This window comes from Lithohypha guttulata (genome assembly GCF_036872675.1).
Source record: "Lithohypha guttulata strain CCFEE 5908 chromosome Unknown scaffold_6, whole genome shotgun sequence".
Taxonomy (NCBI): Eukaryota; Fungi; Ascomycota; class Eurotiomycetes; order Chaetothyriales; family Trichomeriaceae; genus Lithohypha; species Lithohypha guttulata.
In genome coordinates, this window is record NW_027042755.1 from 754,905 (window position 1) to 1,162,641 (window position 407,737).

The following is a 407,737-nucleotide window of genomic DNA, read 5'->3' on the forward strand; positions in this document are numbered from 1 at the left end:
CATTATGCAAGTCCTGGGTGGGAAGAGCACTCGGATCATCCTCAAAGCTACACTCAGACACCTATGGTAACACCAGATTACTCAACATACAACGGCACTGGCCACATTACGCACACATCTCATCCACATCCCGCTACAAGATCTGTTACGACTTACCCTCTTCGCAGGAAGCCGCACTTACGTCCTAGCCTGTCAGAGAGCTGCGTTACACGCGTCTCATCTCCCGCAAGAATGCGTACAATATCGATGGCCTATCCACAACATGCACCATTTTTCGAGCAGCATATGCCCAATGGTATGGAACAGCAACTACCTCTACCTCCTCTACCTCCGAGCGTTTTGATCAACACACCTCAAATGCCCATGCACAGTGTGATATTACCGGGTACACCTCTATCAGCATATCGATCAAGTCGTAGCGTTTCGAGTACTCCGCAGAACTGCAAACTACCGAGTTCGCCACCTCCCTCAGATTTCGAGAATGCAAATGCACCGTATCTCATTCCTATTCGACAGGAGCCTGCATTCCCAGGTGACCTCTATACTCCAAGATACAAAAGACGTACAGCAAATGGCAGATGGGAAGGTTGGTGTGGGCATTGCCAGCCGGGACGCTGGTTGGATCTCAAGAACAGTAGATACTGGGAGGACAAACTACGAAACCATGGTATCTGTGCAAAGACGAAGGCTAAATTCAACGAGCCAGAAAAAATTAGGTGGGTTGCGCCTGACGGTTCAGCTTTGCCTGAGCATGGGCTGGACTTAGACAACGGCGACCCTTACCTCGACCAAAAGAAAAGAGAAGGCTTGTGTGGTGTTTGCAAGACATGGATTTCCATGGACGGCATGCGAACGAAGGCCAGATCTCGAGCAGTCGGGTGGTGGATGCACGCATACAAGGTGAGACCCCTAGAAAACAAAGCTGGCCCAATCTAACCTGACTGTTTAGTGCCACAATCACGACAAACCAACAGAAGCATCAGCGTCGGCAGGCTGAGAGAATAGTTTGTGGAAATTCGAGTTTGACGTGCTCGTTCGCGTTGAGCCCCTAGGCAAATCAACATAATGGAAGTTCTCAATACCTTGTCGCCAGATTCGCGAATCTTGCACGCATGACTTGACCAAATCTGCGAGCTATTCGATCCACAACAAGCAAGCGTGCTGTGGGCCAATTTCTGATAGGCTCGGTGAATAGCGACTTGTAACACGACACATAAGCGTCCGGGGAGAACCATGTACGCTTTTTCGCAACAGCGCATCCTGGCCCGACTCGAAGATACTTTTCTTGTACTTCGAAACTCATCGTTGCAATCTCCAAATCCTACAAAAGTTTCTGCTGAGCAAGAGGTACGTACCAGTCACACCACTGTTACGGCCCCCAACTTCAAGTCTATGCTGGAATGTGATAGCTTGATGTATCGGCAACCGATGCCGACTTATCGCCGAGTGACACCTTGTCGTGTCAAGCCAGGAGTACACCATCGGGTCAATAAGGGCCTAGCCCAGCCACAATTGTCGTATACTGTGATCCGGGATCTAGCTTCTACCATATTCGGAATGCTTCCGGATATTATGTTTTGTTCTACAAGAGACTCCTACACAATCCGCGAAGAGCTAGCTATATAGAGATATGATCACAGCATTGACAGAACTGTACTTGTGTCATGACGAAAAGCCACTTCTTAATCTGGAGTTCGCTTCGTCTCGCGCCGTATCCACATGAAATTTACCGAAAGAAAGTGGAGTCAGCTTCTTGCGTAATTCTCGTAGTACTCGTTTCGCTCTCTCGACCTCATAGTTACAGCAGAACCACCAAGCGAAGTCCTGACAAGCCTTGTTCACTTGCTTGGCGAACTCTCATCTTGTGCAAGAGAATGTCGTTGCAGCACGTAACAACCACGATCCTGCTAAAAGGGCTCACGAATGCGCATCTTTCACCTTGCATGAATTGGTTCGCCGAAGCTCGGCTAATACTTATGCACTAAAGTTTCGTCCATAGCGGAATCATTCTACATCGCATACCATGATGATTGGGCAGAAACCCCTAAGAAAGTGTCATGTCAATCGAGGATTATGTCTTGAGATGATCCAAAAAAGCTCGATCGCGGGAGGACAGATATCGAGAACGTGGATGGCATGGTACGTATCTTTGAGACGGACATTCCCGAAAGGATCTACTTGGTGTTTCATGGTAAGACAGACGATCAAGAACAATGACTGAGCATTGTGGCCACGTTCATATGGATACGATTTCGGTACTTGCCTTGTGCAAGTGTCGTATAGCTCATGGACCAGCGTATCGGGGGACATGACTCGGCACACCGACAGCGAGCTTCTAGCGTCGTACTGAGACGAGCGCTAGAAGTTTGTGGGTCTGCCCATGCCCCCTTCGGATGCCTTTCCTTCAGCCCGGTGCCACGATGTTACGAAGGTACTCGGCAGTGAGGATCTCTGAGGTAATGCAAGGCAGATTCGTGTTGGAGAGGACGACGGAAGCGCTCTTGATTACAAGGCTCATGACGGGCAGGTCCAGGGTCCTGTGGGTATGATAGATTCTGCACATGGAAGAATAACGAGGAAGAGGGCAAATACGGCACAATGGAACGAGACCTACCACTCAAGAAAAGCATTCTAGTCTTGCCGTTCTTCACCACAGCTGCGATTGTGGAGAGTGGCGGATCTTTGCCTCATACAGTCTCAGCACTTTCTCCCCCTCGTGTTTCGAATTTCCGTTGTCATTCGAGATAAGCTCAATCCTGAAAGCAGCTGCTGGTGCTGGGCTACCATGCGGATCATCGATAGCAGCCACGATTGCTATTGACTTTGGCATAGCTGCTGGATCAGCTGTATACGAGTCTAGACTGAGATTGTCAACCTGGTATGAAGGTGAAGTTCATAGGCCTCCTCGACTGAGCATCTGTCACAGAACCAAGAGCTTGTTATTGACCAAGAAGATCTCAATCCGATTGGGACGGTCAATGCCCGTGATGCTGACTCACCGCGTCGTCTCGTCCTTTCATGTGTTGATTGGGTATCTTGTGGTCTTGAGTACACGATGTTCGAAACCTGGATTACCACCTCTGATAGTCGGTCTTTCAAGGTCAAGTGGTAGCACTGCGTCAGTCGTTGGTCGCCACTGTGACTAAACTTCGCGACATTAGGCGTCCATTGTGCCCTGTTTGCTGGTCGTGAGCACGCTAGGGATAGCTACATTGTAGCGTCGGACAGCCACGTATCCCCGTATGCGTGTAGACTGTCATCTTATGCGCGATTTAAGGAAGTCATTGATAGGCCGCGTGGCTCTTCTGATAGCCAGTACCACGAAGATGAGGCTTCTCTGAGAACTGCTAGAGGAAGGCAGCCATAGTAGCTAGTGGTAGACCGAGCTTCAGATTTGTATTCGCCATAGCTTCCTCGATTGTTCGAGAGAGCTTCGACTTTATCAGCACAGTAGTAATCAAATATTGCCTATCCGAGTCTTCAATGTTGAGTGTAGCCGCAATCTTGCCTTCGTGAATGGCTGTTCTCAAAGTCAGAACATTGACTCTTCTCCTGGACTTGATGCCTTGAATGCCTGACAATGCCCGTGCTTGCAGCCTGAGGCAATATTAGCACGACGATCTCGAATTTCATGATCCAAGATTGAATGAGATACTGGTCTACAGAATCATGCAACACGGTGAGACATAAGCTCTTGTGAGCATTCTGGAGTCACGTAGTACCGTGCCCACCGTTCAAGGCGTCTTGACGCAATACCGAGTACCGCACAATACGAGAGAAGGGTGGAATAAAAATGTTGGAGACATAAATACATGATTAATACTCTTACACAGCCAATCGTCAAGCATCACGATGACAACCAACGGTAACCACGATGCCATCGACACATCGCGACCATCAGCAACATACACACCAAGCGGGCCACGACCCTACACCCTCAGCGTCGCCCTCCCAGGCTCCCTCATCCACAACGCCAAAAGCAAAGTCCTGCTCCGTACAGCTCTAGCAGGAGACATCGCACGAGCCCTAGCCGTCTTCTGCGTTGACGAAGTCGTCATCTTCGACGATGCCGATTCCAACCCCGAGGAATCGCGCAATTCACCACGGCCAGACAACACAAAGTTGACAGCAATCTCACACCCTGGACACTTCCTACAGTATATACTGAGTTACATGGAGACACCTCCATTCATGAGAAAACGGCTGTTCCCGATGCATGAGAATCTGCAGCATGCTGGTGTGCTGCCGAGTCTTGACATTCCAAGTCACCTGAGAGCTACAGAGTGGTGCGAATATCGTGAGGGTACTACGACGAGGAGCTCGAAGGAGGGGACATATGTTGATTGTGGGTTGAACGGTCGAAGACTGGTTCGTGGAGTTGAGATACCGCCTAACACCAGGGTTACGCTACGCTTAGAAAGCGAGAATGGAAACGAGGCTGAGGCTGTAGATCCCACGACGCCGAGGGTAGAAGGGGGGTATTATTGGGGTTACGACGTACGTGAGGCTGCAAGTCTGAGTGCTGTCTTTACGGAGTGTGGCTTTGAAGGTGGCTATGATTTGAGTATTGGTACTAGTGAGCGTGGAGACGAGGTTGGTGGTGTGGTTGCAGGTATTGTAGCAGATGATCAAAGAAAACACTGGACACACATGGTAGTTGTCATTGGCGGAGTTAAGGGACTTGAAGAAGCGGCAAAAAACGACGATGAGTTAGTAAGGATGGGTATCAGTAAGGGTAACGTGAAGGAGTTGTTCGATCACTGGGTCAACCTATTGCCTGGACAAGGCAGTCGGACAATCAGGACCGAGGAGGCGTTGTGGATGAGCTTGATGGCTACAAGAAGGTTGGTCGACGAGAGATGAGCCACCATCACCACGAATCGAGAACAGATTACCAATTCGCGATGATCTACAGACCCGACCAATTCAGGCTATACCCGTTGCAGCATTTTAGTCGAAACAACTGGAGCCACGATACGTTGAACACGTCGACTCTTTGATAAACGGAATCTTCAATCCCGAGCTCTTATCGTCAAGATGTGAGAGCATCTCATTCAGCCTTTGCGACCGTGCCAGTCTCAGTCACCTCCATATTACCATGAAACCGGACATTCCCTTGCTCCTCCTCAGTCAAAGGACGACCATTACGTCTAGGGCTCCTGATTTTCGGCTCAGCCTCTTCGTCATCCGACAAGTTGATGTCGAACGCTGGCTCTGCAAACGTATCGCTGACTCGACACAATTCGATCCAGTCAAGTACACTAGGCCAGCATCTGATGAGGCAGCTCTCCTCGTAATAGATTTCACCCGCAGCATATATGTTGCAGCCGAGCTTTCTTCGCCCCGTTAGAAGTGTCTCGAGTGGTCGTTGAGATAGTCGGTATGCCCGAGTACGTTTTGCGATGAAGTTGACAATCTCTTCTTTCTCGGCTATATCACCTGGCGCAGTAAGGTCGAAAGTAGAGAAGAGTTCTGAGAGCTCATGCTGAGGGTTGATGAGTGCGACGCAGTTGATCCGATTACGCCATCCCAGCCAGTTGTTCGTGAGATATTGCATCACTTCTGAGCCGACATACTCTTGACCGATGATGGAGAACTTGGCTTCCGGACAGCAGATCACAGGTTCGCCGTCATTAGTGCACAGAACGTGCTCAAAGATGTATTGGATGTGTTCCCGGAAGTTCTTGTTGCCTTCGACTCGGTTCTCGACTTCGTCGATGCGCATGGCTTCGTGGACAGCAGACGGTCTAGGTAGACATAGCCATTCTCGATCGGTCACTGGTCGTGCTCCTCTTCTGTACCAGATAAGTTGTGAGGGATTGGCGATGACTAGACCAGGTGTCTCGATGTGTTGGGATAGTGTTGCATCAGGTGTCGTGCTAGATTGACCTAGAATTGCTTTTACTAGGTTGATTACTGAACCGATATTGATGCCTTCTTGACCTAGAACTCGGTAGGCCAGTATACCCGGATCATTCTGCCGGTCAGGGAAAAGGACGATGATGTGTTTCTTGGTCGCAAGATCTTTGGAGACAAGGATAGGAACATGCTTGGTATCTCGAGTGACGTTGAGTGGTAGGGGGAGCTCTTGAAGACCAAGTTCCAGCAGTCGCTCCAGGACGATCTTTCGAGAGCAAGCTGGGATCTGTCAGAGAACAGACACGTCTCTGTACGCCTGACTTACCGTTCATAGCCTCCTTGTAGGCATCATTGACCCGTTCGCTGCGATTGATCTTGTATTGGTATCCTTGTTTCGGATTGGCTTTTTGTCGAATCAAGTCATTCTCGTTGACGAAGTAGCCAAGCTTGTCGAGGTCTGTTGGGAAGGTCGGGTCTGGAGGTAAAGTGTTTGATAGCCGTCTGAACATAATGAGGTATGGTTTCTGGGTAAGTAGGGCGTTATTCAATGGATAAGATACTAAATATTAAGGGACAAGGTCGAAGCAGAACAAGCGGACTATCTGGATTTTTAGCATATGTTATAGTTTGTTCTTTGGGCCACTTTGCATATTGTTTTTCATGTATGGTTGTGCTGAGTAGACAAGTTCATTATGATAGTGTCAACGACAAGCGTTGTGATCGTGAAAATTGTTTGCTATATAGCAACATTTGCTCACCTCCACCTCAGAAGCAAACTGACATCAATTCAGCGATATCGCGCTTAACCTATTTTGGTATGGTACCAGCCACTGAATGTGTTTTGAACATCGACCTGAACATGATCTTGAGATGCTGGTCGTCATTCTTCCTCCTAAGGTTTGAAGCTTCTGTGACCTCCAATCATGAGTTAACTTGTTCTCCTGCTCTTTCGCCAGAATTCATGTCGTCGTAGATCCAACGCACTATATCGTGTAGGAGTTGTGGAAGTGTAGATTATGGCAATCTTTAGGAAGTTCCTGTGCAGGTGTAGTTTTCCTCTATCCCTCTTTCACAGCTCGAGATCTTCGACAACTCTCAGCATTATTTTATACAATATCCGTACATTGCCACCACTACCAGCTGGCTTTCTTCACTCCAGGCAAATCTCCCGCCAGCGCATTCATTCGAAATTGAAATCTCCCCATCCTGAAAGCTCTGAACACACTTCTTGCAGTACCTCCCATCACGCATCTGTTCTGGATCTGGGTAGGTCGTGTATAAGCATGCATATTCGCCAGTTCGAGTTGAGCCTTCGTTCGCATAGCCTGAGGTAACGTCGTGTTTCGGATTACATATCTGAGGGCCTGTCTGTACGACAATCAGAGATGATCACCACGAATTGAACCGAACTTCTTACCTCTCTTCCTCAAATCGCTCGTAGACCTTCCTTCGCGTATGATCTCTGATGATACGAGCATTGACGAAACCACCTAGATCGAGCTTCTTGGCTCGGAACTGAGGCATGTTCCACTCGGTCGCTTCCTGTGTCAATGCAAGATGATGACTGAGTGAAGGTTTGACTTCTCGCAATCAACCGATCGCTCGAGGCAGGTGCGACTCATAGGTCCTCCAAAAGCAGTAAGTTTACCGACCGCTCCCCAAATTGACGAATCCCGTTGCTCTTGGCTCTTCTGTCGACTCACTTCCTTGACTCATACTACAATTACACCTCGTATACGAAACTCAACATTTCTCAAGCTCGTCCTGGGTTGGCGAGACGCTGCGATCATGTGGGAAGCCAAGAGTCAGGCACTTGTGTCAAAACATGAAAGCTTCACAGATAGGTATTGAACAGGTTGGATGTTCTTGACACTTATAAACTTCGCTTTCCCTTTCTCATTTGTCTACTGGACCATGTCCAACATCAACCCACAGTGTCCTCCACACACTCGCATTTTCGACCTACTGGTGTCCCCAGAATGCCTATTGCAAAAGCCGAAAAGTCGGAGGCCGAGCCTGAGCAGGCAAGCAAAATTATTGTGACCGCCCAGCAGAGTCGTTTTCACGAGACCGATGATTCTGCCCTCAAGGACATTGATATCAAGGATCTGACCATTAACGTTGGAAAGAAGGCCATCCTCCAGCATACGCGCCTTGTCCTCAAAGCGGGTCTTCGCTACGTGTTTGTCGGCAGGAATGGCCTAGGCAAATCAACCGTACTGAAAGCTCTGGCCGAACGACGTATTCCAGGAATTTCACCAGATATCCGTATCCTGCTTCTGGACCAGACCATGCTTGAGCAGAACCAAAAGTATATGCTCTTATCTCATGAAGCCGAAAAGAAATCCGTGTTGAGCAACGTCGTAGCGAATGACCGTGTCCGTCAGCGTCTTCTAGACGACTCTAAGAAGCTTTCAGAGGAGCTACAGCAGGATAGCACGGATTCCACCAAGCTCTCCCGAATTTATCGACAACTGGAGGTGGAGAAAGCACACAGAGACCTGGAAGCTGCTCGTCTGGTTGCCGATCACAGATCAGGAGCAAGAGGTTCAAAAGCACGTCAAGAGTTACTACAAAAAGAAGCTGCAGTTGAGCAGATGCAGAAGTTGTAAGTTCTGCTTACACTCTGGAAGCCATACTGACAATACATAGGCTATCTGAAGTATCCGAAACCTCGGACGTCAACGACGATGTCAATGCCGCAATCTCTATGCTCGAGTCCATGCAGATTGAGCTCGGGTCTATGGGTTCAGCTACAGTCGAAGCTCGAGCTCGGACTGTACTCGTTGGTCTGGGCTTTTCGGCTGAGCAGATAGATGGTCCAATGAATAAGCTCTCAGGAGGCTGGCAAACTCGAGCGGCTCTGGCTGCTGCTTTGATACAGAAGACCGATATCCTGCTATTGGACGAGCCTACCAATTTCCTCGATCTTCCAAGTGTGATCTGGCTCCAGCATTACCTCACAACCGATCTTGCTGAAGGCACTACACTCGTAGTCACAACCCACGATCGAGACTTCGCTGATGCGATTGCTGAACGCCTACTTATCCTTCGAGTCACACCACCAAGTACCCTGGAGACGTTTACAGGTACACTATCCGACTATCATATCGAGTCAAGGAAGCAATATCGTCGGATGTTGAAAATGTCAGATGCATTGAATCGACAGAAGGACCATATGAAAGCCACAATTGACAAGTCCATTGGTGCAGCGAAGAAGTCAGGAGATGACAAGAAACTTAAACAAGCCGCCTCCCGAAAGAAAAAGCTAGAGGAACGTACGGGTTTAGAGGTCAGTGCCAAGGGAGGCCGCTTCAAGCTTAATCGTGATCTCCTAGGGTATCATACCACAGCCCGGGCTGACATTGACGTACCAGAATTTGACCCGCCAGTTGTGGTTGCACCAATACCCGATCCGCCCGTTCTGCGAAACCCAGGTTCTCTGGTGAGCTTCGAAAGTGTCGATTTCACGTATAGCGGCGCCAAGAAAGCAACCTTGAACAAAATTGACCTGGTCATTCATCCTGGCTCACGTACCGCCCTAGTGGGCCTCAACGGTAGTGGCAAGAGTACACTCGTCAACATCATGACTACTGACTTTAGCTCTGCTAGTTCGTGTCCAGGCAAGCTGTCAGGTACATTGGCTCTTCACCCACAAGCACGTATTGCGCACTACACACAGCACGAGACATCACGTCTTCTTGCTCATGGCCAGGCTCATCCAGATTTGACCGCACTGGCTTATCTACAGACGTTGTATCCTTCCGTCGCAGAGCAACCACTTCGAGCATTACTCTCTGGGTTGTCGCTATCATCTCAAGCTCAAGCGAATGCCCCATTGCGAGCACTGTCTGGGGGACAGCTAGTGCGTGTTGGTCTGGCACAAGCTCTTTTGCCGACGCCACCTCATTTGCTCATCCTCGACGAACCGACTACTCACCTCGATGCTGACAGTATTGTGGCTCTGATCAGGGCCTTGAAGACATTCACAGGCGCTCTCTTGGTGGTGTCCCATGACCGTTTCTTCATTCGCTGTGTAGTCGAAGGTCAAATTGTCAATCAAGCTTCGACGGCCAATGGCGATGAGACTCAGGAAGATGATAGCGACTCTGATGACGAGAGTAATCATGTTGGCAAGGTCTATCGACTTACAAGAACAAGTGGCAGGATGATACAACTGGAAAGAGGTATGGATGAATATGAGGAAATTGTGATTAGACAGCTCGCTAAGAATGGGATCGAGGTATGAATCAGCACACCACTACTGATGAAACACATGTATCATACTCCCTAGTATTACTGATGGCGCCATCTACTCAATGTCCCATGGCTCATCCTCATTGTTCCTTATGTACGGCACAGGCGCATCTGGACCATACTTTACCTGACTGATCGTCCTCCCGTTACCCAAAAACGCCCAGATATTGTTTGGATCTTTGTATGTAATGTCATAATGCTCATATCTCGGTTGTCGCATGAACTTCAGATGGTGGAGCAGACTGCCAGGCCAAATGTACACTCGTCCATCAGGCTTGTTGTCCTTGTACCATGATTTACAATCCTCAAACCAGATAGAATGTTGTCGGTGCCATTCGTCCATATACAAGTTCAATTGTGTGGTAACATCCTCCTTCGGCACTATACACTTGATTTGATCTTCCTGCATCTTCCGACAGCACTTCAGTATATACTCAATCTGAGATTCGTGGGACGGCAGGGCACAACCCTGTCCCCAATTGCCTCTAGGCCCGTTGACCACGAAATAGCTCGGGAAGCCTGGTGCTGCTATCGAGGCGTACACATTTGGCTCTTTTTGGTCCTGCATGACTTGACCCTCGATACCAGTGATCTTGAAGTGTGGTTGGTATTGTACATAGAAACCAGTCGCACAAGCTAGAATATCTATCTCGTGGAGTGTCCCGTCCGTACTGCGTATACCTGTGGATGTGACCTCTGATATCTCCTCAAACACACAATTGACATTTGGTCGAATCAATGCCTCCAAGTATCCTTCACCAGGAGTCAAGCGCCTACATCCGGGGCTCCAATTCGGTATGAAATGCCTCTTCAGGTCCTCCCTGTTTCCCAACCTCTCGTTCATGGACTTCTGCATGAAGTCCTTAGCAGCACGATTCAGTTCACTGCCTCGGTAGAACATGTCCCAGCCACCCACGATAGCCTTTTCGACCTTGGTGACATACTCGAGATGATATTCGGGATCGTCTCGGAATTTCTGCTTCTCCTTCTCCGTGTATTGGTGCTTACCTGCTGCGGCAGGATCTTTGGCATCTGCATCAGCTTCCTTGTTGCTGATGTTGGAGCCGAATTGAGGCGCGATATATGTGCAATTTCGCATGAATACAGTGACGGAGGTAGCAGTTTCTGCAAGGCGCGGAACCATCTGTATCGAACTCGATCCAGTGCCGATGACGGCGACTCGTTTGTCTTTCCAGTCGAGATCTTGTGGCCAGTTGGCTGAATGTGCTAGTACACCTTTGAATTCGTGTAGTCCTTGGATAGCGGGCCATTTCCATTTTGTTAGTACACCTGATCCGTTGATAAGCACGTTGCATGTGTCCGTGAAGGTAGTACCGTCCTTTCTCTGAAGCTCTACCTCCCACTTGCCTGAGAGTTGATCCCAAGTTGCGCCGACGACCGCAGTGTTGAGAACCACGAAGGGCTCTAGATCATGCTTTTTGTAGAAGTTCATCATGTAGTCCTGAATCTCGGGTGCGTATGAGTAGTACCCACTCCATTCTGGATTCCGCTCAAAAGGGAAAGTGTATGTATGCGCTGGAATGTCACAAGCACCTGTCCAATTTTAGCTCGATGACTAACCGCAGTCCAACCCCATGGCTGCCTCTTGGGTGAAGGCCAACCTTGTACTCGGGAACTTACAGCCTGGGTATCGATTCTCGTACCAGGTACCTCCAATGGTGCCATTCTTCTCATAACATACAAGCTCGTAGTTCTGGAGCATCTTCTTTGCCTTGTGGGCAGCGAGAAGGCCACTGGCGCCCATACCGACGTGGATGATTCTTATGCTGTCAGGATCACACATCGGCCGTTCTGGCACGGAGAAGTTGGGTGCTTCTGCATGAGGCATGGCGGCGTTTGAGGGTTGAGTATTTCAGGTATGTTCAGTCCTGTGTGTACAATTTGACCGAACACTCGAAATGGCGGGAGGAGGTTAGGACTTATAGCCTCCTCGCGTGGTCGAGCAATGGATGATGGCTCTCGTTGCTCATGGCACAGGCTTTGCATCAATTCAATACGTTCGTTCAAGACACTTACCGAGGTCTGCATTCTCTGTAAGCTGGTAAGGTGATTCGTCTTGCTCGGCTTAGGAGGCCAAGCGTTGGAGAATGTCAGTATTCTTGACTCGTTTTTGGTTCCTCCAATTTCTCCATAGCCATGGTGGCCATTAGGCTTGAGTGCTCCAAGGTCTGCTGCACGGCTGAAGTCCTTCCGTTTGCGATGCATTCTAAGTTCGCAACACCGTAACGACGCACTAGGGTAACGACGCACTCCACCACTTTTCATCCTCTCTCTTTATCACTTTACCACACCACCATTTAGCCAATATGACGCGTAAATCCAAGCCTGCTGTCGATACTGCTGTCGCAGCTTACCGTCGAGGTAAATTTACGTCGATTCGAGCAGCTGCGCGCGCGTACAACATCGCGGAAGCCTTAGTACGCTAAAGGCTTAATGGCAGGCTAACTCGCCAGTAAGGTCATACCTACGAGCAAATCTTATCCCCTGTACAAGAGATAATGCTTATTAGATAGTCTATTAACCTTAAAGCCTACGCTTAGGCACCTACGTACGCTCAACTGCGTTCTATAGCCTCGTTAATCTCACAGACTAACGGTAGCCCAGCAGTCGTTAGCGAGAGTTAGATCGTAAACTTTAAGCGTCGCAACCCTCAGGTTCGTACTAAGCGTAGAGTCGCCTTCGATATACAACGATCGTAAGACCTTACAGAGAGCGCTATCTAGACCTAGTACGATTACCTCTCCCTTATTATATAACGTAAACATATTAAGAGACAGTATACCTAGAATATCGATAAGATTAGTAACGTATTTAGTATTATATCTAATTAACGAGTTATAGGTAGCGTAGATACAGACTTAACATTTATCCAGACAGTAAGAGAGAGGGAGTAGGTCACTATAATCGAGTGTATTAATCCTTAAGGTCGTACGCTCACCCCGTTAGTTATATTTAAGGCTAAGCACGTATAAAGTTAGTGGTTTATACCTATTTAGACCCTAGATTAGGCCTACACTTCGAGTAGTAGTGCCTTTACGATAAACGAGATTAGTATACGTTAGTTATATAAGATTTTTATACCTTAAACTACTAAAGAGTTAGCTAAGGGCGAGTAGCGCCTACTTATATTAGATAGTTATAAATCTTATATTTTAATCGACTTTATATAAGCTGCGTACCTTAATAAGGTCTAGTGCTACTATTTAATCCCCTATACCAGTTATATCTTCTAACCTCTCGATCTAGCGGTATTCTCGTCGCTTAAGCGTAAGTTTCGTACTATAATAAGTGCTAACCCGCTTATAGATAATATAGCTGTATTAAAGAAGGCGTAGTTCTTATTATACTACTAGGAGGCCCGTATAAGGGCTATAATACTTATTAACTACGCTACTAGCTTTTCTGCAGCTGGTATATAACTATTCAATCCGTTAAAGGGCCTAGGGTTAAGATTTATACCTAGTACAGTTAAGAAGTTATATAATAAGCGAGCCGTTACTCCTCCGCCTGCGATCATCGACTTAGACGTTGTTGTTACACCCTATAACCGCGCTCTTTTATCATAGGCAGTTAACATTGTCTCTCGTCGCGTTACTATCGATCGAACAGTACGCACTCTCTTTACTAAGACCCGTAAGGCTATTAACAGTCACTCTGCTAATATAGCAGCTGCTCAGCGTAAGATCTTAGCCCTTATAAAGCAGCTAGATACCTTTAAGAAGAAGCAGAAGAAGAAGCACGCTATTAACTCAAATCTATTATTTATTGGCCTACAAGATATCGAACGAGCTGCTGGAGCCCCTATTACACTAGCGATAACATTCCAGCCTTACCTATAGGGCGCAGGCAATCGTCAGCTACCTATAGAGATAGATAACATCCCCTTAGATCCATTTATAGCCCTAGCAGATAGATTTCGCAGCATTAACAACGCATAATAGCTATATCAATTTAACAGCAAAATTGAGTGGAGTGCGTCGTTACCCTAGTGCGTCGTTACGGTGTTGCGAACTTAGCCCGCGTAGCTACGTACTTGTATCATTGTCTTATCGAACAGTGTGTCTGACAATAGCCCAGAGGGACGTCGAGAAAGCGAGATTAGGGTACTGCGCAGCGTGCTAGCTTACCACGCGTGAAAAACAATAGCGTAACACAACATCAACTTGATCGCAGTCCGTGCAACCCCTGGGAGGGCTACAGCTGTAAAGCTTCACCTTTTGCTATGCATGCAGCGGCATACTCGTGACATAGGAACAACCTGAAGGCGAGACGACGCGAGTACACGGCGAAGGCGTTATGCAAATCTCCATTGCGTTCCGCTCAATCCCGAGAGCGATAGAATGTGGAGGGCGAGGCCTCACTACCATCAAAGGTGAAGGGTGTACCCTTTTCAGACGCGTTTCGTAGAATAGTCCATAGGCAGCTAGGACTTTGAGGCTGTTAACCCATGAGATTCAGATCAATTCGGAGTTGACCTCCTCGGGACAGATTTCGGATTCGGTGTCCACTTCTACTCGTTCCTACTCTTCGCAGGATCATCTCTTTTGATCATGATCTACGCCGATCCATCCGTGACGCATCCATTACCACTGGTCACGGTCTGAGGAGTTTGTTGTTTAATGACCAAATCGGTCGATAGGTTGGCGAATGATGTGTGCATCAGCTAAGCACGCCAAGTCCCTTCGCGACCAGCCGCTGAAGTTGTCGTTACATAGCTCGACACTTTCTGCGAGAACGACAAGCACCTCACGATGCACGACCCGAAGCTTGTTTGGAAAGCCTGAACTTCGGATGAGCATGAATGATGCCAATTCGGAACAGAATCTACGGAGCTGCCTTATTCAGCTTCCTTAACGCCATGGATGAATGATGACATCGAGTGGACTATATAATTGTAGTCAGAATGGCCATGGCTCCAGAGACCGTGACGCTACGCGTCTGAGTTGCAAGAAGTACCAAAGCACAGTGATCGACCACGTAACTCAGAGGTGCTGCTATCATCATGAATCCCTTAACAGTGCCAGTAGCACTTCTCTATTTTGTGCTAGCATGTCTGGCCGCTTCTCAAGCACATGGTAACACGACAGTATCGAGGCCGAACATACTGTTCATATTCACGGACGACCAAGACTTAGAACTTGGATCCTTGAACTATTTGCCCAAAATTCGAGAACGTGTACAAGATCAAGGTAAGGTACCTCGCCCACGAATTCCTCGGGACACTAACATAAGCAGGGTTCACGTTCAACAATCATTACGCTACAGTGGCGTTATGCTGCCCATCGCGAGTGGCTTTATTGCGCGGTCAGCATGCTCACAATACCAACAACACTTTCGTCCAAGCCCAAGGAGGAGGCTACGACAAGTTTAGATTGAGCGGAGAGGACCAAGACTACCTACCACAATGGCTTCGAAAAGCTGGATACCGTTCCGAGTATATTGGTAAGCTGATGAACCAGTATGGGATATACAACTACAATATCACACCGAAGGGTTGGGACCACTTCGATGGCTTGTTGGACCCATACACCTATACTTTCAACACGCCGGTCTTCTCTCAAAACGGACAGCGTCCAATATACTATGCCAATCAACACCAGACCGACGTCATCAGAGCAAAAGCCGCTGACCGACTTACCAGGTTATTAGCAAACCCAGACCAGCCATGGTACTTGCAAGTGGCACCTGTTGCACCTCATCAGCAGTTCAACGACTCCGGACGTTATCCTCCGGTACCTCTCCTTCGACACGAGAATTTGTATCCTGGTTTGACAGCTCCGAGAACACCAAATTTCAATCCTGTAGTGCAGGACAAGCCGTCATGGCTAGGAGAAATTCCGCAGATGAACGCAAGCCAGATTGCTTTCAGCGACGAGACATACAGGCGACGAGCTCAAGCTCTGGCAGGTATAGACGAGATGGTTAGCCATCTACTAGATATTCTGGCTCAAGCCGGAAAACTAGACGACACGCTCATCCTCTTCTCAAGTGACCATGGCTATCATGTCGGTCAACATCGAGTACCCGCTGGGAAAACTTTGCCGTATCGTGAGGATACCCATGTTCCATTTTTCGTGAAAGGGCCTGGAATTCCAAAAGGTAGGTCTACACGCTGGCTATTTCGTGCATACATTCTGACCTTATTTAGGACATTCTACTTTAGCACCATCCACGCACGTTGACCTTGCACCTACCATCCTTTCCTTCACTGGTTTGTCGAAGAACGAATGGCCGCCGTTCCTTGATGGACGTGACCTCACGTCTGACTGGAATGGTTCTGCTCACACGAACGCCAGCACGGAAGTCATCAACATCGAATTTTGGGGTCTTTCTGGCTCAGAAGGTGCACTGATAATTTCAAACGCTACTCGAAATACATACAAGACTATTCGGATCATTGGTCCTGATTACGGGTATCTCTACACTCGGTGGTGTACGAACGAGACAGAAATCTATGATACAGTGGTGAGTCTATCCTCTATCCCGTGATAGTGAAGCTAATCTCTATGCAGATTGACCCTTATGAGCAGAATCGAATTCAGCCCTCCGCTCAACCCAGCCTCGCGAATCGTCTCAACGGGATCCTTCTTGCTACCAAGACTTGTGTTCAGGATTCGTGTCGCGATCCTTGGAGCTATCTACACCCTGATGGAAGTGTTCATAACCTGAAAGACGCTCTGGATCCAATTCACGACCAGTATTACGCCTCACTCCCGCAAGTATCTTTCAAGGAGTGCCTCCTGTTTCAGTCACCAAGAAATGAAGAGCCTTTTTTTCCTGGCTTCGATCCGAATGCTCCATATGCATTTGCTCAACAATACAGGAACTCGACTGCCCTACTTGGGAGTCCGGCATACCCCGGGACTAATGATGCACCTGAGGCCATTCCCGAACTTGGACACTTTGGAGCAGTATATCAAGGCTTGGCAGAGATTGAGAAAGACGCGAGGGTCTTGACGGATGAGGAGCTGGCCAGTACTGGACAAGGGACGAGGAAGCGGGCTTGGCCTCTATATGGCTGAGGTTGCCAATGTGCGGGAGGATGCTCAGATGATCACTTATCCTTGATCGTGACCAGGCTTAGCGGCATCTCTGCCTCGCTCCAGATACGAATGATGCACTTAGCTGCCCTAGGTCAAACAGCGACCAGTTCTTCAATTAGCGACCTATATTTTTGGCTCATCAGAGAATACACTCGCTCAAGTTTGTTCGTTTAGCTTGGCAGCAGAGTCGGACGCCGAAAGCACATTTGTTCTATGTGGTGCCTGACAGGTCCTTGCGAGTGCTTTATGACTGCTTAGACGAACGGCAGTAGATTACTTTTCAAGTGCTGCTCATTTGCTAGGTCCTTGTCGTCGGAGACACAAGCTGCACAAGGAGCTGCACAAGGAGCTGCACAAGGAGGAGATCACTTGTGCACAGATGTCCCATAGGCACAGCCGTAATTAGCGTCCCGGCATTTGTTTCGATCTCTCCCACCTGTTTCGTGGTTCGCATACTTCATCTCACGGAAACTCTGAGCACAACCAGAAGAGTTGGAAAGCGTTTTCGCGCGTTGTTCTCATCATGACCGTTACACAAGAAACAGTCTGGCTATTGCTGAAGACGGTACGCGAGTCTGACGCCAAGTCGGCCTTGCTTCGAGCTGAGAACGAGAACCGCATTCTCAGTCAGCCACAAGCGAGGGGATTCATTGCCATTGGCCAGCGCTGCCAGTACTTCAGAGGTACTTCTCAGCTGTGACACCACTTTGAGTTCAGCACCAAAGGTTGTTCGTCTAATCCTGTGGTCGACGATACAGATGGCGGTGTTTAGTAACGCGGTCTAGATTTCAAACGTGACTATGGAAGCATGATAGCGCAACTAATCACAACTAGGTAAATAGGTACTGTGCCATCGACACTTGTGCACGAATTACAGTCCTGCGGAAACTGATGACTATCCCGACCGGGGTGGTGATATGTCGGTAGCGATCCTCATTGGATTGAAGAGCCCAGGTGTCAAGGTACATTCACCGCTGTCTGCACAGGGACTACTATTGCAGTAGGTCTTGATCGTTCTATTCATTGAAAGACGACGCGTTCCATGTGAAGGATTACTCTAGCCTCGCTACGGTATCACACAAAAATTAGCCCCAAGCATACTGAAGCATAAAAGGTGTTCAAGCACGCTGAACTTTGAAGTCCTCCTCGTTACACGTATTGATTCACACCCACTGATCAAGTCATTACACATCGTGCTCGTTGCCCAACATGCTACAGACACCATTGACCTTGAATGACGCAGACAGACTACGGAACAACGTGCAAGGCGATATCCTTGGGTTCGTTGTGCAAATCTCAGTGTTGCAGCCATGACTGACTGTAGGAAAGTGATGGCTTTCCAAAACAGGTCGAGCTCTTCTGGTTCTTCAAGATCGAACAAGCTGGTGAATTCCGAAAGAAGCTCAGTCAGCTTATCCCTCTGATTGCCAGCGTCAAGAACCAAGAAGAAGAACGACAGAGAATTAGGGAAGCGATCAAAGCCAACATTACTGCTGGCAAGGATGCCACTAGCCAGGACGCTCGGGACAAAAGCGTACCTTCAAAACTAGCTAACATAGCTTTCACCTTCACAGGTCTGAGCAAAGTGAGTAACTACATCTCGCTGCCCACGGGACGATTGCTGAAGACTTCAAGATGAATGCAGCAGGCAAGGGATTCGATCTCAACCTGAGCCCTAATGTTGGTGATGGCGCAGACTTTTTCAAAGCAGGCATGCAGAATGATGCAGTCAATGGGCTCCAAGATCCACCTACCGGTAATGGATCGACCGTGCCCTCCTGGGATAAAGCATTTCTGGACAGAAAGATCGACGGTGTCTTTCTCATTGCAGCTAATCATAAAGATCAAGCTGATCAGAAGCTGGACGAGCTGCGCAAAGTACTAGGATCGAGCGTCAGCAAAGTCATCGACATTCTAGGTAGCGCTCGTGAGGGTCAGCGCCGGAGACACGAGCAGTACGTGAAGGACGTCATGTCGCTACCCGTGCAGGGCTAACACGTTATAGCTTCGGCTTTCTTGATGGCATCTCTGAGCCAGGTATCAAGGGCTTCGACGAACTCAAGCTTGATGCAAATAGAGACGATAGGGAGGACGTGGATGACAAAGAGCTTGTTCCACCTGGCATTGTCTTGTGTAATCGTGATCAAGACCCTGTTCAAAACCGTCCTGCATGGTCGACCGATGGCAGCTTTCTAGTTTTCCGTTGGCTAGAGCAGAAGGTTCCCGAGTTCAATCAAGATTTGAAGAAGTTTGCAAAACAATTGGGAATGAACCCAGACTCACAAACCGATTGCGAGGGCATTGCGGCCAGGATCATTGGAAGGTGGCCAAGTGGTAGGACTTTACAGCCCCGCGAAATTGAGCAGCGAATACTAACGAAAGATCATAGGTGCTCTGATCAATAAGCACCCCAACGAAGATCCTATGCCTCTTTCGAAGCAGGTGAACATGACGAGGGAAGAGATTCAGAAGGCCCTGCAAGTGAATGCTCATGTTGATTTCGGAGGGCTCAGAAACACATCCCGATGTCCTCTGGGATCCCACATTCGCAAAATGAATCCTCGCGACAGGGACATTGGCCACGGTGCTCGAATCATGCGCAGAGGCATTCAGTTGTAAGCCTCATCACACTCGCGAAAGACCCCGTGTATGAAATACTGACAATGCTCCAGTGGCCCAGAAGTTGATGCTGTTAAGGAGAAGACGGTCACTGACGGCAAGGGCAAGCGAGGTCTACTGTTCGTTTGTTACCAAAGCAGTATTGACAAGGGCTTCCATTTCATCCAAAGTTGTAAGTATTCTCCACAATTTTGTCGTATGGGAGATATCTCTTGCCTAGAACCCCGGCTAACGAGCATTTGACAGTTTGGGCCAATAATTCGACATTTCCTGGTTCAGGCGCTGGCATTGATCCAATGGTAGGCCAGATGAACGAAACCGGAACATACAATATGCTGGGCATGAACAAGAACGATCCTTCCAAACCGATCTCGATTCCTAAAGTCAATCCATACGTCGTACCCCTTGGTGGCGAGTATTTCTTCACGCCCTCAATGTCTGCCCTAAGAGATACGCTAGCAGACAATTCGGCCACACCAGCACCTCAGCCAACACCTCAACCTACACCTCAACCAGGGCCTCCACCGAACAGAAAGCCAGGAGCTCCTGGCCAAACAGTCTCGATCTTCGTTGAGAGTCGCATGACAGGGGCACGGCCTTCTAAGAACGTCCCCGTCGACGCGAGAGATCGCAGTTTTGCGGAGCTGTTTGGCGGCAATGTAAGTGTAAATGTCGTTGGTGTTAATGGTTCTGCTGCGGGCAACATTGTCATAGAGGTAAGTGGTTCGGGATCGACCTTCAGGCTTGACAACAATGGCAATCCTCGTTCGCTAGGACAGGGAGGTGCTGTTGATGTGAGTCAGTGGAAGATTGCATGTTGGGTCACAGGGTGAAGTGCTGTATGTGCCTTCACGTTGCAAAGAGATAGTCGGGTTCAGTCAGAAGGATATGCTGGTTGGAAGACGTGACAGTCGTTAGCTATAAGCAAATTTCAAAACAGAGATCTCACAATACTCTTCTACACTGGTGATGGCCAAAAAGGAGTTCCAGCGCCGCTCTGCTGTTTCTGATTGGATAGTATGCGTAGACAAGCCTCGCAGTCAGCCGTATTATGGAATACGAGAAACACGACGATTTCAGACACTCTCGTGGACTTTGCTGATCGTCAAGGTTTAGAACTCTTCTTCCCTGCCACTTTCACACGTAGCCATGGCATATGGCTCTTGCTTGCTGGATTTTCACGCGTCGTTTGTGACAATCTGTCACACTACCGCAAGTCATGGGTCAAACAGCTAGCTTGAGTTTCTACAGGCATTACCTCCAATTGCCATGGAAGCAAACAACCAAAGGCAATAGTCGTGGCTCGAGAAGAACATTCAGAGTGCTCGTTTCGAGCTTGTCATGTTAGGAGATCGAACATTTGAGAACGGTAGGCTACGTATGTTGCAATCAATACGTATTCTTGGTAGGGATGTTTGCGAGGACCTTAAGGGTACTCAAAATCGCCAGGTAAGTGTTATGTCTGTCGACAATCAATATAGCGTGATTGTGCTTCTTGAAGCTCAGTGATCTCGTACACATGAAATGTTCTACGAGATTGCTATCATCGGTGCTGGACCCTGTGGACTCGCAGTCGCAGCTCGTCTTCGCGAGAAGACTCCTTCAGCTCTCTTTACAAACGACGAACATGCTCGCTATTGGAAGAAGTACAAGCAGCGACATAACAGTATCGAAAACGAGCGGAAGAAACGAAAGCCATCAACAGACAGCGGGTATGTCAGTGAGAGCCAGAATGTCCAAGCTCTGGTGCCTGAGCAACTGTCAATGATCGTACTTGATGCAGGTTCCTGCTCTTGGCTTTCCACATGGAAGCAACGTTTCAGATCTCTCGAAATTAGTCACTTGCGCAGTCCTCTATTCTTCCACTTGGACCCTCGGGACAGAGACGGCCTACTCGCATTCGCTCACGAGCACAATCGAACGGAGGAGCTTCTTGAGATTCCCAATGTGGCAGGCAAGGAATTGAGCAAGCACGAAAAGAAGAAGCAACATACTCGCAGAAGGAAGCAGGGTAAGGCACCGCACTTGAAGATCGATGGACGTGACCAGATAGACTATTTTACACCTTCCAGCAAGCTCTTTGAGGATTATTGTGAGCACATCATCGAGAAGTATAGACTTCGTAACGTTGTGCATCAGGCTGAGGTGCTCGAGATATCTTACGATGGTTCGTCAATCCGCACCAATAGTGGTTCCTTCACAATCAAGACTGGAACCAATTCTATAATTCATACTAAAATTGTGATCGTGGCAACTGGTCCTTCGACTACTCCTAGCATCCCAGGTATTCCGCGAGGACTGTGGCACAGTGGCGTGAATCACGTCTTCCACCCAGGCGGTACTGACCTCCCTCCGGCTCTGCACAGCAGAATCACAACCACTTCCGACAAAGTCACAATCATCATTATCGGAGGAGGTCTGACATCTGCACAGCTCGTTCACCTCCTCCTAAACCGCTATCACAAGCACACCAACTTGAAGCTTCACCTCCTCCTTCGTCATCCCAACCTCAAAGTCAAACCATTCGATGTGACCCTCCCCTGGGTCAGCAAGATACGCAACCACCTCATGGCCAGCTTCTACTCCGCAGATAGCGACGATGAGCGCCTCGCAATGTTACTAGAAGCACGAAACGGAGGCAGCATAACACCATACTTCGCGAAGATGCTACGGAAGCACGAGACGGAGGGTAGATTGAAGGTTCACGCTAGCACAGAGCTCAAGCTGTGTGAACAGGAGATGTGGAACACCAATACGCAGACGTGGACAAATTTACGATACCAGAACAAAACCAGCGATGGCGAAAACTTTCTAGTGCAGGATCTAACTGCCAGAGAACTACCAGACACCTCAGATCATATCATCTTCTGTACATCTTCTGCACCCTCACTGCCTCAGATACCGTTCCTGCGCAAGCTAGCTGAAAGTCATCCGATCGTAACGCTCTCTGGCCTGCCAGTACCGACCGAGGATTTAGCTTGGAGCAGTAATGTGCCCCTGTTCTTCACTGGAGCCCTTGCGGCGTTGAGGCTGGGTCCAGGCGCTGCGAATCTGATGGGAGCTCGAGTAGGCGCGGAACGGATTGCGTGGGTTGTTGAGGCGATGCTCGGGAAGCGAGGAGGAAGGGGAGGTCTTATTGACCTTTCTGGTGGTGGACGTTGGCAACGCGACGGCTCGACCAGTGAAGATAACCGGAGAGACAGTCTGGAAGATAGGAGTGATTTCACAGGAAGTTTCAGCAACCAGTATGCTGCGTTGAGTCTCAGCGATAGTCAGTAAGAAGCTGTTGTCTCGTCGAGTTCGTTCTTCAATAAGCGAATATCAATGGCATCCTCGCAAGCTGTATACCAATGTGTGAGCGGCCCGCCTCAGCATTGTACATCTGACCCAATTGTGAGAGGACTTCACTCTCCAGTTCCCGAGTCCTTCGCGTCTTGGTCGTTCTCGTCTTTGTCCTCACTCGCATCAGTTGTATCCTCCCCATCGTGCCCTTCGTCACCATCAGCTGCCTCCTCCGCTTGCCCCTCTTGTGCATCACGACATCGCGTGCGTCGACGATCACAAACAACACCATGATCTATCAATATCTGCTGCTCAAGCCGTGCACTATTGATATCGATGCCCCGTTCAATTGCCTCCACTAGAAATGCCTCTTGTTGTTCAAAGTCATGTTCGAGTTGGTGAGATCTTCGCCGGAGTCGCTCCTCTGTTTTCGCCATTTCTCGTTCCACATTTTCGATGCTTTTTTCCCTACCATCTAGGTCACGCTCTCGATTATCTAAAACCTCGCGTTGAGAGTTTAGCTCCTGCACCCGAACATGAAGAATTCGACATCTAGCGTTTAATTCATGTTCGCGACGATCGAGTTCTCTTGATGTGGCTGACCAGTCCGAAACTTGCTGGTTGGCTTGACTTAACAATATTTGTAGGTTCGCGGTTTGTCCTCTTAGGTGGATATTTTCCTCCTGGAAACGTTGGACCTTGGCATTGAAGAACGGATTGTGATCGTTGGTTTCGGCAGGAGGTGCGGGAAGGTGATGTGATGGCATCAGTAACATGGAAGGTTGACTCTGAGTTTTTGGCTGATTGATCGTGATCGGAGGAAACATCGAGGCGGACGCCGCGTGATCGGGTGGTGCTGGAGGATAAACGGCGAACGTGCGTTGATCGAGGGGATTACTAGTAGCAGGCTCAGGATCACCATTTGGAAGAGGGTCTGGGCTGCCTCTAGACATGTGACGGTGCCGCTTGGTAGCTACATTGCGGTCAGGTTCGGCAGTGCTTGCCTTGCGCTTAGCAGAAACGCGTTTGGGCAGTCGCGGAGTGTCGTCGCTCGGTCGTCGAGTGACGTCCTGATGATAAGACTGAGCTACTCCAGATACTCCAATATTGAGCTCAATTGGAGGTATTTCCAAGGCGTTTTGACTAAAAGGAATACCGCGACTCTTCTGAAGACGGGTATAAAACTTTAGTCCGGTATCCTCAGGTTTTGATGATGGGCGTCGCGGATCAGAAGACTGCTCCAAACCTACTGGAGGCTGATTGCTGCCAAAAAAATCAAAAACCGAACCTCTTCCAGTCCCTGGTTCGGACAGCCATTGCTTCCCTGTGTTCCAAGCTAAAAGCGCGGTAGTATCGTCTTGGCCGCCGCTGCGAAACAACAATGCAGGTTTCGTGGATGATATCTGGAAGTGCCGGGCGGGATTCTTCTTCTGAGAATGCCCGAGGTCAGGCTTTGACGCAGCGTATGGTACTCGGACAGATTGTTCCGAGAGTTTTGATCTACCGTTATGACTCGCACCAGAACTATTTTGGTGAGATTGATCACGGCAGACAGAATCAGTGGCTGTACTAAGAGAATTGTGAGCACGTTGTATTTGTGCATCGATGACCTCTGTTTGTGCAATGCTGTTGGTTGGTATTGTCACCGACGATGGTCGAGGCTGTGTTGGAGTAGGACCGAGGTTAATTTGTGGCTGATGTCTTACAGGTATAGCATGTCTGGCTTTGGAAACGGGAGAGCGAGCGCCTTGTGATATGGTAGATGGTAGAGCTTGAGGATTGACAGGCCGATTTGAAAATGTCGTTGCATGAGGTTGTAAAGATAGCCGAGCCCTTGCTAGAGAAGGTTGTCGGTCGGCAGCAGCGGCAGCATCTGCAAGTGCATCGCGTGCATTGAACCCTTGTAGTGCAGCTTCAGGCCGATGTTCAAAGGTGGCAGGATTAGACTGATGTGTTACTGTGGTACTTCTGGCAAGTGGAGGTTGAGCCAATGGAAACTGTCTGGAGCCATCAGCTGAATCTGCCAATCTTTCGAGAGTATTCCTGTCAGACCGATGCTGAGTTTGAGATTGAGCGAGTTGCACAATTGCATTAGTAGTGGCATCGGAGGGCGCAAATCCAGATTGGGGTGTGATGTTAGACCCTGCATTTGCGCCATGCAAACCTAGACCATGTCGATCTGCATTGGCTGAAGGTATAATAGTCCTTCCTATCGGCGTGTTAGCAGGTCTTGTAAAACGCAAAGTCATTAATGACAACTAAGTTAACGTGGCTAACCTTTCTTTTTTCCTTTCTTCTCCATATTTGCTTATCAGCTTGTAAGAAAGAATATGTCCTATCTCTCAAATTCAGCCTCGACGTTCTGATCGACCTCTGACCTGGGATTTGCAGCAGGTGAACAAAAGAAACTGAAGCAGTTTGAATGACATTTTGTAGCTCTTGCAAGGTCACTACAACAACTTGCGTCGTCGTGTTTGGTCTGTAACACTTTTAGCATTTCAATCCAAACAAAATATTGCGTCGTCTGCTTTTGCGGCTTATGGACGCAATAATGTGACTTAGTCAGTCTCGGCATTGGACAGACTGTAGGGAAGTACTGAGTGACATGACCTGTAATCAGGACAATCTAGAATTGAGCAGCATTTTGTGGAATTGAGTCCTGTTTGTGCTGTTCGACACTGTTCTCATGCGTAGCAGTCGAAGTTGACTTCTATACACTTGCACCGATGGTCGAGCATAGCAGACATCTGGGTAGTGTGGAAGTAGTGTTTCTACATCGTGATCAGACTCGTTTTCGACCACTTTCGTCATCCATCACGGTCCAAACAGGCGTCTTCTCTGGCTGTCAAGGGAACATCCTATGCTAGACTTCAGTCACGCATGGCGGCAGGACCTGCAAGCATGAGTGTGAACTTGAGGTTATTGAACTAATCGGCAGATCGAGAGAACGGAAAACGCGTCTGTGATCAAGCAGACACCTTCTGACCTCAAATAGAGGTTGTTTTCGAAGCGTATGAACATGCATAGAAGTGTGATAGTGTCGAGAAACACAAGCTTGAGGATGACAAGAGCTGTGAGGTTTGTCCATGACCCGGGATGTACTTTGGATAGTGTAGTCAAGTACGCGTCAAGTAGACGGATCACTGCAGTCACGTGACGCACATGCAGCCCTCTATGAAATCTAGTTAATAGCGAAGCTCCTTGGAAGAGTATGAAAAGTGCAGTGATCTATGTCATTGACAGGGAAGAGACTGAGACACTATCAAGTAAATCTCTTCGCTTCCAGCACGAGGCTTTCCCCCTTATGGTATGCTTTGCTAGTCAAACCATAAGGATATCTTTCCTCCATAAGTGCCGTCCACTTTTGGCCTCTTGATGCCGTATCGTTCTGCAAATCTTATCTTGTGAATTGTGTATGTAGCTTGTCACATCCTTCTGAGTTGTCACCAGACGTGAGGGTGAACAAAACTGGGTATAATCAAAGATATGACAAGCATGACCTGCCATCTCTTGAGGTAGCGAATGCTTACCAGCCAGCAGCTGGAGCGGCATTTTCACCACCAGTGGTACCTTCTCCTGCCCAGTCAGCACCAGTAGCGTTGTCTTGCCAATTAGGATCAGCAGTAGTAGCACCAGTGATACCTGGAACACCAGTGGCAGCATCAGTACCCCAATCAGCATTATCAGTGAAACCTCGATCGACGGCGCCTGGACCAGCCTCATCAGCACCTGGCTTCTGCTCCTCATCTTTAGTCTCATCAGCCTCAGGATCGCGGTAGAAGTACAGATCAACGACAACATCCCAAGCAACCTCTCGGTCAGCAATTGTACCTCGAAGTCGGAGCACTTCTCTTGCAAGCATCCACCAGATCAAACCAATAGAGTGTCTGCCCTTGTTGTTGGTTGGGATGGCGACGTCAACAAATTCTGTTGGCGAGTCGGTATCGCAGAGACCAATGACTGGGATATTGACATAAGAAGCCTCCTTAATAGCCTGAGCATCGGTTCGTGGGTCGGTGACGATGATCAATCGTGGTTCTCGGAAAGATCGGGTAATGTAGTTGGTGAAGTTACCGGGAGTGAATCGACCAGCAATAGCGACGGCACCAGTGTGAGCGGCGAACTTGAGGACGGCTCGCTGACCATATGGACGAGCAGAAATAACACAGACATCGGCTGGGTTGTCGACGGCTGCAATGATTCGGGCCGCTAGGACAATCTTCTCCCTGCGTATGTGTTAGTACTTGTCCCTCGACATGCGCTGTCTTCCTGTGGGACTTCTATTCGTAACCTACCAGGTCTTTGAAATATTGATAATGTTGATACCATCAGGTCGAGTCTTCCATAGGTATGGTTCCATGTGAACTTGCAGGTTCTTGGATCCCAGGTGGCATTGAGCCGCGAGCAGCTGCTCAATGTCCTGGGAGCTAGGGTTGAAGATAGCCGGGAGGTTCGAAGGTGCTGCCATGTTTGCGACTGTACAATATTCAGTCGTGCGACAAGTAGAAGGCGTAGGTGAAGTTATTCTTGAAGGATGTACAGAAAGTCGGCCAATGATCTTAATTTCGCAACACACATATCGAAATCTTGGCAAAGAGCTAGTCCAAGTTGAGCTTCGGCTTGTTCGGCTGAACTGCCATTCTAGAAAAGTTGCAGGTTGCAATCGCATGGTCAATCTAGCACTGGGCCATCAACTGCAATCATCATATCATAGCAGTAACTATGCCACCTCGTATACCAACAGTCTCAGCAAACGGCTATAGGTCATTCAACCTTACATCACTGCTTCAAGCTCTTCCGAGACAGTCCGACACGCTCACTCCATGTTCAGCATGTCTTTTCTCAACCACTGCATCAATACAGATGAAGAGAGGAGGAAAGAGGAAGCCCAATCAACGCCTCGATCCCTACCGTGTCGAGCAGGCTAGACAGCGCAAGGCAGCCAACATCGAGAAGCGATACAAGCTTCAAGCCGAACGAGCAGCAGCTCTAGGTGATCCAGTTCGCAGCAAGCCAACCCCTTTCCTCACATCTCTGAACCTCGTTCAAGCTACACAGCCTGGACAAGCAGCTGGTTCGCCAACTGGAGACACCTACCCGAATTACCAGCTCAATTCAAGAGAAGCCGAAGAACAGATTGCTCACAGCAAGTGGTTAACAGAGCCGTTGGAGAGTCAAGTCAACGACAAACAAGCATATGAGAAACGAGCCGCTCAGCATGAGGCACACCATCAAAACGCGACAGCGGCTATTGAAAGAATCACAAATCTGGGAAACAGCAGTAGCGGTGACAGAACGAGGTTGAACATTCAAAGATGCATAGACACATTTGGAAGACACACCACTGATACTCTATTGCCGCCAAAGCCTTCAAGTCTAGGCCCTACCAAGTCTTCTTCTACCATGTCCGAGCTTCTGGACGAACCGCTGAGCGTAGAAGAGGCAGAACGACAACGACTTCTATCCGAGCTTGCAAGCATACCAAAACGTAGTGGTCCCGACACAGGTTCCTCAGAGGTGCAAATCGCTATCCTGACCACCAAGATCAATGTGCTTGCACAGAATTTGCAGGGAGCAGACAAGCACAATAAGCGTGAGTTGAGGTTGCTGGTACACAAACGACAGAAGCTGTTGAAGTATCTCAGGAAAAAGGAAAGAGGTGGTCCAAGATGGCAGAATATTGTGGATAATCTGGGCATAAACGATGCCATGTGGAAAGGGGAGATTACTTTGGCATAATGTGCCGGACGTCTGACAGCAAGATGCACCGCTTTCCTCGTGCACGACCACTTTGGTGCAGCACAAGTCTAATCAGGCGCTTGGCAAGAAGTACAGACCATCTGCCCCTGCTGATCTTGATGTATATGTGTATAGTATCAGCATTTCACCACCTACAAGTGATGGTCTTCTTATCGAACCTGAAGTGCGGTCTAAAACTTTCCTAGAGAATGAGGACTCTACTCGATCGTCCTGGCCGGCCACCGATTTGTCAAGTCAAGTCATATCAACCAAGCATTGTCACAAGCTAGCATATTAAACAAACGAGCCTATTTTTGTCCCTAAGAGAAGTGTTTGCTGACAGGGAGGAAGCTCTTCTTGTATACGCCTACCGATGGATGGGGCGATTATTGCTGATAAAAAGGTCACCCAGGTTGCTTGATGCCGAAAGATCATTGTCATTGCGGCTAGTGACACAACACAAGGTACCACTGCGAACGTTCTCTCGAAGGGATTGTCTTGATTACGCTCAAGCAATACCTCAGCCCTGCGCCCTGCTTATCCCTCGTACCAGGATCTAGTCAAGGTTGTCGTTTACCAGCGGCGTTGAGGTCAAGCCTTCACATGGAGCCAATCGATTCATTTTCCGGCGGCTTAGCATCGAACACACTAAGCCATCAGTCGAGCTGACCATAGTACATGATGGCAAGATGTCTGATGTGTCTGCGGGCCGACTCCCCTCCATATCGCTGTCACCGCAGTCGTCCGCATATCACAGTCAGAGTCGAAGTCCCCAGCCTCGTCTCAGAGTGGTGGCAATTGCCTGTTTGTTCTCACTTGCATATCGCAAACGACCAGAATCTGCTCTCAAGACTTAAGATGACTACTAGATCCGATCTACTTTTTGTCAAATCCACCACAACATTCAACTTCAGAGACTCATCTTTACAATCCACATCCCACTATCACACAACCCTGCTTTATCCAAAGTACCAGTCCAACATGCATCCTACAAGAACCATCCTCTCTACACTCGCCCTGGCATCAAGAGCCCTCGGTGCCTCGACCTTACCTACACCTGCCACTGTCACAGCCGAAGTCTGGCCAAGCGATGTCTGGAAAGCAATATCCGACTATCCCACCCTCTGGCCGCTCGTTGCTCCCACCGTTCGCTTCCATACGAAACGACCATTGCCGTCTTCAATTCCTGCGCCACTATCGAGCACGAAGTACCAAATAGACAAAGAAGGCGACACTCCTACAACCACCATAGCAGAAGACAGCACGCCTGTGAATCTCAATGCCCGTGACCTGATTGGGAGTGTCTGTCCGGGCTTCGACACGAACAACGCGTGTGATGATGGTGTCACGAGGAGTGGTGCAGGACGTCTTTTGCCCAAGGTTGCAACCGTCGTGGCTGGGATGACGGCGCTGGAATTGTCGTTTAGTTAGGATGTGAAACAAGTCCGCATGGCTGGTGGCACGATTGAACTGCCGGTATTGAGTGGTCGGATAATCGTAACTGAAGCTGCGCTGGATATTTGGCAAACGGAATCAAGGGGTTCTGATTGAGGTTGCATCTTCGAACACTTCAGCATGAGATTGGTGGTTAGACTCAGATTAGTGTACTTGTGAGCTACCACATATCATGACATTGTACATAATGTGCACTATACTAGCTCAATCGCTTCCGCTGTCGTATAATGTTCGACCATTTCTTAGCTCCGAGTACCACCGCTTCCTTCCGATGCCACTTGCCAGATGGTCTCAAGGTGTGGAATCACAGCTCGAGAAGTCAATTAGACTCGACATTGGCATTTGTGCATTCGGTAGACAGAACGCCACATTTTCTCCTAGTATAGGAGTGGCTCCAGGCTTAGCCATGCCACTTTCATCGTCGAACACATTGTGGTACTCACTCTCAATCCTTTGGTAGAACTCATCGTAGATTTTGTCAGTCTTCATGCCATCGCGCACGATATCCACAATACCACCAAGCAGAGCAAGCAAAGTCGGAGCTTTGGTCTCCCAAGTTACGAATCGTGCAACAGCAGAGCCGTCGAGTCGAGTTGCAGCTGTACTGCCATAGACAGTCTGCATTTGTTTGCCGTCGAGCATGTTTTTGTACCACGCCAGACCATTGCTCTTGTCGAACAGAATGGTTGGCGCGACTGAATAGGGTGTAACCACATCCAGCTCTTGCTCTTTGAAAACTGCGACCGAAGGTATGCCTGCATTCTTGATAGCGTCGTACTCTAATGTTGCGTTCGAAGCGCGAATGCCAGATGTGGAGCTTGTACCGTTGAGTGCCGATGCATACATTCCTGGCACACCCATCAGCATAGAATTGCAGGTACGAACTCGTTCTCCATTCTTGAAAACACGATATATAACCGGGACGTCGAGATAGGGCAAGAAGAGAAGTTTCAGCTGTTCGTTACTGCCAAAGTAGAGACCTCTCTGAACAGTGATCGGCGTGATGTGCCGTCCAAAAATAGGGTTTCCCTCGTAGTTCACGCTGCCATACTGATGGCGTGATGCATCCACTATAGATCCAGTGTAATTGGCTGCCAGCAATTGTGGTCTTTTTGCATCCCAGAGCAGATCAGCCTCTGACTTGTTCAATGTGGAGGAAAAGTATAGGAACCAGCTCATAAGTTCTCCTTCGTAAGGGTCATTGTTGAGACATATAGGATCCTCGCAGGCATAGCGCTGACCTGATGCAAAGGGAGACAGGTCTTCTTGCAAGGTAGATATGGCACAAACTTCTCCAGCATGCTGACCTTGCATGAAGACAGTCTTTGCATTGCGGCGTGCGTAGAGAAACCATTGCATCCAGTTACCTCCGAGCTGCTGGAATTCGGATCGGTCTGAAGCTTGTAGGACATGAATCAGTGCGTAGACAGCCCAGAGCAACCGACTAGAAGAGTATTAGCACTAATGTATTGGGTTCGAGAACGCCATACCCGTTGTCTGCAGCAGAGACTTTATTACGCCAATCATAAGATGGACGTGCTATGGCAGAATTTACCTCCAGACCAGGTAGGAAACCCCCGTAACCCGGAAAGGACTGATTGAAGGCAGTATATGTGTTCAACTTGGTCGTCAAGATCGAAGCAGCAATCTCGCCAGCGTCTGTAGGGTTGGCTGGGTAGATAAAGGTCGAGGCACGGGCACTGCCATTCAGAGCAAGCGTGAGCAGCATTATGTGCCAGGCCTAGTCTTCGTTAGCAGGTCCGGGTAAAGTGATTGCGAAGGTACCTCATGTCTTGGATTGCCTCGTGTATATTCTGGTGAGAGGGTGCTTGGCAAACCAGTCTGGTACCCCAGAGCAGTATGAGAGATGACCAAGCCGGTCGAGGAGTGATAACCGATGCCATCAGTGTGGAATTGGCCATCCCAGTAAAAGATGTTGTCCTCGAAGCGAGTCGAATCTCGCATGATCTCATCTTGAGTGGAGTTTGGCGAGAATCTGCATAGTCCATGCTGAGGAGCTGCCTGCCGGACAGCAAAGCTGTGACTCAATGAGCACAGAGAAAGCAGAACGAAAAGGGCATACATGCTGAAAGGGTCGTGTGGTGCGTCGGGGTTGAAAGTTGAAGTTTTGCATTTAGCTCAATGAAAGTGAACTGCCAGTGGGAGGTCTGAGAAGTGTTATGTTTGGACAATGTGGTCGGAATGTGCATATGGCATGGTCATTGGCAGAGTCGTGCCTTGCACGGCCGTTGGACTATGTGCTTCAGCGTCAGCAGAAAGGTGCGACTTGCAACAACCGTCCACAATTCGAGTAACAGGAAAGTACACAGAAACGTGCTCTCGTTCCGTAGTAGTACATACCAAGCTTGCACGCCTGAATTCTATACATCGTGTAGGCCATGCTGCTGTATCGTTGATGACACTGCCCTCATGAGATATTGCCTGCCTTTTATACAACTTGTGTAGCGACAGTACCCACTGGCCTCTCAACATATTCCATCACACCATCGACAATACTCTTTCTCGCACCTTCGCTGCTTGGATTCTTTCCACTGAGGTATTGGAGCCACACCAAGCGGCTTATCCTTTCATCTTCAATTTGCCCAAATTTTGTCCTCACACCCTTCGGATCCTCGTACCACGCATTGAGCCTGCCCTTTGCATCTCTGGTCAATAGTAGGATCTCTCCCTTTGGTAGTTGCTTTCGTGGTGCGGCATTGAACAATGCTTTGAAATCGTTCATGCTGCTACCGAAAGACTCATCAGAAAATGATTTGTCGTTTCTACGACCGGCGAAATGCTGTGTCTTGGCTGTAACCTGTTTGAGAAAGCCGTCTTTCAAATGGCTGAAATCTGTATTTCGGGTTGGCACGATCCTGAAGACAGATCTGATATTGCCGTCCTTCAGAACTGCGTTCCAGATTTCCTCGCTCTCGTCCCCACTCATCAGCGCGTCTCTTAGCTTGCCCTTCTCTCCTGGTACCAACGTCGTGGCTACCGAGTCCTGCGTCCGGATCAAGCGCTCCTGAAGAGTGTCGATATCTGGCAATGCAACGTACATTCCTACCACGTATACTTGTATGCCCAAGAAAGAAACCGTACGTATTCCCAAGCCAACAAGACAGTACTCTTGATCCCCACGCTCCGCAGCTGCCTTGTTTCCCGAGTCCAGCTCAGACATGAATATCGACTTTGGAAATGTAGGTACACTACTCGTTCCAGTCTCTATCGTCTCGATCTCTCTCTTCTCCATTCCCTGCTCAAGCAGACCTCGTGGGATAGGCGACGAAGGCGGAGCATCATGCCTGATCAGCTTCGTCTCACTTGGCCAGAAGTAGACCGCGCCAAACATAGCCACAGTACATGCAATGATGCCGATGGTGGCCCTTCTGTTGCGCTTTCTAAGCTCTGCAAACGCGATCTTGTCCCTGTCTACTTCGTCCGGCTTAGGAAGATATCGTCGACGCAAGTCCTCCGCAGACCCGATATGTGCGATGTTTGAGGGAACATTACGTGCTCGAACTGTGCTGGACGCGAGACTGCGACTGAGTGGGTGTACGACACTGTGAGCCTGTCTGCATGAGCAGACGTGCCGCGATACGAGCGTTCTGAGCGGTGATTGCTGCATAATGTCTGTGAGATTGACTATCAAGGGTACTAAATTCGACACAACAAAGTCCTGGACAGCACGAACAACTTTGATGTAGCTGAGATCGAGAGGCATGACCGCATTATCAACTAGAGTATGTACTAGCAGTGACTGACAGGCAACTTAGCCGATGTGCTCAGTTTCGTAGTTTCGTTCGTAGACGATCAAGCGAACACAAAATGATTGCAAGAAGCATAACATGAATAGCATATCAAGTTCTAACCTAGAACTTTCTCAAGAAGAACAACCAACCACACCCATGGACACCGTGCTGGCATTGGCGGTTAAAGATTCGCTATTATATATACATTATGTCCCAAACAAGCGAGCCTATGCTCTGGTGATCTTCCAGCCCTCGTAGTCGTTGCTGATCGACTTATCGAGTGAGCTGACATACTCAACCATACCACCAGCCCTGGAAGAGATGTCAGTAACGGTGAGGATGTGATGAAGAATAATAAAAACTTACCAGTTCAGTGGCTCGACCTTGCGTCCTGGAATGTTGCTCTGGATAGAAGTTAGTATGAATTCACAATACTCGCATTGGGGTCAGTGAACATACTCCTTGATACCATGACTTGGCTCGTGGGAAGAGTGAAGCATCCCACTTCTCGTGCATGCGCTTGCACCAGTCGTCCTCGTACTCCTGTGTGGCTTCAGCACGCACGATCTTCTCATCCTGTATCTGTTTGAAGAACTTCTCCAAGAATTCAGCTTGGAATTGTGTGCAAGAAGGACCATTCGAGAAGGCAGTTGGTGCCTGTGGTCCGTACAAGAAGAACATATTAGGGAACTCAGGCATGGCAATACCCATGCTGGTTCTTGTACCGTTCTTCCAGTGGTCAGCGATTGTGCCGCCATTGATACCCTGAATATTGAGCTGGGCAAGGGAGCCAGTGACGGAGTCGAAGCCGGTAGCGAGAATGATGACATCGTACTCGACCTCACCGAGGTCTGTCTTGATCCCCTTCTCGGTGACTTCTTGCACTGGGTGCTCGTTGACATCGATGATCTTGACATGTGGCTTATCTATTGTCTCGTAGAAGTGTTGTTCCAACGATGGTCGCTTGGTACCCCATGGATGTGGTGCCTGCTCTGGTGCAAGCAGTCGCTGCTTCTCTGGGTCAGTAATTCTCTTCAGAACAGTCTTTCGCCAGAAGTTGTATGCCTCCTGGTTGGCCTTCTCGTCAAAGAGCATGTCCTTGTATGTGTTGAGCCAGAACTTGAAGCCACCTTCCTCAACCATCAACTTGTGGTAGAATGCCTCCCGTTCTTCTGGAGAATCATCAAAGGTGTTCTTCTCCAGGAAGTCGTATGTGAAACCAGCGAATGTGTGTCTTGTCTTTTCGATTTCTCGCTCGTATGTGCCGTTCTTCTTCTTCTCCTCTTCTTCCTTAGGGTCTAGTTGTCTTTGGTTCATGGGCAAGCACATGTTGGGTGTTCTTTGGAAGATGGTAAGCTGCTTGGCCTTGTCACCAATCTCTTGGGCGATTTGGATACCAGAGGCACCAGTACCGATCTGAGCGATTCTCTTGCCCTTCAAGTTGACACCATGCTGAGGCCAGACAGCGCTGTGGTAGATGTCACCCCTGAAATTTCCGAGACCCTGAATGGGTGGTGTGTATCTTCTTGAAGCAAATCCAATGCATGGGATGAACCACTTGCAGTAGATCTCGCTGCCATCAGAGCACTCAACGAGCCACATCTTGGAGGTCTCGTCGAAGACAGCGCTGTCGACATGCTTGTTGTAGGTGATGTGCTCGTTCAAGTTCCACTTCTTCTCGAGATGGTCGAAATATCTTCGTAGCTCAGGGCCGCCTGCATATCGCTCTTTGAAGGTGAAGTCCTCCCAGATTTCTGATGATCATCAGTATTAAGAGCTTACAGAATTTAGGAAACAGGCATACCTTTATCGAACATCTGGTAGATAGGGGTGTCACTGTCGACACGTGCACCTGGATAGCAATTCCAGTACCAGATACCACCAGATGCAGCACCTTTCTCGTAGATCTTGACGCTGTACCCTAGTCTCCGGACTCTGCCAACGGTTAGCATCCCCAACAGAGGCGTAAGTACCAGGTCTTACCTGTTCAATAGAGTGAAGGAGCCGAAGCCTGCTCCAACAAGCAGGATATCGACATGCTCGACCTTGCCCATCTCGTCCATGTTTGCTAGTATGCTGTTGTGCCTGGAGAGTAGAAAATCGTACTACGAGTAACAGAAGAGACTTGATAAAATCGCAAGAGCTGAGGCGAAAACAATCCCTTTCATATATTATACAAAGCGAGCTCGACCACTTTTCATGCACGGAATCAACCCCGCGCCGGACATGTCTATCGTGAAGGTCATGCTTGTTGATGTTAACCTTCAGATGTCTCCTGCATGATGAGGGGTCAAATCGGACTAACGGGTGGATCATAAGATTGTGCGAATGGAAACACAATGCAGGAATGATAGCAAGTCGAGTGAAGGGATCTGCTTTGACACCAGAAGAGAGACTTTGCACTCTATGCGTCGACCCCAAAATCAGGTTCGAGATAATGGGGACAATTTGGAATCACGAGCCAATAGGAATCTCTCTGCATACTTTGAACCAAAGTGGCGTGAACGAGCCTGGGGTATCGTGGGGAACACGTCGCCACTGTTTTTCAAGATACGACAGGCCGATTGTGGCGGTTCTTCTGGTCGTGCCCAAATGAGTGCACCTCTACGTTGTATGTTTTAAGGTAAAACACAAAAACTTAAGACAAGGCCAGACTTTGTAGTTTCGAGATGCAGCATGTATTTCGATATCATACCTAGAGTTTCGGTAAACCAGCATTCTAGAACCTCTAAATGCTGCAGGCTGAGAAGGCCTCCTCAGTAACCACTTCAAACGCCAGATTTGTGACTTCAGGGCCCTTCGGGTCAGGATATTGTTTGCTTGCTCACAACTCTCAAAGCGTTGAACGGGCTTACAAGAGTAATCAATGAATACGAACGGTCCTTGATAAAGAATCAAGGCGCTTGTGCGCCTTGAACGTCACAATGGTGGTGCAGACATATCGCGGATCCCGCTGTAGCGAACAGAGACGACATTGTCTGCGCGTGCAAGCTTTTTGTCGTTCGCGTCGACCTCGGGATAGATGACGCCACTATGTATATGAGATCACCCCGCACCCCGCGATATCGGTCCTGTAACCGCCGGCTGGGATTCATTCGCGTGTATCGACTTGACTCGACAACGCTGTGTCAATCACTACTCGAGTATCGGGAGGGCGGGCAATCGTATCGTTGCCGCTTCGATGTTGTGGGGAGCACGTCTCGGACAAAATGAATATCAGGGGTCCTGGCCATGGCTTCTGATTGTGACCCCGACCACTGCGGGACGTGGCGGAGATATCTCGCGAGACTCGGAGTGGACTCGTATCGTGCCTCTTGTTTGCCAAGTCATTCCTCCTGAAGATGTTTTAGCGAGCGCAACAACCTTTATTCGTGTGATAGGTCATCCTGGAGTAACGGGATGAGACAAACCAAAGTGTCGTAACACGTGGCCACAGTGCATGCAGCAGTGTCTCTGTTGCTCGACAATGTTGGACGAATGTGCTGATCTCCCTTACGTTGGAGGTCACGCGGCGACCACTGAAATCTTGCTTGCTCTTCATGAGCTCGTGCTTGATTCATCTCTCTCGTCCTTCTCAAATATTGCCGCTTGCCGACTAGACTCTTCGAGTCGCTCAAAAAGCCTTTCGAGAATCCATTCAGCCTCATCTTTGTCCTGAAGTAGCGGGCTATTCTGTCCAATCCAACTCCATTTGACTGTAGTGCCGGATTGCTTGTTGGTGTCTGTACTGGCTGACGTACCTTTCATGTCAGGATCTCCTTCACCTGCTGTTTGTTTCGACCCTCGGCGGTAATGACCCTTCGCTTTTGACTTTAGTACCGCTTTACGGTGCAAGGTACTGTCAGCCTCATCTTCTCCCAGGAGGCGTAAATAGAAGGTCCATTCAGCATAAGTGTACTTCTTAGGGACCTTTTGTTTCGTGTGAGCATATACTCTCGGGATCTGCGAGATCAGGAGATGACGATAATGGTGTTCAGCTGTCTATGTTAGCTATGTCGCTCTCTGCTGAAGGTCAGCTTCTGACTCACCCTGTGCTCTGCGATCATCCCTATCCATGGCATCATGCTCGCCCTCGATTTCTTCTTCACTCCATGCACCGGCCAGCCGATCCAAAATTTGAATATCGCTAGGGTCAATGTGAGTGTCTTCGGCCGACTTGAACAGTTTTATCAAACCAGGAGGCATGTTCTGCAGCCCGTCTCCTCGCGCCTCCTCATCTTCTTGTACACGATGCGTAGTGTCCTCCTCCTTCTCATGTATATTGCTGACCAGGCTCAGCTTTCCGTTAGTAATTCTATGCATGCTCTGTTTGAGACGATCACGGGTGCTACCCTCTGAACTGGGTAAAACGGAGAGCTCGCCCAGCCAGATAGTGGCATCCTTGACACCCTTGACCACAGTATCACCCATGCTGCTAATTAATATAGTCAATGTAGGCACCGCCATCAAGGACCAGAAAACAAAGAAGGGTTTGGATGCATTAGCCATCAGGAGCAGGTCTCCATATCCTATAGTCAAAATGCTGGTGTATGCAAAATATAAAGAGGCAAAGTATGTCCATTGCTGATTCTTCTCGGCCTGCCAGAATACAGCGGCGCCGACGAACCATAGTACAGCGAAGACGGTGGTGGACACGGTCAGGCCCAGATATCGTTGCTCTTTGGAGGCCATGTCCTGAACGCTTCGCATGGCTTGGAATTCAGCATGCCTTCGTTCTAGTTCCTCGATGTGATCGTCGGCGGGGTCTTTAGCAAGACCTTCGATGGCATCTTTGCCAATTCCATGGAATGTTTTTCTAGAAGGACGTCCTCGTTGCTGGATCTTGGTGACTTGTGCAATAACTCGCCTGCGAGTCTTCTCGGTCATGCGAGCAGACATCTTCTCGGCTCCTCGTTCCAGCACCATGCTTCGAATACTGGAAACAACGAGACCAATAGCGATAATGCCACCAACAGCGAATGGAAACAAGAGGCTCCTGCCAACGTGGGTCTTGGGAGTATATTCGCCTCCGATCCCGACGGTCAGCAGAGTGAAATCCATAAAGTACACCGCATCCAGGAACTTCCAGCCCTCGACCTTGCAATAGACCAGAGCACCTATTTCAAGGTAGACCAGGAAGGATATCGTTTGCAGCATAAGAGTACGCTGAGCAGGGGTCAACTCAAAGTTCTTGCTATATGCTCCTTTGTAGGCGCCCCATACAGTGACACACATAAGGTAGCTGATGATCTGATAGAGGGCCGCGGCAAAGATAGCGTAATAGAAAGCTTGAGTAAGAGCTTGGTCTTCCACACCCGGTGCGTCGAACGCGGAGGAGGACGCAAAGGAAAGGAGGCCGATCAAGAGGATAGAAGCGAACCAGAAGCCGAATATGGTGATTGGTTGTGCAACCTCGAAACGAATACGCTTGGCCATGTTGAGGAGTAACGACATATTCGCTGTCAAGGCAAAGACCAATGAGACGGAATTGACAGCGATGAGCCAGCGCGGGTCTTTCAGATCGATTCCATGTTGTTCAGTACCACCTGGAGGGACTGAGACACGCCAGTTCTCGACCAAAGCATTGACGCTGAAGGCATTTGCCATGGGGCCGAAGGTTCCTGCGATCAAAGGAAAGGCGGTCGAGGCGTACCACCATCTGGTAGGCATAGAGCGAGAGACATCCTCGCTTTCAGGCACATCAAGACCTCCCTGGTCACGTTGCGATTTGATAGTATGCTGTGCTTGAGTTGCAGCATCGGTGATGTTGTCGTCTAGACCCGGGTCGTTCATAGTTTATATCTTGCCTCCTTTTCAGTTCAATTCGAGGTTTCGCTTGGTAATTCGTTCGAAAGGCTGTGGATGTGACGGAGGCATACTGTGCTGGTGTTCTGTCAGTTGATGTCAATAGTGCAGCTCATCGTGGATGCTGGACGACAGATCAGAAGCCTAAATGTGAGGAGTGATGTAGATAGGACGACTGACAACAATCGCGATCACGCGTCTCGCCAACAAGTTCATGTGCATTTTCAAGGACCAGCACAACCAGGTTTGTAATTGGAAGCGAGGACGTCATTGACGCCACCTGTGCCGGGCAACGTAGACAACGATTTCGTTAAGTTTGCAGTTCTTCAGGTATGAATGTACTTGGAGTAACGACGAGTTCGAGAACAACTTTGTGCAGGAACGCAAAAGTTCCGTCGAGCCTGCCGAAAATATCGAGATGCTCGTTCTTGTGTGTTTTGTGCTAGCTTGGTTGAAGCTACCAACACAACACCAAGAAACGAGGTCTGTTCAACTTTAATCAAAGACACATGGAGTGTGCGCCGTCTATTGGTAGAAGATTTCGAGGCACGGACATGCGACTGCAAGTGCCTCAAGAGATTGCTTTTCGTTTCAAAATCTTTATCCGCAACCCGCATTTGAGGTACGTGAGCAGCAAAAGTGGGTAATAGAGCATAGTAATTTGCGACCCTTGCGATCGTCATCGTTTTCCAATCAGTCGAAGCTGCCTACGCACAGCACATCCTTCCTCCAGAATATGATATTGGCGACAACAAAGACTGCCCATCCTTCGATCGCAGATACTCCGATGTTCAACGGTCGGATACTGAAACCTGAACATGCTCAATCGAGATTGTGAAGTCACTCCACGTGCTTAAAACTGTTATTCCGCCAGTCGCAAGTTGTCCCACTCATGCAGGCTAGCTAGCGCAAGAACTCGCTCAAGCTTATTCGTCTAGGGTGCTCTAGGGCAAAACGTTGCCCAGCACAGCCTCTAACTTCCAGCCCTTCAGCCAGTTGCGACACCACAGTCCAGACTTGAACTTGTTTCTGTACAACCTACCTTGGTTGACATCGTCGCCAGTCACCTACTGTCTTGGCTAATCGCAACATTCTCTCTTCTCGAGGCGCGCTCTTTCACCAGCTATCGCAAACAGACATTAATCTTAACCAGAGATACGATCATTCTTTGACAATCTTTAATTTGGCTGTCCATGTCATTCCTTCGGACAGCACGAAACCTAGTCTGCGATACTGGTACTCAATTAGATTTCCCACATCTGCTATACTCAAAAACTCCAAAAGCTTCTGACCACATGGTCTAGCTACGACAGCTTTGTATGCGATGCTAAGACCAGCTACACCATTGACCATTTTGCTTTTCGCATCCTTCGTTCTTCTTCTGGTTTCAACTATTTCCACACCTATTGTAAAAGGAATTCCGATCGCACGCAACGGTGATGCCACTTATGGCGTGTTTGGTTGGTGTTGTGCAGACACAAATCAATGTTCTGGCATAGAAGTGGGATGGAGTACAGGTATTGGCTTCATACGACTGCTTGGTGCTCTGGCTGACAAGATATAGACAACATTCCTTGTCTTCCTACTGCTGGTAACAATGGCTTCTCGTTATCTGGGAACACGAGAAACTCCCTCTCTTCGCTCCTGATCGTTCATCCTGTCGCAGCCTTTTGCAACCTGGTCGCATTAGGTCTGGCTGCTGCTGCTCACCTACATTCACCTTCTCATTCAGCTCGATATCTGCTCGGCTTGCTAATCCTCCTCCTTCCGACTCTACTCGTTACTCTTCTTGCGTTCCTGGTCGATATTCTTCTGTTCGTTCCCCATCTACAATGGGGTGGCTGGATTGTGCTCGCGTCCACCATCCTGGTCGCGGCCTCTGGAATTGTAACATGTGCTATGAGAAGGACATTAGTATCAAGAAAAGCCAGGAAGAAGCGCATTGCTGAAAATGCAGAGATGAGTGGCGCAAACTTCTACGCGCGACAGGCAGAAGAATCGAGGATAGTTCCACAATCCAGTCATGAATCGAAGACACCTATGATGAATGGAGGCGGCATGGTTAACGGAGCTCCTGGGGCTGACCAGCTTCCAAACTTTGCTACATACGACACTCGGCGAAGTGAAGAACGACCTACACTCCCACCCATCACAACCCAGCCAATGCCCTCAACTACTCCGATCGATGATGGTAGGTTCTACGGGGGCCAACGATCACGATCAAACAGTAGACCAAGATCAGCTAGTAGACCTAGACCAGAAGATTTCTCCGCCCCGTTGGGTGCTGACAGACACTTTGAAGAAGTACCACCATTACCTACACCGAATAGAGGTGCATATGGCGCCCCACGAGGTCGAGGTGGCTATCCACCAAGAGGCGGAATGCCACGAGGAAATTCGAGAGGACCTCCACCATCACCATACGGCCCTGGACGAGGTGGATATCCAATTAGAGGGAGAGGTGGCCCACCGTCCGTGCCACTACCACCAGGAGTCATGATTCCAGCTGGTATGAATCGCAGACCACCTCCAGGATATGGACCACAAAGCCCTACTGAAATGGAACGTCCTTACATGCCTCCTCCTTCTCAAGGACCAGTGTATGATAGGCCAGGAGAATCAAATTTTGAACCCTCAAGTCCTTCGAATTACGGATCTGATGCCAATGCGCCTTACGGCGCCGCCTATGGTGCTCGAGCTCAGTCGCCAAGCGTAAGGCGACAGTCACCATATGGATCCCGGGCACAATCACCGGTCGGTGGCCCACCACCTCAGTCAGTACCACCACCAATGCCGCCAATGCCTAATCGATCACAATATGGACCTACAAGCTATCCAACCCCCGGTCCTATTATGGATTCAGGCATGCAAGGAATGGTAGACATGCAAAGGGCGCATCACCAGGTGCGCCAGCAACACAGTCCATCACAAGAGTAAGCTTTCCATCTTCCTCTGTATAGTCGCGTCTAACGAAGCGCAGTTACGTCCCACCACGAGCAGCTTGGTCGCAATCACCACACGCAGGTCCAAGCTCTCCCTCTCGTAGAAGACGAGTAAACTCGGGTGGAAGCGATTATGTCGAAGACGTTGATCCTAGATTCGCCGAACCACCGCCAGTTCCAATAATATCATCCCAGACGTTAGCACAACCTCCCCAGCAGCCATACATTCCAGGCGCTCTAGTCGCAGGCCGGAACCCCAACGATCCCTCTCCCGAATCCAGCTCATCTCAAATCCTCCCTCATACACAATCTTACGAAAATCTCCAGCCAGGCGCACGCAGCCCAGTAGAATCCGAAACCAGCAACTTCACCTCAATATCCCAAAGGCCTATGAATCCCAACTGGCAGCCCGGCCACGGTGGAGAGTTCAACCAATTCGCGCCACAACCCGACCGCCGGCATCAGCAGCGAAAACAAGATATCCTTTTCTCGAACAATCCCGATTTTGAGATTCCAGGTATGGGTCCACCTAGGGGAACGAGACCAGGCTACCGTGGTGGAAGAGGAGGTGGATCGGGTTACGGCCCTGGGCCGGGACCGAGGGGAGGTCCGATGAGACCGCCTCCGCCTAGTGTGCTTGAGACCATGGGTGCCGATGGTAGGTACCCAGGACCTGCTATGGGATCTCCTGTACCAGGACAAGGCAGCGGGAGTGTCAGAGAGATCTAGGAGTCTTTACGTCTGAGATGATCTTGACGAGGAACGGCGCAGAAAACAGTACGCTACTGTTCAGGCTTCGTGTCTGATCTTCATACTGAGATGGATATGACTTTGGGATTGATGTTTTGCAGAACTGAAAGATAGCAGCAATGCTGGTGACCTAGGCTGGCCGTGTACCACAGTACGCGTTGATCTGTACAGAGATTAGATAGCTTACCTCTTGGCTGGACATAGAGAGGATGACGATTAATGAAACTGTACATTGAACGATCTACCAGTATGTAGAATTTGAAAATTGAGCCATCGTTTATCGTGGTCCTCAGAAGGGCGCAACTTACAGGGACCATGCTCATCGAGTATGAAAATGTGAAGAAATCTGGCTAACCCGAATAAATATGTAGTGGAGACACCCTCACTCTTGCATGCTGGACACAAGTTGGCCGCTACACGACAAACTTCGTTGGTAGAACAAGCACTCTAGTGAGCACCATACCCGAAACCGAATGAGCACCGTGGTCGAAGGTACCGCAAAGACCGCAGACCACTGATCGGACGCACATCCATCGAAAGTCATCACAACATCTGAGGACTTCCTTCAAGACATCTTCTTAATCTCCCAGTACAGCTTAATCTTATCCCCATTGAGCTGCCGCAGTAGAGGCAGATATTCAATAGCTGGCTCCCAGTCATCCACAGACAATGGTAAGCGTTCAAAGTGGAGAGCACGACAAGGTCCAAACAAGCCGTTGTGTTGTATGACGCTCATGGATAGTTCGATGGATGTGTCAATGTATAAGTCGTGACCGTGCTTGCTGCAATAGCCTACACACTTTTCTGACGTCGTGGGCGGGGATTCGTCGACACAAGGCTGTATTTGCTGGCTTTCATGAATTTCCTGCTTTGTGTTTTCTGTCATGCGTGCACGCTTATATGGAGGCGAGCTAGGCCGACTATCGGATACGAGATGATCGCTCGTAGTATCGTTCATGCTGTCTGCTGACCGTTTATGACCAGCTATGGATCTGTGATTATGATCACGGCATAGGCATGAGTCCGTCGGTCGTTGGTGCATCTCCTCGGCGCACGGCGATACTTGCTGCGTGCCTCGAACCATAACAGCATTGTCTGCATCTCTAGCCTGCAAGGGCGGGCTGACAATGTCGACAGTATCGTGGCCCTTATCGTTCATCTGTTGTAGTTCGCTAACGGCTGATCTGTGCTCTTCCGGCCTGGTCTTCGAGAGCTGCTGACTGGGCGAGTCGTGTTCCGCACAGGGCAGGTTGCTACTGGTAGGAGCATGCATTACTACTTCTGAAGTGCCTCGAGCAGCGATGTTCGTCTGTGCGACCTCGTTCTTCTCATTCTCATCAGATGCTGCAGGCACAGCAAATAGATCGTCACGAATATTTATCGAAGTCGGAAGTTGTCCCTGTGGTCTGAAGATCGGTTGATGCCATAGAGCCTTCCTTGATGTAGCCAGACCTGAAGCCGTGTGCTTTGGCTGTCTTTGTTTCACACGTGTTGCGCCAGGTTCTTGAGCAGCAGGCAGGTCTGTTGCTTGTATAGGCTGTCTCTGGGCTATAGATATTGCGATTGATGCTGTTCTTCCGTCCCCAGACTCAGCATCCACTTGACTTTCGCCTTCATTGTGATTGCCTTGAGGTGATGCTTGCTTGTTAGGAACGTTCCTCTGTAACCTTGATACTTCCTGAGCTGCGACTGGACGCGACTCAATCAGCTCTCGAAGATTCTCAGCACGTAAAGCAAGTCTGACAAGTTTTCGCCCAAATAGCCTGAAATTTAGAGTACGTTCTCCTGTATAGGCCCTCTCGAAACGCTTGAGTATCATCTCAAAGCCGCGCTCGGTGGTGAAGTAGCCATTGATCTTGCCATCAGTACCAAACCAGGCCAGGTGATGCTGTTCTCGTCAAGGGATGTCTGAAGTTGTTTTTCCAGATATGAGAAGAAGTCCTTGCCACTACACGTAGTGCGTGGCTCAGTATCCGCAGGTCTGAGCTTAGCCATCGGCAACGAGAAAATGCTTCTTCCAACCATTGATGGGTCAACTGTAACGAGTATCTGGTCCCAGTTGACCTTCATGTCAGCTTGCTCCTCAAGACCAATACTCAGCCTGAGACAGGCCATTAGATTGGCACTGCTGCCAACATAGGATCGGGCCCGCTCGACGTAGGTACGTCTGCTCATACCACGCAGCATGTAAAGCCTGACAAGATCGTAGAATTCTGCTATTTTTGTTGGGTCCTTGATATGCCTTCTGATACGCGTAAAGAGATGAGAAATGTCCCGCAACCTTCCAGAACTAGGAGTGTCTAGAGGCCGAATTGAAGGAATTGGGCCCAGCTCGATCATGTCAGAAGGTGTATCGGACACTTCTCTGGGTCTTTGGCTAGTTTCATGGCTCTGCGGCTGCGTCTCTGTATTGTATGGTGAAATTTCAGGTGGTCTCTCTTCGTTGATGACAATTTCTGGTATCGAAACCACATCTTCCATATCAAATAGCCCTTCTATATCCTCTTCTGGCTCTGCAACTATACCTTGTGCCTGTTTGTTCCTGATCTGATTTTCAATCTCTTCCTCGATGTCGCTCATTGGCCGTCTAGCTCTTGGTGGATCGAGAGCAGTAATCTGTATGTCGTACTCATCTGCTGTAGTGTCTAGCATTCTCGCCTTTGCTCTCAGATTTTGTGAACCACACCACTCGTCTCTCAACTTGCTATTGAGCATCAAAGCCCATTGTGCATAGTCTTTCAAACGTTCATCGTCCTCCTCCCCATGTATATCCAATGACTCGAACGTAGGACGAATCCATTCTGTAACCTCGAAGAGACGATGAGGATAATCGTTGATCAAATCGCTTCGATGAGGCCATTTTTCCCGTAGTCGTCTCAGAACAATGTGTTGCTGAGCACGGTACTGCTGAGCGTCAAGCCGTAGTCTTTCCTTCCAGTAACGCTTTGTGATCGAGCTGCAGCCAGGCTTACTCACTTTGAAAGACATCATAAGTATATAAGGGAAAGGAAGTTTGGGAGACCACGGCAAATACGTCTGGTATGTATGCCATGGTAATAGCAGAAGCTGGTAATGAGATCATGAAAACTGCTGATGTGTCGGATAGGCGCCTCTAAATTCGTGCCAGGACAGTGAAGCCTGTCACTATGAATTCGATCACATGTCTGCTGTGCCCCCAGAGTGTCTATCACTGAGCTTTCACGTTGCTCGTCAACGCCTCAACCGCTTGCCAACCTGATTGAGACATTAGTGGTACTGAAAACACAGGCTGCAATGCCATCAAAATATCAAATCGGAAATCAGATGCAGGGGAAAATACCACAAGTTTTCTGACCGACTCACGGGTTTTGAAGCGGAAAGTACAAAACACCCACTATATTAGTGCAGGCAAAAGGCACAGCCGAGACAATAAGTCGAGTTAGTCTTCTCTCAGTATACCTCTTCCAAGAAAGAGTCGACTCCACGAAAGCCACAGACCTGAATGCACGCTCCTAATCTGCTTGTGATCGGTGCTGCAACAACTGATGCTATTCATGGGTATGTCTCATGTTGGATCAATGCCAGACGAAAGGTGTGGTCGTTGAGCCATCGAACGATGTCTTGGTAATGTGCTCTTCTATTGATTATTTACATTCACGATGCATGAGGACGAGCTGGACGTTCCTCTAGTACGTGCACCATTTTAACCCTGGTCACAATAGTCCTGTGCTCTGAAAGATATTGATGCCAACAGAAGTATCCGTCTGGCTGAACTTGGCAAGCGCGCTCGAGGTCTCCTTATGCGCGTTGAGCTAGACTCGATTAAGCAAGGTCCTTCACACTCCAATCAAAGATTCACACAAATACGTTGTGCCTGCACATGGTTGCTCATTCAACCATACGCCTGGTGGATGTCATTCGATTGCGAAGACACATGAGTGATGTTAGGTGATAATATCGGTCTTTCCCATTGAGCTGACGCGGAGAGTACAGGTGGCCCAGGACAAGTATGGATAAGGTAAGCCAATATCGTACAGCTCATCAGATCATCGTCGTATAAGACGGGAGAGTCTGCAGTGATACAGCCCACGACGACGCCTATCAGCAAGCAAAGATGGTCCGAAGCAGAACGCAACATGGTCGACTTGACTGCTAGAGAATGTCTCTGCAATCAACCTAATTTGTTCCCTTGAGGTACGCAAGGGCAGTCGTGAACGATGATGAAAACGTACTCCACCAGTGGTAAGCGTTGGAACAGCTTACGAAGAGGTGGTCGTCGTTGGTGAGCAACGTGGCCATGAGAACCAACGATGATGTTTGCCCTACTTGACAGCGACCAACAACGTACTGATGCACATAAAAGCGCTACATTTCCTCCGCAGAAGAACTTTTCTTCATCTTTTCCTTCCATATCAAAAGTTATACATACCGACATCAGTACTCGAAAACAACCAACACCACCTTCACGATGTCTCCCTACGGGCACATAGTTGATACTATGTGCCAAAAAGTCTGCGAGACTATTGTGGCTGTCGCATTCGCGACACGATTCGGTTACTCCTGGCCATTCGTTGCCAGACCCCAAGCATCACCATCGCGATCTCCTGAACAATTTGTCTGGGTAGATGGGAACAGACCAGCGGGACACGACCCCTGGTGCCAGGACGATTCTCCTACATCCCAAACCATGCAATCGGATAGGATCCTGGATGAGCGCACCTGTGAATGGATGTGTATAAGCGAACCCTTGTCGTCAGACCCGAGTAGCAGCGAGCCAACCACGAACTCCGCACAGCCTGACTTCGATCCCAGGCTGTCCGAGATCCAACTCGAGGATTTACGCGATGCGCTGAGGTGCATCGGTAGTGGTTGAGACAGGGGATACGCAAGAAGTGGGAAATAAAAAGGAGCACGAAGAGTTCCTCAAAAACCACAAAAAGAAAAAAGAAACAAAAAACAAGCGCGGAATCAATAGTATGCTCGCCGATGTTCCTCTCAACAAAAGATACCATGTTCAATGAGTGCGGAGGTCAGGGCCAGCACAGATAGTTCAACTCAAATTACCATGATTCAATGCAATCCTATGTTCAAAAAGCAGAACTCATCGTGATGAAACCGTCGTGTTCCTGGGCTCCACCCCATGTCCCCACCGACCCCTTCCCTATAAATCTTTCCGTAACAATAGAAGACAGATTCGTGCATAGCATGAAGCATCGCAGATCCATATACATGAGTGCGCGCCTATTTCTTAGCCTGACTACGTGTTCGCGTGCTGACTAGATCACCACCTGCTCGTGGAGCTGTCTCCTTCTTATCCTTCTTCGCTGCAGTGGTAGTGCCCTTGGGACGACCTTTAGCCTTCTTCTCAGCGTCCTGCTTGGGCTCATCCTTCTTAGTCTCCTTCTTCTCCTTAGCAGGCTCTGGAGTCTTCTTCTTATCTTTCTCCTTCTCCTCTTCCTTGGCAGGCTCAGGCGTCTTCTTCTGCTTCTTGGTAGCAGCACTGGCCTTGGCGGTCTTTCCACCCTTTCGTACTTCCTTGCCATCATGTTCTTCGTGCTTGTCGTCATCCTTTGTCTCTTCTTCTTCTTTTTCTTCCTCGTCATCAGCCTTGCGCTTCTTGTCGTCCTTGGCCTTGGACTTGGCACCGGAAGCTTTCTTGTCGATGTTTAGCTCAGAGGCCTTCTTGACGACATCGTTGCCGCTACGTTCAATGTGAACGGCTGGGTTATTGGGCTCGGCCTTCTTCTTGATCGTGTTGCCGCGCTTCGACTTGATCGCGACATCGCCCTCGGTCTTTGTCTCGGCGACTGTGCCGCCAGGCGCGCCACCTCCATAGTTCCAGCTTACTATACGCGTGTTGTCAGCAGAGCTCTCAGGAACAGGCAAGGGCGCACAGCAGACGCGTGGCAGAGCATCGAAAGTAGTAATACAGCTCGAATAGATATGATGCTAGATTCCGACACCAGCATGCGCTCTCGAACGCCGGCCAGCCTAGGACTTGCGCATAACTGAGCAAGCTCAATCACGTCCTTTCATGGGTAGGAACAGGCATTGAACTGAAGAGCAGTGCTGATGTCTCCTGGACGCGCCGGCAGCGCGCATTAAACGTACCTTTATCGCCCTTCTCTGGTGTTTCGCCGGCCATGATGAGGCTGTCTTTGGCAGGTATTTAGTAGGTGTAGAGGAAAAGTACTGCTCAGAAAATTGGATCAAGTAAGTCGCGAAGTTCACGCGACTCTGTAGACCTGAGATCTCGTGATAGGAAGCAACAGAAAGTGGTAGCGACAATCTCAGGATGTGGGAGGAGGTCGGGGCGTCGAGGACGCTGCGCAACACGGCCGTGCATAACATCATCATCTCAAACACGCTACCAAATCTCCACTAGCAACCGGGGTTAGGCACGAAGATAAGGTTGTGTGGCACCTGAAGAATCCCCCTGGTTCGCTAAGCAGTTCTAGGCGAGGGTGCCCCGGAAGAGCTTCGCGTAGAAGTTGTGCCACCCATGTCTTGCTTGTCCACTATGTTTGCATCTCCCATGTATTCGACCTTAATACCATTGTCCTTCCAAATTCTGCTTACCAACTGATCCTCAAGCTCTGTCTTTGCAGGGCTGCCGGTCCATATGTAAACATCGAGAAACATGCTGGCTAGCAGGTCTAGCATTGCTGACCATCTTCCAGACGCGAAGAGTCCTGCTTGTAACTTCATCCTCTCCAGCACTAGCACTTTGTATAACGAAAGGAATGGAGAGTGGTCTCGATGTACGTTCGTGGTCGGTTTGTATAAGAGGTACTTCGACGGCAGGCATGCTCTCTTTCTTGTATGTTCGTACCTCTATACAGATTTTCCGTTAGCTTGATAGGAGACTCATTCACCTCGGAAGGTCACCATTCCTCTTCGAGGCCAAGTGCTGAGCAAGAATAATAATGAATTGACGACCCAGTTGTTCGCCATGATGTGGTTCGACGCGTGCAACGATGGAACAATGCTTGTTCAACGATGATGCTTATATCTCAAGCCACGTCCAAGATGTGTTATAGATACTGACAGGAGGAGGCAGGTATCAGATTCGATAATTTCGAAGAAATGAATGAGGGCTGCAAGACTATGGCAAGCAACAAGATGTGGTAGGCGCGACGCGATGCGCCTTCCACGATCATTCCTAGACCTGCATCTTCACACAGCTTTCAATATGGAACCTCCTTCAGCTCGAAATCCTCAAATCGCCGATTGTAACAGTATGCGCTGCTTACGAAACAGGCTGGGACTTATCGGTCGCACGTGGAAAAGACGTGACAAATTCGCGGTTCCAAAAATTGTGTTAGGTAAGCTGTCCTGCACTAACAATTGGCGAGTGAAAGTAACAGGTTTCAGGAGAATTAGTCAATCCTCCAAGCACTTCTGACCGATCTAATACAGTCGAGCCTTGTTTCAGGCACATAGTCAAATACACGTGTTACCAGAGTCATGCAAGAAGCCGTTTGTGTTTGCTCAGAAGTCTCTTCGTACTCAAGAACAGTCGACATAATATCGCAAACACAGAGGAGAAGAGAGCGGGAAAGCTGTTCTGCAGTGTTCTTCTACTTATAACTTACGTTGGTCTTCTGCATCATGGACAGCACCACTATCGGAACCGACGACCCGTTTTCTGACACATTCTTCTCATATGTATATATGACGAACGCTGAACCTGAAGATGCCACCAGCCTGTCCGAGATTCTGGAGTCGACCTTGCAAGAATCATCGAGGACGTCCTTAACATCGGTTGAGACTTCTACAGACGAACCGTCCACCTCCGAGACAGACGCAAAGTCATCTCAATCCACTGAACGAACTTCCCCTTCAAGCGCAGACCATACTGACAGTGAGGAAAAGTCACTGTCCCGCACCAGCAGCATTGATACCACGTTACTAAGTACTACTGTAACTCTGAAGCTTATAACGACTAGCTCAGTGACTAGAACTCGTCAACCAGTCAGTCGGTCGGATCTATCAACCACGAGTACAACGATATCCTCTCCTGCCAGCATTCCAACCATCACCTCTACTGTGTCGGCCACATCCTCTCCTCCAGCAACATCTACAACAACACAACTACCAGATAATTCCACGAGCTGCCACCCCGGAACAAAATGTGCATGGCAAATGGGAGTCGGGCTGAGCTTCGGGTGTGTCGCAGTGATTGCCATAATGCTCGTGGTTTGTTTCAGATACCGCAAGTCTTTGATGATATCTCGTCAATCTTACCATGAAGGACGAATGAAACTACGATTTGGACGAAACACAACGGATGAGGACTCTGCAGGAAGCTTGAACATGACACAATTAGAATCAACAATAGCATCCTCTGCACCACCGACATATGGCCAAAAGGACGAATTGTTCTTGCCAAAGGACGTTCAGCAAGTGGTGGACAAAGTACAAGAAATGCGAAACCAAAGCATGCGTCTACCTACCAATACTTATGGATCCGTGTTGAGGAAGCCATTGACGGACTACAGAGATTTTTAGACGATAAAGAGGGTAGACGATTATTCAGAGCCCATGAGTATCTACATGTCACATACATCCTTTGTCCTTCGCAAGAAACCTAGACAACCATACCATGAACTGATCACTGAAGCAATATCACTCGATTACCACGTAGAAGCACTACTCGTTATTTTTTCGCTGTCAGGTATGCTTCACTGATACATCTGAACCAGTTCGAGTCCCTTTCAAGAGAATTGACGCTGAGCTAGATCACCCAACATGAAATTGTTCACTCACAACGTGTCACCATCAAGTCCATATCTAACCAGCATCTTCGTCCGGTGTTCCAGTCTTGTCCTCAACTATTCCAAACCACGAACACTAGATCGATACCGAAGAAATCTACCTTCGTCACCCCTACAGAAGATCTTCAATCAACACAACCACAGGATTCAATAGACTCCAACTCGACAAACACCAAGCAGGTCGATATGCAGTCGTTCTTCACCACAGCTGTGGTGCTCCTCGGTGTCCTGTTAGGCCTTGCCATCTCCTATCCTCACGCGTCCATTCCTATCATTGAGGAACCAGCTACCACCTATCTATCGGCCCTTTCTACTCGAGCTGACACCATGGTCTTCGCATTCGATACCGCCAAAGATGACCACCTCGTACTTCACGTCCCCGTGGACGGACTCAAATACCAAGTCTCCTCCCTCGACTGCTTCGACCGAGATACAGGTAACCGCGCCGGCGGATGCAGTTCCACAGCCGTGTCGTACCTCGTTCCGCTCTGGGGTTCCTCATCAGCCTGCTGCAGCATCGACTTCAACAAATGCTTGAAACTGGGGGATATTCTTGGAGGAGGCCTCACTATCGATCCGGCTCATCCCATGGATCTGAATCGCTGCCAATATTTGACGGATGGGGTTTGTGGTGCTTGGCCTGCGACCATGTTACATAATTCGTGTGAGGAAGGGACGAGATCGGGAGAGTCGGTGGCAGTAGAAAAGGACGCTTAGGCGTTGACCTAGAAAAGAGTCTTGATTGCCGACAACGATGGTACTGCCTCTCAGTGAAGGACAAATTATAGACACCCATGCAGCAAGATATCGTCAGGTCTGTGGCTATCACTCCGTCTGCGACGACATACTGCATAAGCCATTGTACACAGGAACTCTCAAACTATCTTTGGTTAGACGCGAAGCATTGGACTCAGCATTGATGGTGTTCAGCGTGTGCAACCGCGACAAACAAGCAGAGGCTAGCTCGCTTGTCACTGTTGCGGAGAGAGAAAGACTCGGTACGCTAGACTTCGTTGTACTTGACCCACAAGAATTCTGCATGATTTAGTCAGCTTCAGTCGATTTATCCCATCGTAGAAGGTGCTCCAGTTCACGCATGAAACATCAATATAGTACCTCTCAGATCAGTCACTATTGGACATTAGTATTGCTATCGTGGCAAGATCTGAGTGTCCTTGTCAATCTCGTTCTAAGTCAAAACCTTCTGACGTTCTTGTAAGACGTATCATTGCTTGGTTCGGTACGGCTAAGAAAGAAGACATGGACTGCCTTGAGCCTCTTCGGTGCTGAAACAGCCGCCAGCCACCGGGTCGAGTCGAGAGTACTTCAGAAACCTGTGGCTTGGACGTCGTCGAAAGCATCATATGAAATGTAGTCCCAATATGTAGAGTATATCAACACGTCTGCGACGAGGTATGTAGCACTCGAGCTGTGTTGAAGCAAAGAAGGTACAACAACGTCTCGTAGTTGACGCGTCGTGGCTCTTGCCTCATTTAGGTTTCGCTTGATTTCACTAGACATGCAAAAGCACACATTTGAGTTGCACAACCACGAATCTCTCGTACCGCCGTACTGGCTCACAAGATCTGGTTCATGCATTACCCCATGAGGCTCAGGAGAACTGTAACCTTGAAATTGCTTGAAGCGCGAAGAATAAGCACGGGTAAGTCTTGTTTCCCATATTGCATGGGAAATCGCAAAGATACCACACCAAAATCCCAGCTCTTGTACAAAACCTTCTATGGTCGAACATCCACTTCGAAAAGGGGGATAGAGTTTCTGGGGCAAGCTCTTAGAACTGCTCTAGCCCTTGCTAGCCTCGTCTTGGCATCGTATATGAGGTCCTTGTGCACTTCACCATGCTTGTCCAGGCTAGAGTAGTCCGGGGATACGATGCATGGCCACCTCCACGTTTCTCTCCAGTGGAGGAAAGCTACTTCGTTGCTGGTGCCCAGCCTTCCTGCTGGATCCCCAAGTTCAAGCTCGTTCTTCCGTGCGAAGCGCAATTGGTTGTTTCGACCACATGACATCCAGAAACTATGCAATATCCGCCATGACTGTGGCAATCGAGAACAGACTGTCTCCCCAGCCAAGTGCCTGATCAGGCATGAAGACAATTTTGCTGGGCTAAGTGTTCGTACTAGATATCGTACCTACTCCATCCCGGCAAATGCACCTCGCACTATTGCCATTACCTTAAGTACTCTATCCGAACATCATTGATCGTTCCATGCCTTTATCTCATGATCAGGATCTTCTCACCTGGTTATACCATCCACATTTTCTTCGAAACTGAGCTTCGAGTCGGCGCAGTCTGTTGTGTGCGACACTATGGCCGACATCAACGCTGCTGAGAAGCAGCACAACCATGCCGGTCACTCATCGACTTCCGAGACCTCAACTCACGACAAGACAGGAATTATCCATGAAGAGACAGCACACGAAGCGGCTGCACGCGGTCATCTTGCGGCTGATCAGTAAGGCGACTCAGTATCGATCGTCATACAGATAGTTAATGATGTTTTAGATATGGAAATTCCCTTGTCCACTTCGACCCTGTTGCAGAACGAAAGTTGAGGCTAAAGATTGATCTTTACATTGTCCCAACAGTCGCGTTGCTCTATCTCTTCTGCTTCATCGACAGGGCCAATATCGGTGAGCACAGCTTGTTCCTGTTACAAATCACTGCTCTAACTATTGATGTAGGCAATGCTCGTCTGGCTGGGCTTGAGCGAGATCTCAAGATGGCAGGCTATGACTATAACATGCTGCGTAAGTCCTGAAACGGACATTGCCTTGATTCTCCTTTGAGCTCCAGCAGCACGAGAAGCGAACCTGTACTGACCTTGACAGTGTCGGTCTTCTATGTGTCTTACATCGTCTTCGAAATCCCAGGCAACATGCTCTGCAAATACATCGGACCCGGCTGGTTCATTCCAGCAATCTCGCTCGCCTTCGGAATCGCCTCGTTAGGCACCGCATATGTGAACACACTTGGGCAGGCCTGTGCTGTCCGCTTCATTCTTGGCATCTTCGAGGCACCCATGCTGCCTGGTATCGCATACTATCTTTCACGATGGTACAGACGATCAGAGCTAGCCTTCAGGTTGGCCCTCTACATTGTCATGGCTCCCTTGGCTGGCGCATTCGGTGGTCTTTTGGCAAGTGGAATCTTGACTCTAGATCATGTTGCTGGGGTACGCAGATGGAGAATGATCTTCTTGGTCGAAGGAATCATCACCATTGGCATCAGCTTGATCGCTTTCCTCACACTCACTGACCGTCCTGAGACAGCACGATGGCTTACACAAGAAGAGAAGGATCTCGCTATCGCTCGCGTAAAGTCCGAGCGTATCGGTCAGACTAAGGTGCTGGACGGCATCGACACTAAGAAGACTTTACGAGGTCTCTTCTCACCTGTCACGATCTTGACTGCTTGCATCTTCCTTCTCAACAACGTCACCGTTCAAGGTCTGGCTTTCTTCGCTCCGACTATCGTGAGGACAATATATCCTCGAGATACAGTCGTGTCACAGCAGCTTCACACTGTTCCTCCCTACGTGGTCGGAGCCTTCTTCACTCTCCTCTTCCCATTCCTCGCATGGCGCTTTGATAAGCGAAACATCTTCTTCATCGTCTGTGCTCCACTAATAATGATCGGATATATTGTAAGTCTTGGTTTTCGCCACAATACATATATTTACTAACCTCACTAGATGTTCCTAGCGACAGACCGAACTCAACTCATGGTCCGCTACGGCGCAACCTTCCTCATCGCATCCGGCGCCTTCGCTTTCGGTGCCCTGACCAACAGTCAAGTATCCGCCAACCTAGTCTCAGATACCGCTCGCGCAGCAGGTATCGGCATGAACGTCATGTTCGGCAACGTCGGTGGTCTAATCTCGACATGGAGCTTCCTCCCATTTGACGGACCTAACTATCACATCGGAAACGGTCTAAACTTTGCCACGAGCACTACTTCCATGCTCCTCGCTATCGTAATCCAGTTCTACACAAAATGGGACAACAAGAAACGCGAGAGAGTCGATGTGAATGCGCGACTGGCAGGTCTGGATCCCCAGCAGGTTGAGGATCTTGATTGGAAGCATCCGGGTTTCCGATGGAGGCCATAGTCGTGGAAGAAGGAATGTGTCGATGAGCAAAATCGTACGGAGATATGTAATGAGAGAAGGTACTGAGGAAAGGAGAACTGAAGTAGGGTCATTTAGCTCTTTGAGAGCTGGAAAAAAAGAGCGAATAGTACAACGCTTCTCGCTAGCTGGTGTGCTCCTTGCAACAACAAGTCCTGTGCTTCTATGTTCGCTACTTGGCCAGCTGGACGACAACCACACTGCTCTTTCCGTTTTCGGTGTGCCTTGGCTGATGAAGGCATCGAGAAATAAATAATGTCTATCCATCACCTTCACAGACGACATTGCTGCCCGTCCACCGAAGAACACCCCCTTTCAAACGCGTCTGGCTTCTTACTGAAGAACTTCGGTCCGTCCACTGACGTCGAGCTGTAAGGTTATGTTCTACAGTCCAATCAACTCAAGATTCTAGATTACCAACCGTGAGCCGGATCTGAGCACAATCGTTCCAAAGCAGCTTCTGCAACTGATAATACGCTAAATAGTGGTACAGCAAAGTCTATTATCGCGAAAAAACGCTATCTATACAATACAGCGACGATATACAGCTCGCCTGCCTGTCGTCACTCTCAATCCTGCTTCTCCTCGTCCATCAGCCCTTTCCTAGACTGTTGCATCTTATGCGAATTCAGTGCTTCCGTCTTATACACATCCTCGTCCATGCCCTCCCACAAAATCTGTCTATTCCACAACGCCCAGATATGGTTCGCGGCAACGAAGAACCAAGTCACTACGACGCCAATACTCATGACGCTGCCTACCCACTCTATACCCGGGCTCATCAGCACTTTGCCGATCTGTATCGTCGCGATAGTGAAGCCAACGTTCGGGAAGACAAATGCCCACCAGTTGAGATGGAAGGTCATGCGTCTAAATTTGAGAAAGCAGGCCACGACGGCGATGGCGAAGAACCAGGCTGCAAGGGTGTAGATGAAGATGGACATGACGGTAGCTAGGACGCGCATGATTTGGATCGTGGTGAGTTCTTGTTGGGGGACGCCGATCGAATCGTCGGGGTAGATGTTGCTGCCGAAGTAGTTGATGTACTGTCTTGGCCAGGCGTTTGCCATGCCTAGGATGGCGAGAGAGGTGAAAGATGGTGGGCCGACGGCTATGAACATGGCTGGCCGAGCTTTCGTGGCAGGAAAGCCGAATTCGATCATGCGGTGCATATAGATTGCATACATGAGAATGCTGATGATGAAACCTAGGCCTTGCGCTGTTAGTCCTGCGACGATCATTGGGACTGCTTGGTCGGGTGGCTGATAGGATGCGCCCGTCGATGCGATAGTGCCACTGAGCATGAAAGGAAAGATAGGTAAGTCCCAGGCTGGAGTCATATCTCGAAGTTCGAGTGCCGGAGAAGTGAACAACAGAGTATATGCAAAGACAGCCCATATGAATGTCACAATGAAATAGACCCAGAACAAGGTCCGGTATGTTACGATGAGCCAGCCTGCATTGGCGACACCAATGGTACTAATCCCATATCGGGCTATGCATGCTATAATGCTAGCTGTGCTCAAAAGTGCTGTGGCAGCAAAGAGTGATTCCGTAGGATGTGTAAGGCTGTCCCATAATGTGTTGCGCCATCGGAGGAAACGATAAGATATCGCCAAGGTTACTAAGGTAAAAATGGTGAGGTCGAAGATGTAGACAACTTTGCCAATGGTATTGAGGCCGGGAAAGTTATGAGGCTGGACCGCTGGGGACAAGAGAAGGGCAATGCCGCCGGTCGACATAGGCAGGCAAAACCAAGCCCAAGTGAAATGTTCGAGTCGATCGAGCAGACGGACGTCTTTGTCATTTTGAGTGCTGACGCTGGCGCCATCCTGTTTGGCAGGCGTTCTGGACGAGGATTGGAGAGCTATTGGACTTGCTGGATGATGGTGGCTGTCTGGATCTTCCGGCATGTTGAATCCAGGTGGAGGACGTGGCTCGACTTGGAAAGTCTCAAACCTGGCCACCAAGAATCGTGGTTGGTTTCAGAAAGCTTCTCAAATCGTCTGAAGTGGGTATGATCGATTATCCAAGAGCGCTGTAATTAGAAATGGGCTTTCACAGTAAGCCTCAGCAATGATGCTTGCGGCATGCCGATGGGAAGATAGGCTCCGAGTCAGCAGTAGGTGGTTTGCAAATGTGTAGGAAGCAAAAGTACAACGCTAGCAATTTCAATACCACAGTTAAGGTTCAACGTAGAAGTCATTATCTGAATTGTGACGCCGACTTATCACCGTCGCAATCATACTGTGCAGCGGTATCAAGGTCGCGGCTGCTGAGGCATAAAACTTTTCCTAACGTCATCAAGTCAAGATTGCAGGTGGGCACCTAGTAGATTCTGACGCACGGACAATTCTACCGCAATTGCATGCCTACGTGTGGTTAATGAACCATCCCAGGCTACATGCAATAAGGCAAAATTTTTGACCTTCACCATAAAGGTCGACGTGGTGCAGTGGACAATGTACGGAGTCACGCAGGTTTTGTATCAGATTGGGCTCGAAGAGGCGTCGTTTTCGATACAGATTTTTGACATATGTCAGTCGCAGCGAGCAATATTGCTGTAGTATGGCAACCTATACATATAAAACCAATCTTATAAATACAGGACAGTTTTCTGACACTAACCCGTCGTGTACTTGTGTATCATTGTAGAAATCTCTGCTGTACAACTCTCGCAGCAGGTTCCAAGAGACATCAAGATGATGTCGACTTTGATTTCGATCTGGGCTTTCTTGTCTTCTGTCGTCCTTCCGGAGTAGACGACCCATGGAATGTCGGCCTCCACAAGCTGCTGGTTTTCTTAGTTGCCCCAAGCTCTTTGCCCAGTGATTGAGGTAAAGGTCGAGTCTGTGCAGCAACATCCAGCTCAGACAACGGCATTTCAAGCTCCTGGGCGATGGCAGCAGAACTTCCAGCACCTAAGGACCTGAATTTGTTGACGAGCCAAGGAGTCAAAGGATCTCGCGATTGGCCCTCCTCTGCCTTGCGCTGAGCTATATGTGCTTGGGCGATAACCCTTAGAGTTGACAGGTTGGGCTGCACAATAGGCATTGGCTCCAGGAACTCGTCTGCTTGAATCTCTCTACCTACCGACTGGTCCGTAGAAGTTCCGCTTGTGAGGGGCTCTTCGTCAACACTATCATCAGTCTGGGCTGAGAAGCCTTCTTGTGAAGTGGTAGCGAAGAAATTGTTTGAGAATTCCTCCTCGACGTCTCTCATTTGATTAGATTTGTTATCATTGCGTTGATCATGCTGCGTTTCGAAAGGGACACTGTCCTGGTTCTCGTTGTCCATACGAGGATCGTTATCTTCAAAACTCGGAATCGAGACTTCCAGGGAACCAGGTTCGTAGCAGAAAGACTTCCACACTGCCTGTGCATTAAGAATCCCGTTGATATCAGTATATGCCGATAGAAACACGTTGAAAGCTTTAACGGGCAACGACGCCTGGTTTCCACTCAGATATCGGTGAAAGTGTTTACGGGCCAACTGTTGCAAGACACTATTATTGCAGTAAGCGAACAGACGCAACACGTGCGATACCTGCTGCTTGAACAAGACCCGCTGACTCAGGATATAGTCGTTTCTCACACTGTCGTAGCGCCCTTCGAGTAGACTGTCCAAGATTGCAATGGCTCTTGCAAGCCGAGAACTGGTGTTGTTGACGGTATTTCCAGTGTTACCTAAACCTCCCTCCAGACGCAACACTATTGCTGCAAGGTGCATAAGATTGCTGATCGAGTAACTTCCACCTTGAATACGCTTCAATCGAAGAAGTCGAGCTTTTGCACTGTTCAGATCCATCAAGTCAATATCTGCGTCAAGCAGAGCGCGAAGCACTCGGACAGTCGGCTGCGAAAGTGTCTTTCTAGTTGCAATGACAATCCTTTGCAAGAATTCACGGCTATTGGTGAGAGATGCGAATCTGCACAAAGCAGGCGCAATACTGGTACGTCCATAGGCCGATGCAGGAATGAGTACACCATCCAGATCATCAGAAAAGAGCAACCACTCACCAAGACCAGACAACTTTGCTTCGGTGACAAGGTCGAAGAATCCTGCCAGCTTGTACAAGGGAAGTTGTGCGTGGGAATCAGCATATTCCAACCGATACTTTTTCGCTCGAGGGGAGAAGAAGTCTTTTCCACCCTCCACGTCAGGTCTCAGAAATTCAGTAATCGATCTAATCTTATTGCGATCAACGAGCTCTTGGACGTCGTTGAAAACAGAAAGTGCGTCGTGCACGGCGCTCTTCTGCACGAACCCCTCAAGGGCTTGATGCTGGATACCACTTTGCAGCAACGTATGTTCAAGAATTGATTCGAGCTGCAGGTCCTGATTTGGATCGCTCTTTTGAGAGTTCTTCTCGAAATTGTTGCGACCTGACAGATTGATCCACATCTGCAGGAGGTATGGAGTAGACGCAAAATCCAGGCCGGCAGTTTGAACGAACCTCGAGTCCAAATAGTCAAAATAACTAGATGGCAGATCGTGAGGCTCGAGGAAGGTGATCAGGCGTGATATGTGCTTGATGAGCATTTCGATGTAGGCGGTATGAGGTTCGACCTGGCTGCTAGCATTATCCAGTAATTTGTCGACCAAGGCGAGGATAACTTCAACACTGACAGTCCTTTCTGGGGTCTCAACAAATGGCTTCTCCCGACTGTAACCCTCGATTAAGCCTACAGATCCGCCATGACGAAGCTTCAGCCGTTCCCAATCAATAAGATTGTCATAGCCAGGAGACAATTGTGTAGAGCACCACCTGATGGCGAACCAGGGGTTTTCTGTTTCTTGACGGAGCATAGAAATGATGGAAGAGGCCGCAGCATCGTGACCACCATCCACACAACACCACAGAATAAGCTCGAGCCACAACTCAGGGGCAAGGGGTCTGACCTTGAGGCGGAAACGACCACCTGGCACATTCTCACCAATCTCTTTTAGGCTCAAGCCTAGATCAACAGCCGAGGCTATGGCATCATCCTGCTGATCACGCCAAGTTGCATCTGAGAGGGCGGTAAGGATGCGGGAGCATACAAGATGGAGTACAGGAGGTCGCCTTAGGTGAGAAGGCAGAGTCGAAGACTTGTACGTGTATATTGAATCCGGAATCATTCCCAGGCTGTGGAGTTGACCAAGAACAAGTAGGACGATGGACATGTAGTCCTCGGCACGCTCTTGTGTAGTATTTGCTGCACGCAAGACAAGGCCAGCCAAGCTCATCCAGATCAAGTTCATCATGTTGCGATCGGACGGGAGAATTTGACTCGAGTCGTCAAGGCTAGATTCGATACTTCTGTCCGATGTGTTCGTGTATACTGCTTTAAGCAAGGGGTTGGCAGGTCTGCGCCGTGCATCGATATCCTTGAACAGAGAGTCTGACCATACAATGTTGGATGGCAACTCTTGTGGAATATGTTTGGGATCTCGCGAAGCAATGTCTTTCAAAATGGAATTGATCAGGTGTACGAGAGCCTTCTTGCGACCGTTTTCAACCATCCACAACCACAAATGCACCCCACTGTTTGATCTTGCTTGTCTGGTGATTCGTAGGATATCCTCGAAATCGAGGTCGACCTCGCCAGGTCGTCTATCGGCATCGTGCAGCCTGAGCCGTTGTGGCAAGTATTTGTCGAGCAATGCTACCCACGAAGAAGGATCCTTCGGGCCAGATGCGACTGTCCTCGATGGGGACTTCTGTGTGTGAGTAGCTCCATGTCTACAGCTTGTGCTGAAATTCGAGGCATGCAACACAAGTCTGATTGGTAGAGTTTTCGATGAAGTTCGACCAAGGAGTGTTCTATTGGCAAGGCGCAAGGACGAAGTAGGTTGAAGACAGCGTGCTGGAGGCGATGCTATATTGAGTCCCGCGGCGCATGATAGGGCTTTTCGCATGTCACGAAGGAGACACAATCGGGAACATCTGGCTGAGTTATTGAGAGAAGGACTCCTTCAAGATAGACCAGCGCGTGCAGTTGGGGACGATCGTAGGAAGGAACGACTGCTGTGTTCTGTTGGAGGCAAGCGCGTTACTGTAAAAAAAGTCATGGAAGGCGCATCCATCGACATCATGATCCTCGTCCATGCTCGAGCTTCGGGGGCGTTGTGGGGCCCGGCTAAAACTGCGGCCTGGAAGCCTCAAAATATGCCTCCAGAGTGACGGCGATCTGCATAAACATCAACACTCACAACATGCAATTAATACATTTCTATTCACAATCGTGACAGACTTAAAGACCAAACAGATTACCGACTACAGGTTGGTCTACCGAGACAGATCATGCGACAAAGATGAGCCGACCTATAAGCCCATCAATGCTGCGGAAGACATACAGATCGATCCAGAATAGCGACGCGCCCACGCGACTCGCATAACAACGGCGCAACCATGGTTGAAAGGGACAAGGAGAATATTCCAACGACTTCACCTAGACACAAAAATGGGCGCACATTCATCCCATCACTAACCAAACCACTGGTCGACAAACACTCCGAATTCTTCAGCGACAGCTTTCTACAGAACAACTCCTCGCACTCGTCGCTAATTCCTTCACCACGACTCACAAACGCGTCTCTGTCCAAGCCAAGACGAAATGTTCGTGTACATCAGAGACCCCAGCACCGTCAGACTAAGTCCGAACTGCCACTGGCAAGCGGGGAGGATTTGAAGCGACAATATTCTAAACCTCACGTGCGCGGCCCAAGTTCCATACACAGCACTGGTCTCTCAACCCCTCCCAGATCGCGTGATGGTTCTGTAGTCTCCGTTGCTGAGAGCCCTGCCCCCGTCCTATCAAGCCCACCTCATGGGCTGACCGAGACTTACACAAGAATTGACCAAGAGGAGGATTTGGCTGCTACTGAGGGTGAGGTCTCTGACCCAGAGAGCCAACCTTCTGAGACATTGGACAACACTTCTGTTAACGCGCTGTCGCCAACCAACATGCCGTTCTTAGAAGCAATAAGATACCCTTCACAGGCACGTGCACGAACACCGACCAACGACAGACCTAGAAGCCATTGGGACAGACCTCTAAACCATGATCACACCTTGCAATCTGTTCTGTCAGATCCTACTGGTGCAGAAAGGACACAAAGGACGGGACTGAGTTTTGTGGATGAGTTCTCCGATGTAAACCTGAGAAGTGCTATGACTCCGCATTTTCAGCAGACCGTGCAAGATAGGGAGGCTCTGGAAAGGGTATGGAGGTCTAAGAAGCCAATTGCCTTTCCTAAGGCTGACAATGTACTATTGGATTCGGAAGCCGTTGCTGCATCTGTCTCTACCTTCCCACATCCACTCCCCGAACGACTAAATGCCTTCACAAAAGCTGGACGCATCAAACTCGCAAGCGACGATCAGCTACCTTTCAATCGCCAACGCGCTCTTTCCGACGTCACCGAGACAATTGACCAGCAGGCCCCGATCCAGCTCAGCCCGCAGTCCCATCAAAATTGGCGCGACAACAATTCGAAAGTACATGCCATGCCACACAATCCCAGACTGCAGCGAGCTCCCTTTTTCCCCAGAAATCACGGATTTCCAGAACGCGCCACAACCCAGGGCGACAAGGTCGAGCTGAGTGGCACTGCAAAGGCTCAAAAAGCGCGAAGTGAGTCACCCCAAGTTCCTCCTCAAACACTCCACAAGTCTCGTGCAGGCTCAGTTCTAGGTCGACTCCAGGAAGTGGGAGCCAGTGCTTCTGAACCAGACTTGACCGTGCAATCGTTGGCTACCACTGATACCTCATCTGATATCTGGGCCCAACCAAACCCTGATCGACCCATGCAATCAATTGAGCGAGACACTCGGTTTCCCAACAGACATGAAGAATATGAATCTCCCGAAAAGAGTCGTAAACTCGACTTTGATTTCACTGGTCATTCCTTTCAGGTCTCCGACAGTCCTCCAGTTCGTACTAAGAGTACAATTCCCGACTACCAACGGAATCGAGAAATCCAGGGCCTCGCTAAACGAGCTGTGACTACTAATAGGCTTAGTCAGCTCAGAGTTCGTGAGTCTCAGGAAGCCTTGAGACAGGTATCGAAATCACCCATCTCCGATGCAGGTACCGAAACTGCACCAGACAGAGACTCTACCCAAACTGGTCAGACACCGATATCCAAATCAGCCAACGGAAACATCGATCGAGTATCAAACGAGCCTTCTAGACCATCATCTTTAGAGAGATCAACGTCGCATGACATCCTGCAAAGGTTAGCAAGAGGATCTAGCAGTACTCTAAGGTCAACCACTCCATCAGAAAGTACCATTAATGGTAGCATTGTTGGCGCTGATAACAAGGACCAAAGGTATAACCTACACGATCGAGCTGATGCCTCACTTGAGAAAGCAGACAACAAACCCAATGGTCTCAAAGATGGAAGGCCTGCTACAGTGGCCACAACACCACGAGTCACAGGCGCCTGGACTGACACGATACTTCCTGATACTGTTAAGACCACAAGGCAACCCAAAAACGTGTCGCGCTATGCTCAAACGCCCCATATCAGCGCAGGTGGTTGGGTAGATACCCCAGCCCCAAACGGACAGCAACAGAAGCTAGATCCGGTGGTGGAAGATACTCAAGATGTTCCAGAAGACTTGATGAATGGCATTGTTAAGGAAAGTGCCAGTGATGAGACGATCATGCCTAAGGAAGGTCGTGATGGCGAGCCTAATCACAAGGTTGATGCTGGTGAGAGCATTGCACGGAAAGTCCTCAATGAAGCAAGAGGAAGGCATCCTCGTCCTCAAGCAGATCAAGCACTAAGTCAAGCAGACGATTCGTTAATGCTAGGCAACACCACGATACAGTCACTAGAGTATGTGCTCGATCGAGACGAAACAGACATGACGATCAGATCACAAATACCACAAACGGACACTGAAGTGCTCGGCAGACTCGGGAACAAGCTCGAAAGTCTAGCCAAGCACATTCGTGACGCCACGAAGGGAGTCACAGAGCTGGAACATCAGATCTCACATCCCATGGGAGAAGGCTCGTCCATCACGCAAGATACCGATCTCAGTACGATGTCCTCCGCATTGCACATACAAAGACCAATCTTGTATCACAAGCGAAAAGCAGACCAGCGTCTTGCAAGACCTACCAACTTCAGCTGGATCCTTCTCAGCATATTATCCTGGTACTTCTTCGAAAATCTTTTTGCAGAGCTCTATGCTCATCCGCGATATGCTAGCCAGTATACCTGGCCGGATCGACCTGAACCAGAATTCCCGTTCGTGTTACCTACTATGATATCGCGATGGAGTCGGTTAGAGATCCTTCATCCTTGGATTGTGAAGCCATTGCAGAGCGTCTTTGTGATGCTGGTTAGGATGTGTGGAATTTGGCTGGGTGTGACGGATGGGTATGTGGATGGACCTGCTGGCGCGAATATGTCGATTGGTGTACAGAGTCCTGGCTTTGTAAGTGATATAGGAGGAGGGTTTGATATGATGAATGATGAGATACTATGAAAGTACGAACAGGCACGGCTCATTGAACACAATTGAGGAGGACATACTGGTGTTGATTCAGCTTGTCTAGAATGCAATCATAGGTGATATGCAAATTACCAATGATAAACAGGAGCTCCTATCTCCCAATCTTTCGGCCTACAGCAATGCCATGTATCTGTCTCTCCTTTCTCAGAGTCCAGATCCGCCTTCTGATCGATGCTCGCATAGACTGTAAACCCATGACTTTCCAAGATCGCGAACAACCTCAACAACAAGCCCCTAGCCTTCATCACGTCGTCCCCACTGATCGCAGCCCATGGCCAGCCTCGTAACTTGACCTCCCACACCCCTTTCATCTGGTGACTTACCTTCTCCTGGATCACATCCCTAATCCCTTCATAAATCGCATCAAGCAACTCCTCCGGCGCATCCATGACCCTCAACCTATCCTTCTTCGAAAACGCCACACAGATCCAGTCCCGTGGCTTAGCAGGTGGAATCTGCTGTCGAAAGATCAAGGTATCTTTATCCCTATTCCGCTTACTCACGTCCGTACTCAAGCTCAAGACCCAGCCGGCATCGAACAGGTCCTCGAAGATAGTCCGCATGAGACGACGGGCGTGCATAGCGTCGCTGCCAGGTCCGAGCCAGGGGAGACCTTTGAGTTTTAGTTCTAGGCTGTTGTGGATGTGTCGTTGGTCTTGGATGCCTTGGGGCCATGATTTTTGAATGGCTTGGCGGACGGTGTTGGCGGCGGAGTCGGGGAATTGGAGGAGGCGGATGCGGTCGTGTTGGTGGAGGGAGAGGGAGGCGAATTTGGATTGGAAGGTTGGCGCTGGGGGTGTGGAGGCGTGGTTTTGTGGTTGGCCGTCTGCTGTCTCTGGTGAAGTTTGCTTTTCTGCTTGGTTGCTGCGTAATGACTCATCAGCTCTGTCGGGTCTGTCAACTCGTGGAGTGTATGTTGGTGGTTGTCGTTTCTCCATTGCTGCTTCACTGCTATGTCAGGGTGGAGAGTCTAGACAAGTCATTGCGAGCGGAAGTTAGCCACGGTTGAGCGATGAATGTCCACAGACAACAAGACTTGCTTGTAATGAACTTAACATATACTTAGCCATCGCCTCGAACTTTGAGTTTTGAGGTAGAGTCAGGCTGCCGCGTATTCCTTGTTAAGCGATACATTTGGTGAACACGTGGGGGTAACCAAAAGCGACCCTTCACTTTGGTGTGATTCACAGCAATCTGGGGAGGACGCCTTTAATGACCCTCACGCAGTCAACTAAAAATACTATACATATAGACCGCACCTTGTCAATGAAACTTCTCCCCGAATTTTATTGCTTATGACTCAGAATCCCGCGAATTTATACGCCCGAAGAGGTTGGATGGGAGTCTTTAAGGCGGATCAGACTTACAGATTGAATGCTATTCGAGTACGAGAAAGAAAAGACTTACAGACGTCGCAATCAGAAGAAAGCGACTGAAAAGATAAATTCCCAGAAAGATTTCTCGGCCTGGTCTGGGGCCCTTAAGTGAGAGGGTAACTACACTCATTCAGCTACTCACGAGGGCATAGATTTAGAGTAGGAGAAGTATACTGAGCGAAAAAGAATCCACGACGAGGCGATCGCTGAACATAATCGTGCTATGGAAGAGGTTGATGCTATAGCCGAAACGGCCTGGCGCCAACGACCCATCATGACTGATAATCAAGAACAAAAGCCATATCAAGATCTAAATGACTTCATCCGCGAAGCTCAGCAAAGATTCCCGTCTTTATCCTTCAGTACACACCTCTCAAGCCCGCACAGCAGCCTGCGAATTCACAGTCTGTATCGTATACTGCTTATCCCCAAGCGTCTCAGTCGTGCCATCCACCACCGGCTGTTTGGTCGCGATCTCTGTCTCCTCCTTCACGCTCTGATCCTGTGTCGTGCCAGTTTCTGTACTTGCTTTCACTTCTGCCGCTCTCTGATCAGCACGGTCTTGTCTTCGCTTTTCAGAGGCGACGAAGAGTTTGAATGCTTCGAGGGAGCCGCCCATGTTGTTCGGGTTGGTTTAGTTTGGCTGTAGATGTGTGTGTATGTAAGCGGAGATACAAGTTGCTTCAGCAGTGAGTGCGGTTTGTTCTGTCGTGATGATCTGAATCGTGAACTATGTATGCGGTGCCAAACAAGATGAGTCTTGTGTTGCGCTGCTTGTAGTACTATGAGGCGTTAATATCTGTTTTCAGAGAGAGTCGGACTTCTATCCACGTTTTTATCGTACTGGGTGTGTCTGGATCTAGGCCAATGTGGGGAAAAGCTGGGGTGTCGATCAAGATTTGTCAACCGTTCGAACGAGTAGGTTTATTCATACCATTCATCCTGAGCACTAGCAAGACAATGGTCTAAGAAAGAAGACGAAGATGTACATATGAGTCTATATCTACTTGTCTATGTCTAAAAGTTAACGTATATACCTGGAGGTCATGGTTCGTCCTTTATGGGTTGCGATGTAGCTTGTGCAAACGAACTCTTACTTCGCAGCTTGCCGCCATATCTAATGAACACAGGCGGAGCTATACAAAAGATGGTTGCAACCGCAGCCAATATCGAGACCGCGACGTTCGGTCCAAGTGCAATAAAGAAAGGCTCAGTACCCTGTGCGAATCCACAAGATATCGCTGCACGAGACATTACGACTCCCGAATATGCTGAAGCTGCATAGCTCTTATAGCTATCTGTGAGATACCCGGCGAGCACGAAGTTGATGTCGTTCAGAGCATATCCAAAGAATACCAAGCCGATCATAGAGACTAGCCAATGCGTCGATACTGTCGGCAGGATTGTCCAAGCAAAGAGCCATAGCCCAACGGCGAACACGGGCACAGCAATGGCAAACGACCACAGTTTTGCTTCAGGACAAGACTGGATTTTTTCAAGTTCCTCCTCTGATGCTGTCTTCCATCTCCAGTGGTCGTAGATCCTGGGAGTGACAGAGAGTAATAGGCCCAGAAGGATCGGTATGAAAGCCAGAGACGTGTTCGGGTCCGAAAATCCGAATTGGGCGTACACCACAGTCAAGCCCGCAGTCAACCCATAAGCTAGACCGAACACAGTTGCAGCAATCATTGCAGAAACAGAGATGATTGGTTCGAAGAAGAGCAATCTAAGTGGACGAAGTAGTGCCAGCCTGAAGAACTCTTTCCGACTAGGAAAAGTATCCACGTTTCTTGTGTTGAGTTGAGACGAATGTGTCACATGTTCTACCTCGTGGACTTTCTTGGTTAGCAGACGTGAGGCTCTTGACTCCTTCATGCCCAGAGACAGAATGGTCAATGCGAACGCTGTGATCGTTGCCACGTAAAAAGGCCACTGCCTAGACACGTTAAGTAACAAGCAAAGATCTGAAGCGGAGAACTTACCATCCTATAGTAACTAGGTATCCTGAGAGGATAGGCCCAATGCTGAGACCTGAATTCGAGACAGTTGTCCATATGAAGATTGCCCAGTTGAGTCGGAGGGGCTCCTCAAACATGTCTTCAATAATTCCTGCAGAAATTGATGGTGGAATGGCACACGCAACGCCAGTCAGGAAACGTCCGATCACAATGGCGGCTATATGCGGAGCAGCACTGATACCGCAAGCCACCGTAGCAAGCACGGAGCCGGAGATGTATATTGTTTTTCGACCGAATGATTCGGACAGTGGTGCAAAGAATACACCTCCTATTCCTTCGCCTATCAGGGTACTGGTTGTGAAGATGAGGAACCCAATCTGTTCACCAAATCCGAACTGTTCTTGTGCAACCACGGAAGCAGAGGTACCGATCGTCGTCAGAATTGTTGTAAACATTGACCATACGAGAACAACCGTCAAGGTGTACCCAGTGGGATACCATGACCAGTTCCTGGGATAATCGCGTGCGCTCGTGTTCCAATCGACATAATCACCGTTCCTCGACTCGCGTAATTCGAGACTGTGGTCTTGAAGAGCGTCTCTGAAATTGCTGCTTGCCACAGAACTCTGATAGTCGTGAGTGTCTGACGTTCGTGTGGTCGACATGGGGAAGAAGGTTAGGTTATGCGATCGAACAAGCAATATCCCTGTGGTTGTTCATCTAGGAAACCACTCGACTGGGAGTCGACCGCAAGCTCAGGGGATATCGCAGGCATGACGAGAGGTCCGTGACGTGAGATACTGCTCAACAGAAGGAAATTTCATATAACCATGGCCAATGATTCGCGGAGAACATTTGACTAGTCAAGTAGCAGTGCCTGTCTATCTGTTCTGATGTGGTAAGGGATTTTTTCTGTAGCCCAAAACATCTCGCCAAGGATCGGATCCATCTAAGAGCAGGAGAAGATTGGCTATCGTCGAGTCTCGGCTATCTGATCGAGGCGATCGGCAGCAAGGTAACTTCAACCTGCATCCTAGCAAGGCTTTCCAAGTGCTTTTTAAGCGGATGTGGTTTTGTAGTAAAGCAACGGTGAGACGTCCGTTCTTCTATACATTTGTCGCAGATGCAAACATCGCTGCTCTTTTGGCCAGACGAGGGAACTCGAGACTCGGGAATGTGAAGTGGATATCTCATCACGTAAACTGCCCAGACGGAGTACAGTCGAATCCTGGGGCGTTCATTAAGGCCTTGGCAGGTGGACGCCCGTCCATACATTCGATGCGATCGAGTAATTCCTGTTGGTCATGTACCGATGGAAAGCACGAAACCATGGGGTCTTCTCAACGTGCTATTTGATTCGAGAGGCCAACGGTTTCGTCCTTCATATACCTTCTCAGCTAGCCCAACACACCGAGAGGGTCGAGGAGCAGCGACAGCCACGACTCTGGGCAACATTACTCATCAACGTTAAGAACATAACATCTCAAGCCTCTAGGAAGAAAGCCTTCTCAGACATGTTTCCCATTCGCTGAGTCAGGCATCGCGACCCTGGCACAACCCCCACAAAGAGCCGGATATGAAATCCTGACCATGGTGACATCACGGCAGTCGAACCATGATGCCACAGCGAGCTCTAATAGCTGCTAGCAAAGCTCGAAAGCTTCAAGTTTACAGTTGCTCACTTGCTAACGCTCACAACGGAGACTTCGAGCTCTATAAAGAATACCTAGACTTAGCAGTACACAAACGGCTGGATAAACATCTAACAATATGTCCACGGCTCAGCTCTTCCGACGAATCGTCTTGAGACCAACAGGTCTACCACTACGGACTCCCACAGCTGCAATCCGTCACACCTCATTCAGATTTCCATCAGGCAAGTAGCACTATGATAGTACGTGCCTACGGGATTCTCACTAACGGGTGATCAGCGTCATTTTCGAGAAGCTATGCTTCTGGAGAACCTGGAACCACCACCAAAGGCGATGCACAAAACGCCAGTCAAGGGTTAGGCACACCGTCTCCAAAGGGTTCCGATAGTCCACAGGAAGGCGACGTCAAGTCAGCACGAGCTAACGAAGGTCGATCGCAAGAGCAAGGAGGTAGTGTTGCCCAGCCTATTTCAGGGGCCAACCAGAGCACTCAAGAAGCGGGCCAGGACGAGGAGGGCACCGAGACAATAAAGCAGGACCCCAACAAGCCAGCCGAGCAGAAAAAGGAACAGACTTTGAAGCAGGGAGATACACCTATGGATCCAGGCCAGACCAACCAGCAAAGTTCCGGACAGTTCAGCCAGAAGATGCAACAGTAGGTGAAATCTGTATTAAAAATAAATTGCACACGATAGTATTGCAGTGTACGAGTTCCAGTCGGTTCCTGTTCGCAGATGATTGTCTGCGAGACGATGTCGGCATACTCACCTCGTATGTTAGGGCTTCCACAGCACGACATGCTTCCTACGAGTTGCAAAGGCTCGGATCTGTCTGTACAGAATCTTACATTTTTCATCTACCATGCTGTTTGCTTCCATCGTAAATCACGTGAGCGTCCTCCTCAGGTCCCATGAGAATGATTGTTTATCGTTACACAAATATGCTTACTAACTACGCGTATCTAGCCTTATCGTATCTTAGACGACGAACAAACAACATCCCAATGCAGGTACGATCTTGCACACAACTTGAGCTTCGTTCATACCAGAGAGCTACATCATCGTTTCCGGAACGGAAAGTGCAACCGCAAAACTTCGCGTCACGACTTCTACGCGTATATCGCCTGCATATTAACTACCACGTAAATTCCCAGCCTCCTCTACGGTCGATGATGCGTAGATACTGAAGCTAGAACCACTTACCGACGTAAGCCTAGCGTGCGACCTGTCAGATTCAGGGACAAGCACAATCTAAGATTCATCGGTCAGCCTCACAACCTGGATCCCGGAAAGTTTGCCCTTTTGCGATGGAGTGCTCACTTTAACTTCGGGTGGACCATGCTGCAGATGTACAAGATCGTGGTTGAAGGAGTCTACGAGATCTAGCTTCAGCATGACCTCAGACCCCCTGCGTCAAGTGTTCACATGTTTGCAGGACTGACCTGACGTTGCTTCGGTGACGACAGAGAACCTTCACCATGCATCGTCCCTGACCTACGACTGACGTCAAAGTAGCGCAAATCGAGGGGAATGCATACATAAACTCAACACTTCTGCACTTTGTTCACTCTGAACAAAATCAAGACCGCATACCAAACTTAATCAGACCCAAACTCCAACACACACTTACCAATTCATCATGTCTGCCAACGACGAATTCAAGGATAGCAACGTTGTCGGTACCGAGCGACCAAACCAGCCAGACTCCGTCGACAATGACTACAAGAGCCGAACCGGACAGAGCACTATTCCTGTTGTAGGCGATGGCAGCGCAGATGCTGGTGGATACACAGACTCCAAGACAGCTGATTCAGACGCTCAACTCCAGAAGGACGAGAAGGATGCTATTGACTCGTCGAACATTATCGACAGCCGAACTCGAGGTGCTACTAAGAAGGCTGGCACATATCAGGAGCCTGGCGATACCGAAGGTCTTCCAGAAAATGACGGTACTTCCGCAGTCTCGGGTGGTAAGTCGTCTCCCTCAATATGCCTAATCAGAACTGACAGTAATTTAGGTCCCATCTAAACGAGAACCTACACAACAATGATGACACCAAGCTTGACCCAGCGGTTGAGTGAAGGAATTGAGGATATGAACGGGCGGAATGTTGTTCATAGCCAATAACAAGACGTATACTATATTATACTGCGCAAGTGTTTTCTTCATGTTTAGGTGGTACTCCTTGTGTCAGTGTACAGCACTCTATCAGTCAAACACTGGAGACATGGTGCTTTTCAAGCTGTGATATAGGTAGTATATTGGTCCTTGGTTTTACCATCCGAGATGAAACTATTCCAGGGCACTGTCGCTCTCCTGGTAGTAGTACAGAGGAACCTGTAATGCCCAGTGCTACTTGCTTAATGAACCAGCGATCACTGCGTAGGACGTTGTATGATAAGTAAAATGATTGACTCAAGGTATAGTGCCGGCACAGTCACGTGAATACGCGATCACCGTCGCGAGGAAGTAGTCACCACCCGCCAGAACACGTATCGCAGCCACTATCTGTTCAACGACCACATGGTGCTTCGCACATCTCGCACTAGCTGTCAGACTACGGCTGTAGATGTGGTCGAACGATCACTCTATTCAGATTGCCCTTCATGGCGGAATGCGCCAATACACTGTACGCTCAATGGCTTAGCGAGATGATGGAAGAGCCACGCATTGCCAATGGCAAGGCACTACCAACGTAAATCGTTCTGCGACCGCACTGGGTTCGGCTAACCACCTACATAGTTACCGAAGGGCCTTGAGAGCAATCAAGGAGTGCAAGGTTGTTATGCAGCATGCTTCTGAGGCGGAAGACCTCAATGGTATAGGCAAGAACATCTGTAGAGCGCTCGAGGAAAAACACAACAAATACTGTCTGGAGAATAACCTTCCTTTGCCTCAGAAGCATCGAAAAAGAGCCAGAAATATCATTGGAGCGGAAGATCCCGAAGCAGATATTGCAGACTCGTCTCGAGACCAGCCTCCTGCTAAGAAGCGTATAAAGAAACAATACGTTCCTAACTACCGCAGCGGAGCCTATGCATTGATGATGGCACTCAGCGAACTCGAAAAGTTTGCAGAGAAGGGCTTACCCAAGGAAGAGCTGAAACACCGTGCGCAGCCCTACACTGACGCAAGCTTTTTTGTTGCGACGGACAACACGAAGTACTACACAGCATGGAAAAGCATTGATACTTTGCTGCAGAAGGAGTACGTCTGTGTAAAAGGGCATCCTACAAAACGTTATTGCCTTACTGACGAGGGCTGGGCTGCTGCCGATCAGATGCGAATGGGCGAAGCTACACAAAACAGCACAGAGCAGGCAGGTCCATCCAAAACCAAGAACAAGAACAAACCAGTCTCGACGTCAACCTCGACATCTCAATCCAGCAAGGTGACCGCCACGACTGGAGTTGTCGATCTAAGCTCGGATTCCAAACTTGAGTCAGAAGTCCAGAATACACCGTTACCGAAACTGATACCGATTAAAGATAGCGGCCCTTCTGCAACGAAATCTGCTTCCGCTGCGACTCTCAATTCGAAGCCCATCATCCTTCAACCAGGGACTTTCGAGGTTAAGCTTTTGCTGGACACTCGAGAAATCCAAGCAAAGAAAAATCGAGACTACATAGCTGGTGAGCTTCTCAAACAGGGTATCGACGTCGAGACGCGTGCTTTGCCTCTAGGCGATGCTGTATGGGTAGCCAAAGTCAATACTGCATGCGCGCCAGCATTCCGTTTGCAGAACATCAATGATGACGATGAGGGAAGCGACGAAGTCGTCCTTGAACATGTCGTTGAGCGCAAGCGTCTTGACGATCTGCTTCATAGTCTCAAAGATGGCAGATATCACGAGCAGAAATTTCGTCTCAGGAAATCTGGCATGAGGCATGTTACTTATCTCATTGAGGACTATAGCTTGCCCTCGGAAACCCAAGCTCATTGGGCGCAATCCATAGAAAGTTCTCTGGCACAAATGCAAGTCGTTGATGATATTTTCGTCAAACGTACTGCAAAGACGGACGACAGCATTAAATACTTAGCACGCATGACGAGGTCGCTAAAGAAAATGTATGAGCACAAAGAACTTCATGTTCTGCCCTCGATGTCCTTGGATGTTGCAATGCACCACAAAACACTGCAGATCCTGCGCGAGAAATCCCCCATCAGTACATTCTGCATCACTTTCTCTGCTTTCTGCTCTCTTTGCGACAAATCTGACAGCTTGACATTACGCGATCTATATCTGAAGATGTTAATGTGCATGCGTGGTGTGACTGGCGACAAAGCGATTGAGATTCAGAAAATCTGGCCAACCCCCAATGCGTTCATTGAAGCGTATAGTGATCTCGGTCCGGATGCAGCAGCCAAAAAGAAAATGGTCAGCGATCGTCTTGCGAAGCAGATCTCGCGAAAACAAATTGGTCCAACATTGAGCGCAGGTATTGCTGAAGTTTGGGGCAAGTGAAACTACTAGTTTCGACCGACGAAGCAATTTCTCAAATCGGCAGAGCTGCATTGGTGATGTGTAGCCTCTGCAACCGAAAGCCGGGATTGTGTTTACGAGATGTCACTCCGCAGCATTACGTGGCTGCTTACTCTGCAACCACAAATCACCCATTACATTCAGCTCATACCGAAAATAGGTGAGGTGGGCTCAAGATTTGACGCGATGCACGTGTACGACTACTACAGCCATACCTTACATTATATGTGATCTCATGTCTAGACCTGTGGTTACCGAAATTATGTTGTTATCGATACCACAAGTATGGCGATGCGAATTCGACGGAAGTCGCTCCTCATAGGTATCAATTACTTTCAATCACAGCATCAATTACAGGGATGTATCAACGATGTACAGAACATGGCGGCATGGCTTGTCTCCAGAGGATACAGCTCGTCACCTCGCGACATGGTATTTCTGACTGATGAACGTCGTGGACCATACTATCCGAGCGGACGCAACATTCTCGCTGCGATGGACTGGCTGGTCAGTGATCCTGGATGTGCTCTTTTCCTGCATTATTCCGGTCATGGAGGTCAAGTTCCTGATCGATGCGGCGTTCGTCGATCTGGATTCAACGATACCATTGTTCCAGTCGACTTTGAGCAGCATGGGATGATCGACAGCAGTATACTTCATGAATACCTTGTTTCACGCCTTCCACGAAACAGTTCCCTCTTCATTCTCTTCGACTGCTGTCATTCGGGCTCAGCAATAGAGCTTCCATACGTCTACAGATCCGACGAGGACGGCAACGTCAATCTCATGGATAACCTTGACGCCGGTCTAGAACTCTGGTCCGAAGCTACCCATCTACTGCAGGGTGGCTTTACGATTGACCGTGTGGGTGAAGCGGCACAGCTGATAGGTGGAGCTAAAGACTTCTTTCGAGGTCTCAAACACCAGTTTGATGATCAAGGAGGTGACACCATTAACGGCCTAGCACCAGTCAATGATTTTGCTCAGGACTGGAGCAGAGAGGAAAAGAGTGTGTTCATGTTCAGTGGGTGCAAGGATAGCCAAACTAGCGCTGATGCATTTATCATGGGCAAACATGTCGGCGCGATGAGTTGGGCGTTCCTGGAAACAATGAAGCATGATCGTGGCTGGTCATTCTCCTTTCTACAGGTAGGTCTTTGCGCTTCGGCATTAACGAGAGTAGTGTTGACGATGGTGCAGATCCTAGAAAGCACACGCAATCTGCTTCAACAGAATTACTCTCAAATACCACAATTGTCGTGTGGGTATCCTTTCGACCTGAACAGACCTTTAGTAATATGAGGGCATGCACGGTTGCAAAGAAGGTGGCAGATATCTGTCGAAGCCTTCCCAGTTGGTGATGGTACTTAATCCTCTATACATGCTCTCTGCGACAAGTAGCGATTAAGAACTCGATGAAGGATCCGGCTCATTCAGAAAAATCAAAGACGAACATTGAAGCCTTTCATTTGTCAATCTACATACCTCTGCCACCGGTGACTTCCAACGTCTGGCCAGTGACATAGGAGAAAAGGGGACTGCAGACTGCCAAAATCGACTTCGCTGCCTCTGTAGCAGTACCCGGCCTGCCTAGTGCAATGTCAGGGTAGCTTGGCTTGCTTTCATCACCCTTCCGACTAGAAAGCTGCTTTCCTGGTATACCTAGAGCAATTCTTTCTCCTGAAGCAGTAGTTATGAAAGCGCCCTCCTCTTTGGCTGCAGTAAGTCTGCTTCTTGTTAGTGTCGATTTAACTCAAATTGCGCAGGTCTTCAACTCACCTCGTGTTGATGTGCCCGAAAGCTACAGTGTTGACTCTGACACCGAACTGTGGGCCCCACTCTTTGGCAATAGTTTTGGTTAGACCTACTACACCAGCTTTACCCATGCTGTAGTTCGCCTGGCCTGCATTGCCGTGTGTGCCAGAGGTTGAGGAGATGTTAACGATGCAGCGTGGCTCGCCGTCCTTGACTCTGAAATATGGTGCCGCTGTTCTTACGAGTCTGAATGGCGCTGTGCCGTGTACATTCAGCATCGTCTCCCATTGCTTGTCACTCATTTTGTGAATTACACCGTCCCATGTGTACCCTATTGTGATCGTCAGCTCATGGACAGAAATAGTTCGAGCACTTTTCAAGGCCACGATTTAGAGCTACATGCTGGTGGCCACTCACCTGCATTATTGACTATTATATGTATCTTTCCATTTCCAAACTCAGCCGCCTTCTTCACCAGCACATCGAAATAGCTCTTGTCCGTCACATCTCCCGGCACACTGATCGCTCGCTTGTCACCCAACTGCTTGTTGATCTCGTCGGCCACAGCATCAGACCTCTTGGAGTCGACATCGCAAACGACAACTTTGGCACCTTCATTGGCGAAAAGTCGAGCACATTCCGCACCAATACCTTGGCCGGAACCTGTGATGATCGCTAATTGGCCGGCGAGAAGACCTGTTGGCCAGTTGAGGTGTGAGGAGATCTGAGCAGCACGGTCGGAGGGAGACATGGTTCGATGAGTAAGGTATCGTATTCAGGAATGGAAGGTTCGTGTTCGGGTGACAGAAGTCAAGTAGAGGAACTCGAAACTTGAGCTCACTTGGATGTCCGTCAGCATCATTCGACTGCAGCTCGTCTGTTTGGACTGGGAGGAAAATCGTGCCTCGGTTCATTGCTCTCGTGGACGCTTGTGGTCAGTCAGCTGTCCCGTGGTCCATGGTTAGGGTGGATTCATTTGACCACAAGTGAAGCCAAGTGAGAGATTTCCAAGAGATGTGATTGACTCATGTCCATCAGGATTTCTTGCACTTTTCGCGTACTTCGTGAAGACTCAGCTAAACTTCCGTGAACGCGATTATGCTTTACTTTAAGCCGCGAGTACTCTGCTTATCGTGACGGGTCTTTAGCGGGAGGCCGTGTAATGACGTGCGTTGCTTACGTGTTAGGAACAGAGCGGTTGTTACTTATAGGAGCAATGTATCCTACCTTGCCGGACCCCTATAACTCAGTCATATGCCCTTGCTGCTGTTTCCTGTACAACAGACAATAAATCGTGTCAGCAAATTGACCATGACATCAGGAAGCCAGGACCAGAACGAACGTCCTTATTATGCTGCTTTATACGAGCACGACCTCACAGACATTCCTGAGCCTATCTCGAAGATACTTGAGGCCTATTCTGGAATACCTCATGGCGAACAAAAAGAACATATACTGAAGCTTCGTAACCGCGCTTACGAAGCCCATCCGTATCCATGTCTAGGTCGATTCCGCTTCCTTGAGCTAGATCTTTCAACACATCCGCTTTACAACGAATATGTACTTCCGCGACTAAAGGAAGGCAATGGCCAGTCCGGCCCTATATTCCTCGATTTAGGCACATGCCTTGGGCAGGACCTTCGGAAATTGATCTATGATGGCGTAAATCCGCAGCAGCTCTATGGGGCTGATCTCGTGCCTGCTTTTATCGATGCTGGCTACGAATTGTTCAAAGACAAGGGCAAATTTCCACCGGACCATTTTGTCTGTCCTGCTGATGTATTCGATATGTCGTCTGGGAACAAGCTCAGCACAATGGATGGAAAGGCTGATATCGTGCAAGCAGCAGCCGTGTTCCATCTCTTCGACATGGAGCAGCAACTCGCTGTTGCAAGACGGTGTATGAGGCTGCTGAAGAAGATGCCCGAGACACGATGCCTAGTCCTTGGAGGACAGGCTGGCAATGTCAATGCGAAAGAGAGGGTACGAGCATATGGAGCGAAACAATATTGGCATAACGAGGAAAGCTGGCGCAAGCTATGGGAGGAAATTTGTAGTGAAGAAGAGTTCAGAGACGTGGTTAAGAGAGTAGTGGTACAGGCCGAGCTTCGGGAGAGGACAATGGGTACGAGTTCAGAACGAAATGTCGAGGAGGGTTTCCGGTGGATGAACTGGCAAGTTTGGGTCGACTTCTGAGTACAGATACACATACTCAAGCAGGATTTCTCTCAACAACCACTTTCTCTGTCCATAGCTCAAGTGCTTGAACCATAGTATGTTTTTGATATCTTCTGTTAGACTTGAAGGAGTAAGCAGGGTCGGCAAACTTGCATGCGTAGCTACTGCCCTCGCGAGTCATAGACAGCTTATCTGCGATAAGCATGATTCGAAAAGAAACATTTTCTGATCGTGCTTGGTCCCTGGTCTCGTGTATTCAAATGTTCTGCAGCTCTTCTGAGCGATTGTTCAAAATTTCAAGTTCGATATAGTCCTTCCTCTCTACGGTGTCTCCAAGATGCCTCCCTACAAAAAGCGAAAGCTTAGCCACAATAGCTCGTCATCAGAAGAATCCGACCACGAAGAAGTCGCCGTTCGGGAGGACGGAGACGATGTTGGTGACCAACCATCTACCACCGAGAAAGAGGCTGAATCAAAAACATTTCAAGAGCTTGGTCTGATAGATCAACTTTGCGAAGCATGCGAGCAATTAGGATACAAGAAGCCCACACCCATCCAGGCACAATCAATACCACTTGCGCTACAAGGACGAGACATAATAGGTCTTGCGGAGACTGGTAGTGGCAAGACAGCTGCTTTTGTGCTGCCGATATTGCAAGCGCTCATGGAGAAGCAGCAGGTACTGCATTCTCTGATCCTCGCACCCACAAGAGAATTAGCCTACCAAATTGGCGAGAATATCTCTGCACTAGGAGCATTTATTGGTGTGAAAAAGGCAGTATTGGTAGGAGGTGTCGACATGATGCCACAGGCAATAGCTCTAGGAAAGAAGCCACACATAATAGTCGCGACACCAGGACGATTACTAGACCATCTCGAGAACACAAAAGGCTTCTCCCTGCGACAGCTGAAATTCCTGGTAATGGACGAGGCAGACAGGATGTTGGACTTGGATTTCGGCGCAATACTGGAGAAAATCCTAAAGAATGTACCAAAAGAAGGAAGAAGAACATTCTTGTTCTCCGCGACAATGTCAAGCAAGATCGAGTCCCTACAACGAGCCGGACTCTCGAACCCTGTACGAGTCTCGGTGTCCAGAGATAAACATCAGACGGTCGAAAAACTGAAACAGTCATTCTACCTCATCCCTCACAAACACAAGGATATTTGGCTCGTACACGTCCTGAACAAATTCGCAGGCCAAACAGGAATTATATTCACAAGGACAGTCAACGAGGCACAAAGACTTTTTATCATGCTCAAAGCACTGGGGTTTTCATCCGTGCCAATTCACGGACAGTTATCGCAGAACGCTCGCCTAGAAGCACTTAATAAGTTCCGAGCCAAGTCCAAGAACTTACTCGTTGCAACAGACGTCGCTGCTCGAGGTCTGGATATTCCTTCCATGGATCTCGTTATCAACTACGATCTCCCTGACAGCAGTAAGACATATGTCCATCGTGTCGGACGAACAGCTCGTGCAGGAAAGAGCGGTGTCGCGATTTCCATGGTCACTCAGTATGATGCTGAGCTGTGGTTGAGGATTGAGCATGCTCTTGGAAAGAAGATCGAGAATCATGACTATGATGCTGAAAAGGGAGAAGCTATGGTGTTTGCGAACAGTGTCAGTGAAGCTCAGAAGACCGCAACTTTGGAGATGAAGGATTTGCATGAGAATAGAGGCAAGAAAGGGGCGACTTTGAGGAATACCAGGGGTAAAAAGACTGTGGTTAAGAGGAGACGTGACGAGATGGACGCAGATGTGGGCTGATGTTTGAGCATTCGTGCGCCGTCAGCAATACTTTGTTCTTGTCCATCTTTTCTTCCATGTCTTACCGCCCTGAGCTTTCAATTGTGCACACCATTCTACGTTAACTGGTGTAGGCCAAGTTAGTCACCCTGTTATCGTATTCAGAGGCTTTTCTCTTAAAATCCAGGAGACATTCGAGTCAGCTTGTAGGTCATATCGTTTAGTTGTGACTTCTAACCAGTATACTTTTCGTTGGCGTCGCCTTGTCTTGGCAACGTTCTGCCGTCATCAGGTCGGATGGAGAATGAAGAAACGATTGCAACATGTGCACAGTTGCCGAAACTCTGATCTTTCGCAATCGTGCGAACCTCCGAAATTTCGTCTTGCACATGTACACAGATGGATCCAGTGTCAGGTTGTCTCTGCTGCTCGTTCGTAACAGAAACACGCATGTACAGCATTTCCCAGAGGTGACAACATGATATTCCGTGTTGTAGTACTGCTGTCAATACTGACTGCTCTTTTTCCTCTCGAAGTGCAGGCTGCCAGCCCTTGGCTGGACCAAACCTGGAATGCATTTCAGAAAAGAGGTGGTGGCTCAGCTCCCCGCCTTCCCTATGGCACCATACCCTTGAACTCGTCGCAAATTCCACAGATACTCAGCACCAGAACGGACTGGAATAAAGATACTCGCTCGATCGAGACTATACGCAACAAGCTTGCTGTGTCTGCTTTCGCTATTGATGGCAAGCAGTTTTCCGCGCTGGACCATGTCTTCACCTCAAGTGCTGTTGCAAACTACTCTGAGCCTCTTGGTATCTTGTCTGGACTTGACAACATCACTAGCACTCTAGAACAGTCGCTTAATGGTGTGAGCACTCAGCATCTGATAGGAAACCAGTTCACGTTGTTTGTGGATGAGCGCAATGCCTTCAGTGTGACGTACTTCCAGGTCACTTACTTGGGAGGAAGTGATAAGCGAAATGACACCATGTTTGCTGTCGGACAATATCAGGATAGTTGGTTCAGGAAGGACTCAAAGACTCAGGATTGGCTGATAGTCTATCGTAATGTGGTGTGAACGGTAAGTCGCCATGCGGTGGACCCAACCACTCATTTCGTGGCTAAGCACTGACTTGCGACAAAGCCCTGCAGTTAAGAGCATGTCGGTTGTCCCTCGGTGAAGAAGGACTCAGTCACAGACGAGGTCTCGTCAATCTTGACGCACTTTGGGTGTGCTGGTCGGCGAAATTATGACATTTCGTAGAACAGCGGCTCCTGCTTGATATCATAAACATTCTTGCTTCCGTCTGGTGCAGGATCTTTTACATGCAATATCCACTCGTCTAGATCACATTCCCCGACAAAGTCAATGAAGCGCCATGCCAAAACCCAGTGCAACACAAATCGGAATCCTCTTGTGGGTCCCAGCTTTTGTATCTCGAACACAGCCCTTGCCATGCCACCAGAGAAACGCTGATCAAGTGCATCCTTCATTGCATTCCGCCAGTCTCGGTGTCTTATGAGCCGCCTCATTGCATGATCGAAGTTTGTTTGATCAGCGCCAACATGGTCCCAACCGAGATCAAATTCGAATGACTTGAGAGCCGGGAAGGTGACATTGAGATTCCGAATGAAATGTGGATCGGTGCCAGCATAGTAAATTTGCTGGACCAGCCTTGTACTGCGAAGAGGAGGATGCGTCGTATCCGGTGTGAGAGTCACTTCGTACAAAGGAAAGCAACTCTCTATATCCTTGGCAGGACTCCCATCATCGTATATAGTATGTCGCTGGAAGCAGAACCGGACGAGGCCGTAGAAAATGGGAAGCGCTTCTATGTGTAGCTGCTGACAAGTAAGGAGGATGTTCAGGGGTGAGGTCGGCGGTATCGTAGTTCCTGCTTTTGTGTTTTCATGGTGGAAGGCGTCAGTGCACACGGTTCGGCCGATAAATAGCTGCTGATATATCTGTAGACGGATTTCGATGGGAAGAGCGAGAAGTGTCGATTCTTGTGAACTCATGCTTTGTACACCATGTAAGATATTGGTTTCGCGCAATTTCATGCAGCAACCAGTCTCTCGTCTGATGATCGACGGACGATATAGTGTTCCTCGAGCGATGGAGAGGATCTGGATAATGAGAGGATATCACGTTGAATTTATAGAGCACTTAGACTCGTCAGGAATTGATGGTCGGTCAGCAGAGTGCTCTTATCGAGATTACTAGAACACTTTCTACGCGGTGGACCCTGGCTCTCGAATCTTGATAGCTATACAAGAATATTGTTGGATGTTGAGTTCTGGTCAGGTACACAATCGCGCATCGCTCAGTCCCGGCCGAGAAGTCAGGCAACCACGTCCTCAATTTTAACACGATCGTTCCTTCCTCGTTCTCCTTTATCTACTCGTGCCATCTACATCACTTGGCGCTGTATATTGTTCTTCATACCTGCCGTTCGATATGCAACTTCTTGATCTTCCAACCGAACTGCTTGGCTTGATAGTCCAGCAGTACTACGATCCGTGGACTATCTATCTCAGCGAGCTCACAGTCAATCAAGACTCAAGCTGGCATTTTTGTTTCAAAGGTAATCCAGCCATAACTCTGTTTACGACATGCAAACAATTATCGTACCTGGCAATGGAGGCGGAATCAAGAGCTTTCGGCGGCACCGTTAATATCGAAGAGAATGTATCCGCAATGGGTACAACTCTTGTAGCATTCAAGGAATCTGTTAGCACTGGAAGATACTCTTGGCTTCAGACTAGACTTCGGACACTCAGATACTCGAATCCGACCATGAACCCTGCACGTTGGCGTTTCCATCCTAGGACTCCACCCGCGAGTAACCCTGGAAGCTGGCTGGACGTATACTTTCCAAAGCTGGAGCGCATCATCCTCGATTGTCGTTATCAATCCCTTTTTGCGGTGCATAACGTTCGGAACCTGCAAGCCTTTCTCACAGGTGCTGATGGACGGCTTGAAAAGCAGATCGACTATAGGCAGGCCTTTTTCTTGAGCGATGAAAGGTTTCTCTTGTGGAACATAAGAAGAGGCATTACTGTCACTGTAATCAGAGAGATGGGTGTTCGGGAGATGGATGACCGATGCCAGGCTGTTGTATGTCATCAAATTTGCACCAATGTGATTGTTCATGCTAAATACTGCACACAGGTTGTAGCTATCGACTATGTGCGTGACGAGAACTACCAATTGGTTCTCGATTGGGAGAGTTTGAAGTCAAAGACAGCTGAGATCAGAGGCTGGCCGCACAATATTCGACCGACTCTAGCTAGCCTGGAGATTTGATACCACCGTACCCATCGACTCTACTATCTCTCCTACCTCCGGTGTTGGGACACGCATGTCACTCAACACGTCTCCAGAGCTATTCAGCTTGCCAGGCGATCAACTGTGTCGTCGACAGTGGCACCACGAATCCTCAATGTATTCAGCCATTGCCTTTGCTTGAGCCAAACTTGGACGAAGAGGTGCATGGGCCATAACTAGCGATTTTTCTCCTGTACAAGGTATGCCGTGAGATTTGGTGAGCTCAGGCTTCTTCAAGCCTCAAGTCGAGCGTTAGGGGGTCTGGAAGGCTGGACTCCATCGCCGCCACGAGGTCGACCGAGATACCTCCACCATAGGGGGATACGTCCTGCGAAAATATTCCACTTTCTCAGATGCCGTTGCCTCTCAACCTTTCTCGCCGTTCACCAGGGATCGTAACGGTGAAGAGTCGGGAACAATTGTGACTGGATGAGCACCCATGCGCGAGCACCTACCTGACTCTGGAATACTCGTTCTGCTCGAATTCGAATGTGGTGTTAGAAGTCTGGATTCTGGCTGTAGCAGTGATGATTTATGAGGTTTCACGCGTTTGTCATTCTTCTTCGGGCCGTGTACAGCAGCTTGGAATCTTTGTGGAAAACTCCAGCATCTCTGCAGGCACCTCCGTATCCTACCGCACCAACTCGTCCGATGTGAGCATTCCTGCTCTTCCCTGGCTTGACTCAGAGCATATCGCAGGTTCGCATTCGAAGTTTCGAGAGCCCTCACATATTCCCTGACTTCAACAATCTCCTGAGCAGCTTCGACAAGTTCAGCCTCCACAATACCATAATTTTGCCGCCAAACTTTGACATCTTTCAGCACAGTATCCTGTGCCTTGGCCTGATTTTTGCAGACTGCTTCTAGCTCTTTGATCCTGGTGGTCAACCTCTGACGGTCATGTAACGATTCTTCGAGGCGATGGCTATACCAGATCATCTGTGCTTGTATGTCGACGGACGAGGCAGATTCCGCGCTAAATTTATCTGATTTGGTGTCTAATACCACTGAGCGACGTTCATCTTTTGCCCTTTGATCCCGAGCCGCCTCTTGAGCGGTAAACTTTGAGCTTGAAAGAGTCTGTGGTGATTCTGGTATCGTTTCGAGCTGGTCGACCTTTGTCCGTGGCCACGTATGGCGTTTGTTTGAGCCTGTTCGTCTCAACACTACCGACATGCTAAACGGTCAAAAGTAGGATATTGTGATGTAGAGCCTGCTACGTAGTCTTCAGTCAAAGACTCCTGTTTCCAACCAGGGAGAAAATAATGCAACTGAGAGCTAGGATTGAGTCTTCGACAGTTAGTCTGGGAGCACGCACAAGAAATACACGAGACAGACTACGAGGCCATCAAGGTTGATCACAATGCCTACGGTAAGTTTACACGACATCTGCGTCGGTACTGCTCACGAGTCAGGATCGATTGGGCTTGCTGTGAAGAGACCAAAACACGAGCATAACTCTCTTTGAGGAGTGAACGTCGCCGAGCTCTCGCGTTCTCTCAGGGTATGCCTAGTCATCAACAGCTTATCACATTGCTGGCATTCGACTTGAAACACGTACCCGAAGTTGAAGTGCGTGCTGTGCCATAAGGCAATCTCCACAATTGAGTCGGAGGAGACACTGGTTATCTGAAACGGCAATGCACTAAATCCCATGCCTGGACGCTAGTTTGGTAGACGCGTCGATGTGGATATGGCATCGCGGTCTATGCGACTGGCAGAATGCTCGAGCTGCACTCACCTATCATTCTTCCGACCACCCACGCTTTGTGAAGTTCTGCTCCATTGTCGAGACGTGGTGAAACTACTTCCAATGACCTGCTAGTCCACGATCGAACAAGGTCTTGTCTCTGGCTCCTGTACGACGTGTTCGTTTGAAGCTAGCAGTCAACAAACAAACACGCGTCGCAGGCAGCAAGGCAAGAATATTTGCGGAATGACGACAACTATTCCGCGCACGGAGATGATCGCAAGAAATGCAGACTGGACAAAATCTTTGGACTCAGGCGGAACTTGCTTGTGATCAGTCTTTCACACTCTTTTCCTTGTTACGTGCTTCGCATTCGCTCGGCTGGAGGAACTTGAACAGCTACACCATCGGTGAATCCTCAAGGACGAGCTGACCACAGTGGAGTGCAACCACTGTTATAACTAAATATTCACTATAGTGTGGTGTGCAGTCGTTCATGTGACTGTTATATTGCCCTTCTCTCCAACACTACCTTGTATTGGACCTTGAGTGCGAAGGATTGAGATTATTCAATCATTCCGGACATCTGGTAGTCACTAACTGTTAGTAACCTGACTTCGAAGAAGAGGACAATTCTCGAGCCAGTTTCTCATCTTTCGACTCAGCAAGATGTCTATCCAAAAAGTGACCCTAATCGGTGCCAATGGACGACTCGGACCGTCCATACTCGACGCACTTCTCAACACCTCCGACTTTGAGGCCTCGGTCTTGACACGAGCTTCATCAAAGTCAACATACCCATCTAATGTCAAGGTGCTCAAGACTGAGGACGATCTACCCTTTGACCAATTGGTAGAAGCACTTCGGGGCCAAGACGCGCTGGTGATTGCGTTTGCTGGCACTCAGAAGGACAATTCTATCAAGTTGGCCAATGCGGCGTTTGAGGCAGGTCTGAAACACATCATCCCTGCTGACTTTGGCAGCTGCGACTCTAGCGATCCGCAATCTCTAGATCTTGTTCCACTCTACATCAACAAGAAAGACGTTCGAGATCACCTTATCGAGTTGACCAAGAAGACAAGACAGGATGGTACGACTATAGCATGGACTAGTCTAATCACTGGCCACTTCTTTGACTATGGTCTGAAAAGTGGGCTGCTTAGCATTAATCTTGACAAGAAATCCTCTACAATCTTTGATAACGGCACATATCCTTTTGGAGCTACGAACCTTAGAGACATCGGGTTTTGTACAGCGCGTATCCTTCAAAATGCTAATCATCCGAGACTGAAGAACCAGATTGTCTACGTGCAAAGTTTACAAACGACACAAAACGATCTAGTTGCTGTGGTCGAGGATGTGGTTGGAGCTAAATTCCAGATTGAGAAAGTCAAGGCCGATGACTTTATCTCTGAGCACAAAGCCAAGCTCAAGCAGAATCCCGACGATCATGAGGCAACCGAGGACCTTGTAACTGTTGGAGGTATCATCAATACGAATTGGGATACAAAAGGAGATGCATATGTCAACGATCTGCTCGGTCTACAACTGAAGGAACACAGGAAGTTGGTAGAAGAAGCGTTAAGGTAGATCAAGTGCTGTCTGAGTAGGACCTTTTTTATCTTGTATTGCTTTCTGTTGTAGCTATGTATGGCTTATACAGGTTTGCAGCATTTGTTATTGTTGTCTTCTGCAACACCAACTAATCCTCGTCATGGTAAGCACACGGGCAAATCGATACATGCCGAGTGAGCTGCAAAAAATGTCGGACTGCTCGGCCATGATCGCCGACAGGTAATCATCCTCGGCTCGAATGTGAGGCTTTTCAGAGCTCCCAAACCATTGCGCGACTTCGTTATCAAGTTTCCTGTCAAGATGTTAACTTCAGAATCACAGCAGCCTTCTGTACCTTTACACGAGTTGCTGTAGTCCATGTTCGTTGGTAGAAATGTTGTACAACTACCTCGGACTGCCGTTGTCATTCGCCCAGCCAAATGCAAAATACATAGATCGGTCACGTAGACCACCGCAAGTGCTATGGAGGCCAATAAATCCTGAACTTACACCAATGTCCAGGTACAGGCAGCATATCAACGAGAAGTTTGGTCAGATGCTCAAAACATCGCACGACCTGCATAGATGGACAGTGGAAAATCCGCATGACTTTTGGATCGATCTTTACGACTATACAGAGATTATCCCACCATTACCGGCAGATATAAAATATGCTTACAACCCCAAAGCAAGGTTCAGGGACGTTCCAGTGTGGTTTGAGGGACACGAGATGAACTTCGCAGAGAATCTTTTGCTGCCTAACGTTCGACGAAATCCGCACAGCATTGCGCTGACTGGCTTGAGAGAAGGAGAACTGGACGATCCGGAGCACATTACTTGGGCTCAGCTGGCTGAAATGGTTCGTCTGACCAGAATTGCAATGCTACACCATGGTATTCGAGAGAACGACGTGATCGCGGCGCTGATGAGCAATTCAATATGGATCATTGTCTTGTTTCTGGCATCAGCATCAATTGGAGCCATCTTCACCTCTATAGCACCAGATATGGGACTATCAGGATGCTTGTCGAGACTGGCACAGGTCACTCCCAAGCTTTTCTTTGCAGATACTGACTATAGTACACGTGGCAAAAGGCTCAGCCTTTTAGAGAAGGTTAGAGACATTCTAAATGGCTTGCCGAGCAATCAAGCACAGCCTACCGTGTTCTTCGTGCCTACCACCAAGCGACCACACACGAAGCATACAATCAACCCTCCCATACCAATCACCCTAGGCGCTTCTTTAGACGCTTTTCTTGAGCCGGCTCTTGACGATGGTACTCCCCTTACTTTCACACGGTTACCTACCTCACACCCACTGGTCATCGTATACTCATCAGGCACGACAGGACCACCGAAATGCATAGTGTCTCCGCATATCTCATTGTTAAATTACCGCAAAATTGCTCACCTTCACAACTCGCTATCACCTGAAAGCATCGTGTTTCAATACAGCTCCACCTCTTGGATTCTCTGGAATGTTATGCTCGGACACTTGACAGTCGGTGCCCGCCTGATTACTTGGGATGGTAACCCTTTACATCCTAATGCTGGAACACCACTGGAAATTATCGAAAAATACAAGGCCACTTACTGGGGGACATCTCCACGTTACTTGCTTGAACTAGAACAGCAAGTGACTTCTCAGACACTCCGACGCATGTACGATCTCAGCAGCCTGAAGATGGTGACCACAACCGGTGCTCCGCTGCTACCATCACAGATGCTTTACTTTTACTCTCCGCTCTTTCCTTCTCTCAGACCTCTCACGTCGGTACATTTATCGTCGATAGCAGGTGGTACGGATATCGCATCAAGCTGGTGTGCATCAGATCCGGCTGGTCCTGTACACCTTAATGAAATGCAGATGTGGGCGTTGGGACACGATTGTGCTATCCTCAATTCCGAACCGACCAGGAAGTCAGCAAAACCTTTATGGGACCCGACAACTAAACTACACAAACCAATGCAACAACTCGAGTATTCCGAAGCTCGTGATGCTCCCGGAGAGCTAGTGTGTAGAAAGCCACTACCCAGTGCACCCAGTCAATTCTGGGGCGATGATGAACAGAAGAGTGCATACATGGACGCATACTACAACAGTTTTCCATCTGTGATAGACCCAGCGAGTGGTGAGGTCAAGGAATATCACGACATATGGGCACAGCACGACCTGACTACCTGCAATCCGATTACCCATGGACTACAGATTCTAGGACGAAGCGACACCACACTAAATCCCAGTGGCATCCGCTTTGGCAGCTCGGAAATATACCATATCATCGAGGCCCCTCCGTTCAATTCTATGATAAGTGACAGTCTTTGTGTTGGACGACGTCGCAAGCATGACAACGATGAAGTCGTTTTTCTGTTCATTATTCCTGCAAAGGGCGTCAAATTCAGCAACGATTTAGTTGCAAGAATTAAGGATGCGATACGAACGAATCTGAGTTCGCGACATGTACCCAAGTTTGTCTTCGAGGCCAAGGAGTTCCCATACACTATCAATGGTAAGAAAGTCGAAAATGTGGTGAAGAAGATCATCAGTGGCGTCGACGTAACTCCAAGCAGCACCATTACAAATCCGGCATGTTTGGAAGAGTTTAGGAAATATAGAGATGTAGAAAGAGAGTCGCCTATGCGAACAAGCAAGCTATGACTGTATATAAATATTGCTGCGCAGGCGAGGAAATCATGGATACTATTCATTGAATTCATGGTTGGTTGTATCGATTTAGGCAGCCAGAGTATGCAAAATGAAGACTTGAGAGCCCGAGTTTAAGCTTAGAAGGCTTGTTTTGTGACGCCTGAACCTGTGGACCTGCCCCTGAAAACGCTCCAACTTCTTCTCTCTTCGTCGCGCAATCTTTTCATCGTGAGTATCCCTGGATCACGACAGGCAATCTACTTCAGTCTCGCTTTAACAACTCGCACTCTTGATAAGACTATACGATGGCCAAATTTTGTGACTATCTCCTTCAGCTGCTTGCAAAAGAAAGGTCGCCATCATGCAGATTACACCCTGTATTGGAGTAACCCGAATGCTCGGCTTTCTGTCCACCAGAGTCCAGTAGCCGATTTTTGCCATTCTTGGACGTCCTCTCTGATACTATGTTCAAGTACAAACTACAGCACTATCCCCACGAAAATTCGAAAGGAAGTGCTGTGTTTTCCATATATGGTTCCTAGATATTGCCAAAATTGTGTCGCCCAGCATAAAGAAATAGTCAGATTATATCAGAGCTGGACAGCGACCACCTGAACCGCGACTGCAAGACTGCTAGACCCATTCAATTGCAAGAGAAAACACCTTAGCTACACCAAAAAGAATTGTGCCAAGTTCTGCAACGATGGCGTCTCAACCACCGGCTGTGCTAATGGTTGGCACCGGCGAATATACGACAGGATATGTTGCCAGTACCGGTGCAGCAAGCACTTCTGACAAGAAGATTGGCGTGGTCGGCCTCACCATGTTTGACCTGCGCCGTCGAGGTAAGGTTGGCGATTTGAGCATGGTCGGTGTAAGCGGCAAGAAATATCCTGCTATTCGCGAGCACTTGCAAAAGAACATTCAAAATGTCTACAACAATCTTGACGTAACATTCTCGTCCTTCCCTTCAGACGACAAGACCGATCCAGACGCATACAAGGCTGCCATAGAAGTTCTACCGAAAGGTAGCTGTGTGACAATATTCACACCTGATCCAACTCATTATCCAATCGCGCTATTCGCAATACAGCGAGGACACCATGTGCTAATCACAAAGCCAGCAACAAAACTGCTCAAGGAACATTTACATTTACTCGAAGAAGCGGAGAAACACAATGTGCTTCTTTACGTTGAACACCACAAGCGATATGATCCAGCATACACAGACGCAAAGTTCAGGTCGAAGCATCTGGGCGACTTCAATTACTGGTACAGCTATATGTCACAACCAAAATCTCAACTAAAGACATTCGCTTCTTGGGCTGGAAAGGAGTCTGATATCTCATACTACCTCAATTCTCACCACATAGACATCTGCGAATGGATGGTACGTGAGCATGGATGGGTACCGAGGCTGGTACGAGCAAGTGGCAGTACTGGCATATCGGAGTCGCTCGGTTGCCAGGCCGGTACTGAAGATACCATTACTTTAATGGTAGATTGGGAGAACGAAAAACCAGAGCACAAAGGCAAGCGTGCAACTGGCGTCTATACTGCTTCATGGACAGCCCCACAGAACGCGGGCGTGCACTCACAGCAGCACTTCCACTACATCGCTTCAAATGGTGAAATCAGCGTCAATCAGGCTAAGCGCGGTTACGATGTGGTCGCCGATAACTATCCCGAAGAGACTGCAGAGGCAAACACAGGCGTAAAATGGTACAACCCATTCTACATGAGATACGCACCAGACGAAGAAGGCAATTTCGCTGGTCAGGCAGGATACGGCTATATCAGCTTTGAAAAGTTCGTGGACTATGCCAAGAAAATCAATGATGGTTCCATAACATTGGAAGAGATCGACAGGCGAGGTTTACCGACTGGCAGGAATACTGTGCTCACGACTGCAATCCTAGAAGCTGGTAGGAAGAGTCTAGACGAAGGTGGAAGAAGCATTGAGATTGTTGTGAAGGGAGATACTGTTGAGCTGAAGTGATGAACGACATCCCTCCTGAGCACCCCTCCCCAACGTTCTAAAGGATGCCTGTGAAATGAAATATAGGGAGTCCCAAATGTGACAATGAGCCGAGCATATCTGAGCCAGAGAATCTGACCGGCAAACAAATTGTCCACATCCTACCATAACCCGTCCCTGTTAGCAGAACCACGCAGCTCTGACCCAGCAGAATTCAAGCTCATTATCTTCAATAGCGAGACAAGGAGGAACGAAAGAGGCGCGAGCCACGACAGGCTGGTCAAAGCTGTTGAACGTGAGCCAGGCATTCAGGCAACTACTGTTCGTGTCACTTACTAGTGTGTTTCAGCTTGTTTTAGCGTATTCAGAAAGCTACAAAAGCTTCTCTCTATTTCACAATCGTTAATAGACAATCAACTATTATTTGCTTTCTTCCACTTCTTCAAAAGCATGGAGTTGGTGCTTACGTAGTCCAACGATGAAACCGGCAGTATTGCATGCAAAGTGAGCGTACTCAATAGATCGGATCCACGTCCTGCAAGAAATCATCCAACTCAAGGCTCCTGGTCTTTGAAGCCTGCTGAGTCCTCAAATCCGCTACCATTTGTGTTGCTCTTCGACCCTAGGCTTCGCGGCTGGCACGTGGGAAAAATGGCTATTCAGCGTCTCATCAAATCACACACAATTCTTCCGCCAGACGAACAAGGCACGGTCACAAACATTGCACGATCTCACAGAGGAAACGAAGATTAAAGCCCATGATGTTGTCTTCGTTAGCTCCTATCTGATATACGTAGCAATAACAATAATATGGTGTAGAAAATTCTCCGTCCCAGAAAAGTTCCAATCAAGCGAATTCCCCTGAACACCTTCGCTGAGAAAAAGTCAGATCCAGCCATCCTCTGTTGTAGAAAGGTCCTTGTTGTGTTGTCGATAGGTAGGTATGAGTGCAGACGTACCCGTCATAAGTCTAGCTGCTGCTCGCATGCCGTATGATGAAGATATTGTCGAGAGCTTGTTGACGATACCAAACAGAAGTCTCAAGAGGTTTTGGCAATCCAGGGCTCCCATTCCCAGCGCTCTTCGCCTCGTGGAAGTGCTTGCTCTCCAGTCTTCTCAACATTTTGCACCTCATATTTACCACCACTCATGTACGCTCCATTGGCTTTCCAGATCGTATGTAACTCCTTTTGAAACTTCTTACAGTTCTTCAGAAGCTGTGCGTTGCCTGGCTCTTTTTCACAGGGTTTACAGGATTTACCAGGTCCGGAGGAGTGCAGGCAGAATGGACATTGACGTTCTCTCTCGACGGGAGTTTCGATGTCGCCTCTTAGCGTGTTGTGTGGGTTTGGACACGGCTTTGTGTAATCGGGCTCCGTACAGACTCTCGCCTGCATGACGATGTATTGTTGGCACATGTAGCACGATACCGTCCAGAATTTATTGTAACACATGGTGAGGAGTGAAGGGTGTGAACTTCAAGTGATTCCTGGTCGTCGAATATGTACTCGATAATGTATGATGGCCTTGTATGGGTATGATGTAGGCGTGTAGTCTATTCCTTTAGGTAGGCGGTCTATTGTTCGTGTTCGGGACTTCTTTGGTATGCTACTCCTCCTCCCAGGGAGGGCAGCAGCATTATATACCTCGAGACCTGCTCGTCTGTTCACCGTTACTCACCGACACGAGAGTCAACTCGTTGTTAGTCGCTGTGACCATTAAAGTTGCGACGAGCTCCTTGTCCAAAACATGAGTCAAGTCAAGTCAATTCTGCCACGCTCGGCCTCAAGCACTCAAAGCAAAGAGCAGCTCGTTTGAGTTTGAAACCATGACTTGAGAAACGGCAACGAGCTTTTGAAGGGATTAACGATTCAGAGGTAAACCTCGAGAAGATTTAGTCAGAAAGAAGAAGCGACATTGATGAGTAGAATGCTTCTGTTTGTATACAGGCCTGTCTCATCGTCAACTCGGAACCGAAATTACACGTACATACATTTAGTAATCCAACAACATATTCCATACAAATCACACGCTGAGCCATCATGCAAGTCATTGCAACATGTTAATCTAGTCATAACTTCATCCAACGACACATAATTTCGGTGCAACGAATAGCTCTCGCTGCTAAGCTTCTTGGCCTTCCTAGAAGCTCATAAACTTGTTCGTCTTTGAGTGTTGGTATAGTTCGTGATGTTGTGGTGATGCGATATCGGTACCTGATATTGATGCGAGACTCGATAACTCAATACGTGGCATTCATATTGGATACAACTCCATCTGACCAGTACCAGGATGGTAAACTGAACGCCACTATCCGTTCGTCGCCATCCCGGCACTTCGCTGGCTGGAAAAGCTGCTAATTGGGGCAAACCCTCTAGCCAAATCGATACCGCCATCGTCGTCATCATCTTCTTCGACTTTGTGGCTGTTTCTCTGTAGAGTAGGTGCGGAAAAAGCGGGTATTGTTCTGTTACCATTACTTTCCGAAAGACCCAGCCCGTTGACTCTAGCTGGATCTTGTCCAGTGGGCATTGTTTGGTCTTCATCTTCCTTGCTAGACGATTGACCGAATGTGCCACTTCGACCTCTGCCAGCCTTTGAAGGACTATTTCCACCAAGGACGTCCATGGGTGGTGGACTTGAGCTCATTATTTCCCTGTCCTCAATTCCATTTCTACGTAACGTACCCTTGACAGGGCTCATGTCAGGTGGAAGCGCGGAGCCAGGTGGACCTGGAGTAGCACCACCGAGAAAGCCTTTCCAGAAAAGACCGGGCCCTGCCGGAGACGATTCTGGCATGAACTTGCTAGGTGCGACCAGTGTCGAAGGAGGTGCTAGGCGAGGATTTTGTCGTAGTGGTGCTGGAGTGAGCATAGCGTGCTGTGGCTGAAACGGAGTGTCTAGGTAAGAGGAGGAAAGTGTAGGATTGCCAGGTGAGTGGTGTGGCAGATTTGACGATGTTGGGAGAGTATAGAAGGGTCCATTCTGTCGAGCACTCGGGTGACGCAGGAGGGGTGATTCCTCGAGCCCGTTTTCTGGTAAGGCGTTAGATGTGTTGGCACGACTTCTCACAGGTGTTGAGGTCTGTAGCGGAGGTTGTGATGAGTGCGAGGGCATGCCGGCCATCTGTTGCGGTCCTCCAATAGGAGGAAATGGGGGAAAGGACATGTTAAGCTTTGGTGCTTCACCTCGCGCCGAGAACGAAGATACCATGGAGGTATCATATCCAAGGTTCTGTCCATTGGGACCTCTAAAATTTGGATTGACATCTTTTCCTGACACAGGTGATGACGGATTACTAGACGCGCCACCCTTTCGTTGCATCTTCTTCAGATACTCCTGTCGGTACTCTAATGCAATCTGCCATTTCATGCCTTTTCCAGGCTCGTCTGTTCTTCGCGGTACCTTCTGAAAGGCCTTGTTGAGGGACAGATTGTGCCTGATACTGTTTTGCCAACCACTATTGGAATGTCGGTAGAAGGCGTATCTGTCTGCAATATAGCTATAGATATTGGCCAAGGTCAATTTCTCCTCTTCGTTCGAGAAAATAGCCTGGGCTATCATATGAGCATAGCTGAAGGGAGGTTTGAGATCTTTAGCAGAGTCTCGGCTGTAATCAATTTCCTGGGTGCTCTCCATCATCATGCCTCTACCATAGATTGGAGACATGATAGACCGGCTATCGAAGACAGAGCGTTGATTGCGACCATCTGTGGGTGGAGGTGTAGCAGCACGTCTGAAGTCAGGAGGCGCAGGAGCCAATGAAGGGTACTCTGAGAGGTCAGTCGTGCTCGTCTCAATCTTAGGTCTCTCTGGTTCGGTGTCTCTATCAGACTCTGCAGGTATTTGTTCCCCCGTAGCAAGACTCTTGGCACGGTCGATGAAGTACTGATCGATCTGCACCCTTTCGTTGGGCATGACGAACATCATCTGGGTACTCGCAATTTCGAGAATTGCTCCAGAATGAAGCTGAGTTTTCAGTCCACGCTTTAACAGACGATTATCCACCCTGACGCCGTTTCGTCCGTTGACCCGTACAAACCAACCACCACCCTCAGAACTCTCGCCGTCATAGAATATCGAAGCGTGATGTCTTGATACGATCTTGCTAGGACCGAGGTCAATGTGTACAGGAAACTGCTCTTTCAAATCTTGTACAGGACTCGATATACCCAACTGAGGAGGAGGAATCTGCCGGTCGTCTGGTGGACGACCAATGTTAACAGTCTGTTCATGCACATAATATGTCCAATCTTTTCCTGCAATCTTTGCAAATGCTGAGATTTTCTCAGTCCCTGTCAGTTCGTTGTCGTGCTGCTTAGCCACTGCTACAGGGTCCTTTGAAACAGCCAAATAGGATATCACCGAATCGATGAGGTCGCTGGAGGATAATGTCTCGTCATCGTCAGACTCGTTGTCCGCTTCGTGCGCAGGCCTTTCGGAACTAGGCGAACGATCTTTTCGTGATTGTCGAGGCGTGTTGATTCTGCGTTTCTTGACTGATGGGCGAGTTGAAGGAGACGAGGTCAATAAGTCGGCATTGAAGGTGCCCTCGTTGGCTGCCTCAGCAGTTTTTCGACGTGTGGTCGTCTTGCGCTTGGAAGGTGCCATGCTCGAGCGCCTCAGGCAAGTGTGTGGAGCAAATTCGGTGTTTCGATCTTTTCCTCCACTGCTAGCTACGCGAATTTCTCACCTGTTCACGAGAAAACCATCGATATGCTAATTACTGTTTGTCGCGCCGTGCATATTGGGGCAAACACGACTATTACTTTCGGCGAACGACTCGGGTGCCTTCGTTGTTTGAGATTCGTGATCTACCCGGAGAGAGCGTTTCGCAACAGAGAAGATGCGACTGCGTTTGGAAATGAAGGTCCTGGTTAACAATGAAGAGATTGAAAATGTGCGAATAGAAAACGCAGATATGTCGAGGCAGACAACCGGATCCTCGAAATGCTCGCGTAATTAGTGCGAAACGCGCTTTTAGGTCTACGACTCACCCACCGAAGCTTATCTTCGATGCACTGTAGATTGTTCGGCGTGGCGCACAACTGAGCAAGATTCAATTACTGTAGATTACGAGGGCTCGAGTGTATTTCCTATCTATCATGAAGACTGCACATCGATCCATACAGAGAACGTTCATAGCATGAGGCTTCCTACTCTTGCCGTGTTACAAAGCCATTCCGGATGGCTGTTTACTTTGGCGATCGCACTTGCCGAGTTTGTAAACACTGACGTCGACTGCCTGGCGAGGATCGCGTTTGCTTTCTCCAACTCCGCTTGTGTGATCCACCAATAATTCTCCACAGCTCCTTCCTTTGAAAGACTCTTTGCGGCTGTCCAAACGGCGCGGCTCACGCCTCTTGGGAAATCCTCTTGCACGTGCTGTAGCCCTTACTGATTGTCTTGTTGCATGCCAGCACCTGCTTTCAAGTTCCACTGCGGTGAAGACGTTGTTGTGTTGGAATTCTGTTCGAGACATATTTCTCGATCTTGCAAGACCAGATTCGACGCATCATGTGCAGAGATACGACGTTCCTAGAGTCATCGTATTGACCCAAAACCCGTATTGCTATTTCCCAGCGACTCAAATATGATAGACGCGTAATGCGACTATATGGGAAGTAACGAAAGCTGTGGCTTTTCATGTTGTAATAAGGTCAACGACTCTGGCTTGCTCGCTGATGCACGTGAGGATGCAGCGAGACCGACCCGCCTCGAGGACAGACGAGCCTTGGTAGAGTTGAGAAATTGGCGAATTCGATAGCTTGCTCAGTCAGCCATGTCTTCGTCCTCATATGCCTCACGTCCATCTTCTGAATTGTCGTATACCTCATCGTCAAGCATGTCCTCAACCTCATCTGTGTCGAGACTCTCGTCATCTGATGCCTGAGCGCCCCCATTACCTGCAGTATTCGCTTTAGTTTGCTCCTTGGATTTCTTCTTTCGCTCGACATTCTCTTTCTGCTGCTGGCGCCTCTCTTCTCTCAGCTTGCGCTTCTCGTCCCACCTCTCATCAAGTTCTTGCGCTTCGGTCTTGGATTTGGTAACGAATTCATTCCACATGACCCGCCCATCACAAAGACCTTCTTCGACCTTAACAAGTCGTAGCTTCATCCTTGGTCCTATTTCGACCAGTTTGATAGCTCGTTTCTCAACGTTGGATTGGGATTTCGCGACTTGCTCCTTCTTGTCACCTGTCCGCAGCTTCTCCATCTCTTTCCTGCTCAGGACTTTACGAGTACTGGTCTGAACGACTTCAACCTCATTGTCCGTATCCAGTTCCGTCTCACTGGCAGATGTGTACCCTCCATCTTCCGGGTTGAGCATATAATCTGCAGCGTCTTCTAGCTGACCGAGGTTGGGTAGTGCACCACCCTTCTTCTCCCTTCGTCGCTGCTCCTGCGAGTCGAGTCTTTTTATCCTCTTCGTCGTTCCTGTCCTGCGCTGCGTAATGGCATAATGTCTCAAGTTAATCACAAAGGTTCCATCCTCTTGCTTCTCTCTTTTTAGCAGCAGTATCCTCTTGATCTTCTCGAGCTTTGTAGTACTGGGCGTGATCACGGGGAACATCGAGTTGAACATCGTCTGTGTGAGCGACTCGAGTTGTTTTTCTTTTGGTTTGCCAGCAAGTTGTTCCTCTGTGGATGCCATACCATGTTGAACTAGCAAAGGTGGAGTTGCGAAGGCTTCCACCCATCCTGCTCTTGATCGCTTTTGTACGTGCTGAATGTCTTTCGCCAGTACATAATCGTCGACTCTGAACTGCAACGTCGGTCCTCTGGGATGTAGTGCGAACCTGAGGTGAACGTTTCCATTCTGCGATCGTGAAAAGAGGAAGAAATGTGTAACGCCTAACGGTCCGGCCATAGCTGTGTAGTCTCTCAAACGGTTGGATTTGCGCTCTTTCAGTCTAGCAGCTGTATGTGGTTGGACCACTTCTCGAAAATCTGCTGCTAGCTGACTGACACTACTACCAATGTCGCCTGCGCCCATGCGGATAACCATGCTTTGCGGTATAGCCAATCGGTTCGAAGTTCCCGCCTTCCCAGGCACGACGCCGTCAGCCCCCTTTGGCTGCGATCTCTTCTTTTTACGTGCCTTCGCCATTGTCGAGACTAGTAAACATGAGTCAAGGTCGGCTTCACTCACGACGATATCTCAAGCCTGAACTTTTTTATTTCAGCGCTGCCGAAGTTCAAGCGATAGATTCTGATAAGATAAGATCGAGTAAGAATAGCTGATATCTCGACGCTTTTGACAACTTGTACCGGCAATATCAATCATACAGTGCGCTTCAGCTGGAATAAATGCTTCTTCCCTCAACTCTTGTCCTTTCCTCCATCGATCATGTTGAATGCTGCAACTGTTCGTGATACAACGACGTTCGACAGGAAACTCACGAGCAGAGTCCGAACCATCGACTCCCTCCTAGAGGACTACTTGCCCCGCTCAAATGGCCTTCTCATTCTGCAGCTCTACGTTGCTGGAAGTTCGAGGACCATGAGCCTCGGGTGATAGAATGCCTGAAGTTCAATCTACCGAAATTGTGGGGTTAGGAGTTTAACGACCTACACCGAGTATCTTAGTATCGGTTGTGCCTATACTAGGAAGCAAGTAAGTCAAAACCTTCTTTCTCTTCAGCGGACCGTGTCGTGTAAAGCACTTTGCAATACTCGTAGCCCTCGAAGCCCTTCTATCTGCGGGGACTTCTCACGAAGCAGTGATCCATCCCCCAATAGCAAACGTCCATATCTTGTCAGGATTGCAGCACTGCCGGCCTTCATTTCACCCTGAATACGAATCACTTTTCAACCATCATGTCGTTGACTACCTCAACTACTGAGTTGCTTGGCATTAAGCACCCTGTTATGCTTGCAGGCATGGGTAAGGTCGCCGGCGCCCCTTTGGCTGCGGCAGTATCGAATGCTGGTGGTCTTGGCGTCATAGGTGGAATTGGATACTCTGTCGACCAACTCAGGGAGATGCTCTCAGAGCTCAAATCACTTCTGCGAGATCCATCGCTACCATTTGGAGTTGACCTGCTCTTTCCACAAGTTGGTGGCTCGGCGCGAAAGACCAACTACGATTACACGAAAGGAGAAGCCGAGCAACTAATCGACGTAGTCATCGAGAGTGGGGCAAAGTTGTTCGTCTCAGCTGTAGGCATTCCACCTAAGCACATTGTGGACAAGCTCCACAAGCACGGCATACTATACATGAACATGATTGGACACCCGAAGCACGTCCACAAGGCGTGTCAGAATGGTGCAGATTTGATAGGTGCTCAAGGTGGTGAGGGAGGAGGTCACACTGGAGAGATACCCACCAGTATCTTGATTCCAGCATGTGCAGATGTTTGCAGGCAATACAAATCACCATTGACTGGAAGGCCAGTACAGCTGGTAGCTGCGGGTGGACTTGCGGATGGGCGTGGTCTGGCCGCCTCTCTCATGTTCGGCGCATCAGCAGTCTGGATTGGAACCAGGTTCGTAACCGCTAATGAGTCGGGAGCCTCCAAAGCCGCCAAAGAGGCTATAATCAAAGGTGGATTCGATGCGACCATCAAGTCAACAATTTGGACTGGAAGACCACTGCGTGCCATCAGAACACCCTACATCGAGAATTGGGAGAAGAACAGGCAGGAAGAGCTGCAAGCGCTTCAAGTAAAGGGTATCCTAGCGTACGAACATGAAATGGACAAGCTAGCAAAAGAGGGAAAAGTGACAGACGAGATTGAGGATCAATCAGCATGTCATCCAACTGGTATGGTAGCTGCGCTTATCAACAAGCCCAACCAGTCGGCTGAAGAGATTGTCAAAGAGATTGTTGCTGAGGCGTATCAATTGTTGAGCAATGCTCAGCAATTCGTGAAGCAGACAGCCAAGCTGTAAATACTTGTCGATTTTCTTGCAATATCACAGTTCGAGGCCAAGCTTTTTGCATCAATTCAAAGACTTAGGTCAGACATTGCGCATATAGCCTGTCCTTATTTGCGTTTCTGCAAGCAGTATAGAAAAGTAACCCGTACATATTACAGATATTGCCGCAGACCATAAGTTGTAGCAGAAGCACGAAGCTCACTGAACTTAGCTTTCGGGTGCTCCCGTAGCCTCGACCTCCGCGTTCTCTGAAACACCAGCTTCCCCTGGAGCTCTCGTCTTGCATCGTCCTTCCTATGCACCGACATCTGAGAGCTTGCAATCAGCTTGCATCAACTATTGTGTGCCCATCACAACACACCAGCAAAATAGACTGCACCGATTTTGTTTTGGTCAACCTTGATACCACTTCTTTCAAGATTGAGTCATGTTTGGGAGCAGGAAGATTGAGTCATGCAGCAAACAAGATGTACTGTGCAGATGATGTTATACAGCACTTGCATTAGATCTATCAGACGAGGCTGGACTTTCTTTGTTTGAATTTGCGCTTGTTGAAAGCTCGACAGCGTAATTAGCACTTTTGCCGTCTCTGTGTAACCACAACAGTGCCCACGTCGCAAGCTGATCCACGTTATCGTTACCGTCGCGGCTCTGAACTTCCGCCCCGCCTGATAATCTCGGCCGCAACTTTCTGCATACACGACACGAATCAACGCCGTTGGTATACTCTGCCCTTTTGTCATTACGCAAACGACTTGACTCTGGACAATCACAAGGTGGGTTGGGTTGTCCACAAAGTTGTGGAAGTCATGCTCAGCTTTACGGTGGTCTGTGCATTTCAAGCCGGAACAGGCTGGAGGCAGGCACGACCTCGACGCTCTAGCATTGTGAGCAAAATATGGCAAGGTGTTGATCTGTTCCTTTCCAGTCCTGAAACATCCTGCACTCTTCCTCACCGACACAGAGACTTTCTTTCACTCAGCAATTTGCCAGCTAACTTGCCCATCGCCACGATATTTACACGCTGATTCGTTACTACAAACGAAGTCTGCCTCCACAGGCTGTCGTGTCCATCGGTGTGTAGCTCATATGTGGATCCGACTCGCTGTCAAAGCAGAATGTCGTGCATGATCATACTGGGAACGCGAGATCTTGTATCTGTTGGTAGTGAGGAACAGACGTACGCCAGGACAAAAGGAAACGTGGTCCACGACAACCAAGTTCAAAGACGTCCAATGTCGAGCGTTGTTTGTTGACTGCGTCGATTGCTTGCTCACAACTTACAAAACCAACGAGCAGCTGCCCGACCTCTATTCCTCGTTCCTTCGTTCTCCATCGTCAGTATGGCCGATCTTAGACATCTGCTCAATCCAGTCTCCGAGAACAAGCACATCATTTCGATGCCTGCGACTCCAAACACAACCCCAACCATGACAGAGATGCCATCTCCTCGCAAGAGAACAAAGCTCACCAAGGACGCTCCTATCTTCACGGCTGGACCTATCCGAGGTCAATGTCGATTCCCACCTGACGAGTTTCAAGACGAGGAACTTGCGGCACATCATCAGCAGTTCGAAGTCACACCATTTGGTGAGATCGCAGATTTCCCTCGACACATACCTTACAACAGCGAAAAGAAGTCATTCTTGGAGAAGACTGGTCGTGAACATCTAGAAGGTCAGGCAACAGGCCATCTAGTATACGTGGCTGACAAATCTCAGTGTTTCAATATACCTTTAAGGTGCCGGGACATGACACTACCTATACCATGTTATGGGATTACAACATCGGTCTAGTCAGAACAACCCCCCTGTTCAAGTGTACTGGTCACATGAAGGTTTGTACTTTCACTGCCTTCTGAATTGGCTAACTCTTGGTAGACGGCTCCAGCAAAAATGCTCAATCGCAACCCGGGCTTACGGGACATCTGTCATAGTATCACTGGTGGCGCGCTTGTTGCTCAAGGTAAGTCTGTCGATGCGGAAAGAAATGTCGCTGACCATCACTAGGTTACTGGATTCCACATGCTGCCGCGAAAGCGATCGCTGCCACTTTCTGCTACAGCATACGCTATGCTCTCACGCCTGTCTTCGGCCATGACTTCCCAGATAGCTGCATCGGACCTGGTGCAAACGGGTTTGGTGACATGATCATTGACCCCTCGATTACACGACATTGCACGGAGCAGGCAAAGACCTTTCGCGAACAGGAGAAACACGCCATTTCGCAATGTTCAGATAAGGTGATACATCCACCAACACCCATCACGCCTACACCTCGTCGCGCCAGACACACACAGGCCAGGAAGAACAAAGAGGTGAAACTAGAATTCACAACTATCTACAACAGCCCTTACAATAGCCCATACAATTCAGATACTGGGTCAGACGATACCTACGCATCTGCAGCCTCCACCCCAGAACCTGGTTATCGCATCGCTTTCACCCCAGTCAATACTCCACGACAGCCGCCTCGGTCGGTACCACATCCCGAAAGACGACTCCCATCACCACGTGACATTCTATCTCAGTCTAACGCTCACCATTACGGCATGCATCAAGAGCCAATAACTCCAGCATCAACTCTGGCAAGGTATTCATCACCAGAAGTGTCACCAAAGACTATACCTCGCAAGTTACCTAATGAAGACATTACCGAAAGTCGTGGCCATTGGGAGCATACGAATGGAGTCCAAAGTGCTGCTTACGGCATGAATTGGCTTGATACCCATATACCTGAGGAACAACAGAGGGCAGCATACGCGTTATTGAGTTTGAAATTCGCTTCAAGTGGCAGCAGGATGGCTCAAGGGCTCGGTATTACCTTGCCGTGTCTCGAGGAAGGGCGTGCATGGTCAGCCTAATGTGAGACACAAGTGTCGGGCTGTAGGTAGGAACACATACGCGTATGCGACAATCAAAGTGAAGGTTTGTAGCTTTCGATATCATGATCAGCCTATTTGTGTGTCCCAGGAGCAATACTAACTCGCAACATCAAAACACAAAGTTGATGGGATAGCCACGGGGTGATACCTTCACCACATCTACCATGGTACGTCATCTCGAACTGCTCCTTTGCTTTCAGTAAGAAGAATCTCGTGCGGCAATGTTTCTGAAAATTTGACCTGGATGCGCCAGAGCACCTTCCTACATGTCTGGGTCACGTCAAGACGCGTGCCTTCCCATGATATCACGTTCAACTTTTCCATCCACTCTTACTGAATTGCTGATCACCGTTGCTTCCACATCTTACACTCTCTCTGTGAGCCATCATTTATCACACATCATATTAGTTGTGTTGGTGAAGTCGTTGTCGATATCAAATATAGCTCCATTTCGACTTACTCTCACATTTGTTGTTCTGGAAAATGCCTGCAGCACCATCCTCACTGTTGACTTGCAGGTACTGGGCTTTCGGTCCTAGATGTCCAAACATCGACCAATATGGCAACGATTACTGCAAATTCGCACATCGGGACGCAGGCAGTTTGGCTTCACCTATGGATCAGAGAGGCAAGCTTATTGTTCGTCGTCAGACGAGTAGGCTAATGCTGTGGAACAGGTACATGTGTGCCCTGGCTTCAAGGTCGATGCATGAAGGACCAGAGTTGCTACTTTGAGCATCGGAATACGGGTGTCGACGGAATGTACCAGGGTCGTATGTTGCAATTTTTTTGGCTGGGTGACTTTTACTGACGTTGACTTCAGAAATCAGTCTGACAGGCATGGAGCTAGAGATCGCAGATGCCGCAGCCACAGCTGGCTTTAATACTTGGCAACATATTGCATTGTACGATCTCATCTGGGCTGTCAAAAGAGTCGCCTTTCGGCACTGCCAGACAGATTCCAGACCACCAAAACCTAAAGACCCTCTTTACCCTGATCGATATCGTCCATCTGGGCTCGGCGACACTACAAGCAAGAAGAGGCTACGACCATTTCCTAATCGACTGTTCCCCACAACCATCAAGCTTGAGGATAGGATCGTTGTACCCAAAGTCCCCAAGAATAATCGCAGGAACAAGAAGTCCTTAAAAGATACTGTTGTCCCTCCTGTCCCTCTCACTGTCAAGAGAGGCTTCAGTGAGCACGGCACCAGGGATGATCCTATTGAGCTTGTGTCCAACGACGAGGAGGAGGAAGGTGCCACTTCAAAGAAGCGAAAGCTCAATACTGGTGGTGCAAAGAACAACGGGCATGAGGCAAACCAGTCACGCCTAAGGGCTACTGCTTCCACTTATCATCCACATGCCAGCGCCGGCACTGTCGCACATGAGAACCATCTCCACACTGCTGCCGACAATGCCCAAAGAAATGTGAGTGGAGGGGTCTTCACTCAGCAACACGACTTCGTCCCGCTGGACAACCTCGGGAAAGGCAATCAACCAGACGCTAGGGCATGCAATACAGGGCAGCCACAGGTAGTGAAACGACAGTATCCTGCGCGTCTCCCATCCAAAGGAAATAACGTACCTGTGCAGCTACATGTGGTACGCAACAAGCTCAACGTGGTTGAGCGAGATATTCAGACCTGTCGAAACATCATGAGAGATGCGTTCAATTTGTGCGCTGATAGGCTCAATCGGGATGAGACAATTGATGACATGGCCAGACTGAACGAGCAGTTCACGAAGGTCGAGGACGCTGTCGCCGATGGTGTCGATTGTATCGATCGAGTGAAGAACGTCTTGTCACAAATCTGAGGTTCATAAGCTGGATACAGGCTGAATGGTAAGTTGTGGCCGTTATTCTACTGACACATTGCAGCTATTGCCTATTGAAGTGGAGAAGAATTCGAAGGGCAGTGTCTTAAACGCTTGGGAAGTGTGGACAGTGTTCATGTATGGTTTAGGAGGCAAGCATTGTGGGTCAAGTTCACATGCTGGCGTGTGTATACACCATGATCGTGCAAGGAGAACGTGCTATCAATAGACATCAGAAGATAGCTGTTGATAAGGAGGTGTATGGTTGAAACGTTGTTGAGGTGCCGATTGCCTTTGTGGCCTGGGCCTCCTTTCAACGCCGTTTCTCAAACTTCATCTGTACTTTTACTTGTCTGCATGCTTGACCCTCATCGTCCTTGACCGCTGTTAATCCACCGTCATCTTCAGATCGACGCCTCCGATGTCTCTGTGCTCCTGACACACACGATCTAGCATCTCAGCTCCATAGCAGGCCACATTGCCGCAAACACAAGTAGATGACCAGCCTGCTCGTTCGATCCGCCATGCAATGTTCGAGGTAGGGCTGTGTCAAATAGCCCAGTAATACGTGAAGTGAAGGATTTGCCTCGGAGAAAGAAGCTGAAAAGGATATAGTCTGGAGATATCGACGCAGTCATCAGTGTCGGTCGACTCGTTCATGCTCAATCGTTTCTTCGAGCACTACGTGTTTCATGCATGAATCTACAGAATCAAGGGGGCAAGAAGAAGACCAATGTTCTCCCTTTTGTGGTGCGAAGACGTGGCAATATGTGAAGTGTGGATTTCGTGTTATTAGGACACGGGGAAGGGAAAAATCGAGTCGAGCGCGATTGGGCTTAAGCATCACATTCGTCCGAAGGGTGTTCTAGTGCTGCATCTTTCGACCTAAGATATACTCGAACATGTGGCAGTTGGATTTGAAGCTCGGTGTACTCTGATGGCATACTTCTTCATAATCTATGAAAACCCAACGTTCTTCTTCGATGTGTACAAGTCATCGATGGACTTTACTTCCTCCTCAGACAGTTTGAAGTGTATTGCTTCAATAGCTTCGTCGACACGTTTCTCGCTGCTCAGACCAACGATAGGAGAGTGTATGAATGGCTTGGCTAGGGTCCAGGCGATGGCTACAACTGCCATGGTTGTCCCTCGGTCCTTGGCAATCTCCTCGATTCTCTTATTGATCTTCTTGTCGCCTTCGGTCCATTCTTGGCCGAACATGCCTTTGTCGAGTCCTTCTCCTCTGGTGGTGTCTTTGAAGGCATCGACGGGACGGGTAAGAAAGCCCATTGCGACGGGCGACCAAGGTATACCCCCCACGGAGAACTTCTGGCAGGCAGGGTACATCTCTCGTTCTTCTTCACGGAAGACGCTGCACGATGGTTAGCTCGAGAGCTCCAGCTTCACGACGGAGAGGAGACATGACTTACGCATTGTAGAGGTTCTGCATGGAGATGAACTCTGTCCACCCATTCATTCGAGCAGTATATTGGTACTCGAGAAATTGGTGTGCAAACATTGATGAGGCGCCGATATACCGTACCTTTCCTGTCTGAACTATGTCGTGTAACGCCTTCATTGTCTCTTTGACTGGGGTCTTGTAGTCGAACCGATGAATCTGGAGCAGATCAACATAATCCAAATTCAACCTCTTGAGACTGGCATCAACGCTCTCAAAGATATGCTTGCGACTTAGACCGAACATGTTGCCATAGCCCTGATTTTCTCTTTCTTGCTCCGAAAGAGCCATGGCATCTTCGGCGCCTCGACCTACAGGAGCGTAGACCTTGGTTGCAATGACAACGTTTTCTCTGCGCCAGTTGTACTTCTTGATAGCCTTTCCCAGAATCTCCTCAGAGACACCGTTCGAGTAGACATTCGCTGTGTCGTAGAAGTTCAGGTTTTTCTCGTAGCAATAGTTCAGAAGTGGTAGGGCTTGATCTTCGGCTATGGTCCATTTCCAACGTCCTTCTTGAAAGCCATAGGACATACAGCCGACGCAAACACGAGAGACTCGCAGTCCACTTTCACCCAAGTTCGTGTATTGCATGAGTTTCGACATTTTGAAGTTGTTGCAACAACGTTCTAACCAGCTTAGCAGCAGCTCGATTTCACAGTACTTGTAGGTAGAAGCATGCTTGACTTGAACCTCGTCATAGTAACACTTGCGTCAAGTGTGGGGAGTGCCCGCATATCATTTCGATGAGCTCGGAGGTAGTCTCGTTATGTCCGCCATCGTTCCCAGATCGCTCTTCATAAGATGTAGACAAAGTCACTGCTAGCCACAATGAAGAAATTGGTAGCATGAATGAGAAGTCAAAGCGATAGATATCACACTGGCTTCAGAGTACTATAGGATGGACGAACCCCAGTTGAGGCCGAATCCGAACTTTGAGCTCTGTAACTCCGTTACACATGGAGTAATTTCAACGCAACATTATTGGCCAGCACTTGAACAGTAGCCGACGTGTGAGCTTCTGAAACTTCGTTCGAGCAGCTTTCCTGTGATATGTGGTCGACCTTATGTTACTCAGCTCAATACGAGTCCATAAGCTATACATATGCTTCACAGGACTTCCAGGTTCTCACCCACGATCAGATGGCATGACGCAAAGTCTTGATCCGTCGTCGGTCCTTGACGCGCTCGTTCAGAACATGATCCGTCCCGTGCAGCATCAAACAGGTACAACAAGATCTATCAGAAACGATATGTTTTAAAGTAACATTTCACAACTGGTAAGCTGGACTGATGTTGTTACAGCATTTCTTCGTTCGTAGTGGAGTTCGGTACTTTGTTTGTACCTCGAATCAGGTGAAAGATAGGTTGTTTGTATCGGAAGTCACGTCTTGGACTGGTCACGGAAGGTGCAATCGAGTGCACCCTCAAATCAATGATAGCCAGCCTCGATGTCGCATGTTCCCGTCCATCTTACGTCTTGCCACTCAGCGTCCCCCTCGTACAACCAAGACCAATACTCTTTCAATCTGTTTCATACTCCCGATTGCTTAAGGTACTGTTCTGGCACGAGTGACAGAGCAAGGAGAAGGATTGATACTGAAAAGGCTAGTGACGTGTTTGTTTGCTACTACAGAATTCTCTAGGGTACAAGGACTTCATCCTCAAGTACAAGTGGTTAGCCTCTTCCATTCCGTTGCCGAATAGAGCAACTACTGTTCCATAGTGTTAGCTAAGAGCAGAACACAGACAAGAATAAGAAGCAATGAGACAATCTAGCGTTGCCTCGTCCTCTACAGAACACAATGCAGACCTCGAAGCAAACATGGCAGTGGCCCAGAAGAAATCAGTGCCATGGGAGGACGATCTGATGAACCCATACAATTGGCCGAAACACAGGAAATATTGCAGCACTCTGCTACTATCTGCTATGACATTTAACACCCTCATGTCCTCGACTATCGTCGCACCAGCTCTACCACAAGTAAGGAAGGATCTGACCATCGAGTCCGATGCTCAAACACAGCTTGTCCTATCGATATATGTGCTAGCCTATGCCATTGGATATTTTATCTGGGCACCTATGAGTGAAGTCTACGGACGAACACGTGTCTTACAGATCGCGAACGTATGGTTTTGCACTTGGGCGCTTATATGTGGCTTTGCCCGCAACCAGTCTATGATCGTTGTGGGAAGGCTATTCTCTGGTGCGGGAGCAGCTGCAGCTCTCGCACTCGGTACCGGTGTCACAGCTGAAATCTGGCGTTCCGCTCAGCGAGGACAATCTCTTGCCATTTTGTCCACTATCACACTCCTCGGCCCCTCTATCGGACCTGTTCTGGGAGGAATAATTGCTGCACAGTCTCTCTCGTCGTGGCGGTGGGCTTTCTGGTCAACCACTATCTTCAATGCGATCTTGCAACTGCTTGCCTTGCGCTTCCTGCATGAGAGCCACGCACAAACTATTGTTGGTAGAAGATGCAGGAGAGCAGAGATTATGGAGTCAAAGAAGACGTCGCCACTCCTTCCAACATCGGCCACGAATTTCTTGCTGAACTCTCTGAAGCGACCATTCTATCTACTGATCAGCCAACCTGCTTCACAAGCTCTGATCTTGTACTCGGGACTATCCTTTGGTGTGCTCTATTTCATTCTTTCTGTGCTCACAGATCCTTTCACAAAGATATATGGTCAAAGCCTCATCATCGCCTCCCTCAACTACATCTCTTTTGGTATCGGCCCAACCATTGGAGCGCAGATATGCGGCCCGGTGATAGACACGATCTATAGGTACCAAACTAAGCGACACGACCATTCAAGATCAGCCAATGCTGCAGAAGACAAGGAACAAAGCGCGACCAGAAATGCAGTCAAGTTGCCTGCTGAATACCGACTCTATCCCTTGATGCCTACGCTGATTCTCATGACGAGCGGCCTCCTGATATTTGGATGGAGTTTACATTATCGATTACATTGGGCTGTTCCGAACATTGGCGTCATCATCTTTGGAGCTGGCAATCAAGCTGCTACTCAATGCACGAACGCCTACATGATGGATTCTTTCAGCGAGATCAACTCTACAGATGTGACTTCACCGCACGATGCCACGACCAGCAACGCTGCGAAGCTGAGTGCACCTAAAATGGCCATGAACTGGACAGCATCAGCCATGGCATCGATGTGGTCGGTCAAAGCTCTATGCGGTTTTGCATTTCCCCTTTTCGCTGTTGATACCATCAGCGCGCTAGGGTGGGGATGGAGCAGCACATTACTTGCCATGCTCAATCTTGTGGTCGGCACGTTAGTCACAATATTATTGTTGTTGTATGGTAGACGATTGAGAGAGCTTGGACGTGTAAAAATAGAGAGGAAGATCGCATTGAGCAGACTATGACTTAGTTGTATATAGACCAGAAGACCTGTATCAGTGTAGTTGATTTGACTTGCATATTTTCTGTGACAGGAGGCCATTGAAATTGATAGCGCGCTCTCCTTGCCTAGTGAGCTTCATATACCAATTAAGCGTCAGGATGAGTTTACTTCCTCAATAGGGGCTGTGAGGTGAAGAGTATCTGCCTCAACCTGTTACGTCTGAAACGACAAGTGATGATAGTCTCACGTGTTGGTCAGTACAAGCCGATACGAGGCACATATATTCGAGGACGCGACCATAGCATCTTGGCCTCCACGGAAAGTGGTTTGTCACAAGCTATGAAGCACCACTGAAGTTCCCAGAAAATGCAGAGATGGTGGGCAAGCTATCGTCAACCACAATATACCACGTTTGTTCTCTAATTTGAGGTCTTCCGTCTGCGATTTCGAGGAGAGAGAGTGACATGATCACAATGGCCACTCTTCAAGAAAGCGACACCTCAACTTGAGGTGCACCAGGAAGGAGATCAGTAGCAGCGCAAACGTTAGCATGACGAAGACCTCAGGACCTTCTCGCCGACGTAGGCTAACCGTGAAAAAACAACCTCGCTGTCGTAAACTCAGGAAACGCTGCAACCATTTCAATGATCCCTCAATTTTGGTAGAGAAATTGTGAAGCAGGAGGGAAGCCGAAATGCCCAGCAGATTGAATCATGACGTTTGGGCTTCAAGTTCGAAGCAGTAAGGCTTACCCCTGAACAGGTCGCTAACTCTAAGCTTGGTCGCTCCTTCGGAACACAGTCACCCTTTCCTGCCCTTTGAAGGAAGCCTCAAAAGAAGACTCCGTCTTGGCGGGGCCCTGCCTCCAACATTTCCTGAATGATGCTGGATTCGAAAAATGCTCCACAACGATCGCTCAGAGTTCCTCGACTCGAAGTTCAGCTCCAGTCTTCGCAATTCACCTCTTCCGTCACTTCTGGTTTGCGACTGCTGCTGGTGGTTGATGGGCTTGTTCCTGCCACAAGGAGCCTTGCCCTGCACGTTCTTTCCACTTCATACATAGCTCCTGCCTTGCCTTTGAACCGTTGCCCTTCCTTCCTTTACATTTTCTTCTTCCTTTTGCGCCCGTTACACTCATACTACGGTCATTCCTGCCAGAGTATCACGTATCGCTCTTGCCTTTTACTATTTGCTAGCAGCTTTATATTTATCCTTGCTTTGCGCCTACCTCATCCATGGCTCCACGCAGACGTAAACAGGAGGAAGACGATGATGAGGAAGAGGAGGAGCTTGTAGCTCTTCCTAGCGACGACGACGAAGAGGAAGAAGAGTGAGTCTTGTCTGCGTCAGTTCCTCGTACTAGCCTGTCTGCAACCCTTGTGCAAGAGGTCTCAAGACATTCAACCTCCTTGCTTGAATCTACGCGCTTGCGAAGATCGCTAGCAGCGCCTCACCAGCTTTCAAGTGTCGCAGCATTTGGACCACGACCCAGGGCTGCTATATCTTATGCCACAGGCAAACCTTGAACTTGAGACGTCCTTGAGCATCTACTGATCGTTACATCCAGATACGAGGACTCTGAGGGAGAAGGAGAAGACGACGACGGCCAAGAAGAGGAGGAAGAGGAAGAAGCTGAGGGTGAAGGCGAGGAAGGAGAAGACGAAGAAGAGGAAAAAGGTATGCTTGTCCAGTCGATCACTTTCCCCCTGCGTACTGACATCAACGCAGAAGCTCCTCCAAGCAAGAAACGCAAGCTCGAAGAAGGTGCCGCTTCTTCAGCTAAGAAGACAAAGACCGACGAGGATGATGAAGACGAAGAGAACGGAGACGTTGAAGACGACGCTGACGAGCAAGAACAAGAAGAAGACGAGCCGGCCGTAAAGACAAAGGTCATCAAGGGCTCTGAGACGAAGCAGGAAGCTGCTACTGCCAAAGACGAGGCTTATGAAGAGGAAGAGGCATAAGCACGAGGACTGCGGGATATTGAAGCAGGGAAAGCCTTTAGCTTATTAGCACAGCTTACGGCGGTGCTCAATGGAGACATTCATGGTTAATCTGGTCTAAAGTTCATGTGCCTTCGACGTTCTCAGGTAATGCTAATGAGACAGCTCCCTCATTCGGAATTGTCTCCAGGATCGACCTTGTGATTGCTCGCCTAGAAAACCCTTATCCCATTAATTCCACATTAACTCGCAGCGTCGGTCACTGCAAGCAGATCGTCTCTGGACGGGCACAAAGAAGACCGGGGCAAAGTCAAGAGCCAGACCAAAAGCAAGATAGCAGTCTCTGCAAATATTGTAATCTTCGTTTGGAGAAAAAGCACACATCCATTGTTTCCTTGAGCCACACGCATGTTATTGACACCAATATGTTCTACTTGACCAAGGAAATCATATCACTCTAATCCTTTATCATGAAACCACCAAAAAAGAGTTTGGTCAACCGACATCCAACGTTCTCCCTCAACTCCCAATGTTCTGTTCAGTGAGCCGTGCCCAGCGCGTCTTCTCGAGTCCTGCTCAGCCATCCAAATAGCAGGTCTTGTTCACGGTCCTCCATCCAGTCAATCGATTGGCGATGTCGCTGGCATAGCAATTCGTACTGCTGAAGCCATTATCTAAATTGGTAGTGTCCACGCTTCCGCTGTTGTAGAACCTTGCTGCTTGATAGTAGACCTGCGAGTTGCTCCCGTCCATACCAGTAGCACCAGCAGCCTGGGCTGCAGCCACGACGTCGTTCAAGCAGCCTGCCAAGCCAGCGCCTGCCTGTGTGCCTCCGACACCATCTTGTATCATGCCTTGAATTTGGTCGTAAGGACAAGGAAATGTCATGCTGCCTGATACACCTTTAGGGGCTGGATTGCAGGTATGAGCGCCTGCGTGACCTTGCATGAGACCTGGATTAGCGACTCCGTTGTTGGTGGTGTATACGCGAACGCAACCGAGGGACTCCTGCATTAGAATTGCCAGGACGAAGCGATGGTCGACGCCGGTTACAGCTGCGACTGATTGAATGGCTTGGTAAATGTGGGCGATCTCGTTGTCGGTAGTATCACTACCAGATGCCATACCGAGGTTGGTGCAGGCTGTTTTCATGGTATTTGCATTCGTGTCGAACCTGATCAACGGCTGTTAGCACTCAGGTTCTATGGATGTCTGTAGTGTAACGCTGATATGTTTTTCTTGACGCTGGTAGCAATAGGAATCCCTTATGTACTGGCAGGAACTGGCTACCTACATTTGCTGAAATGAAACCCATTGAGACATCTTTGGCCAACCAGCAGCTGACGAGCCGTCACCAGTATAGATATGATAAGCGTCTGCGCCGTATCCAATTCCATCGAATATGTTATTGGCGTCACCTTTGGAAGCAACGAAGATCTCGTTCGCAGCTCGAGGATTGAGGCTTACTGGAGCACCAGCAGTGAAGGCAACGAGAGTGGTCAGAATTGCAGTCTATTCTGACTCAGTTTCTTGCTCTGCGAAAGTGTTATAATGCTTACAGGTGTGTATTTCATGGTCGACAGCTCGTTCACACGTTGTGTATCAGGGACGTCCTGTTTCACTGTTCGGTTGGATCGAAGTAGATTCTCAGCAGGAATTGCTCGGCTCTGCTGTTGCTCTGAGCAAATGGAGGAAAGAGCTCCCTTGATGTTGTTCGTGCTGATTGTGTTCTTCGTGGACAAATCTCAAGGAAGCTGCCACTGTACTGGACACTTATACTTTCTGTACATTGCTTGACGACCTGAATCACACAAGGCAAGTACGGCCCTGCATTGCATTCATCATTGCACCGACTCGCAAACGCACCACCATCCTCTAGGAGGAGCGGTATGTTTAGCCAGAAGACTTCGACGTAGGAGTCACGTCTTTGCACCGGTACGTTTTGGAACTGTCATCATCGAATCGCTTATACCACTCTGCCCACGAACCTGTGGGGTTTGTGGTCGTGTTCGAAATTCAAGGGGTGAAAGCATTGCACCTTCAGGTTAGGTCACATACTTATGCCGTGTAGAGAGGTTGACAAGTCTGTCTGAGATGAGAGTACAACCATTGATACACCGACTCAGAGCACGGGTATGTGCAGCGGATCGGACCATTGTGTTCTCGGACCTATATTCCAGAATTTCAAGCGCTTGCCGATATCAAACGTTGCAAAGCCTTCGCGCACAGACTGTTGCAGATGTCCGTCTGTGTTTCAGCACTGTTGGGGTGAGGCATAGGTGACTCTGTCGGGTCCAGGTGCTGTGAATGTCACATACTGCTACCGTCGATCTCTACCCTCACCCAGTGAGCTGTGTATTAAAGTGCCATTGTCATTCGAGAGACTTCATGGTAGAGTTTCCAGGCTATGCTGTGCTGAGATTATGATTCGTGCTGTAAGCACTACACGTCGACGCTGTGTCAGCTGGACAATCTCACGAGCGTCTCTCGGTGGGCGACTGGTGTGGCATACATGTTTGACCGACATACCAACCATCAAGGGCGAACGCAACTCAAAATGAGAAGAGCTCAGAGTATACCATGCACAGAAATCAATACACTCCCTCTTCCGCAGTGCCGCAGAGGCAGGTTTGCCGACAATCCGATCTCACAGTCATCTTCGAATCGAGGTATTGTTGCCCTCCCTTCGCTACGCATATGTGTTGTAGGCTGAACGTTTCGTGAGCTCCTGAATACTAGAAAGGCGTGGTTGTGATTATATGACAGGCTTTATAGCCTCCAATAGCACAACACGTTCGCTGCTGAAGTCCTGCTTGGTTGAGCACAATCCAGGTTATGTCAGTGAGACTTTAGCAAACAGGAATCAGGCCCTCGACAAGAGTTAGCACAAGGACTGCAGAAGTCCTACGGTTGTTGTTCCTGATGTTAAGTTGCGATCAACTTAAACAGGCTGCCGCTCGGAGCGAAAAGATAAAGGCTGAGAGTGTCCCTTGTTGATATTCTTCTGTTGCAGCGGCAAAACCCAGCATATTTCGACTGGCTGCAACAGCATGGATTCTGTCAACATTGATAGATCTTGTCTATTCTGTGGTGTTCTGTTGCCTTAGATGTTTTTTTGGAGCAAAGTCGAGAATACCTCAACTTGAAGATCATCTTGTCGAGCTTTGCCAGATGCTCAAGGAAGCTACTCATATTGTTCATGTAATAATGGATGGGAACACAACGTAAGAGATACACATTGATTTGCAACCAGCCATTCAACTTCACGAGCAGCCGCGACAGCTTCTGGTTTCACAACTTTACTCCATAAATGTCTCGGTTCCTCGAGCGAAGATGTCCCTCCGAAAATTCCCATCTATCGTTTCTTGGAAATAGAGACATCTGCGAAGTCGTTAACATTTGTGCCAGTCACTCCGTTCAGTCTCCGAAGCTTTTCATTCTAGGGACTTTTGCTGACCGGAGTAAGATACGAGAGTGGAGTGGTCATCTTCCGATGTCCCACAAACCTTGAGCAGTGGCTATGCTCGCCGCCACTAGTAACCTCTTCAGGCTCTGCGAGCCTAAACTTTCACGCCAAGATTTCGAGTTGGCGGTCTCTAGGCTGGTCCATCTATTCAGCTAAGGCTGTATCCGGCTTATCAAATTCCATCTTCACCTGTCGCGTCTCGCTTCTTTTCGATTGTGGAGTCAAGACCTCCACGAAGATGGAAGATGGCCAGTCGCGACGAGGAGTTGACGACTTCTTCGACCATTGTCATCAACAATCTGTTTTGAGCGCACCGTAACTCTTTGCTGTTGATCGTTTCTAATTATCGACCTTGCCGCTCGTTCTTTCACATATTTTTTGCGCATAACTCGCGCCCCTGTGTTACGCATCGTTCTCATGCTGGAGAGCCACTACCACAGTCACTGATAGCGATCACTCACGTTCGACCCTGGTCAGCCTTACGAAAGTTTCGCGAACAGACTCTCTCGCACACGACATCTTCATGCTCGATATAGGCGACAAACTCTAACTTGGAAGTGTAACGTATTGAATGACCTCAGGCTTGCGACAATAGGGGTTGTGCAACATTGTTCCAAATAGTGAGCGCCTACATCACTGTCTCGGCAACAGAATCGCGAACTATACGCCATCTTTCGTCCTGGCAAAAATTGAGCGAGATGTTCATCTCTGCAAGAACGTCCATACTTATTTGTCTAGCACCAGGCTACTGATCAAGCATCGTAAGAATGGCTGCGAGCTCCAGTCACAGAGTGACTGGCTTTGAGCCTACATTCATGATGGATGGCACTCCAAATTCGTACGCGTTCTACAATGATCACGTTCATCGACGAAGCTCCGTACAAGATGACATGACGACCATTGACGAGGACAGAATCGAGGACAGAATCGAGGACAGAATCGAGGACAGAATCGAGGACAGAATCGAGGACTTTTCTGATCGTCATCCCTTTGGCAGAGATGGTGTTCTCGTTACTGAAGACCCTGTACCAAGTCCTGTACCTACCACTGCTCGCAATCCATCACTACTGCGCAGATTGTCGACGCGATTACGTACAGGTGGCTCAGTTTATCGTTCGCGTCCTAGTCAACGCAGGGAATATGCCAGTATTGGGGAGTCACACTCTGATGTTGTTCCAGTTGACCTTACTTCTTTAGGAGGTCTAGGGATCGAGCTGAGGGAGAGGTCGGCCATTCATGCTGTTCAGGGCAGATCGGAGGTTCACCATGATACCGCGTATCGGGGAGCGACCGATAGCACGAGTGCGCCAAGCTTCAACGAGTTCAGAAGGAGGACTTTGGGGTCTGGTATGATTATTGGAGCCGAATTGAGGCGTGACCTGTCCAGAGCCGACGAGGAAGCCTCAACAGGATCCGGTAGTGCGCGCGAAGATCAGATAAAACGCATGAGGACGGTTCGTCAGGTAGGTCGGAGTCTTGCTGAAGAACGGGGTCAGATCATTGCATACAACGAGGGCGTCGATCTAAGTCTGCTAGATGGTTCTGACATCAGACACACTTCAAGCGAGAGCGTCGACGAAATCAGTGACTTGAGTTTGTTAGAAGGGTCCCGTATCAGACACCAGCAAAGCACGACTTTTGAGGGAATGAACTTGAACAGGGCAAGCACAGTGCCAGACACACAGAGCTATTATTTCCCCAGTGATCCCGATGTTCCGAACTGGAAGCCCATCTTCATGCAACCGCCCTACATCATCTTCCTTGTGGTGATAGCTTTCGGGCTTGCTGGGTTTCAAGAGTTCATCTGTCAGAAGTCTTTGGAAGCGCAAAGAGAGACCCCAATGACAGCTCTACTCGCTTTCGATTCAGTGAATGAGGTCTCCGTATGGTGGTTCTTTGTTTGGAAATACCTGCCGACAGGCATCACCATTCTCTACGCCATGATGTTTTCACTAATGGACTTTGAGATTCGCAGGCTTGAACCTTACTACCAGTTATCCAAGCCTCACGGCGCTCGTGCATCGGCGAGCATAAATCTTGATCATTTGACAACGTTTCAGTATTTTGTGCCTTTCAATGCAGCTCGTCTTGGACAATGGGCCGTGCTTGCATCAACAGTCGCAAACATCATCGTGGCCACGATCGCGCCTGCTGTTCAGAACCCGTCAGTCGATTTTCAGCCCAATCCTGACTGTGCCAGTAAGGAAGGACCACAACTGTGTCCCGACGGGTTGGGCATGAAAAGGTTTTGGGTTCTTATTGACCCAAATTGGTCACGAGCACTTACTGCAGCTTATATCTTGGTGGGCTGCATACTAATCTTTCTTCTGATACAACTGCGCCGTAAATCGGGCTTGCTCAGCGACCCGAAAGGCATAGCCGGTATTGCTTCCATGGCAACCAAATCCCACATCCTACAAGACTTTCGAGGCCTCGATCTGGCAACTCGTGGCGATATCCATAAGAGACTCGCTCGCAGAACGTACGTCCTATACAAGCACTCGATATGGCAGGGCGAGTATGTCTCCGAGCATGATAGGGACGACTTCCAGGACAGCGAACGAAGACTGCATTCGCCACACCCTATTATGTTGAGATTGGAAGCCGGGGCATTTTTCATCATCTTCATGATATTCTGCCTAGGCGCAGTGCCTGCAATATGTGTAACAAAAGCCAGGTGGATACCAAACACACTGCCATGGTTGCCAATCTTGGTGGCGACAATACTGAAAATGATTTGGTCGACCTTCGAGGCAGACGTACGTCTCATTGAGCCATTCTATCAACTCTCAAAAGGGAATTGTACTCCGAAGAACTCACTTACTCTGGATTACCAGTCAAAAGTATATGGACTGATGCCTGTTGCCGCAGCACTCAACGGACACTTCCTGGTTGCCTTGGTTGGCATGAGTTCAGTGCTGTTGGATGTTCTCTCCGTTACCATAGGATCCTTCTCGGTCGATTCGAACGTATTTCTGCGAGGCAAGGACGCAGACTCAAAGACAGGAGAGCGTCCTGCCGACAGCGATGAGACGTATGTCTCGTTCTGGGTATCGTTTGGCTTGTCTATGGCCATTCTTGTGTTCGCTATAGGGGTAGCATGTCTGGTTTACGATCGTCGACGACACCCGTTTCTCCCCAGAAGTCCTAGCACTGTTGCGGCCGTGCTGTCGTTCATCTACAGCTCGAAGATGCTGACGGACTTTATTGATACAGAAAGGCTCGATAACAAAGGTATGGAGGCAAGACTGACGAATTTGAACAAGCGATACGCCCTCGGCTGGTTTCGAGGTCGTGACGGCAAGGTTCATTGTGCTATCGATGAGGAGCCGATATTGTCGAGGTATATACATGGTATGCCGTACAGCAACGCCATATCAGGTCCACTACAGGATCATGAGACATTCTATTATCCATGATATGTAAGCTCTACGAGCTGAGGTATTTGAGCGAAATTAGTGAGTATAGAAGTTGTGTAATATAGTTTTAACGTGTTCGTTGTTTGTACTGGTGACAGCGAAGTAAATCTGTTCTGTGGCTCGAGATACCGATGTTTCTTTCTCGTTCAGTGTGCAAATGCAGTGTGGGTTGTGTTCTGTTATCTATCGTTCCTGCTCTACTATCAGTGTCGCGACTACCAACCATAAACGGATTCTGGTGAACCTTCGTGATTGTCTTCACCTGTACGTTCTTTTCTAGCATACACAGGGCAAGCTTCTATGTCAAGTTCTTTTCCTGAAATGTCTAAGCACTCTTTGTTACGTATTAAGACGTGCACAAGCTCGCTTTGAACAAGTGGGGACGTGACTTGTCATATAAACACCATTTGAGTAAGTCTAGTCTGCACATTTTAATTGTCTTCGACACCGTCCTTCATCCATTACCCGGAAGCACAAAAGCGAAATTCAATCGTGGCATTTGTCTATCTGGAGGTTTTCCTTCTTCGCGACAGGGCACCTCTACCTCTGAGTATGCGGTAACCTTGTCCAAGCAATATCGAAGTTCAGAAGCAGCAGACAGTGCGCACGACGCTGCTATGCTGGCATATTGAGCCAACGTAGTGACATGTGCCACTTCGGGTTTCTTTCTGGAGACGTGCTTTGGGAGCAAACAGCTTGACGCGTCGCAGAGATCCACTGTACTCCGTACCCCTGCTAGGCAAGCCACATAAGGAAGAAACCAGGATTCAACTGGAACGAATCTCAACGGCCTCGTCTATCATTGCCGATCAAGTGTTTTCACAAGATCTGAGTCTGGCCCATGCACTGCGAATCGTGTTGATATGCATACGTCATCGTCGCAAATGTCCTTCTCTTTCTTGTTCTGCTCGAAACCATGGCACGGACCCAGCGCCTGCAGCGTGCCGCTGTTTGAATGAGAAACTGCGGGACACTAACTATGTTTAGATGCTGACCAGATTGCAGATTGCGCATGTCACTATTGAAGTTCTTTCTTTATCGACCCTCCACGGTTGTTGTCTCGTGAGCAGCGCTCCTGTTACTGAGCTTCTACAGAGGCCAACATGGGAGCTCCAGGCTACTACTTCCGAGATGGAGGTACAACACCAACAGACGAAATCAATCCCAATTCAGAGTTTCGAGCACGTCTTACCAGAGCGACGAGGCCCCCAACAGCAAGCAGTCGAGGTCCTCTTGGTCAGGAAACATCAACATCGCATATCTTAGCTACACAAGGCAATGTTAAAGGCGCTGTTCACGAGGCCGGTAAGGAAGATCATATCACCAACTTGGGATGGCAGAAGAATGCTAAAGGAGTAGATCAACTGGTCGCTGGACTAGACAATGACGATTTGTGGATGCTCATTAGGAGATTCAACAAGGTATTCTTGCAGTATATATGCCTCTTTCCCGATTGCAAGGCTAACAAACGAGCAGCAAACCTTTCACGTCAAAGCGATTCCTCAAGCACCACCAGGAGGTCTTGACCTCAATATTGCCGACGAGGATGAATTCTCCCCAATAAAGCTCCGAGCCAATATCGAAAGACTATATATGACTGTGATTGTTGGTTTGGTTGCTGCTTTCAAACACGTCGTTCGTCTGCGCTCATGGCGCGAGCCGAGGAGAACTGCCGGCTTCGCTGGTGTCTACGTTCTTGCGTGGGTACTCAATTTGGTCCTGCCTACCCTTCTCACCACCATCATCGTCCTTATCACAGTACCTGAGGCTCGAGATTTCCTGTTTCCACCTGCGCCTATCGCTCTGGTCAATAGCAAAACCGGTGGAGTACAAACGCCTAAAGCTGGAGTATTGGGCAGTCATGACAGTGTTACTGGTGCACCAGAAAAGTACAAAGGCGAAGCCGTCGAGCAAGAAGCCTCGAACCTCGTCTCTAGTGTCGCTACCGTTGCTATCTCTAGTGCTGCTGGTCGTCATGACCAAGGCGAACCTGACCATGAAAAGTCTGGAAGCAAGAAATTAGACAAGCATGCGCCAGATCCAACCTCAATGGCAACAAGTCTAGCAGATGCCTCATCTGCTGCTTCTGGTGGACAACCTGACGCGCATAACGACAAGACGAAACAGCCCATGGAGGATGCTGTTTGGGCCAAAATGAGGCCTGCGATGCACATCGTGGGAGATATTGCAGACGGCTGGGAACGTTTCGCCAATGCTCTTTCGCCTGTCCCGCCATTTGACGAGAATAAACGCCTGCAACTTGGCGCCATCTTTGCTCCCTTGCTGCTTCTTTCGTTGTTCCTCAAAGCTGCATGGGTTGTGAGAGGTGGCTGGTTTATTGGGGGTGCTATCTTCTTTACAGACCCTCTCCAGCAGCGTGGTATCGCCTTGTTGAACGAGAAGATTCCAGACTGGCCAAAATATCTCGAACTCCGCAATACTTTACTCAAAGGCGTACCTACGAATGCACAGCTTACAATCACTCTTCTACGTATTGGCGAAGCTAATCGTGCACCACTTATCCCTCCACCTAGCTCCGCAGAGCCTCCACCGGAACAGCCAGCCGAACTCGATAAACAGGCACTCACTGAAAATGGACTTGATGCATCTCATTCCGAGATTGAGGATGCCATTACAGTTGACCGACCATCTAGTGCAGAAGGTGGCTCGGCACACGCCAATGACGCGGGTGCTACCCCAAAAAAGAAGTCTGGTATTGGGGCGAAGATTGTGTCTGCATTCAAACACACTACTGGCGCAGGCATAGAAACAAAACTCACCGCAGACAATGCGCGTGCGGCTTTGGGGTCTACGCATGCTAAGCAGAAACTCGGCATCCTGCCTACTAAAGCTGAGATGCAACGCAAGCCGAAGGAAGGACCTGTCGAGTTCAAAGGTCGCCACAATGGTCGAAGAGGTGCAGTCTATGTCGACAGTTCTATTTCACCTGCCACTGCCGATGGTCATCCAGAATCGCCGTGCGTGTATTTTTCTACCGATCTAGATGGTGACGAGATTGTTGAATCTATTTCACCGAAGAATCTAAAGTGGGCTGTGCCTATCAAGGACATCAAAGAGATCAAGAAAATAGGTGGCTTAGGTTGGAAAGCGCGCATCATCGTTGGTTGGGCCACAGATAGAGAGATCAAAGACAGTATCGTTATTACTGACAAGTACGGGAAGGAGTACAAAGCCACGGCACTGGCTGAGCGAGACGAGCTGTTCAATCGGCTTCTGGCTATGGGCCAGCAAGTCTGGGAAGCATACTAAGTTTCTTACTCAGATGGCTAGCTGGCTAATGCCTTTTCAGGGCTTACTCGACGTGCAAGGGTGAATGCTGTTTTGACGGTGACGAGCATGTGTGGAGTTATTTCCTACCTACTGGAGAACACTGGTTCTCGAAGCCTTTGAAAGGTGTTTTGCCATGATGCGATGTGTTATGATGTTACAGATTCCAACCATTTTCTCTTCTAACAAGTATAAGCTCTACACTGTAACGATTCATGCAACGAACGAACTACTGCGCCTCGTCGGTTGCGCTCTCGAACTCCCTACGGTCCTTTGATCCCTCACAGTCAGAGGCGTCTCGGTCACCGCACGGGGGTGTACAGGGATTGTCAGAACCAGCGTAGTGTAGGTAAAGCTCACTGGATCACCCTCAGCGTCTGTCCCTTCTTCTTCACCTTCCTCTTGCCCTTCTTCTACTTCAGCCTCAACCTCCCATTCCTCCTCCACACCAAACTCGACCTGCTCGACTTCCTCCTCTGGCCTCTCTGGAGCAGGTCTCCCTGGAACAGGTTTTCCTTCCGGAAGAGGATGTTCCGGCATATCCCCCAAAACCGACACTATCGTAGGCTTTGGCTGAAAAGCAGGAGGATGCCCCGGGCCAAAAGGAGGTGGTGGTGGCGGTGCCGTCGTCGTCGGACTAAAGCACCCAAAATGTCAGTCCTCACATCCTCGTCGCCACAACCACGCCTTGAAGAATTCAAACTTACCCTTTACTCGACGCCGACATCGTGAAAATCTCCAAAGTAAAGACATTCGTCGACGGCACGGCGTACGACAATATGCTGTGTTGTACCACGACTGAATGCTGGTATACTGGGTCTAGTACTGAGAATACCGGCAGAAACTGGCGGGGCATGAGCGTTGGGGAGGCAGCGGCTGCTGCCGCTTGTGTTATCTGCGACCCAGGGATCGCGGCTACCTCAACGGATGGAGGCGGTGTGAGTTTTGAGGGGGGAGCTGGAATGGGGCGGGTGAAGCCTGGTGTGGCGGTGGTGCCGCTGGAGAGGAGGAGAGCGGTAACGGTGATTAAGATAAGAAGGAGGGATTGCATCTTGGTTGGTTGGATTGTTTATTGGTTGTTGTGTTTTGGTTATGGAAGTGAGAGTGGGATGAGTTGGAATGAAGAGTACAATGAGTTGGATCAAAGGCTTGGATGAGCTGTATCGAATGGCTGGCTGGGGTAAGTTGAAAATTGGACGGAAAAATCTCGAAACTGTGAGAGAAATGATCGAATACTTATACCTTTTCTCGACAGGCACCAGAGTCATATTCACTCACTTCCTCGTGCGTTACCAGAGTCTGAAGCTGTCCCAGTTCTAGTACCTGTTGAAAAATTGTGCGAACAGGTCCTCATGGTCCATTCACTTGTCTTATTCGAGTTTAGAGAACTCATTGAGCATATACTTCAGAGGTCTAGCTCGACATTGCCATAATGGCTCATTCGTACGGATTAGTCATGGTCAGATATTTCGAGTGGCTCTAATATCTGCTCAAGCTCGTGGTTTGGGGCTGCATCAAAAGAAACTGTGAGGTTTCAATCAAGTGAGCAGATATTGTGATCGTAGTAGGGCTACGGTTAACAACCGGCGTCAAAAGCGCAGTTTACAGGAGGTGTCAGTAAGCCAATTAACGAACAATGTTGCCGGCTTCGAGCCTCTAGATTTAGATTTTTCAGGTGTAAATAGGCCCCTGTGGTCGGCAGTTAAGGCATGCATCGTATGCTTTCGTTCCTTAATTGTGTCGATAATTAAGTGCATCGAGGCGGCAACGTTGCTTAAAGTGTTTAATTTCGAAACCGCATGCCTCAAGAGTCCATCGGTGTTTCTTCACCAACATGTCTGCTTGTCAAGAACTCAGAAGGACAACGACGTCGCCCGTGTCGCGGATCACGATTTCGGGGCGAGCACGCGGGACATCTTGGGACGCTTGAGAAAAGTCGAATGAGCCGAAACGGGTATACAAGAAGATAGCTTGGACTGTTCGCCACGACTTCCAGGGACATTTCTTGTCCACTCCAGTTTTCGCCAGCTCAATACACACTCGGCAACACACTTAGTCGTCCTCCATCAGTGATCATAGTCTCCCCATTTAAGTAAGCACCTGCTTGACTGGCAAGAAACAATATGACTCCTGCAAGATCCTGCTCACTACCCGTCCTCTCCGCAGGAGATTGATCAGGCGTCATTCTATGCGCACCTTCAAACGCTCCATTACCATCATCCTTTTGCTCCATGGGATTAAGATTCTTTATGTGTCCCTGGGTCATCTCACTTGGATACAAACCCGGCGCAATCAAATTAACACGAATGTGGAACCCATTCTGCGCAAATACTGTCGCGAGCATTTTCGTTAGATGGTTGACGGCTGCTTTTGAGGTGCTGTACGCGAAACTTGATGCTAGATACCTCGAGAAGCCGGCTACAGAAGACGTGACGATGACTTGACTGTCCTGGGCGAGGTTGCCCTTTTTATTTCCTGCGTCGAGGAGGTCAAGGAAGGCGATGGTGGTGTAATATACACCTGTGCAGTTTGTATGCAGTGCTTTTGTGTAATCTTCCATGTCCGGCTGCCACATCGCTTTCTGGAAATCCTGCACGCTGGGCTTATCGCCACTCATCGTTTCTGTCAAGGTACTGCGATCCTTCGGTCCGCCAACGCCAGCATTGTTGAATAGTAGATTTACATATCCCTGTTCCTGCCTGATTTGCTCGGCAACCTTAGCGAGAGAGTCCTTGTCTGAGACATCGCCAACGATGTACTTGACTGTGCCGTTGACAGCTGTCTTTGCGGCTTCCTGAAGAGTATTCTCACGTCGTCCAATGATGTAGACTGCTTTTGCACCATTGGCATCGAGTGCACGAGCAGCATAGAGGCCGAGTCCGGAGCCGCCGCCGGTGATGACGGCGACCATACCATTGACATTGAAGAGGTCTGCGGCTCTGTTTTTGACGGACATTTTCAAGTTGGCGAAATATACTTCGTTAGAGGTCTATTGCTCACGATGTCAAAAGTACCAACAGGAACTTTCTTTCATTGACGTTCAAGCTTTGAGGAGGCAGGGTATGACGTGGGCATCGTTGTTGATTCGATCGGAATTGGAGACAGGCATTGAAAGGAAGGACATTCGCTCATCGTAAATACAAATCTGGACGCAAGCCTGATTAATACGCTTTGCTAAACGACGACATACGATCTTGAGGAGTTCACCATCTAACGTAGGACCAAGCCAGCGTTCCACTGGATCAGCCGAGATCATCGATTGTGCGCCCCCACAAGTTTGATGTCCTGATCTTGCTCCATCAATTCAATAAGTTACACTATTTCTTCTTCTATTTCTCCTTCTTCTTCATCCTCCTCCTCCTCTTCTTCATCCACCCGCAAACGCCTCAGCATACTACATGGAACAGGGTAAGCCCGTTTCAATTCCTCGATAGCCTCGTAATTGCCTGTAGTTTCGAGAAAGTAAACATGCCAATCCAAACTATCTAGCGTGCCACCAGTCGTCTGACCGTTGCGCAACAAACTCCACAAGAAAGCTTCACGAGAGAAGTAGATAGCGCCATGGATATCACCCTGCCTTCTACATACACGCATCATATCCCAGGCCGGACACCAGTCAATTTCCTGTGCTAGCAACCCGGCTATATCGATCTTTCGATGTTCTTCAGTCCAAAGTGTCCAGAGCTTGGTGATTAATGAGTGGGCCTCCGTGAGACGATCCTGATCCAAAAGTACATGATCCACCAGTAGTTGCGCTGCCAGGCTACGATGGTGTGCTGCTCCAAATCGTTGTGCAGACCAAGCAACCAGGTCACGACACAAGGACTCTGCTTGGCTCAAGTTGCCTTTTTCCCCTATCAGGATGTTTACGAGGTTATGTTGAGCATCGAAAATCGTGGCCATATCCAGTTCAGAGTTCGTGTTGGAAGTGGTCAACTGCGTGTTATAGTATCTCATAAGCTCAACCAGAGGCACATCCGAGGCCCCATCACATACAAGGGCCACCTTCCCCTTTGTTGAACGACGTACATCCACAGCCTCCAAGAGAGTTTCGAGCAGAAGAGTCACAGGCCTGTCCTGACCAAACACCTGCTGTGAAGCATCAACGAAGAACTTGAGTGTCGCTGCAAAATATGTTCGATTCAGTGCCTCTGAACAATCATATATTGCTAGCAGCAAATCCTGCAATGTGGTGGCATTCAATTGTTCTAGAGAAGGCGAGACCTGTTTCGCTGCGCTGGAGAGGATTCTAGCTCTTTCTTTCTGCGAGCATAATCTGACTTGATGGTGCACGTTATAATAAACATCGCGGAGACGGACTTCCGACCCGCTATCAGCGGGACGTGGCCGTTCGTTACGGAGCCAAGTATAACAATCCTTCAGATGATGGAACATAGAATTACTCAGGCGCAAATGATCTGGTAGAGCAAGCGGAGGTGAAATGCTTGGAATAGTAACACAGCGAGTCATTGACAGCCAGTTGTTGAAGCTTGAAGTCGTATTGCCCATCTCCAGCCCATCATTCTTGTCTCTGAAGGCCGACACGCATTCGATGCTTCTGTAGCGAGCTTGAGGAAGAGGGCCAATGCTGCGCTGCCGTTCTGCTTCAATTCTGGAGGACATAAGCCGTGACCTGATCCTAGGAACAGCGTCTTTGCCTTCTTGACGACGAACACGATCCCAGGGTATCTGACGTCCAAGATCGTCGTATTCGGGAAGCTGTTGACCACATGCAATCAGACGCTTGGCCATTACTGCAAAGTTTTTCTTTTCCTGCTTCGTGAAATATTTGCCAATGCCCCAGGCTGTGATTTTCTTCTTGTATGCGTGCTCGCTACTTCATGTGAGCTTGAGTAACCAAGCCGAATCGATGGGCATCGGAGCTTACGGTGCATTGAAATTGTGGTCCCGCTCCATGATCATCATGACATCTTTGAGTTTCATGCCTTTGCCCTCGTAGAGCTGAATAAATGGCGCCTTGATGTAGTCCCACGAGGGCTGGTTGATGTGTGGAACAGGAGGGGCATAGGTGATCTCGGTGTCGTGAGGGTTGATATCGGCAGGTCCTTGTTCGACAGTGAAATGGGTGGCTTCTGAAGAGTATGGAGTGGACATGTTAGATGACGGCCAGATTGCCGGCATGCTTGGGTTGTCCATCATGTCGAGGTCACCTAGATCTGCCTCTATCGAGCCCAACGGAGATGGAAAAGACATGCTTGAGACCATTGCTAGGAGTGATACTCAATGTGCTCTCAGGAAGATTAGTGAAGTAGTGCTGTGAGGTTGAGAGGAAATTACGGCAGCTCGCGCCAGAAGGACTACAATTATATAGTTTTAGGACTTCATGCGACGACTACCAACGTCTTCCTGAGGCGTGACTTCCCCAAAGTTGGCGAAAGTTGACAAAAGTTCTGCTAGCAAGGATTACATTAGCTGCATATGCAAGCCTGCAGCTCAAATCAACGAATCAGCTCCCAGCATCACGTTTGATCAGCCTTGATCAAGTCTGCACCCTTCTCAGCAACAGCATACGTCGTGGCCTGCCGGAGTTAGCAAAGGTTCTCTTTCAAACGAATCACTCACCATGATGTTGCCCGAGACGTGCGTTGGGAAGATACTGGCATCCACAACCCGGATACCTTTTACTCCTTTCAGTCGTAGCGCATTATCCGTTGCCTCACCTAATGCACAAGTACCGGTGATGTGATACTGAGTGCTAATATGGTTCTTCACATACTCAATTCGTTCTTCTTCACTGTCTAGTGATGCATTCTCCGGCGGCAGTTCTCGGCGGGCCAATGATTTGGCCATTTCAGGATGTCTCGCAACCTGATCCATCCACTTCATGCCTGCTGCGAGTATCTTGGCATCTACTTCGTTGCGGAAATAGCCCGGGTCGATTTGTGGATGTGCTAGTGGGTCAGAAGAGGTGATGTGGACCGTTCCTCGAGATAATGGATGTTCTAGGCACATCAAGAGCGAGATTTGCTGGACGCCCTTGGGTGGTGCACTGAAGAACTGTGTCTGGTCGGATCCTTTCGCCACGTCAAGGCGGCAACCAATGCAGAAGGTCTGTAAGTTCGCAAAAGTTGGATCACGAAGCTGATCAACGATGACCTTCTCTTGCGCTTTTTCAAAAGGCGTCTTAGCCAGTGATGACTTCTGGATTTCTGCAAGGGTAGAGTCCAGCTCTTCTGGCGATACAATCGATGCGTATGAGACAAAACCCATCATCATACCTGGACTGCCATACGGACCTTTGCGAGTTTTCTCATAGACATCCTGCTGGGCTTTCATGTACTCCTCACCATGAAGGGCATCCAAAGAGTCAATCCCTGGCTTGAGGTCGAACAGCAAGCCACCAAGGACATGATCCTGAAAGTTTGCTCCTACTGCTTTGTTCTCAATCTTGCACTCTACTCCGGCGGCAGAGAGCACCTCGGGATCACCAATACCAGAAAGTTCGAGCAATTGTGGTGTTTGAATAACGCCTGCGCTAAGGACGACCTCTCGGCTGGCATTGACTGTATACTCTTGGCCTTCGTGGACGAACTTGACACCAGTGGCAGTGCCATCCTCAAGCACAATCTGCGTTGCTTGAGCGTTGACTAAAACCTTGAGGTTCTTTCTGCCGAGATTTGGTCGAATGTAGCCTGTCGCTGCATAGCTTCGGTTACCCTTGTCGTCAGTCCTATCGACTGCACCCAAGCTCGAATAGAATCCCATGTGATCTCCGGACCATGCGTCAGAAATTGTCTTCTTCGTACCAGTGACCGCATGACATGCCTCGACGAAGTCAACTTCAAAGGGAGAGTACCAGTCGTTGAAGCTGGTGTGAATAGGTCCATCGGTACCATGATACTCGTCTTTACTGGCCATTGGCATGAATTGAGGGTCCATATGATGTGGTTCGTTGGCGTCCAGTCTTTGATGCTTCCTGAAGTACGGTGCAATACCTTTCCAGCCCCAGCCTTCGTTTCCCATTGACTCCCACCCATCATAGTCGCCTCGTGAGCCCCTGACGTACATGAGGTAGTTGATGCCGCTGGAACCTCCCAAGAGCTTGCCACGAGGCATGGAATAGGACTTGTTACCTATATAGTGTGAGCTCGAGGACATCTAATATTGCATAAAACTTACCTGCATTAGGCTGTGGTATACTTGTCATACACCAGTCGTACTTGTCCCTTCCAATCTGTGCTAATCAGCCAGCCATTACACTTGGCAATATCGGAGCACTCACCAAGGTCGGATATAATGAAGGTGTCAGAACATTTACATCGTCCATCCGGTTGGCGCCAGCTTCAATGACACCAACAGTAATATTCGGGTCCTCTGTCAATCTCGCAGCCACAACACACCCGGCAGTACCACCTCCAACAACGATATAGTCATACTTTTGTGCTGTGAACTCATCCACGCTGCATAAAGCACTTCCTCCATGACCATTGGCACCGTTAGTATGTCCGTTGGCTCCGTTTGTGGCTGCCATGTTAGCAAATGTCCGGTTTTTGTCGATAACGAGCTTTGCTTGGAAAGCCCAGGTAGCTGTGGGATCACAAGAAACAATATTTATTCATTTAAGAACGTGCAACACATCCCCGCATACTCACATATATGAGATCCTTGCTATCAAGCATATCTCCAAGGGCATACTTGTGGTTATTTACCCCAGATTTCGGCAGAGTGAGGAGGTGACTCCACTTTCTTTCGCACAACCGGGGTCTTTCATTGTGTTGGTACTTGAGTATGGCTGTATGCCGTCGGCTATGAATGATGTGCTCGGGGGTAGGTGGACAGTACAGTATCCTTCGTAGATATCCAGTCCAGACAGTATATCAAGCATGCAGTCCTCGTTCGGCCTTGCTTTCTTTCCAGTTTTTAATCAAACTCAGCAATCTCCCACAGCTAACAAGATCTTGCAAAGTGTGGGGCTTCGACAGTTTTGTGAATCGTGCACCAGCTCACAAACACTGGCTGTTTTGCATAATCCTTCTCCTAAGACCAGATTGCACAGTGTTTCAGTGATTTTTCCCACGACTGCTGTCGCCATCACCTCGATGCATGCCCACACCGCTTGGATCCTGAGCTCTTTCAACGTTGGCAAGGAAGTCCACAGAGCTCTCCAGGGTACTTGGTGAACCACGATCGCGAAGACAATTCCAGCAAGGAGGGTCGAGGTTGTATAGACACAACGCATCCGTCGCTCCTGCTTCATTCGAGAGAGCCGAGCTGCTCTTCGATCCTGCCGTCTTGCCTAGTAGCATGGTTAGTCGCATGTCGATGATGTCTGTGCAATCAGACGAACGTGTTCTTTTAGCTCTCGTGTAGATCGTGCAATCGCTGAGGCAGGCGTCAATGCTAGACTTTTTCGCTCCATCGTGCTTGAGCTACAGGAACTTCCGTATTCGATTTGTCGTCTTAAGGATTGGAAACAGGTGTATGGAAGACATTGTTGTTGTGGTTGCCAAAGGAAATCGCCAGAAGCAAAATATCGCAGCAAACACTGATGTTGTCCCTGTACAATTTGCTAGTGTAAGATCTCTGAAGATAGTGCTAGAATGATGCATTCATATACTCGTCCCCTCGTCGGGTAACGATAGTGACCTGTGTCTTTCCAATTGTCTTTGACTCATATCAGCTCCGATGCTTTGGACAGAAACCAACCTTTTCCATTGTCAAAATCTATAGTTAGACAACCCGTTAGTTCTTCTTTCCGATCCTCTCGAGGGCGATTCATTATCAAGCATAGCATAATTCACGGCTCACGTTCACGCTGCCTCTTATAGACGCGTCGTCAGTAAGGAATCATATTGACCAGGAAGAAGATTATTCAATAAAGCAGAAACACGACACTGGGTCCTCTCAGACTGCTGAATATCCCTGATCACGTCGATTCGCAATGCCCAATATCGAGCGATCAGGTCGCGTCGATGGCAGAGGTCAAGAGCTGACAGGAAAGTGCTCTATGACAATCACGCGATGCGTTGCTGAGCTATTGCGGAGCTCTACACTCGGCACTCCACAGCTTGACTACTATATGATTACCACGCATAGTTCAAGGAGCAAGTTGATGATTGATAGTCCTTGTGGAGATACACATGCGGGCGTTACATACCATCTACTGTGCCTGGCTTCGCAACGTGAGAGGTTGCTCCCTTCACATCGACCGGAGAGTCTATTCTTTACACCTCCAGTACTCGATACAGATATGACCATATCCCTATATCTGCCAGTCATACAGGTTATTGCATTAGACTCCCTAAGCAGGCGCATTGGCTCTATTTGCCACACCTCCAATCTCACTACTCCTACCCTGACTCGTCCTCATCGCAGCCTCATTCTTAAACTGCAATGGGGTCTGATCGATCTTCTTCCCATCCTTCCTCCAGTCCTTGATGTGCTCTAGAATGATTCCAGCCGCACTTTCCGGTGTGTCCTGTCTACCTATACACTCGACAAAGTCTCCTTCAGGATCCATGACGTAGAAGTATATGCTGTGGTCGACCAAGTAATCCTCCTCTCCTGGCTTGAGATCTTGTGGTGTAGAGAAATACACGCGATATGCTTTGCATGTATCTTTGATTTGCTGCCATGTTCCTGTCAGGCCTTGGATCTGAGGGTGGAATTCGGCGAGGTAGGATTTGAGGACGGCGGGTGTGTCGCGGGCTGGATCAACGGACATGAAGATGGATCGGAATGTGTTTGCGCTCGACGGGTTGGCGTTGAGGATGTCGATTGCTGCGGATAGCTTGTCGAGTTCGTCAGGGCAGATGTCTGGACAGTGGGTGAAGCCGAAGTATATCTGAAGTGGCGCGTTAGCACGTACGACTTCGAAGCAGCTCTTTTGCACTCACAATACTGTATTTCCCTAACAAATCCTTCTCTGTAACTTCCTTCCCGTCCAGATCTTGCAATGTAAATGGTCCTCCAACCTTGGGCTTTCCATACCCTTTACTCATCTCGACCACCCTCTTCCTCTCCAACCGTGCCTTTTCATATTGAAAGTAACCCACTAATATAAGACCGGTACCGATAAATAGGGCCGCTGCGCGCAGTGAGAAGGGCTGAACAGCTGTAAGCATATCGTGAAGACGTACCACGAAGGAAAATACCTACGCCGCTGCGGGTTGGCCTGTTACCCTCGGTATCAAAGCGGGCTTGTGACGTCGCAAAAGCCCTGCGAGGCTGGAGACGTAGGCATTGTGATGAGAGTGATTGTGGCGGTCGTCTAGCAGATGATGAGTGTGAAGTAGTCGTGATGTTACGGGTGGATGTTCTGATTTGAGGTTGTGATTTGCGCAGCGCCGATGCAAGAGTCCTGCTCGCTCTACATGTTATCGAAGTCGCTGATGAGGCCATTGTTGTGAGTGACTTGGTCGAAGTTAGGTGGTCATGGATATTTCCCTGTCGACATCACTCCAAAAATGAGCATGACTACGGGATAACTTCGGTACAGGGTCGATGACAGCCTCAAATCACGTGCATGGAGCTCAACGATGGCGCGTCCCGGCGGCAATGCGCTAACGTGAGTAGCAGGTTGTATCGCTTTCCTCGATACTGCATCCAGACTGATGCCTACAAGCATGCATCAAGAGGAAGAGCAAAGGCCTGAAAGCATTGTGAGCGTCCAGCCACAGACGAAGGCTCATGCTGCCGTTCTGACACAGCGCCAGCATGTTCAGCAACACAATCGAGAAATGTCTGCGTTTGCACAGGGTCAACAGTAAGTGTACGAGCGGTCAAATACAGCAAGAAGTGAAGATCAGTATTTTACAACATCCCTAGCACGCTGTCGGCTTATGCCGTACCTCTTTTAGGTGCAAGTAATGTCACAGACGTGTTCACTAATCGTGGTCGATCTCGGTTTGTGCATCACTTGCTGTGTCAAGCGGCGCAGATGCTTTTAGTGCTTATGCAGGCTCGTTCGAGCGTTCAGCCTTCTCTCTCATTCTTTACAAATTGTACTCTCTCCTCTTCGTCTTGGACAAAGACCTTCTACGATCTGTTGCATTTGTACGAAAGTTTTGGACACGACTGTGAAAGAAGAAACCTCTGAGAGGACCTTTACCAGCCAAAATCATGGCACAACCCGGAATTTTACCTGATTCACGCACGAAGCGTAAGCGTAACGAAATCTCCGAATACAATCCTCAACAGCACGACAACCAAGCACGACCGACGGAGATCCTCAAGCTAGGAGAGTCGAGCGGACACACAAAGACCCCGATCACAAGCACATCTGCGATATACGTAGATACATCGATGCAGGACACAACAGCGGTTGGTCGATATGCACCTGTTAGTGCAGCCGTTCTTAAGCGCCTCACGAGTCTTCCAACCACTGTTCCCCTACATGCAATCATGTCGTACGAACAGGCTCAAAATATCGTCTTCCACAATTCTTCTCCGTTGAGTCATAGTCGACCCGTATGGAGCACATCCACTATGGCTGATCGCAAGCTTTTTCGGAAGCTTTGCGAAGAAGAGCTGGACATGAGGAATGACTCCGTGAGTACCTACGCTCAGCAAGCGCTAACCAGCAAGCTCCCCAGATGTTCGGTTGCGTTCAAACCTGTCAATCACGTTGTTAGTGGAGGTGCTCAATCACACGTCTGGTCCCCGAATCAGCTACCCTTGATGTCGAACGAATATGGCCATGAGTTCCTGGGGTTTGACGAGAGCTTGCTGAGCATTCGAATGTTTAAACGACAATAACGATTCAGCCGGGATGTGCCTGCCTTCATGATGTTCGTGCCGCGCTGTATGGAGAACCCTAGCAGAATGCAATACTAGACAGAAACTTTTGGAGATGAGATGTTCGTGAATGTGAGCGGATACTGATGATGGAAGAATAATTCATTAATTCGTGCAGGCTCTAAAAGCTCTGGTACATTTATACAAGGGTTAACACAAGATCAAGCGAATGATGGATACAACCGGGGTATCGTAAAGTAGCAATCCTTCCAACGCCTGTACGGTGAACAGAATAAGCTCATAGCTCAATCATCATCGACTGTTGCTCAGATGTTCTCAATCACACGCGCATTCATGGCTTGCTGGAAACCATCATCAGGTTCCATATCGAATGCCTGACCCCTTCTGCTCGAAGGACCTGCTGTATCTGCCTCAGCTAGTGTCTGAGCATTTACTGGAATGCTCTGGTTGTTAGCAGGCAGGAAAATGACCTTGCTGTTGGCAGTCTTAGCCATAGCCTGCATAGCTTCCAGGTATCTGATTTGCATGGCAGGTGCAGAGCTCAAAATATCAGCGGCCTGTCTCATCAATTTGGCAGATTCAACTTCGGCACGAGCAGCGATAACCTTGGATTCACCGATTCTCTTGGACTGTGCAGCCATGGAGAGCGAATCTTGTAGGTCGTTGCTGAAGATGATGTCCTTGATGAGCATGGACTCGACCTGAACACCCCATCCAGCTGCGACGTCCTCAATGATTTCTCCAATGGATTGTGCAATCTCTTCTCGCCTTTCAATGACATCTTGCAGCACACGAGCACCAACAACGTGTCGTAGAGTGGTTTGTGTTCGCTCAACGAGAGCCTGGCGAATGTTTGAGATTCCGAAAGCGGCCTTGTGAGGAGAGATAATGTGGTAGTAAATGACAGAGGTCAAGTTGAGTGTAACGTTGTCCTTGGTCATGCAGACTTGTCTCGGTACTTCGACGATCTGAATCTTGACATCGACCTGGATAAGTCGCTCGGAAAGAGGGTTGACGTAGACTAGACCTGGATCGACAGCTCGAGAGAAACGACCGAACTTGGTGACTAGACCGACGTTTCCTTGACTGACTGGCTTAAATGGGTTGGGGCAGACTATACAGCATGGGATTGCACCAAAGAAACCGATACACGAACCCAGGGTATTGACTGCGAGTTGTCAGCGCACTGTATGCAGCGATGTGAATTGTTCAACTTACTCATGCCACCGTACCAGCCATGGTTAGTTTCGTCGTCGCCTTGTAGTGTTTGAGCATACGACGGTTGGAGATCTTCTCTTCGTGGAGGTTGTACTTTGATCACACCACCATTAGTTGGTCGGAAACCGACACCACCGGGCGGCGATGAGCTGCCAGCCTTGGTCTGGTCATCCTGACTCTCAAAGCGACGTGGCGAATCCATTGTTGATGCCGATGTAGATGGCAGGAGTGAATGTATAGACGACAGTTTGGCGGGATGTAGTGATTATGTGACACGAAAGAAGAGGTAGTTCAGAGCAATGCGTGATACTTATGTATTAGTTTATCGGATAGCAGAGAGGCAATGCAAACTAGTACATAAAGAACGTTTGCGACTGGTGTGTGTCTGTAGTGAAAGATGTCATTAAGGTTGGCTGGCATGGTGCTGCGAAAAGTAGAGACGCTGATCGCACAGGTGACCACATGCCATTACTAGCTAATAGAAGTTTAGGCTGTGGCGTTGCCTATAATTGACATATTATAGGCATGGTGATTGGCTTACAAGATCCCATAGCATGGAATATTGAGTTTAGCTTTTACTGCCTTGAGTAAGCTAGGGTGTACATCCCTACTTCTTTTTCGATCAAGCTTCTTGGGTTCCACTCACGAGCAAGTGTGCAAGAGTACCATTGAAGGTCCTGTCAGCCTCGAACTTTGCCACGTTCTGGCATCTGGACAGTTATTGCCTTAGCACAAACTATCCCGTTCTACCAGTCGCAGTGCTTCTCCCAGATTCAGGCGGTCAGGTATGAGCGCGCAACCAGACGTCTACAGCTTTGGGTCTCAATGCCAGAAAGTACTTCTTTTTGGACGCGTAACACTTCATAGAGCGTGGTTCCGCCGAGAGCTTGGCCCGGCACGGTATTACCATCCCTCTTCTCGTGTCCTATGGAAGGATCTCACTCGATAGCAAGTACATCGATGGTACACGTGACTATGCCTCGCTGGCCTGAAAGGATCAGCAAGGTCAATCTGCGAAGAGTGACTGTGGAGAACAAGCGCCCAACCAGTGCACTGCCCGTACTTGTGCCTGCACCACGAGATACAGAGCTCTCACCTGATCAGCTTGCTCTCTGAACCTCAGATCACTTCCTTCGCACGTGAAATGAGATACTAAGTATAACAAACATCGTCCTTCCGATACAACCTTATTTCTTCCTTGAACTTAGCCAGTAAAATATGCCTCGTCAGGGGCGCGTCTCTAGCAACGGTGCGCAGTACTCCCTTGCTGCTCTACCACGAGCACAGAGTCGATCTGTAAAGTAAGCTCGCGCCGCGGGGGCAAAGCTCACGATCATGATCGACCTTTACGGCAAGAACGGCCCAGCTGTTGCTGATTAGTGGCTCGGAGAGCTTACTTCAACCCCACGTCTCCAGAAAGTCAGTGCTGATCTTCCCTTTTCTCGAAGCTTGCCTGAACAGGTATAGTGTCTTATAGCCTGGAGCCACACACGTTCGAAGCTGCAAATCTTATCGACGCCCAAAAATATCTCGCTCTGGGAGCGTATTCGTGTTTCCCTTTGCAATCTGATGATCCTATACGTGGTCATAACACCACTACGTAATGCAACGGCAAGACGGTTGGACGGCCATGTCGACCTTCGTCGTGAAGTCTGTTCACCCCTAGATTCTATTTTGGACGAACTTTGTGACAACTGGCACATTACTGTCGCTTGAAACGAGCTTGGTGACTATTGTTAGAACACCACGCAAGGAATCACGATCCGACAACCTAGTACTATTCTCATTCCTCAGGGTCACTTGTTCATCATCCACGACACGCGACGATGAATCTAGGCTTCACGAAATGAACGTCGTTCAAACTGTCAAACCTGCTCTCAACCAGACTTTTCTCACACTATCACCCCAGCCAGAGGCAAGAATAGGACAGTGTCGATACTTGCTACTCTGCTACTTGGATACTTTGGCCATACCCGTGTCGACATCAAGCTCTAGCTAATACTACAAGTGCCAGTACTAGCTGCATTCCACCCTTCTCTCCCCCAGAGGGTAGTCGCTTTCATGAACGATATCAGGAATAGAAACAACGCTGGATACGATGATAGAGTGCGTTGAAGCGGCCTCCTTGATCTGTTGATTACCGTATATGCTATTGATGATCGAAGTAATTGCTGGTATTTACGAGATCTGAACGCTGGATCGTTGTTTTGCGTAGGGAAATTGTCGAGGTTGATGACCTTCCGGAAGCATGGGACGCGACTTGGCAAAACTGTGAGTACTCCTTCGCAATGCCATTCCCCAACGCGTGGTCAGGCAAACTCAGCAGAAGGCACGTGAGGCTTCAATTGGATATAAGAAATTGGGAGCCTAGGACGTTGAGGTACTTGGTCTATTTTCAGTGTGTAATCAAGGTAGTATGCTCGACAGCTACTCTGCCACTAACTTTCGACTGATCTGCTATCACGACGCAGTGCAAGCTTCACAATTATCTCTACTGCTTTTAACTTCTATCACCTTCTACATCTTCACCTAAGTTGACCCAGACAGATTAAAATCTGTACTTCTCCCTACCACCACCATATCATGCTCCGTACATATCCTCCTTCTCACAACAGAGCAGCAAGTCCAACAAGACCAGCAGCACCAATAATACCCTGAGCGTTTGCTGTCATGGCCGGAGCTGGACCAGAAGCGCTAGCAGAACTCATAGCACTAGCAGCAGAGCTCGAAGCCTTGCTTGAAGCACTGGCGGCCTGACTGCTGGCTGCGCTGCTGGCACTGGAGGCAGCGCTTGAGATCGATGACAAGACTGAAGTGCTGCCGGCGCTGCTTGCTGACGAGGCCCGAGATGAGGCGGACGAGGCGATTGAGCTCAAAGTTGAGGCGAGAGAGCCCGAGATCGATGTTACGCTGCCGGAAAGGGCGGATGAGGCGGAGCTCACGGCTGAAGAGGCGCTGACGGGGTCGACTGAATATGTGTTTGTGGGAGATGGGAGGGCATTGTTGGTGGGTGATGACACAATTTGAGCGAGAGCTGGTGCGGCAGCTGTCACTAGGGCGACGATGAAGGTTTTTGTTTGCATGTTGTAGACTGGTTGAGTAGTGAAGATTTGGAAGTCAAGGACTTAAATTGTAATAGTAAATAGATCAATTGCGACAGAGTTTGAAGATAGTACAAATGACAGTAGCTGTCAAGGAAGCTCTTTTATGCTTATATCGGCATTGAGTCCTGATTGTTTGTGTTGACCACCCGATCGTTGCACAGCATCGTCACTGGCTTGAATGCCTTCATTGCGGTAAAATCAGTGCTCTCGAGACTGCAGCGTGCTTCGAATGTGCACGATCATTGGACAGCTCGAAGGTATAGATCGAAGTCAGAAATCGGAGGCTAGATTCCGAAGCAGTGTTCTGAGCCACGAATGGATGTCATGATCTCAGAAGGAGGCTGCTGTCGGACAGTTCAAGCTCAAGCGTCATTCTTGTTTTGTCATAGTGGAAAATAAGACTCGCCGTCCACGTCATACTCTACAGATTGAAATGAGCTTATCAAAGCTTAGGAGAGGTGCTTGTGAAGTCTTGTTCTGCGAAACGAGCTGTTGGGTGGTAGAGCTGTGCAAGACAATGAGAGTTTATGAGTACGCTGAAGCACAAACTGAATCATGTCAGCAGACAGCAACAGCTCTTTTTAGTCGACTATATCTGCATAAATAGATGAACAGTAATTGAGATACGAATATCACAACTTATTCGGAAACAGCGGAGCCTTCCGTCCACCTCTGAAGAGCTCAAGCTGCTCTTTTCCCATCCACGAGCTTCTTGTCTTTGCGATACCAGCCTCGAGATCGGCCGACCGACCAGCTTGTACAAGTAGACCTTTACCATTACCCTTCATTCCCTGGGAGAACAGCCACACGACGTTGGCAGCTATTTCGCTCGGATCGTTTATAGGTACCCCTGCTTTTCTCATCCTCTTGGCCCAGTCTGGCAGCGACTCACCTTCAGCGCGACCTGAAATGATCTCAGTGAGTGTAATGCCTGGTGCGACCACGCTGATCGCGATGTCGAGAGTTGCCGTGTCGTTCTTGAGAGCCCGCATGAGGCCAACAATACCTGTATCGAGTCAGTGTTTGGTGGCGCGGACTTGAAAAGAAGTTAAAGAGAGAGTGTTTGTACCATGCTTCGCAGCGCTATACAGGGGTGCCCCAGCTGAGGCAAGGTACCCTGCCAAACTCGCCGTCATGACAATACTACCACCCTTCTTCTTGTCCTTCCGATGCCTCATGTGATACAATGCAAGCTTGACCGTATCGTTGGCAGCATTCATATCAATTTCAATCACTCTTCTATCAGGCTCCGCAAGCTTTCCATCTTGATCTAGATCGTCCTTGAAGAACTGATCCTTGTACTCTGCTATGCCTGCATTAACAAAGACATTGTCGATACTTCCAAATTTTTGTACTGTCTTTTCAAACGCGTCGCGTTGTGCTCTCCAGGACGTGAGGTCGCATTGCAGGTAGAGGAAGCGGTCTGAGGAGGTGAGCTCCTTCGGAGCTGTTGATACAGGTGGATTGCGATCCAGTACAGCGATCTTGTTCTGCGGACATAGGTTGTGGAGTATAATGGCTGTTTGGAGCCCGATTCCAGAGCTGCCGCCTGTAATCAGTGTCACCGAGTTCTTGGGACCGGTAAGACTCTTCACGTCTACAGTAAAAGCTTCGTTGTTAGCCATCTCTTTTCACGCGATGTGCAACACATAGGTATCAAGCATCAGCCTCTCAGACATCAAAATCATAGAGTACTCGTTCATAAGCCGCGGTTGTGAATGTAGATACGAAGAGTCCGAGGTTTCGGTGGATGCGGGGACCAGCCGACGGGGTCCTTGCTCTTGTTGTCCTTGGCTCGGACTCAGCACTGTCGACATGGGCAGGATCGTCAAAGGTCAACAGGCAATCCACATGCCAGACTCGTACGTCTTTGAAATAATTAAATATTTGCCCATGACCAGCCCACGTGGCACAAGCGCAGTCTACCGTCGCAAATAGGCAGTATGATTTCGATCCTATGCAGAAACTGGCGGCATTGGGGATCTTATGGTTTAGACACGTATTTGAACCTCTCTTGTCTTTTTAAACTTCCAAATTCGAATATAAGACGAGCAAATTATTTATATAGCAAGTAGTCGATTGCATGTGAGCCACATCACCATCTTGCAAACTTCCCTGCACACGAGAGCCGACTTAGATCATATTCTTGCGCAGCTGAAGTAACCTCAAAATTAAATGAACGCCCAGTCGAGATTTGAAGATATCATCCAACCCTACCTGATCGCTATCGACAACATCCCTGTCGAATCTGCCGCCAAGGATATTCTGACTGTAGTATCGAATCAGCTGCATATTGACCCTGCCACTTCTGGGAATGTATTCCATATATTGTGGGGCGTCATCTTTGACTATGCACAGTCTGCATCGTGTGCGGATTATACAACTGGTGAGCCAAACGACGCAAACTTGAGCTATCTGGGCAGGCTGGCAGCCTTAGTTAACGACGTCCGCGCAGCTGTAAAGAGTGACGCATATTTGATAGGTAAACTTGCTGATGAATGGCTTGCTCAATTTGGATGGGAAGCTCGGAGCAGATTTAACTTCTCACCCTGTTCTGACAACCAGAGTGTCAGGAGCCAACACGAGCCTGTTCGCAGTTGGACGAATCTGAACAGCTTCTTAGCACTGGTATGGACCTTGAAGCCTGAGTCGTCACTGCCGCTTGCATTTGACTACTCCATCTATTCGATCTGGTCTATTCGTGAGACACTAGAAGAACCTCAACCACCACAAAACTTGTCCTCGCTTGTACCTGGTGCAGCAGCCTGGATTTGTATCCTCGCTAGTAGAGACAGGATTTATCGAAGCACCAGGCAGTGGGCGCATGGGCCTTCTGAGGGTAGTCCGGCAAGGCCTGGATTACTGTGGCAGGAGGCAGGTGTACCGGCTGATCGTGAGCATGGCTTTTCGAAAGAAAGGTGGCGTTTCTGGAAAGAGAGATTTGAAATAGCTAGTAAGCAGGAAGAGTTGGATGGAACAGCGCAGAGGACTGCTGCAGCAACCGCCAGGGTCATGGAAAGAATACAAAGCAAGCACGATTGACGATCGTAACCAACGCTCGCATCTTGTGTTCTGCTACTATCACTGCCAATATGTGGCCTCTTGTGGGATGTGCCATTACCATCCCCAGGTTCCAGGACCACCTTTCATTGGTCCTTCGAGTTCTGAGGTAACCCAGCCACCATAGAAATCACCTACAAAGAATCAAAAGTCAGCAAGTGGTTTCGTGGAGGGATCTAGTGGCTAGTAGCGCTAGACACCAGTCGCGCGGAATGCCGAAGTGGTCAGAAACTCACCTTCTTGTGGCTTCACCTTCTCACCATCAACATAACAGGTCCAAGGAACACCATTGGCATAGAAGCACAGATAGTCCTTGATCTCCTTGAAGCGAGGGGTCGGCGAGGCGTAAGACCATATTTTGCCTTTGACAGTTTCCGAGCCGGACGTCAAGCTTAAGTTGTGGTAAGTAGCCTGTCCCTTCCACTCACACATAGTCTTGTAGCCTGAAATTGTAGACAAAGTAACAGCAGATGTGTTGAGAGTGGTCTGTGGGAGATAGTAGGCTGTGTAACGATTTCGGTTAGTGTTATTCGAGAATAGTTCGCAGTATCACTGGTCGGATGGCCAAGGACACTACGAGCTGGACCAGCAGTAACATACTTGGTGGATGGGTTGTTTCCAGGACCCAATACGCCTCGCCTGGCTTTGTTTGAGCGACAATCTCGTCACCCCATTTGATCAAGAGTGCCCGATCGGTTCGCTCGCACAGGGGAGGTCTAGGAAAGCTGTGCACATTTAGCTTCGCTTTGGTCTTTGTGGTTGCGCTGCTTGAAGCGGGCTTAGTAGAGCTCATATTGCGTGTGTGTAAGCGAAGATGTTGCAAGCGTGAGAGTCTTTGCATTGACTGACAAACACCTATAACTCTTGCAGCACACCTGAGACAGTTCGATACGTAGGTTTGCGATGAATTATGCTACTCGAGGCACGAGGCGATGAGGTTGCTTTAAGTGTACTTGTAAAATAGAAGGGTTTGATATATAAAATCATGACGCTGACATGCAGGAATGAGACATCAACGCTGCAAGTACAAGTAGCACCAATCTTCTTGAACATTGGCAGTCCCGACCTCTTCGAACCAGCTGTTGCTGTTCGGGTACCTAAGACGAGGAGACAGAGGTTTGGTGAATGATCAGTATAGCACCAGCGACGCAGCATAGGATCAGTGGAAAAGATATGCGTGAGATGGCAGGTGGGTTCCACACATAGACATAGCGGTTGGCTTTCCTTTTTGAGTTCGGTGTACCAGTATTCAAGCCGCTCCGCTCCTGCCCTGATTTGGATGTCCGTGCTGCCATGCGATTTCAGTGGATTTGTTCCGTTCTGAAGAGCACTATACGCGCTCTAGTGGTATAGAACAACGCTGGTGCTCGCAATATGCTGTCGTGCATAGTCCTGATTTGGACGGGCGATCCGGGTTGACTGCCGAAGCTTTCGAAGCCATATCTGCGGCTTTACCAGCTGTCATTGCACTGTGATTCCTTTACCTGCCACTGCACTGGTACGAAGAGGTGATTCGGTCACCATGGGGGAAATGAGCCAAGATGAGGATGTTCACCTTCTCGCAGACACGAATTTGTCCGAAGGCTGGGCGTTTCGACAGACAGATCGAACAGAGGACGAATGGCTACCTGTGAAGAAGATACCCTCAACTGTGCATCAAGACCTGATCGATAACAAAAAGTAAGCCAAAAAATGACATTTTGACGTTCACTAAGTACTGTCCAGGCTCGACGACCCTTTCATCGGCTTTAACGAGATCAAGGCAGAATGGGTTGGCACCAAATCGTGGATATACAAGAAGACATTCAAGAGGCCCAACGTACCTGCAGGAGCTATCGCTGTGTTGGCTTTCGACGGACTCGACACATTTGCACATGTCAGGTTGAACGGCAAGACGATACTGGAAAGTGACAACATGTTCCTGCCCTACCGCGTTAATATCACTCATAGTTTGAGCTCAGACATTGAACAAGAGCTGGAGGTTGAGTTTGACTCAGCCTTGCTTAAAGCGCGCGAGATCAAAGCACAACATCCTGAACACAAATTCGTTGGGTTCAATGGTGACCCTGCAAGAATGGGAGTGAGAAAAGCTCAATATCATTGGGGTTGGGATTGGGGTCCTGTGTTGATGTGTGCGGGTATATGGCGTCCCGTCACGCTCGAGATCTATTCCACTAAGATTGCAGATGTACGAATAGAGCAGGATCTGTCAGCTGATTATAAACGTGCTTCAACTCAAGTTACAATGGAGCTTGAAGGTCATGTAAAAGAGGGGTACAGTGCTGAAGTCTCCCTATCTTTAAATGGCAAGCTCATCAAGAGATCTTCATCCGAGACGGTCCACGACAACACATTCGTCCTACCATTGGAAGTGGAAGATGTCCAGTTGTGGATGCCAAATGGTTATGGAAAACAAAATCTGTATGATGTACAGGCTCAAATCATATCGGAAAATGGCGATCAGATCCACACCGTTACCAAGCGTATTGGCTTTAGGCGGGTCGAGCTGATACAGAGGCCAGACAGACACGGGAAGAGTTTTTTCTTCCGCGTCAATGGAGTCGACATATTCTGTGGTGGCTCGTGCTGGATCCCATCCGACAGCTTTCTCACAAACGTCACACCTGAAAGGTTACGGTCCTGGATGCAGCTTATGGTCCCTGCTAATCAGAAAATGATTCGTGTTTGGGGCGGCGGCATTTTCGAGGAGGATGCCTTCTACGATGCATGCGACGAACTGGGTATTCTTGTTTGGCAAGACTTTCTCTTCGCCTGCGGAAATTATGGTTGCTGGCCAACGATGTTGCAATCGATCGAAGCTGAGGCAGTGGCAAACGTCCGACGTTTGCGACATCATCCTTGTTTGGCCATCTTTGCTGGCAATAACGAAGATTACCAGGTGCGAGAACAAAGTGGGTTGACTTATAACTATGGGGACAAGGATGAAAGCAACTGGCTCAAGACCGACTTTCCGGCGCGATACATATACGAAGCACTCCTGCCTCGCGTTATGGCGAAAGAGCTACCCTCAGTCCCTTATCATCCCGGAAGTCCTTGGGGTGATGGTAAAATATCATCCGACCCAACAATAGGCGATATGCATCAATGGAACGTTTGGCACGGTACACAGGAGAAGTACCAGATCTTCGACTCGCTCGGTGGTAGGTTTAATTCGGAGTTCGGCATGGAGGCTTTCCCACATATTGCAACCATTAAATCCTTCGTTGAAAAAGAGGAAGACCTCTATCCACAAAGTCATGTCATAGACTTCCACAACAAGGCCGACGGTGCGGAGAGACGCATTGCAACCTATCTTGTCGAGAACGTGCGGACAGCGACTAGTCTCGAAGCTTACATTCACCTCACACAACTCATACAATGTGAAGCACTGATGTTCGGCTACCGTGGTTGGCGAAAGCAGTGGGGTGACGACAGACTTTGTGGAGGTGCTCTGGTGTGGCAACTTAACGACTGCTGGCCGGTCACAAGTTGGTCAATCTGCGACTACTACCTCAGGCGGAAACCTGCTTACTACGCCATGGCTCGAGTTCTGGCTCCCCTTGCTATCGGCGTACGACGTCAACACGACGATTGGAGTGTAACGCATGCTAGGCAGCCCAAGACACAAGAGTGGGAGCTCTGGGCTGTAAGTTCAAAATTGGAGGACAAGATAGTTGATATCGAGCTCAGATTTGTTTCTGTCAGCACTGGTAAAGATATCAAGGATAAAATCTTGAAGACAGGAATTTCACTAACCGCCAACGGAACGACAAATATCCTGAAAGGATACATCGACAACTTTCAGGATGAACCGCATGTGCTTGCTGCACGAATGTGGGTGGATAGCAAGCTTGTAGCAAGAGATACTGATTGGCCACAACCCTTGAAGTACTTGCCGTTCTCTGAACGAGGAGTCAAGGTGAATGTCAAGGGGGATGATATGCATGTCAGTGTGCAGAGACCTGTAAAGTGTCTGGTGTTTGAGGAGCGTCAAGGCTGTCATCTTACTGATAGTGCCATCGACCTGGTGCCTGGTGACGATCAAATCATCACGGTCAAAGGACTTGACAAAGGAGACAAGTCGCTGGACTGGACATACCTAGGTGCTGGTGAGCAGTGATCCTGAAGCGATTCATTTATCGACAGCATCTTCGAGGCGTAGATAGAAGCGAACACCTCAGACTGCTTTCTCATTGGCCTGCAACAAGTGTTCTTTTCGGCATTTCGACTTAAATACTGACTCCGTGCCTTTGTTTGCGGTCAAAACACAACGAATACATGCAGCTTGTTGGAGGCAAACAGTACTGATTATCATGAGCCTGCATGGCTATGTGTTTCCGTGCGGGCGTGCTGCAGCGTTCGTAAGTAAATTGTCCTGTCTGGGTCTGCCTGGTGAGTTTACTTTCACTCTCAGCGACCGGCAACCAAGTCACGCCTGGCTGTGCAAAAGCTCAGCCACGGATCGCTGAATGTTGTTAATGGTAAAGCCATTAGCGACGATTTCTGACCTTCGCTCTCCTCAAGGCAGCCCTTGAATCGTATGTCTCTGTCACTGGAAGGCCGTCACCTGAACTAACACTTCGACCTTGTCACTTACTGGTGGGGTTGATTGGACCCTTCACGTTCTGATTTATTCCCTTGTTCGTCGCAGTCTTGACCATCTCCTTCTCATTCACCTACCTCTACTCCTTCGAACCATTCGACAGAAAACTAGCGCAGGTCTTTACTTGCGTCTTCACATTAGTTCTACCGTGCAAGTATCTTGCAACAGCCTATTGACGATGCTAGGCCTACCAGCAAAGCCGAATGGCCCTTTACCTAGCAATCGGGCTGCTGCGCAATACAACTTTAAAGCTCCTAAAGCAGGTCCAGTACCCGGTCAGACACTGGTCGGCCAAATGATCAGTGCTTCAGATTCGCCCTTTGGAAAGACTACACCACCGCCATGGAAAAAGCAGAAAACTTCAGCCACGCGACCTCAACCCGCCAAGAATGATTCTGCTCCTAAGAAGACCATTCATACTGAGGATACTACAGAAAACAGCACTACCAAGAAGTCGGCAGATTCTCCCAGGCAACCAGATGGTAGCGGAAAGAGAAAATTCGACCATGAAAAAGAGGTCACGGACATGCCCCCTAGCAAGCGGAACAAGACTACAAACGATCCGCCATGGAGGACCACACATGACGTTGTTTTTGCAAAACCTCAAGCAGAATCACCTTTGCCTTCCCGAGGAGGTGATGCGGTGAACCAGAACACCGGCTATGTTCCTTCGGCACCACCAGGCATTCACTTCGACCGTGCTACAATGTCCTTCATGCAAATTGATCTGTACGGCAACAAGACGCCTTTCGCGGTAGAAACTCCCACCAACCATCCTAGCATTGCTCAAGTTTCTCCTAGTGAGCTTCTCGAAGCAGAACCTGCTAAAGATCATTCACCTACAGAGCACGCACCTGTACCGGCCCAATCTGAGCGACTTGACAAAACCGCTAGCAAGTACAAATTCCGAGCATCCACGACTGATTACAACCGCAAGCGATCTCGTCCGCACTACGATCCGAATGCCAAGGAGGAGACCGGTGCTGACCAGCCAGCTACGAAGCGAGCTCGACTTGGCGTTAACAATAAGGTCGACACGGCTACAGCTACAGATACATTCACCAATACCACCGATGAGCCACCCAAGAGAGGGAAGAAGAAGCCCAAGCGCCGATCCGTCCCTCAAAAAAAGGCCACATCTCAGACAGCTCTGGAAATGCAGCTCCACGATCTGATACCTCACTACACACCAGACCTTTGCTGGGATGCCGAAGAAGAAGAGGACTTTCTCAGGAGAGAGCCAGTCACGTTCATGGATCTCCCGACAGAAATGCGAAGAAACATATGGGACAAAGTCTTTGAAGACGAGGCTTATAACTTCAAGGTTAAGAGATACTGCACCCGCGATCACCCTAAGTTCATGATTCCGACGAAACCAAAGTCCTTCGGTTGTCTTCTCATCAACAAGACCTGTGCTGAAGAAGTAGCTGATCAAATGTACAAATCTGCACGACTCGAACTCGACTTTGGTCGTCTAAAGCCACCAGCCATGAGAGAGTTCATTCAGAACATTACTGCTCACCGCATCGGCGAGCGCTCCGAGCGAATCTTCTTCCTTAAGAAATTCGGTCTCCAAAAGGTAGACCTCGGCGCTTTCAAGAACGCCAGGGAAATCGTCTCGCAACTCTGGACCGTCGAAGGTGACGACGACATGGAATTGGATGACTACAAGAAAAATCGCATCGATCCCACCCAGATCTTCAATCATCCCGAAAGCAAGCCAAATCTGAAAGGCCTAAAAGAGCGACGATTCTGGGCTGACCAAGAACTTGCAACTCAACGATATCAAAAGCACATCGCGGGTAGATGCCACCCTCTCTGGGAACCTCTCGACGTCGAAAACCGCATCGTGAAATACGACAATAATTGTCCGTTTAACGATCACTGCTTGAACCTCGAGAAGACAAAAATGGTCATTGTGCTCAAGTACAAATACAGCTGTCTCAATGGTCGACACTTTCGGCAGAAGGAAATCATTTATGACTTGTATCCGTTGCTGGGTGAGAGGTTGGCGCAGGTTGTGCCACCGAAGTCGAAGTTTCACAAGAGGTGTAATAAGAAGGCGTGTCAGGAGTTGAATGCTGCGGCACCAACTGTTCCTGCGACTGCTACTGCTCCACCTACTGCTGCTGCTGACGGAATCAAGTTCCTGTTGGGTTAGAAGGACAGGAGCGGGAAATGTGAGAAGTGTGTGAAGAGTAGACGATAGCTTCACGGTTAAGAACCGATTCGTTATGGCTGTGGCCTTGCTTCAAGATGGTGCGTATCACGTGCGGAGATATGGCCGATATTTCTCTCGAACTAAAGTGCTCAAAAGCAGGGCTATTTTTGATTTTTGGTTCTATTTGATGGATCTCATTACGAAGATGAAGCAGGCTAGGAGAGGGCGTCCTTTGAGAATGGAAGGTGATAGTATGTCTCTCTTTGACCTTGCTGATTGCCTGCGTGGTTAGATCGCAGGTTGAAGATGACGGCACATCATCGACCGGACTTGGGTTGTCGGAACACTGGCCTGCTGGTTCGAAAGAGGTTGTGGTATGGGTTGAGTGCGATCATGGTGTCTCTGCGATCGCAGGTAGAGACGCTGGCGTAGCGTCTCTGTGTATGACAGGATATAGGTATTTAGTTAATGAACATACATATGAAAAAGCTCAGCCTTTTCATCAATTGTGCAGAGAAGACTTGGTTTAGGAGGACTTTGAAAATTTGTCGCGGAAGATGAGCTTCGATTTACTCTGCGGTAAACAAGTCTCAATCTCAACTAGCAGTGTTCAAAGGCAAAAAGTCCAATCGTCTATTTAGTATATCTGAAGAAAGTAGCATAGTCGCCCTTTGTTCGCTCCAACGACTTTTCGTCTTCGGTGTAGGCCTCAGGCGCTTTGTGTTCCCTATCTCTCCTCGCGTTCTCTCGTCGATAATATACAGTCATGACGCCTGCCAAGATGGCTGCCATGACATTGAGACTGATCAGAATCGCTAAACCTTGAACGAACTGAGGGCTGTCTTTTGACAAGAAGACTAGAACGGAATTAGACTCTGTGGACTGTAGACTTCACATAGATACTTACCAAATGAAGAGAGCACACCACCAAGATTGCCGAAGCTGCCACAAGTTAGCTCGAATTAACAGTAGAGTGAAATAGTACTCACCCAACGTGCATGGCGAGTCCAACACCTCTCTTTAAGCTTCCTCCAACATTGTTGCCCTGCCAAGCTGCTCCCATCGGGACATTCGGGAAGAAGCCGCCAGCAGCGAAGAAGACCGCCGCATATTTGACGTTGTTGTTGTGAGACACGATCAGCATAATGAGTCCGATCAAGGAAAAACAACAGAACATGATCATCCAAACACCTCGCTGGCGCGTTCTGTCGCCAAGAATACCGCCGCCGATGCATGTTGCGCATGCGAAGATGTATGGTGGTACAGTCATCAGCTGTGCTGTATTGTTGCTGCATATCGTTAGCATCGATCGGGCCCAAGAACGACTCCTTTACCTATAGCCAAGAGTGCGGATAATCGTCGGTAAGAACAAGGCGACTGAGTAGTTTGAGGTGTATATGGCCAGAGTGATGAGCATGTGCACATATATCTTCCAATCCTTGACTGCATCCCAAAAGTATCTCATATCAAACTCATCTGCAAGTCCGTTGTGGTCGTACTTTAGTCTTCGCGTTACTTCTTGTCGTTCAGCTGGCGTAAGGAACTTTGCTGTAGATGGATAGTCGCTCATAACGAAATATGCAATAACAGCGATGATGGTTGTTAGTATGCCTTCTAGGATGAAAAGCCACTGCCAGCCACTGAGACCTCCAACGCCAGCCATTTCAATGATGCCACGAGCAAGGAGACCACCAAATGCGCCAGCAGCAGTTGCAGCAGAGTAAAAAAGAGCCATCCGGAAGCCGCACTCGTGCCTTCTATACCACCTGGACACCAGTCAGCTGCGAATTGGACGACAGCCAACACTACTCACATTGTAATGTAATAAGTTACTCCAGGAAATAGACCTCCCTCAGCAAGTCCAAGAGCTGGCTCGGTGTCAGCATTGATATCTTTACCAGCACGGACACGACCTGAAAGGTTTTGTGGCGATGCTGGACAAGGCATGCAAGTTCTTACCCATGCGAGCGGCAACAAGTCCACCAAAACTTTGAGATAAACCCATCAAGGTCGTCGTGATACCCCAAGCGACCATAATAGTGGGAATCCACATCGAAGGTCTCCAACGCTTCATCATCATGTTTGAAGGAACTTCTGCGAGGACATAAGTCGGGAAGAAGACTGCAAGGACGATCTGGAGAATATTAGAACTCCGTCTCGATCGGAGAGACCCGACAACTCACATTGTAATCCAAGCCCGTCATGCCGAGATCTGCCTTTTTGGATGTAAGCCAGGTGTTCAAGCCACTTTCATTCTCCGTGTGACATTGTATTACTTACTTCCAATCCACCAAGTCTCGCGTTGCCAATATTCGTGCGATCGAGGTAGCTCAAAAGGTATCTATACTGTCAGCGTCCACAGCCAGACCACACGCCTCTCTTGCAAAGAACAGGTAAAACTGTTGACTTGCGAAAGGCACTGAACGGAACTCACAGCAGGGCCAAGAACGGAACGAGGTATAGGTCGATTTTGCGAACCAGTTTCTTGGTCATCTTCTCATCGAAACCGACGGTTGAAGACGTTGACTCGACCATCATGACATCCTCGTCCTTGGACGACGAGACAGGGCTCTCGTCGCCTTTCTCTTTCCCCATTGACAACATATTGGTTGAGGAGCGGTAAAACAACAAAGAGGCGGAAAGAGAATGCTGTCTTTGAAGGAGGAAGGAGCGATCAAGTTGAAACTATTAATTTCATCATACGGATGTAGGCCTTGGTCCATCTTTCCTCCGTCTCTGCTCCGAGTAGAGTCGGCCAGGGACACCGTGCACATAGAGTCCAACCCGCACATGTTCTCCAGGTTCCAGGAAACCCACGTGCCAAGCCTAACCGCTAGGAATCACGACATGTAAGCGGTGTTGATGGTCCATCCAGTCACGGCAGTTCAAGGAACGCATGGGGAAGCAAAGTGGACTTGGCGGTACCAAGAATGCCTTACTATGGGGTATGGTGAGAGAGGAAGTTGCAGGGATGGAAAGGCACGCAGTCGACGAACCGAGGACGACTTGTGAAATACGCGACCTCGTGGAAAGCAGATTGATGTCATACTTCGTATTGGGAAGGCGATACCAAGACTCCCAGGGAGCATACGCTGCTTGACTTGGCTGCCAAGCCCTTATCCAGTTCCGTTGTACGCTTGCCCAGTAGGTCTTTCGTTGGGAATTATGCATGTTCCTTCGTTCCGGGTCTGTATTGTGGTAGAACTTCGACTTATGTTTAGTGTTCCTACAGCGACCTGCTGCGAGTAGAGCCAACCGAATTTGCTTTGGGCTTCGTCAAGCGCTCTGTTTGTGACTGGCGAGGTAATAGGTAGAAGGGATGGTAAGAGTACCATGGATATAGCATTGATGCCGGTTAGCGCCTTTGTAAACTGAATACTACCCTCAGATCTTTGGCGAAAATGAGATCATCCATAGTCACACCACCGGCACGAGAAAAGTGCTTGCACGATGCGTGGAGCTTTAACGCGTCATTTTCGTGTTCACAGAAACAGCAAACTCAAGAGCCTACGCGTGTATCGACATCTCCATCTTCTGACTACCAAGAGCCCTTCATCGTTGGCACTCATTGTACTCAGCGCGTCAGAGGCGCGAACGTGAGGAGTCTCCAACTTTGTTCACGATACGACAAAGAACATTGAGTCGTCTGCTGATGTCAGCACATTACGAGGTGGATCTCGTCCAGGATATTCAACGAGAGTGAAGATACTCATTGACTACGACCCCAAGATTCGATAGTCATACTGAGGGTGTCTAGCTATCCTCTTTGTTGTCCTCTTTCGTCAGCCAGTGACCAGGACACAACAGTTCTCGTTACAAGAACTTTACGTCGTGATGACGGCAAATTGGCCATGGACAATGGCTGAGGGTCAAATGTCGTGTCGGCTTTGTGTTGACCGTATCCTGTGACGACAGCGGGTTTTGCTGCTGAACAATGGCTCAAGGCATCGCTAATATGTATATAAATCCAACTAATCTGTCCATGGTAAGACGACGAGCAGGCTCAACTTCGCACACATAATCAATAACACAAATCTGTACACATCACTCGAAGACTGCACCAAAGCTCGAAACCATGAGCTCCGATAACAACGAGGACCTCGTCAATGTCTTTGGGGATCTGAACCTGGACATAGAGGCTCCCACCGAGCATTCGGATGCCGAACCGACTCCGGAAGCACAGGCTTTCCTCGGGCTACCACAACACGTCCGTCGTACGGCCTATAAAGAAGTCTTTTCGACGGTAACCCAGCTGGCTGTCGAACCGTGGCAGCTACATTCCAATCCTAGTGACTTGGCTCTCTTCAAGGCCTTTGTCAAAAAGGAGACCGAAGGCAAAGGAACGTCTTCCCTCCTCAGATCCGTATGCCGTCAGCATATTTCCCCTCTTGAGATCCTGAATGATCGGCAACTCTATCAGGAAGCAGCAGACGTTATTGCGACCGTCGATTGCACATTGTCCGTCCCGGCGGATATCGCAGTCGAATTCTTTATGAAAGTCCTGAAGGATCCTTCTCTTTCTAGGCTCATCACAAGCATTCGGTTCGCGAACATGTTGGAGGTCATGGAGTATGGCCATAACAAAAAATGGACCAAACAACAAAAAAAGGTCGTCCCTCGCCCCGGACTGCTGATTCTTAGCTTTCCAAACCTCAAGCAAGTTTCCGTGGAGACATGTGTTTCCGACATTGGCCAATATCTTGAGAAGTTGCCAGAAGCAGCTAAAGACGCTGGCAAGCAGGATAATCATATGCTAGCGTGGAGCATCGCCGAGCTCGCAGTCGCAAGCAAGCAGAAACTACTACAGGTGGCGGCCACTGGCGGGCGTATACCAGTTCACGACAGGACTCAGCATCTTTCGCAGGTCGTTAAGTTTGCCCGCGATTTTTATGGCAAACAAATTACGGAGGAACCTGCTCCGTTCGGTAGAGAACAGCCAAAAGTGGTCTTCGAACTCTACCTTGTCCAAGACCCAGCCAGGGGTCGACCATTTTGCGATGGTGTTCGAGCTTACGTTCGAATGGGACCAGACGACACCTTGAATCTCGTGAGTGCGGAGCCGTGTGTTTTGTACAAACATACGAAAGCACCGAGATATAGACCAATCCCTCGACACCTTGACACTCTGTGGCACGCCATGGACTATGGTCGAGTCAATCAAATCCCACGTACCTGGTCTGATGTCGATACTCCTTCTGTTGACCTGACTAGTCCGATAGACTGGAACCCGTTCAGACCTGCTCGTCAATATCCTTGGGTAAACTTGCCAGAGGAGTACAAGACCGGCTTTGGGAGCTGGGCTAAAGCGATTGATGAATTGGCAGGAAGACGTGTCGCGAGCAATCTGAATATCTGGGATGATGCTCAGCGAGTGGGTGGCGCGGATTATGGCAACATAGATGCTTAGGAATCTCCTACATGGTACGTGTCACCTCGGCAAGTTGATCAGAATTACTGTAGCCTTTTAATATGATGACATCCTTCTTCAATGTATGAAAGCTCTACTCGATCTCTACCCTAAATTCATATATTAGCTTCCCTCACGTAAAAGCTACACACCGCAGACATCGGTGAGTAATTCCTAGAGGAGACATGCAACCGCGTCCTGCGTGCACACGATTCTGACACTCCGGAGCTTCTCAACCAAATATCGCATACCTCTCTGCCGGACAGCGACGTCGTAGTATTCAAGCATACCAGTATATCGAGGTTGACCTCACATTTATGCACTTCTAAAATCTCCTCAACTGACTTTAGTGGTCTGTTCGTTGCTGGTAATGCAGAGAGCCAAGACTTTGCTGGAAGAATCAATCGAAGTAGAGTATAGCATCATTGCAAAGTAAAGTGACATAGAGAAGAAGAGACGAGGTCGTCGAACGTAACCATCTTTGTCTGCTTCGAGAATCTAGGATGCTTCTAGGGTATAGAATTGCAGGTAGACGTAATTACTTGCTCTGTGGCAGGCACGGCTCACTGAACATGTCTTCCGAAGTGAACGCTCCACAAAACTCCACGTCCTCACGCAGGACCAGCAAGTGCAATGCAGCTGCACTACACTCCAGTCTCAATCACCCTTTACCTCACAACTTGCAAAACGACGCGTTGTTCTTGTACGAGGAAAACTCTCAAACTTGGGTCAACGAGGCAGGATTATTCGTGCTCAAGGTTAGCTCATACTTAGCCAAATGCATCGTCTCTGCCAGCTATCCACCTCTGTGTTCTAAGTTCTCTTACATCGAAATCCTTCCGAACCGGCTTTCAAGGGCAAGCGAAAGGAGGGCAAATTTTTCATTACCTTTGTGCCGTGTCTGGAGAGCAGTAGTGATGGAGGAAGAGACTAGTTAGTCCACATAAGAATACAGAGAGAGTGTGAGATTTGAGTGGGTATGCACAATCGATCATTGAAGCGCAGATTTCGTCTTCTCGAGAGTCCACGGCCTGAAGAAGTGCCTTTCACGGTGACATGGAAAATACAATTGAATTGGCTTCCGCTGCTTGATTTGCGACCTGTATCGATGTGAAGTCCTGCATGAGCGATGCTCTTCAGCAAGGTTCCACACCGTGCTTCAGACTGTTTCACTAACAGATTGATTATCTTCACTTCGATTTGAAGGAACGTTACGTGACGCTATCATGTGATGTGTCCACCAGCTTGATAACGGTTCTCCATCTTCAAAGAAACGTTCACGATTGAGCAACACCACTCGAGAGAATCCTGCTCATTGTTCACAACAGTCATGACGACGCCTATTGAGTTCGTTTCTGGAGGCGACCTTGTCGTTGCCTTCGGTCAGGGCGACGCGGTGGTAAGTATCTTGTTTTCCTGCTTTTCCTCCGAGCAGAAGGTTGAAAGCAATCGCTTGTTGAGCTGACATGGCGTAGAAAATCGCCAAAGTTCACAAATCCTTCTTGCAAGCTGCATCTCCAGTCTTCGCAACACTTCTAGGCTCTCAGGTGAATTCAATTTTGGAATCTCATTACGGCTCTACTAACTCGCACAGTTCCAAGAAGGCCACAAGACCTATAGCGTAGCGAATCCACTCCCTTTTCCCGAAGACGACCCTACTGCTATGTTGAATCTGTGCCGTATCCTTCACTGGCAAAGCGGCACCGTGGATATCTCCACGGACGATTGGTTACAGCAGCTCGCCATTGTCTGCGATAAGTACCGCTGTGCTCAGGCATTAAAAGAGTTCTTTCAGGCCAGAATCGATACTGCTGATTTGTCTTATACTGACAGCTGTATTATTTCTCTTCTGGTTGGCGACCTAGAGGTATTCGAAGAGTGGTCGTCTTTCCTGATACGGAACACTAGAGTCACGGTGGAAGCTGAGTGTCACAAGGATCTTCTCCAATTATTGCCAAAAAATATCCTGGGTATGTTACAAGATCCTGTCTATTATATCTGACGACGGTTCACTAACCTCTGCCGCAAGGCGATCTTGCCGAATATCGCCGCTCAGCGCGCGCCGAATATGCACTCCTCGCTCAAGCTCCCATGCACAGCATGCGCAAGGTCGTTGGCGAAAGTCGTCTCTGCTGGGGCGTAGAAAAAAAGATAGTTACCTATTGGTATATTCTTGGGTCACACAAGGTCTTGTGCCCATGTAGGGAGATCGATGTCTATCTGCCAGATTTGCACCATGTCATGACACAAGTGATGCTCGAAAATAGCGCAAGCCCTACTCAAATGCGTGTCGCTGGCGACCTTGAGCAAGAGTGCAGGAAGAGTGGTTTCATTTCCTTTTGTGGGTGTAATAGCTGGAAGCTCGCTGAAGAGATCTTGTCAGCGGCCAACCAGATCACCAGCGGCAAAGCGGAAACGTGCAAACTGTGCTATCTCTGCTTTCAGTCTGGTAAGACCACTTTCATCGAATCCTGCAAGGTCCATTAGTGCGGGAGACCAGATACATCCAGCTGATGCTCGCTATGAGCCGATCCTCTTCTGTGTTGGGATGTCGAGAACGACACTACCTGGAAGAAACTTCTGCGGACTACATGGAATCCTTGAGTAAAAGCCTGCTACCACAAGTATTGCAACATTGAACCATCCTGAAGGGTGAAGATTGGTGCCGATCACCACCGAAAGGAAGCAGTATATGAATGATTTTGTGCTGACAGCTGTTCGAAGTGGGAAGAGCGAATAGGATTAGGTTAATGAGGCAGGGAAGAATACAAGGTCTACCAGAACCCTTCCTGAGCTCCCAATTGACCATGTGGGATACCTAATAATTCGTCACTTTTAGTATCAGTAAGACGTGTATACTCTAGCGACTTGTCCTTTTTTTTTTTTCTTTTTTCCAAGACAGTCAACTACACCACAAATTGTTGTCGCGGCTATCACACCCTATTTAGCCTTGCACTAATCGATCGGACTAGTTGTGTCAATGGTCAGCAGATCTGTAGACAAACATTTGGCCCGTGTCACCCGGGAGGAGAGGACAGTAGCTTGAAGAAAGTAAAAGGAAATGCTCATTCGAACGTAGCTAAGCAAGAAGCTGGCAAACGGCCCCAAGCAAAGATTGAAGTCGTACTCCTCAAAGCACGAAATTCATCACCTTCCTAACCAAGCAGAAGCAACTAGAAATTGACACCCATCCACCCATCCCTAGTTCCTCGCCAACATCCCCCTAACATGCTCTTCAACCACCTCAATTCCACCAATCCCCAACAATGTCTCACACCACGTCCCCCTAAACAAAAACACAATCGGACAATTCTGCGGCCCAAACTTGATCATCGGCGTCGTCGAAGCCATCATCTCCATCTCATAAAACTTGACATCCTTGAACTCCGGGTTTTGCGACAACTCTAGCATTTTGGGCGTGAAAGCACGGGATTTTGGTGTTGATGAGGAGACGTACATTACTATAGGGATGTTGGCGGTTTGGTTTTCGCGGGAGATTATTGAGTCGTGGGTTTCGCGGTCGGTGATTTGGGGGAGGCGGGTTGGTTTGTTGTCGCTGGCATCGCCCATGGCTTTTTGTTTGGATTCGAGAGAGAAGAGGCTAGTTCTGGTCTGATTTTGAGACGTCGGCTACGCTGAGTGCTCGGTAGCGTGCTTGGTCCTTGTCCTTGTCTTGGACTGGTGATTGAGGTGGTGTACTCTGTTGCACGGCGTGGCTGTATGGTAGTGATTGGTTGTAGTTGTGTGCTGGAGATTTGGTGGTGGGCTTGTCCTCGAGGATCCAGCCAAGGGAAGCGAGGTGGTGGATACGCGAGTTCTTTCGGTTGTGTGAGTACATGTTTGAGATATGTTGTGAGGATGGAAGTTGGTTACGTATGTTTGATGTGTCGGCCGAGGTGAAGGTTTCAAGTTGGTGGAGGTCTGGGCCCGGCTGAAAGGAAGATCTCACGAGGTGATTGATGACGAGTTGAGAACTAAAGTGAGGAACACTTTAATGAAGGGTTTGTGTTCTTTTATGTCTGTTGGGACAATTTATCGAAAGGAACACTGATCAAGACCTGTTGCGTTGAGTTGCCCGACTTTCAGACACGATCCGATAGAAAAGGGGACTTCGGCGAGAATGATTCGGAAACCCTGATCGGTCGTCGTCTTCCCGTTCACAGTTGCCTTGGCTGGTAGTAGAATTGGTACGGTGTTCAGAAGTTGTAGTTACTGTAGTAAGAGCACAAGCAAGATGATTCCTTTTACAGAACCCTCTCATGTTATATTAAGTCCTTTCGCGAAATAGCACACGACATCACACGACAAATATGGCATGATGACGGCTCGGATGTGAGGAGAAGTGGAGAAGGTTCAACGTCGGGTCTTCCCGGAATTTCTTGACATCAGGCAAGTATTTCCGCCTAGGTAAGCAGAATCACACAACACTGTGTCATGCGCTTTGTATGAGCAAAGACACGGCGTGTCTTGCTCACACATAATATTGTGGTCGATGGGATTTGATGTGCATGGTCTTGGAATCCTATTGATCTGATGATCTTATTTATCTGGTGGTGAATTAATATGTGGACCGATTCAAGTTCAATCTCTTCCATGTTCATTGTTCTTCATTCTAGAGTCTCGATAGCTAAGATATCTAGCAATCAACAGAACATTTAATAGCCACCTCGTTGTAGCGTAACCTTGGCGACTGACAGCAGCTGCGGCTGCCCGAATTAGAAGTGTGTGCTTTCTTGCATGAAACCGACTTCTAAGAACCGACTCTCCATTCTTCCATGTCATGACCACTCGCCCTGACGCGACCGAATTGTGTCCTCTGTCTCTGTATGCTTGCGTTCTTGAAGTCCGAATAATCGAAAGCTCAGACAGCGAGCGAAGGTCGAATGACACGAAGAATATATGGTTTCGAACTCTTGACCTGTCGTCACATTTCCATGCTCATACCTCTCGAAACATTCAAGATGGTGAGGTGTCCATACCTAGGTTACAAGGCCCCTCGAAGTCTCGAATGTTCAGCATGACCACACCCAGACTTGACATCCACCTCTCCACTCCGCAAGCAGGCCAGACATATGCTGTATTCGCTGAGTCGACGTGGCTGCCCGGGAGGAAAGTGGAAGAAGGCTGCGTGGGCGTCCACAATTACCTGGAACATATCGAGCTCGCAATCAGGACAATGTCGTGAGCATTTTCCGATCAGAGCTCGCAAGAAAGCTGGATCTTGAAGCACATCCACAAAGAACCAATCGAGTAAGTGTTGCAAACTGCCGTCAAGATTGTGCTCAGCGACCATGTTTTCAATCCATACTCTGTAATGCCGCATTCGAGCCTCTTGGATCTCGCAGCTGACTCTGTCCGCATTTCTGAACATGATTGGTGCAATTGTTGAATGGTGGAAAGATTGCTTCACATGAAGCTGAATGAATTTTTCGAGAGCGGCTGTTTTGGGGTCAATATTGTCCTGTGGAGATGGGTAATTTCTAGAGGTACTTACGAACGACGTCTTGTGTAATGTATTGATGCAAACAGGAGCTGGTGAGGGTGGCAAGCGTATTCGTTGTGGTCATTGACAACGCGTCTGATGTGGCTTGTCCGAAAGTACGGTCGTCGTTCACCATCTTGGCCAAGGCAATGATGTCCCCTGTCGAGATTCTGTATCTGTTAAGGAACTGTGTTCGTGACTTCAGATCTCCGATTGCGCTGTAGCAAGTCAGGTACTTGGTGATGAGAGCCTGACACGCCTGCAAGCAGCCGTGGTTCGTAGCGAGAATAGCAAAACGCGGAAGCCAAGTAAGATCCTCGCAAGCTTGTTCGATGAGATCAGCTCTTTGATGCAGTACTGCACAGAGAACGACGAATAGCTCGGGATCGTCTTGTGGTAGCTGAATGAAGTTACAGTGGCCTTGGCTGAGTTCGGCACGTAAGTGAATGCTGTTAGCGTTCATGATATTTCTTGATACATTGACGAGCAGGCGTGAAGATGTACCAGTTCCAAGGTGCAGAAGGAGATCTGGGACACCCCAGACGTCGATTGCTAAGTAGCACCCGTGGTGGATACAAGGTAGTTGAGAGAGCCAATTTGAACGTAGCATACTCATTGTGAGTCTGCACTTGAGACTTCTGTTTCTTAGAGTTAGAGCTGTACTTAACCACAAACCTTTGCTTACCACACCACTGTGGAAGATATACATCAGTAGTGGCGTACTGTTTGCGGTTAAAGCATGTCATCGTTTCCGGAAACATCTAACAACTTCCTAGGCTGGGGGAAGACAAGTCGGAGGACAGAAAGAAAGGAACAACACGGTTGGGACAAGTTGAATAGGCAGCTTTTGAGCGCTTTCGAGAAGTCGCTCACGCAATAGTGTAAGGACGTCAAACACAACCCTTCTAACGACGAAGGTTCCACCAGGTAGCCAAAAAGAGAGCAATGGTCGCTGTTGGACCGACAACTCTCACTGCCACTGGTTGTTGTAAGGTCATAACAAAGCATTGAGCCACAGTATGCCACCTGCTTGGTCTGCGACAACCGTAGGAGGCAGAGTAGGTCAGCAGTCAAGTGGCTTCTCGTTAAGCTATGCCGCTGAACTGTGGCGGAAGCTACCGTACAAGCATATACGGCTTTGACAGAGCAGGTCGTACATCGCAGTACGAGAATGATTGTCAACGACTTACTGTGCAAAAATTGACCGCTTAGCATGACTTACAATGGCCGCGCGCCAGACTGCAATCCCGAACCGGAGAGGAAGTTGACCAATTACCACATTGGGGAAGTCGACGCGCCGAAAGCAGTATCTCAATTTGACGTCTTTCAGGCCCAGCTGTCCTTGAAGGCAGAACGTTGTACAAGAGGCTGCGAGGGTCACCATCTTTGTCACGTCATGTCGTATGAGTCCCTTCTCATGAATGCCTGCCTGCTCATCCTCCAGAGTGTCGTTGTTCAAGATGAAGGTGCGCCGATTGTGGTTCTAGCTCTTTCATTTGCAAAACTCTTTCCTCTGCGAACGGATCATGTCAAGGTATACGAGCCTTTGAAGATCGTACGACCTTGATAGTCTAGGTGGAGATTGAGGAGTATTGGCTGTTTATGAGCTACTGCTCGACAACTGCTGGCGCGTTTTGCTTGTTGATTGTATCCAGTGGAATTGCACTCATATATTCAGCTCGAGGTTGTGTTCGCTCGATCGGATAGATCACCAACAGACACAGGCGAAATCATGTAGTGCGATGGGAAGATGTGTCGACACGATAGCACTCGTCTTGACGCGTTGAAGAGGAGGTTGTTCTTGAGTGACGATAGCCACAGAACTTTTGACTCCAATGCCTGGAGACACGAATCTTAGCGCGATATCTCGCGTTCCAGGTTCGGGCTCTGGGGCTCTTTCCACCTCGAACTGCGACTCTCAGAAGAGACACGAAATCTCCAGTGAATCGACAAGACGTTTATACATTTACATAGCTGGCAAGTGGCACTGTCTCGTTAGTAGTAGAAGACGTTGTCCGCTACCTTATCAATATTACCATGACAAATATGCTTGGACTCGACAACCCAAATGCGGTATGTCTGACTTCCCGAAAGGGTAATCAGACTGTAGTTCGTCCTCCAGATCAGGACTTTTAAAGGACTTTTTATCTCCTTCACGTACAGAATGTAAAACTTGGGGAATTGCAATTTTGATCAAAAACCCACAACATTTCCTGTGATGTTCGACTGAAACTAAGATTCTACTTCACACACCCTTGTCAAACGTTACGACGAGAGGTTTTGCAGCTGAAGTCGAGGCAGGCAGATACAGGTCAGACTATCAAAAACTTAGTCGAATACGGATTCATTGAGACACGAAGAGCAATGATGAAAAAGTTGGACTGCTGTGACACTTCTCTATTATGCAAATTGTTTTCCCATATGCTACACTACTACGGTAGTCATGATCTCTTGATCAGTCCCTGTTGTTCTATGTAGTCCCCCCACGCAATGCTATGCTGTGCAGTAAAAAAGCCGATTAACAATAAACATTTCCGTCAAAGGTGAATTGAACACCGTGCCTATTGTGAGAGGCAGAGACTCATATCGTAGACTTTGTATTGGACATTCCGGTTCAGACCCTAAAACTCCTCGTTTTGTGACCGCTACTTTATGCAAGGAATGCAACGACACCGAACAAGCCAGCTGCGATGGCATAGGCTGGCTTGTTTGCGGCACCAGTGAATGTACTGATGGGGCTGTTGCCAGTCTTGGTTGCTGGTACACCGCTTGAGGTGCTTGGCACGAAAGCGGTGGTGCTGGTCTGGGCTGCGATAGGTGTTGCGGCTGATGAGCTTGGTGAACTCCATGCACCCCAAGTGTCTGGAGCAGAGCTGCTAGCAGCCGGAGTGGTCACTGGCAAAGCTGGAACAAGACCGACACCTTGCGTTGATGTGGGCACAACATTAGATGTAGCACCGCCAGTCACAGGAGCTTGCTGTGTGATGGTGTTGAAGCTGACTTGTGGCACAGTCACTGTCTGTGTAATGATAGTGCTGGTCTCGGTACGGGTGAAGGTGATGACTGTGCTTGGGATCTCGGCAGGCTTTGTAGGCGCGGGTGGTGCACCTGAGCCGCCAGTGACTGGAACCGAAGTAGAAGGAGCCGGTGTTGGTCGTGGCACTAGAGTGATGCTCGATGGGATACCAGTGCAGATACCTGGATTCTTCGGGACAAAGTCTGCACAAATACCAGCAAGGTAAGAGAACGCAGCTTGGACGTTGGCATCAGAGCCACCCCAAGCTGAGACACAATCTTGGACAGACGAGATGAAATCGGGGGATGGGCAGAAGCACGAGATATCAGAGTTGGATGAGCAGGAGCCAGCTTTCTGCATCCAAGTGCTAAAGCATCGTGGTAGAACATCTGGGCATCCAGCTTCTGGAATTGGTGTCTCGTTAGACGACAATGCGGTGGTGGACGAGCTGGTAGCAAGAGTGGTGCTGCTTCGGGTTGTCAAGCCTCCAGTCGGCTTCTTCACACACTTCCCATCTTTGAACTCCTCGTCTCCTTGGCAAGTTACAGCTGAAGTTGTGGTCGTCGATGTGGTAGCGATTGGTGTGCTGCTACTCGATGTCACACCTCCAGTAGGTTTCTTGACACACTTGCTGTCCTTGAACTCCTCATCATCCTTGCAAGAAGGAGCCGAGGTGGATGAAGTGGTGGCTACTGGTGTGCTGCTCGGACTAGTGCTAGATGTGATACCACCAGTGGGCTTCTTGACGCACTTGCCGTCCTTTGTCTCCTCGTCGTCCTTGCAAACCACGGTTGAGGTAGTGGTTTGACCAGTCGTGGTTGTGCTGCTTAGAGGCAGTGATGTACCAGGAGTCGTGGCTGGGATCGTTGTTGTACTACCACCTGTAGGGGGAGCTACACATGATCCCTTGTCCATGGTTGATCCACTGGAGCAAGCAGTTGTGGCTAGTGGAGTTGATGTAGGCAACGTGGACCCACCAGTAGGTCCTTTTGGACCACACTTTCCATCCTTGACTTCTTCATCGTCCTTGCAGGATGGTGGAGTCACGACTGGAACACAGACACCGTTCGACTTGGCCGAAGAAGGACCGCAGGACGTAGTAGTCGAGCCAGCCGGAGTGGTGGTGGGTACACAAACGCCGCCAGAGAGGGTTTCTGTCGTGACACAAGCTGCAGTTGTGGTTGTTGTAATGCCTCCTGTAGGAGTTTTAGGGACGCAAACACTCTTGGTTGTATCCATGGTAGAACCTTCACCACAAGCTGTGGTCGTGGTTATTGTTGTAACGCCTCCAGTAGATGTCGTCGTAATGCCACCAGTGGGTGTTTTCGGAACGCAGACACTCTTTGTCGTGTCCATAGTCGAACCTTCAGCACAGGTAGTGGTGGTAGTGGAAGTGATGCCACCAGTAGGAGTTTTGGGAACACATACACTCTTGGTTGAGTCGATCGTTGATCCTTCGCCACAAGTCGAAGTCGTGGTAACACCGCCAGTGGGGACACATTTACCAGTTCCATCCTTCGATTCTGTTGCAGCGCAGGCTGTCGTAGTAGTAATAAAAGTGCGAGGGACACACACGCCCTTATCCATGGTGCTTCCTTCGGAACATGTGGATGTTGTCAAAGGTGTGGTCGTCTGAGGAGTCGTGGTGGCTGGCGTGGTAGTAGGCACGGTTGTGGTACTTGGTGGTGTAGGGACACAAACGCCTTTGTCGATGGTTGAGCCTGTAGAACAGACAAGACTTGTGGTAACTGGTGTAGTAGTGGTGGTAGCAACTGTGGTCGATGGCACACTTGTAGTCGTGGTTTGAGTGGTTGTGCTGGAGGAAGAGCTAGTACCTGGCTGGCAATCGAAGATGATAGAATGGAAACCAAATCCACAATCACCCTTGACCTTGACTTGTTTGGCACCACCACATTGGCTGTTCTTGACCACTGTTCCATCTGTTGAGCATCTCGTCTTTTGTTTGCACGTAGAGCCATCAGGCATGTCGTACTCGAAGGTAAGGTCGGCGTCCTTGTCAGTGGAGACGTGCATTTCTGTAATGGAGAAGTCCTTGTCTTGACCTGAGATCTTTGGGCAACTTGCATCATCCTTGGTGGCTTGTCCAACAATAGCTTTGCCATCGAATTGAGTCCGCTTCTTCATACCACGCCTTCCACTTCGCGCATTGAAACCATCTTGGCACGAGAAACCAGAAAATTGAAACCCGTCATAGCTGCCCACTTGACCAGTTGGTACCTTTCCGAAGTCCCAGCCGCCGGACTGGTCACCAACACATTTGTTGTTACTGTTATCAGGGTTTGAGAAAGATTGAGCATCGTTCCAGCCGTAAGTTGCCACAGCCTGCTGTGAATACAAAACGGAAGCCAAGAAACCAGCCACTGCTGCTGCCTTCATCTTGCTAACTTAACGATGGTCGTTGTTGGGTATCAATAGTAATAATTGCAAAGCGATTGACTTTCGTGATTCGTAGCGAACGTTGAAGCGATTGACAGGGGAAATGGTAAAGCAAAACAGAAAGAGACACTTAGCAGAAATACAACTTGGCCAGCAAACGATTGATGCTATAGAACAAAGAAGAGAGGAACCTACCGTGGGAGAGGAACAGCATTATGTAGCCTCGCCATCCAGTCTACTGATCTTTGTTTTCAAGGCAGTGTGTGGAGGGAGTACTCCAGCAGCTTGACTAGGATTCGCCTCTAGGAGAGAATCTGAAGCCAGACATCTCAGAAAAATATCCGAGGCGCGCGGTATAGGAGATCAATAGTAGGCTATGTGAAGATCGGGTGGAAGTGGTTGTGGTTTGCGAGCCAAAATTCTGTATTGTGGCTACTATCTTGAAACACAGACGGAGGTCACATGTTGACCAATGGTGTCCTGACATGAACACTTGGCATCGAGTGACAGTATGTGGCAAGGGTTTGTAGTTTCTGGATACAGTTGTTTCTCGATTCGGACATTTTCGAGAGGTTGTGGACGGAGCGAAGGTACAGAAGTGGCAAGCAAGCTCTCTCGTCGTGGCGCAGTGACCTGACTTCAGGTTCTGAGCCTGATGAATTGAGAATGAAGAATATCAGAACTAAGGGGAGGAAGCCACTCGTTTGAGAAAGAGTCAAAGGAGAAGAGATGTTTGGACCAGAACGCGTCTCGAAATGTATTGGTGCGTTATATGAAACGCACAACCAATCGTTGGGCCTTGGCTCGCGCGCTCTGTGGTGGAACTACAGACGCGCTTATAATCGAAATTGCTGTTCCACAAGAAACCACGAACAACGACAAAAACATCTCTCTGCTCTAGCATGCGTTGATCAATCAATCCGCGCGTCTACACTTCTAGTACTAGTAATTTGCGTATTACAGTCCATTCTAACTTTCAGTGTGCTAGAGTACTGGTCCAGACAGAATTCTAGTAGTGCATTTGAGGATCCACAATGGAGTTCTTGGCATGTGGTGACATGTTCAACACGAAACAGGAGTATCGACAGGAACATGTACAGCAGACTTACCACCCAAACTTCTCGACATGAACTTGCAGCTTCCAACCTTCTGCAACCAGGCGAGCGACGGTGTTCTGTACATCTCTGACTAGCCCATCTGGACCACTTACGACAACACATATGCTTTGCTTCTGGTCAATCTTTTGCTTCAGATCGCCTTTGATCCACGCTTCGAGCTCAGCTTGAATGTCCGGCCTTTGATGATCGCCAGTAGCGCTTCGAGTCTCAAAGCGATGGGTGATGAGATCGACAGCACGTCCAACATTGTGGCAATGCTCAGAAGCGTTGCTAGAGACGGCGTTAGTCATTGTATTCGGGAGCACAGTAATCCAACTCTCGTGGCGAGCATCTTGACGAATCCAAAAATGCGCCAGACGAGATTGGTCTGACGAACTGATGCGCTTGACCTCAGGTATACGTTTCTTGCCATCAACGTAAAGCTTCCTGTCATGGAGTATGTCAGATGCTGAATGTCTTGGAGCTTCACGTGCCCAGGCGAAAGGATAGGTCACAGCCACGCCGCTGCCACCAGCAATCAGACACACTCTATCGGCGCTTTTGACTGCTGCTAGTACCTCATTGCTGCTGTAGGGACCATCCATGGAGACTTTGGCGTGCTGGTGGAGCTTTGCATATTCCAGTAGATCACGAGAGAATCCATCTTGCGCCCGTATAGTCAGTTGTAGCGGCCAGGAGACTATAGTTCTATCAGAAGGAGGAGCAGGTGAGGCGATAGTGAATGGATGTGCCTGCCACCTGTGCATCGAACTCATGCCAGGAACCGTCAGAAATACGTGCTGGCCAGTGTGCCACCCACGGCCTATGCCGAAACTGCTTCGAAGAGGTATGGTACAGTACACAAGGACCGTCTCTTCATCCTTTGCAACTTCGAGTGTGGCAGTAAACGATCTTGTCTTGCACAAAATTCTTGACACACCCCTGTCAAGGGTCCAGATCGCAACAGCGGCTCCGACGTATGGTCGTGCATCACGGTGATGAAAAAATAGCATGGCCAAGGCGGCTACCTGTAGAAAAATATGCAGAACCAAGAACACCTCGTAGAACGCTTGCCGGAAGTACCCGATGCTCGTGACATAAATAGCAATGTAGAACACAAATCCAATAACACCAAAAATTATGATGTATCTTGTGAGGTACCAGCCAAGTGTATATCCAAATGGTGCAAGCAGCTGGTAGAATCCAATTACCATTCCTACAACGTGTATTGTAGCAGCAATGGTCATCCATTCTCCAAGTCGACGATGAAAGATGTTCAATCCCTCATAGGACCATCCTGTTATGTAGCCTAGCGGCTGGTTGTTTTTTGCAGCGAGCAGATAAAGCACAGGGAGATTGACAACGAAGAGCAAGCCTGCTCTGTCTGCGATCGTGAAAGCGTGCTGGGAGGAAAGAGGCATGCGGTAGAAAAGGTAGAAAAGGTTGAGGGCTAGGAAGGCAAGGATAGTAAGAGTCGTTTCATTTGCGGGTAGGGAGTTTTGGGGACTCGTCAGGGCGAAGATGGGTTTCGGTTGGCGCAGGAGAAACGACCTGGTGTTGTGCCATACCCGTACATGGACAGGCCTATGATTATACGATCGTAGCTGTGCTTCCGCAAGTAAAGGAGTAGTTTCTGCTGTGTCAGTGGCCTTCAAGGGTGGGCTTTCGGTGCCTTGCAATGTGCTGCTCGATGAGGATGAAATAGATGATGCAGGACATGTCTTTTCATTCAGGCTTTTTCTCTGCCGCCTTTCCGTCCATTCTCGAGCTCTTTTAATTATGCCCCATAATAGCACAGAGACTATTACCACAATGAGATAGGTAGGCAGGAAGCGACGTGAGAAGATAATGGCCTCGATGATGCCGCGAACAACAGGAGCTCGTCTTTTCTCTTCATTTAGAGCAGAGACAATGTTATCGTGCGATGTAAGAGTCAGCCTAAGTACGGCCCTGAGCTCGGAGGACAACACATCGTCCATCGCTAGTATCAAGATAGCAAACACAGTAGCGAGGAGAAGAGGGCAAAGTATACTCGTAATAGATGCAAAGATCTGATCAGATAAGATACGGCGGGGATCTAAGTCGACTAAGAGCTTGGCAATGACCCCATAACCTCTGGCCCACTTCATCCTTGAACCTCGATCTCCCTGCAAGAGACTCGGTCCTGGGACGAATAGTAGAGTGCACATGATATGTGATTGAAGCACTACTACCGCAGTATGAAAGGCTTTATGCGAGCTGCTTCGGTAACAAATATGTTGTCTGAATTGACAACCGCCTAGTCGTCCGGCCTTTTTGTAAAATTCCACGAATAAAAAGCACATGGCGTGTCGTCCGCAAAGAAGACAGACGCCTTCGGTACACGTCAGCTTTCTTTTACGTGTCAACATGGGTGTGAGGTGTCAGTGCAGTAATGTCAGAGGCAACAACAGATTCCAAGTCCAATCAAGCAGCGCTACATCACTCAGTACAACCAAATAGGCTTTGCCGCAATTGCAAAGAGTTCTGGCAATCTGCAGATTGTTTACGAAAGAGCTTCGTTGAGCTCATAGATTTGTACTCTCCCGCTATAGGCAGGGACAACCATGTATATCAGATTATACCACGCCGAGATCAGCCAGACTACTATGAGCTTCATCGATCAAGGCTCTATGCTAATGGTGGTCAAATAATTGCTGGCAAACACTCAGGTTGTCACAACTGCGCTCTCATATCTTTTTACTTCAATCGAGACTCAGGCTCAACCAATGCCAGTCGCAGGAGTCCGAGGTTGATTACAGCAGATCAATTGCCAGGTGCGATTGTCTTGTTGAGACGACACCGAAGTCTTAACATCGAATCATATGAGTTGCAGCTAGTCTGTTGCGAAGCTATCGTAGAGGAAGATGGACCGGATGAGGACTGGATCAGAATTAGTGGTTCAGATCTAACTCTTTGCAACACTTCCCAACCACAATCACCTCCTGTGCTTCAGAATCAACACTCTTGCTGGTCCAACTCGACTGATTCTCCTCGGTGTTGCGATCTGATAATCTCCTGGTTGAACTCATGTCGGAAGTCGTGCCCTAAAACATGCTCGGAAAATTGGTCAGCCACGTTGCTAGGGAGCCATCCATCTGGAGCAGGCAATGCCTCTTCAGCCACGCGGAAAGCGCTTCCTACACGACTTCTCGATCTCGCTGCCTTTCCAGATAACCAAAATGTTCGCTTGATCGAGACTGCAACGTTTGCAAAGACGGAGTACTTAACATTGAGCTATACATGGGGAGGGTACAAGCCGTTCATGCTCGAGAAAGATAATTATCAGAACTGCCTAAGATCGTTAGACGTGAAAATCCTTCCAAAGGTCTGCCAGCAGGCGATTACTATTACTCGTAAGCTTGGGTTCAGATATTTGTGGATAGACGCTGTCTGCATCATTCAGGATGACACAGATGACTGGCGTCAGGAGTCTGCGCGTATGGACAGTGTCTTTGCTGGATCTACTCTAACTCTAGCTGCGTCCAGCACCGTGAACTGTCATCAGAACCTCTATGCCATACGAGATCCTCTAGAGACATTTCAACTGTGTCTTCAAGGCCTTGCTCTTGCTTACCAACTCGTGCCTGGCATCTGCTCCGCTCTTGCGCATCCACCACCACCACTAGGGAAAGTTAGAGGGCGTGGACTGGATACTCGAGGATGGGTATACCAGGAGCGAGCTTTGTCACCACGAACTGTGCATTTTATGGGACCACGACTTCACTAGGAGTGTCGCTCTCGCTGGATCTGCGAAGGACGAGACGATCAGTGTAGACTGGTGGAAGATGGCAGCCCCAAGAATCTAGTGGAAAAGTTCACGCAGCGGACACGTTCATCACACCGTCAAAATCGCACCCTAACGTTCTCGCAAGAAGACAAAGTCCATGTACGAAAAGTATGGGCAACGATATGCAGCAAATATGGATCGACTGCTTTGACACATTGGACAGATCGCCAGCAGGCATTTGCGGGGCTTCTACGATTTTTGCAATCACAAATCGCATTAACGATATCGTATGGATTCTGCTTAGAGTTCGGCGTGCATGATTTGCTCTGGTATACTTTGTATCCTAGTCAATCAATGCGAATAGAGTCGATACCAACTTGGTCCTGGATGAGTCTGAAGCCTACACGGGACAGATGGTACAATCTTAATATGCGACATTTGCTCGTCGCCCGACACAACAGACCGGAAACCATGACCCCAGATGTACCGGATAATTTGACGGAAGTTGCGAAGCTTTCAGTCTCGCCATCGTCGACTGTTACATTAGAACTAGACATGCCAATGGTTGGAATCACAGAGCTGCTAAAGCATGCTACGAAGAATAGTGCCACTCAATGGACAGATCTAAAGTCCAGCGTAGAGCTGGCAATGAGCGCGCACTTCTTCGCAGAAGCAGGATTTGTAGTAACCGAGGACTTCTCCCAGCCCAGCATGGGCGAAACTGAAATCGGGGTCTTGTTCGAAGGAGTCAACGATCGTAAAAGCAAAGTATGGTACTGTTTGCTGGTCCGAAGATTACTGAGTAAGAATGGCATGTACACACGTGTGGGAGTTGTAGAGGTCGAATGGCGCTCGGGCGCACCTGATACCCCAGCTCGACGAATAATAGTACTGGTCTGAGAATCAATACCAGCGCACTTCAGAGATGGAAGATGCGAGTTGTCCAGTAGGTGCTTGAAGTGGCTTCAATCCCTCAATCGAGACTTCGATCCACGTTCACTTCTCACACTAACTCAAGACATCGGGCTTCCCTGACAGAATCACTGCGCGGCTTCCACTGTCTTCTGCTTTAGAGACGATCAGTTCTCTGACTGGATAAGAGGTCGCCACGCAAATATCATGTCAGGTTCAATATCCTGCTGTTGTTGGTCTGTAACTTATCAATGTCTCGAACTCACAATTTTGACTTAGTGTAAGTTAGCAGCATTGCAATAATTCTCAGCCTGTTCTCGACTTTCGACTAAGCGACCAGTCAACAAGTGAACCCCTTCCACTTGGCTATCGGAAGCAATGTAAGGTCTTGCAACACTCTGCACTAATGCATAGTGCCAAATGCGGCGAAGACAACCTCGAAGAGCTACGAGCAGCTGGAGAACGCCCAAGAACAAGCTACTGCAAAGCGATGGAAACCGCGGTACATGATCAGCCGTCCCTCGTTCGAATCTCTGTCGAGAACGTCGCCTTTCTCGATTTAGAACCCGTACAAGGATGCCGACTGTCCAGATACCTGCCAAGGCCATTAAGAACTGGTGGGCTGAGCCTACCGGTAATGTCAAGGTGTTAGCATTCGGTATTTCTTGCCTGTCCTGTATCATAGAAGATGCGTCCTCAGCCTTACCACGTTTTCCTTTTCAATTTTCACCAAAATCCGTGAGGAGGTACACTCACTACCAAACTTGCCTCAACACAATCTCAAACTGCACGCAGACGGTGCGTATGTCCTAAAATTTGAGGTTCTGAGTATCAGGCTGAACAAGATGAACGTTAACCTTGCCTTTTGGAGAAATGCCTGAACATCGCACTACTGCATGGCCGAAGGATCAGCTCCACAAACGAATTGTCCCAGTGGCTTCGTGCCAGCACGGCTCGGGCCCCACACCATCATGATCGCTTAGGTCTAGCTTTCTCGTGCCAATATGTACTGTGTTGGTACACCTACGTAGGTGTCTAGACAAGACCTTACGGCTGACACGCCATGTGAAGAGTAGCGTCGAAAGCGTGCTGTGCTTCGTTCGCAGAACGCTCATCAGTCGGATGTGCAAGTTGTCACGCCTGCCTATTTCCGGCGATGCAGTAGATACTCGCAGATATTCTACTGACGCTAGTGCTAGTAGGAGGCAGTACCCATCTCGAACGCCACGCTGGAAGCAAGTACCTTTCAAGACCATCAGATACGAGACATTTGTCGTCACGACTTTACATTCAAGCGGTCCACGCATTGAAACGATGTACCGGACAATCGAGGCATGGTCGGCAGGAATGAGCACAAACATACGTACAGAGAGACTTGTGAAGCCTGTTGTAAGGTATCTGAGATTGTGGTCCGAGATTGACGCAACGAGAGGAATATTTGGTAGACAAGGACGAAGGCTTGGCTCATTCGCAAGTGCTGTATAATTTGCAACTTCTCTGTAGCTTGCAATAATTCTTCGTAGCGAAACATAAGCAATGAAACAATACCTCCTCTGCGCAATACGTAGCTACCGTGAATATCGTCAAGTCGTGTACGAAAAGGAAAAGATCTCACACACATTGCTCATCAACGCCTGCCTGTGTCTTCCAGAACCTCCCGATAGACACTAACCCGTCCATTGTCCGTAAGTGACGTTCGCTCTGCTGATGCTCCCGGCAAATCTGGTAGCGCCTCGATCTGCCTTGATCGTCGGGCATCCTCTTTCGGTTCAGGTGAAGGTAGACCAGGTATATCGCTGCTAATGCTTGAAGGGTTGCGACGATGGCCAGGCCTAGGAGTCATTGAGGATGGGTCTGGAGACGAGATCCTGCGCTCACTGACAGGCTTGCGAGGAATAGCTGAGCCCGGTGCCATGCCTGTGGGAGTGACATGCATGTCCCGTCCTTGCTGAGAGAGGTCCAGATCAGCAGGCGGGGATGGTAGATTCTCATTGCTGCGATCGTGTCGCATCTCAGACACTGATGTATAGCCTGACGAAGACGCCAGCTCAGCAGGATGTGAAGAACCTTCACTCTGCACGTCTCTGATGTGCGCACCTGCGATGCTCCTTGGGTAGTATGGATGATCGCGAATAGACATATGGTCCCTACGCGAATTGTCCATCATCTCGTGCCGTCCATTCGACGAGATCGCAGTGACACTCGTAAGCCCAGGTGAAGTATGTCCATAACCCCAACCAGGTGAGGTGACATTGCTCGGAGCTTCGTAGATCTCATCGTGTGCGCCTTTGTAACCTGGTTGAGTGAAGTAGTCAGAACGACGCTCAACAGCTGTGTCTCCTGAACCATCTGACTTTTCTGTTTTGGGGTCGATGTGTGATGGTTTTCCGAGCCACGAAAATATGTTGCGGCGGTTTTGTTGTGTTCGTTCGACACCTTCCTTATTTCTGCGACGTCTGCGAACACAGCAGAGAGCAAGGGCGAAGATTAGGAGGACCGGAATTACAGAACACAATGTCGCAATGACTGGGATTTTCCACTTCTCCGAGTCTTTGTCTTCGCGGACTGTCGTGGTATTGTAAGGGTAGTATAGCGGCAGGACATTGACATAACGTGTTGAGAACAGGTCGTTGAGGCCGGAGCCATTGAGATTGTCCACAGGAACGTTGCCTGGCCCATCAGAGCTTGGCCATCGTAGTTGCTCGACGATCGTAGCAGGTGCCGTGAAACTGTCATTCGCTGAGGCATTATACTCGCCAGTCCAAACAAAGCTTGTCAAGTCCAGAACGTCGATGATGCTGTCCTCTAGAAGAGCACTTTTTTGATAAATAGAGCCGCCAACAGTGATCATTGTTGTCGGATTAGGTGAGAAACAGAGGCTGCCATAACGACCATGGGTCTCACCCCTACCGGTTGGTCTCATCAAAGTCCATTGAAAGGCTGGTACAGACAAAACCCACACGTCGTCACTAGTGCCCGTCTTACCGCTTGTGCCATCGTAGCCGCCATACACAAAAATCTCGTGAGATCTTCCGTCTTTGGTTGGCACGACTGCAGTGCAGAATTTGGCGAGCTGAGGTGGACCTGAACTGGCCTCCAGGGTGGACTGCTCGTACCAGGTGTCACGAGCTATATCGTAAATGAGCAATTGCGTCATGAAAGAGTTAGACAGTGGCATATTCGTCGGACTTCCTTCGTAGAGGTCTTTTGGCAGTTCCGCACCGCCTAGGCTGACGAGAACACCAGCCTCTCCATAAGGTAGCCAGACCAACCCACCCTGAGCGCGATTAGATTGTCCATCAGGCCATCTCATGTATTGAAAAGAGGCATGTTCAGGATCCGTCATATCAACACGAATGAAAGTTTTTGCTGGCTGAGTAGGAGGGTCACCGTAGAGTAGAAGTGAAGTGTTATCGGTTGAACCTACACCGCCCAGATACCAGCCATATGCTTGTGCACGATCGTTCGAAAGCGAGCTGGCGTATGAACCAGCCACGATGTACTCGGAAACAGGCCCTATAGGTCTGTGGTTGTTCTCTGGGCTCACACTTGGTGAAAAGATGGTTTGAGCGGGATTGGATGGAAACAGCATCCCTTGATTGACCGACACGCCAATAGGGTCCTTGTCCGCCTGGCCACTGGTATCATTAGCAATTTTTCAGTCCAAAATTGGCAGAAACATACCCGAATGTGTACCACTGATAATCATTATGAAACATGCCGCCACTGATATAGTTTGGTGCAGAAGGATCGCTGTTCTCCTGTTCCCCTCGAATCAGGATCTCATCTGCAGTCTGGTTGTGGATGTTGAATGAATTTGTGAGATTGATCTTCAGATAGAGCCCCTTATCAGCGTTTCGTATCTTAGTATCGGCCCAGTCGCCATTGCTGAAGATGCCATCTGTAAGTAATCCGCCTTCTAGAGCAATAATCTCTCTGATCTGTACACCTCTCAGGCCGTCCCAATTTGCGATACCTGCGAGAGTGACGGGGATTATGACCCAAATCACGGACAAGGCTGAAACCAGTCGCGTTAAGGTCAACGTTGAAGGCATACTTGCGGGGAAGAATTGTAGATGCGATGTTAGAAAATAAATTGCGTTGGTCTCGTCTCCTATATCAACTATCTTGGAGGGGTGAACCCCAGCTCTAGCAACCACTAGGCAGACCACACCCGCTTAATGTTGGTCGAGCTGTGTGGTTGGAAGACGAGCAGGACAAGGTCTCCATCCTCGGTCGTGCTCGAATTGGTTGCGATCGTCCAAGTCCAGAACAAATTCTGAAAGTCTTTGAAATACTGAGGAATACTGTAATGCTCCACCCATTCCTGCGAAGAAGCTGGAGCAGAGTTGACTTCCAATCACTGCCACAGCCAGGTCCGGTATATGCGGTGATTAGCTCGAAGCATCGGCGTGCCGAGACCTATAGTCCCGTACGCTCGTGGGGTCCATCGCCGAGTTGCAATTGATTCACCCATGATCGAGATGGCGTCCGTGGAAAATGCTCGATTAGCTACATAGACAAAGGAAGCAGCTCAAGGGAGGTCATCCACATGAGTCGATGTTCTGAGTCTAGTCAATACTAGCGAGTACATGGATCCCAATTCTGAAGACCATGTCACTAAGATGTGCGGTGCATGCATTAAGACTAGAGTGCTCGTCGCGTGAACTATAGGGTACTGGCTGCACATGAGCAGAGTTCCGTCCTTCACCTCGCTTTTGGTCGTGAGCCGCTAGTGTGCTCACCAAGAATAGGTAGAGCATGTAGCAGGGACTTTTACCTCGAGATGTCACCTCTTGAATATGGTTGCAAGCTGTGTTAGTAGAGCGTATGCACAAACAAGGCTGAAAAGATTGTCACCAGATCATGGCACGCCTCAAGAGTCTGGTAATCCACCAGCTTCTTGGCAGACTAGCCCCGATGAAGGCTAACCATGTATGCTACAGTAGTACCTGATACGTTCTGGATGCCATCGCCGGCCTTTCTCCTTCGGACTGCTTGTTCCTGTTCAAGCACCTGTTCTCGTCTTCGTCACAGAAAAGGTATGCATCAGCGTTGAAGCTTGCAGCCACTCGGCTCGACTACATATGAGCAGAGTCCTGAATATGCGCTAATGCAAGTTACGTATCTGCTCGCAACAACTGAAAAGCTCCGACAAACTTACCATTATGCGACAATGACCACCAAAGTTGCACCTCCAGGTGCTCGTGCGAGACACTGTGTTCTGTTGCCATGTAATAGCGAACACTTTTGGTCAACACCTTCTTGTCATGAGCAGCAAGCTGTTTGTCGCGGCAGCTGTGCCCCGCCAGTGGCTTGCGATCAACCCCCTGCTAGTACCTGCAGCATGGCTCTAGTTTTAACTCGCACCATCTGGCTCAGCTTGAGAACACAGCAGGACTTCCGCTTTGAGTTTGTTCCCAGCCTCTTGCAGAGCTACCTGCCTGGCATAACGCTGTAGAGCCAACGAATGGAGACTTGGATAGTTGACATGCTCCAGTCCATCAGCCTCTCACCTCATTGCCGCTTCTGCCTCGATAAGTGGAGAACTCTGTCTGAATCGAAATAGATCAACAAGCGCAGAGACTGTTGGCACTATAAGTATGCAACTTCTTGCATTCTATCTCGGGCAAGGTCAAGCTTTGTCGATCCTGTCTCTCGTTGCTGACTTTCATCATAAATATCCTTTCTGTACAAGAAAACATGGTGTCAAAATGGCTGCTCTTGCTTGCCATAACACTAAACGGTGTTGCAGCAGGAACCATTCCTAGCTCAGCACCTCCTGCAACCGAGTGGGTGGAGTGGTTGACGACGACTATCTATTCGACCATTCATGATACTGTTTATTCTACCATCTACAATACTGTCAACAATTACATCACGGTGACAGGACCGGTAGTCACTAAAGTCGATCTTAAGACAGTTGTCGAGACGGGGCCGACCACGACAGTTACCAGCTATTCTACTACCACGGCAATCACGTTGCAGACTGTTCCTCAGACAATTGTCGAGACCGTCTCCAGGGTCGTCCAAGAAACGTCTCCCACGACCATCGTGGTAACTGCTACAGTACAAAACACTGCAACCATCCGGCAAACAGACATGGTAGTCACGAATCAGTTGATCACTACTATCAGCAGGGTAACTCAGTTTGTTTCGGTATCAGCAACTTGTCCGACGACGAGTCTATCAGGCTTAGTAACATGTCCAACAAGGATCACAAACACGGCTTATACACCTCCTACTCCGCTCCCTTCAAACTACCTCTGGGGGTGCCCACCTGGGAAATTATGCCATCCTAAGAGGGAGGGTTGCAACTTCGAACAGAATCCGCCAGCAGATACATACATTTGTGCTCCGGAAGAGTGCTTGCCGGTAGCAGCGCTTCCTCCCTTTGATGCCTACCTCGCAGCCAACACGCCCTCTAATGATTCATGTGCCTGGCTGACACCTATTGACGACTACTTCAATCTTAATCCGCTCTTCTTCGGCCTCGACTTTGGGATTTTCAAGATCCATGGACAAGAGACCTGTACGAGCGCGTGTCCAGCTGCAAGCATCGTCACAACCCAGGCTCCTGGTAGCTGGGGAGCATGGTCAGGCCCAGCACCTACCTCGGCTTCCAACCACGGTAGCGTGGCGCCACCCCATGTCACAAAACGAGCCGATCTCAGCGAGAGAGGATTAGCTAAGAGAGTCGTTGCTGTCTCGGGCTGCTATCGGCATTGTGACTACGTCGAAATGGTCTGGGAAAGCATAGGCATGGAAGCACGTCTCTGCGATACGCTTAGACCGATTCTAAACTCTCTTTCGGCCTGTAACAGTCGATCCTCCGGTGTTGGCGTTGCATCTAGCGTTGCATCGGAGCTCAACGCACCCCTGGAGTTCTGCAACTTTCCCATATAGAGCTGTAGCTCAGATAATAATATATCATACATACTCTATGAAAACTTTTATGTGGCATCCCTATGGCGACTTCTACCTCACGCCTGCTAAAGCCAAAGCATTGTACTATTACACAGCGCGCGGTCCACCCAATCTGGTATGCGACTCTAAATCGCGTACTCAGCAGATACCACATTCCAATCACCATTCGTTGCCATGCCGATCATCACTGCACAGACAACAACTTCACTTCCAGGGTATAAGGCCAGAGCAAGGCTTCCTTCCGTCTCCGACGATGCATATCGTCCATCAGTCACTCGTTTAGCTGTTTGCCGCTCCCTTGCCCGACGTTCTTTCAAACAAGCTATATCAGATTATACGATCCACAAATCAAGATGCGAGCGACAACATTTTCCGTCCTTGCCACCCTGGGAGCCCTTGCGCTGGCGCAGGACTTGGCTGGACTTCCGACCTGTGCAGTGAGTGAAGGGTCATCGCACATGGTATAGAGACGATACTGACTTCTTCCAGCAAACTGCAGCATTGAATGGAGCGACAGGCTCGGGATGCAGCTTGACTGATGCTCAGTGTCTCTGCACCAATACCGGCTTCATCACATCCCTGCGAGGCGCAATCGCCAGCAGCTGCACTAGCGTTGCTGATCAACAAGGTAAGCTACAGTATCCATTGACCTGAACCACAACGCAAATACTGACGACTCAATCAGCCGCATGTGCCTGGGGTAACTCAGCCTGCTCCCAATACGGCGTCACTATCCCCTGCGGTACCACAGAAGCACTCCCTGCCAATGACGTTGCCGCCCCTCCAGCAGATACAGACGCTTCTACACCTGTCACAGTAGATGCTGGCGTCGCAACTCCAGTCACCACCACCCCTAGTATGGACGGTATTGCCGCCAGCACAACTCCAGTAACGAGCATCAGCATGCCGGCTGATGGCAGCATGGACACCATGACGAGTGGCAGCATGATGTCCTCTGTCTCCACGATCCCCGCCGCGAGCATGTCCTCGTTGATGAACAGCACGCACAGCATGATGGGAAACATGACACATTCTCCGACTAGCACACCACCGACGAGCACGACTGGAAGTGTGACGGCGAAGTATACTGGTGCTGGGAACTCTGCTACTAGACAATCGGGTATTGTTGGGGTGGTTGTTGGTGTTGCTTTGCTTTTTGCTTTCATCTAAATAGATTGGGCTTGGGAGTTTGAACAGGAAATAGTAATAGATGTGTGATTTGCTTTCTCGGTTATAGGACACATGATGGCGTTGATCGCTACGAAAGTTTTCTATCTCATGAGTTAGGAGAGTATATCATATGTGTCTTTGGCTATGTACCTGTCTCGCTAGCCTGTATCTGTGCAAGGTGTCAATATGGCTGTTTTGACAACTCCTTGGCCTCAACCTCCTTCTTCCTGAATTTCAGCTTCTCGTCAGTGGCGTCAGCACCGGCATCATTATCGTCAACGCCATCATCTATGTCTTTCTTATTTCTCTTCTTGGTCACCTCTGCCATCTCGAGTTCTTTCTCCTCGCACTTGTCATTGTTGTCAGGCTTGCTGTTCCGAGAAGTGTTAGCATATGTTAACTGATTGCATCTCCTTGTACTTACCCGTAAGCTGGATCATCTGGGTTCTCCCAGGGTCGTTCCTCGAAGTCGAATTCCTTAAAGGTATATGGCTTGCCGCTTCTGTATTCCTCACATGCAACTTTGATCTGCAGCCGACACTCCGGGAGGAGTTTCCACATTTCAGCATTAGTATGGACTTTCTTGACGTGGTTGAGCTGTCCCTTGGTAATTCTGGCTCCAACTCTCGTGCTGTTGATAACAAGTAGGCAGAGATAAGAAGGATCTTCCTTTGTCTTTAGTATGTCAAACAGTATTGTGAATATTCCATCGTTGAGTGCTGTGGCAGTACACTCGATGCTCAGAACGGCCGGAATATCAGGATCATCTTCAAAGGCGTCATTCATAGTCATATCGCCAGCATTAGGCAAGTCAAACCCAAGGTAGGTATTCAAGTCACTCGAATAATCCCAGAATTGATCCGAGTCAAAGAGTCCTGGACCAGCACGACCCATTGTATTGACTTTGGTGTTGACGCAGTGCAGGTCAATGTGCTTGACAGAAGGGATTGATTGCAGAAAGGAACTTTAGCAGGAAGCCAGTCGTGAAAGTGAAGGAGATGATCATCTTCCAAGGCGACCGTGTGCTCAAAATGAAGATCTTGGTTACTTTGCAAATTGGGAAGGGACGCATGACGCGTATCAGCGTTCCTGCCTTCCATATATCGCCATACGCGACTTTTTGTTCCAGTTACAAGTCAAGCTGCCTCTTACTAGCATTACCCTCAAGATGCTCAATTTCTTTCTTCAGCACATCTGCCCTGAATGACCTGAAAGCTTTCTCGATCCTCTGCCTCGTTTCGGGATCGTTGGTGATTGGCCTCTGGGCCAAGCTTGCCCCGATCAGCAATCCGGTCTCTCCACCTACAAATACACCGCCGGCCGCGAAAAGACTATACGCAGCAACATCTCCCAATGTACTTGGCTTCAACAACGGAGTAATGTCGGGTATAGCTTCCTCCCTCCCGCTTGCGAATCGTACGTGTGTAGGATGTTCTCTGGCCCGGAAGGCTTGGTACATCCTCGTCCGGTTTGACCTCACACGATAAGCAACAAAGATACCCAGTCCTAAGCCTGCCAAAGTTCCGATCGTGGTGGCCGTGGAGAGAGTTGAGGCAGCAGCCTTCAGCTTGTCGCGGTCGCCATCGGTCAAACTGACAAGCATCAGCGTGTCATACATCACGTACCAAGGTACTAACTCACTCATGCTTGAGATGCTGCTCTGCAAGCTCTGCTAGCTCTTGATTTCTCGACTTTCGTAGAACAGCCAAGGAATCAGCCGACATTTTGCAAATATTCTAGACGCAAATTGTAGAATAAGTAAATTAGGACTTTATCTCTTGACGTAGAGCAATTTAGTTGTGATCACGGCGACGTAGTGGCAGCGATACAGTCAGGAGGAGCTCAACAGGCCTCGTACCTGGAAATCTACAAACAATACGTCATGAGCTGGAGTCGCAGCCAGGAATAAAGTTCCGAACGACCAGGAACTTGTTTGGCCTGTATGCCTGATCTGTAGCCATATTTCGTGGTCGACGATCATTGTCGAATTGCTGTAACCACAAAACGCGTGTAAAGATGCTTGAACGTGAATTTCTGAATCGATCAGCGCGATCGTGAACATGGCTGACAGCTTGTATGGCAGCAAAAAGCCCGCCAAGCTGAAAGGCAAAGAAATCTCTTCCACCAATTCCCTTGCATTCTCGTCAAGTCTTTCGTCGCTGATATCTAGTTCTTCCGCGAAACCGGGTAATACTAAGCAGGTTAAATCCTCCAAAGGAAAGTCCGACATCTTTACCGCCCACAACAGAAACGTGAAGAAGCGAGCCGCCAGAGATCTTGAAGACGAAAATGGGCAGAGACATCAGACGAAAGACGACCTTGGTGCAGTATCAGCGGCTGATCTACACAGATCAAAGCGCAGAATGGAAGAGAAGGTGAGGATGTACAATGCGATGAAAAGAGGCGAGTTCGTCAAACGCGATGACGGCTTCGATGATAGAGGGCTTGTCGACTTTGATCGCAAATGGGCTCAAACGCAGTACAATCAAGACGACTCGGATTTGAGTGACCAGTCTGAAGATGATGATGCGCAAGACGCCAATGAGATAGTGGAATATACCGACGAGTTCGGCAGATTGAGGAAAGGCACAAAGAAAGAAGTCGAGAAGGAGGAGCGTCGCAGCAGAATTCAGGCCATCGCAAACGAAGATGCAGAGCAATTTGCTGCTCATCCTCAAATGCCTACCAACGTCATCTATGGTGACGCTGTACAACACCAGGCCTTCAACCCAGATAGGACGATTGCGGAACAGATGGCTGAGCTGGTCAAGAAGAGGGACAAATCAGCGACACCTCCCCCCGCAACTCATTTCGACGCTAATGCTGAGATACGAACCAAGGGCACGGCTTTCTATAACTTCAGCCACCATGCCACCGAACGCGAGCGAGAAATGGCCGAGCTCGAAAAGACTCGACTCGAGACAGAGAGAATACGCAAGGAGAAGACGGCGGAGTTGCAGAAACAAAATTCAACGCAACCTGTTTCGACGCCGGCAGCACCTCTCAATGAGGATGCGAAACGCTTTCTTGATGAGTTTGAGCTGCCTGAAAGGGAAGAATTGCGTCCTACGTAACTCCAATTGATTCGGAGAAAATCTATCAACCAGCCTGGCCCTATTTGTAACGATTTGTTGATGGTCTGAACTTCACAGCGACGCAACTTCAGGAGCATTGCGACCTCATGCCGAGACATTACTGGGTATTGAAGATTGCAAAGGGTTGTGTTCTTTACGCGTTGGCGGTCCATTCACTTAATCTGCTAAATCATTCGCTCTTTATGTTTCTACTCGAAGTCAATGGTGTGTAATTACAGCAAGCATGCAGATGGTGTAATTAAAGAACGATTATGGGCCACTGGAAGTTGCGGTGCAGACTGAGCCTCATTCCACAATACCACTAGCGTCAAACAGTGCAAACCTTAAGCCCTCCTCAGCACAACACTTCGTTCCACAAATATGACCTTGATGCACGAGACTGGTGCGCAGTTGTCGTTACTTGACCACGTAACTTGATACCATCGTTGACTGTGCGCAAAACTTTTGTGATTGTGTACGGCTCTGCTTTCATGAACGAAGAGTTGCTGTAGATAGTTGAAATTTAGTATGGCTTGAATGCCTCTGCATGTTGCATTCTCAAGTTCCGGAGCGCTGGTGAAGTCAATCGTGAAAGTCAGTGTATGTCTTAGTGTAGGAAAATCGAGCCACACGATGAACAGCGCTTATTCCTTGCTGAAGAACGATGTCGCCTAACACTCGTATTCGCTGCAGCCGACTGGGATAATATAAAAAAAGACGAGGAGTCAATCAGATAGACAATAGCACACTAGGTCATCGGACTGAGTAGTAAGAAGTGAGCGAATGGGATAAAAAAGTATATGTGCCGAAACCAAATCCACTAAACAAAAACACAAAAAGGTTTACCCGAAGGCTATGTTTTGAAGGTTCGCCAGAAGGCTACATCCTTTGTGGGTGAAGCCAGGTCACTCCGCTGGACATTGAATCCAGGCCCGGCTTTACACCTATGCCCGGTGCATACATGTAACCCACGCTACGCGCATTTCTCCATTGAGTGGTTTGCTAAACCTGTTGTTTGTTTGATGCGAATCACAGTTTGCAGAGTTGGTTAGGCGTCAGCGTCGAGGTTCATTAATAACCTGCTTGCACGGGGATTGAACCCGGGTGCAAACGAGGCTGGGGCTCGTGCTACTCTTATCATTCCGACCTAAGGACTCTCTGTGTGGTGTGATTGTTGACGAAAATTGTGGAGGACTGGACTGAATAGTATTGTGTTGGCTGCCAAGACGTAGAGTTGCCGATGTTGTTAGGAAGGACGTGACGTTGTGCCTGAGGGCGGCGGCACCATTTGTTGTGGCCCGCGCGCAGGAAGGATAGTCGCCGGCGAGATAGCCGGACTTTCGATCCGCTAATTCAATTGTTGCTATGTTGGATTCGTCTTGCGCATTTTCGTATCTCCTCTTCACCGCTGAGCTCGCCCAGTTCTGTCGACGTCGTTCGGAAATGAGAGGCCTCGCCAATTCATCGACCTGACCTTGGTCTTATCCAGATGTACCCGTACAGACTGTCCTTGAAGGTCACGACGCCTGAGAAAGGGATAAAAACAATCGCAATCAAGGGTAATGAAAGATCTTGCGTCGTGATTATCGCTCAGGACGAAGGCGACGATCGTCGGAGAAAATGAAGAAGCTGGATAAGTGGGAACCAGAAGTGCTTCACTGAAGTAACATCCATTTATCGCATTGATATACTGGCCCATCATGAAGGAATGCGTTTGTGGTCCATCGAGCTCATATTGGACCTGCGTTTGGCCTGGCGTTTGCTGGTATTCTGATCAGAACTTACATTGTATCGACACTTTGAGTCAAGTCTGCTTCAGAGTGAAGCGACTCGAAAACAATGTCACCACGATGTCATTTCGACGGGAAAACATGAAATTGTTTGGCTGCGTTGGTATTCTACAAGGACAAACCCAGAATTGACGTTAGAAAAAAGCACATGAGCAGTGGGGAAAACGAAGCCAAAAAGGATGCAAGCTCGATTCGGAAGAACGATCATCCAGGTGGCGCATTCCGCTGAAAGTTCACTTGGGCTCGAGAGAAGCCCAAGCCCACTAAGCTTGGGGCTAAACCTCTTATCCACCAACCACAAGCTTGTCGTGGTTAAGCATGCTTATGGTGCAAACCGACAAGTGCCTTGACTTCGATGCAACGTGCTGGCCACTGCGTGTGACCAGTACCGATCGTTCCTTCTGCATAGAGTTCAACAAGCGCTACGGCACTGGAGCACTCTGCTGCTGACAATGGTAGTAACTTCTCTTTCCTCGCATCCACGACTCCCTGCACCTTGGATTTGGAAGCGCAGCGCCATGAGGCCACGAATGCACGCGACAGTGCGAGAGCAGTCGAGACTGGCGTAGGTGGATCAGTCAAATAGCAGATTCACGTCCATTTGTTCTGTAGCGCTCCAAAGATGGTAAGAAGAATAGCAGTCGAATGGAAAAGAGAGGGAATGCTTTCCACGCTGTAAGTGTATGATGGTTGAAGACATTTGTCCCATAACGATCTATTCAGCCTGTTCACGGTTCTCCGTGTTTATGAAATTTTGGTGGGCATGGATCAAATGTGTTGGCCAGCCGACTCGACAGAGGCCTGCAGTCATCCGAACAACGTTATACCAATGGTCCTCTTGACCCTGCCCCGACGTTTCGTCCAGGCCTACTCCATTTCCGGCGTTATGACATTCGTGCGCAAGCCATCAATCAACACATCCCTCATGGTCTGTGCGCTCTTCACCCTAATATCCACAAAGCCTTCTGGACTGTAAAAAGCAGTATGACAGGTCAACACCATCCGCCCCTTCAGCCAATCTTCTTTCCGTCGGTATGCTTGTAATAGCGGATGCACATTATCTTCAGGTATTGGCTCCTCAGGCAGTACATCCAGACCGGCACCACTGATTATACCTTCCTTCAAACATCGCTCCACACCATCGAGGTCGACAATCTCACCTCGTCCAGTGTTCACAAAGACGGCGCCACGTGGTAAGAGGCTCAGCAGATCATAGCCTACCATATTTCTTGTCTCACGCGTGCACGGACAATGGATGCTGAGCGTTGTACTGCGCCTGAAAAGTTCTTTGATGTCGCGTGTGCGCTCGATGCCGATGGCTTTGTCGATACCCATCGGTTGATAAGGGTCATAGAAGAGGACATGCCAACCAAATGCTTTGGCTCGAAGAGCAGCCGCTGTACCAATACGCCCTAGTCCCAGGATACCGAATGTGTTGGTCTGAATGCGTTGGACCAAAGGTGTATCGATGTACATCCATGCAGCTGGTGGTGTTGCTCGTTGTGTTTCGTGGTGCAGGAGGATACCTCGACGAAGAGAAAGTGCTAAGGCTAATGCATGATCGGCTACTTCGCAAGTGCCGTAATCTGATAAGGTGAGTTTGCGAGCGAACGATGAGTTGTGGTCACGTACCTGGCACATTGCAAACTGTAACTCCTCGATTCGCCAAGGCCACACGATCTAATCGGTCATATCCTACTCCCATGCGCAGGATGCTGTGCCGCAGACAATCGTTATATATAGTCCTCGAGCAGGAGCGCGATCGTCGGATGTACTCACACTTTCAATTTAGGAAACATCTCAAGGTCGGCCTCTGTAAATGGCATCTTCAGCACCATTATTCCGTCTACCTGATCTCGGATGTTCTTGTCTAGTGCAGACCATGGCTGCGATGTGGGTGTCCCAGTTGGCCATAGATCACCTGAAATGTATTTTATGGTGTAGTCCTGCCCTTCGCTAGGTTTAAAGATATCTTGCTCGACAACATCATCCTGTCACGTGAATTTTAGTGAATGTCGAGTTCTGAGAATGGAGTCGTACTGGATATAGTCCGTCTGCTTGCAGAATTGTATATGTAGGTTTCGACATGTTGAAGACCTAGAACTGCGATAGAGATAAGCTTGGACGTTGTGAGTTATGGTCAGCGATACTCACGATTGAGGGAATGCTCCTCGTTTAGTTCATGCTCTTGAAAAAGGGTAACGTCGGCGCTCGGTCCGACAGGACTTCAATGTCTCCATCCCACGAAATCTGTCCTTGTGTTGAACCATCACACATGTCTACTCCTCGATTGAGTCGAATCTCTGGGGCATCCTCGCCGTCATCTCGAGAACCGTGAGAATAATGCTTACGAAATGGCAGGAATGAAGACAAACTGCCAGGCACGAAGGCACAGTTCCCGTCTTCGGCGCGAACTTCGGGAGTATCTGCTGAGCCCTTCGACTCAACTGCAAGGACATTGTTCAAACAGACAATTGCAGACAGACGAACGTCAGTGCTAACAAAGCCCGCACTATATGCGAAGAATAGTAAGTATGTCTGACCAGTGAATGCAAGGACTACCTTCCCAAAATTCACATATGGACGGTAGCAAGATTTCTGAGGCCAATGTGTCGCGCTTTTCGGCCGTGACTCCTGATTCACCGGCAACTATGTTGTCGCGGTCGAACGATCAAGAAGAATCAAGGACAAAGGACGCAAGGGCCAACGTTCCTATTAATGGATGCATAGCATTCACTTCTCAGTGGCTGTGGCCCTTTGTGCTCGTCAGTCTATCCATACAATACAGGATCTGGCCTTTTTCAAAAATGTAGATAACCAATCCCTTTCCACGCCGAAGCTCTCCTGATACACCAGCAACCCTTCTACACTTCATCAACCTCAGCCATGCAGCTCACGACTTACTTTCTATCAGCTCTTTTCGTCCTGTGCACCGTGGCAGATCCAATCTCTGTTAGAAGGGGTGCATGTCAGGTTAAGGATGGTAACTACCCACCTTGCAAAGATTCCAACGGTAACATCGTCGAGCCGAAAGTGTGCCCGCCTTTGATCAGCCTCAATCACTTCAACTGCTGCAAAGTTTGCAAGTAGCCAAGAGAGTAATTCAATACCATGACATTATTGTGTCAGCACAAAACTATCTCAACCCTACAATAATACCTCCCTGATCAACTTGATGGCTTGTTCCACCAGCTTGGGCTCGAAATCCGGGTTTGCCTGCTTAGCCTTCTTCAACAGACCTTCTACCTTCTCGATGTCCCAAGCTTTACCCGCTCCAACTTGATTCCGAGCGTAGATCTTGAAGCCATCGTGCCAATTTGAAGCCTCGAATACATGTTGTATCACCTCGCTGAAGACTGTCGAACCACCAGCTGCGCCAGCAATGAGCTCAGACCACATAGCTCGTTGCCTGGGACCCATGAGATCAAGTGCTTCTGCAAACTTTACAGTCTCGTATGCGGATATCAGGTTGATGAGGCAGTGGGCTTGTAGAACTATCTGTTCTGTGTCGGCGTCGGCGTCAGCAGTGTAACCTTCCTGTGCATGTTCGACCACAAGTTGTTGTTTCTGTTCGTTTTTCAAGGATGGATCCAGATAGTACTTGGTAATGAAAGCATCGTCCCAACCTGCGATCCCGCTGTCCATGCATATCTTCAATTGACTATGCGCTGCGTTGAGCAGTGGTAGTTCGGTCTTGAGTCGGGCTTCTTCATCGTAGATAATTCCCACGTCTTTGTTAATGATACTGATGGCCGATGCGATAGGTAGTGCCGGGTCGAGCATGCGTGGCGCACGATTTGTGAACATCCAAGTCCAGCCATATGGATGTCTCTCTTTACCTGTACTCGAGTCCATGACATCAGTCGCCACTGTTTGGCTAAATTGTGTGGTGTTGAGGCCTGCTAGCGCTGCGAGGACCATGATCTCAGACGCGCCAACAATGTGAATACCACACTGCACCTGATTTAGAGCCTTGGCCGAGGTGCCTGCTCCGAGACTGCCAGGTATTGGGTAGAGTGTGGCGCCGTTGTTACTAAGTGTCTTCAAGCACGTCGAGACGAGTGGATGCTGCATGTTCTCCGAATCGTTTGAAGACGCCATAATGGTCAAGGTGCCGTTTTGCGAACGAGCAACACCACCTGACACTGGCGCATCAATCAGCTTGATGTCTGGTCGTCCAAACTCCTCTGTCAACCTCTGCCTGACTTCCCCAGGATGTGTTGGAGGCACAGTCGCCATGATAATCACAGGTACGTCCTGGGGTAAGTCCCTGACAGCACCTGAGTCAAATAGCGCCGAATTGACATGGTGATGTGTCGCGACCATCAATATCACGATATTGGCTCCCGACTTGACTGCCTCTGAACCTGAAGTAGTGGTGGAAAACTTAGCTTTCGGGTTCTCAGATTGCTGTATCTTTGTACACTCCTGCTGCCATCTGTCGAGGGTTGGCTGGAAGATGTCGAAGCCAGTGACCTGTATGCCTGTTCGAACCAGGTGTGTAGACATTGCGAAGCCCATAGCTCCAAGCCCCAGGAAGGCCACATGGGGCGTGGAGCTGGAAAAGGCTGGTCCTATGCTGCCCATCGTGAATATCTCTGTGCTCTCGTGATTCTGTGGGATAGCTTCTCTTCTAGCTCAATTCTCAGGTAAAGACCAGCTGTAGGGTAGACAGAACGATCAGGATAGGACAAACAATTACTAATCATAGAGGCACTCTCGATATAAATACGGAATGTAGTGCTCTCTTACTTGCCTATATATCACGGCAATCACGTCGGCAGTACGACCGACATTGCGAAGAGTCGGCAGTTTTTACTCTAAATCGCTTGCCAAACATCTAGGCGGTATTTTTGCTTGATGAGCTTGGCCGGGCCCCCAGATGGAGAGATGATGGAGACGGGATGAAGTCGGATTTATCGGCTCAAAGCCGATGCACTGTAAAAAAAGATTTGTTCATGCGAACAGATGTTTCCGCACATGTCACATTGGCTCCATGCAGGTGCGAAGTGAACATCATGCCTCACTCTGGATTCTGCACATGCACTCCGGGTGAGAAGAGGTTCAATGGCAGGAAAACCGAGGAAGGAAGGAGCATGGTTCTTTCGTTTGAGCTAGGCCCTACATAGACTAGTCTTCCGATAAGCCTTATCAAAATATTAGAACACTTTTTTGCAGAGGGTGCGTTTGGTGTGCAATAGCAAGCATTGACAATATGGCAGTCGAAGTAAGGCCGCTCAACGAACTTCTCACTGTAATTACAGACGCCTTTGTAGCCGCTCAAAGCGTTTTGCCTGAAGATGCGCAAGTCTTCGAGCCTCCACAAGATGGTATTTCACTACTCGACGTGAAGAACGATCTTCTGCTCTCCTACCTCCAGCATCTGGTCTTCTTGATCATTTTTCGCCTGAAGAATAGCTCGAGTTCTGGCTCAGGTTCAGTGGGACATGACAAAGACATCATCAAAAAACTAGTCGAGCTCCGAGCATACTTCGATCGAGGCGTCCGACCGCTTGAAGGACGACTGCGCTATCAGATCGACAAGGTGCTCCGTGCAGCAGAGGACGCTGAAAGGAGTGAAGCGCAAAGGTCCCAAGCCAACGGAATCGGCGTAAAGAACAAGAGCAAGAAGTTAAGACAGGCTACAGATGCTGGCTCTGACGTGTCTGTATCTGGATTCGACTCTGGAGACGATTCTGGAATCGATGAATCAGATGGTCGGGACACCGAAGATGAAGAAGCCACAGCTGCTCCTAATCGGGCCCTCCTTGCGCAGTCCGCTCGACAACAAGCCGCTGCTACATCAGCCAAACAGAGACAAAATGGTGGTCGGAATGGAGTGTACAGACCACCACGTCTAAATCCTGTGGCTATGCCCGAAAACACATCACGAGCTCGAGCTGATGCAGAAGAGGGCAGGCTAGGCCGTCGAAGAAAGAATGCTTTGCTGGATGAATACATAAACGAGGAACACTCTTCTGCACCAACCGCACAACCTAGCATAGGTAGCAACAACACAATTCTGGCACGAGGTCGACACCACAGCGCACTAAACAATCGCGGTCGAGACCGAGAAAGAGAACGCACGGAATATGAGGAGCGCAATTTCACACGTCTAGCTGGAATGGGCAAAGCTGAGAAAAAGAAAGACAAGGCGCGACAGATGAGGGAAGGAAGAGATATGTTTGGTGGTGAGGACTGGACTGGTCTCGGCGGGCTAGGTGACAGAATTGGCAAGACCGTTGATGGGAAAGGTCGAGGAAGAGAAAGTGTGCTTGATCGGCGTGAGAAAAGGAAGAGAGATACTCAGGACCTCCCCAGAGGTGATGGTGTTGGTATTGGTGAGAGCTTCGAAAAGCGACGAAAGGTCTTACAAGGACGAACGGACAGGAAGAAGAGTAGGAGGTGAATTTCAGCATAAAAGCCCTCATTATAGCCAACAAGGCACTGTTCAGCCACCCAGGGCACAGGGCCAAAAGTTCCAGCTTCCCGCCTAAATATGCGGAGCACTGTGCCAATCACGAAAAGCAAGAAGCTCCACAATCACGAGGCGTGGGCGCTTACCTCAAGATGTCGTTCAGGTACAAAGGCTGTGAGCAACCAGAACGCTTGTGACTGAGTTACGGCCCAAACATGTCTACCGCGGATGGCACAAAGAATTCAGACAGATGTTCTGTCACTCACGAAAGTGAGACGCAGGTTTCTGGTCCTCAGGCTGACCCACATATTTCTAGAGGGATCTCAGCATCGCCCTCGAACCAGCCTTATCGATCATACTACGGAACCACTACCATCACAGAAAATGCTACGGCCGTTCTAGGCGACGTACACAACTCATACAACTACTATCTCTCAGCTGGAACGCCAAGACCGCTGCTCGTGGACAACAACAGCACTGCGGCCTTGGTCGCTCAACTCAAGGACCTCCTAAGCCAATACGAGCCTGAGGATCAGCAGAAGATCTCCGAAGCATTATCTGATAGAGTTGAGGTTTGGCTTTCAGATGCCGCCTCTCGCTATGAAGCATCCGAGTACGGCTCTGTCATGTCTCGAGCACCTCCCGGTCGCGTCATTCCCGAACGCATTGAAGAGCTCGAGAAACGTCGTGCTGTGCTTTTGCAACAAAGGCAGGACCTGGAGAAAGCGAGGGATATGGCGACCCGTCGCGAAGAACGTCCGGAAGAGGAGCAAAAGGAGTGGGTTTTGAGGGCTGAGTGGGTTCTGAAGGAACGGAATCAGCTTCGGTGGGAAGTACAGCAGCTGAAGATCGACGCGTGTGAGGAGAAAATCAGGGATCTTGATCGTCAGATGATGACTCCGATAGTGAGGGAGAGGCCGTACAATGAGCCTACCACACGCACCATACTGGGTCGACTTGTAGAAGCTAACTGGTACAAACGCAGGAGAGATGGCTATCGCGACTCCAGACATCTGACTAGCGATTGATATGGAGCATGCTGCTCTCCAACCAGTATACGTATTCATTGATGGTTTCGATGCGGTATAAAATTTGAGACGCAGATGTGAAATACCATGCCCGCTTAGCTTCCGCTTTTTTGTCTTACCCGTTCACTTGCCGACCTTAAAACCAAATTGCATTGCCACTTCTTCACATCCTTGGTACATGACAATGTAGATGGTGTCAGTTCAATGTCGTGAGCTAATCAAGCTCCTTCGAGCGAGACTGATGCTTCTCAAACCTCGTGCTGTCGGGAAACACTATATCTTTTATGCAGTCGATGTGATACTGTACAAGTTGATGATCAAGGCTGTTGCACCTCAGTACGTGAATTTGACGCCGGCACACAGTCCGCCGGACATTTGTTCGAGCATTCATTCAATCGTGCTATATGTTTCCGTCTGGACTTGGAGAGTGCTTTAACCACACTTTGCAGCACCAGCAACGCCATCGCTGACACGCAGGCCGAACTATTGTGGACAGCTTCCTGGTCCGTTGTGATATCTGCACCCTTGTCAATCGGCGTTTTCGCAATTGCTGGATGGTAATGTGCTCGAGCTGAGACATGGTTTGGCCACTTCTAGTGCCCATGTATGGGTTGTCAAAGGAGCGGATATTGCTGCTCGCTTGCCTGATAGATTGAAACCAGACGAAGCTTGACATCCTGTACATCTCACCGCGTCCACGGTGTGCGAGGTAGAAAAGGATACGATCGTGTGGGGATCTTGCATGATCGAATTTATATCACAACCTTACTGCCCAAATACCACAGCCCACCAAGCCCAGCAAGGAGAGCTACTCCGGTGATCTGTCTCACAGATAGATTCTCCTTCTTGAGCCTCATGGATCCAACAGCCTTCTGCTGGTTCTGTTGCTGAACTTGTAACTTCTGGACAATACCTCTTTGTGACATCGCGTCATGCATCATCGTCTTATTCTTCTCCTGCGCAGCTGCGAAGTCTTCGTAGTCCTTCACCAATCTCATCAGGCTCTCGAGGTCTTCTCTGAGGCTGTCCTTCGAGTTTTGATCTTGTACTTCCACCCCTTGTACATTACCGAAGAAGTCGACCACTCTCCTGTTCCTGCCAGCCTCTTCACCACCAGGGAACAGGTCCCATCTGACACCAGGCCGGCTATGGATCTTTTCCACATCGTAGCTGTCGAATAGATCGCCCAGTGTCTTCTCGCTCTGTAAACTTGTAACCTCGTTTTCCAAGAACTGTAGCACATAGTATGTCCATCGATCAATCACAGCAACTCCAACATCGTTGTCCGCATGATGGGAATAACTGCTCTCATCCTCTTCACTGCTTCCTGTTGCAATCATTCCGTCCGCATAGAACTGTCGATACAGCGTGTTTGCCTGGCACGTATCGATCATGAATAACATCTCATTGTACCGTTTCTTCTCTCGCATCTGCGAAAACGCGTCTGCGAGATCCCAGCTACTGATCTCCTCGCTATCTTGGAACTTGAGGAACTCGTTCCCACCGTGTCCAGTCATGTATATCAATATATTGCTTCCCTCGTCCGTCATCAGTCTCTTGCTACTTGGTACACCCTCTTCCCAGCGATCTGTCAATAGGCGGATAAAGTTCTCCACAGTCACCTCGTAGCCACGATAGTCGACTTCCACATTCTCGCCATAGAGGTCCATGTGTCTGTCTGCGTTACTGTAGACTGTGCCGGGGAAGGCGTTGCGTGGATTGCAGGCCATATCGTCTGGGAGAAGGAGAAGGATCTGAGAGTCTGGAATACCGAGTCGTTTCACAGTACGGTACAAGGAGAGGGTATTGCTTAGATGTCTGTAGTTGAACCAGAAGCGAGAAGTGCTGACGAGGACTGCCCAGTTGGATGTGTGTACGCATTGTATGGCTGGCAACAGGAGGGCAACAGCCCAAAATATTGCAGATTTGAGATGCATCGTCGCAGTGGTGGTAGCAATGTGGTTCGTCAGGGAGAGCGTGCTCTAGAGAGGAAAGAAACAAGCCAATATGTCCTTCCTGCTGAAGACGAGGTTAAAGGAACGATATGTCAGCGGTATGATCGTGTGGCCTGTCACGTCAATACTGCCGTGTTTCGGGGATTCACGTATAAGGGGCGTACTTTGCTGATATCGTGCAACAATGTTCTGCCATATTGAATGTACCCTAGCAGTAGAACATGTATTGTGTCCAGCCGTCAAGGGACAACGATGTCCATTCAAGTGACATTCTACAATTGTTAGCGAAATCGAGAAGACCACCGATATTCAAATGGCCGGTCTTTCGGCGGGTCGGGATTGGTTTAGAGGACATAGATGTAATGAACATCCCTACGATTGTGCTGCACCAAATAAAATAGGAGATATTGCTACAGGGTATGACCGACCAAGAGACCATGAAGGTTGGCTCGACAGAGCGATGACGGCACTTCTTCTGTTTCCTGAAAACAAGTAATTAAATATAAAGGTCTGTCTACATTGCCTGATATGAAGCAATCCTGTTCATAGTGAACCTGCCACACCCACTCTCTCGATCATTCTCCTAGGAAGCTATATTCTGCTTGCCCATTCGAGACGACCTTACGAGAGATGCTGGTTAAACCATGTGACACCCTGTTTCAGTGCATCATCCTGAGCCTTCTTGTCCTCGTCCGAGCTATAGTCGCCTCTCAAGGCGAAGCCGTGAATTTGATCCTTATACACGACAACCTCTGTTGGCACATTCGACTTCTTCTCGAGTATGTCCTTGATCTGATCCACGCTCTTCATGTCTAGTAAGCTGTCCTCAGTACCAACGGCCAAGCTCAATGGCTTTGTCACGTTGTCGAAATCTCCTGGAATACCAACCAGCGAAGGATGGCAGGCATATGCCGCATCTGCTTTGCCATGTGCCATCAAGATGGCATAGCGGCCACCGAAGCAGAAACCCACGACACCAATCCTCTTGACACCTTGTTGACCACGAACAGTGTCCATGTATTTCTCGATGATTGGGAGGGTAACGGCTTCGCGGTGCTTTGGTAGCCATGCGCCTAGTGTGGCGCCGACAAGGGCAGTGTTCTTCACAGTATCGATCAGGCCGGCTGTCTGCTTATCCTTGAGTTTGGGCTCGACGTTCTGCAGGAAGGATGGGTCGATAGGGTCACTGCTGAGAATGTCTGGGACCAGGACGTAAAAGCCTTGTTTGGCATAGAGATCAGCCAGCAAGCGGACGTTTCGAAATTCCCAGCCAAAGATGTCGGTCAGGAAGACAATGGTCTTGGTATGGTCCTTCGACTCGGGCTCAGCAACGTATGTGGGGAGGTCACCGATCGTGGTTGTCGTTCCAGTTGGTTCTGCATGAGAGTGAATTGTGCCACTCATGCAGCATGCTCCCATGCCGGTATTTGTAGACATGTTGGTTATTTAGTGTGTCGAAAATCTCGGGGAGTCACGAATCAAGTGAAGTGCGACACGACGAGACGAATATCGTGCTGAATGCAATATTTGGTCTCGAACAGGGAATACCGAGACAAACAACAGGAGAAACCAGCAGTCAAACTTATCTACGATTTACCGTTATTGGAGGGGCACACGCGTTCTGTTGATAACCAATTCCAAATCTCATGAAGCATGATCATGCGGGGCAGTAAAACAACTTCATATGGTGTGAGAGTGGTTGATTCTGTAGAAAGGTAAACATTGATGACGGCAAGACGGGATACTTGCTATAAGCTTTTGCTGGAGTGCTTCTCTTCTCCAAAAGAGGCAGAAAGCCATTTTCCGCTTCACAAAATTCCGCATTACACAAGAGCCAAGTTTGCATACCGAAGACTGTATGATTACTCAGAGAATTCGAAGGCCAGTAGCCAATGCTCATGGGAAGACTGTGGCTTCTTGGTCTCGAAATCCGTACCGAAATTCGTCGTCATAGTAAGTAGCCTCTCAAGGATCCTCAAACATTTTGAACCCCAACCGGTTGATCAAACCCGTTGTTTGAGTCTTGGCCAAAATTTTCCATCATATTCTACTCGCACCGCATTATGGTTGAAATAATGCACACACCTGGCCGGGTGGCGCAATGGTAGCGCGTTGCTTTCCGGTAAATGGAGGTTGGCAGAAGTTGCGGGTTCGTAAGTTGAATGAGGTTCGTTCTCCAGTATTTCAGACCTAATGAGCATGGTAGAAGTCCCGTCTCGGTCGTCTTTTTTTGTCTTTGCTGCGGAGCTGGTCGGGGCAGGCACAACGATGTCAAAGCAAATCAGTTGAAGAAGCAGGCCTAGGAAGTAACAGGTACTGTATTCAGTCAAGCTACTGTGACCACGAGTATACTATGCGGTCTCTGAGTAACATTCGATTGACCCCATCGTGAATATAGCAAGTAATGGCACATCAACTTCATGAATTTTGGGCAAAAATATTGTCCAAATCGAAATCGTTCTCATTAGGTTTTCCAAGATCTGGTTTACCTCCTGCCATATCCATTTTGTCCACCCTGATAGTACCCCTGATTTTGATGCTGGTATTGCCCATCCTGTCTGCCGTTTTGATGTCCACCTCCTCTAGCGTAGCCACCTTGTTGGCCTCTTGAACCGTATTGTCCTTGGGATGGAGGAGGATAATAGGGCTGTTGCTGCTGCTGTTGATAGCCACCAGCATATTGATCCTGCCGTCCATGCCCACCGTTGTTGTAAGACTGAGGTGGTGGCGGCGGACCTCTACCACCAGGCATACCTGGCGCGAATTTCGGATCAAGAAATGCTGCGAAAGGATTGCTCGGATCGAGTGTTCTCGGATCAGGTGGTGGAGGTAGGGGATAGCCACCATTTCTGTCGCCATTTTGTGGAAGCGGTGCTCGATCGGCAGCATAATTGACTCGTCGTTGTGGGAACTGGGCATCGGCCATCGGATCGCGTCTCGAATTGTCGTACAAAGGAGCACCACCAAAATCACGACCTGAATTTCGAGCTTTAGACTTGAGAATTGCTAGGTCTGATTTATCCAAAGCAGGAGGTGGCAGCACCACACCCGGGAAGAGCATCGACTTGTGAACATGAGTTTTGGGCGGTAGGTCATAGTGAACACTGAGAGTGCAATCATCGTCGATGACCGGATCTAGCGTGATGTCGTCTGTTGGTCCTCGCAGATCCATATGTGGTAGGAAATCTTCATTCTTAGTGGCTTGTCCGGCAAGACGAGCCTTTCTCATACTGAGCTTGGTTTCCCTGCTACCGCTATTCTTGGCCTTTTTCGAGTAGAACTCCATGACTAGGTCATCGTACAGTGGATGCTTGTCCGAAACAATCAGAGCATCCTTACCGAGATCGTTGCGCTGGTGTTCGTCTGCGGTAAGCTCCGGATATTTCGTGGCCATGGCACTAAGTAATCGTTTCTCGTCAATAAATGGCAACAGAACAACAGCCTTCCAGGCTTGCTTTTTCCCGTTGAGGTCCAGATCAAATTCCTCAGGATAGAAGTCAATGATATCTGAGTCGGTTTCTGTCATGAGTGGGTGGAAAGGCTTGGGGATAGCATGATTCGATGATGCTGGCAAGACACCCATAAGCTGTTCGTAAGGCTTGAAAGGTTTACCCTTATCGAACTTGATTTCCAGCTTGTCGATGTTCACGAAGTCAGCTGCAAAAGGTGCATAGTGGTAAGGATAATACCAGGTCCAGGATGGACAACCTTGGAAATAGTAAAGCAGGACCCATGCTAGACCTTCAACGTAAGCATTGGCAACTTTGTGTCGAAAGTCGATATCTGAAGCACTGACGTGAAACTTCTGCTCGTAATAGCGATCGGCATACCCTTCTTCCCACAACTTGATGGTGTCGGGTGGTGGATTATCTGGATCAAACTTCTTCTTTGGGGGCGCCTCAGTGACGGGTGTGCTTCTACCTGGCGTACCGATGTCAGACTCTGGATCCTCTTCCTCACCTATGAGTTCTGCCTTTCGTTTGCCTAAGGCCGACGGTGGCGTTTCAGTAGCACCGTCTATGACAGCGCCACCATTTACAGGCTCTTTAGTTGGTGTAGCATTCTGCTTAGCAAGCATCTTCTCCTTCAAGACGGCAGCAGCGCTTTTATTCGACTCAATAGCCTTCTCTGCTGCACCTCGATTTACAATCAGGTTGTAATTGAGTTCTGAGGTTCGTGCAAGACTAGTAATATCGATGGCACCAGCTGGAGAGGGCCCAGCTTTTGCACCTCTGGAATAATCAGGCGAGCTTCTACGTCTTTTCGAGTTGTTGCGATCTTCTCGTTCTTGGTCTTGTCTCTTCCTTCTTTCCTGGTTTCGCTCTCGTCGATCGTCGTTTTCCTTTCGCTTTCTGAAAATTGCGTCTTCCTGTTTAGCCAAACCTTGAAGAATGACTTGAGCACGAGCAAGATCAACCTCACCATCACAGGTCAGATATCCACCCATAATAGGTACGTTGTCTCTCCATATTGCGATGAGCTTGTCAATGCCATCTTCGTGAATATCGAGGGAAGGTAGATGTGGTAAGAAATCGTTGCCGACGAAGAAACACATGAAGACCCAATCATCAAGAGCACGCTCAAGATCAAAGCGAAAAGTTTGACCAGGAACATACATCTCAGCTCCAAGGTATTCACGCAGGATGGGAACATGAAGAAAGACGAAGGGCTTAAGTTCAGGAGTGGTGCCCTTTTCATCAAACTCTCCAGACTTTTGTTTTGCGGTACCACGACAATTATCTGCATAGTGCCCTGGTTGACCGCACAGTTTGCAGGTTTTGGCTTTGGCGTCTCTAATTTCGACATCTTCTCTGAGAACACGAAAATGAGGTTCATGGGTTGCAATACCCAACATGATCAAATCGGCGTCAAGGCCGTACATGACGTGTCTGGTATTTGGGTCATATTCGGAGTCTGATCGCTGAGAACGAATAAACTGCATAATTTTGTGCTCACCTTCACCAGGAACACTGGCATCAGAAATCACGACCTTTAGCTCAGCCCAAGCAGGGTCGGTATTGAGTTTCCATTGGCACCAGAATCGAATTGACTGAGCAAGAATGAACATGAAAGGAGTGCCTGGGGTGATGACATTGCTATCCCATGTTTTCTTGACGACCTGTTCTACATCTTCTGGTTCTCCTCTAGCAGCGCGTTGTCGTCGCAGGAGCACCTGCAATTCGGCCTTTTTCTCATCTGCTTCTTTAGCATCCATGGCAGATCGAAAACGACGGGCACGTTGTTGGTTCATTTTAGCTCGTGGAGCTACACCATCAATTGCAATGAATAGAAGTCTTCGAGGTCTGACCATGTTGACGACGCGTTCTGTGTATTTAAATATCTCCATCATCATCTCGCTTTCATCCGCTGGAGGAGGCTTGTTCTCGGGATGGGAGCAAGGATGGACGATACCATTGAAATCGAGGTATAGGTTGTGCATCTCTTCGCCATTTGGGTTGGGCTTAGTCGTATCGACTGGGTATTGGACTCCATCGATTTCAAATGGCGTTTCTTCGATCACGGGAGTGATGATCTAGACAAAAATTAGCCTGCGTACCATGCATAGCCAGGAAATATACATACCTTGGGGTACTTCTTGGTAAGCCATCGAAAGAGCGCTGGGACACCCATATTGGCGTCGTGTTATACCGAGATTGAGCTAAAAAGAAGAGTTAAGCGAATATTTGACGCAACTTAGTCTCATCAGAGCAAGCGCTGTGATAGAGGGAGAGCGCGTCCGTGTAAGGGTACTCTTGAACAGGCGAGTCGTGAAATGCCCAGCGCAATAGTGATATCGTCCTTTCTCAGGCAGATCAAGCTTCGAGAAGACCAGAGATGGGGTATTTTCAGGACACTACCTCACCCAGATCAAATTTCATTGAAGGCACAGGCACAAAGGAAGGAGCGATCGAGTCTTTCACCAACTTAATAGTACGTACCTTCCACGCCGTGCACGTGAAGGATAAACGCCGATAGCCGTGATACCTGAACCAGGCATTCAGTGCTTTTGAAAGTCCAAACAACAATGAAGTGTCCCTGGCGAACGAGGGTATTGCAAGAGTGACAGTTTCTTGCAGCTCTGCGCTGGAAGTCTCAGTCTTCCCGGACTTATAGCGTTCTCATAGCGGGATCTGAGCACACGATGAGAGGAAGATAGGACAAAATGCTCCTTCTCAAACACAGCACAGTTTCAACATGTTGCGTATTCTCGAGTCGCAAGCGCCGGCGAAGCAAACGGCCACAGACACTATCAACACCTTGAGCAGTCGTCTCTCCAGTGCGACACTGCTTGAGGATCGTAGAGCTGCTATATTGGGACTGCGAAGCTTTGCTAAGCTCTATCCCGCCTCAGTCGCTTCAGGAGCATTACGGGACCTCATCGCTGGTCTTAGGAGAGATGGGGAGGATCCAGACACGCTAAAGGCCGTCCTCGAGACCCTCCTGATGCTTTTCGACCCAGATGCAAAGAGCCCAGAAGCCTCCGAAGATATACCATTGTGGCTAGCCGATGAGTTTACACAGAGGCAGGACAACGTTACCGCCCTCCTCGACCTGCTTGATACTGGCGAGTTCTACCTTCGATTATATTCTCTCCAGATCCTCTCACAAATATGCGCCGCTCGGTCGCAAAGGACTCAAGAAGCTATATTCTCAGCACCATTGGGTGTGTCACGAATCACTTCGGTTCTAGACGACAGAAGAGAAGCTGTGCGAAATGAGGCATTGCTCTTGCTTGTGGCTCTGACTCCAACGTCCGCCGAATTGCAAAAGGTTGTTGCTTTTGAGAACGCTTTCGATCGAGTATTTGCTATGATAGATGCTGAGGCAGGGCTGACTCATGGGACAACCATTGTGCAGGATTGTCTTTCGCTGTTGGGAAACCTGCTGAAGCTCAACCCCTCGAATCAAGCATACTTCAGAGAGATTGGCTGCGTCGGTAAGGTCGCAAGACTACTGGCGCAGGTCATACAAGAAGAGGAGAGTCCTGATGGAGTTCCAGAATGGACACGGACACAACGCGATGTCAACCTCTGGGGACTACTTACTGTGCTGCAACTGTTTCTAGTTCGGGGTTCACAAAGCACAGGGCTGTCCCAGGATGCTTTCTGGAAGAGTGGTGTATTAAAACGTGTACTACAGATTGCTTTTCACGAGACTTTTGGCTCAAATGTTAGAGCACGAGCTCTGGACACTTGTGCAGGTATCATTCGCGGCAATTCTGATTTACAGGAGCAGTTTGGCGACCTGGCTGTGCCCGCCGTCCGACAAGTGCAGCAAACCACAAACGGTCGCGCAACACCGAAGGCAAATTCGGCCAAGTCAGGAGCGAGTACTCCTGCCAACGTCGAGATGTCCAATGTGATCGAGTCACTCCTGGAACTAACTCTAGAGTCAACAGCTACACCATTCTTCGACGTCCGACTGGCTGCGTGTAATTGTGTCAAAGCATTCTTCGAGGGCCACAATGGCATTCGTGGCCATGTTTTACGCAGGGCTATTGAAGGTCACAGAATGGGTGATGATGCTGTGCCGAATATACTCACAGTCCTGCTTGAACCGCCAAATACTCGAGCCAATCAAGACCCCTATCAGCAATGGATGGCTGCAGTACTTCTGATACACCTGCTGGTTGAGAACCCTGAGAACAAGAGTACAGCGCTCAAAGTCTCCGACCGTGAAGCTGAGGCAAGCAGCGAAGACGAATACGAGGCTGTTACTTTTGTGCAGAGTATAACAAGCAACGTCGTTGCTGGGGTTCAGCATCCTGAGGATGAGAGGGCACTCGTGGGCTACCTGATGCTACTCTCAACGTGGCTATTTGAAGATCCTAACGCAGTTAACGACCTCTTAGACGAGGGGAGCAATCTTCAAGGTTTGATATCAGCAGTCAAAGTGGCTTCGCCCACGATGCCGTTGGTAGCAGGCTTGTGCACTTTCCTACTTGGAATCATATACGAGTTTTCGACCAGAGACTCCCCCATCCCGCGTGCCACATTGCATAGCGTTCTGCAGAAGGGGTTGACACGCGAAGTCTATGTTGACCGACTCACTAGACTGCGTGAGTCTCCGTTCATTCGCGATTTCGAGGTCTTACCTGTCGTTTCCAACACTGGCCTACCAGAAGTGTACTTCGACCAAACATTTGTTGAATTTTTTAAAGACAATTTTAGTCGATTTTTACGATCCATAGATCGCGATCCGGGCTTCGAGGCCTCTGTAATCATGAATGGTGTACAAAAGGGCGTTTCACGAGAATTGGTTGATAGCCTACGAGCACAAATCGAGGAACAGAAAGCATTACTGGAGTCATCGGAAAATGAATTCGCGACTTTGCGCCAGCAGCTTGAGCAAGAGTCACTGGAACATCGCAGGACGAAGGAATCTACAGCTGCCGAGCTAAACAGAATCAAGCACATTAATCAGAGTCTGCAAAACAACCATGAGGAGGAGACTCAAGCTATGCAGCAGGAATTTGCACGGCAACAGAGTGTGTTAAGCAACATGCATGGCACAACTCTCACACAGATGAAGAAGGAACACTCAACCGCTCTCGAGGACCTACATCGGAAGCACAAAGCTGAAAAAGATTACCTCGAGCAGAGACGGACTGCCCTAGAACGAGAAGTGGCTAGGCAGAGGGAGGGTATTGTGAAGCAGCAAGCCGAGATCGAGAAGGCTGCGAGCCACGCGAGACATATACAGAACGAACAGCAAGCAGAAATCGAGTCCTTGCACAAGAACCTCAAAACTATTGAGGAGCAGTTAAGCAAAACACGGAAGGAGCACGACTCTGCATTGCGCTCTGCGAGGACCGAAGTTGGAGACCAACTGCGTGACGCCGAAGCAAGAGCTACAGAGGCTGAGAAGAAGCTCAACGACGCACAGAGTACACTTGAGAGCTCTCAAAACGAGATTAGAGAGTTGAAGAACCAACTAGCAGACGCTGAAACCCGCGCCAGTAGCATAGAGGCCACTTTAAAACCGTTGCAGGCCAACTTTGCAAAGACCAAATCCGAGAAGGACGAGTTGCATACTCGACTCCAGACCATGAACTCAGATGTCGAGAAATTGAAGGCCGAAAATACGAACCTCCAGTCACAGTTGTCAAGCACGACCCAAGAACTCGAAGCTGCTAAATCTGCAGCGAAGACGGCATCTAACCAAGCTACAGAGCCAGACATAGATCCCAGAGAGCTTGAAGAGTTGAGAGCTGCTGCAGCGAAGCAGAAAGACGTACAGACCGAGCTGGATGATTTACTTGTTGTGTTTGCGGACCTCGAAGCGAAACGGGCTGCCGACAAGAAGAGGCTCAAAGATCTTGGGGAAGAGGTTAGTGAAGATGAAGACGATGAAGCTGGAGATGTCGACGAGGATGGTGAAGAGGATGAAGAGAATACTGATTAATCGATTTAGCGTGTATGCAACGACTCTGCATTTCCCGTCAATTTTACTATCTTACTGGCCTTTGAGGGCTTTCAACTTTTCTTCCACTATCCTACTCACCATCTTTTCTAATATGGCAGGAGCACCAGATTGATTCTGCTCGAGATAGCCAACAACGCTCTTCTCGACATATTTCCCGACTTGATCAACCTCGACATTCACGTCTTCACCTTCCTTCTTTTGCGCCGTGACAACCTTCTCCTGAGTATAGGCGATAAGCATGATCTCAAACCAGCCCTCCGCATCATTGACGCTCGTCACTGTCAAACTCGCACCATCAAGCGTGACATAGCCTTTCTCGACGACGTATTTCAGTATGCTCTCGCTGCCCTCGTGCAATCGTGGCTTCAACCGGAACGTTTTCGCGTTTCCATCTGGCGTAAGCTTGACTATTTCGGCTATCGTGTCGACATGCCCTTGCACAAAATGACCTCCCATACGTGTGTCCGCGCTGACTGCTCGTTCTAGATTTACTTTCGAGCCCTGCTTCAGCGAACCCAGGTTCGTGCGACGTAAAGTCTCTGGCGCAGCACCGATCTTGAAGTACCATGTCGACTTGTCTCCCTGGTTGTTGAATTCCGTGATGGTCAGGCATGTGCCATTGACAGAGATGGAATCGCCGAGGTGTGCATCGCCGAGGATGTCGGCGCAGTTGGAAATGGTGAGAGAGGTTCCGCCGCCGCCCGAGGAGGTACTGTCGAGGGAGTTGAGTTCGGTAACAGCTGTTAGGAAGGAGTGGTCAGATAGTGCATCTTGTTGTAGATATTTCTTTCTGAATGGTAACGCTGAAACTCAAGGTGGAACATGGGCGAGGCAGGGTATGATTGACTCACTGCCGATCGTTTCGACAAGTCCGGTGAACATGGTAGTAATAGACCTGAGGACTGTGTTTGCAAAGAATTCGAGGCAGAGAAAAGGTATACTATGTCGTCGCTTACTGCAAGTAGGAAGGATGCTCCTGCCACCTGCAGCAAAATAATTACTTATTGCATCATGGAGGCTCGCTCAGTAACCTCCCGAAACCCGATCGAGAAGGTGCGCGCATGGCGCGTTCTGAACAATTTTGGGTCGTGCCTACCTGTCAGCCACGAGTTTAGTAGTGGAGGAGGACCACCACATCGAGGTGCATCATGGCATCTACGACAAGCAGCACTCTGATGCCATTTCTGTACCCTTGTCTTTTCGACGGGGTAGTAACATCAACAGTAAGCCGTCGAGTCTCACGTCAATTATCCACATGTTTAAAACGAAGGACATTCACATCTACCACTTGTCGTTCATCACCATCGTTGGCAGAGCAGAATGCACAGAGACGTTTCACTGCGTACGAGCCTGTAGCTCCCGAGGTTCCCAGAAGCGAAGCACGACAAAGAAGGCTAGATCCTACTCCTGACGACTACGCACGAAACATCTTCGTCGACAAGTGTTCCTTGTCAGTTCACGCTGGTAGTGGCGGCAATGGATGCGTGTCTTTCCACCGCGATGCCGTCATCTCAGACGGGCCACCAAATGGAGGTGACGGTGGTAGCGGAGGCAATGTCTGGATCCAGGCTGTTGCAGATCAGACGAGTCTACACAAGCTAGCAAGAAGAGGCATCATCAAAGCTGGTCGAGGAATCAGTGGACAGGGCAAGAGTCAGGGTGGTCGCAAAGGAGAAGATATCTGCATACAAGTACCAGTCGGCACGGTCATCCGCGAAGTAGGGAGAAGCGATCCTGTTGCGGACGAAGAGCGACGTCTGCAAGAGATACAGGCACTTGATCCTGCGGTGGCCGAAAAAGCTAAGATAAAGACGGGCCCGAGGAGCAATCCATGGATCTTGTATCCTGGCGCAATTGGCTATGAAGAGAAAGAACTCGTCAACAATCTACCTAAGCCTCCGAAGCCACGTCGTAGTCACCTTTCTGCCCTGCAGAAAGAAGGACCGATAGAGCTCGATCTCGACAAGCCTATGGAACAGCCAATACTACTTGCTGCAGGCGCTATGGGTGGCTTTGGTAATCCTCACTTTGCTACTAAGGAATTGCCAAAACCAAAGTATGCCACTAAAGGTGAACTCGGCATCCGGCTCAAATTCGAGCTTGAGCTGAAGCTGCTTGCTGATGTAGGTCTTGTTGGTCTGCCAAATGCTGGTAAGAGTACTCTGCTCAGAGCCGTCAGCAATAGTCGGACTAGGATTGGTGACTGGGCTTTCACTACCCTTGAACCAACTATTGGTACTGTTATCCTCGACAACAACCAAGGTAGACCACTTGTCAAATCTGGAATCGAAGGACAAGGTCCGAGAACGCACTTCACAGTTGCTGACATTCCTGGCTTGGTCGAGGATGCCCATCTCGATAAAGGTCTTGGTCTGGGCTTTTTGAGACACGTCGAGCGAGCACGAACTTTAGCATTTGTGGTAGACCTTTCAGAAGGTGACCCTGTGCAAACTCTGCAAAGTCTGTGGAGGGAAGTTGCTGAGTACGAGAACATGCGAAATCAAGAAATCAATGAGCAGTCACAATCAAAACTGGAGGGGTGGTCTACGTTCGGCTCATCTGAAACATCAGCAGATGAAGATCTAGCAGATGACGACGAACCACAGATACTGCTCTTTCCTGAACCTACAAAACACCTCGAGCCGATCAAGATTTCACCGATAAGTGCCAAGCCATGGTTCGTTGTGGCCACAAAAGCGGATAAAGAGAGCTCGCAGGATGCTTTTCAGAAACTACAGGCTTACGTCGCGGGTGTTGAGGCTGGCACAGTACCTCATCCTTCGGGTCAGCAGAATGCCTGGAAGGCGAGAATCGCTGCAATTCCTGTGAGCGCTATACATGGTCAAGGCACTGACAGAATCGCTTCTTGGACTGCTGGGTTGCTTGACAGCATGCAAGGAGCTGGTACCAGCCAAGCTGTTGCTGAGAGTGGTTATCGTGGCTCTCGGAGAGCGCTAGGGTGATGTCAATGCCCGCATTTCGATACAGGGATATCACATTGACAATATTCACCTTGGCATATACCGCCCGCAAAACAGAGATTAACACTGGGCCCAACGAAGCTGATCATAATCGTCAACGAAGCGCCTGTATGCTTGAGAAAATACCTGGAGAGGTTGTATGTTCCTCTGCGTGACAAACCGGCATGCCCCGAATGAACAGCTTAGCTGCCCGCTATTGTTGACTGTGTCGGGATAGCTTTCCGCAGAACAGCCTGCGCACGAGTCCCTCCGACTGGTCGTACCCTGGCGATCCTAAGTTTTCATTGGCTAGCAAAGACCGACTGTTTATAATACGCCGGCTTGCTTGACGTCGAGAAAACTATAGTATACCACGAGTGTACGGCCACAGCATGCTCAGAAGAAATCAGAATGCCTCAACATTGTCGACGACCTAGAACACATCTCAGCTCCATGAGATTGTGGGTCGGCTTAGGGTCTGAGAAAACACAACCATGTCGAAATTCAGCTGGACACCTGCCACAATGCCGCATACTGCAATTGCAGAATTCAATGCTCTGTGCTTGCACGCTATGACTCTTCACATCATCTAGCGACAAGCTCACACGAGTGCATTCAGAATGTGATCACAAAGCATTGAGGGGTGGTTGGCAGAGCTGATAGAATCAGCTCACGGCAGCTTCCTCATTCGCTGCTGGACTCGACTTTTGTACTGTCTTCAATTGCTCTTTTAAGAATTCTATCACTCTCGCCAAAGCTAAAGTCAGTCTCTTCTCCTTGGCTAGCTGCAGCTTCAGACTCTCAATTTCAGTCTCCTGATCCTTCATTATCTGTTCCTTGCGTTGTCGATATGCACGCTGAGCACGTCGATTCTGCGTCCTCCGGCGCTGCGGACAAGCTGGTCAGCAGCCATTGTTACTTTCACAATCGGCAGAAAACCCACAAAGTACAATGTGAAGGAGAGATTCAATTTTTCACATTTTAAATGACTCGCAGGTAGAGAGAAGCTAACTGACCTCTTTAGCGCTTTTCCGAGCATCATCTGTTAAGCTCCGACTTCTGACCAGTGGAACAAGGATGCTCGCACCTGGATGTCCACCGTCTAGTGAGCCATATCGTGTGTTTGGGCTCTTTGTTTCGTAGAAATCGTGCAGGCCGAGCATCGAATCTTGAAGTTCCATGCTGGGCATCGAAAATGCAATCGAAATTGCTGAATTCGTCGGACAGGAAGGACTAGCGTAGCTCGCATCTAGAGCCGTTCCTAAGGCACTGAGACCGGCTGCTAGGAAGCCATCTGCTGTCCATGTCGGTTGCAACGTCAAGTCGAACTGTTCTGATTCCATGTTCGCGATTTCAGATGGTAACAAAATTGGTACCAAAGGGAAGAGCTTGAGCAAGTCATGCCATACGACTGTTGTTTTAGTCTTGATGAAGTCAAAGTATGTCGTCGGAGATTTGTTTCGTACAGCTTGTCCAAGCAAATGTCAAGCCACTTTGGCAGCGGAAGGGTCAGCTAGTGTGCAGAATCCGTCTATACTTGTCAAACAGCATTCGACCAAATAGTCATGCTGCTGTTGGGACAGACCATGACTCACCCACTGACCCAACGGATATAAAGACCGAGTCAGATGCATAGACGTTCTCAGCATCTTCAGGCGTCATAGACCCTTGCTGAAACGCGTCTCGTTCATCGACTTTTCTAGCACGTACACACCCTGATTCGACACGGTTTAGTGTTCGCATCTCTTGATTGAACTATGCTCGCAAAATCGACCTTTCGTGTGATGCTGTATGAAGGCAGCGCCGATGTGAAGTCCGGGGAAAAAAGAGGCGTGCATCAAGATCGTGGGATGTACAAGGTTCTCTGCAAGCACCGGTGTCTTCCCCACCTGGTTGAAGCTCTCAGCAGGCCTGAGGACCGCAGCGTAGGAGCAACTAAGTCACATAATCAAGCTTACCTAGAGCTGCCAAACCCCGAAAAGCTTACCAAGCAACGTAGGGCTCTACTTCACAATACAAACGGATATCTGGTCCTGCCTAAATGGTTTTTAGTGTGCGAGTGGCTGTTCGCTACTAGTCTAGCTGATGGGGGGCCTTGCCGTGTGGATAAGATTAGCTTCCTCTGCGAGTGATGCAGATTGCCTCCAACTAATCAAAGAGTGAACGTCGGCAATCTCACGCTTACGCGTTGAGGTGCAAAAGCGGTCGACAAGACATATGCAAATCACATCGAAGTCACCGGGCGGCCTCGCCGAGGAGACGAAGCAGCATGGAGTGCGAAAGAAGTTTCTTGATCGCTGCAGTCAATGGCTCTCTAGTGTTTCCATGTGTTGGCATGATGTGTGAACAGATTCGAGCTTCTCGACCTGCGCCTGTCATTGCATGATGTTGCCATGCAGCTGAACTATCACATCGAAGTCCTGAATATCTCTGTCTAGGACGTACTCGAGCACGACTCTGGGACATGTAAAAGGACAATTTACTTCCACCCTTGCTATATCAACAATATTCTGATAGCATCTATTCTGCCGCCAAGTACAGCCACGACCCTCACTTGAGCCCACTGGCAGACCTGACTGAAAGACCTTCTGGAGTGTACATGGTGACGGAGCAGGCCACTGGTATGGGACAAAATCCTCCCCAGCGCAGGCGTCCGCCTGAACCACAAGTTGAAACACCTGCCAGAAAACTTAATACTCCAACGCTCGGATGTCCTTGCGAGACACAAGTCGCCAATGCACGCAATGATAGTGACCTTCAGATGCACCCGTCCGGTACCGAGTCGTTGTGAAGTATGCTCGAAACGAGCAGCATCTCGTTTTCGTTTAGTTGACCATGAGCAGGGGCCTCCCTAGCGCATGAATGGTTATACACAGTACATGTTCCCGGCTGAATCTGTCCCCTCAACAACGTTCTGGAAATATGCCGGCGGACGCCACATCTGCAGCTAACCTGAAGTCCTCGTGGCTGCTACACGCGACGTTGATTCATTCTTGTGAAATTTGGTTAGGGAGAGAAGTTGTCGTACTTCTGACGACTAGGGACGAGCAGGCTTGTCGACGAGATGCCAGCTCTTCATCGATGGCCAGGCTTAACTTCGAGGCTGCTGTCACACTTCTTTGTCGTTACGACGTTGTTTTTCCGAGGCTGCGACGAGCTCTTGATTTCTACTTGTCTTGTTGGCAGCAGGCTTGACCTCTGCCAGGCCATTCCAGGGAGCTGTGTTCGAGCCGACATGGTGGGACTTCTGGTTCTCAGTAGCGTGCTCCTTGGCGGATCGTGGAAAGGTTCTCAAAGGACGTCGAATTGAGAGCCAGTCGCTACTACTTGAGCGATTGTCTGACGATGTTGGCATTCGTGCGGACTTTAGGTCCAGTTCCATGGGAAGTTCATGCTTCGGAGAGACCAGATCGTTTATGAACGCACGACCAACGCCTGACAGCTCTGCCATTGTTGCTTATGTTGACATTTGAGGATACAGTAAGTAAGTGTGCTACTAGGTGGATGTCAGTGTGGCTGCTAACGATACCGGAGAGGACGAAATAATGATGAGAGAGATATTGTGATTAATATACCTAACAACAGTACATCCGTCTTCATCCCTCAGACTTGGGACAGAGACATAGCATTCACATTTCCTAATTGGAAAGAAACTCACAACATCTCGCCCTGTTTTTATTCCTACTCGAAACACTTCGTCCTGCATATTACTGCACGATCGCATCCTCCTCTATTCCCATTACCGTATTCAGCTAAATCCCTCAGCATGATACTGGAAGATGGAAGACTTTGGCTGGTTTATTCTCGCATTCCTCAGAACGGTAACGCGAATCTGGGACTGCAGGATCCTGCTCGTGCGGAAAGACGCTAATTGGTGGGGAGGGCTTGTACATTGCCTTTTTTGGATGAGCGGATGTTTGTGCCAAGATTCGTCGTATTTCGTATATTGGCGCGGAGAGGAGATGTCGTTGCGTCCCTGATACCGTACCTGTTTCTTTCATTGCTCTCTAGCAGTCGTCAATCGACTGTCTTGGATCAGAATAGAGTCTGATCATCATGTGGTTGATGAGCCTCGACGTGGACATAGCTGCTTGGTTCCTGTGCTGAGTCAGGATTAGTGGCAGCCGATTTCCTGCAATAGATTCTTGTAGTACTGAGCTCTTCTCAAACCATCCTGCTGTCGCACAATTCTTGGTTCCCGTATGAATTGCTAAGGATTTCAAAGGATCAGGTGGTATTATTGTTCTCGCTGTAATATAACCATGACACCCATAATACCCAGCATAGCAGTCTTCATCCACGGATGCTCGCTTAGCATGATAGTAACATAACCAACAGCCGGAATATACCCCCTCACACTCCCTATCAGATCCTCGTTCCTATCCAGATAGCTCTGACTTCGTGCGTAGAGTTCCGTGTCATCAGCCACGTTGTTGTCACCTTTCGTCAGAAGTTTAGGACTCGAAAGGGACATCGTTCCACTGCGACTCCATGTTAGCAAGCTACCCTGCCAGCAACAAGGCTTTGTAGTACACTTACTTCTCAGTAGCCTCAACCCCAGACACCGGCACAGTAACATGCTTCCTCACCACCCTATGCACAATCGGTATATCCTTGCCCTTGACGTTATACACCACTATCTCCCCAACTTCTGCGCCGACATCCCTGTTCCATAGAAAGAGTAAATCACCGCGTTGGAAGGCTGGTTCCATGGATCCGGACAGGACTACGACGATTGGTGAAGGGGAGTTGGAAATGACGCTTAGGGATTTCCATAGCATGAAGGCTGTGCTGAGGACGAGGGCGAAGTTGAGGACTTGTTGGAGGGATTGGCGGGGGTTTGAGAGGGCGGCTGTGATGTCGGAGAACATTATGGTGAATGGGTGGTTCTGAGAGGGAAGGGCTGAGGGATAGAGGGAATCGGAGGTTGAGTTGTTAAAATGTCGGCGCGTGAGGTGTCGCAGTGACTTGTCTTATGGAGCCGACGGGGTGAGTAACTGGGGAGAATGTCTGGTCATCTCGTTGTGACCGCGGTGCCTTTGCTGTTTTCACGTTCGCAATGTACTGAGGACAGGTTTGTGGTATTTATCACTACTAATTCGAGTACGGCAGGCTACTCAAATATTACGGTTGGTCACTGCTTTAGGCCTACCGTAGTTGATGGCTTGGCAACCTTCACCATCTTTTGAACTCTCGAATGTCTCTCAATGAGCTAGCACGGCTAGTTGCTCAATAGTCCAAATAACGTGATTGAATTTGAAGAGCATGGTTCAATGTTCCCCAAGCAGTAAGACTGAGCAGGAGATAGCAAACTACACGTTCTGCGACACGTGGTTTGTCCTACGCCTAGAAAGAAGGACTCCTGTCTCTCAAGATAGTTGCCCCCTTTTAGAAATCGTCCTTCTTCCAGTTCTTCGCAACAGTCCAGAAGCTGTCCATCCTCGCTCTCGAAAGTACGTCCCTTGCCTGCGCATCTGTCTCGCAAACCCTAGCTCCGAGCCACTTTCTGAATGCTCTCCTTTTCTCCTCACCACTAAAGATCAGATCACATCTATTCGCACTCAAATCCTTCAGCTCACCATTCTCGTCCTCCGCGTCAAGCCACTTAGCTTGCGCTTCCTTGTTGCCTTCTCGCACTGAAGAAGGAGCCTCCATCTCCTGCCACTTGACACGATTTTGCATGAGCTTGTCGTATGCACGAATAGAATGTTCACCTCCCTCAACGACAACGAGGTTGAAGCGCGGGTGCATAATACATACGCCTGTAAGTGCATGCTGCTCGGCATTTTTCTGAACCTGGAACCGGTGCTTGCCATTCGCCAAGCTGTCGATTTTGTACACACGGACGTGAATACCCTTCGCTGCATCTTCGGTCTGTTGTTTTTCGAGCTTCTCCACACGCTCCTCTTTGGTCAATTTTCGTTCTTCATTAGCTTCCTCGTGCGTCTCCTTGCGTTCTGCGATTTCGCGGTTCACGCGAGCCTCGACAGCTGTAGGATCCTGAATGGCCTGTTCACCCAGGACACGCATGAGGTTTGATTTCTTGACTTTTGGCGGTGGAGGTGGTTCAAGACCTAGTCTGATCTTTGCTTGCTTTTCTTTCAAATCGGCCATACGTCGCTGACGGCGGAGTTTCGCTTGTTCTTTAGCTGTGAGAAACATGGGTTTTGCGGCGGGGACAATCTTCTCTTGTGGTGGTTCAATAAGAACTGGGTGCTGAATGTATATTGTGATGATAGAGTCCGGAGTGTCAATCTTTAGGTTTCGAGGATTATCGATGACATCGTAAGACGAGCCGTCGACGAGGCCTTCATCCCACCATTCAATCTCGGGCGGCTTAGGAACCAAGAAGGCTTTCTCGGTGTCGAGGTCTTCGTCAATACCTGCTTGTCGTGCTCGCTCTGCAATGCGCTTTTTCATGTCCTCCAATTGGGCCTGTCGGCGCAGTGCTGCAGCCTGAGCGATGTACTTGCCCTGTTGGTTGAATACCAACTGCCGAGTAACCCGACCTTTTCCTGACGCATTCTTGACACTAATGGAGGTATCGAAGTATGGATTTGCTTTGAGCTCTTCTAACGACGGACCTGAGAGATCCAGCTGTGCTTTCTTCTGTTCCTCCTGCTTCTTCTTGAGCTGATCTTGCTTGCCCTTATTCAGGCGATCTGACTGGAAATTCTCCTGGAGCGCAGGGTGCAGACCAATGTCCAAGCCACCACGAGCTCTGCCGAAATCATCTTGATACACTGGTGGACTTGGGACTGCAGGTTTGGTCTGGGCTAGTTCTTTGGATCTAGATGTAGCTGCTGCGACTCGCGCTTTCAACTGAGCGATTCGATCACTAGCCGACACTGGGGCAGAACTTGATGTAGCAGGAGGTGCTGCCGTAGCAGGTTTCGCCAGTCTTTTCTTTATTTCTTCAGCTCTTGCCTTCGCAGCCGCAACTGCTGCGCTGATATCAGGCTTCCCTCCAGTCTGTTGAGAGGGAGTGGTGGGACGAGGAGAGCCATTGTTCGATCGCGATCTTTTGTTGGCTGCTTCGTCGTCTTCAGGGTAAGGCCTCTTCAGCAGATTTTCAGCCATTATGTAGAGGAACTCACCAGAAAGGGTTGGCGGTGGGCTTGATTAGACAGAAGAACCCTCAGAAAAGTCTGGCCTGTCTCTCCATCGACTGTTCGTGGATAACTGAATTCTAACAGTGTCACTTTAGTACACAAGTTCATATCACTGGACCGAAAGCCTCAATTTATTCGAATTAATCGGAAGCTGCTTCTTCAGTCTACTAAAACAGCACTATAGCCGGCCATTTTCATACAGCCGATGGTGTAATGCTCAACCAGTTGTAACACTGATCCAGCTCAACTTGAATGTAATAGTAAAGGTCGTAGTTGAGCTTTGTGTGTAGATTTATCCAACAGTACCACTGACACAATGTACACTGCTAGCCCAAAATGTCAAGCGTACAATCGATTTGTTGCATAATCAATGCAACGCCAACGGAATAGATAGATTCCGTAACGAGTAAACTATATATTGATCATTGTAACTTTGCTGGATATAACTAGCACGACTATATGTAATTCAAATGTCCTCCGGGTATCTCGTTCGTGTTCCCTTCATAAATCGTACCAATAAAAGTGATGCGACAAAATATTCCTGACATTGTCTCGTCCCAAATGGTAAAATAGAAATGCTGACAGAACATGACAGATAAGAGCACGCGATTCAAGGCTGAAACTTGCCCCAAACCATGCTCCGGCAGATGAACTGGATAACGGACCTGGCAGAGAGGCCATTTGGTTGGCGTCAATGCGAGCCTGCAGCCAAGGTTTGTTCGTGACAGATTGGCGCGGGCGAGGCGAAGAGCAGTTGCCACGCGGCTGGAGGTACTGCGAGGCAGATAGCAGATGAGCCACGACTTATCCTAGAGCAAGCTTTGCAGGCCTCCGAGCCGATAGTTACCACCCTTCACCATGGCTGTTCTCCTGTCTACAAGTTGCACACCAGCGTCAATATCCGTACCAACTGGAAGGTGGTGATGTGACCCTTCGTGAAATGAAGTCAAAGTTCGCAGACCCATCAGCCAGTGGAATAGACTCTGCTTGGTCTCCTGATACTGCTACTGCCGCTGTGACTTCGATGCCTCCTGCTTCCACCTCTCCGCTTCTCAACGATAACCGTCTCCTTGCGCGAGCGGTTCTCATTCAGGCTGTTGAATAGGTAAAGGATGAGTATCGTGCCGAAAAAGGTACCGACAATGGCGCCAGCGAGTGTTCCACCACTATACTGGTTGTTGGGACATGTGTTTTGAGTAGCGCCAATAGTTTGTACTGCCTGTCGGATTGCTAGAACTGGATCTGGACTGCGCTGAACGAGGGATGCTAGTGGTACTGGAAGTGAAGGAGCCTTCAAGCCGGATCATGTTAGTATGTATGCTTCATAATGCGGTGTTGCGACTTACCATGATGATCGTTGTCGTGAGCCAGAAAGTAGGCGATTGTACTGCTTCGGAGTGCGAGGTGGGGTTCAGCACGGACCTGACACTGCCGAGCGCAAGAAGAGGCAGAGACCAGAGTACGAGATATTGGATGTGAGGCAAAGGATAACGTGAGGGTCAATAGCAGGAGTTGGCGAAGGATTGATCTCTGTGTCAAAGCCAGCTCGAGTCGTGTTTATCGTCGCACTAAGGTCGCGCGTCGATTAGTAGAAGAACCATCTATGCTGTGGTCGCACAATTGGCCAAGCGAAACGTCTTATTGAGATTGACGTCACGGCGTGTATAGCGATGGATGGCTGGGGAAGAAGCAGGATGGCTGGACAACCGCGTAGTTGGGATTGGAGTGGTTGGAAGATAGTGGAGTCGAGGAAGCAGGCAATTCCGCAAGTTCGGATTTCGTCTCCGGCTCGAATATCTTTGACAATAATCGTTATAATGGCTCGATTTCATGGAAGTGAACGTAGATCTGACGAGACTTCCCTCTACGGTCTTTCGTCCGGAAACGCACCGGAAGTGATTATGCATAAAAGCAAAGACAAAGTCCTGATCTGTTGTATTGCATCTATCTCGTGACTCCAAGCTCTAAGGGTCGTCTTCATCACTTTCGATTTCGTGTGCAGGTCGATGGATCCCGCTGCACATCCATACCTCATGCACAAGTTTCTCTTTAACTGTGCCAGATCGTGTTCTGCTCGCTTCTGGGGGTACGTATCTGGGCATAACGCTCACTGCAACCTCATGATAGAGACTGCCGAACAGTATCAAAGCTTCGCCAGCTCTTAATTCGATCTCCTTAACACCTCTGCTCAAGTCAGGTTTCTGGTCGTCCCAGAGATGTGATCCCGGAATTGTCTTGATGGGAACAGATCCGGAAAGAGAGTTCAGCTCAGGTACCAGTATGCCGAGGTTGGTCTCGCGTCGCGACTGGTATTCGTATTTCGAAGTTGCGGCGTGGCGTGTATGATGCACGCTGTCTGCACGATGAAGAGAGGGTACATCGATGGGTGGGGAGTTGAGGTCTCTTGTGCATGAACTTGATACACGAGGTTTTGTGCTTTTCAGTGTAACGTTCTGATCCTTCCAGCTTATCGTTTCGAGGCCCAGAAAGTGTAATGTTAGAGTTTGAAAAAGCGAATCTGACAGTAACGACTCTCGAACCAACGAATTATCGTCCTGTCTTGTAATCTGTGCTTGACCCTCGTCCACTTGACGTTCGAGATTCGCTGCATCTGCATCGTGTACATATCGCGAAAGATGTGGACTGACGAAGTCCTGCACGACAACGCATCCATCACTCTCGAGTGCTTCAACGAAATGCTCAAAGGGCTGCGCTTTGTGGATATGCCTCACACGATTCGTCCTTCGTGGCGTAACGTGAGCAGGCTTGTGTGCCTTCTCGCGTGTTGCAGCTGGGCAGCTGCACTGCTCAGATATGCTGCTTGAATGTCGAATCAATCCCTGTCTGGAGGACGAGCTCGATGTTGAAATAGTGCTAGCGCTTTTCATGCTGCTGCTGTCATCGGCGTCTTCGGCTCTGCTACGGAATGCCAATCTTCTTGCTCGCAATCGAAACGACGACATATCTGCAATTCGGATTCTTCGGGTTTCAAACTGGAAGTGATTTTGTAAGTGGCAACAGACCTGTGCCGTTATACAAAATTATCTGTGTAAGCAATAAGTAGGACGTAAGCTTGGAACTGGGAGCGATGAATGTCTTGAGTTGTAGGAAACCCAGTGTCTATATAGACACGTAAACGATAATGTAAGCATTCAGCCATCTAGTCACATTGTGTTCGCTCAATTGAAACTTTGGGAAAAACCAAAAGGACTGGGGCTAGTGTAGCTTTCCATCATTGCTTGAGTAGTCTTGTGTGGTTGAAAACGGGTCGTTCAGACACTTGAGCAAAAGAGCTTGCGTAAGCTCATGAAGGTGACTTCAGGTTGAACCTCTTGCAAAAGGACGCGGCGCTGCAGGTGTTATGGAGAATAGGGTTGGCGCTTTGCCTGATTACAGCACAAATTAGCGAGATGACTTGGCTCTTTTGTGCGGTTCCATATTCACTTTTCTTTGTGTTATAGAGATCGTGGCTTTATCAGCCACCTGAGGTTATAGCTAGGCTTGCTGGTGACAAGTTTGCTGGCAAGTGTGAGTTGTGGCGGAAGCTCCCACAAACTGGAGAGCCCGTCATGGTCCAACTTGCTGTTGTTTAACCGGTGCTTACTGACCCCCACATAAAAGTGGATTCCTAATGCCTGGTCCTTAGAGATTCGTCATGCCTAGGACTGAGTTTGGTAAGAGTACAAACTGCTGTTCTATCTTGTAATGCTAGGACGCGTGGCAGTTACTCAGTCTAATCACAATAAAAATGTGCTGTGGGAGTCTCGGCTGATCGTTGGGTCATCGTTCTTCCAGCTTGCCGAGCTAAGATAAGATCTTCGATAGAACGCGTGATTTTCTTCCCAGGACTATTGAGCTAACGAGGATGACTTCCTGAAGCCCTTTCTCTCAGCGATCATGAGTCTCATCTCACGAAGAACTTCCTGCGAACGTGATGCGTGACATACGAGCAAGCGCAGAAGCAAATTACTCGTTCCAGACACGGAATCTGACCGTCAGTATGAGGCTTCTGACGTTAGGTTGCCTTTTGAAAAGTTGCTTTCACCAGGGACGGTCACAATCACAGATATCCGCAATCTTCGGACTTATGCAAGGACAGTGCAGCTGAACATCAGATTGCCGCCAAGGGCCTCTTCTCGCCGAACGAAAGCCAGAGGACCTCGAGCCAAAGCATCCTCGCTGAGAACGTCGGCATCTTCTGGTAAGAGACCTAGGTCTACAGGACCTTTCCTCCTACCTTCCAGTTCGTAGAGGTGACCGTCTGCACCTTTCACAAATGCTATGAATGCTTGAGGAGGACATTGACCTCGAGGGGGAGCCTCGGTATCACCTGTATGAGCAGCAACATCATGTGCAGCGTCAAGAACATCCGAATCGTGCAACAGTTGCGCTCGAGCTTCCGGCCTGAGTGTGATGGCTTGCTGGACAAGATTTTCGAGGTCGCTACCTGGCAGAATAGCGGAACGTGTCGAGTTTGTGATACAGTGTAGCAGGCCAATCAAGCCGCAGGCGTGTGTAATAGTCTGCCTATAGAATAGAACAGGCTCGCCTCCGGTCTCGTTATAATCAGGCTCTTGAGCATATTGTTGCTGGAAATACTTCTCTCCTTCAGGTGTTTCAGGATAAACAAACAACAGACCGTGGGCTGGTCTTGGCACAAAGGCGAGGAGTTCAGGTTCAGTCAAGCTGTAGATGTCATGAAATGCAAACTCAGTCGACAAACCAAGCTGGTGAGCGAGCTTCGTCATCACTACCGGATTGTTTTCGAGAGGCACAAAGACCTTTTGCGTAGAAGTCATTGTGACTGCCAGATAAATTGTTTTATCTGTTCTAGGAACTTGTTGGCGTTGGAGTGTGTAGTGAGCTTAAACATCTGTCTTGATGAGACAGTGATCGTGGACATTTTGACAATGGGTCAGGCACCGGCTGGGACGCGTACCTGGAGGGGTCGGATTGAAGAAAGCACGCGTCTGAATGGTAGAGGCAGGATCGCGGTTCACGCAGTCACGACCGTGGCTGGACCCTGCATTGAGTACTAGCCGCTCCGCTGCGATGTCGTTCCGCGCGCAACTCACCTGCTTCACATGCAGACTCGATAGACAAGGGAGTTTCAGCTTCATCTGCTTGGCTCTTCCATGCCGAAGATCCCGATGTCGCATATAAGAAGGGATCCTTGATTTGCCTGATGCGCAATATCCTCCCTGGCCGTCCCCAATCGAGCAGGCAAGCACTGTGCACAGTCAATTGGGACGGCCTCCGTCTAGTTGTGAGTGCTGTCCATTCGACCCAAAGGTTTCATCAGACTAACGAGGTGCAGGCCTATATCTCTGGCACCACTGTGATTGTATTCAACGGTCGTCGCGAAGTCCTTCAATCGATCCTGGTGGACGATGCAAACTCGCTGTTCTCCCTGTCGATAGATGAGCAGTCTGGAAATATTGCAGTTGCTGATAAGAGCTCCGTGTATATATACAGGCCGATCGGAAGAGACTATGGCGACCTGCGCTGGACGAGGACGCATGTCCTGCCGAAGGAGGTTGAACCCTCTGTAACGTACCTCTCTTGGGGGTCTTCTGATGAGCTTCTCGTGGCAGCTCAATCCTTGACTCTATGGAGTTTCTTGAACGAACACGAGCCGCAACCCATCTGGACCTCTCCCCTCAGCTCTCCGGTGCAAATCGCTGCGTTCTCTCCGGACGCAGGGCTGATTGCGTCTTGTGGCTACCACGACCGAATTGTGAAGGTATGGAGGAGATTGTCCTACGAGCAAGACAGCACTCGATTCGATGTCTCCTACCTCCCTCATCCATCCGCTATTACAGATCTCTCGTGGAGACATTTCTGGCACCAAGAACAGAACCTTGACAACCTTCTATACACCTTTTGCAATGACAAGCAGGTACGGGTATGGTGTCATTCCGACCCTCACACCTACTGCTCACTACAGCACATCATCACTATTGACACAGCAGCTTCAGTCCAGCCTCGGAGGTTAAGTGTTGGATCTGTAAGCAGAAGTCGCTTCTCGTTCATGATACAGAGTCAAGACCTTGCTCGAGCTGCGGAAAGGGCTCTGCAGATCCATCGCAACGGCACTAACCACGCACTCGAGCACTTGATAGAGGTTGCTAATCGCTCGCCAGAGATTTGTGTCATTCTAGATGGCTTAGGGCATATGTCTGCCTGGGGTATAGAAAATGCTGGTTTGAAGAGCAAGCTGGCAGCCGACAAGTTCAATGTGGCTCTCGTTGATGGAGTCAACGTTACTCTGCCCACGGAGAACGACCCAGACGGCTTTACTCAAATTCATGCTTTCGCGAACAACGACGCATCTGCTTCTCTCTGCGTCCTTGTCCACTCCTACTCTGGTCAAATCGACTGGTATCAAGGCTCATTTGTCGAGTTCTTTGACACTTCCGCTCGAGCTGAGCGTATCCGTCTCCAATCATGCTGGTCAGGACACGATTCTGTCGTTGATCGTATGGTCTCGAGTTCAGACTACCAAAGCTTTCTTTCTTTGACCGAGTCGGATCAAGTCATTTTGTGGTCCAAAGCATTAACTGGAGCACCCATTCGGAAGACCGAGGCTCAATCACACCTAGCCATCGTACACGCGACTCTGCTAGTCGATAGCAACTTTGCGGTACTCTTGCACGATGAAGCGTTGTCAGTATGGGATATGCGAGGTATTGAAGCAAGACGGGTCAGTTTGTGCCAGCTCAAGGCACATGGTGCCAAAGCTGTCCACGATCTTGGTCGAGACAAGACATCTCCAGGTAGATATGTAGGTGTCCTGTACGAGGACAACCTTGTTGAGTGCTACAAACTATATGTTCCGGAAGAAGCCGCCAGGCACGAATCGAATGGTTACCACGATTTTATCAGTCGGATTATGTCCACCAAAGTACCGGTCTCTAGCAGGACAGACACTGTCGGTTTCTGCACCACATCCCAAGCAATTTCTGATGATAAGTGCGTCTTCTCGTTGTCCCAAGATGGATCGCTGAGAACCTATACACTAAGTCACAACAACGACACTGCCAATCTCATCACGACGGTAACGTTAAGCACCAACATTCAGATCTCTGATGTTGTCTCTGTGCTTGATGGCAATGTTTGTGCTATTGTGCACGCAGACAACCACACGGTCTCTGTGTGGAACTCTAAGCAAGGACTGTATGAATTTACTCACACATTCGACGATTTTGATTGTATACACGAGCTGTCTTGGTATAGACGGAAGAATGGTGTACTTCTTCTAGCTGCGCAATCCACATATGCTGTTGCTATCTTAGCTCAACAAAGATATGGCATGGACACGGTGTGCAATGCCTGGAGCTTGCAGCGGATAATCTACACCAGAGCACACTCAAGCCACACAATCGGTAGTCTCTCATGGTTTGAGCCTTTTCAGGTAGCTGTTGGCCTTGGAAGCCAAATAATGACCTTCGATATCGAATCAGATGCCAGGCCTACTAACGATTCAGAGCTGAGCGGAAGGACAGTGCCCGCATATGATGTTGAAGCTCGGCATATGCTACGGCAAAGCAGCTTGCCTATGTTTGCACCGGAGATTGTGGCACGCCAACTTCAGGCGGGACAATACGATGCATTATTGGTGAACTTGCAAACTTTATGCGAGGAAACTAAGTTCCTTTCTCAGAACGAAGCCGTACATATCGATGTTGACGTTACCCTGGCTAAGGTATTGGCACGAAGATCAAGTGACGCATGTCGTGGCGGGCCAAACCCTGCCCTTCAGCCCACCAATGCGTCGGATTTTAGTCTCAGCGAAGTGAAGGAGCAGCTGAACGAGACTATCATGCGCATTGCTCCATATCAATTAACACGCACTCAGAAAACACAACTGCAAGGATTGATCCGAACAGCTCTGCGACTCTTTGAAACCAATCAGTCTTTGGATGCATTTTCACGGATCTACCTTTTCCATTTCCTTAGCGCTTTCGCTCACCACGATGCAGCGAACGGAGTTCTCCCTGCATTGCCCTACGTTGCAATTGTGTACGCATCTCAGTCTCAAACTCAGGAAGCTCTGCTACAATTCATACTCGCTCGCATTGAAGAGAAGAATATCAAATTGACATGGTCCACAGCACGTTCTCTTGGAATATTCTTGTTTATTTCAGATAAGGAAAGTCTGATGGTACAACTGGAGTCGGTCGCACGAAATGAGTACAACCGGAATACTGACGATCGAAATCCTGTCGACTGCAGTTTGTACTACCTAGCACTCGATAAGAAAGCTGTTTTGTTGTCGCTTTGGCGAAGGACAATCGGTGTGAAAGAAAAGGAATCAACGATAAAGCTTCTGTCTCGCGACTTCCAGGATCCAAAGTGGAAGTCAACAGCGCTTAAAAACGCTTATGCTCTGCTATCGAGACGACGTTTTGAGTATGCAGTTGCTTTCTTCCTACTCGGAGGAAGTTTGGCCGATGCCGTTAGTGTTTGTGTCAATCAACTCCACGATTTCCAATTAGCTGTTGCCATCACACGTGTCTGGACGGGCAATGTGACTGATCAGTCCAAAGCCATGTTGAACTTGACCAAGAAAGTAATTCCAGAATTGGCTGTTGACTCTAGTGAAGCGCGATGGATGCTCATCTGGTCGTGTGTCCAGAGCCAGGACTGGCCTCAAGCTGTTCGAATTATTGTCTATCAAGTGGACGATGTTCTGGCTGCTCAGCTTGAAGCTCGAAAAATAAAACTTGATCAGCAACAGCATGAAGCTGAGGTCAATATGCCTGTCCAGGCAATGAGCTACAAGTCGAACGAGCCAACATTGTTGATCAACTTCTATGAACATCTGAGGACCAAGTTGCTCGATCAAGGTCTATGGACGCGAGCAGTAATCACGCCCACTCAGGAATGGCAATTCGTCACAAGGAGCGCAAGTTGGTATGCAAGAGCTGGTCTTGATTGGCTAGCACTCGAACTTGTAGCAACCTGGCAGTTTGTGAAGTGGCAAGAACCAAAACATGTGACTTCGAAACCAAGCACGGCGGTGGCTGTTGACCCTGACTCCACCAAGCAGAAGAGTATGCTGGACGATTGGACCGAACCAGAGGTCGTCACTGGGTATACATCAGCAGATACCAAAAAGCAGCTGGAACTAACACAAGAAAAGGCCAGCTCAAAGCCCAAGCCTACGCAATTTGTCGAGCCTAGTGCAGACAGCTTGTTGGATAGCTTCGGATTTTAATTCAAGTCTCAGACAAAAGAGACGTGCTTCGTTTCCAGAGTTACTGAACGTAAGGAAGGATTCAAGTCGCGAGCCGTAATATCTTGATTAGAACATTGTGGAATGCTATAACTATTTCACTTCCTCAACTCATCCGCACGTTTCTTGATCTCATCTGCTGCCTTCTTCTCGTACTTAGCATCCCATCTACTTAGTGCACTTCGGCCCTGAACAACATCTCCAATAGCATACTCCATCCTAGCCATATCCAGTGCTTCGTCAACGTCGTTATCTGGACAAACAATGTAAAACTTGCCCTGTCCAATCTTCTTCTCAGCATATTCAGCGACCTGGGCCGGCAACCAGGCACCATCGTTCTTCTTCGCCAATTGCTCTTTGCTGGGTGTTGGACCGGAGTTACCACTTAATCCTGTGTAAGTCCAGCCTGGAATCAGCAAGTGCACGCTGATGCCTGGAGAATAGCTCGGAGATTTTTCTGTGCGTAGATCGTGGGCTAGGTGCTCTGCTAGCGTCTTGATCGCCGACTTTGACATGTTGTATGCTGGGTTTTGTGCTCCGGGTGGATTCGTGATGCCCTGTTTGGAGCCTGTTATGATTACACTGTGACTTCCTCTGTCCTTGGATGACTTGGCGGAGTCCTGTAGCATTGGGAGAAACGTGGCTAGGCCGTTGATCACGCCGTACATGTTTGTGTTTAGTGTTTTCTGAAAGTATTCCACGTCTTCGTAGGGTTGTTTTGTAGATGGGTTCACGGACGTTCCGGCATTGAGCATGAGGAGATCCAGGGATGGGAATGTGGATTGGACTTTTGGGAGAATGGCTTTCCAGGCTGAGAGATCTCCGACGTCGAGTTGGTAGGTTTCAGTTTTGAGATCTGAGGTGCCGCTGAGAGCTTTTTGTGCGGCTTGTAGGTTGGAGGTGTTGTAGTCGATGAGGGCGATGTGCATGCCGTGATTGCGGCAGAGCTGGGCCATGGCGAATCCGACGCCGGAAGCACCGCCAGAGATCAAGGCTGTTGCGCCGGAGCGGAAGAACGTCGTCATGTTGGCTGAAGTCAGAGGTTCTCGATGTATGAAAAGTTAGTCTATAGTCTAGAGAGTGAGTGAAGTAGAGCGTAGATATGTCAAGTCGTGCGATATACGGTCTCCAAAACTTTTTGGCAATCTTTTCACGGCAACATGGGACGATTAGTAGACATATAACAGAAGCAGAAGACGAAAGAAGAGTCGAACAACACCAACCTTTCTTCACTGTATCGCAGCACTTCCCAACTTCGTGTTTGGAGATGGATAGAGTTGGGAGATCTCTTTCCTCCGCATCTTACATGATGACGTCGTTGCAACGTACGTCGACGATAACATTATGACCGATGTATGGATCTGACGGCCGACTTTTGGCGACTTCGTGTAGACGGGTTTTGTATCTTGGTCGATTGTCAAGCATAGACGCACAACTGTGAAGGAACGAGACCAGTCTTCGGGCCAATGCTTCAGTGTACACTAGGCTCGAAACGGGAAGGAACGATCCCTGAGAAAGCTTAAGCGGTCTGCAATCTGAACATGCTTCTCAGCAACCTAATTCTTCCTGGAAGAGGGACAAGCAACCACTTCGATGTAGAGATATCTGACACGAGCGGAACAATCACTTCCATCAAGCCAACAACTACCACTTCGCAAGACTCGCCACCATGTCGTGTCTTACCAACTCTATGCCATCCACATATCCACCTGGATAAACCCTTCCTTCTGACAGCTCACAATGATGGGGAAGGCCTCCCGAACTACTCGGACCTAGCACTTGAGGAGGGTTCATTCGCTGAAGCATTATCGAAAACTAGTCAAGCCAAGCAGCGATACACTCATGAGGACCTAATTCACCGCGGCTCACAGTTGATAGCTGAGAGCATACAGGCTGGCGTGACATCGATGCGAGCGTTCGTGGAGGTTGATCACGTTACGCAATTTAAATGTGTAGAAGCAGGTATCGAGCTGAAGCGGAAATTCGCTGACAAGTGTCGTGTTCAACTTTGTGTTTTTGCGCAAGATCCAATAATGACAATTGAGAAACATGGTCCGGAAAATCGCAAAATGGTCGAGGAAGCTTTAGTTAAATTCAATAACGACATCGAAGTGCTAGGGTCGACTCCGTATGTGGAGGCGAATGATCAGAAGCAGGAACAGAATATCGATTGGGCCATTCAATTGGCGATGAAGTATAACTTGCATCTCGATTTCCATCTGGACTACAATCTGAATGAGGATGACCGACCTAAAATATGGCATGTTGTCAAGAGCTTGGACCAGGCACACTGGACTGACAAGATGAAGGGCAAAACTGTAGTTATTGGCCATTGTTCAAGGATAACACTCTTTGATAACGAAACGATGGAGCAACTAGCCAGGGAAATACACCAGGCACGTCTGCCTGTTTACTTCGTCGGTTTACCTACAAGCGACCTGTTCATGATGGGTAGACCAGATGCTGGGTGGGGAGGTAGCAGGCCACGAGGAACCACGCAAGTGTTAGAGCTGATCAGAACGTTTGATCTCAAGGGATGTATTGGCATCAATAATGTCGGAAATGCCTTCACGCCTTGGGGCAGCTGCGACCCACTAAGACTTGCGAGCTTGTGTGTTGGTGTCTACCAAGCTGGCACACCTAAAGACGCGGAGCTATTGTTTGAATGCATCGCTGCTTTAGCCCAAGAAGCAATTGGTCTGAAGGACGTGGTTGTAAGATCTTTGGAGGAGGGCCAAAAAGCTCTTTCCATGGTGGTTGAGAATGATGCTAAGATTCAGCTTGACCATATCAGCGTACCAGCAAGGAGGAGGCTTGGAGTCGCTGACATGGTCTGGGATCCACCTGAGCTGCATAAGCGACGAGTCGTTGGTCAGGTGTAGATAAAGACCAGCGTGACAAACTACAATGCACATACCAAGTCACGTCGACATCGAGCTACAGAACCAAGCCGAGAAACCAATTCAATTGGCGCAGGTAGCAGTGGCGTTCAGGTCGTGCCAGCTTTAGTCGACAAGGTGAAATTGATGGACCACTATGTACGCAGCAAAACCTGGGTCTCACCGCAGCTAGCGAGGATGTCTTGAAGCAGAACAGTACAGCAGGTTTGTCTAACTTCGACTACAAAGCTGAGCAGAAAGCTGCATGGAAGCAAGATCCAGCAGCTTGTCTGGGTTATCGGAAGTCGTTGGAGGCGTGACTCGAGGGCATGTACGAGGTGACAAAACTTGGACATCCACGTCACGAAAACGCCAGAGAGACCTACGAGACTAACATGAGAGACCGTCTAAAGATGAGGCCCGATCTCTTAGGCAAGTTACTGCCTGACGCACCTCCTTTTTGCAAGAAGCTCACTCCTGGCCCCGGCCATCTGGAAGCACTGATGGCTGAGCACGTTACCGTCATATCAAAACCGGTAGTGAAGATTGAAGGAACATCTGTCATTACAGCTGATGGGGTTTATTGGCCAGTAGATGTCATAATCTGTGCTAAGGATTTGAGACTGCTCCTGGCTTGAGGGCTCCCATCTATGGCGAGGATGGCATCAACTTGCGCACGACACAGGTTTATCCACCTGAGACATATCTAAGCCTATGCAAAGATAACTTACCAAATTTCTTCTAGTCGTTAGGCCCCAACGCCTTCCAAGGTTCCGGAAGCTTGCCTATCACAATAGAGCACTTCCACAAGTATATGGCAAAGATACTGCACAAGCTGGCATATGGGAACGTCAAGACAATGCAGCCGAAGCGGAAGCAGGTTGACAATTTCGCAAGGTACTGCGAACAATACTTCAAAAGTACTGTGTATTTTGCAAATTGCAAAAGCTTGTACACGAGTACAGAACCAGGCACAAGACCAGATGACAGGAATCATGAGAGGATCACTGCTGCGTGGCCTGGAAGGAGTTTCCATGCCCTAGAAGCTCAGAAAGATGTCAAGAGGGGGGACTTTGAGATGGAACTGATGGACGAGAACGAGTTTGCATGGTTCGGAAATGGTGGTACCGTTACAGACTTCGACAACAGTGCTAGTACGGATGCTTTGTCGTGGTATCTCAACGCTCCTCGGTTTGTACACGATCTTGTCTCCAACATACCAAACACTACTGCTATCGAGAAAGAAATGGTTCGCAACAAGTCTGCTGGAAAGGAATTTGAAATGCAACATAAGAAGACACGTATTGAGGCACAAGACAATGTCGTGGGTGAAGGGGCATTCTACATGGATGGACAGTCTGCCACTGACTCAACAAGTGAAGCAGCGACGACTTCTAGTCAAGCACCAGTTGTGGCCGTGATGTGCTGAGGAGTGAACGTGGATCACAGAGAGCTACCAACGAGTTCTATGCTTGGATATAACGAAGATAAAGCCATGAAGACAACAGGCGCAAAAAGGAACTGGCTGATACTGGGGATCTGCCACCGAAAGGTAATAACGAGCTTGTGCTAGCAGTGTCTGCTTCTCGACTCGACCATCTCGACTGCTTAATGGGCACAACAGATTCTTTCCCGTGTTTAGCTTTAGCAGCTGACTCTACCCGCTACTATTCTCCTAACGAGGCTCCCTGACCTCGAAAGTAGGTAGTGCGACGAAAGCAAGAAATGAACTTAAACAGTGGTAGAGAAGGACTTCAATTTCACAGACACAAAGCCAACCGGCATGTCGGCTTATAGTGACCAACGACCAATAAGACTCGAGCAACTTTTCTCATCTGCCAATACGTCGCTCACACCCTGCAGAACTAACAGAGTTCATCTCAACCTAGTGCATGGCATATCAGATAATAGTAACGTCTCGCGAATCAGATAGCCTGCCCTCAAACGTTCACCAAAGTCCGAAGTGCTCGAATTTGGGCATTTTTTTGTGGCGAGCCAGCTTTCTATGCGGTCGCTACTTCCTCGTTGTCAGCATCTTCGATCTTAGTTGCCTTGAGCTCTTCAGCCACATCGGCAGTGGCGTCTTTCTCGTCTTTGGCAACGGCGTCTGCGTCGACGTTGACTTCGCGGCCTGAATCGTCAACGCCAGCGTCTTTCATGTTGGCTTTCTTGCTACGGTCTTGTCGAGGGCCACGTTTTGCTGGAGGAGCAGTGGAGGCGGCGGACGATGCGGCTTCAGCTTCTTGCTCGAGTCTTTCGATTTCTTGCTTAGCTTTTTCGACGTTCTATATGCGTGTTAGTGAATATTTTGGCGTCATGAAGTATGTGTTCTTACCTTTTCCGTTTCCGTCTTCTGGTTCGCCTTCCAGTAGGCGACCTTTTCCTTGAGCTTTTCTACCGTAGCTGGAACTTCGCTCTGGTTGCTGGGCTGATCAACGCCGAGCTTGGAGAGACCTTGGATGATGTCGATGGACAAGTTGAACTTGTTTTCGTTGGCAGCTTTGTTACCCTTCTTGCCCTTCTTCTTACCACCAGCACCAGTGAAGAAGTCCTCCTCTTCCTTCTTCATGACGGACATGCCCTTGAACCCACTCTCATCGACAGCTCTTTGAGCAGAGGCCGCAAACTTGCTAGGACCCTTCTCGCTTTCGGTAGAGGTGTAGGAAGGATCGAAGTGACGAATGATACCCTCTGCGGTGAGAATCTCATCACTATAGGCGAGAGAGCTAGCTTCCTCAAGACGAGCTTCAGCAGCCCTCTTTCGGCGCTCCTTCTCGTACTGATCACGCTCCTGCCGTTGACGATCTCGTCGTTGTTGGTATTGCTTATCCTCGTACTCCTTGTACTCTTTGCGCTGGGCGTAGTACTTGTCCTTTAGGTCTTGGATAGCCCTCCAGGAAACGTTCTGCTTTTCGTAGAGAGCCTCTCGCTCAGCCTTCAGCTTGTCAAAATTCTTGTTGACGTCGTCTCGACCAGCTTTGATCTCATCCAATTCTTTCTGGTTGGCCTCGTACTTGTCGCTCAAGGCCTTTGTCTCAGCGTTGTCAAAGGTCTTCTTTAACTCAGCATTCTCGTTTTTCTTTGCGTCAATCTTAGTCTGGAGGTCGTCGAGGCCACCGAAACTCTTCATTTGTCGTCGCAAGTTGGAGACCTCGGTCAACGTCTTCTTCTCGTCGACAAGTTTCATCTGACCAGAGTCAACTTGCTTCATCAGAGAAGCAATCTTCTGTTCGATTTCCTGAGCGTTCTTGAAACCGACACGGGAGCGAGCATCCTTCTGCTGAGTGATGAGGTTTTTAATTTCCCGATCGTTGGCATCGTATTTGGTCTGCTGGGTTTGACGAGAAGATTTGTGTTCGCCCTGCTTGGAACGAATACCCTTTTGCTCATCGACAAGTTGCTGCCATCGATCGTTGGCAGAGCCACCTTTGCCAGGTCGGGCCTCGTTCAACTTGTTGCGAATGGCATTCTACAAATGGTTAGTAACCACTGCGCATTGTGTATACGGGTACATACAAATTCTTCCTGGTTCTTCTTGTGAACCTTCTCAGCCTGCTCAAGGTCTGACTTGAACTTTGCTTCATCGGGCTTTTCTGGTCTCTTGGAGCCAGAGTCAGCAGCAGGGGCAGTTGCGGTGTCGGCCATTATGAGTGTATAACCGGTGTGGACTTTGCGCAGATCGATGTGGGAAAACTTGACTATCAGCAGTGGAACATCTTGATTCTAATGTTGGGTATTTATAAATCCAGGACTGTGCAAGATCAACGATGCGAGAGGACCTGTCTCGAAGTGACACACCGCACTGTAAACAATGTCAGAATAGCGTCGACCAGCTCACTATACTATCGGCCTCGAGGTGGAGAAATAATTTGTGTAGCCAGTAACTCGAGGTGGGTACCAACATACTACACCAGGCATACACAACTTGAACGGAGGCAGGTGAGCCGACCACTGTGGAGGGTACGAAGGAGCGCGATGCAAGCAGTCACGATATTGACATATTGGGCAGGAGCAGTCTAGGTCAACTTTACTATTCGCTAGTCTGGCAGCCACTTTGATGCTGCTCGCTCTCGTAAAGAACTAATGGAGCACAACGAGTGAAGGTCATGGTGGATGATCCTCGAACCTGAAGTTCCACAATTCTCTCGCATTCGTGTCAAATCCGTATCCTTTCGAGCTTGTGGTACCGATGTGCTGAAAAAGTGCAGGCACAACGGCCCATCGATCCAACTGCTCTTTGTCCGCAATCTGCTCAATCATCATATCTACTAGCCAATCTGTTGTGAGATCCGACCTGGCAAGTATCAGTGGTATGACTGACCGAGGGAAGACTAAAGCCTGTGAGCAGCAGCCGTATTTGTTCATTTCTTGAACCCCTGCGGGAATGGGCCACATGGTCTGGCGTCCGGCCATGAAATGCAAGCCTATACTTAGAGGTATGAGTATTCCGGACACGAACGCAATGGCAGCATAGCTGATATTGTCAACGTGCCGCCAGAAATTCTTTTTAGCGTAGAGCATGCCGAACGACAATACAAACCAGACAACTAAAGACCAGAAAAGGTATTTTGGCCACTCCTCACTATTCCAGCCAAGCAAGTCTTCGACGTAGAACAATCTTAGATAGGCCCAGCGTGTTTGTGCACGAATTTGCATAGTCTTGGAAACTGTGTCTAGTGCTTGTAGAGCTTGTTTGTACCAACCTCGAGCAGCAATGGTATCATCCTCGATCATTGCAATGTACTCTGAGTTTGTGTTGTAGCAGTCCCTCAATAGGTAAGTGTAGTCGTATATCGTCTTGTTGCGATACCATCCTCCTTCTTCCCACGCCACGATCTGGTCATAGTCTGGACTGTCTGGATCGTAGTGCAGTACACGGTCAGGCAGAGTATTCATCCACTTGTCGTTGGCGCTGGGATGCTTAGCAGGGTCTGAATGAGCGACGAGAACATTCAAGAACATGCTCTGGCGTTCAGACTCGGTGAGACCCTCGAGCAAAGAGCCTATAGTCGTACTGACATATTGTTGATTACGACGCGCGACAGTCGCTACACCCACACAAATGCGCGGCGGCGCATCAGCGGCCTTGACGGCCGCTGCGCCCGCATTGATGCGAGTGACAAAGTTGTCTGCCTGCTCAATCCGCAACCTTGAATATTTCTGACTATAGGCCCGACTTTTGTCGAAAAAGTAGGAAGTCGGATCGCGTGCGCTCACATAGTGATAGTATGTGTATGCCAGGACATAGATCACAGACAGCACACCAGTAATAACCACTGTTGGTGAGATGATCGTAGTACGTCCGCGACCACGATAAGACGGCAGATCATAGCTGGAGGGCAAGACCTTGGCTGGAAGAGACAGACGCATTTGCGTTTTGTGGCGACAGCATCGTCCTTGGTCGTCTACATAATTGAGGGTGAAGAAACAGTGGGTAGATTAAAACGGAATTGTATCTCTGATGCACAACAGCATGGTCGCAGGAATCCATTTTTGACTTCAGGCGGCACGCTTCTGTCCGCGGTTATGAGACCAATTTTGTAGCGTCAATTTGAAATTAGCCCTTGGAGTCTCGGCAAAAGCGTCCAATGAAAACAGGGAGCAGCTACCTTGCACGGCCAGTGACTGCTTGCACGCATCTATCACCAAAACAATCTGCATCTCATTCAATTCCACGACACGCTACATTGAGCTCGAGCATATGATATCGGCGATTTACATGTAGGCTGTTGTCACTGCTCGCTCGACGTGATCTCATGACCTTTCAAGGCAGGGGACCTCGAGATGTTCACCCGCAAAAGGGTCTCGAAGATTTGAAGCCTCAAGCAGAAGGCAAGTATGCCTATCCAGAATCTCTGTGCTTTCTATAGGATGCGTGTCCCAACCACCCAGCTCTGACCTTGTCCAATCGCGTCCTTCCATTCGTGTTGCCTGCTGGACCATAATCCATGTAGTGCATGAGCTGGCTCTCCTCGTAAGCGCCGGGGTCGCGCTATTGAAGTGGACGACCGCTCAGCCATCTACGCTAATGCAGCACGATCAGATCTTTTGAAGATAGATATGAAACGGAGAAGATGCGAGAGGTCCTCGTAGTCCATGTGGCTCTCTTACGAGAGTACACTTTGGTGGATATATCCATCGAACCTGCTCAGGTCGAAATGACGACCTCACACATCGTTTGATGACTATCATAAGAACTGAGCCATCCCAAATCTGGTGGGATTCTATACTACAACTGAGTCATGCCAGTCTCGCATACGCCACCACTTATGGAATCATTGAACCGTTCTCTCGGAATCCAACGACCAGTACAGACACAAGTTCGTGGTCCTAAAGAGAGACCCAAAGTCGTTGTCTCCCAGTCCAGAAGAGACGTCTTCAGGAGATGTCTGGTTCATGTCCTCCCAATATCAACCACAGTTGTCATACTAGTCCTCAATTTCCGTGGTTTATACATCGGGCAAGATTTCCCAGGGCCAATCAAGTCTGAAACTACGAACCTGCTGTTTCTTCAAATACTGGCAAAAATTCACGAATTACTGATACACGCTAGTCTGTCGGTAATCGTCTTTCACGCTGTACGCTACGAGCTTCTCTTCGGCGACGGCTTGCCTCTGGGCCTCCTTGGCTCAGGCTTCTCTTTCACCACTATCGAGTATTTTTTCAACAAAAAGTTTCTAGCTGCAGCGCTAGGATGGTTCAATCGCAGACAAGCACAAAGGAAGATCTGCTTCTTAGCCCTCCTTGTCATATCGGGAACGATTGCCCCATTGGCTGGTCCGGCGAGCGCGACGTTGCTGGTTCCGAAATCCCAGTCGTGGCCCAGTGGCGGTACTGAATACTTTCTTGATGGCTCTACCAACGATTTCTGGCCTGTTGATATGTCTGGTGATATGGCGACGCTGCAGACGCTTTGCAATTCTAACAACTCCAATGCACTAAGCGTATGTCCAGCTGGCGGATTTTCATCTCTCCTAGAACACTGGAGCCGCACTAATTTCAAAGATTTCCAAAGAGCAGACGTCCAACCCTACGCTAAACAGCTTTCTGGTTCCAACTTCTACTGGCCGATCCATAGTCCGTCTTCGCATATCCCGCCCCGTTATGCCCTGGGCGAGGCAAGGCTTGACGATAAATCTAGGTCCAATACCTGGCTCGTGATACCACACGCAGCGCCTGTCGCGCTATCACAACAGGTCATGGTGGATTGGTGGGCAGCAGTAGCTCCCGATGATATTACCCAGCCGTCCAAGATCGATGATCGCCAAGCATCCACCACTCACCTCAACGCAATCACGAATGCACGGTGCTCACCACCGCAGGAACTTTCTGCCACGGATAGTGTTGTACTGTTCCCCTCGCTTCGAGGGAGGTTCGACTACGCAGAACCGCAGAAATTGAGCATTGGTGATCTAGCAACAGTGCCCACAGATCACTTGAGCTTTCGATGGATACATCTGCCAGATGAATTCGGTGCACTGAGCATTGGAGGTCTCTTTGAGAGTGCTTGGAATAACAATCACTCGAGAATCGTGATAGGTTGTTCGGCACAAGCCGGCTGGGTTCCAGCACAGGCGAAAACCGACGAGTATGCATTCTGGACAGGCTGGTATCCTTGGAATATCACATTTGGTGGCAGGGTGCCCTTTTTCAATGCTATTGCCCCAGGTGAGCCGCTTGGATTGACGAATGGAAGAGTAGCACTTGGCGATGCCTGGTTGGCACTGCTAACGCCACCAGCAAATACGAAAGTCCTCACGTCCCGAAATTCCAAGCCAAGTACCATAGAAGTTATACTCGAGGGTGCTGGACTGGACGATCGCCTCGATATTGTGGAAGGCCAGAATCTGACAGAAAAATGGTCAGCTCCTACCAGCAGCAACGGAACCAGGACTCGTCTGATAGAGGCTATCATCTGTAGCGTTGTTGCTGATGGCCTCAGCAGATACGGCAGCCACATGGTCTACAAGAATGCCACGAACCCTATGGACTTATCCCTTCGTAGCTACGAAAGACTTCCTGACTTTAAACACCGCATTGAGAAGGGAGCACGGGCATTGGATATACCAAACGCACCTGAAGGTCAAACAACAACACTTCGGGTAGATATGCAAATAACAGGATTCTCTATCCGCATCTCGCTCGCTGGCTATCTTGCTATGAGTGTGCTGATGGCACACATGCTTCTGGCTATAGGTCATGTGATATGGATGATATCGAAACGAGAAACGTTGGGGTGCTGGAGTCTTGTGACAGACATTATTACTCTGGCGTACAATTCCAGGACTGTTGCGCCGTGTCTCAAGAACACAGGAGCAGGTGTCGAACGTCATTCAACGGTTCGACAAGTTGCTAGGATATTGGCTAGACCTCACCCAGAGACTTGTGCCATGGATCGGGTTGAGCTTGTATTTACAGATTCAGCTGATATTGACGGCAAGCCGTGCCTTCTCGAGGCGGAAATGGGTGATGTTGCATATGATAGTCGAGAAAGCTCAGCATATGAAACAGAGCCAAGCGATTCATCTAGTGTCCTGGACGAACGTGTATACACTACAGCGAAAGACACACTGCTCGCCAAAGCCACTCTTGCCAAGCGGAAAGGGTTTGAGCAAGTTCAGGTTGGTCGCAAATATTGCTAATAGAGCAGTCGCACAAGAATTGTAGGAGAACATTGTAGATTAGGTAGGTACGTATTTATACAATCAGTCGGCAAGTGCTATCGCTTGTTGATGTTGATCTTGTTTGAGTTTGGTCCTTGATTTTTCAATAGCAAAGCTTGTGGTCTACCACACCTCTCACTATAAACGTTCCTGTCAATGAGAGAGTAATCCTGCCTTCCATGCTGCGTGCACTCAACCGTATATATCAATTTAATCTGTTCCAACTTCAGTGCGATGAAGAAGTGCCCGATGCAGAGCAGGGCTCGCCGACCTCTTTCAATGCCGCATACGCCTCGAGTGAAAATCATGCTCGGTCCTCGCTGGTGCGGTTGTTTAGGGGACCAGCCTGATCGCTGGGTGATGATCCACCAATACGGTACCTTCAACATGAGCGAACAATTCCCAGCAGGCTTGGCTCTCAGCTGCCTGCACAATAAATCTCTTGTGTTGTTGTTTTGTGGGCGGTCGACCTTGCCTCTCCTTCGAACATTGATCAAGTATCTTCATTTGTTATTCCTACCACGCCCACACTTATTTCCTTATTATTGCACACCTTGAATGATGGAGCAGACCAGCGGTTACAGGGTCAGGATTCCGGGCGTCCCTCTTGACTCGCCTAAAGAATACCTCGAAAGAACGAGAAAGGTAATTGCTAAGCTCTTGAAAGAGGCTGAAGTCTCGTATCTCGACTTCTTCATCTCGCCCGAAGTAAGAGGAGAGCATTAGCCAGAAGACAACGTTCTCTTGAAGTGAATTCCCATATCTACTGGGCGACGCGAACAGGCCTTCTGCTTGGCTCACAGACTCTTGAAATTGGCCTAGCCAAGGCCTGGTCCTGTAACCAAGGTATCTGCAAAACCCAAACAGGCCGGAATCAGACTGATAGGAGAAGTGGTATGAAGTGCGCAGGTGACTGACGAGGTAGCAGGACAGAAAAGCATAGCAGTATTGCCAAATTCGCCTTGTGTTTGCAACCAATATTCTATGACTACCTGAAGAGACGCCGATTTGGCGTGTCTTGAGTTTCGTGCAATCTGCTTGTTTGCAAACATGTGTTTTTGTGGCTTGCCTTTCATAGTACAAGGAGCAAGAGATTGAGCTACTTGCACCTCCTCTATATTCATTGTAAGAGAGTTGACTTCCCTCTTAGAGCCTTAGGGTGCACGTCCAAGCTGTCATATAGCTATAAATCAGCCAAAATTAGCCTGAAGCGAGGCAGTAGCCGTAGAGTGCCTATGAAGATGAGGTAACGAGAAGCCGAGTCGCGTGCCTTGAGATGAACTGTATTCAATCAGGTCATACGATGATAAGCAGCAACAAGGGTCTGTTCCGGTCTGTCTATGGTGTGGCAGTGTTCTCAGCTGACTTTCACCAGGTAAGGCTACACATCTTGTCGTGCTTCTCCTATGACGCGCTAAAGATTGGTGTTGTCCGACATGGTTATGCACAAAGGTTTCCTGCTTGCCTTCGATGTCGAACCGGACAGTGGCTTCAAACGTTTGATTCTCTTCAGCGACGACAGGTAGTGTAGCGACATGCTTAGGTAGTGGTGAATGAATCGACATGCCTCCGACCACAAACTATACAACAGAGCTGCATCCCGACCTTGGTGTTGAGCATAATTCCAAGTTAGTGGTGCAGCACGGCACTCCAGTTTCCAACGAGGACTTGGACTTCATACAGAGCTTCATCAACCAGCAACGACGTAGCCAGAAGATGAACGAAGAGATGGCGAAGTTTAGGGACACAATTGGAGATTGATTAACATCAACACAGAGAGTGACGGACAGCTACCTGACAGATCCCGCGATGCTTGAAGCAGTGACTTCTGAAATTGCGACATGGTTGCGATACGACAACAATACGAAAGAGGACGCCAGCAGTATCCATCGCTGGACCAAGCATCGACTAGTGTTTGATATCCTGTACTATCACACACTGGCTGTTCTGCTGCTCGAGGAAATAGACTGCTTCTTTAATGGAAAGAGCTTTGATATGGCTAACGTTGACCACTGCGAGCAGGAGGCTTGGATGCTGCTTGGATATGCCTGCGATTTATTGGAAAGCGAGTTCGAGCCAAAGTTTCCTGCTGTACAATTTGTCGAAATTCGAGGTGATGACGAGGCGAACGAGGCATTCTGGGAAGAGATCGAGGAGAACGCGACAGATGTCAAGGCCCGCGACAGCCTAGCGTGGTGCCTTGCTATGATGGACAAGACAGATGACGCACTACCGGTCATCAAGATCTTTCTGGACGACATGGTCCCTAAAGGCAGGAGGAAAGCAGACGTGCTCGATAACCAGGGGAGCAGATTTCGACCATTCGCTCACGAGTCACCAATACGCCTGCTTCAGATAGTGGCCTGGCTGCTCAACTTTGTGCAAAATTGCCGAGGACAGAATTTGGGAGCCTTCACCACAAGACAGTGCAGAAAGGCGGATTGTGGCATGCATGGACTACAGGCCAGATTTGACGTAGTCAACATGCAGATCGAGGAGTCAGTAGCCACCGCCCTTTTTGGAAAAGGTGATTTCATGTCAAAGAATCCAGTCAACGAGGCACTGACAGGATGAAAGAATCTGCTCAATGCCGCGAATGCTGACAATTCAGCGATGAGGGCCGTTGTGAAGTACTTGGAGGCAATAGCCGAAAGCTCGAGCAAGCATATTGTCGCATCGCCCCCGTCAAAGGACGAGCTCAAGCGATCAAGGAAGGTTCGAAAGGCAACCGAAGGGCGTACTCGATTGCCAGCATGTACTGAGCATTCGGTAGGTGAGAACAAGAATCCGCGCCATGAATGGACTTTTGGTTCCAAGAACAGCGTGCACTATTGCATCTGGAGAACGCTGTTTCCGGAACAGGGCTCTGGCTCGAGGCGTGTAAAGCTGAAAACCGAGGACTTCATAAGAACAATGTGTGCTTGGCCGTTTGAATTCCAAGTACGGCGTAAAAGCGTTGAGGTGACCTTCACGAGGACGAACAAGGGCGGACACAGAGAGAGTATTTTACTGCATCTGCCTCATGGCCCATATATCGAGTCAAACGTCCTTGTAAGGTATCAACGAGCGCTTCGGTGGAGATCCGGTTGGGAGTCGGAAGACTTTGTTCTGCGAGACACACGAGATGCGTTGGAATGACCATGTCGTGCCTAGGTCTCTGTGGATTAACATGTTCTTTCGGATCACGTCCTGGAAAAACTAAGTGCAATTTCCTTTGTATCGTGTCCCGAAGGACCATTGTCGGTTGTGCGCAATCGCCATCTCATGTCGACAAACATCAGATCTGAGTGATTGTTCAACTTCGAAGTCGTGGTTCTGGTATGCCACCGTGGGTCTTCCAGGTTGGCGGCATGCAGCCTTATTCGTATGACTTGAAATTATCATCCACGCTCTTTAGATGCATCGGACGTACCCATACCGATCGAGGACTGATCGAGGGTAGAACTCGAGGAAACGCGGACACGCGAACGCGTCGTGCGCGCAGCATTCCGGACACTGACACAGCCGTTTCGCTCTTGTAGCTGATCGCAAGGTCCGGTGGCAGTGGAGAGGATTATCTTTTGTCAGAAATGTGACGTTTAATACTTCAACCTGCTCTTTGTTGTGACGATGGACAATGGGTGGTGGACATGGCCACTGTGAAAAGCAGGAACGACTATGCATCCACGTAGCACCAATTCGGCTTTCGCCAGGAAACCGGATTAGCTTCTCCGATGCCCGGAACAGCTAATCTCGTCCTCGAGTTAGCCCACCTGCCCACTACAAAATTGCGACCATCGATCGTACCTTCCACGACACGAGACACACTCTGTTGTTCCAAGGGTCGAGGACGTGAGCGTCAGTAGACAGCATGGTATCGCCGATTAGTCACTGATGCAACTCTTTCACATCATGTCTATGCGAGGACCTTCTCTCATGATGTAGCAGTCTCTTAGTCCCAGCTCACTACTACTGGGATATTCTACACTTCACTGGATCCAGGGAACATGACAGATGAGTCAAACCGGGACTTCGAACGCCTGCTCGAATTCTGTTCCAAAAAGGCAATCGTTATACACCCTTCGATAAAGCCACGGAAGGTCTATGGCGCTGGTCTTGGAGTATATACAATCGATCGCGTCAGGGCTGGGGCTCACCTTGTCCAGGTGCCTACCAAACATGTATTTACACCTGACAGTATCCCTGAATCATTCATCCCAAACTCTTTGAGAAAAGACTTAGCCGTTCATGCTCAACTCGCTGCTTTCTTTGCCTTTGCCAGCAAGGACGATCTTGAACAATATCGACCTTGGTTGGACACGTGGCCAGCATTGCACGATTTTATTGATACCATGCCTATATTCTACGGGGAATGGGCTGAGTACATCTTACTGCAGCTAGGGAGAACGAAAGACGAAATTCATCCAAGACAGAACGCTAAGAAGAGGACATCGAAGCGAAGAAAGATTAGTACTGACTCAACTGATGCACATACAACAAGACCTGGAATCTCATCTTTTTCTTTATCTCCAGCTTTGTCTGGAACCTTCACGATACCGCCCGCACACCCCACTGGCTCCGGCTTGCTCGCCAAAATGACTGACAAACTGGTTCAGCACATAAAGAGCGTCAATAAGATAATGTCTCACCTCAATCTAATTCAAGACGACCTGAAACTCACAAACTTCCTTCACGCGTGGTGTCTGGTGAACACTCGCTGTTTCTACTACTTCTCACCTGCTACCTCTACACTTTCGAAGAAGAGCAAGCTCAAATCAAAACCACCGTCAGACCCGAATGAGGCAATGGCTCTATGCCCTTTCATGGATCTTTTCAATCATCGGGCTCCACCTCCCTCGATCGATGTATTTGGCTCTCACACAGAAACTAGTACGAGCCAGGCACTTCCTTGCAAGGTCAAATCAACAGCTGCGGGCTTCACAGTCACTACTACTTCCTCTACTCTCGCAGACACCGAAGTCCTTCTATCCTACGGTGCCCACACCAACGACACATTATGGTCCGAGTACGGCTTTCTCCTACCTAGTGCCACGAATACATCCGATTCAATCTGTCTGGACGAAATTGTTCTTGAAAGCATGACAAGCTTAGATAGGACAACGCTGGAAGAGCATGGCTACCTCAAGAACTACATCTTACATAACGACGGCTCTATCTGCTACAGAACCGAAATGGCGTCATGGCTACTGGTACTAGGCCGTCAGAAGTGGGCAAAAGTCGTGGCAGAAGGACTAGATCCGGAAGACAGCTGTACTACACCCAACGGTAAAGAGAGGCATGAAGAGTATCTGCACAAATGGTTGAATAAGGTGACTCATGCTGCGGAGCAGAACATCAAGGTGTTGAACCAGCTAGCTGAGGAGAAGTTGTTGCAGAGCTTCAAAACGATGAGCATCGTGGCAAGCTCGTATCCCGAATCAGACGAGGATAGCCTGAGACTAGCTAGGCAACGACGAGACATGTGTCTATTGAGATGGGAACAGATCAAATCCATGGCAAGTCGAGGTATCAATAAATTCAAGGAAGAGAACAATCAAATACGTATATAAGAACAAGAAAGCAATCAACAGTAAGCCTACCAGATTTTTTATCTATGGCGATGAAGAAACCTAACAAGCCGCAGAAGTGATAACATTTGAGTGTCAATACGCAATGATTAACAAAGTCACAACGCATACGATTCAGAACGTAAGAAACAAATAAAAGTGCTGAAAAATAAATTCCTCCAAGCAGCTTCCGACAATACAGCACGCGATTTCGTATAATGAAAGCGATAACTTGTAATATGCTTACAGTTCGTATATTGCATATTTGCTTGAACGCGCATGCCTAGCAGAACCTGAAGTCAAAGACGAACATTATCCATCGCTCAGCACTTCACTCAATATACTGAAAGACATGCCTTGACGATAAGGCGTCAACGGACCAGGAAATACCAGTACTCAATATTACACTACCTGGTGCCACGTGGCCACTAAGCAGCGACAAGGTCAACGTCAATGTCAAAGAAGTCAAATTTCACAGCTGCAGTACAACCACAACGGAAAAACAAGAACAGGGATGATTTTGACGAGGTGTGGTTACACGATGCTAAAGTAGTTTGTGCTGCCGGAGACATTATGCGGCATGAAGTAAAGAACGACAAACATATGTCACTTATCTTGTATGGTACAAAACATAATCAAACCAAATCCTAATCAAAAAAAAAACCCAGGTCTCGTTAATCGTCAACGTTGTCGTGATCGTCGTTAATCGTGTCTGCTGTACCGTGCAACCTCACTTCTTACTGAGCTGACGCTCACCCTCCTTGCGCAGATCACGACCGGAAGCGCGACGGATAATGTCGTGCTTCATGTCATGCATGAAGGTTTTGATACTCTTCGTCCTCTCTGATGTGTTGCTCGTGGTAGTGGTTGCCGATGTTCGGGTGGGCGGCAAATGGTCGTACTTTCTTGCCTCATTGGCGGGAAATGCTTCAAGTCCGTTAGTCTCGAGGTAGGGCGCGTGACGACTGTTGGGCCTGATAGAGCCTCCATCGGACGAATTATGCTGGAGGGTAGAGAGTTGTGCGATGGCATCGTAGGTTCGGTGAATTGAGGAGGGTTCATCACAGGAGTGGCGGACCTGATGAGCACAAGTCGTGCTTTGTTTAGGAATCGGAAAGGTAGTGGTGCGAGTTTGGATTGTTGGACGGTGTCGTGGTGGTGACATACAATCTGGATGTGGACGGAGGGTCGCTGGCGAAGTGATCATGTTGGAAGCTGGATAAAAGGTGTGCTGTTCGTGAGACTTCCTCGGGTTCCCTACACCTGGACAATTGGCGAGTGAAGCAGGTGGTTGAGCATCAAAAGTCGTCTTTAGAGGGAGCTGCGCTCGAGGAGCAGTTATTGTTGAAGATACCACGACCTTATTGGAGCTTGTTGGGTTTTCGGGCGTCGCATTGTCGTCCTTTATCAAATTGGGAGCGGGCTTGACGGACTTCTGTTGCCTTTTGTTGTTACCAAGTCTCAATGTTTTTTTCACTTTGTTCAAGGCTGAAATGTCGTTTCCAGTCTCACTATCCCAATCAAAGAAAGACAGTTCCCCGTCTCGGTCGGCTGGAGACAATCCACTAAAGCTAGCATCATCCGGTACCGGCTGTCTTCGAACGAACCCGTAAGCTGATGGTGGTGGTCCTCTCCTGTCATCATGTCGATTGGCACATCTCGGATCGTTGACACGATATTGGGCTCCACCCGAGCCTTGAGTACGTCGTGCATTTCCCTGTCCAAGTTTTGAGGACTGAGAAGTGGGCTCTTCAGACTTGTGCCGTTTGTGCTGCACAGCCTTCCGGCCAACAGGGAAAAGGGTAGGGATATGGCCGATCACAGCTCTGTTTGAGCTCTCAATTTGTTGCAAACCATGGTCCGTGCCGAATTTTGCGATATATCTTGGGGGAAAGGTGCTGTACTCAAGTCTCTCGCGATCCAGCGCAACGCGACTCCGCACGGGAGAGGACCCAACAGCCTTTGAACCAGTAGAACCTTGATACATGATGTCAAAAAAGCTCTATTGTGACTGCTAACGGACCCTTGGTACAGGAACTAGGAAGTTAAAAAAAAAAATCCAGGTGAACACTGTGTAGGAGACTGGTTAGAGAGTTTGCGTAGTGAAAACTCAAACAAGCCATGGTCACGAAATGATTAGTATATATCACAATATTAATCGCAGTACTTCTGAACCACATAAGCGCTATCTACCACTCACAGGCCAAGGTCTTGTCAGATGTGATTGTGGCCAAAACCGTTCATGTCAAGGACATAACAGGAAGGTCCTCGTCGGAAGGCAAAGTACAGTGTCCAATAAAGCAGGGAGTAGGGCGCGGGGATAGGTCCGGTATGTACCTCGACAACAAAGTTGCCTCGAGGCTTTCTTTACAGACGTCTGATGGACATTCGCACAAAAACAATAGACTTACCGTAGCCCATTGGTCGTATCGGATCGCAAGACATGCACCTCGACGAAAAAATCCGTTTCAGAGCAACGTTCCGAGTTGCGGGTTGGTCGTTAGGTCAACGTCAATGCACAACAGCATGCATGCGCCACATGCTGGCGTAACGAGGTTGCGCCATCCACATACTCGAAGCGTTGCCTGCAAAGACTCTTTGTAGTCACCACTTGTGATTGAGTGTTTGGAAGTGGAACGTTTGTAGGTGGTCACAAACAGCGTCACTTACACAGCGTACAGGATATTGAAGCGGACTAGATAGTGAGAGATACTCAGCTGTTGATATGCAGTGTCGTGTTTCGAGTCCTGGTTCGTGTAAGTCGCCTCGATGACAAGAGATGCATCTTGGCAGGCTTCACAAATAGGAATCGAAAGCGAAGCTGCTGGAAAGTCGATACACTAAACAACTCGGATCTCAACGACGCTTTAAAGCCGTAAATGGAATGTTCAGAACAGTCGATAGAGGTCTTGCAGGTAGAAACACATCGTACTGCTGGAGCTATTTGGTTCAAGATGCTGTGAGAACCGCGAAAGATGCAACTCAAATTGTGCCTAGAGCACTGCAGCCTCGGATCATTGCAGGTTGAGAACAGATAGTGATCGGCGGATCCGAAAAGCAGATGTAAGTGACTTGGGTGATTGTAAACGAATGTGCATCACAAGCGCGAATGCACAGCATATAGCCAGGAGGTGGATGTAATTTCAGAATGAAATCCTTTCTGATTCGTTGATCAGCGACGTTAGGTCCTGTTCGAAGACAGGAAAGCTCAACCGAGGACTGGCTTCCGAATTTCCGGCTGCAGCCAATAGAGAGCCTCAGAACCCTGCTTAAGTATTAAGAACATGAAAATCGGGATGTGGAATTGCAGCACACAAAAACAGAAGGCAGATGATCGGAGAAGTGTCCTTGGACGACTTCAGCACGTCTCTTCCGTGTCGAGTACATCCTAACCTTCCAGCAATTTTACATCTTGTTCTGAGCGAAGAGCATCATGGCGAACACATCAATCAGTCCTGGTCATGCAGGGATGACGTACAGGAGGCCGCCAGCAGGCTAGTACGTCCCCTGACGTGGACGAGAGTTGCCAGCTCATCGGGTCCCAGCCTCCTGGGAAGGTCGAGAATGTGCGCGAGTGATTTCCTGAGCGAAGTGAACTTTGAATGGTATCCAGGAGAAAACGTGTTCAGAACTGGGAACTCAGAACACTATGGCTTGATATTCTCCTTCAGATGTTGCAGAACACCATTGCCCGTGTTAAAGCTGTAACTTGCGAGAATTCAGTTTGAAGCTTCCCCTGCAAGACAGTGTGGCCTATGCCGTGACTTCTGTCCATCCACCAAGTTGGGCTTCAATTGTTCGAATGACGACAACAGCACTGCAATCTGTTTTCACGAAAAGAAAAGTGATTCTGGTTCCCATGGTGCTCAGCTGCGCATGAATATCTCCTCGCCCAGCTGTTTGCTTGGCGATCTTCTGAGTGCCTGTTCTCGACTGCGGCACCCAGATTCCAGCTTTTCCAGCTTGCGCAAGGTCTGTGATGCTGCGGGATCTAACAAACAACAGATTAAGACCGACCAGTGTTCAGGCGCAATACAACAGCTGACTCGAATATAGAGTTGAGGCACTGTGGCTTGTATCTTGTGGCTACTACGGAGAATTGACAATCCACGTGCTCGGCAGTCGGAGTTTTAGCCAGCCTCTTCCTTTCAAGTTCAAGTTCGCGACGCAATCCACGCGGATACCAACTACTTCAGCTTCACGCTTTTTGCACTCAATTCTGTACACTCACGTCGTGTGAGCCTTGCTTCCGAATATTCCATCCGCTTAGCGCGTAAATCTGGCAGCTTTCAGAACCAGGATTATAGCTTCACAGCTCAAACTAAAGCAAACTCGTGCGCAGTTGGCGCACAGCAGTCGCAGTGTCTGCACCCAGCAGTAGAATACTTTCACGACCTGGCAATATTGCCAGACCACCTCAGAACCAGACTGAGCACCTCGAAGTACACCAGGAACCACTAAACACCCGACCCTTACAACGCCAACAACAGAATCCTTCAGATCTTCCTCACCGCCCACCCTCTTCAGCTGCTACAAGCAGTGCAAAAACTTTGAGACGTACACCACGACTGCAAGACGGGCTGGTTGCTCCACACGACCTATCTGCTCAGATTGCAGCCGCTCCAGGTCAGATCGCGTTCACCCAATCCGGCTCAACTAGTCCACAGAGCTTTCAAAAACTGGTCGAGGACGACACCTTCTGGCCTCGTAGAACCACCCGTATCTCTCGTCGAACTCACGAAGCTATCCTCTTTGCCCTCGAGGCCGTTAGAAGTGGCCGTGGAGTCAATGCGATACAGTTGACCGTCGATCACGAGGAGGAGAACGCTCGAATGTCGGACCTGTACGCCATGAACCAGCCGGGTTCCAATTCTGCTCGATACCAAGATTCTAAAGCTCAGGCCGATGCTGCAGCTGCAGCTCAAGCAGGCATAACCACCCCACGACAGATCATGGCCGCTAGAAACGCCCGCAAGGCCCAGCAAGAGGCTAGTCTTCGCCAGACACAAGAGACGGACCCATCCCGAAGAAGACAACAGGAAGATGTTGTTGGCGTTGCACCAGATTCCCGGCGACAACAAACATCTAGAATCAACTATACCGATGCCGAGCCTACTGCTCGGCTACCCGCAGGTCAAAATGTCACTATTGGCGGCAGAGCTGATACAATACCGACCACTAACGGCATAGCCTCTAGGAGCGGCAACACTACTCTGAATCAGGGTCAGCTGCGATCAGGCGCAGCTCAGCAAACCTACAATCCCACACAATCTCAGCTGCCTTCCTCCTTGCAAGCTGGTCAGCCCCCAGCTGATGCATCGAGGATACAGAGGAACAGAACAGAAGCATACGAGAAGCTCGAAATGCCTGCTGTAGCTGATGCAAGAGCTTCGCAACAGCAGAGATCGAACCAACCTCAAACAAGCGGTCCTGCCCCTTCCGCACGTGCTGCCTTTCCCCATGCCTTCGAAAGGTGGGAGACCTTGTCCTCTCACTGGGAAGGTCTGACCTCATACTGGATTCACAGACTACAACAAAATACAGATGAGCTTGAATCCAAACCGATTGACAAGCAAATGGCTCGGCAGATCACTGACCTATCAGCTGCTGGAGCCAATCTATTTCACGCGGTCGTTGAGCTGCAAAGGTTGAGAGCCTCTTCAGAGCGAAAGTTCCAAAGATGGTTCTTCGAGACTCGGAATGAGCAAGAGGCAGCCGCCGAGAAGTATGCTGATCTTCAAAAACAGCTTCAAGCAGAGCGCCAGAACAGACCACAAATCAGCAACGCAACTATGGATTCTTTACGTGCTGAGAAGGTCAAGGCTGACGAACTTGTGCGGGAAATGCGACGTGAGTTGCAAATTAGCAAGGAAGAAGCACGACGAGCTTGGGAAGAGCTTGGTCGACGGGAGCAGGAAGAGCGAGAAAGAACAATCGCTCTACGAAGTGGCGAACCAACCCTAATCGGAGGTGTCCAGGTCTTACCTATGCAAGGCCTCACAAGTAGACATAACACATCCGCCTCACAACGACCAGTAACTCGCGATGGACCTTACCAAGGTGGTCCGAGTGCTACTTTGATGGGTGGTCAACAACCTCTCTCCCGAAGTCAGGAATCTTTGGACTCGCCGACTCAAGAGCAACACCAATTCCGCTACCAAGCTGATGCTACTTCACCAACAGACACCGATCCTTTCATCGAGACTGCACCTCGGTCCGTCCCTCCTCCATTACGCCATGAACCCGACACCCACTTTATGACAACAGGTAGTCCCCAAGGTCGACAAACCACCGCACAGGCCATGGCTGCTGCTAGAGCTGTCACCTCTCCAGCACAAAGTCAGCGTTCCACCCATAACAGGTCGGAAGGTCCTTCGTATATACCCAGCACCCGGTCAGGCGCAGGCAGCATACAGAGCGACGAGGAGTATCATATCGGTCCTGATGGACAATATCTTCGAGATCCACAAGGTCGACCTATTCCGTATCGTCAGCCTCTTGGTGGTTACGAAGAGGTGGCTTCCGATGATGAAGATCATGCTGCCGACGTAGAGCGAGAACAAATGCTAGCACAACAATACGCTCAGCGTCAACAGCAATCACGTTACACACCGCAAGGCCAACCCGCTCATACTCCCTCTCGCTCACCTCAACACTATCCACAAAGCGTCTATGCTCAAACAACCACAACTCCACTGATGCAAATACAACAAACTCCATTCCACAACGACTCCCCGGCTCAGAGCCGCCACACCACCTCATCAACACTGAGTCCAGCAACTCCACAACAACCTCCTCCAACAGCTCGTCTAGCCTCTCCCAGCCACAACAATCCAGCAGACTATGAAGGCGCCGCCTATGGCGACGACGATGAGGAAGAGGAGGGCATGTACCCTCCCCCCCCACCTGACCCCGTCGCTCAAACTAGCAGCACACAAGCACGTACCCACCACGTCCCAACCCGCCTCTCAGACATTCCCGAAGAACGGACTGACGCCTCCCGCTCTTCCCGCGCCTTCAGCGCCACACCAACAACAACTTCCGATACCCTCCAGGGCGGTATTCTAGGCACGAGACGGTAGAATCCTTTCGCGCTCAACTCACACACATCACGACAACAACGACTCAACGCATGGCTCGCCAACCAGCGAGCCCAACAACTAGCCATGAAAGCTGCTCAGAAGAATCCTCTAGCCATCGACATCCTGAAGATAGACCTGATCGGCGCACCTAATCAGTTTCCTTTCTCCTCCTCACCACCACCTAAAAGCACATTCGGCGGGTTTGGCTTCGATGCCGCCGCCACCACCACCACCACCACCTTGTCATCCTCCCATGAGACCCGCAAAAGTCTCGAAAAAGCCGTCACACGAGAACTCAGGGCGAATTTAAAGAAAGTGAAACAACAACATAAACAAGAGCAGAGGAATCCTCCGAAACTAGGAGGTAGGAAGTTCATGAAATGGCTTACATTGGCGAATTGTATGATTTGACGGTTTGGCGTACTCCCCAGGTATTTTCTGAAGCTTTGGTTATGTCGTGGTTCGGCTGCTGCTGCTTGTCTTGGGATTGAATTCCTGATGGCGGTGTGGAGACCACCTGAACAGAATTGTGACTTGGGGAGTACGCCCGATAGTTGAAGAAGAAGAAGATTTGATTGTTCTTTTTGGGAAGCATGAAAATAAAAAGGAAAGAAATGGACATAGAGACTTTGAGATGGGATGGGGATGTACATTCGTTTTGAAAATGCTTCTGTACCTATAGAGACGAAATCACGACAGCAAGGAGTTTTTGGACACGATCAGTGGACGCCTCAAACAGGCAAGCAAGAGAGCAAGTAATGTGTAAAGACGAGTGTGAAGAATTATTCTTCGTTGGTTATTCAATCTGTTTTTTCTTCTTCTTCTTTTCCGCTATGCAATGATGGTTGTACGCAAGATATTCTGACAAGAAGTTAACTAACTACACTGTCTGTAATCCAACACCGTAATCCCTTGTGTGCCATTCTGTCGTCCAGGCACAATTAATTGTCATCATGCAGCTCAATCTGTTCGTTATGTGAACCTTATTGTGCTTTCCTTTTATAGCAAGAGCCCCTATTGCTTTACTGTGTGGTGATCGATATAGTTATTTTGCTCAACCTGAATAGTCGACCTCGACATAGATAGGATCCCGACATCCGCAAGTCCTCGTGAATGGATTGTACATGGCAGGTTCGCCACCATTGTTGTTGCAGACCATGGCAGCACAAGCTTCAGTACTCATGGTTGCAGTATGCCAACCTGGCGGTGACACTTTCCTCTTTTCATTCTCGTTCACAAGCTCTGCGTGTTCCATAGCTCTTGCTGCAATACGTTGGCCTGCCATAGTGCAACCATCCATTGCTGCTTCTCGTCTTTGCGGAACAGTATGCTTGGCTCGGAGGACAAGAGCAGTGCTGGCTGTGGTATTCAGCTGGTTGATGTTTATCACTTTGTTACTTCCTGACACGGAGAAAATCGAGCCAGCTCTGTTCTGGACCCAGTACGTGATGACATTAGGATCGTACATGTTGACAGCAACAATAGAGCAGTCAGGAAGATATGGAGTGGCATTACTGTTGTCGACATGTTTTGGACGAAGCTCGAGGTTTGGTTGAACGTTAGAGTGGCCGATCCCATCGCAGGGCAGCTCTGTTGAAGCATTGAGCACGATAGTTGAGGCAACAAAGCCGTCCATCTGGCAGCCATAAGAGATGACGCCGTGCTGGAAATGAGGTAGCACAGAGCCTACCGTCGCCGTATCTTGTGGCTGGACAGCAAGAGACTGAGCAAGAAGCTCTGGTGTAATATCAGTTTTTGGCGGTGGCACGTAGGTGAGGTTGGTGTCTTTGATTGGGAGATCGGCGCCTTCAGCTCTTGTCTCCCTTCGAACAGCCTGGAGCTCAATACCATCCTCGTCTGTCCCCAACAAATCCATGCCAACCAGCAGGTTAGCCATGTCTTTGAGCGGTACGCAGGCGCAGGCGTTATGCTTTGGAACCAGTATCTTTGCCATAGCTTCTGTGCCGCATCGAAGTGTTTCGCAGGCTCTCTGTTTGCCGATCTTGGCCTTTTCCCGAAATTAGTATTGACAAGGGATTGAGCTTGGGCCTTGCTGTCTTACCTCTTCTTGTGTTTTCGATTGTAGACGTTCCAGAAAGTTCAAGGATTTTAGGTACTGTCTGCTCGCTTCAGTGGCCCACTCTGAGCGGAAGATTGTGCCCTCTAGCTGATAGATTCTATCATTGACCTGTGTGATAGCTTCGATGGCCGTGGGATGGCCTTGGTGGTAATAGGGTAAACAGTGAGCAATAGCAACCATATATAGGATGAGCAATACTCTCATGCTTGGGATTTTTCCGATAGCCATTCTGACCGATTGCTCTTGATTGACGATGATTGACTAGGAGAAGGAGGAAGTAATTGTGAGAAGTATGATATAGAGCTATAAGGACAACAGGTAGCGAGCGTTTGATCCAAAACAAGATCGATGGGTAGGAGGAAAGTTGTAGGATCTGATCTACTCACTTGATCAGTATAAATGAAGAACTGTGCCTGCCACCTGCCAAGCAGTGACGATCGACATGTTTGGAAGCCGCAAGAAGGTGTCAGTGAAGGACAAAGAGTCGCACTTGCAGAATAAGGACAGTGAAAGAAACACTGCCTGAATCCATGCCTGATATTCATTCGAATCCTTTCGTCGTGCTGTATTTCACAGTGACAGACGTGATTAATTGATTGGCAATCGGCTCCATTGTGATCGTCTTTCAGCTTATCCGTCCTTGCTCTTTCTTTGAAGTTTCTGGATGGCATAGCCCTAAGGTCTGCGAAGTTGGTGAAAGAGAAGCATTGGACATGCACAGAAACTGGTGGATGTGAGCGGGTTGAGTGAACACAATACAAGTTGAGAGCATGTAAGGCCATTATGAAGGAGTTCCCAGAGATGCTGACACTGCGCATCAAAGTTGTAAACAAAGTGAATGGCGCTCATATTGACAAGCAGACACAGTAAAGTATTGACCCATTGCATCGAAGCTATGCAAACGTCGATGTGATCATGACAACTCAGTGGTTCAGGGAGAAGAGAAGGGGCCGTGTCTCTGTTGAGCATCATGTTTCTCAACGACATCAGAAACTCGACAGCGGCGCTTTGGGAAACATCTGATTGTCCATGGCAAACACGTTCGAGGCCAAAACACATGAAATGCAATGAAAGAAGCATGGGTTGCACAACTTTTCAGGCAATTTTCCAGAAGCTTATTGAGGCCTAAAAGAAAACGCTCGGAGCTTGCCTGGTTCTTGGCGAGCTCTTCCGCACCAGCCAAGGATGTGCTCACTTGCATGCCTACCATTAATTGAAATTATGGTTGTTTGTGCTTGTCTGATGACTTGACTTGACTCACAGTCTACGTTGGCTTTCGCTGGCGTAGCACCGCGAAGACGATGATGTGGTCGTAATTAGTTCGTGACAGCGATGATTCTGGGTGGCTGGTGAAGACCGATGAGAGCTTACTCCCAACCACCACAGCACGATCCCAACCTCTCGAGCAGAATCTTGCTGTTCGACCTTTTCATGCTGACTGTTTGCCGTTTCTAACTCGCCACGATGCAGATCCTAGCTTTACGACTAACGCAGCATTCCATTGCACCTCTATTCTTACGAGCGTGATGAATCGTGAAGAAGTCTCCCAAATCCGATCAGTGAAGGTATGCCTGAGTGAAGGAAAGGCACATCGAGCCTTACTGACAGCCTCTACAGCAACATAATCCTCAGATTTACCACGCGAATCCACTACCATCGTCCTCCTCAGCAGGCTACTTATCCGATTATGGTTCTGACGCCTCAACTACACGTAGCTACGAGACACCTCCGTCCCGTATCTCAACGCCGGCGCGAGGCCGAGTGCAAGATTCGAACATGCCTTATCCGGCAAGACCACCACAGGTCGCACCTGCTTGGAATACCTCAGATCGCCCGAACCCACTTGGCCAGAATCGCCATGTGCCAGACTACGACGCACCTACACCAGGTGTCGATGATACACCATACATTCGTTTCGCCATTGAACAGCTGACTTTCGATGAAGACCTTACAGGAAGAGGCAGACATAGTTCAGCCGATATAGATCAACCTCTTACACTCCCACCGTGTCCACAATCACCACGGCGAAACATTCCTTCACCGACAAAGCGAAACCCGAAACAACCTCCTAACCCGCCATTTCAATTCCCACGACCAAGTTTTGAACAGCAACGAAGACCGCAAAAGGGCGAGGTCATGTTACTGCCGTCTGATCCTCCTCGAGACAGACACCAACTTGGTTATGTACCAACACCTCTTCGACCGATCTCACTCGGTTCTCTTGTATTGATATGTCTGCTCATGATTGTTGGCCTCATCTTCTCCAACGTATATGCGCTATCGAACCACGGAATTTACGACTACGACTCGAACTTTTCCCCAAGATACTTCGTCTTCGAATACCTACCTCCTCTTCTTGGGATGATCATAATACTCTGGCTGTTCGTGGTGCAGGCAGCCATCTACAGGACCGCGCCATACTTTGCCATGTCTAAGGGAGCGCCCAGTGGGAAAAGAGACAGAACACTCCAGTTCATGCCAATAGTTCCTGCCAACTTTGTGCTTCCAGACTGGGGATTCTTCAAGCTGGGTGAGCCGGCCATAGGTGCTGTTCTGATTGTTTTCTGGCTGATGAACTGGACCATCCCGCTCCTCAGCTGTTTGTATGGCACCCAGTGGTTCACCAACGTGGAGCCTGCACGCTTTCGCTGGACACCTGTCCAGGGTCTAGGATGGTTCGTCATGGTCATGTACCTCGTACTCATTCCAGCACTAGTCTACTGCATGATTCATTTCCGACGAAAGAACTCGGCGCTGATGTGGGACCCGAACAGTCTGGCTGATTTGATCATCCTGTTTCAGCGTTCGAACATCCTACCAGACTTTGTTCAGTCTGAGACAAAGGAAGATCTAGCTGGAGAGCTGGCACCACGGTACTGTCGACTTGGCTATTGGACAACTAACCGCAGTCTGGACTTCTTCTATGCTGTGGGCGAAGCAAATCAACCATACTCTGAGCTTGCAGCATCTCCAGCTCGGAGCGCGAATGAGAAGTTCGATAGTTCCAGGTTATCTGCTGACTCACAGGAAGGCTTCAGACACTCTCAAGCGAGCTCTTTCGCCAGAATGTTGCATTCGCCCTTCGTGAGACATCGATGGTGTCCTTGGTTCCTGAGAGATGGTGCCGTACTAGCCTGGGCAATCGCTGCAGTTCTTCTGCTCATTGCTTTCCTGGTCGTGAGCTTTGTCCATGAAGCTGTACGGGATGGGTTTGCAGGCCTCATACCTGCGATAACTCAACCCAACGGTTTCTCTCCTGCTAATTTCCTGTACAGTTTCTTGCCAGCCCTGCTTGGCATGTTCCTCTTCCTGGCCTGGCAGCCTATCGACGTGTACTTTCGGACTGTTCAGCCATACGTCAACCTGTCGGAGCAATATGGAACATCAGCGCATCGGTCAATACTGCTGTCTTACAATGCAGATCTGCCTGGGATTGTCACACTGCGTGCTCTCAGGAACCGAGACTGGAAAGTGGCCTACCTCTCCCTCATCTCACTTGTGGCATCTACCATCCCTGTATTGGCTGGTGGTGTCTTCACCGCTCTCTTGTTCGATAATGGCGATGTGAGAATGGTGGCCTCAATGCCAGGCTACATAGGATTGTGTATCCTGCTCGGCATCTACGCCCTGTCGTATCTAGTGATCTGGCCGACTCGCCACCGATACCTACCACATTCAGTCAACACTGTCGCTGGAAATCTGAGCTTCCTTTATGCCTCCAGGCTGCTCAAGGACTCTTCCATCCGCAACATCAGGACAAAGGCAGACTTCATTGCACGTCTGGACGCCAGTACAGGCACTGGCCTGACAGGAGACGGTAGAAAACGTCACAGAGAGACAAAAGATCTTGGTCAGGAGTCGAAGTTTGGGTTCGGCATCTACACCGGCGTCGACGGATCCCAACATCTCGGAATCGATCGCATGCAGCGACCAGGGAGTGGCGAAGTCCTGGTCGTCACAACACAACAGCGAGGGTTCTGAACATACCCTCTCCCCCACACACACCAAATGTGTATACCGCCAACACCCCACCACATATCGCATAGTTTGGATACACCCTCATTCCAATCCCGGAGTTTCAGGTTACGAGAGGATTTCTCTGGATTCACTTACGATTCAAAAAGCATGCTCTACGACTTACGAAAGGATGACTTTGGACATTCAATGATGTTTACAACAGACGTGGCAACACATGCACATACGACTTTCTGGCGCATGATGGACGAAACGATGCATATATGTCTTTTTATGATACCCCGTTTCGCTTTCTTGGGCTCTTCAGGTTGGAAATAGATACATATTTACATAGTAATCAATATTCTGACGTTGATCATATACAACCCCATTTTTTTTTTTTTTTTTTTTTTAACTCCGATATGGCGACCCGAAGTCGTGAAGTTAGGGCTCCTAACGCTTCAGTTTGCTTTCCAAAGGCACGAGGAAATCGAGAAAAGCACGGATAGCAGTAAAATTGTATTTATCGTTTCCTATAGATCATCTGTCAGAACTTGAGCACCTCATCTAGCGCTTGGGCTCAGCAGTATCAGTCTGAGTTTCATCATCTGCTCCAATTTGTCTTCCTCCCAGATCCTCCAGCACAACAGTCTCACCGTCCTCTGTTGTGGCTTGTTCGCTGATATCTTTCGGTATAGGTCCTAATCCAGTTTGGAACAGATACTCCGACTTGCCTTTGACCAATTGCATAACCATGTAGTTTAACACGCACTTGATGCCCAACTCTTCGCCACGCTTGACGATGTAGCCGTTGATATAGTCGATCTCGGTGTATTTCGCATGACGTAGATCCTCCCGCATACTGCTGGAGTTCTTGGCAGTCTTCCGGCAGATTGCCTTGTAGAAATTCTCGAGGCGGTTTGGAGAGAAACGTAATTGTGCGTTGGGTATTCCCTCAAGCTCTGGGAGGCTGCGAATGACGATAGATATCTCGGCGAGCAGAAGCCGGCGAACTCGTCTTAGAGCGGGGTTGTTAAGCATGGCGCCGTTCTCGACATCTAGCAAAGCTGTCAGAGGATTGAGTATGCTATTGGCTACTAGCTTTTCGAGCTGAAGCTGGAAGAGATCAAGGTAAGGGTAGGCGGCGCAAGCCAAAACAGGTGATCGTGTTAGCGTTCTCAGAAGATAACGCGAGGATAGATTCGAGTAGAGATCAGCGTCGGTTGGATACAATGCTTTGCGATCGGCTTCAGGGAGATCGGCAATAGGTCGCTGGTCGTCTTTAGGAGGCAGTGGGTACTTGTCAGTGTCTCGATATATCCCAAGAGCAACCGATCCGAAGCCTGCATGAATAACAGCAAAAGGGCCCTGCATATAGCATCCATGAGAGATGATGCCTAGCATATATGTTGGTCTCGTCTGAGGGTCAGTGAAGACCTTTGCGTTCAGGTCGTCTATCTGACCCATACCGTTCTGCATGAGCAGTATAGTGGTTCTTGAGTCAACTCGGTGTTTGATAGCATCGAGGGCGGTGACAGTGGCAGGCCCTTTCACGGTGACGATGAGAGTGTAGATAAAGACCTCACCGGTTTCCATCTTTTCTGCTTTGACTGGAGGATGAACTGGACTAAGAGGATTCTTAGCGCTGGGCGGATGATCTGGGTCTTCCTTCATTGTATCCGAGATGTGACGCCAGAAATGACCCTGCTCTGCTGGTTCGCACACATCGACGTCAAACCCGGTTTGCTCATCGTTGACCTCGGTGTTTTTGTTTACTAGCCGCACGATACGCTTGCCAGTCTTGAAGTCTTCGTAGAGCTCCGAGCGATGGAGAAGCAAAGTGATTGGAGGAGGATTGGGTAGGATGGCCAAAGAATGAGCAACAAGAGTGCCAATGCTTCCAGTACCAAGGATGTGTACTCTTCTCGTCAAAAGCTCTTCTGTAGCTGGGTCAGGTACGCTCTCGACATTCAGCTTTTCGAATTCAAGGTTTGGTGTCGAGCCGTCGGCGGGTGGAGGGGTTGGAGGTGGTTCCCACCATGCCTGCGACGCTGCCATTGTACTGAAGTCGTGTTTGCTGTATCCGAGGGATCTTGGCCGCTGTTGAGAAGGTACTACTGAGGGCAGGGCCAAGTCAAGCTTTCGTCCCGACGATCTGTTTGAGCATAACAAGCTGCTCGTGCGGAGATGACATTGTCCAGAGACGAGCCGCCATCGCTGCGACGAGATCCTACTCTGGATCTGTCGAAGAGACCTCATGCGCAGCCAAGCTAGGTCGAGTATGCTGTTCCTCCATCAAAGCCCAACCTGAGCAAGTCAGAAAATGAGGCTGATGTGCTACCAAACACAGGCGCATCGTGACTGCCCCAGCTTCTGCTTGTACGCCCGGAGTTTCACCGGGAAACACGCCCCAATCGGCAGCTTGGACCTGCGGAGCCTCCAATCAGGCTTGCACTTTCCTCGTGGCTGCGAACGGCTTCAAAAAGTTTGTCGATGATCTGATCTTTTTGTCAAACTACTATTGTTCTGCTTCGAATCTACAGTCTCGACATTCACACCTTTGCGCAACTTCTCATTCTTTACCATGGATAGTGTCACCCTACTTGAATCATTAGATAACGTCGACGCCGACCTCGAAAGCCTGGAAGCAGTACTCAAGCCCATATTAGACGATTCCTTACATAGCGCAACCCGAAAACTTCCCATTCTTGATAGAGCAAAGCTGAACGTCACAGTGGTATACGCCATTGAGTCTCTTCTTTTCTGTAAGGTATTGTGACAAGTACACTATCCGCCACTAACCAATATAGCCTATCTCAAGATCAATGGAGTCGATCCGAAGGATCATCCAGTATGGAAAGAACTTGCAAGAGTAAAGCAGTACTTTAGCAAAGTCAAAGAAGCTGAGGAGAAACACACAAAGCCAGCAATGACGCTCAATAAGCAGGCGGCTGCGAGAATGATACAACACTCCTTGGTATGGTCAAGAGGTGGAGGTGAAGTTCGATCTGACAGTTTGCAGGCTGGCAACGGAAACGCCGACATGGCGAAACGCGCGGAAGAACTGAAGAAACTCATCATTGCGAAAAAGCTTCGGAAGGTCTCTACTGCGAGTCCTGTCTCAGCTAGTATCGACGCAAGCCCTTCCACGCCTGCGCTACCAGTCACTCCCCTCGAAGCTGCACAGACGGCCGAACTGCTTGCTTCAGTTGCCAAGGAAATCGAAATGCAAGATCAGGAAGGCTCGGAAGAAGGAGAAATTGATGAAACTCCTAAGATGCAGCACCCTTTGCCATCAAGACCCTCCCTTGACCTAACGCAGGATCAGGCCTCACTCAAGAAACGAAAGCACCCCGATTTCCAGACAAACGGATCGACCAGTCTGTCTAAATCAGAGAAGAAGGCTCGCAAGAAGGCCAAGAAAGATGCCAGAAACACTGGCTGAGCCACATCTACTAACTAACATTGGAAAAACATTACTGCCGGTGCTAAGCTGCTGTCCAATCCTAACAGTACAGAAAGAATGCTAATGTACAGGTAACCTCTATATGTATTAGCGAGAGTGAGTAGCAAATCTCCCAGCCTCCTCCCCACACTGCCGTTACACGTTCCGTGCCCAATCTGCACGAGGTGCTATTGTGTATCGTTTGGTATAGCCTGTTGCCGCCAGAAGTTGAAGAGGCTAGCTAAATCGGAGTACGTTGCTGCAGCTTGCTGAGACTCTGTTCCTGCCTGCATTACGTCGCCCCAGCACTTAGATGCAGGGTGTCCACGAGACAAAAATTCAAGATCTTGAAGCCTTTGAGCTTTATTTCCTACCATAACGGCTCCTTCTGGCTCGTGCTTGTGCTTGTGGCTGCATTCTTTCTTCAATACCATGCCACATATCGGCCATTACTGGCATGTGTATACATACCCCCATCCGCCTTGAGGTCACTGCTTATCTCCTGCCGGAACGAAAGAGCGATCACCTCAGTGATGCGCCAGAGACCATACTTCTGACTGGAGATCTGAGCGACGCGATACACTAGTGTTCGTACACAAACCTGACTACTGGGACAAACACGTAGATGATACTAGCTAGTACTGATCGTGGTATTAATGATTAGGATGCAATTGGTCGCCTAATCAGGCATACTGCTGCAGTAAGGCAACTCGAGATTTGGAGCAGCAGAACCTGGTTAACTCGTGCATAAGCACCAGCATTGGACATCCTGCATCTCTGATAGATCAGTGTTTTTCTCCGACTCTATCTCACTGCCATGTCGACGTCCAGTACGAGTAGACGTTTGTTAGTCGAAGAACAAACTTTATTCGCATCACGAAATGAGGACTCCACATTGCGTGCTCGTTGGGCCAAAGGTGGTGGTGGCGACCATGTCCACTTTATGCTATCGATAGTCACGATTTGACACTGTCAATAATTTACAGTAGATACGTGTTTACAAGCCGTATCGGGTCGATCTAGTTAGTAGTCACTAAGCGATGGTTCTGACACACGTGTGACAGGCTAAACGACAATTCTCGAGCGACTAGCGACTACGATGTTATAAGGCGACTATTCGGGAAGACTTCGATAACATTATCAAGCATTCTACAAGGCAAACTTGACACTCTACTGCATTTGTGTCAGGACACAACTCATGGTCAAGGAGCATCTTTCCAACTGTACCTCACCTTCAGTCGAACCAGGCACGTTCCACCTTTCACCGCAACGATGGCGACAGCATCGTCCCTATTTCCACCCTTCCTCACCGGCTCACTCTTCGGTGCCGCCCTCCTACTCGCCACCGTCCACACACCCACCATAATCCTCTCCCAACTACGTCTGCAATCAACCCACATGCTCAAAGCCTTCCTCACCGCATCCTCCTGCAGCGCAATCATCATCTACATCTCTCACCGTCTAGGATTCGCCAAACTACCATGTCGAACGAACACGAGCTACGGCTGGTTCGGAAGCTACGACGCCAACCTTGTGGGTGGGCTGTTACAGGGGTTGGGAATGGCGCTTACGGGGGCGTGTCCAGGGACGGTGCTGGTGCAGTTGGCGCTGGGAATAGAGAGCGCGAAATGGGTGGCGTTGGGAGGTGTGCTTGGTGGTATGGCGTTTGTGTTTGTGGGAGACACATTGAGGCGCAAAGTGCCAAGGACTGAGGTGCGGGAGCACACCGTCATGCAGCGATTGAAGGTGTCCGAGGAGGGTGCGGTGCTGGGATACGAAGTGATGCTGATTTCTGCTATTGCTTTCGTCGATCGCTTGGGACTATCGAAGAGTCGCGAGAATGTCTGGGTTGATCCTGTGAGAGGTGGTTTACTGATCGGGCTTGCGCAGGTTGCTTCGGTATTATTGTGCAAGAAAACATTAGGTGTCAGCTCAGCCTACTCTGATATCGGGAAACAGCTGCAATCGGTCCTGAAAGGCAAGAAGCTTAGCGGCGAACTAGGCAACATCTGTTTTGCCTTGGGAGTCATGGCTAGCGCGAAGTTGATAAGCCTGCAGGTTCCTGTTGTTGCTGACAGTGGTGCTCATGCCGTCAGTCTTCTTCAGGCACTACTCGGAGGGTTTGTGGGCATCTTTGGAGCAAGAATGGCAGGAGGGTGTACCTCCGGGCATGGAATCAGTGGTATGAGCACACTCAGTATCTCGAGTTTTGTGACAGTTGCAGGAATGTTTGGTGGTGGAATTCTGTTCAGGCTGCTATTAGATACATTGCATTACTAGAGCATGCAAGCAATGAGCGACACGCAACGCGTTTGATGAGCGCCGCGTCTTAGCCTCCGACAGAATTGTTTATGAACGCGCTGAGTGGCGAGAAGAGGTTGTATACTATCTAATGCTCGTGAGCTGTTTGTTACTCCTCGTTCGAGCAGCGTCGCACAGACCCCAGTGAGACCTGCTACTGTAAGGACATCGTGCTCTTGATGGATATCTGCAGTAGAATGATCTGCCGAGCAGAGCTGACAGGTGAAGTGAACTGATGGAAGGACTTTACATCGCCTCCATTAGGAAGGTATAGGCTCTGAAATCCGCGATCCGTGCGGATGGCCTCTGATCAGTCAAGACTTCAACGGCACACCATCAGTCGTGTGATGTGTACATGTGGTCATGAGTGAGTGAGTGAGTGATGAAGTCAGTTCAAGCGGAAAGATTGATGCGCAGCAAGGAATCCCCTGGCACTACATTCATCGCTTAGCGGGAGAACGGACACTTATGCCGGAAACCATGTCAGACGGTTGAAACAGAGCTGCAGGACTTTGTCGAGCCTACACAAGATGGAAGTTGCCTGAAGCACCGGTATGAGACACTTTGAGGCGGATCCTGGAGGTCTCGTGGCAATGTGCCACCCAACACGTTCAGGGATCAGGTTCCGGAGCGGACAGGCAAGTTCCCTGATTTCTTCAACTGTCTCCGCTGTTGATTACAGTAGCAGTCCATTTGCCACACAAATCCGGCTCGTTCACACAGAGATTCTTGAACAACTGGGGTTTTGTGTCCTCTGTCTCAGGTACAGGAACGAGCTGAGTCAATCGAAACCAAGCTTGTCTTAGTCCTTGATTCAGACGGAGGCGGTGAAGAGGATCAAACACGATCGACCAACGATAAGCAAAGTATCTAGACGTTCCGGCTCGAGTCACACTTTGAGCCAGTCCTTCGACTTTCTTGCCGGTTCTGAATCGTGACGAAATTGGCGTTGAATGTCCGCGTTCCCCCTTTTTGCTGGTCCCGTTCGTGTTCAATAGTGCCGGGAAGAAGGTGATGGAAGCTTAGCGCCGTTAGAGTAAGGAGCTTATGTTGTGATGGTATCGACAGTCACGCATGAGAGCACACTCACATGACCGAGCCATTGCTCGGTTGGATATATGAACTGTGAAGAATTTATCCTTGTCAGGAATCGTTGAGGTTGTGGCGGGGTGAGCCTTCCTGGGGCCGGAGTTTGCCACATCTGACAGTGTACAAGAGATACGATATAGGATACTCTGCTCGTGGTAAGGGAAAACTACGACACTCGGTCACGAATTGATAGAACGATGCCCTGGAGCTTGGTATGGACCAGTGAAGAGCAGTGATAGGAATATCATGACAAACTGTGAGGTCTGTAAAGAAGACGGTACTGCGGCTCATTCTTTCCGAGCACTGACAGAGAGTGCTATCAGCGTATTCTTGAAGACCACAAAGACCACAATGAGTTACAGGAGCACTGCATAGAAAGAAGGTGTTCTCACGTAGCTAGGAGGTATTACTCGTACTCGTATCGTGGTATAACTTCCTCTTTTGCAACGTGCTGTCAATGATCAACACAAGCATTACATCCGAGATGCAGGTGAGTCACATTCGCTTGTTGACATGCGGCAGCGGAAGCTCCGGAAGATTGCAGTCGACCACGTACGATTTTCTTGTGCAAGACATTGAAGGAAATCAACACATTCAAAAAGCGGTGAAATATGGACCTGACCGAATGCTGAAAAGTAAGAGAATGCGTTTAAGTCTGGATACCCTCGGAGTGCATGCCGCAAGACGCTATTTACTACATTGTCGTATGTGTGACCAGTCGTGTAGGAAGGAGATGAAGTCTGGAATGGCGGTATGTGGTCGAGATGGACAAGTGAGATTGGGCTTCTGACGGGTCAAAGCATGCATCCAGGAGCTTGCCTTGAGCCAACACGCACGATACCAGGATGTGACAAGAACAAGAATTGAGTTCGAGAGAAGGCTGGACGGTGACGGACGTCTGGCTGGGAGTAACACCACCATGCGAAATGTAAGTGTGTAGATGTCAATGTGCATGCATCCAAGGTGTTTTGAGGCAAGAAGAGCTGCAACCACTTGGCAAGGTAGCGATGTGGTTCATGGGACGAGGTGCAGCTTCCTGCACGATGAGGTAGTTTCCGATGTTGAGGATAGCTCAGCAAGCAGACCATAAGGCAACGCTCAAGCAGGAAGCGCAAACGTGAGCTTGGGATTCGTTCACTGACAATACCTGGAGGCCCAACTTAGCGACAACAGACAGTTTGCATACATTGGACTCGTAATTTACTCAGCGAGGCGAGAGCAAACAATTGGACTGCGTTGCTGCAGATTCACTACGTATGCATACAGTAGTCAGTCTGAGGCATGAGCGCTTATCGTCGGCCGTATTTACCTTTCTGGAGAACTCCTAATGCGTGAGCAGTCATCAAAGCGTCCAGGTTGCACAGCATACTTTAGTCCGGTGTCGTGGCAGTCGTTCTATCGTGCACAATCTCGACCAAAGCAAAGACTGGCCTGTACAACAAGATACCACAACAAGTCGTGTCTCCGGAAGAGACTGCTAAGGTCTTCGCGTACTACGGTGTACGAGCGCAATGCATGGGTTGACATCTCGTGGTGGCAGGAATACGAGAAAGGTCTTTGTCAGACTTGTGGAGAGAACCAGAGAACGAAATTTCCGAAAATGGTCTTTGAGAGTGGTGTGCCTCAGGCTCCGGTAAGCAACACCATCACGTATTCACATCGCACCGATGCAACTCATCGGCGGATTGACGGGCCATACGTGTTCGCTCAAGGCAATAACGGTACGAGTATCTTGTACATACGTACCCAGAAAAAAGCACAATTGGAACGCGTTATGGTTGGTGGCAAATCCATCAAGTCTGGTAATGGGGGCCACTTTCCTCAAGCCCCGAGAACGACTTCTGACAAACCTGAGCATCGTGAGATCATGGGCCGCAGCACCGGGACTGGCTGAAACGAAAACCAGCACCGTTCAGGAAAAGCTGAGCTACTAAGCACCTCCGCGAGACGCCACGACTCACATAAGGTTCTGTTCCTGGCAGTGAATCAAAAACCTTCCCTTGTTCTTGGAGTTGGTCTAGAAAGCTGATCGGAGGAGAGCCTCCCAGCGAATCCTTTTTCAGCTTGTGTCATGCAGTGCCTTCCAAGCGCATTCTGCTAGCTTTTCTTTTTCGACCTTCCACGCAGTCGGAATCGAGAAAAGGTTCTGCTAATGAATCCACAAGCCGAGATCCAATGGCGCTCTCCGTGCATGCATGCATCACTTTGTATCACAATCTGGCATCTGCAGCAACTAAACGGAGCGCGTGATACCACTCAAGCATCTGGAGCATCACTACCACATATTCAGTACCGGACGCACCAGTATCATGCATACAATCGGCCCGGCACACGACATGGCCATGTTGATGCCTAACAACAGTCATGAAAGGTGCTGTGCTTTATCCCTTTTCGAAACTGAAAGCAACTAATGCCCAAATTCGACGAGCCACCAACGGTCGAATCCCACGTTTTGTAATTAGCAAATCATGAAAGTGGCACAGATGTGCTACCCCTTCTTTTGCCTTTTCTTAGCTTCTCGGCTTTGCATGATAAACACTTTTTCTTGCCGATTGCCGCGCTCGCAGGTCTTCCTAGACTCCCTTCCACCCGCCGTTGGCGTGAACGTTGTCCTCCGAATTCCACTTCTCGTTCGCCTGTTGTGGATTTCTTCACTTTACCGGTTTTACTGCCCTGGCACATCCCTGCGGGTTTTAGTTCTGCTAGTCTGAGTCCCATCCGTAGACTTGTGCTTTCACTCCAGCAATCGTCATCAATGCCCAGCGGCTCATTCTTCTTCCAGAATGAGCAAGGCCACACCGTGCATTGGTCAAACTGCTGTGCCACATCCGAGTCTAGTTTTCATGCCCCTTGTGCATGGTTTGCCTTTTGGCATTCATCCGCCCTACAAATCTGCTTCATCTTGATTGTTGATGCCCACCCCCGAAATCTGCCTGCGATGGATCCACCATGGCTCAGACTCAGTGCCGCTGGGCCCTTCTTGGTCTGCTTCTTTTCCTTCGAAACACGAAACAAGGTTTGACTCTACGCGGCTCTCTAGCTGACCTGCGCTGTGTCTGCTGATCTTGCTCTTCGTTACTGTCACCGTTACCATGTATCCGCACTCGGACCCACCTGCCTACGCTGCAATGTGTCGGTGAAAGAGTTGCGTTTGCAACTACCATACACCATGCATCAGACTGAGCGCGGAAGGACTAACCCGTGCTGCCGTTAATGTTCTACCCATATTTTCCGGCTCTCCTTGTTTCGCTGGAAGAACATAGATAGCTATATGATGTGCCAATGCCACTTGCTTCCTCTTGCCTGATGTTCTCCTCGAATCTGACTCATAAATTTTCCGTGGCCTTCACCCTTTCCTACCATCGTGGTCAATATGTCACCACGCTGGCAGCGTTACTGCAGGCGTTATCTACAACCTTCAGAAGATGACGATTCTTTTCCCACGAGACAACTGTTTGTGCTCGGTATGTCATCTATCTTGCACAGCAGCACATGGGTTGTACACCATGTTGCATGCTGCCGATGCCCTTGCAGCAAAACCCACGCTAACATTACGGTGTAGCATTGTGCCGAATATGCGAGCCGATCGCCTTTATGAGTGTGTTTCCTTATTCCTACAAGATGATCGAGTGGTTCGGCATAACACAAAATGTGTCCACATACGCTGGCATGCTCATCACAGCCTTCGCCTTTGCCGAGTTCTCAACAGGAATGTTATGGGGTCGAGTTAGCGACAGGTTTGGGCGCAAACCAGTCCTCATCATGGGCCTGGTTGGTACTGCCTTGAGCATGATCTGCTTTGGTTTCTCCAAGAACCTTTGGTCAGCAATAATTGCAAGAGCCTTGGGCGGACTGCTCAACGGGAATGTCGGAGTCTTACAAACAACAGTGGCTGAGCTGGTAAAGAAGAAGGAACATCAACCTCGAGCTTATTCGATTATGCCGTTTGTATGGTGCTTGGGCTCGATTATCGGCCCAGCCATGGCAGGCGCACTGGCAATGCCGTGTCAATCATACCCAACTCTATTCCCACCAGGGGGACTTTTCGAGGAATATCCCTTCCTTCTGCCTAACCTGGTGTGTGTGGTTGTACTTGTGTTCGGCATACTCAATGGTATCTTGTTCATCGAGGAAACACATCCAGAACGGAAGCATGAACGCGACAGAGGCCGAGAAATTGGGGAGTTTCTCTTGACGAAACTGTGCGGTGAGGCGTGCGGAACATCAGATTATCCAGAAAAGGTTCAACATGTCTCAGGCAGCATTAACAAGCTGGATCACCAAGACCCTCCTCCTGGATACCGAAGCACAGAGAGCTCACCGCTCTTGTGCTCTAGCCCAGCCCCACAGCTAGTTGAGGACACTGAATCTGGCCAGTCAAGAGAGAACCGTTCTTTCGATGTGACCTTTTCTCGACAAGTGATCCTGGTGATCTTGGGTTATGGTATTCTTGCCTTCCACTCCGTCTCATTCGACTCGTTAATGCCAGTCATGTTGAGCGAGCCATCCTCTTCACAGAGACCCATCCTGCCATTCAAGTTCACGGGTGGATTTGGAATGACCCCGAAGACTATTGGGTTCATGATGGCGTTCCAAGGTGTCTACTCGATGATCGCACAATTATGGTTCTTCCCTGCTATTGTCAAGAAGGTTGGGACTCTTGGTGCCTTCCGATCCGTCATGATAATATGGCCTGTGCTCTATTTCCTGGTGCCATATCTGGTACTTCTGCCCACCAATCTCCAGACAATCGGTATTTATGCAGCATTACTGACCAAGATCACCTTTCATGTGATTGCGTTTCCTTCCAATGCTATTCTGCTAGCCAACGCGGCACCTTCCAAATCGGTTCTGGGAACGATAAATGGAGCGGCTGCTTCAACAGCTTGCCTTTGCCGAGCATTCGGTCCAACCATCTCAGGTTCCATTCATTCAGCGGGCCTGCATGCAGGTTACAATGGCTTTGCATGGTGGTTGGGAGGTATTATCTGTGCAATCGGAGCCGTGGAAGCTTATTGCATCCAGGACACTGATGGCTGTAAGGAGAACATAAACGACAAAGTTGAGGACCAAACAGTTTGTGAACCACTCATGGTTTCAAGTGTCGACGAGCCCAACACAAAGATACCCTCTAACACGATTATCGACGACCTCGATCTTAATGTCGACGTTAAGCTCGAACAGCATTAATTCAACCTAAATGGATCAATACGTACGCCTTTTACGACTTTTGAAGAATTTTTCCAGCAAGGAGCGTTGATTGTTCATCGCTGGTGCGAACCGGCAGTGCTACCTGAGAGAGGCAACAAAGAGCAACTCGGCGAGGGTGGTACATGATTTTCTGTCATTTGCAAAGTTTTGTTTACTTGGGAGGCTAATTTGTGAGATACCTGCGGGCTTAGTCCCGGTTTTTTGCTGTATGCCCTGGATTTCAGGAGGCAATCTGTAACAATATGAAGGAATAGAAAGAGTCAAGAGACATTAGACAATGACTTGGTCGAATAGCGAGACCTCTGAGACAGAACAGGTGTCCTTCGGCCAGTTTTGGTGAAGCAATATCACAAGCATAATATTTAATGTTCCGATTCATCTCTGTATGTCATGCCTGTAGGCTGCATAGACTTTCAACTACTGCAATGCTCGTCAGCCTGCAACGCGGAAGAATGTGGCGTCAGGGTCTGCTTCCCAGAGTACTGGTACGTACCTATGCTTGACCATCGCTTCTGAGTCAGGTTGTTACTCAAAGAGGCTTTTGCGTTGCTAATATCGTCAAAGCTGACTCGCTGAACCTCGGCATGTGAATATCTGAGCTCCACCATGATCTGAACAGTCATCTGCGCACAATGCTACCCATTCAAAAGTCTTTTCATTGGGTTCAGTGCGGCAATATGAGGACATGTTACCAAGCTCTCTACTTTGTAGGTCGGCGTTCTGTTTGATACGCCGAGACTGACTTTGTTCAACCATGAGCCAAGTCTAGCTTTCCTTTTTGCTGAATGACTATTTACACTGCAGATATCTGCAAGTCACACTAACGTGCTTACAAGCTTGATCCAGAATCAGAAGCATGGCACCATCAAGAGCTTCAGCAGGAAGGTTCCTCCACAAAGCCTCCAAGCAAGCACATATCGATCCATTCTGTAGGACTCGCGTGCAACGACGATGGCTCAATGCTGCAGCTGATGCAAGCCTCCCACCACGGAAAACAGACACAGAACGGAAGGGACCATTGAGCGGAATCAGAGTGTTGGATATGACCAGGGTATTGGCTGGTGTGAGTCAAGCTTAACGGAGACGACTGCTGAGACGTAGACTGATCTTCATCTCAGCCATATAGCACGCAGATATTAGGTGACCTAGGGTGAGTAAGTAGCCCTGTTCCACTATTCGCCCTGGCTGTTCAGCATTGTATTTTGAAGCTCTTGCTACCGAATTCCGAGACTAACGCATTCTTGTAGAGCAGAAATTATCAAGATTGAACACCCAACTCGAGGGGATGATACACGAGCATGGGGTCCTCCCTACGCAGAGTATACCACTGAAAGTGACAAGAAAGGTCCTGGAGAGAGTGCATATTTTCTAGCTGTACGTCCTTGCTATCCGCTTCAAGCCAAACACTGAGCTCTCAATCACTAACTTGATCCACGACAGGTAAACCGCAACAAACACTCTCTAGGCCTCTCATTCCAACACCCACAAGGTCAAGAGATTCTACACAAACTAGCAGCGACCTCCGACGTCCTCGTAGAAAACTACATCCCAGGCGCCCTCCGCAAATATCAACTCGACTACGAAACCCTCTCCCGCATCAACCCATCCCTCATCTACGCCTCCATAACAGGCTACGGCCAAACCGGCCCCTTCAGCAAACGCGCCGGCTACGACGTAATGGTCGAAGCCGAATTCGGCTTGATGCACATCACCGGTGAGAGGGACGGCCAACCCGTCAAGGTAGGCGTGGCCGTAACCGACCTGACCACAGGTCTCTACACCGCAAATTCAGTCATGGCTGCTCTGATTCAGCGAGCAAACGACCCCGACCGCAAAGGACAATGGCTCGACGTGGCGCTAAGCGACTGCCAGACCGCAACGCTAGCAAACATCGCAAGCAGCGTGCTAATCAGTGGCAAACGCGACGGCGGGAGATGGGGAACTGCTCACCCCAGCATCGTTCCCTACAAAGGCTTCGAAACCAAAGACGGCGACGTAATGCTCGGAGGCGGGAACGACCGGCTCTTCGGCGTGCTCTGTCAACGACTAGGCAAGCCGGAATGGGCATCGGACCCGAAATACAAAACTAACGGCGACCGAGTCAAGCATCGAGACGAGTTGGAAGACATGATCACCGCGATCACAAAAACGAAGACGACGAAACAGTGGCTGGAGGTTCTCGAGGGAAGTGGTATGCCTTATGCGGCGGTGAATGATGTTAAGGATACGCTTGACCATGAGCACACACAGGCCCGCAAGATGGTGACCGAGGTTCAGCATAGTAGTTGTGGGCCGATCAAGGTCGTGAGTCCTCCGGTCAAGTACAGTGGGAGTAGTGTGGGTGTACGCAGTGCGCCTCCGACACTGGGCATGCATACGGACTATGTTCTTCGTGATGTTCTTGGATTCAGTGAGCAAAAGGTTGGCGACCTGAAATCTGAGGGTGTTGTTGCTTGAAGTCTGTATCAGGTAGGTATGTAGATGTATAGATATAAGTTCACTATCGAGCATGGATTATTCAAATTCCAAGCTGGGGACCAACCGGGTCACATATGCTAGGATTACAAGCACCAAGTATGCCTGGCGATATCAACCTATATGGCACGCTCGCATGGCTATATCTTCCTCGCACGCAGTTGCAGTCCGTCAGGGCTCAAACACCTCATATTGTCAGGCTTAAATCATGCTAGAAGTGTAGCCAACGTCCAACATACTATACAGCACTCAGTCCGCTTTGCGCTAAGAAAATATTGAAAAGGAGTTCTCGACCCTGGTCTTTAGATCAGCGAAGCGATTCGTCGACAAGCTTCCCACAGCCCTACCACAGCTCCTTCGATGACTTCGTCCGAAGGGCTGCTGCTGCCCGACCCTTGAATACTGCTCCGTCCCCTGATACGTCTTACTTTGACGCTTCTCTGCTTCATGCTGCTCGCGGGTGACGTTGGGAGCGCCACCAGATCCTTGACTAGCTTGCGGCCCATGGTCTGCACACTCTTGTGCGCTGAGCGTGCATGCTCTTCTACAGGATTCTCAGTTACCCTGTTCCTCGTGTTGACGCTGGTGAATGGACGTGCTTTGCAACCCGCAGGATCAGTCCGGATGCCCAGAACTGACATGGCTTTGCTAGGTACACGTGCCGCATGAGGTGGACTCGACATCCCATATTCGGGATACGAGAATGGTGGTGTCATTGTTGCTCGTGGCTCCGAGCGCTGCGACTGCGAGTCACGCATTGACCAACTTGGACTCGTGGTAGGTTCGATATCGAGGTCGAAATAGCCTCTGTTTTCCACATATTTTGTTTCTTTGAGCATGGACGATTCGAGCAGCTGGGTGAAATGCCGATCAATAAGAAGCCATGCAGCAAGTGTGGACAACAAGGACAGTGCAGCCCCCGGAAATATGATGCGAAGGTTGTGCAGTATAGCATCGTCACTATTGTTTTGTGAGGTCGTTCCGCGAAACGGTGACAACTCGACAGATTCGAGATAGAGTCCTCCAGCCACCATCACATCGAATGCTTTACTCGTCGACGAAATAGCGGTTATCAATCTCGCATTATACGGATTTTGTACTTGAACACCATGAGGAATTGATCTCTCAGAACTGTATCTTCCATCTCTTGTGGAAAGTCGGTCGAACTGAGGTAACCTTTCCGGCACCAGCGAGGAGGCACTGGAGTATAAGCTAGATGTCCGTGTCAGAAGACTGCCAAATGGATCGGCAAGCTGTCTCTCCGACCGTCGACCTGTGCTATGCTGAACGTTGTTTGCGAGTGGTTGCTCTGAAGATGGCGTGGAAAAGTGTTGGTGAAGCATCGCCATGTTTGTATTGATGCTCAGTCTTGGTTGGATCTTCGGAGTCGGAGTAGCTTCGCTCGCGGTTCGAGAGAGATCACTGAAAGGCGTGCCATAATTAGGCGTATCATATGGACTGAAGGTGGAGACCTCGGGTCGACTGCTGGTGGGTGTACTTGGTCGTGGTGCTTGCATGTTTGGTATACTTCGTGGATGATAATTTGACAGCTGGGGTCGGTGGATCTGAATAAGTCTAGGCTTGCCTGGCACCGTAAGCACAGTTGCTTGCATCTATACACATATTAGCCGTATTCTATCGTTGGATGAGTGGATGTATACTTACAGGTATGATTTCGCCATCTTCTTGGTTCTGTAGATACTGCTTCTCCTGTCGATATTCAATTACATGCACTGATCTTTCACTTGTATGATGCGGTTTGTTGTGCTTCGGCCTTTGACCCGCCAGACTACTTTTGAATACCATCTCCTGGTCGATAGGTGTTCTCGGCATAGGCGAGGACTCTTGACTACTACCACTCTCGGAACAGCTTGTCGAGGCTCCATTTTCCAGTTCAAATTCAGTAGACCTTGACGAGTTTCTTGAGCTCGTACTTTTGACAGAGGCATTATCTTGGTACATGCTGAGAATATGTACGTCCTGATAAGACTTGTAGTGCATTTTCCGTCTCAGCTTTTTCTCATCATGCATATGTGTATTCGATGGATTCAGGGTTGCATGACGATAGTGCTGGGGTTTGGTGGCCAGATGTGTTTCTGAATGCGGAACAACATGCTGCACAACATCAGGGACATTTTGAGGGCTTCGCAGACTGCTGACGCTAGGTGCGTGCCTGAGTAAACGCTTCCTTGGATGCTCCATCGAAGCCTTTGAGCCAGCTTGCAGATCAGCAATTGATATTGATCGAGGCAATGATGTCAAGTGTTGGTGCTGTTCTGCTTCTGGGTACACTAGACGTGGCGCGATACCGAGATGCCCTGCGCCCGTTGACATGTTCTTGAACTTATCAGGATCTAAGAAGTTGGTTTTGACTAACATCGAGGATATTGAGCAGGTAGGTTTGTTGGTCGATTGAGCTAGCAGTGTGTCGCCTGAAGTCGTTGGAAGCATATTTTGCAAACACAATGAGGAAACGGGCAGTGACAAATCTTGAAGAGCCGATAGAGATGCTTGACGAGATGGTTGCACAGATTCAGGGAGAAGTGAAGTAGATACCCCCGCTGTCAGTATTGCTGTCCCACATGCAAATGCCATATCTGATTCAAAAAAGCTATGCGTGGCGATTAAGACTCTTGGGTGAAAATAGCAAGAATGAAACATCGGGTCTCGAGGTTGTCACATCTGCATTCGCTCGTGCAAATCGTCTCACAAGGCAGGAGGGTGGAAGGAATTGCGATCCCGACTGAACTTACCATGTCACTCTTTCCTAGCCACAGCCTCCGAGGTAGTACAATTCAACCCTTGCTGCAACACAATGTAGATTGGCCATAGCTGATCCAGGTGGATATTGAGGCTCCCACTGAAGATCTTGTCACTTGTACGCATGCCAGACTGAGTCCAAGCAGCCACCAGAAAGTGCCCCTTGCTTCAGGTTGGTACGATAAGCTCAAAATATGTGCTGTGATCAACAGCCTCATTCATTGCGATGAATACAATCACCCGTCTGCTTATTATGACAAAGAAGAGTGTTCAAGAAGAGACTATTGGAAGTGCTACGACGAGATATCTCTTCGATGTGGTAGGATGAGTATATCAACAAGGAACTATCATTTGCGATAGACTCAAAAAGTGGCAGGTCTTGGCGTCTCATTTGGCACAATAGTAAAGTGGCAGGTGCTGAGCTGGAAAATACCTGTTGGGAGGGAACCTTTACACTATGTGGGTCCACGTCAATGACTGCGATAGACCTGCGATAGACCCGGGTTTCAGATCTCCAAACAGAACGCGGTCATGCTTTGCTAGTCAAATAGAACTGTGACCAATCTGTTTGAAGAATATGTGAATATCAGCTGTATGAGTAGCTTAAGGTAAAGAATTACTTCAATGTCGACCAAGCTCTCCTTCAGGTATCTCAGGTAACAAGCCGCTCGAGCTCAGATCTGGTTGGTCCCTGCGCTTCGGGATCAGAGCTTTGATGGGAGGCCGCACGAGATCGTTGAAGGTGAAAGTGCCATACACAAGCAATGCAAAGCCAGCGACTTGTAGCCACTTGAAAGATTCCCAACCAAGACCAAGGGACACAATCCAGATGAAGAGAGTTCGACAAGTATCAATGATTGATCGCGAGGTTGCTGATATGCTTCTCGTGACACTCAGACCAAAGAAGTTGAATCCACCAATTGAAATCATGATCAAAAGACTGGTTGTTGCGATAACCTTGTTGTTGAAGACCTCTTTGTAGCCTTCCTTGGCATCGAAGTAGCCGTACTGGCCAGCTCTCGTGTTTCCGACAGCAAAATGTAGAATCACTTGAAGGATTAGTGTAACGAGTAAACCAAAGGTGCCTTCCCACGCCACGACCTTTAGTGGCTGCAGAGCATACTTCTCGAGGATAAATTCTTCAAGAACGAACTGCGTCGCTGTGAATATTTGTGCAGCTGCGATGACACAGACACCAATGATCGTGCGTAGAACAGCTTCGTCAGCAGCCCGCGTAGCGAGCTCCCTAGCCATGAGCAGTACCGTGCTTGTGGCATTCGAGTCTTTCCTTCCATCATCGTGAGGAGAACTGCTCTTGGAGCTAATTGCGCCAGCTAGACCAACCAGCGCCACGCCTGTTACCACTACCAGTAGAGAGAGCCAATGGTATAGATATAACTTTCTCTTCAAGAAAAGGACGCTAAAAGCTCCAACAAACAGTACAAGCGCTCCTCTTGTCATCTGGTAGATACTGGCGGCCACGAACAGGAGGCCAACGTTCATCAATGTCGTGCCTGTGATGTCGCAACAAGCTGGTAATCCTAACAGGATCACTCTCCAACCTTCTAATGGCGCTCGATCGTCGGCATTCGGGAGCATAGATTTCATCGCAGGATTGACGTTTTCCTGCGAGACACGATGTATACTGTCGTCGTCTTCATCTTCCTGTTGTACCGGCTGATAAAGCACAGGTGCTTCGGAGAAACGAGATCGAATAAGATTGGTGACATAGAAGCCAAAGACGACGAGCCAGCAGCCCATCTCGCCAATGAACATCTGCACACTTATACATGTCAGTCATCAACCCTTCTGTCTACAAGGCGACTTACGTCTGTATAACAGGCTGTTCGAAGTTCGCTCGCTTTCCAGGGCCATCGCAGTTGCGAACGCACTGCATATCTTGGTATTTGGTCAACAACGTATTGCAGCATCCTGTCAACAGCATCGCTCCCACCAGGAACGGGATGATTGCCTTGACTGCCATGACGGCACAATAGAGATCGTAGCTGAGTTAATGAAGGTTGTATCGATAGCTCAACGTATCACTTATCGACGCCTATACCGTTGTACACGCATGTCAAGAGTCCATCGTTGGTGACGCGTGTAGACCTCGTGCTCGATAGTAGCTCTTGTGACTCTTCGGGACACTGAGGTAACCACGACCAGACCGATAGACGTATCGAAACTAGCTCCCGGAGTCCTGTACCGAAGTACTACCGCTGCCTCTATAGCTTCACATCGTTGTTTTCAACTCATCGCGCACGTGTCCGTTCCCTATATCTTCATGTCCAGCTCAGTAACCTTGGATCGCAGTCTGGAGCTCTCTCGGTGCTTTAGACCTTTCGGTCTTGGTTCTCACATCCTGTCTGAAATTCGGAGCTCAGTATCATGAGTGCGAGACTTCGCCGAGCTCAGGAACGAGACTAGTACCTGCAAAGTTACCATTTCTACTAGCCTACTGTACCAGCAGATTGCTACAGTACACGCACTTTCGTATCTGTCTGGGGTGCAGCTCGAGAAACGTGCAAATCTTGTTGCGAGACGAGATCTATACCAATCCCGAAGCGTCTATACTTCGTACTTCTGTGGAGATTTGCGCCAATCACAGATTTGTCTGGAGCTCTCGGTCGTTGTTCTTGCTCTTCTCATTGCTTCTAGTGTCATATACTCAAGACCGCCGAGACGACGGCGAGGGTCGACCCTCATTTTGGATCTCACGATGTCCCAATTCGTGACGAAAACCGCTGGGTCCCCTGCATTAGGCTCCACTCCAAGCTCTTCCGCGCTGCTAGCCACAAATCGTCTGCTCGTGCATGCCCAATCCACCGCCAGGCTCATCGCGTCCTAACGTTTACTCAAAAAAACAACAACCTTGGAGAGCTGCAGCACAGTACTCATGGCTCCTTCTTATGCCATGGCGGTCCGTGACAGACTAATCCTCAATCAAGACACTAGTAAACACCTGGATCAGGATCTTCCCTGCCTTTCCTGCGGTGCAACCTCGACTTCATGAGAGTATCCTGCTGGCGGAATGCTTTGTCGAAAACCAATGGACAATTCCGGTTCAGGCTAAAGACCTACCCTCGTGCAATTGGCGGAAACATGACTTCCCTCTTGCATCTTTAGCAGGTACGTGATCACATCCAGTCGCGTACATGGTAAGGTCGGTTTCCTCTCGGCATATTAAGATCTACTCTATGCGCCACTAATATGTAGTACTCAGTATTCGACCAAAACGGCTCCGCGTCTGTCGACATTTTGAACAGTCTTTGCCGATCCTGACATTGTTTGGCATACGATTCTCGTCTTCTTTGCAGGGCCATGCAGGCCTCTTCGCTACTGCAGACTCCGACTTTCTTAGTCAACAGCATACTTATACGGCACAGTGACAATGGGTGCTGCACCTTCAGTCTCGCTATCTGAGACACTGGATCCTCTTCCGCCAGTACTACATCGTGGTCTGACAGTGGTAGCTTTCTTTGGACTCCTATCACTCGCAAGCACTACTTGTCTGTTTCTCCTTCTCAGCTATCGACTGTTTATCTGGTGGCGTCATTGTCAACTCAGGAATGGCGCGAATCAGTTCTTCATCCTCATTTACAATCTCGTCATCGCGGACATACAGCAAGCCATGGCCTTTGCGCTGACTGCATTTTATCTTGCTGAAGACAAGATCGAGGTTGGCACAACTACATGTTTTGCGAATGGCTGGTTCGTAAGCACCGGTGACCTCGCATCTGGAGTATTCATTCTCAATATAGGGCTTCACACCTTCTTGACCATCGTCAAAGGTCAAACGATCAGCGATATGTCATTCTACCTTTGGCTTGCTGGCTCTTGGGCTTTTGTCTACTTCATGGCTATACTGACAGTGGCAATGCACAAGAACGTCTATGTTCGAGCAGGCGCATGGTGTTGGATCGACAAGCGCTATGACAAGGAGCGTCTGTGGCTCCACTACATCTGGATATTCATTGCCATGTTCGGTGTTGTCGTCATCTACGCCATGATCTATTTCTTCATCAAGGCTCGACTTACTGGCAAGACCAGAACAAATATCAACACTACCAGCGACAATCGAGCTGAACTCGCCAACGCCAGACGCGCCGCCAAATACATGATTATCTACCCCGTCGTCTACGTGGTCTGCACCTTACCTCTAGCTGGAGGTCGTATGGCCGCGATGTCTGGTGTTTTAGTACCTCCGTATTGGTGGTACTGTTTTGCTGGTGCAGCCATCACATCCTGTGGTTGGCTTGATGTAGTTCTCTACGCCATCACTCGGCATGTTCTCGTCTTTCCACGATCGGCTCCACCAAAGACTAACCTAGGTCTCAACACCTTCGGCTGGCATCCAACTCCACCTTTCTACGGTGTCACCACGACTGTAGAGGCGCCATTGAGTCGTGCTGCGAGGCGACACGAAAGCAAAACCAGCATCTTGAGTCCGGTGTGGCGTCCTCTAAGACGCAGACAAAGCGACGAGGATTATTTTGCAAACGTGCCGGAGGGGGTCATCATGACAAAGACCACGATTGAAGTTACCTCGATCCCTGCTCCTCATCACAGTCTGACCAATGATGCATATGCGCGAAGTGAGACCAGTGTGTTGGAAATAGACGACAAGGCTGCTATTGTGACTCCAAGCGGGAGTGTGTCCAGATGAGATCATGAAGAAAAGGTCCGCTTCCTGGATGGTAGGATGCGTAATGTGCATCTTCAAGAGCCAAGATAGATGTAAATAATGCAATTATTGTACCATCACGCACTCCCCGGGTGAAGGAAGTCACTTTTTATTTGTGATCAACCGTACTACTCTGTCTCTTCGCAACAACAAGCGTAGTGATTGATCACTCTACCACTCTCCATCTTGAACTTCATATTCACATTTCAGAAAACAAGCCCATATTTAATGGTTTTCGAACCAGCGACTATTTTCCTGCTTGTGATAGCGATCAGGCCGCTAGTGACCTGCTATTGCGCAAACCAGTTCCAGAAAGGCAAAAAGAAGAGTGACTCATTGCTGAGTCGGGTATTCAAAGCCTTTAAATTTATATTGTAGCTACTCTTCTGAACCACATTTCGCAAACTATGACATATACATGTTTCAGCACCTGTAGGGCAACGTAAACGAACGCATTGAGCAATGACTCGTACAGAAAATGAGTTTCTAGGTTCATCAAATTAGAACTACAGATATCAGAAGCTGCTGATCACATATCTCTCGTACTGACTTGAAAGTCGGTCATCTACAATACATTTTGAGTGGTCGCTTCTACAAATGTCTCTTTTCGTAATCGTCGTCGGAGCTCTTCCCGCTTGATTCCGCCACCTGACTTTCGCTCAATTTGCCTGCAGTCGTGGTATGCTCGGTGCCGTCCATGGTTCGTCCAACTGTGTAGTCCTCCTCATCTCCATATGGCTTCCAGAAATCCTTCTTTCCCTTGAGAAGTCTGGTAACCCATGGTGGCAGGAGACCGCCTTCAAGCTTGTAGGTCCACGGCTCTTTCAAATCATAATCTTTAGGCCTGATGCGGCCACCAGATGCTTTCAGTAATATCCATGCGATGGTATTGATGATGATGTAGCTGACGATGCCAGCAATCAGACCATATGCGATAGAATATGTGAATGGCATAATGGCAATGGTAAGGAAGGCTGGTATCGCATCTCCAACATAACTCCAGTTGATGTCCTTTGCTGCTTTGGCCATAAGACTGCCAACAATGATAAGCGTGGCGCCGGTAGCCCAAGGAGGGATAGATGCGAAGATCGGTGCGAAAAATATCGAGACGAAGAAGCAGAGACCTGTGACGATAGCTGTGAGACCAGTCGCGCCACCTTCGGATATACCAGCGCCGGATTCAATGTAGGCGGTTACTGGTGGTACACCCAAAACTGAACCGATCGAGATACCGAAGGCATCCACGAGGTAGGCCACTGCGGAGCCTTCAAAGTCTTGAGTTCGCTCATCGATTGCACCACAGAATCTGGCCATAGAATACAGAGTACCTGTGCAGTCAAGGATGTCGACATAGAGGAATGTGATGAAGGCCAATCCGAATTGACCGCCATATTCAGAGACGTTCCATTCCTGAACTGCGAGGATACGCTGGATAGGGTGGAACGCAACCACTTGTTTGAAAAAGTCGAATGAGGCATCTCCGAGATCAGTATAGGGAAAGAAGGTGACCTCCGTGCCTCGAGGCCAAGAGATTATCGACACCAGAAGGATGCCTGCGATGATAGCTCCCTTGACGCGATACAACATAAGAAGTACGGTCAATATACCACCGCAGAAGATGCCGATCCACATGGCTGGGTTCCGCATCTTGTACGATGGAGGACAAACTCCTGTATCGGGGTCGAGGTATTGTTGTGCACATCCTGCAAGTTCGAGAGGCGTGGAATGGGCTCCGGTAATAGCGCCAATACCAGCGCTGTAGGTCAAACCGATGATCGTAAGGTAGAGACCAATACCCACACCAGTAGCAAGCTTGATCGAGGCTGGAATGGCTCTGGCTAACCATTGTCGGAGTCCGAGAATTGTAAGACCAACGAAAACGAAGCCTTCCACGAAGACTGCAGTGACCGCAACCTGGTACGGAACAAGGCCAGATCCGTGATAGCCCACGACGGTGTAAGCAAAGTAGGCGTTCAGACCCATGCCTGGAGCGAGCGCAATTGGCATGTTGGCGCTGGGAACTGTTAGCAGAGGCGCGGGTGTGTCCTAGCACAGGGGACTTACAAAAGACCCATACAAAACGTTGTCAGTGCGGCAATAGCTGCAGTCGCTGTGACAAGGTCCCGGTTGACCTCTTGCACACACAGCATATAGGCGGGATCGCTATCGCAGAGATCTGGAGAATCAGGCGGACAAACACAAGTACCACCAGATTGTGAGACGATAGTAGCATTGACACTGATGATATAGGCCATCGCGAAAAAGGTCGCCAGACCAGCTCGGATTTCGGTGAAGAAGTATGAACCTTTGCGCTCTTTCCTGTGCTGTATAGACGGTCAGTAACTGTTCATTTGGCGTCAACAGTATATGCCTTACACCAGAGCCTTCTAGGCGAAAGTATTTCCCAACGGCGCTGCGCGCAACGGCGGCATTGGTATTGTGAATCCAACCCATGGCGTCAAGATTTCACAGCGATGTGTGCGTCCTCTTTGAATGAGGCACTCAAGTTTCGAACAATTGACAACAAAACGTTTGCTATTGAGTCTGTGGGCGATCTTTTGTATTTGAAGCTATGCTATTGTTCTGGCGAACATCCGGCCTTCAATATCTGAGATTTTGCACACATGCCTGTCAGCTGTAACGATCAGCGGTCGTCTCATTGGCTGGAGATAAGTTGGGACCCTTTTTCTAGATTGAACTGGTGCGTCTTAGGCTCTATTAGCTTTGACTTGGCAGTTGTGGCATCCTTGATAAGGTCAGTAAAGCACGATGAAACTGATTGCGATTGCTTTTTCTGTCGTCTGACTCGCGATTGCACCTGGCGGATGGCGCCGATCTGAACTTGACAACGGGCACAGCAACGTATCAGAGGTGTTTTACGTAGATCAACGTCGCTGAACAGTTCATCTTCGGCATGTAGGGCTTCGACTTTCTGTATCGATCGTGATCATGGCCAGATTGTGCGGGGGAGCTTGACGAACAGCAAGCTCAGCTCATCGAATTGAGTTGCTGCTTGTGGACGGAGTAGGCCGAAAAAGTGCCTGATTCGCAAACGTTGGCCTTGTGTCAGCTGCGATCAAAGGTGGCATGCTCCTATCGCATCTTATTTCTCCCATACGTATCGTTGTACGAGGTGTCTGAATGTTCCGAAGCAGTTGTATTTTGTATCGATCGTGCTCGCTGCAGGGTAGCGATAGCGAAAGATGAGCCTCAAGACGACGAGGTGGGACTGCTCGCGTGGCACAAGTTGTACTGTATCAGAGAAGCAGCATTGCCGAAAGTTAAGCTTGCGCTAATTTCAAGCTAGATCTGGTTGAGACAAAGGGCTGGCCCACATTCGAGGTGCTGGATTTGGGTCGACGTTTATCTCTTAGTTCTCAACTTCATAACGTCGATTGCTTTCAATCACTCTGCGCTCGAGTAACACGAGTTTTGGCCCGTAAATGGCCATGCGACTCTTACCTAGCATGAAAGTATCTCGCTTGGTGTAGGCCACGAACAATGATGCTGCTCTCCCCAAGAGCCACGACTTTGCTGGAAGGATTTGAAACTGTGACCCTTCATGGAGAACGCAGGTGGTTCTCTCACACGAGTGTCAGCTCGACGTGATTTGAACGACAACCATTGAGGTTGCAATGGAAGTTCTACCAGTCTTTGATATACTGTGCTAATTCTGTGCTCGAAAATTGACATTGACCCACCATCGAGTTGTGTATATTCGAGCATAAGACACACAACTTGAAAGCTACTGATCATGTTTGCTGCCGGTTGAGATTGGGCCCACGACACATCAATGACGAGAAGGGACGAATTTTGGCATTGCGCAGAAACGGGGTTATTGAGTGTGGAATTAGGGTGCCTTCCACTTTTGCACAACCTTCACAGCGAAGTGTTTCTACCTTCATCCCATTAGCGTCTTTTCCTTTCTTCCCGCTTCCGTACCGGCAGCCTGCATCTGATCAAGTGTCGGTCACCTTCAACTCCTGCAGGCAATCTCTACACGATCTGCTTAGACATCGCACCTGGCCTCATAAGGTTTCCCTTTTCTGAATCTGATTGTCACACTACACAACAGACGCCACGATGGCTGATGATTGGGCCGCAGATGCGACTGAGGACACCGCAGCTACAGATTTGGATGCTGTTGCCAACGGTGGTAGTCACGATCCTCAACCTCTTCGAGAGAACAAGATCAATAAGAAGAGACTGGAGGGGCAAGTTCAGCAAGCCGTGTTGTTTTTGAGGTAAATACTAATATCTGCACAGATTAGAACCGAACGCGAAAATGTTGTCAATCATTGTGCGCACTGCAAAAAGCGGGTTGGTCTTGTGCGAATCGATCAAAAATGTTCCGCAGGATGTAGCGACTATTTGCTCCGACTTCCTCTTCCAGAAGCTGCAGAGAAATCCCAAATATTTACTCACCATTGAGGAGGATGAGCTCGAAGGATTCGAATATGTCTTCAACTGGATCAAGCAATGTGGTGAGCAGAAGACCGTTGTCAATATCGAAAACGTAAGTTACGTTGACACTTACCATAATATCAGGCTAACCTGGTCGTGTAGGTCAATGATCTCATCACCGAAGAGAAGGGTTTCCAGCCGCTCATCCAAGCCATGACTGCTGCGCACAAGCTCAAGATTCCAGAGGCGTCCTTCGCGAAATTCATCCTCAAGCAAGCGAAGAACGCCGCAAAGCACTGTCTTGTCGACCTCGAGCTAGTCAAACAGGCTTACGACCCGATTGACCCATCTGGTTTTGACGCGTTAGGACTTCGAGAGGTGTTTGTGCAAAGCATTTTCAACTGCTGGTACAACTACAAGCTCGACGGGGAAGAGTTTGACGAATACATGGCGGAGTTGACTGATCTACGACACAACATCCCTGATCTTGACGAAGATCTCCATAGCGCTGTGCACGAGAGGGACAAGTTTCTCAAAGCCATGAGAGAAAGAAAGAAGGCTACACTCGCCGAGGCTGAGAACGGGGTTATCGAGGGAGCCGATGATCTCGGTGGTGGCAGAGATGAATGGGCAGGACAAGATGCCAGTGCAGGTGACGGTGCTGAATGGGACAACGGAGGTGGCAATGCTGACAACTTCGGTACTGGTGCTAGTAACGAGTGGGCCGACGAGGTGAACAAGGACTTGGTTCCAGCGCCATCTGTCGCTGCTGCTATTTGGTAAGGTAACAAGAGGACCTCCAAGTCAACAACTCTACGAGAACTGCTTGTGACTCCAAAGACTAGGATGCTGAGAGCGCATGCAGCGGGTGTATCGTGGCAGCCATTTCTGTCGATTAGTCTGCGGCACTACTAGTGAGTAGTAAAATCCTATATCCTGAAGCTGTTGTAGCTCTGAACGGGGATGAAAAATGTACAAATTATACTTGAGCTCGATATGAGGATCCGAAGCTCCTATTCAGCTGAACACAGTACTGCTAACACGGTATAGTGACAGATGCTAAACGACAAGTCTCTATACATATATACTACATCCATGCGTAAAAATACATTTCCCCTTATGCGTCGTTGTTACTGACACGTTCTTAACAGCTGCAACCTCGACAAACAGCTTAGCCAAGGAGGCCCTTCACTGTAGCTAACACATTGCCGAGGACGCCCTTGATCTCGGTAACAGTGTCGCCAACCACACCGCCATCGGTGAGCTCGCCAACCAAGACGAGAAGGTCGTTCACCTCGATAGAGAGCGTCTCGAGTGTTGGGTTGAGTGTCGATAGGTCCAACGTGACGCCCGCAGTAGCAGCAATGCTTTGGACCTGGGCAAGGAGATCGTTGACTGCCGTTTCTACTTCGGCTAGTGCAGCAGCGACATCGAGGTTCTCGACGTCAGCAACGATGGCTGTGAGTCTGGCTTCGAGGCTGTTGACTTCTGCCAGGACGCCATCTAGAAGGCCGGTAACAGTGCCTAGGAGGCCATCGAGACCAAGAAGACGCTTGACGGGAAGGCTGAGTGACTCGGTGATGGCTTCGAGGTCTACTTCCTTGGTGAGATCGTCTGTTGAAAGACCGAGCAGACGCTTGACTGGAAGGTTCAAGCCTTCTGTGACGGCTTCGAGATCCAGCGTGTTTGTGAGATCTTCAGTCGGAATAGGGAGGCTAATGCTTCGGACTGGAAGCTCGATTGGAAGAGTGTTTACAATGTTGAGCTCCTGCTCGACCGACTCAAGGTCGAGTGTGCTGGTAACACCCTCAAGGAGGGGAGCTGCATATCGAGTCAGTCTTTTGCAAGCCACAAAATGTCGACAGCCTTACCTGCAATGGCGACAGTTGCGAGGATCGCACCAAGGCAGATTGTGACACGCATCTTGAAGATATGAGAAACTGTAACGAGTTGGATTAAGTGATCTGGTTGTGTGAAAAGAGTGGACGTTTGTGAGACTTGATTAAGGAAAGACTGTGGATGAGGGAGTTACTGGTAAGATGCTGAAGGAGAAGAGAAGACGTGTACTACCACGTCGTAAGCAGCGTGTTTATATACATCGTCCTACCGTCTTCTTGTCCCATACCAGCGAGGAGTGGTCTAGCGGGACGAGCCATGGCCATGGCCGCAAGTCGCATCAATGTGTCGCCTAAGAGACGCCGTTCACGATATAATCTCGCGTGTAGCACTGCAATAGCAGCATGGATGTCGATCTTCGGCCGTTTAGACACGACAAACGTGGTACATTTCCGACACAAAGCCATGGGAGCATGAGTCTCATCTCAACTGACTGAGTGGTGCAGAAGTCGACTCGAGGGCGGAAACTCGGTGTTTAATCAAATTGCCCATGATACTCTCTCTGCGCTGGAAAGACAGGCCAATGATCAGAATTTTATGCTCCGAAACAATCGACAACTAACGGCTTGGTGGATCTGTGGGCAAACATATTCTGTCGATCTCCCCTGCCGATCTTGACGCCTGACAGTTTGAGCTTGTAAAGTTTTTGACTCAATAAACCTTTTCCTACTCATCATGTTGACCGTACTCAAAGGAGGCAATCTCCTGGTAAGCTCAAGGTACAGGCAACATGGAACATGAATGCTCGGGCCTTGAGGAAACGCCAGGTCCTGGGCCTGTCGTTCGAGTTGTCGACCCGCTTGAATGCTTCCACCAGCGGCATGATGAAGAGCTAGAGTTTGGGGCGCTATCAAGTGACTAACACCTGTCATCCTTTATGCTTTCGCCTGATATGGCACGAGCACTCTTGGAAATTGGAAAACAAGCTGGTCGGACTTTTCAAGGTGCAATTGTAGAATTTCAGGGACGCAAAGATGCATGTTTCAAGCCGTGGGTCTTGTGTATTACTTCCTCCTCAATCTGCTTTCCTCTTTTTGTCGCATTCGAAATCACTGTCGGAAGTCGCCATCAGTATCTATGCAAGTGATGCTTCAGCACACGGATTTGAATGGGGTTGCAAAGATAGTCTCGAGTGAAGTGTTGCTCCGCTGAGTCGGAAGAACAGAGTGAGTACGTACTGACAGACAATAGAACGCTGTTCATGCACGAAATCAGAGACGTGGTCCCTCAATTGACATATGAACAACCACGTTCTTCAGACATTCGAGTTTTTGGTCGACATTGACGAGTGGTCGTGGTGGGCTCGGGTGTTGTGTAGAAGGCCGACAAGTCAAGAGCAATTGAACGCTCCTTCCTTTCGATCTCAGAAGACCAATTTGCACAATGAGCGTACCTGCCTGAGCTTCAAGTTGCTCTATCCTTTTCTTCCTTAGAAGGTGAGCTTTCTTCTTCTTTCTCAACTTGTCCGATCGACCACTTCCTCCTCGCACGATTCGACTCCAGCGCCTTCGCATTTCGAGAAGCTGCCACAATTTACCTACTCTTTGTAATCATGAATCGACGATTCTTTGCTGCCTTGCTGAACGTATTGCTACTGAGCATGGCTAGTGCTCTCGAGCCGAGACAGGCCTGCTCATCGGACTTCAGAGTCTGTGCTCCTCCAGGTTTGACTACCAACACTCTTGGTCCTATCAGCTCCCAATGGGGTCAGCTGTACAGCGATATCATCAGCACTGTGAATGGGTACTCTATTGAAGACGGTGATGGTCCAACAACAACTCTTGTCGATCCTGATGGTCCGGCTCGTCGTGAGATGGCATTCTGCTGTAAGTGATGATATCAGCTAACCTACACATGTTAACAACAGCAGGTTCCAATATCGCCGATTGCCTGATTGTGAAGAATTATGGCATCCAGATGTGTTGGGTGAGCCCACTCCTCTGTGCCATCTCCCACAACGACTGACTCTTACGCTCCTGCAGGATCGTTATACAACCAACGTCTTCTTTCCTGACGGCACCTATGGCTCGGTTGTTTCCGCAGACTTCAACACAAGCACTGGTGACAGCGTCAACCTAGTATATGGGGAATATACCTTGGGGGATGGACAAAAAGGCAATATTTACCAAGGCGAAGCTGCCACTTCGATGAAGCCAGACACCGCCACTATGACCAGACCAAGATCCTGGACCAGCAGTGGTGAAGGAAGTGCTATTCCTGCCACAGAACTTGGCACCTCGGGCGAAATGTCCACAATGACCACGGTGATTGCTGCAACCACAGAAGCTGCAAGCACCGGCGACTCGATCACACTCATTGCAACGATGACAGACTGCCAAAACTGTCCTGCCTACAATACAACTATCGCTGGTCTGACTGATCCCGGCACTACACGCCAAGCCAGTACAGCTGTGATCACCACAGCCGTGCTCAACACCACAGGAATCATTACTCCAACTATTACCGGCACCAGTAAAGCCTCGAGACTCTCTATTGAGCTAACCGTGGTCCTCGGTGCCGCTCTACTCGGCATGAATGCAATCTGCTTCTGATGGAAGTCTACATCTGCTTCTGTTTCATATCGACGAGAAAGTTATCCTAACTTTGAGATTTTGGTGAACGATATCAGCCTGAGATGCATTGCCAGATCGTGCGTCAAGTATTTGTCGGTACACTTAGAGTATAGCAAACGATGAAAAGTCAGATGGTGAAATTGAGGAAGAAACATGTCGGACGCAGAAAATGCATTGTTGATAGTCAGTATTCACAGACATGAATGTAGTGACACGCTCATCAGATATCTTGCTCAATATGATGTAAATCCAAATCGTTCACCCTTCAAGACCAGTCTGGCTCGGATCAAAGGTCGTCGTCGAGCAGGAAAGCACTGTTCAGCAGGCGTGGCTTTTGTTTTAAGAGTATCATCTGTGCTTTGTGCTAAAGTCCTTCGGCGCACGAGGAGTATCCGGAGATAAGCTCATTTCTGCTCCAGTACACCACCGAAGAGCCGAGCGGATCCTGTTCGCCGCTGACTTCATTGGTTCGTTGCAGTATGCTACACCAACACCTTTCTCTTCATGTGGAGGAAATTCCTATTCTGACTTAGGCGAACTTGCTCCATTCAAAGCGAAGTACTTACTCAGCAACTTGAAGAGCGCAGGTGCATAGGCACCGTCCTCCAGGCCGGGGACTACGTTGACTCAGATGCTGAGCAATAATTGAACCACTGATCAGCATTATTCATCAACCCATTTGCACGCCAGCAGACCTTAGGCTGTCCTTCCGTTAATCGACATATCTTAAGAATGTCAACCTGAACAGCACACGGCTTACCCATACGATATGAAGGGTGTTCGCAGACTATCTTCTTGATGGACGAAGCCATCCTGGGAGCGGATCTCCCGCTTCCTCCAACTCGCTTGTTTCAGCGGCTGTCGCAGATAAAGCGCTACACCTGGGATCAGTCCATCACGCCCTTCCACTCGACCTACGATCATTGGCATATCTTTGGCATATTGCATAATCCTAGTGACCTCGAGACGCCCCAGACAAACACGTCCTCCTCCTTCTCCGCTGCTCTTGCCTCATCCTCTGATCGAAGCTCTCCTCGTTTAGGCTCCCGTCCTGGCTTTCGAACGCATTGGAGTAGTATCAGCGGAGCTTCAACCGATAGTGAACTTGGCGCGTCGCGAACGGCCGAACCAGAGCAAATATGGACGCCTATCGTAGCTCGCATCAGTACTCATGTGGTCAGACTGGAAAGAGAGTACAAGTCCATGCTCGCAATCGCCAAAGACTGTGATCCCACCCACGAACATATCCTCCATCCAATCGACCTGTTCAAGCTACCTGCTACGGCCGACGACCCTTTCCCTTTGCTAGTCTGTGTCTACGAGCAGCCTGGCCCGAACTATCTAAGAGATGTGCTAAATTTTGGGCCGAATTTCTATAGCATGAACAACCGCAATACGAATGTCACTACAAACAGTGGTGGCCTTTTGCCACTACAGTCATTTCTCGACTTTGCCATTGGGGCCTGTTCGTGCCTGGAGCTTCTTCACCATGGGGTTTCCCGCATTCATGGTGAGATCCGTCAAGATTCGTTTCACTGGAACAAAGATTTGGGTGTGGTTAGGCTACAAAATATTGGTAACGGCCCAAGAGCATTCGAGAATTTGCTGTCTAGCTCTGCTTGGGCTGCGATGAGTAGGGAACGCGGCGCCGTCAACAAGCTGGCCTATATCGCTCCCGAGCAGACAGGTAGACTGGCCTTCGAGCCGGACTCTCGCACAGATATTTATAGCCTAGGCATCCTTTTCTGGAGTCTTCTCACAGGGAGGCCCTGCTTCAATGCTGATACGCCAATTGACATGATTCAGAACGTTCTCAACCAGCGGCTAACTCAAATCTCGATTATTCGGATGGATGTTCCTGACGTGATCTGCAATCTTATCGGAAAGATGGTACAAAAGCAGATGGACGAGCGCTACAGTTCTATCAACGGCCTTAAATATGACTTGATAGAAATCCAGAAGTTGCTTGCTGAAGGTGCGAAAGAAAAGCTTCTCGAATATCAGATTGGCCAGAGGGACGTTTCTTCGTTCTTCATCTTACCGTCGAGGACTGTCGGTCACCATGCCGAGCAAGAGAAAATAGTCCAAATTCTTGAGAAGCTACGCAGGCGACAAGTGAACAATTCACGTAAAGCTGCACACCCTAATACTCTCTATAGTACAACTTCAAATTCCTCTGTATCCGAGAGTCGTCTAGATGGCCCAGATATGCCTGATGGGTCTGATACCTCAAGTTCGATCGGTATGGGTGGCAGAGTGTCGCGCAGTAACTCAACAACTATTGGTATGGATGCCGCTCAATCCCTACACAGCCGTCCGAGCGTTGTCGTCAGGCCTCGCGGGATCGCTGAGGCCTTGATCACCCCTCTTGATGAATCTGACAAAGACAGCCAATTTTCTGGTCCATTTGCTTATCCTGGAGCTGATTCATTGGCCCCAATCGGACGAATGACTCGACGTAGTGGCTACAAGCCAAGACGCAAGAGCAAAACTGAAGTTGTGCTACTGACAGGAGCTCAAGGAGCGGGGAAATCGACCATACTGAAGAACGTGCAGCCTTATGCTAGGAGGGTGGGATATTTTGCTTCTGCAAGATTCGATAGAGCCAGACCTACGCCATTCGAGCCGATGCTTTTCTGCTTGGCAAGTCTATTCAGACAGCTCTTTTCTGAGTCAGATGTCTCAACTGGCTATCATGAGATGGTACGGTCACATGTTCGGCCGATCTGGCATGCTTTCCATTCTCTTCTCGACCTGCCAGTGTCTTTGATAGATTCTGCTTTGCCTTCCGAGAAACCCATTCTTGGCAATGAAAGTTCGCTGATGCGGTCTGATGTGTCTAGCATCGAGTCGAAGACCTTGCGTAATGGCCCTGCCACCAACATACGCGATGCTAATGACTTCTTGCGTGGAGCCGCCAGCTCTAAATCCATCCGACTCATCAACACCTATATTGACGTTCTGCGCCTCTTGTCCTCGACCAAAGTCGTCTGTTTGTGTCTAGACGATGTACACGCCGCGGACGAAGAGTCTATCGACCTTATCGGAAACATCATCCGTGCGCGGTTACCTGTGGCTATTTTGCTGTCTGGTCGAGCTGACAATATTGCTGAGTCGGCTGCCTTGCAAGCTATTTTCAATAACGACTCTATCACCAACATTGAATTGGAAGCTCTAAAAGAGAAGCATGTTTTCGAATATGTTGCTTCGACCGTCAGCCGCGATATTGAAGATGTAATTCCTCTTGCAGCCGTCGTACATCAGAAATCGGCAGGAAACCCTTTCATCATGAAGGAACTGTTGCAGACTCTATACGAGAAGAATTGCTTGTGGTATGACTGGCGCATGACTGGCTGGGAGTTCGATCTGGATAAGATTTTCACAGAGCTTACCATGGATGGACCCGAAGGAAACGATTTCATCGTACACAAATTTCGAGAGTTTCCACTTCCAGCGCAATGTCTTCTGGCGTGGGCTTCACTCATCGGAAATACTTTCTCGTTCAAGCTGATACAAAAACTACTCAGCGGCAAATTCTTATTAGATCATAAAGTGATGATAGCACGGGAGGGCGGTAATCTATCTTGCACTGATGTTACTTGCAAGGAGAAGGGCAAATTTACTGAGGATCAAATGCTGGATGCGCTCAATTTCTTGCTCCAGTCCGCCATCATTATCAGTGGTGGTGATGATGACGAATATTCCTTCGGCCACACACGTTACCTCAACGCTGCACAAGAGATCGCGGAAGCAAGTGGCAGAGTTCAAGAGATGCATTTTGTGCTAGCCCAGGCTATGTTATCATATCTTTCGAGCTGCAAGTACAGTCTTTATCCACTTGCACGGCACATCTGCTTGTGCTCAGATTTGATCAAGAGACGATTGGGACAGCGCGCCACACACCGGGACATACTATGGCAGGCGGCCATCAACGCGCGCGAATCGGGTGCGAAGGCGACGGCGATGTGGTATTTCAAGACCTGTGTGAGTCTGTTGCAGGAAGATCCCTGGACATCATCACCAGATAGTTCCTACAACGAGACGTTACAGCTGTATGTCAGTCTTGCAGAACTCCTCTATGAGCACGATGATTTGAAAGATGCATCAGCACTCTTAAATGACACTTTCAAGCATGCTCGGTGCTCCGCCGACAGGATTCGATCTTACCTGCTCAAGGCAAAGATGTTGAACAAGAAGGCACTTTTCCAAGAAGCTCTAGACACACTCACAGAATGCATGGCAGATCTTGGTGCGCCACCATTAGAAAGATCGTGGAATCAGCTAGATGCGGAGTTCGGGAGGATCGAGATAAGGTTGCGCGCTCTGGACTCTAATGAGCTTCTGTCACGCCCTTTGAGCGAGGATAGAAACGTGACTGCACTCGGCACTGTGCTTAGCGAAGCAGCAGTCGTGACCTATTGGTACGATGCACAAAAATGGCTCTCTGCCGTTCTTGCGCTGGTCACAATGATCCTTGATGGTGGCATCTGCGTTCAGGCAGGAATTGCATTCAATATGCTCGGTACTGCAGCTATTGGCCGTTACAAGAATGTCGAGCTGGGGCTTGCTTACGGCGATATTGCTACTAGCTTCTTTTCAAGACTCGATGATCCATTCACCCAGGGACGTGGTTGGACTCTATACACAATGTTTATAGCTCACCTACGAACACCAATGCGGAACATCTTGCCTGTACTCGATAACGCACTGGACTTCTCATTAGCATCTGGTGATAGGAGTGTTGCACTCTTGACCTTGGGATGTATGGCACTCTCCCGGTTCTGGACTGGCCAAGATCTTTCGGAAATCGAAGCATTCTGCCTTTATGCTCCCGAGGAATTCGGTCATTGGGAAGACAACCTTAGAGGTGGTGCAGTTTTAGTAGGCGTACGACAACTCACACGCGCCCTTCAAGGTAAAACATACATTGATGATGTGGACACTTTGCTTGACGACGAGTTTGTTAGCAAAAAAGAGTGGTACACGAAATGCGAGCGAAACAAATTGAATTCAACCAGAGCAACCGACATGTTTAAAGCAATCACTATCCCTGCATATTACGTCTACGGCCACTACGAAAGGATAATACAAGAGGGACGGAAAATGGTGGCTACCTCTCTGGACGAGCTTTGGAGCCACAGAGCTGCGGCTCAATTACGGTTCTACCTTGCCTTATCCCTCTTGGCGGTGGCTAAGACGAAGCCTGTTGAGGAGCAGAACGGCCTGCTTGAAGAAGTCACTTTGCTCAAGCAGAGTATCGAGTCCTGGACAACAGTGAATGATGTCAATTACCATGCGTGGCTCAGAATTATTGATGCAGAGTACGCAGACGTGACGAAGAAGTATGGTCATGTTATCAGCAACATCGAAGCGGCAATTGATCACTGTCAACTCCATGGATTCGCTTTTGAGGAGGCCCTTGCAATTGAGATTGGTGCAGAATTCTTGCTCGCGCAAGGAGCTCGCCGGCCAGCAAAGATCCTTATCCAAGAAGCTATTTCTGCGTGGAACAGTATCAATGCAACTGCAAAAGCGGCACGTCTGGCAACCAAACACGAGTGGCTAATCAAAACTACAGGCTTTTCCAGAATGCATGATGCAACTACTCAGACTGACACGATGGTTGCACTCGTTGGTAACGACGATCCTGGTTTACACGTTCAACGCGATTACACCAGCCAATGGGTTGAACCGAAGAATGGCCCGCCTGTCTCGAAAGTGGTGACACAAGATGTGCCAGGCATGGGGCTAGACGTTCTTGACCTTACAGCGATCCTTGAGTTCTCAAAGGTCATCAGCTCTGAGCTACATATCAACAGCCTCCTGGAAAAGATGATAGGAGTGATACTTGAGTCAGTCGGTGGCCAAGCAGAATTCGCTGCCATCGTCATCGATAGCGAAGACTCTGGATGGGTTGTGGCAGCTAGTGGGGACCACGAAAATGGTGCCAAAACATATCCTGACGGTATTCCCTTTTCAGAAATCGACGATATGGCTGCACAACAAATCACAAACTATATCATCAGAACCAAAGAAATCGTCTTTGTATACAACATTCTGGACGATGAACGCTTTGGAAATGTCTCTGACGCTTACCTGAAGCGTAATCCCAACGGTAGATCAATTATCTGCCTGCCAGTCATTCAACTTGATCGATTGATTGCGGTTATTCATTTGGAAGGACGTCCAAATTCTTTCACAGAACGCAATATGGTAGTTCTGAACCTGCTCACCAATCAGGTTGCCATTTCATTGGGCAATGCTCTCCTGTACAGGAAGGTTAGGAAGGTCAGTGCAGCAAACGCTGCTATGGTTGACTCTCAGAAGCGAGCCCTTGCAGCTGCTCGTGAAGCCGAAGCGAAAGCGAAGGAAGCCGAAGCCGAAGCCATGCGTAATGTGAAATTGCAACAAGAAGCTCAAAGAGCCAAGTCGATCTTCCTTGCAAACGTCAGTCATGAGCTTCGTACTCCTTTGAATGGTGTTATAGGCATGTCAGAACTACTAAAGGGTACCGAGCTTACTGAAGATCAAGAGGGCTATGCTGACAGCATTCGTGTCTGCGCTGATACGCTATTGACGGTCATCAATGACATCTTGGATTTCTCGAAACTGGAAGCTGGAAAAATGCTCATGCATACAGTGCCCCTGAATCTGCAGGAGACAATCAAGGAGGTCGTGCGTGCGCTTGCATACACTAACAAGGAGCACGGCCTGGAGACCATCGAAAACTTTGAGCTTGACGATCGGTTGGTGCTAGGCGATCCCGTCCGATTACATCAGATATTCATGAACCTTATGAGCAATGCCTACAAATTTACGCCAAAGGGCTCGATCACAATCACTGCTAGGAAGACAGGGGAGACCAAGGAGAAGATCAAGTTTTTGTGTTCTGTCGCGGACACTGGCATAGGCATTACTAAGGAACAACTAAGTCGATTGTTTCAACCCTTCTCGCAGGCTGACTCATCGACGGCTAGGTCCTACGGTGGCAGTGGTCTCGGCCTAAGCATTTGCAAGGCCATGATCGAGAATGTGCTTGGCGGAAAGATATGGATAGAGTCCGAACCTGGCGTTGGTACCACGGTTTTCTTCCAACTGACGTTTCAAATAGCCCCTAAAGACAGCAGTGCTCCAGCACATATGAACATCTCGACAAAGGATCCGGATCCGATGGCTAATTGGAGTCGATCTTCTGCGCCTGGCGGGGAGATCAGGGCGAGTTTCTGTGACCTCAGCAAGATTCCGAGAGGAGAGCTCAAAATCTGTATCGCCGAGGATAATCCAATTAACAGGACGATTGGTAAGTACTTGTTATCTGCTTCTGTGGTGGTAATTGCTAACATGTCACAGCAATATCTTTTGTACAGAAACTCGGCCTCAAATGTGATGCGTACGAGGATGGCAAGCTAGCGTATGAAGCCTTGCAGCGAGCAAGCAAAGCAGGTCAGCCATACCATATAGTTCTTATGGATGTGCAAATGCCTGTGTTAGATGGGTATAACGCTACACGAGCTATACGAAAAGACGAGGATCGAATTGTTCGAGAAGTCCTTGTCATCGCGATGACAGCGTCAGCTATTCGTGGAGATCGGGAGAAATGTCTTGAAGCAGGCATGAACGACTACCTTGCGAAGCCTGTACGGCAGGTAGCCCTAAAGGCAATGCTTGACGAATATCTAGGTAATACACGAACAGTTCAGCAAGTGGGATCCGAAACTCCTGGTGACAGAGTCAACATGCAAACAGCGAAAGCGCCAGTCAAGGCGACAACCCCGGTACTAGAGAAGCCCGCAGAGGAAGCTGGACTTGGATTGCAAATCGAGAAAGGCGAAAAGAGCATGGTAGATGGCGACAGAGACGCGGCGTCGAGACCCGCACTCCCTTTGAACCGAGAGTCGACTAACAGCACAGAACAGGCTCAACCAGCAAAACCTAAGAAAAAGAGAATACCACTCAAGGGAAGTGCTAGGAACAAGTCTTCAGAAGAGCAGAAGACTGACGGCACACAACCGGCGGCCTCCTCGAAGCCTGGCCAAGTTCGAGGTACAAGTCCGCCTAGTGGTGTGAAAGAGCAGGAGATTCTAGGAAAAACAAGCACAGACATATTGTCACCACCTGCAAATGGACCGAGCAGGGAAGAGATTGAGAACAAGCTTGCTGAGACAAAGTCAGAACGTATTCGAAATGAGTCTGTAGCTAGGAAGGAGCAGGCCATTCCGAAGATTGCAGTTACGCAGGCAGGTAAAGGAGATGGGAGCTAGGAGGTCCTTGACCTCGATGAGCAGGCATAGTGATTTCAAACGTTTTATCTGATACGCCATATTTACGCCACTTCGACGACTGAATTATCACATCGATATTAATGGAACCGCATCGTTGCAAGAGCATGGAGTTTTGGCGCATGAACGACACGACGTTTTCAACCAGTAAGGGAACCTTCCAGCTACGTAACGAGCGTTTGTAAATTGAGATATCTGTGACAGTCCTTATAGAATGCTATAGCATTAAGTCAATCATTATAATCAAGAACACTGCAGATGAATGAGGTAACACACATGAAGGATGTTTGTGAGCAAATAACACGTGGAGGAAGCTTTTGTAGCACTCGAGTTTGTAAGTGGTTGACACCGCGTGAATTGCCTTGTCTTGGGCAGGCACGTCAATGGTTGGTCGCGACCAGAATGATAACTCCGCACAAAAAGAAGTCTTCGCCTCATGACTTGTTCAGCGCGCGTGAAAACACTTCCTCGTCGCCTAGTCTCACTCTACATCGGCTTGCCTTTTCATCACTACCAATACCAAATCTGGTCGTCTTTGCTCGGAGCCATCTTGAGAAGCTCCAAACTGGGCGGGCTTAACCTCCGAAAGACCTGGTTATCTCTTCCCTGCGAGCTCTGGTCCGAGCCTTTGGCCAGCGATCACGATGGCTGCACCAAGTGAACCGGTATCTGCTACAAGATTGTACCTTGGCAATCTCCCCAAAAGTTTGTGACTTCCACCTTCTCCTGACCTCTTGGACTTTGGGACAGTTTCAGCATCCACGGAGGCCTCAGCGCATCGATATTTGTCTATTCTTCTAGTCTTGGATTCAATCTGGTTTACGGAAGGCTAACTTGACTCTTTTCTCCGCGGTTCAGACATCACCAAGCAAGAGATCGAAGAACACTTTGCCAGCCATGGCACTGGACAAATCAAGGAAGTCAAGTTGATGAACGGCTTTGGATTCCTTGAGTATGCAGACCATCTTGATGCACGCGATGTGGTTCCTGGTAAGTCATTTCTCAAGGCGCAACTTAAGACCCAAAGCTAATCGCTTCAACAGCTTTCCGTATGTTCCCCAACATCCCACCCACGCTTGAATGCCTCCTTACAGTTTTGTGTAGATGGATCCGAACTCAAGGGAGAACGACTGACTGTCCAATTCGCTCGAGGACCAAGAAAGAGAGACGATTATGGACCCCAGGAACGTCAAGCCCCTCGTCCTAGGAGAACAATTTACCGCATGCAGATTACTGGTCTAGCACCTGATACTAGCTGGCAGGTATGGTTGTAGAATACGTGGATCAAGATCAAATGCTAAATCAAGACAGGATCTCAAGGACTTTGCCAGGAGCACTGGTCAGTTGGATGTCGTCTACTCAGAGACAGGGCGAAATGACTCGAAGGGGTAGGTTTGACTAGAAGATACCCAGGTACTGTAACTGACATTTATAGATTTGTCGAGTTCGAGACTGGTGCCGATCTGAAAACTGCTGTCGAGAAGCTCGATGGCCGCGAATTCAAGGGTTCTGTGGTACAATGCACAGCCGATGTAGGTACATGCCACGCGTCATGCGGCACCATGCTAATCAATGGCCAGATTCAAGACGAACGAGACCTGCGCAACTATCGCCAGCGATCCCCACTCGGCAGAGGTCGATTCGGCCCACCAGCAGACGACTATTACGATAGACGTGGTGCACCACCTCCTCGTGGTTACACTCCTCCACGATATCGTGAGCGATCTCCTGGCCGACGACCACCGTATGATGATTACTATGACCGAGGCTATGCAAGAAGGACTCCCCCAAGAGATTATGCTCCTCCCCCACCGAGAAGATATGAAGAGCCATATGACAGTAGGGCTGCTCCACCGCCTGCTCGTGGTTATGACCCTTACGCTCGTGGAGATCCCTATGCCAGACCAAGAAGCCCTCCACCGCCACGTGGCTATGGCAGTTATGGTGGAGGTGCCGCACCTGCTGGTGGCTATCGTGCTTATGATGACAGACCATATTAGGTGAAGGATAGCTACGCCAGATGTCTGGCCATCGCTGACGAACGCTCAGGAAAATGGCCAACGTCATTTCAATAAAACCCGGTACAAGACTGAAGAGGACGAGAATGTGCATACGCAGACTCATAACTACGAAAGTATGGTTTGACCTCCTCGAGATTAACCAGTCAGCTGGTAGGAAGGCATCTCTGAAGCGGAATGATGCTTCAGGGAGCACAGCCTGGTCAAAAATTTGTGTTATACCTATGCTATTTCGAGCTAAAATAGGTTGGCTTCTTCGTTGTTTTCGATAAGCAGGGCGACCATCCAGTGGGAGTATTTTTTTTACCAGCTGGGAACGCTCTTGCGGGTGTTGTGTATACAATAATGAATGTCTAGAAAAGTTGACCAAGTTCCATAGTCAATGGTTTGCACGCTTATAGGTACGGAGTTGATTTTCAGGCATCAAGGCTGCGCCTGCAGCCGCGGAAGTGAGCCTTAATTGTGCTTCAAGTGTATACATACAGTTCTCTGTCCGAATGTCTCTGTCCTTCGCCTCGTCGCATCGCCATTGCTGAAACTTCGTTCATCGTCTTTCCATCCATTCTTTCCTGGGTTGTGTTCCAAGCACACAGCACGTCGTCAAGGGCCGCAACGAGACACTGCTTGTTATATACCACTTGAACAACCTATACTGCTGAGCTCGCATTGCATGAGTGAGCTAAACAGCCGTGGTTGCCCGAGTGTGCGGGAGAGATTGAGATTAAGATAGCCAGGAGCACTTCAGCATACTCTTTTGATTGTACAATATCGGTACTGAGATACCAGTTCTTTCTGTACATTATTTTTTCTACGCTGGCTTCCCAGTGTTGCTACCTTCTACGAACATGTATGTATCACTCTGACTCGAAGCTGAGATGGAAAGCAAAGCGTACGAGCCATTGCTGTTGTACAATGGTTTCCCACATCATGTACTCGAGGCTGATTGAAGACGTTCAGATTCAGGTTCACATCCATCCTTTGTACTACCATTCCCAGGAAAACTCTGTGCATAGACATCACAACTTCTGAACAAACAATCGATAGCAGTTTGCGATTTCCAGGAACCACTTGATCTTAATCTCTGAGAAAGCAGTACCGTCTGACTCGAACAGCATACCTCTACCACTTTGAACCTACCATAACATGGCCGACGACGATAACTTCGATATCGATATCTACGGCGATGGCGAGGGTATGGACGAAGACAGCAAAGCATACATAAAAGTAGAGCATAGCAGGCAGGCAAAAGAGGAGCACGATCAAGACGATCAGATCAAGACCGAACCATCTTCGAGCCTCGAAGTAAAGCCGTCTATCAAGCAAGAATCTGAGGCACCTTCGACGCCGGCTACAGTGACAACCACATCGATAAAACAAGAAGACCTCAAACGAGAACCCGGCGAAGACACAAAGCCTGCGGCGACGAAATCTCCAGCCACAACCTCCAACCAACCACAGCAAGGCACAAAGCGTCGCATCGAGTCTGACGAGAGACGTATAGATGCCGGCGCCACAAATGCACTCATGATATCTGATTTGCACTGGTGGACCACCGAGGACGACATTCGATCATGGGCCAACGACGCTGGAGTCGAGGATGAAATGAAAGATATAACGTTCAGCGAGCATAAAGTGAACGGTAAGAGCAAGGGTCAGGCGTACGTCGAGTTCTCGAGTCCACAAGCGAGCACGGCGCTCAAGCATCGCATAGAAAGCGGTCTGGTAGGTGGACAGATTTCAGCCGCGGCCAACAATCAAAGGAGATTCAACGTAATATTCACGAGCGCGTCAAACAATCCCTTCAAAACTCTGCCAAAAGATGCGCCAGCACGAGCCAAGGAGGACCGCAATCAGAGAGCAGGCTCTACTCCATACTCTGCACCGCCTAGCCACCAAAACGACAACTATAGGGGAAATAGTGGCTACCGTGGACGCGGCGGTTTTGGCGGAAGAGGTGGGCATCAAAACAATAATAACAATAATTACAACAACAACCGCAACTTCTCAGGTCCAAGCATGAACGGCAGCCCTGGTGGCTTCAACAACCAGCAGTTCCAGCAGAACGGCGGCATGGGCATGATGAGTAATTTTGGTGGTGGCGGCGCAAACTTCAATCCCCGTGGCGGAGGATTCAGCGGTGGCAGAGGCGGTATGGGAGGCAACATGCGAGGAGGGCGAGGAGGTGGACAAATGAACGCGAATCCCATGGCTATACCTATGGGCATGAACATGGGAATGGGTATGATGGGAATGAATCCCATGATGGCTGGAATGGGCGGTCCAGCATTTGGAAATGCACAGTTCAATCCTGCTATGTTTGGAGGGAATCAGGGCATGAATATGAATATGAACATGAATATGAACGGTGGTGTTGGGGATTGGGGCCATGGTCCGAAAAGGCAGCGGCAGGATTGAGGTAGAGGTAGGAGGGGAAGCTCGATATTTCTTTGATTTTGGGAGGTGTGTATGAGTTGTATACTACTTGGTGGTTATACGTGGCTGTTTGCTGGGACCTTTGATATGGCAGTCGTCACAAGTGCAACCACATATGCACAAAGGGACAGGACTGGCGTTATTGGCACATAGGAGCTCGTGTGGCTGTCCCTCGAGATTACTACTATTAATCAGAATTACTTCTCTCCCGATCGTCTGCATATGTGTGCTCATTTCTCAGACATTGAGCAATTGCAACCTCATTTCTACGTTTTTATTCCGCGCAAATTGAGCAGGCGCTATCGGGTCTCCTCTTCTATCCGCAACTCACCCGTGATAGGAGTTCAACACCGGCCAGTTACCGGTGATCAACTTACCCAGTTTCGAATTTCAGGCGTCCAGCAGATAAGCGAGGCAGAACGGTTATGGCGCAATCTTTCTCCCGTTCCTCCTGCGTACCATGATGATGGTCTGCATCTTTGACCTTTCCTAAAGTCGTTTGTCCTAGTGGTTATCGTATCGTATGCAGTGCACTCCTTGGCATTTCCCCGATCACCACGCGGCATCAAACACCGAAATACCTGCTGCGGTCGCTGCTGCAAAAGAGACCCGCCGCATCAAGCAATGGGCGCCAAAGACACGGACTGGCTGCTTAACCTGTCGAGGTCGTCGCATCAAATGTGACGAGGGCCGGCCGTGTCGAAAATGTCTGAATTCTCGGAGGGTCTGTCGTTATGATAATTCGACAGATAAACAGGCATTGGGTACGGGTGAGAGCGTCTGGTCGTTGAGACCGAGGTATGGTGATTCGGAATCACTGTATTATCTTGAAGTTTATACGTCGTTGTCGATGCCGCTGCTGAGCACGTACTCCGAGGATGGGCTGTTTAATGGTGTTTTACCACGGTCGAGCTGGCATCATCCGGCGTTGCGACATGCGCTGGTAGCGGTTGGCATGGCGTCGGAGCAGTACTATGCTAAGAGTTCGCTGTTACGAGCTCATCGACGCGGATGGCATTATAACGAGGCGCTAAGGCTGCTGTACTCTGACAAATATGTTGACAATGAGCTTGTTCTGGCTGCTTGCATTCTGTTCTGGATCCACGACAATATCATGGGTGATGCGAGAGCTGCTTTGGTACACCTAAGAGGTCTGTTGCAAATGGTGGGTGAGAGCAAAGCGAGGAAAATGGCCAAGGGACAACGTGCACCATATCTTGAAATCGCAATCGTGCATGGGCTGTCGTACTGGGGACACTCTGTCGACAAAGCATTGGTGGACAAGCCAGACCCAGAGGTGATTGCCAAGATTCGCGACCGACTCCAGGATCCAGATTACAGTGCAAAGCTCTACAGCTTCAGAACTGTCAGAGATGAGATAAGCCTATTCAGTACCGCGACACAATGGACTTGCTCAGATTCAGGTCACGAATCTTGCGCATCGCATGAACATTCAGTCACTCTCGAGGAGCTCGAAGCCTTTGTGCATAAATGGTATAGCTGCGTACTGCGTGGCGAATGTCTACTAACCAACGACGATCGAATATCAGTCGAATGTCACTACAAAACCACACTCTTCATCATCAAAAGTCAACGCAAAATATCCGCTGGCACGACTCGTGCTCGTTTGACCGAGCCTGAAGACAGGGCCTTGTTCGAAGATATCCTGCAAAAAATCGAAAGCATAAGCACAAACAGTTTGTCCCAAACTCCTGCAGGTAGGGATCTGGTAATGCCACTGTGTCCGATTGTCGCTGAGATCGGCAGATATGCTTCAGATGACGAATTGATGAGCAGGAGTTTAGCTGCGATGAGAAATATGAAAAGATTGGAAGGCTTCTGGAATACTGCTGTAGTAGCTGCGTTACTGGAGATTCTGTGGCAGCAGGAGCGATTTAGTGAAGAAAGGTTGACTGCTGAGAAAGTGACGTTTGCTGTTGATGTGTTGAAAGAGACTCAGTCTTGAGCTTACAGGATACGGAAACAAAGTGAAGGTTGGAAAGTGAAGGTTCTTGGTCACATACTAACACTAACATTGGCATCGAGAATCCCTCACTAAATCTTCACAAAATTCAGTATGTCACGCAATAGCTCCATACTTTGTTTGATGAGCATTTTATGCAGGCAGGAGCCTGCCATGAGGTCGTGGCTTCCATAAATTCCTCGAGAACGTTCAATTCCTTTATTATGTCCTCGGAAATTCAAGTTTCTCTGCTTCAAGTCATCTAGGTTCACTCCAAGGTATAAACAGGACTGTGGATACGTTGAGGTCTTCTACTGACAGTAATAGAAAATCCACAATCTTATGACAGCCTTTATCTTCAGATACAAGCATGGCGACCCTCGAATCGTTACCAAACGAGATGCTCGAAATTGTCTGCAACCATCTATCCTCGGAAGTTTCACAAGACTCAAGAGCATGCAAAGCTCTTTACAGTCTATCTCTGACATCCAAACGGCTGCATAGCACAGCACAACCACACTTGTACAACCACATCGATACTGGAACATGTAACTTGGTGTCATTGGTTCAGACTCTCTGTCTGAGACCAGATCTGGCTGCTTTGATCAAGATCGTTCATCTTAGAAGTACCAGAGGCTATATTGTGACAGAGGAGTTGGTAGAATTCTTGCGCTTACACGTCAAACATGCATTCACGGAAGACTATTGCGCTGAACTAAAGAAAATATTGACTTATCCTCCACGTCTACGGATGGAGAAGGAACGCTTTCATTCGATACTCCTGCTGTATCTACCAAAAGTTGAAGAAATAATCTTCTACACGAACGAGAACCAGTTTGCAGATTGGTATGCACGTCCCCACCTTTACGGACAATGGCCATACGGTGCCACTGTGATGCCGTGTCTCAAAAATTTGCACGAAGTCGTCGCCAGACGAGCTAGTATTGTGAAATCTGGACGACTTCAAGCTATCATCGAAGCTTCAGCAGTTGAGAGCTATACCACCAGCTCTCCGGGAGCGTTTCGCACCTTTTGTCCGCGCTTCGAACTTCCGCTGAAGCATCTTGATATCACCTGTGGCCATCTCGATTTCGAAGGAACGAAACCGGTGTTCCTGCTCAACTGCGGGAAGCTCGAACGGCTTTCCATCACATGCACGTATTTCTGTCCTCTGTGGTTCCGTACTCGCCAAATGCAAAGACTTGTTGATGCTATATGTGAGACAAATTCTGTGAAAAAGTTGCAGTACCTGCACCTCAACATGAGAGACGATGGCCGCGAGAGCCAAACCGACTTACGTCACAAGGTCAATGTCGATTTTCGACCCGAACGGTTTCTCAGTTTAAAGAGCATGGGTGTCAATATGTGGCTGATCGAAGAGAGGAGATCTTATCTAACCAAGCTACCACAAACCATTGAAGATCTCAATGTTTATGGATCGTCAGCAAAGACAAGTGTATACAAGGAAAAGTACATCGACCAGATGTTCCAGGACGCTGAGTCAATTGCTCTGCAGTATCCGAACTTGCAAACGATACAGTATTGGGATGACACAATCAAAGGCAACAGATTGATGCGGCAGATGGACCTGAAGTGAGAGATCAAGATTGCGGCTGTATGCCATCAATGCTTTCGAATACTCCTGCCTGCAAGCTGTATCAGCGCCTGTCTTTGAACCGCATAGAAAAGTATAGGATCAACTTCAAGGTTCTTCATCATGGCTAATGAGAATGCAAAGTACTTTTGATACCCAAACTCTTCAATTCTTCGTTCTTCCCATCGCGCCTGCTTCCCGCTATGCTAGATGTAAAATCGTTTCTTCATCAAATCTGGAGTACAAGGTCAAGGTCAAGGTCAAAAAGCCCCTACTTTCACGTACCCACCACCACTTCAACCAATTACGATTGACCACGAGGATCTGGAGCAGCACCATACTTCTTCACCACATCCGCAACATGCTTAGCGAGCGCCTCAGCCTCATGTTTCGAGTACGCCTCCGCATAAACTCTAACCGCATCCTCCGTCCCCGAAGCCCGAGCAAACGATCTTCCTTTAGTATAGTTCGACACGAGTCTATTAATCTCTTCCTGAGCACCCTTCGGTGAAACCAATTTCCTTTCCGCATCTTCCGTCTTGAATAGGCCTCGATCGTGAACTTCGACACGAACGAGGCGGTTAGGAAGGTCGATGTAGGTGTTCAGCCAGTTCTCGGGTGTCCAGCCTTTGTGTGCGAGGACGACTTCGGCGAAGAGGATGTCTGAGATGGCATCGCCGACGGTCTGGTTGATGAGGTCGATTGAGGCGCTGAGGGAGTCGAGAGCGTGTTTTTGGCCGGGGTTTTTGGGTTGTGTTTCGCGGATGATCTTGGTGGCGTTGACTGAGAAGAGGATGGTGCCGTGGCCGTTGGCTTCGAAGTAGACGCCGATGTCGAATCGGGCTGCGGCGTGGTGGAGATGCTTGACTCCGGTGGGAGTGACGACGACGGGGAGTTTCAGTACTTTTTCTACGTATTCTGTGGATGCGCCGTTGGCGTAAGCAGTTTGAACAAGACCGATCTTTAGCTTGTCGCTTAAACCGGCCTTTTCTGCCATTTCGGCCAAGAAGACTGCTCCGAGTGTTGCTATGCGATCGCCATCTAGAAGATGGAAGACACCGTTGGAGTCTGTGAAATAGTATACGACTCGGTCCGCATCCCCGTCAAGAGAGCAGCACCGCTCGTTAGGAGTGGCTTTCGAGCCAGGAGGAGCCTTCTGTCTGGTCTTCACGAAGTCGGCACCACACTGTAGAGGTTAGCAGGTAGCTTCAGAAAGCTCGCAAAACTTACGTCGAGATTAAGGACTTCGGGTCTCAAGACGTCGTCGTTCAGCACCTTAATGTCAATACCGCCCTCTTTAGAGGTTGGCAAATATTTGAGCAGCTCTTGCAGTTTGGGACCACCAACTCCATTCGCGCAGTCAATTACTACATGACCCTTGATCGATCTTCCATGCATGATTGTCTTGAAAGCAGTAGCCATCTTCTTGTAGTACCCTTCCTCGGTAGCTTCTCCAAAGGCATATGGCGTATTCTGGGTATTGATGCAGCGCACCATGTAGTGTAGTTGAGGTGTGGTAAGGTAGCCATAGTCAGTGTACTTAGCACCGACAGCGTCCAACGCGGCTTTGAGCGCCTTGACAAGAGTTGGACCAGAAGCACGAGTATCTCGCCCAATGACAATGTTTGCTGGTCGATCCTGAAGCTGACGGATCTCGTCAACTAGTGTCTCATTCACTAGAGTCTCGTAGGCCTTGCCCATATCTTCGTTCGCAGTATTCGCCAGAACGGTTGCATAACCTTCCCAAGACTGCTCAAGCATATCACCCTGAGACGAGGTCAGCCTGCGATGTCAGCTCTTAGGTGCTCCTTAAGCGTACCATAGGGTCAACCAGCTTCACTCCATTGTCTTCAGCCGGATTGTGACTCGCTGTGATCATGATACCAATCGTGGCGTTCCTCTTCTTTGACCGGATCGCGGCCAACAAACCAACAGTATAAACCACATGATCCAATCCTAGATTGCTTTATCGTCCCCTCATCAGCATCTGCTCGTAGGATAAAGGACAACGTCTCGTGCTTACGCTTTCATGCGAAACTATCGTTAATGTCAGTGATCCGGCCTTTGTTAGTGAGACTCTGTTTGCTTACCCCTGCAGTACCATAACCATATACACGACCACTAGGTATTGGGTAGGGCCGAATACCTGAGTTGATTGCCTCAAGTAGTGTCGGATCCAGCGACACCACTGGCTTGGGCTGGTTAAAGACAGAAGTTGCGGCACTCATTGTTGCTGCTAGTTCGATCGAACGAAAGCTTGGTGGTGAAGAAAGACGAAGACAAGATATGGAGAGAGATTAAGGCCTTTGTGTCAGAAGCAACGTCAAGTGTGACGCTGCTGATCCCTCAGGAACAGGCCGCTTGACAGGCCAATCGGAGCATTGTTTGTTGGTATAGGTTTGTGCAATATTGCGCGATGGAGGTCCGTGTCGAACACAAGTTTGCAGGACCTGAATGCAGGCTGATCCAGTAACTGGATGAGAGCTGCAACTTTAGTGGCCACTGCCATTGAAATGTGGGGTGTCGAGCGCAGGCTCCACTTTTATGCCTGAAAAACGCTTGTGACGTCCCAGGCATGGGTGTCACAAAGCAGGGCTCGGCATCAGATCGTTTGAGGTAATGTAACCATACTATTCTCAAGCTTTCAATCGCTGTGATGAGACATCTTCTTGTGCGTCCTTTACCAGGAAGCTAGCGGTTGTTAGAAGTATTCAGATATTCATCTAACAACTTACCTGTACCACCAAATCGTGGGTCCGACGGTTCCCAGGTGCCATAAACTATGCGCATCGACCATTCTTCCCCAGGGCGAGAAATCAAAAAGTTCGAGACTCATAGCAAGGACAATCCAGGCTACGATAAGACCAGGCCAGGCTGCCCATGTTTCTTGCAACTTTCTATATCTTTGCACGCTGAACCAACTCCATAGCAAGTTTTGAACAATACCAGCTGCTACGTTTGCTGCCATGTTGTAGGTGTAGTCCCAGGACCATGCTGTGAGGTACGTGACGTGGCAAACATATAGAGTTATGCATACGCACGTCCAGATGCGTAGTATACTCTGTTTGTTCGGTGTCTTCTGATCGAGCCGGAATACCCGGATAGGAGTGTAGTACAATCCATACATCACACTAGCACCAGCAGCGAAATAGTCGAGTTTCTCAGTGATGTTGAAGTCCCGAGTGTGGAATATCATGCTGAAGATCCAACTAGCAAGACCGAAATATCCGAAGCCGAGATAGTACGGTCTCAGAGAGTATCTGGATGGGACTTCTGTGCGAAGTCTTTCCATTCCCCATCTGTGAGCCAGGAAATTGAACAACGAGAACAGTACAGAGAAGGGTTCCTGCATGCCCATGAAGCGCCAGAAAGGCCACTTCCCATGGAATTGAACAACCGGTTCCATCATTGGCGGGTCGAGAGCTTCCCTTCGATCCGTGATAATATGTTGACAGGTATAATCACACTCCTGAGGGCACGTCCAGAAGAGCAACCGTCGGCCCAGAGCTTGCAAGAATTAGGACGGGATGACCGTACAGCGAGACAGAGATACTCACGTATGTGACCTTTCCCTGGGCCGCAGCTTTCTCCTTTGCATATCTGTACCTGTCAGCTTCCGATTCTCGTCGCTTTTAGCCTACTTGCCTCGACACATTCTTGAAATTCTGGTAATCGGTCGCCCAAGGACGCATGAGCAAAGTGGACGACACAACATAGCACTAACAGTGTTGCAAAAACGCGCCATAACAGTGTCGTGGACATCTTTCCCACAACCTGACAAGCCGCCGATAATAACAATGCACGACATGTAACATCGTGGTTCGGAGTCTTGGGCATTTCAGATTCGGTGGAGCAAGTAATTCTTGGCGCGTTGGACGCGCTCCCCGATAGAGGACGCGTCTGGCTCGAATGAGTACTATTTATGCGATTACTTTACGATTTGCCCACAGAACATGCCAGTCCAAAAGGCAATGCCTCTCTAAACGCAAAGCCAGGAAGCGTGATTGGTGCCACGGTATGATTTCGGTGAGGATGGCAAAAACGAAGCACACAGAATGGGAGAATGACTGTACCTGTGGGAAGGCACGATTTTAAGCTGACAACGATCAGTGTGGATCGACTTGGGAGACATGTTGCGTTTATCGATAATGGTCACGTTCATCCGTTGTAGTATTTACAGCTTGCTCTTGCCAACTGGAGGACTACATTTCATCAGTGCCCGCCCGTTGCTTAGGCACACCTTTCCACCTTCAACCCGACTGATGAAGCGGATTTCTTCCCAACCATCCTTGTCCTTGTCTCCTGTTCGCCAGATTTCGGTCACCAGCTTATCAGCAGGCTTGACGGGACTTGCGAAACGAGCCTGGAACTCTTTAATGTTTGCAGGATCTGAGCCACCAAGCTCTTTCAATAGCGCATGCGCTGCGTTGTTCCACGAGAAGAGCCCGTGCATGATAGCACCACCGAAGCCCATCTTCTGACCTGGCTCCGGTGTCGCATGGAGAGGGTTGTAATCGCCGTTCAGTCTGGTTCAATACATTAGCTACGCAGTCTTTGTCATTGGAGTGAGGTTCGCTTACCTGTACAGCAGAGCACTTTCGTCGTTCAGTTGATTGACGTGAACCACATCAGGACTCTGTTCTCTGCCCTTGGGTGGATTGAAAGAAGCTGTAGCTGGACCCTTTGGTCCGCCCCATCCTCCTTGTCCGACGAAAAAGCCTGAACCAACTGCTCGGGTATATACCTCGTCCGTGCTCTTGTCTACAATAGTCTGCTCCGTCTCGACGACTGTTCCTGACTTGCCTTTGTCATAGACACCAAGGACTTTGCTACGGAGCTCGAACGTCTTGCCCTCCGAGGTTGGTGGTAATGGTTTCAGGAACTCGATCTTCCGCTGTCCGTCCAGGACTCTTCGAGAGTCGAGCTTTGGAACGCCTGGAATAGGATTTGATTCCTGTGCTTTGTAGAAGTCTATGACTTCTTGTGATGTCCTTTTGAATGCTGCCCACACAGTCAGCCTCTTGTACGTCGAATCCGCTTTATCCTGCACAACTGTTTCCGCTGAATCCCTATGTGGGACAAGATCTACTCACGAAGAATGATGGAATATGTTGGGAATACCGCGAATTGTGGATGCAACTCCTGTCAGAAGAACATCAGCATAGCACAAACAAAAGCTAGTCTGCTCGTACGTATAAGAAATGTAGCTCGTCCGCCGTGCAACCAATGCTTGCCGCGAACAGCAAGACATCTCTCTTTAACCACGAGACTTCAGCTCGAGGATACTCGAAGCCTACTCCTGGATCTGGCATTGTGGTAATCTTGATGTGGGAATCTGGACAGCAGGAAAGTGAAAAGTAGAGGTATCTCTTGGGTATGTAGCAGCTTGTACGATGTATAACAGTGGAGGAACGATTGTGTTAATAAGCTGCGCTGGAGAACATGGTTCGGGAAAGTCGTAAGCTTGAACTTTAGCAGCCGAGGCAACTCAAAATCCGGGGTTGAAGCGGCAGTAGATCTCAGCGTATTGCACAAGACACGCTTCTCAAGTGTTGTATAGCTAAATTTGAGGAGTTGTGCCTGATCTGTCAGACCGGATGAGCAAAGATGAAGCCTGTGTGTAGGTGGTATGGTCATCACAGTTGCGAGCCAGAGCAGCCCGAAATAGGATCTCAAAACCCAATGTCAAAATACTCATCGGAATAAGCAATCAAACGTAAGAGGTATCCCAAGGAGCAGATATTCCTGTGCAAATATTCTCATTCATCATGATCATTAATCGTTAAACATATCAGCGTCAACTCGATCGGGGTATCTTTAGTCATAAAATCGAGGCGCATGAAGTGCTTTGCTTTTCACATTATTCAACCAATTTTTGTTCGTCGTCGTCGATGCCTTTCATAAAGAGCCACCACCAGCACTATAACACCTTCCCACCTCTTTCATATGCTGAGAAGAGAGAAACGCCGAGGAAATGCGTACGTGCACTTAGCACATTCTGTACTCGCAGGAGCCAGCGGCTTTGCGAGTGGAATCGAAGGTATCCAGCTCGTAATCGATTTTGATATCCAAGTCGCGCTTGTTCTTTGCATTGGGTTTGTTGGACAGGAAGCCTTGTAGTGACTCGCCTTCCTCGACCGTGATGACCTCGCGTACATAGAAGACAGTCTGCTTCCAATGAGTGTATTTTGCGTGTGGTCCGGTAGAGAAGCGGATGGGTTTGTGGCATGCGCCAAAGTCAATGTCGAACCATGCGATCAGAGCATGGATGAAGTCGTTGCGGTTGCACCTTAGGGTAAAAGGCTCGGAGAAGGCTAGGTCGGATGAGTTGACTGTGTTGAGGTCGATGGTGAATACAGGGCAGGGATCTGTGACTAGAGCCTTTAGCTCTACGGTGTCGACAAGTGGTTCGGTGAGTGCGACTTCCTTCATGGGAGAGTAGTCGAAGCCATAGACGTTGTCCCAGACTGTAACACATTAGCTTGGCTCGTGAATTGCGCGGGCGACACTCACATCCGATCTTGTCCTCTTTGAATTCACCATCTTCAATACCAGCCATGTAGATTGTTGCTTTGTCGGGGAAAATTCTGCCATCCTTGCGCAAGTATTTGTCTCGTGCATATAACACAGTGTCCAGCATGCTCTCGTATAGCAGAAAGTAGCCCATCCACTCGGAAATAATGATATCGACCTTTCCATCGGGCATCACCTCTTTTGGCATCTCAACTTCTTCCATCTTGCCTTGCAGCAGAGTTATACGGCTGGTCAAGCCGTTCCGTTCCACAATCTGCTTGGCTTTCTGTATTATGCTGGACATATCAACGCCGATAACATGTTTTGCACCGGCTCTTGCTGCGAACATGGACAGAATACCTGTTCCACAACCGACATCTAACACGACCTTGTCCTTGAAAATATGTTTGTTCTGGTATATCGCGTCGCGGTAGGATCTGGTTCGTACTTCGTCCTTCAACATTTCCTCGTGGATGCCATGATGATCGTAGCTAGTAGAATTAGCCACTATCTCCCTCACGACCGGTTTCGTCCTCATACCTGGTAAAATAGCGAACCTCTGAGTGTTCCAGACCAGACATACGTTCCTCTGTGGTCATGGCCGCCAGCTCAGCGACTGATGGATTTACTCCGTTCGTCGCCATATTGAGATGCCTTACTTTTTCTGTCAAACGAAGTTGTTGGATACTCGACAACTACTAAAAAGTACAAACAACCTGAAACAGTGTTCGTACCTTTGACCGGACTTTTGGTAAATTTTGGTGCCGCCGATCAATAACGCGTGCTTGGATTTCCGGAGGAAAAATCAGATACTTGCCGATGCCCAACGGATAATTGATGCGCCAATCTGCCGCAGACAGACTCGATTCCGCGTGAACACGAGAAGCCTGCGAACCACTAATCGTGTCTGTAAGCAAAAAGAAATTGCAACCGATGGAGCAACAGCGAGTCGAACACTGGACTTTTTCGAGCTTTTGATGCAAACGAAACACTCTACCACTGAGTTACAGCCCCCGGAGATTGGCTACTAGCAAGATTTCAACCAGAAAGTTGTAATTATAGTATATATTACTCTATAAGATTGCCATATTGGAAATGAAGCCCAGCCATGAAAGCAGTACTTCAGCATACTAGTACCTAGGTATGTAAGTGATGGAGCCGTCATCGATAATTCGTAGCAATCACACTTGTTGTAGTTATGAAGAAGCAACGATCAACTTGTCTAAGAACTCTCAGCAATATACATGACTTCTGAAACGCGACATCGAGGTGATCGAATTTTGAAGTATGGATTACTCGCAGACCTAATGTCTACCATTAAGAAGATGATGTGCTAGCAACTGTCACATCTGCAATCTAAGTCTATGTATAACGCCCGCTCGAAGAGATGTTCCCACCCGTCTATAGAAATCTACTACTATACAACAACTTTCGGGTACACCATGTCCTCGTGGCCCTTCTCGAGATCCACAGGTGCTTTGGTTGGCAGGAATTCCTGCCCGGACTTCTCCTGGTCGGTGGGTGCCTTGATAGGCTGGAACTCCTGCTCGACAGGTTGGGGTGCTGTTGTGTGCTTTCCAGCCTGAGCTTGACTTATCACAGCTCCCTCGCTGTAGCTGTTGCCCTTTTCCAGATCAGACGCATCAGCATCTGGGCCGGATTTTGAGGTGGTTGGCTGCGTAGTCTGCTTCTCCTCCTTGTCCTTCTTGCCTTTGGGCATGCGAACAAGCCAGTATAGTGCGAGAGCAGCAAAGATATTGAAGATAATGAAAGCCCACATGATACCAAAATCGCGCCAAGCGTTATTGGGATTGATGTTGACGGACTGGAGGAAGGTGTTTGTAGAGCTGAGTTGACAGAACGAGCAATTGGTTGTGGACTGCTCAGTGCCTGGTTGAAGATAACCTCCTGCTTGGGTGATGTAGGGGTCAAGGTAAGACTGGCAAGTTTGGTCGGCTGGTGGAGGGAATCGCAGAAAGTCGATGTCAAGACAAGTAGCTGCGGCATCCTTGACAGCTGTCGCCAACATACCTTCGACAAGATAGGTGAATGGAGAAACTCTGTACATGAAGATCCAGAACCCAGGAAACTGACTTGGTCCTGCGAGAACACCGCAGAAAATCAAACATAAGGAGAATGCGAGGTTAGCAATATTGCCACCAGACTCAGCTGTGTCAATCGCCGCAATGACCATGTGGGCAAATGTCGAGGCGAAGAACAGGAATGCCAAGATGAAGAGCCACATTAGAGCACCTCGCTCAGTCACTGCATCTCCGGCGTTGTTGTAGAGACCAATTGGATAATACCAGCAAAAGAAGAGGAGCGTTGCTGCAATAGCATTGTAGGGCAATTCAGCCACAATGTTCGACAACATGAATGCCTTCCACGAGTAGGTCTTCGAAGGTCGCTCTCTCACTTCGTAGAGAGCTCTTTGAGTAACAAAGAGAGGCATAATCTGCTGGACCAATTGACCAAAGATCGTGAATAACAGGAAAAGTCCGAATAGCTGATTCTGAAGACCTTGTCGAGTATTTGCAGCTTGGAAGAAGGAGAAGCCGATGAACAAACCGCTTAGTGTGCAAAGTGCCCATTTTGCGTAGATGTAAGATGGTGTACGCCAGTATTGCTCGAAAACACGTCGCTGAACACAAATATATTGTTGCCAGAAAGGAGCAGCAAATTCGCGATAACTTGCTTTGTCCTTCGATCGTGTCTGCACACGACTGAGTCCGGGACGCTCGTGCTTCAGAGTATCAAGTTCTTCTTGCACTTTTCGGTATTCAGGTGAATTTCGCCAAGTATCAAACCAGTCGATATCGGTGCTGGAACCTGGAGCCGCGCCAATGACTTCGAGCATCCATTCACTTGGGTTCTGGTTCTCCTCACAAGGATGTGCACCGTTGCGTTCGAAATAACTTGTTAAAGTCTTTGCGCCCTCTCCAACATCCCCGAAATAGACGGTCTTTCCGCCCTTGGCAAGGAAGAGCAGACGATCGAAACGCTGGAAGAGCATAGCCGACGGTTGATGGATGGTGCAAAGGATAGCCTGTCCGTTTTTCGTGAGCTTTTCGAGTAAATTCAAGATCGACCACGATGTCTGAGAGTCAAGGCCAGAAGTAGGTTCGTCCAAGAAAAGCAGTAGTTCAGGTTTCGCAGCTAGCTCCACGCCTATAGTCAGACGCTTTCTCTGTTCAACGTTGAGGCCTTCTCCAAGGATACCCACGACAGCATCGGCATATTGTTCCATTTCAAGCAGTTTGATGACTTCCTCGACGTATTGAAGCTTTTCGGCTCTTGGTATGGCAGCAGGTTGTCTGAGTAAAGCACTGAAAGCCAAAGCTTCTCGGACAGTCGAGGTCGACAAATGAAGGTCTTGTTGTTGAGCATAACCGGTCTTGCGCTGGAAGGATTCATCTCGAGGTCGACCATCGACAAGCATTTCGCCAGATATAACTCCCATCGTCACACGAGTAGCCAGAACATCCAGGAGTGTGGTCTTGCCTGCTCCACTGACACCCATTAGAGCCGTAAGAGTACCAGGCTTTACCCAACCATCCACATGATCGAGGATACGACGAGTTTCGCTTTTGATCTTAATGTCGTAGCACACGTCACGCCACTGGAAGATTGCTTCTTGGCGCTGGATAATGTTCGCAGCGTCCTCCTGAGCCTGCTCACGGTCCATGGGTGTCTTTTCAGCCAAACCAGCGGCTTCAGCATCGTCCGGAGTGCTCTTTGTAAGTTGCTCAGGGATGTGGCCTCGGCGGAAGACGAGAATCTCACCTTTCGATTTCTTAGCAGAGACTTTTTCAGCAGCAATGAGGTAGATGACGGCGAGACCGATCATGAAGACCCACAGGATACCGAAATTCCTCCATTTGTTACTGTTGTAGTATCTGTAGGAGATGCCGACAAAGTCATCGCCTAGAACGGTCTCCTGGCCTGCAACTGCTCCTTGAACTGCGCATATGTTGTTCGCCAAATCGCCGTAACCTGGTGCAAATTGATCGCATTGGAATAGTCGATTATGAAACTCGTTGACCACAAGAGCCTCGAAGGCATAGGCAACTGGATCGAGGTAGTTGATCCATCGGGACCATCCGAGCATATATGGTGTGGGAATAGCGAAACCAGTATAGATGACAATAGCCAAGATCAGGATAGCTGCTGGTGTGAGTGCTTGCTGCAGGGTGCGACTGACAGAGGCGATCGTGCGAAACATCATACTCATGGTTAGTGTAAGCATGAAAGAGATGAGCAGGAAGAAGAAAAATCTGCCGGCCTCTCGTCTCAAATTTGTCATGAAGTAAAGTGCCACGTTGAAAGTGATAGCGTTGCCAATTTTGTACGGCAAATCTGTCAACATCGAGGCATAAGCTTCGGCCGATGGATGATAGAGAGCATAACGTTCGTGCTTCTCAATGATTGGTCGCTGTGCATACAGGGTCAAAATCTCCAGCGCCGAGCCAAAGGCACTCATGAGGATGGCGAAGAAGAGCAAGGCACCTCGGGAGAAAAAAGACGAGGTGACATCTTGCAAGTTATAGAAGACCGAACCGATGACCAGAGCCATGATGAAGTTACCGAAGAGCTGAACAAAAGTGAGACTTGGGTCTGCCTGCAGGCGCTTGAGACCTCTCCACAAGCACAGCTGGATCTGTTGACCGTAAGACAGTGTGAAGGGTGATTTCAAACGTTGACGCTTGGCTTGTTGGCCTTTTCGAGACTCTTTGAAGCGTGCAGCGTCTTCACCACCAACCGGATGCTCTTTGTTGTAGGCGTCGATCTCAGCGATAAGAGTCTTATATTCGGCACTACCTTTCCAAGCAGCAGCGAATTCATCAGGGGTTCGTGGTACCTTGTTCTCGTATCCCTTCCTGACGACTCGTTCGACAGGGCTTGTCATCGATGTCAAGAAATCAGCATCAGTTTGTCGTGGAGGGCAGTCGAAGCCTAGCTTTTCGAAATATCGCTTTGCTTGTTGAGCGCCACCGAAGAATATTTGACGACCCTCGTACAGGACGATGGCCTTGTCGAAGATCTCGTAAGCTGCCTGAGGAGCCTGATAGATAGCTACCATGGCTGCTACATTTGACACCTCACACTCGACGCGCAGAGTTTTGCAAAACTCAATGGCATTGGCGCTGTCAAGACCTCTGGTTGAGTTGTCCCATGCTTGTAGAGGAGCACCAGAAAGGCAGGCTTCAGCAATAGTGACACGTTTGCGCTCACCACCTGACACACCCCGGACGAATTCGTTTCCAACTTTCGTGTTGATTGTATGCCTGATACCAAAGGTTGCCATAATCACATCTCGCAAGTGCTCGGCATACTGCTTTTTACCAACGTTGCCAGGGAGATTGCGCGGCGCACGAGCTCTGGCGGCGAAGTAGAGAGTGTCGCCCACCAGCATCGCAGGGAAATGAATGTCTTGCTCGGCGGTGTATATGGCTTCGCCACGGAAGTACTTGTGCATCTCGTCGTAGCTGATACCTGTGTAGTTGATTTCGGATTCCTGACCCACGTTGAAACCATTGGTTTCGCCTGTGAGTGTTTTCAAGAAGGTAGAGCATCCTGAACCCGGAGGGCCGAGGACGACCAGCAGCTCACCTGGCTTGACAAGACCATCCAGACCCTGCAAGATATCGATCTTGCGCTTCTTTCTGCGAGCAAGAAGATCTCGAGCTGTGCCTGCCACCTGAAGCCAGACGTTACCAACACTGGACTGGTAGTCGGCCTCGCTAGCTTGACCCCAGGCGCTCATGTTTTTGAAAGAGACACCAGCTGTCCGCTCGACAAAGCCTTCGCTTTTTTGGCGCATGTTCAACATTGCCTTTGTCCATTTCCTTGGTTTGAAATTGTCAGAGTTTGGGTCGAGCTCGCTATCAGGTTCGGCGTGGAATACATCCGTGTCGGCGCTCTGGCTTGCTATCGACTGGCGGGTATATTGGCGTGCAAGCTCTCTCACGTGGGCGTTACCTTCCTCATCAGAAGAGCTTCGATCGTCGAGCTTCTCGGCAAGCGGTCGCTCACCCGATGCAGCTCTGCTCATGTCAGGAGTAGGCACAGCGGTTGAGTCTCCACCATCTCCAATTGGTTTTGATGTAGACCGTGTACGTTGTCGAGTAGCAGGAAATGGTTCTGGAATCTGTCTCTCCTCATTGTGGAAGAAAGAGTGGCGACGGACCCTTGTGGGCGAGGGAGCGCCTGCCATTTCCGCTGAGCGATCATAGTTGTTGAGGAGACCTAAGCTTCCCACGACACTCATGTTTGCCGATGAAGCGTAAAGGGCGGGATTATACCCGTTTCTGCAAGCTTTTGCACACACTGATTACAGGATGTCTGTTTTCTTGTAACTAGAACAGCGACAGGAGGCAGCGAAATAGAGTACCTTTAAGTGAGTGTAGACGAAGATGCAAAATGACGAAAGCGAAAGAGGCCCCAAAGTTTCAAAGTAATCTAAGTTTTCGGATCGTTCACAAAAACACGAAAAATACGAAAGAGTTATGTGACCACGTTTTCCCGCATCTCCTGCACTACTGTATGGCGAGTCATACTATCTTATGCCATGACAACCTTATCGAATCCGGACGCACGAATCCCGGACGAAAACACTGGACGGTCGACCATGCCTGGCATTGTCTGAATTTGTGCTGGAAGAGGACACATTTTCTGCAGAGGAGACCGCGCGGCTACAACCTAATTTTTTGTGTTTGTAGGGACGATGGAAAATCAAAGAGCTAAAAAATTGCACCCGGGCATGCATAACTCGTATTATGGAGGTACATAAGCGATGGGGCAGGAAGTTCCGTGTTCCGATGAGTTATGCTCAACCAGCTATGCTTCGGCACAGCGTAATGCCAAGGTTTTGCCAAGCATACGTTCTGTGTCGTCTTGCTCGTCGCCGGATGAAGCTGGAAAGTTTAGTCTTATCAGAATGGGGCCACCATGAAGCCTTCTGGAGGGAGTCGAGATACTCCGTATACTGCTGTCCTGCGCGCAACCTATTGAACACGATTACTTGCAGATGGGTGCCAGCTAACCTTCGACTCCGCTACCAAACTATAGTCCGAGATATGCGAGCTACATACACCCGTTTATGCTTCAGGCATAGAGCATGTGAATCGTGCACATCTCATTGGACCAGACCTGGAGATAATAGAAGAGTGTGTCCTTCTCGAATTTTACGGAAGGTAAATTTGATTACTGATTACCATGGCTGTTCCGATTACACGCACGATCAGACGTCCGATGAGTTCAGGTTGACAATGAAAAACAAAAAGAACATCCTAGTGTGAACTTGAGTAAGAGATGCATTGCCGATCACCGTTATGTGTTTCGAGATGCGTTGGACAATATTACAGCAAAGATGTCAGGACTTGATACACTTTCTGGAGGGGAGGACCAAATCTAAGCACAGTGCCTTGGTGTAATATGTTATCGAGACGCTCAGCATTCCGTCGCTGCTAATGGACGGCAACCACAGACAGTACCTTCTTGTGGGCGCCCTGTAAGCGTGAGGCTGTGAACTTTTGATCATGGTATGCACAATGCTAACGACTGATCAATTCATTGAGCTCACTACTTCTACAAAACTGAGAAGTAGGGAATGATCACGTTGTGGAATTCAATTTAGCTCACTGCAGTCAAGCAAGATCCCCCCAAAGTTACAGACTCATTACGAGTTGCCGCTGAGTGGCCCAGCCTAAGCGTAATGTACGGTAGGAATTATCGATATACCAATGAGATGCCGATTCGTTGTCGTGACAACAGCGAACGTTACCGTTTTGAGGCAGCGATGCAGTTACCCTCAGTTCGCCAGCTGCAGTTCTACAACGCTGCAGCCGTTCGAAGACCACCACCACGATACTTTCTAGTTACTACTCTGCTTTGGGGGTTACCAACAATATGGATTCCTCAACTTCGAAGCTGGCTCCCCAAACATCGTTATTTCAAGTGTTTTTGAGATTGCGCCCACCAATGCAACAGAATGCAACAAAACAGCACAACGAGCAGCAGCCGTGGTTGTTAGTCGAGAAGCCAATACCGCAGTCACAAGACTCCGAGAACGAATCCCAAAAATCACACCCAACACATATCACATTGCAACCGCCCAACGATTCAAGGAAGCGGGCTATAGAGAGGTTTGGCTTCACGAAAGTCTTCCACGAGGAAGCAAGTCAGCTAGACGTCTTCGAAGAGATTGGAGCAGTCGAGAACATACAGAATGTCTTGAGAAACGGACGGGATGGTCTGCTTGCGACCCTGGGTGTCACGGGAAGCGGCAAGGTAAGTAGAAAGTACAGAAGCTTAGGAGCTGAACGTTAATAAAGAGGGCAGAGCCACACCATCCTCGGCACGCGTACACAACGCGGACTTACCCAAATGTCCCTTGATGTACTTTACAAATCAATCGGACTGAACATTCGTCGCCCTTGCCACCCAGAACTGCCCACCGATATACAACTCATACAGAGCCTTCAAGCTGGTGATCCCTCTGAAGCACATATCATTCCAGCGACAACTTTCCTGGAAAGCATCTATTCCGACGGCGAACGAGCCCGTTTTTCAAGAGCGCAGACGCCCATGGCTGGTATTGGATCCCGAGCACAAACTCCGTTAATGGTAGGCCCAACTCTTTCTCATATCCCAGGCTCTTTCCCAAGTTCCCCTGCCTCAATTAAACCCGTTCGCACTAATGGCCCGGTCATTCCACGAAACTCTCATATGTCGAGAGCCTCCACAGTTTCTCAGGACCACATTCCTCCCACACTGCTCGCCAGACGACGCCGAGTCCCTGAACAAGGCATGAGCATATTGCCTGATATCGAAGATAACCTCCACCACACACCGTCTCCTTCTCGGACTGTTTGGGAACGATTGAACCCTAAGAGAACTCATGCTAAAACGAGTGTGATACAGGAATCCATGCCCATGCATCATGCACGAAGACCACCGATGCCGCGCCCGAGCACTTTTGCCCACGAACCAGACATGGCTTCCTATGCCACATCGATCGATCCTCATTGTGACTACGTCGTCCTCGTTTCCATGTACGAAGTGTACAACGACCGCATCTTTGATTTGTTATCAGGTACAGCTTCTAATGGTCCCGCCATCTCAACACGACAAGGTGCAGCTCTCCAAAAGAGTTTGTTACGAAGACCGCTGCTATTCAAAAACACCGAGATGTCGCCCGACCGCAAAGTCGTCGCTGGTCTGAAGAAGATTGTATGCAGCAGCTATGACGAGGCCATAATGGTCCTTGAGACAGGCTTGACTGAGCGACGTGTTGCTGGAACGGGTAGCAATAGTGTCAGCTCTCGAAGTCATGGCTTCTTCTGCATCGAAGTTAAGAAGAAGACCCGCGGCAACGACTATGCTGGCCATCACCTCAACCAGTGGTCAGGTGGCACTTTATCAATTGTGGATCTAGCTGGTTCCGAAAGAGCAAGGAATGCAAAAACGACCGGCTCGACATTGGCCGAAGCTGGAAAGATCAATGAAAGTCTTATGTACCTCGGGCAGTGCTTGCAGGTGCAGAGTGATTGTCAACAGGATGGCACGAAACCGATCGTCCCTTTCCGACAATGCAAACTCACCGAATTGCTCTTTTCAAACTCCTTCCCATCAGCCAACAATTCGTCACAATGTCGACCGCCTCAGAAGGCTGTCATGATTGTCACTGCCGATGCTCAAGGTGATTTCAATGCCACGAGTCAGATCCTTCGCTATTCAGCTTTGGCACGAGAGGTTACTGTTCCTCGCATTCCAAGCATCACCAACGCAATAGGTGTACTGAAGGCGAATGGTCCCAGTGGTCGCAACACACCGTCGGAAATGCCGCAAAGTTACTTTCCGACACAGGAACTGGAACAAGCGCAGCAGGAAATTAGTCGACTAACTGATGAATGCCACGCACTTGTAGTGCGGCTAACAGAAGAAGAGATCAAGCGTACTGAAGTTGAGCTCAAATTCCAGGCTGCTGCAGAGAGAACTTTGCTGCTCGAGCAGGAAGTCCGAGAAGAGTGCTGGCAGGAAATGGAAGCCATGCTTGAGGAAGAGAAGGAACGATGGCGTAGAGCTCGTGACGACGAGCGTATCAACAGTCAAGAGTACATGGACGAGAAGCTCGAAATTCTCGAGAAAAATGTCAGCTTCAAAATCCACGAAGACGCTGGTACAAGCAGCCGTGTTCAAGAGCTTGAGCATGAGAACGAAGTCCTGCATGCGAGGTTAGCGGCTATAGAACAAGAACTGCAAACAAGAAGTCCAACAAAGAAGAAAACAAGCGCAAAAACACCAGGCAAGAAGGTTCCAAAACCAGTGCTGGCGGATTGTACGAGCATCAATACAGCACCTAATCCGTTCCTAGCCAGTCTGATGGAGAAGGAGAAAGAGACCATCGTCCTGAAGCCGTCCTTGCTTCCTGCTGAAGATTCTGAGATCTTTGATATCAGTCCCAGGAAACTGACACTCCGGAATTCGGCTAACCGAGGTTCCGCAATGACTGATGCAACAGTGGAAGATCCTCTGCAACCACAGACACCGGCGACGACGAAGAAGAAGACTAGAAAATTGACTACGAGGAAGTGGGAGATTGAGGACGATATCTTCTAGACATTATGCAATTATTCTCGAGCCAAGCGTAGGCGTATAGCGTATAGCATCGTCTTGTTAGATTTTGTGTCTGATGTTGGCAAGACGAACTATTGTACTTCTCACGAATTCTTATGCCTACACGTGACACCTTCGTCATCTATCTGTATTAACAACCTCCAAGCTTTTCTTGACATAATATCCAAGCCACTTGGCCAGGTAGAAGTTGACCTTGGCATAGTTGCAAGCTTTCTTGGCTATATGTATAATCAGTCTATTTGTGCTGACCAGTGTTTGACACAGCGCGAAGGAACGCTGGAACTCAATAATCGTGGTGGAAGACAGCGTTGCGAAAACCAGTGGTCTTCCAGTGGAAAACGTCTACCACAGTACGAGATCTGCAAACTCCTATTGTGGTAGGACTGGAACTTACCAGGTTTCTCTATATTGTTCTTGATACACTACCCATAAAGTCTGAAAATCACAACGTGGTGTTGCAGCCTCATTTGCCGGGCGACTGAAAGACACTCCACTTTTGGGGCGATGGAACCTTCCGCACGGCTGGTCATTTTGTTTGTTTGATGCTCGTCACTTTCCATGAGGCTCAATTTCGTTTTTCCGACTAGGATAATCACTGCGTTTTGTCATATCGCCTGTTATCTTGTCATCCTCGTAAATCCTTGTTTATCTGTTTATCAAACGACAAGGAGGTTTTGATCTCATTTCTTGAATACCTGCCAACCAACATCCAGTACCACAAACAGGAAGCGAGCTCCAAAATCGCGAGACCTTACAACTACTATCCACTACTCTCCGGATCTAGTGCAAAGACTCGACCTGATCGAATAAGCAAAGTTTCTTAACACACCCATCTAGATTATGTGTAAGTGTCTCCTACAGTGTGATGGTTGCGATTGACTGTTGCATAGACAAGGTTCGAGCATGGGCTCATGACACTGCACACAAACACAACTTCAATCCATGGAGTGCAGATACGACAGAATCCAGTCCGGATCCGACCTCCTCTCTCCCAAACGAACCCCAAGATGGCGAGCCCGAGAAGAACACCACCAAAAAACCTATTGCACGACAATTATTCGACTGCCTCAAAATCATCCTGTTGCGATCATGGTTGAATGTCCTTCTCGTCTTTGTACCAGCTGGAATAGTTGTTCGCGCTGCTGGAGTTGATCCCAACGTGGTATTTGCGCTCAATGCTGTTGCTGTCGTACCATTAGCAGGTCTCCTCACGTTCGCTACAGAATGTCTCGCCAGTCGCTTCAGTCCTACCGTCGCGGCCCTACTAAATGTCAGTTTTGGAAATTCTGTCGAACTGATAATCTTCATCATTGCTCTTGTGCAGAACCAGATTCGAATTGTGCAGGCCTCCTTGATCGGGTCGATCCTGGCCAATTTGTTGCTAATCCTTGGTATGAGTATGACACTCGGCGGCTTGAAATTCCAGGAGCAAATCTACGATAGTGTGGTAACTCAGATGTCTTCTTCGCTATTGGCACTCTCTTCGTTGAGTCTACTCATACCAGTATGTCCAATTGGTGTCTGAGCATGAGCAAGAACTAACAGTGTTAGACTGCATTTCATGCCTCTTTCAACGACCAGGCACGAGCAGATTATGCTGTCATCCAGATGTCGAGAGGTACTTCTGTGGTGAGTATCCTGGCCCCAACGGAAAGGACTAGACTAACGATACAGATCTTACTCTTGGTCTACGTGTTGTATCTGCTCTTTCAGTTGAGGTCACACGCATATCTCTACGCAGGAACGCCGCAGTATTTAATCGATGAACAAACCCAGCCCGGTATTTTGCAAAGAATGAATTCTACCAGTTCCGAGAGCAGTCTCAGTGCTCCTACCACAAGAAGCACCTCAGTGTCTACAGTATCAACAGGGGGAGGCTCGATAAAAAAGCGACGAAGAGTAAGAAGGAAGATTCAAGCTAAGCTCGGTCGAAAGCGAGTTTCGAAGACTGAAGAAGACATCATTCAAGAAGAGCAGGAAATACCTCCTGAGGACCCTGTGCTACCACCATCAAGTCCGGAACCATCAGCTATCGAGAGAGCTCAGCTCACAGCAATCGACACGTCAGGTGCAATGGCAGATCTAGCAGCTAACGTTGCCCTCAACACGGCGACAGCTACAGCACCAACAGCAAGGCGACCTTTCCCCACCAGAGGCATCTCTATTCGTGCACCGCCCGTATTCCGAGCTGATAGCAGTGTGCTTCAGACCATCAACAGACATTACACTCCTCCCAGACAGCTGAATCGCTTCCACTCAGCACCTAATCCACCCACCAGAGATTCTCCAGCCCGTGCAGATACCGAACCACCTGAGGAAGCGAAGTCCATGACCTCCTCGAAACCGAAGAAAGACGATCCACCACTCGGCATCTGGGCTGCCATCTTCCTCCTCCTAGGTTCCACAGCCCTTGTCGCCATCTGCGCCGAGTTCCTCGTCGGCTCAATCGAACATCTCGTCGAAAACTCGCCCCTTTCCGAAGCCTTCGTCGGCCTCATCATCCTTCCCATTGTCGGCAATGCAGCAGAACACGTCACAGCTGTTGTCGTCGCTTCCAAGAACAAGTTGGATTTGGCTCTCGGTATATCGCTCGGCTCGTCAATTCAGATCGCACTGTTTGTTACGCCGTTGGTGGTGATTATTGGTTGGGGTCTCGACAGTGAGATGTCGCTTTATTTCACACTTTTCGAGACGGTGTGTTTGTTTGTGAGTGTATTCGTGGTTTGCTTCTTGTGTCTGGATGGCAAGAGTAATTATCTTGAGGGGGCACTGCTGTGTGCGGCGTACATTATTATCGCTGTTGGGGCGTATTTCTTTCCGGATAGTGAGGGTCAGAATGCGCTGACTGGTGGTACGAGCGGTAGTAGCTGACACGAGTCGGGAGTGTGAAGAAAAGTGTATGATATGCAAACGATAGAAGGCTTTTGTGCGAGATTGATCACGTAGGTCAATTCATAACTTCTCCGAGCTGTCTCGTCCGTGCTGGTCGTCACATCGAAAGATGAGTATTCAAGTTGGTAAAAACAATGAACATTAAGGTATCAAAGATGTTGCAGCCATTCAGCTAGCAATTGGTCGGTCGAGTCCTTCATCCTTCTGCGGTAGTACATCCGGCTCGACAGTCTCCGGCTGTTCTTTCTCGATCTTCTCTTCTTCCTCTTGTTCTTTTTTGACCTTTTCCTCATTCTTTTCTTCCTCGCTCGTCTTCTCACTACCCGGCTGTGCATCTGCCCTCAATCGAGCACTGATCATCCTCCCTCGGGCCAAAAACTCATCCATACCGATATATCCTCCACAGATTCTCCTTTGACCATCGAAGGCTGTGCGTCCATGTGCGATGCGCCAATTGTCGAAAATTATTGGCGTGCCAGGCTGAAGCTGTGCTTGCCATTGAAACTCTTTACTCGCCAGAAGTTCCTGCCACACCTTGGCTGCACGATACCAGACGATCATGCGTTCATGACTAGGCCATTGTGTGCTTGAGTGGCGGTCATCGTTGTTCCAGCGGACGTGTGTCAGGTTCTTTGGATGTGGTCTGATATGCGGTACTGAATGGGTGAAGACTGGGAAGCCACCGGCATGCGAGGCATTGTTCATGAAAGATCCAAAGGTAGAGCTGCTGCCAGATGCATGAGAGGCAATACGAACCGAGGACAGGATGTTGTAGTAGTCGGGGTTGATCTTGTATAGCTGTGCTGCTGCTGCGAAAGTATCGGAAAAGGTGGATTGACCGCCTCCTTCTGTGGCTACTTGCAGGCAGTGGAATAGCTGTAGGCCAGCTGGATCGTTGAAATACGTTGTATCTGTATGGAGAGGTAGTTCCAGATTGGTATAAGCGGTGTCGACGGGTTTGACTTCTGATGTGAAGTCCCAGAACGCGCCGTACTGAGTTGGTCTGATAAAGGCAATGCGCTGTAGTAACTTCTCCGTAGCTTCTGGTGTGGCAGGCGTGTTGGGCACAAAGCTGAACCCAGTTGTCCGAATTTGCTCAAGGAAGACTCCAAGGCCTGCATCACTGTTCATGACGGTGTCGTAGTCTGTCTGCACATTCTGCGCCGAAGCTGGCTTGACATGGTACCAATCCTGCCGTGGATGCTTTGCTGTTGGAGCTGCATTGAACGGAATGTGTTTAGAAAGCCACTCCCAAGGATACAGGCTTTGATGTTGGCCTTGTGACCAGATGATCCTAAGTCCTTCTGCTGTAGAGTTGACATCAGTCGCCTGAATGTCGGGGTCGAGTTCGAACGTGTTTACTTGTCGTTGTCCAGTGTGTGTATGAAGACAGTTCGAACACCTGCAATGGTCGCGCAACCAGAAAGAAGGATAGCGAACTGTGTGATTGTCGTTGAAGTTGACTAGGATTTCTTGGTGCCGAAGGTCATTGACCATGACCGAGGGCGTTACATTGCTGACAGATGCATAGCCACGCGCGGCCAATCCAAAACGCAGCCTGGTCTTCGAGGGCATTCGGCTTCCTGGAAGTCCATAAACTCTGCATACAGCGTGGCCACGTGCGGTGCAACTGTAATGTCGAGCTCCCAACGAGGCAGGTTGCTGCCAGGACTGAGGCTGAGTTCGTGCGGCCAGGCGTCGATAAATTTGCTTCGCCATTATATCACTTCCGATGAACACACAAATCTGTTCAAATAGGAAATGGCTCTGAATCCCTTGCTATGTCTATGAACGTAAGTGCAAGCAAATAAGGAGTATATTCTGTCCTGACGTATTGTTTCGTGCCTCAGGCATTCGAATTGGCTGGGATCTTGGCTGCCTTGCCAAAGCTACAGTAGTAGGTTGAGCTGGACGATGGACGAGATTATGTTCGAAATCCCGACTGTATGCACACACATGATAACTTCATTATTGCACGAACAGCCGCTACAAGACATACTGTTACGGTCAGGTAGCAACCCCAGATCTTGGTACGCCGATACTTGGAGTCGGCGAAGATGTAGGAGAATAAACTAGGAGTTGAACATCGAAATTCCAGACAGAGCGCTGCATGCAGAAGATGAACAGAGCTACGATCGCTCCAGTAGAGATGCTGTGTTGTTACAATTGCTAGCTGCTTCATAAAAGAAGCTAAATCCGCCCAGAAGAATTGACAACTGTCCTTGTCATAAAAGTATCCTAGTAACAACAACTTGTGAATTGAGCCATCAAGTGTGGTCGTCATCTTGGTGCCTCATGGCATCCAGTCGATCTTCAAATCGGCTTGATACTCGCCGTCTTCGCCAATGCTGCCCAGAACGCTATCCTCAGGATTGTAGATCGTTATGCTTGTTCTCTTTGAGTAAACGCTTGCATTGTCTCTCATACTGTTCGTGCTCCTAACAAGCTCCTTATGAGCTGCATTGTGTTCCTTCCACCATTGAGTGCAGTCGTCTACAACCCTCTGCTCCCAGGTATTGACTGGTCCAACAACTTCCACCTTGCGCTGGCCAGCTTCGAAAATTATGCGACATGGCAAGCTCATAGTCATGTTTTCGGGATTGTTTGCTCCTGTCAGCTCTTTCAGCCTGGCTTCAGACGCAACATAGAGGACCCTTCCAATTTGTGCCCAATAGATTGTGCCAGCACACATCGCACAGGGTTCCCAAGTCGAGAGCAACGTACACTTTTCCAAATAGTTAGCCCCATATTGTGCGGCTGCAAGACGTGCTAATTCCGACTCAGCATGTTGGTAATGCGATAGAGAATTATGCGTGGCCAGGACAGTGACATTGTCAGGCGCTAAAAGGATAGCAGCAAAGGGTCTCTTATTGTGTTCCGTCACTGCCTCGGTCTGAAGTCGCAGACAGGTTTGTATCGCACCATCTATTTCTTGACCACTTAACGGCTTTAGTAGAGAAGCACTTGAGCTCTGAGGTAGTGAGGAGGTCGCACTCGTCCCAACGGAAGACGAGTAGTTCGGCTGCGTGAAGTTGTGGTTCGATACGGGTATCGGTGGGGTTATGCTTGGAGAGAGTGGTGCTTGGGAAGGAAAGGATTGCAGCGGAGCTGGATGTGCATAGTTCTGCACATTGTTCACCGAAGAGCTTGAATGATGAATCTGGTTCGGAAGAGGAGAAACACTTCGAAAGGAGGACGGGTAGTTCGCTGGTTTCCTGTGAACCGAAGACTGAGGCGAAGGAGTTAAGTTGTTGACGGGCATGGATACTGCACGATTATAAGTCTGTTGATAGGACATAACTCGACCTCTCTCTGCGTTTCTCTGACTAGGGACTGATTGTCCTTTCTCCTCAAAAGTTCTAGTCAGAGAACGTACAGAGATAGGCGGAATACCTCGATTTGGTTGAGACAGTTTGATCACAAGAAAAAATTTATCCGACAAGAAAAGCTTTAAATGGTTCCAGTTGTCTTACCTGACGATCAGTTACATTGAACTCTGCTATACTGTACTCCCAGTATCGGTGCGTGGACGCGGGCAAGTACGAAGGAGACGGCTTGACCTGCAAGTGCTCCTGATCGGTTCTTTTTTGAGGCTTAATGGGAGCCCAGCACGTTAGCTAAAGGAAAGGTGAAACAGGCAAGTCTCCATTCTCCGCCCATGTGGCCAATGAGAAGTGCTCTTTGTCGGTGTATTGTCTAGGCCCACATAGCTTTTAGCAAGCACATCCCAGACATACTGCAATCGTATACAAGTCGGATTGCTGATTGGCCATTACTGGATCTGTGCCTCGCCGTACTCTCATTACTTCACAGTCGAGCGTCATGTATCTTGAATGGATAGCTGGTTGGTGCAGAGACTCAAGTTTCCATTCCTGTCGACCCATTAAAATATGCTGGTGATGTGGCGGAGGTCATTGTACGAGAAATGAGTGTTGAACAAATTTCAACGGTCATTTCCAAAGATGAATGTGCCGGGTATGTGTCGAGGTTGTGCTCAAGTTACAGGTTTAAAAGACGAGTAACTCAGTATCGCCTGAGAAAAGTCGCAACTTGAGCAATTCCAGATTAAGCAAAGACAATAGCTGGGAAAATGCAACACGATCTTCGAAGATCGTGTTCTTCTTCTCATCCGTATACGAGGCGTCGACAACGACTCTCCTGAGCTTGTCAATCTTCAGGACATCCCGCGCAATCAGATCCTCTATACGTTTTCCTGTCCCAGCACCAATACCAAACTGAGTTTTCTGGACGTAATCGACCATTTCGTTGAGCTTGTTCTTTGCAAACAGCTTGGCGATCTTGTTATCTTCGCTACCATAACCACGAACAGCTCTAACGAGGTCGGTCGTACGAATGGCGGAAAGAGTTACAAGCAACGTGTGTGGGCTAGCCTTCTCTTGACATGTTTTAAGCTCGTCAGCGCCGCCTGCTGTATTCTGTTCGAGAAACTGCGCCAGATTCTGCACGACTCTTGGTTCAGCAAAGGCCGTCGTGTTTCGGAATGCTTTCGCAGGCACGGACTGGTCTTCTAGCTCTATGGTGCTGAGGTCACCTTTATGCTTCTGAATTGCTTTGGTGAAGCGGGCAGCCAGATCTTCTGGATTCAGAGTAGCTACCGACCGCTCGAATTCTGTCTGTTCAGGTCGGTTAGAGATCTGTCTGTCAAGAGATTGTTTGGGTGTAGATTTTTGCCGTTTGTGACGATCGGTGCCTGTAAAGCCTCCTCTTCGCTTGGTGCGACTCATCACTGCACATTCGTGGACCTGAATCATATAAAAGGATGCGTACAGACACGACGGATCGGTGTGACTGAAAAACAATGCATTCTAGTAGTGGCTTATCGATAACGGTTTGTTAGCGACGGCTTCTGTCGAGAAGCTCACGAACTCGTCTCGCGTCGTGCAAAAATACTAGTCGACTTGTTACATCGAGTCACACATGAAGCACACCAAACGTCATGTCACGGAAGTTCGAGGAATACTTGAATTCTCAACAACTCGTCTCTTCAAGCTATATCAGAGTCGCACTATCCAGGAATAACGACCAGGATACTGGACATTTGGTAAGCTAAATCTAGCGTGTATTGTGAAACATTAGCGCGTCCTCTCGAGCCGGCTGTTCTCTTCTCGACGTTTCGTGCAATGTCAAAACAAAGATGGAATCTACAAGCACTGCTTTGCAGTGAGGCAGTCGACTGACCGATGCCGTCCACAAATCTAGAAGGGCGTATCAGTCATGCACTCTGAATGCATCGGCTCTAGAGAACTGTTGTTTAGCTTACACTCATCGAGGACTTGTGCAATTGATTGGCTGAGAAGCACTGCCAAGTCTGCTACTCGAACTTCTGTCCTCCGCAAGTGCAAAACACTTGTCGTTCCAATTGAGCTATTCGGTAGAATCGTCAACTGGCCTGCATGAAGTACGTCCCCGTCTCGTTTGAGATATCAGACCCGCTTTGACTGGATAACATGTTGCCTCGCGTGCTGCGTCCTGCCGCATCTGGAACTATGTAAACCATACCACGAACCAACGAGCAATCAATATGACAGGATTGACTGATGTCGAGGCAAGACGCGTTGAAAGACGTGAACAAGCACAAAATACTGCTGACCCGCTGGTTGAAGTCAATTATCCTGCTTACGGCTTGAACAGTTTCTTGTGCCCATCATACCATTTTCGAGTTGAGCTCTTAATACTAAGTTGTGGAAGATTTAGATCCTGACAGTATGGATTCACCAAACGGACGGAGAAGTACTCGCGTCAGCATATCTAACAGAGTATCGCGTCTCTTTTCAAGGAGGACACCAGATAGTCCTAGATTCGAAGAATCGCAGAGGAGTTCAGCAGCTTGCACAGTACCAATTTTCATGACATCGTCTTCAGATAGGATGGTGCATGAAGCGTATGATACAGACCAATACGTCGAACCATCAGCTGAACACACATTGGACGAACGCCACAGACCGACCACGATCCAAGGTTCATCTGTCTATAGCGCAACACCAGAGCAGCAGTACCCTGACCACTCGTCGGAGGACGCCATGGACGACTCTCCTCGTTCTCAAGCCTCAGTTCATGACCTCGAGCAAGGCGCGTCGAGTATCTCTTATGCGACCTCGGAAACCCCAATTGTACGAGACAAGCGTCGTCGAAGACGTCGAATATCAGAGTCGACTCGCCAGAAAATTGCCTCGAAAAAACGTCTTGGTATGGCCTTCGGAGTAACTACATTAGCAACTGTTATTACCTGTAAGCAATTGTATCGCACTCACACAAGGAGCTCAGTACTAAGGCGAAACAGATGTTGCTTTAGCTGTTTCTCGCACAGCAAGCGGTCTTGTCTTTCATATCCTTTCTCTGCTCTTCATACTCACCCTAGCTGGTGTCTTCCTTCACAGCTCGATACGAATGGTCATGCTGCAGAAACGTCGCAGGGCCAGACTCGCTCGACACCCAGAATGGCACAGCTCCCAGAGTAGGTCGACAAGTTCGGCTTCGTCACACAGTCGTTCTACAGAGTCGGTCAACCCGTTTGCAGATCCCGTCGTTGAGAAGCCTTTTCCAATTGCTATGGGTGCCGAAGAAGTGGTCACGACTACACCTCGAGGAAAGAACAAAAACGTTGTAACACAGCCGCCTCCCGTATATGGAAATTTCAGAGGTAGCAAGGTCAGTTCATCAACGCTAGCATTTCAGCCAGCAGCTCACACAATGCAGAGATTAAATCCTGAGATGGTATTCTGGCATAAACAAAACCCCTCACCTACGACACCCACATATGAACAAGCGTTGAAGGATGTTCAGACCGCTGTTGGCTATCAGCCACCAGAATACGTGTCACCAAAACGCGAAAGGCAGCAGCAAGCAGGCGTACGAGTGAGCAATATTCATCCACTGGAGAGGGATCGCCTGTTTGGGCTTATGGGCAATACAATGTCCTCCCACCGTGTATAGACGTCGCGGTGCCATACTCTTTCTATAGGACTTCTAATATGGTAGCAATTTTGGACTCTGTTTTCTGTCTTCGATGGTTGCTGGATCCTCACTTGCTTATTGGCTGATACAGCAGTACTATCAGTCACAATTGTGATCGTCGCGTAGTAGTTCTTGAAGCAAAAAGGCCACAATCGTCTCCTAGACTTGTTCCACTACATCGCGATGCGACCCTGTTGTTGCCTCCATTCTCTCACTCCAATTCTCGCTCGCTCTTCCTCGTTCCGAAAGGCCTCGGCCTGGACTCCAAGTTGAGTTTACTACCCCTCGTTGCTGGTTCATGTACAACGACGTCATAGCGTCTGTGCTCTTTGTCGACCGTGCGGGATACTTCCATCGACGTCATTCTTTTCGGTCTCGACAAGCTGGCCTTCGAACTCACGAAACTCAAACAAAGACACATGTGATAATCCAGCGGTCGCTTTGCCCCTCGTGGCTCTGCAACCAATGCCTAGTGATCGATGAAGCCACTTGTCATCTCGATCTCGTGGATCAAGCGTTGCTCTAGCTTCTGTTTGTGGCGGTGCCCAGCTGACCATGTGCCAAACAATCTTTTGTTTGCTGGCGAGGACATTACGTAGCCCGTGGATGATGTGACGTGCGCTAGGCCCGATGCGGTTGCGAAATCTGTCAGGTACGAGGCTAAGGGAGGGGCAGAGAGCAACGCAGGCATGTACTTATAAGTTCAACGACAGGAACGACTTTCGTAATTTTCTTTCTCTTCAAAGCAAATCCTCAAGTCAATTCAAACCTACTACCAAGAACACTTCACATAAGTCGTTAAGACAAACCAATACACATTCACAATGGAGACCATCAAGTAAGATCATCTTCTTTCTTCTATGCGCAACACGCATCCTAACAACCACCCAGGAACGCCGCCAACTACGTCTCTGAGTCCATCCAGGGTGCCGGTGCCACCGCATCCAAGGAGGGCAACAAGAACGTCGCTAAGGACAGCAACGCTTCCCTCAGCACCCGAGCCCAAGCCGCCGGTGATGCCGTCTCAGACAAGTTCGACGAGCAGGCTCACAACCGAAAGGCCGATGTTCACAACGAGGCCGCTAAGCACTAAGCGACCTGCCAATCTCAACTACACAGACGTCTCCAGCGAGACATGAACAACGATACCAACATGAGTTGTAATGGAAGATATTAGTGAATAGAGACAGTTTCTTAGCTAGGCAATACATCAATCTTCACTACTGTGAATCAACCTCTGCAAGTGACTACTGTCTAAGCATCCTGCCTTTATTGATGCCATTCTTGTCTCCCTTTGCTCTGGATAAGCTTCAAAAAACATGCTCCTATCGTAGTGTCTGTTTGCGAACGCGACTATATCGAGCTAAGCAATTGTGCTTTCTAAATTGTAAAATTGTACGAAAGCACTGCGCTGGGCAGACTCTATGAGAAGCAAGTAACTGACCGCGTGTTTAGAAAGACGTTTTCGATAGATGTCGACGTGATTTACTAGAAGCATTGAGATCGAAGTAGAGTTGCAGCCTCGCACCCTTCAAGTCTGTTCATGAAGGATCATTTGTAAGAAGACATGTAGAATGCTGATAATTGCTCTGTGTGGAGGACATATTTTCGACATGCTATTTCCCCTGCGCTCTGCAGCTGATATGTGAAAACGTTTGGCGGAACTGCTTGACCTACAATGCAATGTGTGTACCTTGGGAGCTGAACCTCAAGAAGGCTCTTTACTAACTTGATGATCGTTTTCCGAGCCCTTCATCTTTGCTAGTATGGTCGACACTTTAGCAATGCCTATCTCCAGATACTTGCCGGTCGTGGTATCCTGGCGATCATGGTCGTGACTCTCGTGCACGATAGTCTCACTCGATTGCCCATGCTCTTCAGTAACGTCGGATTTCACACCATAGTCGTTGTCCGGGTCGGATTGTTGCGAGGTTGGTCCTTGTCCGTGCAAATGTCGAGATTCGTTTCCTTGCTCTATTACACTGGACGCACGGCTGACATTTGCACTTGCGACATCCGACTCTCTCAAGCCCAAGTCCTTACCTGTGAGCTTGTTGACCGCTTCACTAGTCATTTGACCCAGTGTAAGTGCCGCACCACCAGCACGTCCACTGTTGACACCTCCAGCATCTTTATTCTCTATATCGTTCTCAGGATCTCCGTTGCCGCGCCAGTTCGCTGGCTTGCCCTCCTTAATGGGCTCACCAATCTCTGGCTCATCGATAGACTGGCTACGTCCTGCATCCGAGTATTTCCATACTACCTTGAGCTTGTCGAGGCATTTGATACCTTTACGAGCACTTCCCTTGATGCCATCCATGGCTTCCCAGTCGATCTCAAATACTCCTGACTCATTACCACTAGCACCTCCTTCAAAGTGGACATTGAACCAGACATGGGCTATCGCTGTTACCATGGCGAATCCAGTATAAGTTGATTTATTGCGTCGCTCGAAATCGATATTGATGTCACTGGTTTCCAAGCGTAGAGGCTTCGAAGGTCTTAAGATGACGTTTTGGGAAGCTTCCTTGGCTGGTGTGGACAGGTCATTCTTGGACGAGCTCGGTGTGCTTCCAGTAGGTGACACGAGTGTTTCTGTATGTTTCTTGGCGGGAGGCTCATCGACATGTAGTATACTAGACCCGTCGTCCACTGGGATCTTCTCCTCACGAACAAAAGTGTGGAAGTTCTTGATACGTCTTCCTTCGTCGATAAAGCCCTCGACACAGACTTTGACTCCGCTACGAAGGCCCCAAACGTGAACCTCCACAACTTCGACCGGACGCTCGATGTACTTCTTCTGTAGTTGATTTGTCCATGTGTTGACATACCGAACCCATCTGAGCTGACTAGGAATGCTGACACCTTCGCCAAAACCAGCTCTCATTCGTCGGACAGTGAATCGCTTGAGCGCATCTTCCAAACGCCAACCCTCTTGACTGATCAGGTAGGAGCATGCGACGGTCCCACTACGTCCCTTACCTGCCTTGCAGTGGACCACAGCGACTCGTTGTCTGCCCTTCTCTTTCGGCTCTCCTTGTAACCAATTCCTCATAGCGGCCATCAGGTTGGGGATTATCGCAAAAGGTGGTGGGTGATGGTCCGGCCAAGGGAAGTGGTGTATTCTTCCATACACCTCATCATCTGGATAACCTGTTCCTTCAGCTCTGAACTCGAATATCGCCCATTCTTCGCCATGTTCCTGATCTAGAAATTTCACCAGGTGGTCAACAGGATTACGATATGCTTTCTTCGGCCATACTGAGCTCGGTCCAGATGTTACCAGAATGTTTTCTGTGCAGTAACAAAGATCCAGGCCTGCAGTGGGATGTCTCGCTCCTTAACCTGTTAGTTGATGCTTCAATCTCATCTTTTGTTTCCTACTAGGTCCTGCCACTATCTGGCGCAGAATCGAAGCCTAGTTGGATTAGCGTATGCTCCCAACCACTTCCGCTGCATATTGAGAGCATAGCACGTACCATACAAAAATTTCGAGGAAAGTTACTATCACGTTCGGCAGGCTTTCGGAAAACAGTAATGGTTGCCAAGCTCACTCAAGCATCGCGCACCTTCCCTCCGGATAAGGTGATGGTAAGTCCATACCATCGCATTTACCTCAAGTTCAAACTCTGGCATGTGATTCTACTGCGCTGCATTGTATGTGTCCTGCTCGGGCAGGCGCATACGGGAATAACTGTATGACATCATTTAGTGTTGTATGGATGATCTGCTTTTCAAGGTCGACCTGGTGCTAATCCTGGACAGCTCCATAGCAGAATTGCAGCCTTGTCAGGCATTGCATGCCTGGCTAGTATCTACATAATGTGCCTGAAATTATGTTGTCAAAGATGCTGCAATCGCGTTGAGTCAGAGTAATCGAATCTCTGAACAAGATTGACAACAGAACCACAATGTCGTAACGCGAACCTAGACGATCATGCTAGCACTCCCACTCGTAAACTCGGATTGTGCTCGTCAGTATTTCGGGGGACTCCCAAACACGTGAGGTCAGGCCAGTATTCCCGGGGCTCTTATCGCACCTCGATTTCGGCACTGACGAATGAGCATTTCGTATCCACGATTGACAAACGCTTTCGACATTTTTCGAGCAAATCTTACGAGATAAATTGCCCTGCCGCGACGCTATGCTTTTGTTATTCCACTGCATGTCCTGCCTTCGTGCATCTGCCTAGTGTTTCGAGAGATTTATCTTCCTTCTCTCTGACCTCCCATAAACCTTAACCACTCTTTCCGAACGTGCGACATATGCCTTGTAGACCCGAGTCATGAGCAGCCGATACGTTGAGTTCCGGGGTTTTCTTTTTTGGCTATCTTCTACTAACTTCACTTTGAACTGTTCGACCATAGCCCGACTGGCGCTTGTCATCGTCATCTTGCTCTATTATCCTTTCCCGCGCACTCGTCCTTATCAGAACGAAAGCACCACGGTCATTAGGCATTCGTTGTACACTTTGTGTATTACTGAGAATGTGGACAAAAGCTTGTCCTTATCTCTTATCTATTGCTTAACCTGATTGCCCCGAATCGAGAACAAACCACATCTTGCATGAAGGCAGCGAATCATGCCGGTGACAATGCAAAGACCCCTGCAGCAGATACTCGCCAGAAGTCCCGTCTCACACGGAATGACCATTCAGACAGACGCTGTTGACGGCATGATACAGCAGTCGACCAGCCAATCCGATGTGAAGCCTCCTCGGCCTTGCGATGCATGTAGACGACGCAAATCTCGCTGTGTAATACCTAGCCCTGGAGCCCCGTCTTGTGTACTATGCACTCACCACAAGCAACCCTGCACCTTTCTTGAAGATCCTGTGCCCAGAAAAAAGAAGCCACCGCCCGTCACAATGCAGGCAACGCCCACCAGCACCCGCCCGTGAGTATCCATCGTCACTTCTGCAGCCATTCTGGAAGCTCTATCCAGGTTCCACTAATCTGATACTGCTATCCAGATCCCCCGAGAGGCCCACGATCATGAATGATCGGCCCCCTGCAACATTGGCATCAGTACCAGTATCAGCGGAGCCGCTTCGAGATAATAACGCTCGCGTGCCTGAATCGTTATTGAAGAATACTCTTGGGTAGGACTGCCTCTCTCCGGTTTCTCACATGCTCGTACTGACTATGACGACTAGTTTGCAGACTCACCAATTCGCAAAATATATTGGTGCAACGGATGAGCACGACGTCTCACTCCTCAATCTCAGGTTATACGATGATGATCTGAGTGAAACTACAGCAGAGAATGTGGCTTTCCGCAAAGTAGGGTACTACGAATTTTTTCGACAATATGCCGACAGTGAATCGCCGAGCCATGCTCACGAGATTGAAGATCTGGATACCATCCAGGCCATCGTGCATCCGCACGGGGATGCATTAGTGAAACTGTATTTCCGGGTTGTTCATCCTGCTTTTCCAATTCTGCATAAACGAGTCTTCTTGGAAAAGTATGCCAGGAGTTATCGCGAATTCTCTCCCCCTCTGCTGAGCGCTATATATCTCTTGGCGCTCAATTGGTGGAACTTTGAGCCGTCGCTTGCAAAGTTACCTCGACCTAATAGTGATAGACTGCAATCACTGGCGTACCGTTCACTTCAGGAAGTCGCGAGTCGAGCAAAGCTCTCTACTGTGCAAGCAGGAATCCTCCTCTTACAACGATCGACGCCAGATTCTACATGGCAACTGACATCTCAACTAGTAGCTATAGGACAAGACCTAGGCTTGCACCTGGATTGTACACATTGGCGCATACCGACATGGGAACGTGCTCTACGAAAGCGCCTTGCTTGGGCACTCTTCATGCAGGATACCTGGTCCGCCCTCATCTATGGCCGACCTCCTCACATAACGCCGCACAATTGGGCAGTGCAACCCATTGTACCAGAAGACTACCCCGAAACCCCTGAGGATGAGGCTGAGGATGACGAAGGTGGCGAGGTTGAGAAAGGACGAATGACTTACACTTCTATGATCACGCTTACCAAGTTATTGTCTGAAGTGCTAGATTCACTGTATAGTCAAAAAGCAGAACTTGAGATCCGACAGTCATACGATAGCACTAAAGCAGTTCTAGAACGGGCGAAGCCGATTCAGCTGAAGTTGAGAGCGTTCTTCGCTGATATGCCTGACAATCTGCGAATGGATTCATGCCAGCCCGGAAAGGTGACAGCAGTTGGATACTTACACCTGGCATACTTTGCGACCGAGATTACTCTTCACCGACGTGTCATACGCTCCTTGTCGAAACAAACAGATCCGTATCTGATCTCTATCTGCCGCTCTGCAGCAAAAGCCAGACTGATATCAGCCCTAGAATACTTCAATCGCTTAAAACCAGAGCACCTACAATCGTTCTGGTACTTCGCTTCCAAGTTCAACTTTGCGCTCATTGGCACATTCGCTGGTCTCTGCTTCGTCAGCTCTGCCAGTCCCGAGGAAGCACAATTTTACCAATTAAGATTACAGGAATACAGATGGGTTTTGCGTATATCAAGGAAGAGCTCAGAATTCTTGGAACTCGCTAGCGGCATTCTTGAAAGTGCGGTTGGTGTGCTCCTCAGGAATGCTGATAGCTTAGACAGCACAAAGCTCGCCTTTCCAATGTTGCAGCAAAGTGTGGATGATTCACCTCAAGGACCGATGGAAGAAGATGAACCAAGCCCTCAAAGATTCGCTGCAGGGACTGGCACCGACGATGCGTACTACGATGACGTACGTATGGAAACATGAGTTGGGATTGAGACAGAGAGTGTTTCTTGCATTAAATCTGATGAATTTTGTAGACAGCCTGGCGCTAAGGAATGAGAAATGTCTAGGCTGAGATGTTTACCAGCCGTCTTCCAGGAAGATACTCTCCACCATTTGTGTTGGAGCGATGGCGCTCAAGTCGTGTTTGATCCGCGGGAGAGGATCATAGATCGAAATTGGATAATCTTCTAGTGGTAAACCTACTCTACCTTCCTGATCTCTCTTTGGAACAATGAATAATTCAGGGCGAGGTTGCATCTTCCACTCCACTGCCTCTCACGTTATTGTCAGGGACGCTAGATCGTTCAAGCCTCGAAATGCGAGTTCCTCGTTCGAGTGTTTGACCGGCGGACCTTCCTTACACAGCTGTCATGCATAAAGCACTATTGAGTATTTCTTATGGTCCTCCCCGTGCTCTCGTACATGATACCACAGGATGGGGTTGGACGAAGCTATCGGTCTTGTTCGCTTATGTCGATAGTGTCTTTCCGCCTGTCTGCAGATTCCGGTTGGCGTACAGAGTCAGACTTTTGATCGCTAAGCCTCTCAGTTAGAGGCTGAGCTGCACGATTATGGATCGGTGAATAAAGCACTTATGTTCCGATTCCACTGTGCTTCACATGAGTCGTTGCTACCGTTGATTGCAATGGTAGGCACCACTGATTGCATATCTACAAAGGCAGCACCAAAGATCGACCTGTACTTGGAAGCAGAGAATGCGCTTGATCGATGCCGATGCCTTAGCTAAGAGAGGAGACGTCAAATTTGAAGTCTGGCCAGAATATGCAATTCCTAAATATGCGATTCTGTCGCATCGCTGGGGTGACCATGAAGTTACATTGCAAGAGCTAACCTCCAAGGATCCCCATGAGTACTGGTTTGCGACTCAGAAGGCCGGGTATCACAAGATCTACAGGGCTGCAGTAACTGCTGTCGACTACAAGTTCAAGTGGCTTTGGTGCGATACGTGCTGTATTGACAAGACTAGTAGCGCAGAGCTGTCGGAGGCCATTAACTCGATGTACCGCTGGTACAGGGGCTCGGATCTGTGTCTCGCGCAACTGTCTGACTTCCCCTCTTTTGCCGTACCCAATTTCACACAAAGTGTATGGTTTACACGTGCTTGGACCCTACAGGAGCTTATTGCGCCACCGAAACTCATCTTCTTCGATAACACTTGGAAGTCAATAGGCACAAAGCACCAGTTGGTGGATGCAATTGCTCAAAGGACCCGTATCGATAGGGATGTCCTCAACGGCGACAAACGGCTTGAGAAGATCACAGTGGCACAGAGAATGTCTTGGGCAGCAGATAGGGTGGCTGGCAGGACTGAGGACATTGCGTACAGTCTGCTTGGCATATTCGACGTGAACATGCCAATGTTGTATGGAGAGGGCAAAAAGGCTTTCTTGCGTTTACAAGAAGAGATTATGCAACGCAGTGCAGACCAATCAATCTTTGTGTGGTTCCCAGCAGGTGATTCTTCCACGATTGGATTGAGACAAACAGGGCACTTGTTTGCCACATCCCCGGCGGATTTTGCGCAATGCCACCGACTGCAGCAGCAGAATCAGAAAAAGAAGGCCTTTACGATCAACAACCTTGGTCTCGACATCGAGTTAACCCTACAACCCACAGGCCTCGATACCTATCTAGCATATCTCGCAGTGGAAAGTGGTGGACCCAACTATCTGGCGAGCTTGGCTTTTGAGGTCGACCCAGAAACTGGCTTGCTTTGCAGAACCGGCAGCTCGCTCGAAAGGGTCCACAAAAGAGCAGGACCTCAGATGCAGCAGACGAGGAGAGTGACTGTCTTACGTTCGGCTTCGACAAGACATCAGCATAGCACAGCGGCACTATTTGGATTCCACTTAGCCACTAAACCAAGTACCTTGCGACTGGTCAACAATTGGGATCCAATGAGCGAGTGGGATCTCGGCGAGTGGCAACCAGGGAACTCACCTAGTCATTTCAGATTTTTTATTCCTCCAGGTGTTACCGCAAGCATCGCAATGCTGACATTATCCTTGAGCCAACGGGTCACGCTCCTGATACAGCTCGGCTACGATTTCGACTTCAACCCCTGCTGCCACATCAGCAAAATGACATTAGACTTCCAGGAACGCTTCGGTCGTCGAAGCAAGCTGGACGCAGGAGAGGACGACTCAAGATTCGCCTGGCTCAACAGCATACCCTCTACACAATGGGTCGCTGGCATGCGGCATCAATACACAGAGGTCGTCGATCCCCTCACAACCCAGCGCTACTGGATCTGCAAATCAGTTGACCGCCAGGAATTCACAGCGACCATACCGACACACCTCACGAAACCACACACCAACCTGGCGATCAAGTTCTCCATTCTCACACACTCGAACAGGGAGTGGCAATTCGAAATCGACACAAGCTCGATGCCTGATTTTTTGCATCAGAGTGGAAACATCTCGATCATAGATGTGAAGGCTGATGCTGAGCAGGAAGTGCTTAAGAGGCGGACGCCGGATCCAGATGATCCAGCTGAGTATTTACGACATGCGAATTATAAAGACCACAAGATGGGGATGAAGATGAAAGGCCCTCTTGGTCCTGGGATGAATGCGAGAATGGATACGAGTCCAATATAGTGTTTTGGACTTGATTCGTCATGGCTCGAGCAAGGGTTAGGAGAGGTGTGGTTTTCTCATTATCTAATAAACATCAGATTTCTACATTTAGTCTGAGATGAAAATTATGTCCTTCTGACTCAGCTGTTGTTTCAAGCTGACAAGTTTCTACATTCAGGCGTGATTACATCCTTTCATACTATGAGGCCATGCTGTGCCCGGCCATAGGTTCCTGAGACATCGCCGTATCGTTCAAAGCTTGCAATTCCTGCTCTAGAATCTCACTCAGTGACTCGATAGTCTTTCGCAGCATCACCACAGCACCCACACTCAATGGGCTGAGAAACACTGTTGTGTCGTCGTCGCTCTTTCCATCTCCACTCAGGAGCTGATCGTTGTGGTCGTCGTCTTCGCCCCCTAGCTGTTTACTCGGACCTCTCAACTCTTCGGAACGCCGTATCAGAGCTTGACTTCGAGAAATGACTTGACTTAGCACGCATTGTCGGCGATCAGCCGTTCTATGTGAATAGCTTTCATTGCTACGTCGAGGTAGATATATCCATGCTAGAACGTCTTCCATACCAGGAATCGGACAGCTAATGGCATGCTTCACAAAGTTCCGGCTCATGATATATGCTTTCTCGCTGTACTGGAGGCTTTCGACTTTGTACTCCTGCGTCTCTGCATATCCTTCATAGCCGGCTTCGTTGTAGAAAGGAGCTTTTACGAAAACAAGTCCTTGCAGGCTCACCAACAGCTGAAGAAGTGTGGCTTTCTCGGTCCAACCTTCGTCTTCGCTTTTACCTGGCCAGGTTCCGAGCAGTGACAGACAGATCTTGCCTTCCTCATATAGGTTCGGGTTGATCCTTCCCATGCCAGAGGTCCAGCTGTGGAATCGTGCAGTTGGTGGTTCTCGAGGGAACCCAGAGCCAAGGTGTAAGTCGATCAGGAATGGTGCATGTTCGTACGGTGTGTCAAGAGGCCCAATGATAAGACACCGTAAAAGATCAAGGCGAGACTCGAATGTACGCACGTAGATCTCGTGCTTGGGCAAGCTACTAGTGAGTATGCGGTGCTCCTTTGCAATGCGCTTCAAAAAGGCTGTTGACCTTGACGGTGGTTCGGAAGCTCGAAACTGGTCTGCTGGTGGTTCTTGATCGAGACACAGAAACGCAGCAGGCTCTTCTGGTGGTAGGTGTGCTGTAAGGGGGCGCTTATGCGGTCTTGTAGCTGCGTCGGTTGCGATTGTGGAAGGAATCATTTTCGTAGACTGGTCGAGTTGTCGAGCACGCTGAAGAGTCCCTCTGGTCTCCGCTTCGCTCGGAAGATTACTCTCTAATTGCATCGTTGTGATACTGTCCGTTTCTTCTTCACTTTCCCAGTTGTCGTCCCCAGGATCGTCGTCTAAGCGTTGTCCACCTTCATATTCAACGAGCTCTGCGAGCACCTCCAGTGAATCATCGGTCGTTTCTGAAGCATATGAATCATCATCATCCTCTACATCCATAGGATCGTCATTGTAATCAAATCCCAGCCCCTGTATATCCACGAAGGCAAGAATTTGATCATGCTCGATCAGAACGTCTCTGGCCTCATTGGCAGTATTGACTCTCACAACGACTAAGCCATCTGTGCGTAATTCGCAGATCTCACCAACCCAGTCTAGCGACCGGTGCGACTTGTAATGTTCTGTCTCCGTTATTGCCGTTATTTCAGCATCGAGAATGTTGAGATGAGCGTTGTGCTGCATGAACTCCAACAACGCAGATGGTGACGTGTCAGGTATTTGTGATAGGGTTGTGATAGAGGCTCCAACATCCCTAACATACTCTTGTGCGATGGTGTTGATTAACACAAGAGCTTTTCTTACAGGCATGCAGGGAGGAAGAGCAACAATATCGCGAAGCTTGCGGAAAAGCCCACCAAAGGACATGATTTCATAGAGGGAAACATCTTCAGTGACGTGCCCGACTGGACCGAACCTTGAATCAGCGCCGAGACCATTGCCAGACTGTGTGAGTCGTACTGCTGGATGTGCAAACCATCGAATGGAAGCCACTCTTTCACGAGGATTGACTGACTGGACAATTCCTACTCTGGAAGGGAGCAGATCATGCTGCTGTGTGAACACTGTCATTTCGTTAAAATCAAGAAGTGGATGTTCAGAGCCATTCGAATGTTGTCTTTGTTTCATGCCTTCTCGAGCCACGACGATATCAGCGGGCATGTAATCAGACTCGAAGAGAGCAACCTTGAGCAAGGCAGTACTTGAATGCTGTGTGACAGTGCCGTCTTGCCATCTGACAGTAGCTAATTGTCGCGAATGCACTACATCGAACTCGTTGACGTCGTAACCAAGCGTCGCCTTGTGGTCGATTCGTTCGAACATTCCGTGTACCACAGAGCCAATCTCTTGACCTGCATACTTGACGGCAGCACCTGCAGGATCACGAAATCTAACTCTTTGTCCCACATTGAAGTTCGAGCTCAGACTCACGGACTTGTGGCTGGCCGTAGAACGACTGTGGTCGGCAGACTTGGACACTGCTCTGGTTCTGTCTTCCAAATAAGCTGGGTGCTTGCTAGGATCGTACAACGCAACTCGTTTATCTCTACGAATCTCTTGCGGTGTAAGGAAAATGTCCAAGTTCTCATATGGCACGCAATTGCCAGGCTTCGATATATGATTGATATCCTCTGGTGTGAATGCATTACACATCAACCACTCCACCGTGAGGCGACGACTCTTCACCATGAGGATATGACCCTGTGGTTTGACCTTAGTGTCATAAGAACCACGAAGCCAACGCCCTCGCTTGATGTTCTTGGGATCAGTGACCACGAATTGCCCACTTTGAAGTTCCTCCGCAGGTATCATATTTCCCCAACCTTGAGCTGCAATAACCAGATCAGGTCGCATTATGCCATCATATTCGGGTAATGAAACAAGCGGTTTGCTGTAGTCTGGTATCGGAATATATAGATCTTCTGGCTGCGCGACAACAACGACCGAACCATCTTCCAGGCGAAGCACGACCAGGATCTCGGCTTCGTCGACAATGCCCAGCCAATCCTGTTCAATCACATAATCCTCTTCCACAAAGTCCTGTGCTCTTTTCAACTCCTCGAACGGCACATCGTGAATTAGTCTATGAGGCGAAGGGTGCGAAAGTCGTACATCGAGCTTATTGCAAAGGGTATCGCATACGTGGCGGCGGGAACTGATCTGGTTAGCAGGTCTTGCAGCGAAATCATTGCCTGTCAGCTTTGGCAGCCATATTGGATCCAAAACGTAGGAACTCTCAACATTGACGACGGTGCCTGTGAGTTGAGACGTGGACAGCTTGACGACGTCTCCCAGATCGAGGATACGATCGATCAAAATCAGATCACTTTCGGCCACAAGAGAGCTTCCCTTCTCCTGTGAGGCGAATCGCACGAACACATAACCCTGAGGAGGAGAGCCTGTTGACACGAAAGTATGGATCACGCTGCTAGGGACTTTAGTATGTGCAATGATGAGGCACTCGTCAAGAGGCCCTGGGTCGAATTGACTGGTCTTCTCGACTGAGCCGACAAAGGATGTCTGGTCAATGAGTACGACCGTGTCGTGCACCTGGAAGTTTGGCATCGATACAGCATGGTAATGTTGAATTGTCACACAATGCCTGCTTGCTTAGTCGGAAAATGAGCGTCACTGTTCTCGCGTGATCGCGTTGGTAGGTGCGATCAACCACATCCACTCCCATTAAGATCAGATTGTGTATAGAAACATAAGTGTCTGATGTTATGCTACGACATGTCGCCATAGCGGCAATTTGCGGTGCGTAATGGCACGTCGGCCTCCTTCAGGTATATGCGGGTTTTCTTGAAACCTTGACAAAACCCACGCGCAGGCAGGTGTATTGGGCTTGCTCGGGTATGTTCAGGTTTATGTGTCAACCGGAGAATACGTATCTCTAGCTTCAGGCCAAATACATACAATCACGCGGAGGCGGTGGGACTACAGGACTGCTGGGATGGACAAGTTAGGCCACGGAGAGTGTCAATTCGTAAGCCTGATCTCAAGAAGACAAGGCGTTTTACTGCAATACACAATATTCCACAACCGCCTTCTGACCACGTCTGCTGTTTAAACTCTAGTAACCTCACTCACATACGACGATCGTTACTTGGATTATGAATTAGCTATACTGCCTTTATGAGACACGAGTGTCCTAAGAATAGGAGATACTGCCAGTAGACACAGGTGGTTCGTGGCATATAGCCGTATAAAATTGCTAACTTTACCGCGTTCTTCAACAATGATTAGTCGCCAGAACCTCCACAAAACGAAGAACGACGCAGACTGAAGTGGATGATCGCTGACGTCGAACCTCTGTTGTAACAAGTTGCGATTGATATCGTAATTCATTAAGGAAAAGAAGATACTCGAACCACGTCACTTTACCAATAAACGTGAGCTGCTTGAAATGGCCAAGCTCGCGCATCAAAGTGACGGTGAGACAAGAACCAAAAGGCCGCGTTGTGCAGTGAACCTGTTTATGAAGTGGTCTGCTTTATTAGCGAGCATGTAGTGCAGCCCACCTTCTTGACCGCCATGGATATCTGAGTATAGTTTAGTGTCGTTTGAGAAACATTCCGAACCATGATGGTGATCAATCAATTAGATGAAACACTCTAGGACCATTGACGGACTTATATGCTACATATCTGCAGACGCAATGAGATCTGCTATAGGTGTTTGAATGTGTTGCTTGTATCCATTACCAGTACTCGTAGTAGAGCAGCTACAGCAGGCATCGGCATTGGTTTGGCAAACATCTAATCTCGCTATACCACTTGAAGCAGTCCCTGTTGTGCTCGTGTTTCGAAACTCCGGCAAATCGGGATCGTGTCGGCTACTGCAGTTGCAATCAGGTGAGGTGCTGTGGCGATTCCATCACAGGTAGAGCATGGTTCTGGACATGGGTCGACTCCGATTTTGATCGTCGTAAACGGGAAAGGACCAATGCTCGATATGAGGTTGTACCGGAAGTCCTGATTAGAGAGTAGAAGAATAATAGATCAAATTACGAGGTCTTTGCTCATCAACTCAGACAACACCCTTCACCTGAGCGATGGATTACTGTAAGACAACCATAGAATGACGTTGGCCACAAAACTTGTCATCAATCGCGTGGGTGCTGGGATCAAGTGCAAATCACCCGGAAAACGTGTCAGTGGGTGCTCGCGTGGCAATGAGGTCAATCGCGAAGATCTTCATTAATCCACTGCACATCGTTGCCGTTTCAGAAAGGCACAATGACCGTATCGGTAACTTGGTACGTAGTGAGTCAAGCAGGATGCAGGATTGAGTCGCTCGAACGAGGTGTGTTGCAGCTTATGACGTTTACGACGGCCATCTGGACAAATCCGGTATATGTGGCACCAGAAACCTGCAAAGACAGGTACTGTGGTAACAGCGTACCATGTTTACAGCACGTGTATTTTTTGTGTAATGGCAACAACATACCTCTATGTATTTAAACTGTCTCAAAGAGTTTCGAGTAGTGACATGGACCTTGATGGGAGGCCAAAAGCTCTTACTCAATGCAGAAGGAACAAGCGCTCGTGGAACAGCAAGTAAACTCAAATATCGAACCTGGAGTCTTTGACCGATATCACTATCGACGCGGCATGTTGGAACTGCTTCTCTAGCAAGAGTGCTTGCTGTCCCTTTTCTGAGTGCTGACACAAGACTATTCTATTAGTCCAGGCGCTTAGAATCGACTCGTGCGAACTTATCATGAACTTACCATTTGGTCTGTCTCCCTCTCTGCCATGCCGATTCCTATCAGTAACAGCGAACCATCTTTCAGTCAGATCTTTGAATGGTTGGTTCATGTGCATGGCTTGTGCTTCTCTGTATATCGATGTCCCTCAACGCAGGTCTATACTCGTAAAATGTAACGATTGACTCGTCAAATTCACCCCGATCGAGCCAGTCATGCAGAATTGATGATTCCCAGGTGGGAAATGCAGGCCAGAAGCGTTCGAGCGGCGTGCAGACGAAAAGACACTACCAGGCCTATGCGCATTTGTCCCTTTGTTATAGGATAAAGGGTCGGAACACGGAGTCCTTGGCTTCAATGGCTCTTTAGTCTGTTCAATTGGCTCTCGGGAAACTCAAATCATCATTTTGGTGGGAAGGTCACACGGTCACCGAATGTCCGTTCTTGCGTGCAATATGCATAAGGACTAAGCAAGGCAATAGTGTAAAGACTTGAAGCACGAGGCGGAATTAGGTCTGAGTATTCTGATTGTGTCGATGAGCAAGTCGTAATATTAGGAGGAGCTTCAACAGGAATCAAGCATAGTGATCTACTCGGCCAATGATATTCTGCCACTAGCCTACAAATTTCAATATAGCTTTGAGATTTTGGCAGGCAGAGGTGCGGCAAAGAGAGAGTTGTGCCTTCAGCATTCACAAACCATACACATAATTTCATATCACGGCAACATGAGAATGCCACCACGACAGCTCCTCCAGTTCATCGGCTTCCTTAGACTTACTTGCTCGTTGTGCTGGACAAACGGTCGTACATTGAATGGAACACGGTGTTTACGACCAGATTGTCAGGCATACTGTGACATCTATCACGGTCTGAAGCGCATGTGGTTCACGTCTTGTAGAGAGAAATATCGTGACCACAGGGAGTCATCCGACAATTGACTGCGCCATCGAAACATGAACCGAATCGACTCCATATCCGACACGCTGTAACTACACATAGAGTTGAGATGTAATGACAGAAGTTCTGGCGATCCTATCGTCACGGCTTGCCAACTCCATCGACGCCACGATGGAGGATCGTCCGGCTATCCCTGCAAGCACGCGAATAATGTTGCCATGTGCTTGCACAAGGATTTTTGTATGTCCAACGGCACCGGATAAGCCGCTGGGCAGGACTCAACTTGTTCTCGTTTGGTACAACAGAATCTCTGAATCAGCTGGGCTGCTTCTGCAAACTGGTAACACAAGTGCGCTCAAGTACAGCTGATGTGTGTGAGACGGCTCGACGAAGAGCTGATTAGTGTGGCTTCGTTGGCGCAAAGGTCGCTGTAACAGCGCTCGGATCAGAAGCTGGGCTCTCGCCAAATTGAGCATTCTGGGAGCGCTTTAATTGGAGAGGCCTCAACGCTACACCTCTTCCAGTCTTGACCACTTTGCGTCTAGGATATGGGCGTCGTTCCCCTTCGAACCATCAGATCGGTCGTCCGCGCTGCTGTAGCCCACTTGGTCCACTCCTTCGTGTTCTTCTGCAACCATTCGTGATCGACAAGTCAAAGTCGACCTTCAGCATTTAGCTAGCCTCGATTGCACAGACGCGCTATGCAATCATAACTGCTTGAATGACCATAGTGGCTGAGCGTGCAGTTTCCTGTTGCCCTGCTTCTCATTCCCAGTTAGAGAGTGACACCGCCATACATGGCTCGCTGTCACTGCTTCGTCCTCTGAATTGTTCTCTCCCGTCCTTGGTAGGCACAACCCTGCATGTCTGGTCTAGTCATATTTCCGATTAAGACTTCCCTTCCTTGCTCTATTCCTCTTTGGACACGACCATACAATATCTCGCACCCTCAGTGCCGAGACCCAGATTATTCTACGGCCTTTCTCCATCGGGTAGCTACCTCCTCTATCGTACTTTATGAAGAAGGCATCGTCCACGTTTTCCTCCTGCTGGCAGACCTACTCTACCGACCCAGGATTCCCTGCTTAAACAGAGACTGTCTACCAACCTACTCTTTCTTTCTGAAAGTTTGTCGACATAATAGACAGCACTTAACTTCGTTACTAGGTTAGGTCTTTGAGATCTCACAAGCAGGATATCTTTCTCGCAAAGTTCCCAACATACGACAAGCATAACTGTCCACGAATTCAGCAGTGATACAGAGCCTTCGTCGGCAGTGCTTGTAGCAGAACTTGATCGAGTCGCGGCAGTGGCAGCATTGTTTCACCAAGCTAATCCCCTCTTGGCTCTGCCTGAACATCGCGCCAGCCAAAGTGGGTTCTTGAGCTCGACATCCGATGGTAACAGCTAACCCTGGTCTCATCACGTTCTGGGACAAAACACTAAAGGTCGCTCATCGTCCTACGTGCCTCAGATCTGCAGCAGTTGAATTGGTGTGAACTCTGTTGAATCCCCACCAAGTACACATTCTAGCGGAGATCATTCCACAATCACGAATCCAAGCTCGGATTCTCAAACTCTTCGACTTGATGAGCAGCTGAGCACTCACGTCCACGACACATTGTTATAGCATCAATGTTATTGACGTTGCACCCAATGCAGAACGACATTAAGCCACCGCCCGACTATTCGTCCTACAAGTTCAATCACAGTAGATATTCACCACCAGAATCACCCCGCCACCTTCCATCGTTCTTCAATGGTATAGAGAACAGCATGAATAATTCGCATCGAGGTTTGCCTGCGCCGCCGGGCATGAATCTTGGGTCATCGGATCGTGGACAAGCAAAAACCTCATCTTTAGGTAATTTACCAGCGCCGCCATCACAGTGGGCAGGTCACGATGACTCCATGCGCAATTGGCTTCAGGCAAAGGCTGAAGAAGACAAACGGAAGCAAGAAGAAGAGCGCACCAAGCAAGAGACTCTTCGACTCGATCAGCGAAAGATTGAGCAGACTATGTTGAGAGATTCTTTGCATGGAGGCATCCCACCACCGATGGTACCACTTATTTTTGCGGGCATGGGCGGAGGAAACTTGTCAAACCATACGCTAGAATGGGCCCAGCAGTATTTGGCACAATTGAGCCTTCAAAATCAGCAGCAGCAACAACAACTCCAAGTGCAACAGCAGCAAATACAACAGCAACAAGGCCCACCATCTCCAGAGGTACACAGAGAGAGCCATAGCCGTATGATACCGGCGAACCCATATGCCGCGCAGCACCAACCTCAGCCAGTCGCTACACAGCCTCCACCCCAGAACAGGACGCTTACCCATGCCTCGTCTAATTCTTCGTTGTCGAGGCTGAACACAGCCGAACTACAACCACAGCCAGTACCTAATGCAACGGCTTCGTCACGGCAACCAATACATCCCTTACAACAAAGCCAGACAACTCAATCAGAGCCCAGTTCTGGTCCCAGCCTCTTTTTCCACCATTGGACGCCGCCGAACAATACCGGTGGACCGCCACCCACTCCCTCAGGAAAGAGCCAACATGGATCACCCTTCTCACAGCACGCGCCTTCACATCTGCGGTCTGAGTACCAGAATTCGCCAAAGAAAAGGAAGTTAGGGGGCGCGCAGTCAGGAAATTCTGCCGGTACACAACAATCAGCTGAGCCCTCACCACCAACTTCAAGTCATCGGGAGAATTCGCCTAGAAGATCCCCAGGCCATTCTCGACAAGACAGTGACGCATCTTCAAGGGAAATGGATTCGCGGCCTGTTGTTCGGCCGAGCAGCCGACAGCAACGTCAAGACGAAATGAGCGGTATGCATCACTTGTGTCGCGGACCTGGTGATTAAACGAAAGTGACGCCCTCGACGTCGCTCCTTGCAGCATTTCACTGAAGCTGCACTACCAGCAGTGGACACCCTAACGAGACAAGGAACCCTACTTAGAGCCAGAAGGCTTATTGATTAGACAGTTTGTGTCTACAAGGCACTAGGAGTTCAAGTTTGATTTACGACTTACGTCATCGAGGCATTTCAGCGGACTATGGTTAGGCTTTCACTTCTTGTGCATATGCTGCACACATTTTGGATACTGCTTACTTCCAGGTAGGAAGGTATTAGCATTTTGTTGAGAATAAGGTATTCTACTGAATCAAATTTTTGATTGATGTCGATCTGAAGACTCCAGCGGCAACAGCTTTCGTCCGCCTCACGCCTGCTAATTCCAATGAACGAATTCTATCACACTGCCGGTTCAGGCGGAATTCGTGAAGCTCAAGCGTTTTCGTGCCTCCACAGAACTAACCTTTGAAACAGACCATGTCAGCGCCTCTTCGACATGAGGTGATAAGCTAGGGTTAGACACACACGAGACTGGTCGTGCCTCAAGCTGCGTTTGTGGTTTTGCAAGGATGGTTATGTGGTCTCACGGCACTACTAGTCATCAGAGACGATCTTTTCACAGATCAGGTTAGCCACGAGCCGGAAATGGTCACGTCCGAGTTTGGCTATACGTGATGACGCAGCAGCACTCGTATCATGTGCGCTTCGGCAACGTCGCCATAGCCTAAGGAGTATAGACGATAGTGCAGGACGCAACCACCCTTGTCTACCGAAATTCAGTAATCTTGAAAGACATGTGTGTCCGCAAGAAATGCCTCTTGCTTGTCCCGTGCCATTAGAACCTGCTCAAGTCTATCCCAGTCAATCTGGATTAGCTTTCGTGACTGTTTTGAGCCATCGCGAAATGCCTAGATGGGATACGACGTGCGAAAGGGCAAAGACAAGTGGATTTTTTTGGCGAGAGCTTGCAAAAAGGTGAAACGAAACTAAAATTGCTGGTTCGAGTGAGGCTTGACAAGGCTTTGTTTTTCAGCCACTGAAGGGCTAGGCCGTTCAAAGAATTTCAAAATTCCGGGTGATGGCTGGCTAAGCTCTTGGCTCTATTACGTGGGGAAAAGTCGGTTGCGAAAATCTACGATTCGTCAGACTTTCATTTTTCCGATGTTCGAGCTCACGAATGATATTGCAAGAATGGCTTCATCTCTTCAGTTCGATCCGAAGGCTGACTGTGTGTCATCGTGCTCTCCGGGACATGGAGATGTCGTCTTTTCAGGTACGTCAACCCGAAGCAGCCTTGATCTTGACTCCGTTCTTGCTAAAAACACCACTAGCCCTTTGTCCAGCAACAAATCGGACTGCTGGGATCATTCCTCACAATTTAGTCCTCTCAGACAAGAAGACAACTTGCTCTTCTCCTCAGCATTCTTCGAGCATCGGTGTGGTAAAAGCTGGCTGTGAAACCTTGACCGTCCTAGGCACTACCCGTACCTGCACAAGTCTCCTCAGTCGTGCATTGTCAGCTCCAATAGCGCTTCGTGCCCTCGATCGAATTTCAGACCAGCGAGTTCGAACCGCTTTCGAGATCCTTGGCGGGTCAAGAGATGTTATGGTTTACCATCGAACACGAGCCACGCAAGAGATCAATATTGGTTGGCGGTGACGTGCTGTGGTCCAATCATAAAGGTAAGCCGGATTTATGAATCCCGAGCTAGCAGCACAGAGGAGGTGAACGCCTGGAGTCCTTCAATCCTGGTCTTTGCAAAAGCGATACGCGAACATATGTGGCTAGCTGCTTGATCTCCTTCCACACAGACCAACGTCCAGGATAAGCCACATTGAGACCAAGTCGGATTCCGGCGGTGCTGAACTCCCAGGACCATGCTGCCATTGGATGAGCGGGTGGAATTATCATCCTGCTGGACAAGTGCTCGCGATGCCACCACGATGGAGACTGCCGCACATACATGTCATCGTGTGCAATTGCCCGTCGTTTGGAAACATGTCTTTTCATGACGAAGCTCACGCCGTCATGACCGTATTGACAACAACGTGGCTATTACAGGTACAGATACCATACTGGTTGTTGAGGCTCGAGCGTGAATTATACTGTGAGCTCGGAACAGTGAAGACAAAGTCTAGTGCCAAGCATTAGCATCCGTGCCTCTTCCTTCGACCAGCCTGAGGTCCTTCATTAAGTGATACCGAACTTCCTCCCAAGTCTTGCGGACAGTCTGCCAACTCATTTCGGATTGCCATAAAGAGAGGACTTGTCGTCACTGCGCGGATCCTCGTCAGTACCTTTGATAATGCTCGGCACAAACGGAGCAGACAATACTCCTCGTTCATCGATGACTTACTCATACGGACGAGCTCAAGACGAGCTCCTGCCTATTTTTTATCCAACGACATCATCCCTGCCTCGCTACTGCGAGGTCTATTGACTCTACTGCTTGCTGGTCGCGCTCGCACTCCAGAAGGCCTCATATCAACCGTCCACTGACACGTTTGCTTCTCTTCGTCTTGTTCCTTGGACCGAGCCCACCGGAATGATCCTTCTTCCCAATGAGTTATCGACCTTCCATTTGAAAGGTCCAGCTAATGGCACAGAGCCGCCGGGTAGGGCGCGATCAAGCACCTCTTGTGTTCCTGCATCAGGGCGTGGCAGCATGCCGTGCGTGAAATCAAATGTGCCGCCGAATTGTTTGGGTATGTTCTCGGCATCAATGTGACTCGACAACGCTTTCAGGATGTCTGAGCTATCCATGATCTCAATCTTGGCAGCTGTTGCAGGATCAATCCAGCCTTTGACGATTTTCCAAATTTGATTGAAATAACGCGGAGCCCCGATGACCTAGACGTGCTGTCAGATCAAGCTACCTCTCAAGCCAAGAATGCTCACCAGCACTTTCTCGATCATCTCAGGATAATCGTTGGCCAGCAACTTACTGATATCCTGCGCATAGCTTCTGACATTCCATGCTTGTCTAATACTGAATGTACTGATATCAACCAGGTAGATGCACGAGGTTACTGCTGCCCCGTGACTAGCTGCTGCAGTGCATAGAGGCAGCACAAATCTTATCAGAGAGTCATGAAATGCAAGCGACCTTAGCAACGCAGCAGACGGCTCAGAAGTAGCTGATGTACGTGCTATCGTATACTCGTTAAGCACGCCAGAGTCAAGCTTCGAAATATCGAATAAACAAATAGGGTTACCTCTTTTATCTCTTCGGCCCGACCAATGCGGGTACTGTTCATTAGTGGTTCATGCTTGTTTCCACTGGGAAGAACTCACTAAAACTCGAGCTTTCTCAAAGTCATCAACGTCGATCTCCTCGTACACCTTCAACAAATTCGTCTTGGCACGAGTTGCACATGTCTCCTGGTACCTCGAGAAGGCCTTCAATGCATCGAATTTGTCGGCTCGGAGGAAGCGCCTAAGTTCAAGTCAGGCGCACAACTGCAAACACAATTGCTCTTCACTTGCCACAAAGTGGTCTCGTCATTTAAGCCATCGAGCGCATCGTCTTCATGCAGAGCAGCAGGTCTTTGAAGAAGCCCTGCTTCCTGACATCTGCTGCGAAAGTCCTGAAAAGCACTCTGCTCCAATTCCATGATGGAGACGATGGTGCCAGGGTTCGGAAAGCCTAAATCGAAGTCGTATCACAAGCTACATCTGAATTTCACGAAGCGTTCGTTCTGCTATAAGCACAGGAGTGCTGCATGAAAGCGGGCAGAGCAAAATAATCGTCACCAGCGCCTGTCTGTGCGCGACCGTCATATCATCTCATAAGTCAAAACGCATGACATGGGTCTCAACATATTCCGTGTTGAGCCTGCTTGCAGTCGATAGCAACTGGCCAACGACAGTCGCTTTTACGTGAAAGAGTGGCTCGTTGCGCATACGATGCCCCACATCTATGTCACGGAAGCCACGCATTTGCAGCCGTGAGAATAGCCGACTAATAAACATCTGTCCTGATTCATATTCTTACGGATCTTCTTCGATCATCGCCTATCTCGCGCTCTGTTTGATTCCGACGGTATGCTTGTGCGCTGGCATAAGGCCCACACACTATGCATGTTCGGCTTCGTAGTCGAAGCACAATCATCACTTCTTGAGCAGTGACAACGGAATTCTGGAAAAGCCCAGCGATGATGTAGTTGCTCAAGGCCGTGCGCAATGCGAGACGATGCTGGCAATCGGAGAGGGGTAGCTATTTCAGAGATGCGATTCGCATGTCTCCTATCGGTCATGGAGTTTACTGTCGTTCCAGCGAGGATAGCATAACATGAACCCGAAGCCAACGTCCTCGACCATGCATACCTCCTCTTATGCGGTCGACATTCAGTACCATGATACTGAAGGTCTCGCACACGGCTTTCAACTAAGGAGGCACAATAATGAATCGGAAGCAGATGAAGGTTCACGAGAAGCTCGTACTGATTGGGTTGGCAACGTTGGCCCAATAGACGTAGCAGGTTGTTGCAATCCATATTCAGGTCACTTCGCTGCCTTGACGCTGCCTACATGCTTGCCAGAACGCTTACGGATCATATCATACATCTTTGAGTATGCCTTCCTGCACGATGGTGTCATGGAATCAGCGACCAAGGCTATCGAGCAGCAACAACAACAGCAAGCGACCGACAACGATTTCGCCACGAGATCTTTCGACCCTGCGACAAAAGCAAAAGCAGGCTCGAAGAAAATGCAAGCGAAAATGGTTCAAGGACTAACAGCAATCGACCCCGCTTGTGCTCAAGTGTGTATCGAAGCCTGGAAGGAAATGGTCAATACAACCTCAAGACGTGACAAAGATAAACCCTTTACCAGCATGGACGAGTACCTAGAATATCGAATCATCGATACCGGCGCTCCGTTCGTTGACAAGCACATGTGTTTCGGCATGGGCATCATACTAGATGACAACGAACTCGAGCAAGTCAGAGAAATCGCTCACGCCGCCTACGCAGCTCTAGGTCTCTGCAACGACTACTTCAGTTTCGACGTTGAATACAACGACTTCAAGCGAAGCAACAAGAAAGCCATGACGAACATAGTATGGTTATTCATGCACTGGCACGGCGTAGACATTACGGAGGCCAAACGTCTAGCCCGCACAGAGACAAGACTGTACGAGCTGAAATTCTTACGCCTGCAACAAGAAGCCGACCACATACTCTCACTGAAACTTCGACACTATGTGCAAGGGCTGGCATATCAAATCGCCGGCAACGCGGCCTGGAGCACAGATAATCCGCGCTATCATCTCGATAGAGATATTTACCAGGACGACATGACGGATTTTGATCGCTCACTCGCTTGCTATCATTGTAGCAGCAAACCAGCACAATCGGAATCTGGACACAAGAAGCAGTTCTCGACTGATGATACTACTGCTGCATCGAGCGTCTATACCAGGTCTAGTGGGACTAGTCCGAGTCGACATAGTAGTCGGTCTTCTGTCTCTGATGATCAGGATTTTCAAGAAGTGCAAGTGCAGAAGGAGGAAGACTGACCGAGGGATAGTGTATTGCACTTGATGATAGAACCATATAGATTTTCAACCATTACTTCAGGAGCTGCACGACACAGGCTGTTCGTAAGAAAACATAAACGGAAGGATGGCAACTCACGTAGATCGTGTAGATTGATTAACATCAACCACGTCGCTGAGGTGAAGCACGATACTTTTGTTCGCCATGTATGTTCGGTGATATACATCAACGTAGTCACACGGCACAATGCCTTTACATGCTTACTATACCGCCTCATGCGACGCTATTCCAAAATATACCAGTCCAACGCACAGACATATTATGCCAGCTAATTGCAACACTCTCTCGTTCTTGACGTTCGCTACGGCTATCGCCAAGTAGCAAGTAGGCATAGCATTGCTCGTGCTGTGTGTCACCACCTCAAAATGCTGCACCAACCATAGCTGAATCCTCCTCGCCCAACGTCCGCAACGATTCCTCCGCAAGCTCACTCTTTAACGCCGCGATCTCACTTTCCTTCTCTCGAACCTCCCAATCTCGCAGCACTTCACGCTTGCTTTTCTGCTTGTCAAAGATCTCCGTCCTTATTCGCTCGGCATCATCTTCGAGAATCTTCAGCTTGCGCTCCTGATCGGCGCTGAGCCCCGTGGATGACTGTGCGGAACCAGGAATGTGTTTGCCACCCGGTACGATGCGTTCTAGAGTGCTGAGCTGTGATTTGACGAAACTCGCTGGTGCGGCTGGGGTGGCTGGTGTAGCTGGAGAGGAAGTTGCGTGGTTGAAGGTGGTACTTACACTACTCGGACCAGTTGGAGGGCCACTGGGTCTGGCTGTATCAAAGCGTTGGGAACGAGGATAGGTTGATGAACTGCTATTATTGTTTGGTCGAAAGGGGAATTCTTGGTTTGGCGTGGTAGGTGAAGGACGAGATATGCCGTTGGAGTGGCTACCTCTGCTAGAGGAGGTAAAGTCGCCCCGAGAAGAATACGATGCTGCTCTCGGACCAGAGGGTGGTGGCGCTAAAGGTGCCTCGAAACTCGCTGTTTGATTAGGAAGTGGTGGACGGTAGCCAGGGGCTCTGTAAGTTAGTGACGTACGTCCTCGTAAAGCTGCAGGTGGTGAGACAAAGTCACGATTAGGAGCACCGCGGGGGCCTGAAGGCGGAGCAAATGTCGTGGAGCGACTCGATGCGCCTGAAGCAGTGGGTGGAGGAGATGTAGCCTGAGCAGCATGACTCCTGGCTGGACCAGTGGGTGGTGGTCGACCATATCCGGCGCCTCTAGGGCCGGTAGGAGGTGCAGGTGTGGCATATTCGTCATGAGGTCTTGCAGGGTCTTCCCGACTTCGATTTCTTCCTTGGTCTAAATAATCATCTCTCAGTGGTGGCGGAGAACGTGGTCGGCTACCGTAGCCATCATCTCTTCTGTCTCTATCATCATAGCGTGGACGATCTCGCGCGGGAGAGTGTGTCCGTGAGCCAGTCAGGCTTGCTCGATCAGGGTGAAAGGGTGGAGATGATCTTCGGGAAGTGGTACCAGAGCCACGAGGAGATGGTGACCTCCTGCGCCAGCGCTCGTCTGCATACGAGGGTCTTACATCATCTCGTCGGGGTGGTGTACGAGATCGAGGACGATAAGTGTTTCTGCCGGGAGACACGGGTCGCCGTGGAGGTGAACGCGGTCCATCATCGTACCTATTTCTCGGAGGACTTTCTCGTCTAAGGGATCTCCTGCCATCAGGAGAATAGTCTCGAACTCTTCTGTTATCAGGACTTCTGGCGCGTGCTCCAAATGGTGATCTAGACCGGCGACGAGGAGGCGTACGAGCCCTGTCGCGAGGAGGAGATTGCCGTCTAGATGGTGATCGTGCTGCCCGATCAGGAAAGAGCTCTGTACGACCTCGAGTAGAAGGAGGAGTTCTTGAACGGCGGCGGTATGGAGGAGGCGACCGACTCTTATTTGCTTGTTGTCTGGCTCGAATACTAGTGGGAGGGATATAGCTGTCTATGTCGTGATCTCTTCTTCGTTCCTCTCGAGGAGGTGGAGGCGGAGGAGGATTCCAGCGATCGTTTTCTCGTTCTCGAGGCGGCCTGTATGGTCCATCACCTGACTGTCCACCAGGCCTATAGCTCTCTCCAGCTCCATAATATTCGACGTTTGGGTGATCATCTCGATCTCGGTCTCGATCTCGGTCTCGATTTGGAGGTGCTCTGCCTGGTGGCCCTCGTCGAGGACTGTACTCTTGTAAGTAAGATTATGTATGAATGTCAGTTTGGACCGACCTTCGACCTGAATATCTGTCTCCCATTGCAATAATGACCTATTCAAACTGCAAATTGGTAGTGTTGTTGCAAGATGATATAGCAGATGGTGATACACTTTTTTGTCGATCTCGGCCTGCGCTGCACGAGGCTAGTCGAGGTCGCGTTTCGGTCACGTGCGGCTTTGACACCTAGCCAACGGTCCCTAAACTATAAGGCTGTTAGGCGCATGTTCGGGTTGCCTGCAAGCGTTGTAGAGGCAATGAACAGGATCACCATTATGACTTCGAGCATGGGCTGGGTACCGATTCGGTCTACTTCGAGCTTCGATTATCGTTTATGCCGCCGCTCTTCATCGCGCTTTTGTCTCTTTCTTGATTCTGTAGCAATCATATCCGACAAATCCTCCTGGAACTCTCGCCCGAATGGCTGCTCGGTCTTCCGCTGCTCATCATATGCTCGGCGCACATCTTCTTTATCAAGTCCGTCTCTTGCTGCTAAATCATCTGGGTTCATTGATACCTCAACGTCGCCTGGCTTCTTTCTCTTTCTCGACTCTTCTTGACCCAGCACAGGTATGTTGCCTTGCTGTGCCGCCTTCAAATCATATGCCCTGTCACCACCAAAGAATCCCTCCACTCGTGTTTGTCGTTCCGGCACAACTGTATATGCAGACCGTGGCTGTGAAGATTCCTCGGTTTCTGTGCCTCTCCTCTTTCTCAGGTCAAACTCTGACACCGTCTCGGTACCACCAATATCAGTCGGTACTGAAGATTGCAAGCCTGCTGCTGTCTGGGTACCAGACGGTGTCTGTAAGCCCGCTCCGCCCTCCTCTTCATCCTCATCCTCAGCTTCCTCTTCGTCTTCTTCCTCTTCTTCAGATTCTTCTGCCGCCTGTAGTTCTCCCCACAGATCCTTCTCTACTGGTTCGCCTTGTTGCGTTTGTTGTTGCTGTTGCAAGACTCCAAAGATATCGCCCCCGTAGAGTGGTCTGTTCGTGGCCTCATCGACTGGCGGTTTACCATAACCTCCAGGATGAAAGCCCCAAGAAGCACCTGGTGGAGGTGGTGCGTTGAGTCCAGGAATTTTGAGAGCAGGATAAGATGGTGGCGGGCCATATCTTTGCTGGTTGATTAGCCATGGTGGAGGAGCACCAGGTGGCATGTTTAGTGCTTCTTTCAGCTCGTCGGAGAGTTCACCTGGTCGCAGATGTCTCAGATTGGTTTCGTACTCTTTCCCTTCATAGTAGACCTCGCCATATCGAGTAAGTTCCGGTTTCGTCTGAAATTTGAAAAAGGCCTCGTAAAGCTTTTGGTAATCAATATCGAGCTTGCCCATCTTAGGTTGAACTCGTGCTCGCTGTTGCTGCTTGAGAGACGCTTCGTTCTGCTTCTCTAATACTGCGTCTCTCATCTCCGCGATACCAGTTTCTTGGATGAATTTTGGCAGAGAAAATGCAGCTTTCTCAATACCACGTTTCGATGATAGATATTCTCTCTTTAAGGACCAATGCGTTGGCACTGGCACCACGTTGCGATACGACTTCAGATGTACCAACATCTTAGGATCCTGAGCGGAAGTGTCTGTCCATTCTACCACATCAGGCTTTCGTACCAATGCTTTCAGCTCGGCCACGGACAACTTGGACTGCTCTTTCCGTTTCTTTTTAGAGATCTTTTGCATGCCAGCCTCTTCCTCTTCCTCGTCGTATACGTTGTCGTTCTCGTCATCGAAGTAGACTTCAGGCTTATCTGCCTCTTTCAAAACAGGGTCTTGCTTTTCCTCATCCTCAAATTTTCCCATCACATCTTTATACATGTCGAAGAGCGGATTGCTGTCGTCAACGACCAGCGGCTCTGCAACCCTCTTGCCATTCTGAGCTGGTAACTCAGGTGTCGAGGGTTCATCCTTAGGCTCTGGCGAAGGTTCCTGCTTGAGACGATCCGAATTTCGCGTATCTGTGGATTGTGCTTGCTTTTCTGCTTTCTTTTTCTGTCTGCGCAATTGGTTCTTAGACAGCTTCTGACTAGGCGCAGCCATTTTCAATTACCTTAAGAGCCCCAGATAGCCCAACGACTGGTCGCGACTGACGTAATGAGAGTACTCGCAGAGGTGTGACCAAACAGATCGCGAAAGCGTGGTACAAAGTCCTTGAGTCGAAGTGCTACGGTAGCTCTAGGAGCGCACCACGCTGATAGAAACTCATCTCAATGGTCTGCCGTACTCGGTATCTCCAGCTCTCCAATCCATCGCTTTATCACTCTGCTACGATCACGAATCTATCAGTGTCCGCTCCTGCTCGTTGCTTCGACTCGTTTCCTGTTGTATTCTTACAACCTGAATATCACTCTTGTTCCCCTGCTGAATGTCAATCATGTTGTTCTTTCCGCCTCGCTGTTTCAAGCTGGTCTAGTTGGCGGCATGGAAGACACCTCTTCAACGACGAGTGACCAGTGCTGCTGGTCACACAAACTCATCATGCGCTGACACTGTAAGTAGCCCATCGTTCTCTTTCACTACCTCACGGAAAATATTCTATCGTGTCCTAAATTTATTTACACATTTCGTTCCTTCCGTTACAGCTGATCTACGTCTCCTGCGTGATGTGATCATGCGTTTCTTGCTGCAAACATTGTGACAGCCAATGAATACCTGAAGATCTATCGACCAAACCCTCCATCAACCTATTCCATCAGATCCTCGCCGTAATTCTCGGGTCCAACTCCATCGGCTATCACCTCATGCGTTGGAGAGCCGCCTCTAGGCGGCATACCGCCATGTTCTTCCGACCTGAGACTTGGGGTTGTATAATAGTATCGCTGTTTTGTGGAGTCTCCATACTCGTAAGTTCTGCATATGGTAATGACGCCGCTATTTCTTGGAAAATGTGGACAGTATATCACCTTTACCTTCGCTCGTTGTCGCTGGTCTGGCAAGTGAAAAGTGCTCATAGATCTTGGGTGGCGCCTTCTGCACGTTTGTTACTCTCGTTTTGGAAAGAACCATTGACTCAAAGTCATTCTGCCTGAAGTTTGCACAGGTCCTCAACTCCACCATTGTCTACAGATCCTCAGCATTCGCCTACTTATATCACCCTACATCGTCTACTAATCCTGTATTCTTAGACCGTCATACACGAGTACCTTGAAGGACACACATTACTACCACTACCACCCTACAACATGGCTTCCTCCTCAGTCTTCAAGTCGACCTCCTCCCATCCTCACATCAAGCGATCTTGGTGGAAAGAATCCACAGTCTACCAGATCTACCCTGCCTCGTTCAAAGACAGCAATGGCGATGGCTGGGGCGATATACCTGGCATCATTTCCAAGCTTGACTACATCAAGTCACTTGGTGTCGATATAGTCTGGCTTTCACCTATCCTAAAGTCACCCCAACAAGACATGGGCTATGACATAAGCAACTACGAAGATGTTGATCCACTGTACGGAAACATGGCGGACCACGATGCATTGATCAAGGGTCTGCATGACAGAGGCATGAAGTATGTCCTTGATCTCGTCGTCAACCATTCCAGTGACCAACATCCCTGGTTCAAGCAGAGTCGGTCAAGCAAGGACAATCCATTCCGCGACTGGTATATTTGGCGACCGGCTAAGTATGACGAAGATGGTAATCGAGTACCTCCAAACAACTGGGAATCTGCCTTCTCTGGTTCAGTCTGGGAGTGGGACGAACATACACAAGAGTACTACATGCACATCTTCGCCACAGGCCAACCTGATCTCAATTGGGAGAATCCGAAAGTTGTAGACGCCGTCCACAAGATAATAAGATTTTGGCTGGATCGTGGCGTCGACGGGTTCCGCATGGATGTGATAAACTTCATCTCGAAGGAGCCTGGTCTGCCAGACGGCAAAATCACAAAACCTGGTTTCCTTCAAAGTGGTGTCGAGCATTTCGCATGCGGCCCACGACTCCACGAGTTCCTCCAAGGGATTGGCAAAATTCTACGGGAGTATGATGCTTTCTCTGTTGGCGAAATGCCTGGTGTTCATGATACACGCGAAATATTGAAGGGCGTGGGCCAGGACCGAGGCGAGCTAGCAATGGCTTTCAACTTCGACATCGTCGATATCGACCATGCACCAGGAAGCAAGTGGCTCCCGCGAGAATTCACACTGCCTAAGCTTAAGACTATTGTTCACAAGTGGCAGACTTTCATGCTTGAGAACGGAGGCTGGAATGCTATTTACATGGAAAACCACGATCAAAGCCGAACTATCTCCCGCTACTGCTCAGATGATCCTAAATACCGAACAAAGTGCGCTAAACTGCTCGCTTCCCATCTTGCCCTTCAGTCAGGCACACTTTTCGTTTACCAAGGCCAAGAATGGGCTCAAAAGAATATGCCAAAGGATTGGGATCTGTCACACTACCGTGATATCGAGGTGATAAATCATTGGAAGACTATACTACGTGACCATCCCGATGACAAGGCTCTCCAACAACAAGCAAAAGACCAATACTGGCTGATCGGCAGAGACAATGCGCGCACACCTATCCAGTGGAACGATAGCGATCGATATGCAGGTTGGACTACCAAAGATCCAGCAAGGCCACCATGGATGGACATTCATCCAGACTACGCAACTTGGAATGCCGAAGCTGCAGTCAAAGACCCCAATTCTGCTTTCCACTACTGGCGAAAGCTGCTCGCCCTTCGAAAATCCGAGAAGGACACACTCGTCTATGGCCGTTTCGAAATGCTAGACATTGAGCACGACGACGTTTGTGCTTATGTTCGAAACTCAGATGACGGCCGAAGGGCATTGGTGATTGGTAATTGGAAAGAGAAGGAGGTCTCTTGGGCGGTTCCCAAGGCATATGCCGATATGCTCAAGAGAGAGCACATTCTACCAGATTTCAAGAACTATAGCGAAGAGACACAAATCAGCACAGATGGTGGCAAGACGACTATCACGTTGAAACCTTTTGAGACGATCGTTGCCATTGGTTGATATGGCTGCCATCGAATGCATTGTTGGCGTTGTCTGTTAAAGCTAGAACTGGTCGTTCTTGTGTACAGGAATATAGGATTGTTGAAACCTGACTTGGGGTAATGTCTAGAAGTCATTGGATCTCTACTATCATCAGGCACTTGGTCATGAATTACAATACAATCATGTTAGTATTACAGCACTATTGTCTCCTTCCTGTACTGCTTTCACCCGCTTTTCTGGCATACTATCTTCCTATCACAACCGAAACGTATAGTCTACATCCTTTCGTCCAAACCCAACTACGTAGCAGTCTTTCACAACACCTTCACTTTCCTCTTCCCTCCTTCATTCCCACCCGCAAACACCATCTCGTCCCTTTCCCACACAAAACTCAATCCCGCACCCATGAAGCCTAGCCCCAAAGGACGTACAACAACATCCATCAACGATCCGCCATAACCCCGACTCTCCTTCCCAGCATACCTCAATGCCAACCCCCAAATTAAATAGGCTATACTCGTCGTCCAGCAATCGAATTGAACGAACCAGAACGCTCCTTGTGGAATACCGCTGATCTTACTGCTTCGGAATGGATTTGGTGGGATGAAAAGGTTGCGTGGATGGAGTTGCTGCGCGGTTATGGGCGTGAAAAGGCCTGGGAAGAGGAGAGCGGAGAATGAGAGGGTTAGTGTTGCGATTTGCACTGTTGAGGCGATCGAGAGAGCGAAGATGTAGCAGTGGCGAAGGAGGCGGAGTTGCTGGGCGTGTTGGTTCTTGGTTGATGTGGTATTGGATTTGCCAGGGAAGACGGTATTCTGCAAAAGTATTTGGAAGAGCTGTACCCAGAGTGGGAAGGCTTGCCAGATACATATTGCGTAGATCCTGTTTTGCTGAGAGATGAGGCCAGGAGTGGGCAAGCTCATTGCGATCGAGGGAGCAATGAAGCCGAGGGTGATGCTGTATGGTAGGGCACGCAGAGATGATTCAGGTACACTTAGCGTGTCGATACTTGGTCTGGAAACTGTAGGGGTTGCGAACAAATGCAACGCTGTCCACGCTGGTGTCATGAGCGCAGCGCCCGTCGTCTGGACGAGAAGCCCATAAATAGTGGTGAACGAGGCCAACCGCCATGTCTTGCCTGTTCTCAAGCCCTCGATGATTGTCACCGTCCATGCGGCGACGAATTGGCCTGCAAAAAGAAAGCAGGCAAGGGAGAGGCCAGGATTGTTTCCATCCACGACGGGCCAGAAAAAGGTCAGCAAGGTCGACAGTGTGCCATCAAGTGCTACGATGCCGGTAAAGGTATTGGTGTAAGGTGTGCCGTCGTGGACGATTCTCTGTTCCGTGAGCCTAGTGACAGCATCGTAAAATCCATTCCGGGAGGAAAAGCCGTGGATCAAATATCCTCCTAGGAAGGTCAGAGTGATGAGGAAGCAGCGGACTGTTGTGATGATCATCTTTTCGGAGAAACGCTGTTAGTACGACACGGAAGAGAGACGACGAAAGTATAGATCAAAGTAATGAGTGCTCAATGGGAGGAAGAATTGTGAAGATGCAACGAGTAAGGCGTGCCAATGCCTGTTGAGCTTGGTATTGAGGCCTCCATGGCAAGCTCGCCTAAGTTCGTCAACTTGGAGGACACGCTCCGATGATCAAGCAAGAAGTGATGGCAGACATGTTTGCTTTGTCGACGATATACAATGGTGTTGATGCAGGTCGTCGGCCGAGTTATCATGAAGTCAAATCTCGGCGCATGACCACAGCAGGAAGAACCACGAACCTGAATTCATGCTGGGTTTCGGATAACATTCCCGAATAAGTAGCTTGTATTGCGAGTTGCGGCGTGGCCCGGGCTGCGAGACGTGAGATGAGGTTTGGTATTTTCTGTTCATTTAATCTAGCTATCAGTGTTGGATACTTTCCTAACGTCCATTCCTATTCTGTACGAGCAGTCATGGCGATCGCGAGGTCAGAAGCGTCGCTAGATTCCCATCACCATCGCCGAACCCGTTTCATTTGGTAGTCCTTGCAATACCAACAAGGAGCTATTTCATACGCGCGTGAAAGAGTCAGGGCATTGGTTCAAGAATGGCTTGAAGTGCACAGCCACATGATTCCGGAAGCTGTGTGTGACAGGAGTTGTCGTCAACATGAAGTCGAATACAGTAGTCTCTTTGCTACAGATTTGACCTCTCAACGAAAGCACGAGTGCCATACCGACCTACCGATCTTGCAAAATACTTTGGACCATACGAAGAGGAGCTTCCAAGACTCGCTGTCGATACGTGAGAGGTTTCTATACGAATTGTTCGTTTGAAAAGAGATGCAGAAATTGGAGAGGACTGCTGAAGATTCACCTTCCTACAGTATAGTCTCTGCCAAGCCTGGATCCTGAACTACCATACAATGCAGGCAAGCCTATCACGCTCTGTTGGAGACTTGAGAGGCTGGAATCGGCCATTGCCCCAGCTCACGAACACAACGAAATGCTGTGTATCTGGTTGTGTAATCTTCGTACGCATCGAGGTACCGTCTACATTGCCGATTGATGATCTTTTCTGCCCTGGTTTGAAATCCATGACACCCTACCTCGGGGCGAAACGGGGAATCTTTGATGCACCAATGGATACCCTTTCTTGCACAAGGTGCACGTGCATAGATCGATTCGTAACGCTGACCTGTACAGAACACGAACCACGTCTATGAAGGATCCAATGAGCTCTTGATGGTTACAAGCAGAACATTTAACGACTTTGGCCAAGAAGTGGGCGATGGACAGACCCTGGCGAGGATTGAACACTCTACATGCATAGATAAGAGCTGGTTCTCAAACACGATTATCCACTGAAACCTCCTGCCATGTGGAGGGCTACGGTGTCGAGACGAGCATGAAGCCGTTAAACGACGTTGCAACTTGGCCACGATGTCGTATATCTGGGAACGAAGCGGGCTTTCTCGTCCATCATGCTGCAAGTACTAGTCTGGTGTCTGATCTCCGAGCTGTCTTCGCGGAGATAGGCCCTTGCATTAGATGAAACAAACGCTTGGTGGCTTCCAAGACAAGAAATGCTGAGGTGGCACATCAACACCTGCATACGGGAAGGAGACAACGTCCAGCTTTCGGCAGGAGCCTGTGTGGGGTGGGTGTGTGGTTTCTGATCCAAAAGAGCCGTCTACTGCAAGAGAATATTATTCGAGAACATTGAGTATCCTTGCGACTGACTCTGATTGGCGCAGCATCTCTGTGTCCTGCTAGAGGCTGTCCACTATCACAGACGAGTCAGTCTGTGAAGCCCGCCAGTTTACCGTCAGGCACTTCCTGCTATTTCCCTTATTCTCTTCGTAGCTTCCAGCAAACCCAGCTTTGAAGAAAGGACTTGTTTGATATCGTTGTAAGTTGCCCCCGAAGGACAGGAAGGAGGTCACAATACCCTCAAATGAGATACAGATGGTCCAATCATATTTTAGGGGCCAGAAGTAGAGAGCGACATGTACAGCATGTGAAGATCTCAGGCCCTGAAGTTCGTGCCTTTGCATCACAGTAGAAACAAGCATTATACAGCCACTTCCGCAAGCTTAAGCGACTTATGTACCAAAAATAAGCGACAGCGGAACGCCGAGCGCGCCCCTTCTCGTAGGGGTCGTCGCCGCCGCACTATCCCCGAGCCGTTTCGAACAACTTGCAACGCTCCGATGCATGACTTCGTGTAGGGTAGCAGAAGCAGCTGCATGACTCGATGTACATCAGTGGATCGTACTTCGCCTGATCAACATCTACCTAGATTCCTCTCATCTCATTACGCATCCTGCTTTGCCAGCATTGCGCGTTCATCGTACGTGTTACACTCTGTTTCAAAGTTGCTCTTGGCCAGCCCCTCCCACAATGGACCAAGCAGAATGCACAAGAAGAGATGGAACGACGAAAATGAAACGGAAAGATGACCAGCTGAACCATGTCAATTTACACTCACGAATGCAAGAAAAAACAAGAGTTGGCTCAATAACAAGGCAGGATGGCCAAGCACGTTGGCAAACGCAAATCTGAAGAGATGCGTGTTATGCTGGTGGTCGACAACATGGTGCCCGAACCCGTGCCATCCCTTCTGCATCCACTTCCTATATCCCATCTCTATCTTTCTCAGCGATATCCAGTTTACGAGAACGATCAGTGGTGGTGGATAGCAGAGCCCCTTGCATCTTCTGCTCCCTACCAAGGTCCGGAAGCCCAATTTATCAATCCAAGAGCTTTCATCCGACCCGTACTGTCTATGTGATTGTGTAATGCTCAAACGATGAACGAGCACACCGCCAAGCTCTTGGCAACGATTGCAGAACTGATCTGCAAGTAGCGGTCGATCAAGAAATTGGCCGGGAAGAAGGGACCGTGGATTATGCGAGCACGGGCGGGTCTACCCAGATGCAACAGCCACTCCAATACGTTGAAGCCAGCGTGTACAGCCTCGACATGTCACCTGCCGTGTCAACATCGGTGAGACGGATAAAATATTGCAAGTAAGAAAGGTCGGAGATGAAGCAAACTCTGATTGTAGTGACACTGCCTAGCTCAGCAACAAAACTTTGTAGGCAACTTAGACACTCTCAACGATTATTTGCACACAAAATTGTTATTTTCCGGAAACCGTTTACTAGTAGGCCGGAATCAATTTCACTTCTAGATTTCGCCGAAATACGTCAAGATTGCACGATAGGCTCAACGTCTCAACCATGCAATGTTGTGCTGCTGGCAATTGCCAAAGTAGATAGTAGTGTACAGAGGTAGCACCATGGAATCGATACTATGCCTCAAACAATCGCAGACTGCTAATCATCCATAGAAGTTGTGCTGTAAGATCATGTTCTTCGTCAAAGGTCGTAAAGGTCATCAAACGTTAGGTTAAGGGCTGTGACAGCTCATCGCCACAAGTGGCAGAACAAAGGTTGAAGCTAGCAAAGCCATTACTTTTCCTCTGTGGTCTGTTTCTGCTTTGGCCATAGGATGAAGGCAAAGGATATTCCGCCTTTCAGAGCTGCAGCTAGCCAAAGTCCACCTGCCATACCAATCTTTGCTTTGTACATCTCACCTCCAATAAAGGCGCCCAGGAACAATGATATGATTGAAGCAAGCCTCTTGTTTTGTCGTCTGCCAGTTTTGAAGATGAATTCCTTCAGCCCAGAGCTTTGTCTCCACAAGTTTCTTGTGCAGAGTAGGTCTGCTGTCCAATCGTGATAGAGGGTGCTGAGCACAATCGTGGGCAGTTCAATCACACTAAGATTTCTGCTCAAGCATACTTGTCCAGCAGCCTCAAAGGCAAGCAGCACAATCGGTATTGTGTCACGCCAATTCGCATAATCGGGATTGAGCTCTTGATAAGGGGTCGTATGTGAACCTGAAGAGAATTGTCCCAAGACGAATGGCCTGTTCGATACGACGCCTGATGTGACGAGTGCAGCTGATATGACGATAAAAAGTGACTGAATGAGAAAGGAGAAGACGAAGATAATCCGTCGACGCGAGGTTGGCTGGTTATGAAATCCAGTCGGTGATCGATGGAGAATGTTGAAGAAGATTGTTCCTATGCAAAATGCACCGATTGCAATGAACGACTTGATGTATTGCTTGCCGTGAGCGTTGTATGGCAATCCGCCTATTCCGAGAGCACCGAAGACAGTATTGCCTGAACACGATTAGCGGTGTACAATATCCTGGTGTACTGTAGCACATACCTGTTTGCATGCCAACAAAGCAATTCCCTGCTCGATGGTTAGAAAATGACAGAAGGGGAGGTAGAGTAACAAACAGCTATTGAAGGCGACCGCATCAGTAAGACCGCTGCAGAAGAAACACATTATAAGTATGGAGTTCATGTAGGAGATGTCCAGTTCATTGTTGCTGTACTTCGAGACTCCTTGGGAACGCAAGCCAATATCCATGTCCTCAATGTGTCCCTGAGTTGGTGCTGGTGTCGGAGTTCTTGATAATTTTCTTCGTGGGTTCGGACTTGGACTTCGGGAGATATCTGGAGTATTGTTGAGTGTGGGTGCGGCAGAGTTGAATTTTTGAAGGTCAATAATCGAGGCCGTTCTTTCCTGTTGTGCCTTGTCGGCTCCAACAAATTTGACAGCCATATCGGCAGGTGCAGATGGTGTAGACATTGCGGGAAGGTGTGACCCAGTACAGAAGTAGGGACTTCGTGACGGCTGGGTACGATTGTGTGACAGTTGAAAGGTTGACAATTGCTTTCAAACAAAGCAGAGAAATTGTGCACAGATCAATAGAATGATATACTGGAGCACGAGCCTTTCACGGTGACCCGCTTGAAATTCGATACACGGGGAAAATGGGTATAAAGAAGACGCCGGTTCTATAAGTTAACTCGGGAAGGAGGAAAGGCTCCGCTCAACATGAATCTCAATATATGCTCCGAGTGGAAACGCCATATCTTGTTGGAGGGGCAGTGTCAATGTCGTCGTCCACAAGTGCCAAGCCTCAGATCATGAGGAACGGTTCCACAACGTTTTGATCAAGGCATGCTCATACGCTTCATTGGTAGGGAGAACTCACAACAATGCATTGTGGCCTCGATTCGATATAGCAAGACGGATCTCGACATGAAACGGCATCACGACCAGGCACCTTGCGCGCTTCGGAACATACAACCAAGACGGCATGCATTGTTGCCATGTGAAAATGTTCTTAACCATACGTCAACTGTCGTAGCGGACATACGTACACAATATCCTTCTAACCTTTATGCTAACAGCAAAGGGGACAACGTTAGATTGCATAGGAGCAATAGTACGTACCACGGGCCTTTTCGAGGTCGACGTTCAAGCTCTTCAGAGCCTGACGTGGCTTAACACAAGCTTATTTGGGAATGTAGAGCAAGAAATGTCCACCTAGATAAGGCTCGAACTGGCAAATGAAAGCGTTGGGAATGAGCAGCAGGGTGTACAAATGCGGACGGAGAAGATGGAATAACTCTGGGCGCCGAGGAGCCAAGGACCTCTTGGCTGAGATATGAAAATGATCTACGACAGGGTCATGACGCTTCGGATTCCGCTGTCTGGCGTTTGGTGCGGCTGAGGCTGTGTTACAAGTCCCACAAGCAACGTCAGGCCCTGATAATCACGCACAAATTCTCGTTCTCTTATCAACCCTTGTCTGGTACCTGCAGAAGTGAAACTCAAAATTTGCCGATGACATCTTGCAGATCAAGTAACAAGAATAACACAGATTTGAGGTTGAAGAAACCTGCTAGTCGTTCGCAAGACGTCGGGGACACGCCGGACAAGGAAATTACGGGAAGCGGCATGCTGCTGTAACATACCAGAATTCCTCCCGTCGGAAAATGCTTGTCTCTCCTGCATCGCACACCATTGCAGCCACCTCGCACGAGCCACTGGGATGAGTTCAGGCAGGAGACGCCACTTTCAGGCATTTGTAAAAGGCGTTTTCATTTCGCTTCCTGACCAAATTCATGGGATCAGTCTCTTGGCCGAAACTAAAGGGTGTGCTTTCACCTTGCAGCGCCAGTCCTCTGGTCCGAAGAATCTGAACTTCGCAAACCAAGACATAACTCTCTGCTGGTCAATGTCGCAAAACAGCTCGAACGATGTCAACATGCATGATCGTTATCTCAGGACTGCCACAGATCGCCGCTAACGTTGCGCTTGCCAGAATCAATACTGGCCAGCAGAATGGGAACCCATCTTGAGTTACCTCTTCCAAATATTGTCAGACGCTAAGTTCTCGATCTGATAGTTATGTTTTGTTATCTGTACCAGATGGGCCACAATAGATCGTTATCAGCGCGTACTGGAACAAAACAACTTGGTCGATCCACATGAGACCTGCTACTTTCCTCGGTACCAGTCAAATTGACCACCAAACGCCAACTACGTCTTTAGTTCGTATACCGATCGAATCTAGACTCCCATCTCAGAGCAACGTTCAAGATCGTCAACAATGGTACTTCGGACGGCAACAACTATGCCTGAAAGATCACGTCCTTGTTCTTGAAGCGACACTTTTCCTCAGGCTAAACAGGATAGAGTCGGTCTAGCTATCAGCAGGAACACTGGCTAGCGAGGAACATTGGAACCTTCTTCGCTACATCTCGATTCATGATGGTGCCCGGGAACAGTCTCGGTCCGGATAGGCAAATCGATCTGCTCACTCCGACATTGAGCAGTAACCCCTCGTGCTTGTCTACCTTGAGAGGCCCTGCAACGACCGAGTCTATTGATGTTTTAGATCAATGGACAGTTGTTCAACCAGATACAAGCTCACGTATGCGAAAGTCGAAAAGCAATATCGCAGGTGTGCCACCTCGCGAGCCAGAGGTCAGCATGCAATTGATCCCTGCATCTTCTACTACCACACGATGGGTTTTCATGATTCGACTGGTTTGATCTCGGAGATGGCTACACTCCACTTGGTGCCTTTTTGCCTTAGCCAGTCAGAGCCTTATCGTGAGCACGGTGCTTGCACAAGCTCGGTATCTGCGATCCCTCTATGTCATTAGCAAAGGATTGACCGTGCACGTCATTCTGAGGTCGTGGGTAGTGTCTGCAGGTAAGTCTGAGCTTCACTCGATATACCTCCGAATCTGCCTATTTTGTGCAGGTAACCCAGAACTATCACGGAGCGTCACATTTCGTGCTGAGCTTCCGTCAAAGGTCGTCACTCAAGGTATTATCTAGCGTTGTTCCGAGTCTCCTTCAGTATGTTCAACAACCCAGCCATGTACTCGATATTTGATATCACGCGATTCAAGCCGCGCAACTTTTACAGAGGCGTCACAATCAGTCAGGACGTATTTGACCCTGTTCTCTCTGCTCTTTTGTATTCAGTCTTCTCACTTCCAAGTTGCAACCATCATAATTGTCCACGATGATCACTCTTGCTCCTACGAACTCCTTACTGTGACAAACTTTCCCAAAAGTTCGAACCACGTTCCAAGGCAGAGGCTCGAAGCCAAGACCTCCCGCCATCGACCAACCGGAATGAAGTTTGGAAAAGCTTGTTTCATCGCCTCGTCCCATGGCCACACCAGACGTGACAGCAGCACCTAGCAAGACTGTATCGGAAGTCATTCCGGAGTTTTGCGCACAGGTGGGCCTCACCGTGCTATCGACGACGACATCGGGTCATGTCTTAACATCCAAATCGAACCCATGTATGCCTGCAGCGTGAATTCTCGACGCTGACATACATCGTCTGGATGCCACACTCCCTACCACCCGTTATCAAAGTCTTTGGGGAGTTGCGATAGTCACTTCGTGTCCTGACAGACCTCAGTCGAGAAGACCCTGGCTGACCGAGATAGCACCATATATGATACGACCGAAACGACTCAAATATTGGGCACGAACCAGTGCTTGGCAACTCAGAAAGTCTGCTTCCGCTCACTCGCCTCATCTCACCCAGCGAGTGTTGTGTATCAAGATAAGGAATTTATACTCATTTACCACAAACGCTACTCGAGCACAATTGTAATTATAATGGAGGAAGACGGGTCGTGAGTTCGTAGCAGGAAGCGCAGAGTCCTTGAATTATCAACTAAGACTTGTTGCGCGGTGGAGATTACATCAAGCATGCCTGCAATGGGCATGCCAGTAGATGAACTTGTGGTGAATCTCATCTGGCAGTCGTTCCCCCTCCTGATCTATCAAACAGAATATTCTTAGAAGCTAGCCAGGGGCACGCCATGATGATGGACAAGGTCAAGCACAGCCTTTGTGGACTCCTTCCCAGGCATCTTCCGTCACGAAAACAGCGCTCCAAACTATTCGAACCATTTCTGGTCTTGTGCCTGATCACATAAGTAGGCGGGATCATAGTATGCATCGCTCACAAGATTCAGCACTGACACGGCTGCACAAGGATCGCTCTGACCACCGTCCTAACACGGTTGTTTCAACACGTAACATCGCCGCTAACCTCAAAAACACGCCAACGCTTAATCGCTCAAGTCTTAACAGTCGGCTCAGTGGTGCCGATGAACTTCTGAAGCTTCAATAGATCGAAGGCAACAGACAGTGGCTCCTTGAGGTAATCCTGAGCGTCCATGCCTAGCTTGCTCTTGTCCTCCTCCAGTTTCTCAACATAAAGTCGAACTGTTGCTCCACTACTGCCGGTACCAGACAGACGGACGACGATTCGCGAAGTGTCGTCGAAGGTGAAGAAGATGCCTTGGTTCTTGCTGACAGAGCCGTCCAGATCAGTGTAGGAGAAGTCGTCGGCTTCGACGATCTTTCGGCCCTTGATGGAAGAGCCAATAGTCTCGTCCTTCTTAGTGGTGATTAGTTCTTTCAGGTACTTGACCATATCATTGGCTCCATCGCTGCTGACATCCTCGTAGTCGTAGCGAGTGAAGTAGACACGGCCATAGGTGTTCCAGAAGTCCTTCTGGATTTCGGCGACAGAAGGTAGTTTACCTGTGTCTTTTCCAACACCTGCGATAATGTTGAGCCAGGCAACAACCGCCCAAAGACCATCCTTCTCTCTGATGTGATTAGAGCCAGTACCGAAGGACTCTTCTCCACAGATCGACATCTTCTTGTTGTCCATGAGGGCACAGAAGAACTTCCAACCTGTTGGTACCTCATACACATTGAGACCCTGCTTCTTTGCGACCAGGTCGAGAGCCTTTGACGTTGGCATAGATCTGGCTAGACCGTAGACTCCCTGCTGCTTGAAGTATGGGATATATTTCTCTGCAAAGTGAGAAATGATAGCCAGAGAATCACCTGGTGAAACGAAGGCGTTGTGACCATAAATCATATTTCGGTCGCCATCGCCATCGGAAGCAGCACCAAAGTGAATGCTTTCCTTGTCGACTCTTTCCACGAGAGAATGAGCATACGTAAGGTTGGGATCTGGGTGACCCCCATTGAAATCTGGACTTGGGATACAATTTTGAGTGCTAGACTCAGGCAGACCGAGCTCTTTCTGGAATATGGCAATGCCATAGGGACCAGTGACACCGGAGAGGGCATCGAATAGGACTTTGAAGTCTGAGTGGGATTTGAAAAAAGATCTGATGAGATCGAAATCAAAGATATCTTTCAGCATCTCGACATAATCTGCTGTCGAATCTATGACTTCGACTTCGAGATCGCCATATGTGTTGCTACCGATGTTGTTGAGGTCAACGTCTGGAATATCGGAGATCTTGTAAGATGTCAAGCCCTTCGATTTCTCAAAGATCTTGTTGGTCACTGACTCTGGAGCCGGAGCACCGTTTGAGAGATTGTACTTCATGCCAAAGTCGGCCTTTGGACCACCTGGATTGTGGCTGGCTGTGAGCAGAATGCCACCGGTGTAGCCTCTCTTTCTGATTACGTGACTGGCGGCTGGCGTGCTGAGGATGCCGTTTTGTCCGATGATCAGATTCTTGACTCCATATGCGGCTGATATCTTCGCGATCTTCTGTACGACTTCAGGATTGTAATATCTTCCATCACCACCAATGACGAGCTTGGAGCCCTCCACGCCTTCTGGAATAGAGAGGAGAATCGAGGTTATAAAGGATTCCGAGTAATGCTCCTGTTGAAAGACAGTGACCTTTTTCCTCAGACCAGACGTCCCGGGTCTAGAATATCAGTTAGAATAGCTGCCACATAAACTGACCAAGGTTCACATACTTTTGATCCCCGAAGGATTTAAATTGAACCTCTTGAACGCCCATTTTTCCTCTTTAGTGTGTCTGTGTTTTCAGGTAATGCAAAAGACCTTCAACAAAGAACCAGATCAGTAGGTCAGTATAGCTACTGAAATAGAACAGGCTGGAATTGTCAGAGTAGTCGAGATCTGTTTGATAAGTCCTCTTGAGATTTCTTTTCTGTCTACAGCCCCGCAGTCAACAAAAATCCAAGTGTAGGAACGAAATGACGTCGCCAATCAGGGTCCTGCCTGTCCATTTGCGGGTTTACTTTTTTCCTTGGCCTAACCCCAACGTTGAGCTTCGTATGTGGTTCGAGAAAATCGGGAACATCTCAAATGAGGCTGGGCATCTACATTGACGAGCTCCTCGATTTTGCTTGGTACGTGTAGATACAGTTGTTGCGACCAACTCGATATCCTCGCTGAGCTAGGCACGTCTCAAGCGCTATTACTGAAAACGTTCTTTGATGCGCCTCCGTCCAGCAGTTCTCTCGTGCTGAGAACCTCAGAATCATCCATTGCTATACATTCCGCCAGTGAGTTATTGTACCAAGTCAGGTATCAGCAAGTCCAAGATGCTCTGCCCGTCGCATGTGTCCCTCTTGAGTATCTTACTCCCGAAGCTTTGAGTGTGAACACAGGATCCGAAGCGTCTAAGAATTAGCTATGAGGACCGATAACAGCGGAGCTCTTGCTTTGGGGGGCCGACAGGCTGGCCCTCTGGTGGGATCTTTACTGGCGTTACAATCGTCGACGCGTGACTAAGCAGTACAGAGTCATAACACGATGGCTATCTCCTTGATGATTATCGATATAGCGTGTTCAAATATTGCAGAGGAGGAGGACTTGGTCTGCTCATAGCAGACAGTATTGAGGTAGATAAGTTGCTTTGCTGCGAGTACCACACGGTGTCCGGGAGCCAATCGAAGAAAGACCTGTGGAATAAAAGTGATGCTTACAAGCTGCCAGTTCATATTAGAGCTCATACATGTGCAAAGATGCCGCCACGTCTGACAATCCGCAATGTGTCTGGGGCCAAATTCCATTGAACCAGATAAAAGTGGTCTGGTCGAAACGACAGTACGGCTAATCGCGGCGATCGTGCAAAATGTCATCGGTTTCTGTGTCAGAGAGCCTCTTACGGTCCGGTTTACTTCAAGGTGGTTTGAGGGTCTTCTTTCGAATGCTACGTTGGCATGACAACCCAGTGACGAGATTAGTGTAGCGTTCAACCACTTGCAGAGTACTCACTACAAGGCCGTATTCTGACCTTAACGATGCATATTGCTGCTCGTCGGCTACATGTCTATAGTTCTTATCAATCAACTTCTGCTAACGGATGCTGGTGGTGCCAGAAGACGCGAGAAGTTGACCTACGCTTGTGTATAATACATGCTCCTGCTCACACTGTGCTGACAGACTTAGTGCCACGAGCTGCTTAACTTGCAACAACACGAAGCTGCTAGTAGTCAATAGCCAGCACTGTGAACCTGGTGGGCTTCCAATCCTTGGGGCATCGAGAAGCGGCAGGTATAAGCTGTTCCCAAGGCAACAACTTACCAGGTCAATTCATACGACTACCCGGCGAAGGTGGCACGGGCCCATCTTTGAACACGACCAGCAGTTCCTGGCTGGGCGATTTTCTTTGCAGTCTTTTTGATCGGAACGGAAGTAAGGAATCGCTGGTCAAACTTGACAATCGTGAATTTTCCCGGGCTCACTCAAGACGACAGAGTCTGGGTATCCAGTAGCAGAATCCAAGCAGATCCAGAATGCCAAAGCAGAACAGAAAGCACAGTACGAGTAGTACAGTGGAGCTGTTCACCACCAAATCGTATCCTGCCGTTGAAAGATAACGTGGTCCTCACTACGTACTTCAAGAGTTTTCAGTTGTGAGAATTGCTCTCGATCTGCCAGCACCAGGCTTGAGATTCAGCCAATAACCCTGCATCTTGTCTATGGAGTGCTCCATTCGAAGGTCAAGGTTCTGGGCAGCAATTTTGGACGTGTTGAGGCTAGCACTGTGAGTGTTGCAACTAGCCACTCAACCAGGAACTTTGTGGTGAGAATTCACCACTGGTAATTAGGGGCGCCCTGTTCGTTCGAGCACTACTTGAAGACATCCCGGTACTATCGGGGCACTAACAGAGAACCACACCCTCTCCACATAAAGTACGAGGGACATCTCATTTCCGCTCTTCCAGCACAGAGACTGAGCACCTGCTTCAACCTCAAACACGAGGAAAACCTCTTTACCTGTTTGATCCTTTCAGAATTCTGTTCGGCTACGTAGGCAGTATGGCAAACCAAGAATCGAGGCGAGGAAAATAAGCTGCGGACAGATCACGCAGTCAAAACCTACCCGCTATCTGTCATGTCATTCATCATCTTCATCGGCAAGAGTTCAGCTTTAAGCCGCAATATTTGAAGGCAGAAGCAAACCGGATGACATTGTACAGTACTTGTACTGACATGCAAAAATGCAGTTCTCATGCCTTGTCTTGGCGTAAACAAGGGAGGCGCTCTGAGTTTGTGCGACAAGGGCATTGCTAGCCATACAGAAAAACAACGTTGGGGGAAAGTGTCATTCTTTGTTAAACTGCCTTGAACGCACTGAGTCACTCATACTCGTACTGGGGACAGTTGTGCCACTCTATGCTTCATGCGACATCAACATATCCAGCGAGACACTTGCTGGACACAAGTGGAGCCATGCCACGAATCATGCACAATAAAAGTTGTGTAAAGGAAAGAACTGGGAGCCTGCATCCTGATGTGCAGCAGAACTGACGCTTCAGAGTCGAGACTGAAAGTTAGAAGATGCAGATCGGCCAATCAACGCACAAGCCTCGGTTGGCAGGAATGCAGCGGTAACAACGAGCGCCTACTCGAGTAGGGAGGCAAGACCCACAAAATAACAATTGCGCCGATATCACGGCTGTAGGCACGATTGATTGGGCACCACTCATCCTGCTGTCAGGGCTGCAAGCCTATTCACTGGGAAGCAGAACGGCTTCCATGGCTGCTGGTTTCCCAAATTACGTTTTGCACCGTGCAACAAGTGCAGTTTTAGACGATACTGTCGTAGATTGCGCAACTCTCAGAACGAGCTGCTCCTTCAATCCTTGCCTGCACGTTTGTGTCTCGCCAATTCCTTTCAGCCTCCTTCACAAACTCTCACGCCTTTTCATTTCATCAACTAAGCTTACTTTTAGCGACTTGACTCAATATAGATTGGCTCAGAAATAAATGCCCCAAAGTCATGGTCAATTCCCAATCAACACGATTGAAGTGGAGTCTATTGTCGTGTCTTCAATCTGCTTGCAGTTTGTCGGAAGGCTAATCCCAGACCTAGTGCGCTGGCGTAGCTCGACCCAATAGCGCTGCAGGCTTACAACAGTACCTGGGAATAGAGTGGTGGCCAGTCCTTGCACCCAAGGACTCTGCCTACCTGGTGACTCAGTCTATGTTTTTTTATCAGACCTCGTGATAGGTCGAATCTACACCATACCGGAAGGTGGTTGCTTACGGCTCGAAATTGAACACAAATGAGTTGGTCAATTCAATAGGCAACCTAGAGCCTATGGGACGATCACCAGGACCTCTGTCTGCTGTAGAGTTGTGACATTGTTCCACAAACTAATACATTTACACATTATCTTTAATCGTAAAGGATTGTACAATAGTCTCTGGGCCATGGACGATCCCGTGAAGGTTCGTACGGAGTATCCAGTGGCAGTAACACAGAGCAGGGGATTTTGGGCACGGCCTCATGCTTCGAGGAAGCGGATCGGAGCAACATGGATGATCTGAGAAGTGTGCTGAGAAATGCGCCCAGCCACAGAGCGATCCTTCCTTCGTTCGCCTGGTCTTCATGTCAGACCGTATCCACTCATCGAAGGGGCTTCGACTGGCTCTAGCGTCGAGTTTCGCAAGTCTTTTAGCTCCATCAGCACATGGCCGACTCATCAGTGAGACTCCGAGCGCCGACCAGGGTGATGTGTCCGTCTGCTTGTTTTGGACTGTGTGGATGCAACCCATCATGCGCTTAGCTATTCGTTGATTGTCTCTGAAGGCTAAAGTTGACCCACCACATGGATATTGATGGCTCGTGTGGGTTCCTGTGCATCGTCAAGCTCATCGTCATATCGGTTCGCCTTGAGCAGAATATAGACATACACTTGCCACATCACTTGACTACAAACCAAACCACCCCTCAACCATCTTGGACTTTGGATCTCATATACTCCTTGGATATTCAGCGTCGACACACATTCCTTCACTAAGCCCTTGGATCTGGTTACTATATCTCACCACTGTCGCCGCTACTGTATCATTCAATTAATCCGAGGATCAAAAGCACTTATTCAAACCATCATTACTACCGTTTTTCGGAGGACCTATACATAGTCGACGAGCGAACATCGCGGCTGGACCCATGTTATAATCCGTTGTTTCTCTCTGGCCGTCCGTCAGTCCTCCCTTCATCTCCATAAGTACACAGCTACTTTTGGGCTCTCCCAATAATGCTTCTTACCCCTCCGCCATCACCACATCTACGATCAATATGTCTTTCTCCGGAAGATAGGCTTGGATGTGTTCTGGCGAACCGACTTGAATTGGTCTCGGTCCTAGGCGTCGGAGCTTATGGCGTAGTCTATCAAGCAGTCGATATCTACACGAACGAACTATACGCGGTAAAGGCTCTCCCCAAACATGGATTGGATGCTCGGCAGCGACGTTTCCAGCAGGCAGAAATCGCTCTGCATTACCAGGCCAGTCAGCATCCCAATGTCGTTTCCCTGATGCGGGTCATGGATAGTCCTGATTGCACGTATGTCGTGCTCGAGTATTGCCCAGAAGGCGACTTGTTCTCGAACATTACCGAGCGGGGATGTTTTGTGAACGATGATCGCCTGGCCAAACACGTTTTCCTTCAGCTTCTGGACGCTGTACAATTCTGTCACTCCGTTGGGATTTACCACCGAGATCTCAAACCTGAGAACGTCCTGGTCACCGACAACGGTCATACTGTCAAGCTCGCTGACTTTGGCTTGGCAACTCGTGAGAAGATCACTACAGACTTTGGGTGTGGCTCAACATTTTACATGTCGCCAGGTAAGCAAATCCTTATTTCAGCCACTTGTACCTACAGCATTGCTAACAAGCATAGAATGCCAACGCCCATCTACTCGATCTCACGCCTACTATGCATCCGCGCCTAACGACGTCTGGAGTCTTGGCGTCATGCTGGTAAATTTGACTTGTGGTCGTAACCCTTGGAAAAAGGCCTCTCCCGAGGACTCTACCTTCAGAGCCTATTTGAAGGATCCCAACTTTCTGACCTCAATACTACCCGTGGCTCCTGAACTGAACTTGATTCTCCGTCGTATCTTTGAATGCGACCCTCAGCAGCGAATATCTCTGGCTGAGTTGCGGGAAGTTATTTTGGCATGTCCCAGGTTTACTGTGAGCTCGTACCACGAGTTGCCACCTTCGCCTGGACAAGATTACGAATACGTTGACACCATGGACTGCGAGAACATGGCGCTCCCACCATCACCACCAACTTCACCACTGTCGTTAGCCTTCCCTATCGAAGTCTCCGAATGGTCTCTTTTCAAACCAGGTTCGAAACAAACATCCGAAACTTCTACTTCCTCCTCTTCTTCATTTGACTCTGGCTATGAGTCCGAACCAAGTCCTGGTGATCTTTCTCATGCACAAGCTTTTAATGTTTACGGCAACGTCCTACCTTTCAATGATTACGATAAACCGAGTTACCAAGTTCGATTTGTTCCTCCTTCTATTGCCGTTTACTGAGCCCAACATTCTGGACGCTTGAATACTGCGGCGAAGGTATTTTTCTCTTGGTCATATATTCTAGGGATTAACACAATTGTAACACCACGGTGCAAATATCCTAGACTACTGGGTGGACGATGTGGACAGACGATGTCGGTGTTTTGTTTTTGGTGGATTATATCTGGGTGGTCTGAGTCGCATCATACAAGCAAGCGAGTTCAAGAATTTTGCATCTCATGGGAAAGGAAGCGAGGTATAGGAGTTAACAAAATCAGTAAGTCACTGCCCAGTCCAAGTGCTGGCACGGGTATACTGCTGGAGTGGAGGTATTGTTGAGTCTTTTCTTTGCAACAAAGTATAGACGTTATATCGATTTAACAACGTCCCTCGCATCACGACAGGTTGTCTTGGAGATAGAAGTTTGTCCTCTTTGAATGGTACATACAATTCTGCTCGAAATTGCCTTTGCTTGTCCGAGACTCTTTACTTTGGCGCCTCTGCACAACCGTATATTCGTTTCCACGAGTGCTATCATATCCCAACGATGTGGCTTTCCTACTATCTTCTTGGACATTTCTGGTTCCTTCTTAACTTTGCCAAGGCTAGCATCACTGATCGGCACTGGTATCCACGTCTGACTAGCACAATACGCTGATTGGCACTTTACGCGAAACGCTGCATGATCCTGAGGTGTACTAATGCACATCTTCCATGCACACGATCGAGAGATGGGGCACAAGTCGCGGGTGACCTCCCACTAGTGGCAGGAATGGCTGCCTCATCACCATGATGGTGCATATCGACCATGCAGCTTATCGCTCTCGTCCCTCACCAGACCTATTTCAGTGATGTCAAGGTTGCATGCAGGATGAAGCACGATTAGTGCCGGACCGTAGTAGTGCTGCGGTCCTGAGACAACGCCTTTTCACTCAACGAAGATTTGTGCACACACAAATTCTTGAGGTTAGAGCTATCCTGATTCAAGTGGTATGCATCAGTCTGGTGAGGCGCCTCGCAAATCAGGCATGAGTGTCGAATATCCATAATGTGACACTTTGTCCTTCTCAGGCTTCCCTTGCTTATCCTTCTCGTGGGGCAGACTCAATTTTGAGGTTGGACCACGAAATACGCTTGCCACACCTACCCGCAAGTTGCCGCCACCCCAATTCTCGCCACCTGCAACCAATTCGCATACTCTCACCTGATGGTGTTCAAGCGGGTTCACTGCTGCCCCTGCCACCAATCTACACTCTGTTCAGTGGGCTACTTCATCCGTCGTCTCAGTAGCGTTTCGAATTCAACTAGTTGCTTCCTGTCTGCGTCGTGCATCTTCGGGGGCTTTTCAGCTCGCTGCCTGCCAAAGTAATCGCCGATTCGTGTTCCATTCTACGTTCCATGGTATTTCTGTCTATATTTCACTCGTATCCGATGGTTTATGGTGCTACATCGCCGGATTCCGTATCGCATATCCGAGCCATGCCCCAGTGTGGTTGGTGTTGTTCGCGTTGCCGTGCACGAGTGCTTACACATTTCACGGTAGGTACAGTATTGAAGGTGAGTGATACTCTTGGCATAAGCGAAATCGTTTCGAAGTTATGTCATGCGATAGCGACGAGGTCCTCACAGAATTGTTGCCCGTTCTGGCTCGACCCTCTATCGTGCAAGACTCAAGTCACATTGCGACTCATTCATGGTACTTGGCACAGTCTACCTCAACTGTCCGCTCTATACAGAGATGGGAAACAGCACGGTTTGGCGACGGTACGTGGTACTTTCCCGCTGAGGTACACGCATTTTTCATCCTGACACCGTCGATATGGTTTGGCTCTCTGCACACTAGCCCTACACAACTGAATGCAGCGCTCAGCATAAAACCCTCCCAAAATGGGTTTTAGAGTTCATCACCGCGCTTTCCGTGGCACTGCCCGCGAAATCATTGTCCCGATTGAATGGTTCGCATATCTGGCTGAGATCGTGCGGCACATCTATTGACAGAAACTCAGCTTGCGGCACACCTCAGCGCTTTTTTTAAGGTTCATACGCGCGACACTATTGCTCTCATCGCGCTCTTTGTTGACGCCCGAGCTACTGCGGTATTTGCAAAGCAGGATGGCTTTGACAACAGTCAACGCGTCACGCTTGCTGTGCTGCTCTCCTTTGCAGAATCGCTATGATTGTGCATAATTTTCCATATACACAAAAATTCGCAAGTGGTGTACTTGAGTAAGTGGCCATGGGTGACCGGTTTCACTACGACAGATTCTGTGAACTCTCTCCAGCCACAGACTACGATCCGGAGGACTTTGCGAAATATAGGCGGGTACGGTATCAAGGGCAGAATATAGTGTATGAGGTAGTAACCTTTCTTAGCATAATTAATTTGTGTTCCAGAAGCATCATGCAACTGCAAACTCACACCACACATGGCTGTGGATGCACAAGACAAACGCCGATGAGGTACGAAGTATGCATGTTTTCGTATGCACTGGCTCTTCTTCTCATCGTTGTTGTGCAACACATGGAATGGTCGCACTATTTCCGTCCTTGGCTTTCACGAGCTTTGGCTTATCTGTGATCTCGGCTCATCTTACAACGCCACAAACGCAGCCACGTTCTCATCTGCTGTCAGTCTAGGCCTTGACGTGCACCACATTTGCTCATCTCATAACCAAATTCACGCAGGTGGTGAGGACCATGCACTGGCGTGGTACATACCTAGCGTGCTGTTGACAGAAGTTGAGGTCCGAGCTCGTGCTACGATTAGTGCTGTCGTGCCATGTCAGCAAACACGAGCAGAAGTAACTGTCGTCAATTCTTTCCAAGCTCTACACTTGACAACCTCGCCATGTCTTGCCATCGCTTGCATATGCCGCAAACACCATAGTGAGATTCGTACGCACGAAGACAGGCACGCTCGGTGGCCGTGTTGTTCCTGCTGATTGTGCTCAGTTGGCTTTACAATGGCTCTTCTCCTTTAGCATTCCGCCATTCACGAAACAGGCACTTTGTCATGGAAAACACTGACAGCCAGCCACGCACCTAAAACGCACGATGGACCGCTTGTGGTTGTAGTCCTCAATAGGGGTGGTGAGTGTGCAACATGGGTACGAGGGGCTGAAGTTCAGTCCATCTGCCAGAGGCATAAGCTTTTTGTAAAATTGGGTGGGCACCTCTTACTGCCTCAGGCACGTACACTCTGCAGCTTAATTGCCTGGTCATCAGTCTCCTGAGCTCACTGGATTATTCGTGCCTCAGGCAAATGTCATGGCATTTCCAGCCTTGTCACACTTGCTTTGCTTTCCTCCTGTTCTAACACGCTTCAACATAGTGATACTTCGAATCTGTCTTGGAGTAGGGTTCGCTCCCAGCCTTTATGCTTCACCGCAAACGCACTCCAATCATTGGTCTGCCTCAATAGATTGTTCTTCACATATTTTTCAAGCACGGGACACTCTTTACTGGCTTTGATGAGCACCTCTTTCGTTATGTCTTTCCACTCCACGGTGTTCGTTGATGGTACCGATTCAGCATCTCTGCAGAAGTCACTTATACGATGTTTAGACATCTGATCCTGATGCAGGCTTGGGTGCTCCGCCTCGTGAGCTTTCCTGGTAACAATGTCGAATTCGTGACCCGCCCAGGACTCCTGGAACATTTTGTGTCCATCGGTATGTATATATCGTCCATTAATCTTACTCCAGCGAGTCTGCATCACTAGGACGTCGTCAAGAAGAAGTCGTGGTCCTTCTGCAAATGGATCAGTGAAGCCTGTATAAGAAACATGAGCTCTTTCCGGTCCGTCACAGTTGCAAACACAAATCAGTTGACGAGTTGTCAAGTTCCGAAGATAGTATTCGGTCGTACCGCATACATCGCTCCTGGTGTTGCACAGAGCAGCCTTTATCAGTCCACCACGAGAATCCAGGACAGAGCTGACTTCAGCCAAAGCGGTCAACCACGCTGACAGAAGATTCTCGCTGAAATTCTTGTACCTGGAAGATGTGGCCCAGTAATATCGTCTCGCTGGAAAGGACTGCCACCTCCTCGGAGTAAACGACTTACCATTGTCAAGGTCCACATCAATCAGATCATGCATCCGGACAGAGCTGTATGCTAGTCTATTCTCAAAGAACGATGTAGGTAGTGACTCAAGATAGTTGCCCACGACAGCTATGGGCACGCCTGCCCAGGGCGCAGAAGTGTTCAGAATATCACGTTCGATCGCGACCAGTACTATCCTCAGAAGGCAGCGACAAGTAAGACCAAGGCAGACAACTTCGCGCTTATCAGTAAATTCCAGGACAAGATCAAGAAGCTCGGCAGGCAACCGGGCGAGGTGAGACTTATATTGGGATGCCTCAACATTTTGTGCACCATTTCCTAGCTGTTTCCGCGCCTGACAAATCGGAGACTGTATAGGATCATAACGAGCCAATCGATCCCAGAAATTGACGGCTTGTATGCCACCGACACTGGGCAGATTGAAAAGCGACGAGAGAGAACGTCCACTTTCAGTCAGTACTTCTTGTCTCTCTTGCACCGTCGGCACTAAGACCTGCCACTGTTGTGCACCTCAATGGGCGTTAGTAGAGATTCGAATAGCGGTTTGCCTGGGTTGTCTTGAGCAGGTGAGGATATCACTCACTTCGTCCTGTCTGATCTACTCCAATTGGACACATATTTGCAACTTCTTACAACTTCCCGCAATTAACAAGAGGCGATCCGTCAATAGCAGAGGTAGACCGAAGAAGATGTCACCTAGCAAGAAGATAGGACCGGAAGAACAGGGGGTTCTTCAAGCAAAAACTAACCACTCGTTCTTGGCACATCTGCCTAATTCTCTATTTTGCCAGATTTGGTTAGTTACAACAGGCACACTATCGAAAAGAGAGCAATTTGACATTGCATAAGATATGGAGAAGCCATAGAGGTCTTTGGCCCTGCTCCAGCATCCGAAAGAAACCACACAATAGTATACACAAATAGCGGCGCTTAGACATTTGAGCCCAATCATTTCAGCCGCTGCTATACCAGCCTGAGCAACAAGAAAGTAACGGAGAAACAAGGAGCAGCGATGCCAACATCTCAAAGCCTGCTTTTATTACTATCGAAGTCAGTCAGTCTAAGGCCTACACGAACACGCGAATACCTACGATGACGCCGAATTACTGTAGCCCTTTCTATCAGGTCCACAGCAACCCTCCGCGGGTCCACCCTTGCCAAACATCGTTCTCAAGTCCTGAACAATGTCTTCTGGCTTTTCGTTTGCAGCAAAATGTCCGCCACTCTCGTGTAAGTTCCAGAACACTACTGGTCCCATCGTTTCGTGGTGCAGTCTTGGCAGCAACGTAAGTTCTTTTGGGTACCTTGACACACCTAGCGGGACAGGGCTGTAGTTCTGGAAAGTACCCGAGGCTGGATCGTGAGTACTTTCGTAATATATGTGCTGTGTTGCATTCGGGCCAGGCACGCTGAAGTAGTATATGCAGACCCATTGCAGAATTTCCTCTTCAGTCCAGGGATAGTCATCAGTCCAGTCGTGGAGCTTCTCATATATCCATGCCAGAAGACCAACGGGACTATCAGCCATACTGTAGCCAATGGTTTGTGGTTTGGTCTCTTGTACTCTGTAGTATCCCATCCCTTCCGTCTGCACCTGCTTCGAGCGTTCTAGACCTTTCTTCTCTTCGTCCGTCAACGGCGTACTTTGCACTTTCTCCCACAGTTCAGGATCTCGGTCCTTCGTGGGAGCACGAGGAATGCAAAGATTAAGCAAATGACCTCCAATAGCTGGCTGATAATGCTGAACCATGGTCCGCGCAACGAAAGAGCCCAGATCGCCTCCTTGAATGACATACTTCTCATAACCGAGCTTCTGCATCAACTTGTGGCAACTCTCCGCATGCTGACGAAGACTGAAGCCAGGCTTGGTCACTCTATCCGAAAAGCCAAAGTTAATCAGGCTAGGCGACACGACATGAAAAGCAGGTGTATCTACACCATCACCCGACACCAACAACGGAAGAATCTTCTCGACTTCGGTGAAATTTCCTGGCCAGCCGTGAATGAAGAGCAGTGGTATGGCGTTGTTCGCTTTACTCTGCTGATGTACAGAGTGCATGTTCAGACTGCCGAAGCCATCGACTTGGATATTTGTTGTGAATTGTGGGAGGTCATTGTTGAGCTTTGCTTCTGTCTTGCGCCAGTCGTACTTGGCCGTCCAGTACTTAAGGACGCGCTTTAGGTCGGTGAGAGGGACGCCTCTTGCCCATGGTTCAATGCCTTCGATCTCTGGTGGAAGATCGACGAGGGCAAGCTTTTGGGTTAGGCGGTCGAGCTTGGCTTGTGGGATGTTTATCTTGAAGGGGTGAATGTCAGTCATGGTTCTAGGCGGAGGTACTTGTTGTTTTGTCTGTCAAGCGCGTGACGAAGCCGTGTCAATGCTTGTTGGTTTAGTGACTCGACTAAGAGCTGTTAGCTATTCAGAGTAGAATCAAGTACTTATATTGTTAGTGCTCTCAGGCCACATTGATTTCCTTAGTAATTCTGATGACGAACACTCTCTTTTGCAACTGGTGACACAACAGGGACTAACGCTACATGAGCGAGTACTGCCTGAGTAGCATGTATTGCAAGTTCTACTCGTAAACCACGACGTGAGAGATCGACTCCGATTTGCCAGACAACGTCCGCAGGTCGGGATCTTTGGTGGTGGCTTGGCGCCGGAAGGCTGGAGATGACCAACCGAGGCGGTATTTACTGGGTATTTTTCAAAACCCAGGCAAGTCTGTGCGGGCAATATATTCTGTATTGTATCGCTTTTTCGGTCTTAGTTTACAGTAACAGATCACGGCCAGAGCTCTCGAGCAGCATCACGAGAAGGGAAGCCGTGAACGTTTGCTGCACGCCTGAGATCTGACCTTGACCTTATTCGGTGGGCACGAGTGGCCTGAAGTGCAAGTGCTTGATGCAAAGCGACTGATTCTTGATGACTTGCTGCCAGGGAGAATAACAGCGAACAATCTGGTACCCATCTGTGGACGACAAGACTTCCATCGAAAGTTTTTCGGCTCCCCTTGCGGTAGTATTGGCTCTGACCGATGTGGTATGATCTGTATAAGTTGAGTCGTCCAACAATCGACGGCAGCTCGAAGGTATGGCGATGGAGGCTTGTATGGTGATTAGCACACAAGCTCCCAGGAGAAGGGTTGACAATGCTCGAAGCACTTGGTTGATAGGAAAGTCAGATTCCGAGAAGATGCTGTAGATGAAATGAACCGTGTGCTTGACGTATCAGCGCACGTCTTGTAGATCACTAGGTCAATTCCAAATCTGTAGGTCGGTGTATATTGCTTTAACCTCCTTCAGCGCTCTTCATATCATCTCGTGCGTCTTGGCCACCCCGTCCTTGAGCGTTGTTGAATCCACGAAACAATCCCATGTAGTACCTCGCCTCTTCAATGCTCTCCCTTATGTCCTCGTCAGCACTATGTGTCAATTTCTTCATAGGTACGCCGGTCAATACATCATCGTTGCACCACCGCCTGGTCGCTTCTTTAATAGCACTGACGTCTAGAATCCTATAGTGCAAGTGCTTCAGCACCGGAGCCCAAGGTTGTTGCATCAAGAACATCTTGTCGGCATGTACGCTGTTTCCAGCTAGTAACGCAAGTCTAGGCTCCGGCACATGCTGTTGAACATACGCCAATAGCTGAGTGGAAGCTAGTTCCGCAGATATAGCAGAGGAGGAAAGACAAGCTTCAACGAGGCCATTAGCAGTGTGAGTACGTTGACACCACTCGCCCATCGCATCGAGCACAGATTTAGGCGTCGAGACAATGGTGTGGTAGCCCTTTTTGTCGATGAGGTTGAGCTCGTGATCTGTGATGTAGCACGAGATACTGAGGATCCTGTCAGTGTTTGGATCCAAGCCTGTCATCTCACAGTCGATCCAGACGAGGGGATTCGTGCTGGGTGTGAGGGCCATCTCTGCGTATCGGCGGACTGGATTCCTTGGGAGTACTTTCGCTTCCAGGTGATTGCCCTTTGCGACTCTCGGATGTAACGAATAAGAGAATGATGAACGTTTGAAGTCAACTCCTGCCTTTAGGCTTCGTGGATTATTGGACTATGATGTTGAGAGACATGACACTTGAGGAAGAGTTTTCTGTAGCAAAGTAAGCGGTCTTGCAGCGGGCATAAGCACTCAAGAGATCCTGGTCCACGTTGAGGCCAGAGAGAAGGCTCTGATCAAGTAGCGTAAGAGCTATAAGAGTTGTTCGCACTTTATGCAGGTCAATCCCGGAATGAGGTGGGCCGGTCACAATAACGGCGTACTTCTAAAGACTAGATAGAGAACTGAGCTGTCACAAACTTTGAGTAGCGCAGAAGTAACCTTGTAGATATCGCAAAGACGGTTGAAGAGTTTATTCCGCCCATGCTTGAGGAGGACTCGGGATTGGCCCATGGGTGATAAAATACGTTGCGTTATCAATGCTTAAGGTACATACTTCTGCTAATTACTTCTTCTATAACTATCACTCCTTTCCTCTTCTGCTACTTGACCTCCTTGCCAGTCCTGAACTTGCAGCTGCGGTGTTCTCACTCTCCATACTCGTGCCTAAGCCGGAGTCGTGCTGTTGCATCTCCAGCTGCCTCTGTCTTGCATCTTGCTCCATCTTCCTTCTCAGTCTCTGCAGCTGCTCGAACTCATCTTCACTTTCCTCCTCGTCCTCGTCATCAGCTTGTTCCTCAGGTGCACCACCCGCATCTTCGACTGTCGCACTTCTGTCTTGAGATGTGGCAGATGCAGGCTCGGAAGTCTGTGGCGTGAACTCAGCCCCTTGAGCCAGGCCGGATGATGCATTATACACTTCCATTGGCTCGTTCTCCGACCTATCTGTGCCTTCCAATCGAAGAGTCTTATCAGATTTGTAGTCTGTTGTGGTCCGTGGAGGATCAGAAGTATCAATTCCAGGCTCTTGCTTGATTTTTTGCTCCTGCTCTATCTTAATCAAGGCGGTCTTGTCCTTACTCCTGAGCACCGTTGCTACGACTGCCCAGACTAGGGCAAGCGTAGATATGGAAACTGTATAGAACAATGTGCTAAAGACGGCGAAGGCGAGAAGGCGGTAGTTGTAAATGAGGTATCTGAGACCGTGGAAACGAACTTGGAAAACGAGCTTCGCATTATAAATATGCAGTTGCGGCTGTCCACAATTGTCCTCCTTCAGACTGCTCAATGGTCTCTGAGTTTGTATCTCCAGCACAGCAGTTTTAGGTATATTGTCCGCGCCTCTTGCAAATTCCACCTCTTCAAACATTGGGACTGTGAGCTCGACAGAATCTGAATCGTGCCATGACAGGAGATGGAGAGGTAATCGAACGAGTTTCGATACGAGGTCTGTAGTGGGTGAAGCGTATGGCATTAAGGCTGATCTTCTTGCACGATGTAGTACCGAGCTGGGCACGTTCTCTTGCATATTTAATGTCTCCAGCACAGAGGCTGTCAAGCCATCCACACTGCCATGCAGTGTTAGATCAAGCATGAAGTTGCCAGCTGCAAGATTGACCGGATCTCGTGGCATGTGTAAGACGATCGATACGTCGTACGGCTGCTGCGAAATAAAGACACTGGTATCGAGAGCAACCTCAGCTGATGGATATCTGTCTGCGCCATATTGAAGATAAATCGGCTGCTCAAAATCGGTCTGAGGAATAAAGTTGTAATAGAAGAGGCCAAATGCACTTGTCGATATGCTGAGGAGGATGAAGGAGGTGGAAAGGAAGAGGAAGACAGTTAGGTACGTCTTGATTGCAGTGGGAGAGATCGCTAATTGGAATGGGTATATTGCTGCTTCCTGTGACGGTCAATATTTTCTGTTCGTGCTTGAGTGAGTTCCTTACCCATGCCCGGTGCAGGATATCGTCCTCATCGTCGCTCTTGTTCCAGCCAACTAGTCCTGCAACGCCACTCTGCTCAAGGGCTTCTCGAAGCATGTTGACCGTGGCCTGGCATCGTATCAATCACACGTCGGCTTGAAACTAGATCACAAAGTAAAACGCACATGTTGCTTCTACCTCCCGTGACGTAGCCTCGGCGTGTAGTTCCTGTATAGAGAATTGTGCAGGCATACATATTGCCACAAATTTGTGATTATAGCAACAGGCAGGCCTTCAAGCTTAGCATCTTCGGCAATTACAGTGGACGTTTTCATTAATCACTGTACAGGTCTATGCTCATGTTAGCGAGCTTATCACGTTTCCTGCTCGGTAGAATCGCCACTGCTAGTAGTGCTGCGTTCTGCGTAGCTGTTCTACCTCTGGATACATGTGCAAGTCATTCTGTCATTCCCTTACTTCTTCGCCATACACCCATACAAGATGAGCAGGATGATGAAAAAGAGCTTTGCTGCAGAAGGCGGTAGTGTAAGGCCAACGCAACAGTGGCTCGTTCCATGTGCAAGCACAGAGGGAACTTGCCGACTTGCAAAAATAAGTATAATCAAATAGATTCGTTCCGTAGAACGATCCCAGAGATTAAACTGAGAAGAACAGATACTACACTTGATCTAAGCCAAAAGGCTTTGATTTGTTAGTGATTCATTTCGATAAATGATGGGGGTGGTTGCGACGTACCAAAGAGAGCTAAAAGAAAAGAGAAGAAAGCGAAGACGAAAGGCAGTGAGAAGAATATGTACCTTCTGCTGGAGTCAATGACTGCCAAGCAAGTGGAGAGATCCAGTCTCGTGATAGAAAATTTGACAGGGCTGAACACTGTGGTAAGTGTGTGGCTGGGAAGTGACAAGGCTGGTGGGAAGCTGAGCCTGCCTTTACCACGACGTCAATGTGAGCAACAGATAAAGCCGAACTTGAAACGTGTTGATATGATTCTGAACACGGCGACGAAAGCCTTCGAATTGGACAGTGCTATTTCGAATGTATAGAGACCAGAATATGAAGCCGACCTGGATGTCCTACCGAGACTTTGATCCTGTGTTCCATCACTACTCTTGTCGTTGCTATTGCCTATGATGTCGTTCAGAAGGTATTCTGATCATCAGCTCTGAGCTTAACTGCAGCTGCTAAGCCTTCTTGAGGATCACTTCGTTGTCCATCTCGGTCGCAATGATGGACACAATCTCGCTGTACAAGTCGAGATCCGCCTCATAACAATCATCGGAAAGTGATGGATGTATGACTTTGGTCTGTCCTCTGCTAGGAACTTACAAAGCTGGATAGTGAGACCTCCAGTGAGCACAAGGGCCTCATGTGGCTGAAACATGTCTCCATCGAACTCAATGTCGCGTTCGATAACCTTCTATTCGCTTGCATCGATGAGAACACCCTTCCTGCTGTCAGTAAACACTCCAAGCAGCGTCGAGGAACTTACATAGCCCGTTGTAAGTCGACATGAAGCACTGAAAGCAACGTATACTCCTGACGACAACATACACACGACCGGAGGTAGATAGTTGATCAGAACCTGGTAGGGAAGGTTACGTATTGTTGAGATCCAGCTATCCCACTCGCCATCATTGCAACCAGGGCGCTATAGTTTTCTTTCGATATAACGGCGTGCCCAGCCGAGGAAAGTGTTGTCCTTCCCACCCTCAATGATAAGCAACAATACGTCGATATCATTTGCATAGAGGCATGCGCCATCACCATCAACACCATTCACAAGGTATTCGACCCGTTCAAACCGTGGAAAGCTGTGATGCAACTTGGTGAGACCCAATGCTCCAGAATCGACAGAAAGAACCTTTGTGTTCTGACAGACTGCAGGGAACTTTATCTCGTATGTGCTGAACATGCGAAGTGTGAGGTGGTCTCCAAAGATCGATAAAGCCTCAAGTCGCAGTTGTTTGTTCGTACTGAGTATGCCACACCTAGCTCTGTAATCGTCGTTGGAATCTAAACCGCGGCGCGGTCCCTCTTGGTAGACCGCCTCGAGGAACAGGTTATGATATATGATACATCGTATCTCTACAGGCAAGCTGAGGAGAGTTCGGCGAGACGTCGTCAAGGACTGTGTTTGCTGGTCTGATTTGAGTGTGAATGTGGTCAAGATAGACAACGGAAGAGGTAGGATAAAGTAGGCAACCAGAGTGAAGGTCCAAGCAGCAAACAACTAAAAGACAGTATGCACGACGAAACAGAGAAGAAAAGTCGAGTTTGAGGAGAATGACGTGTCGGAAGAAGGAAAGCACAGGCAGGCACGATCTGGCATTCGCTGAACAATAATCATCTTCATCGTCAACACATTATCATTAGTCATTATGAGACCAGCAACATGATCACATCTCTAGTCTAACATATTTAGTTACGCGTACACCTGCCTTGTCCATCTTCGACCATCTCTCTATCCCTCTAGATATAGATAATCTATTCCTTCTATCCATACCACAATCAGCTATCAAAGATGGGTGCAAAGGGAGGGATTCCTCTTGCTTCCAACCCGAACACCACCTCAGCCGTGACTTTCGCGTTACTGATTACGAAAACTGCCTCGACATCGCCCTCTTCTTCGTAAAGTCTCATGGCCTGCGCGATCAGATCTGGTCGGCCCTCATGTTTAGTATCCCGAATGACAGCCTTCGGATCGGCCTTGACAACCCGTCTGATGATGTTAACACCAAACGTCTGTTCTGGGCTAGGTGTCGACCACAAGATTCTGAATTGAAGTCCGGGTATCACGAGTAAGCCTAGGATAGGCGCAATACCCGAGCCAGTACCGACACACAAAATCTTGCGGAACATCTTTGCCATGTACAGCACGCCGCAGGCTGGTGAACCTCGAGTCCAAAGCGTGGTGGGTGGATTATCGATAATCTTGCCCGTCCAATCGCCGGCTCGGGAGATGATGATCGAGTAGCCTTGCGAAAGAGTGCCACTCGGTCAAAGGGCTCGTTGAGAAGCGTGGTGTCCTACAGGGGCCAACGGTTGTGTAGGTGAAGTGCATACGCACGGCATGGGAAGACAAACGCTCGGTTCGTGGCCGGACCTTGCGCAAAGACAGCCATGGCAGGACGATGGAGACAGTGGTAATAGTGAGCAGCCAGAACGTCGGGTCGAGACAGAACAAGCTGACCAAAGAGGTGTCCATATCCTGAGCCTCGAACATGTTATACATTATCAGGAATCCCCAGAACACCATTAAGAGCATCCAGCCTGAGAACCGATGTGTCATTTCCCAGACATTGTGGAATTTTGATCTGCAACTTGGGATGGACAGAATCAGTATCTGTAGGAGCAGTATATCCATGAGAAAGCAGAGTGTGATTATAGCAGCAACCTTGCCAGTTATGCCCGTATGAGGTTGTGTTCGGATTGAAGCGACGTTGAAGAAGACCAGCCACATGCCCGAAGCGACACCTGCACCACTATGTATTCCTCCCAGATGGTAGAGCTTGGCTGCATGCTTACGCAACCACAAGGGTGTCCAGTGAGGAATGAGGCCGAACACTGTAAAGAGCATATTAATGACGTGATCTTGTCGTATGAGCACTGCTGCAGCTACATTTGCAGCTACAGCTTGTATGCAAGTTGCTGGTTGGTTGAATAGCGTTCCTTGTAAGAGCTGATAGATAATGATCTCAGCATTGGGCAAGATAACGAGTAGTGAGAGTCGATGGTAAACCGTAAATTGTAGGGCAAACTTCTTCCCATTGTCGTGGTAGATTTTCTGTGTGACAGAATGCCTGTATCTGCTCTTGTCTTTTTCTGTGCTGCTTAAATCTAGAGACGACATTGTTACGGCAGATAGCCTATCTTTATAATTAATAATAATATCGTTAAGGATAGAATTATACTTATATTTTAGATAAATAATATTAACTTTCTAACCTATAATCTAAGCGATAAGCTAAAAGAAAGTAATAATAAAGAATCTAAACCTAACTTATATTTTAATAAAGTAATAGCTATAGATAATTAAGCTTATACAAAATAAGTAAACGTTAACTTTTTATACTTATATTGATAATATAGTTATATCTAAACATTAAGATATTATTAATATCTTATATATTATAACTTTAAAGATATGACTAAATCTTTTAAATCTAAGAATCTAGAAGATCGATAAAAGGAATATTATTATATAAGTTCTTAGACCTAGGGTAAGTAGGTCTAATTATAGATAGTAGAGTAGTATATTAGCTAGTTAGTAATAAGAAGTATAAATATAATAAAAAGGTACTTAGAAGGTACTAGTAGAATTAGTAAAAAAGATTAATTATAAAGAATCTATTTAAATAACTAAAGAGTATACTAGAATCTATATATTTATAAGTTATAATAATTTAATTAGTATTACTTATCTAAATTAGTATACTTAGTACTAAGTACTACTAATTAGGCTAATTGTACTAAGTATAGTAATCTTTATAGTTTAGTCTCGCTAAACCTTCCTTTATATAGAGTTAGTTTTAGACTAGTCCTGTTCTAATTCAGTCCCTAGCTGATTCTGGTTTAGGCTACCTGTAACGTGGGCCTAGTCGTATCCTGGTGTGTGTCTAGGCGTGCGCCTAGCCGTAGACCTGGTCGCATAATAAGTCGTGACACTTGTCGTGTTTATACTTCTTGTTACTAACCAGCTAACATACCACCCTACTGCCTGTGATCAGACCTACTTACTCTAGGCCTAGGAACTTGTGTAATACTATGCCTAGCCGTATAACAGGTCGTAATAGTACTAGTCTAGACCTATTAGTAGTATTATTAACGATATTACAATCTCTATATAATAAATAGGCTACTTACGATGTCGTTAGCGATATCACTAGCGATATCATTTATATATAACAGGCCCTAGTACTGCATGATAGTAGTACAGCACTAAGTGCTAGCTTAGACGACTTTATCCTACAAGTAACGCACTTCATTGTCGCTGCTTAATCTCTTTGTACGTCTGGTCGTAGCACATCTTTATCGATCTTTGGACGACGTCTTAGCCTCTGCAGCGGACACTGATCTCTTGCATCTTTAGTCGTTGTGGCTTTCAGACGTCTTGGTGTCCGTCTTCTCGTGAGCTTGTGCCCATCAATGACGGATCGTGACTGCCACGTGATACTGAGCTAAATCCGAAGCCTCCAAAGGACCTCCGAATCAAAGGAATTCGAGCGCTATCTGGTCAATTCCATCGAGTCATTAGTCGACCTGCCTGTCAGCTCTTTCGATGCGAGTCTACGTGTACCTATCAACGTGGCAGCATGTTACCAGAACAGTCGCAGCGAGCCGTCAAGTTCAGACGCGTCACGCGAGCATGCGACTACTGCCATGGACGTGCTGTCCGATGTCGTCGAGAAGCGAATGCTCAGCAATGTCAAAATTGCGCGCAGTTCGATCAACCATGTACTTATCTGCGAAAAGCCAAGAAAAGAGGCTCACAGCGGAGGTCGATCGGGGAATCTTACATGGGTCATTCTCCTATCTTGACACAGTCCCCCAACATGAACGTTTCAGTACCGCAACAACAATGGAGGGCTCCTCAGATTGCCTGTCAAGCTGTCGTAATGAGCTTGACGGAAGTATACTTTGAACTAGTCTACCCTGTGTTCCCTCTGTTCCATCAACCGACGTATCTTCGCAAGATCGCGCGTGGTGAGCATTTGACAGAGCGCCATTTGTTCTCTGCGACCATGGCTCTTTGTGCGTTGGTGTCTGCTCGCATCCAAGACCAAGCTCTTTTCAATCCTTCACACAACATGAGCGAGCTCACCGAGGTGCCTTCAGAGACGTTTTACGAAGCTGCCATACAAGCTAGCACTGATATAGTTCTCAGGACCCAACAGAACTTCGACTCGATGAGGACTTGCGCGTTGCTAGCCCTTACAGCTGTACAATACGGAAAAATTCGTGAAATGCAAGCTTTTCTGGGCAGGTATCATACATTTGTTGCAATCGAGGGCTTGCAAGATGAAGCAAATTGGCCTGCGAACACGGGAATCGTTGAAACAGAAGAAAGGAGGCGACTGGTGAGTCTTCTCTTGTCTTTCCTGTCATTGCAGCTACTGATGGAGCGAAAGTTCTGGTCCATGTATACCTTTGAAGTTTATGTATCTATTGTTTGGAATGGCATGCTGCGAGTCCGTGAACAACAGATCAACGTCAGTTATCCCACAGAGCTCGACGATGACTTGTTTAGTGATCGAGGCTACGGTCGACAAGTCCAATCGCCGGCCTATGCACGATTCAGTCCTGGAAATCGAGAAGGCGAAGTGAGTGCCAATAGCTGGTTGTGCGGGTGGAACTTTACTACTGACTTGTACCGTTTGCTGGAACATATCATCACCAATTTCCGTGATCGCCAAAAGCACCAGGGAACATTCCCTACCAATCTGTTCATCGATGGTTGTGTCACTACTATACCCACCGTGCGCGACGCTGTTATGCAATTATACTTCAACCTGCCACAGTGCTTCAAGGACGTACCAGAGGTCACATGCGAACCAAAAAGGTCAGCTCTTCAAAATTTGCCACGTGTCCTTGCGCTGACAGATCATCTAGTGATCGATTTGGATTTCAAGCAGCCAACATTACAGCTACTGTGCAACTGGTACGTATGATGCTCTTCGCTTCTGGTGGCGGAAGTATCGAAGATCGTTGCAAGATTGCAAGTGAAGTCATCGAGGCGTTCTCAAGAATTCCCGTCACCTATCTTCGTGCTATTAGTTCTCCTCTGCTTCACCATCTCGCAGGTATTGGTTCCCTTCTCGGCAGCGTCTTCGGAGAATCCATGAGCGAGATGGCTTACGAACAAGTCAGAGTTGTCTTGCTTGCTCTTGCGCAATTACTGGAGAATCTGGAGCATGGTATTCACTCTACAATAAGCGCACAGCGTCTGCGCGATTTGGTCGCGCGAATTGACGAGTATATGAACAATCTGAGAGATTCTCCGAGGGATCTACCGGCACAGCTGACAAACGACATCTTTGCAGACTGGCCTTGGAGTCTAGATTACACATAGTGCAATACGCAATTGGGTGAACGGCCTGAGTCTTCGAAAGGTCCGCAATCTCCTCCACATGTCATTGTGTACAGGGTCCAGGCCAAGAGTCGAAGCGAATCCCAGGATCAGTTGCGTTGTTCGTACCGAGGAAGCACTGCGCTGGGGACTTGTCAAAACCTTAGCAAGGATCATCATCGGCTCCATGATTCATGCGCCCGGAGGCCCGTTTAACCGTTCTTCAGACTGTTGGCCGATTGGCTGGCTCGTGTTCGTGTTTCAAGCTGACACAACAAAAGGGCTGCTATCGGTACAGTACGGACTTAAGGGACAAGAACGAAGCTTTTGCGACCAGATCAGCAGTATGTCGTTCACGCATGTCATCGTTGGCGCTGGGTCAGCAGGATGCATCGTCGCGGCTCGAGTTGCAGAAAATCAGAACTTCAATGTTCTCTTGCTAGAAGCTGGACCCGATTGTCAAGAACCAGAGACACGGGTCCCTTTTGGTGTCATCAGTGCGAGACGAGTACCAATGAAGGGACAATCCGAGACGTTCGATTCGAATATAGACTGGACGGTCAAGGTATCGCTACCAGACGGAAAATCGACACACGTACCTCAGGCAAGACTGGTAGGGGGTGGCAGCAGTATTAACGGAGGAACTGCCTTGCGCAACACCGTGGCTGACTCGCAGGAATGGGTTGCTTTGGGAAACAATGCATGGGACTTTCAGAGCGTGTGTCAGACATATGAGAAGCTGGAGAATGATGAGCTGCGCAACACATATGGCGCACATCCGATTGCTCGCGCGAATATATCTGAGGCTGGCAAAATACAACGAGCTTTCGCACAGGGAGCTGCTTCGATTGGCTTTAGTGCTGTGGAAGATCTGAATGCCACAGGTGCAGAAGGAGTTGGCCCTTCCCCAGTATGCAGGACAGGCGACCGGCGTATCAGCGCCGCTGATACGTTTATCGGTCCGATCCGCAACGCTCCCAACTTCACAATCATGCCAAATTCTCATGTGGACAAGATACTTATCTCGAATGGACAAGCTTGTGCGGCCGTTCTTGTAAGCGGTGACCAGATCGAAGCATCGCAAGAGATTCTCGTCTGTGCTGGTGCAATCTTTTCCCCGGCTATCCTGCAACGCTCTGGCGTCGGTCCAGCAAGCCTACTGCAGCAGCTTCAGATACCGTTGGTTCGTGATCTCCCTGCAGGTCGGAATCTGTCAGATCATCCATGCATACCTGTAGTTGCGAGACCGCGGGTAGGAGCATATCAAGATACAGATTATTCGCTGCAGTGGCAGGCTCGATGGTCGTCCTCTGAGCACCCCGGAGCTATTGATGCGCAAATGGTGTGCTTTAGCTATCTGTTCGTTGCCGCAAATTCGTCTAATGGAGAACAAGGTTTGGCGGGGACTGCGACTGGTCACGTCGCTGGTATAGGATGTAATGTCAATAAGCCGACTTCGCTCGGGACGGTCGCCATACGAACAAATGACGCCCACGATCAACCAGACGTCAGTCCGAACTATTTGCAGACTCTCGAGGATATGAGGGTGGCTCGAGAGGTTGTCAGACACGCGTATAGGGTCATCACAGGCTCTGCAATGGGGAGAGTCGTGGAAGACCCGTTGACACTGACCAATGCAATCGTGTCAGACGACGAATCCTTGGACCAGTGGATCAAGTCACAATACTCATCAACGTACCACTTTACCGGAACGTGCAGAATGGCTCTCCCTGAGAATGATGGTGTAGTCGACCAAAGTGGCAGGGTTTATGGAGTACACGGTCTCAGAGTCGCTGATGCGAGCGTCATCCCGACAGTGCCTGCCAGCAATACAATGTGGTCTACGATGATGTTCGCTGAACGAATAGGGTGCAGTGTGAGAGACACGACGGATGTGAAGCCTGTCGTGATTTTGAGTCGTCTATGAAATGGAAAATGACGATCAATCAATCTGTATGCAACTGGATCAAATTGTGGTAGCAAGTAGGTTGACAATCTGAAAAGTATGCCAGTGTGTACTATCCGAGTACTCTTCTCGCTTGTGACAATACCAGTCTAGAATCGAATTCGGATACGCGATTTTCTTCTAACGGAACGCATGGGTGAATTCATGGTCTTCGGATAGAAGACTAGACCTCTTTCATTTCATCTAGCTTTGTACCATATTTGATGCCAGCCATTTGCCTTGCATTGTCCATCCACTCTAAAATTCTCAAGCTCTCGGAGAGCCCGATGGTATCGACCCGCTTCTCAAAAACTGCCTTTGCAATGACATCAGCCTGGTACCAGATCCCCCAACCTTCCGCTGGTTTCTTGATGATCTCATCCTTTTCTGTACCATCTTCGTTCAAAAGCTTGTCTCCATACCATTGAACATGCAGCTCTTCTGGTCGAATGCACGGAAATGGAATTGCGACAGACGCCTCAGTAGCCTCGATTCTCACTGCAGGTGCAGCCTTCTTCGCACCGAGACGCACATAGAATGCTGGTTTGCTTGAACCTGGAAGTGTCATGCTTGTCGAGACGATCGCAGTCGCAGCAGTAGTCGCAAGCACGATCGTGTTGATGTCGTCGACCTCGCTAGGTCTTCCAGGAACGCTTTGTGAGTTCGCATGCACGACCTTAGTGTCTGATGTGCCATTTAGTGCAATATCAACCCACGTCAAAGCATAGACACCTTGATCGAGCAAAGACCCAGCTCCAGCAGCTTTGTCCAGAAACCTTGAATCATTCGGAAGATCTGGGCTGACGATAGGAAACGAGAAATCCGAGAACACACGTCTGACCGTCCCAATACGAGGCAGCAAGTGGTCCTTCAGGTATTGCGTTGCTGGAAGATAGCGAGTCCACATCGCTTCCATCAGGACGACCTGATTTTCTGCTGCCAGTTTTGAGCAGTGCCGGAATTGTGCGGCGTTCATGGTTGCTGGTTTCTCAACGAGGACATTTCGCTTGCACGAAACAGCCTTGATGATCTCTTCGTAGTGTAACGGATGTGGCGTCGATATGTAGACGATGTCGAAGTCGCCTTGTTCGAGCATTGTCTCCCACGAGTTGTAAATTGCCACATTTTCGCTGTTCGGAATCTTGTTCTCGGCGAACCAGTTCTGTGCTCGTTCTTTGGTGCCCCTGGTGCTGATTGCGACCAACTGATGATCAAACTGAGAGCTTTGACGACCAAGCAGGTCCTGGAAGAATGTTGAGGCAATGGTCGACAACGATAATGCTGCCCATCGGCAGATTCGCTTTTCGGTCATCTTGACAAAGGTTTAGCAAGTGTATTGAAGTATGTTGATATGCACGTTTTGTGGTCCGGCCAAGCTGTTGTCGCCTTTTCCAGTACGAAGCTGTTGTGAGGGAATGCTCAGTATGATTCACAGATCATGATCTTAATGTACGACAACTGAAGTCACCACGCAGGGTCACCGTAGCAGAAAGCATACCCTACCGGTCCATCGAGACAAGGTGGTGTCAGAGACATCGCTTTCTCGAACTGTACATTTCAGAAGCACCTAAGACCGCACTTTGATAGGACTCAACTCTGAGACCTACGGTCCACAATAAATCTTATTCGGGAGATTTTATTGATTGAATATGCTGTAAGGGTGTGCGTGGGCTTTCTGTCTCTTTGTATGTCTCCTTATTCAGTATATGAGTGGCACCCTTGTGGCCGTAATTGTACTAAAGTGGGACCTACCTCGAAATAACTCCGCGTGACGTCAAAAACATCAGTCACTAAAAAAATCACTTTTTTCTGCGCCAGCTTTTTTTTGTTATTCTTGTCGTATTCAATAACACTACGTAATATAGGTAAAGTAAATAAGTAGATATTGACTACTACTATTATAGTATATAATAAAGGTATATATAAATTAATTTAAGCGATAGCGATTATATTTAGCGTCTATTATAGTATACTAGGTAGTAGAATTAAAGGCTATATAATAATTATAAAGTCGCGATAGTTATAGCGAAAACTTATTAATATATAAAAGGAATAGCTTACCTAGATAGTACTTAATATTAAAGTAATAAACTAAGCTATTAGCTACTAGTGTTTATAAGAAACTATGTCTCTTATTTTAACTCTTAATAGACGTAATAGCTATATTAGAAAGAGATAGATATAATAATATATTATATAGATACTAGTTATTAAAACTAAGCCTAGTAAATCTATTAATTATTATAAAATATAGTATATTATAAAAGAGAGTATATAATAGTAGTTTAAGAAGCTATTTATTATATACTAAAGTAAGAATATCTAGTAATTATATATTTAGAATATAGATAAAGTTAGTACCGCTTTAAATAGGTATAGTAATTATAATATAGTTAGTTAATCCGATATTAATATATTTATTATTAAACGTCTTTATAAATACGAATAAGTAATATCTATTAAGTATATATATATATATATATATAAGTAATTACTTAATCTAACTATTATTAATCTTTAAGAGTAAGTATATATAATAGTAGTAGTTTATTATAAAAGAGATATTTAACTAGTACTATATTTTTACTATTTATACCTTTACGACGAATAAGGTAACACTTTAATAACTAAAGCGTATATTTATCTCTTAAATAGCTATTAACCTCTTTAATAATTAATAGCGATTACTTATCTATAATAGTTATAAATTATATATAATAAATAACTTAATATAATATACGATTATTAATTATATATATATCGTCTATTTTATTACCTATATAAGCTATTTTATATAGCCTCTTAATATAATTATATTCTCGTCGCTTAAGCGTAAGTTTTATATATTAGTTACGGCTAAGATAGTATAGAATAATTATATATCTTATATAAAGGCTATATTTATATAACGCTTTATATAGGTATAAAAGGAAGCTATTACGTCGTCTAATATTAAATTAAGTTTTAGGTTAATAGAGCTATAGCTATATAAATCGTCTAAAGTAGTTAATACTTACTAGATATTATTATAACTAATATAACGACCTTCTATACCTAAACTACTAGTTATTAACTCGTTATTTAAGTAGAATATATAACTTATATTATATAACTATATCTAAGCTGTTTAAACGTTATTAACTATTACTATAACGATAACTATCCCTCGCGCTGTATATACTATAGTTAATAAAATAGGTAAGAGATTAGAATATATTGTATTTAAGCTAGCGGTTACGGAATAATAGAGAGAGGGATTAGCTAATAAGCTAGCTAAGGCTACTAGTAAAAATACTTATCGATAAGTAGTTAATATTAATAAGCGATTTATTGACCTTGTTGATATTTAGCTAGGGTTATATAGTCCTTTAGTGCCCGTATATGATAACAGTAGCGACGATAACGACGACGACGAGGTAGAAGAGGAAGAGGAAGAAGTATATGTTTCAGATCCCTATATAAATATAGCTATTATCTAGCTATATAGCAATATATAACAACACTAAGTAATGGCCAATATTGACGAATATTGATGTTTTTGGTGACCGATGCTTTTAACGTTCCGCGGAGTTACGGACAATGGTTCGCTGCGGTCACGAAGACGCAGCGACAAAATCTTTGGCGCGGTCGGCACGGCAAAACGGTCCAGAGTACTGTGCAGTTCAGCCGATCTCCATTCGAACCTTAAGCATCGAACGGCTCATCCATGCCATTGGTCGCGCAAGAGCTGGGGCATTGTTTACAACATCGAGTGAGCGGCAGTACACATGGCGGATAGCGGAACCTCTCCTCAAGATATATCCACGAGATCGGGGCAGCAACATGGAGACGACGGCGGACGAAATTCGCCTTGATGATTACGCCTGTGAGACGATAGCGGATGATGTTTGTATCAAGCGGCAGGCGAGTCAGCAGAACAATCGAGCGTGAAGTCCTGCTTGAACCGAATAGCTTTCAAAGCTGCGACGCATTCAGACAGTATATCCAAAGGCTCTTCTTTTAACATGGACATGGTACGAAAGTCACTAAGCGACTGGTGCAGGACTAACATAAGTACAGTATGATCTGACAGGGAGAGTAGCAGTCGTTACTGGGGCCGCCCGTGGACTGGGTCTTGCTTTCGCTGAAATTCTAGCGAGAGCGGGATGCCACATCGCTGGTCTAGACATCCAGTCAGAAGCCTCGAAATCATTGTACGACTTGCAGAAGAGTCACAAAACCGTTGTGAAGTACTATCAGGTTGATGTGACTTCTGAAGAGAACGTGAAAACGACAGTTGCCAAAGTTGTACAAGAGCTCGGCAGGATCGACATCAACATCAATGCCGCCGGAATCGTCTCTGATGAGCCATTCCTCACGACCTCAATGAAGAACATTGAGAAGACCTTTGCAGTCAACGTTACCGGCTCATTCCTCGTTGCTCAGGCTTGTGCGAATGTGATGGTCGATCGCTATAAGAAGCAGCATGGTGACTCGCCTGCGACCAATGCGACGACAGGAACCATCGTTTTCATCGCCAGCATTGCCACACATATGGCTAGTTCGGCTCAGCAGATCTCGTGCTACACAGCATCTAAAGCAGCAATCAGAGGATTGGTTAAGCCTGTTGCGATGGAATTGAGCAAATATGGTATCCGGGTGAACAGCTTGAGTCCGGGTTACACTATGACGGATATGATACGTGGTCTGCAGTCGGAGCAACCTGATTTAGTGAAGCAGTTCGAGAAAGAGACGCTATTTGGGCGAATAGGAGCGCCTCAAGAACTTCAGGGAGCGATCTTATGGCTATGCGCTGATCGCGCGAGTGGTTGGTACACGGGTCAAGACCTGCTAATAGATGGAGGCGCAACATCGTGGAAGCATCCAGCTATCTTGACATAATATTTGAGTACCTACCTACGCAAAAGATTGTAGGTTGGGCCTTCATGTTTTGCGTCGTCGGCAAGCACTGGGGAACAATGGAGGTAATGAATCGCGCCTGCAAGGCTTTCTCCGTTTTGCTAACACTAAACCTGTTTCTGGTCCTACGCGAGCGTTGTTGAAGAGTGTCAACAGCGGCAGCAGTCCAGGCCGTAGATTTAGCGATAGTGTGGTTCAAATAGGATGTGAGCATCGCCGTCGGAGGCAGTAATTTTGGCACCCAAATGTGAGTCAAAGCTTGTGTCCTAAGCTCCCTAAGGCCTAAACGATGCTCAAGATTTAGGCCAGCTATGCCTATCCAGCACCATCTTACGTACTACTGTAGTCTTGAAGAGTTCCTCTGAATTCATCATGCACGTATGTCTGCACGACTTGATGGAAAGAACCTAAGAGTCACCGCGACACTGAGTGCCATGTTTCGCCGTAGCTGCTCGTCAGTACCTTCCTACTGTAATCAAGGCTTATGGAGATCGGAGTTGAATCGTAGCCTTCGAAGACTCACTCTCTCCTCCTTCTGCGAAGAGATTAGGCTTCTAGATCCCTGCCTCAAATCTGTCAAAATGAACAATCAACCAACTCGCTTGATCAGAATTGGCCTTCCCAACCGCTGCTAGTTCGGTAGTCTTCTGGTATGATGGTATATCAACACCTTCGTTGATACATTACCTTCTCGAGTCAGGCTCATCACGGATGAGAGAATGGAAGTAACGATTCTTGGCTCAAAGTGATCAATATTATTGCATTTAACCTTATATACGACTGCACTGCTGATATCCGGTCGTATGCAACATTTCCTTTCATCTACAACGAGTCAGCCTTCTCTTTCTCCAGCTCTACGTGATTTGTGTCCGGTCCTATCTTGTTCAGACCAGTCTCATGGTCGACCGAGACTCTTCGCGGATCAAGATGAGTCTCACCGTTGACCTCATCGAGCAACTTCCGAGCAGCGACAGCAACGTTTCCACCGGCGGCAGCAACTCGACGATCGTGCTCTAGCACATTGTCCTTCACCAGAAGACTGTCGCTAGCGAAGAGAAGATCGACCTCTTCAAGGCCGACGCGAGCTGTTTCAACAAAGAAGAAGTGGATGATCGGCATTACAACAAAGTTCATGCAACCAAAGAAGATGAACGACCACCAACCAATGTTTGCAAGCATGATTGGAATGACGAAAGTTGTCGTACCGCAGCCGATAGCCCAACCCAGAATGGTGTAGGAATATCCTTTGGCTCGAACTTCTTGAGGCCAGATCTCGGTCCCGTAAATCCAGCAAGGGACGATATTGAACATACAGAAGAAGAAGACAAAGGTAAAGGTGAACGCTGAGGCCGCTGTTCCGAGTGTTTGCGATTGACCTGGATTTGTGAAGACTCGATCTTGAGAAGTCTTGATGAGAGCTGCAACCAGGAACAACGAGATACCTTGGATGGCGAATGAGACTTGAAGCGAGTTTCGTCGTCCAATTCTATCAATGACAAGTGCTGCAGCAGCAGTGCCAATCACACCAAAGGTATTCAGAAGTCCAGACAACCAAGATGCCTTGTATGTGCTGAAACCTGCAAGCTCAAAGACTTTAGCAGCCCAGGAAACCATGACCAAGATACCAGTCCACTGCTGAATTTGCTGCAGTGCCAGACCTAGGACTGCACGTCGTCCAAGGTGAAGCTTGCCGGAGTATCGGCCACCAAGAGTGATGTTGACATAGTTGTTTCGCTTGTGATGCGATGCTTCAACGATAGCTTGGAGTAATTCCAATTCTTCATGAATGGCAGGATCGCTTGGGTGCTTGTCACCTCTGATCTTGCACAAAATATCAACGGCACCTTCTCTTCTATGATTAGCCATGAGCCATCGAGGAGACTCGGGAACAAAAAAGATCGCAAAGGCGACCATAAGCATTGGAATACACATGAAGCCGAGGGGGAATCGCCATCTGAACTCGATGCCTGCGTTTCGAATGCCAAAGTTGATCCAGTTAGCGAGGAAAATTCCCAGAAAATTGGCAACAAAAACAAGGGAGAACGTCGAGCCTCGATCATGTGCTTCTGACAGCTCCGAAACCCATGACGGAATCAAGACGTTGATGAAGCCGATGCCGAGACCAGAAATGATTCTTGCGACGATGAACATATCGGCATTGACGGACCCACACTGCATGGCAGACCCGATCAACGACAGGACAGATCCGACAAATGTTCCCTTCTTTCGACCATACTTGTCACCAAACCAGCCGCCAATAAAGCCACCGAAGATAGCTCCCAGATAGTAGACTGCAGCAAGACCTCCTTGTTTTGTCGATTTGGTAACTGTAGTGCCCTCGCCGATCTGAGACATGGCGATGAATCCAGGAGTGCCGGAGACGGCGCCGTAGACAGCTTGATTGTAACCTTCATAGACCAGGGCGATTGCGCTGAAGATGTTGAGAAGCAACAGAACGCCTTTGCCAGGTAAAGCACGCCATGGTTGGAATGCCATTGCTGCGCGGCAGTGTAAGTGTTGTCAAGGAGAGACTGTTGATTTGTGTCCGGAGCTGAGTGCAATGAACTCTTGAGTAGATCAGTGATGCATCGTAATTGTTGGCGGCGACCGTTCAGGTTTATACTGATTGACAAGGACCTCCCCTACACTTGGCTTGAACCGTTTTGTCATCCTGACTTGCCCCAGATACAATCTCGACCCCATGGCCCCAGGTGTGTGGAGTGCTGCATAGCTACCGGATGGATGTGCCGAGTATTGTTGATGAGCTAATATGAAGGAGGAGAAATCTTCACACATGATATGATTGGTCTTAATCGAAATAAGCTTCGGTTAAACGGTGTCTGCAAAACGGTACGAGGCTCAGCGGCATTCTTGAAGCAATTCAAGACTAGCGATTACAATTCCTAGAGCTCGAAGACCGCGAATCCTACCGCGTGGCATTCTCCCCCGACACGTGACTATCGATCAGATGTCATGCGAAGATTTCTACTCTGCAACATGATGGTTCAAGGTCGAGACTTCTATCGAAGTTGTCGAACTCGGCGGATCGTATATCATTGAGATTGCCTGCTTTCGACCCATTTCCCAAAGCCATACGAGGTCTCTTCACAAATACTTGATACACAACTGCTCAAAATGATACACGCACAAAGCGACGGCATTGTCAACGGAGGCACAGATGGTCACCATTACGATGGGTTGGATCTCACAGTCCTCGGAATGAACTCAGGGACATCCATGGACGGCATCGATTGCGCCTTATGTCGCTTTCGTCAAGAAACCCCATCGTCGCCAATGTCTTTCGAGCTTCTGAGATACGATGAGATCCCATTGGAACCAAATATCAAGAAACGAGTCATGAATATGATCTTGCACAATAGTACCACGCCGGAAGAACTTTCGGAAGTAAATGTTCTCCTTGGCGAAGCATTTGCGGCAGCCGTTGAGGAATTCACACAGAAGAACAATATCTCGAAACAGAAGATCGACGCAATAGGTTCTCACGGTCAGACAATATGGCTGCTGAGTATGCCCGAGGCTGGTCAGGTCAAGTCCGCGTTGACTATGGCTGAAGGCGCTATACTTGCCTCCAGGACTGGCATCACATCTGTGACAGATTTCAGAATCTCGGACCAAGCTGCAGGAAGACAGGGCGCGCCTCTCATTGCGTTCTTTGATTCGCTGGTCCTTCATCATCCGACCAAACTGAGAGCTTGCCAAAATATTGGTGGAATTGCGAATGTCTGCTTTATACCTCCTAACAGAAACGGCAAGCTGAACGCAGAGTTCTTCGATTTTGACACAGGCCCTGGCAATGTTTTCATAGATGCCGCGATACGATATTTCACGAACGGTGAGCGAGAATACGACAGAGATGGAGAGATGGGTGCCGCCGGAACTGTCGATCAACAAATGGTGGACGAGTTCCTCACGACACACCCATACTTCAGAAAAGATCCTCCCAAAACCACTGGCCGTGAAGTGTTCAGGGACACGATAGCTCATGACTTGATCAAAGCAGGTGAAGCAAGGGGTCTGTCACCGAATGACATTGTTGCAACCATCACTCGCATCACTGCTCAAGCCATTGTTGAGCACTATCGCCGATACATGCCGACACATTATGGACCACTAGAAGAGATCTTCATGTGTGGAGGCGGCGCCAAGAATCCCAACATCACCAAGTACATGCAGTCAGCCTTTCCAGACACCAGAATTGTTATGCTTGATGAGGCCGGTATTCCTGCTGATGCGAAAGAGGCGATCACATTTGCTTGGCAAGGTATGGAGGCAGTCACTGGCAGAAGTATACCAGTACCCAGTATGGTAGAGACAGATAGACAATTCGTGCTAGGCAAGGTCAGTCCGGGTGCGAATTATCGCAAGGTGTTGAGGCACGGGATGGCATTTGGAGACGGTCAAGATCATCTGCAGCCTGTGACGGAGTTAGTCAACTACGTCTCTGGTAAAGTCTTCAACAACAAGTGGTAGGTATGTGTATACGAGAATCGGACATGACGTTCAAGTATGTTCGCGGGAATGGGGCGTGAGCATCAATTGTAAGGTGTGCATATCTGCAGCTACGGATTGATGAATACTCACTCTCAACAGCCTCTCAAGTGTACATGTTTTCGAGATGAGCCACTGTGCTCAGCTCAAAACTCACTCCAAGACTTGGACAACTAACGACAGGACTGCGAACTCACAATTGCGGCAGAGAGCCAGATTGCTGTGAAAGAATTTCGGCCGATGGGCCGCCTTTTCAATGTCATGATTCGAGCGATATTTGTTGCTCCTGCTCGTGAGCATCTTGTAGATGACGCAGGCCCAAGCTTTAGCACATTCCTTGCAAGCTCGATGCTCACGTTGGAGCTCGGCAGCTTCCTTGTGAGCAGTGACAACATGCTGCCAGTCCTCTGATATGTCCATATTCAAAGATGATGAATGGAAAGGCTTCGAGAAGACTGGGTGAATTGACACAATTAGAAATAGAGTGACTCCTTAAGACGAGCCAGCCAACATCTATGACGATGACGATACTGTCCGATCCATTCTCAGCGAACTTCGAATGAGACTGCCCCACAGATCAGGCCAGCAACGTGCTGGAACATCGCTATCTAGTAGTGGTGGTAGTAGTGGTGGTAGAAGATTTTGTTGTGGTGCTTAGAGTCCTAGACAGAGTAGTAGTAGAAGACGTAGTAGTAGATTTAGTGGTAAATTTAGTGGTAGAGGGAGTCACATTGGGTACTATAGATGTTGTAGTGGTGGTTGTACTAGGTGTTGTAGAAGGTGTCGTTGTCTTACTAGTGACCAAAGTCGTAGTAGTCTTAGTAGTGATGGTGGTTGATCTTGTAGTCGTGGCGGTGGTGATGGATTTTGTGGTAGTAGTGGAGGTTGTAGTAGGCTTAGTAGTAGTGATGGTCGAGGTAGCCGTAATTATGCATATACCAGCCTTATAGGACGCGATGATGCTTGTTGGTGCATCAGCGCACTGTCGCGGGGATATTTGCTGTACTGAGTAGAAGAAGCAGATACCAGTCGCAAGCTTGCCATCGGCTGCCTTGTTGATGGTACCCACGAACGACTGACATTGAGAGCTCGAGCTACAAACGGCCTGACATTTGGCCTGTAACTGAGTCTCGAACGCTCCATTAAAATACGAGAATTGGCCTTGATCCTGAGCAGAATAGCAGTTGGTCGGGTAGCAAACACCAGTATTGGGAAAACATGGCTCTGGTTGATAGGCACCCTGCGATCCGACCGCACAAGTCGAGGTAGGAGTAGAACATGAATCAGCTAGAGCTATACCAGTCAAGAAAGAGACGAGCAGAGTGCTCTGAAGTAGGAACCGCATTTTGAAACCAGACAGTAGTATTTTTCGGCCTCAAAAGCGAATGCCGCCTGTTTAGATAGCATACAGTCTCGTCCACTCCCGTGCATTGGCCTCGTATCGTTGCCGGTCAGTTTTATAGACGTGAGCTATCTCGGGTACTAGAGGTTCATCAGGATTCGGATCATCTAACAGCGAAGAGATGGATAACAAAACTACTCGCGAGGCTATCTTAATAAGGTAGAAGGATCGTGTATAGGAAATGGTTCAACGTACCTTTCCCGATTGTCATATGTGGGGCCCATTGGGCTCCAAGAATATCGAGAGAAATGCTGCCGTTGTGGCCTATGTTGGGATGGTAGACTCGAGTCGTAAGACATACGTGAGGCGGGTTGAACGGGTAACCTCCTGGAAACCGGATACTTAAGAAGACTATATCTCCTTGGTACAGAGTCTGAATCTCATCTGAATTCAGTGGTAGCCATCAGCAATAAAATTTGCACTTACTGGACCTAAAATTGTGGCTTGCCAGTGAAACTGAAAGCATGTCAGTGGTATACACATATACGAAATGAAGCTGCGTACCATATCATCCCCCATGGGGCCTGCAGAGCATGAGGGAACTGGATTTCGTTGGAAATGCGTAAGTTCTATGTGTATGCGTTTGTTGTATGAGACTCGCGGAGCATAGACAGATATGATGTCGACACCGTATTCAAGCGGCCAGGCTGGGTCTTTGTGACACTGATATATTTGATCATTAGGACTACTGGACGTAGACTTTGTGGCTGAGTCAACTCGAGACGCCAATCGTTTCTGTAGTAATTTTGATGACTACGGAGATGCAAGACGGCTGAATCCGAGGGCCCCTCCCATGCGGTGTTTCATAAAGCGCCAGAAGTGCGCTGCGACCGTACCTGGGCCACGACCGATTGCCAAAAACTGGGTTACTACGCAGAGAAAGGCCGACAAGCATAAGGGTGATCAATACTTCCTGCGCGATCGATTTTGCGTGGTATTGAACTACATGTAACCTCGACCAGCTCGGTCACTGTGTAGCCATCATGCCAGTCTCGACCCATCTTCTGGCCCCTTTTCTGCTCATCTTAAAAACTTCGGTATCCTCGGCAGGAGAAGCCCTGCTACCATTCGATATCCGAAATCAGTCATCCTTGCCATGTCGCCAGGAGTCCATGACGGGAAACATGCAGATATGGGTTCAGGTCGTGCATCCTCCAGCACTGTTGTTAACACAAAATCGTCGAGGGTAAGTGAGGCCGCAACAAGCCGCACAGCGACGATTGGATGCGTGCATGCAAGAATCGCGGCGGCTATTCTTAGAACACGAAGACGTCGACCGGGAGCCGACCTCGTCGCTGGACCAACTCATCGATGCCGAGAGTCGGGGCCATGAGACGGTGAACGGCCACTCGCCACAACGCTGAAACCACGAAGCGGAGCAGCATGAGTTTGTGAAGAGTCTGCTTCGTTCCCCACAGATTTCCTACCTTTCTGGTCGGACGGAGGAACACGTGCCGATCTGGATACACTGCATTCTGAAGACAGGCTTGCGCTGACCTTCGCCAGAGTAGCTGCGGGTTCTGGTGGTGGCGGTAATACTGAGAGCCATACTCCGTCCACTGTGTCGTGGTGTGTTACGTCCCGACCTGGCTGCTCCCTCTGTCAATGGAGGTCAGTATGGCCGCTGTTGAGCCCTCGAAATCTCCACACGTGTTGCACAACCGTGGAGAGGGTCGACAGGGAGGAAACAGATATCCTGTTTTGGCACTCACGATGTTGAGGGCATCTGAAATTCGCGAGAGATATCCTTTGGTCATCACTCTTTCACTACACACCGTCCATCTGAAAAGTAGCAACGATTGAGGAAGGTGTGCTTGGTGCCCTGCGGCACTTCTTTCTGGAAGGGGGCATACGGCATCAGTCATTTGTGGGAGGAGGAAGCATTAGTCTACCGGCGATAACAGGGGTTCGGTTCTTCATTGTTCCATGGAAAGCTGCCCTCGCGCTCGCAGCATGAGCCTCGCCTCAGAGAGCATCCTTCCTCACTGTTGTAAGGCTGCTGAGACAAGAACCCGTCGACAAGGAACATATATACATCCCCCAAGCCTCCTCTGATCATCGTAGAGGCTTCTCACTCGTATTCGACTCGTTTCTTCGAGATGAATAACAGCTCTTTCCGCTACCACATCAGGTGTGGTGTACAGTCCGATCCACTTAGCGCTCGGGCGAGGGCTTAGCTTTGCTGTAGTTTCGCTAGGGCTAAAGCTAATCGGCGAGTCGTCGGTGGAATGTGACCTTTGACCATTCTTAACTATTTTTAAGGCTGTGATATTAACTATTTCGTCTATTCTAGGTGTAATAATATAACAAGCAGTATTTATACTGATAATAGACGATATTGCTATATGCGTTAAGGCTATCGCCTTATTACTGGCCTAGTATATTTCCGTTTATTATAATAAGACTGAGATTAAGAATACCCGTCGTTATAGAATATTAATAATAGAAGATATATTAGAAGACGATCGTATATTATAGAATATTACTAGGTTACGTCGTTATATATTTAAGGCGTTAATTAACTAGATTCGTAATAATTATAGATTATGTAATAATCGTTATATTATATTAGCTAAAAGAGTTATTATATTACTACACCTTTATCGTACTAGTGTGTCAGAATCAAGCCTAGTATCCACCTAAAAAGGTCGCCCAAAATATCACCAATGTTGGTGATAGTTTGGAAGGCTTGGCATATAAGGCTGTTACACCGCTAGGCGCAGGCTCTG

General features: G+C 48.8%; 139 protein-coding genes and 2 non-coding genes across 141 annotated transcripts; 65 read left to right on the plus strand and 76 right to left on the minus strand.

Annotated features, from left to right (window-relative positions):
- Positions 1–3,852: 3,852 nt before the first annotated feature.
- On the plus strand, positions 3,853–4,863 carry LTR64_007710 (uncharacterized protein; the record flags this gene model as incomplete). The annotated part of the gene is made up of 1 exon (XM_064902028.1): positions 3,853–4,863. The coding sequence occupies one exon, from the start codon at positions 3,853–3,855 to the stop codon at positions 4,861–4,863; it is 1,011 nt and encodes a 336-aa protein (XP_064751707.1).
- A 187-nt stretch (positions 4,864–5,050) lies between these two features.
- LTR64_007711 (uncharacterized protein) lies at positions 5,051–6,368 on the minus strand (the record flags this gene model as incomplete). Its single annotated transcript, XM_064902029.1, has 2 exons — positions 5,051–6,138; positions 6,185–6,368. 2 exons carry the CDS (start codon positions 6,366–6,368, stop codon positions 5,051–5,053), a joined length of 1,272 nt encoding a protein of 423 aa, XP_064751708.1.
- A 624-nt stretch (positions 6,369–6,992) lies between these two features.
- MRP2 (40S ribosomal protein mrp2, mitochondrial) lies at positions 6,993–7,383 on the minus strand (the record flags this gene model as incomplete). Its single annotated transcript, XM_064902030.1, has 2 exons — positions 6,993–7,227; positions 7,277–7,383. The coding sequence occupies 2 exons, from the start codon at positions 7,381–7,383 to the stop codon at positions 6,993–6,995; spliced, it is 342 nt and encodes a 113-aa protein (XP_064751709.1).
- Positions 7,384–7,838: 455 nt separating this feature from the next.
- Positions 7,839–10,108, plus strand: LTR64_007713 (uncharacterized protein; the record flags this gene model as incomplete). The annotated part of the gene is made up of 2 exons (XM_064902031.1): positions 7,839–8,467; positions 8,512–10,108. The coding sequence occupies 2 exons, from the start codon at positions 7,839–7,841 to the stop codon at positions 10,106–10,108; spliced, it is 2,226 nt and encodes a 741-aa protein (XP_064751710.1).
- A 63-nt stretch (positions 10,109–10,171) lies between these two features.
- LTR64_007714 (uncharacterized protein) lies at positions 10,172–11,965 on the minus strand (the record flags this gene model as incomplete). Its single annotated transcript, XM_064902032.1, has 2 exons — positions 10,172–11,652; positions 11,758–11,965. The coding sequence occupies 2 exons, from the start codon at positions 11,963–11,965 to the stop codon at positions 10,172–10,174; spliced, it is 1,689 nt and encodes a 562-aa protein (XP_064751711.1).
- Positions 11,966–15,139: 3,174 nt separating this feature from the next.
- LTR64_007715 (uncharacterized protein) lies at positions 15,140–17,159 on the plus strand (the record flags this gene model as incomplete). The annotated part of the gene is made up of 4 exons (XM_064902033.1): positions 15,140–15,326; positions 15,373–16,236; positions 16,286–16,602; positions 16,650–17,159. The coding sequence occupies 4 exons, from the start codon at positions 15,140–15,142 to the stop codon at positions 17,157–17,159; spliced, it is 1,878 nt and encodes a 625-aa protein (XP_064751712.1).
- Positions 17,160–18,389: 1,230 nt separating this feature from the next.
- LTR64_007716 (uncharacterized protein) lies at positions 18,390–20,632 on the plus strand (the record flags this gene model as incomplete). Its single annotated transcript, XM_064902034.1, has 7 exons — positions 18,390–18,460; positions 18,510–18,765; positions 18,816–19,135; positions 19,186–19,514; positions 19,570–19,795; positions 19,853–19,971; positions 20,046–20,632. 7 exons carry the CDS (start codon positions 18,390–18,392, stop codon positions 20,630–20,632), a joined length of 1,908 nt encoding a protein of 635 aa, XP_064751713.1.
- A 691-nt stretch (positions 20,633–21,323) lies between these two features.
- LTR64_007717 (uncharacterized protein) lies at positions 21,324–23,078 on the plus strand (the record flags this gene model as incomplete). Its single annotated transcript, XM_064902035.1, has 1 exon — positions 21,324–23,078. One exon carries the CDS (start codon positions 21,324–21,326, stop codon positions 23,076–23,078), a length of 1,755 nt encoding a protein of 584 aa, XP_064751714.1.
- A 125-nt stretch (positions 23,079–23,203) lies between these two features.
- Positions 23,204–25,383, minus strand: LTR64_007718 (uncharacterized protein; the record flags this gene model as incomplete). Its single annotated transcript, XM_064902036.1, has 2 exons — positions 23,204–25,290; positions 25,359–25,383. The coding sequence occupies 2 exons, from the start codon at positions 25,381–25,383 to the stop codon at positions 23,204–23,206; spliced, it is 2,112 nt and encodes a 703-aa protein (XP_064751715.1).
- A 1,224-nt stretch (positions 25,384–26,607) lies between these two features.
- RPS0 (structural constituent of ribosome) lies at positions 26,608–27,549 on the minus strand (the record flags this gene model as incomplete). Its single annotated transcript, XM_064902037.1, has 2 exons — positions 26,608–27,307; positions 27,377–27,549. The coding sequence occupies 2 exons, from the start codon at positions 27,547–27,549 to the stop codon at positions 26,608–26,610; spliced, it is 873 nt and encodes a 290-aa protein (XP_064751716.1).
- A 254-nt stretch (positions 27,550–27,803) lies between these two features.
- On the plus strand, positions 27,804–28,820 carry LTR64_007720 (uncharacterized protein; the record flags this gene model as incomplete). Its single annotated transcript, XM_064902038.1, has 1 exon — positions 27,804–28,820. One exon carries the CDS (start codon positions 27,804–27,806, stop codon positions 28,818–28,820), a length of 1,017 nt encoding a protein of 338 aa, XP_064751717.1.
- Positions 28,821–30,566: 1,746 nt separating this feature from the next.
- On the minus strand, positions 30,567–32,240 carry LTR64_007721 (uncharacterized protein; the record flags this gene model as incomplete). Its single annotated transcript, XM_064902039.1, has 3 exons — positions 30,567–31,719; positions 31,766–32,016; positions 32,061–32,240. The coding sequence occupies 3 exons, from the start codon at positions 32,238–32,240 to the stop codon at positions 30,567–30,569; spliced, it is 1,584 nt and encodes a 527-aa protein (XP_064751718.1).
- Positions 32,241–32,724: 484 nt separating this feature from the next.
- Positions 32,725–33,999, minus strand: LTR64_007722 (uncharacterized protein; the record flags this gene model as incomplete). The annotated part of the gene is made up of 1 exon (XM_064902040.1): positions 32,725–33,999. The coding sequence occupies one exon, from the start codon at positions 33,997–33,999 to the stop codon at positions 32,725–32,727; it is 1,275 nt and encodes a 424-aa protein (XP_064751719.1).
- Positions 34,000–34,254: 255 nt separating this feature from the next.
- Positions 34,255–36,090, minus strand: LTR64_007723 (uncharacterized protein; the record flags this gene model as incomplete). Its single annotated transcript, XM_064902041.1, has 5 exons — positions 34,255–34,339; positions 34,394–34,431; positions 34,487–35,781; positions 35,832–35,962; positions 36,011–36,090. The coding sequence occupies 5 exons, from the start codon at positions 36,088–36,090 to the stop codon at positions 34,255–34,257; spliced, it is 1,629 nt and encodes a 542-aa protein (XP_064751720.1).
- Positions 36,091–37,564: 1,474 nt separating this feature from the next.
- On the minus strand, positions 37,565–39,799 carry LTR64_007724 (uncharacterized protein; the record flags this gene model as incomplete). The annotated part of the gene is made up of 2 exons (XM_064902042.1): positions 37,565–38,004; positions 38,056–39,799. 2 exons carry the CDS (start codon positions 39,797–39,799, stop codon positions 37,565–37,567), a joined length of 2,184 nt encoding a protein of 727 aa, XP_064751721.1.
- A 1,971-nt stretch (positions 39,800–41,770) lies between these two features.
- RIM9 (regulator of ime2) lies at positions 41,771–43,482 on the plus strand (the record flags this gene model as incomplete). Its single annotated transcript, XM_064902043.1, has 2 exons — positions 41,771–42,715; positions 42,772–43,482. 2 exons carry the CDS (start codon positions 41,771–41,773, stop codon positions 43,480–43,482), a joined length of 1,656 nt encoding a protein of 551 aa, XP_064751722.1.
- A 586-nt stretch (positions 43,483–44,068) lies between these two features.
- Positions 44,069–46,491, minus strand: LTR64_007726 (uncharacterized protein; the record flags this gene model as incomplete). Its single annotated transcript, XM_064902044.1, has 2 exons — positions 44,069–45,391; positions 45,526–46,491. The coding sequence occupies 2 exons, from the start codon at positions 46,489–46,491 to the stop codon at positions 44,069–44,071; spliced, it is 2,289 nt and encodes a 762-aa protein (XP_064751723.1).
- Positions 46,492–48,723: 2,232 nt separating this feature from the next.
- Positions 48,724–49,627, minus strand: LTR64_007727 (uncharacterized protein; the record flags this gene model as incomplete). Its single annotated transcript, XM_064902045.1, has 2 exons — positions 48,724–49,328; positions 49,594–49,627. The coding sequence occupies 2 exons, from the start codon at positions 49,625–49,627 to the stop codon at positions 48,724–48,726; spliced, it is 639 nt and encodes a 212-aa protein (XP_064751724.1).
- A 4,963-nt stretch (positions 49,628–54,590) lies between these two features.
- On the plus strand, positions 54,591–56,392 carry LTR64_007728 (uncharacterized protein; the record flags this gene model as incomplete). Its single annotated transcript, XM_064902046.1, has 5 exons — positions 54,591–54,736; positions 54,787–54,914; positions 54,966–55,031; positions 55,113–55,927; positions 55,976–56,392. 5 exons carry the CDS (start codon positions 54,591–54,593, stop codon positions 56,390–56,392), a joined length of 1,572 nt encoding a protein of 523 aa, XP_064751725.1.
- A 587-nt stretch (positions 56,393–56,979) lies between these two features.
- Positions 56,980–58,323, minus strand: LTR64_007729 (uncharacterized protein; the record flags this gene model as incomplete). The annotated part of the gene is made up of 1 exon (XM_064902047.1): positions 56,980–58,323. One exon carries the CDS (start codon positions 58,321–58,323, stop codon positions 56,980–56,982), a length of 1,344 nt encoding a protein of 447 aa, XP_064751726.1.
- Positions 58,324–59,107: 784 nt separating this feature from the next.
- On the minus strand, positions 59,108–62,806 carry LTR64_007730 (uncharacterized protein; the record flags this gene model as incomplete). The annotated part of the gene is made up of 2 exons (XM_064902048.1): positions 59,108–62,113; positions 62,750–62,806. 2 exons carry the CDS (start codon positions 62,804–62,806, stop codon positions 59,108–59,110), a joined length of 3,063 nt encoding a protein of 1,020 aa, XP_064751727.1.
- Positions 62,807–63,359: 553 nt separating this feature from the next.
- LTR64_007731 (uncharacterized protein) lies at positions 63,360–65,853 on the plus strand (the record flags this gene model as incomplete). The annotated part of the gene is made up of 2 exons (XM_064902049.1): positions 63,360–65,791; positions 65,838–65,853. 2 exons carry the CDS (start codon positions 63,360–63,362, stop codon positions 65,851–65,853), a joined length of 2,448 nt encoding a protein of 815 aa, XP_064751728.1.
- A 142-nt stretch (positions 65,854–65,995) lies between these two features.
- Positions 65,996–66,865, minus strand: LTR64_007732 (uncharacterized protein; the record flags this gene model as incomplete). The annotated part of the gene is made up of 1 exon (XM_064902050.1): positions 65,996–66,865. One exon carries the CDS (start codon positions 66,863–66,865, stop codon positions 65,996–65,998), a length of 870 nt encoding a protein of 289 aa, XP_064751729.1.
- Positions 66,866–68,347: 1,482 nt separating this feature from the next.
- On the minus strand, positions 68,348–69,926 carry LTR64_007733 (uncharacterized protein; the record flags this gene model as incomplete). The annotated part of the gene is made up of 2 exons (XM_064902051.1): positions 68,348–69,239; positions 69,286–69,926. 2 exons carry the CDS (start codon positions 69,924–69,926, stop codon positions 68,348–68,350), a joined length of 1,533 nt encoding a protein of 510 aa, XP_064751730.1.
- Positions 69,927–71,031: 1,105 nt separating this feature from the next.
- On the plus strand, positions 71,032–71,572 carry LTR64_007734 (uncharacterized protein; the record flags this gene model as incomplete). Its single annotated transcript, XM_064902052.1, has 2 exons — positions 71,032–71,137; positions 71,193–71,572. The coding sequence occupies 2 exons, from the start codon at positions 71,032–71,034 to the stop codon at positions 71,570–71,572; spliced, it is 486 nt and encodes a 161-aa protein (XP_064751731.1).
- Positions 71,573–72,551: 979 nt separating this feature from the next.
- LTR64_007735 (uncharacterized protein) lies at positions 72,552–72,941 on the plus strand (the record flags this gene model as incomplete). The annotated part of the gene is made up of 2 exons (XM_064902053.1): positions 72,552–72,882; positions 72,931–72,941. 2 exons carry the CDS (start codon positions 72,552–72,554, stop codon positions 72,939–72,941), a joined length of 342 nt encoding a protein of 113 aa, XP_064751732.1.
- A 578-nt stretch (positions 72,942–73,519) lies between these two features.
- On the plus strand, positions 73,520–75,378 carry MUS81 (Crossover junction endonuclease mus81; the record flags this gene model as incomplete). Its single annotated transcript, XM_064902054.1, has 2 exons — positions 73,520–73,608; positions 73,656–75,378. The coding sequence occupies 2 exons, from the start codon at positions 73,520–73,522 to the stop codon at positions 75,376–75,378; spliced, it is 1,812 nt and encodes a 603-aa protein (XP_064751733.1).
- A 1,495-nt stretch (positions 75,379–76,873) lies between these two features.
- Positions 76,874–77,902, minus strand: LTR64_007737 (uncharacterized protein; the record flags this gene model as incomplete). The annotated part of the gene is made up of 3 exons (XM_064902055.1): positions 76,874–77,123; positions 77,176–77,482; positions 77,569–77,902. The coding sequence occupies 3 exons, from the start codon at positions 77,900–77,902 to the stop codon at positions 76,874–76,876; spliced, it is 891 nt and encodes a 296-aa protein (XP_064751734.1).
- Positions 77,903–78,462: 560 nt separating this feature from the next.
- RRP3 (ribosomal RNA processing protein) lies at positions 78,463–81,100 on the plus strand (the record flags this gene model as incomplete). Its single annotated transcript, XM_064902056.1, has 2 exons — positions 78,463–79,276; positions 79,641–81,100. The coding sequence occupies 2 exons, from the start codon at positions 78,463–78,465 to the stop codon at positions 81,098–81,100; spliced, it is 2,274 nt and encodes a 757-aa protein (XP_064751735.1).
- Positions 81,101–84,776: 3,676 nt separating this feature from the next.
- LTR64_007739 (uncharacterized protein) lies at positions 84,777–85,586 on the minus strand (the record flags this gene model as incomplete). The annotated part of the gene is made up of 1 exon (XM_064902057.1): positions 84,777–85,586. One exon carries the CDS (start codon positions 85,584–85,586, stop codon positions 84,777–84,779), a length of 810 nt encoding a protein of 269 aa, XP_064751736.1.
- A 1,183-nt stretch (positions 85,587–86,769) lies between these two features.
- On the plus strand, positions 86,770–90,313 carry LTR64_007740 (uncharacterized protein; the record flags this gene model as incomplete). The annotated part of the gene is made up of 2 exons (XM_064902058.1): positions 86,770–87,686; positions 88,183–90,313. 2 exons carry the CDS (start codon positions 86,770–86,772, stop codon positions 90,311–90,313), a joined length of 3,048 nt encoding a protein of 1,015 aa, XP_064751737.1.
- Positions 90,314–91,004: 691 nt separating this feature from the next.
- LTR64_007741 (uncharacterized protein) lies at positions 91,005–92,300 on the plus strand (the record flags this gene model as incomplete). The annotated part of the gene is made up of 2 exons (XM_064902059.1): positions 91,005–91,329; positions 91,426–92,300. 2 exons carry the CDS (start codon positions 91,005–91,007, stop codon positions 92,298–92,300), a joined length of 1,200 nt encoding a protein of 399 aa, XP_064751738.1.
- Positions 92,301–94,589: 2,289 nt separating this feature from the next.
- On the minus strand, positions 94,590–97,025 carry FKH2 (transcription factor; the record flags this gene model as incomplete). Its single annotated transcript, XM_064902060.1, has 2 exons — positions 94,590–96,955; positions 97,007–97,025. The coding sequence occupies 2 exons, from the start codon at positions 97,023–97,025 to the stop codon at positions 94,590–94,592; spliced, it is 2,385 nt and encodes a 794-aa protein (XP_064751739.1).
- Positions 97,026–98,051: 1,026 nt separating this feature from the next.
- SSF1 (rRNA-binding ribosome biosynthesis protein) lies at positions 98,052–99,389 on the minus strand (the record flags this gene model as incomplete). The annotated part of the gene is made up of 1 exon (XM_064902061.1): positions 98,052–99,389. One exon carries the CDS (start codon positions 99,387–99,389, stop codon positions 98,052–98,054), a length of 1,338 nt encoding a protein of 445 aa, XP_064751740.1.
- Positions 99,390–100,099: 710 nt separating this feature from the next.
- Positions 100,100–101,173, plus strand: LTR64_007744 (uncharacterized protein; the record flags this gene model as incomplete). The annotated part of the gene is made up of 1 exon (XM_064902062.1): positions 100,100–101,173. One exon carries the CDS (start codon positions 100,100–100,102, stop codon positions 101,171–101,173), a length of 1,074 nt encoding a protein of 357 aa, XP_064751741.1.
- A 1,331-nt stretch (positions 101,174–102,504) lies between these two features.
- Positions 102,505–104,024, plus strand: LTR64_007745 (uncharacterized protein; the record flags this gene model as incomplete). Its single annotated transcript, XM_064902063.1, has 4 exons — positions 102,505–102,838; positions 102,958–102,998; positions 103,042–103,126; positions 103,171–104,024. The coding sequence occupies 4 exons, from the start codon at positions 102,505–102,507 to the stop codon at positions 104,022–104,024; spliced, it is 1,314 nt and encodes a 437-aa protein (XP_064751742.1).
- Positions 104,025–104,754: 730 nt separating this feature from the next.
- Positions 104,755–105,863, plus strand: LTR64_007746 (uncharacterized protein; the record flags this gene model as incomplete). The annotated part of the gene is made up of 2 exons (XM_064902064.1): positions 104,755–104,818; positions 104,869–105,863. The coding sequence occupies 2 exons, from the start codon at positions 104,755–104,757 to the stop codon at positions 105,861–105,863; spliced, it is 1,059 nt and encodes a 352-aa protein (XP_064751743.1).
- Positions 105,864–106,820: 957 nt separating this feature from the next.
- Positions 106,821–107,925, minus strand: LTR64_007747 (uncharacterized protein; the record flags this gene model as incomplete). The annotated part of the gene is made up of 2 exons (XM_064902065.1): positions 106,821–107,235; positions 107,294–107,925. 2 exons carry the CDS (start codon positions 107,923–107,925, stop codon positions 106,821–106,823), a joined length of 1,047 nt encoding a protein of 348 aa, XP_064751744.1.
- Positions 107,926–109,144: 1,219 nt separating this feature from the next.
- On the plus strand, positions 109,145–110,718 carry LTR64_007748 (uncharacterized protein; the record flags this gene model as incomplete). The annotated part of the gene is made up of 2 exons (XM_064902066.1): positions 109,145–110,619; positions 110,685–110,718. 2 exons carry the CDS (start codon positions 109,145–109,147, stop codon positions 110,716–110,718), a joined length of 1,509 nt encoding a protein of 502 aa, XP_064751745.1.
- A 1,208-nt stretch (positions 110,719–111,926) lies between these two features.
- LTR64_007749 (uncharacterized protein) lies at positions 111,927–112,655 on the plus strand (the record flags this gene model as incomplete). Its single annotated transcript, XM_064902067.1, has 3 exons — positions 111,927–112,021; positions 112,259–112,368; positions 112,420–112,655. 3 exons carry the CDS (start codon positions 111,927–111,929, stop codon positions 112,653–112,655), a joined length of 441 nt encoding a protein of 146 aa, XP_064751746.1.
- A 555-nt stretch (positions 112,656–113,210) lies between these two features.
- Positions 113,211–114,208, minus strand: LTR64_007750 (uncharacterized protein; the record flags this gene model as incomplete). The annotated part of the gene is made up of 3 exons (XM_064902068.1): positions 113,211–113,808; positions 113,929–114,146; positions 114,194–114,208. 3 exons carry the CDS (start codon positions 114,206–114,208, stop codon positions 113,211–113,213), a joined length of 831 nt encoding a protein of 276 aa, XP_064751747.1.
- Positions 114,209–116,867: 2,659 nt separating this feature from the next.
- On the plus strand, positions 116,868–119,519 carry LTR64_007751 (uncharacterized protein; the record flags this gene model as incomplete). The annotated part of the gene is made up of 1 exon (XM_064902069.1): positions 116,868–119,519. One exon carries the CDS (start codon positions 116,868–116,870, stop codon positions 119,517–119,519), a length of 2,652 nt encoding a protein of 883 aa, XP_064751748.1.
- Positions 119,520–120,622: 1,103 nt separating this feature from the next.
- On the plus strand, positions 120,623–122,789 carry LTR64_007752 (uncharacterized protein; the record flags this gene model as incomplete). The annotated part of the gene is made up of 2 exons (XM_064902070.1): positions 120,623–120,940; positions 120,996–122,789. The coding sequence occupies 2 exons, from the start codon at positions 120,623–120,625 to the stop codon at positions 122,787–122,789; spliced, it is 2,112 nt and encodes a 703-aa protein (XP_064751749.1).
- A 231-nt stretch (positions 122,790–123,020) lies between these two features.
- LTR64_007753 (uncharacterized protein) lies at positions 123,021–123,858 on the minus strand (the record flags this gene model as incomplete). Its single annotated transcript, XM_064902071.1, has 2 exons — positions 123,021–123,444; positions 123,515–123,858. 2 exons carry the CDS (start codon positions 123,856–123,858, stop codon positions 123,021–123,023), a joined length of 768 nt encoding a protein of 255 aa, XP_064751750.1.
- A 978-nt stretch (positions 123,859–124,836) lies between these two features.
- Positions 124,837–125,763, minus strand: LTR64_007754 (uncharacterized protein; the record flags this gene model as incomplete). Its single annotated transcript, XM_064902072.1, has 1 exon — positions 124,837–125,763. The coding sequence occupies one exon, from the start codon at positions 125,761–125,763 to the stop codon at positions 124,837–124,839; it is 927 nt and encodes a 308-aa protein (XP_064751751.1).
- A 356-nt stretch (positions 125,764–126,119) lies between these two features.
- LTR64_007755 (uncharacterized protein) lies at positions 126,120–128,021 on the minus strand (the record flags this gene model as incomplete). Its single annotated transcript, XM_064902073.1, has 2 exons — positions 126,120–127,644; positions 127,696–128,021. The coding sequence occupies 2 exons, from the start codon at positions 128,019–128,021 to the stop codon at positions 126,120–126,122; spliced, it is 1,851 nt and encodes a 616-aa protein (XP_064751752.1).
- Positions 128,022–128,287: 266 nt separating this feature from the next.
- On the minus strand, positions 128,288–130,299 carry LTR64_007756 (uncharacterized protein; the record flags this gene model as incomplete). The annotated part of the gene is made up of 4 exons (XM_064902074.1): positions 128,288–128,347; positions 128,391–129,901; positions 129,948–130,002; positions 130,051–130,299. The coding sequence occupies 4 exons, from the start codon at positions 130,297–130,299 to the stop codon at positions 128,288–128,290; spliced, it is 1,875 nt and encodes a 624-aa protein (XP_064751753.1).
- A 1,770-nt stretch (positions 130,300–132,069) lies between these two features.
- SCO1 (Cu-binding protein) lies at positions 132,070–132,892 on the minus strand (the record flags this gene model as incomplete). The annotated part of the gene is made up of 2 exons (XM_064902075.1): positions 132,070–132,612; positions 132,665–132,892. The coding sequence occupies 2 exons, from the start codon at positions 132,890–132,892 to the stop codon at positions 132,070–132,072; spliced, it is 771 nt and encodes a 256-aa protein (XP_064751754.1).
- A 997-nt stretch (positions 132,893–133,889) lies between these two features.
- On the plus strand, positions 133,890–134,525 carry LTR64_007758 (uncharacterized protein; the record flags this gene model as incomplete). Its single annotated transcript, XM_064902076.1, has 1 exon — positions 133,890–134,525. The coding sequence occupies one exon, from the start codon at positions 133,890–133,892 to the stop codon at positions 134,523–134,525; it is 636 nt and encodes a 211-aa protein (XP_064751755.1).
- Positions 134,526–134,830: 305 nt separating this feature from the next.
- On the minus strand, positions 134,831–135,945 carry LTR64_007759 (uncharacterized protein; the record flags this gene model as incomplete). The annotated part of the gene is made up of 2 exons (XM_064902077.1): positions 134,831–135,693; positions 135,744–135,945. 2 exons carry the CDS (start codon positions 135,943–135,945, stop codon positions 134,831–134,833), a joined length of 1,065 nt encoding a protein of 354 aa, XP_064751756.1.
- A 3,534-nt stretch (positions 135,946–139,479) lies between these two features.
- LTR64_007760 (uncharacterized protein) lies at positions 139,480–140,472 on the minus strand (the record flags this gene model as incomplete). The annotated part of the gene is made up of 2 exons (XM_064902078.1): positions 139,480–139,853; positions 139,917–140,472. 2 exons carry the CDS (start codon positions 140,470–140,472, stop codon positions 139,480–139,482), a joined length of 930 nt encoding a protein of 309 aa, XP_064751757.1.
- A 1,492-nt stretch (positions 140,473–141,964) lies between these two features.
- On the minus strand, positions 141,965–142,700 carry LTR64_007761 (uncharacterized protein; the record flags this gene model as incomplete). The annotated part of the gene is made up of 3 exons (XM_064902079.1): positions 141,965–142,041; positions 142,144–142,410; positions 142,508–142,700. The coding sequence occupies 3 exons, from the start codon at positions 142,698–142,700 to the stop codon at positions 141,965–141,967; spliced, it is 537 nt and encodes a 178-aa protein (XP_064751758.1).
- A 729-nt stretch (positions 142,701–143,429) lies between these two features.
- On the plus strand, positions 143,430–146,027 carry LTR64_007762 (uncharacterized protein; the record flags this gene model as incomplete). Its single annotated transcript, XM_064902080.1, has 2 exons — positions 143,430–143,587; positions 143,633–146,027. 2 exons carry the CDS (start codon positions 143,430–143,432, stop codon positions 146,025–146,027), a joined length of 2,553 nt encoding a protein of 850 aa, XP_064751759.1.
- Positions 146,028–146,688: 661 nt separating this feature from the next.
- LTR64_007763 (uncharacterized protein) lies at positions 146,689–148,671 on the plus strand (the record flags this gene model as incomplete). The annotated part of the gene is made up of 1 exon (XM_064902081.1): positions 146,689–148,671. One exon carries the CDS (start codon positions 146,689–146,691, stop codon positions 148,669–148,671), a length of 1,983 nt encoding a protein of 660 aa, XP_064751760.1.
- A 633-nt stretch (positions 148,672–149,304) lies between these two features.
- LTR64_007764 (uncharacterized protein) lies at positions 149,305–151,275 on the minus strand (the record flags this gene model as incomplete). The annotated part of the gene is made up of 9 exons (XM_064902082.1): positions 149,305–149,528; positions 149,579–149,613; positions 149,661–149,960; positions 150,006–150,437; positions 150,485–150,605; positions 150,631–150,805; positions 150,855–150,887; positions 150,952–151,012; positions 151,106–151,275. The coding sequence occupies 9 exons, from the start codon at positions 151,273–151,275 to the stop codon at positions 149,305–149,307; spliced, it is 1,551 nt and encodes a 516-aa protein (XP_064751761.1).
- Positions 151,276–152,746: 1,471 nt separating this feature from the next.
- Positions 152,747–154,078, plus strand: LTR64_007765 (uncharacterized protein; the record flags this gene model as incomplete). The annotated part of the gene is made up of 2 exons (XM_064902083.1): positions 152,747–153,732; positions 153,772–154,078. 2 exons carry the CDS (start codon positions 152,747–152,749, stop codon positions 154,076–154,078), a joined length of 1,293 nt encoding a protein of 430 aa, XP_064751762.1.
- Positions 154,079–155,408: 1,330 nt separating this feature from the next.
- LTR64_007766 (uncharacterized protein) lies at positions 155,409–156,565 on the plus strand (the record flags this gene model as incomplete). Its single annotated transcript, XM_064902084.1, has 4 exons — positions 155,409–155,477; positions 155,554–155,625; positions 155,673–156,048; positions 156,108–156,565. 4 exons carry the CDS (start codon positions 155,409–155,411, stop codon positions 156,563–156,565), a joined length of 975 nt encoding a protein of 324 aa, XP_064751763.1.
- A 714-nt stretch (positions 156,566–157,279) lies between these two features.
- LTR64_007767 (uncharacterized protein) lies at positions 157,280–157,648 on the minus strand (the record flags this gene model as incomplete). Its single annotated transcript, XM_064902085.1, has 1 exon — positions 157,280–157,648. One exon carries the CDS (start codon positions 157,646–157,648, stop codon positions 157,280–157,282), a length of 369 nt encoding a protein of 122 aa, XP_064751764.1.
- Positions 157,649–162,210: 4,562 nt separating this feature from the next.
- LTR64_007768 (uncharacterized protein) lies at positions 162,211–164,973 on the minus strand (the record flags this gene model as incomplete). Its single annotated transcript, XM_064902086.1, has 2 exons — positions 162,211–164,297; positions 164,460–164,973. The coding sequence occupies 2 exons, from the start codon at positions 164,971–164,973 to the stop codon at positions 162,211–162,213; spliced, it is 2,601 nt and encodes an 866-aa protein (XP_064751765.1).
- Positions 164,974–166,078: 1,105 nt separating this feature from the next.
- LTR64_007769 (uncharacterized protein) lies at positions 166,079–166,675 on the minus strand (the record flags this gene model as incomplete). Its single annotated transcript, XM_064902087.1, has 2 exons — positions 166,079–166,147; positions 166,184–166,675. 2 exons carry the CDS (start codon positions 166,673–166,675, stop codon positions 166,079–166,081), a joined length of 561 nt encoding a protein of 186 aa, XP_064751766.1.
- A 5,682-nt stretch (positions 166,676–172,357) lies between these two features.
- On the minus strand, positions 172,358–174,785 carry LTR64_007770 (uncharacterized protein; the record flags this gene model as incomplete). Its single annotated transcript, XM_064902088.1, has 2 exons — positions 172,358–174,368; positions 174,415–174,785. 2 exons carry the CDS (start codon positions 174,783–174,785, stop codon positions 172,358–172,360), a joined length of 2,382 nt encoding a protein of 793 aa, XP_064751767.1.
- A 3,225-nt stretch (positions 174,786–178,010) lies between these two features.
- LTR64_007771 (uncharacterized protein) lies at positions 178,011–178,827 on the plus strand (the record flags this gene model as incomplete). Its single annotated transcript, XM_064902089.1, has 3 exons — positions 178,011–178,094; positions 178,147–178,285; positions 178,343–178,827. The coding sequence occupies 3 exons, from the start codon at positions 178,011–178,013 to the stop codon at positions 178,825–178,827; spliced, it is 708 nt and encodes a 235-aa protein (XP_064751768.1).
- A 181-nt stretch (positions 178,828–179,008) lies between these two features.
- Positions 179,009–179,721, minus strand: LTR64_007772 (uncharacterized protein; the record flags this gene model as incomplete). Its single annotated transcript, XM_064902090.1, has 2 exons — positions 179,009–179,198; positions 179,252–179,721. 2 exons carry the CDS (start codon positions 179,719–179,721, stop codon positions 179,009–179,011), a joined length of 660 nt encoding a protein of 219 aa, XP_064751769.1.
- A 235-nt stretch (positions 179,722–179,956) lies between these two features.
- LTR64_007773 (uncharacterized protein) lies at positions 179,957–180,551 on the minus strand (the record flags this gene model as incomplete). The annotated part of the gene is made up of 2 exons (XM_064902091.1): positions 179,957–180,419; positions 180,469–180,551. 2 exons carry the CDS (start codon positions 180,549–180,551, stop codon positions 179,957–179,959), a joined length of 546 nt encoding a protein of 181 aa, XP_064751770.1.
- A 336-nt stretch (positions 180,552–180,887) lies between these two features.
- LTR64_007774 (uncharacterized protein) lies at positions 180,888–181,901 on the plus strand (the record flags this gene model as incomplete). Its single annotated transcript, XM_064902092.1, has 2 exons — positions 180,888–180,901; positions 180,998–181,901. The coding sequence occupies 2 exons, from the start codon at positions 180,888–180,890 to the stop codon at positions 181,899–181,901; spliced, it is 918 nt and encodes a 305-aa protein (XP_064751771.1).
- A 2,657-nt stretch (positions 181,902–184,558) lies between these two features.
- Positions 184,559–185,779, minus strand: LTR64_007775 (uncharacterized protein; the record flags this gene model as incomplete). Its single annotated transcript, XM_064902093.1, has 4 exons — positions 184,559–185,277; positions 185,324–185,406; positions 185,471–185,682; positions 185,732–185,779. The coding sequence occupies 4 exons, from the start codon at positions 185,777–185,779 to the stop codon at positions 184,559–184,561; spliced, it is 1,062 nt and encodes a 353-aa protein (XP_064751772.1).
- An 822-nt stretch (positions 185,780–186,601) lies between these two features.
- LTR64_007776 (uncharacterized protein) lies at positions 186,602–188,278 on the minus strand (the record flags this gene model as incomplete). Its single annotated transcript, XM_064902094.1, has 2 exons — positions 186,602–186,641; positions 186,843–188,278. The coding sequence occupies 2 exons, from the start codon at positions 188,276–188,278 to the stop codon at positions 186,602–186,604; spliced, it is 1,476 nt and encodes a 491-aa protein (XP_064751773.1).
- Positions 188,279–188,906: 628 nt separating this feature from the next.
- On the plus strand, positions 188,907–191,137 carry LTR64_007777 (uncharacterized protein; the record flags this gene model as incomplete). Its single annotated transcript, XM_064902095.1, has 2 exons — positions 188,907–190,096; positions 190,426–191,137. The coding sequence occupies 2 exons, from the start codon at positions 188,907–188,909 to the stop codon at positions 191,135–191,137; spliced, it is 1,902 nt and encodes a 633-aa protein (XP_064751774.1).
- Positions 191,138–191,889: 752 nt separating this feature from the next.
- On the minus strand, positions 191,890–194,529 carry GPI8 (glycosylphosphatidylinositol anchor biosynthesis; the record flags this gene model as incomplete). Its single annotated transcript, XM_064902096.1, has 2 exons — positions 191,890–192,955; positions 193,718–194,529. 2 exons carry the CDS (start codon positions 194,527–194,529, stop codon positions 191,890–191,892), a joined length of 1,878 nt encoding a protein of 625 aa, XP_064751775.1.
- Positions 194,530–195,179: 650 nt separating this feature from the next.
- Positions 195,180–195,315, plus strand: LTR64_007779. Its single transcript has one exon. It is a non-coding gene; the product is annotated as a tRNA-Arg (tRNA).
- A 262-nt stretch (positions 195,316–195,577) lies between these two features.
- Positions 195,578–198,723, minus strand: RAT1 (5'-3' exoribonuclease 2; the record flags this gene model as incomplete). The annotated part of the gene is made up of 2 exons (XM_064902097.1): positions 195,578–198,625; positions 198,676–198,723. 2 exons carry the CDS (start codon positions 198,721–198,723, stop codon positions 195,578–195,580), a joined length of 3,096 nt encoding a protein of 1,031 aa, XP_064751776.1.
- A 564-nt stretch (positions 198,724–199,287) lies between these two features.
- Positions 199,288–202,497, plus strand: USO1 (Vesicle-mediated ER to Golgi transport protein; the record flags this gene model as incomplete). Its single annotated transcript, XM_064902098.1, has 2 exons — positions 199,288–201,151; positions 201,284–202,497. The coding sequence occupies 2 exons, from the start codon at positions 199,288–199,290 to the stop codon at positions 202,495–202,497; spliced, it is 3,078 nt and encodes a 1,025-aa protein (XP_064751777.1).
- Positions 202,498–202,548: 51 nt separating this feature from the next.
- RIB5 (Riboflavin synthase alpha chain) lies at positions 202,549–203,400 on the minus strand (the record flags this gene model as incomplete). Its single annotated transcript, XM_064902099.1, has 2 exons — positions 202,549–203,258; positions 203,370–203,400. 2 exons carry the CDS (start codon positions 203,398–203,400, stop codon positions 202,549–202,551), a joined length of 741 nt encoding a protein of 246 aa, XP_064751778.1.
- A 266-nt stretch (positions 203,401–203,666) lies between these two features.
- Positions 203,667–205,481, plus strand: MTG2 (GTPase of the mitochondrial inner membrane that associates with the large ribosomal subunit; the record flags this gene model as incomplete). The annotated part of the gene is made up of 1 exon (XM_064902100.1): positions 203,667–205,481. The coding sequence occupies one exon, from the start codon at positions 203,667–203,669 to the stop codon at positions 205,479–205,481; it is 1,815 nt and encodes a 604-aa protein (XP_064751779.1).
- Positions 205,482–206,143: 662 nt separating this feature from the next.
- LTR64_007784 (uncharacterized protein) lies at positions 206,144–206,821 on the minus strand (the record flags this gene model as incomplete). Its single annotated transcript, XM_064902101.1, has 2 exons — positions 206,144–206,365; positions 206,495–206,821. 2 exons carry the CDS (start codon positions 206,819–206,821, stop codon positions 206,144–206,146), a joined length of 549 nt encoding a protein of 182 aa, XP_064751780.1.
- Positions 206,822–209,715: 2,894 nt separating this feature from the next.
- SEC11 (Signal peptidase complex catalytic subunit) lies at positions 209,716–210,349 on the minus strand (the record flags this gene model as incomplete). The annotated part of the gene is made up of 2 exons (XM_064902102.1): positions 209,716–209,959; positions 210,018–210,349. 2 exons carry the CDS (start codon positions 210,347–210,349, stop codon positions 209,716–209,718), a joined length of 576 nt encoding a protein of 191 aa, XP_064751781.1.
- A 517-nt stretch (positions 210,350–210,866) lies between these two features.
- prp3 (U4/U5/U6 small nuclear ribonucleoprotein prp3) lies at positions 210,867–212,558 on the minus strand (the record flags this gene model as incomplete). Its single annotated transcript, XM_064902103.1, has 1 exon — positions 210,867–212,558. One exon carries the CDS (start codon positions 212,556–212,558, stop codon positions 210,867–210,869), a length of 1,692 nt encoding a protein of 563 aa, XP_064751782.1.
- Positions 212,559–216,675: 4,117 nt separating this feature from the next.
- Positions 216,676–217,389, minus strand: YUH1_2 (ubiquitinyl hydrolase 1; the record flags this gene model as incomplete). The annotated part of the gene is made up of 1 exon (XM_064902104.1): positions 216,676–217,389. One exon carries the CDS (start codon positions 217,387–217,389, stop codon positions 216,676–216,678), a length of 714 nt encoding a protein of 237 aa, XP_064751783.1.
- Positions 217,390–217,775: 386 nt separating this feature from the next.
- On the plus strand, positions 217,776–221,810 carry RAV1 (regulator of (H+)-ATPase in vacuolar membrane; the record flags this gene model as incomplete). Its single annotated transcript, XM_064902105.1, has 3 exons — positions 217,776–217,856; positions 217,908–218,495; positions 218,631–221,810. The coding sequence occupies 3 exons, from the start codon at positions 217,776–217,778 to the stop codon at positions 221,808–221,810; spliced, it is 3,849 nt and encodes a 1,282-aa protein (XP_064751784.1).
- Positions 221,811–221,926: 116 nt separating this feature from the next.
- Positions 221,927–223,171, minus strand: LTR64_007789 (uncharacterized protein; the record flags this gene model as incomplete). Its single annotated transcript, XM_064902106.1, has 2 exons — positions 221,927–222,858; positions 223,135–223,171. 2 exons carry the CDS (start codon positions 223,169–223,171, stop codon positions 221,927–221,929), a joined length of 969 nt encoding a protein of 322 aa, XP_064751785.1.
- A 690-nt stretch (positions 223,172–223,861) lies between these two features.
- On the plus strand, positions 223,862–224,710 carry LTR64_007790 (uncharacterized protein; the record flags this gene model as incomplete). Its single annotated transcript, XM_064902107.1, has 2 exons — positions 223,862–224,146; positions 224,363–224,710. The coding sequence occupies 2 exons, from the start codon at positions 223,862–223,864 to the stop codon at positions 224,708–224,710; spliced, it is 633 nt and encodes a 210-aa protein (XP_064751786.1).
- An 811-nt stretch (positions 224,711–225,521) lies between these two features.
- LTR64_007791 (uncharacterized protein) lies at positions 225,522–226,136 on the plus strand (the record flags this gene model as incomplete). The annotated part of the gene is made up of 2 exons (XM_064902108.1): positions 225,522–225,627; positions 225,673–226,136. 2 exons carry the CDS (start codon positions 225,522–225,524, stop codon positions 226,134–226,136), a joined length of 570 nt encoding a protein of 189 aa, XP_064751787.1.
- Positions 226,137–226,710: 574 nt separating this feature from the next.
- On the minus strand, positions 226,711–228,352 carry BFR1 (multicopy suppressor of BFA (Brefeldin A); the record flags this gene model as incomplete). The annotated part of the gene is made up of 3 exons (XM_064902109.1): positions 226,711–226,992; positions 227,043–228,176; positions 228,224–228,352. The coding sequence occupies 3 exons, from the start codon at positions 228,350–228,352 to the stop codon at positions 226,711–226,713; spliced, it is 1,545 nt and encodes a 514-aa protein (XP_064751788.1).
- Positions 228,353–228,811: 459 nt separating this feature from the next.
- LTR64_007793 (uncharacterized protein) lies at positions 228,812–230,077 on the minus strand (the record flags this gene model as incomplete). The annotated part of the gene is made up of 1 exon (XM_064902110.1): positions 228,812–230,077. One exon carries the CDS (start codon positions 230,075–230,077, stop codon positions 228,812–228,814), a length of 1,266 nt encoding a protein of 421 aa, XP_064751789.1.
- A 386-nt stretch (positions 230,078–230,463) lies between these two features.
- LTR64_007794 (uncharacterized protein) lies at positions 230,464–233,349 on the plus strand (the record flags this gene model as incomplete). Its single annotated transcript, XM_064902111.1, has 2 exons — positions 230,464–230,543; positions 231,261–233,349. The coding sequence occupies 2 exons, from the start codon at positions 230,464–230,466 to the stop codon at positions 233,347–233,349; spliced, it is 2,169 nt and encodes a 722-aa protein (XP_064751790.1).
- A 1,830-nt stretch (positions 233,350–235,179) lies between these two features.
- LTR64_007795 (uncharacterized protein) lies at positions 235,180–236,303 on the plus strand (the record flags this gene model as incomplete). Its single annotated transcript, XM_064902112.1, has 3 exons — positions 235,180–235,897; positions 235,982–236,139; positions 236,193–236,303. The coding sequence occupies 3 exons, from the start codon at positions 235,180–235,182 to the stop codon at positions 236,301–236,303; spliced, it is 987 nt and encodes a 328-aa protein (XP_064751791.1).
- A 1,053-nt stretch (positions 236,304–237,356) lies between these two features.
- Positions 237,357–238,919, plus strand: LTR64_007796 (uncharacterized protein; the record flags this gene model as incomplete). Its single annotated transcript, XM_064902113.1, has 2 exons — positions 237,357–237,819; positions 237,883–238,919. 2 exons carry the CDS (start codon positions 237,357–237,359, stop codon positions 238,917–238,919), a joined length of 1,500 nt encoding a protein of 499 aa, XP_064751792.1.
- A 727-nt stretch (positions 238,920–239,646) lies between these two features.
- LTR64_007797 (uncharacterized protein) lies at positions 239,647–240,903 on the minus strand (the record flags this gene model as incomplete). Its single annotated transcript, XM_064902114.1, has 1 exon — positions 239,647–240,903. The coding sequence occupies one exon, from the start codon at positions 240,901–240,903 to the stop codon at positions 239,647–239,649; it is 1,257 nt and encodes a 418-aa protein (XP_064751793.1).
- A 2,845-nt stretch (positions 240,904–243,748) lies between these two features.
- LTR64_007798 (uncharacterized protein) lies at positions 243,749–245,998 on the plus strand (the record flags this gene model as incomplete). The annotated part of the gene is made up of 2 exons (XM_064902115.1): positions 243,749–244,389; positions 244,444–245,998. 2 exons carry the CDS (start codon positions 243,749–243,751, stop codon positions 245,996–245,998), a joined length of 2,196 nt encoding a protein of 731 aa, XP_064751794.1.
- Positions 245,999–247,052: 1,054 nt separating this feature from the next.
- LTR64_007799 (uncharacterized protein) lies at positions 247,053–248,306 on the minus strand (the record flags this gene model as incomplete). The annotated part of the gene is made up of 2 exons (XM_064902116.1): positions 247,053–248,006; positions 248,061–248,306. The coding sequence occupies 2 exons, from the start codon at positions 248,304–248,306 to the stop codon at positions 247,053–247,055; spliced, it is 1,200 nt and encodes a 399-aa protein (XP_064751795.1).
- Positions 248,307–249,604: 1,298 nt separating this feature from the next.
- LTR64_007800 (uncharacterized protein) lies at positions 249,605–252,059 on the plus strand (the record flags this gene model as incomplete). The annotated part of the gene is made up of 2 exons (XM_064902117.1): positions 249,605–249,643; positions 249,696–252,059. The coding sequence occupies 2 exons, from the start codon at positions 249,605–249,607 to the stop codon at positions 252,057–252,059; spliced, it is 2,403 nt and encodes an 800-aa protein (XP_064751796.1).
- A 540-nt stretch (positions 252,060–252,599) lies between these two features.
- On the minus strand, positions 252,600–254,090 carry PAN5 (2-dehydropantoate 2-reductase (Ketopantoate reductase) (KPA reductase) (KPR); the record flags this gene model as incomplete). Its single annotated transcript, XM_064902118.1, has 1 exon — positions 252,600–254,090. The coding sequence occupies one exon, from the start codon at positions 254,088–254,090 to the stop codon at positions 252,600–252,602; it is 1,491 nt and encodes a 496-aa protein (XP_064751797.1).
- A 526-nt stretch (positions 254,091–254,616) lies between these two features.
- Positions 254,617–255,477, plus strand: LTR64_007802 (uncharacterized protein; the record flags this gene model as incomplete). The annotated part of the gene is made up of 3 exons (XM_064902119.1): positions 254,617–254,797; positions 254,843–255,009; positions 255,055–255,477. The coding sequence occupies 3 exons, from the start codon at positions 254,617–254,619 to the stop codon at positions 255,475–255,477; spliced, it is 771 nt and encodes a 256-aa protein (XP_064751798.1).
- Positions 255,478–256,749: 1,272 nt separating this feature from the next.
- LTR64_007803 (uncharacterized protein) lies at positions 256,750–257,757 on the plus strand (the record flags this gene model as incomplete). Its single annotated transcript, XM_064902120.1, has 1 exon — positions 256,750–257,757. The coding sequence occupies one exon, from the start codon at positions 256,750–256,752 to the stop codon at positions 257,755–257,757; it is 1,008 nt and encodes a 335-aa protein (XP_064751799.1).
- A 4,704-nt stretch (positions 257,758–262,461) lies between these two features.
- On the plus strand, positions 262,462–264,057 carry LTR64_007804 (uncharacterized protein; the record flags this gene model as incomplete). The annotated part of the gene is made up of 1 exon (XM_064902121.1): positions 262,462–264,057. The coding sequence occupies one exon, from the start codon at positions 262,462–262,464 to the stop codon at positions 264,055–264,057; it is 1,596 nt and encodes a 531-aa protein (XP_064751800.1).
- An 877-nt stretch (positions 264,058–264,934) lies between these two features.
- Positions 264,935–266,535, plus strand: LTR64_007805 (uncharacterized protein; the record flags this gene model as incomplete). Its single annotated transcript, XM_064902122.1, has 4 exons — positions 264,935–265,141; positions 265,197–265,228; positions 265,326–265,452; positions 265,519–266,535. 4 exons carry the CDS (start codon positions 264,935–264,937, stop codon positions 266,533–266,535), a joined length of 1,383 nt encoding a protein of 460 aa, XP_064751801.1.
- A 320-nt stretch (positions 266,536–266,855) lies between these two features.
- Positions 266,856–268,932, minus strand: LTR64_007806 (uncharacterized protein; the record flags this gene model as incomplete). The annotated part of the gene is made up of 2 exons (XM_064902123.1): positions 266,856–268,166; positions 268,219–268,932. The coding sequence occupies 2 exons, from the start codon at positions 268,930–268,932 to the stop codon at positions 266,856–266,858; spliced, it is 2,025 nt and encodes a 674-aa protein (XP_064751802.1).
- A 1,002-nt stretch (positions 268,933–269,934) lies between these two features.
- Positions 269,935–271,297, minus strand: LTR64_007807 (uncharacterized protein; the record flags this gene model as incomplete). Its single annotated transcript, XM_064902124.1, has 2 exons — positions 269,935–271,096; positions 271,143–271,297. 2 exons carry the CDS (start codon positions 271,295–271,297, stop codon positions 269,935–269,937), a joined length of 1,317 nt encoding a protein of 438 aa, XP_064751803.1.
- Positions 271,298–272,468: 1,171 nt separating this feature from the next.
- LTR64_007808 (uncharacterized protein) lies at positions 272,469–273,979 on the plus strand (the record flags this gene model as incomplete). Its single annotated transcript, XM_064902125.1, has 2 exons — positions 272,469–272,476; positions 272,842–273,979. 2 exons carry the CDS (start codon positions 272,469–272,471, stop codon positions 273,977–273,979), a joined length of 1,146 nt encoding a protein of 381 aa, XP_064751804.1.
- A 609-nt stretch (positions 273,980–274,588) lies between these two features.
- LTR64_007809 (uncharacterized protein) lies at positions 274,589–276,451 on the minus strand (the record flags this gene model as incomplete). The annotated part of the gene is made up of 3 exons (XM_064902126.1): positions 274,589–276,011; positions 276,062–276,321; positions 276,374–276,451. 3 exons carry the CDS (start codon positions 276,449–276,451, stop codon positions 274,589–274,591), a joined length of 1,761 nt encoding a protein of 586 aa, XP_064751805.1.
- A 1,629-nt stretch (positions 276,452–278,080) lies between these two features.
- LTR64_007810 (uncharacterized protein) lies at positions 278,081–279,184 on the plus strand (the record flags this gene model as incomplete). The annotated part of the gene is made up of 3 exons (XM_064902127.1): positions 278,081–278,241; positions 278,264–278,513; positions 278,564–279,184. 3 exons carry the CDS (start codon positions 278,081–278,083, stop codon positions 279,182–279,184), a joined length of 1,032 nt encoding a protein of 343 aa, XP_064751806.1.
- A 388-nt stretch (positions 279,185–279,572) lies between these two features.
- On the minus strand, positions 279,573–280,324 carry LTR64_007811 (uncharacterized protein; the record flags this gene model as incomplete). Its single annotated transcript, XM_064902128.1, has 2 exons — positions 279,573–280,222; positions 280,273–280,324. 2 exons carry the CDS (start codon positions 280,322–280,324, stop codon positions 279,573–279,575), a joined length of 702 nt encoding a protein of 233 aa, XP_064751807.1.
- A 1,573-nt stretch (positions 280,325–281,897) lies between these two features.
- On the plus strand, positions 281,898–282,849 carry LTR64_007812 (uncharacterized protein; the record flags this gene model as incomplete). Its single annotated transcript, XM_064902129.1, has 3 exons — positions 281,898–282,123; positions 282,168–282,223; positions 282,280–282,849. 3 exons carry the CDS (start codon positions 281,898–281,900, stop codon positions 282,847–282,849), a joined length of 852 nt encoding a protein of 283 aa, XP_064751808.1.
- An 819-nt stretch (positions 282,850–283,668) lies between these two features.
- Positions 283,669–291,131, plus strand: CHK1 (Chk1 protein kinase; the record flags this gene model as incomplete). The annotated part of the gene is made up of 2 exons (XM_064902130.1): positions 283,669–290,170; positions 290,221–291,131. 2 exons carry the CDS (start codon positions 283,669–283,671, stop codon positions 291,129–291,131), a joined length of 7,413 nt encoding a protein of 2,470 aa, XP_064751809.1.
- A 662-nt stretch (positions 291,132–291,793) lies between these two features.
- LTR64_007814 (uncharacterized protein) lies at positions 291,794–293,149 on the plus strand (the record flags this gene model as incomplete). The annotated part of the gene is made up of 7 exons (XM_064902131.1): positions 291,794–291,854; positions 292,008–292,139; positions 292,193–292,198; positions 292,254–292,411; positions 292,461–292,537; positions 292,585–292,681; positions 292,730–293,149. The coding sequence occupies 7 exons, from the start codon at positions 291,794–291,796 to the stop codon at positions 293,147–293,149; spliced, it is 951 nt and encodes a 316-aa protein (XP_064751810.1).
- A 1,161-nt stretch (positions 293,150–294,310) lies between these two features.
- On the plus strand, positions 294,311–295,582 carry LTR64_007815 (uncharacterized protein; the record flags this gene model as incomplete). Its single annotated transcript, XM_064902132.1, has 2 exons — positions 294,311–295,121; positions 295,176–295,582. 2 exons carry the CDS (start codon positions 294,311–294,313, stop codon positions 295,580–295,582), a joined length of 1,218 nt encoding a protein of 405 aa, XP_064751811.1.
- A 973-nt stretch (positions 295,583–296,555) lies between these two features.
- Positions 296,556–297,566, plus strand: LTR64_007816 (uncharacterized protein; the record flags this gene model as incomplete). Its single annotated transcript, XM_064902133.1, has 1 exon — positions 296,556–297,566. The coding sequence occupies one exon, from the start codon at positions 296,556–296,558 to the stop codon at positions 297,564–297,566; it is 1,011 nt and encodes a 336-aa protein (XP_064751812.1).
- Positions 297,567–297,933: 367 nt separating this feature from the next.
- Positions 297,934–299,160, plus strand: LTR64_007817 (uncharacterized protein; the record flags this gene model as incomplete). The annotated part of the gene is made up of 1 exon (XM_064902134.1): positions 297,934–299,160. One exon carries the CDS (start codon positions 297,934–297,936, stop codon positions 299,158–299,160), a length of 1,227 nt encoding a protein of 408 aa, XP_064751813.1.
- Positions 299,161–299,461: 301 nt separating this feature from the next.
- On the minus strand, positions 299,462–301,385 carry PCM1 (Phosphoacetylglucosamine Mutase; the record flags this gene model as incomplete). Its single annotated transcript, XM_064902135.1, has 5 exons — positions 299,462–300,343; positions 300,388–300,924; positions 300,977–301,121; positions 301,181–301,194; positions 301,248–301,385. The coding sequence occupies 5 exons, from the start codon at positions 301,383–301,385 to the stop codon at positions 299,462–299,464; spliced, it is 1,716 nt and encodes a 571-aa protein (XP_064751814.1).
- A 408-nt stretch (positions 301,386–301,793) lies between these two features.
- On the minus strand, positions 301,794–302,125 carry LTR64_007819 (uncharacterized protein; the record flags this gene model as incomplete). The annotated part of the gene is made up of 2 exons (XM_064902136.1): positions 301,794–301,848; positions 301,893–302,125. 2 exons carry the CDS (start codon positions 302,123–302,125, stop codon positions 301,794–301,796), a joined length of 288 nt encoding a protein of 95 aa, XP_064751815.1.
- A 1,206-nt stretch (positions 302,126–303,331) lies between these two features.
- Positions 303,332–304,469, minus strand: LTR64_007820 (uncharacterized protein; the record flags this gene model as incomplete). The annotated part of the gene is made up of 3 exons (XM_064902137.1): positions 303,332–303,683; positions 303,738–304,201; positions 304,350–304,469. The coding sequence occupies 3 exons, from the start codon at positions 304,467–304,469 to the stop codon at positions 303,332–303,334; spliced, it is 936 nt and encodes a 311-aa protein (XP_064751816.1).
- Positions 304,470–305,145: 676 nt separating this feature from the next.
- HMT1 (Nuclear SAM-dependent mono-and asymmetric methyltransferase) lies at positions 305,146–306,314 on the minus strand (the record flags this gene model as incomplete). The annotated part of the gene is made up of 3 exons (XM_064902138.1): positions 305,146–305,624; positions 305,671–306,161; positions 306,211–306,314. The coding sequence occupies 3 exons, from the start codon at positions 306,312–306,314 to the stop codon at positions 305,146–305,148; spliced, it is 1,074 nt and encodes a 357-aa protein (XP_064751817.1).
- Positions 306,315–306,604: 290 nt separating this feature from the next.
- On the minus strand, positions 306,605–306,684 carry LTR64_007822. The gene has a single exon. It is a non-coding gene; the product is annotated as a tRNA-Ala (tRNA).
- Positions 306,685–307,087: 403 nt separating this feature from the next.
- CDR1 (Multidrug resistance protein) lies at positions 307,088–311,938 on the minus strand (the record flags this gene model as incomplete). The annotated part of the gene is made up of 1 exon (XM_064902139.1): positions 307,088–311,938. The coding sequence occupies one exon, from the start codon at positions 311,936–311,938 to the stop codon at positions 307,088–307,090; it is 4,851 nt and encodes a 1,616-aa protein (XP_064751818.1).
- Positions 311,939–313,578: 1,640 nt separating this feature from the next.
- LTR64_007824 (uncharacterized protein) lies at positions 313,579–316,290 on the plus strand (the record flags this gene model as incomplete). Its single annotated transcript, XM_064902140.1, has 2 exons — positions 313,579–313,959; positions 314,011–316,290. The coding sequence occupies 2 exons, from the start codon at positions 313,579–313,581 to the stop codon at positions 316,288–316,290; spliced, it is 2,661 nt and encodes an 886-aa protein (XP_064751819.1).
- Positions 316,291–317,148: 858 nt separating this feature from the next.
- On the plus strand, positions 317,149–319,179 carry LTR64_007825 (uncharacterized protein; the record flags this gene model as incomplete). Its single annotated transcript, XM_064902141.1, has 3 exons — positions 317,149–317,152; positions 317,199–317,812; positions 317,983–319,179. The coding sequence occupies 3 exons, from the start codon at positions 317,149–317,151 to the stop codon at positions 319,177–319,179; spliced, it is 1,815 nt and encodes a 604-aa protein (XP_064751820.1).
- A 189-nt stretch (positions 319,180–319,368) lies between these two features.
- On the minus strand, positions 319,369–320,729 carry LTR64_007826 (uncharacterized protein; the record flags this gene model as incomplete). The annotated part of the gene is made up of 2 exons (XM_064902142.1): positions 319,369–320,602; positions 320,722–320,729. 2 exons carry the CDS (start codon positions 320,727–320,729, stop codon positions 319,369–319,371), a joined length of 1,242 nt encoding a protein of 413 aa, XP_064751821.1.
- A 2,478-nt stretch (positions 320,730–323,207) lies between these two features.
- On the minus strand, positions 323,208–323,945 carry cms1 (the record flags this gene model as incomplete). Its single annotated transcript, XM_064902143.1, has 1 exon — positions 323,208–323,945. The coding sequence occupies one exon, from the start codon at positions 323,943–323,945 to the stop codon at positions 323,208–323,210; it is 738 nt and encodes a 245-aa protein (XP_064751822.1).
- Positions 323,946–326,999: 3,054 nt separating this feature from the next.
- GRG1 (Glucose-repressible protein) lies at positions 327,000–327,268 on the plus strand (the record flags this gene model as incomplete). Its single annotated transcript, XM_064902144.1, has 2 exons — positions 327,000–327,013; positions 327,067–327,268. 2 exons carry the CDS (start codon positions 327,000–327,002, stop codon positions 327,266–327,268), a joined length of 216 nt encoding a protein of 71 aa, XP_064751823.1.
- A 615-nt stretch (positions 327,269–327,883) lies between these two features.
- Positions 327,884–329,373, minus strand: TEP1 (Telomerase protein component 1; the record flags this gene model as incomplete). The annotated part of the gene is made up of 2 exons (XM_064902145.1): positions 327,884–329,157; positions 329,349–329,373. The coding sequence occupies 2 exons, from the start codon at positions 329,371–329,373 to the stop codon at positions 327,884–327,886; spliced, it is 1,299 nt and encodes a 432-aa protein (XP_064751824.1).
- Positions 329,374–331,170: 1,797 nt separating this feature from the next.
- On the plus strand, positions 331,171–332,925 carry DAL81 (Fungal specific transcription factor; the record flags this gene model as incomplete). The annotated part of the gene is made up of 2 exons (XM_064902146.1): positions 331,171–331,277; positions 331,332–332,925. 2 exons carry the CDS (start codon positions 331,171–331,173, stop codon positions 332,923–332,925), a joined length of 1,701 nt encoding a protein of 566 aa, XP_064751825.1.
- Positions 332,926–333,659: 734 nt separating this feature from the next.
- On the plus strand, positions 333,660–335,567 carry LTR64_007831 (uncharacterized protein; the record flags this gene model as incomplete). The annotated part of the gene is made up of 1 exon (XM_064902147.1): positions 333,660–335,567. One exon carries the CDS (start codon positions 333,660–333,662, stop codon positions 335,565–335,567), a length of 1,908 nt encoding a protein of 635 aa, XP_064751826.1.
- A 178-nt stretch (positions 335,568–335,745) lies between these two features.
- Positions 335,746–339,177, minus strand: LTR64_007832 (uncharacterized protein; the record flags this gene model as incomplete). Its single annotated transcript, XM_064902148.1, has 1 exon — positions 335,746–339,177. One exon carries the CDS (start codon positions 339,175–339,177, stop codon positions 335,746–335,748), a length of 3,432 nt encoding a protein of 1,143 aa, XP_064751827.1.
- An 8,390-nt stretch (positions 339,178–347,567) lies between these two features.
- On the minus strand, positions 347,568–347,999 carry LTR64_007833 (uncharacterized protein; the record flags this gene model as incomplete). The annotated part of the gene is made up of 2 exons (XM_064902149.1): positions 347,568–347,933; positions 347,982–347,999. 2 exons carry the CDS (start codon positions 347,997–347,999, stop codon positions 347,568–347,570), a joined length of 384 nt encoding a protein of 127 aa, XP_064751828.1.
- Positions 348,000–349,401: 1,402 nt separating this feature from the next.
- Positions 349,402–350,604, plus strand: LTR64_007834 (uncharacterized protein; the record flags this gene model as incomplete). The annotated part of the gene is made up of 2 exons (XM_064902150.1): positions 349,402–349,522; positions 349,586–350,604. The coding sequence occupies 2 exons, from the start codon at positions 349,402–349,404 to the stop codon at positions 350,602–350,604; spliced, it is 1,140 nt and encodes a 379-aa protein (XP_064751829.1).
- Positions 350,605–351,004: 400 nt separating this feature from the next.
- LTR64_007835 (uncharacterized protein) lies at positions 351,005–352,891 on the minus strand (the record flags this gene model as incomplete). Its single annotated transcript, XM_064902151.1, has 2 exons — positions 351,005–352,817; positions 352,866–352,891. 2 exons carry the CDS (start codon positions 352,889–352,891, stop codon positions 351,005–351,007), a joined length of 1,839 nt encoding a protein of 612 aa, XP_064751830.1.
- A 283-nt stretch (positions 352,892–353,174) lies between these two features.
- LTR64_007836 (uncharacterized protein) lies at positions 353,175–354,884 on the minus strand (the record flags this gene model as incomplete). Its single annotated transcript, XM_064902152.1, has 1 exon — positions 353,175–354,884. The coding sequence occupies one exon, from the start codon at positions 354,882–354,884 to the stop codon at positions 353,175–353,177; it is 1,710 nt and encodes a 569-aa protein (XP_064751831.1).
- A 1,142-nt stretch (positions 354,885–356,026) lies between these two features.
- Positions 356,027–357,829, plus strand: LTR64_007837 (uncharacterized protein; the record flags this gene model as incomplete). Its single annotated transcript, XM_064902153.1, has 1 exon — positions 356,027–357,829. One exon carries the CDS (start codon positions 356,027–356,029, stop codon positions 357,827–357,829), a length of 1,803 nt encoding a protein of 600 aa, XP_064751832.1.
- A 296-nt stretch (positions 357,830–358,125) lies between these two features.
- LTR64_007838 (uncharacterized protein) lies at positions 358,126–359,268 on the minus strand (the record flags this gene model as incomplete). The annotated part of the gene is made up of 2 exons (XM_064902154.1): positions 358,126–358,626; positions 358,654–359,268. 2 exons carry the CDS (start codon positions 359,266–359,268, stop codon positions 358,126–358,128), a joined length of 1,116 nt encoding a protein of 371 aa, XP_064751833.1.
- Positions 359,269–367,781: 8,513 nt separating this feature from the next.
- Positions 367,782–369,504, minus strand: PGM2 (Phosphoglucomutase-2; the record flags this gene model as incomplete). Its single annotated transcript, XM_064902155.1, has 2 exons — positions 367,782–369,408; positions 369,461–369,504. The coding sequence occupies 2 exons, from the start codon at positions 369,502–369,504 to the stop codon at positions 367,782–367,784; spliced, it is 1,671 nt and encodes a 556-aa protein (XP_064751834.1).
- Positions 369,505–374,005: 4,501 nt separating this feature from the next.
- On the plus strand, positions 374,006–375,302 carry SKS1 (Serine/threonine protein kinase; the record flags this gene model as incomplete). Its single annotated transcript, XM_064902156.1, has 2 exons — positions 374,006–374,597; positions 374,653–375,302. 2 exons carry the CDS (start codon positions 374,006–374,008, stop codon positions 375,300–375,302), a joined length of 1,242 nt encoding a protein of 413 aa, XP_064751835.1.
- Positions 375,303–380,433: 5,131 nt separating this feature from the next.
- Positions 380,434–381,666, minus strand: LTR64_007841 (uncharacterized protein; the record flags this gene model as incomplete). The annotated part of the gene is made up of 1 exon (XM_064902157.1): positions 380,434–381,666. One exon carries the CDS (start codon positions 381,664–381,666, stop codon positions 380,434–380,436), a length of 1,233 nt encoding a protein of 410 aa, XP_064751836.1.
- A 972-nt stretch (positions 381,667–382,638) lies between these two features.
- rex2 (Phosphatidylinositol 3,4,5-trisphosphate-dependent Rac exchanger 2 protein) lies at positions 382,639–383,271 on the minus strand (the record flags this gene model as incomplete). Its single annotated transcript, XM_064902158.1, has 2 exons — positions 382,639–382,933; positions 382,988–383,271. 2 exons carry the CDS (start codon positions 383,269–383,271, stop codon positions 382,639–382,641), a joined length of 579 nt encoding a protein of 192 aa, XP_064751837.1.
- Positions 383,272–383,821: 550 nt separating this feature from the next.
- Positions 383,822–385,283, minus strand: LTR64_007843 (uncharacterized protein; the record flags this gene model as incomplete). The annotated part of the gene is made up of 2 exons (XM_064902159.1): positions 383,822–385,144; positions 385,191–385,283. 2 exons carry the CDS (start codon positions 385,281–385,283, stop codon positions 383,822–383,824), a joined length of 1,416 nt encoding a protein of 471 aa, XP_064751838.1.
- Positions 385,284–387,695: 2,412 nt separating this feature from the next.
- Positions 387,696–388,419, minus strand: LTR64_007844 (uncharacterized protein; the record flags this gene model as incomplete). The annotated part of the gene is made up of 2 exons (XM_064902160.1): positions 387,696–388,162; positions 388,251–388,419. The coding sequence occupies 2 exons, from the start codon at positions 388,417–388,419 to the stop codon at positions 387,696–387,698; spliced, it is 636 nt and encodes a 211-aa protein (XP_064751839.1).
- Positions 388,420–390,928: 2,509 nt separating this feature from the next.
- Positions 390,929–392,256, plus strand: LTR64_007845 (uncharacterized protein; the record flags this gene model as incomplete). The annotated part of the gene is made up of 3 exons (XM_064902161.1): positions 390,929–391,264; positions 391,298–391,746; positions 391,797–392,256. 3 exons carry the CDS (start codon positions 390,929–390,931, stop codon positions 392,254–392,256), a joined length of 1,245 nt encoding a protein of 414 aa, XP_064751840.1.
- Positions 392,257–392,599: 343 nt separating this feature from the next.
- Positions 392,600–394,180, plus strand: LTR64_007846 (uncharacterized protein; the record flags this gene model as incomplete). Its single annotated transcript, XM_064902162.1, has 1 exon — positions 392,600–394,180. The coding sequence occupies one exon, from the start codon at positions 392,600–392,602 to the stop codon at positions 394,178–394,180; it is 1,581 nt and encodes a 526-aa protein (XP_064751841.1).
- Positions 394,181–394,382: 202 nt separating this feature from the next.
- On the minus strand, positions 394,383–395,510 carry LTR64_007847 (uncharacterized protein; the record flags this gene model as incomplete). Its single annotated transcript, XM_064902163.1, has 1 exon — positions 394,383–395,510. One exon carries the CDS (start codon positions 395,508–395,510, stop codon positions 394,383–394,385), a length of 1,128 nt encoding a protein of 375 aa, XP_064751842.1.
- A 2,692-nt stretch (positions 395,511–398,202) lies between these two features.
- On the plus strand, positions 398,203–399,079 carry LTR64_007848 (uncharacterized protein; the record flags this gene model as incomplete). Its single annotated transcript, XM_064902164.1, has 2 exons — positions 398,203–398,211; positions 398,258–399,079. 2 exons carry the CDS (start codon positions 398,203–398,205, stop codon positions 399,077–399,079), a joined length of 831 nt encoding a protein of 276 aa, XP_064751843.1.
- An 840-nt stretch (positions 399,080–399,919) lies between these two features.
- LTR64_007849 (uncharacterized protein) lies at positions 399,920–401,593 on the minus strand (the record flags this gene model as incomplete). The annotated part of the gene is made up of 2 exons (XM_064902165.1): positions 399,920–400,182; positions 400,303–401,593. 2 exons carry the CDS (start codon positions 401,591–401,593, stop codon positions 399,920–399,922), a joined length of 1,554 nt encoding a protein of 517 aa, XP_064751844.1.
- A 639-nt stretch (positions 401,594–402,232) lies between these two features.
- LTR64_007850 (uncharacterized protein) lies at positions 402,233–403,588 on the plus strand (the record flags this gene model as incomplete). The annotated part of the gene is made up of 2 exons (XM_064902166.1): positions 402,233–403,379; positions 403,434–403,588. 2 exons carry the CDS (start codon positions 402,233–402,235, stop codon positions 403,586–403,588), a joined length of 1,302 nt encoding a protein of 433 aa, XP_064751845.1.
- Positions 403,589–407,737: the final 4,149 nt, after the last annotated feature.